The sequence below is a fragment of the Aspergillus affinis genome (genome assembly GCF_023601865.1).
Source record: "Aspergillus affinis strain CMG 70 chromosome Unknown NODE_9_length_501208_cov_87_169129, whole genome shotgun sequence".
Taxonomy (NCBI): domain Eukaryota; kingdom Fungi; phylum Ascomycota; class Eurotiomycetes; order Eurotiales; family Aspergillaceae; genus Aspergillus; species Aspergillus affinis.
In genome coordinates, this window is record NW_026515790.1 from 94,635 (window position 1) to 501,208 (window position 406,574).

The 406,574-nt window shown below is 50.4% G+C and overlaps 124 protein-coding genes across 124 annotated transcripts; 62 read left to right on the forward strand and 62 right to left on the reverse strand.

Annotated features, from left to right (window-relative positions):
• Window positions 1-6,224: 6,224 nt before the first annotated feature.
• On the forward strand, window positions 6,225-6,520 carry KD926_011642 (uncharacterized protein; the record flags this gene model as incomplete). Its single annotated transcript, XM_053096156.1, has 2 exons — window positions 6,225-6,383; window positions 6,458-6,520. The coding sequence occupies 2 exons, from the start codon at window positions 6,225-6,227 to the stop codon at window positions 6,518-6,520; spliced, it is 222 nt and encodes a 73-aa protein (XP_052959653.1).
• Window positions 6,521-9,696: 3,176 nt separating this feature from the next.
• On the forward strand, window positions 9,697-10,580 carry KD926_011643 (uncharacterized protein; the record flags this gene model as incomplete). The annotated part of the gene is made up of 5 exons (XM_053096157.1): window positions 9,697-9,717; window positions 9,768-9,858; window positions 10,085-10,148; window positions 10,314-10,417; window positions 10,471-10,580. The coding sequence occupies 5 exons, from the start codon at window positions 9,697-9,699 to the stop codon at window positions 10,578-10,580; spliced, it is 390 nt and encodes a 129-aa protein (XP_052959654.1).
• A 1,523-nt stretch (window positions 10,581-12,103) lies between these two features.
• On the forward strand, window positions 12,104-13,401 carry KD926_011644 (uncharacterized protein; the record flags this gene model as incomplete). Its single annotated transcript, XM_053096158.1, has 4 exons — window positions 12,104-12,271; window positions 12,319-12,355; window positions 12,419-12,854; window positions 12,939-13,401. The coding sequence occupies 4 exons, from the start codon at window positions 12,104-12,106 to the stop codon at window positions 13,399-13,401; spliced, it is 1,104 nt and encodes a 367-aa protein (XP_052959655.1).
• Window positions 13,402-14,099: 698 nt separating this feature from the next.
• KD926_011645 (beta-galactosidase) lies at window positions 14,100-16,325 on the reverse strand (the record flags this gene model as incomplete). The annotated part of the gene is made up of 1 exon (XM_053096159.1): window positions 14,100-16,325. One exon carries the CDS (start codon window positions 16,323-16,325, stop codon window positions 14,100-14,102), a length of 2,226 nt encoding a protein of 741 aa, XP_052959656.1.
• Window positions 16,326-16,966: 641 nt separating this feature from the next.
• On the reverse strand, window positions 16,967-20,220 carry KD926_011646 (uncharacterized protein; the record flags this gene model as incomplete). The annotated part of the gene is made up of 2 exons (XM_053096160.1): window positions 16,967-19,848; window positions 19,905-20,220. 2 exons carry the CDS (start codon window positions 20,218-20,220, stop codon window positions 16,967-16,969), a joined length of 3,198 nt encoding a protein of 1,065 aa, XP_052959657.1.
• Window positions 20,221-21,501: 1,281 nt separating this feature from the next.
• Window positions 21,502-28,694, forward strand: KD926_011647 (phosphatidylinositol 3 and 4-kinase family protein; the record flags this gene model as incomplete). The annotated part of the gene is made up of 3 exons (XM_053096161.1): window positions 21,502-21,625; window positions 21,677-28,230; window positions 28,314-28,694. 3 exons carry the CDS (start codon window positions 21,502-21,504, stop codon window positions 28,692-28,694), a joined length of 7,059 nt encoding a protein of 2,352 aa, XP_052959658.1.
• A 460-nt stretch (window positions 28,695-29,154) lies between these two features.
• Window positions 29,155-32,783, reverse strand: KD926_011648 (putative UDP-glucose,sterol transferase; the record flags this gene model as incomplete). Its single annotated transcript, XM_053096162.1, has 6 exons — window positions 29,155-29,468; window positions 29,649-29,787; window positions 29,963-30,818; window positions 30,881-31,642; window positions 31,732-32,569; window positions 32,639-32,783. The coding sequence occupies 6 exons, from the start codon at window positions 32,781-32,783 to the stop codon at window positions 29,155-29,157; spliced, it is 3,054 nt and encodes a 1,017-aa protein (XP_052959659.1).
• Window positions 32,784-33,716: 933 nt separating this feature from the next.
• eglD (putative endoglucanase) lies at window positions 33,717-34,823 on the reverse strand (the record flags this gene model as incomplete). The annotated part of the gene is made up of 1 exon (XM_053096163.1): window positions 33,717-34,823. The coding sequence occupies one exon, from the start codon at window positions 34,821-34,823 to the stop codon at window positions 33,717-33,719; it is 1,107 nt and encodes a 368-aa protein (XP_052959660.1).
• Window positions 34,824-37,789: 2,966 nt separating this feature from the next.
• KD926_011650 (phenylalanine ammonia-lyase) lies at window positions 37,790-40,446 on the forward strand (the record flags this gene model as incomplete). Its single annotated transcript, XM_053096165.1, has 3 exons — window positions 37,790-37,965; window positions 38,090-39,959; window positions 40,237-40,446. The coding sequence occupies 3 exons, from the start codon at window positions 37,790-37,792 to the stop codon at window positions 40,444-40,446; spliced, it is 2,256 nt and encodes a 751-aa protein (XP_052959661.1).
• A 555-nt stretch (window positions 40,447-41,001) lies between these two features.
• Window positions 41,002-41,808, forward strand: KD926_011651 (uncharacterized protein; the record flags this gene model as incomplete). The annotated part of the gene is made up of 1 exon (XM_053096166.1): window positions 41,002-41,808. One exon carries the CDS (start codon window positions 41,002-41,004, stop codon window positions 41,806-41,808), a length of 807 nt encoding a protein of 268 aa, XP_052959662.1.
• A 696-nt stretch (window positions 41,809-42,504) lies between these two features.
• KD926_011652 (NADPH-dependent 1-acyldihydroxyacetone phosphate reductase) lies at window positions 42,505-42,951 on the forward strand (the record flags this gene model as incomplete). Its single annotated transcript, XM_053096167.1, has 1 exon — window positions 42,505-42,951. One exon carries the CDS (start codon window positions 42,505-42,507, stop codon window positions 42,949-42,951), a length of 447 nt encoding a protein of 148 aa, XP_052959663.1.
• Window positions 42,952-43,793: 842 nt separating this feature from the next.
• Window positions 43,794-45,060, reverse strand: KD926_011653 (bZIP transcription factor; the record flags this gene model as incomplete). The annotated part of the gene is made up of 3 exons (XM_053096168.1): window positions 43,794-43,885; window positions 43,940-44,921; window positions 44,983-45,060. The coding sequence occupies 3 exons, from the start codon at window positions 45,058-45,060 to the stop codon at window positions 43,794-43,796; spliced, it is 1,152 nt and encodes a 383-aa protein (XP_052959664.1).
• Window positions 45,061-45,835: 775 nt separating this feature from the next.
• Window positions 45,836-50,228, forward strand: KD926_011654 (uncharacterized protein; the record flags this gene model as incomplete). The annotated part of the gene is made up of 3 exons (XM_053096169.1): window positions 45,836-49,546; window positions 49,613-49,776; window positions 49,850-50,228. The coding sequence occupies 3 exons, from the start codon at window positions 45,836-45,838 to the stop codon at window positions 50,226-50,228; spliced, it is 4,254 nt and encodes a 1,417-aa protein (XP_052959665.1).
• Window positions 50,229-50,601: 373 nt separating this feature from the next.
• KD926_011655 (aromatic alcohol reductase) lies at window positions 50,602-51,575 on the reverse strand (the record flags this gene model as incomplete). The annotated part of the gene is made up of 2 exons (XM_053096170.1): window positions 50,602-51,465; window positions 51,543-51,575. The coding sequence occupies 2 exons, from the start codon at window positions 51,573-51,575 to the stop codon at window positions 50,602-50,604; spliced, it is 897 nt and encodes a 298-aa protein (XP_052959666.1).
• A 3,952-nt stretch (window positions 51,576-55,527) lies between these two features.
• On the reverse strand, window positions 55,528-56,138 carry KD926_011656 (GFA family protein; the record flags this gene model as incomplete). The annotated part of the gene is made up of 2 exons (XM_053096171.1): window positions 55,528-55,950; window positions 56,016-56,138. The coding sequence occupies 2 exons, from the start codon at window positions 56,136-56,138 to the stop codon at window positions 55,528-55,530; spliced, it is 546 nt and encodes a 181-aa protein (XP_052959667.1).
• Window positions 56,139-57,302: 1,164 nt separating this feature from the next.
• On the forward strand, window positions 57,303-58,560 carry KD926_011657 (zinc-dependent alcohol dehydrogenase family protein; the record flags this gene model as incomplete). Its single annotated transcript, XM_053096172.1, has 4 exons — window positions 57,303-57,719; window positions 57,818-57,899; window positions 58,044-58,311; window positions 58,383-58,560. The coding sequence occupies 4 exons, from the start codon at window positions 57,303-57,305 to the stop codon at window positions 58,558-58,560; spliced, it is 945 nt and encodes a 314-aa protein (XP_052959668.1).
• A 2,525-nt stretch (window positions 58,561-61,085) lies between these two features.
• On the forward strand, window positions 61,086-62,018 carry KD926_011658 (uncharacterized protein; the record flags this gene model as incomplete). Its single annotated transcript, XM_053096173.1, has 2 exons — window positions 61,086-61,805; window positions 61,881-62,018. 2 exons carry the CDS (start codon window positions 61,086-61,088, stop codon window positions 62,016-62,018), a joined length of 858 nt encoding a protein of 285 aa, XP_052959669.1.
• Window positions 62,019-62,429: 411 nt separating this feature from the next.
• On the reverse strand, window positions 62,430-66,733 carry KD926_011659 (class I myosin myoA; the record flags this gene model as incomplete). The annotated part of the gene is made up of 9 exons (XM_053096174.1): window positions 62,430-62,866; window positions 62,923-63,491; window positions 63,542-63,789; window positions 63,842-63,933; window positions 63,990-65,687; window positions 65,742-66,224; window positions 66,293-66,338; window positions 66,398-66,634; window positions 66,731-66,733. 9 exons carry the CDS (start codon window positions 66,731-66,733, stop codon window positions 62,430-62,432), a joined length of 3,813 nt encoding a protein of 1,270 aa, XP_052959670.1.
• Window positions 66,734-68,037: 1,304 nt separating this feature from the next.
• On the reverse strand, window positions 68,038-69,924 carry KD926_011660 (OPA3 family protein; the record flags this gene model as incomplete). The annotated part of the gene is made up of 3 exons (XM_053096176.1): window positions 68,038-68,380; window positions 68,430-68,758; window positions 69,148-69,924. 3 exons carry the CDS (start codon window positions 69,922-69,924, stop codon window positions 68,038-68,040), a joined length of 1,449 nt encoding a protein of 482 aa, XP_052959671.1.
• A 915-nt stretch (window positions 69,925-70,839) lies between these two features.
• Window positions 70,840-74,420, forward strand: KD926_011661 (Pkinase-domain-containing protein; the record flags this gene model as incomplete). The annotated part of the gene is made up of 4 exons (XM_053096177.1): window positions 70,840-71,121; window positions 71,200-71,642; window positions 71,699-73,799; window positions 73,857-74,420. The coding sequence occupies 4 exons, from the start codon at window positions 70,840-70,842 to the stop codon at window positions 74,418-74,420; spliced, it is 3,390 nt and encodes a 1,129-aa protein (XP_052959672.1).
• A 760-nt stretch (window positions 74,421-75,180) lies between these two features.
• KD926_011662 (uncharacterized protein) lies at window positions 75,181-76,055 on the forward strand (the record flags this gene model as incomplete). The annotated part of the gene is made up of 3 exons (XM_053096178.1): window positions 75,181-75,406; window positions 75,501-75,553; window positions 75,630-76,055. 3 exons carry the CDS (start codon window positions 75,181-75,183, stop codon window positions 76,053-76,055), a joined length of 705 nt encoding a protein of 234 aa, XP_052959673.1.
• A 433-nt stretch (window positions 76,056-76,488) lies between these two features.
• KD926_011663 (NAD(P)-dependent alcohol dehydrogenase) lies at window positions 76,489-77,722 on the forward strand (the record flags this gene model as incomplete). Its single annotated transcript, XM_053096179.1, has 2 exons — window positions 76,489-76,638; window positions 76,694-77,722. The coding sequence occupies 2 exons, from the start codon at window positions 76,489-76,491 to the stop codon at window positions 77,720-77,722; spliced, it is 1,179 nt and encodes a 392-aa protein (XP_052959674.1).
• A 408-nt stretch (window positions 77,723-78,130) lies between these two features.
• Window positions 78,131-79,240, reverse strand: KD926_011664 (uncharacterized protein; the record flags this gene model as incomplete). Its single annotated transcript, XM_053096180.1, has 1 exon — window positions 78,131-79,240. One exon carries the CDS (start codon window positions 79,238-79,240, stop codon window positions 78,131-78,133), a length of 1,110 nt encoding a protein of 369 aa, XP_052959675.1.
• Window positions 79,241-81,982: 2,742 nt separating this feature from the next.
• Window positions 81,983-86,698, forward strand: KD926_011665 (DUF1295 domain protein; the record flags this gene model as incomplete). Its single annotated transcript, XM_053096181.1, has 7 exons — window positions 81,983-82,123; window positions 82,177-82,594; window positions 83,015-83,870; window positions 83,954-84,277; window positions 84,887-84,940; window positions 85,792-86,022; window positions 86,485-86,698. 7 exons carry the CDS (start codon window positions 81,983-81,985, stop codon window positions 86,696-86,698), a joined length of 2,238 nt encoding a protein of 745 aa, XP_052959676.1.
• Window positions 86,699-87,391: 693 nt separating this feature from the next.
• Window positions 87,392-89,993, reverse strand: KD926_011666 (tetratricopeptide repeat protein; the record flags this gene model as incomplete). The annotated part of the gene is made up of 4 exons (XM_053096182.1): window positions 87,392-88,839; window positions 88,901-89,173; window positions 89,245-89,581; window positions 89,640-89,993. The coding sequence occupies 4 exons, from the start codon at window positions 89,991-89,993 to the stop codon at window positions 87,392-87,394; spliced, it is 2,412 nt and encodes an 803-aa protein (XP_052959677.1).
• A 515-nt stretch (window positions 89,994-90,508) lies between these two features.
• On the forward strand, window positions 90,509-93,418 carry KD926_011667 (uncharacterized protein; the record flags this gene model as incomplete). The annotated part of the gene is made up of 1 exon (XM_053096183.1): window positions 90,509-93,418. The coding sequence occupies one exon, from the start codon at window positions 90,509-90,511 to the stop codon at window positions 93,416-93,418; it is 2,910 nt and encodes a 969-aa protein (XP_052959678.1).
• A 3,495-nt stretch (window positions 93,419-96,913) lies between these two features.
• On the forward strand, window positions 96,914-97,571 carry KD926_011668 (uncharacterized protein; the record flags this gene model as incomplete). The annotated part of the gene is made up of 2 exons (XM_053096184.1): window positions 96,914-97,020; window positions 97,106-97,571. 2 exons carry the CDS (start codon window positions 96,914-96,916, stop codon window positions 97,569-97,571), a joined length of 573 nt encoding a protein of 190 aa, XP_052959679.1.
• Window positions 97,572-97,709: 138 nt separating this feature from the next.
• KD926_011669 (uncharacterized protein) lies at window positions 97,710-98,268 on the forward strand (the record flags this gene model as incomplete). The annotated part of the gene is made up of 2 exons (XM_053096185.1): window positions 97,710-98,150; window positions 98,209-98,268. 2 exons carry the CDS (start codon window positions 97,710-97,712, stop codon window positions 98,266-98,268), a joined length of 501 nt encoding a protein of 166 aa, XP_052959680.1.
• Window positions 98,269-98,401: 133 nt separating this feature from the next.
• Window positions 98,402-102,956, reverse strand: KD926_011670 (uncharacterized protein; the record flags this gene model as incomplete). The annotated part of the gene is made up of 7 exons (XM_053096187.1): window positions 98,402-98,985; window positions 99,074-99,357; window positions 99,418-99,484; window positions 100,811-100,994; window positions 101,047-101,238; window positions 101,301-102,201; window positions 102,289-102,956. The coding sequence occupies 7 exons, from the start codon at window positions 102,954-102,956 to the stop codon at window positions 98,402-98,404; spliced, it is 2,880 nt and encodes a 959-aa protein (XP_052959681.1).
• A 4,351-nt stretch (window positions 102,957-107,307) lies between these two features.
• On the reverse strand, window positions 107,308-108,320 carry KD926_011671 (glycoside hydrolase family 43 protein; the record flags this gene model as incomplete). The annotated part of the gene is made up of 2 exons (XM_053096188.1): window positions 107,308-107,982; window positions 108,036-108,320. 2 exons carry the CDS (start codon window positions 108,318-108,320, stop codon window positions 107,308-107,310), a joined length of 960 nt encoding a protein of 319 aa, XP_052959682.1.
• A 909-nt stretch (window positions 108,321-109,229) lies between these two features.
• Window positions 109,230-110,654, reverse strand: KD926_011672 (uncharacterized protein; the record flags this gene model as incomplete). Its single annotated transcript, XM_053096189.1, has 2 exons — window positions 109,230-109,377; window positions 109,453-110,654. The coding sequence occupies 2 exons, from the start codon at window positions 110,652-110,654 to the stop codon at window positions 109,230-109,232; spliced, it is 1,350 nt and encodes a 449-aa protein (XP_052959683.1).
• A 1,642-nt stretch (window positions 110,655-112,296) lies between these two features.
• KD926_011673 (uncharacterized protein) lies at window positions 112,297-115,032 on the forward strand (the record flags this gene model as incomplete). The annotated part of the gene is made up of 1 exon (XM_053096190.1): window positions 112,297-115,032. One exon carries the CDS (start codon window positions 112,297-112,299, stop codon window positions 115,030-115,032), a length of 2,736 nt encoding a protein of 911 aa, XP_052959684.1.
• Window positions 115,033-115,988: 956 nt separating this feature from the next.
• KD926_011674 (sugar porter family MFS transporter) lies at window positions 115,989-117,539 on the forward strand (the record flags this gene model as incomplete). Its single annotated transcript, XM_053096191.1, has 3 exons — window positions 115,989-116,037; window positions 116,084-116,533; window positions 116,590-117,539. 3 exons carry the CDS (start codon window positions 115,989-115,991, stop codon window positions 117,537-117,539), a joined length of 1,449 nt encoding a protein of 482 aa, XP_052959685.1.
• A 1,943-nt stretch (window positions 117,540-119,482) lies between these two features.
• Window positions 119,483-120,129, forward strand: KD926_011675 (uncharacterized protein; the record flags this gene model as incomplete). Its single annotated transcript, XM_053096192.1, has 2 exons — window positions 119,483-119,626; window positions 119,695-120,129. 2 exons carry the CDS (start codon window positions 119,483-119,485, stop codon window positions 120,127-120,129), a joined length of 579 nt encoding a protein of 192 aa, XP_052959686.1.
• Window positions 120,130-124,124: 3,995 nt separating this feature from the next.
• On the forward strand, window positions 124,125-124,512 carry KD926_011676 (uncharacterized protein; the record flags this gene model as incomplete). The annotated part of the gene is made up of 2 exons (XM_053096193.1): window positions 124,125-124,264; window positions 124,329-124,512. 2 exons carry the CDS (start codon window positions 124,125-124,127, stop codon window positions 124,510-124,512), a joined length of 324 nt encoding a protein of 107 aa, XP_052959687.1.
• A 2,502-nt stretch (window positions 124,513-127,014) lies between these two features.
• Window positions 127,015-127,497, reverse strand: KD926_011677 (uncharacterized protein; the record flags this gene model as incomplete). The annotated part of the gene is made up of 1 exon (XM_053096194.1): window positions 127,015-127,497. The coding sequence occupies one exon, from the start codon at window positions 127,495-127,497 to the stop codon at window positions 127,015-127,017; it is 483 nt and encodes a 160-aa protein (XP_052959688.1).
• A 991-nt stretch (window positions 127,498-128,488) lies between these two features.
• Window positions 128,489-130,150, reverse strand: KD926_011678 (uncharacterized protein; the record flags this gene model as incomplete). Its single annotated transcript, XM_053096195.1, has 6 exons — window positions 128,489-128,626; window positions 128,681-128,830; window positions 129,486-129,646; window positions 129,717-129,880; window positions 129,928-129,974; window positions 130,046-130,150. 6 exons carry the CDS (start codon window positions 130,148-130,150, stop codon window positions 128,489-128,491), a joined length of 765 nt encoding a protein of 254 aa, XP_052959689.1.
• An 8,463-nt stretch (window positions 130,151-138,613) lies between these two features.
• Window positions 138,614-139,201, reverse strand: KD926_011679 (uncharacterized protein; the record flags this gene model as incomplete). Its single annotated transcript, XM_053096196.1, has 1 exon — window positions 138,614-139,201. One exon carries the CDS (start codon window positions 139,199-139,201, stop codon window positions 138,614-138,616), a length of 588 nt encoding a protein of 195 aa, XP_052959690.1.
• Window positions 139,202-140,596: 1,395 nt separating this feature from the next.
• KD926_011680 (uncharacterized protein) lies at window positions 140,597-145,235 on the reverse strand (the record flags this gene model as incomplete). Its single annotated transcript, XM_053096198.1, has 8 exons — window positions 140,597-141,943; window positions 142,004-142,082; window positions 143,253-143,352; window positions 143,505-143,602; window positions 143,653-144,191; window positions 144,240-144,875; window positions 144,938-144,968; window positions 145,021-145,235. The coding sequence occupies 8 exons, from the start codon at window positions 145,233-145,235 to the stop codon at window positions 140,597-140,599; spliced, it is 3,045 nt and encodes a 1,014-aa protein (XP_052959691.1).
• A 3,359-nt stretch (window positions 145,236-148,594) lies between these two features.
• Window positions 148,595-150,483, forward strand: KD926_011681 (Sodium/hydrogen exchanger; the record flags this gene model as incomplete). The annotated part of the gene is made up of 2 exons (XM_053096199.1): window positions 148,595-149,731; window positions 149,785-150,483. The coding sequence occupies 2 exons, from the start codon at window positions 148,595-148,597 to the stop codon at window positions 150,481-150,483; spliced, it is 1,836 nt and encodes a 611-aa protein (XP_052959692.1).
• Window positions 150,484-151,242: 759 nt separating this feature from the next.
• Window positions 151,243-151,800, forward strand: KD926_011682 (uncharacterized protein; the record flags this gene model as incomplete). The annotated part of the gene is made up of 4 exons (XM_053096200.1): window positions 151,243-151,311; window positions 151,374-151,456; window positions 151,547-151,603; window positions 151,674-151,800. 4 exons carry the CDS (start codon window positions 151,243-151,245, stop codon window positions 151,798-151,800), a joined length of 336 nt encoding a protein of 111 aa, XP_052959693.1.
• Window positions 151,801-152,138: 338 nt separating this feature from the next.
• Window positions 152,139-152,598, reverse strand: KD926_011683 (uncharacterized protein; the record flags this gene model as incomplete). The annotated part of the gene is made up of 4 exons (XM_053096201.1): window positions 152,139-152,232; window positions 152,295-152,381; window positions 152,460-152,530; window positions 152,584-152,598. 4 exons carry the CDS (start codon window positions 152,596-152,598, stop codon window positions 152,139-152,141), a joined length of 267 nt encoding a protein of 88 aa, XP_052959694.1.
• Window positions 152,599-153,556: 958 nt separating this feature from the next.
• Window positions 153,557-154,834, forward strand: KD926_011684 (wax synthase family protein; the record flags this gene model as incomplete). The annotated part of the gene is made up of 2 exons (XM_053096202.1): window positions 153,557-154,344; window positions 154,402-154,834. 2 exons carry the CDS (start codon window positions 153,557-153,559, stop codon window positions 154,832-154,834), a joined length of 1,221 nt encoding a protein of 406 aa, XP_052959695.1.
• A 185-nt stretch (window positions 154,835-155,019) lies between these two features.
• Window positions 155,020-156,507, reverse strand: KD926_011685 (uncharacterized protein; the record flags this gene model as incomplete). Its single annotated transcript, XM_053096203.1, has 1 exon — window positions 155,020-156,507. One exon carries the CDS (start codon window positions 156,505-156,507, stop codon window positions 155,020-155,022), a length of 1,488 nt encoding a protein of 495 aa, XP_052959696.1.
• A 408-nt stretch (window positions 156,508-156,915) lies between these two features.
• Window positions 156,916-157,832, reverse strand: KD926_011686 (DUF202 domain-containing protein; the record flags this gene model as incomplete). The annotated part of the gene is made up of 3 exons (XM_053096204.1): window positions 156,916-156,981; window positions 157,047-157,330; window positions 157,472-157,832. The coding sequence occupies 3 exons, from the start codon at window positions 157,830-157,832 to the stop codon at window positions 156,916-156,918; spliced, it is 711 nt and encodes a 236-aa protein (XP_052959697.1).
• Window positions 157,833-158,296: 464 nt separating this feature from the next.
• KD926_011687 (GFA family protein) lies at window positions 158,297-161,457 on the reverse strand (the record flags this gene model as incomplete). The annotated part of the gene is made up of 8 exons (XM_053096205.1): window positions 158,297-158,444; window positions 158,498-158,523; window positions 158,605-158,714; window positions 158,765-158,797; window positions 159,225-159,345; window positions 159,712-159,933; window positions 160,114-160,454; window positions 160,998-161,457. The coding sequence occupies 8 exons, from the start codon at window positions 161,455-161,457 to the stop codon at window positions 158,297-158,299; spliced, it is 1,461 nt and encodes a 486-aa protein (XP_052959698.1).
• Window positions 161,458-162,515: 1,058 nt separating this feature from the next.
• KD926_011688 (class I SAM-dependent methyltransferase) lies at window positions 162,516-163,474 on the forward strand (the record flags this gene model as incomplete). Its single annotated transcript, XM_053096206.1, has 3 exons — window positions 162,516-162,548; window positions 162,627-162,910; window positions 162,973-163,474. The coding sequence occupies 3 exons, from the start codon at window positions 162,516-162,518 to the stop codon at window positions 163,472-163,474; spliced, it is 819 nt and encodes a 272-aa protein (XP_052959699.1).
• Window positions 163,475-163,535: 61 nt separating this feature from the next.
• On the reverse strand, window positions 163,536-165,023 carry pfa4 (putative palmitoyltransferase with autoacylation activity Pfa4; the record flags this gene model as incomplete). The annotated part of the gene is made up of 5 exons (XM_053096207.1): window positions 163,536-163,939; window positions 163,989-164,067; window positions 164,117-164,416; window positions 164,466-164,637; window positions 164,689-165,023. The coding sequence occupies 5 exons, from the start codon at window positions 165,021-165,023 to the stop codon at window positions 163,536-163,538; spliced, it is 1,290 nt and encodes a 429-aa protein (XP_052959700.1).
• A 297-nt stretch (window positions 165,024-165,320) lies between these two features.
• On the forward strand, window positions 165,321-168,059 carry KD926_011690 (putative DNA mismatch repair protein; the record flags this gene model as incomplete). Its single annotated transcript, XM_053096209.1, has 3 exons — window positions 165,321-165,727; window positions 165,784-166,169; window positions 166,213-168,059. The coding sequence occupies 3 exons, from the start codon at window positions 165,321-165,323 to the stop codon at window positions 168,057-168,059; spliced, it is 2,640 nt and encodes an 879-aa protein (XP_052959701.1).
• Window positions 168,060-168,254: 195 nt separating this feature from the next.
• On the reverse strand, window positions 168,255-169,355 carry KD926_011691 (putative hydroxybutyrate dehydrogenase; the record flags this gene model as incomplete). Its single annotated transcript, XM_053096210.1, has 3 exons — window positions 168,255-168,311; window positions 168,398-168,753; window positions 168,845-169,355. 3 exons carry the CDS (start codon window positions 169,353-169,355, stop codon window positions 168,255-168,257), a joined length of 924 nt encoding a protein of 307 aa, XP_052959702.1.
• Window positions 169,356-170,083: 728 nt separating this feature from the next.
• On the reverse strand, window positions 170,084-171,130 carry KD926_011692 (S-adenosyl-L-methionine-dependent methyltransferase; the record flags this gene model as incomplete). Its single annotated transcript, XM_053096211.1, has 4 exons — window positions 170,084-170,639; window positions 170,684-170,845; window positions 170,900-171,010; window positions 171,072-171,130. The coding sequence occupies 4 exons, from the start codon at window positions 171,128-171,130 to the stop codon at window positions 170,084-170,086; spliced, it is 888 nt and encodes a 295-aa protein (XP_052959703.1).
• Window positions 171,131-172,434: 1,304 nt separating this feature from the next.
• Window positions 172,435-173,217, forward strand: KD926_011693 (alpha/beta hydrolase; the record flags this gene model as incomplete). Its single annotated transcript, XM_053096212.1, has 1 exon — window positions 172,435-173,217. One exon carries the CDS (start codon window positions 172,435-172,437, stop codon window positions 173,215-173,217), a length of 783 nt encoding a protein of 260 aa, XP_052959704.1.
• Window positions 173,218-176,004: 2,787 nt separating this feature from the next.
• Window positions 176,005-176,951, reverse strand: KD926_011694 (uncharacterized protein; the record flags this gene model as incomplete). Its single annotated transcript, XM_053096213.1, has 3 exons — window positions 176,005-176,762; window positions 176,837-176,855; window positions 176,910-176,951. 3 exons carry the CDS (start codon window positions 176,949-176,951, stop codon window positions 176,005-176,007), a joined length of 819 nt encoding a protein of 272 aa, XP_052959705.1.
• A 707-nt stretch (window positions 176,952-177,658) lies between these two features.
• Window positions 177,659-186,054, forward strand: KD926_011695 (type I polyketide synthase; the record flags this gene model as incomplete). The annotated part of the gene is made up of 12 exons (XM_053096214.1): window positions 177,659-177,841; window positions 177,908-178,321; window positions 178,382-178,975; window positions 179,040-179,090; window positions 179,144-179,729; window positions 179,787-179,940; window positions 179,988-180,996; window positions 181,062-182,699; window positions 182,753-182,814; window positions 182,879-184,736; window positions 184,804-185,124; window positions 185,194-186,054. The coding sequence occupies 12 exons, from the start codon at window positions 177,659-177,661 to the stop codon at window positions 186,052-186,054; spliced, it is 7,731 nt and encodes a 2,576-aa protein (XP_052959706.1).
• Window positions 186,055-186,391: 337 nt separating this feature from the next.
• Window positions 186,392-187,387, reverse strand: KD926_011696 (uncharacterized protein; the record flags this gene model as incomplete). The annotated part of the gene is made up of 1 exon (XM_053096215.1): window positions 186,392-187,387. The coding sequence occupies one exon, from the start codon at window positions 187,385-187,387 to the stop codon at window positions 186,392-186,394; it is 996 nt and encodes a 331-aa protein (XP_052959707.1).
• Window positions 187,388-189,513: 2,126 nt separating this feature from the next.
• On the reverse strand, window positions 189,514-191,960 carry KD926_011697 (WD40 repeat domain-containing protein; the record flags this gene model as incomplete). Its single annotated transcript, XM_053096216.1, has 2 exons — window positions 189,514-190,949; window positions 191,003-191,960. 2 exons carry the CDS (start codon window positions 191,958-191,960, stop codon window positions 189,514-189,516), a joined length of 2,394 nt encoding a protein of 797 aa, XP_052959708.1.
• Window positions 191,961-193,328: 1,368 nt separating this feature from the next.
• chsF (chitin synthase CHS3) lies at window positions 193,329-197,018 on the reverse strand (the record flags this gene model as incomplete). Its single annotated transcript, XM_053096217.1, has 3 exons — window positions 193,329-193,411; window positions 193,468-194,273; window positions 194,329-197,018. 3 exons carry the CDS (start codon window positions 197,016-197,018, stop codon window positions 193,329-193,331), a joined length of 3,579 nt encoding a protein of 1,192 aa, XP_052959709.1.
• Window positions 197,019-201,770: 4,752 nt separating this feature from the next.
• Window positions 201,771-204,006, forward strand: chs3 (putative chitin synthase activator (Chs3); the record flags this gene model as incomplete). Its single annotated transcript, XM_053096218.1, has 3 exons — window positions 201,771-203,631; window positions 203,697-203,903; window positions 203,978-204,006. The coding sequence occupies 3 exons, from the start codon at window positions 201,771-201,773 to the stop codon at window positions 204,004-204,006; spliced, it is 2,097 nt and encodes a 698-aa protein (XP_052959710.1).
• A 1,831-nt stretch (window positions 204,007-205,837) lies between these two features.
• Window positions 205,838-206,191, forward strand: KD926_011700 (uncharacterized protein; the record flags this gene model as incomplete). Its single annotated transcript, XM_053096220.1, has 2 exons — window positions 205,838-205,972; window positions 206,096-206,191. The coding sequence occupies 2 exons, from the start codon at window positions 205,838-205,840 to the stop codon at window positions 206,189-206,191; spliced, it is 231 nt and encodes a 76-aa protein (XP_052959711.1).
• A 547-nt stretch (window positions 206,192-206,738) lies between these two features.
• KD926_011701 (uncharacterized protein) lies at window positions 206,739-207,398 on the reverse strand (the record flags this gene model as incomplete). The annotated part of the gene is made up of 1 exon (XM_053096221.1): window positions 206,739-207,398. The coding sequence occupies one exon, from the start codon at window positions 207,396-207,398 to the stop codon at window positions 206,739-206,741; it is 660 nt and encodes a 219-aa protein (XP_052959712.1).
• A 314-nt stretch (window positions 207,399-207,712) lies between these two features.
• Window positions 207,713-209,086, reverse strand: KD926_011702 (uncharacterized protein; the record flags this gene model as incomplete). The annotated part of the gene is made up of 4 exons (XM_053096222.1): window positions 207,713-208,282; window positions 208,352-208,379; window positions 208,432-208,964; window positions 209,024-209,086. The coding sequence occupies 4 exons, from the start codon at window positions 209,084-209,086 to the stop codon at window positions 207,713-207,715; spliced, it is 1,194 nt and encodes a 397-aa protein (XP_052959713.1).
• Window positions 209,087-210,456: 1,370 nt separating this feature from the next.
• On the reverse strand, window positions 210,457-212,475 carry btgE (putative cell wall glucanase (Scw11); the record flags this gene model as incomplete). Its single annotated transcript, XM_053096223.1, has 2 exons — window positions 210,457-212,249; window positions 212,304-212,475. The coding sequence occupies 2 exons, from the start codon at window positions 212,473-212,475 to the stop codon at window positions 210,457-210,459; spliced, it is 1,965 nt and encodes a 654-aa protein (XP_052959714.1).
• Window positions 212,476-216,354: 3,879 nt separating this feature from the next.
• KD926_011704 (uncharacterized protein) lies at window positions 216,355-216,793 on the forward strand (the record flags this gene model as incomplete). The annotated part of the gene is made up of 3 exons (XM_053096224.1): window positions 216,355-216,447; window positions 216,581-216,705; window positions 216,760-216,793. 3 exons carry the CDS (start codon window positions 216,355-216,357, stop codon window positions 216,791-216,793), a joined length of 252 nt encoding a protein of 83 aa, XP_052959715.1.
• Window positions 216,794-217,822: 1,029 nt separating this feature from the next.
• Window positions 217,823-219,515, reverse strand: coaT (acetyl-CoA hydrolase ACH1; the record flags this gene model as incomplete). The annotated part of the gene is made up of 3 exons (XM_053096225.1): window positions 217,823-218,050; window positions 218,111-219,317; window positions 219,373-219,515. The coding sequence occupies 3 exons, from the start codon at window positions 219,513-219,515 to the stop codon at window positions 217,823-217,825; spliced, it is 1,578 nt and encodes a 525-aa protein (XP_052959716.1).
• A 1,396-nt stretch (window positions 219,516-220,911) lies between these two features.
• On the reverse strand, window positions 220,912-229,637 carry KD926_011706 (transcriptional regulator SIN3; the record flags this gene model as incomplete). Its single annotated transcript, XM_053096226.1, has 13 exons — window positions 220,912-221,538; window positions 221,596-223,698; window positions 223,865-224,368; window positions 224,435-225,158; window positions 225,211-225,311; window positions 225,432-226,084; window positions 226,237-226,421; window positions 227,661-227,680; window positions 227,740-228,305; window positions 228,356-229,001; window positions 229,075-229,172; window positions 229,308-229,348; window positions 229,594-229,637. The coding sequence occupies 13 exons, from the start codon at window positions 229,635-229,637 to the stop codon at window positions 220,912-220,914; spliced, it is 6,312 nt and encodes a 2,103-aa protein (XP_052959717.1).
• Window positions 229,638-231,163: 1,526 nt separating this feature from the next.
• KD926_011707 (uncharacterized protein) lies at window positions 231,164-232,294 on the forward strand (the record flags this gene model as incomplete). Its single annotated transcript, XM_053096227.1, has 1 exon — window positions 231,164-232,294. The coding sequence occupies one exon, from the start codon at window positions 231,164-231,166 to the stop codon at window positions 232,292-232,294; it is 1,131 nt and encodes a 376-aa protein (XP_052959718.1).
• Window positions 232,295-232,816: 522 nt separating this feature from the next.
• osm1 (putative fumarate reductase Osm1) lies at window positions 232,817-234,962 on the reverse strand (the record flags this gene model as incomplete). Its single annotated transcript, XM_053096228.1, has 5 exons — window positions 232,817-232,914; window positions 232,971-234,427; window positions 234,492-234,729; window positions 234,796-234,864; window positions 234,923-234,962. 5 exons carry the CDS (start codon window positions 234,960-234,962, stop codon window positions 232,817-232,819), a joined length of 1,902 nt encoding a protein of 633 aa, XP_052959719.1.
• A 1,795-nt stretch (window positions 234,963-236,757) lies between these two features.
• On the reverse strand, window positions 236,758-238,475 carry KD926_011709 (aldehyde dehydrogenase; the record flags this gene model as incomplete). Its single annotated transcript, XM_053096229.1, has 4 exons — window positions 236,758-236,902; window positions 236,957-237,411; window positions 237,493-237,886; window positions 237,997-238,475. The coding sequence occupies 4 exons, from the start codon at window positions 238,473-238,475 to the stop codon at window positions 236,758-236,760; spliced, it is 1,473 nt and encodes a 490-aa protein (XP_052959720.1).
• A 2,606-nt stretch (window positions 238,476-241,081) lies between these two features.
• KD926_011710 (uncharacterized protein) lies at window positions 241,082-242,256 on the forward strand (the record flags this gene model as incomplete). The annotated part of the gene is made up of 3 exons (XM_053096231.1): window positions 241,082-241,268; window positions 241,326-241,396; window positions 241,465-242,256. The coding sequence occupies 3 exons, from the start codon at window positions 241,082-241,084 to the stop codon at window positions 242,254-242,256; spliced, it is 1,050 nt and encodes a 349-aa protein (XP_052959721.1).
• Window positions 242,257-242,846: 590 nt separating this feature from the next.
• Window positions 242,847-244,085, reverse strand: KD926_011711 (PCI domain-containing protein; the record flags this gene model as incomplete). The annotated part of the gene is made up of 1 exon (XM_053096232.1): window positions 242,847-244,085. One exon carries the CDS (start codon window positions 244,083-244,085, stop codon window positions 242,847-242,849), a length of 1,239 nt encoding a protein of 412 aa, XP_052959722.1.
• Window positions 244,086-244,884: 799 nt separating this feature from the next.
• On the forward strand, window positions 244,885-246,176 carry KD926_011712 (transcription factor IIF subunit TFG2; the record flags this gene model as incomplete). Its single annotated transcript, XM_053096233.1, has 4 exons — window positions 244,885-245,151; window positions 245,224-245,488; window positions 245,544-245,740; window positions 245,808-246,176. The coding sequence occupies 4 exons, from the start codon at window positions 244,885-244,887 to the stop codon at window positions 246,174-246,176; spliced, it is 1,098 nt and encodes a 365-aa protein (XP_052959723.1).
• A 399-nt stretch (window positions 246,177-246,575) lies between these two features.
• On the forward strand, window positions 246,576-248,212 carry KD926_011713 (CCCH zinc finger protein; the record flags this gene model as incomplete). The annotated part of the gene is made up of 3 exons (XM_053096234.1): window positions 246,576-246,621; window positions 246,677-247,361; window positions 247,621-248,212. 3 exons carry the CDS (start codon window positions 246,576-246,578, stop codon window positions 248,210-248,212), a joined length of 1,323 nt encoding a protein of 440 aa, XP_052959724.1.
• A 313-nt stretch (window positions 248,213-248,525) lies between these two features.
• On the reverse strand, window positions 248,526-249,625 carry KD926_011714 (ankyrin repeat domain-containing protein; the record flags this gene model as incomplete). The annotated part of the gene is made up of 2 exons (XM_053096235.1): window positions 248,526-249,357; window positions 249,423-249,625. 2 exons carry the CDS (start codon window positions 249,623-249,625, stop codon window positions 248,526-248,528), a joined length of 1,035 nt encoding a protein of 344 aa, XP_052959725.1.
• A 24-nt stretch (window positions 249,626-249,649) lies between these two features.
• On the reverse strand, window positions 249,650-249,880 carry KD926_011715 (ankyrin; the record flags this gene model as incomplete). Its single annotated transcript, XM_053096236.1, has 1 exon — window positions 249,650-249,880. One exon carries the CDS (start codon window positions 249,878-249,880, stop codon window positions 249,650-249,652), a length of 231 nt encoding a protein of 76 aa, XP_052959726.1.
• A 1,622-nt stretch (window positions 249,881-251,502) lies between these two features.
• Window positions 251,503-253,505, reverse strand: KD926_011716 (putative amino acid permease; the record flags this gene model as incomplete). The annotated part of the gene is made up of 6 exons (XM_053096237.1): window positions 251,503-252,003; window positions 252,069-252,398; window positions 252,460-252,857; window positions 252,967-252,996; window positions 253,049-253,145; window positions 253,383-253,505. 6 exons carry the CDS (start codon window positions 253,503-253,505, stop codon window positions 251,503-251,505), a joined length of 1,479 nt encoding a protein of 492 aa, XP_052959727.1.
• A 1,433-nt stretch (window positions 253,506-254,938) lies between these two features.
• KD926_011717 (uncharacterized protein) lies at window positions 254,939-258,522 on the forward strand (the record flags this gene model as incomplete). The annotated part of the gene is made up of 6 exons (XM_053096238.1): window positions 254,939-255,274; window positions 255,355-255,579; window positions 255,642-255,784; window positions 255,868-256,316; window positions 257,674-258,154; window positions 258,207-258,522. 6 exons carry the CDS (start codon window positions 254,939-254,941, stop codon window positions 258,520-258,522), a joined length of 1,950 nt encoding a protein of 649 aa, XP_052959728.1.
• A 1,540-nt stretch (window positions 258,523-260,062) lies between these two features.
• KD926_011718 (WD40 repeat domain-containing protein) lies at window positions 260,063-261,589 on the forward strand (the record flags this gene model as incomplete). Its single annotated transcript, XM_053096239.1, has 1 exon — window positions 260,063-261,589. The coding sequence occupies one exon, from the start codon at window positions 260,063-260,065 to the stop codon at window positions 261,587-261,589; it is 1,527 nt and encodes a 508-aa protein (XP_052959729.1).
• Window positions 261,590-262,381: 792 nt separating this feature from the next.
• Window positions 262,382-262,941, reverse strand: KD926_011719 (uncharacterized protein; the record flags this gene model as incomplete). The annotated part of the gene is made up of 3 exons (XM_053096240.1): window positions 262,382-262,435; window positions 262,517-262,747; window positions 262,813-262,941. The coding sequence occupies 3 exons, from the start codon at window positions 262,939-262,941 to the stop codon at window positions 262,382-262,384; spliced, it is 414 nt and encodes a 137-aa protein (XP_052959730.1).
• Window positions 262,942-263,762: 821 nt separating this feature from the next.
• Window positions 263,763-265,495, forward strand: KD926_011720 (C1 family peptidase; the record flags this gene model as incomplete). The annotated part of the gene is made up of 4 exons (XM_053096243.1): window positions 263,763-263,895; window positions 263,970-264,058; window positions 264,135-264,995; window positions 265,061-265,495. The coding sequence occupies 4 exons, from the start codon at window positions 263,763-263,765 to the stop codon at window positions 265,493-265,495; spliced, it is 1,518 nt and encodes a 505-aa protein (XP_052959731.1).
• Window positions 265,496-273,771: 8,276 nt separating this feature from the next.
• Window positions 273,772-275,762, forward strand: KD926_011721 (putative bZIP transcription factor; the record flags this gene model as incomplete). The annotated part of the gene is made up of 2 exons (XM_053096244.1): window positions 273,772-274,580; window positions 274,643-275,762. The coding sequence occupies 2 exons, from the start codon at window positions 273,772-273,774 to the stop codon at window positions 275,760-275,762; spliced, it is 1,929 nt and encodes a 642-aa protein (XP_052959732.1).
• A 1,401-nt stretch (window positions 275,763-277,163) lies between these two features.
• On the reverse strand, window positions 277,164-278,810 carry KD926_011722 (uncharacterized protein; the record flags this gene model as incomplete). Its single annotated transcript, XM_053096245.1, has 3 exons — window positions 277,164-277,430; window positions 277,492-278,277; window positions 278,358-278,810. 3 exons carry the CDS (start codon window positions 278,808-278,810, stop codon window positions 277,164-277,166), a joined length of 1,506 nt encoding a protein of 501 aa, XP_052959733.1.
• Window positions 278,811-279,855: 1,045 nt separating this feature from the next.
• KD926_011723 (uncharacterized protein) lies at window positions 279,856-282,818 on the forward strand (the record flags this gene model as incomplete). Its single annotated transcript, XM_053096246.1, has 3 exons — window positions 279,856-280,228; window positions 280,293-281,843; window positions 281,920-282,818. The coding sequence occupies 3 exons, from the start codon at window positions 279,856-279,858 to the stop codon at window positions 282,816-282,818; spliced, it is 2,823 nt and encodes a 940-aa protein (XP_052959734.1).
• A 6,279-nt stretch (window positions 282,819-289,097) lies between these two features.
• Window positions 289,098-290,050, reverse strand: atp4 (F1F0 ATP synthase subunit 4; the record flags this gene model as incomplete). The annotated part of the gene is made up of 4 exons (XM_053096247.1): window positions 289,098-289,123; window positions 289,186-289,408; window positions 289,498-289,952; window positions 290,020-290,050. The coding sequence occupies 4 exons, from the start codon at window positions 290,048-290,050 to the stop codon at window positions 289,098-289,100; spliced, it is 735 nt and encodes a 244-aa protein (XP_052959735.1).
• A 246-nt stretch (window positions 290,051-290,296) lies between these two features.
• noc4 (ribosome biosynthesis protein NOC4) lies at window positions 290,297-292,067 on the forward strand (the record flags this gene model as incomplete). The annotated part of the gene is made up of 3 exons (XM_053096248.1): window positions 290,297-290,704; window positions 290,759-290,970; window positions 291,032-292,067. 3 exons carry the CDS (start codon window positions 290,297-290,299, stop codon window positions 292,065-292,067), a joined length of 1,656 nt encoding a protein of 551 aa, XP_052959736.1.
• Window positions 292,068-292,412: 345 nt separating this feature from the next.
• KD926_011727 (uncharacterized protein) lies at window positions 292,413-293,351 on the reverse strand (the record flags this gene model as incomplete). The annotated part of the gene is made up of 1 exon (XM_053096249.1): window positions 292,413-293,351. The coding sequence occupies one exon, from the start codon at window positions 293,349-293,351 to the stop codon at window positions 292,413-292,415; it is 939 nt and encodes a 312-aa protein (XP_052959737.1).
• Window positions 293,352-295,790: 2,439 nt separating this feature from the next.
• Window positions 295,791-296,880, forward strand: KD926_011728 (GPI anchored serine-threonine rich family protein; the record flags this gene model as incomplete). The annotated part of the gene is made up of 3 exons (XM_053096250.1): window positions 295,791-295,895; window positions 296,166-296,330; window positions 296,392-296,880. The coding sequence occupies 3 exons, from the start codon at window positions 295,791-295,793 to the stop codon at window positions 296,878-296,880; spliced, it is 759 nt and encodes a 252-aa protein (XP_052959738.1).
• A 1,385-nt stretch (window positions 296,881-298,265) lies between these two features.
• KD926_011729 (uncharacterized protein) lies at window positions 298,266-299,437 on the forward strand (the record flags this gene model as incomplete). The annotated part of the gene is made up of 2 exons (XM_053096251.1): window positions 298,266-298,494; window positions 298,599-299,437. 2 exons carry the CDS (start codon window positions 298,266-298,268, stop codon window positions 299,435-299,437), a joined length of 1,068 nt encoding a protein of 355 aa, XP_052959739.1.
• A 1,192-nt stretch (window positions 299,438-300,629) lies between these two features.
• Window positions 300,630-304,455, forward strand: KD926_011730 (uncharacterized protein; the record flags this gene model as incomplete). The annotated part of the gene is made up of 6 exons (XM_053096253.1): window positions 300,630-300,686; window positions 300,735-300,775; window positions 300,829-300,877; window positions 300,939-301,037; window positions 301,100-301,423; window positions 301,480-304,455. 6 exons carry the CDS (start codon window positions 300,630-300,632, stop codon window positions 304,453-304,455), a joined length of 3,546 nt encoding a protein of 1,181 aa, XP_052959740.1.
• Window positions 304,456-304,907: 452 nt separating this feature from the next.
• KD926_011731 (MET18/MMS19 family protein) lies at window positions 304,908-308,454 on the reverse strand (the record flags this gene model as incomplete). The annotated part of the gene is made up of 6 exons (XM_053096254.1): window positions 304,908-307,319; window positions 307,370-307,558; window positions 307,611-307,750; window positions 307,809-307,906; window positions 308,009-308,282; window positions 308,373-308,454. 6 exons carry the CDS (start codon window positions 308,452-308,454, stop codon window positions 304,908-304,910), a joined length of 3,195 nt encoding a protein of 1,064 aa, XP_052959741.1.
• Window positions 308,455-308,727: 273 nt separating this feature from the next.
• On the forward strand, window positions 308,728-309,536 carry KD926_011732 (uncharacterized protein; the record flags this gene model as incomplete). The annotated part of the gene is made up of 2 exons (XM_053096255.1): window positions 308,728-309,378; window positions 309,444-309,536. 2 exons carry the CDS (start codon window positions 308,728-308,730, stop codon window positions 309,534-309,536), a joined length of 744 nt encoding a protein of 247 aa, XP_052959742.1.
• Window positions 309,537-309,818: 282 nt separating this feature from the next.
• On the reverse strand, window positions 309,819-310,897 carry KD926_011733 (ER membrane complex subunit EMC3; the record flags this gene model as incomplete). The annotated part of the gene is made up of 5 exons (XM_053096256.1): window positions 309,819-310,012; window positions 310,089-310,250; window positions 310,317-310,683; window positions 310,750-310,783; window positions 310,848-310,897. 5 exons carry the CDS (start codon window positions 310,895-310,897, stop codon window positions 309,819-309,821), a joined length of 807 nt encoding a protein of 268 aa, XP_052959743.1.
• A 313-nt stretch (window positions 310,898-311,210) lies between these two features.
• Window positions 311,211-312,052, forward strand: KD926_011734 (signal peptidase complex subunit 2; the record flags this gene model as incomplete). The annotated part of the gene is made up of 3 exons (XM_053096257.1): window positions 311,211-311,256; window positions 311,371-311,669; window positions 311,750-312,052. The coding sequence occupies 3 exons, from the start codon at window positions 311,211-311,213 to the stop codon at window positions 312,050-312,052; spliced, it is 648 nt and encodes a 215-aa protein (XP_052959744.1).
• A 428-nt stretch (window positions 312,053-312,480) lies between these two features.
• Window positions 312,481-313,783, reverse strand: KD926_011735 (methylenetetrahydrofolate dehydrogenase (NAD(+)); the record flags this gene model as incomplete). The annotated part of the gene is made up of 4 exons (XM_053096258.1): window positions 312,481-312,564; window positions 312,623-312,712; window positions 312,786-313,419; window positions 313,587-313,783. The coding sequence occupies 4 exons, from the start codon at window positions 313,781-313,783 to the stop codon at window positions 312,481-312,483; spliced, it is 1,005 nt and encodes a 334-aa protein (XP_052959745.1).
• Window positions 313,784-314,747: 964 nt separating this feature from the next.
• KD926_011736 (F1F0 ATP synthase subunit alpha) lies at window positions 314,748-316,891 on the reverse strand (the record flags this gene model as incomplete). The annotated part of the gene is made up of 5 exons (XM_053096259.1): window positions 314,748-315,998; window positions 316,065-316,185; window positions 316,254-316,310; window positions 316,461-316,630; window positions 316,820-316,891. 5 exons carry the CDS (start codon window positions 316,889-316,891, stop codon window positions 314,748-314,750), a joined length of 1,671 nt encoding a protein of 556 aa, XP_052959746.1.
• Window positions 316,892-318,143: 1,252 nt separating this feature from the next.
• Window positions 318,144-318,920, reverse strand: KD926_011737 (2-hydroxy-palmitic acid dioxygenase MPO1; the record flags this gene model as incomplete). The annotated part of the gene is made up of 3 exons (XM_053096260.1): window positions 318,144-318,605; window positions 318,675-318,734; window positions 318,888-318,920. 3 exons carry the CDS (start codon window positions 318,918-318,920, stop codon window positions 318,144-318,146), a joined length of 555 nt encoding a protein of 184 aa, XP_052959747.1.
• A 796-nt stretch (window positions 318,921-319,716) lies between these two features.
• On the forward strand, window positions 319,717-320,416 carry KD926_011738 (DNA-directed RNA polymerase II subunit RPB7; the record flags this gene model as incomplete). The annotated part of the gene is made up of 4 exons (XM_053096261.1): window positions 319,717-319,965; window positions 320,032-320,112; window positions 320,171-320,340; window positions 320,407-320,416. 4 exons carry the CDS (start codon window positions 319,717-319,719, stop codon window positions 320,414-320,416), a joined length of 510 nt encoding a protein of 169 aa, XP_052959748.1.
• A 2,153-nt stretch (window positions 320,417-322,569) lies between these two features.
• Window positions 322,570-324,177, forward strand: KD926_011739 (uncharacterized protein; the record flags this gene model as incomplete). The annotated part of the gene is made up of 2 exons (XM_053096262.1): window positions 322,570-322,881; window positions 322,969-324,177. The coding sequence occupies 2 exons, from the start codon at window positions 322,570-322,572 to the stop codon at window positions 324,175-324,177; spliced, it is 1,521 nt and encodes a 506-aa protein (XP_052959749.1).
• Window positions 324,178-325,257: 1,080 nt separating this feature from the next.
• Window positions 325,258-328,578, reverse strand: KD926_011740 (putative RNA interference and gene silencing protein (Qde2); the record flags this gene model as incomplete). Its single annotated transcript, XM_053096264.1, has 4 exons — window positions 325,258-326,751; window positions 326,806-327,047; window positions 327,112-328,226; window positions 328,298-328,578. The coding sequence occupies 4 exons, from the start codon at window positions 328,576-328,578 to the stop codon at window positions 325,258-325,260; spliced, it is 3,132 nt and encodes a 1,043-aa protein (XP_052959750.1).
• A 613-nt stretch (window positions 328,579-329,191) lies between these two features.
• Window positions 329,192-335,199, forward strand: KD926_011741 (C6 transcription factor; the record flags this gene model as incomplete). Its single annotated transcript, XM_053096265.1, has 10 exons — window positions 329,192-329,386; window positions 329,692-330,155; window positions 330,675-331,092; window positions 331,151-331,373; window positions 331,432-331,463; window positions 331,519-332,292; window positions 332,346-333,053; window positions 333,111-333,310; window positions 334,156-334,695; window positions 334,770-335,199. 10 exons carry the CDS (start codon window positions 329,192-329,194, stop codon window positions 335,197-335,199), a joined length of 3,984 nt encoding a protein of 1,327 aa, XP_052959751.1.
• Window positions 335,200-335,590: 391 nt separating this feature from the next.
• Window positions 335,591-337,628, forward strand: KD926_011742 (Peroxisomal membrane signal receptor PTS1; the record flags this gene model as incomplete). Its single annotated transcript, XM_053096266.1, has 2 exons — window positions 335,591-335,761; window positions 335,844-337,628. 2 exons carry the CDS (start codon window positions 335,591-335,593, stop codon window positions 337,626-337,628), a joined length of 1,956 nt encoding a protein of 651 aa, XP_052959752.1.
• A 465-nt stretch (window positions 337,629-338,093) lies between these two features.
• KD926_011743 (indolepyruvate decarboxylase family protein) lies at window positions 338,094-339,976 on the forward strand (the record flags this gene model as incomplete). The annotated part of the gene is made up of 2 exons (XM_053096267.1): window positions 338,094-338,297; window positions 338,417-339,976. The coding sequence occupies 2 exons, from the start codon at window positions 338,094-338,096 to the stop codon at window positions 339,974-339,976; spliced, it is 1,764 nt and encodes a 587-aa protein (XP_052959753.1).
• Window positions 339,977-340,374: 398 nt separating this feature from the next.
• Window positions 340,375-342,025, reverse strand: KD926_011744 (class I SAM-dependent methyltransferase; the record flags this gene model as incomplete). The annotated part of the gene is made up of 2 exons (XM_053096268.1): window positions 340,375-340,584; window positions 340,649-342,025. The coding sequence occupies 2 exons, from the start codon at window positions 342,023-342,025 to the stop codon at window positions 340,375-340,377; spliced, it is 1,587 nt and encodes a 528-aa protein (XP_052959754.1).
• Window positions 342,026-342,256: 231 nt separating this feature from the next.
• On the forward strand, window positions 342,257-343,809 carry KD926_011745 (putative cysteine synthase; the record flags this gene model as incomplete). The annotated part of the gene is made up of 5 exons (XM_053096269.1): window positions 342,257-342,553; window positions 342,622-342,681; window positions 342,732-342,850; window positions 342,910-343,583; window positions 343,637-343,809. The coding sequence occupies 5 exons, from the start codon at window positions 342,257-342,259 to the stop codon at window positions 343,807-343,809; spliced, it is 1,323 nt and encodes a 440-aa protein (XP_052959755.1).
• A 948-nt stretch (window positions 343,810-344,757) lies between these two features.
• KD926_011746 (Myb-like DNA-binding domain protein) lies at window positions 344,758-346,053 on the reverse strand (the record flags this gene model as incomplete). Its single annotated transcript, XM_053096270.1, has 1 exon — window positions 344,758-346,053. The coding sequence occupies one exon, from the start codon at window positions 346,051-346,053 to the stop codon at window positions 344,758-344,760; it is 1,296 nt and encodes a 431-aa protein (XP_052959756.1).
• A 632-nt stretch (window positions 346,054-346,685) lies between these two features.
• On the forward strand, window positions 346,686-348,346 carry KD926_011747 (beclin 1; the record flags this gene model as incomplete). Its single annotated transcript, XM_053096271.1, has 2 exons — window positions 346,686-346,770; window positions 346,833-348,346. 2 exons carry the CDS (start codon window positions 346,686-346,688, stop codon window positions 348,344-348,346), a joined length of 1,599 nt encoding a protein of 532 aa, XP_052959757.1.
• Window positions 348,347-359,011: 10,665 nt separating this feature from the next.
• On the forward strand, window positions 359,012-359,647 carry KD926_011748 (uncharacterized protein; the record flags this gene model as incomplete). The annotated part of the gene is made up of 2 exons (XM_053096272.1): window positions 359,012-359,351; window positions 359,421-359,647. The coding sequence occupies 2 exons, from the start codon at window positions 359,012-359,014 to the stop codon at window positions 359,645-359,647; spliced, it is 567 nt and encodes a 188-aa protein (XP_052959758.1).
• A 2,839-nt stretch (window positions 359,648-362,486) lies between these two features.
• KD926_011749 (alpha/beta fold hydrolase) lies at window positions 362,487-363,383 on the reverse strand (the record flags this gene model as incomplete). Its single annotated transcript, XM_053096273.1, has 1 exon — window positions 362,487-363,383. The coding sequence occupies one exon, from the start codon at window positions 363,381-363,383 to the stop codon at window positions 362,487-362,489; it is 897 nt and encodes a 298-aa protein (XP_052959759.1).
• Window positions 363,384-365,215: 1,832 nt separating this feature from the next.
• On the reverse strand, window positions 365,216-366,525 carry pex13 (peroxin PEX13; the record flags this gene model as incomplete). The annotated part of the gene is made up of 2 exons (XM_053096275.1): window positions 365,216-365,982; window positions 366,051-366,525. 2 exons carry the CDS (start codon window positions 366,523-366,525, stop codon window positions 365,216-365,218), a joined length of 1,242 nt encoding a protein of 413 aa, XP_052959760.1.
• A 688-nt stretch (window positions 366,526-367,213) lies between these two features.
• KD926_011751 (ER oxidoreductin) lies at window positions 367,214-369,155 on the reverse strand (the record flags this gene model as incomplete). Its single annotated transcript, XM_053096276.1, has 3 exons — window positions 367,214-367,340; window positions 367,405-368,975; window positions 369,045-369,155. 3 exons carry the CDS (start codon window positions 369,153-369,155, stop codon window positions 367,214-367,216), a joined length of 1,809 nt encoding a protein of 602 aa, XP_052959761.1.
• Window positions 369,156-371,353: 2,198 nt separating this feature from the next.
• On the reverse strand, window positions 371,354-372,197 carry KD926_011752 (uncharacterized protein; the record flags this gene model as incomplete). The annotated part of the gene is made up of 2 exons (XM_053096277.1): window positions 371,354-371,467; window positions 371,532-372,197. The coding sequence occupies 2 exons, from the start codon at window positions 372,195-372,197 to the stop codon at window positions 371,354-371,356; spliced, it is 780 nt and encodes a 259-aa protein (XP_052959762.1).
• Window positions 372,198-373,773: 1,576 nt separating this feature from the next.
• On the forward strand, window positions 373,774-374,798 carry KD926_011753 (HVSL domain-containing protein; the record flags this gene model as incomplete). The annotated part of the gene is made up of 3 exons (XM_053096278.1): window positions 373,774-374,017; window positions 374,069-374,294; window positions 374,351-374,798. The coding sequence occupies 3 exons, from the start codon at window positions 373,774-373,776 to the stop codon at window positions 374,796-374,798; spliced, it is 918 nt and encodes a 305-aa protein (XP_052959763.1).
• Window positions 374,799-375,207: 409 nt separating this feature from the next.
• On the forward strand, window positions 375,208-375,803 carry KD926_011754 (DUF3807 domain-containing protein; the record flags this gene model as incomplete). Its single annotated transcript, XM_053096279.1, has 2 exons — window positions 375,208-375,240; window positions 375,315-375,803. The coding sequence occupies 2 exons, from the start codon at window positions 375,208-375,210 to the stop codon at window positions 375,801-375,803; spliced, it is 522 nt and encodes a 173-aa protein (XP_052959764.1).
• A 378-nt stretch (window positions 375,804-376,181) lies between these two features.
• Window positions 376,182-377,792, reverse strand: KD926_011755 (putative MFS transporter; the record flags this gene model as incomplete). Its single annotated transcript, XM_053096280.1, has 5 exons — window positions 376,182-376,354; window positions 376,408-376,491; window positions 376,567-376,803; window positions 376,887-377,501; window positions 377,612-377,792. 5 exons carry the CDS (start codon window positions 377,790-377,792, stop codon window positions 376,182-376,184), a joined length of 1,290 nt encoding a protein of 429 aa, XP_052959765.1.
• Window positions 377,793-379,683: 1,891 nt separating this feature from the next.
• Window positions 379,684-381,035, reverse strand: KD926_011756 (glycoside hydrolase family 5 protein; the record flags this gene model as incomplete). Its single annotated transcript, XM_053096281.1, has 2 exons — window positions 379,684-380,522; window positions 380,573-381,035. The coding sequence occupies 2 exons, from the start codon at window positions 381,033-381,035 to the stop codon at window positions 379,684-379,686; spliced, it is 1,302 nt and encodes a 433-aa protein (XP_052959766.1).
• A 357-nt stretch (window positions 381,036-381,392) lies between these two features.
• On the reverse strand, window positions 381,393-381,941 carry KD926_011757 (C6 zinc finger domain protein; the record flags this gene model as incomplete). Its single annotated transcript, XM_053096282.1, has 2 exons — window positions 381,393-381,760; window positions 381,911-381,941. The coding sequence occupies 2 exons, from the start codon at window positions 381,939-381,941 to the stop codon at window positions 381,393-381,395; spliced, it is 399 nt and encodes a 132-aa protein (XP_052959767.1).
• A 190-nt stretch (window positions 381,942-382,131) lies between these two features.
• On the forward strand, window positions 382,132-382,605 carry KD926_011758 (general substrate transporter; the record flags this gene model as incomplete). The annotated part of the gene is made up of 1 exon (XM_053096283.1): window positions 382,132-382,605. The coding sequence occupies one exon, from the start codon at window positions 382,132-382,134 to the stop codon at window positions 382,603-382,605; it is 474 nt and encodes a 157-aa protein (XP_052959768.1).
• Window positions 382,606-384,614: 2,009 nt separating this feature from the next.
• Window positions 384,615-386,433, forward strand: KD926_011759 (neutral amino acid permease; the record flags this gene model as incomplete). The annotated part of the gene is made up of 7 exons (XM_053096284.1): window positions 384,615-384,805; window positions 384,877-384,963; window positions 385,021-385,352; window positions 385,413-385,553; window positions 385,609-385,823; window positions 385,884-386,225; window positions 386,350-386,433. The coding sequence occupies 7 exons, from the start codon at window positions 384,615-384,617 to the stop codon at window positions 386,431-386,433; spliced, it is 1,392 nt and encodes a 463-aa protein (XP_052959769.1).
• A 452-nt stretch (window positions 386,434-386,885) lies between these two features.
• Window positions 386,886-388,869, reverse strand: KD926_011760 (acetyltransferase SAS4-like domain-containing protein; the record flags this gene model as incomplete). The annotated part of the gene is made up of 2 exons (XM_053096286.1): window positions 386,886-388,084; window positions 388,137-388,869. 2 exons carry the CDS (start codon window positions 388,867-388,869, stop codon window positions 386,886-386,888), a joined length of 1,932 nt encoding a protein of 643 aa, XP_052959770.1.
• Window positions 388,870-389,763: 894 nt separating this feature from the next.
• Window positions 389,764-390,714, forward strand: KD926_011761 (dihydrodipicolinate synthase family protein; the record flags this gene model as incomplete). The annotated part of the gene is made up of 1 exon (XM_053096287.1): window positions 389,764-390,714. The coding sequence occupies one exon, from the start codon at window positions 389,764-389,766 to the stop codon at window positions 390,712-390,714; it is 951 nt and encodes a 316-aa protein (XP_052959771.1).
• Window positions 390,715-392,919: 2,205 nt separating this feature from the next.
• Window positions 392,920-394,157, forward strand: KD926_011762 (tyrosinase family protein; the record flags this gene model as incomplete). The annotated part of the gene is made up of 4 exons (XM_053096288.1): window positions 392,920-393,011; window positions 393,082-393,207; window positions 393,264-393,386; window positions 393,452-394,157. The coding sequence occupies 4 exons, from the start codon at window positions 392,920-392,922 to the stop codon at window positions 394,155-394,157; spliced, it is 1,047 nt and encodes a 348-aa protein (XP_052959772.1).
• A 1,076-nt stretch (window positions 394,158-395,233) lies between these two features.
• Window positions 395,234-397,045, forward strand: KD926_011763 (beta-N-acetylhexosaminidase; the record flags this gene model as incomplete). Its single annotated transcript, XM_053096289.1, has 1 exon — window positions 395,234-397,045. One exon carries the CDS (start codon window positions 395,234-395,236, stop codon window positions 397,043-397,045), a length of 1,812 nt encoding a protein of 603 aa, XP_052959773.1.
• An 819-nt stretch (window positions 397,046-397,864) lies between these two features.
• On the forward strand, window positions 397,865-398,593 carry KD926_011764 (uncharacterized protein; the record flags this gene model as incomplete). The annotated part of the gene is made up of 1 exon (XM_053096290.1): window positions 397,865-398,593. The coding sequence occupies one exon, from the start codon at window positions 397,865-397,867 to the stop codon at window positions 398,591-398,593; it is 729 nt and encodes a 242-aa protein (XP_052959774.1).
• Window positions 398,594-399,663: 1,070 nt separating this feature from the next.
• KD926_011765 (putative bis(5'-nucleosyl)-tetraphosphatase) lies at window positions 399,664-400,889 on the reverse strand (the record flags this gene model as incomplete). The annotated part of the gene is made up of 2 exons (XM_053096291.1): window positions 399,664-400,611; window positions 400,746-400,889. 2 exons carry the CDS (start codon window positions 400,887-400,889, stop codon window positions 399,664-399,666), a joined length of 1,092 nt encoding a protein of 363 aa, XP_052959775.1.
• Window positions 400,890-401,302: 413 nt separating this feature from the next.
• zfpA (putative C2H2 finger domain protein) lies at window positions 401,303-403,375 on the reverse strand (the record flags this gene model as incomplete). The annotated part of the gene is made up of 1 exon (XM_053096292.1): window positions 401,303-403,375. One exon carries the CDS (start codon window positions 403,373-403,375, stop codon window positions 401,303-401,305), a length of 2,073 nt encoding a protein of 690 aa, XP_052959776.1.
• Window positions 403,376-406,574: the final 3,199 nt, after the last annotated feature.

The window sequence follows — 406,574 nt, forward strand, 5'->3', positions numbered from 1 at the left end:
GCAGCTACCTGGATCCTGCGTACTAAGCCTGGGGTAAGCCCTGTCTGTGACATAGAGACTGCACCCGGATTTCCGCTGTGCGGGCCTTCCGTAGGCACGTATTGTAGTAGACTTTTAGATTAAGGCCTGCATCCAGCCATAAACCTAGCTACCGGGTAACTTCTTGGTTGAATGAGACTCGGTACCTCTCGACCACTACGCGGGCTCGCTGAGTCTGGGCTCTAAGTTCCTGGCCCTGTTTTCGGGTAAAGAGGATCGCCTCTATTTTCTCTGCGTTAAGGTAGACTTTATGCATCTGGTTTTAGCTGATCGCTACTTCTGCTGCCCGCTGTAGCATTTCGCATGTTTCTCTCACTGAATAACTGAATACCCTGGGACTAGAAGACCTACATTATCTGCAAATGATAAGGCCTGAACCCCTGGTACTGCTGTTTCTATAGCCTCAAAGACCCCGCTGAGATAGATGATAAAGAGGATTGGGGACACTGGTGATCCCTAGAGGACAGCTGAATTGATTGGCTGTTCCGAACACTGAATATTATCGATAACTAGCTGAACCCTTCGATCAGTTAGAAAGGATTGTATCCAGCGTATCAGGTCTCTATCTAGATTGAGCTCTATCATCCGGGCTATCAGTCTGGCCGGGTTAACATAATCAAACGCTCCCTTTACATCGAGAAAGAGGGCTCTTATTAGCTGTTTCAGGTCTTACCCCTGATGCGTTCGTTGTATCAGACAGGCTATAACGTCTATAGCATTTCAGCCCTTTCTAGATCCCATTTGACCCGAGTGTAAGCTCTGGGTAATTTTACAATAATTAGTTATAACTTCTGCTGCCACCTTTTTTACTACCTTTTTTAGGCAGTTAAGTAAACTAAATACCCGGTAAACCTTAACTTTTATATAGTCTGGCTTATTCGGCTTCCGCAGCAGAATACCTTTGGCTTTTTTCTATGTTTCCGGATGAACGCCTAGCCTGAAACACTGCTTTACCAGAGCTATTAGCCGGGGACTGTCTCAGTCCTATAGTAGCCGTAGAGCTCTAAAATTCAGCTTATCGATACCAGAGGCCTTTTGAATAGCTTGGTGAAACAGTGCCTGTTTGACCTTTGCTTCATCAACCTGGGTGTGCCAGGTCCCTGGTGGTAGTCGCTCGGGGTCTTCTCCTTCCGGGGCCGGTGGGAATGCTGTTCCTCGTACCAAGGCCTCTTTTTACAGCATTAGAAGCTTTTCGGTTCCGTAGTAGGGCCCCGGGGGGTCCTATACTCTTCCATATCTATATCATCTCTGCGGCTGGCTGTTGGGGTTTGCATCAACTGAGTTTCTCTTCCCGTCGGGGTTCGCGGGCTGGCCGGTACTGAGCTACTTCTTGTTTGTTTAGGCTGTTAGTTTTTGTTAACTTCCGCAACACCAGGGTTCTGTGAGCTTTGGCTAGCTTGGGCGTAGTGTTGCTTCAGGTTATCTTTTTGATCTTTTCTATCCCTTTTCTGTTTTCTGGTTGCTCGTTTTGCTGGACAGTTTTCTGTAGTGGCCATATGCGGGCCCTGGCAGTTTCCGCATTTCGCTAGTGTATGCTGGCAGGCAGTTCCTAGTCTTGCTATACAGTTTATTATTTTATATATATGCTCTGCTCCTTCGTGAGATCCCGCACATTTAAATTAACATAGTTCTCGATCTTTACAGGCTCTAAAGCATCGATAACCCAGACTACAGTATCGGGAGCAGACTGTGTCTGGTTTTATCTTTCAGTACTGCTCTACTCGATATCGGGTTCTAACCAAACGGATTCCGTTGGTAAGAAACTTGCGAGCTTCTTCTAAAGATCCTACAGTAATTACTATTGTAGAATCCTTTTGATCTTTAAATTCTTTAGAGCTCCTAAACTATGTAAGATCTCGTTTTAACTGAAAGACAGTTTCTAGTTTAATCTTTTTCCGGGTTAGGCTGAGCCCGCAGCTCAGATATCGTTTGACCGGGATTCTATGGATCTTTAACCGATACTATTGCTCCGGAAGTTTCATTGAGATTACTGTTGGATCAGCTTGACGTACTGCTGTTACTAGTAGTTCTCGATAGCTTAGCAGTATTGATCCAGTAGATCCTTTTTCTAGTAGGATACTGATTGTTCCTGTATTGGTATAACCCGTATCGACTACTGGTATAAAGCTTGGAAAACTTGCATTTGCAAGTGCCTGGTTGATTCCTAGAATTACGTCTTCTCTTTCAGCTCTTGGGGCTTCTATTCTACTTTCTCTGCGAAATAGTAGTCTTCGGGCTTCTTTCGGGCTATTTTTCACTGGCCTAATATCCCCTAAGTTTGGCTGTTCTGGCTGTTTTTGTAGTTGTCTCTTCTGTTTCCTTGTAACTTCCTGGCATTCTTGGCGTCCTGTTTTGGTTGCTAACAGAGCTGCCAGATCTGCATATGTTGTCTTCCTTTGAGCTTGAGTGAATTGATTATTCGCAGGCTTCTGGTTTGAGTACTGGGCTGGTACAGCCCGTTTTTCGTTTTGAGGTAGTTGGACTGTTGTAAGCTCTGACCGGAGCTTGCTAACCTCTATTTCTGGGAGATAAATGCGTTCGAGATAAAGGTCTTCTCGGATCTGTTGTTGGGCTTTTCAGCTGTTTAGCTCTTCGGCTAGCTGCGATCGTATACATTCCAGGCCTTCATGTTGGGCCAGCTCGAGAGCTCCTGCTAAGGCATTTATTTGCTTGATCGACTTCTGTATAAGTCTATATCCGTTTGTTAGCTCTCTTTGCAGAGCTTTCTGTCGTTTAGTTGCATTGTACATTTTGCCTGCTCGGCTGGATAATTTGCTCGAGCCCCTGGTTTCTAGGGACCCTTGGCTCCCTGATTGGGGTAGCCCTAGCTGTTCTAGCTTATTTAGAGCTGTATGAGGCCTTGGGAGTGTCGGTAGCTGGGTGTTGGGGTATCTGGTGCCCCCAGGATCTCTGGGGGTTGAGAGGCCACGTGTCGCGCTCGCGGAGTTGACGCGTGTGAAACACCACCACCATGAAGTTCCAGGGCCTCCATGGCGGTCTTTTAGGGCCTAGAGGCCTCTGCGATTCGAATGACGCGAGAAAAAGACGTGTTTTCGATGGTTGCTGATTTTGATGTTCTCCGGGACGCGTTTAACACAGCGTTAATGCTCGCTTTTACTTTCAGTTATTTTTGTCATATGTACAATATTGAGTTTATTAGTGAATGAGAAATTTAAAAACAAAATGAGAAGTTAAGATTGAACGGCCATTTTTGCAATAGGCCTCACATTGCTTACATTGCTCGACATGTTAGCCTTCTCTACTTCGCGACTACTAATATTTGAGTGCCTGAGGCAACACTTTCTGCAGCCCACCCCTTCATACCAACAGATAGGAGAGGCTCATGATGGCGAAAGAAGCCACCACATAACCCACCATAACCCCAAAATCCTACAGCTATGCAAATTCTATGCTGGTATCTAGAAAGTAACCCAGGCGTCCAGCCATCTCCTGACTCATTAACGTTCAAACGAATCCCATCAAGTATTGACTAGTGATTCTATAATGGGGATTTCACCAACCGAACGATCCCTAGCTTCATGAAAGCTGAGCGAAGACTATATTGACTTACCGTAAACCTTTGTAAATCGGGCTTTTGCATTTAATTACTCAGGACTTGAACTCTACCCCGTACTCTGCCTGACATGGCCTCAAATATAGAATTTCCGATAACAAGATACGAAAGGTCGTGGTTCAGGTACCTACCCAATGAAGCTGGCTTCTTTCAGAGCTTATTCATGCCTGATTTCGAACATGCGGTGGCTTCGGAGTGTTTTTCTACCTCCCAACACTGAGTGTCTCATGTGAAGAATCACCCGTCATATGTACAGCAGGGCAATTTCGAACAAGGAACAGATTAATTATTTCCGGACCGTCGATAATACTGTAACATCTGAGCCATGTCGGTCGGCCTTTTCCCAGCAACAAAAATGAATAAGAGGGCAAAATCAAGTTTATCAGGAAAGAGACAAACGGAATCGTTATTGAGAAGAGCTACCCGAAGCGCTTTCGTGGGAAATCGTGCTTCCACCATTGTGCGATGCCGCTTTAAGATTCTTTGAGAGAATAAAAGCATGATCGCTTTGGTTGTAGGTGTGCAGCAGTAGATCTACTCGCCTTTTGCACATATGTTTGGGGGAGATGGGTTAGGCCAGCCGGGCATGGTGATGGTGGCAGAAGCATTCCACTCTGAGGAGAATCAATTGTCATGCGTTGCGACACAAATTAGGTGAGTGGCCTCTCTTGAAATGGATCACGGGAAAGAGGATCTGCAATTTTCAGCAAAGAAATGTAGGAACCTACGGAAGGAAGATTCACTTGTTCACAAACAAGATCTGCCTGATGTTCGGGGCGTTTTTTGGTATATCGAGCAATTCCATGAGAGAGACTGATCGGTTACTATTCTCGTCGAGAGCCTTTAGCACCGGGAGAAAGCCTTGTTGGAAGGAAAGCAGGATATTGAACAAGGTTCAAACCAAGCTAAAATATACGAAACATCGGTAGAGCCGATAGTCGTCTTACCTACTCGCACCGACAAATAAAATCGAGGAAACGGTGATTTGTAATGTTTCAGAGTAAGAGAACACCGGTGATCCTGGTGAAGCCGTTTAGGAAAGGCTAGAGACTAGCTGCATGGTGATGCTTGCTCGTTCTCACTGCAGCGTGGCTGATGACGGCCCGTCGATCACCCCTGCCTGGGGTCCAAGGCCACGCGGCCGTCAAACCGCGACCCAACCACGAGTCTGGCATTTGTTGGATATTCTTGGTATATTGAAGATTTAGCATGCTTGGGATGAAATTCGAAAGTCTTTCTCTGGGGTAGTTAGAAATCTGAGATCGGAAATGGGAGACAATGGTAGTCTGGGAAGCCCTCAGATCTAATTAATGGTCCCAGAGAGTGATTGAAAATCAATGGAGTAGTTCGTGGAATCGGCCATTAGACAAAGGTGTGCTGGATAAGATCGCCCGCCGATTGCAGATACTGCATGTCCACTGCGCATGTCAAGTCGCAAGTGTGAAGTGACTAAGTGAGGCAGTGTCAAAGGGTCGTGCCATACTGAGCCGCACACGTAGAAGGATTTAGAACTGAAAGCGTTAGAATATGGGGAAATGGCATGATAGCCCCCCCACCACAGCCAATCGAAAAAGAAATTCGGCCAACCCGTATCTACAGTGTTGCATCCAGAGAAATAGACGACCGGGTTGGGGCCAAAAACCAGGGCTTTGCGGCCCCAAACCTGCAGATTCGAAAGGCGCTAGAACCCGCTTCCGCCCCGACGGCCCCAGAGAACTGTCAGCCAAGAGAACCACGAATCCGTTAAGAATCTCAGCGGATTGGATACGTTGACTGGGGCTGGGAAACCGTGCCCTATTCTGGTCCAGGCGCTCTGACCAACGTGCCGCCATGAGTCTTTACATTGAACAAAGACGGCAAGTCCTGCAAAACCAGCATATAGAGGAAGAAATCATAATACCCTTCTTCGAACTTGAACACCTTACCCATGGGGCTGCTCAGAGCAGCATTTGAAAAACGATAAACAGTAAATTATCCGTTGTTGAACTTTTAACTCAACAGTGTGCTCGATAATAATTGGCTTGCTTGGCTACTCCTGTAATCTTGAGCATAGGGTCCATGTTACTGTGCAGGGATCTGAATATGCTTGTTCTCCACTAGACCATGCAGGGGCGTGGCTCCTTGGGGCTATTCAAGATTGATTGACATCATTAATCTGACATGCATAGCGGGCTGGGGTCAACAATCAGAGCTTGTTTCCAACAACACCATCTCTAGAATGCAGTGTATTGGATCTGCCCTGGAAGCCAAGCCGGACAAGGAATGAGAATGTCTATCCATCCATTCTCATCTTGGAATGGTTTAGCATAGCCCTTTGTTTCGGCCCCTGCTCAACAAGTGTGATGCGCCAGAAACATCGCTGCGGCCGACGTATCCTATGTGTCTCAAAGTATGGGCCGAGAAAAAGAAGACAATCTAGAGTGAGGGAAATACAGGGTGTATAGAGGCACGGAAAGACATAAATAAGACTATCCTCTCGCCTCAAATCAGAACATATTCAACTCACAATCACTCTCTACAACAGCCTCCAGATTCTCTATCCATTCTTTCAATCTACATTTCTTTGATCGGAATTCCCAGGCGGAAAACCCAAAACAGTCAATCATTCAAAATGCAGTTCCTTACCCTCTTCTCTGCTATTGCCCTCATCTCTGGCGCCATTGCCGGCCCCGTCGTCCAGGCTCGCGACGAGAACACTGTCCTCGCCTACAAGGACGAGTGTGCTACCGACGGAAGCTACGGATACTGTGACGAAGGCCTCTACTGCAAGGTATTTAGACTCTCCATTGAATACAAGCGGCCTCCTGGTGGTATATCAAAGAATTCTACTAACAATCTGTCTAGGCCGATGTCACCGAGGACGTCGGCAAGTGCTGCGACGCGGACGCTGGCTGGGCCATGTGCTAGACGCCTCGACCGATATGCGATCGAAAGCTCGAAATTTGGTCACCGGATCTAATCTCGGCGACAATAGGAGGAAGATTTTCAGAGACGGAGTTGTTGTTTGAAAGTGATCAGTGAAGGAAGATGTATCTAGCTTTTGGCCGCGTTCTCAATTAAAGAAGCCTTTTGTCTTCACATCTATTTTCCTTCGTATTATCACAAAGCAGTGGCTCCTGAGCTAAAGAAATGCTTGTCAATATTCACCGACAACACCGCCACTCCCTGCCTGTATCAACCTTCAGAGACACAAATTTAAAAGGTTTTCTCTCTATTCGATAAATCCTAGCAGGATCCTCCCCGATTCCAACAAACACTTCAAATACATGGGTCTGTTGTATGTAATGCAACGGCTTCAATACCTCATGAATCTGATAGTCTAGCTGTGAGCCCCCAAGATGCACGTATAATTCACGGAGATTGGACATATTCGATAGAAGACGGCAGACTTCATCCCACGTAGCGGAATCATAAGGCGGAACTACCCTTGCGTCCTTATGCTCACCGTACATGATAAATGGAAACACATGCTCAAAATGAATTGTACGGAGAAGATTCAAACGTGAAGGGGGAATAATTTGAGAAAGATTTATGATGGTGTCGATATGATTGAATCGGAAAGTGTTGCTTTGGTAAAGAAGTGGGATGGCTTCCGAATATCTGATCTTCACGTTAGCAATGGCACAATACCTCCTGTCGTCGACATATACCAGAAAAAAGCAGAGCAGAGATTGAAATTGGAAAAGTCTTACATCATGCAACAATTGGATCTGGAAACAAATAGCAGCTGTCGGTGTCAAACAAATACCCGGGACAAACGCCATGATACCCGGGGAAAGCCTTTGTAGAGCGACCCCAGCACCAATGTCCGCAAGGCGGCCACGCAGCCTCCTCCTCTTCCCCAAGACACTGGATAGCGACGAGTTTCTTAGAGCCCCTGACAAGGTGGAGATCGATGGAGCCAACGAGGTATTCCCAGATCTTCTGGCGGACCTCCAGCGGAAGCGAAGTAAGTAGACCCGATTGCCGTTGTGTACAAAAGCATTGTTTTCCAGGAACTTTCCTTTCAGCATTGAATTGGATGCCAACAAATGAAGACCTATTGACTCCATCACAGATGCTTAGTCTTCGGGGGCGATTTAATGGGAGAGGCTTTGAGAATTTCTGCTTTCGTTTCTTTCTAATGGCTCCAGGGATGTTTTCGCTCGGTAAGAAAAACGATGCTAACATGAAAGTCTTCTGAATAAGACGCATTATGAAAAGGCTTCTGCTCAAAAAAAAAGAAGAAATTGAGTGTTTGAGGAAGACAGTTGTTTCTTGGCTCCGTATTTGCCTTTGGAAAGAACATACTTCCATTTGGCGAATTTTTCAAGCTAATGTGATAAACAACAACGCGGGCTCAGATGACAACAGAACTGAGGCTGATGGGGAAGATCCTATAAGACTCAAGAGACATGCCAGTATAAGCGCCGAATGAAAATTAAGTTAGGTCGAAATATCCCGATCGTGGTGCACACTTAAGAAAATAGGTTGGGCGCTTAGAGAATCGACCAGGTCGAATCGAAGGCTAGTTTCCAGCCGGCCGTGGATGGACATGTGTAAAGCAGCGAATCAGTTAGATGTTCGAAAAGGACACAAAGCTCAGCCTTTCGCGTATCCTCTCAGCCTGCGCTCAGATGTCTCATCTTGGAACTATCAATATGTTTACCTTTTGGCTGAGCCTGACAACACAGACGATCGGCCAAGTGGGCACTTAGATTCCACGACATTTTGACGCTACTCGATAAATATGGCTACGCTGGAGCCTGGCTCAATTGTGTTTGCGTTTCATAATCCCGATCACTACTACTAGACTGCTCATTAAACTTTAATGGTATTGTTGGAACGATGTTATCAACCAGACCAGAGAGGTGGAGTATCTTGACCTAATCCACATACCGTATAGCACCTTGCTTGGCCTAGACTTGGCCTACCATTCCAAATGGCATACCAAGGGATCAGGAATGCATAGGTGTAAACAAGTGGAACTATAAATAGCTAGGCAGATTGTAGTTTAGAAATGACACTTCACTTTTACCTACCGAGCATATACCTATATTCAGTTGAATCGATAGGATATCTGCTTAGGGCAATGACCAAGTCAACCGACAGGTATAATTCCGGGCCAGTTAAGATGGCTGACGGGTTTTTTCCGCGGAAGTGACTCGCAATTATGTGATGCTATTATTAGTAATATGCCAAATGAACACGCTTAGGTGGGACGCATGGCTCTAATCAGTCCTAGATATTCCTGGACAAGGGATAGTATTTATTGGAAGACCTTTGAAACCGACGTTCAGCAAGCTTCAATGAATGGTGGCACGCCCGACTCAATGCCTTGTTCGGTAGTCTAGACTCGAAGGCAACTCAAAGAGCTTTCGTGTGAAAATTCTTTCCCAAAAAATTATTTTCCTCCATATGAAATACACGTTCGATGTTTTCTCTGGATAATTGAAGTAACCCAAGACATACATGTGAAAGCCTTTCAGTCTGGGTGCTACGCCGATGGCCGAAGGATATTCTAAAAACAAGGTACATGCTGGTAACTCTAGACCGACGGCCCGTACTTCAATGTTAGCCCTTAAGTTCCCAGCCTGACACAAACAAAGAAAGAAGAAAGAGCTGCCGTTACCTCTCTCCCCGTTACACGCTCCATTACACGTTGCAATTGTCCCGATTTAACGGAACTGATGCTGAGTACTAGGGGTAAATAGTGGCTGGCTTCTAACGGCGCTAATTTGTAGAATATGAGCGGTTACCAATTCCCTAGAACTGCCTGGTAATTGTGGCGATAGAGAAGTTTTTCAAATTCAATGGGATCATCATATCATAGTCCTTGAGAGAAGGACTTATAAATGGTCAATGGTAACCGAACAAAAGACCGTAGATATGTGGATGATACATTCTAATTGAACTACTTCTTCCTACCCAACCAAGTCATATCAAACATGATATCTGCTCTCACCTACTTTTTAGCTTTGTTGGTGGCTATTTTGACTCTGTTGCAACATGCCGGTGCTTGGATCCTGGACAAGATGAGTTAGGTATGCTCTTTAAAAACCAAATACCCCAGAAAGAATTCTTCTGACCAGCCATCTCAGGCTATGGAGACCTCGTACGGCAAGGTGTAGTTAGGGCCCTCGACTTCGCCCAAGCGGCTGAAGATACATTGTAGGCTCTGAAAGATGGTACCCATAGTGAGGCTCAGATGGATATTTTTGAGTACATGTTTGGATTTGCCGTCGAGAACGTCGCCAATAACAGACGTGTTAGGATCCACTGATTGGGGGAATATTCACTATGTGTACACTGAGGTCTTGAAATTTGCCCCTCTACAGCAGCCCATTGGCGACATATCTGACACTGAAGTTATAATCTACTGTGACTATTCGCGGTACATTGAAGGGCAAGGTTGCAACGGCAAAAAAAGTAAAAAGCTTGTCTGGGTAGGATACTTTGCGACCAAATTGAAATACTCTTCTAATCCAATAGTGATGATCACAAGCCCTTACGTCGTCGAATGGAAGCCGGAGATTCGCTCAAATGGATCTATACGGTTGGTATCTGAAGTTTGTCTCATCGTCCAAGAAACAATTTTGGGTAGGTCACATGCTGAATCTGATTATTCGACGTTTTCCTGATAAAGATAGAGTGATGTCAGTAAGAAATCAATTGTGGCGAGACCTGTGCATGGAGCCTTCAACGGATGATATCTCCGCAGTCAAATGGATGCTAGTGCGCTGCTCGACCATGAAATTCTACATGAATTAACGCATGCACTGTCGCAAGATGATACGGATGACGTCAATGGCATGCGAAGCTATGGTAGATGCCATAAGAAACCTGCTGTTTTGGAATAGCAATACTGACAGTCACAGGTTGGAAACGTTCTACGGTGATAGGTCAAACCCCTCACGATGGGAAGAATGCGGAAAACTATGCCTATTTCGGTCTTGGTAGGAGAGCCGCATTTACCACGCAGAACTAGCTGCCAGAATGATTAGTCCACGAGATGGAATGTCGGCTGTACGGCCAAATCGAGATGGGTCGATCTCTGCTATCTCGATCTCAAACAAGTAGCGTGTCTAAGTTATAAGCTGGAGATATTAAGATTTTCAAGGAGACCCTAATTGTAGTTACAAGAATGCGAACAAAGAAGGATAAACGAATACATACATTATCAAATTGCCTTGTGACGATAGCCGCCCTACAGCATGTGTTTAGTAAACCACAGCACTTGAAAGTTGCCAAAAGACGCTTTACACAATATCAAACGCCAGTAATAAATATATCCTGCGTATTAGGGATAATTATATCTTATACAACTTCTGGAGGCTGTTCAATTTTTGAAAAAAGTTCAGGATTGCATCGCTTTTGATTGCCCAATTTCTGAACATGGATAGCCGAGCCTTATTTGTTACCCTATGGAACTTGTGCTTTCAACAACTGGGACGGTGGGTTTCATTACTCGATGAGCTGGACTCCGACCATGTCTGAATTGAAGACTTCTTGAATTCCTCTGAAACATTCCGTAATCCCTAGGGCACCCGCATTCGGTAGGATCATAAGAATGCTGAGAGGGTCGGGATTGTTTCGACCCACTCAACCGACAAACCAAGGATCCTGCCTCTCCCGCGATGCTAGCATGTCTTTCGACAAAAATCGGCTACACTTAATAACGCCCGGGCGGCTCAAATGTCTCAAAAATAGTCATGAAGGCATTGGCCTCGCTCGAAACATAATCCATCGATCTAGCTGACCTGTGACATAAGCAAGGAAAGGCCCACACACGGACATTTACTGTGCAATGAAATGACATGCTTCTCTTGATCGATCGTCGATCTGTCAAGGAGGGTACGGATGTATTTTGGAAATCTATGAATTGCGAGCAGAATTGATCAGAAAATAAGGTTATCGATATGCCCCGTCCGCCTGCAAGATACGATACTGACCACTATGCATGCATTTAAGTGTTGCTCATACCAACGAAAATCTAGCTGATGCACTTCCTCAAATAAATGTAGCAATAATCTAACCGGTCCGATACGTAAGCCGGTCCGAAATTCGAGCAAAGTACTTCAGAAGGATCACGACCTAAGTGTTTTCCAGGAGGGTCTCCTTATTCAATGAACCTTATAAGATGCGATGGAGTGGTGCTTACCCAGTCGGGTGCCTCGGGCGCGCTCCACACCTGTTCCTGCCCCCCACAGAGACGCCATTTTGGCTGGATTGAGCAAGTCTGACGATAAGGATGCAGAGGTAATAGTGAGCAATGAAGAACCCACGATTGCGGTGTACAAAGGAGGGATGAATCAGGAGAGTGGATCAACTACGACATGCAGTTCTGTATGAAGGACTTAGGCTAGCCGTTGCCCGTCTGATGTGCAGGTTAAATCTCAAGGTTTCTTCTTAGATGCGCGCAGAGGATAATTCCATGATTTGAAGCTTCAAGGCACGAATAGGCTCTTACAAGACCTGCATCGTAGGTCCCTTGTAAGGCCTGACCAGTACATGTCGTCGCACAATGCCGCGGTCTATGAAGATCAGGGCGTGACCCTCTGGGCTGTGAATAGTGTCTTCATTGCGCTAGCTATCGTGGCTGTCATCGGAAGATTCTATGCGAGAAAGTTGCGGAAGCTATGTCTCGGCGTCGATGACTGGGCAATATTTATGGCTCTGGTTAGAAAAATTCTCCCTGCTCGATGTGTCCAAACTAATGATCACAGCTCTTCGACGTGGTCCTATACGGCACGTTCGCCGCATGTAAGTGCACCAAATCTCGCCTGCAGCTTGCATCCAAATATTAATTAGTCGTCACCGACATAGGTCGAAAACATGGTCTAGGAAAGCATCGAGATATCGTCCCCGAGCCCGAAGTAATACGGATGAAGGAGTTTCTATACGTCTTCTTTATCTTTTATCTTCTCGCTCCCCCAGCCGTGAAGCTGTGTCTTCTAACTCTCTACAAACGAATATTCGTCTCCTCACGCTTCCTGATTTTGGTGTACTGTATGGTCATCACCATCTCAGTTTGGGCAACCATTACGGTTATTATGGGTATATTTTTATGCAACCCCGTTAGTGCTTTCTGGACCGAAAATGGGCAATGCATGTCCCTTGAAACGCTTTCTCTCGGATACGGCGTCGTGAATATAGTTACCTCTCTGGTAGTCTGGATGATGCCGATTCCGAACATGTGGAGGTTACAGCTACCGATGGCACAAAAGATTGCTTTAACTTTCACATTTGCATTGGGCCTTTTGTACGCCTTCCCTTCTCAAATCCAACCCTCTTGATTCAAAGCTACTTGAATTCACGCTGACGGAATGACAAATCTCGAATCTAGTGACGTAGTTGTCGCCATCGTCCGTCTAATTTCCCTCATGGCAGCCTTCGGCCATTGGGACCTCACATACGACTATGCGCAGGGATTTATGTGGTCAATTATTGAAGTCTCGGTCGGAATCATTTGTACCTGTCTCCCCACGATGTTCATTATCTTGCGGACGGCCTTGAACGGGAGATTAGGTCGGATGCTGGGGCTCCCAAGCTCAACGCCTCGTCGACAGACCTCAGGTCTGCGGGCGTGGAATCGGTCTGAGGAATACGATGAGATCTTAAGTTCCTGGATGATTCGCGATGGAGGAGTTCATCAACATAACAGTGATGTTACGGCGGGGAGTGCTACGATAATGAAAACGGAATCGCTGGAACGAGAGGCAGGAGAGAGTGGGATTCGTGTTCTAGAGGAGGTCAAGGTTGAACTACAAGAGATGAAGCCTGCTGTCTATATTGCAAGAAATAGATGAACGAGCTTTCTTTATTGAAGTTGAATATGGCTTTACGGTACTTTGTATCCATCATGGGCCTGTAGCTTGAGCATAACAAACATGCACTGTGTCTAAAAGGTCCACAGAACCGATTCAAGAATTGCAGAATGTTAATTAAATTGCAACAATATGTTAGAGTTCGTGATCGGCGGCCTCAGCCTCTCGTGCCACTTTAAGTACTTTTGGTCCTTGTCCGCATCCCGACTCTGGTCAATCCTGTCATAAATTCATCATAATTGGACACGGAAATACCTCGGAGAATCGGCTGGCGTCACTATTAGCCCTAACCCCCAGGGGGTTAAACTGATAGACATATCGGACCCATGTAAAGACCCAATCAGCGATGACTGCATGGAGTTTTTTTAAATCAAGCGCAATTAAAAATAAGAATAGTTTAATGTGCGCAAGAACCTCATCCTCGGTCAAATCAAAGGATTCGCCAAGTTTGGGATCTGCATGATTCCTTCCGGGTTGGTGATGAGCGCCGCTTTACTTCGAATCCTACAATCTGCTAAGGGTAAGTTCATCTCCCCGATTTGTGCGCCTTGCCGCCTACGGAGTAGCCTCTAGCAAGAAATAGTTGAGAGCGTGAAAATATTCAATTTCTTCATTAAGTTATGTTATTTCTTAAAGCATTAAGCCGTCGCTTTGAGGAGCAGAGTGAGCACTGCGTAAATCTACTCCATCAGCCTCCAAACAGCAATATCAGCGGATGCAATTTTCGAGTCCTTTCCTCCAATCAACAATTTAGAGCCCTCAATCTCAGGAATTTTTGCAGACTCCAGGCCGTAATTAAATCCCCAAAGCAAGGACCCCCGTTTAGCAAACCGCAAAGTGGGCCCAAGGTCATTCTTGCTATCGGCACGTCGCCCCGCAAAATCAGTAATATTCGCGTTCTTAGCAACATCACCGAGGTATGAAACAAGCAGGTCCACGGAAGGATTGAACCCAAGGTAGTGGAACCCATTCCTCGAGCAGGCCGCCGGCTTGCCAGGACGATGTGGCGAGCTGTATTTCAATGTTGCAGTACTTGTGCGGTTCTGGCGCTCGCAGAACACCCACTCTTCCCAGCCGGAAATATTGTACGTCTTTCCTGCGTAGACGACGCCGCTGCCTGCGTAGTCAGGCGGTGTTTCTATGCGAGTGACTCTCATCGGTAGACGACTGCGGAGCGGGCCTTCCGTGGGGTTGAGCCCGGGGGTGTAGCTGAATTCAGGTGTCCTGGAGCCAGTGTTAGGTCCGAAGACAACGGCTCCTTTATAGTTGGCCAGTGCTTTGTTAAATGCGTCGAGAATGATGGGTAGACTTGGCACAACAACAAGCTTGTAACCGTCAATTGGTTGATCAGGGCCGATTATATCGACAGAAAGGCCGAGACGGCGAAGAGACGAATAGAACTTGTACACGACGTCCATGTATTTCACCGCGGGATCAGTGTAGGCTGTGTCTTTAGGACTCCAGGCTCCGCTGTACGGCTCGATAGCCCAGACCCGAGCGGCAACGTAGTCAAATACTAGAGCCACGTCTGCTTGTGACTCCTGTTGTTTGTCGCTTTGCAGGGCTTCCTTCAACCTTGGTAGATCTTCGTCTACCACGGTCTGAAGTTCCAGGAAGCCTTCGTCCGCGGCGTCGTCTGAAGTGAAAAGACCAGAGAGCGTCTGCTCTTGTCCGAAGGGAGGCTGACGCCAACGAAAGTATGACACCAGGTCGCCTTGGTCCGCAAAGGTCTCGTGCGTCCAAAGTCGCACCATGCCGCTCAGTGGGGACACCCGGTAGGCATTCCAGTTGAGAACGCCGGTTTGCATCTCCATGATTCCGAACGGACCGGATGTTTTGTTGTATGCTGCGCCTGACACTCCACGATAGAGGGCATGGTGCAAGGCCTGCCAATCGGGTGGCCCGGTGCGCAGGTATTCAGTCTGTTCGTCCTGAGAGAGCGACGAAAGAGTTTCCAGCCCGGCAAGAGCATACTGGTCAAATGTTGCGAGGTCCAGTCCGACCTCACGCGAGAACTTGTAGTGATCGAAGTCGGTGAAGCCCATCATGAAATTGTGTGTGATGAATTTGGTTGGCGCAAGATCCCTCAGGATTTCCGATTGCTCTCGCGCAAATTCGATCACCATATCCGAGCTGAATAGATACCAATCGAGAACATGGACCGGCTGCGGTGTGTAAACCTCCAGAAACGGTGGGTGAATTGCATCAAAGCTGACATATTGATTTGACCAAAATACTCGGCCCTGCTGGGCGTTGAAGTTCTCGATCGTTTCGTATTTCTTCTCCAACCATGTCCGGAAGCGCTTGATTGCATTATGGTCGTAACTCTGCACAGTGTCATGACATCCAAATTCGTTGTCCAATTGCCAACCCGCGACGGCGGAATGGTTGCCGTACCGCTCTGCAAGCTTTCGGGTAATCTTTTGGCTCAGGCGACGATAGTCAAACGAAGAGGGGCTATACCCACGACGAGACCCAAAGAGCAATGTGGTGTTCGTCTTATCAACGAAGCTGATGTCGTATTTTTCGTAAACCCAGTTGGGCGGAGTTGCTGTGGGTGTACCAACAATCGCTTTGAGGTTATACCGACCGAGAATCTCGAGTGTCTTATCGAGAAGAGTGAAGTTGTAGTGCCCTTCAGTTGGCTCTAAGACGCTCCAATCGAACTCGTTTACTCGCACATACGATAGGTTGGCATCTCGCATCTGAGCCATGTCAGACTCCCACATTTCTTCTGGCCATTGCGACGGATAATAGTCAACAGCGACGTGAGTGCCATGTGACCAACGATCAAGGGAGGGTGCGAGTGATGTCTCTCCCTTTGATAACAAAGGTGATCGAGGATGCGGCGTGGCAGCACAAACAGCCCCAAGGGCAGCACAGGCCACTGCCTGGCGGAGAAGCATAGTGGCAGAAGAGCAAATGTAGTTAGAACCCTGACCTGACTGTTAGAATCCGTACGGCCACGACGCTTAAATACTACTCCCGGCCTAGAGCATCTTATTAGGGTTTCAGTGGATAATGCGGCATTTTCGAGATTGGGGACATAGTTTCCTGTTCAGTTTTGTTGACTCGCATGCACTACTACTACTCTATGGTACGATACTACTACTCCGGAGTAGCCAGATGATTCTGCGGGGCTATATCACCAGAATCGTCGGAAACCGGCCGCGTTGTAATAGAAAGACGTCATACCATTTGCTCTGTACGCTTTTCACGGTTAATACTGCCCAATCGGATAAAACCGGTGCCTCGGTTAATAGAGCCGAGTCATGGGTACCCCGCTCTCCGCATCCCGCTTCCCCATGTTTGCTGGGGATCTTCAGCACACGGGATTTGAGCGGACAGTAACAAGATTATGGATGATGCCGGCTGAGAAAGAAAAACGCCCAATTAGATTATGATATAAAGATGACATGATCCAGATGTCTAGTCACTATAGAAGTATTAATCTAACCCAAATCATGTGACATAACAGATTCCTCGATGTGTCTCATTCAACAGGGTCAAAGTTAGGCCCATATCCCACAGAAAAGAGCAGACGTGATCACTCGTCTTGAGAAGATAGATCTGCATCTGTCCTATTTGAGCTCAATAACAATTCTTGAATAGTCACTTGCTCGTGCGTGGTTGCCCACGATAAGGCAGTCCTTCCCCTCTTGTCTTTGACATTTGGGTCAACCTTAATCGACTGCAACAAAAGTCTCACAACGACCATCTCATCCTGGACAACCGCCCAGAATAACGGTGTCTTCCCATTCCTGTCCGCTACATTTGGATCCACATCGTCGCACGCCAAAAGGTATTGCACGATAGAAACACAACCCCGCATAGCAGCCCATGACAAGACTGATCGGCCGGTTTCATCTCTCGCACCAAGATCAATGTCACTTGCCCTCAGGAGCTCTTTTGCGACGGCCTCTTTCTGTCCCTTGATAGCAAGCATAACGGGTGTCTGTCTGTGTGCCACTCGCGCGTTTGTGCGAACTCTTCCGGATGCAAGTAGGATTCTAACAATATCCTCATAGCCCTCCTTTGCAGCATATGCCAAAGGCGTGCACTCCCCGAAGTGTTTTGATTCAAGTTTCACATCTTCGTTCTTGACAAGCATTTCGACAACATTACCAAGGCGAAGGCACACAGCTGTCCATAAAGGGTCCTTGTTGCAGAGAGGAGCCAAATCGCCCATGAGCCCAGGCCAGCGTATATGGATATCTGAACTTGGATCGCAGAGCTGGAGCACCGAAGACTCTAGCTCGTCCTGCGGTACTATATGTGATTCACGTAGATGATGTATCCAGTTTCGTACAGCATATTGAGAGAATTGGCGATGCTCCAGGGCCATGTCCGAGTCGAGGTAGAAAATACAACTCTCTGCAAGGGCAAGATGGGCATTCTGCAAGTTGAGCGTGCCGTTCCAGTAACGGCGACCGGTCTTGGATGTTTCGGGTTGTTTCTTCACCAGGAAGTCCCGAGCCGTTTGGTGAATGAAATGGACTTTGTCGTCATATATCGAAATGAAGAGCCCGCACATGTCCCTCAGCCTGGCCTTGAAGTCTTTGTCATCTTCAAGATCCAGATCATCCAGGCTTTTTGTCGATCCATCAACACTCATAGCAATGTTCATCTCTGTGAGGCTTAGGGGAGTGACCGCGGCTAGAACCAGATTTAGGGCCTTGGAAGCCTCGTCCCCGCCAGCACATTTGCTGAGAATGCTCTCGTATGCATCATTGACACTCGTTGGAAGTATATTGAGAGCCCTGCGGACTCCATCCTTGGTGCTTGGAACGCTCGAAGTCTCGATGTATTTGATTACCAGACTCACCCAGAGGTACGTGCGGTTTTCAATGGCGAGCAACCTTTCCATAAGGTACTCCCTGGCTTTTGGACGGAGCTTCGTCAGCTGACTGACCTTCCGGCCAATGGCACGATTCACCTCCTCGCTAATCATCTCGGATTGGCTTTCCCCTGGTATGTGGACATGAGGGAACTTGTCCACGAGTTCGTCGAATTTTGATGTTATCTGCGAGTATGGTCGGGTAGTTAAAAGGAATTTTGCCTTCCCAGTCAGGCCAGTGTTCTCCCTGAACGTGCGGTTTAACTTGTCAATCATGTCAAAACTTTCTTCAGTGATGCACTCATCTAGCGCATCGAGAACAATAACCACCGAACGTGCATCCGGGTCATTTGTTGCTTTCCACAGAATGTCCCATAATGCCGATGTTACTTTCACAAGGTTCTGACCATTATGCCGATATTCGGACATTGCATGTCGGATGAGTTCAGGCCTCTGCGAAAAGAGTTGATGCAATAAAGCGCATAATGCCTGGTTTTCCCTGTTCTGTAATTGATCCTTGAAGAAGAAGTAGCAGATAGTTGATGATCCAGCCAGTCTTTTGTCGATTAGGTGCTTGGCAAGAACAGACTTCCCGCATCCAGGATCGGCAGAGACTATCAAAATTCCCGTCTGTCCCTGTTCCCAGGATTGAAACTCTTCCCTTGAAAGGAACCATTCGCACGTGCCCTCTATAGCATCTTCTACCAGATTTTTGTACCACTCGTACGAGCTATCCCTGTCATCACGGGCCAGTCGGAACAGTTGGTGGCATTCGGACTCCTTCTCGGACTGGTTTCTTCTCTCGGCCCGTTCGTGGAATGTGAGTTGTTCCTTGTTGACTGCAAGCTGTTCCTTGTTGATTTCGAGTTGCTTCTCAGACAAACTTTGCAGGTTCTCCATGAGTGAAGTGTATTTGCTCATAGATTCTTCCATACTCTCAAAGAGCATCCTAGATGTATTGACGTTGAGCTGTTTGGAATCACTTTCCACACGCTTTTCAAGATTCGTGATTCCAGTCTTCATCCCTTCCCAGTCATCATACTGCACCAAGTCGCGAAGGAAGATAAAACCACGTCTTTCGTAGCAGCGCAAGACGGTTTTCATTTGAAAGTTGAGGATGTGCTTATAAAGATTCACAATGGTTGCCTCGAGCTCTGTTCTCACTTGCTCTAAGCCAGCTAAATCGGCTTTACGGTTGCTCGGCCACAGTAATTTCTCTAAAGCGATATAGAACCTCATCCGGGACGTGACATATGTGAAACCTTCCTCGTTTGCTTGTTTGGCCGCGATAGGGTTCGTGATGATCGGCAAGACAAGGCAAACGCCGGCCCAGGCAACTGATGCCTCCGGGGACGCTTTGACTGCTTCGTCAATGAAACCTTTCATGTTCTGTATCACCCGAACGGTGTTGGCGACTTGATCTTCCAGAACATATTCGCGGCTGCCAATGTGGTATTTCATGCTTTGTTCATCAAAACGTTGCAAGCAGGTGTCAGTCACCTTCTTCATCTGGTCGTGACGGGTGTTTGCATTTTGACGCTCGATCTTGTTGACGACGTCATCCAAGTTAAAGTTTTCCTCGGCAGTATCACCTAAGCCAGTCAATACTATAGGCCGCTGGGGTCGCTGGCTTCATGCCAATACTCACCAGGGGTCTGCAACTTTGTAGAAAGTAATTTCTCGTACTTTTGGACCAGTTTCGAATCCACAGAGTCATACGCCCGGTCCCAGAGTGAGGGCGGAACCGATCCACGTGCTCTGGGAGCCCTACTTTCCTCCTCATTATCTGACGATAGATGTGTCTCCCGACACCTACTGTCATTCACAACCACTGGCTGCGACGCTGGCTGCGACGCTGGCTTTTGAGCCAGGGCGGTCGGCGATATCGAAGTGGAACCATTCTCAGTTCCCTTGACCGACCGATCTGATCGGAACCATCTTCTTAACACTGTTCGAAGACCCATGTCTCAGAGATGTTCACAGCAAGCCGATCGGAACATCACTTTGGGATGCCTTCATGTACGGAGTAGAGGATGAGCCGGGAGGCCGAGTAGCTGACATGCTGAATTATTAAATCTTGCCCCGCAGCAGCTGTGCTTTCTTTTTCCGGGCTCGTTCCTCGGGATCCATGCGCTGGTTCGGGGAACTGAAGGGTGCATGTGGATGACCACGTAGATTGGCTCCGCAATCATGCATAACGAAGCGATTGGCGGTCGGGTGCCCCTTTTCTCGGGTTCTTGAGCTGTGATGCTGTCTGGTTAGTGCTTGCAAATAGCGGCAAATTGCACGCTAATGGAGAAATTGAAATAAAGATCAGCGTAAATTTGTTAAAATATGTATTCGAAGACCGGCGGATGATGCTTCCGAGAATGCTTAGAATATATGGTTGTTTCCACCCTAGGGAGTACTATTCCGATGTTTCCTGGGCCTCTCCACATACCGTGACAAATAAGCTTTTCCAAGCAAAGGCCCGATTCATTGATTTGGAATTGCCCTCAGATCTATACAAATTCCGGATTATTCACGTTCACCGTACGGAGTATATCCCATATCTGATGTGTGATATTGCTACAGCCTGTTTGTTATGTGGAAGCATGGAGGAGTCGGGTATTCAGGGGTGCCAATGCACACCGGAGGCTAGGCTAAATAGCTAGTTACTAATGAGATGCTGACTAACCTTCATCTTTCTGGGACAACTTCATACCTAGTCATACCTATTGTCATCAGAGTTACAGAGTTACAGAGTTACAGAGTTACATTGAAAAATCCCGCAAATCCGAGCCGTCAGGCACCAATGGCCGCGACTTTCCTATCAGCGTTAGCGCGTTACCGGGTTTGGCAGGTGTAGGTGCAACGCGTCGCTGGGAAACTTCCTTCTGGTCTTCCTTCTGGTCTTCCTTCTGTCTTCCATATTCCTTCCATCCGTGGGGGCGATTGTGATTGTATTTCTATCACGGGTCGGCACTCTGCCTGGTCTTCACTGAATACATGGAAGCACCTGCTATTCACTTTCCACCGCACTAATTCCCGTCCACCTCTTCGATAACTCGGTTGCTTCTATCTGACTCGTCATTTTCTCTTCTTAGTTGGTGACAAAGAAACTCGTGCTGCCGTCAACACTTCTATTTCAATGTGATTTTCATCCTTTAGGGCGATCTACTCGGTCGGTCTTCATTTTGGTGAACCGATCTTTAGCCTTTCTTACTTCTCTTACATTCACTTGATCGGAGGGACCGACCGCAGCGATGGTGGAAACAGATATGAGCTCGATCTTGGCGGGAGTGCGCGAGGGGCTGAAGTCAAAGCAGAAGAGGGACCAAGAAGAAGCATCCGACGAGATTCGTGACAGAATGGCTCTCATCATCAGAGGTAAGCCTGAAAACGCCATTGATCACCCCGTTACTGACCCAATTGTCACAGACAAACCTAGTGAGCAGCTGAAAGAAGACTGCGATACACTTTGTCGATTTCTCGGTCAACAGATCCTGCACGGCGATTTGAACAGAAGACTCGGAGGACTTCTAGCACTTGATCGACTGATCGATGTTCTTGCCGGCAGCGCGACCCAGATAGTCCCTCGATTCGTCAGCTATCTGAATAAAGCCCTGCAAAGTGAGGATATTCACACCCTTGTCTGCGCTTCAAAGTCGTTGGGGCGTCTCGTACCCCAAAGCGGATTTCTAGCGAAAGAATTGGTGAAGAGTGAGGTGCGGTCGGCTTTGGAACGTATACATGCTGGAAATCTCGGCAGCAAGCGTCTGTTAGCAGCATTCCTGACTATCAAGGAGCTTGCGACAAACGCTCCATCCTTTATGCTTTTCTATGCGGCTGAAATATTTGGAGTAGCATGGATTGGACTTCGCGATTGTGATCCGCTCCTATGTGCGACGGCTGGAGAAGCCATTGGTGAGTGCATGAAGCTAACAACTGCGCGAGACCAACGCCTTGCCCAGCAGTGGTGCATGCGGTTTCATGAAGAAATTCTCTTGGGACTCGGCTCCAATGATAATCAATGGATATTTGGATCTCTACTGCTCCGGAAGGAATTGGCACTTTACTGTGGCATGCTCACGATCAAGCAACAAAAACAGACCTGCGACTTCATATTCCGGCTCAGCAGCCATCGAAGTTCCCGAATCCAGGCGCAGATAATCACCATTTTACCCTCTCTTGCTAGCCATTCTCCACGAATGTTTGCCCAGACCTACCTAGGCCCGTCCATGGTCTTTCTAAAGGCTCACTTGGAGAAGGGCAAGGAGCGTGACACTGTCTTCCGTACCATCGGGGAAATGGCAATTGCTATGGACGACAGCATGACTCCTTACTTGGGGGACATCACATGTTGCATTCAAGAAGACCTTCAGATGAAGGAGAAAGGTCGAACTCACGTCAACGAAGCATCAATTCTGGACTGTATCCGCATGCTGTCCCTCGCTTTGGGTCCAACCTTCTCAACCTACGCACAGAAACTTCTTGGATTGATGTTGACTTGTAATATAACTAGGGAGCTCCGAGATTCCCTCCAAACAACAGCGGAGAAAATCCCGTCTTTAGGACCAAGTATACAGACCGACTTTCTTGCTCTTCTGGAACGGTTCCTCCTTGTCCCGGGCCCTGACGCATGCACTAATCCGGATACCCACCTTCCAGCGAGAACTACCAACAAAGACCATGATATTCCCACACATCACCGAAACGATACTTTTGCTTTTGCTCTCAACGTGCTAGGAGACTTTGATTTTGGGTTTCTCCCGACCAGTGCTATCGTCCAACAGGCCATGTTCAAATACGTGGAGCACGAAAGTCCAGAGGTTCGAAAGACCGCCGCATTAACTTGTTGTCGATACTTTTTACGTGATCTCAAGCTGAAGCGCCCGGGGTGTAAATTTCCTCGAATTCCTCCCGACGTTCTCAGAAGGCTTCTATCACTCGGCATAGGAGACCCTGACGCGAGCATTCGAGAAGCCGTGTTGTCCGCATTTAGCTCTGAATTCGACCGTCTTCTTGCACAGCCAGATCATATCCGGTGCCTCTTCCTTGGCGCCAACGACGAAGTCTTCCAAGTTAAGATTGCAGCGATGTGCATAATTGGGCGCCTATCAAGCGTTAACCCTGCTTACGTCCTTCCATCACTCAGAAAGTTGCTTCTTAATTTACTGACAGGTCTTGCTTTCGCCAAAGGCGTTCCTGAAAAGTTAGAGACGCTTCGGATGATCAATGTCTTTGCCTCAAATAGTACATCGCTGCTAGAAGCATATGTCGCCCCGATATTGGATATCTTGCTCCCGAAAGCTACGGATGAGAGCCAGGCTGTCGCAACTGCAACTCTCAACGCTATTGCGAACCTTTTCAAATTCGCCGGGCCCTCGGTGCAGGGTTACGGAGCAAGACTAATGCCCTCCTTATTGACTTCTCTTGCAAGCCTGACCTCTAATACTCGGCGGGAAGCGGCCCTTGAAGCAATTAGTCAACTTGCGCAGAATGCAGGATGTGCAACCTCTCCATATATCGAGTTTCCAGAGCTCCTGCCTGCTCTCATCAAGATGGTAAAGGTCGAGGAAGTGGAGTCTATTCGGTTGTCCACGACTAGGCTCCTTGGAACTCTGGGCGCTCTGGACCCAGTTAAATGTCTTGGGCCAAATGATTCCACCTTGGAGCTGCATCGCGTAAATCAGGTCCCCAAGGAATCGGGGATGGACGAACACATGCGCCGCCTGGACCTTACTGACGTGGAGGTTTTCCGATCCGAGGTCTTCAATTCCATATTGGACAATGTCTTGTCCCAGCCTTCCTTGAAAATGCTTCACCCATCTGCCATCGACGCCACAATCATGGTCTGCAAAGTCACCGGAATGGAGTGCACATCCTTCCTCGACAAGATTATCCCAACCTTTTTGTCAATAATTCAAGCATCCTCGGAAAACAATTTCGGATACTACTTTAGCCAACTAAGTGCTCTGATTGATGTCATCAGTCAACATATTCGCCCTTACCTAACAGAAATTATGGGTATTATTCGAATGTTCTGGCACAAGATGAAACAGGCCCCTCTCATATCATTGATAGAAACACTGTCAGTACACATGGGCGATGAATTGAAGAGATACATTAGCAGCTTGCTTCCCATGATAGTTGCTACCTTGGAGGATGGGACTTCGTCCGCGGCGCAGCGCATCCTTCGTCTTCTAGTTGTGCTAGGTAACACCGTCGAGGAGTACATGCATGTTATCGTTCCTTCTTTGATACGACTCCTTTCCGGTCCTATCTACTCGACGAAGGTCCGCAGGTCAGCCATTGATTGCATTACAGACCTGTCAGAGGAAGTCGATTTGTCCGATCTCTCCTCTCCCCTGGTCCAGTCCCTTGCGGATGTTCTGTCTGGCAATGAGCATGATCTAGTGCAGGCGAGTATGAATTGCCTCTGCGCACTCATGCGGTTGCTAGGACAAGACTTTATTTGCTACACTCGGACTATCAACAAAGCGCTAGCTAGTTACAATATCACTCACGATGGGTACTCGACACTTCTGTGCAAGCTTCAAAAAGGAGAAAGCCTACCCCCACGTCTAGACACTACCGCTCGAGATGAACGCAACGAAAACATGTACGAGCGTCCTCTCATGCGGCAAAGAGATCTGAACGTTAACCTGGAACGCCTCAAGAACGCCTGGGATACTTCTAGGATATTCACCACGCGAGAATGGCAGCAGTGGATTCAGGAGCTAACGCTCCACCTCCTAGAAGAATCACCATGCGCGAATGTTCGGGCCTGTGCAAGCCTGGCAGAGCTATATCACCCCTTTGCAAAAAGTCTATTCAACACGGCCTTTGCGTCATGTTGGGCTGCGCTTCCCGAACAATATCAACAAAGCCTTTGTGAATCTCTGGTGGACGCCCTTTCGTCCCCAAATTCTTCCTATAACATTACCTCAACAGTTCTCAACCTGGCCGAGTTCATGGACAGGTGCCACAAGCATCTTCCCATCGACACCGGGATGATGGCATACCACGCAAAAAAGTCACATATTTATGCCAAGGCTCTGCGCTATGAAGAGTTACACTTTGATGAAGATCAGAACATGAGCACACTGGAGACTCTTATGTCAATCAACAACCACCTTCAACAGCCCGACTCCGCACATGGAATTCTTCGTACGTCCCATGAGCTTGGGAAAAGTGGTATCCAGGAAAACTGGCTGGAGAACCTGCATTACTGGAAAGCTGCTCTTACCTCATACGTCAAGCGCGAGAGAGACTGTGAGAGCGCCGAAAATTACGAAGACTGGAGTATCACTTTGGGGAAAATACGTTGCTTGCATGCTCTCGAGGACTGGAAGGCGCTTTCCGAAATCGCGAATGAGAAGTGGAGCCGCGCATCTCCAGAGCACCAGCGTGCCATTGCGCCCTTAGCTGCTACCGCTGCTTGGCGACTCAAGAATTGGGAGCTGATGCAAACCCTCTTTGGTGGAATCAAGCGGGGAACAGCAGATCGGAGCTTCTTCGGTGCTGTGCTAGCTGTTCATAATGATCGGTTTGAGATTGCTGCAGCGCATATTCAGGATGCGCAGAAAAAACTGGACCCCGAGCTCACTGTCATGCTGGATGATTCCTACGGTCGCTCTTATGAGGTCATTGTGCGTCTACAGATGCTCGCTGAATTGGAAGAGATCATCATTTACAAGAAGTCTGGCGACTCGGAAAGGCGGCGACAAATCCATGAGATGTGGAATCAGCGGCTGCTTGGGTGTCAGCGGAGTGTTGAAGTTTGGCAACGTATATTGAATCTCCGGACTCTATCTGGCTGTTCAGTCAGAGATGACATGGGGATCTGGATCAAGTTTGCTAACATGTGTCGGAAAGAGAACCGTTTGGACATGGCTGTGGAGACGATAGTCTCCGTTGAGGGAGCTGCGTCAAATATTCAAGAGTCACCACTGACGGAGATCACACTTGCTCGTCTCAAAATTGACTGGAAGCTGGGGCGTCGACAGGAGGCATTTGATGGGCTGAAAACGCTCACGAGAAGCTTGGAGCAGCAACTTTACCAGAGCAATCGATCGAAGCGTTCTCTCAGTGAGAATGACAAGCTTCCGGGCTTCAGAAGTACTCGAAAGGTCATTTCAAAGTGCTATCGAAGTCTGGCGGACTGGCAGATGGCCCTCCACGAAGGCGCCTGGAATGAAAGGCATATCCAAGCGATCCTCGATGCCTACCACGCTTCCATGCAGCACAACAAAGATTCCTACAAGACATGCCATATCTGGGCCCTCGCCGCCTACAAGACAGCACGCGTGATTGGCAGAGACACATCCTTGAAGTTGAAGATCCCCGAGAGTACGCTGCGCGGCTACATAATATCGGCTATAGAGGCGCTGTTCCAGTCGATCTCCTTGTCACCTAACTCGCCTCTTCAAGATATCCTCAGGGTTTTGACGCTCTGGTTCACGCATGGCAACGAAAAGGAAGTCAACATGACGGTAAATGGAGGAATCTCGCTTATCAGCCTAGATGCATGGCTTGCAGTAAGTCCTCAGCTGGTAGCTCGTATCACCAGCCCCAGTAAGTTCGTGAGAGCTACTGTGCAGCGATTACTTACGGAGGTGGCCAAGACCCACCCGCAGGCTTTGGTCTACCCGTTGACCGTCGCGATGAAATCACAGATTGCTCGGCGTTCCCAGTCCGCATGTGATATAATTGGTGACATGAAGCGACATAGCCCCAATCTTGTTCTACAGGCAGACACCATCAGTCAGGAGCTTATCCGCGTCGCCGCTCTGTGGCATGAGCTCTGGCATGAGGCGCTCGAGGAGGCTTCTAGGGTGTGTTTTGTGCGCAATGATATTGAAGGGATGATCAACATGCTCAAGCCATTACATGCGATGATAGAGGCTGGTCCTGTGACACTGAATGAGATTGCATTTCTTCAGGCCTTCGGTCGCTATCTAAACGAGGCGAAGCAATACTGCCAGGCGTATTTGGCGAGCCGCGCAGTCGGCGACATCAACCACGCATGGGGCTTGTACACTCTTGTCTATCGGCGGATTGGCACCCAACTGCCGCTTATGCTGCAGCTTGAGATGGGGTCAATCTCGCCGAAGCTCAAGAACTGCGTAAATCTTGACATTGCCGTTCCCGGTACCTATCGCAACCACGCCAGCCCCGTGATTAAAGTCGCGCACTTTGATCCTAATCTGCCTGTCATCGAAAGCAGGAAGCGACCGCGAAGACTGAGAATTTTTGGTGACGACGGGAATGTCTACATGTACCTCCTGAAAGGCCAGGAAGATATCCGCCAGGACGAGCGTGTAATGCAGCTATTTGGTCTCGTCAACACCCTCTTCGCAGGCGATTCGGAAAGCGTTCGGCGGCAGCTCGCGGTTCAACCGTTCCAAGCCATCCCTCTATCCCAAAGCTCCGGTCTTCTCGGGTGGGTCTCGAACAGTGATACCCTTCACTCCTATATTAAGGAGCACCGCGAAGCCCGCGAGACAAAACTCAACATCGAGTTAAACCTAATGTTGCGGATGTCGCCCAACTACGATAAGCTCCCTTTACTCGCCAAAGTTGAGACATTCAAAGATGCTATGGCCAAAACGACCGGCAAGGACCTCTACCAGGTGCTCTGGCTGAAGAGCCCCAGTTCCGAAGCTTGGCTGGTCCATCGAACGCACTACACGCGCTCGCTGGCCGTGATGTCAATCGTGGGGTATATCCTCGGCCTAGGCGATCGCCACCCATCGAACTTGCTCCTGCATCGCGACACTGGGAACATTGTGCATGTCGATTTCGGCGATTGTTTTGAAGTCTCTTTACAGCGGAGTCAATTTCCCGAGAAGGTCCCGTTCCGCCTCACGCGCATGATGGTGGTCGCTATGGGGATTGGGAACTTGGAAGGGAACTTTCGCGCCGCATGTGAAATTGTGGTGAGGGTTCTCAGGACTCATAAGGAGGCTATCATGACTATTCTTGAGGCGGTATGTTTTTCACCCTTATCCTCGACTTGGTTTCGAGAACCCTGTTAACTTTTGGTGCCGATCATTTACTAATCGTTTTACAGTTCCTCCACGATCCTGTCTTAACCTGGCAGGGCTCCCAACCTCCTGGTCCTCAACAACAAAAGCCCGGCGAGATCGACGGTCTAGAGGATATTGGCCACATTGGCCAAGTAACTGAATCACCTTCCTTCCGTCGGTCCTCTGTCCTGGGCGCCGGCGTCCTTGATCCCCAGCAAGGAGACGAAAAAAACAGCGTCGGCGGTGAAGAAATCCTCAATGTCCGCGCCGTCGAGGTTCTCGCTCGAGTGGAGCAGAAACTTACCGGTTTTGACTTTCGAAAGGCGAAGATGGGTGTTGAAGAGCAGGTCAGGAAACTGGTTGAGGAGGCCACTAACATCGAGAATCTCTGTCAGCATTATGTTGGATGGTGTCCGTTTTGGTGATCGGATGAGGTTGGTTTACTGGAATGGATTGGATGGTGGCAGGTATTTTGCTCTGTATTCTGGATGGAATGATTTTATGAAGATATGATGGCGTTAGATTGTTGATTTAGGCTCAGGTCAGGCTTTGGGTTCATTTCGCGGTGTTCATATGGTTGATTCCCTGGGAGGGTGGTTATCTGGGTCTTGGTCTTGTTTGTGTCGTGCTGGTATCATGCAAAGTACATCGGAGTTATCGAGAAATTCATGGCCCTTTGGCTCATCTATTATGAAATGGAACTGTACATCTTGTTTTTGCAACAATCTAGTAGTGATGTGTCTTCCACCAAATCGTATATTCACAACTTATGCATCTGCATAAATATTTATGCCATATAATTATCCATGCATAAATCTAAATATAGTACATCCGCATATCTACTCTATCCCCTTCCACCCCTTATAGTATATCAAAATTATAACATTATATCGCCCTCAGTCCATCCTGCACATCCGGCCTATCCTTCTCTTCTTTTGCATTTGCATCCCCACTCCTATTCTCATCCCCATCCCGACTGATACTCTCACCTCCCATCTCCTTCTCCGCCTTCTCAGCCTTCGTCAACTCCTCCCACCGTCGTATCACTATCGCCCTCTCCTCCGTCGACGCAAGACACATCTCTTCCATGCCCTGCGCGATGCGAGATTTTAGGATGTCTTTTGTTTTTGATTTCGAGAGGGATTTTCGGAGGCTTTTGTGCATCCCGTCGAGGGGGTAGCCCGCTAGGCCCCATACTCCTGTTAGATTTGGTTAGCATTGCACTTCCACTTGTGAATGTGAATGTTGGGGGGGGTGAGAATTAGAATCTGAGTGAAGATGTGGATAAGAAGAGGAGGGTTGGTCAAGATAAAAACTAATCAACGTAGAAGTGAAAAAAAAAAAGGACAGAAAAAGAAAAGAAAGGGGGGACTACTCACCAGCAACAGGCTTAAACACGACCCCGCCCATTCCCTTTCCGATGCCTTTGATGAATCCGCGAGGTCCGGTCTTTTTGGCGCCGTTGAAGGGCTGCGTCACGAGGCCTGTTATGCCGTTGTAGAAGCCTTCGGTGAATTCCTATTGTTGAGTGGGGGAGGTAGTTAGCTAGCTGATTTTCTTCTTCCTTCTTTTAAGTCCCTGGTTTGGCAATGGCAACTAGGTAATCCATTCCTTCCATAGGAAAATAATTTCCTTTTCCGGTAGAGCGAAATCGGTAGATAGAGATAAGATATAAGAGAAATAGAAAACATACCGTCCCCGCAGCGCGAAACCCACTCTTCACGCCCAACACGCGCGGCGTCTCCTTGACCGTCCGATCATGGTAGAGTTTCGGCGCATTGTGAAATCCCTTGGACAGGGACAGGGTGAGGTCGTGGGGGAGGAGGATGGCGAAGTCGAGAGCGTGTTTGGCGATTTTGGTCATGTGGTAGCTTGTTTCGAGGAACATTTCATGTAGCGAGGAGCGCGTCTCTGTGGCGGTTTGTTGGCGCGTGAGGGTTTGCTCGAGGTCCAGCTCTGCGCCGAGAGAGGAGTTTGAGGTTGTGGATATTGAGGCGGTGTCGGAGTCGGAGTCTGCGTCTGAGTTGGTGTTGTTGGATTCGGCAGTAGGAATAGGTTGGGTGGTGGTGGTGGTGGTGTTGCGATGCGCAGACGAAGCAGATGCTGGGTCAGGTTCTGGTTCTGGTGTGGATTGACTGGTTCTCGTGGTTTCTTCGTTCGAGTTGATCGATTCTTCGGGCGTGTTGTATTCTGTGGATTCAGCTGAGTTGGATGTTGAGGGTGACTTGGAATGCGATTTCGAGTACGAGTGCGTGTTGGATTCCAGTTGAGATTGCATAGTAGGCTCCGATCGCGATCGAGCCCGTGAGTTCCTCGAGCGAGTCCGAGAATGTCGTTCGCTCTGCGTACTCTTCCGAGAGGATTTCCTGCTCGTCTTGCAGGTCGGCGGGAATTCTTCGTGCGGTTCGTGGGAGAACATGTCGACGACATTGCCCGGTAGAGTGGCCACGCCCGCGATCAAGTCGGTGACGATGCCGTAGAGGACTTCTGCGCCGGCGGTTAACGGGCCCTGGGGGTCGCGATTCGTGTCGTATTCTTGGGATCGGTACCTAGATTCAGAAAATTGTGTTAGTATTCGCTGGGAGGTCATCTAGGTTGTAAGGAGGCGTACAAAACTACATCGCTCGTATTCACCAGCCCCGTCTCGACCAACACGGCCGCAGCAAACGTACTCAACCTGATCCTCGACTGTCGAATGAACCATACAGCCGGTCGCTTCGGACAGATCGAACATCGCAGACTGTCCACGTCCAGATGGTTATGGAAACTAGCCACCGCGTCCCGCACCCCGTCTTCCTGACGCATGTCCTTTCCGATCTTCTCCGCTTTCTCGCGCGTCTCGGGCTTCAAGGCGATCTGAATCGCCTCGGTCAGCTTATCCGCCGTCAACTGCTTGTACGGCACGGGCGGCGGACCAGCACCGGCTCGCGCCACAATCGACCCCCAGAACGGCTGGTCGCCGAAGAAGGGCACGATGACGGTGGGTCGGCCCAGCAGGAGTCCTGCAGCAGTGGTCCCCGCGCCGCCGTGATGTACAACCGCGGCAACGTGCTGGAAGAGCCAGTCGTGGGGACATTTTCCGAGCAGGAGCACGTTGTCCGGGGGATTGTCGCCGCCGATGTTACCCCAGCCTTTCGAGATGAGGGCGCGTTGGCCCGTTTGGCGCACCGCGTCGAACACGATCTGTGTTAGTTTCCCAGGGTTGTCGACGACGATGGACCCGAAGCCGATGTAGATGGGCGGGGGCCCGGATTCGAGGAATTTGGCCAGGTCGTCCGGGGGCTGGTAGCTTGATTCGTGGGGGAGAGTGCTGAAGCCGCAGACGTCGATAGTGTCGGCCCAGTCGGCGGGTTTGGGGAGGAGAGAGGGGGACCTTATTCATGTTAGCTGTACGTTCGTTTATCTTCCGTTCGACAGAGTAGCTGGCTAAAGGGGGGGGGGGGATACCAAAGATAGGTATACGGAATCCGCAATCTCGACGGAATACTCGGTGCCCGAATCGCATCCAATGGATCCAAGCCCAACTCTCTCTTCCGAAACCGATTGATTAAATCCCCTAACCCTTCCCACATCATCACCTCGACGATGGCATACGACGCGAAATTCGCCGCCGAGGGCTTCGTCGACTGACTGCGCACGTTCGCCAGCGGATGCGGAAACGCCTGCGTCGCACTCCACGGCATCGTGAACATCAAGTTGACCGGCACCCCCAATTTCTCCGCGCAGCTGAGATGCACAAAACTCGGCGGATTCGCAATGATCGCATCCGCGACGAACGGACGATTCTCGGCATCCACGGTCCCACTCCATGGATCGTCGGGAACATGATGCAGCCCCGTTCCATCCCCCGTCTCGAAGCACGAGCGCCAGCATCCCGAGAAGATAGCTTTCATCTCGCGACGGCGCTTCCGGATAGCTCCGCTCCGAATGGTGCTCATGTCAGGCATCAGGCCCGGATTCTTGACCATGAAAGCCATCAACTCGGCCGGGTCGCCGCCAATATTAAAGAATTCGAGACCCTGCGCGAGGACGTCATCGCGGAAGGCGAGATGCGTGGCGAGTCGGACGCGGTGGCCGTGCGACCGGAGCCGTTTGCCCAGGGCCAGGAAGGGTTGGACATCTCCGCGCGATCCGACGACCTGGATGACGATGTTCAGGCGTAGAGGGAAGGGCGCGTCGGTGGTGGAGAGCACGGAGGCCTTGCGCGACGGTTCTTGCGGTCGGCGGCGGTCGATCAGATGGACGAGTTTGGTCAGCCAGGGTTTATGCGATCGGAATTTGATGTCGAGGCGACCGTCATCTTGCGAGTCGATAATTAGCAATCATTGTCTATCGTTAACATCTTCAACAAGAGAGACAATGTACGTACCCATGACTCGGACGCCCGTGTTCAACCCCCGTTCGCGCACGGTGTGTCCGTGTCGGTGTGGATTGCCATGATCGACGCTGGGATGTTCGTGGGCGACATTCTCAGGCCAGTCGCCCGACTGGATCGGTATCCCCTGCTCGGACATTCTGGGGATAGATAGAGAGAAAGAAGAAGATCAACGGGCACGGGTGATCACCAACGAAGTGGAGAGAGAAGCTGTTCCTCCCACCGGGTTTTCGCGCGGTGATCGGAGTCCAAGGGTCTGCGATGATGTCACCGCGCCCAACCGGGCAGACCTGTTTGGACTCGGATCCACGGTTCCATTACTCCGTATTCTAATCAGAGATCACTAATCAGAGACTCGGGTTCTTGTTAGGGTCTAGAATTGGCCGAAGAGGAAGATTCGCGAGGTTTGGGTTGACAGGCTGCATCTCGGATTTTCACTATATATAAGTAACTATGTATCTTCACCTACAGCAGTTCACCAACCACTTGCTCTCTGGAGTCACATAACACAATATACACTAATCATTTTAATTTAGTCGCTGGGGTAAATGATAAAGAACACACCTTCGTCTTCCTCAACCTCTCCCTCAACCTAGAGGACTCTCAATGGGGAGTTTGTACATCGGTGGTGAGATGCCTAAGGCAGCATGCCAAGCATTCTGTCACCTCTAGGCACAGGTCTCACTACAATTATGTTCATGATGTTGTTAAGTTGGTAAAATTGACCGATTCCGTCGAAGAATCTTAAAGGATTGCAATGTATACACCTCAGGACTACACCGTGTTGAGGAAAATGCAGCTTCATTTTTTAGAGGTTGAACACTAGATAGGTAGTTAGAGATTTACTACGGCAAAAGGGGCAAACCAAAACCAAGATGAAAGATTACTCAATAAAATTAATCAAATACATGTATAGAGAAGGATATATATATGGACAGCAAAAAAGTTTGAATATAGAGGCATTCCCAGCTAGTGAGAAACACTCCCCGATCGAAATCTAAACTACAAGTCTATCTTTCGCTTCATTCTCCCAAACCAAGCCAGCAACTCATACCAACTAGGTCAGACTCATTTAAGCCTGAATGCACTGGTGGTAGTAGGGGTTCCACTTCTTGCAGATCAGGCCGCTGTCGCAGCCGGTGGAGCCGGTGAAGTTAAGACCACCGCACTGCTGGTAGATCTTGCCGGAGCCGGCGCCGGGGGCACCGGAGCTGGAGGGAGCAGCGGAGGAGGTGGTGGCGCGGACGGACGTGGTGAAGCTGCTGGGGGCAGGGGCAGGGACCTCAGGGGCGGACGAGGACTCAACGGGGGCAGGGGCGGCGGTCACGACGGCCTCCTGGGTGGTGGGGGCAGCGGTGATAGCGGCCTCCTGGGTGGTGGCAGCGGCAGCGGTGGTCGAGACGGCGGCGGGGGCGGTGGTGGAGGCGGCAGCAGCGGACGAAGAGCCCGAGCCGGAGGAGCCGGAGGAGGCACCGTCCCAGACGGCGGGGCCGGGGATGGGGTACGAGTCGAAGTCGCTGTACATGTCGAAGAGGATACCCTTGTCGTCGGCCTTGTAGGCACCGGGGATAGAGACACCGGCGGGGAGGGTCTTGGAGCCGTCGGAGGTGATCTTGACCTGGACACACTCCATGTAGAACTGAGCACCGCCCTCGCGGTTACCCTCGTGGAGGGCAATGATCTCGGGACGGAGCAGGTACTCGCCGGCCTCGAGGTCGGGGATGGTGACGGAGTGCTTGCCCTTGTTGGCAATCAGGTTGTCGACGGCCCACTTGTCGGAGGACTTGTCGTAGCCCTCCTCGGCGAGCTTAACCCAGCCGGAGCCGGCGGCGCCCTTCTTGGTGGGGGCGATGTAGGTCATGACTGGACCCTCGTGGGACGAGGCGATGATGTCGTCGCTGGCATCACGGCTGCTGTGGTGCCACTCGAAGGTGACCTTGTCGCCCGACTTGACGGAGATGGTCTTCGCGGCGGCCTTGTCACCGTTGACGTTGCAGGTCATGTCGGTGGAGGTGACATCGGTGACGGGGGAGTTGCTGGGGGGAGAACGGATGTAGCCAGAATCGGTGTTACCCAGGCCCTGGTCCTCGCCGTTAATCCAGACGGCGAAGACGGTGGCGTGGGCGTTGGCCATCTTAGCAGCCGCTGCCAGAGCGAGCAATCCAGCGGTGGTCTTCATTTTGAAGGTAAAAAAGAATGTAATGTCCGTAGGACGGTGGGTAAAAAAAGAGAGGAAGGGGTGAAAAAGAGAACGTAAAAAGAGAGAATGAATGCAGCTGTCCAGGCTTGAGAAACGAAAGAGAAGAACTGGTCAGAGGAGGCATCGAGCAGAGCCGTCTTTATACAAGTTCAGCTGGTGGACTCTCGTAAGATAGGGAAGCCCTGCCAAGCATCGGAGCAAGAAACAACGTTTCATCTAGAGCAATTGGCTTCATTTCGACGTCTTGGCATCTCCTCTGGCGGCGGAGACAGTCGAAGGCCAGACCTGCCCGAGCGAACGAGTGTAAGCGCCGTTATTAGACATTGGCTCCTGCCCTGGAGCCATTTCAACGGCTATATCCACCTGAGGGAGAGTGAACTCCGGTGGTTCCTGCGATGGTGTTGCGCCGGCGGGCTTGGCAGAGGGCCGTGTTTCAGCTTCATTTCACCTCGCCCGTCATGGCGAGGGAAACCCGCCGATCAGATCGACCCACGCGATCTGCCGTCACAGATTGTCTCTGCCGGCCGTCTCTTTGGTGGGAAAACTCCGATTTCCGAACGGTTCCTCTTTTCATTTCTTGCTTCCCCCTGCCGTCTCACGGAGTCAGGGTTCTGTTTTCAGGGTTTGAGGGTTTCGCATGGAGGCCCGAACTGGAGATGGATTGCGAATGCTTGTCCTGGACTGGGTAAATTAATTCGGCCCCAGTCCGAGTAAGACATTCAACAGGGAGTGGCCTCAGTCCAGTATTATCCGGATATTAGCAATTTAGCATAATCCACCCACTTTGCCTCCGCCAACTTTTGCCCGGCTGGTCGGCGGCAAACAAAGTACGGAGGAATACTGCGCCGTAGTCAGTTAGTCGGCCCGATGGCGGTTCGTAGATTAATTCAGATGAAGGGATTCATATAATCCATCACACCGCAAAGTGTTCGATCAATGAGGTGGCCTGACGCGCCCTGGTGCCTGTTGATCGTTGGCCAGAAATTAATCCCAGGGTCGCTCGCTCGGACGATCATGGCTGACCTGTCCATTTCTCCCATCAGCGGCGTTTACCCGTATATTGCACTGGTCGACGGCTTATGCCAAGGCAATCTACTACTGAGAGAAAGCAATATCGAGCATCGAATGGTCGCATGGGCTGACCGTTGACGGTGTCCTCCGTAGTGGTTAGCGAAATGATGGCGGCGTCCACAAGCGCCCACAAAGTCCTCTATCATCCCCTGCGAACCCCCTTTTTCTGGTGGAATCCTCCGGGTGGAATCCCCAGATGGAAGACGATGGAAGGCCAGGCAGGGACTTTCTTCCGCTCGGTCGGTCCTCGGTCCCCCGTATCCGTATGGACTATGGAGATGGAAGGCAGCAAAGATGAATGGCTCCTTCTATTCCCGTTCGCCTCGAGGACTCGGTTTCCCTAGTTTCCTGACTATTGCCTATGGCTTGACTGACCGCTGCTTTTTCTTAAAATAGGTTGCCTGATTCTAGACCTCGGACGTGGTGTGGTGCCAGATCTAATCGACTCGACCGACTGCTTTCAGGACCGACCGATGGCCGAACTTCTGCGTTGATGCTGGACTTTCGCGGTCGCTGCACAGCGTTGCGGTGATCGTCAATATATTGAAGTCACGAACCGAAAAAGAATTCACGAGCGGATCCAAGCCACGCGGTCGGTCGGTCTGGCATGACATGCATGGCCGGCTGCAGTCGAGTCAATAGCGGATAACAGCACACGTCGTTCTGATATTCCCTCCCCGACCGACCGACAAACAGACCGACCATAAAGGTAGGTTACACTGATGGTCTGAAAGAGAATTGAGATCCATGTGTGACGCGGCGAAAATAGAAGCATGGGAAATCACAATGATCTGTCCGATCGCATATCGGCGGCAATCACCGCCGCCGCAGCTCAACCCAACGCGATCGGCGAGAGTTCCTCGTGAAGCGTGTGACCTGACGAGCTAGTCAGGTCTGCGAGGCTGAAAGTCGAGTTTGCGTGCAAGACGATCCTGGTCAACCCGGCCATGGAGTGCCGGTCAGGACGAGGGCCTTTGGGTGGAATGCTGGCACCGACCGCCAGTGAACTGAACCTTGACGTGGACCAGCGTGCGAGGCCATGTGAGCGGAATTTCATCCCTTGAGTTTGATACATTCCTGGCGTGTCCGTGCCTGTCTTTGCGTCCACTTGCACTCCACGGTCTGCCAGGGCCTGGGGGGGCTACACCGCATCAGCGACCGGCTTGAGCCGGGACGTTGACCTCCTGGCAGTAAGGGATCAGATACGTCCACTGAGTACACAGTAATGCACCAAGCAGCGAGAAGACTCGAATGCGACCGGAGCCAAGTTCTGCAGGGCGCAAGGACAACGGCGGCCCCTTGCCATGTGCGTCAGCCGTGGATACGACGGCAGCCAGTCACGTTGCAGCCAAGATGCCCTAATGCGAGCTGCGACCACTTGGTGACTTTGTGTGCCCTGCGATTTCTGGCGGTCAACCCACGCATTGGACGAGCTTTCACCCGGAATGTTCGACGACTCGACCTTGCAGCGAGGTCTGTCCTGGGATTATTGTGTGGCATTGGGGTTTGAATGGTTGGTGATGGCCGGCTCTTCGTTGTATGGGCGGGCCATCCGCCGGTCGGTATGTAGGAGAGATCAAGATGCGATGTGTCGATCGTGGATGTGAATTGGGACCCTGAATTGACCAAACTAACCTGTTCCTTTTCGCTAGCGAGGCCAGTCACTTAGGTTTTTAGTCTTTAGTTAATGCATCTGGAATTCACTTCCTTACTCATCGCTCGACCGGCTCATTCTGCCTGCGTAACCTTATAAGTCGCTCTGTCCGTTTCCGTTTTTACGTTGATTTTCTCCTGTCGTGTTATCTGTATACCCCACTCCCTTTGTCCCTCATTCCCTCTTTCTTTGTCTTGTACATTGATCCTCCTAATTCACCATGGGTGAACCTACCGCCATCTCTGTGTGCCGCGATCCGGGCTGCTCCCCCGTGGAGTCCGGTTACACGGCGTCCGTGCTGGCCTCGTGTCAACGACTCGGCGCCCTCAAGGCCACCGAGGGTTTCATGCTGGACGGCAGCTCGCTGGACCTCAGCTCGGTCTACGCCGTCGCTCGGTACGTGTGGCTTTCCTGCTGGCGTCATGAAAATCTAGACCAGTGATCGTCTAGACCCGCTGCCTGAACTCCCCCAGACTCAGAGAATGAAACCGAGTGACTGACCAGACTAAAACCCACCCAGCCACGACGTGCCTGCCACCATCACCGGAAACCAACGTGTGCTGGACCAGATGACCCGCAGTGTGGATCTGTTGGGCCAGAAACTGTCCGCCGGTGAGACTATCTACGGCGTCAACACCGGCTTCGGCGGCAGCGCGGATACTCGCACCAACGACTATCCCGCCCTGCAGAAGGCCCTCATCCAGCACCACAATGCTGCCGTCGTGCTGCCCAGCGACCGCGGGGGTGCGGCTATCCCGGGCCTCAAGAGCCACAGCATGCCCGTGCCCGTCGTCAAGGCCGCCATGCTGACCCGCTGCAACTCGCTGCTGCGCGGCCACTCCGCCGTGCGTCCCGAGGTCGTGCAGCACATCCTGGCCCTGCTGGCCAACGGCATGACCCCCGTTGTGCCTCTGCGTGGTAGCATCTCCGCCTCGGGTGACCTGACGCCGCTGGCCTACATCGCCGGCGCCCTGGAGGGCAACCCGGACATCGGCATCTACAAGGACGCCACGGGCGAGGTGGTCCCCTCGAACCAGGCGCTGCACGAGCTGGGCCTGTTGCCGCTGGAGTTCGGTCCCAAGGAGGGTCTGGGCCTGTTGAACGGCACCGCGTTCAGCGCCGGCGCCGCCAGTCTCGTCCTGTTCGAGGCCAACCAGCTCGTCCTACTCTCGCAGGTCCTTACGGCCATGGGCACCGAGGCCCTCCTGGGTACTCGCTTCAACTACCACCCGTTCATCGCCGAGGCCCGTCCCCACGAAGGCCAGCGCGAAGCCGCCGCCAACATCTTCGGCTTCCTGACCGACTCCAAGCTTGCCACCACCGCCCACCCCGGCGACGACGACGGGAACGAAGGGCTCGCCCAGGACCGCTACGCCCTCCGCACCTCCAGCCAATGGATCGGCCCTCAGATCGAGAACATGGCACTCTCCCTCCGCCAGATCGAAGTCGAGCTGAACTCTACGACCGATAACCCCCTCCTGGACCCCGTGGAGCAGCTCATCCACCACGGCGGCAACTTCCAAGCCGCGGCCGTCACCTCCGCCATGGAGAAGACCTCCTCCGCCATGCAAATGCTCGGCAAGATGTTCTTCGCCCAATGCTCCGAGATCATCAACCCGATGCTCTCGAACGGCCTCCCCCCCAACCTCGCCCTCGACGACCCCAGCCTCTCCTTCGCCTTCAAGGGCGTCGACATCAACATGGCCTCCTACATCTCCGAACTCGGCTACCTGAACCACCCGGTCAGCAACCACGTCCAGTCCGCCGAGATGCACAACCAAGCCCTCAACTCCCTCGCCTTCATCGCCGCCCGCTACGCCTCCGACTCCGTCGACATCCTCTCCCTCATGGCAGCCACCTACCTCTACGTGCTCTGCCAAGCGCTGGACCTGCGCGCCCTGCACGTCGAATTCGTCAAGGCCGCCCGCCCGCAGATCGACGCCGTCAGCGCCGCCGTCGGCGCCACCGACCCATCCACCCAGACCAAAGTCTGGGACCAGCTCATGCACCACTGGGCGCGCAACAGCACGCACGATCTCTCCGACCGCGCCCGCGTCGCGGCCACATACACCCTCGGCAGCCTGGTGTCCCTCATCACGGCGAACGGGGGCGCCCTGCAACCCAACGCCGTCCCCGACTGGCAATCTCAAGTGACAGAGATCTTGACGACCAGCTACGCGACAGCCCGGGAACAGTTCCTGGCCACCCCGACGACGAAGGGATATCTATGCAAGGCGTCGCTGAAGTTCTATTCGTTTGTGCGGGAGACGCTGAACGTGCCCCTTCATCGGGGGATTGTCGATCATCCGACCGTTGAGACTGGGGAGACGGATAAGAAGACGATTGGGTCGCGAATTGGGGAGGTTTATGCGGCGTTGAGGAAGGGAGATGTGAGGGATGTGTTGGTGGATTGTTTTTAGGGGATTGGTTTTGGTTTAGAGGAGACATGCATGGCATGGATGATGGGGGTGTGAGGTGAGGTGGGGTGAGATAATGGTAATAATCTGGTTACGAATGGAGACGATGAGAGGGAAGAAGATGAGAGATGGATAGAACGATGGTCTGCGGAATATTTCTAATTTTCTTTTTTCTCTTATTACTACTGGCAATAGAAACTGCAAAACCGAGGTCGAGGACTCTGACCTGAGTGTTGATATAGTCGGTTAGGTTCATTACGAGGATGAGAACGACAAGCTCATTGGCGTGACATGGGGCGCAGCGTTTGCCCGGGGTCTGCGCGAGGGTTGGCTCACAGGCCATCCTTACACTGTAGGCAAAAACGGTCTTGAGGGATTGTCTGAAGGCCTAATGGGCCTTGAAGACGGAAAGAAGCAGAAGTTCTTGACATGTTTTAGCAAGGAGAAACCAGAATCATAGACCTTCTTACTATGGTGGAAGGTTCAATAGACACATCTTAAGTGCGTTGGGATGCATATTCTAGGGGTAAGACATTGTGGTCAATATTAACTTCTTTGCTGATTGATTACTGGGTCTTTCAAATTGCGGTCTCCGCCCCCCCCCAACAACCTCTTCTTGTATTCATTGTCTCAGTATCACATGTAGGTTGGCTAAATACAGGATTGTCGCTGATTTCAATCAAAATTGGATATGTGGGAGTTTTGAACAAGATTGCCCGATGGTGTTAGTTCGTTGCAAACATTCTGTTGACACGTCATGAGATCCAGAACCTCGGAAGAGGTGTAGATTATTCATCTTTAAATATTTGCTAACTATGTACTAGGAAGAGAGTACTGTAACTTAATTACGGGGATGTTCAGTAATCAAGGCCGATCGATCGATAGTTACGTTAGCGGCAAATTGATTAACGTAATCGGACACCGAACCGCCGGTGGTCCGCCGCCTCCCTCACCGCTTCAAATCGCTAGAATTCAACCTTTTATAATTCATTCAAAATTGAAGCTATTCAATCATATGGAAGGCCTATCTCGAGATAGGAGACTGGTCCTCGCTTGTGAGGCCTTTTATAAGGGCCAATTTGATTCTAAGCAGGCGTGTGCGACTGCTTTTGACGTCAAGATAAGCACCTTGAAAGGACGGCTGAAAGGAGTCAAATCTCGCACTGAGATAGATGCCAATTGCAGAAAGCTATCTAAAAATGAAGAATTGGTATTGAAGCGAACGATCCTAGATATGGATTCACGCGGCTATCCTCTTACTATCGCGAAGGTCCGCTATCTCGCTGAGCTTCTCCTATCTTCAAAATTGAAGCCGAAGCGACAAAATGAGGCCTTTATTAGCGAGCGCTGGGTTCACCGATTTACTCTTCGACATGAAGCCGAATTAAAGTCAAGATATACACAGCGTTTTGATTATCAACGTGCAAAGTGCGAGGATCCCAAGATTATAAAGCGGTGGTTCGAATTAGTGCAGAACACTATACAAAAATATGGGATTCTTGAACAGGATACTTATAATATGGATGAGACAGGGTTCCAAATGGGAGTTGTTTTAACTGCGAAGGTTATATGCGGCACTGAATCCCGTCAGACGAATGCAAGATCAATCCAACCTGGAAATCGCGAATGGGTCATTTCTATTGTTACAATTAACGCTACGGGTAGCGTACTACCTCCGCAGATTATCTTCGCTGGTAAAATGCAACAGGAGAAGTGGTTTGAAGCCCTGCCTGATGACTGGCGGATTAGCCTAAGCGAGAATGGGTGGACAAATGATAAACTCGGTTTTGAATGGCTTCAATTCTTCGACCAATATAGTTAGTTACTATCGCATCCGACGTACATAACCCGAGTACCAATAACTTAGCTATGAACTAAGATGAAAGGATTTCCAACATGGTGTGCGCGAAAGTCAGTGAGTGCCGGTAATCTATTTATAAAATGGATGATCTTCGGAGCACATTACTTTATTGTAATTTCTACACTCCAGCCTCACTTGTCTCACTTCAAAATTATCTAGCATCTTTGCTGTGCCACTCAAGGCTCACACAGTATTCTGATCACTGGGTTCGTTGCAAAAAGCGGTTCTCCCCTACCTTTCCCTCCCCACAGCAATATGGGCTGACAAGTGCTGCACTGTGTAGCTGCTCACCAGGTGGGGTTGGTCATGCTCTCGCCCTTGATTTGCCTCTCATGGCATGCGTGTTTTCGCGACTGCTCGTTCCACCAATTCTCTCTCCACATTAGCAGAGAAAGGTATTGAGACACATATGAACTAGACGTGATGAATGCGGATAGCATCACAGCGTTGAGGGATGAGATTTCTAAGCGGACTGGCGGAAAAGTAGATATGCTGTTTGACAATGCTGGGTCAAGTATATGTCACGTTCCATTTACCCTCATATATTCCTTCGACACTCTGTCAATTGATTCATTGTTTCACCTACGTTGACCACATTTTTCTGTCGCATTGTATGAAGCTCCAGCAATCGAAGCCGATCCTGCCCGTATACGTGAAATGCTCGATACCAACGTATTTGACCTGTTCAATATGGTCTCAGCATTTACTCCTCTTCTCCTAGCCTCCACTACAAAGCCAGCCATGCTGCAAGTCATCATTAATACCTCATCAGTCCTGGTACGACTGCAATTTGCCTTTTCGGCCGCATATAACGCCTCGAAAGCAGCCGTGACTTCTTACAGCGATACTCTCTGGATCGAACTTGGCCCACTCGGTATCAAAATTGTTACGCTCTTTATGGGTGAAGTCTCAACAAATCTCATGTCTCCTGAAAATATCTCCTTTGATCCCGTGAGTATCTACACCGTTGCTTTAGAGGGAGCCAAGGAGCGAAGTCGAAATCATGCCAAAAACAGTATGAAGCCAGAAGTGTTTGCCAAAAAAGTTGTTCAAGCTATCTTGGACAAACATTATAGGTATGGAAAGGGACCAATGCTTGGGTGATTTGGTTTTTGAATATCATGAGGCGGAGATACATGCTAGACAACGTCGTCAAAAAGAAGACTGGCTTTGAAAAAAAAAAAAAAAAGAAGTCCGAAAGTCTATTCTTGACAAAGCGAGAAATCTTTAGACGAAGGAGAATGTGTAGGTAACCCAATAATATGTTAATGTATCATCATCTGTGACATTTAGTCTAATCCTCTTAGGTTGCTTGTTTGGTATATGGGTAATTAGTCGGAGCGGGAAACAATAGATATCAAGGATAGTTTTTTGTTTTGGATCTCAACCCATTTGATTACAATGATATATGATTATTGCTTGTTTCTCTAGTCTACTGTTGAGAAAAACTACCCTCATCATAGCGTAATCGCCGGTCGTGGTGGTGGCCGTTGTGGCTTTCCCGCAGGATGGCTGGCCTTTTGCCCAGTATGAACGCAAAAAAAAAAAAAAAAAAAAAAAAAAAAAAGAAAAGAAATAGAAATCCTTCGGAGATCCAAAAGTGTCTGCAGCAGCAAAAATGGTAATCATGAGTTACTCAGTGATGAGGGATGCTGCATACGATGAAGCACTCTCACGCGCCATGATAGGAAAGCAATTTCAATGTGTGAAATCTTCAAGTCATTTAAACAAAATACAATACTCCCACCTAACTATAAAAAGCGTTTACCAATGCAATCGACCTACCCTTTTTTGACGTTTGATAGACTTGAACGGTACTCTCGAATTTGATCAGCCAAATGCTAGTCCCACGATGGATTTCATTATCAATAATATAAACAGGGTTAACAGCCTGCCGGCTTAAGAACAAACCATTCCTGAAATTATGCAGATGGGTACAAGAAGCTTCATAGTTTTTCTGCGAGGCACAATGCAGCCTCAACAGTTTGGCGTCGAAACACCGGACCATGTCCGAAGCAAATGCACTCAGTCGCGAGGTCTATATTCATTAGTTTTCTTTTTGAAGCCAATGTATCCCTCGCCAGATACTCACACTGAACAATGGCCGCAAGGTGAAGCGACGAAATAAGGCCTGAGTTATATAATGGGCGGCGATTCTCCTGGGTGTAAAATTCCCTCTCGCTGAGATATTTCTGTACATCACTGGCATCCAGCCACTCGCCGGCCTCGGGTGTGACAGTCGATTTCATCCCCTCAATCTGGGTCGCAAGCTCTTTTGGGGCATAGTAATCTCCCTTGGAACCCAACGGGGCAAGTACAGTGGCCATGAGATCAATAAGGCCTCCAGTTTTGTCATGCATTCCAGCGTTGAAACAGGAAATGAGATAATTACGCTCGGTTGGAGGCATGAACGGCCCGAAAACTTCTTGAATCTTCACGAAGTCGGTCGGAGTGTTGACAAGGAGTTGGTACCCATTGTGACAGCACGCTTTTACTAGATACTGTGCGAAATTCCACTTCTCTTCCTGGATCGAGCTAGCAAGAACAATGGCTGGGGAGTGACCAGGTAATGATAGTTTCGGAGTAAGTGACTTATTAGCGAGCGGAGCTATGGCAGCACTGATTGGGGGCATTGGTTGGCCTTGATTAAAGGATGACTGTGTGTATAAGGGCGGCGGCTCAGCCCATTCCATCGGGGTTGGTGAGTTTCCGGCAAGAGCCCTTTCATTTGACACCACTCTTGCGCGACTATCGCCGCATCTTTCGTCCTTATCAAAAGCAGTGGATGAAGTGGCACTAAGAGCCTTGACGAGAGCCCCTTCATGAGGACTTGCACATCCAGTCTCCGCAAGCGAAAGGTGTTGCTGGGTTATATTACGGAGGGCTGACATGGCGTGCGAATGCTTTCCAAGCAGACCAGTTTCCAAAAGGAGGTTACTGAAGGTGAGAAAGGACTGGCTGAGCTGCTCAATGCCACCCTCAAGCTCGTGGACACGATCCTGCAGGTTGCCAATGGTGTTCTCCTTTCGCCTGCGATACGCTTGCTGTGCGATGCGTAGCTGTTCGCGACGCCTCTAAACGGGAATCAGTCATCAAATATCTTTTTTTTTTAAAAAAAAAAAGAATTTCACCCACCTCTTGTGCTTGTTGGCGGTTAGGTTTCCGATGACACCCTTCCTTCCGCACCCCGTCTGCTTTGTGTTGTTCTTCCATGATTTGGTGGATTGTGCTGGCCTGGCTGATAAGGTCAAGTGGATCTAGTGTTCGTTAATAAAAGTAGTTAAAAGGCCATAAGGGGCTCATTAGACCTACTAATTTTGATTATTCATTATCCCGAGCCGCCTCAGATCCTCGGGCCCTGATAAGTTAACATTTGGTGGCAATGCGATAATGTTGAGTAATCAGAAATACCTCCCTCGCACGTCAACCCCGAGACTCCTAATGCGCTTCAGCATACACACGGAAGAGATAATCTCTTTTCGACATTGACCGTCGGCGAGACCAGTATATTGAAGTGTAAACAGGTCTTGTCAATAAGACTTGGTATAGATTCTAGATAAGTGTGTAGTTCTAAGACCGGAGTTAGCTAAACAGCCGGGCGGTTGAGTAATCGTCAGCCCTTGAAAGGGGTCCACATGGATCCTCATTCCTATGGTTTGCTCATAATTCTGCGGAATTCAAAGGCTAAGTAACTAACCCATATCATTCTGTGAGGTTGAGTAATAGTGACCCATTTTCTAGACGGAATGATTACAGTGGATCAACTTAAGCTAAAATTCATGCAGAACTGGCTGGACGTGTCCGAACGAAGTTATTTGAACAGCTTTAGCCCTTAGCCTCATGTATCCTACTTCCTTTTCTGATCGTGTCGCAATTTGCTTGTAGGTTTCTTGCTTCGTACAGCTGCGGACCTAGTGGCTCAGTTCGTACAGATCTCCTTGGGCCCCTCCCCCTATTCTTGCGTTGACAAGAACTGCAAGGTCTCCAAATGGCTCTCTCCACGTCAAGCACCGACAGCAATTTGGAAAAATCCTCCAACCCGGACAAAACGACAGATCAAACAAAAAACATGGATGTCGCGCACATGTCGACAGAAGAGGTGTCGCCCAGAACCCAAACAACATGGCACATGACCGACGAACTTCAGGGCTTGAAAGAGCGAGATGCGCAAAATGGCGAGAAAGCCCGGAAACTTGGGGTCACCTGGCAGAACCTCACTGCCAAAGGTCTCAGCAGCGACGCCACATTCAACGAGAATGTCCTCTCACAATTCAACCTCATCGGAAATCGCGGTAGAAAAGCTCCCATGAAAACAATCATCGACAACTCCTATGGCTGTGTTAAGCCCGGAGAGATGCTGCTCGTCCTCGGCCGCCCCGGATCAGGGTGCACAACTTTGCTCAACATGCTCTCGAACAACCGTCGTGGCTATGCAGAGGTGAGCGGCGACGTTGTCTTTGGAAACATGTCTGCCGAGGAAGCCAAGAATTATCGTGGCCAGATTATCATGAACACGGAAGAGGAAATATTCTTTCCGACATTGACCGTCGGCGAGACCATCGACTTCGCCGCCCGTATGAAGGTTCCATATCACCTACCACCAGGAATGAAGTCGGCGGAGGAGTACGCTCAACTCAATAAGGATTTTCTTCTACGGTCGGTGGGCATCTCGCACACTGAATCCACCAAAGTGGGCGACGCGTTCACTCGAGGAGTCTCCGGAGGAGAGAGAAAACGTGTTTCCATCCTCGAGTGCCTGACAACCCGAGCAAGCGTCTTCTGTTGGGACAATTCCACGCGTGGTCTCGACGCCAGCACAGCTCTAGAGTGGACTAAGGCAATTAGGACGATGACCGACGTCCTTGGACTGACCACTATCGTTACCCTCTATCAGGCTGGCAACGGCATCTACGAGCATTTTGACAAGGTGCTCGTCCTTGATGAGGGCAAGCAGATCTTCTATGGTCCACAAAGGGATGCAGTACCTTTCATGGAAAATCTTGGGTTTAGGCGCGACTCTGGTTCTAACCGAGCAGATTTCCTGACAGGCGTGACCGTTCCAACAGAGCGCATGATTGCGCCAGGCTATGAAAACAAATTTCCTCGGACTTCTGACGCAATCCGTGCCGCCTACGAATCGTCCGTTTTGAAATCCAAAATGCTAGCCGAATGCTCCTATTCAGAAAGCAAAGAGGCGGCGGAGAACACAACCATTTTTAAGGAGATGGTGGCTCGGGAAAAGCATCGCGGAGTGCCCGAAAAGTCACCTGTCACCACAGACTTCGTTTCTCAGATCAAAGCCTCCGTCACTCGGCAATACCAAATCATGTGGGGCGATAAGGCAACGCTGATCATGAAGCAAGGCGCCACAGTCATTCAGGCTCTGCTAGGCGGATCGCTTTTCTATAATGCCCCAGATGACTCCGTTGGTCTGTTCCTCAAGGGTGGTGCTCTATTCTTCTCTATCCTATACAACGCCCTTATCGCTCTCTCGGAAGTCACCGACTCGTTTACTGGTAGACCTATTCTAGCCAAGCATCGTTCATTCGCTCTTTATCATCCCGCGGCCATCTGCATTTCCCAGATCGTCGCAGATATTCCCGTTCTTTTGTTCCAAGTGTCGCACTTCGGCCTCGTTCTCTATTTCATGGTCGGCTTGAACCGCACTGCCGAAGCCTTCTTCACCTACTGGATCACCAATTTCATGACCGCCATGTCCATGACGGCCTTCTTTCGACTAATTGGTGCCGCTTTCCCGACCTTTGACGCCGCAACCAAGGTCTCTGGTCTTATGATTGTCGCTTGTTTTGTCTACATGGGGTACATGATCATAAAACCCGAGATGCATCCTTGGTTTGTGTGGCTCTTTTGGATCAACCCTATGGCATATGCATTTGAAGCTCTTCTTGGTAACGAGTTCCATACGTCAACTATCCCCTGCGTTGGACCAAATCTCATACCCAACGGCCCTGGTTATACCAATGGGGAAGGTGGCCAATCATGTGCTGGTGTTGGCGGCGCTTTGCCTGGCGCAACTAGTGTCACCGGTCCTGAATACCTCGCATCCATGTCATTCAGCCATAGCCATGTCTGGCGCAATTTCGGCATCATCTGCGCGTGGTGGGTGCTATTTGTTGCGCTTACCATCTTCTTCACCTCCCGGTGGAAGTTACCCGGGGAGGGTGCTCGGAGCCTACTCATTCCCCGAGAGCAGCAGTATAAGTCGCAGGGTGTGATTCTCGGTGATGAGGAATCGCAAATTTCCCTGAAGAGTCTGCCAGACTCTGGAGTAAACACCTCCCAAGAGACTCTCGGAAAGGAACTCAACGAGAACCGAAGCATCTTCACCTGGAAGAATCTTACCTATACTGTCAAGACACCTTCGGGGGATCGAGTTCTCCTTGATAACGTGCAAGGATATGTGAAGCCAGGCATGCTCGGTGCGCTTATGGGGTCTTCTGGTGCTGGCAAGACCACTCTGCTCGACGTCCTTGCCCAACGCAAGACTGACGGAACCATCCACGGATCGGTGTTGGTTGATGGCCGACCTATCCCAATCTCTTTTCAACGTTCCGCTGGGTATGTCGAACAGTTGGACGTGCACGAGCCTTTGGCAACCGTCCGTGAGGCCCTCGAGTTCTCTGCCCTTCTACGTCAGCCCCGCGACACACCTACTAATGAGAAATTACGCTACGTGGACACTATTATTGACCTCCTAGAGCTACGGGACCTCGAGTTCACGCTCGTTGGTCGTCCGGGTGCTGGTTTGTCCGTTGAACAGCGCAAACGTCTTACTATTGCGGTCGAGCTCGTCGCAAAACCTAGCATTCTTATTTTCCTAGATGAACCTACGTCCGGCCTTGACGGCCAGGCCGCATTCAATATCGTCCGATTCTTACGCAAACTTGCCGGGGCCGGACAAGCCATTTTGGTTACCATTCATCAACCATCGGCCCAGCTCTTCGCGCAATTCAATACACTCCTCTTGCTCGCCAAGGGTGGGAAAACGGTTTACTTCGGCGATATTGGAGATAACGCAAGCACTATCAAGACCTATTTTGCCCGGCATGGAGCACCCTGTCCGCCCGAAGCTAACCCTGCCGAGCATATGATTGACGTGGTATCAGGTGCTGCCTCTGAAAATACTGATTGGAACAAGATTTGGCTAGAGTCGCCGGAGCATGACCGGCTCTCAACCGAGCTAGATGCTATGACTACGCAAGCGGCTGCTAGAGCGTCAGGAACCGTTGACGATGGGCACGAGTTTGCAGCTTCGATGTGGACTCAGGTCAAACTCGTAACCCACCGTATGAACATTTCACTGTTCCGAAACACCGAATATATCGACAACAAGTTCGCCATGCATATAAGTCTAGCGCTACTCAACGGCTTCTCATTCTGGATGATTGGGGATCGCCTCACAGATCTACAGAAAAACCTCTTCACCGTCTTTAATTTCATTTTTGTGGCGCCCGGAGTGATCTCCCAACTGCAGCCTCTTTTCATCGACCGCCGCGATATTTATGAGACGCGTGAGAAGAAAAGCAAGATGTACCACTGGGCTCCCTTCGTTGCAGGTCTTATCATCTCGGAGATCCCATACCTGATTGCTTGCGCCTTACTCTATTATGTTTGTTGGTATTTTACCTGTGGACTGCCTACTGCACCCGGAAATGCCGGTAGTGTCTTTTTCGTGGTGGTAAGTCTTTCTCCGTGTTGCTGACCGCGGTGTTTGAGCTAGACAACTGATATGGAAAACTTATAGATAATGTACGAGTGCCTTTACACTGGTATAGGTCAGATGATTGCCGCCTACGCTCCTAATGCGGTCTTCGCATCGCTTGTCAACCCGCTCGTCATCACGACCCTTGTCTCGTTTTGTGGTGTCATGGTGCCATATAGCCAGATTGAACCGTTTTGGAAATATTGGTACGCATTACTTGCCTTCGTTAGCACCCGAAATTATCATTCCTAGTTTAGTTTCTAACCGCAGTCGCTACAGGATGTACTATATCGACCCTTTCAATTATCTCATGAGCTCGCTGCTTATTTTTACCACGTGGTCCAAAACCGTCACATGCACTCCTGATGAGATCGCCTTGTTCGACCCACCAGTCAATCAAACCTGTGCTGAATACCTTGCCACCTACCAGCAAGGCATGGGGGTAGGAACGAACCTCCTCAATCCCAGCGCGAATTCCGATTGCCGCGTTTGCCAGTACACCACCGGTGGAGACTACCTCAAGACTCTGAACCTCGCAGATGAGTACTTTGGCTGGAGGAATGCCGGCCTTGTTGTCGTTTTCGTACTTGGTATCTACGGATTAGTGTTCTTCATGATGAAGCTGAGGACGAAGGCTACCAAGAAGGCCGAGAACTAGGTTGCCAGGATGCTAGGGCGACAAAAACGTGACTGCATAGTCCGGCGGGTCGCCTACCCATGCCACTCTCGCCTAGCTTGCTTATTCTTTTTTCTTTCTGACTGGGGGCCTTTGAATTGCCTTTTTGAGTGAGCTTCACCCTTTTTTAGGTTCAGGGCCCCAATACGTCGTCAGTTGTGGAGTGCTGGCTTAGCATGAGAATGACGACGGATGCGTTAGTATTTCGGCCCACGTTTATTATTAATATTATGAGAGTAATTTAGCTACCAACAGCGCAAATAATATACTCATGAGAATTTCAACGGTAGTCAGGTTCTGAGATAAAAGTAGACCGGTAGATGGACACCTGAATTAGTGTAGTCGACTAGTGATGTCAAGCTCCTTGGAGTACATCTCTGACGGCGCTCTCAATATTTTCTTTGGGTAGTCCCATCCGGTCATTCCAAAGCTGACCATGCTGTCTTGAATCGCCCAGACCTGGTTTACCGAAAGCCCCACCCCTGGTCAAATCCATGATCCCTGCGAAATCCCCGGATGCGAGCCTCTTTCTACCATTCGCAATAACCTCCTCGGATGTCGTGTGCGTTAGAGTCCATTTCTGACCGTCGACCTTTTCAACTACCTCAAGGATATCTTGCTGAGAGACGTTGAAGGACGAAACGAAGACATGCTTGTTCTCTGTCTCATCTGGGTTTTCAAGCATTGAAGCCAGCGCCTTGCCGACTGTGGACAACGTGGTGGCAGTGAACACCGAAGTGCCATCATCGATGAGAGTGACAGACTTAGAAGCGAGCTCAAAACCGAAAAACCCGACTTTCATAGACCAGTCAAACCATGCGCCAGTCACAAGGCTCGACCAGGACATTTTAGACTCTTTTGACCGGAGATAGTCGACTGTACCTGCTTTAGCCGGTAAAACAACTGGGTTTAGCTCCGCAAATTTGGGGTCCCGCGAAAATGGCCCGAACTCGCTGGGGACAAATCTCTTCACTCCGGCAGCGAGGGCGGCATCAATAAACTTGTTTTGGTCCCCGGCTACGTGACCACCAACCATACTAATCACGACATCGTGGCCTTGCATGGCAGATATGAGCGAGTCTGGGTCGTTGTAATCGGCCCTGACGACAGGCACGCCTTCGAGAACTTTGGGTGTAGATTCCTGGCGGGAGAGAACGGTGACTTCAAATGAAGACTTGAGGAGTGCATGGATGGCCGGAGGCCCAAGATTTCCGCCTGACTGTAATGTGTTGTGAGCAAGATGTCCATCGGCCGAGTTTCTTGATGGACCGAGCGAGTAGCAGAAATGAAACTTACTCCAATAAGCAAAACAGTCTCGAATCGGACCATGATGGATAGAGCTGGCGTTGTAATGGTGATGAACCGAATGTAAGATATACCAGTATAAGATAAAACTATTCCACTGAGCAGGAAAATAAATGGTATTTTGTGCACGGCGTCCGTGCTATCTATGCCATTGAACCTCCATTAGCTCGGACAACGCCCCATCGTGCTGGTATTGCTGTGTCTTTATTCTGAGATGAGAAATCATTGTCATGGAATTAGCCTTGAGGTTAAATGGCTGCAATCAAGCTCCAATGGCAGTTAATCAATCGGCACTTGTTGAATAATCACACTATCTTGATTTCTAACCACAGGTCCAATGACCATTGGCTTGTCCTTATAAGATAGTGAGTCGATGATGTCACGTCCTTCCACTTCGACTGTTTCGGGCTGATGTTACTTCCTCCGTAAGGTCTTTCCGCGACAGTCGATTTCATGTCATACTCCACTTCTTAATATTTATCCCAACTTCACTGACGTATTTCACCACCGAGTCGGCCACACTACCGGTCCTCGCCCATTCAAAAATTATCAATTAGCATATATCAGCAAAAAAGAACTCAATTCAACCTAAGCAGCGATTCTTCCACCGATTGATTTTATAGCCAGACTTCTAACACCCACTGCACCTTAGCGGGTCCCCCTTTACCAATCATGAATTTTAATAGGGCCTGGAGGCGATTCAACGGTTACTATAGTAGATAATCGCTTGTAAAGCTAAATGACGATCTTAGGAAAAAGTGAAGTTACCACTTCACTAGTCAGTGCTCTCGCGCCAAGACAAGTTTGTATGGAAAGGAGCATTGCGAATGTCGGAGTACGTTGTGCTCTGATTCGAGCGTACTTTTCGGCCCACAGCTAGCATTATTGATTTTTCATCACTCCGCTAGCCGCGATAAGGGAAAATTGCAAAGTTGGTCCTTTAAATTTGGCGCCCGTATTGATTGTTTCAACTCAAGAACAATGAACATGTCGCCTCTTGCCTACTAGCTCTTTCATTGAAGTTTACTAGGTTAAATCTACGTGTAGCCTGGCTACTGTAGCATTAGGGGCCATCTAGCAACTTGTGGGAGGAGGCATGTCCGTTACATCATCTTCATTAGGGCTCCGAAAGGAATACAGTTCACGCGAGTTTATCGATAAGCTCGCGTGAACCGTTCTGGGTGTGGTAGTGTCCATCAAGACTGATTAATAAGCCGAATTATTCGCATGACCCACTTCCAAGAGGTCAGGTCACCTGTATTCACGCTACTTCGCCAAGCCATACACCGCTTCATGAGCACTCATTATGTTAAATATCGCAGCATCAGCAAGTTCTAGGAATTACACTCATTCTATGATCTCAGGCCGACCATTGACCTATTGTAGAACTAGCGCATACCGTATCTCTTGGAATCGACATTATTCGCCAACACCTGCCCCAACGCGTATTGAACAAACTTATATATACACAACGTGTAAAACAGGCCAGGTAGCAATATCGTGGCCGAATTCATGGTCAAGTCTGGTCTTCTAGGCCAGTTTCAGGGAGCCGATCCAACGGCATTAGACGCGGAGGAAGGGGGTGACGAAGAGGCGGAGATATTGATCTCCGAGGACAGTGTGACGGAAGAGGAAGAATGGCGCCCAGTAGGAGTGCCGTGCCAGGTCTAGTGTTACCCCTTGATCCAAGCGTGCGCGTGAGCGGCAGCCGACGGATTGGACGTTGGAGAGAAGAGGGTGTGAAAATGGGGTGTACCTTGTGAAGCGGGACCCGTGTCCTACCTGCGACAAGGGGTAAGTGACGTTCATTTTGGCTTTCCTTTGTTTTTTCATTCTGTTTGCATCTGTGCATTCTCTTTGTTCCTCTACAGCGAACGATTCTGAAATCACTTTGCGGATTTCGAATCAATCGTCCAGTGGGGCTGGGGGCCACTTCGCAGCTGTCGGCAGGCCTGACAGCACTCCCGCATAGCAGCATATATATAGAGCAAGATACATCGGGCAAATGAATACGTCATCATCATAGAAATGTGTTGTGACGGTAAATGCGCACCACTTGTAATTTTATGGTCAATATATGTTGGGATATCAGCATGAATGTACGGCTTATAGAAGCTGAACATTTCAAGGCATGAATCGGTCAGCGTAGATCCTTCCATCTAGAGCGTAGTACAGGCAATATTTTCAGCTATATAGGGGATTTCTCAGTGTAGTGAGGAAGACCACACTTAAACAATCTCAGCGGTCTATGGCGTATTTGCACCAGCATCATCGTACCCTTGATATTCAACAACATATATTTCTACTACTAGATAATATGTTATCGAGGACTCCTGCCACCACCGCCCACCTCGACATTTGGATAGTTTAAAGAATGATAAGATGCAATCTCAAACTCACGTTCTACTCGATACAACCAAGTTTCCTAAAAATTTCTTGCGATGATACATGAATATCACCGGGAATATTGTGTTGACCCTTGGAACCCAAAACAGTTGTAAATAATAGTAATTTATTAGTATGAAACAGCAAGTTTATGCAGCTTGGCATGGCCTAATTAGGTCAGTTATGCAGAACGGTTTTTCTGCGGTTGACCGCGATCTAACCATGCGGGTTTGCGGTGCGGTGCGGTTGGGCTTTGCCTACCCATGAACCGGTTGTGGCGAGGTCTAATCTTCGTCTACTTCCTCTTCATCACCTTCCGTATCGTTCGTTCGGTAGTGCAATGACGGCCAGCCTGTCTCTGCTGTCTCCGCTAGCATACCTTGTGATTGGTATATGGTCTCAGATACAATAATACCTTCGACATCTTCACCCTCTTCCACCTTTTCATCATCGCTGATTGGTGAGGCTTACTCTTCATTTACTTTCAGCGCTTCACCCTCTTCAAGTGCCTCTTGACTCGCTCTTCGTCGTCTTTTCCAGGCGACACCACTGCTGTCCCTCTAAATTGACTTCTCTGAGCACATATACATCATCAATTCTTGAATAGTCGCTTCATGAAGAGACCCTCGACGAGAATGACAGAGATCTCGAGCACTATTGGAAAGCCTTTCTACACCCGCGCCGGTGGCCGGAACCGAAAGGAAGTCGCGTGCAAGCCGAGACACAAGGAGGAATTCACGCTCGTATTCTCTCCAATATAGTCGAGATGGAAAGGGAATATTCGCTATCAGAAGTCAGTTGGTCGCCTGATTGTAGCAAGCCAGTTACCCTTACCTTCTCTGAGGTACTGATTCATCTCGTCATGCTCTGCACCTTTGTGAGGCATAGATTCATCGACTGCTTCAAGGAGCCGAACAAGTTCCGAACCTTGCAGCGCCGAAGAGCGATGGACCATCCGAAACAAAGTCTCGGGATTTTGCTGTTGATACTGCATAAAACATGTTCTTCGGTATTCACAGTACCTCTGTGAATTACTCTAGGGGCAAGTAGAATACTCCCTGTCACCAAAGGCGGCGACTTTTTTTGGGGAGCAAGTAGAGTTCTTGTACCGTAAAGAAAGCCATCGTCACGATACGTCTTCTCGTAGTATTCTTCCAAAGATTATCATTCGGCTGTCGAAACTGTGGCAGTCATACCCTTGCCGGTTCTTTGATAAGGGTGGCCATTACTCAGCACCAAATACTAAGCAGACCCTGAGGCATGAGCTCAATATTCCAAATAAAAGATAAATCTGCTGTTACCTATCTCGTCGAGTCACCACTCCACTCTCCCACTTATGCAATTTGTTTAAAGGCCTTCAGTACAGTACCGGTACCCGAAATTTCACATCGCAGATCTTGCCCTTTTGTTGTCCAGTCACTGTATGGTGGCGACTTCAAACAGAGGCAGAAATGACTGTTATACATATGGATGTTGTCTAATTAAACATAGGAGTCAACTTCAATAATCAATATATTGCTGATACATTGTCCAATAAACAGAGCTGCTGAGTTGAACCTCCAATCAGGTTACTTCAGAACAATCATGTTACTTAAAGTTCTGAAGACTCAGTAGCCTTTGGAATATACTTCGATCCCTCCACCTGCTCAACGCCGTTCGCACCACAGAGCCATCCCACCCGATCCTTCGTATACACCTCAAACCTAGGCTTCAATTTTGTTTCATGCAGATTGAAATCATCCACTGTGCCGGTACGCAAGATACTGTGTCCCGGGAAAGCATTACTGACACGGTACATGAGCGTACCGCACGTGGAACAGAAACAGTTTGTCATAGGCTTGCCAGAAGCAATAGTTTTCGACTGTTTAAACTTCTTGAGTGTTTCTTCACCTCGTATATGTTTGAGGTACGTGTCTGCGACGATGAAATTGGTTGCGAACATAGACGCGGTGATTTTGCGGCAGTCTGTGCAGTGGCAGGTGAACGTGTCGATTAGGCCTGGGCCTTGCGTTGGCTGAAATTTGTTCGTGACATGAGTGGGATATAGGTGATTGTATTTGTAAATTTGGAGACACTTACAAATGCCAACTGCACTCCACCACAGTAACATGTGGCTGTCGCCTGATCTTCTTTTGTCCAGCCATCGTCGGCGCACCCGGCAAGAGGTATGTAAGGTTCGGCTCCCCCAGCTGCAGCTGCCATGACCGTATCTCGCTAATAAATGTCAAACAGAGTATTATATGATATAGTCAAGACCGAGGAAGGGAACAACAGGGAAAATATGGGCTAATATACGTGTACATTACGTTCCCGTTCCGTTCCGCTCGGTCTGCATCGGCCGAATTAATTATTAATCCGGCATCCCACCGGGGTGCTAAGTAACATCCAAATCAGTTTTCATCGACAATCTCTCATAGTTGGATTCCGAACATGACTCCGGCAGGCGCCCATCAGTTCAACGTCCCCAAGTGGTAATGTAGAATTTGTAATTCATCCTCCACCAATCTGAGGGAGACATCGCAGTTCTATGCGTCTGCGGCGAAATTCCAAGCGGAGATGATGAAGATTAGGGCTCCGAAAGGAATAAATGAATGCGAATATAGGGTGAATACAGGTGACCTGACCTCTTGGAAGTGGGTCATGCGAATCATTCGGCTTATTAATCAGCCTTGACGGACTCTAGTTATACCCAGAACGGTTCACGCGAGCTTATCGATGAACTCGCGTGAACTGTATCCACTATGACCTATTCATATTCATATTCGCATTCATATTATTCATATTACCCATTTTGCACGCACTAATGGTTCATGTTCGACTTGAATTTTGCACGGGATATCATCACAGTCTCAGTTACGCAGGAAAATATAAGAACCCATCACCGCCACATGCTGATATGCTATACCTGAGGCTAATAATAACAATAGAATGCATACCGCCCCGTACCACTGAGTCGCGGGTAACCGGAAGCTTCCAAGCGAGCTTGGCCAATTGATCATCTTTATATTCGGGAGGATATCAGGAAACGTAATTATCTTGATATAGTTACCTGTCATGAGAAACTTCGTGGTTTATTCTAGCTATGCAAGCTAAAGGGCAAACGGGTGAGTTATAAAGGTGCAACCTTTCATTTGCGATTTTCGGTTGCATTCTAGAATCAATCCCTTGATTCATGGAAATGGAGTGCTGGTGGGAGACTCCGGTGGGAGCTCCGTAGGTGTCTGGCTACAACTATAATAATTAATATTTCATCATATTTGTCATCACATTGATGTTATAAAATGATGACGTTCGTCCAGTAGAGCAGAACACAACTCATCTTCAGAGCAAAACCTATCTTTAAAACAAACCACCACTACCACCCCCATGTCTATTCCTCAATCATACAAAGCATTTCGGCGGACTGCCGATGGCTCGACTGTTGAGATGACAGAGGAGAAGCTGCCATCATCTCTTGGGCCCACTCAAGTTTTGCTTCGCATCTATGCTGTCTCCCTCAATTACAGGGATGTTGCAATGATGAACGGAAAGTATCCAGTCCAGGTAATTGACCGAGGTATTCCAGCCTCCGACTGTGCTGCAGAAGTTACAGCGGTTGGGTCTGGAGTGAAGGATTTTAGTCCTGGAGATCATGTTGCGCCTATTTTTGATTTAAATTGCATCAACGGAACCGAGGACGCAACAAAGGTTTTAGGTGGGGATGTTGATGGTGTCCTACGACAGTACGCTATTTTCGACCAAAATGTGTTGGTTCAGTTGCCCAAGCATCTTGCTTGGGAGGAGGTAGGTTTCTCTCCTTTTCTTTCTTTCTTTTTTCTTTCTTCCTCAAATAGCCTTAGTCCAAGATGAATGTATACTGAACTTTTGATGCTTCCTCATAGGCGGCCTGCATTGTTTGCGCAGGAACAACTGCATGGCTAGCACTTGATATGCCGCGATCTAGTGGCACTGCGCTGCTTCAAGGTAAACCTTCTTGTTATGCCTTTGGATGAAGCAAAGAAAGCTAATTTGGAGAAGGGACGGGGGGAGTCAGCATGTTTGCGCTACTTATCTGCCTGGCAGCTGGCATCCAACCGATTCTAACATCTTCGTCTGACAGAAAGTTAGAAAAGGCACAGGCTCTAGGGGACGCAGGGGTAGTGCAAGGCATCAATTATAAAACCCACCCTAACTGGGACGAGCAAGCACGAGAACTTACTGGCGGACGAGGTGTTGATATTGTGGTTGACAATATAGGCCCTACCGCTATGAAACGGAATCTCTCTTGCCTCGCTCGAAGAGGTTTTGTTTCTCTTGTCGGGTTTCTAGGAGGGTTCAAGACGGACGAGCGTCCTGATGTACTTGGGCCTGTGCTACTAAAGAGCGCGACAGTAAAGTTTGTTTCTGCCCACCCCTACCTGACTCCTGATCATGGCTGCTTGTAATGATACTAATCTATTTCTTTAGGGGGATGAACCCGGGCTCAAAGTCTGACCTACAGGACCTTTGCAAGTTTCTGGAAGAAAAGGCAGTTCGACTAGGGCCTTTACTGGATGATACTATCTTTTCTTTTGATTGTTCGAAGGCTGCATTCGACCACCTCTATGGTGGAAAACATATCGGCAAGGTTGTTATCCGAATTTGAAATCGGGCGATTACCACATATGCCATTTATACAAAAGCGTTGGATAAAGAAATTCCTGTTTGAACGATGTTCCGTCTTTGTGTTGTACAAATCACTTCTCGTGCTGTCAGTGACTATGTCAATATATTCATCCATGCGGCATCCTCCCTTACTCTCAGGTCTCACTTGAGTAATACCTTCGATTCGATATTGGAAGCAAGCAAGGAAATTGCAGAGTGCACAGTACAATGTCCAAAGCTTAATTCGATTTGTGTATATCTCAACAGCCTATGCAAACGCTTTCTTATATAAGGAGAGAGACCAGGTCGATGTACATATCGATGAAACGGTCTACGGGCTAGGACAGGGGTGGAAGACTACGATGAGCGGAAGCAAGTTCAGCACCCTGGCACTACGATGGAGTTCCAAGCGCAAGACTTTCCGTGGCCATGTGCCTATGCTAAACGTTTAACAGAGCGAGTACTCCTGCGAGTTTTCGCTGAAGATGGTAAATTTGAAGGGCTTCTGATTCTGAGGCCATCAATCATTGCTCCCACGCAAACGTTTCCGTATCCCGGGTTCAACATCTTCAAATCCACTTCGTCCACCATGCTAGCAGCTTCATTGATACTGGCTCGTCTAGAGCAACGCTTTTCTACCGTTCATTTCTCCGACTAATGAGCGTCACTGAGCATTGCCCGTTTCTTACGCGCTGGGTTGTCCTGAATGGTAGAGATCTGCCTTTCCTTGCACAAGTCATCTAGGCGAGCTTTCATACTGTATTTTTATGAGCGTGGCTCTGATATGGCTAGAAAATCGGATGTAAACGCTTGATTATCTCTCATACTGCAACTACAGGGGTTCTAGAAATGCAGCGGCCCAGTGTGGGTCAGCTGACTGACTGACTACGTGCAGGCTAGCGCCGCAAGCCATACCAGCAGGCTCCAACAATGTCTCTTCCAGATCGTGTAAACCGAGCTGTTCTGTGGTTGTAATCAACCACTGATCAATGTTGGTATCACCAGCTAGGCACTGTGTACACAGTTAAGTGAACAGGTTGTTTCTGAAACAAAAGTATAGATTGTAAATAGATAGATAGATGTATGTTCCCAGGTCAGGTTCCAAGATACCCCTTTTATCCTGTACGCGGATACTCGACGGTCACAATACCGGAGCCGTAGCCTCACGCAAGAATGCATACGTACACCGAGCAAGGGATATAATGTGTCAGTCGCTAGCGGTGAGTTACCGCTAATCTGTTACGACCGGAGGATATATCCCGACAATAAGCGGACTTGTCAGACACATTTTCATCTCCGAAGGTTGGATATACTTCCATATGCACAAAATGGTGTACCTTCAGTACCGTCTCTACACCACTATTATCGTAATCAGCTTTTATAGATATCTTACAGATTGTTAATTTCTATTGAACAAGTTATGCTCCTGAGAGTCAATGGAATGGAATTCACAGACAAGAATGCCGACAACTCATACTAAATGTCTCTAAGATTCCTTCAGCGGGAATTAGGGCGCTTGGTATGTCAACGATGGCTGGTGAATTGACCGTTCTCAAAATCGAGTGCCTGATCCCGCAGACCCAATATATCAGCTAAGAATCTTTTCTATTACGACAATTATGCCTCAACTAATTGTCACTCTGCAACGGAATATGTCTAAAGCTAGAAAATCACTCAAAGCTTTAGACATTGTTGATGTTAGCTAGGGGGTTAGTGGATAGTTTATTCTTCCACATGAACCAAAAAGTCCAACATCGAATCCTGCAGGGATTCCACTATCCAGCCTGCCATATGTAGTACTATACGAACTTAGGCCGAGCCCGCCCACTGCTCAACCTCCTTGGTCGCAGTATGGGACGCCTCTGCGTCCGGTGGCAGTTGATGAGAAATTTGTCAAGCCACCACATCGCTGAGTCTTTCACAAACATCTCTTCGAAATCTCTTGTGCGAGGGTCAGAATGGTTCATCGCCATCATAAGTGGAAGCCCTTGATCGTCTTGACGCTTGAGACAGCCTACCAAAGCTTTGATGACACTTAGGGCTCAACTTCAGCTCTTTCACGATAATAGATGGATGAGATATGAATGCATTTAGATATTTGGTTCTTTTAATTAAAGATATTAGGTGTTTAGAAGTAAGTCTAGTTTAACTCACATAAAAAACATGCCAAAGTATGCCAGAATCCGTTTGGCATTACTACGTAGAGAAGGGGTGGTGCATATCACACTATTCCTATTCAGGCAAAGTACACGCGCGCTGACTCATCCCACCATCCACAAGTCACCGCCGACCACATGTGGCTGGGCGCCCCACCACTGCCCCACCAGACCTAGACCCATGACGAAACACCGCCACAGCCCCTCCTTCACACCTGAGGCACCGAGCTGAGCTACGAAGCTCTCCTGGTTAAATACCTCTCTCTTTCTCTCTTCATCTTCCTCCTACTAATCCTCTCCCTCATCAACCCTTCCCATACCTATCCATATTCATCTTCCATATACCCACACACCCAAAATCTCTACCAAAATGGGCTTCTCCAACCTCATCCAAGACACCCTCAAGCACGCAGCCGGCGGCGGCGACAACAACAACAACAGCAGCAACCAGAACTCCTCCTACGGCGGTGGTGCTCCCCCCAGCTACGGTAACGAAGGCGGCTACAGCGCCGGCGGCAGCAGCCAGTTCAACACCCCTCACGGCGGAAACCCTTCCTACGGCGGCGGTCCCCCCAGCTACGGTAACGACGGTGGCTACGGCGGCGGTGCCCCTCCCAGCTACGGCAACGACGGCGGCTACAGCGCCGGCGGCAGCAGCCACTACAACACCCCCCACGGCGGTAACCCCTCCTACGGCGGCGGCGGCGGCTACGGCTCGGACGACGACTTCAGCCCCGCGGTCTCGCACGCCCAGGCGGAGCACAGCAGCGAAGATAAATCCCTGTTCAGCACGGCGCTGAACTTCATCAAGGATCGGAAGTCGCAGTCCTCGCAGAACGATATCGATGAGTCGCAGATGGTGCAGTCGCATCAGGCGCTGTACGGTGGCGGCGGAGATGACAGCCGGGCTCATGATTCGAACTCCCTCGGTGCCGGGGCTGCCATGCAGGCGTTAAAGATGTTTACGTCGGGTGGTGGGTCCTCGTCTAGTGAGAGCAGTGGTGGCATGGATAAGAACAAGTTTATTGGAATTGCCATGGCTCAGGCGAGTAAGTTGTGGGAGGAGAAGAATTCGAGCGGGGGTGGTGTGGTAAGTTTGAGCTCTCTTTTCCTCTTTTTTTTGACATCAATGAGGCTAATATTTTTTGTTTCTTCCTCTATATAGTCCGAAGATAAGCAGTCTGCTGTGAACAAGGCTGCCGAGATGGCGCTGAAGATGTACATGAAGAACGGGGGCAGTGGATCGTCCGGCACTGGAGGACCCGGTGGTCTGATGAGCTTGGCCAGCAAGTTCTTGCACTAAGCTGGGGTAAACATCGGGTGGATTGAATTGGATTGAAGCATAGTTTATTTCAGGGAAATTCATTTATGTATGTTCGTGCAACCTTGTATGTAGCATGCGGGCCATGTTTTTACACACCATAGCCGACAGCTCAAGCATATATAGTATAGCAAACTCTATTTATACCAAACATTTCTACCTACAAATTCAACAATGTCAACATCCACCGAGGGTATGCCAGCGCCAAGCAATGTAGGTCCACTTTTTGGGGTTGGTATCAGGTAGACCGGAAACACTCAATAAACGGAATGACACTCTAAGGCTGAGCAAAAATAAAAGGGAAAAGAATAAAGGAAAAGGAAAAAGACCAATGGGTGTGTGCTAAATCAGAGAAAGAAAAGAAAAAAAAAAAAAGGAAGGGAAACGAGGCAATCACCAGTCATCGTCGTCGTCTTGCTGATGCTTCCCTTGCATAGCGCTTTGTCTTGCCCTCAATGCCTCGGCAAGGCCACCAGCCAAACTTGCGTTCGAGGCGCTGTTAGGGGTGGCACGTCCACTGCCGCCGGACGAGTCTTGCGACTGCATGCTCACAGCACTGTCACGAGGGGCCGGTGGAGGGGCCGGTGCTGTCCTCTTACCCGCCATGTTAGGCCGCTTGGCGGGTGGTGCAGGGGGCGCTGGCTTGGCCTTGGCGGCGGCAGCCGTGGCAGCTCCGTTGGTCGCGGGGCCTGGGCTAGCTCGAGGTGCCGCTGGGGGCGGAGGCGGGGGGGTAGGTCTCGGTGCCGGTGCAGGGGCAGCTTGCTCTTCCAGATATGCTTCGGGAGTCCAGCCCTGCACGGATGTTGCAGTATTCATACACAACCACCAACCTACCCAGATCAATTAGCAAGGTCTAAGATACGGGATCATGACAGAAAAGACTTACCATTTCCTTCCTTGGAAACAATCTGCACAATCTCACCCGCTCGGATAGAAAGCTCGTTAGACTGGGCGCTGCTAAAATCGTACAGCACCTTGGCGGTCGGTTTCCTTTGTGCCGGAGGACTCGAAGGTGGAGGAGGTGGGGGAGCTCTCATTGATCCAGACGACGCAGTCCGTGTATGAGAAGCGGCGACAGCTGCAACGGGTTGCGGGACCGGCCTGGGTGCCGGCGGTGGTGCAGGTTGAGCGGCAGCTGGTTGGGGAGCCGGTGGTGGAGGTTGCACAGCGGCCGGCTGTGGGGTGGCCTGGGGCATGGGCTGACGTGGAGGCACAGGTCGAGAAGCCAATTTCGAAGGACCACCGCCGGGGCCTCCAGGACGAAGCAGTTTGCCTGTGGTGACGGGTCGCGCGGCTACCTGCTTAGGTCGAGGGGTTGGTTTGGAAACAGAACTGGCAGGTTCTCCGGCACTGGTATGGATAGTGCTACTCTTGTAACTGTCCACATTGGAAGCAGCGGGATCCTTGACGACCTTCACGGTGGCCAGCTTTCCTGGTTTCTTGTTATACTCGATACTATTCCTTTATTAGTCATCAGGTCGCCAAACTATTTCAGCCAAACTTACTGGTCGCCGATCTTCAAGTTCAACTGTCCGCGCAAGGCAGTGGAAAGATGAGTAAAGAACTCCGTCTTGAAAACACAGTTCACGAGAGGATCGGGCTCCTGTGCGCCAATGACAAGGGAGAACCAGTCGTCTTTCAGGTTCGATGTGCTAACGGCTTTGATAGCTCCAATCGGGATCGTTCGCTCGGACGAGATAGTCAACTGATTGTTAACGATAGTTTGCGCTACAATATATACATGGCGGCTCGTCTATAGACGTTAGTTAGACCAAAATTCTCTTCGGGCGCCAAGTTTAACTCACCAAAATCAAGATTCGAGCAGAGGGCTTGCTGGAGCGACCGAATTTAGATACTAGCACCTCACCACGGCAAGAGAAAAGCACATTTTCCGATCCTATAAGTAATCCAAGTCAGTGGAAGAAGCATTGTAAATTTTGAGTAGAAACGTACCGCTAATGCCTGCACCGTCACGGATCATTTCACCAGGACCGCCCTTGTTGCCCACGCCAATGTAATCACCGAGGAATCGTCGGGAACCGAGCAAACTCATACGTCGACGTTCCTTCTGGCCCTGGAGTAGCTGGTGACCCTTATCGCGCACCTTAATGAGCTCAAGGCCGCCAGTGCAGCGACGCCAGAATCGTTGGATACGGATCGCACATTCAATGCGGTAGCGCAGGTAGTTACGCCAAGCGCGCTGGATTCGGATAGCCATGTTATGCCAGTACCGATCACGCATGGCCTCCAGCGCGAACAGCGTCTCTGGAGTCTTGACGAAAACCTTTGTGATACCCATCTGGAACTCCTCTGCCGGAATGCTGGTATCCTTCAAGATCTGGCGGGCACCAGATTCGACGTCACCCGTCCAGGTGTATTCACCAGCATAGGACGTCTTGGGCGAAAGCAGGTAAAAACGTTCCACGAATTTGTCGAAAGTTTGACGGTAGGCGAAACCAGCACGTCGAATACGCACGTTCTCCTGAAGACCAAGGTATTTGATTTGGTGCAGCACGTTGCCGACGTTGTATTCCCTGGGGGCCTTGTTGTCATTGGGTTTGATGGTTCGAATGTAAGAGGGCTGAGCCTTCATCAACGTCGCCACCAAGTCGTTGGCGGAAGCTTTGATCTTGTCGCTTGCCGTGGGGGGTCGTCTCTTGTCGTCCTGGTTGACCTGGTTGGGGAAGAGCGTGTGAACAAAGTTGTTGCTCGAGTGGCCGACGAGGTTCAGCAGATCCTTGAGCAGCTGGTCCTTGTTCTTGTCCGTCATGCCCTCGATCGCATAGCTGACATCACCAGCGTAATGCTTCACGATGAATTGACCCTGTCGGCTTTCGAAATTGGGGTTCTGGCCGAGGAAGTTCAGTCTGCCGACGAAGGTGTTGTCCGCAGCACCAGAGTCAGCATGGGCCGTTGCGCACGCATCGTTCAGTGCGGCAAAGACACCTGGCGGGCGCTTGTCCTCGATCAGCGAGCACACAACCTTGTTGTCAAAGTATTTAATCGGAGTCCACTGGATTTGCTCGCGGGCATATTCATCCTGCTCCGCCTTCAACGTCAACTGAATGAAGATCTGCTGAAGCTTCTCGTTGACATAGTTGATACACAGCTGCTCGAAGGAATTCTTATCGAAAATCTCGAATCCGTAAATATCCAGGATACCGATGGAGTTGGTGATAGACTCCCGAGCAGTCAAAGAAGCGTTGACGCGCTCCACAATCCAGTCGAAAAGGTTGAAATAGATCGCCTTCGAAAGCGCATCGCGCACAGCCAAGGCCTGGGTCGTGTTCAAGGGCACCTCGTAAACAGATCCCCTACGACCTCCCCGAGACGTCTCCATGATACGGATGGTCATCGCCTTGTTCACCTCGGCCGGATCGACCTCTAAAAGGTAGGCGACGAAGTTCACGACCGATTGGTCCGCGATGGCGGCGTTGCCGGAGTCGTCCTCCGTGAACTGGATATTTCCGATCCACAGAATCGTCGCCAACATGCGGAAAACATCGTCCTGCTCGGCCTCGGTCATACCAATAACCCCCATTGCGTTGATCGTATCCTGGAACTCGGCAGCGTCGTCGACACCGGGCACATCGAAGCATTTAGATCGGCTAGTGTAGACGTAGGACTGGGGTTGTTGCAAACCGAACATGTCTAGTTTGTTGAGTTAGTGTAAGACATTACGACACAAGACCAGCCCATTCATACCTCGATACTTCTGCGGCGCAGCTTTCGTAAACTGGTAGAAGATGTGGAAGTTACGCTCGTTCGTAATCTGCCCCACAACTCGCGACTTCTCCAGCAGATAATTGGTGATGTTGGCACCGACCGGCTCTCCATTGGCGTTGAACTCCAATTCCAAGTATTTTCCGAAACGGGACGAGTTGTTGTTACGCAGCGTCTTCGCGTTACCGAACGATTCCAGGAGCGGGTTTGTTGCGAGGACCATGTCCTTCGTTTGTTGGATGGACGAGTCCGTGCCCCCCGATACACTCGCGATATACTGCATGATCCGCTTCGCAGCCTCGGTCTTTCCAGCACCGGACTCTCCGGAGATGATCACACACTGGTTGTCTTTATAGGATTTCATGTTATAGTAGGAGGATTCGGCGACCGCGAAGACATGGGGCGGGGTTTCCAGTCGATTCTTCCCCCGGTAGGATTCGAGAACGCTATCGGTATAGATGCCCACTAATCAAAAACAAAACGTAGTCAGTCACAAGTCCCGATACCCCTTATACCAGAACAAGCGCACTTACAGTCTCGGAAAGGGTTAACAGACACCAGCACGTGTCCAATATAAGTCTAGAAACACACCAGTTAGCCGTCATCTGTCAGCCTTGACCGCGCGATCCGAAGCTTACGTAGATTTCGTCATGTTCAAAGCGCAGCTTCAAGTTATCGTTGATGGCTTCGTTCGAGATCTTGCTCAGCAATGTCAAATCGGAAACACCAATCTCCTTCTTTTTCGTGCTTTCGAATGCGGCCTTGCGAACTTGGGGCTTGCCGCCCGCTTGCCGCCCATCGCCGACATCAGCGACCTTGGAGCGACCAAAACCTCGACTCTTCTTCTCCCCGCCGACCGGACGTCGTGAGTGTCCCTGGAATTGGAATATAGGTTAATGGATTTTCTTGCCAGTAATATTACCCATTGCTCGTCTCCCGGTCCAGAATATCAACCAAACAAGTCAACTCACCATGGTTGTTGCTACCGATCGCCCCCGGATCTGGCGCAGGCGTCAAGATATCCGACGTATCAGTTGCGGAATACCGGTCGATCACCGATTACAGAGGAAGAAAGGGAATGAGCGTAAAAGACAGGATGCTCATTCCAGGGATTGGGTAGTGAATGGTCAAGAATAACTCCGATAGAGGAGTATGCGGAACGAATGGAGGTGGAAGTGGAGGAGTTAGAGGGAAGAGGGAGGGAGAGAGGGAGAGGGAGAGAGGGAGGGACCAGAATGACGACGGTTGCTTGTGGAGGACAGATGGGATTTCTGCCTAAGGCCGCTGATCCCCCCTTCTGCGCCACACCGCCGCACGTGTGGCACGCCCGCCGGCAAAGCACAACGCGCAATCTTTCGCCTCCACGGTTGGGTCGGCCACTCGTTCCTTCCTTCCCGTCCTCAAGTCTGGCCCAATTTCCTGGTGCCTGACGCGCCGCTCGTAGGTGTGCACGTGCCATGGTCTTGGTTCTCACAATCCCATTTGCTTATGGCATCGCTACGGTGTAGTTACAAAAATTCTTTTTTTGAAACATTTTTATAAATATCAAGTCCCTGAAGATAGTAAATGTGGTTCGTTTAAGGAATCCCGCTAATTCCTGACTCGTTCTCTGGCAATTCATGGAATACATATGCTCCAAAAGGAGCCCTAGGCATCAGTTTCTCGTGGTCTGCGCCTGTTCCATGTATGAAAGTCGTAGGCAGTCCTTTTCCCATTAATTAGCTAAATCGAGGGGGATTCTTTCTGCCTTATTTAACTCGCCAGAGCGTTGATGTGTCAGGTCGATAAATGCCCGATAATGGCACACATGGTTTCTATTATTACAGAGTAAGCTCTGGCGTGTCTTGCATTCTCCTCTCCAGATTGGCCTAGTTTCGACTTTCGAAGAGATCTTGCTCCACAGTCCACCTCGGTGTCGGTTCCCATTCGTATCCCTATTCGTATGGCTCTGACCCCTTGAATGGCCTGGGGCAGCCAAGTCCCTAATGACGTCATATCCTCTGGCCCACCGTGAACACGCGGCAATGGCAATACAATTCACCTGGACTTCAGGTACAGTGTAGATCAATTACAGCGTAGAAGTAGCTTGATTGGTATCTTTCATAGGATTCTGGGCTGTTAGTGTTGGTTCAATTGCTCTGGTCTTGGGTTCCATTGTTGGATTCATCGTATGGAGTCTTGGATATATATCCCGCAAGGTGGGACCAGAAACGCTCAACCACAACGGCAAGAGTAGAATGAAAATCAATGATCCATCACCCCGAACTACGCAATCTGCTCACTCATACACCATGTCATCTTTCCAGAAGTTTATTATGCCTCTTGCCTTTCTTTCACCCAGATAATCATACAGAATCTCCTGCCCCTCATGTGTGCGCACAGCCTGACCCATGGTCTTCAGGGATGGGAACAAATCGCTTAGGATGTTAATGTCGTTCTCTGACAAATTTTCAGCGTTGTCGGAGTGGGCATGGGCCAAGAGGTTGATAGAATCTGCCACAGAAGGGTCCTGCGCCGGGATGTCCACGAGGTTACCCATGTATTCTTTTATACTCGCAAGGAAGCTAGATGAGTCGGGAATAGGAAGTATGGAGACGGATATGGATAGAGTTTCCATCGTTCTAGGAGTGTTAATTATGAGCGATATTGGAATGGCTGTGGATGGCGTACAGGATTTGGAGGGACAATAGTGCGTCTAGATTACAATTCCCCGTTGCGCTGTTGAATGGTTGTTCGGAAAGAAGGAGAGCGATGATGCATCTTCCAGGCGACGACAGCATGGATGTAGAGAGATCCTTTAATTGAGAAATTGTTTGTTCCTTGCCGTCGGAGTCGAGAGAAGAGGGTATTAGGAGAAGGACGCGTAAAGGTTGCGGATTAGTCCCCAGGTAGAAATTGAAGTCGTGTCCTGGTAAGTGGGATTCTATGAAGACATTGGTGAGGTTTTGGATGAGAATTTGGATGGTCAATTGATGCAGAAAGAGTACCGTGAAGAACAGCTGCTTGAGTCGTCAGCACTGGCCCTATGACTTTCCATACGGAACGCGTTCGAAGAGATGAGGAGAATTGTCCACGAATGGAATCCATATCAAATGGATGGTTCATAGTAGATTATAATTTCTTGGTGCTCTATAATGTGCAGGCGAAGAGAGGAGCAAGAGAAGAGAAGGATAAGTATGTACAGTGGGAGAGAGGAGATTGTTCACCCCGCTCAACGTCATTCGGTAACAGAGAAGGGTATCCCAAACAGAAAAACAGGTATAACATCACCTGTGTACAAAACAACCTCTATGACCAAACAAGACTTTACACGAAGCCAAACGTCTATTAGCAGTAAAACTCAATTCGATTTCGATGGCGGACCCTGGTTAGTTGGATTCGTGGGAACCGCGGTCTTGTCTTCGGTCTTCTTGGCCTGCTCTTCGCCGACAACAGCTTCAGCCGTCTGTTCTGGACTTTGACCAAATGTGAAATAAGACGTGACGCGCGACCACCAACTGGGCTCTTCAGCCTCCACTTCCTCCTGCTTTTCCACCTCCCAAACTTCGCGGGGGAGAATCCTGGGTGAGGACTTTGACAGCACCCCTTGCTTGGCCTTTTGTTGCAAAACCTCCTTCTCCAAGGCCACCAAGGCCTGCCGAGCGGCCTTCTCTGATTGTTCCAGCTCAGCTAACCGAGACTCAACGTCCTCTCTGCGCGTAGTTTCCTTCCTCCGTGACCTCCACGACTCGAAGACGATCAAACCACCCGCCACCAGAAACAGGAACGATTCGCTGATGAAGGTCGCACCCGACTCGATGGCTTTCGATTCCGACAGGGGTCGTATGTGAGGTTTTCGAGGGTTTGCTGCGTCTTGGGCGGCGGCTTTAGCCTTCGCGGCGGCTTCTTCTTCAGCTCTGGCCTCGGCGTGCGTTTTCGCCGTCGGGGAGGTCGGTTTGTGTTTTCGCAGTTCGGCTTCGGCGACCGCTTGTCTTTGTGAGGCGGCGTTATCGCGGAGGGTCCCTAGACGGAGACGCATGTCGAGCCGGTGAAGAGATTGCGCCATGCCGATGCAGATTCGTCGGAACCGTTCATGTTCGCGGGCTTGTGCTTTAATTTGGTTCTTGGAGTAGTCAGCATTGATTGTTTGGTCGGGGTTGCTAACAGAATCGACTGGGTTGAGCATACGGCGATCGGCTTCGAAAGGGTGCGGATAGCCAGGGAGGAGAGCTTGAGTGTGAGGGACATGGTGAATTAGTGGCAGCTCAATCGTAGATGATGACCTTCGCTTCCTTTCCTTGCATTGAGTCCGTTGTCGCAACTGTAGGGGGTAAGAAGAATTTGGAATTACGGAGTAGGCACCACTCTGCGTCATCCATGCAGATGCACAAGTGGGATTTATCCAGGCTGAGTCATCAATGCATGGTTGTTACGGCATTCGGATCAATGTTTATCGATTGCCGGATTAGGCAGACCGTTTGGGGTCGCCCGTGATCAGATCCGTTGCCGTGTCATCCCTTTTACTTTGGCCCTACTGGACTTTGATTCCTCTTCCCTTGCTCCCCACCTGCTGGTGATTTCCGGGACCGAAGACTGTTTGACAGTCGTGTTGGGCGTTGGATGCATGTCATTGTTTTTGAGCGTCATTGTTATATCTTTTTTTGATTTATTCTGGTGAGTCCGCCCTTTTGTCCGAATTTTTCGCCCTTACGTGTTCCTCGGTGTTGATGCCCGCCTTCGATATGGGACGGTTTTATGCTTCACTTTGCCACGCCACTATACTCCCTGTCAACCATCGCTGGTTATAGGCCAGTAGATGGTCATCGCTGATTGCCATCTCGCCCCCCTCAATTGACTGACCGACCATTATCCAGGATAGCACCGGCTCGTCCATTATACCCCGTCCGCACCGTCTAGTATTTTCATATTGTATATTGCAATAACTCATGATTGTTACGACCGACTTAATCGATTCAAAGACCGTCAGCTTGCGCATCCGGCCCGCCAGCGACAATAATATTATAGCGAAAGCAACCCAGGAGACTCCAACGCGGAAGGAAAAACAAAGATGGAGGCTTTGTCACCCCGGTCAACAAATCAAATGATCAAACCGAAAGTCCCCATGGAACGGAAGGTACTCGATCGCAACGCCGCTGCAGCTGCGAATGCTGCACAAAAAGCTGCATCCTCGAAGAACCATGCGCCGCCGCCGCCCGCCCTCGTCACGGAGCCCACCGAGTATGGAGAGCGATACTCGACCGGCGCATTTCTGGGGAAAGGAGGGTTTGCTGTTTGTTACGAGGGCACATTGCTACGCAATAACCGAGTCTTCGCGATGAAGGTGGTAAAGTCGGAAATGACCCAGAAGAAGATGCAGGAGAAGGTACTTTGCGCTCCGGATCCTGGATGATTGAGCTGGACGAGGGGATTTTATTGTTTGCTAACCTGGGCTGTTGTGTAGTTTCGGACCGAACTTCAGATCCACTCGAAGATGCGACACCCTCATATCGTCGGCTTTCATCGCGCGTTCGCTTTCGATCAGAGCACCTACGTGATTCTCGAGCTTTGTCCCAATGGGTCGGTTATGGACATGGTCAGGAAAAGGAAGTGTTTGAGTTTGCCGGAAGTCCGACGATTGATGATCCAGCTTTGCGGTGCAGTGAAATATCTGCATAAGCGAAATGTTGCGCATCGTGATTTGAAGATGGGTAACTTGTTCCTGGATCAGAACATGGATATCAAAGTGGGAGATTTCGGGTTGGCGGCCATGATAATTTCAGAGCGGGACGAAAAACGGAGAAGGACGCTATGCGGAACGCCGAATTATATCGCACCGGAAGTTTTGGATAAGACTAAAGGGGGCCATACGCAAAAAGTCGACATCTGGTCCCTAGGTGTTATATGGTGAGAACGACATGGCCCACATTGACTGCCCTGGTGTGACTAACAATTTTTCATAGCTTTGCGATGCTCACAGGCTACCCTCCGTTTCAATCGAAAACCCAGGAAGAAATATACAAGAAAGTCAGAAACCTCACATACGTGTGGCCCAAAGGCCCAGACTGCGCCAACGACATTCCAGAAGAAGCGAAGTCGCTAGTCAGTTCTTGTTTGAATTTGGCAGAAGAGGAACGACCCGACCCCGACGATATTGTTGAGCACCCCTTCTTCAGCATGTACGACGGATGCATCCCGCGGAGATTGGAGCCTGAGTGCTGCCTTGCTAAGCCGTTCTGGCTTACAACGGATCAGCCTCGCGGCGACAACATTATGATTGGCCACAGCTTGGAGTATGACGAGAAACTTTCCGGCTATATAGATAACGTCGACGACCCGAGCCAGCGATACCACATTTGCAAAGCCGCCTTTTACACTTTCTGCGGCGTTGGGAGGAAGCCAGATGGGTCTGCGCGTAAGGCTGCTGGCAAGCACGGCTCCAAGTCTGCGTTCGCTGAATGCTTCGCGGAAGAGGAGAAGGGACTTCAACCCGTTATTCCTTTGCCGGAAGATATCGTCTACAGCTACCCCTACAATCCAGAGGGAGATTGGAGTGTTCCGGAGCTGTTGCTAACTAAGCGCAGAGACTGTTCGTCGCTAGAAAGCTCCGTTCTGTCTTCGAAGAGTACTGCACCAGCTCGCAGCAATGTTGTGTCACAATCGCGAACGCAGGCCGCATTAGCTGCAGCCCAGCAGCGCCGACAGGAATCTCAGAGCCATGCAGCCACTCTTCGACAGCAAGCGACCGGCCGAGGCTCGGTCAGAAAGGTTCCAACCCTTTGCGATCCCCCAGGCCCCGGACCACGACCGTTGGAAAACGTGCGCGTGGATGATGATGCGTTGTCAGTGCCGGGTGGACCAACAGGTGGTCTCGCGGATCGTCCCATTCGCGCGCGCCGTGGGGTGGCCGCTTCGTACTCAGGCTCAACGCGTGGCTCGGATAGAAACCTGGTACCACAGGTCTCCCGAATTACCAGTGATGCAGCGATGCTGACAGTTGGGAAGACTCGCTCGCAGTCTCGACGGCTAGAAGCCGCGAACAAGGGCGGACCAGGGCTTCCACTACCTAGAGAGCGAATCACCACAACAACAATTGACAGCGCTCCAATCCGGCCGCGACCCGCATCAATTCCGGTTGCCCCTAAGTTGGAGAAACCCGAGGCGCTGAAACCGGTCGAGCCATTGAAGCCAGAGCCTCGACCCACCCCAGCTGAAGAAGTTCACCGTCTACGACCGGAACCTCAATCTCAGCCTCAAGCGATACTTCGAACTGGCAGTAAGACGTCATTATCTTCCGCCAATAAGCCTCGCTCGTCTCTCGGAACGCACCCGCTTTTTCATCGCGATGACTCGTGCGAATCTCTCCCGGGGACTTCTATTGCCGATACCAATGCGGACCTACGACACATGCTTTCAAACCTGGTGCCAAACTCATCTGTTCGACGGCGTGCAGTCGCGAGGAGGGAACCGCATACGTACGTTATCAAATGGGTTGATTACACCAATCGATACGGTATCGGTTACGTCCTGGACGATGGGAGCGTCGGATGCGTCTTTAGAGCGGGAAATGGCAATCCGGCTACTGGTGTCGTCGTGCGTGAAGGGGAGAAGCACATCCGTCGCAAGGCGCGCAGCCATGAGAAACGGGAGGGAGACGTATTTACCTACTCGGAAGCCGACCAACTTGTGCCTCGCCAAGGGAAGCCGGTTGAATTCTACGAGAACTGTGACAACGACGCATCCGGATTCCACGGAGGTGTGCGGCGCGCAGCAGTCTCACCTTCGCTATTTGAAGTCAAACCATCATCGAATGGCTCATCTAGCTCGGGCGTCAAGGTTCGCACAAATTCTGGTATTGATTGCGCGCGAGCCGACGCTGAGAAGATTAAACGCGTCAAATTGGTGGATCAGTTTGGCAAGTACATGATCGGATCTCTGGGCCGACATGGCGACGAGGCATTCCTCGAGGACCAAGCCTCAACCGGGCCCCAAGGACAGTTCATCAAGTACTACCAGCGCCTAGGTAACGTCGGTGTGTGGGGCTTTGGGGATGGTGCTCTTCAGGTTTGTTTTCATCCCCCCTGTGGCTTTTTCACCACCATACTGACCGGTTTCTGAAAGTTCAACTTCCCCGACCACACCAAACTCGTTATCTCGCCAGGTCGCACCAGAAGTTCATCGCCCTGGATCGATTTCTACCACCTGTCGCCCTCGGCCGCTCGTTACTTGAGCGCCAAAGGAAAGATGCACCCCGCTGGATTCGACACGCGGGCGCTGGCATCGGACGAGGTCGGAACGTTCCTCAGCATTGCGTACGGAGCGACAGCTAGTCCGATGGATGAACGTATTCGCGACATCCTCGACGCCAACTCCTTCCTTCAAAAGATCGGATTCCTGAAAGACGTCTTGAAAGGATGGCTTAAACACGGCCGAGTCGGAGGCCGCCCATTCGACAAATCCCTGGGAGTAGAAGGGGGCCTACGATCGCTCGACATGTTCTGGGAGGGAGCCCAGGAGAGGGCACATGGGTCAAAGTTTGTTTGGGTTACAGTGGGGGCGCCTGGAGGGGACGGCGAGTACCGATCCATCACTCTTAGGGAAAAGGACAAAAAGGTGGAAGCAACCCATGAACAGGAGATGGGGATGCTGAGGGAGCGGTTGCGAATGCTGGGGGTACCGTCATAATCGACGGTCCCCGGAGGGATTTTACGATGTTATGATTTTGACTGTTTTGATTCATTGCAATGGTCGTTTTGGTGTGATTCTCGTGCTCATTCCCTTGCATTTGCTGCGTGTTGATTTATTGCATGACCATGCGTCTATTCCAGAGTTGCATATTTAGTATCCAATGTTCAGACCTACTCAGATAATGAATTGACTTTCTGCCAATCCAACCTGCCCCTTGTCCTCTCTAGTCGACGAGTCATCCACTTCATTTACAGGGTTCATGGCATGGCCCTGAGCGCATACCTCGTCCCTTCGATCGTCTCCCCCTCTCGTATTCCCCGCCCAACCAGCCGCTTTGGTGGTTGGGCAAGCGGCTTGCAAGTCTATATTCAGTTCCAAGACGCGAGCTAAGCCGCATCCTACGCTATCGCTACGGTGTGGGTGGTCCACATTACAACTTGGCCTGCAGGATATGGGTGCGAGGACTTCGTATTCCGGAAATTAGCCCCAATCGAGTCCAGGCACGGCACCCTCAATATGCGGAGACCAATCAGCTTAATGCTTGGGTATCTTGGCGGTAGAGGGGGCGACTTGGGGTATAAATATCTGGGTGTAGGTGAGCTCAGATGGTTTAGGTCCTCTCTCGAGATAAACTTCGTACCCAGGGCAAGAAGAAAAGCAGACAGATATACAGTCATTCGTTTTACTGTTCCCTGTGCCCATCCACTCACTTATTATACTCGCTTGTTATCGTGATTGACTGATCGAACTCGCCACGATGCTTTCCTCTCTTGTCCTCCTCACCCCCCTTCTCGCCGGCCAGGGCCTCGCCGCCCATTTCGGCTCTCATCTCGCCGAGATGGAAATCTTTAAGCGCCAGAGCGACAGCGAGGCTTTTGTGCCCGGCACTACCCCTGGCTGTCCTTCTAACTGGCCTATGTGCGGAACGAGCGGCATCTGCTACAACCCCAAACAAGGACAGACCTGCTGCCCGGGTGGAAAGTGTATGTTAGCATCCGCTGCTTTGTCTACGAGACCCCATTTATATCTCACTGTAGAGGGGCCTGAATGCTAACGCTTCATGTGTGATTGTGTTAGATGCCTGCCCGGCGAACTCGTTCTGTCTGCAGGCGCCGTACTGCTGTCCTGATGTATGTCTCATTCCCCCTTTGATGTGTTACACCTTAATTAGCGAATACATGTACATGAACGCTAACATAAGAAAAGGGTCTCGATCCCGAGACCTGCGCCCAACGATACGGCATCACCTTATCTCCAAGCTCAACTGAAGAGCCTGTCCCGGAACCCACCGACACCAGCGTGCCCACGGAGCCCACTCCAGAGCCAACCGACACCGTCGAGCCCACTGTTTCCCAGCCGACTGGCCCTGAACCCACCGATACCGTGACTGAGCCCACCGCGACTGAGCCAGAGCCTACCGAGACCGCTCCGGAGCCGACGACCTCGAACCCGGTGATTCCTAAGCCCCCGACTTCGACTGAACCGTCTGTGCCATCGAGTACAGCGAACCCTACCCAGTCGACTGCGACTCCTTCTACGCCGCTGTTCACTGGTGGCGCGAATGCCAAGGAGGTTGCTGGTGGCGTGGCGATTGCTCTCGGGGGCTTGGGACTATTGGGTAATTTGATTTAGGGAATGGATGAGGGAAGGTCAACGGGAATTTGATGATTTGTGGGATGGGATTGGAATTAATTTAATGGGGGTTCATGTTGATGGATATGAGTTCAAATTTATATGGGTTTTTGGTAGGATGTAATAATTATGAGATTGATTCACATTCAGGAAGCTTCTGCTAGGAATGGCCAATTGATGACTCAATATCCAAATAACACGTCAAACGATAGAGAGGATCGAATCCACCGCGGAGAATCTCTCGGAAAATCTCCAGGCTGCGCGGGGTAGAAAGACCCCATTAGCGTTCCTGCAGATCATCGATCCTATTCTCATTTCCTTCAATTGATTCAACTTCACCGGATATCATTCTACACCCTCATCGCTCTCTCACAGCGAACAACCAACTCCTCTACCCTCATTCTACCCACAAACCTACGCTAAAACAACCATCATGTCCACCTCGATATCCTCCATGCAAAACCCCTCCTGTCTTCTCTATGGCGCCGGCGACTGCCGCTACGAAGACCGACCCATTCCCACCATCGAAGACCCCAACGACGTGATAATCCGCATTGCGTACACCGGTGTCTGCGGAAGCGATGTACGTAACACACCTATTCCCAAGCTCCCCTCAACCACTGACACAGTATCAACAGGTGAGTTTCTGGGTCCATGGCGGCATCAAACGCCGCATCACGCCCGAAAACCCAGTCGTGATGGGCCACGAAGCATCCGGCACAGTGCATGCCATCGGATCTGGCACACACCATCTCAAACCGGGCGATCCGGTGGCCATCGAGCCCGGATATCCGTGTCGACGCTGCGAGCTGTGCAAAGCGGGTCGATACAATCTCTGTCCCAGGATGAAATTCGCCGCAGTCCCTAGTAGCTGTCATGGGACGTTGACGAGGTTTTTCAAGATCCCCGGGGATTATTGTCATTCGTTAGTACCAGCATCGGGATCGGGATCGGGATCGGGAACCGTAGACTCAGATCCTAAGTTGGGTCTAGGTCTCGACGAAGCCGTGCTGATGGAGCCATTAGCCGTGGCGATCCACTCCGTTCGCTCGGTAGGCGTCACGCCGGGGAGTCGGGTGGTAGTGTTCGGTGCCGGCACGGTGGGGTTGTTATGCGCGAGCGTGGCACGAGAGTTCGGCACGAAACAAATCATCATTGTGGATGTGAACGCGCAAAAGCTGGAGTTTGCGGAGAGTGTGGTTCCGAACCCGCATGTCTCTTTCGGCACATATATTCCCTCGTCGACGCTCTCGACAGAGGAAAATGCTAGTAAACTCCTGGAACAATTCGATTCTACGTCTCATAACATCGGGGAAACAGGAATTCCGGGCTTTGATGTCGTGATCGAAGCTACTGGCGCTGAACCCTGCGTGCAGATGGGCATTAATGTTCTCCGGGCTGGGGGTGCTTATATCCAGACGGGCAACGGGAAGAGGAAGGTGGAGTTTCCGATTTCCACGGTGGCAGAGAAGGAGATCACGGTGCGAGGGTGCTTTCGGTATGGACCAGGAGATTTTCAGCTGGGGGTGAAGATGGCGAGTGAGGGTAGGATTCAGGTGAAGAGGTTCATTACGAAGGTGGTGCCGTTTGAGAGCGCCGTGGAGGCGTGGGAGACGACGAGGAGGGGAGAAGGGATCAAGACTTTGATTAAGGGGGTTGAGGAGTAGGGTTGTTCAAGTAGATAGATGACTGCCGAGAATGCTAAAGGAAAAGACAATTTTTGCTATGAGGTAGTTGTATGCGGGTGAGCGTTAAGTCTTACTGCAAGGGAGGGTTTTGGCGAACTCGTTATTAATAGAATTAAATGGGCCATGATGGATAGCCCAGGTGCGAATGATGATAGGTGCAGCGATTAGATTGGTAAGAGATTCTTTTATGAAAGAGGAATGTGCAATGATGTATCAAGCTGGCCAAATTAAACAATATCTCATGTGAAAGGAACGCGTAACACAAATGGTATCGAATAAGACAGAGATCATAAGCAACACCCCCATGCAAGACTAATAGTAGTCAATTAAACATACCAATATGTGCAATTTGAATCCAAATCAGCGTAAATTAACCCATTAAATCCATCAGTGTTTCTCCATCGAGAAAGTCGGCTCCGGCATGGTCACCGAGCTCGCCCCCGACGGTTCCCGCATCGGTGGCATCGACATCGGCGGCCTAGTCTGCTCATGCCCTTGCATCTGCGTATGCATCTGCATCTGCATCGGCATTTGCGGTTGTGATTGCGGATGCGGATGCATAGGATAAGGTGACATTGGTGGCCGTGTCTGTCCATGTCCCTGCCCTTCTGTCTGCATCATCGGCGGTTGCATCGGCGGTTGCATTTGCAGCTGTGAATGCGACTGCATAGGATACAGCGACGAAGACGACTGCGGCGGTGGGAACGGACGACCAGGCAGGAACGATCTCCGATGACCCGGCTGCTGTGCTGCACGATTTTCACCGCCACTTTTCGTAGCCTCCAGCTCCCGCTTCACGCCTTCATACATATGCTCGATGATCTGGATCTCCTCCTGGATATCGAGCATGCAACCATCCAGACATAGCTCGCGCTCGCGCTGCTCAATATATTCGCGGATATTGCGCCACTCGTTCTGGTAGTGTTTTAGACGGTCCGGGAGGCCGGAGCCCTTGAGGTAGGTGAGAACGCCGGCCATGATGGTGTTGATTGCGCCGAAGGCCGTGACAGCGGAGTGGGGGCCCGAGGCGGCGCCGATGGCGGTCAATGCAGCAGCGACGACGATTTGGATGCCCAGGCAGGTGTTGATGAGAATGCTGAAGAAGCGGTAGCGTTGCGCGGAGGCTTGTTCGGCTTGGACGACTCGCGTGTAGATGCCGACGTTGGGGGCGGAGCGGGCGAATTGGTTCAGCGCTTCGAGGGCGGGGACGCTGTCGATGCCGGTGAGGGCGCGGAAGATGAGGAGTTTGTCATGGGAAGGGATGAGAGAGCCGGCTTCGGTGGTTGAGAGCGTGAGGCGTTTCGGTGGGAAGTCGCCCTGTCCTGGACCGCCAGGGCCCATGGGACCTGGGTGTTGTTGCTGACCGTCTGCCATCATGGGGTGGGGTGGAATAGCCTGCCCGCTCATCGGAGGAAAGCCTTGCTCCTCTCGATCAAAGGCAGAGAAAAGGAGACGGCGAGCGAAGGCGCCCAGCCTGCTGGGTTGATGGCCGGCCATGTCGTGTAGTGCTTGCAAGGTAGGGCAACGCACGTTATGGACAGACTTGGATGCGCAGGAGGTGGACCAACAGAAAAGAGAATGAGAAGGGCGATGGCTCTGCTTTAGTATTGAAGTGGCGTCGACTGACGGCAGCGACTATTCCCGTTTGATTGAATTTGTGTTTATTTATTTGCATGATGTTATCTTGTTTTATCCGGATAACTCTGCGCTAAATTCTCTCTGAAAGGCACGGACACCGGCACGTCAGTCCAAGATGCGCATGGATGATTGGATCATAGAGTGAACCTTCACGATACACCGATTGTCGATCCTCATCTTCAAAGAAGACCGTCCCAGGCGAGCGGAAACTAGGGAGAGGAAATCCAACCCTCGAGGGAGGGAAAGTCTGATTTGATGTCTAGAGTGTGATGGCTCATAGCGCAGGCTCCACTCTATTTTACTGACTCCTTGCAGAACCAATCACCAAAACAAACAGCCAGTCTGGACGCAGACACAGCCTCCTTGAACGGTGCCAGGTGATTTAAAATCCTCGGGTGCAAACCCCCAAGTCTAAGCTAAATTCAGAGCTGATAGGAGTACAGATCGTAGCGTCGCATTGGGTCGGGCCAGCTTACCGGGCTGCATGTGCCGGGGAGGACAGACTTGGGCATCGTGCAGAGAAGTGGCCCGGGGCTTGAGTCATGATTAGTCCGGTGGGGAACTGGTAGCTCCAAAAGTTGGGAGTTTTAAGCGACGCTTCCTTGGCTTGTCGTCTTCCTGATCAGATTCTCATCTCGACCCCCAGAACAATAACGATTGTGGTGAGAAAACATACATCACTGCCGCCTGACACGAAATAAACTCGCACGTCCACGAGTTCTCAGCTGGCACAGCATGAACTGCGACGTAGGGGACCAAACTCTGCTTCACTCATCGGACCCCAACCCGATCTCGTGTCAAGGGATCAGCGCCCCTAGACTCGCGAGGGCGGGCTGAACCCGACGCCAAAGAACGCTAATTAATGTCCGAGGTTCATCCTCTCGTTCTCGATCCACGGTTCGCCAGTCCGTCAGTGCGGGAATCCCGCAGTATTTAGTGCGTTATGTTGGGACCCTGATTGGCGTGTGTGGAAAACAGCCTAATGCACGCTGCTGTATGAAGATGGAGCTCAGCTCGACTTTTTGCGTTTGTTGTCCGGATTGTTGGACTGGAGACTTGAAGAAACCAAGAAGTGTCTCCTTAATTCGCCGAGTGTGGATCCTCTGCAGCCGACTCGGTGCTTGAGAGCTTGAATTCTCACAGATAGACTATATTAATTGTGATTGTTGCCCGATGAAAGGGAAGGTGCACCGAAGTTCATATCCTTGAGGTGGCAGGGACACTAAGGCGTACGATGACCCGAACGCTATTTGTCATGTTCGAGCACGGATGCCAATAATATCGAGCATTATAATAAGCGGCCTGGACCGAAGTCTATCCCTGCAGGAAATATCTGGCCAAACTGTCTATCAGCCAGGTGTTCGCTATATGTTTGCGTACTGGAAGAACTGATTATCACTAATAGACGTTTTTTCCAATCATTATTTCTCCGACTCGTGCCGTCCGCGACATCATACTAGTAGCTGCACCACAATTCTTCTAGGGAAGAGATAACACAGCTGCCCTATGGAATTCCACACTTAACAGGGTAGAAATATAGTTGAGTGAAATGTCTTTGAAAGAGTTTTGGTGTCTTATCGGTATCACTTTCGCTGTGCACTGTTTACTCAATGTTTAATAGCAACCCCTTGCGGCTAGATAAGCAAGGGAATCCAGGCCGCCAGTTACCTTGTCTAGGATTTGAGTTGACCAAGGGGAAGAACATATGCAGGTGACTGAAGCAAGGTCCCTCGGGTGTGACGTGCTTCTTAACTGATGCTTTTGTTCCACAATGAGATCGCAATGCAGCGTACCGCAACCGTCTAGGACCAAAAATGCCGTTAATTCTTTAAGCGTGCTAACATTCTGCTTGACCAATGTTGCTTTTTCGTTGACCGAATATTTATAGGTGAGACTTTGAGATGACTCAGTGACACAGTACCACCGGTCGGTGTACCTCTACTTGTTCATTCGATCATCGAACTGGGAGCATTTTGTACAGGATATCTCGAAGACGCAGGGAATCCGAAGAGGAAGTTCCAATCTCTTGAGAACGAAGACTAGGAGATGACTTAAGGCATTAGGATAGGGTTTGTGCTGCCCGTGACCTGCCCGCCGCGAGAACGTCCATGGTTCATGCTGAAATATCCAACCGATTAAAACCTTAAAGATGCTTATAAGAAACTGTTGGAACCATTATTCAGCTGACATGCCTAAGTCATATGACTCCTTGGCATGGGCAGCTATTATATCTTCAACGAAGCTAGTAGTTTAGAATGGCACTTCACTTTTACCCACCGAGCATATACCTACATTCCGTTGAATCGATAGGATATCTGCTTAGGGCAATGACCAAGTCAACCGACAGAAACTTTCTGATCTTATTGAGCGTTAAGAATATTCTATGGGCGAAATGAGTGAAAAATTTCCTGGTGGGGCAAGATGGTATACCGCAGGGCGCACTCGCATCGATCCTCTCCGTTATACCAGCTTAAATGAGTCACATTTCGACATTCATTTTATAAACCAGCAACCAGCAAGGTGATACAGGTTAATTACCACTTGACCAAGCATAACATCTCTTTTTGCCTCATTCCACCCATCAATCCATCAACTCCCACAATGCCGTCGGACTTTCTCGCGCAGTGCCCGGGCCTAGAAGGCCTAAACGCCTTCACTCGCCCTCTTACCCCAAACGATGTCAAATCGTGCGTAACGGTAGAGAGCGCATTTGTCGAGTACGAGAGATGCTCTGAAGAAAAGGTTCGTCAATCGCTGTTCCACCGAAATTCCCTGACTAATTATATAATGCGCAGTTCGCGTATCGTCTCAACCAAACCCCTGAACTCTGTCTCGGCCTCTTCATCAAACCTTCCAATAGCACCACGGATCAATTAATCGGACATGTCATCGCCAATAGAACCCAATCTTCAGTCGTAACAGACGGGTCAGTGGAGATGCCTACTTCCTGGGAGACTTTGGCCCCGAACGAGCGAGTCATCGTCAACGGGGAAGTCATCGGAAATGATCCGCAGGGTAAAAATATAGCGATTCACTCGGTCGCTATTATCCCGAAGTACCAAAGAGGCGGAGTTGGGCAGGCCTTAGTAAAGACGTATGTCGAATATATCCGAAGTAATAGGGATATTGTGCAGTCCGAGCGGATCGTTCTGCTCGCCCATGACTATTTGGTTCGGTTCTATGAGGGCGCTGGGTTTGAGAATCACGGGCAGAGTGAGTGTTTTTTTGCGGGCGGGGGATGGTTTAATATTGTCATTGAGATCTAGTGGTTTTTGGGTATATAACTAGATTTGCTGGAGGTGAATGAGGGTTTTTATAGTTCCGGATGTGCAAGGATAGACAGTTGACTCAGTCGGGGACTCAAATAACCAAAAAAATATATATATATATTGATCACGCCATTCATAAACCAATTCGATCAGCAATAGATTGGCAATCCAAAGTTACTAGTAGCGAAAGCATGACAAGGAATACTTTGGGAAAGGGCAACTAGTAGCTAAGTACAAGTGGAGCGTGCTGTTACCTCGTCTAGTTATGCCCAGACTCGATATGCTCTAACTATATTTTATAATTTTCCAGAAACAAAGAGTTATTGCAGGATTTGGACTAAAATGCAAGAATAGCCGGTTTTAGGCTGGGAGATCAACAGTGGAGAGAGCTGTCCCAATGCGGCAATCGACGTCACCCAGCGTTACATAACTCTGACATCAACGCCGACCCTAAACATCTATAAAACAACCTACCACCTCTTCCAAGAGCCACAATGCCGGACTTTTATCCAATTTACGACCATGGCTACATTTAACCCTCCTCCACTGGTCGACATAGACCGATACGTCAACCATAAACAAAGTCGCGCGCTCAACGCCGGCGACATCGGCATCTTCAAATCCACCCTCCTCCCTTCCTTCACCATCCACTCCGGTTTATCCATCGCATCCTTCATCGCCGCCAAAACGACAGACCGCGGCGAGATCAAAGACTGGTGCTGGCCCTCCAGTCAAGTCCTGAACGCCTGGTGGAGCGCCATCGGCCGGCCCATGGCTCTCGACGATATCTCCTTTTCCTCCGCCTGGCGCATGCTCCCTTGGACCGAGAAAGTGCTTCTCAGCTCCGCGACGATCTGGGGAACGCGATTATTCTACCGGGTCGCAACTCGGACAATCTCTCGTGGAAAAGATGACCCGCGATACAACGAGCTGAAAGCGAAGGATCCCGAATTCTGGAAGTCTGCGTTCCTAAAGCTGTTCTTGCCCGAGGCCGCGTTCTTGACCTTTATCACCTTGCCGTTTACGCTACCGTTCCGATTGAGCGAAACTTCGCTGGATATTACCCCTCAGACGGCAAACACGTTACGGACCGTCGGTGTGGCGCTGTTCTCGGCGGGTTTTACCCTCGAGGCTTTGGCTGATAAGCAGTTGGAATCGCATCGCCAGGAGAGAACGGACTTGTGTCGCCATGGAGTGTGGAGTATCGTGAGACATCCGAAGTGAGTTTTCCATATCCCGATTCAGTATTCTGTACAATATGCCCCTATTTGACAGATGTTGACTAATTTTCCTTTTCTTTCAGCTACCTCGGCGATGCTCTTGTTCACTTCTCTTTCGTCGTCCTGAACGCTGCCAGCTCATTCAACCCTCTTGTACTACTCGGCCCCGTGGCAAACTACATCTTTCTTCGATTCGTGGGCGGCGACAAACAGAACGAAGAGAGTCAGGAGGCGCGATACAAGGCACAGGATCCGCACAAATACGTGCAGTTGCAGGCTTGGAAGCAGGAGAAGAACAGCTTCTGGCCGAGTTTAGGTGAAGTGCTGAACCCGTGGACCTGGGCTGTGCTGGGAAGTGGATTGATAGGGGTTGCCTTAGAAGAAGGTATCAGGGGGTGGGTGATGCAGTAAGAAATCAGGATGGACAGTTGTGTTTGTTGTTGGATATGATCTAAAACGAAGTATCGTTAGTTCCAAAGTTTTTCGAAGATATGTCTCATTCCATATAGCGTTAAATTACTCAAGCTACTAAATATTAATATTCCGTTTGGTTTTGACAGACTATAAGACGAAAGGATGAGAGGAAGAGTGCGAGGAAAGGACCATGTTGAGGATGGTACCTTCATCAGCTGCCACCGATCATCCCAGGCCACGGCCACGGAGTCAAGGACGTTCGGGTTGTTTCACGCCGGGCTGGGCAATGGCCGCTTCGTAGCCACGAACAAGCCTTTTACACGTTACGAGAGGTGTCCTCCCATAGAAATCAGCTCTAGTAATTACTCGAGCAGTAGATACTAGGCCCATAGCAAAGCCAGTCTCATCAAAGTTGTAGATATCCTCAGGTACAATCCCATACTGCATTATAATGATTTGTACGCGGTTAAACCACTCCCTTATAACCTTAGGATCCTCACATTCAGCACGTTGATAGTTGTATCGTCGAGAGAAGCATGTCTTTAGTTCATCATGCCGTTGAACAAAGTTGTAGACCCATTTCTGTCTAACTGATTGAATAGGTGTGGTATCACGCGCAGCAAGAAGAATATTGGCCATTTCTCGTACATGGGACGGTCAGGGAGGTGATCCACGTTGAATAAGCGATAGGATCCATTATACAAGCGATTGCTCTTCATTTTGGCTTATTTTATGGAGTTGGCGCGTGTTTCTGAGCGTGAAGTGGTTCCATGAAGCCGTCTGCGGAGAGTGTTCTCAGGAATATTAAATGTACGTGCTGCTTGTCGAACAGAGGATATTTCATCTTTCTGAATAGCAGATACTGCTAGTAGGATCCTACCCTCCTGCTCTGCTGAATCTTCTAGCATTTTGACGCGCTTTTGGAGGCATGGTTGATGGTTAAATTGATTGAGGTTTTCGACCGCGGCCAAAATTCATGAGGTGCGCCGCTCGCTTACCGAATACGTTAGTTACGTTAACTAGTTAATGTATGCCGAAGCTTAGATAATAGCCAATGGAAGACAAGTGAGCTCTATAAGCGGAGTGATTACCACCTGTCGCAAGGCTACTAGGGCACGGACGACTCTTGGTATTGAGGCCAATCTAAGTGACATGCTTATGACAGTGTATAAAAATTCAGTAAAAGGTTGGTTGTCCATATCCTGGAATACTGAAGAAGAGTCTAAGCGGGCGTGTCTGCTGGACATAGTATTAGAACGATCATTCTCTCTCGGCATTTATTATACATTGTCTGCCTCTAAGGATGACCCGACTTTACTGCAAAAACCCTGGCGCTTACGTGTCCCTGGACGATCCCGATCAGACCCTAGTCGCTTCGAAGATGGCCATAGCCAATTTCTGGTACTGCATCGAGCTCATTGTCCGATGGCCATACTGTCTTTTTGCCCTACTGCCTTTTGGCAGTGTCCGCCTTTTCTCCCGCATGAGTTGCTCGTACGAATCCAAGGTTGTCCTTCCCCGAACAATCGACTAAACCGTGGTGCTTCCTCAACGAGGCCGAAGCAGCCTATATCATCGACACGATCGAGCGCGACCGCTCCGACGTGCACGCTAAAGCCTTCTCGGTGAAGGAATACCTCCGCAATTGCGCTGACAGTAAGGTCTGGGCGTACTGTCTGCTGTACCTGCTCACCGCGGCTAACTCCTACTCGATTGCGTACTTCCTGCCTATTATTTTGTAAGTGAGCATGGGCTTTAATGTGGCTAAGGCGCAGTGTCTCGTTGCGCCGCGGTATGTGGCCGCTGCGATTGTGATGTTCGTGTAGGCGATCTATGCCGATAAGTAGCGGCTGCGGGGCCCGATTGTGGCGTTTAATGCCGTGTTGGGTTAGTTAGGTTAGTGTTGCTTGGATTTTTGGAGAGTCCGGGGCCGAGATATTTTGGGGCTTTCTTGGCTACTATTGCTGGTATGTCACCCTTCTCCCATTTATGATAAATAATATGCAGGTTGTGAAGGATGGGGCTAATATGGGGGGGGGGTGATGGTATAGGAATTGTCCTGCTCTGGTTTCTTGGCAGAGGTAAGTCTATTCCATTCGCAGAGAGTCTTATTTGCAAGAGGGTGAGACTAATGAACGAACTATAGCAACAACATCCGCGGCCAGTAGAAGCATGCACTTACTTCTGCAACCCTCGTTAGTGGAGGCAGCATCGGTGGTATCTTCGGAACGACAGTGTTCCGTGCGCAGGATGCACCTGGATACCGTCCCGGTTTGATGGCCACCATGCTAGCCAACGCAGTGTGCGTGTTGGTTGTCGCAGCGCTGATGTTCAAGTTCCACCGGCCGAATAAGCGTGTCGACGCGGGTGGGAAGCCCATCGAGGGACTGGTTGGGTTCAAGTATACTCTTTAGACCTAGTAGACATGACGGAAATTCCCTAGGTAGACGGAATGCGATAGATGGTTTTATGCGTGGTAGATAGATCGTTGGTTTGTCTAGTGTCTATGTTTACCTGAAGATAGGTAGGCTGTCGAACTTAAGTCTTACAAAGGACCTCTTCAGTATATTTCTCAACCACGAAGGTGGTGGCATCCAATTAAAAACGATCTTGTCTCATGTAAGCTTTAAGGATTCGAACATTACTTCGCCCATGGACGGTAGCATGTAATTTGTCTCAATGAGGTATTGGTCTGTGCTCGTTCTCCCCTAGATTACCCTACAGCCAATCAGAATGCCTAAGGTTCGTGTACAGCAAGACCTCCCAGAGAGACAAATATAGCTGCCATGTCAGGCTCTATATCATAACCCGAGGGACAGGAGTAAATAGTAATTCCATATAAAAGCGGTATTCTGTTCAATTCCATGCCATGAGTCCAGATTACCACCCTTAAAAACTGAACAGCCACGTGTGAGTAACATCCAAAAGCCAGTTGAAGCAGCGATTACTATCTTATGGAATAGTACTGGTTGACATAGACTACCTTTATTCCTTGGTAAACGACCAACAGATGCACGTATGAATAGATCAATTAATCACGCATGAAAGCTTGGACTCAAGTCTATCTAGATAGTTATCTGACAACTTCACCCGGCGAACTAGCGAGCTCAACTCAGATCTTGACCTTTAGTCAAATCCGAGACTAGAAGACTCAGCTGCGATGTTAAAGGATGACCGGCAGTCAACACGCCCGTACAACTATCTAACGCTTCATTAAAGAGCGGGATGGCTTTGTCGAAGTGACCGACATCTCGATATTGCGTTGCCAAGACGATCAAACATTGAACTGTGGCCAAATGATTGACACCGAAGGCGTTGCGGTAAAGTTTGGTCATGGTTTCCCGATAGCACAGTGACTCGGGGGCCGGTAACCTGGCCCAGATGGCGTCCTGGAGTTTTATGGAAGTTGTAGAGATCGGCAGTACATCGACGATGTCTTTCAAGACACCGGTGATGTCATTTCCCTGGTAGGAAGACATGTTCCTGAGATGGAACGGCCAATATCGGAGCGCGTAATCAAGGACCGGCGATTTCTGAACCCACAATGCCGTATCGCGCTTGAGTGGTTCAAGGTCTGGCTCGCCCGGTTCCCCGATAAAAGCTTTGAGATATACCAAGAGCCTAGCCACCAAGTCTCCATGTGGATCTTTGGTTGGGACTAAGTGGCCTTGAGAGAATAGGTGCATGACTGCATCTCGGATCATTGAATGACGAAGAATAACCAAGTCATCCTTCAGGTAGACCAAGCTGTTAACAGTCGTTAGGGTATTCGAGACGTCCACTTTTTCATCACGGATTGTTTGCTTTTCAAGATCCACAGAGACCAGGGAAATCAACTCTTTCATGTGCAAGGGGCGCTGGGAGATAGCTATCCATAGAAGGATCCACTTAGCGTCGATTGTGACAAAGGGCATTTGCACAGCAAAAAAAACCAGGTCGATAATGCTTGGCTTATCACTTATAAGCGCATCAATAGCCTGACGGAGTTGGTCGGGATTTCCCTGGACACGAGTGTGCTCAGAGGCCATAATGGCCCAGAGAAAAGAGCCATTTGAAGCTTCGGCAATCCTTGTGGCGATAGAGTCCTGTTCTGTTTCAGAAAGCTGATGGAACGGCTTTGCAATCTGCAGTCTGCTCCGAACAACCCTTTCGATATCATCAAAGGTCTCATCTATTGACATTTCTATAATTTCCTGGTCATCTGCTACCGGTGGCTTCTGTATGCTGGTGGTAACCAGTTTCACATTCGACGGCGATGATGGGATTATGGAAACAAGCCTCCCCAGCAAGGTTGCCTCGTCACATGAAGCCTCTTCAGTACCATCCACAACGATAACTAGTGGGTTGGAATTCGACTCAATAGATGCGATTGCCTTTGTCACTGTATCCCACAAAAGATCGTCATATTCAGTCCCGTCTATGACGCGCCTACTGCGATCGAGGGACTCGATGAGCGTTCGCAAGATCTGGATATTGCCAGGATACTTGGTGTACAATTGAGACAGTATACTTCGGGCAATGGAACTAATCGTGGTCTGTGCAGAGATTTTGGTGCCTATCAAAGTCTGGGTTAGATACGGGTAGACCGGCAAGTACCGTGGATCGTATATCCTTACTGATCGGAACAAAGAGGGTGGTGAAAGTGACACGACGAGCATCTTTGAATTTATCGAGCACGGCCGAGCTTAAGACACTCTTTCCCGAGCCACTGCGGCCAGTGATATGTAATAATCTTCCCTCGCCTTTCCGCCATCTGGTCAAGGGGCTGTATATCCAGCGGCAGGTCCATTCCCCCCGTTCGCCAGGGATACAGGATCCCGACTCGTTTAGAGTAGCAACAACCTCATCATCGGGTGCCAGCCAGTATGGAATCTCAACAATGCTCTCAACTGTTGAACGGTCAGATTAATTCAATCGAAACACCCGACATCTCCATTAGACGATCCATCCATGAACGTACCTCCTTTGATGCCCCCATTGGCTTCCAATAACTGGTGCTTCGACATGGCCATTTTGACTCCCTCGCAGCGATTTCGAAAACTACGTATTTGACCCGAGAATGTATCTTGAATATTGAGCGAGATACGTTCAGAGGACATGCCCAAGATGGCCTGATAGAAGTGGGTCGAAACAGCGGCGACAAGGGTCACCAGATCTGCCATCACGAGTACGAGGCCCTCGTTGATCTCAGCGTTACCATACAAATTCGCTGCACGTCCAAGGGTCTCCAGCTGCGTTGACTGGGAATAAAAGAAGTTTAATGCGATACTTTGGGCGCTTTCGCTCTCCCTTCCGAGCTGTTGGGATGTGTTAGTACCGATGCAAGTTGATGAGAGACAGAGAAGGTTGACTGACCTCCAGAATCAGTCCACAATAGCCATAAGCAAGGTCAGCAGCTAAGTAGCTGTCTCTTGAAATGTGCTCGATGGTCTCGTTGTAAGCGTGCAGCCTTTCGACAAAGACATACGCCCATTTCAGTATGTTATCCTGCGTACTGGCTTGGCCAGGGAGAAAGGCCATGCGTTCAGAGCGGAACCATTCTAAGAGTTCGGTGTATGAGACTTCAGAAAGCTGTAACGCAGTGCTCGGTGGAAGCTCCTCCCGACTGCGACGATATAGGCCGAAGACAACACTGGAGATGATCGTGGGGTGAGGACCGCGGTCCTTTTCGGGCCGAGAGCTGGCCACGTTTGATACGGTAGAAGCCATGCTGCTGCATTCACAAAGCTGAAGAGATTGCGTGGGTGATTTTTGTGGCCCCGATGTCATTTCAACAATACGTCCTCGGAGCAGTGCGGGCTCAGCTGAAGTCCCCACCGTGCCAATGTGCGCTAGTCATGCATCGGATTGCCGATCGCTTGCCGTCGATGAACACGTATGACGATCGGCAGAAGACATCCCTCCCGCCATCTTCGTCCTAGAGTTTTTTTAGGCATTTTGGTAGATTGGTTGGGGAGGAAGGGGGGGGATTGTTGCCATTGTGAGGCCCCATCTGTACCACCAGTGCCAACAAAGTTTCCAACCAAGGGAACCAACCGAAACGCACTAGGCCGGGGAGAATGAGACACAACAGAAGGTGCAGATTCAGAGGAGATCAGACAAAATACGGCTAGCGGCATGATAAGGATGCCGATCGTCGCGAGACCCGCATCCACTGTATTTTCGATGGTTCAGCTCAGCTCTCCGTCATCCCTCGCTTCTCGTGTCTATCCACCACGCCCAAGATGGCGAGACAGACGTGTGTCAGTGGCCTCAGAAAAAAGATTCGGGCAGCGTTTGGACGCCCGAAACCGGCAACAACCGCTCCTGCCCCCGACAGTGTCACTGTCGAAACGAAGCCGACCGTCTCGACCGCCCCTGCAGAGAACCACGATGACCTGCCCAAAGGTCGGCCGCAGAAATTGATTGAAATTCCTGACGGCAAACCGTCGAATCTCTGGCAAAGAGCAGAGCAGCAATTGTGGGACAATCCGGACAAGCAGCGACTTCTACAAGCTACTTACGAAGCACTGAGCTCGGAGTTGGGAGGAGAGCTACAACCGATCGGATCTTCGAGCCGTCAGGCCCAGCTGAATGAGCTGTTCCAGCGCCGGGCGGATGCACTCGAGAAGGAAAAATGGCGGATTCAATTCGGCGACCACGAGGTCCTGGTCCAGGACCTGGTGACCAGTACTTTTGACAAGATGCTGATGGTAAAGGATCTGGTGAGCACAGCTGCCAGTGCCAGTCCCCCGGCCGCATTGGCCTGTGCCGGACTATCGGTCGTCTTCACCCTCGCCCTTCAATCCACCCAGCAACAGGCGATTCTGCTTCGTACCCTCGATTACACCTCGGACCTGATGTGTCGCTTCCAAGTCATGGAAGATGTCTATCGATCCGGTGGGGAGGCTGTGGCTGCGTCGGAGAATCATCAAGATTTGATCGCCAGATTCGAAGACCATCTGACAGATTTGTACGCGGCAATCCTTGGCTTCCAAGCCCAGGCACTGCACTATCTCGAAAAACGCAGTCTCACTCGCTTCGTGGGGGATGCTTTCGACCACGAGGGATGGAGTGGGATCTTACAGGACATCAAAGATCTCGAGTCGCGTGCGGAGAAGGATTCTAAGATGATCGGCGCCACCAACGTCAACCAAAGGCTCTGGCATATCCAAAACAATCAGGAGCACGAAAAGGCGCGAACGATCATTGAGCAGCGGGATAAAATGGCTCGCAAGGTACTGCGAACCCTCTACACGTGCCCGTATAGAGACCGGAAAGATCGAAATGGTACTCGAGTGCCTGGGACTTGCGAGTGGTTTACGCATCATCGATTATTCGAGAGTTGGCATCAGACTGCCGGGTCCAGTCTCCTGTGGGTGTCGGCCGATCCCGGCTGCGGCAAATCCGTGTTGGCCAAATATCTCATCGATGAAATGCTGCCCAGCATGAAAGAGTGCACGATCTGTTACTTTTTCTTCAAAGACGATTTCTCGGACCAGAGGACCGCAGTCAATGCACTCTGTGCGATCTTGCGGCAGATCTTCCTCTCCCAGCCACATCTCCTGCGAGAATCTATTCTGGACAAGTTCGATACGGATGGTGAGAGGCTGACCAAGTCATTCCAAGACCTCTGGTCGATTTTTACCAGTGTGATAGGGGATCCAAATGCGGCAGAGATTATCTGTATTTTGGATGCTCTCGACGAATGTCAGGATGATGGGCGCGGCCAGCTCATCCAGGCTGTCACTCGCTTCAGTCAGCAAAACGTACGAGACAGCAACATCAAGTTCCTGGTCACGAGCCGGCCGTATTACCATATTTACCGCGATTTCCAGGGCATTCAAAAGGACCTGTCGACCGTTCATCTGAGTGGTGAAGGGGAGAAAGAAATTGGGCAAATTAGCAAGGAGATCAATCTCGTCATTCAGAAACTGGTGGACGATATTGGCGAGGAGCGCGACTTGGGCGCCGAGCAACGCCAGCTTTTACTTGACAAACTGATGCCGGTCTCCAACCGTACCTACCTCTGGGTGACTTTGACTATCGATGTGATTCGAAATATCCCGGGCCTCAGCAAGGGGAACATTCTCGATGCTATCAACCAGATTCCATCCACCGTCAATGATGCCTATGAAAAGATTCTCGGTAGAACCCGCGCGTCTGACCGAGCACGAATCATCTTACACGCCATCCTCGCCGCAACGAGACCATTATCGGTCAACGAGATGTCGATGATAATGGCCATCTACCAATCCCGTCGCACATCCGCTGACGCCCAGGATTACCTCGAGTCAGGGGAGGATTTCCAACAAACGCTGCGAGCGACCTGTGGTCTCTTCGTGGTTGTTATTAATTCGCGTGTATACTTGCTCCATCAGACTGCTAGGGCGTTCTTGCTCCGATCCGATTCTCTATCGCAATTGAATAGTGTGCCCCGGGCTCAGTCCTGGGAGGGCTCCATGGATCTAGAGGACTCCAACCGACTGCTCGCTGAAACCTGTACATTTAACCTGGCGTCAGGTCAGACACAGACAGTCGACGCACTCGATGCATATTCCATGGATAATTGGGTGGAACACTGCAAAGGATGTCATTTCACTGTTGACGACCCAATAACCCCCCTTGCTGCCAAGCTCTGCTCATCAAGGAGACAAGCCCAGTATGAATCTTCACTCATGTTCGCCTATCGTTCCGGCCTCGCCCCTGTGGTTGAATATTTGATCAAGACCTACGGGATGGGAGTTGGAAAGGACGGCCCGACTGCTCCCACGGTTTTAGCGAACGCCGCCCAGGACGGGAACATAGAAGTGGTTCGTATGATCCTGGAGCATTCAGTCGATGCCTCTTCACGGACTAGTGCCTGTGTTGTTCCACTGTGGGTGGCAGTAATGCGAGGGAACGTGGATATTATCAACCTCTTTCTCGACAATGGTGCAGATCCGAACGTAATTAACAGACTGGGCGAGTCCTGTCTATTTTTCGCTGTAGCCAGTGGGAATGACAAGGTGGTGGACCTTCTGATCAAACGAGGAGCTGAGGTTAATGCCCACAACTTGATGGGTCAGACTCTTCTCTCTCTGGCGGAGGGAAAGGAAGCAATCTGCAAATTGCTTGTGGACAACGGAGCGAAAGTCGATAAACACTCGGAATAATCAAATAGCGCGTGTTAACCCAAAAGAACTTGCTGAGAAAATTAAGTCATATATTATCGACCTGTGCAGGAGCTAGTGGATGATACCCAGCGGGGTGAAGCGCTAAGCCTAAAACGGAGGGCTCTATAAAGACACAACATCTACAGCTTATACTCCTCCCTCCTCCTCTGACTCTGCCCTTTTCTCTTCCCCCCCCATATCCTGCGATACCCCCCGATTATCCGACTTTAACCCCGCAAATACCTCATTAAAATTCTGCTGATCCAACCCATCCCTCTCCGGTCGTCGAGCCAGCTCCTTCACAACCAACATCCCAGTCCGCTGCGGATCAAACCCCCAAACTGCGCCTCCGTCTTCTCCATCACCTTGTCTATAAACCCATCCGAGTCATTCTCCCGCCCCGACGGTGCGGAAATAACCCCGTTCATGAAACGTGTGCGGACGAGTTGCTCACAAGGGATCCGCCGTCCAATGGGTAGGGCTTCATTTGCGAGCGTGATGCCCAGTTATTTTATGAGTGAACGCGAGATGGCGCCTTCTAGTGCTGTGCGGGAAGTGGGGGTAACATCTTTCCTTCTGTAACAGAGAAAAAATTCTTATCAATATAGGCTTTTCCGAGTCCTTCCGTGTGACCCGGTTCGACATGATGTTCGAGGTAGAGATGGGACCGATGGGCAAGCGACTCATTGGAGCTAGTTGAGACGAATCCACCGCAGCCATGATAGAGGCATATTTGTCCGGGTTGGAATGAGTAACCTTCCACGTGAATGCGCCAATCGTCGATAGAAGTGAACTCTTTCGCACACTCCTTAGCAGTACACATGTATGTCTGCTCAAGGGGATGTCTCATATCGGTCATAATGGAAACGAAGGCTGGTATTGTCCAGGAATCTCGAGGCCTGTGGGTATTGGTGGTGAAAGTCCCTTGAAACATATGTCTAGCTTTATAGTAAAAGTAAAATTTTATCTTTATATATCTACTAAATCGATTATGCAACTATCAGATATCTGGACAACTCCATCGCCCGATCGAGAGAAATGGGTCGATTAGATCGCCCATCATATACACCTCCGGCCTCGGATTTTATTGGCCTATACGTGCTAGGACATCCAACCATCCATGCAACAACTCGCTCCCTGAGTTCAGCTTCAGCAGTTCTGTTTCAGAGATTTTGTAGATCTCGAACCATGTCTCGCTCCCGATATCTGCCTCCACCATAGGGCACCAAAGCTGACGTTGGATGGAATAAAGCAGTCTAGAACGACCACCAGACTGTTCAATAACCCTAAAAGGACGAGCAGTAGGGATAGGCGAGGGAGGAGGAGTTAAAGCATTTTGGGGCCCTCTGGGTGCATATTTCGTGAACGGAATCGATAGAACAAAGGGAGGGGTGAGGCAAGGTGAATCCTGTCTTGAATAAGCCCATTGCTATCTGAAAACTAGGTCCCGTGTTTACATGGATGTTTTGAAGTTCATTCGCGGCAATGCCGTCGGAATTTGGGGTCGATGCGGATGATACAGCATGCCAGATTGAATGGAGTTTTTGTAGAAGAGTCATGATTTTGTTCAAGGAGATGGGATGCATAAGCAGGCCGAGTAGGACTCCGTGCCTTACAAATTGTAGTTCTTAAAAGTAGGGCAATGAAGGTTCACCCGAAAAGACCAAGAAGTCGTCCATCGTGTTACAAAGGGAACAATAACGAGTGTGATGCTAGATTAATGCGACATAAAATGCAACATGCCTGTAGAAATACCAGCAGCGGATAATGCCCAAGTCCAGTCAAGTCCAACCAGAATTTTTCAAGTTATTTAGGTTGCCAATAGTTCTATCAATGGGTTTCTGGTGCTAGTTTGCAGATGTACTGTGCACAATTCAGGCTTGTGTCGGTGACATAGATACCTTCACTCCCTACAGTGATCTTATGATTAGAGCCACACATTCTCATAATTTTAAAAAGCTGCTGCCGCTCTTAGATACGGGCGATATCATGCGGTCTACTGCTCGTGTACAAGGGTTCCTAGTCAGATCCTTACGGGGAAATCGGGATACAGAAAGCGATAAAATTAGTCTTGTTCTTCAAGCCTGCGTACAGTCAAAAATGAGTTTAATGCCTTCCAGCTGCATCAGCCTAATGTTTCTCGCGAAATCTCTTGTTGATCATCAGTCTAGGGCAAAAAAGATCGTGACCGTGCGTTTCGCCGTACCCGAAACGAGGCTAGAAGTCGATTCAACCAAGCGTGGGGTTTGCGGCAGTATCTGCTTGTTGACAATATTGGCTTGCTTGATTTTATGGACGAAGTGGGTGTATCCTTGGCAGTACTTGTACACGGCGAGTGCTCGTAATGGGATCTCTTATTTTGCTTGTCCTTTCCATAATCCGGTGCAACGGGGCCACTTCAAGTCTCTAGTCCACTATGGCATAAATTATTCTGCATGGACTCGTCGACCACGTCTTCGTAGAACTTATCATCGTTTAGTTCTGCGTCGGGAGTTGTAGACTCAGGTTCCGTAGAAACCCCAAATACATGAAATGATTTTCCCAGCACCCTGATTCCCTGACAGATGGGCCGTGAATAGAACTCCTGGTGACATGCTGTTAGCCATATCTTTCAACCCCGCACAGTCTAGACTCACGTAAGGTCAATCCTTGGCGATGTCGATTCGTTCCTGTCGATTGGATCCGTTTGGCTATTTCCACCAGGCAAATACATGTTGGCTGTTGCTTTCAATGGAGCTCGTTTCCGCCAAAATGCCGGTCAGAGGCCAGCAGAGGAGGAGCCGTGCGTCAAGATTCGCTTTGATCGAGGGTACTTCTGCTCACTGAAGTAATGTTATTGAAGTTAGAAGCCCTGAATATGCATACCAGGTCATCATTATATATGCAAAGTCTATAGCTTTTCTTACCTCACATCAAGACGGTGCAGCATATCGGGAGATTTCACGCATCGGTTCCATTACGATCGTAGTGAGAGGCCGCTAGGAACTGCGAAACGCTCACCAACCTCGAAATGATCCGTTCGCCAGATCCCGGTTTACTTTAGAGATATCAAGAGCCAAAGTACGTCACTGCTACTACTAACAATCAGGATGGAGGGCCAAGAGGTGCTTACATAAAGCTATCGTGATTTGAGTACAGTATTTCTACAAGCATGACTTGGAGTCATTCCCCCCGTATAGGTGAATCTGCTGCCGAGCCTCCATAACTATACGTACTTTGGGTTAATATGCTATATCCCCGCGTGCCAAGGGATCTACTATCATGCGGGGATGCGGCGTCAATCAACTCGTCCTCCACGGCGCAACATTCTCGCACAACTTCACTGAAACCACCTGGCCCGGTTACATTACGCACAACTACGATTATCTCGAGTACAACTGACATCAATCAGGCTGGGAAGTGGGACTCCGGGAGGCCATGGACTACATTGGACGGAACTCCTGGGCTTTACAAAGCGGCGTCCCAAAAACAGATCTCGTATTCTGGAGTAAGCAAATGCCACAGAGCCCATACCCGACTGCAATCTATCTCCCGCGGGACCTTATCGAAGCTGGCTTCACCTACGGGTATCTCTCTCCCGAGAACTTCGCCCGAGCAGATGCGTATGTCAAAGGAGGCACCATGGCTCCGAGCAGACAGGCCTCCAGACTCCTGATTCTTCGTGGAAATGACACATTGGCTCCGCAGGGGGTATGTTATCTCGCAAAATATGCCAGGGCGGGCCTTCCTGTTGCCATATCCGGGGGGGGTCCCGTCACGATACGACTCCTCCGATCTGACTGCAATCGAAAAGGCCAATAGAACTCTGAAAGGTTTATTGAGTTTGAAGAATGTCCATCAAATCCCTTACGAGAACCTGGCAGCTTCGATCGCTTCAATCCATATCGAGCCTCGGTCGCAGATTCGTTCCAATGCGACTTGGCATACTCGAAGACGAGATCTTCATAGCAAAGGCTCCTATGTTTTTGTCTACAACACCGGGGACTACAGCACAGGGAGTATCATATTCGAGTACTCTGGCGCAGACTACTTCTTGAACGCGTGGACGGGCGAGGAGGCACAAATCGTCCACTACACGAATAAGAATGGCTACATGACTATTCCTATCGCACTGCAGCCAGAGGAAACGAGGCTTCTCCGGCTGAGCACATAAAAACCACTGCAAATCCATATTAATACCGCATCAGACGCCATTTTGGATTCTCGCATCACGCAGAAGTCAGAAATCAAAGTGAAAGTTTCAGGTTCCAAGGGTACACCCAAATGTGGTGCTATCCTCAGGCCAAGCCATATGCAAATGGGCCTCCACCCCTCTTCTGCATATAGCATCGACGGGTGGAAAGTCAAGATAGAGCAATGGCTTCCTCCAGATGACTTTCACAATCTGGACCCTGTGGCGAAGAAGGTCAACGTTACTGTCGATAATCCTGGTCCACACCTCAAATCATGGCTGGACCTGGGCTTGCAAAATGTATCCGGCATTGGATACTACAGTGCGACGTTCCAATGGGCATCGAACTCCACGCATCCCCTGCACAAATCTGGTGCATATCTGATTCTTCCTACAATTTCGCATGGTATTGTTGGGTTCATCAATGGAAAGAAGCTCCCGCCATTTGACATCACCAACCCTCGACTTCATATTACTTCCTATCTCAAGACTAGAAGCTACACGGTTGATTTGCGAGTGTCGTCAACTCTTTGGAATGGTATCATGCCATACTGGAATGACGTTCGAAACTGCGGGAAAGGGCGTTGCAAAGCCCTTGAAAGACTTACCGCCACGTCAGCATTATGGAATCATTGGGGATGTTGTCATCGAGCCATATGCACGATATACGATTATCTAGAGCTGTATTGTACCGAGTTTAGGATATAATATGTTCATAATCGTCATTGTTGTGTACTATTGAGTTCAATTCAGCATACAATCACACCAATCACGTCTGTCTATGTTCAAGTTCCCAAAGAAATATCCACAGCTCAATACCCCTTCCCCCTCTTATACTCATTCACCAACCCCTCCCCCCTCTCCGACCTCGCCAAATTCTCCCTCAACACATCAAACGACCTCGGAAAATACTCCACCCCAAGGGAGCTCACATGCGGACTGATCTGCACATTCGGCGTGTCCCACAACGGATGATCTTCCGGCAATGGCTCCGGATCCGTCACGTCCAGCGCGGCACCACCCAAATCGCCCGCCTCCAGCGCCTGGATCAAAGCCTCCTGATCGACCACCTTGCCGCGCGAGATGTTCGTCAGGTATGGTTTCGGATGACCCGGCGTTGCGCGCGCACTCAGCAGCGCAAATTCCTCGGCGCCGAGGAAGTTCGTTGTCTCGGCGGTAAGGGGGAGCGAGATGACGAGGTGGTCGAGGCCGAGGGAGAGAAATTCGTGCAGAGAGGCCTTGTCGGTTCCGTGGTGCCAGGTGACCGGGATCGAGCCGTCCTTGTCGCCGGTGCCGGGGACGATGAAGCCGTTGTCAGCCCGGGAGGAGGGCGTAGGGCGGGGAGAGGCTGTGTAGGCGTAAACCTTAGCGCCGAGGGCGGAGGCGACTCGTCCGACTGTTGAGCAATCATTGGGTTAGCGTGTCGACCGGAAGGATCGGAAGGGGGGGAAGCTCAAATAGGTAAAGAAGAGGCTTATACGTACTCTGTCGCCCAATGCTCCCGTATCCTAGAATTCCGACCTTCTTGCCGACGTTATCATGGATATCTTGCACGTACTCGTTGACGCCGGTCCATTTATGCTTTTTCTGGTTCTCGTAGGTAAAACTGTATTTGCGCGAAGCGACCAGCCAATTCATGACAGTCCATTCAGCGATGGGGGGACCGTGGACGCCAGAGCTGGTGGTGACCGGAATAGAGGTTTCTCGGATGATTGGATGATGCAGGGAGTGGTCTAGGCCGGCAGAGAGGAAGTGAATGATTTTAATGCTGTGTTGATTTGTATGTTAGCCCAATTCTTGCGGTAAAGGAAGAGAGAGAGCCAATTACTTTTGCGCATCCTCTGGGTTCGGGAGATTCGTGAATGTCACTATCAATGTAGCTTTACGGGCATGTTCTAGGCATTGAGGTCAGAATCAACGCTGATGAGTTTGTCCAGCAAAAAGGTGAAGATATACCACTAGGAATCGTGTCTCCCCTCGGCAACGACAACGTTGAGACCTCAGCTTGCGGAAACTTGGACTGGATGATGCCGAGCAATTGCGGCGAGATGGGTTGGAAAAAGACCACGAGCAGATGCTCTTTGTGCACGAGTGTGTCGCCCATGGTGTATCTTCTCAGTAGGAAATTGAGAAGGGGATTAATTGGAAGCAATGTGGATTATCAATCCATATATGACCGGCAAATGTCGCAATAAAGAGCGAGTCTGGCGCAGAGCGCGAGAAGCGGGGTCTGCTCTTATCGTTATCTCCGTCTGAGTAATCGGAATCCACTGTGGCCGAGGTTCATTGGTGATCCTATAAGGGGCTGTGGCAGAAATATGTTGGTCTACCGAGAAGCGATTATTCAACCGATTTTATATGATCATATTCAAATGAATGAAGGCCTTAATTCAACTAACTGCACGATAAAGAAACCGGTATTTATGCAATTTGAGAGGCTTCCTGATCGCCACAACAAGCGACATATCACGATAATACTGTCCCGAAAAATGCCGTATAAATGCAATAAAACTGCAATGAATCAATCGGCCAAGAAAGGCGATGATATAAGCGGTTTAGTTATCTTCCGCGGCCACAGGGGCAAAGGAAGGAGGACCCGTAATTGTGTCGTGAGGAATGTTGGTGCGTCCATGGTTCGGGCCGTAGAGAATGTGGGAACCGGAAACAAACAAGTCGAGCGCGCGTTTCTTGACTTTCGGCATCTGATCAATGAACCGGGAAAAAGGTTGAGTAGGAGTTGCATATAAAAGTGGAGTTTTTCTGCAAGAAACACTAAAACCGAGGACAAATGGGGAGCACCGACAAAGGGGGAGGGAAGGAGATACCTGCCCCAAAATAAATCGAAGGAGAGAAAATACGGAGAAATAATATAAATAAGCCTCAGACATGGAAGAGCAGAGACATATGTAAGATTATTGGGGGACAGCAAAAAAGCAGTTTAATTTTCCGCTTACTTGTGCTACCCTGATTTACAACAAGCTTCAGCCATCTAACTTTGTACAAAAAAGCATGAGCCTCAGACTATATGATATTTCTAAGACCATGGTTAAAACCAGACGTATTTGAGTAAACTCGGATAAGAGCTTCCACGCACGCAAACTAAATGCCGATTGCAACTTGTCATTTTACAGCAAAACATGGTTTTCCAGGTTAGCATATTCTTATTCAAGATTTAACACTTGCACTTTTACTTCTAGTCCCTATGGTCCTAACCGTCATACTCCTACCCAACCCCGGAGCCCCAAGATGGTCATCCACCGACATCTCCAACTTCAATAGAACCTCAACAGCCTTCTGGTCCTCCACAATCTTGGGATGGCGGCGAGCAAAATACCTTGCGTATTTGTAAAGAGACCAGTAGCAACTTGCAGCATTGATTAGGGTTATTATGAGTTTGTAGGGCATCTGTATAGTATTTGTCAGTATTGAAAGTGGTAATAAGGAAGTATGAACATACATAATACCATAATAAAACTCTCCACTTGATCCGCTCCTTTTTCAATCGCAGATGGATCTCATTGAAGATGAGGACATGAAGAAAGTATAGCCCTAAAGTGCCTCCAAGTAGGGTTGCGCTGAAAGCTGGGCGGACCAGAAAGGACACGGGGAGGACGAAAGGTGCGAGAACGTATATGATTGTCTCGTAGACCTATCATTGCGGCAATCAGAACAACAGAAGCGAAAACAGATACAAATGGGTGTGTTACGTACCTCTTGGAAGACGAACACCTTGGCGCCGATTTCCCACCAGCCCAATTTCCAACATCCAAAGATGTATGCGAGATTATAGTATAGGCTATTCGCGAAAAAGAAGTTCCAGCGTAGAAACCGCTGTTTGAAAACCGTCATCTCACCGAATCCACTACGCCCGTCTTTTCTGCTAACATAGAAGACAGCCGGTGGTGTCGTAGTCTCCACGAACACGGAGCTGCACATCTGGATGCGGCCGCCCATGCGCCGACAACTATTTCCGAGGAACCAGTCCTCGCTGATCGAGAAACCCGGATGGTCTCGTAAGCACTCTTTCAGGAACTCTCGGTCCCATAACGATATCGCGCCGTGAGGAAATGTGGAGCTACCAATTCTCCCGGCAAAACAACGCTGTAGTCCGGATATCTTGTACTCTAAATCTTGAGCTTGTTGGCAATAAGTGCTTTCTGAAGAGTTGGAGCCGGTTGACTTGATCGTGTACCCGATACACCGGACTTCCTTCGTGATTCGAGACACTACGACGGGAAAGTTATGAGGGAGTGTGCAATCGTCGTCTATGCACAGAACGTGCCGGAATTTCTTGGCAGCGTAGCATCCGATGAACAGGGCGATGGCTTTTGAGCTGATTGGAGACCAGACATGGTTGACACCGTATGTACGACAGACTTCCTCCGTGTTGTCGATGGGGATCGGCGAATCCCCGTTCGCGATAACGAAGATATGGCCCGCTGGAAAGAGTGTGAGTGCGGCTTCGAGTGTCTTCCCGATGATTGCGGCGGATTTGAAGCAGGGAATCAAAAGAGCAGTATTCGAAGAATTGCGTTCAATGCATCGCTGTTGGTAGTATTCGGGTCCTGGGGCATTTTTCTCAAAGAGGAACAATAGCGGGACAAAGGAATACCTAGAGTATGATCAACATTAGCAGGAGCTCAACAGAGATAGTGTCTCTCCGATTAGGGTGCAAATGCAGGTGAGGAGGAAAGCTTACATGGTCATAAATCCAATGGCAATTGACCATCCTCCCTTGAATACGAATTTGTTCTTCATCACCCAGTACAGCCAATATACCGAGCCTTTCCAGAGTGGTACCCCAACCAGGACAAAATAAACAACGGAGACGAATAATAAGTATACGCCATATTCAAAAAGAAATTGGGTCCAAGTTGTCCGCTGAAGCTTGACACTGACAAGTTTTGCCTGGTCGTAAAGCTCCCACAGGCTGCTGACTCGAGGTCTATCGGAGACACCAAAACCAGGCTGGCGGTACGAGAAATTCGGAGCGCGAGTTTTTGGAGTTTTTCTTCCAAGTTCTGGACCGCTGGGGGAGACGGGATGAAAGGAGAAGAAACCTGGTTGCCTTTCTGGGGCTTCGCTGATCACGGCATCCTCGATGACTGTCGACAAAGGCTGGCTGGTCCCAGGCTCGAACGCCGATGTGTGACTCCAGTTCCTCCTTTCGACGAATGACGGTTGTTCATGTATTTGTCTATTGGAGGTTGGTTGTCGCTTCTTCTGGACACGAATCTCCCTGGCCGGTTCCTCAGAGTAGTAAACAGGGTAGTTTGAACCCCGTTGAGTTCTTGCTGCTGCGGCTGCGGCTGCTGATATGAGAGACTCTGGAATTACTATGTCCTCAAGGACAGGGCTTGTATGCATTTGCCGTAGGCTAGGAACTCCTGGCACTCACGATTGCGAAGGGCCGGGTGAATTAGAAATTCCGCGTCTTGCAAGTAAGTTGGACTGGGGTATAGAATAGCGCGTCAAATAACGGATGTAGAGTCTCACGAATATCATCCTCACTGAACTTGAACGAGATCAATGGTGTTTTTTCTCGATATGGGAGTCAGGAGTACTTAACCGGAGGAGTGGCAACTAGGTAGTTGATCGCGCGGGCCGTCCCATACCTCCAGAAGCAGGAATCCAGCTTCAGATCGGAAAAGGACCCCGGTTACATTCCAGCGAGTAAAAAGCCCCTTGCTCGCTGTGCCCTCCTCTCTGAGCGATATTAGTCCGCACTTCTCCTTTATTTTAAAATGTCCTTTAGTGCCCGTTATCATTTTCGAAAATTTGATGAGACCAATTGAAGAAATCGAGAATTCAGAACACGACTAATATTCCATTATCTAGGAGCAAACCAAATATTTTGCATTTAAGCATTAGAGTGGGCCTTTTTTTGAGCATGATACTCGACCTGAAAGACAATAAAGGAATCATGTCTTGTGCAGCAAATTCATCGATTAATTGAGTTATCATCGAGCTTCACAAAGCTTCTTAAGGAAAGTAAATCCCGAGAACTGGGGTACATGTACTAGGCAGTCATTATAATGGCGTTTCATTGTTGAGAGGCGCATTGCATAGAGCGTGGTATGACCAATCGGTCGAGACGATTCCATGGAATGTCGCACAGGCCGCTTGCAAGGGGCGACCTGAATCAGAAACATTAATCAAAAGTAACACCACATTTTCAATGATCGAGTGGAGAGCATTTTGATTAAGCGTAATTTCAAGCTGCACATACGTGGCACCAAAACGAAAAAAGGGCGGTAAAATCCGCAGCATACCAATTGGCTAAGATCGCCCATTATGTCCATTTTCAGTAGAAGGCAATAGACAGCCATCACAACATCAATATGGATATAATATATGTCCACAAAATCATTATCTCTTTGCTCACATATTTTGTGTCGATAACATTAATGCTTTTTTTTATTTGACTGCCATTGATTGTGTGATCCCACTTCGCAACCGTAGTGTTTGGAAATTCCTAAACCCCTCTAGGTATCGTTCATCACCGCAGAGCGGAGCTCTATGTGAGTGGATCAATCGATCAGAAATTAACTGCATGAGGTATTTGGACTTTTTAATGTGTGTTGTGAATGTTAAAATGCCCAGTGGCTCAGTTTGGTCCGGGGACCTAAAGCATGGCTCGGCCCTCAGCCACACGCAGCCCACATACCAGTCCACATTTTCAGAAAAACATTAGCTAAAAGATCTCTCATTCAAACGAAGTTCTGCAATTTGGTGAGCGGGTCTTTCCCGAGCTTCATTTTCGTGCTGATGTACCACTGACGACGCGATCCAGCGAAGCCTCCTGCTCTGTCAATATCCGACTTTATGAGTTTTCAAAGCAGAGAGGGTTCGCAAAACGTGTGACGAGAGCCATTGTTGGGCTCAATATTTTGGATGTCATTGAGTTACTCTGTATAATAACTACTGAATTCCCTTCATATCCCAACTTATGGAAAGATTTTCAACTTTCGCTAGATATTACAGGACGGTTCACCAGCGCCCCAGGCAGAGGCGGTTTATAATCCGTCGCATTGACTACCTCAATTAGCATACCAATCCAAACATTTGACGCAAACGACTTAAGGATCGAAATCATAATAAAACCAAACTCGTCCGTCTCTTCCAGCCACTTCTCCGCCCTCGCGTCCATCACAATCCCTAGCTTGATCTTATGAAACTCTCCTTGCAGATATTCCTGGCCATCCCACCTGGCCAGCCATCAAATGTATCGCGTGTTCCACACGTGCTCGTCCTGCGCTTCCCATAGCATCTTTGCTGCAGGTGCCGGCATGAATCCGAGCTCTTTGCAGTCGAGCGACGTGGTGCCGTAGAAAACTGAACATGCCCATTGGAGTAGATAGAGGAAAGATATAGCCCGGTCCTTAGACGTTACATGTAGCCAGGCATAGAATGAAGGCCGAATTTGCTCTCTTTCCTCCTGGAGAAATAGCCCTGTAGTGACGGCATGATACAAAAGTCACTGCGTTTTGTAGAAGATGGTGCTGCCTTCAGGGAGTTTACAGAGTGTGCCTTTTGATGGGAAGAGTAGAATTATAGTGTAAATGACAAATGCTTGAAGGGCTGTGAGGAGGGTTTCCTAGTCATAGTCGCGGGACTAGATGTAGATTAGACGTACGGTATATCCCAAAAGGGAATCAAACTTACTTTATTTAGCAGGTTATCTAGTTCCCGCAGAATGGTTCTGTAAACCATATTCTCTGCTCCTTCGCATTGCCCGTGCCACATCTTTGATATTGTGGTGCAATCTGCCGAGGGTTGCGCTGTCTTATTAGGCGACGCTTGAGTGGGATGCACTAGTAGGGGAAGCTGCAATCCCTCGGCCAGCATCTTCGGCCACGTCTTGACGACACGAAAAATGAATACCATACTGTGGTTTACAAGTGCGGTGAAGGCACTTTGCAGGCTCTGAGCTGGCTGTAGCACCGGAGTCGGCGATATGTTCTCGGGTGTCCTCGGGTTCTGATTCGATTGACCGTGGTTAGTCACCAAACTAGTTTCTACATCATCAACTCGACGCAGAAGCCAAGGGATCTCCTGAACTGTTAGATTCAATATCTTCCAAACTGGAGAATACACTGCCCGACAAAGGCTTCACCCCAGGTACTTGCACCAATGGAATCTGCGAGGGTATATGCAAGCCATCTGGCTCAGCATTCAGTAATGGACCCTGCGGAACGCCGTTGCTAGCCAACGTGGCGCCGGAACTCGGGGTAGGATATTGGCAAGTCATCCCGCGCGTTGTGCATCAAGAGCAACCGGGCCGTTGCAAATTATATCGTGCCTTGTTCGACACGAACTGGCTAATTGACCTGCCCCGAACCTCGCTTGCTTGTGGCTCGTTACAGTTGTTTCTCAAATGGCGAAGGAGGGACGGCTCTGTTTTGTCAATTGATCATGTTCTCTTGGACTTGGCTAGGGCTTGCAAAGCATACCGTGTCCAAGGTTTGTGCCACAATGCGGATACTCATGCTTTCGTGCATTCATTGGGCTTCACTAAATCATTCGGTCGTACAACAATGGAATTTAAAGAACTAGTCACACCGTAAGAGCAACTGAATGGAGCGGAATGAGTAGGTGGATGTTGAAACTATCACATTTTAAATCGCCACCCGGAACTCCGGGTTGATCCCAAAACTTGCTTTAGCTAATCAGGGTGCATAGAATTATCTTGCGCATGGGTATAAATATACGAAGCAGGAACAGAGACGTGACTGGCCACTGATATCAGAGTTCATGATAGACGTAGAGTAGTGCAGTACATCGTCCCTTCGAATGCGAGTTCACCAGTGGTTGTCTACGTTCTTCAGGTTCTTTTTAGCTCCTCACTATCTCCAGGCGAGTGCCCAATTCATTTGCCAACGAGACACATTTTGAAGCTCGATAGAAAATGATTTGCTATGAATGCGGCGTAGAGAGACCCGGTAGGGCCCGTGGGTATGAGGAAGACGATATTATATATAGAAATTACTCAAGAAGGTGAATGAATTTATAATTGTCGGGACGACAGGTTGGTACCTGAGTAAAACCCCAGGCTATATAACTAACACATAGAAAAGGTCATATCGTTATAATGTGTTTAAAACAAATGCTTGGGGGGTATTGCTGCAATCGGAGTTCCGAGTTTGAGAAAGTGTGTTGTTTCTATACTAAACCTCAGCTGGGATTGTGATTACTCTATAAAGCTAGTCTGTAAAACAGCATTTAACAATCGGGCAATTTGGCCGAGTGGTTAAGGCGTAAGACTCGAATTGAGTGGTGTTCGCACTTCCTCAAATATTGATATCTTATCCCTTCGGGGTCGCAGGTTCGAATCCTGCAGTTGTCGATTCTTTTTTGTGTTTTTGTTTGTCTGTTCGGGTATATTTGTGAGTAAGCAAATAGATATCGGGATGGGGCTAGAGATCTTTCCTTTCCCCCTTTTTATTGGTAGCCAGCCATTGGCGTCCGAAACCCTCGGGGTTATTTATTTCTGCCAGGGCAAGCAAGCCATCTTCTTCCTGAACATTTGATTCAATATCATCCATCCAATCTATGTAACCCTCTGCTACAGTAATGCACTTAGGTAAATACATTATTTGGTGAGCAGGTCTAATCAAAAATTATCATCACTATTAGGTCCCACCCTGATGGATAGGCGCCTCTTTTATTAGTCATTCTATCTCCAAAGATACGTATAGTTGCGAAAGCGCTATGCCATTTACTCAATATGGATGACTCCATCCTCAATGTTGATGTTCGCAGCCCAAACACCTCGCCCCTCATCGAGATTCTCGCCATTGTTAAAGGCATGGAACAAAATCGCCTTTCCATCTTCCCGGAAATCAGCACCGCCGGGACCTCCCAAATCTCCAACATTGCTGGGATCTCCAGACACCAGCAAGGGGGCATCCGGAGCGTTCACCTTGGTATACGGTCCGCCAACCGAATCAGCAGTCGCATAACTAACATCGTAATCCTTCGTGTTGTACATGTTTGACGAGAAAGACAAAAAGTACGTGTCGCCAGATTTGACGAGGGAAGGCGCCTCGACAAGGGGTCCGTCGTTGTCATCGCGGTCGAGAAGCTGCACGGCGTCACCGTCAGGAGTCACGGCGTCTGATTGAAGCTTCTGCAGCATGATGGGTGTGGGATGGGTCGTTCCGTCCCCGTTCAAACTATTTCCGTCGATCTTGTACACGACGTAGAATGTCCCATCGGAGTCCTTGAATCCGGCTGCGTCGATGGCGCCGCCTTGATCAAGAGGGCAGGCGAGGGAGTCGGATGAGGGCTCGTAGGGTCCCGTGATCGTGTCCGACGTCGCGGCTCCGAGGCAGTGCTTGCTGTCGTCTTCGCGAGCTGCCGCGGAGAAGTACATGACGAATGATCCATCATTCTATAGACTAATTAGTCCGCGTGCTATAAACGAGAGAAGAGAGGAGCTTGTACTCGTTGAATAACATCCGGCGCCCAAATGCCCGGATGGGCATCGTCCTTCACCCAGTCGGGGAACGGGCCGGGGAGAGCATCGGTATCCAACTTATCCCAAGTGTTGAAATCAGACGAGTGTGCGACTTGTGCGTTTTTGCCGCCGCTCGTCGTTCCGAACGCGTAGTATCCATCATCGGTCTGAATCACGTTCGGGTCAGGGAAGTCGCTGTCAATGACTTGCCAAGAGTCGGCCCAGGCGTAGCTGGATAGAAGGGAGAGAGCAAGAGCAGTTCGGATAGGCATTTTGTTGTCTATGTTGCATGAGCGCTACAAGAAACTGCAGAGGATGGTGAGAGGGCCAGTCGCATTTATACACAAGTAGATCTGTAACGTTCTTTCCTAATCGGGCTTCGCAGTGGTTTACTCAAACTAGACAATCGTCAGAATTACTTGCAAGGGGGATCGGTATGCTGGATGCTCCACCGGGCGGTGATGGGGCCATTTCTTATTCGCTACCTAGAGTCTTGGGGTCGGTTCGGCTTTGGGGTTTCAAGGGAAAGGATCTTGAGAGATACCCGATGTTGTGGCACATCTGGATTGGAGTCCATACAGCCAATCTTTTGCATACGTCATGGTCGAACTTCCGATGTTGTATCTTGATCGAGTCAAGCGCTCATTTTCCGACAATAATATCTGAAAGAACTGTCGATGAGAAAACATTATGATATCCACTTGAGCTCCGTGATTGGATACGTCCTCGTATTCTGCAGCAAGTAGCTAAACATTCCGCCCCCGGCACCACAGCCTCGTGCTACTTACTAGGGCAGTGCATCCCTTAATAGTCAATACCAGGCATTGTGAATTGTCAGACTCACGCCACAGAAGAATAAGCCTTGACCTCTTGGAGCACCAGTGACTTGGCTAAATTTTGATTGGGTGGTGTAATAACGACTGAATCTAGCTGGCCGAAGGGGATGAGTGGAATAAAGAAGCGCTCGCTAAGATGCCGACTGATACTTCGCTAATGATTAGCCAGCTGACATCCAGAATCAAGTGTATTTGGGGGAGCGTTTTGAAAATTGACTGGCAGACGGAAGAAAACCTGCTTTAATTATTTTCGGTTAAAAACGAGTTTTTATTGCTCCTAGAGCGTAAGATAAAGGGTACTAAAGACTTTTGCTATCTATCTCCATGGTGTTGAAATACATTATTTTAGAGATCCTCTCTATCATTAGCGCCTGGGACAAAGGAATGGCCATGGACGAAGGTTTGATCCTTCAGACCAGGTTCATTGTCAAGAACTCTGCTCTCTTCCATCTCCTCCATGTCCAGGTCATCGTCATCCATATCGTACATTGCACTATTCTTCAGTTCGATATCTTCAACGGAACATTATTTAACTCTGTGCTGGTTGAATATCGCCGTGATCCAAGACCAAACTCGAGGCATCCCCTCGATCAGGGTACCACCATGATCGCGCTCCAAGTACCGAAGATATCTCACCTTCGTGCCCTTGCCGCAGTATTTCTCGTACAGCTTATCGGTGTCTTCGATGGGACCCGTGATATTATCCTTAGTTCCTTGGTAGATATAAAGTGGGAAATTCGGACTCTTGCCGTGCTGGATGTGTTGTCCCATCACACCATAAGTTTCAAGGATATCCTTGAACTTGTACAGAAACTCGTCCCCGCTCTTAAACCAGGAAGAAATGTTGGCGGTTGGCTCGATTTTAGGCGCATTGAGCTGGCACTTGGTGCAGCGTCTCTGAGGGCCCAAGAAAAGACTCTGGTATTTGGGTAAGAGATCATCGCGCATATGCTGGTCGACTTCGGGGAATGCCCTCATCACACCCAGGATGGCCCAAACATTAAGTGGAGACTGGGTGCCGTTGACGTTGATATATGTGTTCGTAATGTTCGGAGGAGGGCCGCCCATTGCGGCGCCGGCAATCTTGAGGTTGGACGCATGGTGAGCGTGCAGCTCTGAGGCCCATTCTGTAGCCAACGCGCCACCGGAGTACCCAAACATGACTGTTCTGGCCTTGGGCAAGATACCGGTGATGTGCTTGGAGTTCAGCGCCGCCTGGATGGAGTCCAAAGTGTGAAGGCCGCTCTGCGGACCGACAGTGAAGGCAGCATTGGAGCCCTCGTAATCGGGGATGTTCAGAATGGGTCTCTTCCCAAATGGTCCTTCGTAGCTTTGGAGATAGGGAAAGACGAAGGTCATTTGCACCTGGTTCCACATGGCTGCGGAAAACCCAGCGCCTGCCTGAAGTCCGTAGGAAGGAGAGCAGTTGATATCGGGCGCATCGTAGGCGATCTGGTACGAAAGAACTCGGTTTGGACTCGGATTCGCCGGAATGACAATCGTAGTCACGGAGGTTGTCTTGTGTAAAGTTGCATTTCGAGTCACGTACAATAATTGATGTGCAGTGAGTGGACTCTCGGCACCAGGAACAACTGATGGCAGCTTGACTGGGCGATGGTCTATGATATAACCAGGATCTTCGCTTTTCCAAGAGTCATTCTTGGGTGTATAAAAGGGATCTACATCTGGCAAATCCGGAACGGCCGCTGCAGTTAAGACATGGAGCAGCCCTAGTACAAGGCCTAGAATGCGCTGCATCGGGCCCGTCATAGTGCACAAAGAATGAAAACACAATTTATAGGTACTCAACAGTAGTTCAAACTACTTAGTCATTGAAGGAATGAGAGTGCTGATAATATCATATCAATTAGCAATGGTGCGATCGTGGAGTTGGGGACACTTATAGCTTGTCTTTAAGATTTAATCGAGAACAAAGAGCAATCGAATTTTGTACGAAAATGATATATACTGACAAATTTTAGGTTATACTCTAACTAAAGACGGAAGCAGCCTTGTCGAAGCTGTCATTGACGCGGCCATTTATAAACTCAACCACATACTATATGCACTGAGGTATGTGGCAATGTGTCAAGAACCTTACATCCCTTGCCCACACACGTCATAGATCAAACTTCATCCCTTCCGGTTATGGCTTCTATGATGGGCGAACAGACTTTTCATCTTTCCGCTGCTTCAGCCAGCCCTCGAACTTGATCCAATGAAGGGATAATCAGACAGCCTAAATCCAAATAAAATGTAAATCATATAAAGTAATCTGGACCAGGTTACGACCGTCACGCCGGAACCAATGTTTGCAATACATTGCGTGGCTGGCTGAGAAATTGAAAAAATCTTGAGGATACGCGTTACCACTTTTTGATTGATTTTGGGATGGAATGAAAGTGTACCAGCTTTTACTGCAGATCCAGAAAATGGGGTCTCGTACGACTATTACGATGAGGAGATTATGCGATAAAATAAGAGATCTACAGAGGAAATGTTGACGACTACTTCTTACAAAATGACATAGCCCATCTAGTCTGGAATGCAAGGCAGTCATATACGACGTGGGACAAGTCTGCATTGATGTGTTGACTCAATTCTCGTTAGCATTCAAATAGACACTAAGGTTCAGCAAGACGGCTTTTTGTCATTGTTAAAGATGATGCTCGCGAAACAAGGCTCGGCACACGAAATTCTTCAATTCTTTTTCGTCCAGTCGATTCAAGAAGTTAACATCACTAAATGAGGAGATAACTTGGACATGGGTAATACAATGCATTCTTTGCATCCTATCCTGGGATTACCGCCAACCAGTCGAAATCTCTACCGAGACTAAAAGGAGTCAAGTCAAATTGTCGAAATGGCCCAAGTATCCACCTTCGTTTGATAGTTCGCACACTGACTCCTTCCGTGTAAAAACTTACCCGTTAATAAATCCTCCCACTGACAAGAGCGCAATATCGTAGAGACTCTAATTGTGTGTTCGAGAGCCCAATGTAGATTGTACTCCCCACCATGCCTCGACAAGTCCGATAATGAAAGCAATGAAGCAATGCAGTGAGCTATTACCCAGCCACTTAGCACGCAGGAGTATGTTGTTACGTCAAAAGAGCTCGGCGACCAGACCAACATGCCAAGATGAGTGGTTTCTATTAGTTGAGATCCTAGAGAAGTGGGAAGCACACTAACTGAAGGGTTCCATAGGATGGGTTGATGGTGTGTAGAAACTGTTATTAATACGAAAGAACGAACCGGCCGGTCGGAAAACCCGGGGTATCTCCCCCCGCGCCCTGCTTCGGCATAATGCACCCGAATAACTTCCCCGCGGGTCAATAAATACACCCACCATTATCCGGCGCGTTCGCACGCACGCAACCCAAACAAAAGAAACAGAAAAAAGGGACTCAAAATGAAAATCACACGTTGTGGTATTCACGGTTTCCATGAAACGCTCGGCATCGATGCCGAGGAGCTGCGCTTCTACTGGACCATCACCAGCGACGTGCCCAACACTCAATCCGCATACCAAATCACCCTCTCGAAAGATGCTTCAGCTTTCAATCAAGACACTCCCTCCGAGACGAGCGTTTTCTGGACCACCGGGAAAGTCGCCAGCGCTGAGCAACGCAATATCCTCTGCAAACCCTCCGACGGATTCGAGTCCATAACGAGCTACTTCTGGCGTGTCACGGTCTGGGACGAATCCGAACATGTCTACCATAGTGCTATCAACCATTTCTTTACCTCCTACCCTCGCTCGCGCCTCCTCCCTCCCTACAGCATGAACCAGACATACATGCCACACAGCAGCCTTATCTTTCGCACATGGTTCGAAAACGAGCACGACAGATGGAAGGCCGTCTGGATCGGCGACGGCGGCGACAAGCCCATTTACCTGCGCAAATCGTTCAAACTGTCCGCCCGCCCGGTGCGCGCGGTCCTTTTCGCCTCGGGTCTCGGTCACTTTAATATGTCTGTCAACGGATCCGCGGCTTCCGCTCATGTCTTGGATCCGGGCTGGACGAACTACCATCGCCGGGTCCAGTTCACGGCATACGATGTCACGAAACACTTGTCGGCGGGGGAAAACGTGCTGGGCGCACATGTCGGGAACGGATTCTACGCGGGAGATCAGGGCGATCGGTTCTTCTGGCCCATGTATGAGGATAATACGTACGTGCGGTATGGGAACGAGCTGTGCTTTTTCGGGGAGTTACATACCTTCTATGAGGATGGGTCGCATGCAGTTATGATTTCCGATCCCTCGTGGAAAGTGCGGAAGAGCGCGACCTCGTTGGCGAATATCTATGCCTCCGAGACGCATGACAGACGGGCTTATCCTGATGGCTGGGATAATGTGGACTTTGATGAACAGGAATGGGCCCCTGCTAAGCCGCTGACTGGCCCGCGGGGGTTCCTGTACTATCAGTCTCAGCCACCGGTTGTGTTGCATGATACGTTCCAGCCTGTGAAGGTCTATTCGCCGACGAAGGGCACAGTCTGTTATGATCTAGGCCAGAACGCGTCGACAATGGTCAAAATCGAAGTCAGCGGGCCTGTAGGAGCGGAGGTGATCATCCGGTATGCGGAGACGGTGAAAGAGGACGGAACGGTCCTGATGCCTGACCCACTGTTCAAACAATTTGAGACAGGCGTTTACTCGAAATTCTACCTCTCGGGCTTAGGTGTTGAGACCTGGGAGCCCGACTTCAGTTTTACCAGTGCGCGGTATATCCAGGTGGAAGGCGTGTCGCTTTCCGCTGATGACGGACTCCCTGTGATACACTCTGCTGTGGGCCGCCATGTTTCCTCCGGAGCACGAAACCTAGGCACAATGACGACCGATAAAGTGGACACTAACGCGTTGCTGAACGCTCTCTATTGGACCTTTAGCAGCAACCTCTTCAGCTACCACACCGATTGTCCACAGATCGAGAAATTCGGTTGGCTGGAAGTCACGCACCTGCTCGCCCCTGCGACACAGTATGTTCGTGATATGGAATCCCTGTATACGAAGATCCTGGACGATATTCTGGACGCCCAAGAACCAAGTGGTCTGGTTCCCACAATGGCCCCGGAAATTCGCTACATGTGTGGCCCCCTCCACGATACAATTACTTGGGGCTGTGCGGTCTGTTTGTTGCCCGATATCCTGCGAAAATACTACGGCTCTACCCATGTCATCCCGAGAGTATATCCGGCAGCCGTGCGCTACATGGAATACATGCAGAAGAAAGAACGAAAGGGCGGATTGATCGAACATGGTCTCGGAGATTGGGGCCGAGACATTGCGTTCGGAAACCATCAAGCAAACATTGAAACAGCCGTTTATTACCGCTGTCTGCGCTGCGTGGAGGGCATGGCTAGGGAACTAGGCTTGAGCGATGACGCAGAGAAGTACTCGCGCTGGGCCGAAAGAATTCGCACCGTGTACAACCAGCATCTTTTGGTGACCGATACTTCGGAATATGGATACGCATACTACACCTCGCTCGACGACTACCCTGCGCGCGATCGCACAGCAGTCAACCAAGGCGTGGCCCTACAATTTAGCCTTGTTGCCGACGCGCACCGCGAAGATGTCATGAAGGCGTTCCTCGCCGACACAAGCGACGGGCGCATGCGAGCCGGCGAGATCGGGCTCCCGTTCCTCTTCAGCACGCTTGCGGACGCCAAACGACCGGATTTGGTCCTGCAAATGGCGCGACAAGAAGAGCACCCATCGTACATGCGCTTCCTACGCCGCAGAGAAACAACGCTGCTCGAATTCTGGCAGGACGAGTGCCGCAGCAAGTGTCATGACATGCTGGGCACAATTTATGAGTGGTTCTACCGTGCCGTGCTGGGATTGAGGAGCCTCGAGGACGCGTACCGGCGGTTCGAGGTTGACCCGCCTTATACGGCGGAGTTTGGACACGTCAAGGGTAGCGTGGAGTGTCCGTATGGAGTGATTTCGGTGGAGTTTACAAGAGGAGACGGTGAGGTGAAGTTGAATGTGGAAGTTCCTTTCGGGACGGTGGCTGTGGTCAGGGTTCCCGAGGGCAGAAAGGCGGAGGTTGTCAAGAAGGGAGATAGCGAGGGAAAACTGTATGACGAAGATGCTGACCTGTCGCATGGGGTTTATTCGATCACTGTGCGGGAGTAGTGGGTTAGTTAGACTGAGAATGATAGAGATTTACTCATGCCAGAACACGATTGATAGAAAAGGCATAACTAGTGCACGATAATTAATGACAGTCTCCAACAGAACCATTCCTTAAGCAGGCAAGTGCTGTCTCACCTACCAACATTCAGCCAATAATCGAAAGAGTTCGCCGCCTGGTAGTCGGAACGTGGCCCACGATGTTGTCGGGATATCCGATGTGGGGGAATGCCCGGGGTATTCGAACTGAATTAGACCGAGATGACTCCCCAGAATATCATCTGATGCCCGGACGAGGGCTCGGGCCATGGAAATATCTCTCTATCCCGCAATAACTGGCTACGGAGGCTGGTCCTTAGACTCGGAATATCCACCTCTCTCGGTTGCCTTCGGGACAGACTTGTTAGTGTATATTAGTGAACCACACAATGAACATGACTCTACTTTTCTCACAGCAACGATATTTGGTCTATGCAGAAAGTACAAAATGCGAGAGATCTATGATTCTCGCAAGCAAACCGAAAAACAAAAGAATCGGCTTCAGTGAAAGCCTCGGATCCCGAAACAATACAGACCAACAAATAAGCTACGCCGTAGAAAACCAAGTTAAGCCCAAGACTGCTAAGCGAAGGACCCGTCTCAAACTAGCCCGACGCCACAATAACAAAGTCCAGGTGCCGTGGCGATTACCGATTTTATGGCTCTTCTCTGGCCTCTCGGTTTTCGGGGTATCTTGTCCCTTTAGCGGACATGGAGGTGCGTTGCGGTCCGACCAGCCCAAATGGGTTAAATCTGGGGTAGAACGGGATTCCGGGGTCGGGCATGCCATCCGTATATATCCTCCTTCGGTTCGTTTGAGCGGCTGGAGCACGAAAAGTCACATCGAGTTTGGGTTTCTTGAATTGACATTCCTTAGTCCATCTTCAAGTCACTGCAGGACGGGGCACGACAACGCCAAAATGGCCAAGATCAAGACGTTTCTTTCGGCCATCTTCCTGGCCACAGGAGGTAAGTCTCCCATATGTCTCCTTTTACTCCTCTTCTGACAAAATAGGTTTCCTCTTCGGTTACGATAGTGGTATTATCACCTCGACTATCTCCCAAGAGCATTTCATCGACTACTTTAACAACCCCAGTAATACCGTAACTGGCGGTGTGGTTTCCTCCTTCCAAGGAGGAGCCATTCTCGGTACAATAATCAACATGATGCTTGGAGACTGGCTGGGTCGGAAACGCTCGATCTTCCTAGGATCGGTGGTGTCTGTCTTTGGGTGTGCCTTGCAAGCAGGTGCCATATCGATGACTATGCTTATCATCGGGCGGTTTATTGCCGGAGCCGCTGTGGGTATTATGACCTCCATTATCCCCATGTACGCGAGTGAATTGGCAGAGACGAAATACCGTGGTGCCATGTCCGGCCTGCTGCAGTGGATGTTGAGTTGGGGATTTCTCGTGGCACAGTGGTTGGGATACGGGACCTCGTTCGTGGATGGCGCGTTCCAATGTATGGACTACCCTATATCCCCGGGTTCCCATCGCATCATACTAACTAGAATACAGGGCGCTTTCCTCTTGCCTTCCAATGCGTACCCGGTATTGTCCTCATGATCGGCATCTGGATGCTTAACGAATCGCCACGATGGCTCATGGAGAAGGACCGCCACGACGAAGCGCTCGAAATACTCCGCAAACTCCGCAAAGGCACCCCGAACAGCGAAGATCTCGTGGCCGTCGAGTTCCAAGAGATCAAAGACGCCATTGACGCCGAGCGCGCCGCCCACAAAGTGACCTGGTCATCTATTCTCACCACACCCTCCTGGCGGCGTCGTCTGGCTCTAGGCTGCGGCATACAAGCCTTCGGTGTTCTCTCCGGTATCAACGTGATCAACTACTACGGCCCCAAGATCTACAAGTCGCTCGGGATCGAAAACCAGACCTCGCTCATGATCATCGGCATCTCCGGCGCCTTGTCTATCGTCTACGCCACGATCTGTCTCTGGGCCCTCGATAAAGTCGGTCGGATAAAGCCACTCATCTTGTCGGCCGCCGGCTGCGGTCTTGCCCTCGTCGTCAACGCCGCCCTCTCGCAGCACTGGGACGCCACGAACGAGAACCTCCTCCGTGCCATGGTCGCTATGAACTTCGTCTTCAGTCTCTTCTACACACCCCTCGGTTGCATTTCGTGGGTGTACCCGGCTGAGATCTTCCCCGTGGATATCCGTAACCAGGGTAACTCCATCACGACATTCACCAACTGGACGTTTAATTTGGTGTTTGCGCAGTTCTCGCCGCAGGCGCTGGATGACATTGGATTCAAGTACTTCTATGTCTTCTTCGTGTTCAACTTCATTGCGCTCCTGTGTTATGTCTTTTTCTTCCCCGAGACGAAGGGTAAGACGCTTGAGGAGATGGACTTGGTGTTCATGGATGCGAGTGTTGCTGTGGCGGCCAAGACGGCCGATATGGATGAAAGCAAGAGGGAGGATGTCCAGATCGAGCAGGTTAGGTAAATATTCTTGGGCGTGTTATTCCTGGTGGCATGTACGGTTAATGATAGTAAATCAACGTTCAGAATTCAATTACAGATTGGGTATCTTCCTATGTTCCATTTCCGGCGGTGGTCACTAGCTTGGGATACATGTACCAAAAATTTGGCCTCAGTGGCTGAACTTTTATCTGCACGTAGTATAATGAAATTAACAAGACCGGCGTGCATCATAAAAACGGTTCAAATGTATCAATGAATGGACAAATTTCGAGTCGTTGATTTCGGGGGTCGATGCAACTAGACTGGCCGGATATTGTTTCTGGATATATAACAAAGATAGCTGGGGCTTGAAGAAAACCTGGTCGTGTGAGAAATAAATGTGCAAGGACGGATCGGGATTCACCTGAATCCTGTAGAATACCCCTCAACTAACTTAGAATTCTTTTTTTTTTTATTTTTAAAAAAAAAGGGAAAACGGGGAACGCCCAAAAAGACATGAGTCAAGTTTGAACTCAAGCCTTTTAATGTTCAGTGTTTTGTTAAGTACTGTTAAGTGTTATTCCAAATGAATGGAGTTTCAGTGGTGTTAAGTGTTAGGGCGTGTCCAATACCTACGCTACCTATTGGAGCAACGCCGCCGGGTAGGACGATAGAAAGACTAGAAAGATTGGAAAGACCAAAAACTTGTAATTTGGCCTCAGACAGTCGCGGATCAACTAGGGTTGATTCCTACCCGCTTGCGTGCTCAAGGAATTCAAGCAGGCCGTGGCGTCGAAATTTGTGCGTCGATTGGGGCTCAAAAAACACCATGCTTCTCTGAAGTAGAAGTTCGATTTTGTCCGGGATGAAATGTTCGAACTTACACGCAGATGTCTATACCTTCGCATTTATCTACGGAATCAGACGATGCAAACCTGGAACTCAAGCTGTATTAGCGATTTTCCAGGCAGTGGACGAGCCGAGTTGTTAAATGCAGTCTTCTTCCAAGGACCGCAGCCAGGGCAATTAATCTTCATTCCATTGGGGATATCCCATCCACGAATGCGTCTTCTGTAACCAAAGAGATATTTTTGCAGACAGGTTAGGCAGTATACTCAATTTCTAGACTATTTCTTAGCCTTTGAGATGTTGAAGCTTTTGCGTTGATCTAAAGCGTCCTCTCATCATGCACTGTCCATGCCCTTGGAAGGTTTGATCTGCACCAAAATCCTCACCAGGTCTACGGCAGTACAAAGAGAAGGACCAGACTACAATAGTAAGTTTAGCAATGATTACAGCATACAACTCCTTCCCTTTGAGTTTCCCTTCCAAAGCATCGACCTACAACATGTTCGGCTGAATCAGGCCAGACATACATGCTTCTCCCTGGAATGACAGACCACGGAGCCACTAGGGCTAAGAGACCTCCCCTTGAGAATGCGCCATAGTTCCGAAAGAGGCCCATTGGAATCTACGTTACATCCAATCATATTCGCCCACCGACAGGGGATAATGCAATCGGCCAGCTCCAGACCTATCCCTGTCCCTCTTGCCATTTATGGGTCCCCAGGTGCGCGGGCTCGATAGGCTTCGGGCCGTTAGCGGCAAGGGATGGGTGGGTAGGTCCTATCGATCAGTGGCAGTCAGCATCAGTTTCCAGATTAAGTCTCTCAGACCAAGACGACCATAACCGCCCTTTTTCTCTAGATGTTGTGATAGAAGATATGTGTTGCAATTTGTGGCGTGTTGCATCGGTTATCACGTCTGCGTTCAGCACATCAGCCATGGAGAGGAAGGACTACATATATTCAATCTCCTGGTCATGCGTCTGAGAGTTTCTAGCACAGTAGCTAGCCGACCAATCTCACCTGTCTTTGGATCCTGACCTTGATCTTGAACTTCATCTTCATCTGTCTTGCGATCGTGATCGTGATCTTCATCGTCACCTTCATCTGCATTCTTCCCTGGATTCCACCCTATCTCCTCATGGCTCCCTTTCCTCGCCCCTTGCTAGGTTTTATCCCCCTAGCCAATCCCCTCCTCTTCCTCCTACTTGGCTCCGTGCAAGGGGCACCTCTCGAGGCGCATATCTCCCCGCAAACCTGGAATGCAACAGGACCCAGTAACTCGGTGAGGACGGTCCAGTCAAGACATCTGTTACAACATGGACAGAGAATCATTGCTAACGTCACGCACAGAGCCATCTCGTGTCCCCACCGCCCAGACCCTGGGGACCCGCGCCGTTCTTCTGGAACGCTGCTCCTCCGCGCCCGTATCATGCCTATGGATACGGTGGGTTTTACTATCCCGACAAGCATGAAGACGATGGGAGAGGTTTGGTGAACGCCAACGTCGTCGATCAGGGCCCTGAGGCTGAGCCCGAGGCCGAGGTTCAGGATGTCGACGACGTAGAGATCTTGGATGAGGATGACGGGGAGGACGAAGTGGATATGAACTCAGGTGCAGAAGAGTCTGATGAGAGAGATGAAGACTCGACTCCGGGCCTGGATGCGTCTTCTTTCTGGAACCCGTTTGCTGGTCCTCGGCGCGGTGATGACCGGAAGCAGGGAGACTGGGACTGGAAGCACCAGGCTCATGGACACGGGAGGTCATGGGGAGAGGCAGAGAGATGATTTCATCGGCGTGTCGCTGGGGAGGATGATGGCGTGGATGGATAGATAGATATGGGGCTCTAGACCCTGTGTTTGTCCTAGCTCCTCATTCTCATTTGTGTTTGGAATAGATCGATGTATGGGGAATCAGCTGCTAGTAATTGAATGTTGAGGGAATGATAAGAATCGATATTTGCAGTGTGTACGGAGTACCAACCCTATTGTTCCAACAGTGAGGGAATACCCCGAGTACCCTATTTCCAGGGTGGCCAACGCAAGCCATCCCACAAGCATGATAATCCCCTGTGGGAAAACACATCGAACGAACCATTTAGGTATTTAGTTAGTTGGATTTGGAGCTATCTCGAATAACGGCAATCGAAGTTTTTCATTTAGGCTTAGCCACCCTCCCGTGTCTCACTATCATTCGGATCGCGCCGAAGAAAAACCAACCAGAGGCAAATTGTGCCGAGGCCGTGTTACGGCTCCGATCGGCGCGGAAAAAACAGAACAAAAGAAAGCTCATGTTATAATTAGGTCCCTACTCAGTAGTTAATACCAAAAGAAAATATCTAACCTGGCTAAAATTGCCACTCTCAGGTCACCGCAGAGGGCGTGACTAATGAATAAGGCAAATTAGCATTCATGTCTCACCTCCAGCGAAAGGAAACGATCTTTTGCCTCTAGCTGCGAAGAAAGAAAAAAAGAGACTTGTCAATTGGACTGCCGTCGCCGATGCAAGTTGGTCTTTGTACGACCTCACGCTGCACACGTCCATACCAATGCAGTATAAGCACTAACGCTAAGACACGAGCGGGAGATTGCGGGTTACACGGAGCAAAGGGGACTGACAGATCTCGCTGGTAGGGGGCAAGAGGGAATGTGCGATTTTGGTCGATTAACGATTGGGATTTGGACGACCAGGGAAATGTTGAGCAAATGGGAGGTATTCAAAATATGCGCTGTTGGTGGTACGTAGAATTGATTGCAACAGAGTCTCTGCCAAAAATCCGATGTGGCAGACATGTGTTGGCCATGTTCTTTCTTTGTCTGTTTGATCACGACCAACAGTTAGTTAGTATCTGCATACCAAGACTATCTTCCGTCGCGAACAACAAAGAACAGAAAAATTTCCGCAAAATTTGACAAATCTTTCTCTCCCCGGAAAGTCGAAATCCCACCGCGATCGAATCGAGGCTGTGTGCGATCCCTCGTCGTGTTAGTGAGTCCCTGGACAGCGGCAGCAATCAACCACCGCAGCCAAGCGTCTGGATGTAAATCCTTTTAGCCGGAAATGGGCTAGCGGACAGGAGGACACCCTACAGCGCAAGTCTAGACCCAAAATGAGCCGGGTTGACCCAAGTTGAAACCGACGCTAAGGCGATTGCGCATAAGCTCGCGCGGAAACACCCTGAAAATGTCAGGGCAGCGACTCGCTCTGCTTGACACAGCCACGCTACGGGCAGCTGCCAGGTAGCTTGCACCCGGATCTTTTTGCCTCTAGTCCTGCGTCTTTCGGTCCGGCTTGCTTCCCTTGGGGTGGATCGTTTCCTTCTATGGACACTCTTTGCTGGGGGATGCAGGGCCAAGAAGGTCGACTGGCACGTGCAGAGTTGATGTTTTCCATTGGACATGTTTCTGGGGATAGGGTCTTGGAACTGGCGGGGATTGGGATGATCGGGAATTTCTTTGACTAAGCGGATCGTCCGGTGCGGAGGTGAACATTGCCGATGGCTCTGAACCTGATGACTAGGCTCTGTCTTTGGGCAAGAGAGGCGTTCAACTCGGCCGATGTGTGATGCTATAGGCGATGTCCGTGTGTCTACAGTACAAGCAACGAGAGGGTACGGTGCAATTGTGCTGAGCGGGTTGGTTCCGTCAGCCAATTATCCCTGATTGTTTCCTGTTTCCCTCTCGACTTTGCTTCTGTTTACGGTGCAGGCAGAATAGGATGTTTTAGACATTGTAGTCTCGATCCCGTGTGCTGCAAATCGTGTCATGTTGTAGACATGCCGTGGACAAGAAAGGCAGATCTCCCCGAGCGGCTGTGCCCTCCACGATCCGGTGACATACCTGTCCAGAGTCCATCTTCCTTCCCGTCGACTCAGATCATATATGCCTCATTGGCTGCTGGGATCAAAATACCTCACCGGCAATTGTGACCGCGACTTGTTATTCCGGGTCGATTTGGGAACAGAAAGGGAAGCCGGTAAGACGACATCATGATGCAAAAGGTGACTGCCGATACGAGACTGCATGGCTCAATTAGCCGGTCTTAGGGTCGATTGTGTTCGAATGAGGGGGTTCTAATTTGGCAGGTGGTCGAACGGCGATCAAGTGTTATCAGTAAAGAGGCTATACCCCAGATGACGGGAGTATGATGCAATATTTGACTGGACTGTCGGGATGAGCCGTTGTTCAACCTGATGCTCGTGGAAAGTGCAGATCGGGCTGTTAGTATCTTGATTAAGGCAACTGAATTAGCACCCCAGGATGCTCGAGATGCCCATGACCAGGTAGCAGGCGATGCCATATGATTCCTTTCACTTCACTGGTGGAAGACAAAGGCATTTTCGCTCGTCGGGGTGACCAGAATAGAAACTCATGCTGGCCATGTAATGATGAACCGTGGTTTGAACAATATACGGAGTACTGGAGAACCGGGCTCCCTCGTGGGTTATAGGAGCAGGCAGCAAAATAATACCCAGTCGCTTAAGCCTTTACCCATTTATCAATCGCTCCACCCTCCACAGGGCAATGCAGGGCACGGGGCAGACTACCCGATAGATCATGGAACAGAGTACTGGGTACTGGGTAGATTAAACGAGACGACGATCATCTCCGCCCCGTCGAATGAGGAGTTCTGACGACAGCGGACAGAAGTATTCCGTTATGCCAGTCGGCCCCAGGAAGTATCTACGGTGTACGTACGTCCCATTAATTTACCGATGGTTCGTCGCATGGTTGGCAGCAGCGATCCGCTTATTCGGACCCCGCGGGCCTGACAGATAAGCAAACGAAGAGTCTTGGTGGCACCTGGAAGTATCTTTGGTGTTTGACAGTCAGTCAGTCCGTCAGTAAATGGCCACATCTAGAAGGCCTGCGCTGGACTGCGGGCAACCCGATCCATACAGTAGGAACCGATGCAGGGAGCATGTGGCTGCGCGCGAGTGGTCCTTTGTTGCAGAACAGGCGACCCCGGAGCCTTTTTCGCTTGAAAAGTCTTAAATCGCACCCATGAAGCAATACGAAGTAGCATCTGGATTTCGACCACTGGCGATACTCTTACGTTGCGGGAATTAGGGCTCACCCGTGCACGACGGGGCAATGGAATTCTTCTGCCTGTCTCTGTCTTGAAGTTCGTTCGGCACTAACGGCGTTCGCGAGTTAGTCCAGTGCCGCAGCATGGGACCATTATTGCTCTGCCCCTTCCCCCTAGACCCTCTCTAGGCGTAGGCCGTAGGGCAAGGGCAAGTAAAGTCGCTGCCTGTGCCGGTGACAAGTTCTCCTCATTCTGAGACAAGCTCCGGTCCCCTAGTGGCGTCCGTCGGTTCTCGTTATTGGCGTGCAGACCCGATCGCAATGAGTCCGACTCGACGAACAAAGCTTGGTCTCAGTTTATTTTCATCAAGCTCAATCAGGTGTAGGCAACAGGGTTCTCTCCACTGGCTCTTGGATTATTATTACTATTATTATTTTCTTCTGACTTTTTATTTTAACTTTTTTGGCCTTTCTCTTCCTTAGCGCTTCCCTAGCTGCCTAGCTGGATTAGTATCCCTAAATTATTGTCATTTATCATTCTATCTTAATTTTCTTTTTTTTCTGGGCCTTTTCGAGGGGTTTTCCGGTTAGACTGTCATGCAGTTTGCTTATTTATACCGACGTGACTGGCCTGCTTTGGTCCCTTCAATCACCTCACTTTCGTTCTTCCATCAGCCAACACCTTAAGAGACCTTCAAGACCTCGCAAATATCCTCTCTCTTCTCAACCAACCTGTCTGGTCAACCTCACACAAAATGCCTTCCCTTCCTCGCCCTAACACCGACTACGAGCGCTGGATGCGAGACTCGAATCCTGCCCACACTCTTGCCGCTGAGCCAGAATACGGCGGTCAAGTCCAAAAGGCCGCAGAGATGGATTCAGCACTGGAATATCAGTATGTTATCATCCCTATACCTCCCACCTTCCATCTGCCAACATGACTAACGATTCAAAAACAGACCACCCCTCTCAAACCCTCAGATCTACATCTCGCGAGATGACCGATCATTCCAACTCTGGGAAAACAGACCCCCCTTCTCGACCGCCTGCATCATCCCCATCTTCGTCGTAATAGTCGCCATCATCTTCGTCAAGTCGCGACATTCGCGAGAGAAGGAAGGTGCCGTCAGCCTGAAGGGATAGACGACCAAGCCTCCATGTGACTTTTCTTTTGTTTTCGGAATAGATGACTGGTGTGGTTCAATTCAGGGACCTCGTGCCGGTCGGGTCTCTGGTGTTGATTTTCATGTTCATGTCGATGTTAATAGTTTTTTCATACCCCGTTCTATACCTATGCTACCTATGCAATAAGCGATGATTTTTATTCAAATTCTCTTGTTTTTCCCGCTAGTTCTCGTTGTCTACTTGGAGTTGGCTGGCTGTACATACTGCATTGATGAGCGCAAAAGATAACACTCAACCAGCTTACAATATTCAAACTCCATACTTTTCTTCACATTCCTCAGACCATCGCATCCTCAGCTTCTAAATCGGAATTCTCCGACCGGCCCATCATCATCGCTGGCACCCTCCATCCCATCCTTTCCTGCCGCTCAACAGCCGACTTCCATCGCCCAATAGGTAACCCGCCGTCTGAACAGTCGGTCGCCACCGCTTCACCAACAGCTTCAACCCGTCTCTACACCAGATTGAACTGGTTAAGCGCCGAGTAAATTTAGCCATTCAATTTCGATTTCCTCCTCAGAGCCTCAGCCCCAAAGGCAAAGCCATCAACATCCATCGAAAATGATCGCCGAGATTTCCCCGCCAAGCTTTTCTCTACCCCGTCGGTCTTTCCAGCGTCTACGCATCATCCAATAATAGGACTCGAAGCGAAGAATTAGTGCGATTGGATGTTGGAAGGCAAGGCAAAAGTGGGCTGGAGATTCTCCCTGGGTGGATCCACGGAGGAAAGGGTGAGAAAATGGCAGTCCCTTCCCCTACGGAGCTTTCTTTCTCCGTTTTTTCCAACAATCAACTCTGCCTCGCACGGATACCACGGGCTCTAGGACGATTCTGGAGGATGGGCGACCGGTGAGAAGGATTTGCTTTTGCTTGTACTGTACGTAGTTCCTTTGCAGTCTTACGGCCTTTGACAAGGGTTGGGTCCACAGATGGTCCCGGGACTCCTTTTGTTAACTACTGTAACTGAGACTTACGACTGATGGGTTGTTAGTTATCTGTGCTACGAATCGGACGATAGTCATGAGGCTGAGACTCGATGGATGATAAATAGGTAGGAGTTGTTCTGCGTTTCAATTCTCCAGTCAGCCCTGGCGGAACCCCTGTGTGATGTATCAGTATCAGTGCTCCGTCTTGAATTTGGTGTTGATTGTTGACCCTTTTGCGGAGGTGCCGACCGGTGAGTAACTACTCTGCATGGAGAACACCGTTACAATATACTGTTCTGAAACTAGCAAGTGGCTAATTGATAAGGCAGGCCCAAGGGATCATTATCGAATCCCATTAGTTAAAAATAAACCCTAAGTAGTAGAAAGCTAACAGAACACCGCGGGCGGCAAATTTTTTTTTTTTTTTTTTCAATCAAAATAGATCTAAAAACAGGCCCAAAAAAACTAGTCGTGCCTTGTGAGGAAAAGAAGAAAAAAATACTAGACCCTAAAAGATAGTTGCGACCGGACCAAGTCCTAAACTAGAGAAGTGAGACATTTCTGAACGGCTTAAGTCGCGGTATGGATAGACCCTTTTTCGCCGCAGTAGCGCAGATGGCACCATGTCGGGCTCGGTTTGTGGATCCCGCAACTACGGCTGGTCAGTCAGAATGGGTCGCGGTGAGGAGGCCGGTCATTGTTGTTGCTCCTATTCTTCGAGAAAGAATGGAAATCACGAAAATGGATAACTAGCCCGGGAAGGTTCTGCAGGGTTTTAAGGGTCGTTGTCTTAGATGCTCTTTGCGATCGAGGGAAACTCCAGCAATTCCCCAATACCTATTAATTGGGATACTCTGTTTTCTTGGGTCATGGCGTGATGGTCCACGTTACCTACCCTCCTAATCCCCGCTTGTCGAAGACCACAGGCAAATTCAACCTCCCCTGCCTCGTCTGGAAATGACGTATGGATACCTAACACCATTTAATCACCGCAACTATCTCTTGCCCCAAATAGGCCCTTCATCGAATTCTTCTTGTTGATTGAAGATGTCTTAATGCTCGGCTTGGCAGAATTTGCAACACGAGATCACAGATACGGAAGAGAATTTTGCAGACGCAAAATCATCACTGGCGAAACTTTTCTCTTCACGGTATGTCAAGAAAAATTGGGTGCTTTGATGACTATTAATTCCATAATACAGGAACTCAATTTTTGAAACGGACCGCAATTCTATCCTTCAATAACACTGTACCGGAAAAAAACAAAAAACAAACAAACAATGAGATACGGAAAAAGCGCACAAGGAACTGCATATTTAACGGGAGCATATCACCATCTCGCCATCTACACTCTGAATCCTATCCACAAAGCCCATTTGTTGCGGCCATGGCCGGGGGATTGGACGGAACGAGCGAAACAAAAAACAAACAGAAAGTTCGAGTGCACGATATCGCGCGCAATGATGGGCTTCTTGAGGCCAAAGTAAAAGAGTTGACGGGTGTAGACGCGACACTGTCTGCAACAAATGCTGAGTTACGTGATTTGGATGCTGTTGATTGGAACATGGCTTGTGCTCTTCTTGTTGAGATACACGGAGGAGAGGGTGCTGTGTACCTTCACGGAGATGTGTTGGACATCGTGATGACAGGTCCAGGTCACGGCACTGGATGGTGGCTCATTACTCTGAAGCACGGCCAGAGTTGTCGTTTTTATGGGCAGCCTTCTGTTCGATATTTCCAACGTCAAGCCTAGATTGCCGGAATTTCCACCGTCATGAGACAAATCTTTATCACCTATAATGACCAAGCCCACTCTATCACTGGCCGAGGCTCCGGGAATTCTGGCATCCTGGAGAGTCGTTTTTGAGGTATTGGCGTCGTTTCGATATTGAAAGCCGAAGTCTTCGCAGATTTCCCGTGATATATTGCTAAGGTTCTGCAGATGTTGCACGTCATCCCACCATTGGTTTAGTAGTGGGACGAGCCCATACTGACGCTTAAAGCCTAGCTGGGTCATTGTTGAAATAAAGCAGCGGAGAACGAAAAGATCTGCGCTTTTCTCGAGGATTGCACTCAAGTTAAGTTGTGCGTTAGCATTATAGAATTACCAGAGCCAATTGATCCAACTTCTGACGCACAACCCCTTCAGTAGCTGAACATTCTTCCACTTCTCGACACACATTGTTCCATCTCATATTTCAAGCAGTCAGCACAACGCCGCTGTCCTTCCCGATTCTAGATACATCTTCTTCCAGATTACTTCCAGGAAAAGTCCTTACTGAAACCGACGTAAATCGGAATTTTCTTCCTCTTCGGCTTCCCGATAGTCAAGAAGCACGACCTCGACTCTCGGGGAGATAATCAGGCATCACCAAAGAATAAGAAAAAGCTTGATGAATTGTAATATACTGTGGGCTGACAGAGGGTTTCTCCTGGAGAGAAGTGGTATTTCATGGGATTAGAGAGTTCCTGAGGCGAAGGACTCCCCGATCCAGAATGACTCTTAGAGTACGGCAAGGGCATTTCGACGGAAGGTTCTAAACCGATTATCCCAGCCATAGTCGATGTTTTGGTTGGTGCCGGAGTGCAGAAGGTCCCAGTTTGAATATCTGGGTAGGGTGTAGAGCAGCTCAAATGCTCAGACGTAGTTGAATAGTACATGGCCTCATGCATGGACTGGTCGTTAGAGTTAAGCGACTTGGACTGACAACTGTTGTGGAATGAAGGTTCTTGTACTGTCAGAGCAACTGGCATGTTTGGGGTCTGGGTCTGCTGAGAAGGTGGTAAACAGGTCGGGCCAGACCACTCGCGTTCTTTCATTCTTTAGTTCCACTAGGTTGCTTGGGCGCAGTGACCCTCGTGTTCCCCTTCTCGAGAGATGTGTTCTTCGACTCCATGTTCCGCTTCTCTTTCCCGAGAGATGCGTTCTTGGACTCTAGTTAGCGATTCTCCTTTTCTAGCTATTGACTGTCGGCGTGCTTTGTGACGTGGGCGTCCCACATGCGCCGTTAGACGGCCACAAGGCGCACTACCTGTGCAGCCAGAACGGGGTCCTTCTCATCCAGCCGCTCCAGCTCTTGAGTCAAAGGCTTGAACAGCTCAAAAGTCGATGCTGCTTTCACGTCTTGAGCAGGAGGATTGGTGGGCTGAGAGACATGTGGTTAGCGGATGGCCTGCATGGCTGGTGTCGGGCAACTCACCTTGAGTGATGGCTGAACTCGTGGCTCTGGGGCTCGGAAATCCTTGTCTTTTCCTCGTTGAGATGACTCGGATCTACGCTTGCGCTTGGGCAGTAATCCTTCATCGAAATCACGAGTAGTTGCCAAGAAGATGATGGAGATATTTCCTGCCTAGAAGAAGTAAATTTCTGCATTGGAACGAGAGGAGTTCTTCTTGGGGCTACATGCAGGCTATGGCCGCGAAAAGCCCGAGGAATGAGATAAACAAATAAGATCCCGGTAATTTCCTACTACCCAAGTATTCCCATCTAAATCCTTCTAGATATGATCGTTAGCACCTCAAGTGCGATACCAATAGCTTTCGGCATTCTGAAATTATGATGCTATCTACCTAGACACTAATTAGTGACAAATTTGTACTTGCCTGACATCAGCTCAGGCCCTCGAATCAGCAACCGCCAAAGTACAAACTTGGTCCATACATGCCCTAACCGCACAGAAGACTATCAAATAATTTTTGACGATATCACTCGCTAGAGCAGACACTCCCCATCAGCACTATCGACGCGGGATTGCACCTTACAAAATGCCTTCTGACCGGTGCCTCCAGCTACCGGCGAAGCACAAGGGATCTTCGTCTTAAGCGAAACCGAGCTCCACTTACATGGGACGCTGATGAGTGCGACTCTCCATTACATAATGTGTTGCATGAGAGATTTCTCGTGCGCTGAAGTACAGGGCAATTCTCTACGTGTTGTGTGGGCGGTTTGAGTTAGTTGAGATCGAGCAGATTAGGTGTTCACTGTCCTCAGTTCACTGCACATACACCAGCTCTAAATAGATAGAGGTCAGTCATCCGAAAGTAAAACCCAGTTTCTGGCAACAGCCTAGTTAAAATCAACCGGGTACTCCGTAACTCGGCAAGCTCAACGTTGGTTGGCATCCCGAACCCCTCCGTCGTCCACCATTTGATCGTGGCGGTGGCTACTAGGGCACCGTCATGGGTAACCGTGGCATCAAGCCAGGTAAGTCGATCCCGGATAACCTTCCCGCCTACTCAGATCCGTCGATGCGAGGACAAGATCAATGGTCGACTGGTATGGGCCTTCTTCCCGGGTAAATGTCCCTCGGGGCAGTAAACTTGTTAAGCCCCAGTCTGCCATGAGGAGCACAATTGGTTCTTGTAAGCTTCTCTGATGAACCTTTCGAGGATGCTGTCTTCTACCTAGGTTCGTCTATGTGTATCGCCATAATGAACATAGACTCACCTTACCGATTCAATCTCGACCTGTTCATCACGCACTGCAATGGTAAACTAAGTGTTGCGCATAGTACTACACCACCAATCCGAAGAACGTCGCCCTCATTTTCCTTCGGGCGATCAACTCTGCGCTGCTCAACCTGCTCAACATGTTCTTTAAAACATTCCATCTTTGTCGTCACAGCTGTCCAAAGGGATTCAAGTCCAGCAAGGTACTCCCTTTCGTTCATGAGTTGTTGCACATTTTAACAGGGGCCATAAACAAAAGGACTGGTAAGTAAATTGGACGGCACAGCTTCGATCTCGAGGCTGTTTCAACGGTACCGTATATTACAGAGGGTTTTTGAATACTATGGTTATCACGTTGTATGTGGCGGTGCGTATATTACGATGATAATATACGAGCGGTATGAGTGTCATCAAGGATTTGAATATAAGCTTCTGCCTCATACATACATCCTTAAAATGCTTTTCGCTCGACAAAAAGTGCGAGCTGGGAGTACTGGGTATTCGTGCTAACAATCAGGTCATAAATTTACACTAACACAGGGCTCTTTCCAGACAAAACAAAGTAATCTCAGCTTGATCAGAGGCAAACAATGTCTTAAGAATCTGGCAATTATGTTGAAAAAAGGGTCCGATCCATTTTCAGGTGAAGACGGCGCAAAACAAGATTGAGATTATTAAAAAGTCTTACTTGTGAGTGCATTTGCCTCTAGCGTAGGCTGGAGTGGTCCTGGAGAGGCATCTTGGCCTTACATTGGAAGGGCCTGGGGGCAACTCCGCTCGGCAGGACCACAGCGATCTCTATCTGGCATGTATACCAGCCATCCTTCGTCGACCAAGATGTACTTAATAAACTGCGAGTAAGGTCAGAACGTAGTAAAGTACCATTGTGGAACAATTTTTAACAAACCCAATCTAGTTCTTTAGTAGTAGCCGCGGGAATCTGAACCTGGTCTAGGGCTCGGCACGAATAACGAATATATTCGTATTCGTTACGTATATTCGCAATTCGCATTCGCAGCCATTTTGCTCTACGAATGCGAATGCGAATGATTCTTATATTCGCCGCAAATATTCGTAATTTTGGTCACGTAGTAAGGACGAGATTTCACTCTATATTTTGTGCATCGCGAAAAATAATCCGTAGAGGCATATATTATTAGACCCCGTTAGGTCAGAGCTGCAGCTTGTTGGGAAATACAAGCAAGACGCTCTACAAATTTTCAATTAGTATTCTCTAAACTATATACATCCCTCAACAGTATCACCTTCCGCATTGTCTCACCTTTTATAGAATGCTAACGTACCCCTAACAGATCCCTACCACAGCTAAACAATCGTTCTACTACGACTTCAGCTGCCGGGATAGCAAGATAATTCCTGGCTGCAGCTGCTATCCGCGGATATTCATCATTGTGCGTCCTCCACTAGGCAAATAACCAATTTTCATTTTTTGTTATAGATTTATCAACCGTTACCACAACTTCCTCGAAGTAGCGGTCAATATCTGAACGTTAAATCACTTTTAGTTGCAGTTTTTGCAGGACACGAGCCTCTAGGCTTTGCCGCTTGTTATCCTGATTAAGTTTAGATATTGATTGCTCCAGTGACAGTTTTGATAGAAATTGCTTATGCAAAGTATCCTTAATAGATTAAATCACTTTTGGTGCTGTCACTGGCCCAAGCTCCTTATCCAAAAAGAGGGGTTTAAAAACGTGGATCAAGGACAAAAGCTATATAATAAACATCTTGGGCGTCCATCAGTTCACAATATTTCTTGTATTTCTTTATTCCCGCGGAGATAGCAGACATAATTTCAGAGTTAAGCCCGAAAAAGTTACCTTGTGCAGAAGCAGTATCTTCGAGCATATCGTTCAATTCGTAATAGATAGAAATAGCTAGACTGATCTGAGATTATCGCCGGGAAACCAGTTGAGTGAACTCATCGAACTTAGAGAGGATCATTTTGAGCTGTTATAACTGCAACCAATTATCAGCTGAAAAGGGCAGAAACTGGTTCTGATACTCTATCCATTTCCGGATCTGTATTTTGGCTTGCAAGGCTCCCTGAACCATACGGTATGTAGAGTTCTAGCGAGTTTTCACATCGTATTAGATAAACTTATTATTCAAGCTATTTGCTTGGCAAGTCACTTTCCATTGCCGTCGTCGTTAAGGTATTCTTAAGATCCAGAGAACTGTAATTCGAATCTGGGCTAAAACGGACTGTCGTTCGATTTTCTTATTTCCCTGCAAGAGATCACAAGCTTCAATAGCAGATTTGTGATCTCCACATTTTATCCCTGAGAGGATGTCGCGGACAATACCTTAGATTCGGAGATATCCTTTACCAGGCACCTTAGAATCCTCCGAATTGTGCTCTCCCAAGAGGTTAAAATTAGGGCTGCACACGAATAATGACTTTACGAATACGAATAAACCAGTCCTCGCTCCTTAGGTAATATTCGTACGAATAAAATGTGCCTTATTCGTAAATTATTCGTAAAAATCACGTATTACTAGTTCTCGGCAATATATATATCTCGCAACAATATTAACCGCCGCATGATCTCCCCGTTCAGACTGTTTCTCCTGATACCCAGTAAATCTCGCCCCTTGTTGAAAAGTCTCTCCACTGACACTGCAGATACAGGAATAGCTAGGAAATCTCGCGCAGCAGCAGCGAGCCGGGGATATTCGTTAGAGTGAGCGTTCCATTACGATAAAAGCCAATTCCTGCTCTGTAAGACTGTTGTATCTATCGCCACAATATCATCCTCAAAGTATCGGTTAATGTCAGATAAATATCTCTTTTTAGGTTATAATCTTTGGAGTACACGAGCCTCTATACTCCTTTTCACTGTCGGTTGTTCCACAGAGAGCATTATCGACGAGTCTGTCAGTAAGGGATATTACTCATGCAAGAGTTCTTTAATATACGCGATAACATTAGGAGTTCTAACTTTCCCTAGGTCTGTATCCAGCAAGAGCGTTTTAAATCGCAGATCAAGTACTAGTGCAACGTAATAGGTATCTTGTCCATCCATAAGGTCGTAGTATTTCTGGAACTTTTTTAGTCCTGCAGCCGCAGCTACAGATATCTCTAGATAAAGATCCGAAAATTCTCTTTCCCTAGATGCAGTATCATATAATAGATCGTATAACTTATAGTAGATAGGAATTGCTAAGGTAATCTATAGTTCACGTTTAGAAACTGTAAGGGTAAATTCCTCGAATCTCGCTAGAAAACTTTCGATCTGTTGAAGACGAGCCCAATCCTCAGTAGTGAAAGGCGGAAAATATGGCTGATATTCAGTCCATTTTTTGATCTGTTGTTTGGCGTTAATTGTATCTCGAAACATTCGATATATTGAATTCTAACGTGTTTCCACGTTATATTCAATAAATTTATCTTTCAGTCTATTGTTTCAGTAGATAATCTTTCACTGCTGCTTCCGCTGTAGAGTCTGTGCGACCTAAAGTGCTATAATTCGAAGTCGAGCTAACGCGGACTAGACTCCAATATCTTTGTTTTCTTGTATAAGATTGCAAGTTTTAGTCGCTGATATATGATCCCCTGTTTTTAATGTAGAAAGTATATCACTAACAATCAGATTGAGTATATGAGCTGTACAGCGGATATATCTATCTGTTCCGCGGAAACGTAAGAGATTTTTATTACGCTCGTTAAGATTGAGATACAATTCCGACAGTAAACGTTTATTGTTCGTAACATTGTCTGCAGTAATAGCAAAAATCTTATTTTCAAGTTAAAGTTCTATCAGAAAGGCCAAGATAATTTCTGCTATATTCTTTCCGCTGTAAACGCTATAGATTTCAGTAAATTCAAGAACCCGTTCTTGATATTGGAAATCTGCCGTTAACCAATGGCCGATGACTCTTAGCATAGCCTTTAAATTCTTGCTAGTCCAGGCATCTAATGAGAGAGAGATCGTTTGATACATTTATTTTAATTCTTCGATCAACCGCTCACGCCAAATATCAAATTCAGAATCGATTCGACGAGCCATTGTAATACGAGACGTGAAAGGGAGCGAAATATTCAAGTCTTAAAAAATTTGTTAAAATAAAGGCAATTCTATAGCGCTAAATGCTATATCATCTGTAACTATTCACTGGACTAGATTTTGCTCTAGCGTTTTTGCTCTCTTTTCTTCCGCGCGTTTCTGAAAGAAGCTAATAATATATAGCTGTTGAATACTGCTTCGGCCTTCATCTAAACTGCTATCTGAGCCAGCTAAAATGTTGCCATGTTTCGAGAGATAAAACATTATGTTCGAGGTTAATATCGCTCGTACAGAATCAGTCATTTTTTAATTGTATCGTTTGCAGCGTATTTCCCGATCTTTAATTGACTCTTTGCCCCTTTTTGGATGCCATATCTTTCCTGGGAGCGGAAAGGAATCGAATTGCGCCTAGAGAGACTGATTCTGCGGCCTTCTTCGAGCAGAAAGGCCCGGTTCAAAAAAGATACTAACTGTATCAGGTAAACAATTATCAGTTTGTTCGTTTTGTTGGTAGGTAACTGAAAGCGGACTTCGAGCCGGGATTAATTGGCTTGCAGAGTTATCTGGGGCAATAGGTTCAACGCTACTGCGGATTTTCTTCGAAGGTATTTCGATGATGCGGTCTTCTAGAGGAACCTCTTCATCGATACCATCATTAAGAGCAAGGTAATTGACTCTTTGAGCTCGATGCGGCCGTTTGAGTTGAGACCCTATGGAATTATCCATATCGTACGGCTCAAGGTTTGCTCTTTTGAGAAAACGCGCCTGAATTGAATCACATTTTCTGTGGGAAACGATAGATAGGGACGGTCAAGTAGTTTAGACTAGTTTAAAATGCGTTTGGAAGTAGCAGGTCGTCGTCAAGATGGCTAGATTGGGTCATAGCACCTGCAGAGTGCTTATGAAATAGAAGCCCCTCTCATAAAACCTCAAAAAACAAGACAGTCACATAGGTGCGATATAGACGCTATTCGGGGTAGACGCAATATCAGGCGGTATTTGTAAATAGATGTCCTGCTTCCATTGAAGTGCTGTCTTTATGTTAGTCTGTTGGGGCAGTGGAGAGACTCGAGATCTCTAGGCCCAAATGGCATTAAGTGGAGAGATCCTACAATAGTGGAACATAGGCTCACAACTCCTTATGGAGACTTCAACTTCTGATTCTTACCTGCCCTTAAAATGGCCATGGAATCCGTTCTGAGTCCAAGAGCTTGTTCCGTCATTTAGTTCTATGGTCGGATCCATCGACAGAGTCGGACTCACGGCCTGCAGGGGCAACCATAGGACAACAAGGCTCACTATCGTCACGTATATCCACAGTGAGACCGGCACTTCTTAGGTGTTCGAGCCCAGCTTCAAGCTGCCGGGTATACGAAGGGCTATCGTATGTTCTCTCTGGAGCACCTGGAAATCATATGGACCAACAATCCTAAAGCGTGACATCACATCAACTATTTCAACCAAGCATCTACCGGGATTGCATTGACAGCTGGTATAATTGACATCAAATCTTATATATTGACGTAATCAATACAATGAAACATGCATTAGAGGTCATTGAGCTTGCTTTCATAGCTAAGGGGCTCCGCGAGTTGCAGATTCCTACCGAAGAGTCCACCCTCAGACTCCATCCTCATGAAGCTCAGGTTCGACTCCTTGATCGCTGTTGATCTCTGCACATGGGCTTGGTTTCGATATGCCCTACTTCAGCCTCCCCATTGTTCTTCAATTGCCCAGCTAATCGAGAAGGCTAGTGAGTGACTGCTGAAGAAGCTCGATCTCAACTAAAACCTGCCACTCTCGGAATCTGATACAAGTCCTATCAATCCTGAAACCATACCACCAAGAAGATCTCAAATTTTAAGCAACTGTTTATTGAATGATCCCTCTGGCTTTGCAGAATCCACTGACCCTGGGTGTCTTGGATCGGACACCCCACCACCATCCACTAAAGACCATCTCGAATCTATTCCAGTCAGTATTTTTGAGGGCTATCTTCGGCGAGCTTCCAGTACCGACTTCGAGAAGTCTGGGGGACGTCCATTTGTCCAGGGGCGCTACTTGTTTTTTAAAGATTTCACGGAAGACAAGATAACGCATAAATTTACTATGCTGTTCAACCTTGTTCAAGCACCTCGACTAGAAGACTGTCCAACATCGATTAGCCAACTAGCGATGAGACACAAGGCATTGCAAACATGCTTCATACCGGGAAATAACAGGTCCAGCGATCCATGCCAGGCCATTGAGTCAATTCAACGATTCCAGCTAGAAGTCGTGCACATTGATGATGCCATGTCGGTGAGACACGGCTAGTTATGTGCATGTTCGTCATGTTAACGATCTTGCTCATGAGGGCGTCGCTCATGCCCACCTTTTTCTGGCCCTAATAATCCCCAAAACCTCGTTATCAGATATCATCACATCTATCTGGATGTCGATAGCTTCCTTATTGTTCCGAAGCAACTTGAGATGGCACACCAGCCCCGACAAAAACCCGCCAATCCGTGCAGCGCTGGCTGTCTCCCTCACTGACTGTCCAGGTCAGGCCCATCTGTCAGAGGAACCGAACGAGGCCGTTTAGCTTTTGCATGGCCGTGTTGTGGGTATGTTTTGCTCACGGTACGGACACGGGTGGCCTGAGCACGGTGTGCTTCATAATGAGTTCTTTACCCATCCGGCTCAGTATTTACCATTTTTTCGCAGTCCTTCCCGCGCGTTCTGGACCTCGTAGATAGAAAGACTCGGATAGCAAATGCCTATTCACAAGTTCATGTGACGTGATGCTCATTGAATTGAGCATGCCTCGATCAACAGCCCATACACAGCCTGATATTCCATGTCCTAATGGATTGACAAGCATAAACAACCTATAGATATATGTTTGATGGCATCAAGGCAACGCGACAGGATTGGGTACTCGGCAAATCTCCCTTTGACCGCGCATTGCTGATTGAGGGCTGTGAAGATAAATCCATTGCATTTGAGTCCCGTTCCCAGAAAGCGTTATTCTCCCATCGGGGAGCGAAACCACTGATAAAAAATTTTTTGGAGCTGGCTCATGCGTTTGTCTCTGAGGATGAAATCACTGTCATTAGTCCCTTTGTATTTCATACTGGAGGTTCACTCATGGAATGATCTTGGACGAGCATTGCGGAGCTAAATGGTCGTTCGGGGACAGATACGCAGCACCATGACGCTGGTTCGTCTCGCACAGCACCGTCGCGTCTCAATCTATTTGCTCTTCAACGACGAACTGACAACAAGCTCTAGAGGTGGAACGCGCACATCCGATGAAAATGGATGCCGGACTTTCCAAATGGGCCACTGAGTGCCTTCTGACCAATGCTACGGATCAGCTTGGGGTGTTGCATCAATCGCCCTGTCGAGGCCGGGCGCATCAGGCCCCCAACCCTAGAGCTCATGAAAGAGTTCTAGGACCTCATCTTGGAGTTTCAAAGCGTCCTTACAAACGGATATGTGAGGGAGAGCCTTGCCCTGATGTCGGTGGATGGTATTTGAAATGCAATAGTGGCAGCAAGGACTTCGCTTTAATTCAGTAACTGTCGCAATAACTACGGGCGGAGGTTGATAATAAATTCAATACGAACAGCCGGGATCAAGTTCGACGATCCAGGAACAAGTTACTGAAGTGGGTGTAGGCATTGAAGATGTGGCAAGCCTGCCTGCGGCCTTATATCAGGGTTCACGCGCATTCCCGCGACGCAGTGGATCGCTCGAGCCTAGAAGAAAGGGGAATTGACATGATATGATGGATTGCTCGACAAGACGCTGAATCGCATGATGAAGGAATAGGCGTGCTTCGCTCCTCGACTCGACGATGAGAACGCACTACTCGCAGAGGCAAAAAAAAAAAAAAAAACAAAAAAAGATATTGCGTTTTTGGTCTGTTGGATTGTAAATGATATTATGTAAATCACGTCATTTCTTTAGTCAAGACATTGATTAGCTAGTCCAAACTCAACATCAAGAACCGGTTTATCAACATCGCTAAGCAACTAGGACGAACTACTCCCAAGGTGCTAGTTTGATCATGAGGCTGGAGATCAGGGCAGCGATGCGAAATCCAGGATTTCAGGCTTTTAGCTCAGAGACAACGCACAAACGTGCCCACTTAGTTACTCAATCTGTTTCCGATAGTTTTGCGGGGCCTAAAAATAGAGCGATTTAGAGTCAAGGGAGATAGGAAAAACCAAACAGCCGAAGGATCTACTATCTGTTCGAGAAATTTCTAGCCTAGGCTGGATGAAAAATGTAATGCTAAAATTAATTGAATTGATGAGATGGTCGGCCCGAGAAGTACGGATACCAAAACTATGGGCATTCTCGCCTGTATCGCTACTATAGTTTGCTTCTAGGACCAAGAGGTACCAAGTATATGGGATGTGAAAAATGTGTAAATATTCTGAAACGCTTGAGTATGAGCAAAAAATAAGAGAGTCCGCTAAATCGCACAAAAGTTATATACAAGTTCGTTGTAACGTCCTATCATAATCCGTAAGTCCAAACACCAATTCCACCCAATTCCCGTTCTGTTCACCAATATATCTGTCTATAAATCTAGCCACAGATTCTATCCCAACGTATAAAACAAGAAGTATAAAATGTAGAAGAGCGAGGCCGACCGAATCAAACTAGTCAGCCTACCATTGGCTGTATCGCAGGCGAAGGCGAACACAATCGACGACCGAGTCCCAGCCGCACAGCATACCTGCGCGATACGGAAGAGAACGAAGGGACTTTGCTGAGTGTGGTAGTCGAGCTGGACGATTTGCTGCTGCTGTTGGACGATACACGAGCCAGCTCGGGTTTCGAGCGACTTTTCTCAGAGGCACGCTCGGGCGATCGTCGTCGAACCATCGACTTCACGGCATTGGCAATCTGGTCGCGGATGATCGTCACAGGGGCAGTTTCGGCGCCAGGATCGAACTCCTCCTCACTGTCACTATCGTCGATGTGCAGCGCCGCAATCGCCTTCTTCATGTCTTTTTGGGCGATCTCGACGGATCGACGGAGCACTCGATCGTGGGCCAAGCAGCGTCGGAGATCGGGGCTGCGGGCGGAGGTTTCATGTTGGAGTTTATCACGGGATAGAATGACCATGCGGCATGATAGAGGCGAAGAGGAGCGATGCGCGAGAGGAGGAAGGCGAGAGTTGGGGCGAGAGGATTGACGCATCATCTTGGCGGCAGGGCCGGAGAAGGAGGTCTCAGAAGACCTGGACATGGTGGTAGGGTCGAGTGTGTAGAGGGAACGTTTATTTTTGCTTTGAGGATGGGACAATGGAATGCAATGCAAGAAAGACTTTGTAGTTTGAGTTGATCCAGGTAGTAATTGGAATTCTATTGCCCTGAAGAACAGGGGTAGAAAGCATGCGCTTTTAAAAGATCCTGACATGGACAAAGCTTCCTGCGATGACTCCCACCTGCGCCGGTCTAGATCCCAAGTTTTCCTTGCTAACGATTCCTGAGACCCACTCGGACCGAAACCAAAGAAGAGTCCAGACTTTTCGCCACGAACGGCTGCTCGGCCCCGATAAAGAAACGTGGAAGAGCTTCTCCTCTGGCTGGCCGTGGCGTCGGTCTAGACACAACGGAGGGAAATCCCCCGGACTCACCGTCAGTGGCAAGGAGATAACTGCAGAAAAAGTTAGAGTTGTGGTGTCATCGACTGCGAACCGTTCACGCGGGTGGTTCGTGCATGCTCCGACCCGATATTTTCATTGGATGATAGCTGAATCATGATTGCAATCTGACGGAATGACCGTTCATATCGTGTTATCATCTCTTTGTTGTTGTTTTTGTTCCTATCTTCCCTGGCTGATTCTCGGCACCGAAAATCGAATCGAGTCCTATCACGCCTTGATCTCACTCTGATCTCACAGGAGTCTTCAGGACAAGTTCACTCCTCCCCATTAATCGCCTTGGCTGCCTGATGGTTAGTGGCTTGTCCCAGAACCGTGGGCCCGGTAACTCTCGGCGAGGCTCTACAGCGTAAGCCGTATACCCTCAATCGCGGCACGTGTTGGGGGAAGCCCTACTCGAAGGCCGACGACTGGATCTAACTAACCTCTTGGCCAATGTTTATATATTTATTTATTTATTATTATCACACTGGTAGACTCTTTGTGTCGAGCTCGAACCACCGCACAAACCTTGATTATTCTACCCACCAATTATCATGATCGAGTAACCAGTGGTTCTGTAGGCAACTCCGAGAAGTCTACTGTGAAGACCGTCGAGTGGACGTGCACAAGCACAACCGCGTCTTCCGAGTGGAATTGGCACGGAGGACCCACCACTTGCGAATCGACTCCTCCCGAGCGGTTCCTACGACACTGCCGTGTGGAACGACGTGTGTCGTCGCTTTTCCGGCGCTCGTTATTGGCAGTTGGATGGGATCTTCGGATCGTTCCCACAGCCCTACATGGACAGAGTCTAGATCGTCAACCTTTGCTATCACACAATACTAGCGGAGGATACTGATGGGAATCTAAATTGGCTCTAGTATTAGATATTATGATGTGATCTATAGAAAATACGCTTGAAGTCTTATCCCTGTATTCTTTTTGACACCTAAATTTCGCCCGATAGATCCCTTCGCTCATCATCTCGTCATGAATTATGCCAGATTGAAGAACGCCATCCCAAGCACCGCCGCCTGGAGCAGTCCCCCCACAGCTACCCGCGTCGACGACGAATCCTTATCGTCACCGGAGGACGATGAGTGTTTCGCGGCCAGTTCTCCAGTTGAGGTAGCGTTGCCAACCCACGCGTTCCAGTTCGTCATGTTGTTCTCGCACTTGTCTGTAATGCTTTTTCCCTTCATCTGCGCCAGAAACTGTTTGTCCCTTGACAGCGTCACCACAACGTCACCCAATTCTTTATCAGTGTCGATACTTCCGTGATAGATCCCCTTGTTCCCATCTGGCTTATCAGCCCACGTCGCCGTCTTGTTTTTGCCACCAATGCTGACCGTAATATCGGCCGGCGACTCCAACAGCGCCGAGTAAAAGATCTTATCCTGTAGGACCTCCCCAGGCTTGTATATCTTCTGCGCCTGGGTTTCCGTGTTCCCCGTCGTCTTGCCATCAGAGCACGCCCCCGACGGATTCAGGCGATACCACGAAACGATGCCCTCGTCCTGGATCTTGGCGTCTCGCCCGGGATTCTTATATTGTTCGATCACGTACGGCAGGAAGGCCCGCCACCCGTCATGCGGCATGCCCTTGGCATAGTCGAACGGCGCCTCGGCATCATCGAAGACATTCAGACTTCGCTCATGGATCGGCCCGATGTAATGAGACTCGCCGTAGTCATTCCACGAGATGATCTCCACGTACTCCGGGTCAACCTCCAGCACGTCTTGCCACCGTTTATACCAGACGTCATCGCCCCGCCACACCCAGTTCTTATCGTAGCGTTTCATATTGGTGTAGAACCACGGCGACACAGGCATGATGTACGGCTTGCCATTCAACGCGTCCATATATTTCTTATCCTGCGTAGTGTTGCTATTGTGTGTGCCCTCGGGCCAGGCGCTCCAGCTCATCAGGCCGTCGACTGCAGCCCGCCCCATTGCGACACCAGGTTGGAGGGACGACCAGTCCGGGATAAAGACGCAGTCGACCTTGCGTTTGATGCCCTGCCAGTCGTTGGCGGCTTGGGCGCCTTCGAACGTCGTGACGAGCGGCTTATCATCGCGGTGTAGGTAGTAGGCGGTCTTGTTGGTGTAGGTCTTCAAGACGTTGACGACTTGGTCTGACGGCCAGTGGCCGGCGCCGGAGTAGTCAAGGGAGAGAAACAGTTTGAAGTCGACCTCGTCGGCAATTGAGAATGCGTCGTCGAGGAGCTGTTTGGTGTTGGCAAGCCAGCCCGTGTTCAGAGCGAAGGCGTCTAGGTGGGCTGCTTTGGCGGCGGTGATGTCTTGTCGCCAGTCATCTTTTGTGTAGTTGTCGCTGTTTCCTAGCTAGTGGTCTATGAGCCTTGTGCCATAAATGAGGGAAGTCAGATCAAAGATTGGACTTACCATGAAATGGGCAAAGACACCCTTGGCCTGCGCGTGGCAGACACATGCCAATAAGGCCAGCAAGGAGAACAATAGCATCCTGTTACGTCCGGCTGGGAGGATTGGGAACAAGCAAGTTTCACAATAATCCTCAAAACAGGGAACCGAACCAGCGGGCTGCCAAAATAATATACGATTCCGTTCTCAGAAAGGAACATGCCATTCATTTTCCGAATCCATAAAGATAACACTGAATCATCCCTCGGGAATATGATCTGTTCTCGACTCCATACGGAACACGCCATAACCGAACGATATACAAAAGAGGGCAGTAGATTTGAATTTAAATTTGCGTTTATTTCCCCTCCGGGACATTTAAATGCCCGGCGTTCAATATTCTGCGAGGATGCTCGTAGCGGTCAACCGCCGAGCCCACAAACTCCTATAGTTCACTCTAGGCATCAATAGAATCCTATTGTGTCATTCTTGTTGGCACGACGTGTTGCACAAGTCAGTCCCTCCTCACATTTCAGGCATATTTGCCCAGTAACGCCGTTTTCTAGGCGCATCCGCCTCGACAAGGAGTTCGTTGGTCACAGAACTTATGTACCGCATTGACCAGCCAATTCAGGCTCAATGCGGAGCGCACAGCACTGACAGTTCTCTGCGTGGCGTGCATTATTGAAAGCTCAGAGTTGCAGCTACTGCATCGCGAAGAGAAATTATTGTTGTTGATCCTGCTGTCACACGGGAGGATTGGATAGATCAGATGCGAACGGGTCTTCGACGCATGCGCAGCTTTCGGGATCCAGTCATGGGATTGCCTATTTCTCGCGGACCTCGCATGAACCAGGCAATAGCGTTTATCTCATAATCATACAGTGTGGGCTCTTTTTGCGAGAACGTATATATGCATGCATCATTAACGTATAACCGTGCGTGCGGTCATTGGTAAAGTTCCCGTTGGGGGGTGGTCGGCTCTGGCTTCCGTGAATATGAACCCATGGAGTCTGAAGGCGCTGGACTATTTTGGGAATGAATAGAAATAACAATAATGGCCCAGCATCCCGGCGGATGCTTTACATTTGTCTACTGACGAACTTCTTGGAAGTTTCTCGGCGAGCGCTACGCCCACGACTACATCCCGACAGGGATCAACAAAGCGCTTTGACATGAACACCCCGAAAAAGTGCATCCAGGCAGTGGAGAAAAATGCTTCCCACCTAGCATGAGTACTACGCACGGAGGAAACTAGACATACGCGACTTACCGACATTTGCCGAGATGATCGTCTAGGTTCGCACTATGACCAATGGACGCGGGAAAATAGAGTGCGTAAGGGAGGAGCAGTGGAGACGGGTATACATCGACTGTGCATACGACACCTGCGTCAGGCTAGTTCAACAAAGGCTCACACGAGATAATTGTCATTCATTCTTCGTACATGCCTGACTACAGGCCTGCTAAACCTAGACAGCGCAATCAATGCATTTACAGAGAAATCACTAACTTTCTGACTAACAGACGGGATGAGATTTTCCGGTCTTCCCTTGCAGCGAATGTTGCTCGTTTGCATAGACCTTGCTATGTGGCATCTTGGCTCCGTGCATCTGGATGTATCTGCGTTTTTTAGTTTCCACTGATACACGAATTAGAAGGCAACAACTTACTTGCTAATCCGATCGATCATTGACTCATCCATCTCGTCCAATCCCTTGATGGCCATTTTGAAATCCTTAATCAACAGGTTACATCGGTGGAGGCTGAAATCCTCGCGCAGGACGATCCGCATCATCTTGAGCTGGTTGCTGTGTGGTGCCATAGTATATGCTGGGATGACCCATCCTCTCCGACGAAGCGAATGAGCTAGGGCAAACTCGTCGTACAGTCGGTTCTCATCTTCGGGAAATCGGAATGCAACAAGTGGAAGCCCTCGGCCCCCTTTTTCGCTCATGATGACGAAGCCGAGTTTCTCGAGTTCGTCAGCTAGATAGTCGGCTGTCCGCGTCAGATTCGACATGATGGATTTATATCCGTGCCGGCCCAGCCGCAGCAGCTGATAGTATTGTCCGATGATGTGCGAGGCTCCCTTGGAGAAGTTCAAGGTGAAGCTGGCTTGGTCAGATCCGAGGTAGTTGATGTTGAAAATCAACTCTTTGGGAAGATATTCAGGCCCTCGCCAGAATACCCAGCCCACGCCGGGATACACCTGTTGAGTCCGTCAGACAAAGCAAAGGCAGGGCGTCAGACGTCATACCAGCCCATATTTATGCCCGGACACATTGATCGAAACCACCTTTTCCAACTGAAAATCCCAAATCATGGATGGATTGATGAACGGCGCCACAAATCCACCACTCGCCGCATCCACGTGGATTGGACAGTCGATGTTTCGCTCCGTTAATAGATCATTAATGGCCTTGACATCCTCATACTGGCCCGTATACGTCGTGCCGACGATTGCACAAATTCCGACGGTATTCTCATCGACCAAATCCACCGCTGTCTGCGGATCAATTACGTATCTAGTATCCGTACAGTAGACATATTTTTCCTCGACGTCGAAATATCTTGCTGCCTTCTCCCAACAAACCTGGACTGCGCTATTCATAACAATATTCGGCCTTGTCCAATCTTTTCCCTCTGCTTTGCGTCGGTTCTGCCATCGTTTCTTCATAGCCAACATTCCCAGCATGATGGCCTCGGATGATCCGACCGTTGATGTACCGAGCGAGTCCAGATCACTTTCTTCGTCATTATTAGTGGGTGCATGTAGCAGTCCAGCGATCATGTTCACGCAGCGGTTCTGGATATGCGCAGTCTGGGGATATTGTTCATAATCAATGAAGTTTTTACTCATGGCGTCGGTCATCAGGTCTTCGACTTCGTCTTCCTATTCGATGTCTTCGGATTAGCATGCTTCGATCTCGGATCTTCAAGGTAAGCGCAGTATACCATATAGGTAGTGACAAAACTAGCTAGACTGCTACAGTCAATATCCTAGCTTTTTCCGAAATGAGGACAAAATGAATGCCTACTTGAGCAGTGGGTTCCCATCCAGACTCAACTCATCCTGAATCATGCGTTTCACCACAGCAGCTGGCATCTCTTGCTCTGCAAGCTCATGCTCAGGCAGCTCCTCTGCGGCATAATGCGTCGCGTAGACGTACGGAGCGGCCGAGCTGTCACCGGACTCCTGGGCATCCTGACGTCGGACTTGTTTGCCTTTTCTGACTCTTGATAGATGGACCATTTTGGTTTACAGTGAATGGTTTGCTTGAAGTACTAGATGATTTGGTTCATGAAGGGGAATCAGGACATCTAGCGACTGTTTCGCAGGTAGGTGGGACAATGACGTGCGCCATTGACCTGTGCTACCGGTGACGTTGACGGGATGACTTCATCACTCTCGTATTCGACCAACGGATCTGGACTCGTCACAATTAGAAAGGACGGCCAGAATCGCTGTTCCCAATAATAAGCCAAGGAATCTAGAGTGCCCAGAAGATATTATTGTCCGCCACATTTGAGTCTTGGAGTGCTTGCTTGGCCTGAGCTCGGATAGAACATAGAGGCTATCGCCATTTTTCGTCTCAACGCTCTATTTTTATTTCTTGAGATTTATGTGCATACTGCCATTACCAAGAATATGTTCGCTTCATATTTAGTTCTAGCCTTTATTCGCCTATTTATATGACTCCCCATTTAATTAGTTCTGATGAGATGAGCTCTCTTGCCCTAAAACCACTTACCCCCATGCCCCCATGACGGCACACAATATACATTAGCAAATGCGGGTACCCTAAAAGACGGTGTGATCGCCAGTTTGGGGTCGTGTCCACAGGTGTTCGACACCTGAGACATCTTCCTGCATGACTGCTGCATCCTGCACGCGGTGCACGAGCTTATAGGAAGTATTGGAGGGGACCGAGTTGGCGGTGACGGTTTTCTGCTGACAGTTCCCTTCCATTTTCTTCTACGTTTTGTGCAAGATTTTTTCCGGTCAAATTGATTCTATGCCAATATTCCCTGCGCGATGTGAAGACCTGTCGCATGCAATAGGAGTGGATGGGGTTGTTCCACTTCAGTTGGCTATACTGATGGGATTGTGTTTTTATGCTTGGCTAGACATCGCTGGATTTAGATTTGGGTCAATATACATAGGTCATCAGTCGCTGAATCATGTTCTCGCAACATGTGTAAACAAGAAACATATTAACGTATTTCACGGGTGATCCGGCCACCCCACTGAATTCCGATACGCTCGATTAAATTGAATCTATTCCCAACAACCCAATTCAACGAATTAGAAAATAATTCAATTATCTCTAGATACAGGACATCTAGTTCTAGTATGATCTGGAGTATTGCAATTAGAACACGTCAGTGGACGCCTTCTTGGCGTGGAGGAAGCTTCCGGAGCAGTATTGCTGAGAGAGGGGTCTCTATTATTCAACTGCTCATTTCTCAATGTAATTGAACCATTTGCTTCCTGCATTGTAGCACCTTCATTAGGTAACATTTGACGTCTAGATCGCTTCTTTTTAAGCTGCTGACGAGCAACTTCCTGGCGTAGAAGGCGGTTTTCTTGAGCCGTAAAATGCATGTTGTACAGGGACACCTCAAAGCCCTTTTCTAACTGCTCTAGACGTGCGATTGATACCTCAAGCACACTAATATCTAGATTTCGCATGTTACTGCGAAGCGTAGAGGTCTTCCGACGCAGCTGACGAATCGTGCGAAGTGTAGTAAACGAGGAAGCAGTAGAAGATCGAGTCCCCGTAGGGGGGGGGGGTCCGGGGTCAAAACTCTCGTATTAAGCTTGTCAAGCACGCGCTGAGGATCAAAAGAGACTATTCCTGTTGCTATAAAGCCATTCTGAATATTCTGAGGAGATAGACCGGCTCACTGGGCCGCAGGAAAAGCCTCTAAGAAGTCGAATTTGTCGATATAGTATTTGCCGAGGCGAGATCTATCTTTAACAGATTTCCCGTATTCCTTTTTTAAAGGTCCAAAGCAGCCAACATCCAGGGGTTGCAAGAGATGAGATGAATGAGGAGGCATACATATAGGAATAATATTATTCTCCTTGCAGATTGCATCAAATTCAGGTGTCAAATGACTTCCGTGGCCGTCTAGAACCAGCAATCGATATCGGCCAACTGTACGCCCAGTTGTAGCAGGAATAAAGGTCTTTTGAAGCTATCTCAAGCCTATTTCATCGGTTGTCCATCCGTTTGATAATAATTTAATACGCCAATCCTTTGGAAGGCTAGCGCTATACCATCCTTCGATTGGTACCTTGCCTTTAAAGATAATAGTAGTCGGTAATGCGAATCCCCTAGCGTTGACACATTCAATCGTTATTACCCATTCTCGATTTCCTGGCTGAATAAGCCATGGCTTTCCAGGCATTTCGTACCTAGTAACAACTTTAGCAGTTGCTACTAATCCTATAGCAAATCCCGTTTCATTAAAGTTGTAGATATCTTCAGTCAGGATCCCGTTGTCCGTACAGATCTTCTGCAGTTGGCTAAAGAACTCCCCAATAATCTTAGGATCTTCACATAAAGCGCGGGAATAATTATAGCTTCTGAAAAACCTAGACTTGAGCTCTGGGCGCCTCTTGATAAAGTTGGTTACCCAGTTTGACCCGATGGGTTTGGGGGGGGTATTGGACGCAGTTTGGAGGATCAAATTCGCCATTTCTCGTACGTGATTATGCCTAGGGGGGCAGCCACGCGTATCCCTAGATACTATCCATTCCACTAAATGATCCTCCTGAGTTTGAGATAGCCGGAGGTTGTAGTTGCGTTGTTCTTGTTGAAATTCGCTACCCTTTAATCTGTCTTGCAATGTACCACCCGGTATATCGAAAGCTTTCGCCACTGCACGTATAGAAGGAATTTCGCAATTTTTAAAAGCTTGAATTGCAAGTTGGATCCTACCTTCTTGTTCCATTCTTTTAGAACGTAACCCGCTTTTTTTTCGTGGCATGGTGGTTGAGCAAAATAGACGCGTTGGTTGAAGTGGAGAGATTTAGGGGGGGTGGCCGGATCACGCGTGGTGGCCGGATCACCCGTGAAATACGTTAATAGTATGCTCTACGAGTCCAATGAATGCACTATTATACATTCACGAATGAGTCCCCTGATCCACTGTGAGTCACCATATCTTGTACTCTGTGGTAGCGCTTATGCTTTTCATCTAAGCCATTTGACTCTTCACTTTTCTAGGCATTTTTACTCACCAGTCAATTAGTTAATTGCCAACCTTCGCCTTTATTGGGAATCACTGAATACACAGGAAGTCTTGGCATGACATCATGAGACCCTTGGCGGTCAGCTTGGCGGAAAACTCTTTCTGCCGTCGCAAAATCCGACAGATCGCGTCTTGACATTCACGTTCTCTCCTTTTCAACAATCCACATCTATTGCCTCATCTTTGCGTACTCGTTCTACTCACGCAATCGGTCGGCGCGTCACTCGTCCTGAGGTTTCACTCGGAAAATCCCCTGATGAAGTCTGTTTCTGTTGAAGTTCTACAGAATTCTCGCAACTTATTCCCTCCTATATAGCAACGTATCAGGAACCACCATCGTAACTTATTGGCATGGCCAGCGATCAACCCGAAGCGGCCTTTGCGTATCATGAGCCTGCCATTGCGATAGTACTCAACTTGGCCGGTTTTCTGCTGGTCTTGAACATCGTCAATGTCTGTCTGGATAAACTTCTGTACTGCGGCCTCATCGGTCAGCTGTTTATCGGCATTCTCTGGGGCACCCCCGGCGCGAAATGGCTCGATCGGGGGATGGAAACAGCTGTTCAGCAGCTCGGATACCTGGGTCTGATCATGCTAGTATATGAAGGTATGTGGTTTGCGTATGCGACCGTGGAGGACTTCACTCACGCGTATCTCCTTCTAGGCGGTCTCTCGACCTCAATCAAATCTCTGAAAGCCAATCTCCTTCTGTCGCTTTCTGTAGCGCTCACGGGGATTGCGGTTCCGATGGGCTTGTCCTTCATTCTCATGGAACTCGTCTCCGCGACCCCTTTGCAGGCCTTTGCGGCTGGTGCGGCCCTCAGCGCGACGAGTCTCGGAACCACGTTCACCATTTTGTCCACCACCAACTTGATCACGACCCGTTTAGGCGTGGTGACCACCAGCGCGGCGATGATTGACGACGTGGTCGGTCTAATTATGGTTCAGATTATCAGTAACCTGGGTGGATCGGAGGCCTCTTTCAGCGCGGTCACGGTCATCCGGCCGATCTTTGTGTCTATCGGGTTCGCGGTTGGGCTTTTCCTGGCGTGTAGACTCTGTCTTCAGCCTGTGTTGAGGAAATTGGTGGGCTTGAAAGATAGAATGCCAGAGGTAATGAGTACCGCGCAGTTTGCCTTCGTCACTCATACCTGTGTGCTTGTCGGTTTGGTTGCTGGCGCGACGTATGCGGGTACTTCGAGTCTGTTTGCTGCGTATATTGCCGGGGTGATTGTGTCGTGGTTTGACGGTATTGTGGCCGACTCGAAGGAGCAAGCAGAACCACCTCAACAAAGTGTCGTGAACAAGTCTTCAAACACTCAGGATACCTCTGATAATGGTAGACAACCGAATCGAGAGCGAACCTCATCCAGTTCTCCTGCCGAACACCCGCCGACAGCAGGGCGCGATGAAATTCCCACGGGTGTGGTAGTCTATGAACGATACTACAAGGAACCCGTGAACCGAGTATTCATTCCTCTTTTCTTCGTAAGTGTCCTCACATCCCTGGCAGAGTCGACTACACCCGCTGACAAAACCAGGCATCCATCGGATTCGCCATCCCGATCACTGAAATGTTCCAAGGAAGCGTCATATGGCGAGGCATTGTCTATGCCCTTCTCATGGCCATCGGCAAGCTCGTCACCGGATTGTGGCTCGTTCGGGTCTCCCTAAGCCCGGTATCCAGTCTGATGCGCACTGCCACGAAACCCTTTTCGTATGCGCGTCTCGTCTGCTTCAATGCACAGAAAAAGTCCGCACCTAGGCAGAAACAACCCCCGGGGTCCGAAATCCCGATGAAAACCAGGACATCCCAGCCCGAAGTGTCGGAAGAAACCAGCGACAGTGCATTCCCGAGCACAAATCCAACGTCACGGGCTGATCGATCTCCGCAACCCGAGCCATCAGCGTCAGATCATCCGGCTCCTTCCGCCACCAACCGCATCTCTTTGCCGCCTAAGCCCAAGTCCCTGTACCCGCCATCGATCCTTGGCCTTGCTATGGTTGCTCGCGGAGAGATCGGATACCTGATTGCCTCGTTGGCGGAAGCGCAGGGAATATTCTCCGATGGAACATCGACCGGAACGACGGAGAGTTACCTGGTCATTGTCTGGGCTATCACGTTGTGCACGCTTATTGGACCGATCTGCGTGGGGACTCTAGTGCGACGGGTGAAGACGCTGCAGCAGAACAGGGTCAACGCTGGGGGTATGGATCCTTTGGGTGTTTGGGGTATCTAGGTGCTCGCTAGGTAGGCTAGGCTAGTATGGGTTGGATTGGCTAGATCGGGAAGGGGGCTGAGATTTTGGTCTGGACTGTGTGACGCTGTAGTTCTGGTCAGCCAGGTGGTGAATTGATTGGATTAGTGCTGGGAACCGGGGGAGGTATCTTGTGTTATTGGTCGTTGATGGCTCGTATATGTACTTCATGTTCAACTCGGAATATGCTCATGTCCGGTAGCCGGCACAGGAATATTGATGTCTTTGATATGTGGAATCGTTCTGCCTAAATGAATTGGCCGAGATCCTAAGATGAGCTGATACTGGGATTGTAGGTATGGGCTCATCAACGACATCTGTAAATTGCCTATTAGGGCGAACTGCAAGCCAATTCAGGCATCCCAGTCCCAATGTCAATGTCGTCGACTTCATGACATCAGCCAACTGCTCAATTAAGGCGGCAAAATTATTCTGTCCGTTCTATGCAGCGAAAACCACTCCCCGGAGGCTGGCTATATTCCTTTCCAGATCCTAAATTAGAAACACGAGCAGTCTTCCTGCACGAACCGTTGCCTGAATGCTACGGAATGAACCCTGCTCCATGTTCGTCTCAAGATTCTGTCCCATAGAAAACATGCTAGGACAAGTATAAAGGAGCTCGTGTCCGATCTATCTCAATTATTGATCCATAAAGGCATAAAGGCAATCACCAACGAAAAGCAAACAAGACCATAATCCTAAACCGTTGCATTCTAATAAGTGCCGCAAACACCCAGCAAAATGCAAATCATCAAGCTCGTCTCCGCTGCCATCGCACTGCTAGCTCTCGGCGCTGCCGCAGACGACAAGGTACATCCACCTTTCCACATAGCATATTACAGTATCCCTGGCTAACCCAGACAAACCAACAGTCAACCCTCTACAACGACGCCGATTACAAGGGCAACTCCAAGAAAATATCGCCCGACAAGTGTACTGAGATCAAGGGTGATCTGTAAGTCTTTATTTCTGCGTGCACTCCACCCCGTCCGCCTTTACCCGTTTGCCAGTGTATAACGAACAGAACAAAACTGACCGCACCCAGCAAACAACTCGGCTCGATCAAAGTCCCCCGCGGAGACGTGATATGTATTCTATATAAGTGAGTCAAGGGTAACCTGTCTTTAAGAAAGCATCTGGATCTATATACTGAACAAGGGCATCTAATCTAGATCAACCGATTGCAAGAGACGACCTCTCTGCACATTGTTCGGCAATGTGGATGACCTGACCGACGATAATAATCCCTGTTTACGACAGGTGGCGAATCGTGTGAAATCCGTGGAATGTTACGACTAGGTTGGTGCAGTTGGGATACCCGGATAATCTTGTGTTAAGAGAGTTGACGGGAACACTTCATCTTGCAGTTATAGTTCTGTATAGGCCGGGTCAGTCGGAGTTGAAGGAAGTATTTAACCGGTGGTATTTGCGGCTGATTTTGTGCAAGTATAGCACATAAATGATACGAGTCTACTCCATATGAGGAAGATCTTCCAGCCACGCTTGTAATTCATTGTTAATATTGACTCTTTCCGAGTCCCAGTTACAACCGTCCTCCAATATGTCTGACCGATTTGTTCACTTAACCGAATTCCAATATACATAGCAATGCATCCAAAGTAGAAGTAAAGGCTCTCTCACATGCTGAAATCCAAAATCTCCACGTTCAAACCAGGAGGCACATGGATATTCCTCAATCCGTCAACATCGACGTCATCCTGTGCCGTGACCCTGCGCCCTTTTGTCAGATCTACATGCTTGTTGAACGCAACCATACTATAAGTATAACGTACTGTATGAAATGGACCGGCGGCACAGTCATGGTTGAGTCGAAAGCGTCGGGAAATTCTAGATTCTGGTCGTGGTAGATCTCCCGCATCCTATAAACAGAGAAGTGGTTCGTATATGTTGAAGACAGAAAATGGTATGAAGAGCTATGCGAGGTAGGCTATGCATACTGCTGGGCAAGCTTGGCTCCATCGCCGTAATACTCGTGGACGTATTCGTCGTCGTAGCGGACGTCAAAGGTCTAATAATAGAGGAAATGTTAGTGGAGGATTGCACAAGGCCGATTGAACATACCAGATCTCTCGTCATGGTGGACCGTAGTTGAACTTATAGAGAGGAAGTAGTTAAGAGGATTTTGGGCTACCGATGCGAACGAAAAGAGACAATGGGGATATTTAAGCATGAAGGGCTCTTTGTTAAATTACCATGACCCCATGACCCTGGCCGAATCGATCTGCCGCTATGAGATCATACATTCTTGACGGTTGGTAGGTGGCAAGTTAGACGTTTTTGAGCCGTGGTTCTCTGGAAGACTTGCCGAACTCTGTAGATGTATCAACAGTAGGAAGTCCGGATGCGTTTCCCAGTTAAGTTTTCTATGCTTTAAGAACATCTCAACCCTGTCAATCAGCTGCCTGAGTTCCGAATAGAAATTATGGTTCGCTGGGGTTATCGGGTTTCAGAGCGGACGATTTGGTGTAGGTGTAAATATAGGCTTCACCAGGATAATAGAATTCGAATTGATGAGTTGATGAAGACATGCGAGAATCTGCTATCGAGTGGAAGAATGTTGTAAATGCTTGAAACAATGAATTTCTTGCCTTAGGTATTCGATGAGTAGTATGACAGATCTACAGATTAAATGTGATCTTTTGCATTCTGTACTATGTTAATTTTTGTAGAGACGCTGAGTAGAAGTAACCAGGCAACAAACGAGTGAACCAGCTAACTAACCAGATCAACTCGCCCAGTATGAACAGGTACGGACAGGGATATTAATTGGAAGATCACCGCCCACATGGTGTAGATTCTTCAATCCGTAGCGCCTCAATAGCCCGACGCCTGTTTCCACCGACTGCCAATCACCGCCTTCGACGCGCACCCCAACAACACACCGACTCCGGCGATGTCGAGAGTGTTGACAACTATTTAATATTTATACGATCCGGACTGCCGGACAGGTTATCCATTAAGTAGGTTATTCTTATCAATGTTGTATTGAACTCCTATTTATATATATATTAGTTTTTGTCGACTCTCGCCCGCGATGACCTCCGCGTTCGACGTTTGGCGCGTCCCCGTCGCGCAATGGGCCTGCATGCAGCTCATCACTGCCATGGCCGTGGGATTGACTCCGTCTCGGTCGCCATTAAGGTCCGTGGCTGCAGTCATGATCATCGCTCTGGCGTGTGCGTTTCAACACCAGATCAGTCGCGGCGTCGGAGACATGAGAATCGGGGGCCCGATGACAGCGAACTGCTGGGTGAACGTGATGAACGCGATGGACTTGCTAGTGCTCAGTCGAATCTCCTACGAAGGCCAAGTGACATGGGAGAAAAAGACAGGCGCGAAGATCAACCGCTCTGGAAGTATTTTGGAACGCGTTCTCTGTTCCGTCAGCGCCGCGTTCAATTATCGTCGCATCAACACCCCCTGGCAGATCAACAAGCTGCCTCGGTTCGACGAGACGGATCCCTCGTACGTTCCGTCCCGTGGGAGATTTTTCCTCGTCGGCACCGCGAAGGCCGTTTGGGGAGTTGTTCTTCTGGCGCTGTTTACGGTCGAGACGAGCGATCCGCATCTACCGGCTGCGATTGACGCCTTGCCGCGCGATGAGTTGGTCTTGTTGCCTTGGGTGTATGCTGCGTCGGCGAGGAGACTGCTTCTGCTGATTGCTTTTACCACCTCATTCGCCATCTGTTGCAGGGCGTTCACGCTGGCGGTTTATAACTCCGGCGCCGTAATCGCAGTTGGCTTGGGGATCCATGATCCCAGCGCGTGGCCTCCTTTTTCCGGCTCGTTGCTGCACGGCTGGTCATTGCGCCGATTATGGGGGTATGTTGCACCGTTTTATTTTTCAGAGTAGAGACTTTCCGGCTAACCTGTAGCCAGAATCTCGTGGCATCAATCACTGCGCGCTCTTCTTTCCTCAAACGCCGACATGATCGCGTCAAGCGTCCTGTGTATCCCGCGCAGCTCTAAATGGGTCGTGTACCCGCGTCTCGTCATTGCCTTTACGCTGTCCGGTCTGTTTCACTCAGGCATGGACGTTGCGTTCGGCATCAATTGGGAAGAGAGCGGCGCTATTTGGTTCTTCATGATGCAGGCAGTGGGGATCCTTGTCGAGAGCGCCTTTCAGCATGTCTGCAGGGGATGGATCGGCCGTTTGAGTCCAGTCGTTCGTCGTGGACTAGGCTATGTCTGGGTCTGTATCTTTCTGTTGTGGACCACGCCTGTGTGGATGATCCCGATGGTGAGGTCTGTTTTTGCGGACGGGACGCCTGTTTTCTCGCCGTTTTTGATGTTTAAGAGTTGGGCTGTTTAGAGTTTGTATCCATAGACGGTTTCTAGACCTTGTTCGGTGGCTTTGTTTGGGAGTACAGATAGATGCTACTTTCAGATCATTCTTAGATTGCATGGATGGGCAATAGACCTGCCATCCAAAATAATTGATAAATCTGTTCAATTTCCAGCAAAAGCAGCATCCGCCGCCAAACTACCTGACAATCCCTAAGCACCCCCGGCAGCCTCAGCCAGCGCCAGCAGTATCTGCAGCACCGTGTTCCGTTTCTGTTCTTCCCCAAGGATCATACACATCGCTGTTGCCACAATCACATCATACTCATCCACCACACCGATCCCCTTCTCCCGGTTGCAGGCAAAATCCTTCCTCGAACGGACCAGATCCTGACACCCAAGCACCCTCCTCACCTCCTCGTCGAAGATGACCAAGGTACCGTGTTTTCCACACGATAAACTACTCGAATACCGAGCCAGGACAACTTCTTCTCCTTCCTCATCCCCTTCACTCTCCATCTTCTTCTCAAATCCATAGTCTCTGTCCTGGTCCTGGTCCTGGTGCGTGTACTCCCCCCCTCCCTTCTTTCCCAACGAACCACTACCAATACCATAACCCTTAACCACCAACTTCAAATGATGCACCGGCATCACACGTCTCGCCCACTTCTTCCTCACCGGGATCTCACGACTCCCTTTCCACGCCCCCTGCACCCCCTCATACATAAAACTATACCATCGCACGCGAGTCGAGAACGGCGTCGCATGCACCCACGTCACGGGAAGCACCTCATCCGCGCAAACAGGATCCCACATCCCCTCCCTATCCCTATCCCCATCATAATCACCACCACCACATTTCATCTTCCTCTTCTTCCTCTCATCATTGACCTTCCTAAAATACCCCTTCCTACTCTCCCCGTACGCCCGCCACTTTCGCACGCGATACCCCTTCACCTCACCGTCCCGTCGCGGTTTATTTCCGGCACAGCTTCTCCGTTCATAAGGTAGTAGGCCTCGCGGGTCGATAGCCGCTAGGAGTTCTGGGCCCGTGAGAATACGCCATCGTTTCCAGAAAGGAGAGTTGTGGATGATGCAGACGGGAGGGTCCGTTTTGTTGGCGCCGCGGCGGAGCGTCCGGGGTGGGGAGTGGAAGGTTAGGGTTGGGAGGTGGAGGTAGTAGGATTTCGGTGGTGGTGACTGAGACTCAAAGATAGGATCGGAGGTGGTTGAGGTTGAGGTGTTGGTGCTGGTGCTGGAGAGAAAGGATGGGTTTTGTTTGAGGAGTTTGCGACGCGCGGAGGTGGACTTGGGGAGATCGTGTTGGGTGATGAGCGCGTGGGAGGGGTTTTGGGGCGTTGGGTAGATGTGGTATGTTGTTGTTTTTGGTGCTGTTGTTTCTGTTGTTGTTGGTAGGGGGGTTGGTTTGGGAGACGGAACGAGGGTATTTTGGAAGGAAAGGTTGATGTTGAAGGTTGGTTTTGAGTCTGTTTTTGGGTATGAGGATGGAGTTGTGAGTGTTGTTGTTTCTGCTGATGTCACGGGGGTTGCTTTAGGAGGGGATGGAATGAGGGTGTTTTGGAAGGAAAGATTGGTGTTGAAGGTTGGATTTGGATCTGGATTTGGAGCTGAGGAAATGGTTGTAGTGGTGGCTATCGTGGGGTCTCCAAAGGCTGGGTTCGGGTTCGGATTGAGGTTCATAGTTGTTAGTTTTCTCTAATTCTTCTTTAATCACAGAAGATATCATTTATTCCCCAAGCACAAACCCCTCTTATATACCATGTAAAAGAGGCGGCGGGGTCAAGCCACGAGATCGTTTACCTCCAGGAATACGAGGCGGAGGCTCGCCGTCTGCACTCTATTCCATATCACTACCTCTGAGTGACAACTCTATTTTTCTTGGATGTTTAGTGATCGGTGGCAGAGGGGCATGTGATTCAAGTTCATATTCATGGCAACTTAAACATGTACAGGTACAGGGTTACATGCGTCATGTGGCTCGCCAGCATGTATTATAGCGTAGCCGTAGTTGAATACATTATCATTATGTACATGAGAACTTTTCAAAAACATTGATTAGATAGCAGTAGATAGCAGTAGATCAAGGTATTATTCTCCGTGGGTCTCAATCTCCACGGTTATGATGACGGAGAGAATGAACGTCACCAGGTTTATCTAGAAATAGTCAGTTCCATGGCATCCCGTTTCCTGAGAGTAGATATGCAATGGACAGAACTTACCAATCCAATCAACACCCCGATACAATGCAACTCCCACCCCCCCGCATACACAATCCCCAGCGCGACGGCGTTCTGCTGCTTGAAAAAGCGATGTGCCCCCATCAAGGCCACCAGGATTGCGACCGAATGACACGTGAGTGACAGGGGAATGCCTACTTCATAATATCCGAGGCGCGAATGGGAATTGGTTGAATGCTGCAGACGGAAGAGCTGTGCAACCAGAACGCCCTGCATGGCTATCACGACGGACGTACGAATGTATGCCAGGAATGTCCGTTCGAGGGCTATGAAACTTAGCTTGTGGCTCGGGTTGGGTGGGGTGGAAGACAAATGGGGGAGACGAAAACATGATGCCGACAATTATCGAACATCGCTCGAACAACCAGATCAATTCCATGCGATCGATCCAATTAAGCTCAACATACCGAAATGATCCCGATTGCTCTTCTGCGGCACCGTCAGCACGACGTTGCGCGTCCAGAAACGCTGCACATAGCCCGCGAACCCCTTGCGTGGCGCCCGACTCTGCACCGTCCGCTGACTAGTCCGCGATGCGGTGCGGTGCGTCGTGATGCGATACTCGCCCGACGAGATGGACGCCGTCGAGGTGGCGGCGTCGTCTTGGGTTTCGATCTCGTGAAGCTCCAGAGCATCTCGGTCTCGCTCGTCGGAGTCCCGCCGATCGGAGTCTGGGGAAGGTCGGCGATTGGGTTCAGAGGGCCGATTGTGGTCGGCGACGGTGGCCGAGCCATTGGCGGGGTGATCAGAGTCAGACCGGTCGGTCATTGTCTCGAGAGAAAGGCATCGAGGTGTCGCGTGCCACTTTGTTGCGATAGAGAGGGAGGAGGAGAGTGACACGAGTGAGGGGGGAGAGAGGGAGAGAAAGGAAAACAGGATGCGGTGACTGGTCGGCGAATCCCGCCAGCGATGGATGTGTCATGCTGCCTTGGCTCCGTCGATCGCCGACTCGCTTTGGGGCTCCCGCTAGTGTACTATGTACAAGATAGAATGATTCGAGTATGTAGATACACTGTATGAACAGTATACATATCAACCGATCATATAGATCACCCTTCCACACCGTTAGGGCTGCCAATCCCTTGCTTAAACGCCCCCACGCCCAATCACGGACCCGCTGCGGCGCCAACCCGATGGCGCAATCGCTGCCGGTGCCACTTTTCTCTCGCTCTCGCTCTTCTTCTTCTTCTTCTTCTTCTGCCTCGTTTCCTCATCGAATCCCCAGGGAAAGATTAAATCTCCCCCTCCGCACCCGTCAACGTCGCCCACTGCGGCTGTCGCTCCTTGAACACAGCCAGCTTCGGTGAGGAGATCGTGTCGAACAAGGCCGCCTTCAGATACAGTTTCCCCGGAGCACTCGGAGTGGTGGTGTAGATCGGACTACACACATCAGCCTGATCCTCTGTCGAAACATCAATCATCAAACATCTTACCTTCCACAGTTCGAGCAAAAGTGACGCTATCAATATCCAATTCTCGTCAGCTTCTTCCGCCAAGACCAAAGATCTCAAATGAGTCTCGAGGGCATTCTAATCTCTACCTTGGCAACATTCCCCGACGCCGTCTTGGTGTCATCGTAGATCTTCAGCGTTCCCTGCGCATCTTCCAGGGAAATTTCATCCTGGCCGACAAAATAATTCGTCGAGAAGACTAGTTATTTTTTCGTTAGCATTTGCAATTGAGATCCTAGAGGAACTGACCTACCGCTCCCTCCGGCTCTCTTGCAACTGGCACTAGTCACATCACACCGTTAGCATTGACTTCGCAGGAATCAGCATTCTATTCCGGAGTAATACCAATGACAAATGACCGAATTCTCAGGCCGACTGGGCAGAGTGATGCGGATGCTTTCGCAATTACAATGTCCGATGTAGGTCATGCTGTCGTTTCTCAGGTGTCTCGAAATCGTCAAAATAGTAACTAGGTGTAACAACCGTGTCTTGAGATAACCCTCCCCTTTTATAGTGACCCAAATCACCCCATGCGCCCGAGCCAGTGGAGTCCTAGATTAATAATGCCACCGTGCCGTCGTTTCCACGGTTTCCCGATGTCCATTCCGCTTGGGGAGGGTGGAGTTTTGCCTGTGGATAGGGATAGTGGATATGCGATGGAGTTTTAACGGTGAAGGGACTGGCAGAAGGGCGAAAGATCGACTGAGACTGGACGAGCGCCGAGTGACGTTGATGGCCAAGAAGAAGCGGGTCTCCACTTCGCGGGCCAGTTGCTGCGGTATCGCGGTTCTGTTTCCGTGATCTGAGTATGGGTTTGGGATCTGTTGATTCTGCGGGTTGGAATTTGGGGATATTTTGAGTTTCGGATTTTTGTTTGGTGATCCGGTGCCGAGGTTAGCCATGAAGCTAGGTTTTGATTGAATCTATACTTTAAAGGTGGAGAGTAGGAAACGGTTTTGGACTGTTGTCCCGAGAACATATTAGGAATTTGTTATAGAGTGGAATTAATGGGATCCAAGGGTTCAATCTTGAAGCGGACCAATTTCTGAATTGATAAACGAAATACAAGAGGGTATGGAGGATAAATCACACTTCTTCTACAACGTAAACATCAAAATCATGACAGACCTCCAAAGGAGACAAAGAAAAAGAAAAGAAAGTACATCGTCAGCTTAACCTCAATATCAACAACAAACCCCTTCCATATGCAGCTCCTCGATACTCTCCAGAGTGAGCAAGGGCCACACCTTTGGTCCAAAGAGCTCTTTCACCTCGATCAGCTGCTCTGCTGTCAGTTCCTCCTCGTGAGCAAGATGCCAATCGATCATCTCCTGAAGAACAGTCGCGAACTTAGGAGGGACTAACACCCCTAAGAGCTGGTGCAACGAGATCCGGTTCCCATCCTGCCGTGAAGATCGCTTCACCCACGAAGGCAAGTTAGAGGTTTAATCGACAAACTGCGATTCAAAAGTCTTTGTCCTGTCCTGGGAATCGCTAATCAAGATGTGACAGTCGAATGACTTGGAATTCAGGTGAGTGGAAGGTTCTATCTTATAATAGATCCGTGGGTTACCACCGTAGAGCAAGAATAAAGTGACAAGGGAAAGAGGGAACGGTATTGGCCAGCCGGGACACCACGACATGAGAACATGCTTTTGAAAATACTCCCAGTACGACAGTTCTGTGTCGTACTGGGACAAATGTCGGGCTGAGATACCCTGCTCCAAATACCCCGCAACCACATCAAGGAACCCATGCACTTTTAGTGGATACCAGACAAGTGTCGTTGCGAGTAGGACAAACTCAAGAGGCAGATGCTTCGTAAGGTCGATCATGGCACCTTTGAAATTAAAATACCAGAACATACCACTTAACGCTGCCAGGATATGGACTATGACCGGCGTGCCGTCACAAATAACCACATTTATTTGTTTATTCACTGTCATCAAAATTCAGATTAATACTCAAGGATCTTGGTAGATTTATCTGACGATATAAATCCCAGAATGTTTCCAAGAATGTGCAAAATGTGGCTTGAGCGGACTTGGTATACTGAACAAGGGAGAGATTCACCATGTTCCACCAAAGACAATGCAAAATGCCTTTATTCTTAGCGCTGTAATCCGATAAATCGATCCGAATGGGCGACGAGAGATAAAGTGTTGGCATAGTACCGCTTTTGATGTGAGCTAAAAGTGTCTGGCACAATGCATCGACAATATCAAGGTTTCTGGTGTGGCGCTCGAATTTCGTCCTGACATCTTCACGAGACAGGAATTCATCAATCGATCGATGCGTCAGAGCGACAGTGGTATTGAAATTGAAGCTTGGATCTTTTACCATACAATCCGGGAAATAATCCTTGGAAATCGGGCAAATGTCAAGTAAGACATTTCAGGACCATCATGATCATGCATATGCTGAACACGGATCGTCCTGGTCAATAGTGGCGAGAAGAGCTACAAAAGGATCCTCGGACCACTTTTGAAGGCCTCCTGCAATTCAATCTCTTCTCGACTAGACACACAGATCTTGACATCGGGTAGCCTAGCAGATACCCAAGCTTTTAAAATCTTGATCATTTGGGGAAGATCTCCCTCGAATTCGTCCAAGCCGTCAATGAAAACGGCTATCTTGCTAGTAGCGTAGATGCTGTCCAAGTCAGATAGCTTACGAAATGCAGCGAGAACTTCATCGTCTTCATCAATAACTGGTCGTACTCCGCTGAAAGCAGTATTCCAATGCTTCGGAAACAGCAGTGGTATGAGCTCTGCCGACTGTGACAGAATAGAATGAATAATCCCTCGCACCAACCCCCGGAGGCTCTTTTGAAGAGTGCGTCCCGGCTTCCAAAAGAAAAACGTGGCGATAAGAAGAGTCTTCGTCCCTGGCCACTTTTTGAGATACTTTTCCGTTTCCTCATGTTGGCAAATATATTTCATTAAAGTTGATTTGCCCGATCCTGGTTTTCCAGAAATGTGAAACGTGCCCCTGCCAAAGGTTGTAATTGGATGAGTGGAAAGAAAATCAAGCTCCTCTGTCTCAAGAGAAGAAAATGCGTTTGCTGCACTATCATAGTTATGTTTTTGGATGGAAGTGCAGAGGTGTACCTTTCTAGAACGCTTGAACTATTGAAAGGTCTCATCGAACGCTGACTGGCTAAAGTCCACTATGGGTCACACGCTGAGCCATTATCAGGCAAGCGTAGCCATACCTACCAATTGAAAATTATCGATCTATAACATCTCCAATGCTAGGATTTCAAACGGCTACTCTAAGAGACGAATCTTATCATCTGACTAGGTCATATAGGCAGGTAGTTTAATATACGGTAAGAGGACTGATTTCAATTTAGTGGGTGGTGTCTGTGTGTGTGTGCGTGTGAGACAGTGAGAGAGACAGAAAATATCATTATTCTCCATTTCGGCACCCAACGAGCCGCCCATGCTATAGTTGTGATAATAGTTCGCTCTCACTTACAGATGCCCAGAGGCAGTAAGTCTTTATGCCTTGTCTTTATTGTAGAGTCGCTCCGATGGTTTGCTATTCTATCCCAGGATTGAGGGCCATAATGTAAGCGCTCTAGGGTGCCTGAGGCATCCACAAGGCAGCCAGGCATCCGAAACAGTGCAACAAAACGTACGCCTCGTTGAGCTATCAAAAGGCCCACACCTTGTCCAATAGTAATCTCCATATACTAGGCACCCTCCAACGCATCCCTTGTCCTCTCATTGGCGCCCCGACACGCTTTGATACTGAGGTGCATTCCGGCCAGCCTCCGACATCGGACCGGACTAGAAATTCTACCTGGCCTTGACTTAGGATATATAAACCCCTGTGTAGACAGCCTCAATGTATCTTCCTCATTCTATAAAGCTGCACAGCAGTTCGAATTATAAAAATCAAAAGAAATAAATCAGATTTCCACCCACAAACTGTCACGATCACTTCGCGGCAGTATAACACCCCATCTTCCCCGCGCCAAGACCCTCAACCCAAGATGGCCCAAGCAAAGGACCACTGGTCTACCGAGGTATGTACCTGTTCTTTCCAATCCATCGATTCAACCCCATCGAGCATAGAGAGTAATATAAACTGACTCTACTAACAGGCATATTCGACCTCCGCCTCATTTGTCCCCAAACTAGCCCAGACTTTACTACAGTACCTAGATCCCCAACCCACAGATAAAGTACTGGACATAGGCTGTGGCGACGGGAAGTACACCGAGGCCTTCCTGCCCGCCGTGCAGTCCGTGCTGGGTGTGGATGCATCCCCAGCGATGATTGAAGCGGCGAGTAAGGAATACGGAAATGCGAAGGCGGAGTTCCGCGTCGTGGATTGCTGTTATTTGGAAAAAGAAAAAGAGATTGTTAATGGGAGCTGGGATAAAGTGTAAGATTTTCTATACTGGAGGGTTAACTGATGAAGTGCTAATAAGACATGTGTGTATCCAGGATCTCGAACGCGGCATTGCATTGGATCCTGCGCAATGAATCCACCCGCCTGAACACTCTCAAAGCCATATACGATAGTCTGAAACCCGGCGGAAGGTACGTGTTTGAGATGGGCGGGCACGGCAATATTGCCGAGGTGCAGACGGCGATGATCTTTGCCCTCGTCCAGCAGGGTTTCTCGATTGAGAAGGCCAGAGAGACCAGTCCGTGGTTTTTCCCGTCGGTGACCTGGATGACCAAGGCGTTGGAAGAGATCGGGTTCAAGGTTGAGAAGATGGAGTTGGAGTATCGGCCGACGAAGCTGACTGATGCGGTAAATGGTGGATTGGCGGGATGGGTAAGACTGATGGGTGCGCCGTTCTTGGATGCTCTTCCCGAGGAAAAGCGCGAGGGCGTTGCGCAGCAAGTATGTGAGGTTCTTCAGACGGCGGTGACGTACCATGAGGATGGTAGTCAGTGGCTGGGATATGTGCGGTTGAGGGGTATCGCTACGAGGGTATAAGGTGGAATGAAACATGGCCGTTCAATAGAGAGACCACTTAGATAGAGACAATTGATGGCGTCTATTGGCTCTTCTGAGCTCGTTGCCGCATTAAGACGCCCAGAGGGATGTCTTCCTCGTCGTAAAATTCGGCATCTTCGTCCACGCCAAAATCCCCCAACCGCTCTCCTTCTGCATTCCTCCAGCCCTCCTCACCGTCTTCGGAACGATCGATGTCGTCGCTAGACTCATTCTCTTGCTTCTTATTATCGTTCGATTTTTCAAACCGATTGTGAAAACGTCGACGACGCTGAATTCCCAACTCCTCCCTTGAGCGGTTCAAGTCTTCTTCTTTGCGCCGGTTGAAGGCTTCAATCTCATCGCGCCCATAATTCCCGGCCCCCGTAGCAATGCCACTAGACAGGTGTTGTTTAGACGGCATAGGGATTCGATCCGGATCTGGCGGTGGCCATGAAACATCTGGTTCTATTTCGGGTTAAGTCTCGCACTGTAAGACGGACAGAATACGACCAACCTTCAAAACCGTTGACATCATATTCCAGTCCTGTCGTGCGAGTAGGCGTCCTTGCAAGTGGCCAAAACCAGCTGATGACCTATCCCCTTGAATTAGCCACATAGCGGTCTTTAGCGGGCGATACATACATTTCCACTGCCACCCATGCCCGCTTTGATATTCGACCAGATGCCGATATCGTAGGGAAATTCTTGCTTTTTGATCCTGATACTCGTTCCGCCTGGTCCGCTCAGATAACCCCGGAAGTGACGGGCCCTCCGCACCAAGGTCTCGTGTCTTTCAATCTCCCATGATTCGATGGTCGTCGTGTTGAACGCCAAAGTCCACAGGGTCCGAAGCAAAAGTACGAACAACATGAATACAGTCAAGCTGTTTAAGACGAGCAGGATAAAGAGATGCGCTATCTGCGATGCGCTGGGTCCGAGGTACTGTACGTCGTCAGTACATCAAAAAATCGTACACATGACCTATTCTTACACTTGGAAGGTTCCTGGAGGCCCAGACAACCGAAGCCCTTTCAAATAGCAACGACTCGAGATAGCTCATGCCCACAACCGCATAGAACAAGAACCGCACAAAATGCGGGAAAGTGAAATGCGAGACGCAATTCGATGTCCACGGACAGTGATGATCCATCTTGGGAATGCACCTGAAAATTATCAGCAAATAGCCGCTTGCAAGTCGTATTTGTTAGAGCTACCTGCGACACGTTTTGCAGTGATGCGCCCGTGGTGGCTTCAGAGCTTCGCATCTTCGGCACCACCGCTGGCGGCCACTGTCATGGTCCGCTTCCAACTGCTTATTGTCTACCGGCTTCCAGTCCTTAGGGATGTGCCCGGGGTCTACAGTGCAGGAGCGATAATAACAGATCCAGATGCACAACGCGAAGATGTTGATGCGCCATAGTTCGCTTTCCCGTAGGGGCGACGGCTCGAAATAGGCGAAGAAATACTGAGAGGTGTAGGCGAGGAATGCGATGAGCACAGAGACTGATGGTATCGCCAACTGCGATATCGAGAAGGAGGAACAGAGCATCGTGGCTCAACTCATGCTGATACGTATTCGGAATAGCGAAGAGATGCATCGTCATCCATGTTTTTCCGTTGTTGGGAGGACACGTCGGGGCGCTGACTCAGCTCACGTGGCATCCCGTGCGTGGAACTATTCCCGCCGTCGCAATCCCTCTTTCAACAACTTCCTGGATTTCATCACCAAATCGAATTATCATCAATCTCAATTATATATCGCTTCTTTTAGTTCCATCTGTCATATATCATCTTACCTCAATAACTTCATCTATGACCGTCATCTGTTTGAGAACCATGTTTGAAGATGCCGATCACGGCTCTTCCTAGTTCCACCGTTCATGCCATCGGCTCAACGTCAGTCATCTCGGATCCTTGCTCAATTGTCAAGGAGTTATTAGACAACGCCATCGATGCTTCAGCCGCATCAATTGGTGTCGAAATATCCCAAAATACGCTCGATCTCATCCAAGTAAAGGACAACGGACACGGCATCCCCTCCGCCGACCATGCTTTCGTATGCAGACGCACCTTCACTAGCAAGATCCAGACCCTCGAAGATCTGAGGAAGGTTGGCGCAAAGAGTCTGGGCTTCAGAGGCCAGGCGCTGGCCAGCGCGGCTGAGATATCCGGTGGCGTGAATATTCTTACTAGGGTTGAATCGGAACTGGTCGGCAGTTCTATGAAATATGGGCGGAATGGAGAGCTGTCTAGGTGTGTCCTGTCGTACTTTTCCCTGCGACTGAACAATTCGACTGAATGTTCGAAAGCACCCAACGAACATCGCATCCGGTCGGAACCACTGTTCGTATCACCGACTTGTTCAAGCCTATCCCTGTCCGGAGGCAGACCGCGTTGAAGACTTGTGCCAAGACTTTGATGAGAATTAAGAAAATGATCCAGACTTACACCATGTGTAACCCGTCGAAAAGGTTCTCGTTCAAAGTTTTGAAGGCCCGGGCGGAGAACAATAATTGGGTTTATGCGCCGCAGAATGGGACGCTGATGGATGCGGTATTGAAGATTGCCGGCTATGACGTTGCTTCTCAATGCGTTGAAAAAACATGGCCATGTCAGGAGCATGCGCAAGGGGTAGATGCAGAAGCTCATGATCTCGGCTTCTGTCTAGTTTCATTGCTGCCTGATCCCAAATGTGGTATGTCCACCCCCCACAAGGTAAGGCGAAGCTGATCAGATAGACTTGACCAAGATGAATAATCTCGGCCAATACCTTAGTATTGACGGCCGACCAATATCAGCAACTCGAGGAATCGGCCAGGATATTGCCAAACTCTACAAATCGTATATACGTGCTGCCGCCTCTCGCCAGGAAGGCTCTACGACGACGGATTCATTCCTTTGTTTGCAGATCTGGTGTCCTGAAGCGAGCTACGATGTGAACATAGAGCCAGCCAAAGACGATGTATTATTTGAAGACCCGCACGAAGTGCTTGGTCTAGTGGAGGATCTTCTCCAGTCTACATATGGAGAGAAGGAGAATACCAACGGCAAACAGAAGAAGAAAGAGAAGCAGCCAGTGCGAGATAATGGTTCATTTGACCTACTTCTCGCTCGCAGGAATGAGGAAGCTGTGTCAACGAACGGAAATAACCCTTCTAGAATGCATGCGGCCGTGCCCACGAGTCCTCGGTTTCCTGTTCAGCGTCCCGCAACTTTTGACAGCAATAGCCGCTCTCGCGAAACTTCGGACTCGGAGGCAAGTTTGACTGCCGGTAGTCAGAGCCCTGTGGCCTCCAAGGAAGGGCTCAACCCGTGGTTCTTGACCAGTTTGAATGCTCCGATACAGCGAATAAATAATGTCAATTTGGACAGCACCGGTCCGCGCATAACGAAATATGTTCCTGGCAAAGGCTTTCGCGAATGGAGCCAAAGCTCCCGAGAGAGGAATCGGAGAGGCTCTGCGGCCTCGATATTGCCCAGCCCGTCAGCATCCAGTCCCGACTCTTCCTCTCGGTCCGCAGCGGCGTCGCCGTCCAAACCAGCGAGCTTCCATGTTCCTCGTGTTTCAGCATCACGGACAGCAGACCAATCCAGATTATCAGAGCCTAATGAAGAGCGGCATAACAATGGGTTGGACAGATGGTTAGGGAGGTCCTCTGCGACAATGCCTTCCCGGGCATCTGCGGAATTGGATGAGCCCCAAGAGCCGTCTTTGACTCAGAGGCGATTCGAACAGTGCCTGAATGAGGGCGAACCTCCGAGCCAGCTTTCATCGACCGCAGACCTTTCTAGGCATACGCGAGAAAATTCGACATCATCAGCCACATCGCTAACTCGCCGGCCACTTGACCTCGAAGAGATGAACAATGTGCGAGGAGAGCAAGCTAAAGTCCCTATTCAGGAGGGATGGTCAACTGGACTTCACCAACTTTCGCAGTCTAATGTTACTGCACTAGAAGACGCTCTTGACTTTGAGAGACGCAAGAAAGAAGCAATCCAAATGCGTCGAGAGCAAATCCGGAGTCAGTCAGGTAACCGCAACACCAACTCGCCACACCTCAGCCGATATCTCGCTGCACGCGCTTCCTTGTCGCAACCTGAAGTTCCAACCTCCTCCAGGGAAGAAACTGTGGGTGATGCCCAATTAAATTCCTCGACAGAACCTCGCACATTACCTACCTCTGCGACACCGTCTGTCCTGCAACCATTTGATCCTAGATTGTATCTCATGCGTCGTCGGAACTCACATCTACAAGGAACATCTGACGGGAGTAAATTGCGCCGGATAAATCCTAATAAATTGCCATTTGAAACGATCCCGACCGGACAGGAAATACATGACATTGGTTTGACACAACCAATCGACACACCATACGTATCGGAAGAATTTGATAAATTGACAACTGCAGATCTATATACGCAGGATGGGCGAGAATATGAAGCGTTCGGACCCTCGGAATCTACTCCAGAGCTGCTCGAAGCCTGGGTGTATCGGCTGCGCTCACTGATCGCAAAGAGGTATAAGATCGAAGAGGGATCCGTCCCGAACGTGCAATTTGATTTGAGTGCCTTAACTCTACCATGAATTTGATGATATTTTGCGGGTGTCATAGCGCGTCTATATTTACGGCATGTATAACTATTGATTTTCATTTCTTTTCAAGCATTGATGGCAGTACACGATTCTGCGAGCATCTGAAACGGCATGGGTTTGCAAATTTACCCAAGTTCATGCCATAGTCATTTCCAATGATATAAATGCCGTTCATGACAGATCCCATCATTCCAACTTCCCAGCCAAAGCATCCAACCCGGTACCCTGAACAACACCCTGGTCCTAGAACAATCGACCCGTCAGCATAACTCACCATTGACCAGCCAACCAACAACCCAACAGGAAGAGAGAAAAGAAGGAGAACATACCATAACACCCTCCGGAACATTCACATTCGTAACCGCAAACCTCGTCTTCTCCGCATTCTCCCCACACCACACCTTCCCCGTCTGACCGGCCACAATCGCCGAAACGACCTCCTCCGCATAGACCATCAGATCTCCTCGTCCGCGGCCATCTTCGCCACGCGCCCTCGCGGCCACAGTCCCTTCAATGGCCTTGTACAGAGAATTCTCAGGGAGCTTGAAATCGCCGAAATAGGTCTGGCCTAGAGTCTGCACGGCGCCGGTTACGATTGATAACACGCGGATGTTGAAGGGTTGGAGTTCGAGTCGGAGGGTCTCGGCGATGAGTTCGAGGGAGCGTTTGGAGGCGGCGTAGGTTCCTAGTATGGTGGTTAGGTCACGCGCTTCTTATCCCAGGTACAACCACACCCACACCCGGAGAGAAAGAACAGAAGTATAGATAAAACCTACCCATATACGGCACATTCAAATACCCCGCGATAGAAGTCGTAAACACAACCGCCCCTGCTTCTCCTCCTCCTGGCCTCTTCGCATCAATCATCAACGGCATAAACGCCTTCGTCACAGCCACCGCACCCCAAACATTCGTTTCGAACAACTCCCTCGCCTGATCAAGATCCTCGTCCAGGATCGGCATGAAATGGTTCCGTCCCGCGTTGTTAATCAGATATGTTAGTTTTCTTGTCTCTACCCCTTCTCCGGTCCCCGGCCCCGTGTCTGTAGTGGTTGCAGGATCTGTAAGATAAGCACGCACACTCTCCACAGCCCGCTTGATCTGCGAGGTATCCCGCACGTCGAGAGTTAGGAGCGTGACGTGCTCTAGACCCCACAGGTTCGTCATCTTGGATGTGTCTCGCGCGGTGGCGAACACTTGGTAGCCCTTTGAATGGAAGGTTAGGGCGAGCGCGGAGCCGATGCCGTGGTCGCTGCAGCCGGTTATGAGGACGGTTGGTTGGGGCATTTTGGTAAGGGGTTTTGGTTGGGTGCTAGATAGGGGAGGAGAGAGAGAGATCTGCGATTCTTGTTAGAAGTCGGGAGAGTGAGTGACTTTATAGCCATCGTAGTTATATCTTATATTGATATCGGTGTGAACCGTGGACTGTGGACTATGGGCTGTGGAGTGAATTGAGGCTGAAATACTAGATCCTATAGCTAGTATTTCTTTATCTGATCTGGGGTGTGTTGGTTGGTTCATGCTTAGACTTGGATGCTTGGCTGTTGGTAAAGGAACAAATCAGGGGAGATTCACACAGGGTAAATTGTTGGATTGATCCCGCAGGAAGAACGAGAACGAGGAGTACAATGAATCCTCGGAATGAAGCTGTGAGACTGGTACGGTAGTGAAGGATTGGATGTCAAGGCATCCTTCCGGTAGTGGTGTTTTTGATAGCGCCAACGCAGGATTTAAGAGTAAGCCAGTCATCACTGTCTGACGCCTCCCGGCTGCGTCTGGTTCACTAATATAGGATCGGTGATTGGCGATCGGTACTTTCTGACATTGAGGCTGGCAACAAAGAAAATAAAAATAAATACCGTAGGGAGTCTAGGCCAGCAAAGCTCCCGTTTCTCAAGTGTGTATGTACACATGCATGCATGTAAGTATGTATGTATGTACCTACACATCAAACATAGCCAGTCCAATCCCATATCTACCCAGCCCACAATTATTTCAGTAACCATGTCCCACCCTTAGGAAGCCTTCCTCCCCACGATCGTAATCCTCGGGAAGGCAAACATAGCCCCCTTCCGACTCTCCGCCGCCGCCTTGGGCACTAACTCCATGATCTCCTTCGCGTTGGACCCGTTTGCCGCACGCTGCGCAACCATATCGTAGATCATCAGGTTGCAGTGATGCATCGCGTACTCGAGGTGCGGGACGGCGGCGACGCGATGCGCCTTGATGTCGAGGAGACCTTCCTTGGCGAACAGTTCGGGCAGCTGGTCCGGCCAGGCGGGGATGAGTCGCGGGTCCTGGGACGCGGTCATGTTGAAGAGCTGTTGCATGGAGTCGACGGAAACGGAGGGGTTGGTTTTGGTGAGTTTCATGCCGGGGACGTCGACTTCGGCCCATTGGAGGTAGCCGCCGGGTTCTATAAAGAGAAACGAAGGTGTTAGATTCGATGCGACCGTTGTGTATGTTGGATTGAATTGGATGGCGGGGTGGGGTGCCAAGGCAAGGAGAGTCAGGATAGGGTCGGCGGACTTAGTAGAGCGAGCAAGTTCCGTAGCAACACCGTCGGATCGCCTTTTACGACGAATACGAATAATTTGATGTGTACGATATCATACTGGCCAACCAGCTCGTCGGGGACCGGGGAGAAAGCGTCCCAGGTGCGCAGTCGCATGTTGGGCGGAAGCCACTCGGTCGGCGGTGCTTGCGCGATGTCCAGGTCATATCCGTCTAATTGGCAGGTCGAGGGGAGGTGTGGCGCTAGGTCAGAGAGCCATGCTCTGGAGGGAATAGTTAGACGCGAAGGAATTGCGATCGAAGCGATATGGGCTCACCCCGTTCCGGTCCCGACGTCGGCGATTTTCAGATCCTTGTTGGTCGTGTCGATGTCGGGGTGGAGGAGGTATCCGAACATCTGCGTCCACAGCGCATGCTGCAGGTTGAGTCTACCGCGATCGTTGAGTCAGTGAAGGCAGTGGATGATGACCATTATGAGTACCAACGTACCGAGAGCAATCGATGTAGTCTCTGCTCAGCAGATACTGGTCATCGGGGGCTGAGCCCATGTTTATGGCGTGGACGATGGATGATAGCGTGTTTGCCAGGGACAGGGATTTCGGTCAGATTCAGAGCAAATCGATAAATGGTACCTCCGTACTGTACCCCGCAATGCGAGACCTTCTTTTAAAACGCGAACCACCCACCGGTGCAATGGCTGCATGCAAGGATCAGCAGCAAAGACCAGTTAGACCGAGATCCACGGACCGTTAAGGCAAGACGGAGATGGGGAATGCAACGTCGATGAGGAGAAGGCCACGGAGAAGGACTGGAGGACTGGAGGAGGTGATAACGCGTCCCTCATCGTGACCGGGAAAATTCATCCATCCTGGTCAAACCGACAAACACATTAACACAACAACCCCTCCATTCTCCAAGCAGTCAGCAATTAATGCCGATCGGGCGCTCTCGGGCTGGCTGGACCCACTGCCGTCGTTGGGGGCCAATTTGATGACCATTTCCTGACCAATTTCAGTCCCATACACTTGTACACTGGTACTGTGCCTACAATGTCACTGTCCACGGTACACGGTCACGTTATGCACGGTGGGGGGCACGGAGTCCGTTTGAACACGATCGTTGATCCGACCAAAGTCTCTTCGCTCTTAGTTTTAAAACCCTTTCGTTCTCGATTCTTTCTTCGGTGGAAAGAGATCGTCCTAGTGTCGGTTGTGGCTTTGAACTGGTCCGTCTCATTGCCTGTCACAGTGTCAAATCAGTCATCTAGAAGGCGGGAATCTGGCCCCTTCGCACTAAAGTCCGACCTTTCCTTGGGGTCTGCTTTTTCTCTGGTCCAGCCTCGGGGCCGGCCACAATTGATGATTACTGATATTACAGAGGATTCCTGTCCCCTGTCCACTGTCCCCTGTCAAGTGTTCCTTCTACCTTCTAACAGGGGTTCTCACTCGCTATCAGAAGCCATCGCCCTGTCACCGTTAAGCACTTTGGCTTGGGCTTACAATTGTTAGGGACTCCGTAGGGACGTTTAGTGTTTAAACTTAAGGTAAACTCCGTACTCCGTAGTTTTTTTTACCGTTGGAAGGGTCTAAATTTGCTGACTCGTACACATAAAAAGAGGGGTGACACCACCGACGATTCCAACCACCCCCGCGCTCTAGTGAGAGTCTCCAACTCTACACGCTCTTTACAAAGCTCTACAGGCTCTCCAGGCTCTCCAAGCTCTACAACCCTACAACCCTACAACCCTACAACAACACTCCATGACTCTATGACCATGACTCTATACACACCACCCCCAAACCCTAATTTCTCCCCCGCCTCTTCTGTCATCTCCTCCCTCTCCCACCCTCCAATGACCGCCGCCAAACCCACGATCGTCCTCGTCCACGGGGCCTGGCACACGCGCCCGAGCTACCGCCGTTACATCGACGATCTAACGGCGCACGGATTCACCGTCTACTGCCCGCAGCTACCCTCCTGTAGCCTCAGCCGCCCGCCCGTGGCCGGCTACGCCGACGACGTGGCCGCCGTGCGCCGCACCGTCGAGCCCCTCGTCAACGCCGGGCAGCGCGTCCTAATACTCATGCACTCCTACGGCGGCATCGTCGGCACCGACGCCGTCGCCAACCTGACCTGGCCCGAGCGCCAGGCGCAGAACCTCCCCGGCGGCGTCGTGCACCTGGTCTACCTGTGCGCCTACATCGTGCGACCCGGTGCCTCCGTCCTCAGCGTCTGCCAGGAGGCCGGCATGATGCATCTCTGGCCGCAGTGGGTGGAGAACGCCGACGACGGGACCACCTTCCCCGTCGACCCCGTCTTGATGTTCCTCGGCGGCGTCGACCGCACCCTCATCGACGAGGCCCTGTCGCATCTGGTGCGCTCGCCGCATGACGTCTTCATGACGCCCGCCGAGGGCGACGCCTGGAAGAAAATCCCCGGGACGTATGTCCTCACGCAGAACGACTACTCCGTCCCCCGGATCTACCAGGACCTGATGCTCAAGAAGGTCCGGGAGGACGGCGTCGAGATGCGGCTGCTGGACTACAACACGGGCCACTCCATTTTCTTGACCATGCCGGACGAGATGGTCCAGTTGATCGAGGAGGCGGCGGTGGATGAGCGGAATCCGAGGTAATGTTAATGTCTAATTTCATGGGGGGTGTGTGGGAGCCGGCCGGGAAAAGGAGATTAATTGGGAATCTTGTTCATTCATGTTCATGTTTATGTATTTAGCACAGCATAGCAATCTGTCCGTTCGTCTGTAGCAGTGTTTTGCAACGTTGGTTGTTGCAAGACATACGATCGATTGTTCGTCAAGCGGTTTAGCGTATTCGAAAAGAATTCATTGCAGAGTTTTTTCTTTCCTTTTCTTTTGATTGTTCTTTGTTGTTGTTGTTATTGTTAATTTGACTTTTACATATTTGCTCTTGACCTCGCGGTCTACTACTACTATGAAAATATACCTTGATATGTGACCTATCCAAGTTTCAACTCGTCCTACAATGACTATTGAGATTGAGAATGGTATTGTACTATGTTCAACTAATTCTCTGCGCAAGAAGATCCATTCAGCCATCACTTTCGAAATAGCAATAGTACGGTCCATGGACCACCTTCCTATTGAGCATCAATCTTGTGTTGCAGCGGATGATGAGAAGCACGTCCAGTCAATCCGTGTCTGTCCAACCCGTGGGAGAGAATATTTCCATGTAGCCTATGCCATGTCGATACGGCCATTGGGTGATCAATAATACAAAAATAGTCTAGTCCAGTACTTGGATCTCGAAATAAGTATTACGGACTAAGACGTTGATGCACTTCGGAAAGAAAGATGTCATTATTGTATTGCATATATCAGGGGCCTTCGAGGACGGCGAACCGGCTATTCCTCAAGCATCTACAGCCTACAGAATAGTCTACATCTTACCTTCAAAATATAACTAGACGATGCAAACCTCCCAATGAGTCGGAACCAGTAAAAAGGGGGGTTCCGCGTATCTCAAATGGAAGAGACGTGGTCTACGGATCAGATCCAGATCCAGATTCAGATCCAATCTCTCAACGCGAAAGCCTTATCCCATGCCAATCAAAATCAACCTCATCACACAGATGCGTGGCTGGGACCATATCTGACGAAGCGGATTGTCACTCGTCTCGTTCGTTGTTTCCCTTCCGACTCGGTCGGCTCGTCGACGCCGTCGTGGGTAGGTTCCACATTTCCATGCACGAGTCTACCTCTGTCCTAGAACCATTGCTTATAGGTATTATCGTTCGTCTTTCTTCGCATACTGAACGCGTGCCAGAGGTTCGGAGATGGCGGGTTCGGCAGATAGACGCAGATCACGACCAGCGGCGTTTCGATTGACGGGAAACTTATTGCTGTCACGAGGGTATACGCGTATAAAGTCGCGTTAGCTGATCTCGATCTCTATCTCGACGCGGTAGGGGGGACGGATAATTTTGCCAATGCGGATACTATGGACAGGACGAGACGAGTTAGTTTTTCTTTCTTTTGCTTTCGGTCTTGGAGAGGGAAACATAGACATAAAATCGCAGGTGTCAAAGGAAGAACTCACGATCCACTGTCGACCCCCCCTCCTTATAACAGCGCCCTTCTTCCACTTGGTCCGATTCAATCGTCGGATGAGCTGCTTGTCTAGATAGACACAAGACAATCATGTCGGTCCGGACGCTGTTTCATCCACTCTCACTTCCAAAGGATATCGCACTCTTTTCTCGCCATATTCAATACCGCCTGGAGATGGTGTTCGCGTAGTAGGATTTGATCTGGTCGGTGCAGTGGTCGGGGCCGGCAACGGCAACGGCATTAGCGACGTTCCACGTGCGAACAGGCAGCATGTGAAAACTGTGCTCGCCGACGGAGATCATTTACGTAATGGCGTGGGGAAAGGGCTAGGGCTCCGTTTCATGGAGAATGTGGCGAGGGCGATCTGGCGGAGAAGATGTTATCGGTGTACGGTGTGCGGAGTACTCCGTAGGAATAGGAATCTGATAGCTGAGCTGTGAGGGGTTCGGTAACATCATAGCACGGTATCTAGCATGAGCGATCGTGCAAATCAATCAATGAGAGAGTGATGTGTTGGCAATGGAGAGGGCAGGCCCGCCCAAGACGATCCATTCCAACCCCGCCGATCTTCCGCGTTCTGGAAGAAAAGTTTGCCACGAAATCGTCGGAGTACTCCAATCGGGGGGAGGGCACAGGGCCAGGGTCTCCCGAATAGCAGTCGCTTTCATTCGCCGGAAGTATTGAAACCTTTTATATATCCTGAATATCTCCGGAGAGGATGAAGCCGTGGGGGCGATAACTGGTACCTCCAGCCCTGTCTCGGAATGGTTAGCACCGCGAAGGCCAAGACAGGCAGGACAGGACAAGGACAATCTCCCAATGCCGTCCGTTGCTGATCTCTGCTCCGTAGTTACTCTGAAGAATTCACTTGCAGATTCCACTCCGTGCAGAAAGTCCAGTCCAGAAGGCCAGAAGACGCGGCCGACAAGGGCTGTCAGACGGTGGCACTGGCTTATGTATTCTTAGCCAGCGCCATCGGACCAGGACTGACGGCGCCAAGCGAGCCACATCCCCACTCTGTTGCAGTTTTCTAGCGACTAGAGACGAATCGATAGATGGCGCGACACCAGGCCAGAGTATATTACTCCTGAAGGATTAGTTAGATTACTTGGGGCGGGAGAACGGAGCCCGCTGTCTCTCCTGACTGGCTGTTCGGGATATCCGTCTATTATTGCTATTATTGGGCTACAGGTTACAACCCTAACTTCCTAAGGGACGGAGTACGGAGTACGGTGGACGGTGTGCTAACTGTTCGGAGAGAAAAATCAAAACCTTGACTGCGCCCCTCTTTTTTCTTTTTCTTTTTTTCTTTTTTTTTTTTTTTTTTTTTCCCTTTTACCTGACTCGGTCCAAAGTTGCTTTCACCGCGTCCACCAATGCCATGAGATCATCCCCGTCTGCGGGCACCGCATGTCCAACCCTGTGAATCACCTGCTGGTTGACCTCCTGCGCACACAACTGCGACAGGGGCGGGCCCATGCCCGGATAATCCTCATCGTGGGTGGCCCAGCAATTCACGACGGGAATCTCGATGCGAGGAGCAGGCCGGTCGCACAAACTCGGCGTGATCAATTCGACGCGCCCCCTTTTCAGTGCCTCCCAGGCAAAGGGCAGACCGCCGCAGAGGAAAACCGCGCACCGGAAGGGCGGCAGCCGAGGCAGATGGGTCGAAGGATCCACATCGCCCATCGGACACGGACTTGGAGTGGGACGGGATCCGTGTGTCTGTTCTGTTTGTTGTGTTTCCGTCGGACGGGTGTTGAGTGTTTGTGGCACTGTCACTGTCACTACGGACTCTGACTCTGTCCGTCTCGGCATTTGGGTCTGACTCTGTGCGATGATCAGCGTGGCAGCCAATACAGCGCCTTGCGAGAAGCCGATCACCCCGTCAAACGGCCCATGGGTGTCGATGTACTGCGCCAGATCGACCACGGCCCCGAGGATGCTGGCGGCTGATTCGTCAAAGTAGGAGAAACTCTCCACCTCGTCGCCGAAGACTTCGCGAATGCCTCGTGCGGGTGGCCAGAGCACCGCGCCGTCGATGAAGTCGAACTCGTGGCTGTCCGTCGCGTCTAGGTGGTATCGTAGAGAGGCTAACGTGGTGGGGTTAGATTGATCCTAGAGTCGGGGAGGAAAAAAAAAAAAAAAAAAAGGTAATAAATCTAACCGATTTGTGTTTTGAGGACCTGTGGTTATGAATCAGGGGAATTCTGGTAGGCCATGTGGGAGAGACATCTTACATCGCTGCTCGTCCCTTGGCCATGTAAACAGAGGAAACGCATGGTTTTGAGGGGATGGAGGGGGATGTCCGAGACCGAGGAAGTACTCCGTAGTGGCAGTGGCACCCAAGATCAAAGAAATCAAGATTCCAGCAATGGATTAGGCACTGAATACGTAAAGGAAGTGAAATTAAAGTGAAAATCACCGAGCCCTGCAGGACAAACCGGCTGTGGTCTGGCAACACTCGCATATCGTCACTGGGCCATGTGGGATTGAATCATTAATAAAAAGCCGCCAGGGGGGGGGTAGTATCGCTTAAAAAGTGAAAAAACCCAGTCACTAACAGCAGTAGTTGCGAGACTAAGAGTGGGCGGTGCTTGTGTTAAACTTCCCATTTCTTCCGAACCAGGAATCTCCCCGACCCGCGACCTCCGTCCAACTCTCACAGTCACTGGTCTGTCACTTGTCAGTGCATCCGACACTTGTTGACAATCACGGTCGGACGACTTCCATTCACTCCAATGTCCCAAGGAGGTTAGAGATCCCGGCGAAGGGGCCCCTTCATCTTTTAGTTCGACCCTTTCATCTACGCGATTAACTTACTTATACTCCGTATTCCCGTTCCCAGGCCACGCGACCCCCCGGTCGGTCGCTAGTTTAGTCGCTTCTGCCAGGGTATCCTTGGGGGTTTTCCCCCCTGTCGTTTTTGACGTTCTATTTTTATTATTGACCATCCTAATTTTCGTATTACTGTTTAATTTTCCTCACGATGCAGACCGACGACGATCCGATCGCCGTGGTCGGCTTCTCGTTGAGATTCCCTCAGGATGCTGACACCACCGAGTCCTTCTGGGACATGCTCAGCCAGGGCGAAAATGCCATGACCGACTTCCCCTCCACCAAGTTCAACATCGACGCCTTCGAAGGTCGCAAGAATGCCATGAACGGCACGGTTTGTCCTTCCCCAATCCCCTCGGAAATGTTGAGACCATATCACCTGACTGATGACCCCCCGTAGATGCCGCTGCGAGGAGGCCATTTCCTCAATGGAGACCTGAGCCTCTTCGATGCCCCCTTCTTCTCTATCACCCCGGCGGAGGCTAAAGCTATGGACCCTCAGCAGCGCATCATGCTGGAAACGTCATATCGCGCGCTAGAAAATAGCGGCATTCCCATCACCAAGTGTCACGGGAGTAGGACGTCCGTGTATACCGCCACCTTCACGGATGACTACAAGAGCGTGCTCATGGATGCGCCGGATAACCTACCCAAATGCGCCGCGACGGGCCTGTCGGGTTCCATGCTCGCCAATCGCATCAGCTGGTTCTACGACTTCAAGGGTCCGAGCATGAATCTGGACTCCGCGTGTTCGAGCAGTTTGAGCGCGCTGCATATCGCGTGTGGCGATTTACATAATGGTACTTCGCAAATGGTATGAGAACATGATCCCGGGATAGTGAATGAATTAGCTAATGAATTTCACCTCATCCAGGCCCTGGTCGGTGGCTGCAACCTCGTCTTCCACCCGGACTTCATGCTCATCATGTCCAACATGGGCTTCCTATCCAGCGACAGCCGCTGTCAGAGTTTCGACCACAAAGCCAACGGCTACGCCCGCGGCGACGGGTTCGGCGTCGTGGTGCTGAAGAAGCTCTCGGCGGCGGTCAAAGATGGCGACACGATTCGTGCCGTGATCCGCGCCACGGGCCTGAACCAGGACGGCCGCACGTCTGGCGGAATCACGCAGCCGAGTGGCGCGGCGCAGCAGGCGCTGATCGAGGAGACGTTTGCGCGCGCGCAGCTGGACATGCGGTCGGTGCGGTTCTTCGAGGCGCATGGCACCGGCACGGCACTGGGAGATCCGACGGAGGCGGGGGCGATTGGGAGATCGTTCCGGGAATTCCGGTCGGAGGAGGAGCCGTTGTATGTCGGGGCTGTGAAGTCGAATATTGGGCATTTGGAAGGAGGGAGTGGAATGGCCGGGTTGTTGAAGACGATCCTTATGCTAGAGAGGGGTGTGGTTTTGCCGAATGCGGGATTAGAGAAGGTTAATCCGAGGATTGATACGAAGGATTTAAGAATTCGGGTGAGGATTTGTGGCCATTCGTGGTTCTAACTGTGGGGGATTAAAAGCTGATATATCTGTTTAGTTCCCGACGGTCTCGATGCCATGGCCGAATTCAGGCTTGAGACGTGCTTGCGTGAGTGGCGGTTTACCCCATTCGGGAGAGGACATATTGCTCACGATCAACAGGTCAACTCCTTTGGATTCGGAGGTTCCAACGCCGTGGTCGTTCTTGACGACGCGCTACATTACCTGGAGGAGCGTGGGATGGACGGGCTCCACCGCACGACAGACATCGAAGACATTGAGCAGGAACGCCCCTCTAAGAAACCGCGACTGGAAGGCCCATCACGATCAACGGACACGGACACTTCTCAACCGCCCCGGCTATTGGTGTGGTCTGCGGCCGATGAAACGACGCTCAACACGACGCTGGACTCATTCACCAATTTTGTCCGTCCCGGAAAGAGACAAGCATCTTCGACGTCGCTCATCTCCGATATGGCATATACGCTCACTGCCAAACGAACGAATCACGCCTGGCGCTCGTACGCAGTTGCAGGGAATAGTGAGGATCTCGGGTCGCTGGAGAAATGGACCGCGAAACCGACAAAAGCGACCAGCGAGCCGGGATCGCTAGCTTTTGTCTTTACGGGTCAGGGCGCACAGTATCCGACGATGGGCCATGGGCTGCTGGCATTCCCATTCTTCCAATCCCGTTTGATGGAAATCGAGAAGATCATGTGTGATCTAGGATATAGCTGCTCTTTGCGAGGTAGGCTAACATCCAATAACTGGGCAAAAACTGGAGGCCGCTGACTGATTAACGCAGAATTCCTCTCGAATCCCTCGTCGCCTGTGAATCAACCGGAACACAGTCAGACGGTGACGACTGCAATTCAGATTGCGATCGTCGACTTCCTGAAGTCTGTGGACGTTGTCCCGGCGGCGGTTGTGGGCCACTCATCTGGAGAGGTTGCGGCAGCGTATGTCTTCTTCCGTGACGATATACCACAAGCTAACTGTAGAATAGGTACTGTGCAGGTGTCATCAGCGACGTAACAGCACTAACGATTGCCTTCCACCGAGGTCGTCTCGCGCAGAAACTCCCCAAACTTCACTCCGCGTCACAGGGCATGCTTGCGGTGGCGATGAGCGAGACAGACATCAAACCCTTCATCGATAGACTGAGCGAGCATATCGAAACACCTCGAGTCCAGATCGGCTGCCACAACAGTCCCCAGAGTCTCACGCTAACCGGAGATGCCGACCAACTCTCGCTCATCAAAGGATGGCTCGAAGAGGGCAAGCATTTTTGTCGAAAGCTTCGAGTCAACGTCGCATATCATTCCGTTTTCATGGAAGCCGTCAAAGAGGAATACCGACTCGCACTGAGCCATATCGACAAGGACCCCGTGCAACGCGATCTAATCCCCATGATCTCCAGCGTGACAGGCACTATCGCCCGGCCGCGCATGCTGTGTGATCCTGACTACTGGGTGCAGAATCTCGTCTCCCAAGTCCGCTTCTCGCCCGCAGTGTCTCTTCTGGCCGTTCAATCGGGCAAACCGCCGCGAAAGCAACTCACTTCGAAGAAACCGCAGACGCTGTCGGGCATCAATATGCTCGTTGAGATCGGCCCCCACTCCACCCTGCAGGGCCCGTTGAAGGAGATTCTCACCAAGGCGCGCGCTCAGGATCGTATCAATTATACAGCGACCTTGTCCCGGCAGAAAGACGCCTCCAGGGCGATACTGGAAGCCTTAGGACGCCTCTGGGGCTTCGGACATCCGGTCAATCTACTCAAGGCCAATTGTATTGACAGCGCAGTACCGAGGCCTGTGCGGACAGATCTCCCGGAATATCCGTTCAACCACTCTAGGAGTTACTGGTTTGAAGATCGACTGAGTTCTGCGTTCCGATTCCGAAAGCATGCTCCCCACGAGCTGCTGGGTACATTGACGCTCGATTCGAATACGCAGGATGCGCGCTGGCGTAACATCATTGATCTCGAGAAACTTCCGTGGTTGGAGGATCATCAGGTAAACCTTCACTTCGAGGGCTGGTCCCCCTTTTTGTACAGGATCGAAAATTGACAATGAAACAGATCAGCGGTGACATTCTCCTCCCTGGTGCAGCGATGCTCTCCATGGCGATCGAAGCCGTCCGGCAATTTTCAAGCGGTAGCGACATCACTATCACAGGCTTCGACATCCGCGACATCCACTTCCTCAACGCCCTCCAAGTCCCACCCACTAGTCCAGGACTCGAAACCCAAGTATCCCTGACCAAGCAAGAAACCAGCAGGCCCGATGTCCAACCCTGGTACAAATTCCGCATCCTCACCTACACGTCCGAATGGCTGGAACACTGCAATGGCTCCATCCGAGCGCAAGTAGCACCACAGGAAATCAACCCAGCCCGATACAACGCCGAGCTCCTATCCATCATCAACAGCTGCACCGAAGACGCCCAGATCACCCGCGTCTACAACTCCATTCGCGACAACGGCGTCAACTACGGTCCCATCTTCCAGACCCTGAGCGACGTGCAGATCGACAAGAATGGCGCCGCCGTGGCGCACGTTCGCCCGTTCTCCAATGACGCACGGGTTATCGAGTCAGCGAACGTCGATCTCAAACCGTATGTGATGCATCCATCGGTTCTGGATGGATTATTCCAACTGGTCTTCCCGGCTCTGAATGAAGGAGGCGCGCGCGATATCCCAGCTATGGTGCCCTCGTATGTCCGGAAGCTGTTCATCTCCGCGGACGCCTCCTCGTCTGGACAAAGTGCGCCACTGCAAGCGAGTACTCGATCCGCACTTCACGGTTTCCGCGGGACCGTATCAAACGTCGTCGCGATGTCGGAAGCCGGCGATAAAGTGCTGTCGTATATGGAGGGGTATCGGACGACGTTCGTCTCGCAGACTGAGAGCCTTGAGTCGTCCGACGACAAGGACAGACATCTGCTGAGCTATTTGAAATGGCAGCCCGATGTCACGCTGATGGATAACGAGCAACTTGCGCAGTTCTGCGCACAAGCAACGCCAAAGCCGGAGACTGTTCTTTCCGGGTTTGATAGCCGTCTCGCGCTCCTCATGCGGTCTTACGTGCACGAAATTCAAGAGGCCCTTCACCCGTCCTGGCCGGATGGTATTCCCAAGCAACTTGCTGGATACATCGCAGAAGACACTAATGGGAAGGACGGCGAGAACGCAATCATGCGCCCGAAGACGAACGGCATCCACGATCCCAGCACCCGCGTAGCCCTGGAAGAGGAAATCAGAGCCGCCAACAAGACCGGAGAGTTCTACGTTTCGCGAGGACAGCAGCTTTTGACCTTCCTTCAGCAAGGCCCGACGTTCTCGCCCCCCGAGATCCAGGAGTCCCAGGATGACATCATTCAGGGGTATCTGAACGAACGACTGGCAAGCGAGCATCTCGGAAAGCCATTGGAGGCGTACTTGTCTGCTCTAGCGCACAAGAACCCGCTCATGAAGATCCTGGACATCGGCGGCGGCTGGCAGGATACTGCCCCCTGCGCAGAGATTCTCTCCAAATCTGGCCAGGCCCTGTGGGCTCAGTATGACTACACGGAACGAGGCCCAGAAGATCTGAAGAGGGCGGAGGAACGGCTCTCGAGCTTGTCTGACAGTGTCCAATTCCAGACCCTCGATATCGAGAACGATCCTGTCGATCAGGGATTTGGCGAGGGCTCTTATGATATCGTCGTTGCGACTTCAGTGAGTAGACTTTGCCTCTGTCTTGTGGCACGAAACTAACTATTCTATTCTAGGTTCTGCACTCGTCGCCCCATCTCAGTAACGCACTCAAAAATATCCGAAGACTTCTCAAACCGTAAGTCCAACCCAATGTTTCCAAGTTACCAGATTAGAGCGTGACTTATAACTGATTAAAACAGAGGCGGTCATCTCATCCTCTTCGGCGTCATCGCATCCCCTCAATTGAGAACCGTTCTCGCAACGACCCTGCTCTCAACATGGGGCCGAGCCCCTAATTCCGGTCGTCCCCGGGGCGGGTCCTACACCAAGGAGAGTCTACATCGACACTTGACAGAAAGCGCCTACAACGGTCTCGACTTCATTATCCCCGGCTCTTCTGAATACTCCGATACGAGCTTCGTCATTGCGTCGGCGAACGACCCAGCACCGCGTCCTAAAGAAGAGCTTCCTTCGCGACTAGCCATTCTCACAGACGGAACCACCTCCTCGCAACAGGCCTTCGCTGCGCAATTGAAGACTCACATTGAGACGACAGCGAAAGAAGTGCAAGTCGACGTCTATCCGTTTTCCGAGTTCGTGACCACTGCCGCCGCGCACGACCGGTTCTGCATCTCGCTTCTCGAATACGAGCAACCGTTCTTCCAGGATATTGGGTCCGAGGATTTTGATCGGTTGAAGACCGCGCTGTCAATCACGGACGCGATTCTTTGGGTGACCAGGGACGGAAAACAATCTGATAGTCCGCAGTTTCATCTCGTGGATGGGTTCTCGCGCTCGTTGCGCTCGGAGAACGGCACGCTGAAGTTCGTGCGACTAGCCCTAGACGGCGGGCTGGGCAAGAAACTCGATGATGGACTGGGGTCGGTGATGACGATTCTTCGGCAGGCGAATAGCTCGGCGCTGGATGAGATGGAGTTTGAGTATGAGGAGAGAGACGGGTTCCTGCAAATCCCTCGTGTGGTGCAGGCGCCGGACATGAATAAGATCCACGAGGCGAAGATCACGCCGTTCCAGGAACAGGAGGTCCAGGTGGGTGATATGCCTCTAACGGCGGTGATGAAGACGCCAGGGATTATCAACAGCATTGGGTATGAAGAAACTCAGGATTCCGATGCCGATGGATCTTTGGAGTGGGATGAGATTCTGATCGAGGTCCAAGCTGTTGGCGTCACCGCTGAAGACTACAATATCGCCTTGGGTCAGAATACCGAGGAGGCTATCTTCTCGGAGTGCGCTGGAATCGTCAGGCAGGTTGGGTCGGACAGCGGGTTCACCGTCGGGGACAATGTCTTTGCCAGAGTCCCCGGTGCTTGTACTACGGGGCTGAAATGCAAGGCATCCTGTGCTGCGCGTCTGCCGGCGGGATCCGTGTCGTTCCTTGAGGCTGCAGCCCTTCCCACGGCCGGTGTGACCGCATTGCATGCGTTGACCGGCGTGACTAATCTTTCCGGCGGCGAGACCGTCCTCGTGCATCACGCCGCCAGCGCTGTCGGACAAATCGCGGTGCAGATCGCCCAGCACCTCGGAGTAAGGATCATTGCCACGGTCGACACGGAGGAAGAATCCACGCTATTGCGAGAAACCTACCAGATCAACGCCGACTGTGTACTGTCTAGACATGACCCCGAGCTCCCCCAGCAGATTGCAGCTCTGACTTCGCGCGGCGTTGACGTTGCACTCAACTTCGAGCAAGGTGATGACCTCGATCACTGTATTGAGGCCCTCGCGCCTTTTGGTCGACTCGTCAATGTCGGACTGGCGCGCAATATGCCATCCGACCATTTGGTGGAAGAGATGGCCACGAAATGCATCACCAATTCAATATTCACTGTTTCGAGTTTGCAGCACCTTCGACCGTCGTTGGTCCAGAAACACCTCGAGACCCTTGCGTCATTAATCTCTAGTGGAACCATCAAAGCCGTAGCTCCCTTGTTGGCTTTCCCTGCAGCTCAGCTCGGCCAGGCCCTGCAACACTTCCAGAAGGGACATAACATGGGCAAGGTCGTCGTTGATCTGCGTCCGAAGCAGTCTGTGATTGTAAGTATCCTTCTGCTCCCACTCAACTTTCTTTCTACCTTCCGACATCTAATGCATTATCATCCAGGCTCGTGTCCGCAACCGCCCATCCTACACCTTCGACACCAACGCAACCTACGTGATCGCAGGAGGCTTCGGCGGCCTTGGCCGCAACGTCTGCCGCTGGATGGTCAGCAGAGGCGCGAGGAACCTGATGATTCTTTCGCGCTCCGGCGTTCGGACTCAGTCGTCTAAGCAACTCATTGCGGAGCTGACGGCCTCGGGCGCCTCTATCCAAGCCCCAGCCTGCGACATCACGCAAGCCGAAGATCTCCAGCGAGTTCTGGCGGAGTACGGTGCAAACATGCCGCCTATTCGGGGCTGTATTCAATGCACCATGGTGTTACGGGTATGCTCACCATCTCCTCTCCCACATTCCCTATTAGAGAAACAACGAAGCTAACAACCCCCCGTCCAGGACGCCATCTTCACCAACATGACCCACTCGGACTTCATCACCGGCACGCACCCGAAAACCCACGGCTCCTGGAACCTCCACTCCCAGCTCCCCTCAGGCATGGACTTCTTCGTTCTCTTCTCTTCCGTCGGCGGCATCCTCGGCGCCACCAGCCAAGCGAACTACTGCGCCGGCAACACGTACAAAGACGCCCTGGCGCGCTACCGCACGCGACTCGGCGAAAAGGCCATCTCCATCGACCTTGGCATGATGGTCTCCGAAGGCGTAGTCGCCGAGACAGACGGCATGCTGGACTCGCTGCGCCGACTCGGCTACTTCAAGGACGTCAACCCGACAGACCTCCTCGCTCTTCTGGATCACTACTGCGACCCGATTCGACCGGTACCATCCTCGGAGTCACATGAAGCGCAGATCGTCGTGGGTATCGAGAACCCAGCCGGCATGGCACACAAGGGCCTCGAAGTCCCACATTGGATGTCACGGCCGTTTTTCAAACACTTCCAACTCATTCAAGCCGCGGGACAGTCGTCACCAGACGGCAGCGGGAAGAACTCGCAGCAGCAACCTGATGCGCAGAGCATCTTACAACAAACTGCCTCGGTCGAGGAAGCCGGCGCACATATTGCAGAATGGCTCGTCAAGAAACTTTCGCAGATCCTAGGCATCCCTGTGGCGGAGATTAGTCTGCAGAAACCCATCCACGTGAATGGGATTAATTCGTTGGTGGCGGTGGAGTTGCGCAATTGGTTCGAGAAGCGGATGGGGGCGGATATTGCGGTGTTTGAGATCTTGGGGAGTATGGCGATTACGCAGTTGGGGTTGTATGCGGCGGAGAAGAGCAGGTTTCGACAGGGGAGTTAGGTTGGGGGCTTATGTGTGTATGATTACGTGGGAGGGTGGGGGGTCGTTTTTGCTTGATAGCGTTCTGCTGATTGTTTTGCATTTTCAATTTCATTGTATTTCGATACTTTTGAGTTAGGGCTTGACTTCATAGGAGCATGACACTGCATACATCTATCATACAAATATCCAGTCTTACATGTACATTCACTCTACGCAAGCTCCACGACAGAACACACAGAACACGGTTGATAAGTAAAAAGTGAACTCCATCATTCTATACCCATAACTCCATATATACAAACATATCCTCATAACCTCACACTCCCATCCCTCCCCAACATTATCCCCAACCCAATCACCAAGGAACATCCTCCCCCGTCGCCATCCTCATCTGACCCGGATGTTGTTGCACATAATCCTCGATATCCAAATACGCCGCCAACACACTCTCCTCATCCGCGTACTCCCCACTACTGAGTCCATAAATGATTCCATCCACACCGGCCTCGCCGAGCATCTTCTTCACCATCCAGCCCTCCCCCTCATCTGTCGTCCAGGACATCACGGACCCAATCTGTCCGCCTTCACGAGCTTGACTGCCCTGTTTCAAGACAGAGCAGACCCCCTCATCGTCATCGTCATCGTCATCACAAGACCCAAACCCCTCCTCCGTCAAATCCACAGCCCCGTAATCCATAACCCTCTGCTTCGCATCCACATTCGTATCAAGTCCCTCAAACCACCCCTTCACATCCCCAACCCTCCCACTCAACACAACCGCCTCCCTCTCTTTCAACTCCGCGCTAATAACACTGAACCCCCTGCTACTCTCCTGCGCATAAAACCCATACAGCACGGCGATGCCGTTCTCAAGTAACAACTCCCTCGCAAGGTCCCGTAACGCTTCGATGGAACAGGCCCGGGAGGGGTCACATTCGTCGGGATTCTTGATGTCCAGCCACACGAAGGAGATGTTTGAGCTGGAGCTGGCGGAGGCGATGGCGGTGAAGAGGTTTGAGGCGGTCGAGCGGGCGCTGCAGAGCGTGTTGTCGTGGTCGGCGTACCAGCCGTATTTGTGGGCTGTGAGGTCGATTTCGAGGGCGTTGGCGCCGTGCGAGAGGGCTGCGTTTAGGGAATCGGTGGTGAGGACGCGGTGCGCGATGGCGTAGATGGGGCGGGGAGAGGATGTTGGTGTTGATGTTGAGGAGGAGGTAAAGGAGGAGAATGTGGTGGTTGAGGGGGAGAGCGAGGTCATGAATGTAGATGCTGTTGTTTGAGCGGATGCCGCTGTGTTCGAGAGGGTGAGGGAGAGGAGGAGAGGGAGGAGGTTTTTGACAGTGTGGAGCTTCATATCGAATGGTAGATTCTTATAGTATATCAATATAAAAAATGATATAGTATACTATTGACAATCGAGCACGTCTTCAGCAAGATAACCTTCTCAACCATTCCACAACCCCCTTTATAGATAGTAATCATGAACACCCCAACCAGCACTACCACTAAACACAGGCACACATATTTCGCTCCTCCCTCGACCCCATTTCGCCCCATCTACCCATGCAACGCAACAGTGTGGGCTAATTCCATCGTGCACGTAGTAGCGTAGCGTACAACACCATAGACAGTATACGTCAACAACATACCCTCAGCTAAGTAAGCGGAGCAAGCCCAAAGAAAAACCAGACACTAGACACTAGACAGTACTCCGACTATGGATTGAGTCTTATGATGGGGCTACTGGGGCTAGATGTAGTTCTTTTCTGTCCACGTCAATGGAGATTGGATGACCACTACTATTCAGAATAGTCCTGGTGGTCCACAGTGTAAGGACGTCCTACTCGGCAGATATGCACGGGAGGATGTGATGGGGCTAACGTTCAAACGTATACACTATGTTTATTTATTGCGGAAGTAAATATTTCTACGAAATCGTATAAGAGGGAAAAATTCGAACCCGCAGACTGCAGAGTCTACGTACTCGGAGGTGGCTTTCCCGACTACGTACGCACGCCTCGGGAAGTGTCCGTGGGTTGATAAAATTTCAACACCCACATAAACCCAGAGGCACATCAAGTAGACAAGGTAAGGTAACCCTAGATATTGGCCTTCAAGTTTCAACATATCCAACTTGAACATAAACTAATGTAGGATTTTATCTGAAGGAATACATAACCAGGTAGATAAATAGTTGCCTTATGTCTACGGGCCAAGAAGTCGATATACAGGACGATTTAGGAAATGATCCATCCAGGTATCCTGTCCTACTAACATAAGTATAGTATAGGTTCGGGGCCAGAGAGTGAAACCAGCCTTGACTCGATCAGACCCCATCAATAAGAGTAGACTCGTGATCCCAGTGTATATACAGGGTGATAACGATAGTTACTGTTCGGTAGGTAGAGATCAAGAGATGCGGAAAAGATCGACATGAAAATAGTCCTAGTCCCCCAACCCACCATTGCGATCGACAAACCATTTACTCGATTCAGATCAGACATTATGAACCGATCAGGCATCGCAATAAATGAAACTCGACGGGCTCGTCCAAAAGAAGGCAGACATACTGTGTACGGAGTATGTACGGACGACCGGCTCAAAAGAGCAGAACTTGTCATGCGCCTCGGACTGGATTCGGACTGGATCCGGTCGGAATTACTCGATCGATCCTTTTATGCTATGATGTCTTATGCGTAGGACGTTACTCCGTACTGCGCCTCCGTAGGGCATTCGGGAAAGATCCACTCCACTTCTCTCTCTACCTCTTAAGGTGTGCGGAGTACGCTTAGTTTGACCGTTTGACCGTTTGACCGTGTCTTTTGGCTTTTGGCTTTTGGATGCTGAGCCCGGATTGAGGGAGATGGACAAGTCGATTCGTATTTATCGTGTCAAGTAGTTGGAAAGCATGAAATGGTGGCGGAACCCTTTTTATTTTCACTGACTTCTTTTCTTTTTGCCACTTTTTTCACTCTCCGGAACACAGTCCGAGTATAGACTAACTAGCGAATAGACTAGAGTGAAGAACCACAGACAAGTTCCACAGCGCAACGCAAGTTCGCAACGTAATCTATCAATATCAATCAATCTAATCTCCACGCCACTATCTATTAAATTTAGATCTGAGGTCGTTGACCGATGACAATAATCACCTTATGTCAGTTCTGAGTGGGACGAGCAATGTTGCTTTGGATGGTTGCGTGACCGGATATATATCCATGATCTTTGTTTTTCTTAGTCTCACCAAACTCTTCACACTCACAATTTCTTGACAGATAAAAGAGTACCTTAATTCCTACATTCGATATAGCAAACAGAAAAAGAACATTCAATGGTATGAGTATGTTATGGTATCACCGCTAAAATGTTAAATCAATCATCCTCCCATGAAAATGCAATGAACAGAAAGGAAAAGTGCAAGTGGCAGGACATATGCCATCAAGAACAATGCGACAAAATTAAAAATCCGATGTCACAATCCTACAATATAAAGGCTTCGTGCTCCTCGTCGCTCATGTTCCGCCAGAAGCGCATCTGTCGTTCGCGTTCGCTCAACATGCATCGCTCGTCTTCGGCCAGCTCCGACTCCCGCAGCCACTCGTTCGGTAGATCGCGCACCCCGTATCGCTGCCCCCATTGTCGTCGCTCGTACTGCATGAACCCGCCGAAATGCTCGTCCGCGTTGGCCACCCAGATCGTGCCGCCGTCCGCCGAAAAGTCCGCCCCGCCGATCTCGCCGAAGAAATCCTGCACTTGACGCGTCTGGTAGGTCTGCGCGTTGACGATGCAGATCCGGTCCGCTGGTTCGCAGAGCATCAACGTCCGCGGTCCACCGCCCACCGGTGAGAACCGCAGGGACCGGTATCCCGCCACGTCTGACTCGATCTTCTCCAGCGGTCGCCACGTGCGTGCGTCCCAGATGATGGCCGTCTTGTCCTGGTTGCTGGTGGCGATGTGTCGCATGTCCGGGGACCAGGCGCAGGCGAACCCAAAATCGCGGTGTCCCCGCAGCGGGTGCACCGGTCGCCCCGAGTCCGCCTCCACAACCCAAGCGTCCGGCGAGTCGCCAATGACCACGCGCAGTCGCCCGTCGGGAGACGTGGCCGTGCAGTTGATGGCACGCGACAACTCGTGGTCCGCAACGAAGGTGTTGGTCTCGCAGTCCAGCACCCGCAGATGCCGGTCGTTTGACGCAAAGATCCCCATCGGCGCTCGATTCGTTCGACTCGGCACAACATCGATGTGGTTGGTAATTCCGTTGGGATCTTGAGTGACAAACCCTGAAGCTCCAATGCCCTCGGCGCCCGACGAGCGCAGAGCATACTCCCCCATGAAGCCTCCCGCAATGGCCACCTCGTGCGCGGACTTCATGGAGGAAATTTTGACCGGTCCCTGGAACCCGGTCTCCACCGACGGCCGGGACAGGTCGATCAAGCACGTTAAATCGTCGTAGGCGGGAATCCACGAATACAGTTTGGATTCTTGTGCGAAATGTACCGTGTTGTAGGCAGCAACCGACATTAGATTACGCAGCTGGAAATGTTCGATGGTGGTCCTGCATCGCGTGTGCATGGATTTCTCCCGGAAGAAAAACTCCTCCTGAGGAAGTTTGATTCCGTGTCGATGGCTGGAATACTCCAAATTGTGATAGGACTTGTACCATTGGTCTCGCAGGTTTCGTGCGTCCGAACGTTTGACCCGTAATGCTTCCCACCAGGGAATCTGCTGAATGTCATAAAAGTCCCCACCATATGCAGTCGGTCGCACGATCTTTTGCGGAGGGTTCCAGCCGATGATGTTGGCGAGAGGGTTGGGCGGTAATGGTGCCGGAGCCATAGGAAGGCTGGGAATCGCCGCGATAGAAGAATGAACCCATTGGGAAATGAATTGGTCAATGTTGAAATTTCTCTCATGGACTGTTGGAAATCGTTAGCTGTAGCGCGATGATACGTAACCTAGAGGTCCATACTAGTTCCTTGCACAACGGAGGGCGCGACGTGAGGAGCCGTCGGGTCTTCTCCATCCGAAAAGTAGTTGTGATCGTCGTGGGCGGGAACGGCCGCATCTTCCGTGAACTGCGAATTGAAACCTTGATCCATGCCTCGATAGAAATCGTCGAAATCCACCTCGGATAGCGGGGTTGGTCCGAGACGAGCTGGAGAGTCGTTGATGTATTCCTCGCCGTATGTGCCACCGGCACCATCGTCCGAATCCGACTTTTGCGCATCGTCCAGATCGTTGCCTTGGAGTGATGGTCCATTTGGTATTGCCTCTTCATAAACCCCCTCGTAGTCGCCAAACAGTCCTTGGACCTCTTCGTCCTCGCTATCCTCACTATCCTCCGAGATGGTCGACATATTCTCATCCATGGCGACATTTTCGATCAGCTGATGCACTAGACCGTCAAGGCCGACATGCGCGCCATGAGGACCAAGCGGAACGCCGCCCAGGTCGGACAGAGCATCCGTCATCTCGGAATCTGACATGTACAACTCAGTTGGCGGGGACGATGAGGATATCCCTGCGGTTGGTTCGTGGTGGGCCCCTCCCGGTCGAAAGTACTCCTCGCGTTCGATAACCGCATTGACTACTTCCGATACCGAGAGAAAATTCGGTTCGTTGCTGGTGGCATTCGGATACTGCGAGACTGCCATTAGGGCGGAGATGCCCGCGTCCGTCGTGTCGAAGTTCCCGTCCAAAGTCACGCCACCACCGCCACCACCCGCTGGGCCAGGACTAGAGGGAAGGTGCGAATCATCTAAGGTCGGCGGGGTTGATACTTCGTCGTGGGCAGAAAGCGAGAAAGACCGGCGCGACTGCCTTATATCCGCCCCGTTCTGATGCGACGGGCCAGAAACCGTGGAGGGGCGATCACCAGGATGAAAAGATGGTGACCAGGGGGGATCCGATTCACTCCGATCAGGCATTCCGGTCAAGTTGTCAATCGAAGGCGAACTGGCTCGCCCGGCGGCGCAAGGGGCGGGTGCAAATACCCAGTTGAACACAAGGCCAGTCAAATGCGACCGTATGAAAAGTGATGGCGGAAGGTGATTGGCACCCTAGGGCTACACAAAGGACAAGATAGCAAGGCGTGTCCACGTTTTTTTTCCTTTCTTCTTCGAATCGGGAACAGAGATCTTGGCCCTGCACGTGGTGGTCACCCCGCAGCATTCGTCGCCCACCAACCCCCACGCGGATCGAAACAACAAGTCGACCAATTTGGGGCTAGAATGCTAGGAAGCCCAGTAGCAACCAGTCGGAACCTGAATCCTGCGGCTCTGTGTGAGTGGAAAAGACGTCGCACTATGGATGCAGTTATCCGGGGATCAGAGACACGGGAAGGAGGGGGTGGTTGATGTGGCAATATGGTCGGGTCAGGAAGAACGAGGCGATAAGCCACATTTCATTCGGTCGGTCGCAAAAATCAATGGAAAAACAGAAAGGCACGGAAAGGAGTGGAGGGACAGCAAGGGGGATATATAGGAGGAATGAACTAAAGACCAAAGACGGAAGAGGGGAAGAGGGGAGAGAAAGAGAGAGCTTTACGTTGCAGAAGCCGCAAGTAGCCCCAAGTCGGGGACGTGAGGTTGCCTTTTTAAGCGGCACAAAGTACTTGAAGTGGAACAGATGAGGCTGCAAGAAACCGAGTCAGGAGGAACTCGTGGGAAAAGGGCGACGCAGATTGGAAGCCATACCGAATCACTGGAGGACGCCTTAGTCAGACTTTGGAGGGGGAGAACGTGGGCGGGTCACATGAAGAGATGGCAAGATGGAACAGAGACATGAAATCAATAATATATCAACCCATCAACCCATCCAGCAGGTCGGGTGAATAATCTTAGTCAGAGGAAAGCTAAGCGCTGAACGAAGTGGAAACTGCACGAGGATCCAAAGGGAAGAAGGAGGAGAAGAAGCCGGAAAGAACAATCGCCTTGACGGGGGATGTGTCAGCCACACACATGACCTGCCAAGCCTGCGCCGGTGACAGGAATTAATTATGTTCAGTAGGTCAATAACTCATTCGATCGTTATTCAGTTCGTAACTATCCTAACTATATCGCTTGTTGGCTTGCGCTGGAAAGGGTCATGAAAAAAAAAAAAAAATAATAATAATCAACGCTGCGGACAAATACATAGAAAGTAGAATAATTACAGCTCTCGGGCAATAATATACTATACGGCGATCGAAACCGCCTTCCCCCAAAAAAGCAAATAAAGGAAACATCAACCAGTCGTAAGCCGTCGAAGTAAGAAGAAAAGAAAAAGCAATATACAAGTTCAGATCACAATCAGGACTAGTAATCCGAGTATGGTTCGTAATGCGACGGATATCCTCCGCCCGAGGGTTGCCCCCATCCAGCCATCCTCATTCGACGGTCTAAATCACAAGTTAGCGATTGTCACTCTTTAAAACCAATCCCTCAAGACACGTACCTTTTTCGAAATCTCTCCATCGTTTCATCGTAATCTTGCTGCTGTCAAACTCGCCCTCACCCGCCTCGTGGCCCTTGTCCTTCTCGCCCGCCGTCTTCCGCGTGTCTCCCCAACTGAAGTCGTCGAACTTCCAGAACGAGTAGGTGGGGAGAACAAAGTTCCATATGGGCAGCGAGATAAGGTAGATCAGCATCCATAAAACATACACCAGCCGATGGGCGGTCACAACGATGAGAACACCCGGAAGTCCCAGAATCAGGGCCAGCAGAACCAGGGGCATGACCTGCACCGGCTTGTTGACGATGGAAGAAATCACCACGTAAAAGGTAAAGGAGATGGCGGCAGGGAGCACAAGGGTTCCGACCAGTTCAATGAAAATCACAAACTGCATGCTGAAGCAGAAAGTTCCGCAGAGGTCGCGGACCAGAACAAGTTCCATCAGGTTGTGAACGGTACTATTGATCCAACGACGCCGCTGGGACAGAAGCACCATGAACTTGTCCGGGACCTGCGTTTTACAGACAGCCTGGGGTACAAAAATCTGCTTCCGCTTGGGAAACGTCCGAAGCATCAAGGTGGACAGATATCGATCTTCACCCAGCAGCAGCAGATTCTTCTTGTGAAGCGTATCTACCACGTTCTCCGAATAATGTTCCACCACGTCCGGGTTGGCAAGAATAGGAACCCAATAGTTTTGGCCTCCTTTGGGTGCTTTGATACGGTACATGGAGAAGCAACCGGGCAAACAAGTGACACCACCAAAGACCGACTCGAACGATTTGGCTTGATGGTGAGAAATGAAATATCTGCCAGAAAAACATTAGCTCCGCAAGGAAAGTGTCTCGTTAAGATCAAACTTACTCAAACACTTGAATCATCGTTACCCAGCTGTCCGTCTTGTTGGCAATCTTGGTCTCTCCGCACAGGCCCATAACCTCGGGATCCTTGACCATCGCGGAAACCATATGCGTCAAACTGTCCGGGAAGACCTTGGTATCGGCATCAACCATGAGCACAACCTCATAGAAGTCTGGTGGGATCCCGGTGACATTCCAGAGACCGTTGAACATCTCAAACTCCAATTCCGTCATTCGCTCGTCAAACATGACTTTCTGGAGGAAGGACATGAGGATAATTTGACTGTCTCGTTTGCCTCGGTTCCCGGCCTTCGACTGACTTGCTTCTGCAGGTGTCCCGCTCTTGACGACAATCATCATCGGAACACGTTGCTGTTTTTCGGTCGGGATGATCGACGTGTCTCCGTAGTCATAAAAGCCAGCGTACACCTTGGCCATGTTGTGACGTTTGGAGCCTGTGGCTACCGCAACGTACGAGAATCCCTGCACCTCATCAAATGGAACGACGGGGTCTCGCATCATGCGCAAAACAATCTCCGGGGTTGAATATTCCTCGCCTTTACCCTTGATCATACCGTCACAAATAACAACGATAGTCTTGTGGCTGTTCGGGTAATCGGTGGTAGCGATGGAGTCCAACGTAGTGCGGATTCCATCCTCGCCTTCGGAGTAACAAGTAACCAAGCACATGGCATGGGCCAGAGGATATCCGTAGGGCTGCCAGTCAGGTGGAGGCTGGGGAACAACCGCTTCGTGGATGTATCCGGCAGCTCCGAGGCCCTCCGACTCCGCGATAGCATGAGAGTAGCGCGAGTCCCGTACCAAACTAGTCCGACTGGTAGTAGGGTTTTGCCGTGAAGCATCTGCGCTCAGGGTACCCCCACTACTGTTGTGGCTTAGTTTATACATCGAGTTGCCGCTGGGTATCAACCGGGAGGTCGAATTTTGACTCGCCATCGTGACATATTGAGGACGCTGCTTTCCACCATTGCTCACGGTGTACGGGCTGGAAAAGCGAGAGGTGGTCGGCAGAAAGCTGGCTCTCTTGCTTGCACGGTCTGCTATAGGATCCGTAATACGAGGACCAGGTCGATAGATATCATTCGACCAGTCTTCAATCTGCTGGTGGCGGGTTTTGGGATCGGAGCTCATGCTCGTTTTCTGTGCGGCAAAGCGAGGGGCCAGGAACCACTGGAAAAGCAGGGCGAAGGCGAATTTAACGACGACAATAGACAGGATGAAAATCAATGAGACATAGAGAACAACTTTGGACGCGATACAACCGACCGTGTCGGTGTCGATACTTCCTACTTTCACGATCTGAGACAAGCACTTGCCGATCTTCTTGTCCTCTCCGCTCTGTAGATAGTAAGTCAAGTCGACTCCGCGCACATCCGAATTCTCACGCAGCTCATCGAATTTGGACGGGTATTTGACCTGCGAAGTATCGAGCCACTGCAAGAGATCGAGGTCAAGAACGTTGCCAGAATACACCACCAGGTTTCGACTCTTGTTCCTCGTGTCCTCCCAGGTAAAATACACATCGCCTGAGCCTTTGAGACTGTAGAATGATTTTCTAGCCTCCCCAGATGTGTGACAGGCCCATCCTTTGTAGTAGGACTCGGTATAATTTGGCTTCGACGACCCGTCCTGGTTAAACGGCGCGCAGGGAAAGTACCAGCCCAGCTCGCCTTTAGAATTCGTCGGGATATCCGAATCTTTGGTTCTTGTGATGAGTCCTTTGCAGGCCCCATTGACCTGCTGGAAGAAGAAACTTCCGTCCTGTCCGCCGTACTTGTGAGGCAGGTCGTAGAGAACATTAGTATCCGGAGGGATACCGGTGGCGGTCGGATGGGTCGATTTAGACAAGTCGTAGGCCGTGCCATGGAAAATCATGTAGCCGCTGCTCACTTTATTGATCTTGAGTCGAGTGGGCGGTGTTCCACACACGGTGGCCGTGAAACCGAACGTTAGGAAACCGACAAACGCCGCAATGAGCAGAATGATACTGATGAGACCGATCTTCTCACGCCATGCACTCCGCTGCGCCTTCTGCGGCATCCCGAAGCATCGCATGATGCAGTCAGGCGCCCAAAACGTGATGATAGCGCAGTAAGTGGTCCAAAGACTAGGAGGTCGAACCTGCTCCATAGCCCTTTGTCGCTCTCGCTCCGCTGCCTCCGCTCTCTTGGAGATCTTCCGCGTGTGTCGCCTCTTTTTCGTCCGTTTTCGGCTGGGCACCCGCTCCATCGGTTTGTTGACATTTCCGTACATGCCATCTTTGGTCTTGTATTCCACGCTGCGGGAGCTGGGGGTATCGGCTTGGTCATCATCTTCCATTAGAGGCTCATGCCCCGTCGTCGAAGGCTGCGTCGGCATGTTCTGGGATCGCTGGCGATAGTGGTAGTTGGGGTGGGATTGGTCGACTCGGGTGCGTTCCGGTTTCACGAAGCTCTTTTTGCGTCTGAGGTCCTCGCCCGCATCAACCCTCTCTTCATCATAATCCTTCTTCCTCCGAGAGCTATTCGAGCGATGGCGGCGGTGGTGGTGGCGATGGGACGCAGGCGGACTCGAAAGCGATTCATTCTGGGCGCCGGTCTCGGTATCTCGTCTTCGGCGTCGCGAGGACTCGCGGAAGGCGGAGTGTTCATCTCGTCGTGGGGAGGCCTTCCCCGGCCGCTGAGGCAAAGACATGGTCCTACTGTCGGTAGGGGAAGTCAGCAAAAGAACCAGCAACTTCTACTTTCGCTCAAAGAACATACCCTTAGTTCTGCGCGACCATCAAGTATGAGAATAAATATTGTACAGTTGTTTGATTTCTATAATGGCATAAGCGACGATGCCGATGCGATGAGCTGCAGCGCGGTTGATGCGGCGGGAATTCTTCGTTTCCGGCTCAGTGTGATGCTCTCTTTGAACTTCGTGTGGGCGTTAACAGGATTTGGCAATTCGGTCAGGATGCGAAATTAACGGCCGGCAGAGTGAAGCTGAGCGATCGCGCAAAATGGCGTGGTCTAAGACTGGACGAGGTGAGATGGCGAAAACAAACGCTTTGCAGACAAGAGTGCGAAGAAATAAAGCGAGCGACTAGAGTGGAGAGGCAGCTAGTCAAATATCATGAGGAGAAATCATCAACAGGCAAGCGATGCGCCCAACGGATAATTTCGACAACGTTTCGCAGGAGGGAAAGGGAGAAGAAGAGAAGGAAGTGAACATCAGCAGGATAGAGGAGCGGAGTAGCTGGAGCGGGCGAGGACGATGCCTGCCTAGTGCGTACCTAGTAACCTGGCAGTGATAAAGCGATGGGTACCTGAAAAACAATCACCTGCCGAACTGAGTATTTTATTTGCACGGGCGAGATGTGATTTGCCCTCGGCTGCAGGGGCATTCTCCGTAGACCGTAGAAAAAAATTTCCTCCACATGCACCGAATAGCACCTCTCTCATTCGGAGTTATCTACTGTACGTACATGCACGGGAGGAATGCCACCGATCGGAGGAATCGAGAGAGTCGAGAAGGCACTACTCCGTACTGAATGTCCACAACAAAGGAGGCAAATAATGGTATAATTACGTCTAGTGTACTTGGACAGGATCCATGTGCCTCGTCGCTAGGGGCAATCGGTCGGGCTAGATCCCCTCCCCACCAATCGAAGTCACTCGGCCGGACTCACGGATCATTTAAAAGGTTCGGGCCCCGGTCAATTCCCTTCGCCTGATTGGATACTGTTCCGCATCCATGCATGCTATCCCACATCAGGCTAGCCACTCAATTCATCAGGCCAATGATGGAATGCACCATGTCTCATGTCTGGCCCCACCACCCTCGGTTATCCCCCTCCCCTCCTCTGATCTCAAAATTGTTGAAGTTTAAACTTAATCCGCGATCCTCTGGGATGGACGGAATGCGGAGACCGTTGGCCATGACGGTTTGCGCCCTTGGGTCTATCCACCACGGGTCTTCTATCGAACAGAGACGTAGAACTCACGGTAATGCGCTCTTTGACGGTCCAGTTCCGCTCTCTCGGGCATGCCGGGCTATAAATAGTATCGCAGAGATCAAGATTCACGACCCTATGGGCAGTCAACAGTTGTCCGGGTAGCTACCATGGTTCCCTTTTTTTTTTTTTTTTTTTTTTTTTTTCCAGTCCTATGTTCCTCTTTATTCAGTGCTTTATGCATGCATCGTATTATGTTTGTCCCCATCATTATTTTGGTTTCAGTAAAATATAGACCTGTCCTATCGAGCTCATGAAGGACACGCCTAGCTGCAAGATTCACAGCACAAGTAACTAAGGCGACCATCTAGCCCGATATGATTTGTATTCAACGCTATCATCTGCCCTCAAGTAAACTCCAAACTTGGCAACCACAATACAGGGGGGCAAAGCATTTTGATATTCCCTGGTATTTTGATCCGTTCGTGCGCGGCTACAGGAGCGTCTCATCCGCAGCGTCCCTATTGTCAAACTGACCAGCCACAACTACTAAGCATGTATATCTGGACCCCCGCATGAACAGTCACATCCATTGCTCTGCATTCGAAATACACCCGGGCTAGGAAATCAAAGTCTAAACAAACGTTGCGGAGCAACCGAAAGGCTATCAAGATTAGGGTTCGTGGATGAGCTTGGAGTGACCTTGGGAGTCTTGGAAGCTCAACGACAGTTTCTTTGTGATCTGGCATCCGGAAGTAATCACGGGTTCTCGAAACAGTCTTTTCAAGCGATGGTTCACTTCCTGGTTGAGTACGTCATCAAGGATGTCACTTATGTTCTTTGCCTAAGAATAATCATGTCAACAACATAAGCAGGCATAACTAAGTCAACATGCCATTGATTTGTTACCACTTACCACCATACCATCCCAGGTCTACCTCCCACTAGCGGTGCAACTTGAGTAAAACCGAGTTGCTCACCTGACCGGACTAGTGGCTGCAACCCGCTAAATCCATCCGGTGCTATTTTCAGCTATTTTCAGACAAAGCCAATTGCATCCCAGCACGCCACCTTACCGATGTCTGGCGCGTGGATACTAATGGTACTACTACTTCTGAAACTACTGTGTACGGTGTATACGGTAGTATTGCTACCCGCAGAAATATACCACGGGGGAGCCGGATGAAAGGTGTCTGTATTCTGACTCTGTCGATGGGCCCGCTGAGTCACTTGGCCCTGGGTGTCCAATAAAGGAACGCCGGGGTAGTTAGGATACCTTGGTACATACAAATGCTGTCAGCCTAAAGTATGCAGCACGTACTCAGCAAATACGGCAAATGCATCTGTTAGCCGGATCTGAGTTGTCACTCATACCGACACTCTACAGTGTAGTACTCTGTATACCTAGGTTGCACTATAGTAGACGGTAGCTATACTTCTGAGTGTAGGATGCAACACAGCCCCAACCTGTCTATCCATGCACACCCGGTGGGAATGGAAATACATCGCTGCATGTATGCACTTTGTAGACCTGACCTTGCCTGGATTTCCATGCCTTATGACGGTCATGTCCACATACCTTCCGAGACATTGCTTGATGATCGAGTATCAACCTACCGTTCATAGCCACGGTGAGCTCACCCCGGACGATCATGATGCCGTCTCCAATACGGCCGGGCTAGATGGTCAGTGCAGACTAAGAATGCAGGGCCCCTCCGCCTATCATAGTGGTTCAACCACGTTGTGCTGACAGCACGGAATGCGGGCAACTGCGATGAAGAATGTGTGTATCTGGATCAAAGAGATCGGCCAGATTGCTCCACTACAGCCATGGGTGAGCGCCTCGACGATGCAGATAATAATCTACCGCAGCATGGCGATCCCTTCGGAGCCCTAGATTCCCGACAACTTGAATGCTTCATTTCACCCGCCTGACACAAAGACTCGCCATGATTGCCATCCCGACCGCTATGACGACAAGAAGATGGCACCTGTACGAGGAAGCGCCCGAGATCCTTTCCAGGCTTTTCTTTGGTCCGGTCCGAATTGCCAGACGGTTGTTTCGAAGACTGCCTAAATGAATCTTCTGATCTCATTGCGCATACTAGCAGTAGCAGGCTTGGGACGAATATTGGGATCCAACAGCGCTTAGACGACCATTCGCTTGTCAAAGATCCCCTGTCTGAGTCAGAACATTCTCGTATTGTGGATTGAAATCCCCGAGGGAGATGAGGCTCTCTGTCGCCAACTTCTTCCCCATTCCAGGAGAATCGATCGATTGAGTTCGTTAGAGTGAGGACCAACGCATTGGGCATATTTCTCTTCGTATATCTCCATACCCCACGATCGACCTCACCTTTCGAATTCAGCCCGCCATCAATCATACATATTATATCATAATGCCAGCTGGTCTCACAGATGCTGGGTTCGGAGTACTCCGCTGCAGTCATGACCATCTAGCATTGACATTGCCGTTTCATCGTGCCGCCGGATCGGATTAGTCCAACCATGACACGTCCGAGGAGATCCAGCAGGTAAGACAAGCACCAATGTGGAAGCCGAACGGGTCCAATCCGATTAGATTTTTATTGGACTGGGTGTTCACTGTGGTACTCCAGTGTAGGGATAATTTAAGACACACGATCCTCCGCTTTAATTCCCCTCCTCGCAGCCTGAGGCTAGTTCTTAGCGTTGCATTCTCCCATCCGATCGAGGTGTTCTTGGAACCAGCCAGCCGGTTGATCGTCTGTACAGTCGCTGAGCCGGGCGGATCAACGTCAATTAGATGAGAGACCGCAAGAAGTAGGAGAGTTGAACTTGAGTAATTCAGGAATTATTCACTGCCTTCGGAGTAGATATTCTGGAGTCCGACCAGGTCACGGGGCCTTACGATACCAAACATACGGTCAATACCGTATTGGCTAGCGGCGTCTCGGCGCCTGAGGCCACCCCGTCTGATTCTCCCCAAATCCACTTTTTGCCTCTCTCTTTCTTCTTTCTTCTTCTACTTCAGCCCGTCCACTGCTCGTTGCTCTTCGGTCGTCTCTTTCCCCCCTCGCTTCTCCCATTCCCCTCGTTTCGGTCTCTCGTTTGACACCCCGCACCCTCCTGTCGTTCCTGTGCATGCGGTATGGAATGCTTCATACCTATCTAGGTTCCAGTCTTCAAGTCCTGTCCGTTAATCTTTGTCAGGTGGATCCCGAATTCCTCTCCAGTTCTCCACGTTCAGAACTCCATAACTGATAACACCTATCGATTCCCGCCGTCTTTCCGTCCGATTTGTCCGATAGCCCGAAAAATAATAGACCAGATAGCTGAACACCACTTTCGACGCACCTCACTCGCTACAACTGTCATCTACGGCATATAATCGCACCCCACGAACCTCATGCCATAACCTCTCCTACGCTTTGTCCAATTCTGCGTCGATCCAGATCCGCAGTCCAACAGCCGGTCTGACGTACCCCCTCTCACAACCGCGATCGAGTTGAAGGAAGGAAAAGAACAAAATGGCCAGCCCCGTTGCAGGCGAATACCCTCAACCTGTTACCTCCCCTCCTCCCGTCTACCTGCGATCTTCCCCGCCTGCCTCCGACACTCACCAATCGACCCCTCGGTCCACACAAAAGAGACCTCTGAGCTTCGGCTTTGGTCGCAAATCTCCCACGGCCTCGGTTCCATTGGCAGACCACGTCGCAGAGGACCGGCGTGTCTCGAAAGGGCCCGATGATGCGACCTTGGCACCTGTCGCCAACAAGACCGTCGACAATTTCCCCGTCGATTACGACGTCCCTCCGCTGCCAACGGCGCGGTTCTCCAAATTGACTGTGGAAGAAGACCTACCCCAGTCGACCGATAACCAAGTCCCTGATAGCCCTTCGCCTGGCTCCAACGGAGATTCGTACGACGCTCCGCCACCACCACCGCCCCATCTTCAACAGACGTCGGCGCATGGACATACTCCGGCCAGCAGTGGCTCGTGGTCGGTGGTAGAGCCTCATGGGAAGGATGAGCCTAAGATCCTGATCAATACCAGCGGATCGTCGTTGGCTCATGGCGCCCCCAGCGCAAGTCACAACAGCTCCTCTCGGGGCAGCATGGATAGTGTCGACCAGGTGCCCGAAGTTGAGGAGCCGGAGCCGGAGCCTTTGCACTACCACCACCGTCCCTACCAGCCCAAGGCGAGCCCGCCCGCCGAGAATGCCGGGGGTAATGGCCATCTGTCGGCTGATCGTGCCCGATCATCTCGACCACGCTCGGCGTATTCCATTGCGTCCGATATTGACGGCCGCAACGGGTCCCCTCACGGATCTCCGTACCTCCATGCGCGCTCCTCCACCTCCCCGGACGTTCGGCCGGTCTCCTTTGTTGATCTCCTCAACACGCCCTATCCGCAGCCCGGTCCCGCGCCGACGCAATTCGGCAACGCCCAGCTGCGGTCATCTGTCGGCAACAGCGCATCGTTGCTCAGCCACAAGCAAACCTTCGACATGTACCTGGCCAATGTCAAGAAGACGGACGATCCGGCCATCCAGTATGAGTTTGCCATCTTCATGGTCAATGCCATGTTGGAAATGCCCGAAGATCTCGACGGGGTGGCGCAGGTGTACGGCCGGAAGGGAAATGAGATTACGCGAGCCAGTCTGCTGAAGGAAGCCAAATCGATTCTGCAGCGTCTGTCCGACCGCAGCTACCCGTTCGCGCAATACTATTTGGCCGACGGCTATGCATCTGGGCTGTTCAACAAGGGCAATGAAGACCCCGACCGCGCATTTACCTTGTTTCTCGCCGCCAGCAAGCACGGCCACGTAGAAGCGTGCTACCGAACGGCGCTCTGTTATGAATTCGGCTGGGGTACTCGCGTCGAGGCGGCCCGAGCCCAGCAATTCTATCGTCAGGCGGCATCGAAGAACCACCCGGGTGCCATGTTGCGCATGGCAAAGGCTTGTCTTGCCGGTGACATGGGCTTGGGGGTGCGCTACCGAGAGGGAGTCAAGTGGTTGAAGCGAGCGACGGAATCCTCGGACCGACAGTACAACTCGGCGCCGTATGAGCTGGGGTTGATGCACGAGTCGGGATACGGCGACGACGTCTTCCCCGACCCGTCGTACGCTGCTCAGTTGTTCACCAAATCGGCGGACCTAGGACATGTAGAGGCGAGCTACCGGCTCGGCGATGCCTATGAGCACGGCAAGCTGAACTGCCCTCGCGACCCTGCCCTGAGCATCCACTTCTACACGGGCGCCGCCCAAGGAGGACATCCGCATGCGATGATGGCGCTCTGTGCATGGTACCTTGTGGGGGCGGAGCCCGTGCTCGAGAAGGAAGAGAACGAGGCATATGAATGGGCCAAACGGGCTGCCGATCTCGGTAAGCTGACATTCCAATTCCAGCAGTGATCATAGCTAATGATTTATCCCGTTGGGGGAAAACAGGCCTCACGAAAGCCCAATACGCGGTGGGCTATTTCACCGAAATGGGCATCGGCTGCCGACGTGACCCGTTGGAGGCCAACGTCTGGTATGTGAAAGCAGCGGAGCAGGGCGATACGCGAGCGACGCATCGTATTGCAGCGATTCGAGCCGCGGCCGAGGGGGTGGATCCAGCGCAGGCCGCCAGTCAGGGACAAAAGGGGAAGAAGGGTGAGTCCTACTGCATTATCATTGCTGCATTGCGGGGATCGTCGAGGGGATCGGCAGGCTAACGGTGATAATAGAGGGCAAGAAGCGATTTGGTCTTTTTTAGGTGTCCGTTGCTGTCACTAGCCAGTCAGCTCTGGTCTGATTGTACAGGGGTTTCCGTCCAGATGTTTATCCAGCGATTTTGAACATAACGGCGTAATTGGAGCGACCATCTCAGGGGTAATAATGCATAATATTGGACAGCGCAGACTCTGAACTCTGAACTGGGTTGATTGCTGATTGTTGATTATTGATTCTTTGGTTGTTTTTTTTTTTTTGGGAAATCGGTCGGTCGGTTTGACCGGTCGCATGGGATGAATTTTGTATAAGAAGCAGAAACCAGACCTGAACATATGACCTGTGGTTTTTACAGAGTACAGAGTAGTTACAGAGGACAGAGTAACTAGAGTAAGAGAATGTCTTGACCGTTGTCAGGCCATCTATAGCGAAGAGCCTTACCTTAGCAAGACATGATGTATCACAATCGCATTGAGAGTGGAAACACCTTGAAACATCTTGCATGCTGTGTTTGCTCTCACCCGCCTTTCTACTTTCTCGGGTTCTGTCTAACTTATTGTTCGAGAAGAGAACTCCGTAAATAAACAAACAAATAGGTAGCATCAACTCAAGTCAGTACCTGCATCCTCTTCCCAGCCTGAGTTTTGTCAATCTTTACTGTTTAGGTCGCTTCTACGGTGTATTTACCCCTTACTCTTGCTTCTGGACGATGTACTTAAGTCAACACTAACAACGGATGGCATGGCAGCGCATCGCATCGCATCGCAGTCGCAGTTATTACGAGGACTGCGGCATATTACTGAATAGGTATGTATGTACCTTATAAAATCCAACACCGCCTCTTAAAAACCCCCTCCCTAATAATAGCCAACACCCAGAGATGCTCTATACACCGTCCCTCGTACGATGTACATACGCATCCTCCATCCTCCGTACTACTACTAATAATAATCATACAATGTAACCATCGCCACCAAATCCAATTCCACGACTCCACAGACATCAACCTGAGGACAACAATCCCCACATTTTCCCCTGATACTCAGTAGCCACTGACGACCTCGCTACGGGAGCAATTCTTCCTCCGATGATAACGCCCAGACTGAAAATTGGGTCCCGTGCCAATCACACCCCTCTGCAGTATGTCGATCCCGTCGATTGTTGTTTCGGATGATGCGTACCTTTGGTTTTTTGTGCCAGTGCGGGATGGGTTGATTTGTGTACGGAGGAGGTTTGATGTCTGGTTGCTATAAATATTCGGTCGGTGGAACACTGTACGGAGTAGAGCAGGTGTAGCTGTAGGATGAGTACTGCGTAAGAGAGTGAAGTCATCTCGTGGGTGGACCTGGCCCTGTACCTGACTGGCGTGTCTAGTGGCTACTAGGTTACGGAGCCTAAACTCCGCACCTGAAAGTGAAGAGAAGCTGGATGATCTGATGTAAGTGGTTTGCGTCTGGGTTTTGGTTTTGGTTTTGCAGGCTGCAGGTGCAGGTGCAGGTATAAAGGGGAGATCTCGGTCTGCGCTTTCTGTTTCTGCTTTTCTCTTCATCCCTGGATTTGCTGGTTTTGTTGCTTGCACGTTCAGATTCGATTTGTTCATCTACTTATCTATCTACATCGATCGTCCATCCTACCTACCCTACCTACCACCTATCTCTCTTCGTAAGTTGATCCAAGATCTGTTCTGTCCTACCTGTCTATCCATTTACACGTCCAATTTATCTCTTCCAGCGATTGGATTGACGACATATCGTTCATCTTCCCATCTACTCAACTCAACTCCGTATATCTTGACTACCAAAACTGACAACATACCCAAGCTTCTCAGTTCCACCCTTCCTCCAATCTCCCTCCAACCAACCAAACCACCAAACAAAATGCAGATCTTCCACACCCTCCTCACCACCGCCCTCCTGGCCACTTCTTTCGTCGCCGCCCGTCCCGCCGACCACAGCAATGTCGTCCGCGACTCGGAGCTGTTCGTGCGCGAGCCTTTGAAGAGCTGCATTGGTGTACGTATTCCCATTTACTCCCTCCTCTCTCAGCATACGGGGAGTACAAGAGAAAAGACACAGGAGAAGAGAGTTGGATCGGATAAGACAAGACAAGACAAGACAAGAATGAAACGCTAACAGCTCGTGTGTGGCGATACAGAAACTCCAAACCAACTCGCCCTGCACGAACGTCACGACGTCGGCATTCGCGTGCTGTCCGCCTTTGCAGTGTGGTAGTGATAAGGTATGTCATTCTTCTTTAATTTCCTCCTTCCCATCTTCTTGGATCTTTTTATGGGTATGAGATTGAGCTGTGGCTAATATCTGATTGTTGGAACAGCTGTGTCGGTAAATCCATCTCGTCGATTTTGCCGATGATCCGGTTCGGAAACATGATTGTTCATTCGTGAAAAGTCCTCTGGCACTATGTGTGTGGGCGAAGATAAGAGGGATGGAAGGATATGGGAAAGAGGCATGAGTCAAGACAAAGAATCTCAGACTCAGCGACAAAAAGAGATGGGATGCTTCATTGCATGATGTAAGCTAAGTTAATGGCCTTCGAAGGTGTATGTTTTACTACTAGGTATCTAGCTATCCAGCGCACGATACACAACAATTAATGTGTTGATAAGCGATCACTTTCTTTGACTTTGCTTGCTTGAGGTTTATCTATCATAGTCATTCGCCTATATTGTCTCACTCATATACACATTACATTTTCCATTATATAACCAGGCCAGGAAAAGCAGAGAGAGGGAGAGAAAGATGAGAAAGAAGAAGTCAACTAGCAGTACATCCGCCCCAAACTAGGCGTCACATCCAAAGACGTGAATGAACAGTGGGAATACTCTGACTCATCCCCTGTCCCTGCGCCCCTATACTCTGTCATCTGCTCTCCCTCCCCTCGAGGGATTTCGCCCCAGATCACGGGCTTCAGCGCAGCTCCCTCGTCCCCTTCCGGTGAATGACATGCCGCACTGCAATGCGCCGCCAGTGGCATATGCGACTTGAACCGTCGTACCCCAATCCCCAACGACAGAAACAGAGCAAAAACACCCACCCAAAGAGCAATGAACATGGCCACCGGAGAATAGCAACATCCCCGGGATGAGCTCTCCTTATCTTCTTCCCCGTCCGGAGAGTATGTTCTGATGTTGACGAAGAAAATGCTCTGCGATACAAGCCAGTGCAGGCTGGTAGACAGGGCAAGAAGAGGGAGGCTATACCGGTAGGGTAGACTGAGGTAATAGGTTGACCGTTGCTGACCGCGCGGCCAAGAAACTCGCAGTGGGCGGCGGCGGCGCGCGTAATGGCCCCATTCTGCGGCAACGAGCATGCAGGTGAGAATGCTGTTGATAAGGAAGTAGAGAGTTGACAGCACAATTTGTGGGGTGTTGGCTAGAAGCACGAGGGCAATTATGTTTGTTGAAATATTGCCAATCATGTTGTCTCCGCTGGTTTCCCCAAAGCCGAGGCTCATAGCGAACTCAAAAGACCTTGGGTGGGGGATTGTGAGGACAAAAAGGTGTATGGTTGTGGCTATGCAGCAGATACAGCTGAAGGTCATTAGCAGGGGGGCGTTCCTAATTATGCTAAGGCAAGTGAGCCCACAAGAGCAAGACACCGCCCAACGTGTCCAGCTGGCCGCTTGATACCATCTTTTACAGCAGAAAAGAAGGCCGAGATAGATTCAAAGATCGCTTGCGTTAATGTTATTGAGTAGCTCTCCAGCAAAAGCGACACTAAGCTCAGAGCCCGCTACTGTACTGTGTATTCTTTCAATTGACCGAATGTGATAGCAGGGAGGCTCCAGGCTCGAGATCCACGAGCCACCTCCGCATGCGAGAGAAAGCATCGGCCATGGGTGGTTGAATCTGGGCGTGTGAGGAATGAGGACAGCGCATCTCCCACTGTCAACATGAGATCCCTGCGTCTAACCCGGCTGGTCAACAGCATGCAGATGACTACTATCGCGATCAGGGGACTAAAATATAACTGGCAGCGTTCTTCCGCCTTTCCAATTAGGCAGTGGAACGTAGGGACGTTTCGCGCAGGGGGTTCGATCTCATGTTGTAGGTCTATGGTGCCATTGCCAATCAGCTCAAAGGTTATATTGTCTGCCCAAGAGCTGCTCGCCCAGTGAGCAGGATTGTCCAGGTACTCGCGCAAGGCGTCGTAAGACGGGTTGTAAACATAAATATAATTCCTCAGGATTGAAATATCACGTCCATAGCTATTGGTATCATGGAACCCCAACGTTGTATCATCGCGAAAGTTGAACCAGGGCGTCGGATAATGGGGGGCGCCAGTCTCGTCATAGAACACGCCCTGTGTAATCAGGTGCAGAATAGTTCCATACGCGATAGCTCCAATGCCGAGTTTTCATTGTCCAGTTACCCTCTTGCATAGGATTTTCCCGAAAGTACTCGTATATGGAATGGCCGTTTGGGCGTGTCCAGTTGCGTAATCCCCCTAACATGAGGCTACTGGTGTTGGGAAAGTGCCGTCGGTCTGCCACGAAGATGAGCGTGCCATACTTTGTGTTGAACTCCATGGTGTACTTGGAAACGCAATCCGCACTCGTCGCATTGACAAAGCTCCCGTTGAATATATGTGCTCGGACAACTGTTTCATCGACCCCGACATAAGACAGAAAAGTCTCATAGCTAGTTGTGTCACCACCGGTCAAGGGCTCAGTTGGTGACAAATCGTTAGGGATCATGAAAGCACCGTACTTGAGATTTGATATTGATGAGAAAATAGCTGAGTTATAAATCATGTGGATTGGAGTTGAACTGATGAGAAGCGGGACCCATAAGATCTTCCGTCGGGTATCCATAACTCTGAAGTTGCGAAAATTAAAGATGCCAATGTCCAGCCATTGCGACTTGGCATGGGCCTGATCGACATCAGTTCGAGACGGTGCGCCCAGGCTCTGCATAACGTAGTTGCTGGCTCCGAGAAGAACTGTGCTAAAGACGTTGATCACGAGGTGGAGACCCGTTGCCCACTGTACAATTCGGCCATTTGGAACTGTTCTCGGTTGGCCTGTCGCCGATAGGCACTTACTATTGCCGTGATGGTTAGGATGATGTTGATAGCGAGGATCAGGACGGCGATACAGGTGCACATGAACACCCCTTTAATCCAGTCACTGCCTTCCTCGGTCGTTCTAAGTCTAAACAGTGTACATGGAAATAAAAATTGGTTCCATTTTGAATGTTTGCGCTTCGATTTGTCAGGCAGGTTGGAATAGCGAAATTTATCCCGCCAAGCCAACGGTATACTTAGACTTCTGCGCGTTCGATTACGGTCTGCACCCATTGCGTTGTTCCCTATGACAATGGCGTGTTACCATCAGAATGGGACACAGCAGACAGAGAGAAAAGTGCGAGGATAATCTGACACACCAACACTTTGGTGTCAAGGAATTTAAACCACATGACTGACTGTCGTCCGATAACATATTGGGTAAAGGGGGTAAAAGGCTAGGATTTCAGGGATTCAGCCTCGCAGTTAGCCCTGACTCGCACTGCATACTGTGATCATCCTTGCTTGGCAGGAATGCTTGCGGGCTTTATTATGCAATGATATTCTTGAGACACAGCCTTTCAGTTATTCGGGTGCCTAGCCAGACCATGATTACAACTTGAGTGATCACTTCGAGTGTTATCATTCATAAACAAACTGAACCAGCTGGAGGATCTCTTACGCTGAACATTCATGATAGAACATCAGGTGAGATTTCTAGATAGAGAATTGTTATAGGGAGGTTTTTAGCCTTTGGAAACCTTTTCGAATCAATCTAGTGACATAGAGCCCCCCATGCATCGCGATCCTGATAAGTGGGTGTTCCTACCTACACTGGAGACAAGCTCAATTCGGAATGAGGATCATTGTATACCTACTCTGAGTATGATCGACTGGCATGTCAAATTTAGAGGACAGAAAAATGGAATCTAATGAAATCTGGGGCTAAATGAATGTAGAACCGAAATTACCCGATTGATTGATGAGTTGTTGAGGTCGCGGAACCGTCAAGTCCGGCGGCTGATGAAGGCGCGACCTAGGGCTGACCAGAGATATAATGCACGCAACGACGCGATAATTTGCGAACAGCCGAATTCAGCCAATTGGTCTGATTGAAGACCATTCAAACAGTTTAATCATCAATTGCACTGCGATTAAGTCTACATTACAAGAGGGAAGAAAGGAAGTCTTACAGAAATATACTACAATCTTCTCGTAATAATTAGCATGTACAGTACATATTGACAAAAAGGAAAGAACATGGATGCACCAGTCAATGAACACGTCAAATAAAGTGATATCTACTACATGAAAGAAAAGCCCTTCCAAGTATTGGGGATCTCAAGAAGAAAAAGAGAAAAAAAGAAAAACCTCCGAGAGGGGCCACACGAAAGGAAAATTGAAAAAGAAACTCCAAACATATATATGCCTTGAACCTATGAACAATTGAACCAAGTTCCTAAGCGTTACGCTTAGAACTGGTCAATGCAACCCCAGTAGCGCTCGACGTCGAACTCGCCGGCATCCTTCCAGAGGTCGTTGGAGTAGGAGAAGAAGACGGACAGAGAGCCGACCTCCTCAACCAGAGCCTTGATGGCGGCGGCCTGCTGGGAGACACCGGGCACGGCGAGACCGTTGGCCTCACCCTGGCTGGGCCAACCGGTCTCCAGGTTGACAACGTCCTTGCCGTTACAGATACCCTCGAGGATCTTGACCTGAGACTTGGCGAACTTACCAGCGTCACTGGGGCTGACCTCAGCGTTGAAGAAGGGGTGGATGTTGGCACCGACGACGTCAATGGCGCTGCAGAGAGCGGAGCCGCTCTGCTCCCAGACGTTGATGGGCTCGGTGGTGGTGATCTGGCCAGAGTAGCCGGCAGCCTCGAACTTGGACTTGGCGGAGGCGATGAAGCCGGCGAGCTCGGAAGCGCTGCAGTAGCCGTTCTGGATGGACTCGTTACCGACAACGATCAGGGTGACGAGGTCCCACTCGGCCCACTTGGCGATGGCGGTGACCTGCTCCTGGGCACCGGAGACACCGCTGCTGTCAATGAAGACACCGATGATGAGCTGGAGGCTGTGCTTGCGGGCGGCCTCGCCGATGTACTCAAGACTGTTGCAGTCGGTGGAGTAGACACGGACGTGGCTGAATCCCTTCTGGGCGATGACAGCGATGTCGGACAGGACGTCGCTCTTGGACTTGCACTGGCTGTCGTTGGTGTAGGGAGAGTAGGTCATACCCATCTGCTTGCCGCTGACACCGGTGGGAACGGCGGTCTTGGAGCTAGAGGTGGACGAGGGGGCGGCCTGGGAGGTGGTGGGGACGGCAGTAGTGGTGGGAGCAACGGGAGTCTGCGAGGTGACGGGAACAGCCGGGGTGGTGCTGGGAGCCTCGGGGACGGGAGCCGGGGTGGAAGTGGGCTGGTTGGAGTCGGTGAAGGGGCAGACATAGGAGATGTCGGTGCGGGTGACGGTCACCACCTGCTCAGGCTGAGTGTAGGTGCCCGGGGTGAAGGTGGCCGGGGTGGGGTAGACCACGACGGTGCTGGAGGGCACGTAGGTGGTGGTGGGAGCGATGGTGTAGGTACCGGCGCTGGGGCAGACGTAGGTGGTGGTCTCAATGACGCTGGTCACGGTCGAGCCGCTGGGCTTGACGGTAGCGTAGGGGCAGGTGACCGTGGTGGCGGTCTCGACGATAGTGGTGACACCACCGTAGGTGTGGGAACCGCTGGGCAGGTCGGTGGTGGTGGCTCCGCAGACGGTGGTGGCATCGGTGACGGTCACGGTCGTGGCGGGGACGGTGAAGATACCGGTGGAGGGGAAGTTGGTCACACCGGCGGTGGGCAGAGTCACCTCAGGGGTGGCAGCGGGAGCGGTCGAGGAAGGCTGCTCGGGGGTACCAGTAGGCTCAACACCAGCGGGGGTGGAGGTGGTAGGCTGCTCAGGCACGGCAGGAGCGGTGGTAGGCTGCTCGGGGACCGCGGGGGCAGTGGTGGACTCCTCGGGCACAGCGGGAGCGGTGGTAGACTCCTCCGGGACCGCGGGGGCAGTCGTGGGCTGCTCGGGAGTACCGGTAGGCTCAACACCGGCGGGGGTGGAGGGGGTGACGACCACGGTCTCGGTGGTGTAGCTGGTCGAGTGACGGGTGGTGATCACGTTGGAGGTCACGGTGCTCTCGACGGGAGCGGGAGGAGCGGAGGTGGCCTCGACGGGGGGAGCGGAGGTAGGCTCAGCAGGAGCGGAGGTCGACTCGATGATGGGAACCACTGATTTTGTTAGTCGGTGTCCATGTTGGATATCATGATGTTATGTCAACATACAGGTAGGGTTTCCGTAGTAGGTGATGACCTCGGTGGTGCATCCGCACTGCTCCTCAGGCTCAGGCTGGACAGCCCGACGGTGGTGCAGAGAGTCGTGACGGCGCATGTGAGCGACGTCCGCCATGGCCGTACCGGCAAGAGCGGCCGCGGTGGCCAAGAAAGCACCCTTCATGGTGAACGAAGAATGGTTTTAAAATGTTTTTCTTTTCTCAAAAGGTGGAATCAAAGAATGCCCGCTGAAAGAGTGAAGCGGTGGTCAACAGTTCAACCGAAAGGAAGAAGTGGAGGAAGGGAGAAGGGAAAGTAGGGAGGAAAAGGGCCGGTAGCCTCTTTTTGATCTTGACTGACGGGGGGGATAAGGAAGGGAAGGAAAGGAAAGGAAAGAAGGGAAGGAAAAGGGAAGAAGAAAAGCAGGACGCCGGCAGGAAGAAGAAGGCCGAAAAACGAGAAGGGGGCGAGACTGGGCAGTCTGGCCCCAGTGGGCAACCCGATTAGGGGGTAGCGCTCGACGCTAGTTCAGGCACCGGCTGCCCGCTATTGGTGGCGGCTCTCTCACTGGTTCTGTACTCGGTTCGGATAGAAGTGGGGGTTGCTCTGCTGGTGTCTTTGTCGTGTCTCACTGACCTGTCCTTGCTTGTCTGGAGTACGAGGGCAGCTATGGAGTCCTCGGGGAGGAGTGTGTGTTCTTGGTTCGAATGTTTACACCGTAGCTGTACCCCAATACCAGGTAACGAAGTATACAGTACGGAGGTTGATATGAATGATAACGCTAGATACCCCCGTAATCCACCACTGTCTGGGGGCTAAACGCCGTATCCGAAGGCTTGGACAAGCGGGCAATCTCCAGATCAGCTAGTGAAATGAAGAACTCATCTGCCATTCCGTATAGACTACGGAGGTCTAACAACACAGTGTACAGAATACGGAGAACAGAGTGCGAGTGTAAAAGTCAAAGAGCAAGGCAAAAGACGGTCAACCCAAGTGGGAATCGCGTAAACGCTAAACTCCCCGCCTCTGCATCCAAGTGGGGCGAGACTTTGATTTGGGTCCCTTAAGGCCCGCTTCCCAGACTCCATTGGCTGCTCAGTCACAGCTTTAATTTCCGCGGGCCCACCCCCTTCGTCGGGTTGGACCAACTTTCGGCTGCTTTTTGTTTACTCCGTAATTTTACTTTTAGGACCAGAAATCAGGGGTCAGGAGAATCACTTTGATCATATTACGGAGAAGTATGGTCAGCCACCCCGGCATATTCTGAATATTCAGCCTACATTCCTCTAACGAGATGAAACGTTTCTTGCAGCCGATATACTTCCTGCATATAATGTTCCTCCTAGAAAGTGTGCTCAACGCAGACCCATCAAGTCGTGGTCCCTGGTCAGGGAGTCCGCGGAGTACACGTACAGTGTACAGTAACGAAATGAAACCGCCACCAAAATAATTGGCAATAGGCCATCCACGGACCATCTCCGCTCTCGCCGATCGCCATTTCCCTTTCCTTTCTCTTAGCAAATCTCGATTTTGTTTCTATTCTGGGTGCTGGATGTTGAATACTGGATTCGAGTTCTGGACTTATCGAACCTTGAATTGAAGTTGAAGCCCTGAACAGTAACACACTACCGAGTCAACACCGGTGGAACTCTATCTCCCGGCCCGTCTTTCCCTCTGAAATCTGAAATGCCGAGACCCGACTTTGACTTTGACTCTGAGTCTGGAGATGGAGATGCAGATGGAGATGTCTCGCTTTCTACCTTCTAGCGGGGACTGCGAGTGAAATCAGAGGTGCGAAATCCTAATGTGAAGTAGTAATATCAATCCTGCATAAATTAATTGCGGGATCGTGGCGCACCACGATCGCCCGGAACATACGGGGTTCAAATGCAAGGAACAAACGACGAAGAATGTGGCGGTGGCTGTCTTTCTGCCTCGCCTGTCATCTCGTCTGTTTCGGCATTCCAAACGGAGGCTTTTGACTTCTACGGAGTACATCTTGTTGGTTGTCACGGCGAACACCGTAGGATCCTCGACGGTCCTGAACTGATCGCAGAGATCAGCAAGCCTCGACCCGGTTCCTGTCCCTTTTCCCCTCCGCTGCGGCCCCTGATCGAGGCTTGGCCTGAGTTTTTTTTTTTTTTTGCTTTTCAAGGTGGCTATGGAGACTGACTCCAACAGTGATCAACGCCAACGGTCAAGTTGGTTACCTTTGAGATAGTCAATGCTGATAGATGGTCTGATAGCGCTGAACTTTGACAACTTAGACATGTCTTGGACGAGATGAGAGTCAGCCAGCCAGGTAGCCCCTTTACGGTGGTCCAACGGTAACGGTCATGGTAGGTGGCGCGAACCCCTGAGAGGATGAGGAAGAAGATACATTTTCCTTTACAGAGTAACCAGTTAGAGTATATTTCTCGACATCTTTAGAGTATAACTATACGGAGTAGTCAGAATAATCAATAGAGCAGTCCCTGAAGACATTCATGTCTGAGACATTGCGTCCATAGACAGAAAATGATCTCATTTCCAACCTGCCCCTCGTCCGCAAATTCGCCCCATCCGTCTAATTCACCTCGTATAGTTAGTGTGCGACCAGCCCGGTTCCTTGTCGCCACGTTGTCAGACCCCTTATGTTGGTCAACCATCGAATGTCAACTGTCAAGTAAGTCGGTGACTCAGGTGCAGTCGACTGCGTGTCAGATGCCTGTATAGGGCTCCGACGGAGGATTGGGCCTGAACAGGAACAGGAAGCCCTGATTTGGCTCAGGGGCGGGCTGATTCTATGTGACGGGCCTGGATGCCTGAGGTGTACACTGCCAAGCATTTCGCCGTTGTCCGGCCCTGTATGACTTTTCCCTCAATTCATTCTCACCCATGGCAATCAATCAATTTAGTCGATAAATTCAAGTCAGGCCTCCATTACAACTTTCTCGTCAATTTCGATCACCACCATGCAACCTGACACCTAGAACTTCCGCATGCTCCTGACTTGCAGGAAGTCAATAATGTACTCAGTTCATCCTCCGACCAAGCATCCAGAAGTCAGAAGCATTCCATTTGGAAGGCGTAGTTTTTTTTTTCTCTCCCAAAAAATCGAGCAGATTTTCAATTCATCCAACGGTATAACGGTCGGCTTGAAACAAAAGGATAAAAGAATAAATCCCCACCAAACGAAACCAAAATCAACGATCCCCAGATCCCTGAAGCTACCACCCCGGATTTTTAAGACTCAAAATGAACGAACGCAATGCAGGGTGACCGCATACAAACCAACCCCTCGGTTCTCAAACACAGAAAAAAGAGAATAGGTAGGTAAATGTACCATCTATATATCCCATCATACAAGTAGTACCTCCTCCTCATCCTCCGGAAAACCGCCATCCCGACCGACCACACCACCGTGATCATGCCATCCCACCGCACCGCACCACACCACCTGCACCCTGCCTAACCACGCCATCCATCCGACCAAACCACCACACCACCACCCCAAACACACCCAGCTCAGCCTCAACCACCAACCCACCATTCCCTCTCGGACCTAGCCAGCCTCGACTTTCCCGATCCTCTTTGTTATGCCCCCCTTGTCATTGGCCGGTAGTTTCTCGTGGGAAATCCTGCGCTGTAAATCTCCCTATACGTTTGGTCTGGCACGAGCGATGTACCGTGGTCTGGGGGCGGTGATACCAGGTCAGGTAGGGAGTGGGGTCGGGTTGGATCGTAGAAAAGTGAGGTGATGCGATTCGGATCTGGATGTGCCTTTGATGTGGTCATGGGAGTGTCTGATATGGGAAGAATAGGTTAAGGGAAAAGGCGAGGGAGGTGTATATAAAGTGTGTTCTGGTGAGTGGCTATAGAGATATTGGTTTATCATACACATTCTACACATACAGCAGACTCTGTTGATTGGGTTCTATATACTTACTTATCCTTCTCACTACATCTACACTTCTTTTTATTGTTCTATATACACACATACAGACCTCGGTTAAACACACCACGCATACTACATATCACACGCTACTATACCCACAAGTCCCACTCGAACAAGCCATTCAAAATGCCCAAAGAAGACATCCAAACCACCAACCAAGCCCGTCTGCAAAACGACTACGGCGCTGACCTCTGGGTGAAAAATGCCACTCCTCATCGTGTATGTCTCTCCCTCTCCCTCTCCCTCTCTCTCTACTCCCTTTACCTTGACCACCTCCTCCTCTACCTAGCAACTTAGCCATTTTCTCTTCCATTCATAGACCATCCACAACTAACCATACCAAATGAAATAGCACCCCACAGCAGGCCGCGGTCTCTTCGCCGGTCTCCAAGATGTAAAGCAATATAACGTGGACTCTGGGTGGGCGAAGCGCGGCAACGAGGAGTCGTCGGGGTTGTTTGGGTTTTTGTACAGTCGGTGAGTTTCTTACCTTGTTCTGTGGTAGGATGAATAGATACTAACTAGGGATAGGATATTCGGGGGTGGGTATAAACGACCGGAGTAATTGATCTTTTGATTCATTGGATTGGGTTGCTTAGAGAGAGAAAAGGAGAGAGGATGACCAGCAAGATGGGAAAGACTAAGAAGAGGAGGATGCATACCTAACGGGGTTACGATAATCAGGTTGACTTTTTGTTCTGTTTTTGGTTATTGTTACGTTCTATTTTAGCAGGTTGGATATATGTTTTTTTTTAACATTCTGGGTATATATTTATCTTCATCTTTATCTTTATTTTATATATTTCTTATTCATTTAACGTTCGCTTTGGCACCTGGCTCTATGTATAATATGTATTACTCTGACACTTACATATCCTCTGGTAACTATAGGTATCCAGAACACTGCCCTAGAATACCTATCGGCATACTCCCCGTGTCCATGCTCTTAAAGATACAGATATATTCAACCCATTTTCTCCACTTCGAATCTACCATCCGACACGCGAAGATCCAGATTTCTTGATCCGGAGAATGTCAAATGTCAGATCTGAAAAGTGGAGTGTGAAACATTCCGCGTCTGAAGATGCCTCATCTGGTGGATTGGGCGGAATGGAGTGGGTGGGTGAACTGACGTGGGATGGGATGGGAAGGAATGTGGATCTACCCTACCCGTCCGTCATCTGTCGCTTTAGTGATGTTGATATTGACATTCCTATTGGCAGTAACGATCACGACTTGAATAGATTATATTGTTCGTTTTGTAGCTTATCTATCTACCTGGGTATCTTGGTAGTGGGTAACTATGGCATACTAGATATACTATGGCACTTGATTCTGGTGGGTAGATGAATCGATGAATAGCAATAGCAGGACATACACACAGTTCTACATGATACGATACGATAAGATAGATATCCAATCGGATTGAAATGCCTTTCTTGATTTAAACCGAAAACCGAAAATAGTATCAAGTGATAAATACTAACTAACTTGATATGTATGATTCCTATAAGACTCCATATTTCCATCCAACCGTTGCAGTACCAACAATAGTCTAATCATCTAGTTCCACATCCCATCTAGATGATCTACTCTACTCCCAACTGTTAATCTTCATTGTTCCCTTCTCCTGCAAGCTCTGGTGCATCTTGAACGCCTGGAACAGCAGATGCGGCTCATGACCCATGCCCTTACGCAGACACTCGAATTCCGCCCGGTCCAGGTAATCCGTCAGGATGGGCTTGTAGTCGGGGTGCGAGCATTTGTTGATGATAACGCGGGCACGCTCACGGGGGGAGAGACCGCGGACGTCGGCGAGACCCTGTTTTTCCACTTGTTAGTATTGGGGTGATATGGGATAGACGGAAGGGGAGGACAGTACCTGTTCCGTAACCACCACGTCGAGATCGTGCTCGGTCTGGTCAATGTGCGTACAGAACGGCACGATGCAGCTGACACCGGTGGGATCGGTCTTGCTGGGTCGCGTGGACGGCGTGTGCATGATGCTGTACTTGGAGCTGCGAAGGAAATCGGCGGATCCGCCGAGACCGTTCAGCATGCGCGAGCCCATGACGCAGGTGGAGTTGGCGTGGGCGTAGATGTCGACCTCGACGGGGGTGTTCATGCCGATGCAGCCCAGCCGGCGAATGATCTCGGGGGAGTTGGAGACCTGCTGGGAGCGCAGGAGGAGCTTGCCGGCGTAGCGCTCCCAGTTGTCGTAGAAGCGCTTGAAGCCGTCGGGCGAGAAGCGGATGGAGGTGGCCGTGGCGAAGTCGAGGTTGCCGCTGTCGAACAGGTCGAGGAAGGAGTCCTGCAGCACCTCGGTCCAGACCTTCAGGTTCGTGAAGTCGGCGCCGCCCTTGCTGAGCCCGCCGATTACTGCGTTGGCGATGTTGCCGATGCCCGACTGGATCGGGAGCAGGTTCTTGGGCAGTCGCCCGTGGTTGACCTCGTGCTTCAGGAACTCGATCAGGTTGGTGGCGATCGCCTGCGAGCCCGCGTCTTCCGGAGCGTTGGGCTGCGTCTGGTCGGGGTAGTCCGACTCGACGATGGCCACGACCTTCTCGGGGTCGACGGGAATGTGCGGCGTGCCGATGCGGTCCTCGGGCGCCATGATGAGGTAGGGCTTGCGGTTGGGGGGCAGATCCGACAGCGCGATGTCGTGCAGACCCTCGAACGAGGGACTGGCCGTGTTGACTTCGATGATGACCTTGTCGGCCATCTGCACCAGTTCGGGCGACGCGCCCACCGACGCACCGGGGATGATGCCGCCGTCCTCGGTGATGGCCGAAGCCTCAATGACCGCCACGTCCAGCTTGTTGCGCGGCTTATCTAACGTGTAGTAGCCGTAGACCAGGTCCGACGGGAACATGCTCAGATGCTTATCGAAGAACTTGATCTGTCCATTGTTGATGCCCTTGGCAATCTCCTTGCCGACCTGATGCGGACTGCGGCGCTCGATCATGTTCAATCGGGCCCAGCGGTTCTCGGTCTCCGCACCTGACGAAGCGCCGACGAACAGGGTATATTTCAGTTTTCCTTCCAGCTTGTTCTTCTCAACGTGGTCGGCCAGCGCCGTGGGAACTTTCCTGGTCATTGTTAATATTGAGCTGGAGCTATCAACCACACAGGAAGGAAACGTACTTGGGGTAACCCACACCCGTAAATCCGGACCAGCCGATGTACGAGCCATGGGGGAAATGATCCACAAGATCCTCAGCCTTGGCCAATTTGCTCAGGTAGGAAGGCCGTCTGACACGGCTCCTTAGGAGAGCAGACGCCGACATTGTGAGGGGGGAGAGAGTGAGGAAGAAACCAATGAAGGGAGGAAAGAAGTAGAACAAAGAGGAAAATTGAGGGAGGAAGATGAAAAGAGAGAGAGAGATACAAGAAGGGAGAGAGAGAGAGGGAAAAGAGGGGAGAGTGTCTGACAAAAGAAAAAGGAAAAAGGAAACGTGCGGATGGGGAGCTCCGCGATAGAAATAAGGACCCCCCGCCTCGGAGAGAAGTCAGTCCCCGGCTTTTCCAGTGGAGAGAGCGATCCGGAAGAATGGAAGAAGGGAAGAATGGGTGATGAGCGATGGGTCTGGTTACTGTAAGATTCCAATCGATCAGACGGTATTGGTTGAGCTGGTTGAGCTACCGGTTTGAAGATCTTCACTATCTACTTGCTATTGCTACCCCTACTGAATAGTGAATGCACTCTTGAGCTTTCTTCCAGACAGAGCAATGGAATTGTCCACCACGACCCTTACTCTGTAACTTCCCACCCACCTCTCTCCACTGCGATGACAGCGTGAAACTGCCCAGAAGTGAAAAATCCCAAAGCGAAGGGGAGCCCAAGGCCAGAGGACCCTCCGTGACGTCACCTCGGCGTTAATTCGGATTCCCGTTTACCTTCAAGTCTCGACGTCACCCTGAGATCAACACTTGTTCGTTGCGCTGGACTCCGTAAAAGTTGCCATTGATGCTGTATCAACATCAGACCGATCGAGTCTTTACATATAATTTCCTCCCCGGGACAGTCACACCGAGATAGTTGTACAAATCGACTCAATCGACGACTGATCAGCAGCCCCGAGATAAAACCGGGTCTGGCCCCTGTGTCGGCGCAGTCTCGGGCTGTATCGGTTATGCCGCTTCGGCCACACGGAGCTTTTCTCTCGGCCTACTGACTTTAGGGCTTTCACCCAAACAGAAACAAATACGATGTAAATCAAATCAAGTAAATAAAGTAAATAAAGTCAAAAACTTATCGTGTCAACCCTGCCTAGAGTACAAGTACACACAAAACGCATCCCAGGTCAATCCTATACCGACACCATTTCCCTGCGAATGCCCTCTCGGTTCCTACCTGCCCGACCAGGCTGGGGGAACCAGGGGGATCATCCGATCAACCAACAAACCCATTCGTGGCAAACATGATCGTGCTTGCTGATCAGGCAGTCTGACTGCGACAACCAGAAGTCACGGAAGAAAATAACCCCCAAGAAAAAGACAAAGACATAGACATAGACAAAAATGTAAAATCACAATGCAAGGTAGCTGACGCCAATGTGCATTGGTAGAAAAGAAAAAAGGGGGGGAAAAAGTGTAAATCCCATCAAACTCCTAAAATACTGTTCAAGGTTCATAATATTGTCCCCGCTGATTCTCCACAAACTCGACCCGACGACCGATGATTTACACCTGCTCCTTGGTCTCCGAAGCGGCGGGCTCGGCGTCTGCCATCTCCGTATCTTCCTTCTGGTCTGCGCCCTCCTGCTTCTCGGATGTCGGCGCATCCGGTGCGGTGGTACCACCCTCCGTCTCCGTCCCCTTGACCCAGGAACGGAACCGCTGGTTAGACTCGTCCACCTGATCCTTGCTCAGCCCGTGCGCCCAGCTGGGGTTGTTCACGAACTTCTCGGTGAACCGATCGCGTCGTCGCTCCTTGACCGCCGCCGCCTCCTTGGCAGCTTCGTCGCCCGACTCGTCCGACGCCGCGATGGGCCGCCACCACCAGTCGTAGCTACCGGGCTCGTAGAGGATGTGGTAGCTGTTGGCACAGATGCGAATGATGAGTCCGTCCAGGTGCACCAACGGCCGATAGAATCGGTTGTACTCCTCCTCTTGCTCCAGTTTGCCGGGCAGGTTGCGCTTGAGGAAGGGCATGCGCATCTGCGAGAACGGCACTCCCTCCGTGGGATCCCGCATGGTGTAGGCCGAGACGTAGTACGACCAGCGAGCCTCCTGGCTCAACTGGGCATTCTCCAACGTCGAGTCTTCCGGAGTCAGGAGCTGAATGTAGGCCTTCTTGCTGGTAGGGCTCTGTACTATGGTATTAGCTTCCGAAGGACCAAGTGGGGGTGAAAAGTGGCCACTTACAAAAGTGATACGGAAAATGTCTCCGTCCTTGATCAGCCGCTCCACCTGCTTACGATACTGGATCTCCTGGTTGTGCGTGGTCTGCTCCTTCTCGCGCTCCTTGAAAAAGAGGTTGATGATGTCCGAGCTGCGATCCTTGGCGTCACCGCTGAAGATAGCCCCGGCAAACTTGGCGATACCCGTGAACATCTTCTCCAGATTGTACAGCTGGTAGCCGCTGCGCAGGTAATACCGGCGGAGAGTCTCCTCCAAATGCACCGGCTCCAGGTCGCCCTTAATAACCTCTTCGCACATGCGTACCACCTGGGAATACAGGTTGGCCGTGGGCTCGCAGTCGTAGAAGAAGTCGGTGGGGATCTTGTCGATCAGGTTGAGCTCCTGCGCAGGCTTGGCCATCAGAGCACGGCGGACATCCTCGTGGGCATCCTTCTCGTGCACCTTGATGCGAAGCAGGCGCGCGTAGAGAATCTCGAAAGTGCGGAAGAAGCAGAAGATGTTCAGGTTGGAGTACAAGTGATGAACCTTCTTCTCGTAGGTTTCGTTCAAGGTGTATTCCCGCTTCACGTTGAAGTTGCCCTGACCGGGGTGCTCCATCCACTTGAGCTCCGCCACGTCGAAGGTTTCGGTGGGGTCGGGGATGGGCGTCGACGGAATGAGAACGGCGTCCGGAGTACCGTCGCGGCTGGCCGGGGCGCTGCCACTCTCCTTCTCGCTGCGGTTGGCTTTCTCGCTGCGTCGCTCCAGGACGTCACGGAGCAGGTCGATCTTCTTGCCATTGACAGGCTTGCGGATACGCGGGGTGGAGGTTTCTTCCGCAGCCAGGCTTTCGTCATCGCCCTCGTCAATTGGAGAAGTACCGCTTGCGACCTCGTTCATGTACAGATGGAACGACTCCCGATCCATGCCGAAAAATAAGGGAATGAAGTCCTTGATGAAGTTGGTGACCTTCTGTGGGTCGGCTCCGAATCCAGCGGAGTTGCGATCGATGAAGGTCAGGAGCAAGTGGGTGGCATCGATCAGAACGGCCGGGTCGTCAAAGGTGAACTCATACTGATGCTTGGGAACCTGGAACCCGGTCTTGCGGAGGTTCTTGCCCTCCTCAAACTTGCTCTGTATCTCGTTCTGCAGGTGTTTCGCCACGAAAAGTTTCTTGTCGATGCCCTTGCTGGCAATGGCCTGGTGGTCTAAGCTGCGCCAGTAGGCCCGCTGCATCTGCTCGCGCCAGATCTTGTCCCACTCACGCTGACTCGCCTTCCATTCCTCCGACTTCTGCTTCAAACGGAACAGCAGGATGGGAAGCACGTGGCAAGGCCGTTCGAACATCTCTTGGACGATCTTTTCGCCACGCTGTCGATCATAGATCTTCTTGATGACGCGCTGGTAGATCGCCTCACTCTGCCCACCCAGACCAGGGGGGAGTTTGAAAGCTGCCCTCTCCGCCTCGGACATCACCAGGAACTGCTGAACAATGGGTTCGATCAGCTGGATTGTGCGAGTGCACGCCTCGATGTGGTGGTCATAGTCGTGGCGATCCTCCTCGATACGGTGCAAGGCATCTTCATATTGGTTCTTGCGATGCGCCACAAAGCCGGAGTCTTCCGAGGCCCACGTAGGGTGAGAAGCCCACTCATCATTCAAGACGCTGTAGCAGAGCTGATCACGGCCACTGCATGGCTTTTGTCTTTCGCGTTTTGGCAGAAGACGATAGCTAGGTCCCAGGGAACGGCAGTGGGACAAATTAACAATACCCGGCTCAACCCTAGGCTTGGGCTCGATGATCTTGTCCTCGGGTTCGTCAACGTGCATAAAGCGTTTAAACCATGCCATCAGCTCGGGGTTGGAACCAATGTAACCAGCGGCTCTCTTCACCAGGACGTGGCGGTCAATAAGGTCGGTAGAGTACAGGTTGCACAATTTGAGAAACTCGTTGAAGGTCTGTTTATTGCCAATGTATTTCTTGACACGATCGAAGAAGGCAAACTCCTCTTGGCTGGGAGTCAACGAGAAAGTAGGCTGGATCGGTTCAGGGAGGGCGGGAACAAGAGTTGGCGAGACGGCAGGGGCGTCTGCCTGGGCTGTCTTGGGATGATGGACCTTGGCTCGCTTCGAAGCAGGGTCAGTACATGTGCCAGTTCACAGCAAGATGAAGAACTAGAGTGAATGCGGCGCCGGGATTTTCCGAAAGGAAAGGTTTTTTTTTTTTGCGGGCAAATAACAGGAAACAAATGGAATTATTCCAGATGAGATTCATTGCACGATCATGACTCACCTTGTTGGCATTACCAGGCTGGATGGCCGGAGCTCGACCTCCTTGAGCATCAGGTAGGCGTGCAGCTTCGGTCGCTGCGGAGGGTCCTGAAGCCGAGGAGCCCATTCCCGTGGGAGCGCCAGGGCCCCCGCGACGTTTCTTGCCTTCTTTGCCCGAATCCTTCACATTGAACTGACCCAGAGGAGGCATCTTGACGTCTCGATTGGGTGTCTGAGAAGGAAGAGTTGCACCACCAGAAAAGTTGCCTTCTCCACGCAGATTGCTCATAGGTGCTGCGGCGGCTGCGGCTGCAGCCTCCTCGGCTTGACGCGCAGCGGCTTGCTGTTTGGCGTGAGCGGCGGACTCGGGAAGAAACTGCTTGAAATCCTCCAGGAGATCGGGGGCAGTATTGAATAGCTGAGTCACCTGAGCGTATACGTCCTGTATCGGTTTCGACTCGCGCTGGTAAGTCTGGAGTATTTCCAAAAATTGCTTGTAAATCTCTGGGGCACTCGAAAAGCGGTTCTATATATCACGAAGGATTAATTGGGGGTCTGCTGTCAGTGCCAATCATGGAACGCTCCGACTAACCTTGATCTTGTTCACGTAACTTATCGCGTGGTTGAACTCGACCGGTCCGCGTTTGTTCAGATCGGCCTGGGAACCCTGGAGCATGCCAGAACCGACGCCCGCTAGGCTATTCATGGGCTGGTTCAAGCTAGAATTCTGAGCCGATGCAGGAGATACCTGAAGCAATCCGGGACGTCCAAGACCTGCAGAGGCAGCCGAGGCTGCGCCCTGAAGCTGCGATACTCCACGCTGATCTTGCTGATGAGCCATGGCCGCCGCACCGGCGGCAGCCTGCTGCTCTTGCTGTGTGGGGTACTCAAAATGGTGTTCCTGTGGGTGACTTTGTCCGTTCTGCTGTCCGAACATGCCAGGTCCCATCATGCGCGATCCCGGTGAATACGAACCTGCCATGTTGCCCTGCTGTTGCTGGGGTTGCTGGGGCGGTTGATGCTGGGGTTGTTGCTGCCAACCAGGACGAGATTGGTCAAAGAAGTCGGGGCGACCGTGAGGTCCCATGGAACTAGGCGGTCCCAATTCCCCGGACGCCTCCATTGATTGACGAGTCCGCGGCATACTCAAAGTATTTGTCCCTGAGGGGGTGGTCACTCGAATTGCGTCTGGGTTATCTTCGGTCCCGCATTCAATTCGGTACCCGGGCGGCAGGAATGTATTGAACCCTTGGATGAGGGCTGGGTGTCCGTTGAACAATGAAGAAACGCGCTGGATAACACCAGGAGTGTCGATGCTGCTACTGGTCAGACAGTTTTCTTCTCATCTTGTCAATGGCCAATACTTACGTTTGGCTCTTGAAGTCTTTCATTATATCCAAAAACCTGTTGTACACGTCCGGCTGGTCAACAAAGCGAACCTTGACTTGATCCAGATAACTAAGCGCATCCTGCACATGGGATTAGCAAGATTCACTGACCCCCATTTGTTTTTCTTCTTGCACGAATAAGGAAACCAATGAGCAGGGACAGAAACTATCACTGCGTGAGGGTGACTCGGGCGAACTTACATTCAAAATCGGCTGTTGGCCTTGCGCAAGTGCAGCCACATTACCCGGGATCTGAGGGCCGGAGGTATTAAAAGCCAGCATAGGCTGTCCAGGCGGACCAGCAGGATGCTGCATAAACGACCTGGGAGTGCCCTCGCCGTGCTGCATCTGGGGTCCATAAATTGAACCAGGGGCCCCTGACGTCTGCATCGGGCCTTGAGGGCCGTTCTGCGGGTTGGAGCCCAGATTGGACAGGAGTCCATTGGGACCGTGAATCGAGTTCGGCACCTTCGAGGCGACGGGCTGATGTAAGGGAATCGACCCGGTGTGGCTCTGCACGGGGTGATGCTGCTGTTCGCGCTGTCGCTCCAGCTGCTGTCTTTCGATCTGTTCGCGTTCGCGCTGCTCGCGCTCTCTGTGCGCCATCTCCTCCTGACGGTGTCTCTCTAGCAACTCGCGCTCTCTGGAGTCGCGCTCCCGCTCTCGGTTGATGGTCTGAGGAGACGGGTGCTGCATTGCCTGGCCGATGCCTGGCAGCGAGTGACCGGCACTATGGGAGGCGGCAGAGGGGTGCTGGCCATATGGGGTAGGCTGATGGGGACCAGCGTGGCTCTGGCTCAGTTCCGCCAGCCCCGGCAGGGAGTGACTGGCTGGTTGGCTCGGGTGATAGGGGCCTAGCAACAGCGGGAGCAGGTTAGTCACCTGAAGCAAAAACAAAACAATATCCTCGATCGAACGCTATCCACAGCGCAAAGAAGCCAAGGGGGAGTTTTTTGCTAACCAGCTGGGGGTGGAAGAACGGGCCCCGCAGGTTGACCGGACGGACCTTGCTGAGGCGGTGGGTTTTGTCTATAGAGCGGGCGCAGGATAACCGAGTCAGTTTTCTGAATGGACTTGAACATGACGTTGAAACACAAAGACGGGACAGGGTCGCTATCACTTACCCATAGGAGCCCAATGGGCGAGGCTGTTGATTCATCTGGTCCATCCCCGGGTGCGCTGGAGGGCCACCTGGGTGCCAGTTATCATTTCCAGAGGAGTTCATGATTTGTGCATGAAATTAAAATAGGGACGCTGATAACACAAAAATGGAGGATCTAGGAGAGTCCCAAGAGGGAGAGGTCGGAGAGTGGAAAAAGGGTGGCGGGCGGTGGACGACTCCAAAACCAAGCTGTGAATCTGGTAATCCTTTTCGCACGGTAGAGTTCTCTATCTCCAAGTCATTTCACAGCGACATCACTGGGACTTGGTAGACTGTGCCAGCCGCAGAAAGGAACTCCACAGAAGACAAAGCCAAAGGGCTGGGGTATCAAGGGTCCAAGGAGCGGGGAGAGAAGAAGAGAGCGAGGTGAAAAGGGAGAGTAAAGCCAGCAGACAAGCAGACTTGGTTGACGATGATGGTTTGCGCGCGACCGATCACGGATGGTCTCCAGACAGAAGGCGGAGAGTGCCTTTGTCTACGCTAACCCCAATGCATCCCTAGCGTAGCCTCTCGGCTTCCTTGTTTTTCCGAGTTTCTGCCGGCACTGTCGCAGAGGGCGGTGATTGGGCTGGCGGGAAGGCGGCAAGGCCCGGGAAGTGCACGTCATTGACCGGGTGCTGCCGGTTGGTTGCTTCTATCCAGGATCACTACGGTAGTTTATCATACCAGAGAAACTCGTCATTTCATTATCTACCCGAATAGCGCCAATAGACAGCTGCATCAACCTGATTCAACCCAGCAATATACCCCTGCTCTAAAGGAAACCCAACACAGACGGACCAACGGCATCGGCAACATGAGTGACGCAAACAATCCCAAATGTTCTCGTCGTGGGAGACGCGCCCTGCAAACCGGCATCGAGAGCAAGGAAAGGAAGATGGATGCCTTCTGGAGGCCCTGCCTCTTTTTTCTCTATTTGATTTCCCAATAAAACGCCTCCTCCCTCTCCAACAGAAATCAAGGACCAATAAACCAATAGACAGGATAGAGGAATGGAAAGGTAAGGGAAAGGCGGGGAAAAATGAAGAGAGAGAGATGACCAAAGACATAACAAATCGGACAAAGATCGCAGGACCCAACACCAACAGAGGAGAGAAGAGTATCGTAGGGGGAAAGAAAAGAAGTTTGAACTTGAATTTGCAACTTGAATTGTGAATCTGCGGTGCTGCTAGTGACCTCATGGTTTCTGTAAAATTTGTTCCATGCTCGCCCGTGGATTTGAACATCGACCCGCCCATAATTATGAACCATCCTTGTAACATACTTACAATGCAGAGAAGACAAATAGCTGTGGCAACGGTCAGTATTCATGTCGGCAGATTAAAAGCTGAAGCGGACGCTACTCACGTTGTTGGTGGCCGCAATGGCAATACTATCTTCGTAAGGATGCCAGCTCATGTGCAGGATCTTCTTGTTGAAGTCGATCTGATCCGCATCGGTCTCCTTCCTCATGCGGCTACCAGGACCGGCAGGGCTACCAGCGCGAGAGCCGTTCTTCTTCCCGTTGGCGTTCTTGTTCATCGGCGTCGGCACGCCCACCTTCTTCGCCTTGAAGGCCGACTTGTCTGCCTGTAGCACGATCTCCGTCTCCTTGCTCTGTTCGGTGGGGTAGATCATAAAGTTGTTGTTGTAACTGCCGGTCATAACATTCTCGGCATCGCCCGAGAAGACCACCTCGAACTTGTCGAAGATGCTGTCGTTCTCGTACGTGTCGCACAGGCGGGGTCGCAGGTGTTCGTGGATGGGGATGGTCTTCACTGGTTGCCTCTCCATGTTGACATCCCAGATCTTGACCGTCAGGTAGTCTCGCGACACAATGTATCGGCCGTCATTCGAGAATCGCACGTCGGAGATGGAGGAGATGATTTCGGAAAAGAAGGAACGGGAGGAGGCATCTTCTTCTTGTTCGAAGACTAATCCAGCAGTTAGAAAGAGCAGATGGGGAAGATGGAAGGGAACATACTTTTATGGTGCTCGTCACACAACGCCCGCTGTCGCATGTCGGCAAGCTTGATGGTACCCTTGGAACTGGCATACATGAACCAATTGCAGCTGGTGGGATGGAATTCGGCGGCCGTGATCACTTCCGTCAGCTCCTCCATGTTCGCCGGCTTGATATCGACGATGTTGAAGCTCTGATCTTGAATATTAAGGTTCCACAGGTTCACCCGCAGATCGTCGCTACTGATGAATGTTTCCCCGTCGCTGTTGACGGAGATACTGTTGATGTGATAGGCGTGTGCATTAGCGTATGTCCTCCGGGGGACGGCGGCCACGACGGTATCATGGTGTGTCATCCGAGGAAGCTTCAGCAGGGAAGGATCCTTGAACGATTGACGGGGCGCGCGGGGTGCCCCTCCGCCACCAACGCCGGCGGGCGTCAGCTCGCTGGAGAGGTTGTTTTCCGCAACGACCTTCAGCGACTTGTCGAACACCTTCCATAGCTTTATCGTCTTATCATTAGTCGACAGGAGGAAATGGGATGCATTTGATCGTCTACACCATTTTATTTTGTTGATCTTCTCTTCGATCTCTAGGGATTTTAGATAATCGAACTCCGGCTCGTGCGACTGAAATTCGGTGTGGAACTTATACTCGCAGGTTTTTTTCTAACCACGGCGCGTTAGAGAACTGGTCGATATGAGGAGGGACAAGAAAGAGGTTGCATTGGGAAATCAATACCGTTTCGTTCCTCTCGAACAGCACTACTCTCCCACCCTTGTCTCCCGTGGCTAGATAATTTCCGGTATGATCGAACTCAACGGTTGAGATGATATCCGCTGTTGACAGAGACAAGGAACGTTAGATACAATACATTCAGGATGGGGTGGGGGGGGGGGGGGGGGGGGTTCAGGTGAGCACAAAGTATCATCCGTGGGATTCGACTCCGTGGGATGGAGGGGTATTGTGCGCACCTTCTGTGATATCCTCCACATCGCCCTTATCACCGAAGCACCTAGTTTTCACGTTCCATTAGTATCAGTATCCGTTACCCGTGGGGTCCCCAAGCTAGGTATGCCAGATGAACGATAGAACGAGAATTCCCCGATCGGAAATCCTCCCCAAAGCCGCATCTCGCTTGCAACAACACGATCTGGACCGTCGGGGAGAGCCGGGAGCGAGAGAAGATGGTCCATCGACATCAACGACAAAAACCCTGTGCCACCGAGACCACGTAACCCAGAGGGGGCCTAAACTCACTGCGTGAACTTCCAGGTAGGCGAACCCGGTTCCTTGTCTACCATTTTCTTTCACGGACCACCCTGTGACTGGGGCAGACAATTGACAACCAAATTGCAAGGGACGCAGAGGCGGCGTGCGATACGAGAGAGGCGGGGAGGTCGGGATGGCGATCGAGCGATACAAAGGACGATCCCTTTGTTGATAAGAATGAATATTTTTTGTTGGTCGAAGACGATGGGAAAGGGAAGTAGAGCGGTGAAGGCGACGGCAAAAAGACAGAAGCTTTCGGAATGTCGACGGGCCTCGCGAGTGGAGATGAGGGAGGATGAAGATCCCACCAGAGGAGAGATGGATGGAATGGAGGGGGGGAGGGGGGGGGGAAGAGGAAGGAAGCAGACGACGTCAGACAAGACCCAGTAAGGCAGAGACCGGTTCCAGTCGGCGACAGGCTAGAGAAAACAAAAGATTGACAGCCCGGGCTGACGATGGTGGACGATGAGGGGTTGACGGGTGGATAGAGAGGAAGAGAGAGAGCAAGAGAGGAAGATAAAGAGGGAAGGAGGTTAGGGTGAGAGGGTGAAAGGTAATTAATGGAAGTTCCTCTCGGTCTATCCTGGTGTTATTTTCCCCCTCAATTTTTTGGTTCTAATTAATTTCGTGGTTTCTTTTTTTTTAATTTTTATTTTTTCCCTTCAGCAAAACAAAGGGTAAGAAGGTAAGTGACGACAGCCACAGACCAGAGGTGACAACAGACAGCAGAGGGGGTCTGTTGGGTGAGGAAGAGAGAACGGGATTAAGAAGAGGTTCGTTAAGGTGGGAAGTGTTGGGGGGAGAAGAAGAGGAGGGGGGAAAGAAAAAGACCAGGGAAAGAGAGAGCGCGAGAGAGAGAGAGAACGAGTGAGGCGGTAGAGGGGAGGAGGAGTGGCTGCCCGTAAACCCAACGGGAAAACCCACCGCCAACGGAGCGCTGACATCAACCACTATCCATCCATCATCTCGATCAACCTGTAGATCCAAGGTCTTTACTTCAGATAACCTTCAGATTGACTTCTTCTGCGGATTATTTCTTCATCTTATCGTTCCGCATCGTCTGAATTCCCCTCTTGATTGATGATGACCCCCCAAATAACCATACAGCATCCAAAACTAGATGACAACTCGACCAGACCAGATCACCGCTGCCCAATGACGCGATGAGGTACATGCTGGATGTATACCTCGACATCAATGATCGGTTCTCGGGCACAACCGCATTGTCCCTTTTGATTTATGAATCATGATGCATTTAGGGCTAATCTGCTCGAACTTAGCAATTTACCCACTTATCCAGCTGAGCTCAGGTCTCTTCCATCCTTAGCTCTCTTTCTTCACATGTCGTTCCTGCCCCTCCCGACCGCGATCACTCCCTTGGGCCGAAGCTTCCCCGGTTCTATAACCTCCCTCTCTTTCCTTGCACACGACATGAAAATAACTCACTCCTACAATTCTACAATCCTCTTCTCCCTAACCCCCTCAATCCCACCAATGCCAATTTGTCAATAAAACTCCCCCACTCCCCACCTCCGCCTACTAGCTAACTAACATCGCAATGACCGACGAAAATAACCCGAAGCGGGGCACCTCCTACAACAATCAAAACCAGCGCAACGACAAAGACAACACAGACCACACCCCGACCAATCCGTCCGATAGCACCGCCGACAATGGTCCCAGCTCGTCGCTCGCCGGTCGGATTCACAATTCAGCCTCAGGGCTCGCGAGGTCTGCCTTCTCTGCCTCGGCTTCGGCTTCGGCTGATGCGGCGACCTTGTTAGCCGGTGGGAGCGGTAGCAAGGCCGGACCTTCGGCGTCGTCGAGGGCTGCGTTGTCTGCTGCACAGCGATTCGATGATTCAGGGGCTCCGACGTCGTCCTCTGCTCGTGGGCTCTCTGAGCAAAGTGCGTCGGGGGAGACGTTTCGGTCGTCCCTTACAACAAGCCAGCAAGTCGGCGGTTTCGCTCTACCTTCGCTCTCCTCGGAGGAGTTCCAATCCAGCTACTGTGATGATCCGTTATCAGAATCAACGATAAACTCAAACATCCGCGAAAGCCAAAGAGGCAAAGGAAAAGCCAAAGAGATCAACCCATCAACGCGGCCCTACACCACCGCCGAGAACGCCTTCCCCCAAGACCCCACCCCGCAAGCAACATACTCACCACTCCCTACCGATGGCGCCGCAGTCACATCCCTCCTCTCCTCCAGCACCTTCGACCCCGAATTCCCACCCCTGCCACACGAAACCTTCGAACCCATCGAAACCGACCTCTCCTTACCCCATCTCACCGCGGAGGAAATCCAAACGATCGACTCCTTCCGACGAGAGATGTCGCTACCACCCAACACCCAATCACAAACCCAACCCCCGCACCGCTTAACGCCCTACAGCCTCGTCCCGGACATCGACACGATCCTGAACAGCGCCGCTCCGTCCACCGACTCAGATGCGACGGTCCTTCGGGACACGGTATTAACTAGTCTTCCTGGCTCCGCGGACTGGGTTGCGGTGGACGAGCGGTACCATGACGAGGTGTGGGGATATTTGAGGCCTGCGTTGGAGGCTGCGAGGGTGGAGATGGAAGCTAAGAAAGAAGGGGAGAGGGAGGGTAGTGGATTGGGAAAGGAGGAAGACGGGCCTGCGGTGAGGCGGTTGAAGATGATTTTGAAACATATGGGGAGCTAAGATTGAGACTCCGAGGTGTCTATTTGTGTCTTTATTTATCTATTGAGGATATGTAGGGGTTCTCTGAAGGTTTGTTTTATTTGTACATTACCTAGGTAAGTAGGTAGATATATGTGGTGATATAGTAAGTAAAATGTAAGATATATTTTACCGAGGTTGGGAGTACCTCGATACCTGAACCTTTACTCACTTTACCTAAGCAACCAGCTATCGGATCATTTACCATAAACCCAGGTAGACATTTAAAATGGAAATCTCCCAGGGGAAAGAAAAAGATAATTTGAAAAATAAAAATGAGATTCATATCTTACAAACTAAAAACATGAAAATAAAGATAAAAAAGCAAGGGGATTTTGAAACCCCGCCCATCATCGCAATAACTAGGCCAGAATCAAGATCAAAAAGAGAAAATAAATAAGGGGTATGTATCAAATGGCTGCGTCAAGTAGGTACCGTAGGTAAGGTAGTGTTTTGTGAGCGTGAGTGGGTGTGGTGGTGAGTGGGTTTTCTATTCCAAACAATCTAGAGTTCTAGTTCGGGGGTCTGACCCTTGACGCGACCGATCACGATATGTCCCGCGTATTTGGGGATGACTTCGTCGTCGTGGAGCATGGCGAATTCTATTCAAATCACATTAGCATGGACATGTCGATTCATTAGGAGGCGGTAGACATACCTTCCGTGGCATCCCGGCCCATGAAGTTAAACAGGGCATTGGCGCCACCGGGATGCTCGTCGAGCCAGTTGGTCACGTCGAGGACAACGCCCTTCACGACGATCCAGAGGTCATCCTTTTTGTTATGCTTAGCGATCTCCTCCATGGAGTATTCGGTGGCAGGGACCTCAAACTTCTTAGGGTCCGTGGGCTTGGCTGTCTCGGCGGCGCCGGCGGGCGTGGCCGCGGCTTTGGCGTCGAGGGTGGCGCCGGCGGGCGTGGGCAGAGCAGCCTGGGAGCCGGAGCCACCAGCGCCGCTACTACCCCACTCGACAGAGATCTTGCCGGGGGTGTTGGGGTCGATGTGCAGGGAGATCTGGCCGAGACGGCTCTGCGCGGTCGTGGCGCCGCCGGAGATCAGCTTCTGGAAGAGATGCTCGCTGGCGCTGTCGCCGGCGACGCGGCCGTAGACGACGCAGCCGAGCAGCGAGGAACCGCCGAGACGGTTGGCGCCGTGGACACCGCCTGCCAGCTCACCACAGGCGTATAGGCCGTCGAAGGGCTTCTGCTCGGAGTTGAGGACCTGGGCGTGCTCGTTGATCTCGATACCGCCCATGGTGAAGTGGAGGACGGGCTCCATGACGGCGACGTGGAAGGTGTCGTCGACGTTGAAGGGCATATTGTGGAAGAAGCGCTTGTTCCAGGGGTCCTTCTTCTTGCCGTCGGCGATGAGGTTGTACTCGTCGAAGGTCTTCTGCAGCGCGGCCTCGCCGCAGCCGATCTCCTGGGCCAGCTCCTTGCCGCTGATCTTCTTCATCAGGCCACGGCCAGAGTAGTGGCGCGTGTGGAAGTCCAGGACGTTGGAGGCCTTGCTGTTGAGCACCAGACGGATGGGCCACTTGCCCTTCTCCTTCTCCTTCCACATCTGGCCCGAGACGTAGTCACGGTGGCCCAGCTCGTCGGAGAACCGCTGACCGTCCGAGTTGAGCAGCAGACCACCCTCGCCACGGAGCGCCTCGGCGGCAAGGAACTTGAACTTGGCCTCGGGGTCCTTGGGGTCGACCAGACCCGTGGGATGCACCTGGACCTTGTCCATGTCGATGCCGTTGGCACCGATGTCCATCAGCATCTTCTGCCCGTCACCGGTGGCGTGGGTGCCGTTGGTGCTGGAGAGGCCGAAGGTGTCGGGACGGTGCTGCTTCAGCAGCGATCCGTCGCCAAAGTCTGCGGCATAACCACCGGTCGCGAGCACGACGACACCCTCGGCGCTCGTACTCTCGCCGTTGTATTCGTAGGTCACACCGGTCACGTGGTTACCGGACTTGTTGATAGACGTCACGCGGGCCTTCTTGACGATCTGCACGCGGGTGGGGTCCTGCTCGCTGAGCTCTTCTAAGCGCTGCATCAGGGCGTAGGTGATGGCCATTCCGGGGAACTTGGCATCGTGGCCACGATGCGTACGGGGCTGGGAGTGACCACTGGTGGAGTCAGTATACCGTCCGGTCGCAAGGACATGAAAGAATCAGCTCGTGGCGAACTCACCCCAGACGAGAAACGAGAGTCAAATCGAGGTTGAAGACATCCTGCAACCATTCGACGGCGGCGGCGGACTTGTAGGTGAGGACCTTGATCAGCTCCGGACGGGCCTTGTCTCGGGCGGATTTGAGGGTATCTTCGTAGAAAGTCTTGACGCTGTCGGCGATGTTCAGGTCGACCTGGGTGCGAGTCAGGGCACCGTTGATACCCGAGGTGGCCTTGGTCGAGTTGCCACCGAAGAAGGCTAGCCGGGTTAGTGATGATTCCTAGATATGATTTGGATGTGGTTAGGGGAAGAAGATCGACATACCCTGTTTATCTAGAACCAAGACGTTGCCGCCATTCAGGTAGACGGTGTGGGCGGCGCTGAGACCGGACACTGAGAGACGAGGTAATGGTCAGCAAATGCGGGGAAAGCTTGGAGAGGGAGTCCGTACATCCACCGCCGACAACGATCACTCTAGGAGGGGTGGCCATGGTGTATGAAAGAAGTGAAGAGGAGGTCGGATCGGAAGGGGAAATAGGAGCAGGAGAGGATTCTGGAAAAGGAGAAAGAGAGAGAAAGGAACGAGCAAGGGCGGTCTTAAAGGCGCAAGAAAGCAGACCAGGATCCGGGGGAGATGTTCAGAAGCCGACGCGACCGCACTTCTATCGGCCGAGGCTCATCGTCTGCGTAAAAGTACCGTACGAGAGTCTTCCTCCCTTCATCTTCGGCTTTCCCACCGAGAGAGAATCACAGCATACCAGGTATTACCGGTACCACGGGTTTCTTTACTCTTTATTATCTAATAACGTCGTGGTGAGTAAAGGTGTATTCAACGCACGCTGGTTTGTCGTCCAGACTGGAGACGGGCTCCATACGCACAACTTTAACGCACCGTCGAGTCTTTCAGTCTTCCAGTCTTCCAGAGAGTCTTTTATCTTTCACATGTCCTTACCCGGACAGTCCATCGGTGGCACTTTTCACATGTCGACAGCAAATGGGGAGGCGGGCGTAAGTCAGCGGCACGTCATGCTCCCCTTTCAGCTGATTATTCCGAACGCGCTCATTGCTGCCCGGATTCTTGTGCTCAGTAGTCTCAAAAATGGGTTCTACCCCAGACATTGATCAAAATATTCAGACATAGCTATTCATCTGGAACTGCAAATGGAGTCATATATATACCCATTGCTCAACTCGACAGAATATCAGTCTCAGCAACCTGTAACCTAACAGCACACTCGGACAATGCCAGTATTACTATTACTGCCACTGCCACTGCCAGCCATGGCCCAGACTTGAACCTCGGTCCGAGAGCAATCCAATCACCAGCCTGTTTATGTCATCCACTCAAGAATCAACCATCAGACCATCGGACGTGTAAGTATATATTCCCTAGAACATCCCTTCTCAACCCCCCTGCCCCGTACATCGTAAGCCAAAGATAGACGACTAAAGGAGTAAAGAGTCCCGTCGGTATCAACGCCGTCACATCCCTCAAAGAGACAAAGACCAGTCCATCGGTAATTGATCACGTGTGGTCATCGGCAGCGGAATGCTGCCCTTAATGTCTCTGACGTCATAGTTCTTCCACCAATCAGACCAACGCCTCAGATGCCGACCAGCTTCTCATCGGAAAATGAACTTACCATTTCAGGACACTGGAAGTCAGTAGGTAGCCGACCATGCACGCACGGCGGGGATGAGCTGAGCTGAGCTTAAGCTGTCGGGTCAAGAAAGAGTTGGAGATGAGTTTATTCACACTTCATTCTTAGTATCCCTACCTACCTGTCATCTATTAGATACCTTAGTGCTACCAGGCCAAACAAGACACCGTATCTCCTCGTCACGCCCGTATCCAATACCATCCCCGGTTACCGGACAAGCGTCTACCGAGTGCCAGCTCGCTCTCGGGGGGTTTTTACCCCGAGCGAAGGCTGGAATAATGGCGCGAGTGGCCCTGGCGGTTCGGGGGGTTTTGGATCGAGATGAGATCTTGGGAATAATTAGGGGATGATGGGCGTGGTGTGGTGTCATTGGTGTGCACGTACTCAGTAAGGGGTGGATGGGTCGTGCTGGTGGAATAATTGTGTCCTGATATAGGTTCGATTTGAGTAAAGCATACTTTACCACCTATCTACCTGATAGCTACCTACTGACTTGAATGTCGTTTCGCTGCTACTGCAGAAGAGTGAAAGTTGAAACACAATTCTATTATTAAATATATACAGAATAGGCCAGACATCTAACAAGTTCATTGAAACATCATAAATCTATGCATTCATCAATCAACTAATCCATCCACGTCACGCTCTTGGTCACCAGGAACTCGTCGAGTCCCTGCGCCGTGTTGAACCGGCCCCAGCCGCTGTTCTTGACGCCCCCGTGAGGCAGGACGGGTTCGTCGTGGATGGTCATGCTGTTTATGTGGACGGCGCTGGATACCGATTAGCCTCAGTTCCTCGCTCTTAAAAAGGGATATCTAACTCACCCAGATTGAATCTTTTTAGCCATCGCCAACCCCTTCCGCAAATCCTCGGTGAAGATCGCCGACGACAGTCCATACCCGCTGCTATTGGCGATTCGAATAGCTTCCTCGTCGCTGTCGACCACCATGCACGCGGCCAGCGACGCAAACGCCTCCTCCTGCCACACGTTCATCTCCTCTTTGACGCCGCCGAGGAGTAACGGCGCAAGTCGGACGCCTGGGTGCTGTGGTGCGTCCTCCGTTCCCGGAGCGGTGCCGTGAACTAAGTGGGCGCCGTTGGCGAGGGCGTCAGTGACGAGGCGATCTATGCGGGCCTTGGAGGCCACGTTGACCAGGGTCGGAGGTGGTGATGAAGAGTCCAGGTTCGAGTTCAGTGCTGTCTTCAGGGCCTCTATGAATGTTGGTGCGATAGAGGAGTGGACGAGGATGCGGTCGGTGGCCATGCAGATTTGACCGGACTGGATGACATGTTAGAACGCTGGAATGACCAACTCATGCAAAAAGAATAGTTTAAGGCGAGGGAGAAAGGGGGAACGCACGTTCAAGTATGCTCCTGCCAGGACGCCCTTCACGGCCGTGTCGATGTTGGCGTCGGCACAGACAATCGAACTGTTCTTGCCTCCCAGCTCCATCAGACAGGGCTTGAGGTTCTGTCCGCAGGACCCGGCAATTTTCCTGCCCACGGCCGTACTTCCGGTGAAGTTGACCTTGCGCACGGCGGGATGCTCAATCATGGCGTTGACCACATCGGGAGCATCCTGGGGTCGACACGACACCAGGTTAAAACACCCGGCCGGTAATCCGGCATCTTCGAATGCCCGAGTCAGAGCCCAGTACGAGCAAGGGGACAACTCAGAAGATTTCAGGATGGTCGTGTTGCCAGCCGCAAGGGCACAGGCCGCCGAGCGGACACCAAACACATATGGTGCATTCCTAGCCGGACAGAATCGTTAGCCCAGAACAAAGGTAGGGGGACAACGCTTGCGCCATTAAGTCGGTGAGCCGCGACAACCGGCGACGCCGAAGACCTTCCCTCGACGTACCAAGGCACCAAGCCCAAAATCACACCCATGGGCTCTTTGTACACAATGGCGCTTTGGCCCTCCTCCTCTACCACGGGGACACTACCGCAAATGGAAGTGATACGCCCCGCGATGTCCCTCAGCATGCGGATCCCGAGCGGCACAATGAAGAACTGCGAGGCGCCCACATCGGCACCCATTTCGGTCCGCATGAACTCGGCGTTCTGCGCCAGTCGATTTTCCAAGATGTCCGCTGCCTTCAGCAGGATGTCGCGCCGCACCGTGGGCTTGGTCTGGGACCACGCGGGGAATGCGGCGTCGGCGGCCTCGACGGCGCGGATGGCATCTTGGGGAGACGCTGAGGCCGTGGCCCAGCACCGTTCGTTGGTATACGGGCTGATGACATCGAAGGTTGAGTCTGGGATCTCTTCCTTGCCGTTGATAATCAACGGTATCACGTCAGGAGTGCTGCTAGTCCCGTCCTGAAAGCGAATAGTCATGGTGGATTGGAAAACAGGAATATGGCCGAACGGAGGGAGAGAAAGAAGATCAGGAAAAAAATTGGGATTCACAGGGCGTTGCGATAGGTATATATCGAGTGGGAAAATGGGACCGTTTCAAGTGTGATTGGATCCGAGGGGGGATACAACCAGGAGCATAGAGGCAGCCTTGGGAGGTTAGGTAGGAGTCGTTAGGAGGGCGCGCAGGATGTAGTTGCTCCACTTGAGTCAAAAAAGGATTCTGAAGATCACCGAAAGCAAGTCGAACAATGCCTTTCTTGTCTTGCTACACGTGATAGAATCATGGAATTACGGATATACTCTTTGAAATAAAGGGGGGCAAGTTGGGGACCACCTTGTTTATCTGATAGGAAAGATGATCCCTGAGGGGGATTTTCTTGTGCTACTCCAACTACGAAAAGCTCCAACCAATACGACCATCACCCCACCGACAAGTCGCGCGAGTCCGACTGATGAGATAAACATTCATGGCTGGACTTGGCCTGCAATGACAAAGGTGACATGACAATGACAGTTGGCGTCAGTTTGCCGAGTTAGAACTCAATTAACGCCCTACCTCGTGGCTTACGGGGACCCTAAATGCAGGGGGAAAACTTTACTCTCTGCCATCAGACTCAGACAGAACCTTGAGGGTCCAATAATAAAGATTCAACCACCCCTGACGGTGTGACCCCGAGGTGGAGTTGTCAACGAGACGAATGTCAGGGACGCAACCATGGTAGGCACTGAGCGGTGATCCCGACGAGTCAGGCCTGACGCCTATCAATCGGTCCGGGGATTCGTGAACGTTGACCTTTGCCGCTATTGGAATGATAGTTTTTGCTGGCAGCGTCTATCATTAACCATGTGGGAGGTGACAAGGGGTCAAGGACCTCGAAGGATTGAAACTGGCACATGGCAGAGTTGGCCAACTGCCCATAACTCCCGGGCCTCTTGGACGTTCGAATGATTCGGGTAGGCTGGGCGATGATCGTCAACATCCTGCCGTGGTTCATGCACCAATAGCCAAAATGGCTCCAAGGCGAGGGGGGATCCATTCGGGCGTGATGGAGAAGGTCGAGGGTGAGGACGGCAGTTATTCAATAATAATGTCACGATCATAAACGGGCTCCACCGGGTGGGGACCGACTGGAGACGCACGACGAGAAGCCAGGGAGAGAATGATCAATCAAAGAAAAGAAAAACCACCAACGAGGCCAATGAGAGCCCCGAAAAGGATCCGTGACAGCGGGTACAACGCGGCGACGAGCAGCTGAAGAACCCCTTCGCTTACGACCACATGGGATGGGCTTAATGGCTCGGCGCTATTGATTCAGCCGCAGATCCCCAGGGCTTTAGCCTGTAGTCTCTTACCTATTAGGTTATTAGGTGCAGGATGAGAACCCTTTTTTCTTTGTTTCTTTTACTTGTGAGTTGAATATTGTTAATTTTTTTTTTTTTTTTTATGATTATTTCCCCCGGTTCGTGTCTTCCATAACTCCGGTCGTCGCAGAATACTGGGAACGGGGAGAGGCCGCGCAACGAAATCGCGTTATCGACTCAGATCCAAGGTTCGCGACGCCTGGGGAATATCCATCCAGATGATCGTGTCTAGGATAGATTCAAAATCCTCCACCGGGCGTGGATCCGCCTCCAGGTTCGCTTACAGCGAAGTCTATTCTTACCACGACCACGGATTGATCAGTTTCCTCTCTTTCGGGGTATATATCGTAGAACATCGATGGATAATACGGAGGATTATGGATTGCGTGAATTTTGAATTGGTCCTGCTGCCCTCGCCATGGGTGCAGGCGTCATAATCGTCCACGCTAGAGGCTTAGTTGCCAAACCGTCGACCCAAGGGTTGAGACTGTTTTGACACCATTGTGATCGTCGCCGCAACTGGGACCTTAGGGTTGGGTCAATCTATTCGCCTGATACTTCAATTTTTTATCTTAGACTCGGGTTGTCATTCCAAATCAGATCGTGGCCACGCCGTCCTGGCCATTGTTATGTCATTCTGCTGATCTGCTTGTCTCCACCGGGCGTGCGTCGTGGACTCGTGGTACAATTGGGCTCTTACTCTTAGTCTCTTAGTCTCTTGAGTCTTGAGTCTTTTCAGCTGCAACTCGTCGACACCGGCATTTCCTGGAGGCGCTTGTGCCTTGAGTCTGGAGGACCCAGTCGCTGGCCCCGCTGGATTTTCCTCCCATCCTTGTAATCTAGTAGACCATAGTGGGATTTCAAACTAGGGATTTGGAAGGCGGTTTGCACTTTGCTCGGTGGGATGTGCACTTCGTCCGGTACATATTCAATTCGGGTTCCATCTGCCCCTCTGCCCTTTTCTCCCCTCTCCAAGATTCTTATCTTCCTCCAGTCCGTCATATACCGTAGACGTATATCGGGCGTTGCCCTGGAGTCCACTTGCTATCTAGACTATCGATATTCACCCCCAATCCCTCCACTACAGTGGAGAGGCATCCTGTTGCCCTATTTAATTACTCGCTGCAGGATTTCGATCCGGGGTATATGGTCGTTCTTGGCCCTTCTCGATTCTTGTGATTTCATTCCTTCTCTCAAACCAGTCGCTCCTTTCTACATTCACCATGACGGTCACGTCTCGAGGACGTGAGATGATCGCCATCGTCTCGGTGCTGGTGGGCGTCTCCTTAATCACGGTGATGATGCGTGTAATTGCACGAATTAAACGAAGAGTCAAGTTCGGGATTGACGACTATCTCTGCTTTCTCTCCATGGGTCTTCTCCTGGCCATGTTGATTGAGCTGGTTCTATGTGCGTATCCCCAATTCCCATCAATTTCATGACACAGCCACTAACCATCCACTGTAGGGGTGACAATCGGAGGCAATGGTGCACACATGGACGATCTAGATACAAAGACCCTTGAGAACTTCTCCAAGGTGAGAAAGAGAAACATCCCAGACTCGAAGAAGGGCAAGCCAACTAACACAAAACCCACCCCTTCCAGATCTTCCTCGCCAACCAATTCACCTACTTCGTTCTCTGCCCCGCCATCAAAATCTCCATCATCTGCTTCTACCGCCGTATCTTCACCATGCGACCCTTCCAATGGACGACCCTCGGTCTGAACACCCTGATCGGCCTCTGGGGCACGGGGATCTTCCTCGCCTGCGCCCTCCAATGCCGCCCCCTTCGCGGCTACTGGGACAAGAGCATCGACGGCCACTGCTTCGACCAGAACAAGTTCTTCATCGTGAACCAAGTCTTCAACGTCCTCATCGACTTTGTCATCCTGGCCCTCCCCGTGCCCATGATCTGGAACCTGCAGCGCGCCTGGCAGGACAAGCTCGCGCTGAACGGCGTCTTCGCGCTCGGCGCCTTCGTCTGCTTCGCCAGTATCTACCGCATCGTCGTCCTCTTCTGGATCAAGCCCTACGACACCACGTATACCGTCTACCAGGCCACGCTGTGGACGCACATCGAGCCCTCTATCGGGCTGATCTGTTCGTGTCTGCCCATCGCGAGAGGCCTGTTCCCGCGCTTCAAGATCCCCGGAAGTCGCAAGTACGCTACCGCTCCGTACTATATCAATACCGATATCACGACCTCGCATTTCGTCGTGTCTAGTCCCAAGTCTCCTGCGTCGGAGTACTACAAGATGGACGACGTCTCGCGGGCCACGAGTGCCACGAATGTCCAGGACCCTGAGAGTAATCGGTACCTCGGTCCGATGGATATTCAGGTCCGCACGGAGATCGATATCAAGCAAGATACGGCTTCGATGATATCGCAGCGTTGATTCAGAAACACGCTGTAAGTTTCGCTGTTTTTGGATTTCTGTTCTTTCTTTTCTTTTCTTTTCCTTTTTGTCATGATTTTTACGAATGCACAATATGCCCTGCTTTATTTCGGCTTTCCCCATGAGAGGATGTTTTTGTTTTTCTCTCCTGTGATCGTTTGATTTTATCATATACCCTTTACCTTTTCTCATCAGATGGAGTCATCCTCAATGACTCCGAAGCCTTCCACCTCTCCTACTATCGTTCGTTTACCCTACTTGCTTCCCCTATATTTTTTTTTTTTTCATTTCTCAACCAAGAAAATACCCCCATTTATTATTTATATGCCCTGTTTGTGATGTGCTGTGACTGGGTGGACATGTGTCATTTTGCATTTGCATAGCGTCAAGTGTATGTACTGTACTGTACTTATAGGTATAGAGTGATGTCCCCAAAGTAATCCATGAATTCATAATTTTTGATGATTTCGCATTAGACTTCTCTTATTGGAAAGATTGAAGAAAAAAGAAAAAAAAAAAAATGTAAGAAATATCGCTATAGCTGAAATAATTCATTCTTCGTTAAAACATATTCACACATTCCAATCCTCTCAATGCACCGCGGCAAATTCTGGGAAAGCATCCGTGATACTCGTCGCGACCCGTTCTACGTCCTCCGCAAGTCCCTGCACGCCCGCATCCCACTGCCGGATATGCTGTCCCGTCGCACCAGTGGTGGATTGGAAGTAGATGACGCCGTCGATTTGGTCGATGCTGCCGCTCAACCGACCCTGTTCCACCATGCGTGCCGCGTACGCCTCGGCCTTTTCGCCGGCCGTCAGGTCCCCGCTGCCCTCGAGGCCCAGGATGGCGCCGAGCGCGTCGGTCGTGATGTTCTCGTACAGCTTGCTAGCCGCCACGAGGTTATGTTCCACGACCGCCTTGTCGAGGACGGTGGTACCGTCGGCGGTTTGTGCGAGCTGATGCGGCGCCAGACGTTCCGAGAAGGCTGCCACCTCGGCGGGGTTCAAGAGCCGATCGAGGAACATCTTCTCTAGGATGCCAAACTCCTCGACGGACGTCGCGCGGTCGTCTTTGTACAGCGTGGCTAAGATGCGCGAGCGCCGGGGGCCCGCGGGACCGAGGACAGCGCAGCGGATGGCTGCTGCCAGGGCATGGAGACGGTCGCTCTCGTCAACTCCCGCGGCCAGACTGACGTTGAAGTACTCCTGGCTGGCGTCGAGGAATCTGCGGCGCGCGTCTAGGATCCGTGCCTGTGAGAGCTTGAAGTGTAGTTTCAGCTCGTGGTCCTCGATCTTGCTGGGTAGGTTCTTGATGCGGTTCAGGAACGCCTCCGCGGTCGTGGTGTCATCCTCCTCCAGGTAGAGTCGCACAATGCGAACCCATAGCCGCACCTTGGCGGCGTCGGAGACGAGTCGCTGCGAACTGTCGATGTGGATGCCCTGCAGGGCTCGCGCGGCGGCGATGTATTCCTCCTGCGACTCGTAGGCGTCGGCGAGGAGCTCGCGGATCTGCGAGTCCTGCTCTTCGACGGAGGTGGAGCGGGATTGAAGGAGGGTGACGGCGTGCTGGCCCACTTTGATCTGGGTGTACGGGTCGAGTTTTCGGAGGACGGCGATGAAGGAGTCGAGGATGGGGCGGGCGGAGACGATGCTGATGTCTTCGCTGAGGACGGAGTCAAGGTAGAAGATCAGGTCTTGGGCGAGCTGGTCGGATGTCGATGTCGATACCACGTCGGAGAGGAGGTCGCTGTAGAGCTGTAGTTTGTTTTGAGGATTGGCGGAGGCTTCGATCTCCGCGAGGGCGGAGGTGATTTTTTGTGAAGCCATCAGGGGGGTTATTGACTGATTATATTGGGAGTTCTGGTTGAGAAAGTGGAAGGTATTATCAGGTCTTCATGAGTAACAGTCTGCTGGGGTTGTTTGTGAGTTGGATGAAGGGAAGTGAAGGCTGGAGGGACTGCGGGCAGCCGACAAAGTGAAGCTGGGCTTATCGATAAGGAGAGGCTGAACATTGTTTGCATCTGCTTGGCCTTAATTTTAACATTATTCTATTGTTTCCTATTTACCCCATCCCTGCTTGCATTAATTACTTTATCAATCAATTTCGCTCATTAATTATCTACTAGCGAGAACAATAGATGATTTAGCGCTGCTATTCAGCGATAAAGTGGTACTTGACTCAATAGGCAAGGGAACGAAAGTTCTATGTCTGACAAATGAAAAGCTATGAAATGGAATAAATGAGCGAGGAAAACTGAGTTCAAACTGAGTCATTGCCCTCTATTCCATGCTCTCCTACTCATCCTACCAGTTACTGGAGAACGCCTCTTCTCTTCAATGGTGACTGTGACTGTCTTTGTTCGGGAAACTCCCAGCGGACAAAGGACCGCCACCGCCTTCCCCATTCATTAGCGCCAGTGGGTAGGGTGCTTGCAAGTAGCGGAACGGATGCAAGTGAAGAGCTTCAATCATCACGTCACTCAACATCCTCCTTGCCCGTCGAATAGGCTGTCGATCTTTTGCTTGCAACTTTCTTTTCACCCTCAGTTTGATCGCGTGGTCTGGTACCATCATACCGTCCCAGTTTTAGATCTTTTTGGCCTTGTTTTTTTGTTGGTTGGTCACTATGGGCCCTCCGATTAAACAGGACCCCGATGCCTCGACACCATACATCAAAGCCGACCCGGACGACAAGGATACCGTACTCGCCGACATCGACGACGAGGACATATACGATGACGACGGCGACTTAGATTTTTCGAACGCGACGCAGAACGTGTGGATGTCGCGCATCCCGCGGCCGCTGTGGGAGCATTGGGCGAGCCTCGACGATGACGAGGAGATTCAGATTGGGACGATCCGGGTGGAGGGCCCGCCAAATGATATAAAGCGGGTGTGTTTATTGTTTGGTTTACAGTTGTTCTCACGTGGTTGCACAGTATAGGGCTAACGAGTCGCCTTGCAGGTTAGTTTGCGCCTCAACGACCGCGAGGATAACAAAGACGTCCCGAAAGACTACCTCTTGCAACGACACACTCTCGACGAGGGAAGTTCGGTGCATTCAACGAAGAATACCTATGTTTTCACCGAGAAGGAGATCCCCGGCCAGGAGAATCGTACGGTCACCTTCGGTGGGGCGCGGTCAGCGCTGTATGAATCCGTCAAGCGCGACGCTCGGAAAAAGGAGCGAAAGAAGAAATGGGAGCCTTATGTTCGGAAGACGATCAATAGTATGTGTCCATTCCGTTGAGAAATGGAGGCGCGGGGGTGCTGACTCGGCCACAGAACAAACCAGCTTGGTGGGCGGTATTAAAGAAGAGTTCAACTGTCTCCCGGTCGAGAATGAAGAGTTTGAGGAAATTTCTGCAAAGAGAGCTCTGGAAGCTTTGAAGCCGAAGCGTGAAATTACTTTCATCGAAGGCGCTCCGGGACAACTACACCAGGCCAGACATGCCTTGCCTTCCGACAAGGGCTCGTTCGTGGTAAGTGCCATCTTCCCCCCCATTCTGGCACAGGCTCTTTCTGCGTTCATCACTAATGCCCTACCAGCAAGCGGCCAAGCCTACCAAACTCAAGCCGCAAGAAAACAAGACTACGCGTATGCCTCAAAACGAACTGCTGGATCTTATCTACCAGTGTTTCCGAGAATTCCGGTACTGGCCGTTTAAGGCTCTTAAGGCGAGACTACAACAGCCTGAAGCGTATCTCAAGCAGACTCTGGAATTGACCGCTCACTTGGTGAAATCCGGAGATTTCGCCATGACCTGGGAGCTCAAGCCGGAAGCGAAAGAAAGCAGTTATGCAAGCGCGTGGGGATATGAACCCAAAGAGGAGCTTGCTCCCGCGAATTACAATGACGAGGCATCCGATGAGGATGACATGGATAATGACGATACACAGTTCCAGAATGTTCACTGAACATGTTGAAAAAAAATCTATGTAGCATATAACCAGCACGGTCTTGGCGTCTTGCTCTTGAGGTATTTTTTGGGTTGCAATTATACAGGGCGCATCTGGAGTCTTCTGTAGGTTTAGATAGCTGAAATAACCCGTACATGTCCATAGCAATCGAATCTACTTCATCTGCTTTTCTTTCATCGGAATTTTCCCGTCAAACGAATGCTTGCCTCCTGCACAATCGGAACAATTGGAGTCACCGCAAGGCACGTGATGTATGATCTCACCGCCCTGCGATTCCCGTCGTCACAGTAGTTAGTTAACTAATCACAACAACCTCGCGCATCTTTCATCCCAACCCGACCGTAAACGCCTTGTGGCCCATGCCAATAGCTAACTTTCCTTTCACATTTTCCCAACATGTCTGAAGACCAGGATCTGATGGCCAAGATCAGCCAGCTTGCTGGTATGCCTGCCATGTCACTCCACGAAGACCCCGCCGGCGGCTAATCCCCTCTCAGGTCAGATCAATCGACACAAGACGCAGTCCCAATCGCCCGCCCCTTACGGTCAGGAATCTCACTCCGGCCCATACGTATCGCGACACGCGTCCTCCCGTGGACGACCGGGATGGGCACCCTATCGAGGCCGACCCTACGGACGAGGACGCGGCGGAGCTCCCCACCGACACCGTACTCTCATCCTCAACAACGCCACGTCGGGAACGCCTGCTAGCTCGACCCCTTCCGTTGGCGCTGCATCCGACAACGATGGCGACACTCGATCAAACACGCCGAATGGATGGGTCGCCAAACATGACCGCCACATGCAGCTGATCAACTCGGCTATCTACGACAAGGAGGCGCAGACCAGGGCAAAGGCTATGGAAGAGAGTCGGAAAGCCAAAGCCCACAAGAAGGCTCAGATCGAACAGGCCAAGGTGCTGAGGTATGCGCAGGGGGTTGGAAGACAGCATCCACCTCCTGCGGTTCCCAAGGCATCGGCAACTACTGAGCCGATGGCCGAGTACCAGGTCTATCTCAACGATATCCCGTTCCGAGTGTCGCGTGGTGGCGGCAAGTTGATTCGAGTCTCTGGTGCGACTTCCCCGTGTGCCCCGCTGCCCCAGGGGGCTGACTTACCGTCGATAGGTGATCCCAATACGGCCAACAATACGCCCAAGCGAGTCACGGTGGCTGGCGTGACGTTCGTCCGCAGCAAGAATGGAAACCTTCATCGTCTTGGCGCGGTGACTTCGAAAAGGTGACACTCGATTATTATGGAACGTACACTGCAATACAAGCTCACCGTACTATAGGAAGCCAACGATGGTTAGGAAAAATGAACTTTGCAGCCGATTTTCTACGACGGGTACCAATGCTTTCCCTCTGACGCGCCTTAGACTTACACCCTTTCCATCCTAACACTAATTCCACCAATTTTGTCCGGAACAATACTGACCTAGGTTTTTCGTGCTCTGTCTAGGAACGTGCTACAAGGGACCGAATTGTCTCTACATCCATGACCCGAACAAAGTCGCTATGTGCAAAGACTTCCTTCAAACTGGTAATTGCAATGCAGGTATAAGTTGCGATCTCTCCCATGAGCCTTCGCCCCATCGATCCCCCACTTGTATGCATTTCCTTCGCGGGCGCTGCGTCAATCCGGAGTGTCGGTATGCCCACATCCGGCTGACTCCTGGCGCGCCTGTGTGTCGAGCCTTTGCAAACCTGGGTTACTGCGAGAAGGGTTCCGAGTGCGACCAGCGTCATGTGCACGAATGCCCTGACTATGCCAATACCGGCGTCTGCAATAAGAAACGGTGCAAGCTGCCCCATGTGGATCGAGCTGGACAGATCCGGAAGAACACTGCTAATAACCGCACCGAGATCATGATCGATGAGGACGAGTCTGATGCCTCTAGTGAGGAAGAAGAGTATGATCAGATCGACTCGGATGACATTGACTCGGATGAGCTGGACGATGAGCCCGAGGAGCTTATCGAGGGAGCCGGTGGCAGTGAGCTCTCGCAGCAGCAAGATTATATTCGCCTCTAATTGTAGATTCGACAGCGGGTCTGACGCCTGCTTGGGGGAATAACGATCTCTAGATACCCATCCAGCGTGTTTCAATTGTTTGGGGACTTGGTTTTTCAATTTTTTTTCTCTTTTGCTTTTTTCGATAGTGTACTTATGATAGACACGAACAATGGAGATTTTGTCAATGTTAAGTTACTTCACCCCCGTATTTCCGCAGAAGCTTCTGCATTCCCTCCTCATTCCACCGCATGTTCACGCGAGCACCCTACCACTCCCTCATATTCTCGTTTTCTGATAAGTCTTTGTCAAATCGCAAAAACGAACGGTGAATTCACCATGCCAATCCCGTTGTTTCACGTCCGCTCCATGTTCCAGCAACCACCTCACGACTTCTGTATATTCTTTCACGAGTGCTGAGTACAATGGCGAATTCCCAGTCATCTAGTGCGTTCGCATCCGCTCCGTTGTCCAGCAACATTTTCGTATAGAGATGTCGCTTTTCCGAATACAGAATTGTCGCCGTCAACAAGGGCATCACTTGTCGCCCCCATCCCATCGTATTCACGTCAGCTCCATGATCAATCAATAACCGTGCGATCTCTTCCCGGCCTAACCAGACTGCCCACGCCAGTGCCGAAATGGGCTTGGACTTGAATCTTCTGGACGCTTTGCCTTTATCCATCGTGTTAACGTCCGCCTTGTACTTCAGCAGCAGCTTCCCTGTCTCTGGTGCATTGATATCTGCCCCCCGATCAAGCAACATGTTCGCCACCTCCATACTCCCATAATACGCCGCGCACTCCAGCGGCGGCCACTCTTCTCGACCTCTCGGCATCATAATTCCCCCGTTATCCAGCAACAGACTCACCAAATCCACATTGTCATTCCTAATCGCATCAAACAACGGCGTGTGATCCAGTTCCTCACTCAGCCTTAAATCGGCGCCCAGCCTCAGCAGCGCCTCCACCGTCGCAGCCCCCCCTCGCTTCGCCGCAGCGCTCAGCGGCGTGTCACCATACCAGTCTCTATAATAATTTATCCTCTTATCCACAGACACCCCATGCTGCACCAGCAATCGCAACGGACCTTCAGGCTGTTCTACCTCCGTCGCATCATGAATGATATTCACCTGCGTCTTCGTCATCCGCTCCATCTTCGCTCCCCTGCCACCAGCAACTCCATGACATCCGTGTACCCGCCTCTCGCAGCCGCGCTGAGCGCATTATACCCACTCTCATTTTCCCAATCAATATTATTCTCCCGATCCGGATGCTCACACAGCACGCGCACAACCTCTGTATACCCCGCCGCGGCTGCAAAGATCAACGGCGTGGAGTAATTACTCTCTTCAATTTTCCTCACTAATCTGGCGTTTGTATCCTGCGCGAAACTCGGACATCGCGCCACGAACGACGCGGGGAGTTCTTTCATAGGCGGTCGTCTGATGGTGTTGATTCAACCGGCGTGCGCGAGCATGTCTCGCGTTAGGTGCGGGAGGTTGTAGATGGAGGCCCATTGGAGGGCGCTGTTGTAGTCGTTGCGGATGTTGGCACGGTAGAGGGCGGTGATGGTTATGTTGTAGAAGTAGTGGCTTACTTGGCAGAGGGGGGCGTACAGGTTGGAGGTGTTTGGGATGTGAGTTGTTATGGAGAGGATGAGCTCAGGGGGGAGGGATTGGAGGTTCATGGTGTAGTGGCAGTAATTAGGCAAGTTCTTCGTACTGGATATGACAGAGAGGTAAAGGCGGGTAGACAGATAGAGGGACAGACAGACAGACAGACAGAGAGAGAGAGAGAGAGAGAGAGAGAGAGAGAGAGAGGGGGGGGTAGAAATAATGGTCCATAGAAAAATCCACATAGACAAAGAAAGTAATCAAAAAGATTCGGCCATATTTATACTACCAGAAGACCCAACCGCAGTCACATAACATCACATCCCCGTCTGTCTGTCTGCTTCAAGTTCAACCAACTAAACACCATCATAAGCGCTCTGGATAGATTCCTGCGCCGCAATTCCAGCCGCTAAGGCTCTAAGCTACCTAGGTAACTTCGCCGTTCACGTAGATGAGTGACTCATTCACGTCATTAACTAACAAGCAGAATGCAACACCTGCTATAGGTAAACTCAGACCTCGTTCTTCCAACCCAATACTCTGGATCTATTAAAATCTCATGACAATTTTGTCAGATACCTATCCACGGAATGAAATCGACCAGTCAGTTTGACTTGAATCACTGCCCCGCTGCCGCAGCGCTTAGGTGTAATCTTAGCGTTGATCGGGACCCGCTCGTTGGTTTGGGCGGGGCTGGGAGATCTAGAATCGAGGGTTCAGGTTGACGGTAGGAGGCTTTATTAGGTGTTTCTGAAGATTGGATGGGAGGGTAATGTTTTGAGTTGGGGATTATTGTCTGATGTAGGAACAGTGATCACATTCAACACAAGGTAGTATAGTGTCAGATGAAGGTGGGAAAGGAAGAAGAATGAGACTGTGAGGGAGGGATTGAGCATCCTATTTATACACGAGTCTTCTACCGGGATGATGAATAATAAGACGTTGATAAAAGCGAGGTTGAAGTAGATTTTTATTCATCTATATGCGAACTCGGTGATATAATTAGCTTCACTATAGGTGGTAGGTGTGAATTAGATGACTGAGCCACCCTCACTAACTAATGAAGGGAATTCAACGAGCGGATGCGGTGACCGAGTCACCCTGATTCTTGAGAATTCACAGAGTGATAGCGCAAGGATTCATACCATTTATCGTCCGATAATGGCTACAGCTAAGCTAGGAAAGGGATATACAGGTGTATTCACACTCGTGGATCTTGATCCCCTTTAGATTTCATTTGAAATGTTCTTGTAGTTTCTATCTCTTCAGAAACGAAGCTACAAGCTGCACGAGTAGCAGCGAAATAGATTTTCGTATCATTCACGCAGAAGACCCAGATCCGTCAGTAATTTTTTATAGGAAGACTAATGCGATTTTGGTAAGTTCCACTTCATCTATCCCTCCCCTTATATTCTCTGTTTTACATATTGTCGGTTGACTTGGTCATTGCCCTAAGCAGATATCCTATCGATTCAACTGAATATAGGTATATGCTCGGTGGGTAAAAGTGAAGTGTTATTCTAGACTACTCGCTTCGTTGAAGATATATCAGCTGCCTATGCCAAGGAGTCACATGACTTAGGCATATCAGCTGAATAATGGTTCCAACACATATGAAGAGGGAAAAGGAGGAAGGAGATATATGAGGCATATCTTCACGTTCTCCATTCCTTCGATTCAATCCAAGCAGATAAAATTACATCGTCTCGATAATCGGCCCGCGATACACGTTCTTCGCCCGGATAAAATAGTAAATCACCGCAATGATCACCGTTCCGAATGTGCTCACAACGCTATAGTTCATTGTTGTATAATCCACCACCGCCTCAGTGGGCCAGAAGCTGAAGAAGATAACGATGATCATGTAGATGATGGCGAACACGTTGACCGCAATACCTAGGATACCGGGAACGCGGAAAGGGCCCCAGACAAGCGGGGAGCCGGGAACGTTGACGGTCGTAGTAGGGGAGGTGAGGGAGGAGGGAATGTCGGATTCGTGATTATAGATGGCGCCAGTGACGCGGCGATAGAGCAGAAGAGAGCCGACAGAGAGGTAGGAGAGGTAGAGGCCCGAGACGGCCATGGAGACGACGTCGTTGAGGGCGACATCGGAGCCGATGTTGATGAGGCCGAGGAGGGAGGCGACGATCATGGTGAATATGACGGAGTAGATTGGGATGGAGGAGGTGGGAGAGACCTGGTTGATTTTGGTCATATTGTTAGCTACATCCTTGGCTGACCAGTTAGATGGGATTAGGCTACCTTGCTCCAGAGTCGCCATCCCGGAATCCCTTGATCTCGCGCAAATGACCAAAATTGACGGGATGTAGCCGCCAGCATGCCGATGGTAGCGCAGAGGCCAATAATCAGCATAATGGATATCATAGTCAGAGAGCCCGGTAGGGAGTTCGTGGCTTGGTAGAAGATTTGCATGAAGGGGTATCCCGTGGGAGTCTCCATGGCGGCTTCAAGATCGCCCATGCAGAAAAGAACGGCGATCAGCATGCCAAAACCAAGGGTACCGTTGATCATGATAGTCATGATGATAGCTCGAGGGATGGTAACAGATGCGTTTTGGACCTCTTCGGCCATCTGAAATCATAGTTTAGTGACATTCAAGCAACGTCCTTCTGAAAGGCCCATGAAAACGTACGTGCACCGCAGCATCGCCACCTGCGAAAGCAAAGATTCCACCTTGCATACCGAGGAAGAAGACGATCCCGTTTGACGACCAGCCGCCTTCGTTAGTCCAGGTGGTGAAGACCTCTTTGGCGGTTTTATGGTCGGACATGTACGTAAGAGGAATGAGGATGGCTAGAAATCCGAGGATATGGAGAACAAGAACGAGATTCTCTAGACGGGGAAGCAGTTTGCCGCCGACAAGATTGACTCCTAGAGCAAGAGCAATGGATGCCCACATGATGAGAGTTCCTTGGTAGGGTTCGGCATTGTACCTCTCATGGGCTAAGATAGCAGCGCCCTGGATTTCGGTTCCGCTAAGAAACGCGGTAGAGGCGAAAGCAGATTGCCATCCGATCACAGTAAGCCATCCTAGCGAGAAACATTAGCCTGCAGACGGAAAGTCTGGCTAGAAAAAGGTGTTGCACCTGTGATATAACTGAGGAATTTCATGCAACTGGGAGGTGCGAGCATTGCGCACCAATGGTACTGGCCACCAGACGTTGGAGCCCTAAACGCGGAAGTCAGAATTGACTGATATAACCAACGTCACCTGGACTCACATTGAGGATAGCTCAGCAAGAAGAACAAAGCAGCATCCTGTGCCAACCCATGCAAATATGTATCCGTAAACTGCGGTGGCAGGACCTCCACTGGGTTCTGTCAGCAAATAGACATAAAAATAGCAGACAGAAAACCGACTTTTCCATAGGAATCAAAAAGGTACTATCCATAGATTAGCTTTTAGTTAACGCTCTCTGCAGGGGCCATCATACTCCATTAATCCTTCCCATGTTGCGATAATAGTACAACTGAATCCAAGAATTGACAAAACACCGAAGTTGCGCTGCGAAAGTTTTAGATCGGACTAAAGATTGGATTGCTCGCAAATAATACCTTCAAAACCGACTTCTTTCCCACCCGCGCCAGATCTAAATCATCGCGATCCTTGCTGTTCTGCGCATGCCCGACCTCGTGGAGGGTCTGAGCAGCTCTGTTCTTCAGTTCATAGGAAGCCATGTCAAATGTAAGCTCCTCTGGAAAGCATGAGAAAAAGCAGAAAATGAAGGACGAATTCAGGGGAGAAGAAAAACTGTCCCAGATCTCCAGAAGTCACGGAGAAAAGAGAATTTTCTCGGAACATTAATCGGCTGGCTGCTGCACGGAAGTATTAGTAGACATCTAGCTAATGTCTGGAATCGATGGGATTGGCCATAGTTGACTGGACTTGCAGGGGGTTTGCGCGACCATCAGGCAGAGGTGCGTTGAACACTTCGGCTAGATGCTTGCTCAATAACAGCCCTGTGGGGTGGTTAAATTAAATAATCGTGCTACATGCTATTATCTGGCAAGGTGGCGTTACATTGAAACGGACCGAATGAAGAGCATCCCGATGGCTAAATGCTAGCGACGTTGACTCGACAGGGGATGTGAGCCCGGTGCATCGTTAGTGTCAATTCTGGGACTTTTGAAGTACTGAGATGTTTGGCCTCGAGGCTGTCTAAACCACCTCGAAGTCTTTTGATGTCGTCAATACCATGTAATACTCAAGTTAGTATATGACCCAACACATGTGCAGCATAACTCCCCCAGGTTTCAGAATGCTCAGTGCATCGATGGTGTGGCCTGTGCCAACCGAAGCCATAATTACTGATCCCTGTTCGTCGTGCGCATAGCGTCCTGTGCCGCAATTTATTTCAGGATTTGCCAAGGTATCGGTGGGGTCTAACCAACTGCGTACTCAGTACTTTTGATTAAGGGTTGCTTATCTTTTCTGCGCTATATCCGGCTGTTCTGGCTGAATGTTACTGTTCGGAAAGGCGGGCGATTGCCTGTTGGCTTTTATGGCTTGAGCTAGAGCGCTTTTCATAGGTTGGTCGGCACGTACATACATAGTACGTCTGATATCGCGTCGGCTGCGTTACCGTCGCTAGAAACTAGCAGTCTCCTAATGTAAGAGCGCAAGAAATGTCGTGCTGATGACCTGTCGGTTTAGTCACCATGCACATGTGTATCGGTGGTTTGGTTTCCAATTCCCTTCTTGACAAAGAAAACCTCGAAAATTGCAAGGGCAAACCTCTGTCGAGCTTTGAAATGCGGTAGCCCATAGGAACCATGACCTAAAATAAACGAAAAGGAGCAGCATCCTTGATCATCCTGCGAGTAGCCTCGATTAGCCCAGGTCCGAGCCGGGCTCGGAGAAGGGAATACCGTTGGAGGTTAGCCAAGCTCAAAGATCCCTCTTGCCAAGGACAAAACACATGGTGGCATTTTATGATCCTTGCCGGGTAAAAATGTCGCTCTCCTCGGTGGAATTGAGTCGCTGAGGCGATGGTCCTTTTATTCAAGGCGCTGACCACACCGGAGATGGTGGATCTTTCTCCCAAAACTGTCCCACCTATCATTTGTGTTCATATTATTCTTGCATGATCTCGTCTTCTTGAAACGGTGGGATGCCCCGATTTGCACCAGACAGCTGGAATCCCGCGGTCAACATCACATCATGGTTTCTTATGAGCTCGACCATCCTGTGTGTGATGGCCCGGCTGACCACGAAATGGCTCATCTTTCGAAAATTGACGACCGATGATCATCTCATTATTGTATCACTCGTGAGTTCTTTCATTGTCGTTGAATTCGAGCTGCTCGGTTCACAGTCATTGACACCGTTATGTCCATACCAGGCATTCTGCATAGGAAACACTATTGCGCTCTCCATGGCCACGGCCAACGGATATGGCGATCACACGGACGCGACGTCGAGGGTAAAACAAGACGCTGTTATGAAGGTATGTTCACGCCAGCCTAGCAAACTATGCTCTAGGCATGCCACCACCATGTGAACTGATTGAGTTTGGTTATGAGCAAGTCTCAATTTGCGGCCATGCTGCTCTTTACACTTAGTTTACTGTTCTCGAAACTGTCCATGATAAGCTTTATTCGCGGTCTTTCTCCTACTATTCGGGATCGGCGATTCGCACATGTCGTCCAGGGCTTGGTAGTGGCAATTGGAATCGCGACATTTCTTGGATCCGCATTCGAGTGTCGGCTCCCAAAAACATGGGATTATATTCATGGAAAATGCATCGATAAGGTCGGTATGCGCCCACTCGAGTTACCATCTGACATATGAACTGATGCTTTGTTGCTGGAAAGATGTCCTGGACGACGTTTATAACCATCACCACGATGATCACCGATTTTCTGATCGTCGTCCAATCCATGCTTTTGATCGTGCATATCCAGGCAACGGTCAAGAAGAAGGCCTTGTTTGCGAGTATATTCCTCCCTCGCGGGCTGTAAGTTGTGATTCCTTGATCCCTTTGCTTCTATCACAGGGCACTGTAGGTAGAATGATTAGCGCATGCTAACCCCCAAACAGGGTAATCGCCTCGTCCCTCACCCACCTGATCCTCGCGCATAAAGCCTCTCCTGAGGATCCATTCATCGCGTCGGCTCCCTCGACAATCTGTATGCAGATCACGCAGTCGCTCAGCATCGTCACGGCTTGCTGGGGTCAATTAAAACCCTTCCTCGATCGCATCCGCTCCGACGCGTTCAAGCTCTCCGGCGCCGAATGGACCAAGTCGCATACTTCGTCCGGCGCAGGGGCAAGCAAGGGGGACAGAACGACAAATTCACATTCGCGGTCGCGGCTGAGATCGAAGGGCTCAAGAAATGGACTAGGGTTGGATTTCGTGCCCGAGCCGATGAAGAAGACAAGAACGAGAACGATGATCTCCGTGGGGGAAGATGAGTGGGATAAGGGAAGTCAGTCGAGCGAGACGTGTATCATCCGTGAAACGCGAAGTTTTGCCATTGTGGAGGAAAGTGCGGGGAGGTAATGATTTGGTTCGGTTTGGTTGCGATGGACTTCGCTTTGAATCCATTTCCCTTCTTCATCCTACTTTGACTTTGTAATACTTTTTTTAAACGACCAGGTAGATTCAGGCCCAGAGATATTGCCAATGATATAGAGCATACACTCTCTCACTGACACAGTTTTGATCATGTGGAATCGACTTTGCGCTGTGAGATATCGCATCCGAATAGAATGGCATCCATGTCTCTTTTACCAGCTCTCATGGCAGGAAAAATGTCCACCTAAACTTTGTCATGAACGCAAACCTCAGTTCTACTGCCCACATAAACCCGGATATTTCAAGTTTTCTAGCAGTTCATTCTTTTGGGAAAAGAGTATGCTGTCGTAATGACCCTCAATTAGGCCCCTGTACTCTAATTGTTCAAAGGCGTCAAGGTATACATCGTCCTTGGTTCAATTTGTATGCTGCTCAGCGTCTTCGAGGTCCACGATAAAACTATACCAAATTAGTAGGAAGCAAAGCAACTTTGATAAGTTACGCACCATTGGCCACTTTTGGGTTCCCATATAATGTTTTCCTTTCGTGGGTCCCAGTGGGTAAAATAGTGGGAAGAGAATTCCCTTGTAGCAATCAGCAAGGTTCTGGTGTAAAGGTATTCTTTCTCCCTGTACACACCATAAAGCTGCTATAAATGCAACTCGGATGCGATTCCGCTCCGCCTCAGTGCGGTTGTCGAAGTCATGCAGCGACTCGCCGTGGACTTTCTGCATAACGATATATGCCACGTAGCCTCCTGGTAGTTCGTCGTCCGGGCCATGGGTTTTAATGGCATACCCAGAAGTTAGGCGTGTACATGCAATCTTGTAGTTGAGATAGATTGTAGATCTCGCGATTGATCTCGTCACTATGATCGGAATAATCACACGTGGTCCAATACTTAATTCTGTTCATGTTAATCCTGTTGTTGTATTGTTCTGGCATAGCTCTGGATCAGACAGCATATGAACCTACTGCTTTTTGATCTTTATAATATCAGGTGCGTTTGACGGCTGATCAACTCTTATAGCTTCATAAATGTCACGTGGGACGATATCTCGATCGCTTGAGGAAGTGCGGGTCTAAATTTATGTCATCTCGTGGGCTTGAAAACAATAAGTATACAAAAAAAAAAAAAAAAAACCGATTATATCAAGCGATATAATCCATCGGAATTAGTGCTGCTACCTACGCTGAACTGGCGCTTCAAGAACCAATGGAATGCGTCGTCATGCCTAGCCCCATCGCCAGCCTAGACCCTCTTTCCACCTCTTTCTGTCCTTCAGCTTCTGAACTAATATAGCTGGAGCAGTGCTGATCTTGCAAAGCACTGTGGCTGTCGTTTTTCGATGGTCTCATCTTGGAATATCCTCAACCCTCATCTACCCCCATGGACCCACTGTCCGGCGCTGCAAGTGTCATAGCAGTCATCCAACTCACTTGTGGAATCGTAGAGATTTGCGGGACGTATATCAGCAAGGTGGAAGGCGCAAAACAGGATATTATCCAGTTGCAACAGAGCGCTGGGGCTCTCCTGGAAGTGTTAAAAAGCCTTGACGACCTCCTTCACGATCAAAACAGCCGGGTACTCACTACTATGAACAAGCTATCCGACCACATTACAGCGTGCCGCGGATCACTCACTGAGTTGAAGGAGAAAATCGATCCAGAGACACGACATCAACGATCGAAGAAATGGCTCTTCCGTGCCCTGAAATGGCCCCTCAAGCGCACAGAGGTCACCAACATAGTTGATGATTTTGAAGGTTACAAAACTCTGTTTAGTCTGGCGATAGAAATTGACCAAACGTAAGTTCTATTTTTAATCCATGTTGAAAGTTGTAGAATAGCCGGGAAATAGAAGACTCTCCAATACTATCAACCAAAAGATCTACTTGAGCGGATTGCAAATTGCAAAAGGTGTAGCGTTTGATTCCTACGAAAACAACCACGACGAATGTCTTCCAGGAACCCGAGTTGAATTACTTCAGACAATCGAAGAATGGGCAAAGTCGTCCCACGGAACGTGTATATTCTGGCTGAATGGCATGGCTGGAACAGGAAAATCGACAATTTCCCGGACTTTCGCGAGCAGTCTGAAAAGGCTGAAGCTTCTCGGGGGGGGGTTCTTCTTCAAAAGAGGCGAAGAAGATAGAGGGAATGCAAAGAGACTTTAATATGTCGGAGAAGATGCTAGGAGAGCAATTCAGAAACCTACTTCTTCGGCCGCTGCTTGACCTACGACAGGGCCAAGAAGAAATTTACAGCAGATCCATTGTGCTTGTGATTGATGCCCTAGATGAAGGCGTTAATGACAACGACATCAAGATTGTTCTCCTACTCCTGCCACAAGTCCGAAAGCTGACGTCAACACAAATGCGATTCTTATTGACAAGCAGGCCCGAGCTACCGATTCGGTTGGGCTTCAGGATAATTGCTGATAGCCATCAAGACTTGGTTCTCCATGATATCCCCAGAAAGGTAATCGAGCACGACATAGCACTCTACTTTGAGAGTCAATTCTCCGGTCTAAGGCAGGAGCGCGAATTTCCACCGGATTGGCCCGGGGAAAAGCCCATCAAGATCCTCACGGAGAGAGCCGACCCGTTGTTCATCTCTGCCGCGACATTATATTGCTTTATTAGCGACATAAATTGGAACCCCCGCAAGAGCTTAGGGGAGTTCTTACGGATCAATCAATATATGTGTCTAAGATGGACAGCACATACATGCCTTTGCTAAATCAACTCCTGCTCAAACAAGACAAATCCGAGGTAAAGCAGTTGATCCAAGAGTTCAAAGACATAATAGGATCTGTTGTTCTGGGTTTCACTCCACTGCCCGCCAGCGCACTTTCTCTGTTAATAGAAATAGAGGAGGATGATATCAGGAATCGGTTGGATCGCTTCCAGTCAGTTCTCAGAGTACCTGGAGACCCGGTGACACCTATCAGGCTTCTTCATTTGTCTTTCAGAGATTTCCTCTTGGAGGTCGGAAAGCAGGGTAAAAGCGAATTCTGGATAGATGAGAAAGAAACACATGAAAGACTCGCATCACAATGCCTCAGGGTCATGAAACAGGGCTTGAGAAGGAACATATGTGACCTCCGTAATTATAGTACACCGCGCAGCGAGTTGGAAATCGACTACGTTCACAAGTGTCTGCCTCTGGAGCTACGATACTCATGTCGTTACTGGGCCCAGTATTTGGTACAATGCCATGAACCTGCTAATCAAATATTAAAAGCAGTTTCATTCTTTAAGGCTCATTTTCTTCACTGGATAGAGGTAATGAGTCTTCTACGAATCTTGTGAGGTTTTCACGAAAATCGATCTTCTGCAATCAATGATACAGGTAAGCTAAAGGGTCAGATGGATTGTCTTTGCCGAGACTCTATGTAATTAACTTATTTTCTGGAATGACGAGAACACTGAAACGGTGCAGTTACTCTACGAAATGAAAAGATTAATTCTAAAGAACAGGTATATTGCCGATTTCGCGCCGCTTCAGCTATACTCGTCATGCCTCATATTCGCACCAGAGACAGCAAGGGTCAGAAGTCTATTCAACAAAGAAATTCCCACTTGGATATCTAGGCTCCCGAAATTCGAAAGACTCTTGGGCCCAGAACTGCAGACCTAAGAGGGCCATACCGGCGCGGTTGCTGCAGTTGCTTTTTCACCAGACAGCAAATTACTCGCCACATGTTCTCGTGATATGAAAATCAAGCTCTGGAATACTATGACTGGCGCTTTACAACTGACTCAAGAAGGTCATTTGGACTCAGTCCTAACAGTGGTGTTTTCATCGGATGGCCAGCTACTCGTATCGGGCTCCCATGATAGAACAGTTAAAATCTGGGATGCGACCACTGGTAATCCACTATACACTTTGCATGGTCATTCTAACATGATTTGGTCTGCCGATTTCTCACAAGACAACCGACTCATTGCGTCGAGCTCTGTCGATTGCACAGTGAAGCTTTGGGAGGTTTCCACTGGAGTCCTAAAACAAACCTTTGAAGGGCATGCAGACCCAGTTCAGGCTGTAGCTTTCTCACCAAACGGCCAATTTCTGGCATCAGCCTCCCATGACAAGACTATTAAGCTATGGGATATCACTTCCGGGTCCTTGCAAAAGACCCTGGAAGGCCATTTAAACAGGGTCCGGACTGTTGTGCTCTCGTCTGACGGCCAATTGCTGGCATCAGGATCTCATGATAGTACCATCAAGCTCTGGGACCCACAAAGTGGCACCTTAAAGCGAACGCTTACTGTCACTGGGGCTCCACAAAAGACCCTTGATGGCCATCAGAGCTCAGTCTGGACTGTGTCATTTTTCGCGGACAGTCGATTATTAGCATCCGGTTCTCACGATGCTGAGGTTAGAATCTGGGACACCACTATGGGCACCCTAAGACGGATACTAGAGAGCCACGTATTTACAGTCAGTGCTGTGGAAATATCACCAGACAGCAAGCTACTAGCATCAGGTTCATACGATAGCACAGCCAAACTATGGGACGTCGGCACAGCCTTGCAAAGCAATATTCTCGATCATAAGGATACCAGCCAGACTATGATCGATCATTCGGGCACGGTGGGTGTTCTTGCTTTTTCGCCCGACGGTCAGCTACTTGCATCTGGCGCTATCGATGGCAAAGTCAAACTCTGGAATGTCCCTACTGGAGAGCTAATACAGACTTTAGAGGGGCATTCGAGTTTCATTTTTGCTCTTGCTTTCTCACCGGACGGTTGTCTTCTCGCATCCGGCTCTCAGGACACTACGATTACCCTTTGGGACACTAGCACTGGAACTCTGCAACACACTCTCAAGGACCATTTGGACCCCATCGGAGAGGTATCGTTTTCGCTGGATGGCCAACTCCTAACCTCAGCCTCTAGCGATCAAACGGTCCAAATCTGGAGCCCTACTACTGGAGCCTTGGAAGAAGACCTCTCGGTTGAAGGGCCGATTTCTCACATGGAGTTCTCAAATCACGGTGTCCTAGAAACGAATATGGGACCTTTACATATCCAGTCTTTTCACAGCAATAGTCCCGTCGTCAAGACCTCCATTAAAGACAGCATACATATAGAAGGGAACTGGATAGCCATCGATGGTGTCAAGGCTCTATGGCTGCCTACAGAATGTCGACCGTCTTGCTCCGCAGTGAAAGGGCGAGTAGTTGCTTTGGGCCACACATCGGGAAATGTCTCTCCGATGGAATTCCATACAGTTTAATATAGACAGGAGAAAAAGAAATATACCTCCGGTTGGAATAGGTCTCATGTCACCCATTAGAAGCAGGAGTGCACTCTCGACAACGAATAAAATGCGTCAAGACCAAAGACACCCCGCGCGCTTGTGAACACGGGCTCACTCATTAATTGTTAGCGCTCTTCGTTCTCATTTCTCCAAATGAGGAACTAGTAAAGACAGATCGACACACGATCATTAGCAATGAGTTATTCTCCACTTGTCGATGCCGATGCCGATGCCTCTATCGGTCCAGATGGCCCCATCTGCGTCGCGGAACCACTCAGAAACTGGATCGTCCCAAGCTTAGAGGTAAGCCGCAAAGACCTACGACCCAAACAGTGACACTTACCAGATTCTTTTGTATGGTGTCTGACCGTGTCTAGGCGACGGTTTACTATCTTGCCCGGAGGAACCGGCGAGACTGGTTGCAGCCAGGTGCATACATGTACATCTGCGTAAGTCTAGTCTTGCTCGACATTAACTGAGCATTGAGATTACTCGTCAATCCTCAGTGCAATTGCAGCAATGGCCCAGTCATATATAACCTCTGCCCTCAATGCCTTGTATATAACCATGTTGTTTGTTCCGGCTGCCAGCATGTTAAGAGTCATTGCGAGAAAGGAGAGTAAATCATAAGATAATCCAATTGAATACTATCACGTGAATAACAGATCGGCTCTTCCCTCAGAGCCATCAGATCCCATTGAGCTTTTTACACATCATCATCCCCAATCCCTATGCCCATCTAAACATCCCCAACAAGAAAGAAACTCATCACTCCACCTTAACAGTCTGGTTCAAGACCTCAAAGAACGGGAACGGTCCAGCCTAAACCAAAAAAAAATCAGCATTCGAACATATCAACCAAACTAAATCACCCTAAATCAATATTTCGCTGTCATCACTTACCCCGACAAGCGAGACATGCGCCACGCCGAGCACCGCGTCGCCGTTGTCGAAGTCAGGCACAGTGACGGTGAAGTTCTCGTACGGAGGCAGATAATATTCATGGTAAACAGGCTTGAAGGGTCCGTTGTACAGGATCCGGCCCATGACGTCCTTGGGAACATGGCAGGGACTGTTGGCGCAGGACTGCAGGCCGATGGCGACGCCGACCTCCTGGGATCCAGTCAAGGTGTTCTCGCAAATGGGTATACATTAGCACTGGTGATTACTAGCAAGAAAGAGGAGAGAAGATAACATACAGGGCGTTGAACTTGCACGATAATTTTGCTGCCGGCTGTGATGGAAGTCGCGGCCTCGGGCAATCCGATGCGAGCATTCTGCGCAAGGGCGCCGATGGCCAGGGAGATCAAGAACAGGAGATCGAACATCTTGAGATGAGACAGGTAGATAGATAATGTTCTGTATCTGTAGATGGTTGCAGTTAACAAGATGAGATTGAGATGGTGATGTCTTGCAGATCCTTTTAAAGCTTGGATGTCTGTCCCCGGATGAGTGAATGCAGGGGAAATTCCCTGATATTTATAATGGCAATTAACTGTGGACTCTACCGCATCGGAATTATTTATTCATGGGCTGTGAATCGGTAACTCGCATTACGGGGTAAATGGACGCCTGAATTTCTCCTGAGCGCTGCGAGTCTGCATTTTGCAGCTGCGGTGCTAAAAATAAGTGGTTCTGCGTTCTGCCGTTTCCATGGTACAGGACAATCTGAGACACGGTTCGGTAGGGAGAGGAGAGAGGAGGGGGATTTGACCTATCCAACGACATCGAATGGGGAAGCTTTGCTGTCTGAGACAAAACTAGATAAAACTACACACGAGTGACGAAATAGGTTGGGGATAAGCAGTGTCATCAGGATTTGGGTGGCGCAGATCCCGTAATTGGCACCATATTGGATCTGGGGCTGGCAATGGACGGCCTGATTATTGAGACCGTGCCTATCGCGCCATCACCTGAGAAGAGCCGAAGTATGTACAGTAAGCAGAGAGGGAGGTCCCTCGCAGAATCACGCAGGGAGGGAGAGAGTGTACCCTCGCCCCCCCTTAAGCTCTCTCCTCACCGACTTCTCCCTCCCCCGCACCCACCCCCGATGTCCTTGAGGACCTTGTGGGTATGCAACACAATAATTACCATCTCATCTAGTCACCCATAGATTCTCTCCAACAACATCTTCTTGCCGTAGTCAACGATGGGTATAGGCTATTCGAGTCCCCAGCCTCCCCAGGAGGAAAAGAACCCTCGTGATTTAACGGCAGCCATGACCTTACGACAGCTGGTGTCCGGGAGCACGGTGGACGTGTGGCTTGAAATTGAGGAAGCGCGTATATCACCCTTCTCGTTGCTTTGTGTCGATTTGCAGCAGAGATAGGGTGAAGATCGGTGCTGATATGACTAGCTCCTCCCTACAGCGCCCGAGAGCGAACAACGGTTCTTGCTATCTCCCAGCTCAAGAACTGGGAAGACCGCCTGCTGAAGGATCCCAAGGTACCGGATCTCTCTGACCAGTACTATTTGTTTCAGTCTACGGAGGAGTTATCGCTAACCGGTGGGAGCGTTACAGAACCGCCTGGCTATCTCGAGCTTAGCCAAAAGCCCGTATTCGCAAATCCTCACCAACCAGTCGGCCGTTAGGTCCGATGCCCAGGTGTTCAACGTCAGGATCCCTCTCGAGGGCGGCCCGATCACCAACCAGCGCGCCTCGGGCCGCTGCTGGCTCTTCGCATCGACCAACGTCTTCCGGGTGCCTCTCATGAGGAAATACAACGTGAGCGAGCTCGAGCTCAGCCAGGCATACCTGTTCTACTGGGACAAGATCGAGAAGGCGAACTGGTTCTTGGAAAAGATCATCGAAACGGTCGGCGAGGATCTGTCTGGCCGGTTAGTTCAGAAACTCCTCCAGGACCCCGTCACCGACGGAGGCCAGTGGGATATGGTGGACAACCTGGTGCAGAAGTACGGCCTGGTGCCGCATGCGATCTACCCGGATAACTTCAACGCCCAAAATAGCAGCAAGATGAACTGGCTGATCACGGCGAAACTGCGCGAGCATGCATTGGTGCTCCGGCGACTGGCGCAGAGCCCGAGCGTGAAGGAGCGGGAAACGCTGGCAGAGACAAAGGAGGCGTTCCTGCAAGAAATCCATAGCTTGGTGACTATCATGCTAGGACCACCGCCCAATCCCGAGGAGTCGTTTGTGTGGCAATACTACGATGCCAATGGAAAGTCGCAGGAGATCCGTCAAACCCCGCGAGCCTTCGCCAGCCAGGCCACGGTGCAGTTAACTCGAGCGGAAGTCAACCCCGACCGAGTGCTGAGCTTGGTCAACGATCCTCGCAACGAGTTTAACCGTCTGTTGACGGTTGACAAACTGGGAAACGTGGTGGAGGGACGTCCGATTAGATACATCAATGTCGACATGGAGGTAAGCTCTTACAGCACCGCTGCCCTAATGCCTCCTCGACCCGTGCCTAAATTAATCAATCCCAGACAATGAAATCGGCCGCCATCGCGATGCTTCGGGCGGGCCATCCCGTTTTCTTTGGCTGTGACGTGGGGAAGTTTTACGATGGTAATCCGGGAGTGATGGATACCGAGCTCTTCGATCTCTCACTGGGGTTCAACGTTACGCTGGGTATGGATAAGGCGAGCAGACTTGAAACGGGCGAATCGTCCATGACCCATGCGATGGTGTTGACGGCCGTTCGCATCGAAGAGAACAAGCCCGTGAGATGGCGAGTCCAAAACTCGTGGGGCGAAAACACCGGCGACAAGGGCTGGTTTGTGATGACCGACCGGTGGATGGACGAGTATACGTATCAGGTAGTAGTCGATTCCCGTTTTGTTGCCAAAGAGGTGCGAGACGTTCTGGACCAGACACCAAAGGTTTTGCCACGGTGGGATCCTATGGGAGTCCTGGCATGATAGTAGCAGATCCCGGTAATAGATTGATAGTCGTCCTGTTTTTCTAATGATAGAAGTGAGCATTTTGACAAGCAAAATTTTGGACACCCAATATGAAGCGAAATGAATGACCGTAGCTGATTGCCCCTTCAAAGTACGACGGCAGAGTTTCTAAGCCAAACACGAAGCTTTTTTAATTAGATTCGCCTTTTCATATATGGACACGAAGCCTAAGAGGGAAATAGAAGAAAGTGAGGGTGTGAAGGCCTGTCCCCCCCCTCCCCCCTCTCCAAGACCAGCCACAGGAAATGCACGGGAAAGCGAGGATCAAACCTGAGGTGTCAGTCCGTCAGCAACGGCGCTCCTGCCTGCCCATGTGACCCGTACCGAGACATTCGTCCTGCAAGCTGTAGGTACATACATACACCGTACATCCATCCCACATGCACCCTTCGCCGCTGAATGTGTGTGTGTGTGTGTGTCCGAGTGTCCGTTCGGCCTTGTTAGCCCAGGCCGGCAGGCGATCTGATCACCGTCAGTCTGTGCCTGATGGCATGGGAGGGCGAGCCGATCCCCGCCAATAACAGCGATTCCCTCATCACCGACACATTTATCGTGCCCACTGGCTCTACCCGACCCAGATACATACACGCTGTTTAGCTTTCTGGGGAAAATGCACATCCATTCCGATAGGGAGAGATTTCATCGCATTATCGGCAGGGCCCACTATGTTAATTTGGTCCTTGAGATGGGGGGGACACAAGGCCCGCAGGATGGATAACTAGAAGAAAGAAAAAGAATACTACGGATACCTACTCCATACCGCCACTACCTACGGTGTAGATACTGTATTACTACTACTAGGTGCCGATGGAGCACGTACAGGATGCTGAGAAACTCTGTCTTCTTCTATCCTCTTCGATGGATCTTGACCGCTCCATGTACGGATCGAGATAGGGATGAGGTTGGACTGGGCATGGACCATAGAGCAAGAGTACTTACTACCTAGGTAGGTAGGTAGTATCTAGGAGAGGGGCTGATCGCAAATAAGACCGAAGGGAAATTATTTACTAGCAAGTCCCCCCTGCCACCACCCTCTGCAATTCTATATCTGACTGGGCTGGACCTGCAAGATAATAATAACCAGTACTATCAGACAGCCAGAGATTCTCGGTGAATTATGAACACCACGTACATACAAACGGACAGGTAGAAATCCTCCCCGAGGATCTTTTATCTGTCTGTCGGTCGGTCTCTCTCCACGATTTCAAAGAAGCTCGTGGCTACTTGTGGCGCCTGCTGGACCGAGAGCCAAAGGCAGGCTGATTCTGTACGATCATCATTTTATGCAGATTGGGCAACAACTACATCATGCAGATGAGTCTGAGAAGTCAATCTTCAAGAACAATGGACCCACTACCTACAGGTCGCATTATTTTGATTTATGCACTATTTGGAATTGGGGTGAGTTAGCAACTTAGCAGTGGAAAGTAGAGGCATAATTATGAACAGCTAAAGAATAAAATGGCAGGAAAATAAAAATAATAGTGAAGCTTCAAAATTGAGTTATAGGTAAAAAGGATCCAACTTGAGTGGGCATTTAACATTTCTAGTGGCGGACCTGAACTTCATCGCCGTGCTCCCTTCACTAACCCTTGTGGATTCAAGAGAAGAAGAAAAAAACCAATATTATCAATGCAACACATCCAACGATCTTTTACCCGGCCCTCTATGGCCAATACGTGCATCGACTACTCAAGCACCGAGCTCAAGTAACCGCAGCAGGTCCCACGCGCTCTCCACCGATCTGAATCGCGCCCTACAATTGGGTCAACGGCTGTCGTTCACCGCCAGAAGGGCATCGTCATCGCAGCGGCGATTACCCGGAATGGGAGGTGGCTAGCTGCGTTTCTTGGTAAGACAGGAGATGGGAAGTTGGAGCAAGCAAGATGAAAGCTTCGATGGGGTCAGGAATTTTCAGGAGTTTTCCAATTCCTCTCCGATTCGTCTTGCGCCGAGAGAGCGAGAAAAAAAAATGGCCACTTTTGCTTCACCTTCTTTTTCCCGCGGCTCCGTTGAGACATACTCGAATATCGGTCAAGACGGGAGCGAAAAGAAAAATCATTAATTAGCAGGTTCTTTTCATGATGATTTGCTCTCTTTGAGAGGATTTTCCCTTTGTTTCAGGATATGGATTCCTTTCCGATTGGGTCTGTAGGTTATTACTTCGCCGCGGTGTGGTTCTTTGTTGTTTCCTCTTGATTTGTATGGATTCGATCTTCTCTTTCCCTCCTCCCCAACGGAAACAAAATTCACCGAGTTATGATGGGTCAACGTCAACTTGGTCTACGGAATACTACCTAGCTAGGACCTACCTACTCCGTACGGAGTAGGGACTCAAGACTAGGGACGATCAGAATCCAATTCCGGCGTACCGTGCAGCTGCGTGGAAGAAGTAGAAAGAATGCGCAAAAGCGTGAGACGTCGCCTTGCTCTCTTGGGGTCTGATTTTATTTTTATCCCAGCGGGCCGGTTTTACTTCACGCGATTGACGCGAGTACCGGGCTTTTTATTTTGGTTTTTTTTTTTTTTTTTTTCTTTTCGACTGATGGTTCAATCCTTCATCTACGCGGCCGGGCTCTTTCATCTTTCTTTCCTCCACCACGGAAAGAAAATAAACAAATCAAAATGTCTATCACCGTGGATAATTGGTCTCTTGGGATCGGGTCGGGTGTGAAACGTGGCATCAGTATCACGACGGTTTTTTCTCTTCTAGCCTCATCTTGCTTATCTATGTGTATGGTTCCATTGTGCACTATCCCCGGTCAATCGCGTGTACACATACTACCGCATCTAGTTTAGAGGGATGGCGAAGGTTACAATGACAAGAAGGAAAAGAGGAGGGGAGGAGTGGAGATGCGGACAGCCCGAAGACACCGATCAAGATGAATGGATGAATGGATGGGGGAATGGAAGGAAGGAGAAGATGAAACAACAACAAGCCATGTAGTGTATTCCGAATCAGGAAATGCCCTAGACGACGAGGCGAGGCTTTCGAGAAGACCAGGACCGCCGAGATTCGTCAGAACCTTCGAACTGAGTTGAGTGAGTGAGTGAGTGAGTCATACAATCATCGCCTCATCCTGTCATAGTCACACTTACCGAGATGGAAAGGAAGTGTTGTTGTCGGACCGGTGGGTCCTATGTTCTTTTCTTCTCTTGTTTCATCTTATCGAAGGATTAACGAGGTGGCCCGGTTGCAGGCTGCTACTTTCCACCACCGAACCATTCCTCATCTATCCTAGAACAAAATCCCTAGCACGGCCCATTGGCCGGCCTATACTCCCCCATCTAGACGATGTGGTTCGCACCAGAGAGTCCCCGGACGCTGGTAGGTGCGCTGAGTGCGCTTGACGGCCAAGGTGAGCGTTGTGGAGCTTGTGGTATTTTCTATGGGCCGTGGATGATGGATGGACCCTAGAGTAGGTAGACTACGCCGGAGGTAGGTAAGTACGTAGTTTACTATGGAGTTAGTTCGTTCAGTTAGTGTCTACTTACACTACGTACACCGTTCATCTACGGATACTCCGTAGATACTATCCGCACTAACTAACTACTCCGTATATGGTAGGAATAGATTCAGGTACCACGTTTTTCGTTCCCTTGTGGCCTATGGCATAGAGGATCTGGTAATTGCGATCACCATTGTCTGGTCTGTTCTGGTTTGGTGGATGGAGTAGATTGGGCTGAAAGTGAGGGAGTCTATGAGGTCATTCCTTTTCTTTTTCTTTCTATTCTTTTTGGTGGTTTGTTTTTCTCCTTTGTATGGAGTATGGGGTATGTGGTACTAATTTGTATGGGATGGAATGAGTCACGAATCACTGGAGAACAGTTGAGTACCTTAGTACGTAGTAGCGGAGGTAGGTATGGGCCTTAGGTAAGTATGCCTACCTACCTCCCGTATTCCGCATATAGTAACCAACTACCTACGGATTAACTAAACAACTAAATAACAAACCAAACAAATACTGACAAAACATATCTCCTCAGAAAGGGGAAATTATAATTGAATTAAAAGAAAAAAATAGATAAATCCCTAGCATCATAACAACCGCTATTATGACATCAACCCCTACCAGGAAGAAAGACAAGATAACGCACGTCAGTAAGGGGGTAAAGACAAGGCCATGCCATGCCCATATGGTCATGTCATTAGTGGGCTACATATCTCCGTAACATGATCGAGAATGATGCGCTGCAAGAACCGAAGACAAACCAAAAATAGTGAAGCCTGAATCATCAAACATGCTCTCCCTCCTGTTCGAGTCTATTATCATGCTGTCTGAGCGTTGACCACCAGCAGCGGTAGGTAGGTACGTAGGTAACCTTAGTGCCTGAAACCGAACACCTAGATAGGTAATGTACACCGTAAGCCAGTAAAATGGTTAATAGGGAGAGAGGAAGGAAGTCCTGTAGACATGTATGTACATATTCCAAGAGGGGAGGGGGTGTTAATCCAACACAACTCCCACGTTCGCCCATCTCCCAGACCAAGCCGAAAAAATAGAGTCACAGCTATGGAAAGAGCTCATATGCTAGTTCTGTCTCAACCCAAGCTCGCCTCGTCTTCTGCATGAGCACCCAGACGCGCTTGACCTGAAACTAACCCCTCCGCGCAATGAGCAGCGACGCGGTGGCCGATGGGCGCATCCGTCGTGTTTTCTCTTCTTTGCTTTTTCTCTCCCCCTCCCTGGGAGTTATGGGCTATGGGTGCGTGCTTTCACTGCTTACTTACTAGGTTAGTAGGTATGTACTTGGCTCGAGTATGTACGTACATGTATGTATGTACCTATGGGATAATGACGCTATGTCATTGTGCCTCTCGGTACCTAGTATGTACGATGTATGTATGTACCTACCTACCTACGTAGTTATGGATGTTTCTTAATGGTTGATTGCGGAGAAAGTATGATCGATCAGTAATATTGACAGTTAGGAAATTGAAGAGCAGTAAGTGACAAAAGCACTGATGCCTTACTTTCTTTCCTCTCGCTGGCAATTTATTTTTATTGGATTTTTTCGATTTCTACTCACTTTCCGCGGGAAAAAACAACGTGGGCTACTTACCTCCTGGCCTCACCCTACTTGGATGGTTTAGTCATGAGTATTGGTAAATGACTAACTTAGTTCACGACTACTAAATAACGACTCGACCGAAGGCCCCGTTTTTTCGGAAAACCGAGCCAAGACGAAAAAGAGCGTTTCTTGTAATGATGCGACCAGAAGAGAGATCTACGACGAGTTGCGGTATCAGGCTGACTAACGGGTGTTTCAGGGTTGGAGAAGCAGAAGCAGAGAGACCGAGGACGATGCAATGCAGCATGGTCGGGTTCCGTCCCCCGGAGTTCTAAGGAAATACATTTCTCGAAGCAGGAAAAAAAAAAAGGATTATGCAGTTCATAGCCTGGTCCCTGCACCCTATTCGCGACTTTTCTCTGGGCTGGTCCAGAATGAAACTTGCACCGTCCGTGCTTCTGCTGCATCTGGCCCTGCCCCAGTGTCCCGCAGTACATACTGTCATCATTATTTTTATTGAATCGGCGGGCGGGAAAAACTAAAAACCAGAAAACCAGAAACCATGGAAAAAAGCACGGGCAGGGCAAGGGACTAACCCAAACGGCCAAAGGGCCCCTTAGGTGGTGGATCATTAGATCATTGGATCACTAACGGGCCGGCCCTAACTGTACCGGAGAATGGAATGGAAGGGAAAGACGAGAGGAGAGGAATTAGGAAGTGAGTACTCCGTAGGTATGAAGAGGTCCATGTTGAATGAGGGTTCATTCAGTCCGAGATGCAGGTCTACTTCGGGCTACAGTGAACAACCGGAAGGGGGGCAGGGTGAGATCTCGAGAACAATAATAAGATCCGGGGAGGCGCAATCCAGACTTTCCTCAGGCCTCCAGAGATCCCAGGCATACATTGTAGCGTAGGACCTGCTGATGGGTTTGAGGGTAAACAGTGCCCTTCTGGTCGGGAGGATATCACAGTGCTTCGGGGATGATTGGCCATGTTGGACCGAGGGGAAGGGCCGGTTGATACAGTATTGTATGACCGCTGGTCCATCTGATCAGTGCCCCTCCTCGGGTTGAGAAGCGGGAGGACACAGAAGAAGAGAGGAAGAAAAAGGCCCGGTAGGTGTAAGAATGGTACGGTTCTGTAAACAGGGAAAACCGTCCTATCCCGGGAGTCGATCATGGGATGATGAACACTGACACTGGCACTGACGACGCGCACAGACGGACTCCTTGGTTTTTCGGTTTTTATTTTTATTTTTATTTTTAGGGGGGGTTTCTTTTGGGCATCATCCGGGGCCAAGACTTCCAAGGCTTGAGGGTAGGCTGGTGAGTTCAGGTACCTACCAACATCTTGGAAGAACTGATTGCAACGGTGAGGATTGGGGAGAGTCACTCAGTGCCAATCATTCGGGTTCATTTGTGACGGGGGGTGAACCTGTGCCTGAGTCAGGCTGCGAGAGTCCAGGAACTTCCCAAGGGGATGCGATGGATGGGACGCTGAGACTGACGCCGAGCGAGAGAAGCGAGACGAGACAGAGAGAGACTGACCGGAAGAGAGGACGGTCAGACTAGCCGAATGGGGAAAAGAGGGGGGAAGGGCCATACGACGGTACGGTAAGAGCGACGGATCTCGGGGTGGCCTTGATAGGCTGTCGATAAACACTGCGAGAATGAAAGAATCTGACCTTGATCAGTGATCACTAGGGAAGTACTCGCAATGTACTGGAAAGGTATCGGGTACTCAACACAATCGTCATGCCTTTCCTTTCTCTTTCCTTTTCCTGATTCTGAGGGGTTTTGACTAGATTGAGCACTGATCTTGAGATAGGTATACTACTACTGAGTACTACGGTAGACGCGGGGGAATTCGGGCAGAATGGCGTACAAGTGGGGGGCAAATCGCATACAGACAGTCCGACCTCCGATATCCATGGACACAGCAACGAGCGGTAGGTGGGATGTACCACCTACCGACGGAGTACATGATGGAATCGCTCGTGGTCTGACAGGACCTTCTCACGATCATGAATGAAGATTAATCATCAAGGACAAAAGCACTGGCCGAACAACCGCACAATGCTTATTCATCCCAGGGCCGCCGGGTGCCAAAAGCGAAGTTTCCCCTGCCAGACGCACGTCTGCCCAACGAAGCATCCAATGACCGCCGTTCGTTAATCTCGGGAACCCTCAGAAATCGTCGCCTCGCCTTTTGGCTTTTCCGCTGACCGCTGGATGAGTTGATGCCGTCCTGGCGATTAGTCCGCTCGGCCTACTGGGTCCTCACGGACGGCGTTAGTTTAGGGTCGATGGGGTTCCGTTTGGGGGGATTTTACGGATCAATCCAGAGGGTCGATTATGGTTATTTTGGTTGGATTTTGGGGGGGTTTCCCTTCCTGTTCCATGGTCGGCGGTAGTAGGCGTAGTATCATGATCATTGGGATTTATTCTTATTTTATTTTATTTTATTCTATTTTCTGTGATTTTTATTTTTTATTATCTTTTTCTTTTTCTTTTTTATTTTCTGCTTTCTTTGATTTCCCTTCTAATTTACTCTTAATGCTAAATTCTTTTTTTTTATTTTAATGTTTTTTTGATTTTATTTGATCATTCTAACCTTCTGGTTGATCGGCTCTGATCAGAACCCAAGTGCTACTAGTAAGAGGTACCTGGAAGAGACGCTCTCGCATGGTTCCTAATTAAGATATATGGACTTCCCCTCCCTCGTCACTTGCTCTTCTCCCTCCATCATCAACACCATCGATTATACTGTCCGGGAAACTCTCCTCTAGAGGGCTTTTCCTTTGATCACAAGAGACCTCGTCCTTATTTTCCTCTTCGTCACATCTGATCTTCTCCTCCTCCCCTCCTCCCCTGCTCCTTTTATTATTCTTCTACTCCTCCCTCTCCCACTTTACCACTACTACGACCGACTTTACCTAGTCTCTTCTTCCTGCATATTTTCCCCCTTCTCTTCAATACCTATCAACTTCTCCATTCTATTTACTTTTCTTTCCCTCCCTTCCGTTACACCTGATTCTTCCTCGATTTTTCTTTTTCCCACTCTCTCTCAATAACCAACCACCCAAAACCCCGCACCGACTGGGATTTTTACTTTCCGTACACCCATTTTACACACCGCCTCTTGATTTACTCTACAATCGAGGCCATCAATCTTTTTTCTCCCCCGTTCTATTTTCATCCTATTGTCACACTGGCACAGTCATGGCGAGGTATTCTCAGCCGTCTTTTGACTTCTACCAACAATCACCCTCGGCGTTGGATGCAAAACCCTCGTTTCCTGAAGAGGACGAGATGAGTGTATTGGATGATAAGATCTTGGACTCGACATCACCAGAACTTTCTTCCTCCATGGCCGACCCTCGCCGTTCCTCATATGACCATGCGCCAGATGCCTTTACGCATCGAGATTCCGTCTGGTCGAATTTTTCCCAGTCAGTCTCCAGCAACCAGTCCCGACACAACTCCCAAGTCGGCCATCAGTTCTTTGAATCCGCTCCTAACCCGTTTATGCGGGTAGACGGCACCCACCCAGCCTCGGCATATGGCCAGCATGCTTCCTGGTCGCTTTCCAAAGATTCGGGCTCGTGTACGCCGACCGCTATGTATGAGCATTTCCCCTCAGAGATGGACAACGGCTCGTCAGCGCCCTTCTCCGGTGGGGCCGTTGGCCCCGTGAGCGCCATCAACCTGTCCTCCATGTCATACCGTCCCAACATGGCCTTCGCGGCTTCTAGTGCCGTCGCCATGTCGCCGCAGTCCAGCCAGGGTTGGATGCCGGCATCGACTGACATGCCGGATGCCGCTTCTCGTCCCACGAAAAGCCCTACCTATCGGAACAGCTCTCCCTTGAGCGTCCGACGGGATGGCATCCGGAAGAAGAACGCTCGCTTTGAAATACCAGCAGAGCGCACGTTGAGTAACATCGACCAGCTGATCAGTCAGTCCAGCAATGAGGAGGAGATCAAGGAGTTGAAACAACAGAAGCGGTTGTTGCGAAACCGTCAGGCTGCGTAAGTGTCCCCAATAATCTCCGCTGTCTGATAACAGGTCCACTAACAAATCAATTTCACAGTCTGGATTCTCGTCAACGGAAGAAGCTCCACACCGAGAAACTTGAGGAGGAAAAGAAGCAATATACCCAGGCTCTCAACGATCTTGAGGAAGAGCTGCAGAACATGCGGTTGCGGGAAGCCGAGCTGCTTCGCGAGAAGAGCGAATGGATTGCCGCCCAGCAGGAGATCACCCAATACATCAACACCATGCACATGGATAAGGATGAGATGATTCGGGTACACACGTTGGAGACCACCGAGCTCCGCAAGAAGAACAACATTCTCAAGGAGACCGTGGAGAAGCTTGAGCGACATGCCAGAACCGCCCCTGCTCCCTCGAACCTGGCCAACGAGTTCTCCGACTTTGAGAATCTGACCATGAGCAACAGCCCGTGGGAAGACTTCACGATGGTCAACAGCCTGTCTCTTGACTCCGATCCCGTCGCTTCTGCTCCCACCGGACAGCCGTCCTCTCTTGTGTCGACGAACGACCGGAGCGCCGAGAAGTCCAACGACTATCCGTTCAGCTGGAACGCTTTCTACATGTGCCTCCTCTTCGGTGCCTTCATCGCCTCCAACAACAACAACGCGGTCTCTGCCCGCGCGATTCCCCAGTTGTCGGAAGAGTACCGGGCCGAGTCGGCCAACGTTCTACGGGCCGTGTTGTCTTCCTCCCCGCCCGAGCTCGCTCACCCCATGGGCCAGGCCGCCGTCGCTTCGTCGTCGGCTGGTCCCCTCCCGACCACCATCAGCGGAGCGGAGATGGCTCAGATGTCTGCCGGTACCGGTCACTCCAACTTGGATGAGCTTCACAATGCGCTTGCGATGCCAACGAAGGAGCAAGAGCAAGAACAGGTCTTTGCTCTGAACGCGGACCAGTACAATTCTTTGACCACCTACGAGGACACCAATGTCAACTACAAATCTCAGCAGCCCTCCAACCTCCAGCAGGCGCTGGCTGCCATGCGCGGTACTGCGCCCGGGAGTAAGATTCCCGGCAAAAGCACCTCGGATGTCTACTCGAGGTCGCTGATGTGGGATCGCGTTCCCGAGAAAGTGATCCGGGATTTCCGCCGCATGGTCCAGGATTATGGTGCTCCCCCCGTCAAGGAAGAGGAATCGGGCTTCGGTCAAGCCTGAATAGTTTCAAAAAAGAAAATTTCACCCGATGCTATCGAGATCTGACCGTATACTGCCCATGTCCGACTTACCCTCACCTTGTTCAGAGCAAAACGTTCCTGCCTAGCCTTTCTTTTCGAGCAAAACAAACAACCTGACCGGCCTATGAATTCTCCTTTTTTTTTTTTTTTTGGTTCGCCTTTGCCGTCTTCTGTTCGTTTACCAGAATACTTACTTGCACATTGTGCCTATCGATACGCGACTATTGGCCAACTTAAGCCAGAATTAGCCATATGCATGCATAGACAGCTTACCATTTACTTCGACTGGATATATGACCTTTAACGGGCTAGCTTTTCATGACTGCGTCTGACGAATTAGCGATGTGTTTTATATGTTTTCGCACTCCTTCGGATTATTTCGGCGTACATTTGATCTTTTATTCTTCGGGACCAGGGCCGAGGAAATGAATTTAACGGACCGATCAGAACATTTTGCATTTCTGTGTATATTGCTTTGGATTTCGATCTCGGTCTTTTTTCGGACCACTTTTACTCTCTTGTTTATTCTTGCTCTTTCTGGGGAGGTACGAATTGGGCTACTCTGAACTTGTTGACCACCAGTAACACGGTACCACGGAACGGGTTTTGACTTTGACCTCTGAACATTGCATTTGGGTTTTTGTGTACTTGGGATTTTGTGTTTCCGCGTTTAGCCTTTGATTTTTCTGCTGCATTTTGCGAGTGGGTTGGATTTTGGCCGAGGGCGGCATTTCTGCTATGATTGTTATGATACGACTGATGTCTACGATGGGAACGTCTGTTAATGTCTTATCTGTTTGATGATTTTGTTGTTTGTTGGACAGCCGGGCTGCCATGTCCGGGATGGTCCTGTGAACCTTTTACGATCTTTTCACTCTCCTTTGTCTGATACTTCTTCTTCGAGGCCATTCCAGAGGATTGGATTTGGCCCCCTCTTTACACACATGGCTTTCTCAAGCCATATTTGGGCTTCGGTCTGCGCCACTCTTTTAAGAAATTACATTTCATATGTTTCTTCCTGTTCATATGGCTCTTCTTGACTGTACTGTATATATTGACAGACGATATCTACGATGATATGATCTGGTCTGATAATGAGCAGTAATATACCATAATACATTGGTGATGATCTTATCATTTGCCTTCCTCTCGATTGGAAGGAATGGGATCTGCTTCCCGTCTGCAAGAATAATATGAAGTCCCAGCATTTAGCCTATAATATCTAGCCGTGACTGACTGAGTACGCCTTTGTGTATAGGTATGAAAATACCCGAGATCGAATGTATAGCAAAGAGATGATGAGTGGAATGTGAAACCAGAATTGCCTTAGAGCTACAAATCTGCAGCTCATCTGTCCGAAGACGAGATGACCCGGGCTGATTCAGCTATACATTGATCCCAGAACAAGTAAGTCACAAGGACACATAGAGTCTTGTGCTTTGATGAAGTCTTCGCCCGGAGCCAACACATTCTGCGTTTGGAAGAAGTCAAGATCCGGCAGTTTGAGGTCTAGCTCAGGGAATGTCACTGATCCGGTCAGATCTGCAGGGCCCACGTTGGAGAAGGATGCATTGGGTTGATTAGCTGAGGTGAATTGGATGTTGAACTTCAACGTATCTCCTGAAATAGTCGCAACTGGGGTCGAGTTCTATCATTCTTAGCTTCAATTCCTTCTGTATGATGGCAATCTGAACGGAAGATAAACTCACGGCTTTGATACTCCCTGTGATTTGAGAAGTATACGGTCCACCATGATCCCCGTGGATTGGATCAAAGGTAGTGTAAGATAATTTCACCGATGCATTGTCCCAAACCCACTTGTAGTGAGATGTCAGCGGCGTTCCGTCGTCGAAAAGGGTTAGGATCAAAGGATATTTATCCCAATCCACAGTGATCTCTCCACTGCCTTCAATAGGCCAGCCGCCGTGATTCATCGATTCGCCTTCCCAGACTTTGTCGGATTTGAACTTCAGGTGAACTGTTGGATTCGCAGACGCCTGATTGCCAGTCACACCGCCGTTACTCTGCAATGTATCCTTGCAGCTCTCTGCAATCTGTTTGACAAGATAGTCATCGCGAATGAGCGTTTGAGAGAGAATAATACTCGCTTCGTAGCCCTCGGGAATGGCCGCGATGCCGCTGTCGTGAGTCAATTGGAACTGGGGTGCTTCGGCCGTTCCTTTGCCACTGCCGCCTTTCACTTGGATGAAGATGCTTAGAACACCTTCAGTCGCGTTGAACCTGAATTGCTGCGGCTGCAGAAAATCCGAAGTCTGATCTTTCGTGTTCTTGACTGTTCCGAGGGTGAAGGTGAATCCCTTGAACTCTTCCTTGTTCATCAACGCGTGTACCAATTCCGTAAGGCTTTCGTTGAGAGGATCACTCGAACTAGGCGTTGTGACGGACCAGTCTGTGTCCTGCGCGTTCTGGAAATGAAGGATGACCTTGTAGCTGGACTCGGTATTGTCATTGAACTCGAAGATTTCATCGCTAGACTATATGGCGGTTTCTTTTAGTATGGCCTGCACAGAACCGGTCCGAAGACTCTGGTGACATAGACAAACTAAAGACTGACCTTTGCCGTGCTGGTATCGGTCGACTCCCCATCCATAGCAGACACTGGTGTTACCACCTCTAAGTATGTATCTTGATCCTTGCCCACATCGTCATCGGTGGAGGCAACAACGTTGCCTTTCACATATACGTCAGTATGCAAGGTGCCCGACATTTTCCACGACAGGGCGGAGACAGCAATGTCCCCATGAGTTGTAGCGATCGATTTGAACGATAAATTTGGGGCTTCGAGGGTCAGGTCATACGTATATATAAAATACGCACTATCAGTCCCAGATTTATGCTGGAAAGAGACCTGAGCCGCGTCGAATCTCTGAGACCAATACTTTTTCAACAAGGCATTCAGCTTGTCCTCCGAGTAACTGACAATCACATCCCAGCCATCAGTAGTGGTTCGGTTGTAATCGACCAGGCTCTGGTGGAAATCGGCTCTGGATTGGAATACGGTTGGCATTGTGTTCGACTTGGGGTTCTTCAGAGCAATGAATGAGATTTGATCGGTTTGGCGAAGTGATGTTAAGGAAAGTAGTTTCATCGAAGCAAGAGGATTGGCCCTATAAATACTTGACCGATTCCCATCAACCTACCCTGGAGGTTTCTGCGGAGACGCACAGGGAAGAATGACGATATCGTCTCATCTAGCGAGACCTCACAAGAGCTGAGAATCAATTCTCGGCAGCTGAACACCCACCCCTCACTCAATTGCAGTCTAGACATGAGGGCAATTTGAACCATGTCTTCTATAACCAATGATATCAGCAACGGGGATCTCGGAGGGGGAGGAATTCACCACTTTGGTTCACTACCGATGATGCTCGAAATGGCCTCTTCAGCTCCCCGAGTCATTTCTATTAAGAACCCACCTTTACCCTGGACATTACGTAGAGTTGCCCTCTTGCCACCGCAAACATTCTAAATATCTTGCCACTGATACGCCTTTTGCCTTTTGGAAAAGAACCTGTCCTCAGCTGAGATTGACGCAAGTCGGTTCTCGGTGCTGTGCGCGGAACGCTTTTGACATGGGTTAACAAGTTCTCAAGATGGTCTAGACACTGGTTACACTGCTACGTAGTCGATCAGCGGGCCGAAGATTACGCGTTTTATATTAAGGTATGGTTTTGAAGGGTCTGACATTCCATCGTTTGGGTTAGTCCCGGGCGTCCTTTTCAGCTGGGGCGGGGTGATGCAGGGATGCAATGCAGGTGATACATAACTGTGTAAGCATGCAAATTTGACAATTCGCCACCGCAGACACCATCAGATATCGAGATCAACTGAGCTCTAGTTCTCTCGGAATGCAAGCGACCGCGAATCCGGAGGCGCAACGCCTTGACGGATGCAACGATTTCAACGGGATTTAAGAACCCATCAGATCGAGCAATTTCGACCTCTCCAGGATACTAAAGACAATCCAAAATTCTCTTTCCACCGGCCAGGAAGCCCAGTTTTGATTTGAATCACGTCATCGCTTTTATCGCTCCTCTTCTTCACATTTCACAATGAATCCTGATATTATTGAATATCCGCTGGCAGAACCATCCATTATCCTTTCGGTGTCAGAGGATGCGTTCGCACCCAAAACCGGGTTGCAGGTTCCAATCTCGCTGTATGTCGAAAAGTTTTCTTTAACGGAGGATCTTGTTGCAGAAAACGACGATGACAAGAATGAGGAAGGCACTGGCGCCGCCGCCGCTGCCTTCCGGCTGTTCACTCATCAGATAGACATTCCTAAAGGATCGGATGACTATGTCTCACTGGGAGTTATGGGCAAAAATGGCACGTTGAAGCATCCCAAAGGCGCATCGGGCGGGAAAATTGAGCTGTATGTGGAGAGCCTTCCACTGGACACCGCAAGAAGGATCCAGATTAAGGGTATAGTACGCTCTCCGCTATGTATAACCCTTACTAACGATTTCTCTCTCCTCGGGTTGTATAGTTCTCGGTGGTCACGGTTGGGATGGTATCTCAACTGCGGAGGATAAACCCCCCGCCAATGGAGGTGACGGAGGTGACGGTGGACATGTCACTGTGCTCTTGGGGCGGATCCTCAGCCAAGCAGTGATCATCACGGAGTCGTTGTTAACGGCGCTCAATAGCGATGGAAGCGAATGGCCAGTTGATTTCCGGGACACCGTCCGTTCCTGGATCAGCACGATGAATGAGGCCGACGTCCAAGAGGTTTATGTCTTACCATCCACCATGCAAGATGCGAGCCAGGTCCTCGATGGAACGAAAGCTGATTTCAATCGGGAAGTAATCACGGCCTATCAGAAGCTTCTCACGAATGAAGAATCAGTACTCTCCCAGGTGACCAAGAGCATCAATGTCGACGGGGGAACGTATGGAGTCGGAGGGACCAGTGCCCAGGGCCAAGGGACCAGCGGCAATAGTGGCTCCAGCGGTAGGCAGCACTCCTTTTTTATCGATTCAACCTCGACAGTCACGGATTCCACCGTCTGCTACCTACATCCGGTAGAATGTCGAATGCTTCTGGACAAGGCAAAGGCTCTTCTATTCTTAAACGCTGATGGCCAGAAAGTAAAAGCCCTGCAGTACCTCCAGCAGCTTCAGCAACGACTATGGTTCTTGGGAGACCCCTCCTGTCCGAATGATCTGTCCGATACCAATCTAGGACAGGCATATCGAAGAGCGGAAGAATCTCTGGCGGTGGTTTCAGGGCCAGAGGAAGAGGAACCGGCATCCATACAACAGCTCCGATCAATCTACGACCAGGTTGACAAAACCATAAAGATGCTTGTTGCTCCCCAGGACACGTTTGGAACCCAGAATCTCAAAGTTCCTCGTGGATCATTTGCCTTTTACAAAGAGTACGCAGACAAATTTCTTGACGACCTGAAGGTGATTGAGGACACATATTTGGGGTACCTCAACGACGATCTCTCAAGCGAGCAGAAAACCCACGCAATTCAACAAAGGGGCTCCATGTGTGACTCCTCCAAATCTCAGATCGAGAATTCGATTGTGGCGCTGAGAAACGCTCTGACAGCGATCGACTCCAAGATTGCAGTGGCTCAGGAGGATATGAGGATAGCCGAGGCACGTTTAATATCAAGCATCGCTGATGTAGAAGATGCGATCAAGAATGTTTTCAAATTCAGTTTCGAGGATCTTCTCAAAGGAATCACCCAGGTTGTCTCCATGAAAGACGATTTTATATCCTTGCTTGGCACCATCAACGACGGCACCAAATGGGCCTACGATCATCTATCGCAGATCTCGAAAGACTCTGGGATCAACATCAACAAAGGTTATCTTCTACACTCGGTCACCCAGATTGAGGGGTCTATTGAGGACCTGCATGAAGGGTACACCATCTTGGCCGACGGAAACGCTCAGTTCGATGACCCAGGGTGTGCAAAACTGGTTTTGTTGGAATCAGACCTGAACAAGCTCCTCGCGGAATTTAGTTCTGCGCTCGGAGATGATCGTCTCAAGCAAGTCAAGGTCTGTTTTGATCGATATGTTGGTGAGTTATATACGCTGTTGCTACTCCATCACGTTCCCTCTCACAGCAATGTCGTGCTCATGTTCATTGATTCTAGAAACCACACAAGCCCGCAACTCGGCGGTCATGGACTACAGCGCGGACATACAGCAGCTCATCAACTACCTCAGAACTGGTGATTCTCTGGATAGTCAGAAGAAGGACATAGTTCGTGACGAGTATAATGTCCTCGGGCTAGAACACCCAACATTGACCGCGTTCATGCGTACGCTATACACCAATTCCCTGGCCAGTGTCCAGCTCTGGTTGGAAAAAATGCAGCAGGCCTATGCATTTGTCACTCTGGACGAAACCAACATCATCGGAAACGCAATGAATGGGTTCCAATTCTCCCAGTTCACGTATAGCATGTTGACCGCTGTCAGCTCGGATCTGGATAACTACTATGCCCAACGGGTCGAGTCCTGGGGCCAGTCAATGCAGACACTCAAGGGTGTCACATTCCCAGTCTACAATGTCAAGCAGGACATGCAAACATTCACAGACAACAAGTCTACCATTCAAGTTGCGCTCACGCCCGAAACAATCAACCCCACAACCGGTGGGCTCATTTTCGGAGAAGGCAGAGTCGATATCCGATTGACAAATGTTCGTTGTTTCATCGACGGCGCAAAGACAGACACTGGGTTTCTGGACCTCAACCTACTGCATACCGGTCAGGAGGCCATCGTCGATGAGACAGGCACGGCACATACCTTTGATCACCAGCCTGTCGTGACCAATTTCCGCTATGTGATCGAGGATAAGGATCATACTGGGCCGGGAACGGTGGATGGTGTCATCGGCACTGTTTCTGATAATGATCCATATGCTATGGTTGGGCCATTTACTAAATGGCATGTCGTGATTAATCATGCGAACAACCCCGGGTTGGATCTGTCAAATGCCAAAGACCCGTATCTGGAGTTTGACATACAGTTCAGAGTACGAGCGTAAAGCATATGTCAAGGTTTCCTGGTCGTGTTACTGAAACTAGTGCCGGTGTATTGGAGATAACGTCTTTGTCCCCAGATAGATAGTGATTCTTCGGACTCTTGCCACTCAACTTCCTATTCCTTAGATATACAGATTAGCAATATAGCGCTGGGTCCCGGAACCCACGCCAAATAAGGAAACTCTGTTTTATTCTTCCGTGGAGCCATCTTGGTGGTTAGCAAGACAAACCAGGAGAAATCAAGACAAGAGCAGGATAGAATACGGATGGGCGTCTATTAGAAAAACTCCTCATGGTCCTGAAAGGGCCATCCCCGCTTGATCTTTTCAAGCTCGTCTGCACTACCACCTTCAGAAAACCCTGCTCGAAGGGCTTCGTTTCGTTTGACAGCGTAGTCGTACTGCTCAGTACGAACCCACCCTTCTTCTGACAGGCCACCTAATTCATTCCGTCAATGACTGACAAGACCGTTTAGATTATACCACATTGACTCGTTCTTGGTTTGCTCTTCAATCTCCTCTTCGGAAAACGAAATAGGGCATTCCATATTTCCCATCTTTGCCTGGAACATGGAACTAGATGTCACGCATACGCATCAAAGCTCCTCGCAGTGTCATGAGTTTGCCAGACCATTGGCGGCCGGCAAAATCGACAAGATGCTGACGTGACAAAACCAAGGGATCTTGTAGGGCTTGGACATGCACTTTATTGAGGCCCCCATTAAAGACACGATATAGGTAGAAGAGACTTTGCCGACGGATCAACTCATCAACTTGAGCCTTATCTTCGGGACTCAGTACGTTATATTTTTCTGGGTATTTGGGCGCAACTAGTCCTGTTGGGGGTTTGGGGTCTGGGTTCTCGAATAGCCTCGGATAGCCAGCGGCGAGAAGCAATGAGGTGACTACTGTATGTTGCCAGACAATAATACACGTGGGATTAAACGTGTCTGGACAAGCAAAGACATTGCTGGGAGTAAGATCTATGGCGTTAAGAATCCGTCAGAAGCACGATTGGAAAGAAGCACAATGAACATACCAGGGTGACGTAGAGTCGGTCGATTCAGAAGATCTCTCGGGTCTTTTGGAAGGGAGGGTGGAGCAATTGCCAGATACTTTTTTAGGAGTATCGAGTAATCCTGTTGGGAATTGACACCAGGAAGATATTGTGTGGGAAATCGCACTCAATTGGCTTCCCAAATTGTTCAGTCCATTGGATTTCTTTATTGGCAATGGCGAGATATTGACTTGGGTTAGTCCCTGTAAGAAAATCAGCAATTCAGGCGTATATTTTCGCTTCGATAAGAAGCATACATGGTCCCCTATCCAACTCAAGGTTCGCACGCTGCCAACAGAAGCAAAGGGTATACTAAAAAGTTTCTTTTCAATGTCGACGATCCCTATCACCAATGCTTTTTTTTCTAATATTCCGTCGTATCAAATCAAACCAACCCCTAAGGCATGCTCCATGATAATATATTCAACGCCAACACTATTCTCGTCCGTGGAAGACCACCCGTAGACTTCTGGTACGGGGATACCCTTTGAGCGAAGGAATGTAAGCGTTGCGACTTCACTGGCGGTGGCGTACGTCTTCGGAACGGTTATTTTGTATAGGATTTTGATGACTGCCTTGAAACCGTCTTCCATAGTGGCCAGAAGCACACGATTGAAATCACCTTCGCTTAATCTGGCAAGAGACTTGACGTTTCCGTGGCTAACATGCTTCTTGATAACGGTTTCAAGTGCGGCAATGTCGAAACTGACATGTCGTTCACTAAGTCGCGCACTCTCATTGTATAGAAACCGGCCAGACGTATGTGAAAAGGGTTCGTCGGGTATTGGACCTTGATGTAATTAAGCTGTGTATCAGGTAAAGGGTGCTTCTAAATAACCCTGAGACATTCGGCATGAATTCGTGAGTTTCCTCAGACTACAGCGGAAAGAAGATGGATAAGTCTGCAGCGTGGATAGCCGAAAGCTAGAATAGGGACGAATATTCCGGGCAAACATTGATAAAGAGTTTAGATTCTTTGTCTCTGCCGATTCAGAAGTGTTGCATGTTGCAGGGGGTGATATGAACATGGAAGCAGACCTCGGGCGGTGTGACTGCTTGATCATAGGTAATCTCCTTCACCACGACTGCGAAGTATACCAAGGGGACAGACTACTAGCTATTCTTTATTTCTATACTTTAATCGCCCTAGTCACCCTAAAAGAAAGTACAAAAGAGAAATAAATAGAAATAAAATCAAATTCAAGCCTCCCTAATGATCTTGAATAATCTCTAAAGAGCCCTATAATAATTGGAATCCTTGAAAAATAATACATACTGGCATAGTAAAGTTAGTTATACAATAAGGAGATACATATTCCGAAAACAGACAGCTATAGTATTTTAAGAGTTCTTCTGGTGGATTCTTTATAAACCGCATTCCTATATAGGAAATGGGCTGTCCCCTTAATTCCGACCACTTTGTGGTCGTATGTACTTGAATAACGTAAACAGTGCAATATGTAGGAGGAACAGAGTAGAGCAAGCATTGACTTCATTGTTCTTTGCTTCATTGTAATATAACTTTTTTTTCTTAGAAAAAAATGCTGTCGGGCAGCTGGTTTACTATCGCACTTTTGTTCACTTGTGTAGTTGTTTATTAATTTATTTTCTCACCTAGAAGGTATTGACTACAAATGTACGGAGTAGGTCCACAGAGCCTACTAAGCAGCCTGACCATGACAGGCTAATAATAACAGCCAGCCTCTCTCGGGTTTCACGAGGGAAAAAAAAAAGGCGCAGGAAGGGGGCATGGATGAGCACGCGATTACGGAGAAAAAAAAAAGCAAACAAAAGCAAATAAATTTTAAAGTTAAGTCTTATTTTACCATGTAGAAGTGGGCTGCAGTCCAAAATGAGGCTGCTTGGATCGGATTGGGTCATAATTCCATTATTCATCAGTATGGCCGATACCTAGGATGGTAATAGCTAGATAGATAGTAAGATCGGGGTGAGATGGTAGGAAGATGGTAACACGGCGTCCCAGTGATAGTCATAGTGACCTCAATTCGCAATTGGACCGCATGAGAAGCCAGGAAGGAAAAGAGGGTCCGGGTCCAAAAATCCCTTCGTGAAACCAAAATAGAAAAATAGAAAAGAAATCGTGAAATATCCAATGATGCTGTCTTTTCGCATGGTCGCGTCAAATGATAACGTTGAACGGGTTGGGGCCTGAGATGTGATGACGCGAGCCGACGAGGCTGCGAATCCTCCAGGGTCGCTAAGCACTCGCTCCGCTTAGCTCCATACACACACGAAAAGTTTCACTTGGGATTGTATTTGTCCTTCCAGATCCTGTAATGGAGTAGCCGAACGTCATGTCAGCCTGAGATGATCGCACTTGCGATAATGTGGATTGAAGAGGGAAGTGGAGAGGGAGGAAGAACGATGGGATGTGGTTGGCGGAGGGCGTGATGGCGTAGTGCATGGCGCAGTTCGCAGACATTGCCTGTCCGCCTATCGATTCAACCGGCGTCGCTGCTTCCCAAACATGATATCTGCAGGTGATGGAGAGGAGAGGTGCAGATCATGGGTTGTTTCCAAACGAGGCGCTGAGCTCATCACGCTTGAGGGATATGCAGGACCGAAGGTAAAATGGGACGACAATAAAGGATCGGCTGGTTTGTTGGCACTTACCATGAATTCCCAACTAATTTGTTGCCTTTGTCTTCGGCCAATCGGTAGTATTTGGCGGCCGCATACTAATTTGAAGCGATCCATAGTTAGTTTACTAATAAAAGATGCGTAGGAGGTGAAGGACAAAGCGCACGGGTGATGCAAGTCTTGTGAAAGGAAAAAGGTATTGATGCCCAAGACTCGCGGCGACACGAGGCATTTCTCCTCAATATCGCTTTTCGGACTGGAAATAGAAGCATGACGCAAGCAAATTTCTTACCTTGTCCTTTTTCCCCCCAAAACCCTCAACGTAACACCATGCCGTTTCATTCATGGCATCTGTATCGCCCAGATTGGCGGCCGTCTCAAAGTACTGCCGTGCAGCCGCAGGGTCTTTCTGGACGCCCCAACCATTACGAAAGCAGTTGCCCAGCTCGAAAATCGCGAGAACCAGCTCTCCCTTGGCTGCACCGCCTTTTTTGATACCCGCCTGCAGGGCTTGGGACTCGATCGAGGCGGAGTTGGACGCCGCCGCCGAGAGATATGTGACCGCTTTGTCGGGATCTTGAGGGCAGCCCCAGCCATGTCTGCGAATCAACTATTAAGATCGTGCTTAAAATCTCTCGAGATGTCGTAAAAACCGAGGTCGATTGAAGAGAGCCAGGTAGCCTTACCTTAGGGCTAGGCCGTAGAGCACTTGGCTGAGTGCATTATTGGCACCCGTAGGCTCTGCCAACCGGCGAAACATTTCCGTTGATTTTTCCAAATCTATAATTGACACATATCAGCATCGCCTTGTAGCTGATATCGAGTCATTTTCTCTTACCGCCGGTCTCGTGAAGTCGAATCGCCTCTTGCACATCAACCTGAACACTTTGTCAGAACTCGCCCTCATAAATCCAGGCTAATTTCCAGAAGAGACTTACATCTACCTCCCGATCCATGACTCCACTATGGCTAGAGCTCCTCGACCGTGATCCGACGCTACTCGGTCCAAAGCCCGACGAGGTCGACGACAAGGGCCCCGCGAACTGCGGATTGCGCTGAACCAGCATCGTAGCCCTTTTCTCCCATTGTGCCTCCATTTCTTGCTCATTGCCCCTGTCGCCCGTAATCTGAGGAAGGTCCGCAGGGACGTTGGCCGAGTTCGCGCTCGAATTGCGCCGGTCTCGATGAAGCAAATGCGACAGGCGGCGTTCTCCGCGCGTTCGCGACGGGGACGATGATCCTTGCGATTCGGACGGAGATCGCGAACGATGGAAGGGATTCAATGAGCGACGATGTGACGAGGAGCTCGGTCGCGAGGGTTCAAGGTATGGGGCATGGTCGTGGTCTCCGTCGTAGACGGGTGGCCGGATGAGTTCATGCGTGGTGGTATCAGTTCGAACGAAGGTGATATCAGGCACCGGGCCTACGGTCGTGGTAGGAACGCCTGCCGCATACTGCGCGCTGCTATCGCTAATCTTGTCTTTCTTCTGGAGGATCTCTCGCAACGGCATGATGGCGACTGCTGTTTGTTGCGGGGATTCAGCGGGAGTGGATACTCGGCAGGTGCTGGAATTGCGCTGATTGGGTTGGACTTCCCACAGAATGCGAGGAATCGAGGTGGAAATGCAAAGATAAATCGGCTTTCCAAGGCAAACAAGATAAAGGGGTAGACTTGAAGTAGATGCCAGAACACAAACATCTCAGCCCTGCGGACTAAATAGTAGCAAGGCACAAGCGCTGAGCCGTGGCTGTGCCGGAAGGCTCATTGTCTAATGATTGATTTGCCCGTCGCAATTTGACATCCATGGTTGAACGGCGTCTTGGCCCCCTAATGTTTCCGTCCTTCTTTCCCATTTTTGTTTGTGCCTGTCGCACTGGGGAATTCCGGAAATCCCTTTGACCTTGTCATTCGTCCGGGTGGACTTCTGGCCCTTTCCTTTGTTTCGAAGAATGAAAGAGGGGAATTCATGGTTTTGGAGTCAATCGAATCAAATATTTTGTCATGGTAGAGGCGTGGGTGTGACGCACTGGTAGGCGCCGAGTTTCAGGATGACATCAGACGAGAGTGCACTGAAAGGAAAATCCTTCATCTTATCAGCAGCGTCATATGAAAGCAAGAGTAGACTAGACCAGTTATTGATTGCAATGGAGAATGCGAATGCAACTTATGAATGTGTATCCATCGTCGCTCGGTTTGTCAGCATGCATGCAAGGGCCTTTTATGCACAGCAAGAGCCCTTGACGTCGAGTTGATTTTTTACACCAGTGTGCTAGTCTGTGGGCTACTCTGAGTGGGGATTGAGCGGTCTAGTCATAAAGAATCATAAACGCGACGCAGTCCAGAGTAAAGATCGATCTCTATTCAGCTGGACGTGGGTGCAGAACATTTCGGCTACGCAACTCGGAAAAAGGCGGGGACAGCATGAGTTTGCCAATGCGGGCGGCACCAGCAGGGATTCTTTGTAAACAGGTCACTTTATTGAAATAGAAAAATACATAGTACAATCATCTACAATACTCCTGATTTTGATCAGAATGGTATTGGTATGTCTAACGGAGCACAGAAACAGATCCTTAATTTGTACATGATATCAATAGCTGGGAAGCCATTCATGCGAGTCCATTTACTGGGCCTTAGAAGACATGATCCCTGAATAAGAAGAATAATGTAAGATACCGCAATAAGAAACCGGAGATTAATCAAGAACTTACGCTCAACGTCGGCGACGCTCTGCTGGAGGATCTGCTGGAGAACCTTGGGGCTCTCGAGCTCCTTCTGGATCTTGCCGATGATGGTGTCGGCAAGCTCACGCTGCTGGCGCTGCTTAACCTGGCCCTCGTAGCGGACCCAGGAGTCAAGAACCTGCTTGGCCTCGGCGGCCAGAGCGGTACGCTGCTCGAGCTCGTAGGCCTGAGACTCAAGCTGGGCGGTTTCCTTTTTTGAAATTCATCAACAAACGATCCTTATACAAGAACCTACGAGAACAATCGTCCCCGCCGGGCAGAGTTAAGGTGAAGATGTACCTTGGAAACAGCAAAGAGCTGCTTGGTGATGTCAACAACACCGGAGAGCTCCTTGACGTTTTCCATGCGCTGCTGGACAGCGCTGGTGTGGTCGGCACGGGCAGCGTTCAGGATGTCCTTGTGCTTCTGGACCTGACCCTCAGCCCACTCACGGTAAGCGGGACCTCCGTACTTGCCAACGGCAGTGAAGACGCTGAGAAGACAGAAAGCAGCGACGGTCTCCTCGTTCATAACGTAGAGCTCATTGCTGATGGCGGCAACGGAGAGACCGGCGGCGGCGGAGAGGATGGCGGTCTTGGAGACCAGGGTGTTGCCGGGGAGAGAGTCGAGGATAGACTGAGCCTTCTTCGAGGGGTCCTCGGTAGGGACGTTGGAGGCCGAACGAGACACGGTCAAGCTGGCAGTGATAGGAGCGACGTTGCGCGCGGGAAGGGTCGGCCGGAGCCGGGCAGCACCTATTGGGGGGGTTAGCGAATATATAGAGGTTTTCGAGCGGACCGGAAAGTGGTGGTTGCGGCATACCGAAGGCGCTCTTAGCCACACGAGAAGCCATTGTAGCGATGGGGAAGACCTTGACAAGATGGGATGGGTGAACGGAACTGAGGAGACTGAGGTCGGGATGGCGGTTTGGGCGGTGCGGGAAGACACTAGCCCCTTGCGGTCTAGCGCAGCCGACTCGGAAAAACCGTTAGCCGAGGGATCTCCAAAAATTCATGGATGCATGCGTTCTTGGGTAGGAAAGCCCTCACGTCGGCGCGAAAAGATTTTCTAACCGGGTCCCATATTCCTCTCGAACACCATGCCCGCCCCTACGACCGGAGCTGTCAGCTCCAAGAAGCGAAAGAGCGCCAAAGAAACAACTGCCCACTCTTCCAAACGCCGTGCAGTCGCAGATAATGAGAGCGCAGATGCGATGGTCGAAATTCTGCAGCTGGAAGAGCAAATCTCGGAGTCGCGAAAGCATTACAACAACATCGCCAAACTGATTGGGATGCTCAACGTCGAGGAGAATGGTCGGGAACCAAATTTGGCGGTAGCAGTGGCCCTCTGTCGGGTCTTTAGCAGATTGGTTGCTACTGGGGATCTTGGAGAGACAAATCAATCCGCGGAAAACGAGAGAATCATTGCCGCTTGGTTGAAGGAGCGTCTTCGAGAATATCAGAAGGCTCTGGCGACTATCATTCGTGACAGCGATCCTTCCTCTCAGGTTGGTTGATGCAGAGTTGGGTATTTGGGTCTCTGCTAACTGAGTCTCGAATAGATCACGGCCTTGACTTTGAGTATGCGCCTCCTTCGCGAACGTGCAGCACACATTGCCGATGACGATATGCAACTGTGGACATCCGGTTTGTTCAAAAACATCGTCGAGTCCGTCATCGAAGCCAGAGACGGAGAGACGGTGCGGACTGAGTTCCTCGAGAAATTTGCGAAAGAATACGAGGACGTGAGATACCACATGTTTGCGCAAATTGCGTATGTTGCACCTACACTCTCCACCTGGAAGTCTTCTCTGCGATGCTAAACAATACTTCAGGGAATATGCGGAAACGAGAAGACAATCGGAAACCATTGAAACCCTGATCTCCCTCCTCTCGGCCTGCGACAACGTGCCGTCCGCTGAGCACAAGTTCGAAAACTTCTACACCAAGACCAGCAAGAAGAACAAGAAACTCGTCTCGGTCAACGCCCACAAGAAACGCGCCCAGGACGCCTGGATGGCGGTTCTCCACGGCAACATCTCCCCCTCGCAACGAAAAACCCTTCTGCGCACCATGGTCCACTCCATCGAGCCCTGGTTCAATCGCCCCGAACTGCTCATGGACTTCCTGACGGATTCCTACAACGTCGGCGGCGCGACGTCGCTGCTCGCCCTCTCGGGTCTCTTCTACCTCATCCAGGAGAAGAACCTCGACTACCCCCAGTTCTACCAGAAGCTGTACTCCCTCCTCGACGCCAACCTCCTCCACTTCAAACACCGCTCCCGCTTCTTCCGTCTCATGAACACCTTCCTCGCCTCCACCCATCTTCCCGCCACCCTCATCGCCAGCTTCATCAAACGCCTCGCGCGCCTTGCCCTCAACGCCCCTCCCACCGCGGTCGTCGCCATGGTCCCCTTCATGTACAACCTCCTGAAGAGCCACCCCACCTGCACACTCATGCTGCATCGCCCGGTGCGCGACGAGACCAGGAAGGCCGAGCTCGAGGCCGAGGGCATGGACGACCCCTTCGACGCGCAGGAACCCGACCCAACCCGCACCAACGCCCTCGAGAGCAGTCTCTGGGAGATCGAAAGCCTTCAATCCCACTACCACCCCAACGTGGCGGCCATCGCGCGCATCCTAGCCGAGCAGTTCACGAAGCAAATGTACAACCTGGAGGACTTCCTCGATTATACCTACCAGGGTATGTTGCAGGCGGAGCTGGGGTCGGGCGATAAGCCGTTGAAGAGAATCCCCGTGGTGGAATACCAAATACCGAAGCGGATATTCACCGATCGGTTGCTGGAAGAAGATGGTGGTCAGGATACGGCCCCTGGGCATCTGCTTAGGGGTTTGTGGGATTTTTCGTAGACGGTTAAAATATATGTTGGTGCTTTCTTTCTTAGCGTACATAATTACCTAGATTTGTTTTCTTTCACTTGGATAAATAAAAGCATGTTTACCATTATATATTTTATTCTTAGGACGGACCCGAAATATAAAATAGTCAATCATCGAACCAATATGATTATTGCAATAGTAAGTGATTATTCTATTTTTTTCCCCTATGCTAACCTGAAGCCGAGAATTAAACGACCTATCTAATTATAAAGGGTAACAAAGAAGTGATGTATCGCCGGCAAATAAAAGCGCCTTCTGTCTTTCCAATCTTCCAACCAAATACAGATATAACGCCCAGCCCAATCATATCATCGATCACCACGGATCATATCTCCGAGTCGGACGACCAGTCCACCCATCACCATCGATATCCAAAGAGCCCAGAGAGGTGTTATTCGCCGTATACGACCCCAAGGGCATGAACGCTCCCGAAGCCGCCGACGCCCCAGACTGCTGAGACTGCTGGTACAGGTAAGGCGAAAGCTCAACGTAACCGACAGGCTGGCCGATGAAATGATGGGGCCAGGTAGTTTCGTGGGCCTCAGCGACCGAGTCTCCAGGGTGATAGTCGCAGGCGACGTCCAGGGCAAATACGCCGCGCTTCATGTCATCGAACAGATGGTTGCCCACCTTCATGGGAATCATCTCCAGCTCGGCACGCATCCTGTTCAGGATGACCTGCGCCTTACGTCGGCGACGGAGACGCCGCACCCCCACGTCATCTTCCATGCGCTCCAGTAGGTAGAAGATCTCGCGCTCGGAGGTCGAGGATACCACGGCGCTTTCGGTGCGCTGCGTCAGCTGGTGAAGGTCGTGCGAGACAGCCCGAAACAACGTGTCGATTTTAGAGAGCGCCGTGCTGACGCAGGACGCGAGGCTGTGTGCGAAGGGTCGCTCGTACAGCCGGTCCCAGAACCCGAGCCAGTTGTAAAGGCCGATGCGGGACTTGCGCAGTCGGGTGAGCTCGAGGGTCGTGATGACGTTGCGGCAGAGATGAAGGGTGTCGAGGGCCCCGAGTCGAGTCTCTTGGAGCGCCTGCTCCTGCCGTGCTGTTCGTTTGGCGGTGGTTCCGGGCGTTTCTCGGGGCGCGGGCGAGTCTGGGATAGGCGAGTGAGGCTCCTCCACGCCGTTGACTGTTCGATAAAAGCGCTGGGAGAGGTCGGTGGCTGATTGTTCGGGAGGTGGAAATGGTGCCACTGCAGGCTCAAAGATGCTGGAGGGCCCTGGGCCCACTGGAAGGTTGGCTTGCAGCATATCGATCCCAGGGATGTAGAAGGAGGTAAAGTGAGAAAATGAAGTAGATAGATGGAGAGAGATTCAAAACGAATGACAAAATTGGCCGCTTTCAGATAGTAAACGACAGACGGTATACGAGAGGACGAAAGAAAAGAGAATTAACGAGTGACTTGAACGAAGTAAGTCATGGGTAATGATAAAGGGACGAGATCAATAAAGCGATGCCCACAAAATCAGTGAACGGATTGTTGCTAACTGACGGATTGGTGATATGTTCTCGCGCAATTCCATCGCATCGATTTCCTCTCAGATGGATCAGCGGCATCGCAAGAAGCCTACAACGGAAGGAGCGCAGGACCGAAAGGAGAACCGGTCGATTGACGGAGAGAGAAAGGTGAGTGTAACTCCACAGCTGGGGCAGATGTAACGGGGGGCTTCTAGCTTGTTATAGGTCTACTCCTAGGCTGTTCAGTGCAAAATGAGTGTCTTGCACGGTTATGGGAAGTGAAACTTGTCTCATTTCCGCTTTCGGTAACCAGAGATAGGGCTAGAGTGTTACGGTTGCTTTCTTTTCTTTCCCCGGCTCCTTTATTTTTAGAAACCTCAAAATCCATTCTGAGTATAGCTGCAATATTCTCGCTGGCTTCAGTTGTTCCAATGATAAGCCTAGGATGCCAATAGCCATGCATGTTAGACTTCGGACCTGGATAGCTTCACACGTGTAATCGAAGATTAACTATCTGGTTAAACTCTAGAGAATTCCCAAAGAACATTTAATCAGTAAGCTAGTATTTAGATCGCTTCACGTTGCTAGATCCTTTTTTTTTTTTCATGTTTTAATATTTTGTCAGACTGGTTTATTCGTAAGTACATACAAGAAGCAATAGAACACCCGCAGATGGAGGCAAATAGGTTCTTATCTTTGCTTTGTCTGTACCTACCTACTAAATCGAACATGCATAACTGCAAAAACTACATTTTATCCCCATTGAACTTTCATTTACTACTTACTGACTGCTTTCTGAAGAATCAGACGAATTGCGGGCTTGAACAATCGGCACTCAATAGAAAGTGAAACGGGCCCTGGGGAAACAGGCGAAGCTGTCCCAGAACTTTCTGCTGAGCTCACTGCGGACGCTTGCGAGAGGAAAGCCTGCTTGTATCAGTGGAATGCGTGCCAAGAAGCCATTCCCCTATCCACATTCCTGGAGCCAGAAGCGCAATGAGCGCAATTGGAAACCTTGCCAAGAGAATCATTCGAGACTTCAATCTACTCCGTACGGAGTAGGCATATTCCCGTATGTCGAGACTTTCCATGGCTAGGCAAGCAGGGAAGCAGTAGGAAAGTCCCCGATTGTGTAGATAGAGGGAAATAGGGCATCGTGTAAATTCTCCGACAAGCGATATCTGAGCAATGCCTGTTGAATACTTAAAGAAGCTAACTGTCAGTGTTGCAACAGATTGTAGCATGGATTTATGTTCTGAAGACACTTTCGGAGGCTCTGGTAGCAAATATTTACATGGGTTCTGCAAATTGATGTTTTCATCCAACGATATAGGTACAACTCTGTGGTATGACTGACCGAATATCCATCGTACATCATAAAATCCAAGGTGAGTAGCGAACAAGACAGTTCATCACAACTCGTATGCCTGGTCTGTTTTTCCCTTTTTTTTTTTTTTTTTGTCATTTGATATATATGGAAATGTTATATGAAAAGCCTGTTGTGCTGTATCGGACTCTTCACAGACATGTGACGACCTCCAAACTGCGGCTGCCCCTTGCAGACCAACAAGCTCATCATGCGCCAAACTACCCAAATCAGAAACCAAACTAGACAGCAAAGAGTTCAAATATCGAAACCGCAGTCCCTTCATACTTGGGAAGTAGAAGGTATGTGGTGATGGTCATAGCACCAGTGTCTCAGCGCGGGTATGCAGCCAACCAGCTCTACATTCCAGGTAATGGTTGGAATTTTAAACAACAACCATTGCTGATTTCTATCCTCACGATGTACGGAGTACCGGACAATTTCTCTTGAATAAGATCATTGATTCGAAACGCCGCCACATTTTGGTTAGGGCTGTGTCATGCATCACCGTAGCATTAGCAGGTCAACCTTATTAGATAGAAATACTAGTCAGTTGGGTTTCCCCAATTCTGCAACACAACCTGACGCAAATTCATATGCAGAGTAAAAGATGGAAGCTGGTATAATCACGCTCGACCAATCGTTGGCCGGTCGGAGGTCTGGGTGCATTCCCAGGGTAGATCTACTGCCATCCACACCAAAGCAAATGTTGTGACTATGGAGTACCTATTAGGAATGTGCCCGGCCGGCCGGGGTATGCTGCCTGGTCGCTCATGGCTCCAAAAACAAAACAAAACGTTGGGGTCAAAGCCTGTGCATACTTATTGAAGCAAAATAATAAAACCCCAGGAATTTCTCCAGACCTATGCTGCGCTGTCATCCACCATCAACTCGACGCCGACAAGCAGCACGCGACATCGACACTGCCAACCATCTGATCTCGGAGTCCGAATTGCAGAATCATATCCAGGTAGGTAAGTAGGCATCGCTTTCCCGTTGTTTTGACTACCCTGTTCCTGCCGTCTATGAAGCCGAAGGTAGATATTCGTACTTGTCTACTCTGAATTTGAGCTCCCTGGGAAGGTGCTGGCCATTGCATAGACAAATTGGCAGATGTATATCCACAGTTCGAGTTGGTTCAGTTGAAAGATCTTTGTACATCATAAGGCTACTGGCACTTTACCTTACTATCGATCGCCTACATCGTTTGAAGTGGTTCGTCCCACTAACATCTCTTGAGGTCCTAGCAACTTTCACGATGCGTCTGTACGAATCCCTCTTCGCCACCTGCCTCTGTCTGGCCCAAGTCAGTTTTGCTGCACTGCCCTTGTCGTTCACAAAATGGCCAACGACTCTTCGTGCTGGTGAGCCCGCCACGGTAACTTGGGCCGGTGACATTGAAACTGTACGTATTGCGTTTTCCCCACTCATTCCCGATATCGCCAATTGACAAAATTTCTGTATAGCCCGCCACCATCACTCTCCGGAAAGGATCATCCACCGATCTAGGCGACGTGCAAGTCTTAACGGCCAAGGCTCTGGGAGGAACATTTACTTTTACTCCCGATGACAGTCTTCCCGGTGGAGCTGATTATGCGTTGCAAATCAGCCAGCCCGGACAAGTGAACTATTCGGGGCACATAACTCTGGAGGCAGCTCCTGCAGTGATCCCTCCGTCAAAGGGACCCCGTCCCACTCCCGTTACGCAAGATCCCAACTCGGAGGATTTTGAAACTGCCACCCACGACGAAAAGGACGATGACATCCCAAAAGGCAACAACGGTGAAACCGTCTCACTGAACGAAACCACTCCAACCAAAAACACCACGTCTGGAAAGAGCGCCATGGCAGCCCAGATGCAAACTGGTGGAGCGATGTTTCGAAACACTTCGCCCGAGCTGCTGCTGGCCGCCGCTGGCATCATCTTCTACCTTACAAGCTCATCCTTCGTATGAGGCCTCCCTTTTATTCCTGGCTCTTCTTAACAATGCTGCCCTTTGTTACAGGGTGCATCAGTAAACTCCGGCTCGAACAAAAACATTGCTTCGCTTCTAATTCACCCTTTTTGGCTTTCATTCTTTTCCTCCTGCTTTTATCATATCTTCTTATTCCTCTTGCTCTTCTATGATGCATGTCACATCACGTTTATTGAAAGTTGTATGGATTAATTCAGTCAAGCCCCGTTTTGCAGGGGGGAGGCTTCTTAATGGCTTGTCGGTGGGAAGAAAGTCCCGTGTCTGATGTATATATTTCTCGTCTCGTGTGCAGTTTCTTGAGACCGACATAGGGAGTACCTCGTCCCTCGTTTGAGGCCTCCCCTTTCTTCCCGGCTCTTCTCCACAATGCTGCCCTTTGTTACAGGGTGCATCAGTAACAATTATTCTTTTTTTTATCTGCATACTGTGTCTGTCAGTATGTGAAAAATTCAAATGAAAACTCTTACGCTCAACCCATGAAATCCAATCCTTGTCGATGTGTCACGTAGAGCAACAAGCCGATGAGCGAGCCGCGCCCGCACGGAGTTAGCGGCCGTTAGCGTGGCTACACATCACATCCCAGCAATCCGCATGAACAGTGGAACAGCCCAATGCGATGTGTACCTCTCTCTCTTTCTCTCTCCATTTTCCTTTCTCGTCTCTCTCTTTCGCTCTTCGTTCCTTCATCCTTCTGCATCCTTCTCTTCTCCGCGCCGCGGCAGGTTTCTCTTGTACATATTTCTATCCTTAACCAACTGTTACTTATATATTCTTCCCTACACCATCCAAGACTCTTCATCAGCCAAGACTACTTACTCCCCTTTTCTTTCGTTATCATCTCCCAAGATATACCGCAAAGTATCGGGCCGTTACAGTAAGTTCATCACTCCACGCCTCACTTTGAGGCTAGTTCCATTGTCTCCCCCTAAAATGATGTCTCGGCGATGAATAAGCACTATATCTGCACTTGTCATCATAATAAATATTAATTACTCTCCTGCAGATCGCCTGCAATCAAGCACCGATCCACCCAGTCGGTATGTGCTCATTATTGACCCTGATCCATCCTACTCTTGTCCCATATTTTTTTCTGTGCCTGGGGCCCGACGTTTTTCATCTCCCTCGCCTGGTTGAGCAGCGCTGTCGAGACCCCAAGTTTATCTTATGTAGCTGTGTTGCTAGCTCGGGCTGTACTAGCCAATGTTTATCCCGAGAGCTCACTCCTTGCTGCTTGCTCATCTCACTTATTTTCCGATTTCTGACCCTGTTATCGGGCCTGTCACTGGGTCTTTACTCCATATTTCCATCAAGCCTTTCCGTTGCGGTCAACGCTCATTGTTCATTTCTTTTCCATACCCACCACCATGCCGAGCATGGCCCGATTCGGTCGGGTGAAGAAGACGCTAAAGCCAGAAGCCGAGAATGCTAACTCGGATGCTCTTGCGTCCCCTACGTCAGATCCCCCTCAGCGCTCCCCTCGTGTCAGTCTCCCTCATGTGGAAACACAATTGAACATGCATCGGTATAATGGCTTGTTCGGACCCGAATCGCCAGAGCCCCAGAAAGAAGTCCCGATCATGGAGTCCTCTGCAGGTTGGTTGATCCCATCAATTGTCGCCTCCCACCCAATTGAACGCACGAGTGCGCGTTCAATCCCTGAGTCCAAAAGCTGACTTTCGTTCTTGCGCACCACACAGATTCTGCCACCCTGCATTCCTCAATTTATTCCAACGGATCCCCGAACCCTACGAACGGCGATACATCGACGACGGAATGGTCATCGGCCGTCGGGCACGCAGCCACGGGCAAGTCTGGCCGTGTCATACACAATCTGCAAGAAGATATTGCCCGCCTGACCCGCGAATGTACTCTCTATCGCTCCCGTGCGGAAGAAACGCAGCGCATGAACGATGCCTTCAAAACTCAGGTTGAGAACATGGCGGAGCGCCTCCGGAACCTTGAAACGGCCAACGAGATGAATCTTCATTCAATCACCCGGAAGGACGGCAAGATCGAGGAACTCCGCGTCGAGGTACAGAGTGAAAAGGACAGAAGGCGTCGATTAGAAGAGCAGACAAACAAGGCCCAGCAATTGATGGACGAGGCCCGCGACGATTTCAATCGGAAATGCGCCGAACTGCAGGAGGTCGCCAATCATTCGCGGACCCAGTACGACGTGCTCGCTAAGGCGGGACAACGCGAGCGAACCGAGCAGCAAAAGAAGTTTAAATCCATCAGGGACGACTTCCTTGCCCTGAAGGGTCAACATGAGGAAAAGAACCTGCAGCTCGAGCGATTGGATACGGTCATGGCCCAGAAGAACCGAGAGATCGAAGTCAGCAGAGAGAATTTTGATCGACTATATGAAGACTACGAGGCGTACAAGAAAGCTCAAGACGACGAAGTGAGAACTCTCATCGAGAAGGGACAACAGGGAGATGCCAGGATGGAAGCCGCCTTAGCATCGTTAAAGGAAACTGAAGGGCAAATGAAATGGGTCATCCAAGTCAAAAAGGAAGTCAAAGGCGCCGAATAGGGAGACCCGGGGGGAAAGAGAGACCCGGAAACCTTGGTGCGTTTCCAACCTACCGTCGTTATCCCATACAGGCAGTGAGCGCTGGCCGTGAGGGCCTGGTAGATAAACAGGTATGTCAGGCAGGACCTACCCTGCATTGCTATGTCTTATTGCAATAATATGATGCAGCCTTACTCTTGGTTTCTTTTGCTTTTCTCGGGTGAAATCCTAACACTGCAAATGACCCACTCCCATGTGTTTATATCAATTACCTTCCCTTGTCCTTTTATTCCCATCTGTTTCCATTCTCGCTTGTTTATCTTTTCTTCTTTTTCGTCCCCCCTTCGCCCTTCCCAGCTGCTGTCCGGAGTTTGGGAATGCTTGATACCCTGGGAGAGATAGACCGGAATATTCAAATTCCCTGCTCGATGTACCTTGTTTGAAGTACAGTGATGGCTGCTATGGCCTAGACCGTGTTAGAGATATCTTGAGATCAATAAGACAACATACACCCAGAGGACTATTCTCAGGAAGCCACTTTTCTGATATTCAACGCAGTGAGTTTCTTGCAAAGAGAGAGGGGCCGCCATCGTGTTTGGCAGTCACTCACTCACCAAAAGGCTGGTTAGCAGCAATATCAGATTCACCACGCTTTTTGAATGCGCCACATCCTTCCTCTTCGCAAAAAATCACCGCTTGTTTATTCACACTAAATATGTGGTCCCTCATACTGAGGTGACTGCGTATGTTTCCGAAGTTTCACGCTTACCTGCATGTATCCGTCTGTCGTTTGCCCAATGGCAGGCGGCGAATGATAGAGTTGCAAATGTCTCGCTGCTGCGTTGATTTCCTATTCTGGCACTCTGGCTGAGGTATTCACCCCCCGGTTGCCACCTGGAGACTCAGGCACCTTCCCCTGTTTCTACTACCTGCCTTCTCCATCTTCCTTCCTCTTTCTTTCCTCTTCCTCCCTTCAACCCCTCATCATTATCGTCACCATCATCACCTGGGGCCGTTTCTCTTCTCTCACAACAATCATCTACTGAAACAACATTTTAATCATTCCGTTTCCTGTTGTTTGACCCCTTTAACATTACGGCCAATCCCTTTGACACCACGTCTCTACTCTCAGAGTCGTGTCTTGTATCTGCACCCCCTCACATCATCACTCCCCTATCAAAAGAGCACGCTCTCCCTACAAAGCAGTAGGAACATGGCTTCAAGTTCACGCTTAACCTTCGCATCTGCCTGGGGATTTGAAACCACAGCGGTATGATCTTGGCTCCTGCTGCAGAAGTCCACTGTATACTTACCACAGAGAACCCCTGAGCAGGTCAAAGAGCTTGAACAAGAGTTTAGGTAAGTTCTTAGTGACCTGCAAAATTTCCACCAATAACACTAATCGTTTCTAGGAAAACCGGTGCCTCTGAATGTCATGGTGACTATAACAAGTCAGATGATGTGAGTGGAATGCTAGTTCAATCTATGTCGCTCTCTTAATAATGAATATCCTTGGCACTAGGTTCTTGTGCTTCAAGGACGGTTTGAAAGTTCTCTACCCCGGGCAGCTGAGATCTTGTCACGTTACATCGAACAACAGGAGAGCAATGATCTCCTTGACGTAAGCCTCACATTCAACCAGAAAATGATCTCATTGATTGACTCTTAATTCTTCCACATCAGATCCCGCGTATCTACCGTCTCCAAGTCCCCGAGATACTGAAAGACGACCCGATGCCCGTTCGGAGCCAGGACACTAACGCCCAAGAGGGTGACCTCTTGGCTCTTGGTCCCTCCCCCATGAGGGTCACCAAAGCCTGGGCATCATCTGAAGGTGGCGTGGGTTGTTTCTCGTGTCAATTTCACGACATCCTCTCGGAGATTTCGAAACTGACAGGCACGGAAATCGCTGTTTCCGAAGACCTCAAAGGCATTCAGGTGTCTGGAAAAAACGAAAATGATGTGGATGATGCTTTGGCGAAAATCAGCAATGTTCAGGAACCGCTGGTACGTGATCGATAACTTTTCCGATCATTCCCCCTCTTCTACTGACACTGTGACAGAAGCACATTTGCAACCCGCAAGTGATGAACATGGCAATCTCGCCGGACAATCGCCTCCAAATGCAATATTACACCCGTCTAAACTCGGCCGCCAAACGCCGCATACTCACTGACTCCGATCTAAGTTCTACTTCAAGCCTCTACCAAAGCTTTGTGACGGTGTCCATCGCCTTTGATAGTGAATCCCAGGCGAACAGATTCCCTGTGAACCTCCTCAACCCCCCACGAATTGGGGACGGGCCCGGCGAGGAGTCGCGGGTCTGGAATAACTTTCGTTTTCAGGAATTCGGAAAAGGTGATCAGTTCAATGTGGTAGAAGTCGTCGAAACTCCTCGTTCAGAGGCTAAAAGCTCCCCCGTCGAAGTTTCTCCATCCCATAGATATCTCTCGGCTGCAAAGGCCTTACAGGTGGATCAATGGGTGAATGAAAGGGCTGAGATTGATCCAGTTGGGCCGGTCCCTGAGCTTGCTTCCATTCCACAGCCTGAGACTCAGTACGAGCCGACAACTGCTACCAACACCATGAAGCCACCTGGAATAAAATCACGAAGGGTCGTGGCTCCGGTGCAAAAGCTGTCTTCATCCTCATCAAAGTCCACGGCATCTCATTCCAAGCCGCTCAACGCCCCGGTAAGCGACGAAAAAACCAACAGCCCACGAAAAAAGTGGAAAATGACTTACGAAATCAACGCCGGTGCTAATGCATCGCAGACTCCTGGTCTTGGTCAACCCAACAAAGAAATTAACAAGCGTGAGGGAGCTGTCCTTGGCTATGTAGCATCTAACATCCCGGCGGGCAAAGCGGAACTTGCGTCGGATTCCGACGCTCCGAAGAACGCAAACAATAAGCCCATTCGCATTCCGGACAACCATAGATTCAAAGCAAATGAAACTTCGTCTGGGTCGAACAGAAAGCCTCGGAAAGGTAGTGAGTTGATTGATACGTCCGTCCCAGCTTGCAACGCCAATGCCAATGTGCTTCCTCGTCTTTTTATGGATCAGCCTGCCCTAATCCCAGAGAGATCATCCGGCGGTAATATTCCCAAAAACAACTCCGACAATGGTGCCATATCATACAAGGCCAACCACTCAACTGACCTCGCTGGTCTCAGCTTCGAATCCGATGGCTCTTCTCCCAGCCCCAACAGCATTCCATCGAGCAGGGAAGTAGCATCCTCCAGTACCGACATTTCAGAGCCGGAGGAAAGGCTTGAGCGGCTGAAGAAGACTCGTACGGGCCAGATTGGGATGAAACACATCAATGAAGTTGATGTCTTCACTCCCCACAAGCCTAAGTCCAAGCGCCATGCCAATCAAGTATTCTCGAAGGAGAGGCTTGAAGAACTGGACAGGATTGATAGACCGGAGATAATGCAGTCAGCTGACGACGAAGTCGCTACCCGTAAATACCACCTTACCATGAAGCAAAAGACGGCCAAGTCTTTTGGAAAGGCGAAAGGTAAAGCTGAGGTGAAGGCCAAAAGACAGGCCACTCTGGAAGATGCCTGGGGTCTCCCGAAAAAGCCAACCAAAGGGGCTGAGGGCGCATCAGGGATTGAGAAGGTTGACGGCAAACCAATGAAAGGCGCCAGAGCTTCGGGGGCGAAACATGAGCAGCTTCAAGCAAACGAATTGCGTACGAATGACAACATCAAACATCTCTTTAGCGCGCTGAAGCAAACTTTGGAGGCTGCTGAGTATTTTCCAGGCACAGTGACTCTAGAGTTACAGTTCGGCCTCCTACTAATTCCCTTGTTACCCAAAACCTATCGTGAAAATTCGATGTCCGTTGACGAATGGACAAGAATCTTCCAGCCCCAAACCGGTATTGCACCCCCAACCACAAAGTTCATCAGTCGACTGACGACATCTGGATCTGATGTTGATCACATTGTGGACTTGAAGACCTCTAAAGCGGAAGGGAAACGGCGCATATTTGAGCAGGACGCCAGCGAGTACTCCGTTCTCTATGAATATCATTGTCGGACCAAGTCGGACAAATTAATCATCATGACGGTGAACGAACAGGGAAAAAACAGCCTTAGATATCCGACAACCGTTCTCGGTGGAGTCAACTTGCACTTTCCTGGGCAGACCTGGGACGCTCACTTGGGTGTGAGCGGTGGCTTCACATACAGGGAGGGAAGTGACCCAGAAATCGAGAAAGCTATTCAGCACCTAGCGGACCATTGTTGGGTTCCCCCAAACCAAACTCTTGCTCAGATCTTCACGAAAGTCCCAGATGGAAACACCATTACCATTGACAAAGTTCTTATGAAACGCCTGACACGCCATCGGCATATCCAGGCCGAATCCAACGTCAACCAGGATATCTTCCTGCAGGTGACGGAAGTCCAAGATCTCATCATTGGAACTTGTGACACAGACTCGCTGGTCAAAAGAGCCCGATGCTTGTCACTTCTAGACATGCTCAAGGCCGGGCGCCAGTGGTACGAGGTCTCGTTGGTCAGTCCTGCCATCGAGGCTATCTTGAAAGCTAATGCCAATATTGAGTTCGGTGAACGTACTGATGACTGGTGTGCCACTGACCTCTTGGGGAACGACGCATCCCTTACTCATGACAAACCGGCTGGTTCTGTCGAGACTCACGCCCCAATTTCATTGAGTCCCGTTGCATCCGCCATTGGAGATGCTGGCATCGGAAATCTTTTCCGTGTGGCCAAGAATATCATCGGCAAAATGGACGGCGTGGGTTACTGGAATTACAACCCTCATGCTGACACAGACGTCATGCCACCTCCCAGTTCGCTCAGTATTCCTCCTGCCGCTACTGCTCTTACCCGTGCGTCTCTCAGAAATTTCGCAGTCAAGTCTGACACAAAGAGTTTCAGTTTCGAGGAATTGGAGAGTATCAAAGACGTCGGCTGCGCCGCTGTGGATGTTGTTCCCACCAAGAAGTCCTCTCCCATCCCTTCTACCAAACCGATGGAACAGACTGAAGAGGTATTCTGGTGAACTTTTTTCTATGTGCGCTTCCAATATGAATTGCATCCAGTGCATTGAACTTTCCTGAATCTTTTTCTTTGTTGATGATGGGCATCTTGCTCTTTTCTGTATTCTAGTCGTCGACTGTCCTCTTAGTTGAGCAGGCAGAACAGTTTACTTCATGGAATCTTGTTTTTTCAACCCAATTGATTTGTGCTCGGCGTATAAAAGCGATGCTATACCAATTACCCCCGTAAATGTGATTCACAATCAACCAACGACTTTTATAGACAAATCCCCCAATGGTCTATACTATCTAACTAGTATCATCATCTTCATTTAAAACCAAAGCAGATCATCAGGTGTAAGTGCAAATCGAAAAAGGAAATGATAACAAGCAATCCAAATCTAGATGACCAGAGTGGAAGAGTAGAATAGAAAGAAGGGGGGGAAAAGACTGAACCAATCTATCTCATCTAGATCTATTCCTCATCCGGCGCATCATCCACACCTCTCAACCAAGCGCCACGAGCATCAACAGCCGCCTTCCGCACATCCCGCTTCGGATCATCCAACACCATCTTCAACGACCTCAACACCTGGTTCTTTACCGGCAGCAACGGCGAAAGCGTTCCCGCCTTCGCGACAGCCGGCGCATCAACCGAGGGTGTCTGCGCGAGCAAGAACAGACATTTAAGGGCGTCGGCGCGCAGACGGGTTCCGTTGACGGGTGCCGCAGAGCTAGACCCGGAGGACGCGGGAGGCATGTATTGGGTGGTTTGGAGCAGACGGGTGACGAGGCTTTGGACGTGGCCGCATTTCTCGATCACGGAGACGCCGTTCTCGCGGATGATGACGGCGAGGGTGGCGAGGGTTGCGGAGCGGACGGCCTGCGAGTCGGCGGTTTGGAGGTCGAGCGTTTGGAGAAGGAGGGGGAGGAGGGTGGGGAGTTCGGGCATCACGAGGGATGGGGAGATGGTGGAGAGGATGCCGGAAAGGGCGGTGAGGTGGGCGGGTTTGATGTGCGAGGTTGAGGTTGAGGGGTCTGAGGAGGTGTTGGAGTTGACGTTGACTTCGCGGATTCGCGTGGAGATCAGGGGTACGAGGGTGGTGAAGACGCGTTGCTTGGAGAGAAGACGGATGTTGGCGCCGTTGGCGGGGGAGAGGACGTCGTCGTCTCGGAGGAGGATAGCGAAGCCGCGGGCGGCGGTCGTGCTGGTGGCTTCGTCGGGGGAGGAGAGGAGGGCGAGGAGAGAGGTGAGGATTTGGGTGGTATTTGGGGCGAGACGGAGGACGAGGGCCTTGGAGAGCCAGAGGGTGGCGGCGAGTTTCTCCGGGCTAGGTTTCTCGGTTGCGACGGCGTCTTGAGGGAGGAGGGAGTCGAAGAGGTCCGTGGCGATGCCAAGGTCGCTCTTTGGTAGGAATTTGTTGACGAGAAGAGCGAGGTGACGAAGGAGCGCGATGTGTGTGGCTGGTTCGCATTCCGTGACGGAACGTGCTGCGATATCAGAAAGCAGAGCAGACATGTTAGGGCTGCTGTATGGCAGCTTGTCACAGTCCGCTGGGAGTCCCGCGAGAAGATACGTGGATATGACCATCGTGCGTTGTTGGTTGGCATCTGCGGATTGCGCAAACGGGACAGGAGAGAAGCTGTCTGCCGGGGAAAATAGGGTGTAGACGTTCTCTGCGACCTCGTCCTGCTTGTCTCTGGGAAGCGATCTGACAATAAGATTGCAGAGTCTTCCGAGGATGTCCAGCACGGTGATATCGGTCAAGATGCTGTTCTTGGCTTTGCCTGACGCTGACTCGGCCACACTGCGACACAGGCCGATCACTATCTTGTCATAGTAGACGCCCAAGTTCGGATCTTGGTCTATCTTCCTTTGGCTCATGACATAGAAGATGGTCAAGATGATTGCTCTGGGATACGCCGCGGAGCCAGGCTGCTCCTTCTGCAGCAGAATTGTCAACTTGCTCAGGAGTCGTCGGACCAGGGTCTCGAAGATGTCCTTTTCAACGCTGATTTGCGCCAGGTTCTCGAGTGTCGTCAAGTAATCAGAATCCGTACCCTCATCAGAGTCGGGCAGCGTTGCCACAAAGGCAGGGAAAGTGATGTCCATGATAAGCCTTGACTTGTACTTCGAGAGCTCGGCCAATGCGGAGATAGCCTCCTTCTTAAGGTCATCACGGCCCACAGACTCTTCCTTGAGAAGGATCTCGTCAAGGTATTGTACAAAAAGTCCAATTTCGTTATTCTGGAAATAGTTGCGCAAAGTAGACAGGCGCAGAAATCCCTTCAACGCGGAAACTCGGAAGGACACCTCCTCTTTGATAACCCCCATTAAAGCCTGGCCAAAAATATCCGAGAATTGGTCTTTAAACTCAAGAAGAGGGTTTTCGGCAGCAGGCTCGGGATCCCGCGATGTCCATTCTCCAAATACTTGGATAGCGGAATCGAAGAGGACTATGAGAGTCTCCAGCAAAGCTCTTTGTTTGGCAATTCCTTCGGCCTCCTGGTAGATAGTCAAAAGCGGCGCAACAATGGTTTGTACCGCTAATGTGAACGACACGGCAGAGGCGGTCGAAATGGAGCCGAGTATCTGTTGAGCTGGCTTCGCCTGTTTTTGTTGGGGCTCCTGCAATTGATCATTGCATTCCTTAGTGATTGGTCGCAAGTACTGTGCTAGAGGCAATTCATCGGAGACCTGCGTGACACCTTCAGATAGTCGCTTCGTGATCTTATTTAAAACATCCAGGGAGAGATCGGAAAGGAATTCTTCTTGTGCGTTGAGGATCTCAAATTTGAGAGCATCCCATATAGTAATCGAGAATCTGGAAACAGTATCCGGGTCATACGAGCGGACACATGCGATCAACGCGTTGAGTGCGTCTTTCTGTGAAGAGGTTAGATACAACCAACCAATGGAACCAGAAAATCTCTCACCTTGACATTCGGTGATGTCGAGTCCAGTTTGTCCAACAATGCAGGGATGGCGTGTGGAGCGAACTGGCCCGTAGACGAGATGCAATCCTGTAGACGGCTCTTCAAATCCTGCGCGGTGATTCCATATGGATCGTTCGGCGGAGGCCTAAACGTGATAGGAAAATAGTTGTACACAGCATCGAACAGAAGCTACTCATATCAGCTAATAGAACTAAGACCCCAAATAGTTAATGTCACTTACTTCCGCATGGCTCGAGACATCCCATTCGATCATCACCACTTTCAGAATCGAAAACACGAGCATCAGGTTCCGAGGGTCTTTTTCGCCCGTCATTAAGTCCACAACGCCAACCAGAGACTCGTCTCCCATTTCATGAAGAGCTAGACAGCGTCAGAACCAGGGGAATACCAGCTTTGAGACGGACATTTTTCAACTTACCGGCTCGGTGGTTGGACATCAATTCATTGAGTAGCTGGTAAACCTGGAATCGTTGCGATTGTGACCGAGACTGTAGTTCTTGGAAGTGTTCAAAAATGCTGTGCGAATGTCAGCAAGCCTGCGCTCCTTGGCTGCACATTTCCCTCTTCTCAAGTCGAGTGCAATGCCGACAGATGAAGAGCAGAAAGGAATGGACTCACGCTCGTGCCACCTCCGCTGCCAGTTCCTTATTGAAACGGTCCAGTCTCTGCAACGTTTCCAGTCCTGCAACAGCACCTCCATCCTCGATACGATCGCTGAAGAAGGTCGTCAGGACCTGGATCTGTTGTCTGGTAAGGAACTTCGACGGCAGCGCTATGATCACGGCGGAGAGGTAGGAGACAGCTTTGCCTCGCAGAATCGGGTCTTCGTCATTGACATATTCGCCCAAAGACTGTACAACTTCGATGAGGGTCGTCTTCTTGTTCTCCACATCTTTTATTGTACCAAACAATAGTTAGAAAACAACCATGTTCATGTTCTTGATAGCGAAAGGATCCTCGCGAGATAAGTAAGTCATCGTACCTTGAGCAATTCGTTCCGCAATCTGCTTTGCTTCCTGCTTGTCATGGTCCACTACCAGCAGGAAAGTCTGCAACGCCGACATCTTCGCGATGAAGCCGTGTGATGAGGGGTAATGCGAGAGTCGATTCCCCCTCCTCCGCGACCGGAACATGACGCTTTTTGTGGCCACCCTTATCGATAAACCTGAGTCACGTGCTCAGTCTCCTCAGTGTTCTCCGCGTAGCATCACGTGCCACCCGGGAAAGGAAAGGGGACGGCCAGTTGCGTCATGGGTCTTTTGGTGAAGTCACCCCAGCCGATCGACTGATATATATTTCTACTGATCGACACGTCTTCCTTCCATCATCTGCCCAAGATGCGGCACATTACCTGGACTCCCATACTTTTAATATCGGTCATAATCTGCTCGGTCTCTACAGCCTGGAGCATTCCAACCTTATCCCTTCGAAAGCGTATTCCCCCCGTGCTTAGCGATTTACCCCCCTTACGTCACGGCGAAGATTCACAGCAGAGACGAAGTCTCAGTATCTGGCTTCAACAGCAAGAGCCTGGTATTGGTAACGCTCATCCTAAGATCGTCATGCCTCCGTCTGGAAATACCGGAGAGGGCGCCAAAGACCCCAAGGGCGCTGACCAGAACAACCCCATCATATCCGACGTGCTTCCGAAGACGCGCGCCATCAATATCTTCGCGCGACTCACGCGGGACTTTGAGTCCGTGGAATCGCGACTGAGTGATGCGTCGAAGAATCTGACGGTCCTGGCGCCGCGGAATGGTGCGATCATGGATCTACCTCGCAAGCCTTGGGAGAATCCCGATGACTACGCCCAGTTCGGAGAGGCAAATGCCTATGAAGGGCAAGATGGACAGGATCGGGCTAGGCGTAATCTGAAGCGCTTTGTCGAAGCTCATATTGTCACCGTCAGTCCTTGGGAGGAGGGTGTCGAAGCGGAAACACTCGCGGGGGATAAACTGCGGTGGACGAAGGACGGTGATAAGATCTTTGTACGGGATAACCCTTCCTTTTCTTCCCCTGTCTGGCTGAGGGTAGTCATACTAACATACCCTAGATTCAACCTGGCAACGTCGAAGTCGAAAGCGTTGCGGAGCAAGTATCGAACGGCGAGGTGTGGGTTTTGAACGGCGTGATCAATTACCGTTGATCTAGATTAGTATTTGATAATGACTTATGATGCGATGTATTTGCTGGGCTTTTTTTCCACATATTTTTCATTACGGCGTGTGACAATCTTTTGGTGTATTTACGATGTGACTTTATGATATTAACCTAACAGACTTAGAGAATCTACGCCTTTGATATCATTATCAAACCCTTCTTCATTATCATTCGATGTAGCGAAGTATCAATATGCTTCTAGATCTTTTGAAATTCAAGGCAGTATATAGAACATGGGAACTGTCAAATTGCTTTGAGATGTTCGGTTTCAGCGGACCTCCTTGGAGCTGAGGTTGTGTAGTATTCTCTCCTCGATACCATTGAGGATGCAGAAATGCTCCGCAACCTCCAGGTTCTCAGCTTCACTCTGGTATAATTTATCGGGGTCTTGACCGGGTTGGAAGGGATTCATTCCAGCGGCCGGGTTCATGCCAGCCATCTGCTGGGTCATTTGACTAGCGGCTGGTTTTTCAGACATGTTAGCGATGTCACAGGCTCGGACGGCTATGGGGATAGAGGAAGCCGGAGGTAGACTTACCGTTGTCACTACCCAAAATAAAGCCAAAAACGGACTGAAGACCGAACAAGTTCAGGAAATACCACGACAGACTAGAGACCCATCTGACATCCAGATCACGGGTCATGACACCAGACTGAAGCATCGACTTGAACCGAATAGTGAGAGGGAAGGGCAATTTCACTGTATCACTTGCATCAGTACACCGAGCATAGACCTCGATCGAGCAACTTAAACAAGGCAACATACAGATAACGAATCCGGAAAAGAACGCATTAATCCAGCTCATAATGAGCGTCTGGGGGATCATCATCATCATATTGCCCTTCATCATCCCCATCATCGCCTCCATGCCCGCGGGGTCGGTCATCGGGTTAGCCGGCGGCTGGCCGCGGTTCTCCGGGTCCTTCAAGAACTCGCCTTTCTGGTACGCGGAGACCAGGTAGTTCTTCCGAAGCTCGAAAGCCTCCCGTGAGAGGACCGCAGAGGCATTGTTACGCAGATTGACACCGCGGATGAGAGACAGCCGCTCGCGAGATTCAGCCATAGTGGCCGGGGGCTTCGGGGGATTGTTCATCAGGACGGTGGCATAATGACGAAGAATACCTGTCAGGATCTATTGCACATAGTTAGTTTTCGGTATCGAGGCGATCATATGAGTATCGATTAGGAGGAGGCGCACCATGACAATCGAGATGGGGAATAGGATCCAGTAGCTTTTGAGCGATCATGTTAGTTAGGGCTTCGCGGGCTTCACAGTGCCTAATTCGCAGAACTCACAAAAGAGCCGGATCCCGAAGAATCGTCTGCTCGACCCCTTGCAATGCCATGATGAACGAAGTTAATCGCGAAAGATTAGAGGGTGGCGTTGGTGGGCTTGACGTTGAGATGAGATGAGACAACGGAAGCTCCCAAGATTCGGGTCGGTCCTCACGACGAGAGCGGGCTTGGCCTAGCGTGAGATCTCACGCCGCTTTAGCTCCGCTCTCCGCGAAAGGGACAGCTCGCCGCAACGCCCTCGTCTTATAAACAGTCCACCTTGAAAGGTCCCTCCTTGCACAACAGTCCAATCTTTTTGCCTATACTTCTGTCTTGATTCTCCTCGCCTGGATCTTCTATTTTGTGATCCTCAAAATCCTACAAATGGCGTCCGCACCTGCAGTAAAGGTGCCTGTTTACTCTGGCAATGGTTAGTATTGCATCCCCACGGCTAGTCCATTCGATTGCTCGCAACTTCCCCCAGCTCCCAGTCCTTCTTGCGCAGCTTTCGCAGCCATGTCCGTCTACTAAAACACATCTGCAGACCTCAAATCAACCACCGATGATTCCCTGGCGCCGTACTTGACCACCCTCCCCCAGCCGTACACCTTCGCCCAAGACCATTCAAAAACGAACGTCCGATTCGTGCTAGGCTACACGGCCGTCTCCATCGCCGCATTTACCTTCTACGCTGATCGCAAACTGGGATGGGAGGCGACAACGTCGCCCTGGATCCTGGCCGCCGTAGGCTCATACTTCATCCTGAACACCATCCTCACATTCTGGGTCTGGTTCGTTGAATCCGGCGAGATCTTCCGAGGCAAGCGACAGTCTGGCGAAACGGTATGGATTGCCCCAAAGAGCAATAAATAACCCTCCCAATACTTGTTTCCTAGTTCCTAAACTAACGCGGTACTGGTCAGATCTCCATTCGCTCCTCCAACAAGAAATTCTCGCCCCTCTATAAACTCCACATCCAGTACACATCGTCATCCAACAAGGTTCTGCAGGAGAAGGAGATCGAGACTTCCTTCACGACTTGGTTCGCCGCGGACGGCACTTTCCATCCGAAGCCTCTCCAGCAGTGGATCTCGAATGAGATCGAAGTACTAGGGCTTGCGGCGAAGGAGCTGGAGAAGAGGAAGGCTGCGCGTGCTGGGGCTTCTGTGGCGGCTCTGGAATCTGAGAACAGCCAAGAAGATAACGGTGCCAAGAGGAGAAAGTAGACTGTGTCGTGAGTAAAGTGTTTGGAGGGGACGACGTTTTGAAAATACAAAAGTGGACTTGCTTGGGTACAATCTCATTTCTGTAATTGTTATTTCCTATAAGCCCTTTTTTAGCCCGAGGTCTGGCGGGACACAGATTATGAAACAAAAATTTATTACTATTTATTGCATAGGAGTGAGCATAGTATGGACGTATGTCTGCTTTGGATGTTACAAGCTTCGGGGAAGGACAAATATTCGAGATCAATGAGATCAACGCAGATAGGAGCTGCAAGCTTATGCTCATTTTGTACAATCGTTTATGCGAGTATATTTATGATATAAGACAGCAATAAAACAAATAGAAGTAGTAAAAAAACTCTATGGCTAGAATGGCTTGTGCGTGATATCATTTTCCATCACAAGGTATTATATCGATCTCGTTGAAATCATGAGGCAGCTTCCAGGGTTCCTGGGCGCTCAGTGGCCTGGGCAGGCTTAACATCATCCAATCTCCGGTTCTGGATGAGTCTCTGTTGCGCATGGTTAGAAAGACATGTTCCCTCAAATACCGGGAATAGGTATACTTACCAGAAGGTTCCTGAGAAGGACGACGATGGTAACCTTTCCGGTGGAAGGCACGAAAAGGGAGGCCTTCTCCTTGACTTCGGGTCCGAAATTCTGTTTATGACACCATGTGTTAGACGTTGGACTCGCGCATCAATCACATGGGTATTTAGGGCGTTTGTCATACCTTCTCACTGGAGAAATTGACACACACGGCACCTTCTCTGAGCAGGCTAGTATCGAACTTGTAGGAGTCTCCAGGGACACCAGAGATGACAACGTCACACAGCGGTGCCACATCTTTCAAAGTCTGGCCCTCTAAGTCGACAACCTCGTGCCGGCCCTTCTTGATGCCTTCGCCACGGGTGAACTTCTGGACACCAGTCACGTCTACACTGTAAACACAGGCGCCGTCGTTGGCCAACAAGGCCGCAAGAGGACGGCCCACGACCTCAGACCGATTCACCACGCAAATCGTGTGTCCGAAGAGTCGATTTCCGTAGGGCAATATCGTGTTGTAGACCTTGAGGTGCTCTAGGATTTTGATGATGGCGAGAGGGGTGCATGGCAGAATGCACTTCTGGCGCTTGGTCTCCGGGTCCAGGAAACGGATGTTCTGGTACATGTTGAAGATATAGCGGTGGCTGAGACCCTCTACATCCTTGGAGACGTCGACGATCTGCTGCAGGTACTGGTCTTGCCGGTTGTTGAAGATGGGGTAGTATACGATGATGCCGTCAACGTCGGAGTCGACATTGGCAGCTAGAATGGCCTCTTCGAGGTCCTCGCGCGACACCTCACGAAGGGAGTAACGGAATCCGCTGTAGGGGGGGAACAACTACGTTAGCTACGATGTGATTCATCACGGTTTGGCACCCCGCGCTCCGACATCGCAAGTCGCGAAACGGGCCCGTGTCCTTCGAGAGAAGAAAACAGGCCCCATGGGAGCCATTGATATAAATGGCAATAAACATGAGAAAGTGCTCACTTTTCTTGACAAGTCTTCTCCGTCCACTGGGCATACATGAGTGCCGCAGGGTCATTGTTGGCCAGAAAGCCCACAAGGTGGGGTGGCTTTTCCAAGGTCCGGACGCCCTCGAGGACCTCCTCAAGTAGACCGTTGGAGACATGCTTCGAGAGCATGACCTTGCAAGTGGCCGGGGCCGCATCTGTATTGGAGGCCATGTTTATAGGAGGTAGGTCTTATAAGAGAAGAGCTGACCGCGCGTGAACCAGGAAGCTGCTTTGGATAACTTGGGTGGAGGGGAGCCGGAATTAAATTTTTGGGACGGAAAAGACTGCTCGCTTATCGATAAAGAAATGCCGCATTCGGACCTCGACGCATCCCATCAGGCCAGTGGTTTATGACCAACCATCGTACAAATCAGTAATAATTGAATTGGATTTTGGCATAGGGATTTTAGTTGTAATGAGATTTGATCTGTCAATAGGCGTTGATAATTGTGACGTACCCTTTCAATCCGAGCCAGCCGCACAGAGATACCTTAGAATATACTTGCAAGTCCACGATCGATTACTAGCTCATGGTTGTGTATATTTAAAAAGCAGTCTAGTGTCCAATGCTCAAAGACCGAAAATGTGATTGCTGAGAAAATGGCTCAACCAAACCAGAGAATCGGCGAAATCGGAGCTACAAATCGCCAATGTCAACATAGGCCTCTACGTCATTCTACAGGGATCCTAGAGCAATTCCAAAAAGAAAGTAGGCGAACAAAGGAAATCATATTTGGACTGCATATATGGAGACAAAGGAACTCCGATAGAAAGAAAAACTGGGTATCAAAAAGCCGTTCCTTGCAAAGGAAAGCCAGAGCCCCCAGTTAACTCCTCCTAATCCCGTTCCCCTGTTGCGCGAAAAGATCTAAACGTACAGGATATTAATCGTATCTGTCTTTTTTTACCGTCTCACTATTGTACCTTTTCTTCATAAGCTACAAAGGACCAGGTTGCAACACCAAAAAGGACATCCGCTGAGGTTCCTCGAAGGCTCCAAGCCAACCCGAAGCTCTGATTGAAAAAGAAAAGAAAACAGTGGTCTCAAATTGTACAAGCTAACTTGTCTATACACATAGAGTCAGGAAAAAACACAGTACACGGTTGTTTAGTCACCCAGTTGCCTTTTGCTCACCTATGCGTTGAAAGACTTGTTGAAGGCACCGATGACCTCACGGAGCTGGTTCTCGAGCTCCTTGGAGACCTGGCCCTCCTTCTCGATGGTCTCCTGGATCTCGGGGTGGTTGCTCTTGAGGTGAGCGAGGATATCGGCCTCCCACTGGAGGATCTTGGCGACGGGGACCTGGTCAAGGAAACCGTTGACACCGGCGAAGATCAGGGGAACCATGTCGGAGACGGCCATGGGGGAGTACTGCTTCTGCTTGAGCAGCTCGGTGAGACGCTCACCACGGTTGAGGGTCTGCTTGGTGGTGGCATCGAGATCGGAACCGAACTGAGCGAAAGCGGCGACCTCACGGTACTGGGCCAAGAAAAGCTTCAGGGAACCAGCGACCTGCTTCATGGCCTTGACCTGGGCGGCGGAACCGACACGGGAGACGGACAGACCGACGTTAATGGCGGGACGGATACCCTTGTAGAAGAGCTCGGACTCCAAGAAGATCTGACCGTCGGTAATGGAGATGACGTTGGTGGGAATGTAGGCAGACACATCACCACCCTGGGTCTCAATGATGGGCAGAGCGGTAAGGGAACCACCACCGTGCTTGTCGTTCATCTTGGCGGCGCGCTCAAGGAGACGAGAGTGGAGGTAGAAAACGTCACCGGGGTAGGCCTCACGACCGGGGGGACGACGAAGCAGCAGGGACATCTGACGGTAGGCGACGGCCTGCTTGGACAGATCGTCGTAGATGATAACGGCGTGACGGCCGTTGTCACGGAACCACTCACCCATGGCACAGCCAGTGAAGGGAGCAAGGTACTGCAGAGGAGCAGCCTCGGAGGCAGTAGCAGCAACGACGATGGAGTACTTCATGGCGTCGTTCTCCTCGAGGGTCTTGACGAGCTGAGCGACGGTGGAACGCTTCTGACCGACGGCGACGTAGATGCAGTAAAGCTTCTTGGTCTCGTCGGAGGTGCTGTTCCAACGCTTCTGGTTGAGCATGGCGTCAAGGGCGACAGCGGTCTTACCGGTCTGACGGTCACCAATGATCAACTCACGCTGACCACGGCCAATGGGCACCATGGAGTCGACACACTTCATACCAGTCTGGACGGGCTGGTTGACGGAGCGACGGGGCAGGATACCAGGGGCCTTGAGCTGAGCACGGCTCTTGGCCTTGGTGTTGGTGGGACCCTTGCCGTCAATGGGGTTACCCAGAGCATCGACGACACGGCCGAGAAGCTCAGGGCCGACGGGGACATCAACCTAGGATTCGAGTTTAGCGTTAAATTTCGAAGGGGGTAAATTGTTTCCAAAAAGGGAGAAACCTACAATCTCTCCAGTACGCTTGACGGTCTCACCCTCCTTGACGAGACGGTCGGAACCGAAAAGCACGACACCGACCTGGCCGGCTTCCAAGTTCATGCACATACCCTTAACACCGGAGGCGAACCTTTTCATCCGTCAGTCACGCTAGGTTCATCACTATGGGACAAATGTGATATCATTAGGGATACGTACTCGACCAGCTCCTCAGCCTGGACGTTGGTCATGCCATGGACACGAGCAATACCATCACTATTCAAGTAATCAAGTTAGTCAATTGGAGCCTGTTGCAGAGGCCAAAACAATCCATGACGTCGTGGTTGGAGATGATTTTTTTCGATGATTTTGATGATGCCGTAGCCGTGCTCGAATTTTTCAACTGGGGTAAAAGCGGTCACGTACCCGACGGAAAGGACACGACCAGTCTCAGCAAGGCCGGCCTCCTCCTGAACACCACGGATTCTCTGCTCAAGGATGGAAGAAACCTCGGTGGGAGCAGCCTTGGCCTCAGCAGCGTAGGTACGGACCTGCTTGGAAGCACCGGAGAGGGGGCCGGGAACAGCCGCGCGGACCTGTAGAGAGACGCAGAATTTGTCAACGACCGACCACGACAACCACAACGCGTGAAAGGGAGGTAAGATGTATTGCGATGGATGAGCAAGCCATTCGAGGCCTCATTGAGATGACTTCTCGGATGGCAGCCGCGGAATTGACGAGATGGGCGACGAGATGGCGACGACCTGGGCAGGGATGAGACTCACCGAAGCGATCCGGCCGGTGGCAGAGGCGGCCGCGACGGTGCGGCTGGACTGCCGCAAAGCGTTTCTGAACATTGTGATGGGGGTTCAGAGGAGTGGGAGAGTGGTTTCTCTGAAGGAGAGATGTAATTGGGGGGAGGAGGAGAGAGGAGAGAGGATTGTGGATGGATGGAAGGAGAGCTTTGTCGTCGGGGTTGGGAGGAATCTCAGAACGGCACTAAGCCTAGTTTGCCGAGCCTCAGCAACCTCCGAAGCCGCCCTAGTGCGCTCACGGGACTGCCAACCCGCCCTTTCTGCGGGTGTCGGTTTCCACGACTACAGCTCGACCGAGCGTCCAGCTAATTTTTAGAGTCTGATCGATATGATCTCTACGCTTTTCTCGCTTTTCTTACACTCTATTTTCGCCTGGGTGATGGGGGGTGGGAAAGTCGACAGGAGTGGAGGTGCTGGGCTCGGTTTGGTTTTCTCCGGCTATCCCTCTTTTCTCCCTTCCCTGGCTTCCTGCGGGCCACCTGGCAATCTCAGTTTTCGCTAGTTGTAATTTCTCGGATCTGCGGATCCTCCGTCCTGGTCATTGGTTTAGCCTGCTGACTCAGTGCCGCCCATTTTCGTCACGGCAACAGCACTTCTTTCTGGACTGGAGACCGTGCTGTTGAGACTTGAAATGGGCTTGCATAGTTGATGACTTCTTGATTCTAATTTTATTTATGTTATACATTCTCTTTTGGTAATGGTCAAATTATATTGTGATACTATTGTCTATTTTCTCCTCTCTACGTACTCGATCGTCGGTACGGTGTAGGTAGCTCATAATATATATCAGGGTGTTGACGGTGTACACCCCAGGTGGATATCGTCGTTCGTGCGGTGAAGAATTCCATTCCGATTTAATATCTTGCTCGTGTGTTTTTCTCCGTCCTCCGACCTCCATGTTTATTTATATCAAATACACCGGTTCCTTAGCTCCCTTCTGCTCGGTCCCTCCGTCACCGTAAGCGCCATCTACTCGACTCTCGGGACAGCTCAAGCTGTACGAATGCTGCATTACGTAACACCAAATCGCTAAATCCAGTACCTAGCAGTCCGCTGTGCATATACATCACCAAATCAACAACCAACAATGACAATGACAAGCAACTTAAAAAAAAAAAAAAATTCACACCGAATTCAACTCAACAACTCCTCGCGAAATCATTTAGATCCAACAACCACAACTTGCTCAACCAGTGGAAGAATCTGCCCCCCATAACAGGCTCATTAGGTAACTATGGTTTGAAAATGCCAGTGGAGGACAGTCTCTTCGCGACGCGCAGATGCCTTCGAAGGTCTACTGCTTCGCGGCATCCTTGTTTTTCTTCTGCTCCCGGAACGTCGCGATTTGCTTGTTGACGCTCTCGTCGTATCGGGCCTTCAGTTCCGGGCGGTATCCGAAGAAAAACAGAATCTCCATCCAGACGAACAGAGGAGCCAGGAGGAGGGCCTGAACCAAATTGTCCAGCAGCGCGGGTGCCCGTCCTTCGAAGACTCCATGGCCGACGAACTGCACCAACCACGACGCGATATGGATACCCCCAAACCAGTAGTTCATGCTGGGCCCGTATGTGATGAGGAGATGGTTGGCGAATGCGGCGCCTCCGAGCAGGAACGGCGCGACAAGGGCACCGGCGACGGGTTCCAAGAGGATATAAAATGTGGCATAGATCAACGCGCCAATCGTTCCGACATTAGCCGGGAGATTTTCGAAGCGTAGGACATCGGGGACATTAAAGAGAGCGGGGGAGTTGGATGCCTGATGGAATCGATTATCGTCAATATCTCTCCTAAGTAGAATTTGGCGAAGACAAAGGCAAAAACATACCAGCGCAATGCCCGTAAATAAGAGGATTGGCACACAGGTGATATGGATGGCAATGTTTACCTAAAGGCCATGAGTGACAACGGTCGGTCATAGGGGGGTACAAAGAGATTTACAGGATTATTATGGTAGGCGCCGTACTGGAAAAGTAAGCAGGTGTCCAAGGGTGATCATGATATGTTATTCTCATCCATCGAGTGAGACGAAAGAACTCACAAAGAGAAGCTGCCTTTCCAAGTTCAAAGCCATGTCGATTTCTGTTTGGTTGGCTGTCTCAAAGAAAGAGAAGACGAAGCTGGCCGTCTGGATGGACCTAAACAATGAAAAAGACCTTTCGAACTATTTTACCGACCACCGTTACAAATTCATACAGCAAGAAGTATTGCCAGATCAGGCCAGCCAAGAGGTGGAGAGGGCAGGCATTTTATCTGCGCTGAGGCGACGAGGCATTTGCTCTGGCACAGACGTCATGTGCAAATGGCCAGAGACCGAGGATAATGTATTCTGATAACGAGTTATGCAGTCGTATGCAGCCGCCCGTGGGCGTTGGACAGGTATGGTACTGTCATGTAACAAACACCGCCCTCAGGCTATCCAGGTCATGTGACTGACTGCAGCTTGTGCTGATCAGACATGGGCCGTCATCATTGTCTGCCTCGAGTCGATTTGCTTGTATATACCCAGCTCTTTGCCCCTGCCCTTCTTCACAGGCAGTGAATTCACTATATACTAACCCTACTACATTCTTTTCTAGCAACTGTGCGCTTTCTCTTCGGGGCAATTTTTTCTGCTTCTTGTTTGGTCATGAGCCGTGAAGCTCTGTTAATGGGCGTGAATTGAACCTGTTCGTATTTGTTCGGTATTCTCCTTTTCGCAGTCACAACTCTTTCGCCTGAAACAAAAATCTCCTTGCACCCGGTCTTCACATTCTAAGAGCCACTTTCAGCCAGCAATCTCGAGTGCGAATCCCACCAGATATCTAGCTTGCGACCAGAATATCCTCCCCGCCTTTGACCCGATTCGTGTCGCCGCGAAGCCTTGCGCCATGTTCTTCCTCAAAGAAGAAACCAAAGTTATCACGCTGCATCCGTCCTACTTCGGGCCCAATGTGCGAGAATACCTGATCAACCGATTGAACGAGGAGGAGGAAGGACGATGCACAGGTGATCACTTTGTGATCTGTGTCATGGATATGGTCGATATTGGCGAAGGGAGGGTACTTCCAAGCGGCGGACAGGCAGAATACACTATCAAATACCGCGCGATTATCTGGAAGCCTTTCCGAGGGGAGACGGTATGACTATGTTCCGGGAGGTTGGCAATACCAAGTGCCCTCGAATGCTGACCCAGAGCTCGGCAGGTCGATGCCATAGTTACCTCTGTCAAACCCACCGGAATTTTCACATTGGCAGGCCCATTGTCGGTTTTCATTGCGCGGAAAGTATGCTTCATCAACTGCAGGTGACTAGCCGATTTCCCATGCTAACAGAACCCCCAAGAATGTCCCCTCCGATATCAAGTGGGAGCCGAACACGATACCTCCCCAGTATACGGATCATGCCGATCAAGTTATCGAAAAGGGGACCAGTCTGCGACTCAAGATTCTCGGTGTCAAGCCGGATGTGGCGGCCATCAATGCCATCGGTACCATCAAGGAGGATTTCCTAGGGTGAGTCTTTGCTATGCTTAATGGCACTACCCAAGAGACCCCGCTAATGTGTTTCCCCCACTGCAGACCATTGTAAAACAATGTCGACGAGCAATGAAATCACAAAAGGACAAGAGGACAAACAGCAGAGGTTGCCCAACACATTTTTCACGATTTATACCAATAATACCACCGGTAAACATTTAAGAAGCCTTTTCTTTTTCTTTTCCCTTTTTTGCTGGAACTCCTGCCCCTTATGAAGGGTTGGATGCGAAAAGCCTCTGGTCCCTAGAAAGATGCGATTATGTTCATGGGTTGATCAGCAGATATCCCTTGAAGGTACGAGCCCATGAAACGAACATCTTCCATGGAGCAGAAAGGCATGTTTTCCTTAATCCCTCGCAGAATGAGAGTGAATGACCCCCAAAAGATGTCTGATGCAGACTTGAAAAAATAAAGATAGAATTCACATTGATCTAGCTATTCTGACGATGCGAGCATGGGATGGTTGGGAATTGAATCTCGAATTTTCGATATGTCTGAGCCATATCTACTAGGTAGGGAGATAACTTATTCCATAACCCCCATAGAATAGCTTGAGTTATCAATTACATAGATCTCACTACTTGGGAAGCCTCCACGAACAATCCTCTGGCCCTGCTTGCAGGAACATATGATTACTAGATAAGAGCTGGAAGCGCACATATTAGTCCCTACCGTATGCACGCCTGATGATGCTCTATGCGAACGTACAGCTCTCCTATCTATCAACCCTCTCGTATGAAGTATAACGTGTCTAACCATTCCTATCAACGGCCAAGTCAAGAAGGGCGGTGGGCATGTCTGTTATCTTAGAGGAAGACAATATACTGAGATTGCAGTGTAGCTTTGTTGCTGGAAATGCTGAGCATTGGATAACTATTACTTGAGGACAAAGACAAAGCAGCAGAATCCTATCTTGGTATTCATTAGCGCGGGAGTAGCTTGGAATAAGGAGGGTATAGCGTGTGATCCATGGCTCAATCATTTCTTTTCTGTCCAGAAGCATTTGGACTAGATACACTACCAATTGAAGTTGAGATAACCTTTTGATTATTACTAAATCACCGATTGAGGAAGTAGAGGCTCGGTGATATTTCTATTCCTTTTCGCTGGAGGTCAAAGCCTAAGGGCTAAGGATACAATTAGGGTGTTCAGTGGTGATTCGTTCTAAAGTTCGTTAAATTAGTATAAGCAATCGCCGATTGACGGTTATACACATTTGAAAGAAGCCTAGGGAAGAAGATTCCATTTCCACTCTATACGAATCCCTGTCCGCCTTTGGTTTCATATGCTGCATGTCAAGGTACCGATGGCATGGAGCCGGTGGTTACACTAGTGATTTCTCACTGAAGGCATCCTGACGGTCATGGCACTAGTTCTCTCTGGCCCACATGGCTATTCTGAAGAATAATCTGGAACAATAATGAGCTGGAAGGGAACAGACAGAATATCTGTAGGACGCCATATCACATAGTAGTCGAATCTGCTGGTTCTGCATGACAGTATGAAGAGTAGAACCGAGGGTCTACAGTTCTACAGTTCTACAGTTCGGAACCAAGGATAGATATGTGATATTGAAGAGCAGACGCAGTTAGGAATGCGCATCTTGGCATGTCCGATTAGGTTGAACTAATCGATATTTAGTCCGATAGTGCAGTTGATATGAAGATCGGTGATACGGGGAAACTGGGTTGGAACCGTTAGATTGAATGGAAATTGGAAGTAGACGTCAAGACCTCAGCAACTGGGGTAACTTGACGTCGGATCCATACTCCAGGCACGGCCAGCACTAGGCAACCATCAGAACCGTAGCGAAATAATGCACTGGACTCAGGGATATCAGGATCGCCCGGGGCGGCGGACATGGGCAGCACCAGTGTTTCACCTCTCGCTTGCCCCGTCTCTCAGGCAACTGCGGCCCATGTGATTCGCAGCCCATCAATTTCACGTCGGTTCTTCCTGTCTTGTCCCCCTTGCGACTGCCACTTCTGCCTTCTTATCTGTGGTTCGTGTCTTCCTTTTCCAATGAACTGATTGATTCTTTGCTTGTGTTTTTTTTTCTTTTCTTTAAAACCATTTCATTCATTCCCATCTCCGGTGTTCTCCTGGTCTTTACACACTTCTTCATTGGCCACCCCTCCTTTCCCTTTGGCTACCCCAGTTTCCACATTCGTTTCCGATAAACATCTCCTCTAGTCTTCTGCGACCATGGCCATTTTGAAGGACATCTATCAGAGATTCCTGGTGGGCCCCAGACCTGCTGCTCTGGCCCCCGATGTCTCCGTGAGCTACATCACCACCACGACCAAGTTTGACGGTGCCGACGCCGTGCTCTCTCACCTCACCAAGCAAGATCATGTTGTCAAGCGCAAGTCGGAGCAGGTCATTGCTGGCATCGAAGGCGACAACTCCGTGTGTGTGGACGTTGAGACCACCTTGGAGTTTGTCTCTGGTGGGGGTGTCTATCTCCCATCGCTGGATGATAATTTCCTGGCCGACCGCGTCGCGACTTTCCCCACGGTATGTACACAAACAAAACCCCCCTCCCTCTGCCTGCTACGCATGCTGTGATCTGCTCTGGGGACTGACTCTTCCGATATTTGACAGCTTCATGTCGTTCATTTCAACTCTGAGAACCAAATCCAGCAGATCCGAATCTATTGGGACCAGGCGTCGCTACTGAAACAAGTCGAGGTGATCGGTGTTCGTGGTCGCGGCTGGCCCATTCGGGAGGCGAAAGAACAAACGCGCTTCATTAAAACAGCCGCATCGCTGGCTGCTGCCCCTACGCGCCGTACGAACCAGAGTAACGACGACCCCGAGAACGGTGATGAGTCTAGTAAACGTGGCTCCCCCGGAAAGAAATATATTAAGGACCCCCACGCAGCCGGATCCCTGTACGAACTGCTGTCGCCCGAGAAGGACCGCGCCGAAGCCGTACGCGCTCCTCGTGCCCCTGCCTCCGCGAAGCCTCCGCCGCGTGAATACAATGAACTCTTCGTGCACGCCGACGACCCGGATGACGAAGATACCCCTGACGCGACGCCTTCCAAGTCTAGGAACGTTGCTCCCAAAGCCGGGGCAGGAAGGAAATTTGGAGCCTCGCGCATATTCGATGACGATGCGACCGTTGCAGCCGAAGGCAGCCACCCAATGATCGCCTATCGCGCCAACCCCAAGCGGTTCGATCATTTTGAGATCGGAGCAGACAACAGCCAGCGTGAGGTTCAGGAGGTGCCCTCGCGTCCAGGATCTCGCCATGTTCCGCACTGGGATTTCGACGACTTTGCGACGCCTGAGAAGCCCAAACGCCAACCTCGTGGCGAGGAAATCCGTCATTTTGGCTGGAGCGACGACGAGCCTGAGCCCACGCCCGTGTTTCAAAAACATGTGGCCCATCCTCGCCGCGACGCGAAAACCCACTTCAACTTGACCGGCGACGGCGAAGACCAGGAGAAGAACAAACCCCGCTACATCCGAGCCTACGGAAACAAAGGCATGTCTCTCTACAAGAACCATATGTATGATGACGCAGATGAGGATAAATCCAATGAAAACGTCCCGCTTGCATCAGCCCACAACGGAAGGGAATTCGAGAGCCACTGGACAGCCGCGGACGAATCTCCTGTCGATGGCAAGTCCAACGAAAACAAGAAGCCTGTGGGCGCAGATCGCCAGAAAGCGCTCAAAAACATGGAATCCCAATGGGAAGCCTATGACGAATCCCCTCAGCCCAGCAAATTCGTGCGTCCGCCCCCGCAGCGTCGTGCCTTGCGCAAGGTTAACGAGAGAAGCTGGGGGATGGGTGACGAATAAATCTCCGATCCCGTCCTCTTGGCTGATACCTAGATTCTAGCTGGACGTAGATCCCACATGATGTTTTTACTCACCATTTACTATTAGACGAAGCTAGCCTCATGACATCTCCAACTAACCCATATGTGTACAGCGATATTGTGAGCGTGCAATGGCCAATACTGTATGGATTTTCTCTTCCTTGTCGACCGGTGTATTTTCTTTATGTCTCATCTATGGCTTGGCTCTTATTTCGTTTCCTTGTATCTTTTCTCTTTACATTTTGCTCGTTTGACAGCTCTGATATCTGAACCAGTACTGAGTACTGGATTGTGTATGAATCCGTACAAATCAAACGATAATGAAGTACGCTTTACATTTTCATTTATTCCTCTTGCTTGGTTGGCTTACGAGGAAAGGAAAGGAAAGGTAGATATTTCGACATTTGACATTGAACCATCAAACTTAACCAGGAAACAACATCCAGCATTGCATAAAGTAACAATGAAGATGAAATAAAGACAAGACGCATGCCAATCTGTAGGTTCAAAAAAAATCACAAAAAAACCAGAACGCATCGAAATAGACAGGTATCCATCTCCAGAAAAAACCCAGGGCGTACATGCATGCATGCATACATTCTCTGCATATATATAGAGCTGATATGTACCTAGGTAGATAGACCAGCCAACGCTTGCTCCTCCATCCAAATGTAATGATTTACATGGTACATCATCATGTCCAATACATCCGAACTAACCAATCAATGAATCAATCAATCAATCGGGTTTATGTTTCCAATTTGAGTATTGATAATCGATATGGCAAAGAATGATGGTGATAAGGATGGGAAATGGGAAATGGGAAATGGAATGAGATGGGATGAGATATGTAAGGATGTGGCTAGGTAGGTAGGAATAGGAGGCAGGCAGGAACGATATTAAGAGAGAGAAGCAAAAAGATGACAACGAGCCAAGTGAAGAATAAACTATTCATGGGATATTGACGTGAGAATGAGTAAAAAGATACGGTTTCATCAATGCATACTCGCATACTCACATCTAGATGTCTCACAGATAGATAGATTCTCACTTTTCCCAACTAGATGTAAAACATGGTGTCTTTCACATTGGGATGGATCGTCACATCAGAGGCCCGGACCTGCGAGCTCTGTTCGCTGCCGGTGGCCACGCTTCCAGTGGGGGTTTGCTCGAAGACGTGGCTGAGGTAGCACCGGGCCCGGGTACACACCAGGTCGGCGTAGTACGCGGGCGGGCAGATGCTGACAGCCTTGGTTGCCCGGCCAAAGAGGTAGCACATATGGTGAGTGAGGGCTTCGAGTACGTCTGCGGCATTTTGATAGGGAGGGATTGGCTTTTGGCGGAAGAAGATCTCGTCCCAGACCGTGAAGTAGTGCGCAGGACGCGCAGTCCCCTTGAGGGCCGTGTGCGCCTGCAGGAAGAAGTCCCAGTTACGGGCTTCGGTGACACCACGGTCGACGACGGTGCCGTTCTTGGTGTTGCTCGATCTATCGGCATTACCAGGGTCAGTGGGGTAGAAGCGAGTGTGGTGGCGCTTGCCGACGATGAGAATTGAAATACGGGGCAGGCCCTTCGCGGTGTCGGTGGCAGGGTACATTTCCTGACAGGCTTTCCGGAGAAGGGGCAGCTCTTCCTGGATGACCATGTCATATTGGCCTTCAGACACGCCGTCCCGGTAGACGATGAGGTTTTCGGGAAGGTTGTTCTTGTGGCCTCGGGCCCAGCGATGGAGATGCACCTTCAGCATGTTGTCCAAGTCTTTGACCATTTCTTCACGGGACGCCTGGACGCAGAGCTCGGCGGGCCATTGGCCGAGGGAGGAATCAATAGAAGCGACCATGCCTGCGACACTAGGGGCATTTCTAGAAGAGCCGGGAGATGGATGAGTGACGTCGATTCCGACGAGCATCGTCTTCCCTTCGCCGATGATGCCCAGCGGGGTCTTTTCCAAGGTTTGGTTAGTACCACCGAGTTTAAGATTGACTTTAAGACCGACGTTGGCGTAGTACTGGTCGTTGGCACCGCTGAGTTTATCGGCGAGGACGTTGACGTTGCGTACGCCATAGTGGATGTCACATGCCTTCTTGACCTTGTTGTATAACTCGCTGTCTGCGTCTGGCAAGACGGTAAAGATCAACTGAGGCTTGGGGGAAGTGGCCATAAGTTCAGAAATTGCCTGATTAACCTGCTTCTCCTGCTTCTCCAGTTTTTCATTTGGAGTTTTTTGAGGGTCACGGTCGAGCATCACCTGCTTCCCAGGAATAAAACTCATATCTCTTGTCACGACACCCATCTGGGTCATCTTGCCGATAATCCCTTTAAGATGAGCTTCAACCGCCTTAGAGTCCTGGAAGTATCTATTACCCGGGGCAGTGAACCAGACATATGAACAGGAGGTCAATCTGCCGGGCGTGGAAAATTTGATTGACCTCATGTTCCAGCTACCGTTCTGGGGTGTGATCAGCTTTGGTTCACTGTACGAGACGTTAGGGCACGGAAGAAGTCGACCGGGAACCTTGATCAGATTCAGGTCCGCTTTAATTCCAAAGTCTCCCTGTTGTGGGCAGTTAGTCTCCAGTCAGAGTCTTATGTTTAGTAGTAGGCTTACCAAAGTAGAGTTAGGCGGCGAGAGAGCGAGCACTCTATTGCCGAGATTGGCTATCGACTCTGCATTATCTACAGGCGTGCGGACCGCGAATTTCAACATGTTCCGTGTTTGATTGGGCGTCAGCTTCGAATTAGCAGGCTGACCGGGCTCAACCTCACATGCCTCGACGGGCAAGTAACTGGGGTTCTCCACCGTGCCCACGTTTATGACCGGCATGTTAGAGCTGGTGTCCAGGTCGTAATCTGCAATGGTATATTAGCCTAGCACACTTGTAGCGAGACCGCGCTCTCGGTATTAATGACTTACGCTGCTTAAAGAAATCGGCCACGCTTATGTATTTCCCGGCCGGTGCAGGCCCTGCCTTTACAGATTTCTTACCCTTGCCCTTGGGGGTCGCAGAGCTGCTCTGCTGTGAGGGTTGCTGACCAGGAGCATCCAGAAAAAACAGAACATCTCTTGGGCCCGCGCCGTACTTGGATACCTTTGGGGGCATGGGCAGGTTTCTGCCATCAGCCGGCGTTGCCAGATTGCTGATAGTCTTGAATCTGGGGACAATTTCGCCCTTCTTGTTCTTCTTCTTGATGTGGGTCACCCGCACCCTGAGTCGTTTGAGGAAACGTCCTAGATTGTGCAGGTCACGGCTACCCCCTCGAAATCTGTCGATCACGAAGCCCAAAGGAGCTGCCTGGTAGCATGCCACATATTTGACCTGAACGTTCACGAGAAGACGAGCGGTGGCTGTTCGTACACTGACGAAAAACCCTCGCAGAGCCTCAATACCGTTACCAAGATCTTCCTTCACTTGAAGCCCTTGGCCAATTCCAAAGTGCTTGTTGGCGCCAACCGATGTGATTGCCGAGTTGGTCTTAGGATGATGTCCCAGAACAATGTTTATAGCCTGTAAGGTATCATACTTGGAGCCGAATGCAGCGGCGGGGTTCGTAGAGGTCAGATAGGCTAGCAGGTCGGAAGGGCTGAGCGTGCCCGTGAACTGGGTGGTAGTGCGGTAAACGTCTGGGTTCTCCAGATACTCGTCTTCATGCTCACTACGATAGCGGACATCGTATTGAGGGGAGTCAAGATCCAGTTTCACGTGTGAAATCAGGGTCGACTTGTAATCCGTGACGATGCTGTTTTTCACCGATCCGAAGCGCTCTTCAATCAGCAGGCTGATTATCTGGCGAAGCTTTCTGCCGGTTGGCGACGCGTTGCCTGCAATGTCGACAGAATACCTGAACAGCTCCTTGCCAACCGACTGAAGCTCGAAATAATTGGCATAGAGCATGAGCGGGGTACCCCGCGTGCCGTATCCCGGTCGATCGGGGTAGCTAGTGACACTGCGTTGCTTGGTCTTTAGAGCTGTGGCAACTGCATTTTCCGTCTTCTCAACCTGAGGGTTGACAGACACAGGCCTCTCAGGACTAGATATGGGAAACGAGTTTAGTGGTTTCGAACGGGATAGAAAAAGGTGTATAGAGAGGGAAATCCTTACGAGTAAATAACGGGACCTTGGGTAAAGCCTCCTCTGGGAGGGCCACCACCACGACCTCCACCACGGCCGCCTCGAGAGCCAGAGTCCTGACCGCGACCACGGCCTCTGTAGTCGCCTCTAGGATTGTTTTGACGGAAGGGCAGGTTGGTGGTTGAGTCGCGGCCACCGCCACGACCACCACCGCGACCACCGCGACCACCAGGTGCATCCCCACCCCCTCTGCCTCGGTCGCCGCCGCCGCCGCGACCACGACCGCGGGAGGGACCTCTAGGGGCCGACATGATTGGTAGTTGTTACTAGAGTTAAGAATGTAGAGATAAAGATGGGTTATAGAAGAATTTTTCGAAGGGAGAGTGGGTTGGAGGCTTGTTTAGGAAGAGGTGAGTGGAGAAGTAAGTAGAGTGAATGGGTGCTTGAGGGGAGGGTCCTGAGTAGTACAGACCGACCTCTCCAATTTCGAGGAGAAGAGAAACAAATGCCACAACGACGAGTTTTATTCACCCAAGCCAGAGACTGCAAGAAAGCCAGGGATGTGCATGCAGATTGAGCTGGCAAGCCCAGAAAGTACATAAGAAGAGTAAGTGACTCGTCGTACGGCAGAGGCTCTGAGAGGTTGGGGGGGGGGGAGGGGTTTGCAGATAGTTGATAGATAGATAATAATGATACGGCTACAAGTTCATTGTGAGGTCATGAGAGCCCTTTTTATGGAGAGGAAGAGAAGAGGAGAAATCCGTTTGTTTTGCAGGAGTCTTCCGTGGATCGGTTTGTTCTGGTCGGGAAGCTCCAGAAAGTAATTTACCACTTCACCTGACCGGGCGTTGTCAGGGTTGTATACTTACAGTTCTTACTTGGTAACTCAGGCTGTCAGGCTGTCAGGCTGTGAGGCATCCTTGAATGACCGCGCGTGGGAGTGTTGGCCTGAGGCATCAACAACGGGAGGCCCGCCAGTCTAGACCGCCTGTCTCATCGGGCCTTGAGTCACACAAGCGGGAGGCCGCAGGTGGAAGAGCCGGTCCTGTCGCTCCGGCGCAACGCGGAGAATTGGGAACAGTCGGGAATAGGAGTTTTGAATTCCATCTTGCGTACCTCGTAGGTATTATGATATACCCTATGTAGTTACTGTAATGTACGGAGTATCCGAGAAGTGATGAGTCCAAAAGTTAGGGAAACAAAGGAATGATCGGGCACTTGCCGCTTCCGGAGGGCTTACCTCAGCCAGGTGATAACGGAGATAAGAGGGGATTAACGCGCCGGGACGCCCATCACTAAGCAAACGCCCAGTCAGCCCGCTCAGTCAAACCAGCCTGACGTCTCGCTCACTTTCCTCTTGCGATCCCGCCTCGTTTCTGTGGAGGAGCTTGATCGCTCGGTCAAGAATCTCGTTTGCTCTTCAGTTGTCAATCTCCTCGTCGCTGTCCCATCCCGCCGCCATCTCGTCCTCTGAACCGCTTCTCTTTTTTCGCCCCAACCAATACGTACATCGTATTGCTCTACTAGTTCCAACAGGTTCGCCGCCAGCCCGTGGACTCGTTGCGCCCCTCCTTAACTTCCTCTCGTCAGCCATCTTCTCGTTTTTACTCCCCGGCAATCTGGCGCGAGTATCGACTGCCTACATCTCTCATCTATTAACCTCCGTACTCGCCGACGCCGCCGTCTTTTCTCGCTTCCTGGACTCTCCGCTGGGTAAAACAGCACCGAGTTTCCTATCGCCCCACGCTGAGATCCTTTTCGCGCTGCTTGGAACTGCCAGGTTGACCGCTGAGACGTGGTCCTTGGAATCCCCAGCTACCAAAGTGGGAATCTGCTTTCACTTGCGGCCTTTCTCAAAGCGCTGCGCTGCTGCTGTCGCCTACTCGAAGTACTAGCAGTAGATAGTTGGCGCCGTTCTAGTCTCCTGAGTCGCACCACTCCTGAGAGGGACTCTGGTGCAAACTCAGCACTATCTACCCCGCGCGAGTCGCCTACTCTTCTTCCACACGGTGGGGAAAATATTCTCACTTACACCCGTTATCTTTACTACTTCTTGTACGCCAAGACTCTGATCGGCAGCCCGTTCGTTCGTCGCAACGAGCCATTCCGTTAATATCGTCAATCGGGCCGGTGTAATCGGGTTGATGCTGGTGGGCGACTCCATAGTCTCACCTGCGCCCCTACCCCTCCCCAAAGGCAATTGAACAAACCACAATGACGCCCACCCCTCCGTCCACGACGTCCTCGAGTGCCGGCGGCGCATTCTCGCCGGAAGGCCACTTCAGGGTCATCCGAAAACGAAATCGTGTTCCTCTCTCCTGTGGTCCATGCAGGCATAGAAAGTAATTTATCTCTTCCCGCTCGCGATATATAGCCTTCTAGATGTGTTCTAACACGTTGTGACCAGACTAAAATGCAACCGTGCCCACCCATGTGAGAACTGCGTTAAACGAGGCGATGCTGCCTCCTGTTCATATGCCCAGGCCAGCACGCGCAAAAAGAACTCCCCGCAACAAGCGGCGGCGAGCTCCCCGGATGATATGCAGAACCGGATCGACCGATTGGAAAGCTTGGTTCTGTCGCTGATGACCAACGGATCGCAGTCCGCAGGCCCTGCCGCCGCCATGGCCGCGATCTCAGGCAATAGTAGCAGTATTAGCTCGGCCCAACCGACGACGGATCTGGACATCGACGAGGATGCGCATGGAGGGCCCGAAGAAAGTGATACTGAGCAAGTGACGAAATCATTTGGTATCATGAAGGTCGACAACAACAACAAGTCATACTATGTCAGCGAGGCTCATTGGGCGGCCGTGCTCAGCGATGTGAGTGTTCTCTCGCCGTGATCAATGACCGACACCGCTTATGCATATGAATCTTTAGATCGCCGAAGTTCGTAACTACTTCACCACGCACAAAAAGCAATACGAGGAGCAGGCGGAAAAGCTCAAGACCACGATGCTCCCAACCGATGTGTCAGGTTCGGCTCTTCTATTTGGTACGAATAAGGCAGCCAGTCGGGAAGAGATCATGTCGTCGTTCCCCTCAAAATACACCACCGATATCTTGATCGCTCGTTATTTCAGTTGCTATGATCCCGCGACGCGTTAGTGAACCTCCCTTCCCTGATTTACTACATCAGACGTTACTAACCCTGATCTCAGACATCCTTCATGGCCCCACATTCCAGTCTCAGGTAATTCAATCCTTGGCACGGAAACTTGGACTTCTAGTATTAACAGTTATGGTAGTATAACAAGCATTGGGAGGACCCCTCAGAGACCTGTATCGTCTGGATTGGCATGCTCTTTGCTATGATGCGGCTTGCTATGCTGTCGTATCATCGGGAAGGGGATGAACCTCCAGAATTTAGGGGCAAATCTCTGGACATGGCAGGAACGTTTCGAAATTTGATGGCACAGTGTCTCACGTTGGCCGATTATACTAAGCCTTATCCTTATTTGATCGAGTCACTAATATTCCATCTTCATGGTGACTATTGTCAGTCGAAGGAAGCGGATGTATCGGTTTGGGTGCTTGTGGGTGTGATCACGAGGTTGGCCATGAGAATGGGATACCATCGGGACTCTAAAATGTTCCCTAACATCACTCCCTTCCAAGGAGAAATGCGGCGGCGCGTCTGGGCTTTTGTGCGTCAAGCCGATCTATTGTTCTCTTTCCAGGTCGGTCTACCCAGCATGATCCGTCCCTTGGATAGTGATACCGAGCTGCCTCGCAACTTGTACGACGACGATTTCGATGAGGAGTGCAAAGAACTTCCCCAATCACGCCCACCCAATGAACCTACTCCGATCTCGTTTCTCATCGCCAAAGCACGTTTGACTTTGGCTTTCGGCCTCGTTGTCGAACAATCCGCGCCGCTCCAAACTCACTCATATGATAAGGTCATGGAGGTGGATGCAGAGCTTCGTAGAGCCAGAGATCTGGTTCCTGAGCATCTTCTTGTTCGCCCCATTGAGGAGTCGCAATTAGATCCTTTGAATATTGTCATGTCGCGATACACGGTACGTTCTTTCTGATAGGATATTTAGTCAAACAGGCCCTAACGTGCCTCCAGGTTATGAGCGTCTACCATAAAGCGCAAATTGTTCTTCATCGGCGCTATCTTGTTCGAGCACGCGAAAACCCTCGGTTCACATACTCCCGAAGGTCCTGCATTGACTCCGCAATGGAGCTTTTGCGGTTCCAGTCGATGCTTTATGTTGAGGCCGGTCCCACTGGCCGTCTGCAAAGCAGACAGAACCGCGTCACTGCCCTCTGTTCCACCGACTTCCTACTTGCTGCTACCATCGTTTCCCTTGATCTCTACCATGGGCATCAGCTGCAAGCGGGAGGGCGAGCTTCGGGTGATACCTACGCATGGGGCAGAGAACGCCGTGATGAAATGCTGGCCGCTTTGCAGCGCTGCAAGGAAATTTGGGACGGGCTAAGTGACGAGGCGATGGAGGCCTGGAAGGCTTCGGGCGCACTTGGAGTAATGCTTTCTCGGTTAAATCTGGGACACTCCGATACCAATGCGTCTGCCCCAGCATTCGAACCGCAGGATGAGAAACAAAATGCTGCAATGACCCTGGGGCTACTTAGTAGTGGAATGAGCCCTATGAATCCGGGACCGCCACCATTCAACGATGGTGGACTAAAGATGGAAACATCAATGCCAACGCCAGGAGGGCTTGGAACAACAGCTACCGATCTCACCGGCGCCCCTTCACCTTTCAGTTCCATGTTCGGACAGATGCCTGACATGCAACTCAACCTGGACTGGGTATGATCTTTTATCTACCTCCAATTTATTCCATACCATGGCTAACAAGACATTTAGAATGCTTGGGACACTTATATTCAAAGTTCAACGATAGACCTCTCGAATCAATGGTGGCCATCCATGGACATGCAACAACAACCACCACCACCACCGCAAGCACAACAGCAAATCCCGAACCCGCTATCTCCAAACCAGTTACCAACGCCACAAAATCCTTCCCCAGACAGGTCTCGACCGCTACCATCCTTCCCTAATATGTTCTCGCCGGGAAATACGGGGTTCGATAACAGTAACCCGAATCCAACCGGCGTCTAGGCGCTGGTGATTCCCAATCTCCAGAAAAAATCACTTAAAATTTAAAAGCGTACATTTTATCTCACCAGGCTCGGTTTTGAATGCCGATCTGCTATAATTGTCTATTCTACAAAACGGTGTTATTTTGATCATAGGAGTCCGATATCATCTGAATTGAAGCGGCTTTTGCGGTGTGAGCGGCATGATGGTGAGGTAATGAGTTTGACATGAGAAGGATTTTTCTCACGGTGTATTGTTATGAAGCTATTTTCACAACACCCTACTCTATATTAGGAACACGTTAAATATATTTGGTATAACATGAATACGGAAGCTATTGCATTGGGCAATTTGTTCTGAAGACGCTTTCTGAAAAGGGAATTGGCTGGCTCATTCAATTTGGAGCGGGCTAATTTGTTCTTACGTGGTCTTATTGGAGCTTAACTAGAGGTGGCCATGTTGAGCAAGGAGACGGAAAAACCAAGAAAGACCAGCCAGGCCGACATTGGAATGGCCATGTTAGCTATACGTACGGAGTAGACTGTCTAGAATGGGTGGATGTGGAAAGGGAAATGGACCCGGCTGTTTATCGCCGGCTTGGCACAATTTCACGTGACTGATAAGCAAAGGTTTTCCCGGCAGGAATTTCTGATAGAAAACATTGGCTGATCTGGTTTGGATTTTCCTTCACATCGCAGATATCGCTAATTTCCCTCGATTTTATTCCAGAATGTGAGTCACTGGAGCCTGAAATTCTTGATTGAATTGCTTGGTAGATACACGAAACTAACACTCGCTCCCTCGACAGGCATTGCTTCCGCAGGGCCGCAAGTCGGCTGATTACCTCGACGACCTCCACACCGGCACGCTCGTCGTGGATGCTTGCTTCTCGCTCGTCTCGCACGACATTGCTCCCTCGATTGCCGCAACCGCTCTCCCAGTATCGATGGAACAGCAATGAGGCGTCAAACCAGCCCGAACCCTCGAAGCAGGACGCCGCGAAGGAACAGGACATCAGCAATGAACAGGTGATCGAAGCTGCCACCCAGGCTGTCGAACAAGGAATCACGAGGACGAATGAAATCGCTTCCGAGGTAGCGGCATCAGGAATTCAGGAGCAGATGCCCTCTCTGGAGTCACTCCAACAGACTGCCGAAGCAACCCCTGGAATGGCCAAGCGCCGGAAACGCATGCAGGTTCTGGGAGAAGCGCCTAAACCGAAGGAAACTATCTTTGTCGGCAATCTCTTCTACGATGTGACGGCGGAGGATCTGCGGAAGCAGGCGGAGAAGTATGGAATCGTGGAGAAAGTCCATCTTGTTTTTGATAACCGGGGAATCAGTCGCGGGTGAGTTCCAGTCCATCTTAGGGCGAACGAGAAAAAAAGGAGAAGAAAACTTTCTAACAATGCAAAACACGCAGATTTGGTTATGTTCAGTTCGATACCATCGACTCGGCCAGGCGCGCCCTCGAAGCAATGGATGGGCGCGTTTTTGAGGGGCGTTATACCGTCGTGCAGTTCGCGAACACTAACCTTGACCGCCAAAAAGCGCTGAAGCCTCCATCGCGCGCGTTATACATTGGTAACTTGGCGTTCGAGATGACCGATCGGGATCTCAATGAGCTCTTCAAGGACATTGTCAATGTGATCGATGTCCGCGTGTCGGTTGATCGTCGTACCGGCCAACCTCGAGGATTCGCTCATGCCGACTTTACCAGTATCCAGAGTGCCACAAAGGCACTTGAAATCCTCAGCAAAAAGGCGCCGTACGGAAGAAAGCTATTTGTCGACTACAGCCATTACACCAAAAAAGGAACTTTCGGTAGGATTAAGGACCAGGAAGAGGAGTAGAGTGACAGGATATTTGAGCGGTACCTTCTTTTAAGGGGACCATTTAGTGTTTTATATGGCGAAGATTGCCACTATCCAGATCTGTATCATAGTTCATTATTAGCATAATCAATCCGGTACTTATACATTCACTCCGTACTCCGTACTACTGATAGGAAAGTTGCCGCCACGTGACGGGGGGACCTCGGCATTGCCCTTTTTCCCGATCGGCTCTAGAGTGTCTCCGAACCCCACGTTTGGCCGTGAGTGCCATTACTGATCAATCGATCATCTTTCCTCCTCCGCTCGCTTTCCCTACCGAACCTCGTGCCTTTACTTCCTCTTCCTTTTAACTCGGAGCCCTCATACTGAATGCTATAACCCGCCGCGGAGTTGTCACAATTCTTTCAAAATGTCCTTCCTCGGTGGCGCTGAGTGCTCGACGGCGGGAAACCCATTAACGCAGTTCACTAAGCATGTCCAAGATGACAAGTCCCTGCAACGGGACCGTCTCGTCGGGAGAGGTCCCGGTGGCATGCAGGAGGGCATGCGGTCGACGGGGATAATGGGTGGTCAAGATCAGGTACGGGAGGCGCCTCGAATTACGCAGCCGTTGATAAATCTATGCGCTCCATGCTAACAGAACGCTCCCGGAATCATTTTAGATGATGGATGAATTCGCCCAACAGCCCGGACAATTGCCCGGAGGCCCTCCGCAGCCCTTCGCGATGGAACATCTCCGACGCGAGTTAGATCACTTCCAGACCACTCCGCCTCGAACGGGCTCACCCGGTTGGGCCGCGGAATTCGACGCCGGAGAGCACGCTCGCATGGAGGCTGCCTTTGCCGGCCCTAAGGGCCCTATGATGAACAACAACTCGGGATTTACACCGGCGGAGTTTGCCCGCTTCCAGCAGCCTCAGACGTCGAGTCCCGTTACCGCGGGCCCTTCTCCGATGATGGGTGGCTATCAGCGTCCGATGGGAGGTATGGGATACATGGGGATGAGTGGAATGGGGATGATGAGGCCCTCGTACGGCCCGATGGGCATGCAACAGCCGCAGCAGCCGGGCGAGGCCATGACCCAAGATAAGGGTAAAGGGCGCATGGTCGAGCTGGACGACGAGAATTGGGAGGCGCAGTTCGCGGAGATGGAGACCGCGGGTAACCAGAAAATGGACAACGAGGCTAATGATGCTATCGAGGCGGAGCTGAACGATCTTGACAGGTCAGTCCCAGTTCCTTCAGATTGTGGTGATTTTGAGCGCATATGGGAAAAAGTTCAGGCTGAGACGGCAGCAAGCAGAAAACTGGCAGAGGAAAACACAGACTTTAACGTGAACGAGAATCTTCACATGGGCGATCTCGGCGAGTGGGATAGCTTTGACACGCTCAACACCCGGTTCCGTGACCCTCAACTCGGCGACTACATGTTCGAGGAGGATAATGTGTTCCGAAGTGTGAACAATCCTTTCGAGGAGGGTGTGAAGATCATGCGTGAGGGCGGTAATTTGTCGCTGGCCGCTCTCGCCTTCGAGGCTGCTGTACAGAAGGACCCCCAGCATGTGCAAGCCTGGACGATGCTGGGATCTGCCCAGGCCCAGAATGAAAAGGAACTTCCTGCCATCCGTGCTCTGGAACAGGCGCTGAAGATCGACGAACACAACCTGGACGCTCTCATGGGACTGGCTGTCTCCTACACCAACGAAGGCTACGACTCAACGGCCTATCGAACCCTCGAGCGCTGGCTTTCCGCCAAATACCCCCAGATTATCAACCCCAAGGATGTTTCCTCCGACGCAGACCTGGGATTCACGGATCGCCAGATCCTCCATGACCGAGTCACCGATCTGTTCATCCAGGCAGCTCAGCTGTCACCATCAGGAGAGCAAATGGATCCCGACGTCCAAGTCGGCCTGGGTGTCCTCTTCTACTGTGCCGAGGAGTACGACAAGGCTGTGGACTGTTTCTCTGCCGCACTTGCATCCACCGAATCCGGAACCACAAACCAACAGGAGCAGCTGCACCTCCTATGGAACCGTCTTGGAGCCACGCTTGCCAACTCAGGCCGCTCCGAAGAAGCCATCGAGGCCTACGAACAAGCCCTCAACATCAACCCTAACTTCGTGCGTGCCCGCTACAACCTCGGCGTATCGTGCATCAACATCGGCTGCTATCCCGAAGCCGCACAGCATCTGCTGGGCGCCTTATCCATGCATCGCGTGGTTGAGCAGGAGGGCCGGGAGCGTGCGCGGGAAATCGTCGGCGGTGGAGAAGGTGGCATCGATGACGAGCAGCTGGAGCGCATGCTTCATGTCACCCAGAACCAGAGCACTAATCTGTACGACACGCTACGGCGAGTCTTTAGCCAGATGGGACGTCGGGATTTGGCTGATATGGTGGTGGCTGGAATGGATGTGAACGTCTTCCGGAAAGAGTTCGAATTTTAAATGATGTAATTTCTCGTTTTTGTTTTGTCCCCTTTTTTTATATGTCCATGTCCCTTCAGTTGTAAGGAGGAGTTTAGAACCGGGTTTATACTATGGTTGCTATGTTTTAGTCGATCTTTGGATACCATGATGTCCTTATGCGTGAGGTACAAATGCAGTGCATTCGCTTTAGAGGTGTATGATCTTGATAGTCTGGAATGACGTTTAATAATGTCCTATCAAATGTACTCCATAGTTGACCGTAGAATCCTATCCCCTGTTGCCTATCGTCCGTGGTGGAGAAGGATGGTCCGCATCAGGCATCTCCGAGGAAGCCTCGGGACGAGCTTCTCCGCAATATCGTTCTCCGCGACATCATCAACCTTTCCCCATCGGACTGCTGAGCGGCCATCCTCCTCCTAATACCCATGTTACCATTCCTTGTCTAAATAACTTTTTCATAGATTCGATCAACTATAGTCGATCATGGCTGTCGCAACGGGTGCCCAGCTAATCGCCCGGACGCTGCACGATCTAGGCGTCACCGTGATCTTCGGCATCGTGGGGATCCCAGTAGTCGAGATTGCCGAAGAAGCCATCAACCTGGGGATCCGATTCGTGGCATTCCGTAATGAACAAGCCTGCAGCTATGCTGCCAGTATCTACGGTTATATGACGGGACGACCTGGCGTCTGTCTTGTTGTCGGAGGACCCGGAGTTCTCCATGCGTTGGCGGGGGCAAGTACACCCATTCAAAAGACACATATGTCTAAGATATACTAACATCTCCTGTTGGTTTCTCTATGAAGATTGGAAACTCCTCTGCGAACAACTTCCCGCTGTTAGTCCTTGCCGGATCGGCCGAGACAAGTGGCGTCACGAAGGGCGCCTTCCAGGAGATGGACGCCGTCTCGTTCCTCACTCCCCACACCAAATTCGCAGTGCGCACGACGTCCCTGGACTTCGTGAATGGGGCCGTTAAAAACGCCTATCGAACATGCTGGTACGGTCGCCCGGGGCCGACATTTGTCGATCTCCCCGCCGATATCATCCAGGGGAAGTCCGCGCCTGGATTTCGTCTGCCAGCGCCGGAAACCACGCTGGTCGCGGCACCGCCCAAGACGGCCGGCGATCCGGCTTCGATCGCGAAGGCCGTGGAGCTTCTGCGGACCGCTCGTGCGCCGCTGTTAATAGTCGGCAAGGGTGCCGCGTATGCGCGGGCGGAATCGGGCATCTGTCGACTGGTGGAACAGACCCAGGTCCCGTTCTTGCCTACCCCCATGGGTAAGGGTGTGGTACCGGACTCCCATCCTCTCAATGCGTCAAGCGCCCGCAGCACGGCACTGAAGCACGCGGACGTCGTGCTGGTCCTCGGCGCGCGGTTGAACTGGATCCTGCATTTTGGGGAGCCGCCCAAATGGTCTCTCAGGGCGAAGATCATCCAGGTGGACATCTGCGCCGAAGAGATCGGACGGAATGCCGGAACCGCCGAACTAGGTATCATCGGTGATGTCGGACTGGTTGTGGATCAGCTGTTGGCCTCACTGTCGAACTGGCGCTATGCCCCTTCCTCCTCCCCGGACGGCCAGTTCTCCTCTCTGCTCGCAGAATCAGCCAAGAAGAACGAGACCAAAGCACAGAAAGCCGCGCTCCTTCCCACCTCCCCCGGCTCGCCGTTAACATACCAGCGAGCGTTCCAAGTCATCAAGACTACGCTCAACTCCTTGACCCCCTTGGAAGACGGAAACATCGTCTATGTCTCCGAAGGCGCCAACACAATGGACATATCCCGCTCGGCCTTCCCCCTCAACCACCCCCGTCAGCGCCTAGACGCCGGCACATACGCTACAATGGGCGTGGGGATGGGATATATCGTCGCCGCGCACGAAGCCTATAACGCGACGCCCCAGCAACCCAACAACAAGCAGAAGAAAATCATCGCCTTAGAAGGCGACAGTGCCTTCGGCTTCAGCGCCATGGAAATCGAAACCATGGCGCGATACCGCATCCCAGCCCTAATCTTCGTGATCAACAACTCCGGCATCTACCACGGCGACAGCACCACACAAAATGCGTGGACGGCGCTCCAAGACCAGACGATCGCCAACGATACCAAATCCGATGATGGCAAGAAGGGGCTCCGCTCTACGAGTCTTCTGTACGAGATGCGGTATGAAATGCTGGCCCAGATGTGTGGTGGGAAAGGGTTCTTTGTGCGCAATGAGCAGGAGCTGGAGCGTGCGACGAGGGCGGGCTTTGAGAGTGATACGGTCACGGTGGTGAATGTGATCGTGGAGCCTGGGATTGGGAAGAAGATTGGGTTTGCGTGGCAGGGTGATGCTGGGAAGGAGGGGATGGCGAAGTTGTAGATTATATTAACTACATAGGATTTCTTGCCGAGTTGGTTCTTTGTGGCTTGTGTGGTGTTTTCTGTATATTTCTGTGTATATATCGATTTTCGGTTGCTGGATTGCACATGTTGGGAAAGGGATCGATGGAAAAGAATAGAAAAGGTACCCTCGTTGCTCAAACAATGTCAGTCAATCTTACACTGGAACCGACTAAAAGAAACCGACACCATCCAGAACCGACATCAGAAGCCTTTCCAACCAACAAATACAGTGCACTCGGGGAAGATACCTGAGCCAAACCCTCTTATATAATGAAAGCTCCTTACAGGATAGGTAGTAATAATAGTAGTAGTGGGAAGACAAGTAAGAAGTAAGTAGTGCAATGGGCTACATGTACAGTACAACCAAACAACCAATTAGACCGTCATCATGACGCTGGCGTTCTTATACCAGGACAAGAGCGGGTTCTCGCCGTTCCTCGTCTCCGTGTCTTCAATGTATGCCCAGCGACTCATGAAGTCTTCGTGGCTCATGGTCTGGGTCAATTTGCCGGTGATGGCGCGGTAGAGGTCCTCGACGATGTCGAAGTCCGTGGGGAAGAAGATATCGAAGAAACCTTGTTGCACCTGGAGTTGTTTGGTTAGTTTTGGATTAAAGATTTACATTATTCTGTGACTGTGGGAGGCTTACAAAAGGAGTAGACACCGGGACGGTGCGGCGCTTGTAACGGGTCTGCACGACAGGTCCATTCAGTCCGGGAATGGCGTTCGGGAGGGTGCTGAAGTCGCTGGTCAAAAGGCGGTGTCCGGGGAAGTAGGTATTGAGGATGTCGAAGAACTGCATGAGGCGGGTGGGGATGTATTCGGGCAGAGTGTGTGGGATGCCGCGGTATTTGGCAATTCCCCGGTGCAAGGGCCGGGTGAGTTTGGTGCCCAAGGGCGAAGGGAACTCGCGTTGAGCGGCGGCCTGTCGGACACGTAGGAACCGAGATGCCAGGGGGTCGAGTTGTGTGTTGTAGTATTCGTTGAAATCGCCAAACTCGCTGATCACCACGCCGCCTTGCTGGGGCATCTCCGTTTGGTAGTTGTAACGAATGGCGTCGTGCGAGAAATTGTCGAACACCTCCATGGCCAGGAAAAAGCAGGGCGAGTGCACGTAGGTGTCCCAGTCGAAGATGGATCGGTTGATGATCTCGACGTGGTCTATGTGGCCGGCTGCGTGGAGCGATTCTTTGAGGTTTTGGAACTGGAGGTCGGCGAGAGCTGGCGAAATCTCGATGATGCGGAACTTCGTGCGCTGGTAGACCTCGTAGTCTGTATCGCGGATGAAGTCTAGCATGTTGATCATCAGCGTACCGTTTCCGGCACCCATCTCGTAGATGATCAGGTCGTGGTAGGGGTATAGTGTCAGCTTGTAGTTGGACACCAAGTATCGAGCAAGCGTTTCGCCGTAGTAGGGACGGAAAAGCTCGGTGGGCGTATGCCAGAGCTGACGAGCTATGTCGGGTTCCTGTAGATCCAGATTGTCCTCAAACTCTGTATATCGGTCCTCCAACAACTGATGAAACGAGGGCCCGTCGCTGATTTGGTTGAACTGGAACGGTTCACCGGGACTGAAGATGGTCGCGTGCTTGGTGAAATAGCCGTAATACGGATTGTATAAACTATCTATGATCGACGCGAAGTCAAAGTCAGTGGGCTGACTAGCAGGAGACGGTTGTATATAGGTATTCGTACCGTCAATGAATTCTCTAGTCAACATCCTTATGCGCCGCGGCCGCTCACGATTACGGCGCAGGTCCTTGGCCGTCACAAGAGGGTAGGTCATGGTCTCCTTAAAGTCCAACGGGTAATCCTCCCGTCTAGTCCAGTACAATGTCTCAGTGTCATCATACTTCATCTTCCTTCTCATTCGCGCGATGAAAGTACGAGACTGCTGACGGGGAGGTGTCGAGAAGCGCACAGTGCCGGGTCTGCGCGCGGGCAGAATCGAGGACGGCCGCGGACATTGGCAGGCAGGATATCGAAACAGCTGTCGAAACAGCTGATTCAGGACCGCGGAGTCCATGGTCCGAGGGGAATTGGCGATGGGGAGGAGGGTAGGGAGCGAGCAAGCAAGCAGGGGGAGGAGGGAGAGCTGCAAAAGGAATGATGAAAGACGGCGGCAGAAGATTCGCGGCAGGCGGAGGTCGGAGTGGCCCGTGCTTTTTCTCCGCCGTCGCCGTCGCCGTCGCCATCGGGCAGCGCTTGGATCGCACTGTTCTTGCCTCCTGTGGACGAACACACCAATCTTCCCAGGATGAGCGATCACTCGCGTGTCTACGTAGGCACGGCCTTCGTGGCTGGAGCTCTTCTGACCCTCGGAGTCAAGGATCTCTTGTATCCGGAGCTGGAGCAGCTTTTCCGGAACTCTCGCCGTGAATCCAATGCGACAATTACCCTTCAAGACCTTACCAAAGATGACGATGTCCCAATTACTAGATCAGGCCCTCCAGCCATCGTAGAGGGTATCGAGGGGTGTATAGGAAATACGCCTCTGTTTCGAATCAAGTCATTGTCCGAGGCAACTGGGTGCGAAATTCTAGGAAAGGCCGAGGTAATTTCCTCTTACCAGGATGTTCCTAATCAGCTATCTAGAACCTATTGTGCTAACTGGCTGGACAGTTTCTCAATGGTGCCGGTCAAAGTTCTAAAGACCGGGTTGCGTTGAGCATGATTCAAATCGTACGTCTCAGCCACTGGTCTGATTGAGAGTTCCTCTGACTGTAATGTAGGCAGAAGAACATGGTATTCTAACTCCTCATTCGGGTGATACCGTCTATGAGGGTACTTCTGGCTCAACGGGCATCTCGTTGGCCTCTCTAGCTCGTGCTAAAGGCTACCTGGCTCACATGTATGTTCTTGTGCCATTAGCTTTCGCAGTGTGCTGTTAGTATTAACACAAACTACCAGTTGTATGCCATCCGACCAGGCGGTCGAAAAGTCCGATCTACTCCTCAAACTAGGTGCGATCGTGGACCGTGTTCCGCCTGCTCCGATTGTCGAGAAAGAGAACTTTGTTAACCGGGCCCGCGCCCTCGCACATGCTCACACTGCATCCTCTGCCAATGTATCCGATTCGGATTCCTCTGCCCAGGAGTTGGCCGAGACCTACGGCTCTACTCCGGGGAGGGGGTATTTTGCGGACCAATTTGAGAACGAGGCTAACTGGAGAGCGCACTTCAATGGCACTGGCCCCGAGATCTATGCCCAGTGCAATGGTAAATTGGACGCTTTTGTCGCAGGCGCTGGAACGGGCGGCACGATTTCTGGCGTGGCGCTGTTCCTCAAACCGATAATCCCGAATTTGAGCGTGGTGCTGGCCGATCCCCAGGGAAGCGGCCTCTACAACAGGGTCCGCTACGGCGTTATGTTCGATATCAAAGAAAGAGAAGGCACGAGAAGACGGAGACAGGTAGATACCATTGTGGAGGGTATTGGTATCAATCGCGTGACGGCCAACTTTGAGGTAGGCAAGGAACTGGTGGATGACGCTGTGAGAGTCACGGATGCACAGGCATTGGCAATGGCCAGGTGGCTTGTAGAAAAAGACGGCCTCTTCCTGGGGAGCAGCAGTGCTGTGAATTGTGAGTAACTTGTTGCTTTACTGAACGCATCAAACTTGCTAACCCTGACCTAGGTTTTGCGGCAGTCAAGACCGCGATGAGACTCGGACCTGGTCATCGAATTGTGACGGTCCTATCCGATTCCGGGTCAAGACATCTCTCCAGGTTTTGGGCTAAGGCAGGCAACGTTGGCGGTGCGGTCGACACAAAACTCGAGGATGTCTTGAACGCCAAAGATGAGCAATAGGAATATGGCCTATTCAGATTGCAAGTTACGACATGATTAAAGCCCAGATTATGTGAGAATAAATGATCACATTGATTATCAGCATGCTCCACAGTCAGTGCCCTGCTGATGCTAATCTATGACGGCTATCCTCGGTGATACTCGGTTATATGCAAGATTGCTCTTACGAAAGTACGCTTGCATGCCTCATCAATGCGCTGCCGACTGCAAATTGACAGTCGTTATTTTCATTCTCGCATTACACGTGTATTCAAGGGATGACTTCATCTCCGCTTATGAGATTCGTACCCAACAAGCACGTGAGCTTTGGATGGCATGGCCAAGGCTGTCATCCGCTCTCTAGACGAAGCGCCGTCATAAAAAAAAAAGGTGCATGATGTGGTTGCCTTCTGGCGAGGCCTACTGATGGCCTATGCGGACGTTTGTTTCTTTTGCTGACCGTTCCAAACATCATCGCCCACCCATAGACGAAATAGTTCATACTCCAGTTCTGCCTTTGGCCGTCCGGGAAATTCAGCCAGAATCCAGGACCAGGTGAGACCTCGTTGGTCTTTGATACCACTCAATGTTTCTCGCTCTCTGTGCGACCAAGACTCGGATCGAGGTGGGCTGGCACGACGATCAGTCCAATGATCCAGATTCCATTGAATAAGTTGTCTTTGATTTCTTCCTGGGAAAGATTCCAACACCTCCTTCCACTTCTTTCCTTCGACATATCTTTTAATTACGATTGTCCTTGCGTCGTCTGGCGTCATGCACATTCTAGATTTCCAGCTCGTAGGCGTTGCATCTTGAGTCGTAGCTGCATTCCCAATTGAGCTAAACCCCGTGCCGTCTAGCTGTACGCAAGGGATATCGACGTTTTTGGGGGCGTCCGGTTGCCGCCGTGCAGCCTTGTCATTAGCGACTGCATCTAGCTTCCTCCTGACTGAATTTATTTCATGTCGATCAGTAGGAGGATCCGCCGGAAGTACGGCTTTGGGAGTACCGCCCGACGTTGGCATTGCCTCTGGTTTTCACGGTATCTTTGGGAGTAGGAGGACCCGCCTGAAATACAGCTTTGGGAGTACCGCCCGACGTTGGCATTTTCCCTCTGATTCCCACGGTGGGAGTAGGAGGATCCGCCTGAAGTACCACTTTGGGAGTACTGCCCGACTTTGGCATTTTCCCCCTGATTTTCACGGTGTCTTTGGGTGTTGGTGACGGCTGGACTTCTTCCTGCAACGGGTCGTCGGATTCATTTCCATCGGGGGTTTCTGCAAAAGACCAGTCGAACACGACAGGGCTGGATGCAATCTTGCGACTCCGTTGACCAGCTCTTGGTTTCTTGGAGCTTCTCTTCTTGGCCGATGCTGTGCTTCGCCGGGAACTCCCTGGCAACGCCCAAATCGAGCCTGCGTTGGGTGGGGATTCAGATCGGGCCGCCTGAATGGCGGGTTTTGGGCGCGATCGATGCCAAGTGGGTGTTGAGAAATTCGCATTAATTTCAGGAACGCGCCAGAGTGACTCCACTGGCTGAGGTATGTTGCGACCAGGCTCGCGATCGGATTGGCCGGGTGTTTCAGCCGCAGAAATTGCTTTTTCTTTTTCTTCTGCACCTTTCCTGGCTCTCTTGGCTAGCGAGTCCCTCAGATTGTTCTGGACGTCCAGCGCAGTATCCAACAAGGAATCCACACTAGACCTATCGTCATCGGCGCCTAAATCGGCATTGGCTGCTTCATTCTGTGTCTCCTGTTTCTTCCTTGTCTCTGCCAGCCCTGGCCGTAATATCGGTGAGCCTTGCTGTCGCTGCCGTGACAAGAATATCTCCCAGTATCCTGGCTCCTCGTCCCCGTCTTGAGTCTCCACGTCGCTAGTGTTTCTGTTCACCGTATTTCCCTCTTCATCTGATCCAGGGGGGGTTGGTTCCTCCGCGGACCAATCTGCACCTGGACCGAATAGCCAGGATCCCTCTCCCTCGCCTTCCTCGCCGTCGTCCCCTTTCTCGCCAGTATCACGCTCGTCATCCATCCCTGTGAGGTGTCCGTTGTTGATGATTATATCACCTGTCTGCAGGTCTATCTCATCGCCCGCTTCTGTAAAATCCTTTTCGTATTTCTGAAAAATACCCTCGAAGATCGACTTGAGGCGCTGGTCATTTTGAAAACGAGCTTCCTGTAGATCTATGTCGTCTGTATCATCGTCTGCGCCATCCTCGTCCTGTTCTGTAAATGACAGCCGAGGTCTTTTCGAAGGCGGCTCCATGATACTTTTGCGGGGAGAGAGCGTCTGTGATAGACCGGTGGTCGAAGTTGGTAGGAAGATGATTGTTGCACACGATTGTTGTAGTTGAGAGGTCCAGGAGCGATTGTTGAGCTATCCTGGCGGGCTAAGAGTCAGTTTTCACTTCTTCAAAGGAGATGTAGAGGCGACACGAAGCGACATACTGAATCTGAGGGACGCGGCGCGACAGAAATTTAATTAACGGGAGAGACGCGACAAAAAGATGCGATATACGCGTTGAGGGGATTGGTGACAAAGAACACAGGGAAATAGGTTATCGAACAGATTAAGAACGCGCAATGATTCCCTTTAGACTCCAGGGCGCAATCGCATGTGGATTTTAGAGCTCTCGAGTGAATTGAGCCCGAGGTCAAGGGAATCAATCGCTGATGGAGAGCAATGAAACTAAGCTTCGGAAGGCGGACACCAAAACAGCGACCCGAGAGCACGGGGTCTGCATGACGTCTCCCGCAATGCCGCACCTGGACGGGCCCTTCCATCATCTCCCATCGATAACCATAAAAGATCACTCTGCTCCAGGCCGCGCACCCCTACTTGACAGCTCTTTTTTGTCACCATAATGAATGGGAATGACTCACTAATAGCCCGCCATCATGTACTGCCAGAAATGCCGGACTCCTTTGAAGCTGGACAGCTCGCTCGAGTCGCTCAACCCAGCGGTCTTCGATCTCCTCGCCGGTACCTTTTATTCCACCCTTGAAAAGCTTCACAGCCCGCTAATCGCAGCTTGAAATACTTAGGTTCTACGGGTAAAACCCTACCGGAATCGTCGTCTCGACCTTCCTATCCGCAAGAAAGAAATGAATACTACGACCGAGCCTCCCAGAATGCCAACTCCGCCGCGTACAGAAGGATGATCCCACCGCCGGTCACTGCGACCGGCAACCAGCACAACCCCAAGCTAGGACGTGGGGACAGCGGCAACATGTCCTTCGTCATGCTTACGGAGTCCCAACTCGGTCCGCCACAAATGACACCAGAGACGCAAGGCCTGGGCTCTCCGTCGAAAGGCAAACAATCATCCGGCACTCACACCAATGACAGCGAAGGGGAGTCACTCCCCTTTGCCGACCAGGTCGAGCGCAACAATCGCATTTTCGAGTTCATATCGGCTCACTCCGACATCGATCATCCCATCTGCACGGAGTGTACGGATCTGGTCATGATGGGGCTACAGAAGCAACTGGTCAATGCTACAAAGGAACGCGACGCATACATTTCCTTTCTGAGGACCCTCAACTCGTCAACGGTACCTACGAACGAAGAAATCGAGGCCGCCGAGAAATCCTTGAAGGAGACCAAAGAAGCCGAAGACAAGGCGTTTGCCGAGCTCGTCGCGCTAGAAGAAGAGAAGGCAGCGCTGGACCGGGAAATCGCCGAGCTGGAGGAGGAATCGCAAAAGCTGGATCTGCAGGAGGAGGAGTTCTGGCGTGGTCGCAACGAGTTTACACTCGAGCTCAACGGGTTCCAGGAAGAACGGGATGCTTTGAATATGAAATACGACCATGATTCTCGCCAGCTCGAAAGACTACAAAGAACCAATGTGTACAACGATGCTTTTTGTATCGGTCATGACGGCTACTTTGGGACGATCAATGGATTGCGGCTTGGTCGTCTAACCAATCCGTCCGTGGATTGGCCCGAAATTAATGCTGCCTGGGGTCAGACAGCCCTGCTCCTTGCAACGATCGCCGAGAAATTGGGGTTTTCGTTTCAAGGGTATCAACTCAAACCTCTAGGGGCCATGTCTAGGATTGATAAAATTGAGTATCCTCGCCCCTCCCCGGCTCAGTCCGCCATAGGTGGTGGGAATCCGACGACCCTAGGACCGCCTAAGACTACCACACTCGATCTTTTCTCATCCGGCGACCTGCCGCTCAATCTTCCTTGGCTTCACCGCCGATTCGACGCAGGAATGGTGGCGTTCCTGGAATGTCTACGCCAACTGGGCGAATTTGTGGAGATGTCACAGGCACCTGTATCCTCAAATCGCCGCGCTCAAACCGGCCCTCCGAGCCCGGCCCTGAAGCTCCCATACCCAATCAAGCGTGATAAAATTGGCGATGCGAGCATCAAGCTTGGTTTCAACCAGAACGACGAGACCTGGACCCGTGCCTGCAAATACACCTTGACCTGTTGTAAATACCTGTTGGCACATGCTAGCAATGTCGCTAATGTTGGTTCCAATAGTTCCGCGGCTGCTACGGCCGGTGAACAAACCAGACAGGTAACGTCCAGCCCTGCTAAGAAATAGGTAAGCCACGGCACACAGGGAAAAATGCGACATGCCTACAGACAAAGAATTTCCATCTGGCCGTCCCACTTTCCTCAAAGGGGGGTATCTGAAGTCCAGAGCACTTCGTCGAGTTGGTTGGTTATTGTGGCCCCGACTAGTTATGCGGATTCTGAAGGCCAGACCAATCATACTCTATCACGCATGAATACCTAAACGGCTTTCAGGGGGTATGTTCCGGTGTATGAGGGGCGTCGAATTCCGTGCCTCAAACCCGAGAGCCTAGAGAATCCGGTTGCAGGCTGGCCCTCAGCATGTATCTATCCGGATGGATCAGGATCACGCATGATACTTAATATCTTCCATCCTTGCGTTGCGCCCTTGTAAACCGTCCATCCAACCGGCCACGGTGGTTTTGTTGCGCATGAAACGGCGTAGGATCAACGCTACATTGCAGTAGCTGACATTCTCTTGCCACCCGGCCGAAATCTTTTTTTTTCTTTTCTTTTTCTACCAACTCATTTCGGGAGTCCTGTGATTCTAGAAGGCTTTCACACAGTTATCCCCAGGGATGTAATACATAATCTTGCCTTGCCCTTTTTGGAATCGCACCGTGGTGATAGTGTGACATGTTCATTCTGTACGACCACCATGCTTATAGTCACTTGTGTCACTTTTGCTTTCTATCAAACTTTGCCACGAACTTGCTCCCTGGCGGATAGAAACCCGACACAGGGAGGATAAAGCGGGAGATCATCACTTAGTCCAATACTTTCTTCGATCAAGAAGTGACAGGTAAACTGACACATTCCTGTTGCCAGGTGGAAGACAAGACTGACAGGCTTTTTTCTTCCCGCTGTCTCGTAGATCCATCTGGCCGACGTAATCCGCAGGGTATTTGGGATCCTCTCGGGGTGAGGAGGCTTTCTGCCACTCTCCACCTTTTTTCTGTCTTTCTCGCTTTCTTTTTTTATTTCATGGTTTCATTATTAATTCCAATGATTATTTTTTTTTCTTCTGTGATCAGAGCCCGACCCATGAACTCCCCCACCAGTCACAGACAGGAAGATAGAAAGGCGAACCCGACAAGAGGGACCAGGACAAGGGGCCTTCCTTACCAGTACTCCAACCTGCAGCGGCCCCTCGCACGAGAGAGGGAGAGAAACGAGAAGGCGAGAGCTCCTGTCTCCTCCGTAAGACCACACCGTAATACCAATGGACAAAAGGAACAAAGGGAACTAGAACTGCAGCCACATCGATTCGGCCATCCGGCGGACCCATGGCGCTGGGTCTGTCAATGTCATACAGCACTGGTAGTTACAAAAATAGTGACTGTGACTGGTAACTTGACCCGTCGTTAGGACAAGGAGTAGGAGTCTAGGACGTTGATCCTAGGTTGCCAACACGTCAACAACGTCAACGAGAAAATGGGGATGTTTTTTCGGGCCGCTTTTTATTATTATTGTTTTTTATTTTATTTTCCATACGGCCACACACGAGGAAGGTAAATCTTCCTCTTCCTCTTCCTTCTGGTCCTTTTTCCCTCTTTCCCCCTCTCGAGATCCCTGCTGGTTAGTTTCCTTTAGTGGGTTTTATTGTGGATTTGTGCTTCGGACTTGGAAGGGTCTACGGTCTACATTGAGCACGGTGTGGTGCAGTTAGGAAGTGGAAGATAATTATATTTTCCCTTTTTTCTTTTCCTTTCTGTTTTTGCTCTCTTCCTTGATTATAACTAATTATAAACAGTATGTTGCGCTTAGTGTTGAATTCTGTACTTTGCAAATTCAGTTTTTGCAAACCCAATTTACTACAATTACTTCTTTCTTCCATTTACATATATGTATGAAATCCCGTCCATCGTACTCTACTAAGTAAAGTACTTGGATTACTGAAGTCGAGACGGTGGCAACATCCTGCTGCGAATCATCGCGTCCGTTGTTGGTGGATTCATTAGCCGGAGCGAGGAAGGCAGGTTATTCGATGACGATCTGGAGATTTCGGACGCTGTCAGTGGAGGTTAGATCAGCTTCGGTTACGCTAGGTTACCTTTTCTTTTTCTTGCTCCCATTTTCTTTTTCTTTTTTGTTTATTTTGTTTTTCTTAATCCCCTCCTTTTTGGTAGTTAGGAAAGTACAGAATACGTCCCTAAGACTTGACCCTTACTTTGGGAATCCGGCCCGCCTAGGTACAGTACCTAGGTGGCTAGTTGTAGGAGGGAGGAGAGAGAGGAAGAAGGTACGGAGTAAGGATGAACACCAGGTGGGTAAGTATATCGATCTAGAATCTGAACCAGGAATGGGAATATCAATACGGAGTACTACTCCGTATGTAGAGAATTAGGAATTGGGTAATCGTTGGAAGGACTTTCTTCGGCTCTTTTCGGGATTTTCAGTACGGTGTATTCAATCCTGAGTACGCAAGTAATATCTATTTGAATTTTTGTTGTTATTATTATTTTTGGCGGTACAAATTCTTGTTTCTTTTTCCACGGTGGCGTACTTTTTTCCGTCCATACAATTGCCGTAATGGGCATGTGTGCTTTTTTTTTGTACGGATTATCTAGTTAGTTAGAGGAATAATACAATTATTCATACCATCATGGTTATAGATATCCATCGTCGAAATGAAGTTTTTCTCTAGGTATCTAATTTCGAATATCAACTGTCCTAGGTAGTGTCCAGGGGCGTGAAAAAACAAAACCAAACGATTAAAATAAGCTCCAACAATAAATAGGAGTCGGCCCTCAACCTTATCCCCATAGTACGGGCGTACAAATTTAAAACTAAATTTAAAACCCTTTTTTTCTTTGTTCCACCGCACAAAGTACAATCCTACCAAACCGGTGGATAAGCCCGTCTTTTTTAGCCTTACACAATCCTTGTTTCGGTTAGGCTGGGATCCTTGATTCTTGATTCTTTGATGGTTGCCTCCGGATGGGAGGGACCCTTTTTTTCGTCTGTCTATTACATTCTTCTAGACTTTCTTTGAGCTGTTTGATCAGATTCATCCATGAAGATCCTGTATGGCGCTTTGTACCCAAAAAAAAAAGATGCAGGTTTCCGTGAGCATGTACATAAAGTCAAGTAACTTAAGGAAGACAATTCCTAGTTACTCTACTCTACTAAGCCATGTCACAACACCAAGCCACAATGGCTCCGGAAAGCCACATCAGAGGACCCCTCCAAGAATAAGCCGATGGGAGGTGTCACCGTCCCGTGTTCGCACTCCAGAACAAAGAGAATAAAGGCCGACTACACGGACGGCTCACTCGGTGTAACGGCGTCGGGATAGGAGCTGTCGCGTTATAGTTTCCGGCTTTAGATATTTTATATATGTGTGTGCATACTGGTAATAACAAGTCATATAATTAAACTCCTGCGCCGATGTATTTTCTGGTGCAACTAAAAGTGAGGAACCATACATAGACAAAGAAACAAAGTGGGTAAAGCTGTCATTGAACTGCTCCATAATATGTGCCGTATCATGCGTGACTGATCTCCACTACGGGCTGGATCCTTTCCTTCCTTCTCTCTCGTTTATTATTATTTTAAATATCCCGCCTCATCTTTCGGATGGGCGCATTTCAGATCTAAGCCCGTTTGAGCATCACGAGTCTTGTTTGGGCACGCTAGAGGTTGGGGCTTATCTAACGTTTGTTTACGGGTTATGCTTTTCCGGGTGTGTTTTGAATCCTGACGCCCTCGGGCTTTGGGGTTCGGATTCGGAGGGATATAATAATCTTATTATGAGCTGTCTCTGTCTCTTGGGTACGGACAGTTTGATACGTAAATATATGTATATACCTGATTTCATGGGATGGTTTTAATCTGGAAAGGAAACACTCGCTAATCCGTAACAAGACAATGCTCGTTCCGGTCTGTCAGGGACAGCGCAGGTTTTCCAAGGGGAGAGAGGAGAAGGAATAGATCTAGATCTGATAAATGAAACGAAAATCTGCATGTAGATGCTTTAGGAGGCCTTCACCCCCTGGACGTCTATTTGAAAACCAACCAGTCTTTGAACATGCCATGCCCCTCGGGACAAGGACAAGGCAAGGACATCATACCATGTCAGACCCTGGCCTTAACAACCTAGATATGTAGGTAATCAATCAAGGACTAAAACTCAAACTCGAACTCAAACTCGGCCCAATAACTAGAACCCTGAAACTATAATAAATGTTACTCTGCCATTCAAACTCGGCATTTGCTTTCGTAGGCATAGCCTAATGAACGCTTAGAAGAACAATCCCCGGGACTAAGCGAGTCATCAAGGTTATAATAATATAGAGCCAAACACCTAAATACCTACAGTACTTACCATACCAAGGGCTATATTATAGCCTCATATAGCATCTATTCCCATCCTACCTTATAAGAGCCGAGATAACTTGGCCTGACCCGACCACGCGAATTTAGGGTAGTTCGCACTGACAACGCAATAATTACTCCTTTCAGCAACGACGTAACTCCGGACATCCCGATCTCGAAACGAGTTTCCAACTCAGCGGAGAAAAAGAGTGATCGGAAACAAATCTTATTCACTCACCATGGCCGTTGAACGATTCTGCCAATGGCGAACGCTGCTGCCTTAGTTTCCTATCAATTGCCTAGTGTGTGGTCGCCTCTTGATAGGAAACCTCTCTCTGGGCGACGGGGGAGCAGGTAGGCGGTTTGTAGATTTGAGTGCGCCTATCTGGTAGTAGATTGCTCATTGCGTGCCTTGTTAAAGTTTGGACGGAAAGCATGGACGGTTTCTCACCCGGGACCCACAAGCCCATGAGGCCGACGGGATGAGCCTCTCGGGGGGAATGTTGTCCCGTATGCGAGCTTGGGCTTTAGGGAGTCAGTATGTTTGTCGTTGGATTTTTCAAACAAAGAGAGACGTACCTTTTTCTATTCTTAAGAATATTCGAATCCAGGTGGTCATACGCGAAGAGAACAGCTTTCTTGAAAAGAAGGCACTGCAAAGAAAGTCATACCTTGGATATTCTGATATCGAAGAATCCCTAATATATCCTGAACTCCATAGCTATCTATTAATATAAACCCACCAAGCAGACCGTTTTTTCTTAATTTATATCAAATTTAATTGACTTTACTTCAATCCCTCCCGCGCGTCCTTCTACATTTGCAAAAATCCGAACGCCCTTACCCCTCGTAAATAAAACCAAGTCTAGCCAAGCCTGTCAGGTAACCGTAACTGTAAAAAATTCCCTCAGGATGGATCGCTGGCGGGTATCCCGATCCGGTCCGCCACGATGACGGGCCGAAGTTCCAGTCTTTGGCCATCTGGGTACCCAAGGTACTAGCGTCACTGGCTTCTGGTTCTGGGTCACCGTTCGAAAAAGTAAATAAACAAAAAAGAAAAAGAAAGAAACGAAAAAAGAAACAAGAGGGTAGGAAACCAGGGATATTTATATATAGACGTCAAATTATAAAAAGAAACGCAGAAATAAAAACAAGAAACTCGCCAATAGCAAGGCACGTTATACTCTTACTTAGCGTGGTCAGCCATGAGGCAATGAAGGGTCGAAACTTTGGATGTGCTCAGGCCTCATCCTGTGGCCCGCACACCGATCATGAGGTGACGTTTCCCCAGTATTAGTGTACGGAGTAGTCGGCATGGAGGGAAAGGAGGTCAGAGGAAGATGGGAAGAACAGGAGTACTTAATAGGCAGCGAGAAGAAAAGAGGGCGGAGTATGCTGCATGGCCATGAAACAATTATTCTATCGCCTCAAGGATATTTATATTCGTTGTTTACGGTAACATTTAGTTAATTTAATTTTATTTTCTGCAAAATAACACTACAACGGGAATCAACATAAGACGGGCCCTGTTCTCGATAAAATCTAGCAGCGAAAGCAAAGGCAGAGAGAGGAAAAGAAGGGTCTTGACGTAGATTAAAAATATTAATTATGCGGTGATAGAAAGTACTGTGCAGACATGGTAGGGGGAGATTATGTACTTACTCCGTAGACAATGATCCCCCCAAAGTTGCACCTGCAGAAATGGCGCATGCAAGTACGAAACTAAGCTGTCAGTTAGTCTGACTGTCTGGGTAAATTGTTGGTGATCCTCCTTGACGGGTGTTACGACGTACAGATACCTACTTATTCTAGGGAGTACATAAATAGGTAAGGTAAGGTATTGATGATTACACCTAGCGTACGAGCTATACTGTGCTACTGGTATTAGAAAGACAAGTAGTCGTTGTCTCTTCGAGGAGATTTCCTATTGTGTCTTCCACGCCCCTTTTCTCCTTCCTTCGCCTTGTAATGAGCCGCTTGGCTTTGGTTGGAGAGAAGGAGGTCTGGGCTTGGGAAGGGAGATAACGTCCTGTTTTTTATATAGGTTTCTGCGGAATATTCTGAAATTCTGGTTCGAGAAAAGACAAGAAAAGTATTATTGGCTGGAAACCTGATTCAAAACGTAAAAATTGAAAAAAAAAAGGCTCACATGCAGGTTCCTGCTGGAACGGGTTTAGCCTATTGACTCAGCATCTGACCCCCGGAATTCTTTCAGCAGCATCAGTATCTTCCCTAAACAGTACCCTAGATACCATAAGTGTTATTTAGTCTCCAGATGTATCGCCTAACCAGTCAGATACTCATATCTGTATCAGTATCGTTGATGGAATGGCTCGTGGTGGACCGATTTCGATTCCTCAAGAATCTGCCCCTATCTGCCAACAACCAGTTTGCCTGGATATCCCTGGGTGACAAGTGTGAACTGTTCTTACACATTGGGATGCGAAGGTCGCAGAACGAACTTAGATATTTCCAGGATTTACCCTAACAATCTAATGGGTTTTAGTTGATGGAAAGTGTGCCGTTTGACGCCCTCGGGCCTTGAATCCTTTCTGTGCTTCCCCCCAGGAAATGCAGCGACTCATTATTAATGCTCTTACAGGATAGTCTCAGAGCCCACAAGGCCTCAGTCGAATCAGCCCTATCCCTTTCAGATCAAAGCTCGGCTATTTCCCCCCAGCGGTCGGCTAGACATCACGTCTCACATGACAATGGGCTACAAGGTAAAGGAAACAGCGATGTTTGGTATGTAACAGTGGCTCGGTCCGTTGCGTATTGTTGTTTCAGATCAGAACACAAACATAATCAAGTGTATAGGTACATTAATGGAAAGGGTGTGTGTCTCAATCTGCATGTCGGTGCTGGATCATATTCTGGTCTCTGGTCAAGTAGGGTCGGAACAAGGCATCGTCCTTTTGACTGCTGACTCTATCCGCAGCACCTAATTACTCTTTTCTTCATGCCGCATATACAGCAGCAGATGAACGGGCTCCAGTCTAAATATACCTTGACGTCAGACCACAAATTGCCTCTTGGCTTTGGGGGAAAGAGCTCCCGGGGAAAAAGGTTTTGCCTAGCCAAGTTGGGAACTGCAACGCCCCCAAGTTCGCCCTAGTGATTATCATAATGGCAAGCACCGAGTCCATTTTGACAAGACCTCTTTGGATGGGCTTGGGCTTCTATACGCTCCTTCTCGTCGCGAATTTGCCCCTCAGAACTACTATTGTGTGCGCTAATGACACCAAGGCCTTTTCATGAAATTCCGGTTGCACGTCATGCGTTGTGTGATTTGTTTCTTGGGAATCGAAAGACCCTCGGGTTTGTACTTTTAGATGGATGATCACCATTGCCCCCGTGGAATAAACCAATGGAAGGATCACAAAGTTGGTTGTAGCCGTCAGTGCTTCAAGAATGTCTCGAGATAAGAGACCAAGTGGAAACCTGTTACTCCGACATGATGCGGGCGAATGCCTTTTCCAGCCTGGTCAACCCCCCCCCCCAAATCCTGGTATCAGCTGGGGTCCTGGCAATGCCTCCTCCTTACAGATCCCCATCCTAGGTTGTACAGAAGAATGCAGTCGCAAATCCCGTCTCGAGGTCCTCGCTCGACCATATTGCCTGTCATACAGCCGGGCCCTCGGGCCACTTTACACAGCCACCGACGCCTTCTCTTGACTCTAAACCCTCTGGACTCTACTGGTCGCCCTTGATTCCCCTCTCACCCCGAGGCGGGAGATGTTCCGGAATTGGCCGTTCATGTATACTTGCCTGGCAACAACCGTTCCCCAAGTTTGCTTAAATTGATTTCAGAAGACAAGTCACTTCACCACGCCCAATTTGGTCAAACATGCAGCTGCTAATCGATTATCCATGATTGTGGCATCACGATCGTACTTTACGTTTCAACGTTGTGTTGCCGATTTCTAGGACGTAGATGGCGTATCTGACGGTTGACAGGAATTATCGCTAGCTCAAACTAAGAGTTTATTTGGCCATCACCTGAATTTCCTGTGTTAAAGATCTTCGGATTGCCAACTCGCGATAGAAAGGTAGTCGAAGTCAGTGCACTGGTGGCTGTAGGCTAGGTCTTAGTAATTCTACAAATATAATATAATGGAGGATAAGTCTTGGCTGGATGCGGCAACTAACTACGGCATGTTAGGGAACGGTCAGACACGCCTAGAGGTTGCCAAAACGTCCCGTTCCTTTAGTTAATAAAAAATGCAAAAGGATAGGAAATCCAATCGGACCATACTTTGATACGTTTGAGGAACCCTTGACCGTGAAGCGTTTGCTATGGTTGTTGCCTGATAGAGTTGGCATATGTTTTCTCACAGCGGAAGAAGAGTCCTAGGCAGCACCGGTGTACTTCTAGCTTGTCTAGGAATACATACTAGGTACTTACCTCTACTACTCGATAGGTACTCCGTATTGTGATGGGAGAATGACCCATTTACCCAACACCGGGCAGTGGTAATTTGCGTAAGACCAAAGGGAAAAACCAAGGTCAACCTCGTCCGCGATGCTCGGACGATTTGAGCGCAGAGTGGAGGAATGGATCTAAGACTCGATTTGTACTAAAGGCCGGGGAGGGTGGAGGTACATACATGGTACTTCCTGCTTCGGACGAAGAGTCTAGGACTAGCGCGCCTACTAACTCGGGAGAGGCACAGACAGCCGGGGCGATACCGGTACCTTACGAGTCGGTAAGGTACTGTCAAGGCAGTCCGTGTCAGAACGTGACAAAAGTACACGGACCCTTGGCCAGACGCGGTGATTGGGCCGGGGAAACAGGGATGGCAGCAGCCGCGGGCTTTTCCAGCAGCAGGTCGCCGCAAAGGGCAGGCGGACCGTACTTTTCCTTCCGTGGCGGCGAACCACTTGGTTGCCCTGTTGGTTTATTATTTGATTTCCATTTTTGTCGTTTCTTCTTCGACCTACAGATGGTATCCAGTATCTTCCTTTCTTTCTCCCTCTCTCTCCCTCCCAGCTCCCCAAGTAAGGTATCGTGGTGGTTACTGCCTTACTAGCTTCCCGTTTGAACCACCGAGCCAGTTCCTGCTCGGAGATTGAATAATTCATGCTCAACCTCACGAATCCCTCCCAGAATCCAAGTGTTGGCGCGGTAAACCGACTGCATTTCATTACACCCATACTGTACAGACCTGCAGACCGTCCAGACCGGACTCGGCCACAACTAATATTATCAACTTAAATATCCATCCTGATGTCTAGCTGACTTCCTACTAATTCATACTGCCTTTTTCCTAACCCAACTCCTCCGTACATCGTCATTCCTCTCGGGCTCCATTACTTACCCCCCTCCCTCTCCCAAATACCTGACTTCTTGACCTCCGTCTACTCGGTTCGATCATTTGGGTTCACCTACAAACTCGTCTGTTTTCCCCTACATAAGTCTGTCATTTTTTATTACTTTGTTGCCCGTCTTTCTCTCTTCCTCTGCGATCCCCACGTCTTTCCCTCGTGAGCACGCGCTTTTTGACTTCTTTTTATTTTCTCTTCTCTTCTCGTCTCTCCTCGTCCTTCCTCTCTCTCTAGTCCACAACACTTCCTTATTACGTCCGCGGCTCCCCACACCGTGCCTTTCTATTCTTGGCTCTACTCTGCTTCCAGTCTGCTGGCTCCATCGACAGTTTACTGATTTCTTTGCCCCCCGAAGAAGTCAGAGTATGAGTGACGGCGAGCTCTCGGTGATCTGTTCATGATGGAAGGTTCCATCCCTCCGTCGGCCGCCCTTCCTCTCTCTCCTACTACCACTTCTTCCTCTTCGGCCGTCTTTCGTCCCCGCAGATCTGACGACTGGCACGAGTATCGACCAGCCATCGAACAGCTCTATCGCGATAATCAGTTAAAGCTCAAAGATGTTAAAAGAATCATGGAGCGTGACTATAACTTTGTTGCCTCGTACTGTCTCCCCCTTTTCCTTTGCTCGCGGTGTCTTTGCTTTTTTTCTTTTTCTTTTTCTTTTTCTTTTTCTTTTTTTTCTTTTTCTCCCCCCGGGCGTTTCCCTCCGCTCTCAGGGAAGCCATGTATAAAATCCATCCGAACTTGAACTAGCGGAACTCAGATGATTTATTCTGGGGCTATTCTTTCTCACAAATGGATGTTTCTCTTCGCCTGCTTCTTTTCCAATTCTCGTTGCCCCTTTCTTTCGAGCTTGGAAGAGGACAGTGCGTCGTCTCTGTTGCTTTTTCTGAATTGCTTTTTCCACCCTCTTTGCTTTTTCCTCGATGGACGAATCAGGAGCTCAATAGTCATCCCCCTAACAATCAATACGTCCAGGGAAAAACAATATAAAGACCGCCTGGCAGCTTGGCACATCCGAAAGAACATCAAAAATAAAGAGGTCCAAGTCATGATCCGGAAACAGCAGAAACGAGCGGCTCGAGGCAAGCAAACCGCCTTTCGCGTTGGTGGGCAGGAAGTCGACTCCAAACGCATCGCACGTTTCGTCCGTAGATATGGCACCCAGTGGGATAGCAAACCTCGCGATGACCACCGCCAAGCTAGCCCAGAACCAAGTGAGTCAGATTTCTCTCCCGGTACATCATTCCATCGATCACAAATTCACCTGGAAATCGCAGAAACACCATCTGATATGAGTTGCTATACTCCGGAGCCCGACGAAAGAGGCGCAACCCTATCTCCGCTGCCTGAGCTGCAGCCAAACCATCGAGAGATGGCCCATCCTCGCTGTATGCATCCAGTCCAACATTTTCTTCTCGTGCGGATGTTCTTTGTCGATTAACCAGTCATAATCCTAGATGACGAGCCGTTCGATCCGATGCCCGAAGCCGACATTGATGACAATCGATCTTTGACGGCTACTCTCAGCCCTAGTCTACCTAATGAAACACCTAAACCTTTGGACACCCCCTTGCAAGAGGCAAATGCTTGGAATGAGCTTGTATCATTTCAAGATCGCCTTTTGGTCCTCCATCAGACCCTCGAACAGACCATGTCTGGGTTTACGTCGCCCCACGATGAATGAACACAACAGTCCGAAAAGAACAACAGGCGCTCTCAGCGCCTGAAGGCCCAGAATATGGAGGAAAGCGGGCCGTCATCCCCGTTGGGGAACTGCTCAAATGGAAAGATTGTCAACACCCACCTCTCTTATACCACCTTTTGTCATTGGTCAGAGTAACTATATTACCAGCCGCATCTCAGTTTACTGCATTTCTGTAATACTGCCCCATTGTTGCCATCAGCATTTCCTTTTATCATTTTTATTTTCCTTTACCATTTTTTCTTTCCGTTTGATTGGTTCACTTTAGCTTTTTCGTTCTGCCCTTCTCAGAGTGCCGACTATATAGAGCATCTATGGTTTGTTTTTCTGGGAGAGGTATAATGTAGGTTCTGGTGTACCGTTTAAATGAACAAATCGTCAAGGTGTACGGGACTGGTGGCACTTATATCCAGACCTCGACTACGAAGGCCGTCGCTCTCGCCCTAGTCTTGCCTTTCAACAATCACAACCTACAGAGCAAGGTGATAACCACACGGCGCCGATCTTATCGCAGACTTCAGACAGTCAAATCACTACGAAATCGTCGCCTTGCAATCAGCTTCTCGATACACTCAACTACCGTTGTGCACAACACATTTCCAAGGAGCAACATCATCCAACATCTATATTCCCCCTCATGACCCATATCTATGAGAGGTTGCCAAAAAGCGATGGAATGGCTAGCCTCTTTTCGGACACCAGTCTAACCCAAAATCAGATACCGGCGTCGCATCACGACTTCAATGTGACATTTACGTTACCGACATCTTTTGGATGCACCTTCTATATGGTCGATGACGAAGGAATATAAGGAGGGGGAAGAGATGCAATGAGGAACCACGAATTTCCAGCTTGTATGAAGGTGACAAAGATGGGAAATTCGCTCCGCTATTCTAGTTGCGCTCACTGTCAGATTGAAGGTCTAGGATCGAGGTAGTCGACTTATTCAGCGACAGGCGATCATGCGTATTGAACGGACCCTAGCGCACGAGCCCCCTCGAGATCCTGCAAGACGACGATATTCCATCGCCCGGTCGCCACCACACACGCCAACGCCAAGGCTGCCCCAGAAGATCGCTAGTGACAGGGGCAAAATACAGCAAGTGGAGGACAGCCCGACAGATGTCAATCGTCATAGTAAATCCTCCTCAGCGAGACGAAATGCTGTACTTCCACCTCTTCAAGGGTTATTAAACAAACGATGCTGCATGGGGAGTCCAAAAGTACTAGCGCTGGCTCGAGTGGGTAATCACAAACGACAGGAAATGAAAGAATCCAAACCCCGGGCTAAAACACATTAATAGAAGGTAGATTATGGGCAGCACCACGGCTAATGGTTGCACTGGTCCCCGAGACACAGATATCAAAAACTAGTCGATACAAACGAACGCTAGACCATGGAAAACAGGACCGAGTCCTCCACGACCAATAAATCTACCATGCAATGGACGAGACACCTCCCATCAGGGGGAAGAAACAAATAAAGCAGCAAATATGGAAAAAGAATCCGCCACAAATCAAACGATAGACTGCAGCCGACAGACAAACGGAAGGGATCACTGGCGCCGACTCCCCAGTCCAATCCGGTAGAGCCAGCCCTAACCTGAGCGAGCAGATCCAAGGGGGCCAGCGGACCAGTCAGTGGTTTCAGGTCCTGGCGTTCTTCGCGCCGGATATTGTCGATCTTTGTTGAACAAAAGTACTGGTCCTAAGATTACGCAGTACAGTGTTTTCCATCAACTTCTGTTGGTTTTCTCCCTCATAGGAATCTCGTGCGATATTGAATTTTTTTTTTTTTTTTTTTTTTTTTTGTATACATCGTACTTGATCGTATAACCCGTAGCTAGTATCTCGGCGTAGGAAAAGGCAAGAACGTGTATCTGTACTCCGTACATACTCCGTATATGCGAAGACAATATACCCTCCTGAAGAACCCACTGAGCGGCGCAGCTGAAAAGCCCGGTCACTACTCCGTACGGAGTAGAGACTCCACGCCAAAGTACTCCGTACATACACACATAACTACAGAATATCATATGACCGACTTCCTAGTCTTAGCCATCCCTCCTATTGACATCATCAGTATTTCTCTGACGGAACATCCCCGAATGCCTTGCTGCCTGAGGTATGATGTGATTTGCAGCCTTGCAATGATGCCGCCGTACCTTATCGTCATCGCTGGTCGAGGCTGACCCGCTGACAGGGGAGATTCTGAATTCTGACTGCTCGGTCGGGAGCGGTAGGTTATCGTTATCGTTCATCTGCTTCTTTCAGATGACCTTTTTGTCAGTGTCAATGTCCTCTCACATGACCATGACGTGCGCTTATAGTCGGTTTACCTTTTCTTTCTTTTTGCTTTCTTTTCTTTTGTTCTGATCTTCTGTAAAGAGAAAGTACTTTACAATCCCCTCCCATCGTCTATCTTCGACCAAAGATAGGCTTAGTAAATCTCCCAGGTCAGAATTAGTTAGTCGGTTTTGGTGCCTGTTATGTATGTATATGACTCCCGCTATTAATTATACGAAATAATACCGAGGTCTGCGTAGACTAACTGACTGGCTGACTGTATACAGTACATGATAGTCTCAAAACAAAACTGGAGTGAGATATAGATATATGCTGATTTACTCCTGTGAATTATATTGGGAATATCTATCTATCTATTTGATTTGCCTTTGTCATGAGGAGCTCAATTACTTGACTTGTATGTCTCTACGTATGTACATACATTCTCTGAGCAACAACACCCAACATTATCTTGCTATATGCGAATATCACTGTCTTACGATAGTCCCAACACCCAATTAACCAAAGTCAAACCCTATCCACTCTTTCCACCCAAGAACCCAACAATCAAACCAGCAATCTTCTCCGGCTGATCCTCCATGGCAAAATGTCCACACTCCTCCAACACCTCCAACTCTGACCCCGGAATCGCTCGCTGGAGTCTAACCCCCCACTCGACCGTCTGCCACTTATCATCCCCCCCCCAGATCAACTTCACAGGAACTTCTCCGAGCCGGTATAACTGATCCGACACCTCCATGGTATGTTTCGGGTCATAGTGACGGATCTGGTGCTGGAAGAGACTCGCCTGACCGATTGGTCCGGAGATGTACGATAAGAAGGTATTCAGGCTAGTTTCTTCGAAACGCTGCTGATTGTGAACGGCGGAGAGGAGCCAGTCCTTAAAATGTACCCGGTGCTCTTCATCAGAAGCCTTCATCAGCTGTTCGAGACCCAGCTCTAGTTGCGCTTTCGTCCTTTGTGATGGATAACTATCGAAACTGACCACGTCGATCATCGTCAAAGAACGTAGGTGTAGTCGGCGGGGTGACCTCGTTCCAAAGCGCTGCGCGATTCCGCCTCCGATGTCGTGCGCGACGAGATGGAATGTGGAACCGGCCTTATCGAGAGCCCAATGCGCTAGCAAGGCTTCGAGGATGGGCACTTGGCCGGAGATCGAGGTGTCGATGGATGGGTCGCAGGGCCGTTCGGAAGCGCCGTAGCCGAGGAGGTCGTAGACGTGCACTTTGTAACCGGCGCTGGTTAAGCGGGGGATTATGTTTCGCCATATTAGGGATGATGAGGGGGTTCCGTGGAGTAGGACCACGGGCTCTGGGTCTTCCTTCTTCGATGACGACGAGCCGGGGCTGAAGATGGAGTATGCTATGCGGGAGCCGTGGATGAGGACATGTTCGGTGGCTATGGGGAGCATTGTTGTTTGATGAGGAGGTTTGTTTGTGGATGGGTCCAGAGTGAGGAAGGAGGTTTGAGGACTGTGTGTTGGAGTTGGATTGGTAAGGAGGGGAAGTGTTATGATATCCGTGATCACTCAGCTTGGATCATTTGGGCTTGGCCATGGTCAGCTAACTACGTCAAGTCTAGGTACTCATTTTCTTCTGTATTTGTCAGATAGCCATGTCCCACTTTTTGCTGTTGGAGTTGTAGTTGTGAGATTATCCGGGTGTCTGTACCCGGATTGGTGTCCATTCATCGTGTCTCCACGGGAAGAGCCCTTCATATTGCTCAATTTGGATTACACATGCAAGCAGCTACTGTGGATAGTTAGGATAGGCAGTTCCTATAGGACGAACGCGACCCAGGTCGGCTTAGTGTACGAGTAAACGAAAGCTAATATTTAGCTAGGTCCAAGTGCATTAATAATATTTCTATAGAATACGTCGTTTACTCCAATGTGTTTCTCAATGTACTATGTAAAACATTAGGAATCAATATAGCCTAAAGCAAAGAAGATCTATCAGCATCAGCATCACTAGAGCTAGAGAATGTTCTCATAGCGTAATATCAAAAAAAGAAGATCCAGACGCACATTCATCCACATGAGTCTTCTCGGGATTTAGATCAGGCTGAATCGAAGTCAGAGAGAATCCTCTGTCGACAAGTTATAGAACGGAAGGACTTAATAAGTAGTAATCCTGCGTAGAAGGTGTATATAAAAGACTCTAACATGCACTTGTATGTATGCCTTTGTATGTACTCTTTGCATAGATAGATTCAATCTACGCTTTTCATATATACGCTACCAACCAGCGCCTCGCCCTGAACTCCAGGTTGGCAAGGCATATATCCTCGTCCTAGGTGGGTATATGAGGCAGTACTGAGTCGCTTAGGGGAGTTAGCTATCTCATACAGCCGCATCTAATGGATTGTTCTACCCATTTCAAGGTCTTGAATTTGTTCAATTTAGGCATCGGAACCCTACCCGTTATCGGAACCGTATCCGAGACTGATAGTCCAATCTTCCATTTCTCTTGAAGAAGAGATGGACTCTACTATACAGTTTTTATCCTCGATAGATAGAGAGATAGAAAGAGTCAAGTACCTCATTCATCAATTGTAGTATATATACTCCACTCTATTCTACTACCGGCGTCAGATTGTCATGAGTGGAGACCGTATACTCCGTACACCTCCGTTTTATCTGGTCTACCTAAAGTGGGCTAGAAAATCCATTCCAAAAGTTCCATTCTATGAGTATTGGAAAGTATCTAGGTAGATAGTTTCATGCGAACAGACAGGAAGTAAATAAATATACTTTTGTCATCATGAAGTCACAGAGGCAAGGTGAAAAGGTGAAGTGATGAAGAAAGATAAAAATAATAATTTGTACAGAAAGTTATAAGAGAAAAGAATAAGAGAGATGTGTATAATATAGAGAAAATAAAAAAGGGAAAAGGGAAAGGGCAAAGGAAGAAGACCTTTTGAAAGCGCTCAACCATTAACAAATGACGAAAGGAATCACAATCACAACCACAATAAGAACAAGCATGAGAAAACAGAACCATGTCCCCAGTAATGAAAAAGAAAAACAAATCAAGTTACCCAACGCTTGTAATATCCCGTAGACCAAAAGGAAAAAAAAAAAAAAAAAAAAAAAAAGAGGTTGGTAGTAGTCATCAATATCTCTCATCCCGAGTGATATACAGTCATGTGCAATGATTCCGACTCGGTTGGAGTGGGTCGATAATGTGTTCCTTGAGACGTAGCGGTGCTGTGCTGGCGTCAAGAAGAAGGCAAACATACGCCTCATGAATAGAAAGCGCTCTTTTGGAAGCTCTCCGGCGAGATGTCACCCATCTTGCCCTTGAGCTCGGGCTTCGTATCCTGGGCAGCGACGGTAGCGATTTCTTCAGACGCGCCCGCTTGTAAGCTGTTGCTACGGCTAGCCGCCTGGCTACCGGCCGTGATGGCCTGTTGCGGTTTCCGCTGAATCGTCTCCAGGTAAGGCCCGGGAAGGTATCCGACGCGGCCGTCTCGGGCCCGGCACCGCCACCATTCAGACGCATTGCCCATGGGGTCCGACTTGCTGAGAACAGCGACGATGTCGCCCTTCTTCGCGGCCAAGTCGACGCCGTTGCTTTCCTGCGACTCGGGGGAGTAGTCGTACAGCACACGGCAGAAGTCCAGCTTAGAGGGGTCCAGCGGAGCTCCGCCCTGCGCCTGTTCACCCTCCATGAGCTGGCGACGCTGCTCCTCCTGCGAGCGGGCCAACGACTTGATAAGTTTGCCCATGAGGTACGGAAGACCAAACAGGGCGATCAAAAACATGAAGAACGGCTTCTTCGATGGCTTAGGAGGAGCGGGCGATCCATCAGGAAGAACGGCGGGCGCGGACCGTCCGTTCAGGAATGCCGCGAAGGCCGACGGAGTGAGAGCGGTGGCGTCGGCGGGTGGTGGCCGACCGGTGAGCTTTGCGATCAGCGTCCTGAACCACCTGATCAAAGTGAAGATGCCGAGGGCCGAGCCCAGAGTATTGCGTAGATTGCCAAACTGTTCGGCGACGGAAACCATAGCTGTCATCATGCCTAAGTCAGCCTTACAATCCTCGATAAGATGTGAGACAAAAAGACAGTGAACGTACCGAAGAAAGAGCCGTGAGTCGCCATGTAGGTACTCTCGAGCATCTGAGCGAACCCGCCAAACGCGCCCACGATACTCTCAATCATCTGGAACGTCGCCTGGGTGTTCTGACCGAACGAATTCGTCAAACTGTTGGGATCGTTGGGATCACCGGGCATGCCACCTCCGTACATGCCTCCCATCCCGCCCATGCCGCCATACATGCCACCGTAGCCGCCCATGCCGCCATACATCGATCCCATGCCGCCCATCGTGCCAAAGCGGGAGTATGGAGAAGAGTAGGAGCTGTAGCCGCCCATGCCGCCCATGCCGCCGTACGGACTGGCGCCGAACCGTGAGGCACCATACGGCGAGTAATTCGACGCCGTGCGATTCACAACTGAGTTCAAAGAATTAGGTCGAGAGGGTAGATCGGGAGCGGTAGAGGTGGTCGTCGAAGCCGCGGTCGGCGCAGCCGAGGTAGTTGTTGTAGACATGGCCGATGTAGGAGCAGTGGATAGGGCGGTCCCTACATAGACAAAAAACAGAGATCGAGTTAGTCAATAAGATCCAGGCTGTGAACAGAGACACGACATGTCAGTTGATCACCTACCACCAGCGGCGCCTACCCTCTCCCACGGCTTGGGTGGCGAAACTGATGCCATGGAGATCGAGGAGGAAATCTCACCAGCCTCGCATCGAGTTGGACCCAATCAAGAGGCCAGCTGTCGGAGCAGAGCCGAGTCTAGATGGGGGTGGGTGGAAGTGAATGGAGGAAGATCCGGGGATGGATGTACGATGGGGGAAGAGAAAAGAGGAGCGAGAGAAAAAGAGGAGAAGAGGGGAGGAGATGGAGCGATGGAGAGAAGATGGAGCGGGAATGGATCGCCCGTGGAAAGCGGTGGAGAAACAAAGCGAACTCTCGGCGCATGTGCGAAATGCCGAGGCTCCGCGTTTTTGCCGACGGACTTGCCCGACGCTCACATTCTTTCCGATCTACTGATTACAGACACAGACAGATAGATAAATCAATATCACTTTCAGTTAGATCAAGCAAAGCTGCGATTCTACCCATATATGCTACAAATCGCCCCAAACTCCAAAATAATGCAAAAGGCGTCCAAATCGCCCGGTCGGTCTATTTATACAATCCAAACAAAACCCATATCCAACTTCTCCCTGTGATCATAGCTCGTCACGGCTGTTGGCCACCGGGGTACCGGGAAGCCGAATTCTCCAGGCGCGTGGAGGCACAGGAAGACCCAACCAGTAACTCCACAGCCGGTTGACTTCCAGGACACAAATATCCCATCTGTAAGTTAATTATTAGCAACGCAATCGGACAGAAGACTTGGGAGTATATATCAATAACTTACACAGTCCGAGGAGCTTTGAGCCAGGACTTCGCGACGTAAACAAAGGTGTCCCATACCACGGCAAACTCGGCCTTGATGTCGTCCATGACCGTGTCGGTTTCATGTCGAGCTCTAACCCGCTCCCACGGTAGCTTTTCAGTGGCATATGCGAAATCGTCCTCGTCATTTTCGTAATAGAAAGTCGAACCACCATCTTTATAAAGCCGTTTCGTGTTCTCACCATTGGGGTTCTTCTGTCGCGATCCCGGCGCCGCTTGAATGGCAAACACGTCGCCGTCGTTCTGATCCATGGCGCGGTGGAAGCTGCGAACAGCGGCCAGACTGTGCGAGATGCGGCCCAGGGTGTTGACCAAAGCCACCAACTCGGTTCTCCGAAGCAAGGGGTTCTCGCCGTTCTTCGTCTCGTCGTATTCAAACAAGACCTTCAGGGCGGTTCCGTACCCATTGACTTGGAGCTTACCCCAAAGTCGACATTTGTCGCATCCCACGCAGTCCATCAGGCGGCTGACGTTCCTGAATCGGTTGCGGAAATCTTCCTTCAGGCCAATGGCACTGGGATCCTGGAACATGATGTTTTCGTCGAAAATCTGGGGCCGGTCGGCAAGAGCCTTTGTGAGTGCGGACACCTTCGCCTTTGTTTCAGCATCCTGGAGAGGATCGCTGGTACAGTAGGTGTATCCCGCCAGGTGCTTCTGTAGTTTCGCCACAGCCCGAGACACGAGCGCGTAGTTGAAGTACAGGTTGGAGATCCGCTCCGGGTGGTCGTGCAGTCGCTCCTTGAAGCACTGTAGATTCGGATGCCACTGTCCCGTCGTTTGGTTGAAGTAATCCCAGCAGAGATGCGTCGAGATCGAAGCGTGCATTCCACTAATAACGCGATGGAAGACGCGCTTCTCCAAACACTCATTGTCCAGAGGCAACCCCTCCGCATGCTTCAGTTCCTTCTGAATCACATTCCGGAAGTCATTAACGGCCTCCAGCCCTCCCCACTGAGGGTTCGGAGTCGACTCCAGCTCCGGAACCGGCTTCAGGAAACAATTCTCACGGTAGACCGCATCCCAGAGTTGCCGGGCCCCGGCTCCAGCATACCCCGTGAACCGCTCCGGGTTGTCCACCAAACTGACATAGTCACCCTTGCTGCTGGCTCCCTCGTCCTCCGGGACGCAGTAATCCCGCTCGTCACACTCGTCATCGTACTCGACCACGCAACTCTCCCCGACGTTGTCTCCCAACATGCCCTGGAGGGGTCGATCCTTGGGCCGCTCCTTTTGCAGCTTCCGACCGGGATGGCCGGCCTTGGGACCCTCGAGTTTACTCAGTTCCTCCGCGCGCCACGTCAGCGGGATGTCCGCTTCCGATTCGATCGTCGTCACGGAGCAGGCGATGTTCCCGCACATGCTGTCTGAGTCTTGCCAGAATGGGCAGACTTTGTTGAAGAGGTTGAGGCGGTAGTATGAGAAGAAGTCGGTTTCTTGAGTAATGGATTGAAGGAGCGGGTAGACTTGGTCGTTCATCTGATTAATGGAGGAATAGGAAACGCAGGCGTCGGACACCGTGGCGCTGGGGTCAATCTGGAAGGAGGATCAAAGGTCAGCGGGCAAGAGGGAGATTAGACACCGCCGGATCATAAGTCAACTCACAGCGCAGGCGTCCACTTCCAGTTTGGATTGGTCATGGCCGTCATGGTTGGCGGAGGTGAGGTTTAGAAAGGTGAAAACAGCCAAGTAAAACACCTTGGCTGCGGAGCGCATTTTGGCGCAAAGGTCTGGAGTCCAGACACACGAACGACGGTACGTCGAGACAAGAAAAGGGAAACGACTGGAAGACAGCTAGATAGCCAAGTGGAAACGTAAATCGATCAATGTAAACACCGTGCTAAAACGATCTTCACATGAAAACCACCAACAGTGGACCAGCACCAAAAAAGAAAAAATAGGGCGGCGAAGGTAGTCGGGCCAAGTCGTTCTCTATCTGTAATTCACTCGAGTTAAACAGTCACGTGTATCGGGAGAAACGAAGGAATTCGAGTTCAAGAAGATGCGACGGCCGTGAAGGGAGGGAGGAATGGGCGGAAGTAAAGAAGGGAGGCCGAGGGCGAAGTTGACAAGCTGTCCTTGGTGGCGGGAGTTGCATGACTTATCGGCTGATTATCAATAATGAGGGAAAGGAGTCGATTCCGCCTTTCCGCCCGATCAATTATTTCTCCCCTTTTGGCTCCCTATTGATAAGGATTCTCTTTGTCCGTCGTGAGGCCATCGCGTTTCTCTTGGGCTTCCCATCAGGCCACATCCGATCAAACCGTTATTTGATTCGATCGCTGGCGTTTTGCAGGGATGAACCCGACAGCTGTTCGCATCTACCCACCCGGACTCACTGAGTAGAAGCCTAGACGAAGAGTCCCTGACACGGAACTAACACCGATCTGTCTAGTCTCGATCCCTTTAGATGACCCTGAAATATCATTTAATAAATTCACCCTCTACTACCGACGTTTCATCTTCTGGACATAAACCGTAAATCATAAGCTGATCCAACTCCGTCAAACCTTTCTTGCCCTAATTACGAGACCCGTAATCTCTCGGTCTCCTGGACCACATTCCCCTGTCTGCCTTGCATATATTGCCTTTTATTACCCGATACGAGTGTGTAGGCAGCAGCAGCAGCATCGGAGCCTTTGTTGGATTTTCGACCGTTAACCGTTAACACACACTAGGAAAGTATCTACGAACAGGCGGGAAGGCGCATCCCGTCTCACTCTCGCAACGTGAAGATAGGATGGGATGGGATGGAGGAAGTGGGATACCAGTATAGCTAGACTAAAGGACCGATAAGGACAGTGCTAATAACTATTGTGTTAGGATGATGGTTCGAACAGGATGCGGTCAGTCTACTCCGTATCTTGCCTTATCTTACCCAGGGACTGTAGATACAGGGGATGGAGTGAGCATACCGCTGTCTGCATGCCAGACACGTCGATCGGTATCCCCTCGCCTCTGCAGCGGTTGCAGTTATCGTAGCGACGCGTCTATGTATTTCCACGGATGAGATGGAATTTAGCGACTCGGAGCGTGGTGTTCAGGTGTTTGAAGGCCAGGCCAGACCTGGTCCTTGACTAGATCTACGTGTCGCGAAATTCGCGAAAGACTATCACGAAACACGTTTGACTACGATGAAAGAAGGCCATTGTTTGGTGGTGATTAGATCTTTTGTCATTTTTATTGAATTTAGAGATGGATCTACCATTCTCTTCCTCAAAAGACAGTGCGAGGGAATGCAAAAGAGCCATTACCAGGCCGCACAAAGAACATCTCGAAAGTAGCGAGGGAACAGGAAAAGGCCACGGCAAGGAGAATAACAGACAGAATGGAGTCCTTTCACAACCTCCTCGAAGACAGCGACAATCTTGAAGCAGTGACAACCCCGAAGACAGTGAAGGTGCTTGGATGTGCCAATTTATGGCGGTGCAACCTTGAAGACAGTGAAGATGCTTGGATGTGTCATTTTATGGCGATGCATCAGAGAATACATTCAAAGAACAGGCACAGAGCAGCGAGGAAAAAATGTCAAAAAAAACCTCTGCTTGGGGAGAGAGAAGAAGAAGAAAGAAATGAAAGATAACTCCGAGCCCGTCGGGAAGAAGATGGGGGCATCCATTAGATCATTCCGAACAGAGTAAGTCCGACCAACTCCAAGCTAAACCGAGAAACCGCTCTTGCACACCGTGCCTGCTAAAACAGGCAACCGGGGAAGATGACGAAGATCACAAATGAATAAAGTAAGTATGTCCCAATTGGGACTGAAAATATGTACATGTCAGAAGCGAAATGAAGTTGTCTTGAAATCCGAAATAGAAATCCCAGTGGTAAATCATCACTCTATATCGTTGATTGCAGAGCCTGATATCATTGCCTGATATATTCTAGCGTAATTTATAAACTCAGGTGTTATATCAAGTCGTGCCCCGTCGGCGGCGGAAATGCAACACCTTTCGGAGCGAGGCAAATGGTTTGGGGAGAGGTTTGTTGTAAAATGGATCGTTTTTGAAATCCTCATCGGTAAATTTCTATTGAAAACAAACGTTAGCGGCTGGGACCTAACCGAGCCGGAAATGTGATAGAGACACGTACCAGTCCAGGACAGCGCATAAAATTTCCGTAGTCGTTCATCATGTTGGGACCCTCCTCGTATTCATAGGTTTGGCCTTCCCTGTCGGTATGACCGGGAGGGAAATAGGCGACTCCATCTAGCGGATGGTGGCCATCAAGACAGTCGCGGATTTTGTCGGATGGGGTGGCCTTGAGAGCCTCTGTGTTTGACGTCTGGAGCGCCTCGACGGGACTCGCTTTGGTGTCGTGATTTCTTTCGGGGTAGACAGCGTCATAGGGACCTTCGTGGTGGTACTGATAGATACCCGCTTCATCCAGACGGTCAATGATATCAGGGTTAACCAGGAGTGAGTCACGCGGAAATCGAGTCTGACGTCGTCCTGAGCGCGTCGTGTGCTGCCGACGAGGCTGTTGATGGGAGTTGTGATGGTGATGGCCATGATGATAAGTCGGATACTCTCGCCTCCGCGGCTGCTCCATGGGAAAATGTTCGAGCATTCCGTTATAGTAGACGGAGGGGAGCGAGGAAGATCGTTGATGTCGGAGGGAGTGACGAGAAGGAGACGGAGAGAGGAAGCGATGGTAAGGGTTATGACTCCGACGGCTCATGTCCAGGCGTGGAGGAGAAGAGTAGCGAGGAAGAGGGGAGAGAGGCGAAGTCATATGCAGAACCTCGGTGGAGGCCATGGCAGAAGGGGATTTGACGGTGAGCGGGATTGAGAAGATAGCTATATCTCTCAGAGCCTGAAAAGACCATGAAAGCGCAATACAATAAATGTATGTAGGCAGTTAATAGTCCCAGAGCGCTAGTGAGAATGCGCGTAAATTCCACGAAGAGAAGTGGGGCCAGTCAAGGAAGTATAAAAGTGCACGGGTGAAATGGTGCAGGAGGTGGATGAGATAATGGGTAGATTTTGACGGTGTTGGAAGGCGGAAAAAGAGTCCAGGAGGATGGATGAGGGCGAGAAGAAGAATATAAAGTCGACGGAGCATGACCATGACTATGACAAGATGACTCCCAGCGGTGCAAGTGACGTTCACTGCCGAGGGCGAGAGTGACGTGACGACTTGCGTACGAGAGACTCCCGCGGGTTTCCACTCTTATCGATAAGGCCCACTCGGGCTTAGTGTCAGGGTCTTAGACCTGTTCGGTTGCATTGACCTCGTCCTCGATGATGATGAGAGCGACAATCTCTGTAGTCTGTATGCCTGGAGTGTGTTCTCGGTGCCTGTGTACTCGTACTCTGTGCCACCATCCACGGGGTTCCTGGGAGCAGATTGACCCCCTTCGTATTGCCTCAGTCGAGTCCGAGTCATCCGATAGACAACATGCCGCCTGCTGACAGGGTCCACAGTGGCTAATAATCTGAGTTCATCGGCAGACACAAGATGCACAGTACGTACACTGTCTAGTGTCTACACCGGAGCACACCTTAACATGTGCCTCCATCCAGGATTCTTGCGCATCCTTCTTATCCTTCTTCTTCTTTCTTGCCATAAGACCCCCCAACACTGATTATTGAAGGTCTCCGGGACCCCTAGATTTAAGCTTAACGCTTAGTATAGTCATAGCGTTGATAGCGTTTTTCTCCTAGTCAGATTAGTACAAGACTCGGCAACCTTCCCAACTTCCCACGCTCGTCCCAAGAGCCGTTGCCGTGTCCACTTTTTCTTAGGTCTACCAACAGTCCAGCACCCACTGGAACGTCATGGATCAACATCCAACACAAAATCTCTGCGATCTTCGCTGCCCACCACGAGTTCTCGCCCAAATTTCCAAAGTGATGTCATCCGATAGCCCCGCTCTCGGAGTTGAGAAGGAAAGAGAGGGACTCTTGGGCAAGTTCAATTGGTAACTTGGTCCATTTGATGTGGTTCACGGAGAGCTGCTTTGACCTCCTATACGCATTGAAAACCCAGGACACAATATTCGCCTGTGCATGTGCCACCATCTATCAGATCCGGTATGCACTCCGCAATGGTGGACGCAAGGTCGAAAGCGTGAGAGTCGGACTACTCCAGAGTGGAGATCCCTGGCTGTCAATATTGCTGGAAATCGGCGTCCGAATTATTGAAATCCCAGATCAATACGAGCGAGTGCATCCGACCTGTAAATCTCCGAGGCGAAGGGACGCTATTTCCAGCGTGGGACAAGTCGGACCATCAACTCCGCGGGGGCTTGGCGCGACCGTAAGAATACCGCGGAATACCAGTCCTCCTTTCTCACGGTCTTCCGTAGTAGTTCCTCCTAGTTCAGCAACCGATGGCTCTGGTGCAGTACTCGGATTCCGAATCAGAAGAGGAGTCTCCTCCTAGACCTATCAAGAAACATTGTCCGGCGCCCACACCACCTGCCTCGTCGCTCCCCCCGCTACCCAAGACATTCCACGATCTCTACGCCGCGAGTACTCGTGTCAGCGTAAAAGACGACCCTAGTCTCCATGGAGGTCGGAAGCGAGTGATCCCTCATATCGAAGGGAACTGGCCCACGCACCTCTATCTCGAATGTATAGTGTCATCATTCCCACTTGGTGCTTTATCCCGCTGACCCGAAACAGGGTTCCCTTCCAAAGACGAACTCGCCGTTTTGCGCGACATCCTCAGTCAGTGCGAAGTCAGGCTAAGAAAAAGCAATATAGACCTCCAGAGTCTATTGCAAAGTGATCTGGGCGCCCAACTTCCGCTCCACATCAGCCTGTCACGACCGGTCGTGCTGCGAACGGAGCAGAAGCAGCCATTCCTGGAGACGTTCACTGCCGCTCTCCAGGACTCCCACATATCAGCGTGAGTGGCGCAGCATCTTCCATATGACAGGGCGCAGCAATCTCATTCAGCCTCAGATTTGACGTCGTCGCCGACAGCCTTCATTGCGTCTCCAATTACGAAAGGACGCGCTGGTTCTATGTTTTGCGCGTGAGACGGCCTGAACACGACGGTCTCAATCGTCTCCTCGGGATCGCAAATCGGTGCCTGGCGCAATACGGCCAGCCCCCTCTATACGAGCCTCCGTCTAGACCAGACGCCGACCGGGAGTCTAGAAGGTCTGGGAAAGCTGCGCACAAAGGGGTAGCTCAACAGTCTCAGACGAGCGACTATTCTGAATGTTTCCACATCTCTCTGGCGTGGAGCCTGACTGGTCCCTCTTCCGAAGACCACGACCAGATCGCACAGATAGATCTTCGACGAATGGCTGGTCTTCGGATTCCTTTTGATTGCGTGAAAGCAAAGCTCGGAAATCAAATCACCAGCATCCCATTGTCGACTGGAATCTTCGGCCAGCGAGAATGAGAATTGAGCACATGACATGATACCAGATAGAACGTTGTTGTAATTTTAAGTTTGCATATTGTACTTTCGTACAATAACACTTTCATGCAAATAGTTATAGTCTAATTCTCAAACCCCTACCAAGTAAAAGTATAATCCTTCCCAAAATGCCTAAAGGAAACTTCCTTTAAATCCCTTACTTTGCAGGATCTTATCAAGGTTCAATTATTGTGCATAGAAGCTGTTACTGGCTGGGCTGTATTGCCCTGGTAAGATTACCCATCCCTGTCGCGCTAATCTGATCCCGATAATCACGCGCTTTGCACCAAACAAGAGCCTCCTCCCTAGCTTTCTCAGGTTTCTCAGGGCACCACCTCCTCCCGCAAGAAGAAGATTTCTCTCTCTCTCTCTCGCCGAGCGTCTTTTCAACATGCCTGATCTTCAGATCCCGAATGTAACAATAGTGAGTTCAAGATCTCCCAACCAACTCATTCTCCACTCAACAAACACCCCCTAACGTTTTCGCGTCCTCGCTAGGAAGACCTTCAAACTTTCCAAGCCCAACACTTCCCCGGTAGCGCCCAGATCCCAACCACCCAGTACCAGTACCGGCACGATGAAACCGTAGACGAGCACCTCGACGGCGGAAATGCCTACGACGAAGACGACCTCGGGTACTACCCCGATGGAGTGAAGCGGACATTGACGGACGAGCAAATCAAGATCTTCAGACATAGCGAGATCCATACGCTTCTTCGCGAAAAGCAGCTGCGCGAGGAGGCTCTTCTTGAGGAGGCGCGGGAGAAAGCCGAGGTGGAAGAGGAGGCGATCAAATCGCGCAAGGAGGCTATCCCTGAGACTGTTGATAAAGAGCCTACGAATCATCCCAAGCGCGCTGAGGGCGAGGTTGAGGATTCAGTGCTGGATTACGGTGAGGATGCTTCTGTTGGGAATGTGCGGAAACCGGCCCGGCCGGGGTATGCGTCTCAGTTTACAGGACGGAGGATCATCTCGTATGATGATTGAGAGGTTCCGTTGGGTGTCTTTTTGACGGACCTCGAGAATAGCACCGGCACGTTGCTGGGTTAGAAGGAGCTCCTATTCCTATCCAAGGTTTGACTTTTAAAAGGCGGGGATGCCTCGGTTAATTTATCGTGTCATATCCATATATGGTAAGTCTTGTCATATCTCTATCAGCCCTCATGATGAAACTTTTCGTATCAGTCATCCTTAGTCGGAGCGCCATACCATTCCACGTGAATGTGTAAGGCTATGACGACTGAAATCTTCTCTCTGAACTGGGCCCTTTTCCACCGAATCTAGTCCTCCTTCCCGTGATGGCAGTCTGCTAACATCACATCTCTAGCATAGGATGGCGCATGGCCCCGTAGAGATCAGAGACTCTCATTCTAGCGAGACAGACCTCTTCTTGGGAACCACGGCCCAAAGCAAACCGATCCCAATAAGCAAACCCACCATGATGGGCTGCAAGACCTGAACGCCAGCCTTTGAGGCGATGGCACCGGTCATGAACGGGAACGCAGCAGCCCCGGCTTGGCCCAAGCTGGCGGTGAAACCTGCAACATGATTAGCCAGACGCAATCGACTTTACCAAATAGACTTGACGAACCGATTGCCCCGATATGAAGCTCCTGCGGAAGGACCTCCGTGAGAACATACAATCCGACCGGGTAGAACGGTCCAATGAAGAAACCTATATGTTCAAACAGAAATTCCGTTAGACGAGGTGGTGATTCGTCGATCAATGTCAACTGTTTCGACAACATACCTAAAAAGCAAATCGTAACCGCGTTCACCGGGATACTGGGTATCAGCCAGAACAACAGTTGCATGGCCAGAGCCAGTATGGTGTAGATAAACACCATCCGTCGTTCTCCGAACTTGTGCGTGATGTCGGCCAGAACCACTCGACCGACTGTAAACCCGGTCCAAAAGCCCGAGGCAACGTAGCCCATTTTATCCAAATCTCCATGTCGAACCGTCACGAGGAACTGCACCAGCCAACCTATCACCAGCATTAGCCCGGTTATCACACCCCATCAAATCAGAAAGCCAAGAGAAGAGGGGGGAAAGAAAAAGAAAACCTACCCCCAGACGCCACCTCCGCACCGGCATACAAAAAGAAAAACCCATTCAAAATCCAAACCGCCTTATTGCGCACCACAGCCCGCAACTCCCCATCAGCCGTATCCTTCGCGGACGCGACATTCGGCGCAAACAACCCCTTCCGGAACGTCCACACCAACAACCCAACATTCACGATGCCCAGCGTCATCGTCACAAGGTAATAATGATGCCACTCGGGGGTCCGCGACGCGATCGCACTCGCGATCAACGGCGCGATGATCGTGCCCCCACCATACACGGCATGGAGGATACCGAGCCAGCGGTGCGCGTTCTTGACTGTGATGGTGAACGCATTCGCCTGGGCGTCTTGGAACGCGACGCCCATGCCGGTGAGGAAGAAGGCGCCTATGAAGACCGGGAAGGGGGGATGCCACCACATCAGAGCGTAGCCGAGACATTGGATTACCGCGCCGAGGACGAGCGTCCCGCCGGTGCCGATGCGCGCGCAGACGTGGATGTTCGCGAAGCAGGCGGTTACCCAGCCGGTGAAGTTCACCAGGTAGACGAAGGAGACGGTTAGGAGGTCGATATTGTAGGTTGGTTGCATGTAGGGGATTAGGACGCCGGTGGCGGCATCTGTTTTAACATCAACCCCATCGTCAGTGTGTGTTTGTGTTGTATTAGGTATAGACATCGAATGTCGAACAGAGAAAGGAGGGAGAGAGGGAGGACTCAGGTAAACATACCGTTCATTCCAGCGCACAAGACCGCGATGTTCGTACTGATGATCTTGCCTAGCACCTGGCTTGCTTCTTTCTGATCGAAGAATCTTTCCTCTTCTCCTTCCTCTTCCTCGTCTGGCTTCGCCGCTATCGCAGGAGACTCCGCATCTTGCGGAATCGTCCCATAGTTGACTTCCCTAGCCATAGTAGAGTCGTAAGTAGGTAGTCTTGCCCGTTGACAATGATCGACAATCCAATATCGATCGAATAGTATAGTATAATATAAATATAATATCGGCAGTAAGTATAATATAATATGAAATGATGTAATATACCAAAAAACTACACAAAGAGAACCAGAACTTCTTCAACCATCGGACGAGAGGAAGTTGCCAATTCTAATTTAGTACAGAACAGAACCAAAGAAACCAACTCCGCGGGAAGGGAAGAAAAAGCAGAGACAAAGGAATAAATATATACTTCTCTTTGCGCCCCGCACCAAACAGGAAAGAGACGGGGCACTAAAATGTAAAATCCCCATCGCGTGAGACCGAAGACGGTGAGACATACTCCGTTCACACCACACCGACTCGAGTGCTCCGTAAGCAGCTCCTAGCTAGGTAGCTAGTAGCTCAGAGTAGTGGAGGGGTAAAAGTGGGATGCAGGCAGGCAGAACGTGAGGGTTTAAAAAAATGGGGTGGTCCAAGCGAAACACCAGCCTTGGCTCGCTCGCTTGCAGCGGCAGGTCTAACAATCCTCAATCCTCCTCAACCCGGTGCTCTGATTTGGTTTGGTTCACTCACATTAATGTTGTAGGGAGGAGGGTTGCATTGCATTGATCGACCTGCTGACTTTTCTTTCGTTTTTGCTTCCTTGATAAGCAACGTTAGTGTGGGGTTTTGCAATCGTCAGGTTGTTCAACTGTGTAACTGACTAACTTGATATACCTACTGGGTATATCGTTGAGCCCTAATATGCGGCTTTTGTGTACGGAGTATAGACTCTGCATTATCCTCGCTCCTCCTAGACGAGTGGAAGAATAAACATCTCAGCCCGGTCTGCGGAGACGTACTCCACAGCCCGCATTGGCATTATGGGGTTCTCCAGGATCCGGCAAAATGTCGGCTATTTAGCGGCTCGGATCCCGTCTTCTCCGACAGGAGCTGGAGAGTCATGTTCGTTTCTTTGTTCCACCCTGAATGACTTCTAAGTCAACCGATGGGTAGGTAAGGGCGAAATTATCTGGTGAGTACACAGTAGTTATATTGATATCGGCGAATAGATAAGAACTGTGTATGTAAGGGGGGCGGGGAAACGGTTGTTGATATAGCTGGTTATCTGGACCGCGTCAGTCAGTACTCCACATTCCGGCGGGTTTTGGGAAGAAAAGGTACGAGTTGTACGGAGGCTAATAATGGAGAGCTTGAAATGGATGTGTCTTTCGGTTCAGCTTGTGTTGTCTCGTCTGTAGCTCAAGGAAGCGATCGCTGGACTCTGTTGTGTAGACGTTTGAGGTGCGAGGTAGCTATCGCGGGGGTAAGCAGAATGATTGCATACAGAAGATGTAGATGTCCGAATCAAATGACTTATAGCTCAATTGATTGAATGAATGATTGTTGGAGGAAGAAAGGTCCATCCAAGTGTCCTGGAGGATGTCAGCAAACGGCGAAATGCTTGGCAGGTACCTCAGGCATGTAGAACACTCATATATTGTTCAGGACAATCTGATTAACAATCTGACTATCAGGCCAAAGATCAAGCTCCTCGGCGATTGGTGTTGGTACCTACTTGTATACAACGAATCCTGCTAGCGAATTAGACCGAAAGAAGAACAAGCTAAAACATTCCATTGATCAAGCCAAGTTTGTTGAATATACAGCAGAATTCTTGACTAGCTGGTACTAAGAACCTGCGATGGAAACCCAAAGGATATTTTCACGCCGAAGGATCTTCACTTGTAGTCTTGCTGAATCAAATATCTCAAGTATGGTGAAGAAGTCTTACGGCGCTCGGTGCGCATCCTCCGAAAGAGCCTTACTGAGCTCTTTTCGCTCGACGCAATTCTTAAAAGCAAACGACGCAGCCAACTCCTCGAGCTAATCCTCCGATTTGACCTTGAACAATTCCGCATATTCCCACTTAAGGTACTCACTAAGCAGACACTCCCTCACGGCCCGCTCAACCTGACGCTCGAACGTCCACGTAGGTGGATATTTCTTGCCATGGAGATGTTGCGGAACCATCTTCTTCAAACCGTCAAGGAAGGGCCGATACACATCACAAACACCCTCCTTGTCAGTGCAGCCCCAAAAATCGACGCCCAGACGCTGTTTCTTGGAAACGAAGTCCCCGACCAGTCTCATATATGGAGAATCCGGACTCACGTATATCATCCCCTGATAGCCAATGTCTTTGAGGAGCCAAATGTTCCAACTGATTTGGCCTTCGGCGTATAGGCTCAGCTGCTCTTTCAGGAGCTTGATTCGGCTGTCTACGATGTCTTGCACATTGCCCGGCTGTCTGGGATCCGGATAGATGGGGCCCCATTCGCCATTCCGCACTGGAACATTCCAGTCACGCATGAACTTGATCTTTCGCTCTAGCTGGGACTTCAACTTGGCCTTTGCGTCCGATGTGCCACTGTATAAAGGTCTGCCGGGAATCGGGAAACCCATGGTGGAATAGTCATGACAGGAGTACACGGCATTTGGAATGACTCGGTCAAAATGAGAGAAGTCCATCGCGTAGGTGTTTCCGTCTAGGAACAGGATGTGGTCGAGATCGACTTCTCGGATCGCAGTGCTGGCTCGATCGTACCATTGCAACAAGCCGACATGGCATGGATCAGCGGGTTCGTTGAGCGGGTTGCACCCCGCGATGATGGGATCATTGGCATAGTGCTTTGCGATGGCCACCCAGAGGTCAATGATCTGGTCTTGAAGAGTTTGAAATCCCAGAACATGGCACGTGGGAGACCACTGTCACAGTGCCAGTCCTGATTTTGGCCACCGGGAACAGCATGCAGGTCTAAAATCACCCACAAATTGTATTTCCGGCAGATCCCCACCACCCGATCCAGCAGGTCGAAACCGAACTGTTTGAAGACACCGGGGTTGGCTTTATCATCGATGAAATGACGGTAGTTGAACGAAACACGGATGCAATTCAAGCCCAAAGAGGCGAAATATCTGGCATCGTCTTCCGTGAAAAAGTGATGGAGCAGACGATCGAAGAAGAACTGCGCCTTTTGTTTTCCCAGTACCTCCTCCATAGCTCGACGATGCTCGTGCTCGTGCCCCGGATACCCTGTGATGAAGTTTTCCATGTTGAGAAAGCCAGCAATCGCGGCGCCCTTCAGGAGGACCCGGCGACCCTGAGGATCCACGATGTCGGGGCCCGAAGTGTGTAACATGGGACGAGTCTCCCCATTTTGAAGATCAGAAGACATTATGTGCTGGAGAATATTGGTGGTTTGTTAAGATTATAGAGGTTCGATAACAACCAACGAAAAGGAATGTGCTGAGGTACAAATCAATCGAGATAATTGTCCTCTTTAAATAACCAAATAGGATCCATCTCGTGCCCCTCAGTCCTCTCTTAGCTGTCCAACTTCCTTATGATTTCATATAAGCGTGATCGCAGACCAAAGGAGACATCTCGAAGGGAGGAGGACCCCATGTATGTGGGCACGCAATGCACCCTGAAGGCAATAACTGGGATTCGATTGGATGTTTCATTCTGCGATATTGGGCGACTGCCAAGTCGGATGTTCCGAGTCAAAGAACAAGGAGGCTACCTACGTATGTCAACAATTCTCGGCTTTCTTCCATCCGGCTTCGAGGATTTTAGCCAAATACGCACTATCCACCGATATATCCTTCCAATAAAGGGTCATTTCCAGCGCCAAGGAAACGCCCTCGCGCCTCCCAACAGGCATCGCAACGCCTGGATCAATCTGTCTATCTAACTGGGATCGAATCGAAAGCGCCGCGTCAATCAGAATCAATGCGCTCCGTGAGCAGTTGCGGAGTAAGAAAAGGGTTCCATGATGGCGGTGTTTGTATCCCGGTCGATTGACCCAAAGCCGTTCCATGTGCTTTTGCAGCCCTTTCCTCGCAAGGCTGCGCACGAGGTACTGGTCTTCATCCACGATGCGTTCGGTGATGAGGGCGTCTACAAAGGGCCAGTATATGACCTCCTGGAGATTGAGCAGGTGTCCGCGCAATACAAAATGACACACCCCGTCTGCCTCCGGAGGACCTTCCATTGATATCATCTAAGGAAGCCGAAGCGTCCAGTCTTCTCCCTGAGATTCGTACATACACGTAGCGTGAAACTGTTTGCGAACCTGCATTTCGTGTGGGGGGTTTGTGTGTCAGCATCTTGTCGGTATCATCTTTGTCTTGGGATATTCCACCTACTTTTTTGAACTGGCCGGACTGGAGCCTTCTCACTCCTTCGACCTTGGAGTCGGTGTCACTGCGTGCGGTGTATTTGGAAACTTCCTGAGTTGGCTCATCCCTAACTCCTTCGGTCGTCGCCGGATGTTCGTTTCGGGCATGTCAATTCTTACTGCCATACTGCTCTTAATTGGCATCATGGACGTCGTTCCATCTGATGCCGCGAACTGGGTACAGGCGGCTTGCATTGTGGTATACGCCTTCATCTACTTTGCGACCATCGGCGCCATCTCCTTTGTGTTGCTTGGCGAGGTGTCGACTCCCCAGCTGCGAGCAAGAACAACGGCCCTGGCAACTGCCGTTCAAGCTGTCTTCGGTATCTTCATGAACGTCGTCATCCCTTACATGGTCAACCCCGATGAAGCGAACATGAAGGGTAAGGTGGGCTTTGTCTTCGGGGGCTGCGCAGCCGTAGCGACAGCGATGAGTTGGATCTATATCCCCGAGCTCAAGGGTCGCACATTTGAGGAATCGACATTATGTTCGCCCGACGTGTGCCCCCACGCCACATGGGCTCGTACGAGCTCCTTTCGTGATTATTCAAGACCCACGGCTTAGGGAAGGAACGGAAACCATGACAGCAGCCCTCGCTGTGCTTTTGTCCACGTGGGATCTGGGTTTTGTACAGGGACATAATGTCAGACATTGGGTTCCAAGAGCAAATCAAATGAGATAAAGAAAGGAATAGGAGAATTCGGCTCCCATAACGCCCACTTCTTGAATTTCAAAGTAGATACGATCACGTCATAGATCAATTTCCCTTAATACAGCTGTCGTAGTGGCCAACATGACGGAGCAAAAAGGCCACCAGGCCTTACCTAGTAGGTATGTAAGGGACTGGGCGTGTCTGGTTGTAGCTCAGGAACAACTCGGGCGGATCAGATCGACAGCTGCAGGCGAACCCGATAGACCAGCAGATTGCTCCGAGAAGGCCGTCGCTAGACGAGCGGACGATGTATGCAGCCCCCATGGGCGGCAGGAACAGGATATTTGAAATACCCGGGTCGTGATTCCCTTTGCATCCCCGGACGGAGATGCACCAGTGTCAAACACAAATCCGTGACTAATGAGAATTACTCCAGACCGACGATCTCAGGGGGCAGCTCGAGCTTATTTGGGCCATCTCCATAATAATTTGGTAATGGAATGATGCGTCGCCCAGTCGTGGCGTTTCTGGTGACTAAGTGTCCACTTCTTCTCTCCAGTCTCTCCAGGCTCCGGTTGAGAAAGACCCAGCTGGGGTAGTAAAGTCTGGGGTGGAATCTGGGGTTCAGTTTGATAACGATGTCGTTGTTGACGTTGTTGGATGAAGATGCATGGGATGAGAGCGGAGGAAGGGGCAGTCCGCCGGCTTGGCGGGAGGCACCAACCCGATGATCTGTCCGCGGTTCCCGTGGGAGGTTACACTCTATGAGCTCATGGATGTTGCTGATCGTAACGCGTCGGGCCTCTTATCTGTCATCAATTCATGACAAACGGCGGTCTCTATCTGATAGTTATCTCCTTCCCTTATTCAAATGAATGAGGCTGGCCATTGCGCATCTCCACCCGGGTTCTACCTGCTGTGGCAATGAAAATGGGTCTTGATAACTGAGCCCTCCTGCTTTCACAGCGTTCCCAGCAGCAGTGTACCAAGGTCAAACAGCCTAGTGAAGTTCACGAGCAAATATTCGGCAGATCGACACGTACACCATGTCTATACTATGGCGGATGAAGCTAGGTCGCCTCGGCCAGGGCAGCGCTCCTTCACGCCATTTATGCTACCTCGACCGGCCCGGCGGAGCATGCGAGTAAGCAGGGACGGTTCAATTCGGTTTAGACTCGTGGTATAGCGTCTTGGGTCCGGGACCAAGTAGGAGATAAGAGATTTGGCCGCTCTGCTCGCCACCAACCAGCGCGCCATACTGGAGCTTAATTAAGCCGACATGCTGTCCTGGCTGTGCTGCCGATCATACTCTGCAGAATTGGATGTATTAGGTCACTGAATTCTCAAAGAATTACTGTCGGTAGGATGCGCCACCCACGCCCGTCGACTTGACGGCCGGTCCGTTCAAATGATTGCAACGGCGCCAATTGTTAATGTCAGACATATTGATTGGCCTAGTCTGGGCTAGACTTTCTATCCGTCTTCTTCCCCAGTTCCACAATGGATCTCGGTAGGCTGTGACAGCCTGCTTCGTGGTTTCTGTTACGTCGCATAATCGTGATTCGTTTGCCCCGGTCCGACTTGGGCTCATCGGCCCACTGGCACCACGCGATCTTCACTGGTCATAGACCGAGGACAAGACGTTGGTTGCGGAGCAGACGCAGCAGTAGAAGGCAGCCACAAGCTCTCCAAAAGAGGCAGGAGGAAACGCTCCTCTCGTGTCCGGTGCGCGGTTTTCTGCCCTTTTCTCTTTAGTGTGCAGGTCGTCAAGCGGCTGCTCTCTGTACTTCTCCTCTTATAGCCGGAGCATTCGGGGTCTTCTGTTATTCTACCTCCCAGGAACAGGTTTTCTTGTTCTCCTCCCTGTTCTTTTTTTATTTCTCTCTGTTACTCGGGCATTTGTCCTCCAGGTCTTTTCATAATGAGTCCACCTCAGATCGTCTCGATTCCCTCGAATACCCTCGACCTCGAGGATGTTAAGCAAAAAGATCTGCCGGCAGACCAAGCATCCATTGGCATGGATGAGAAAAAACAGGCCACGCCTCCCTACATGCAAGATGCCTTTGGTGACGAGGAATTTGCGGAGGTCAAATACAAGGTCCTGAAGTGGTGGTATGTAGGAATTAGCGGTCTCAATTGAGCATTGGGAAAATTTGTCATTGACCTCTGTCCTATTTTTCCAGGCAATGTGGTCTGCTTATGGTAGCTGAAACGGTCTCACTTGGTGTTCTGTCGCTGCCCGCTGCTGTGGCCGGGCTTGGCTTAGTTCCGTACGTATAGCTTCATGTTGTCGATCAACCGCGTGCCTGCTAGCTAACATAAAGCAGCGCCATCATCATTCTTGTCGCTCTGGGTATTCTGGCGACGTATACGGGATATGTGATCGGACAGTTCAAATGGAAGTATCCACATATTTCAAACATGGCTGATGCCGGCGAGGTGCTTGCCGGCAAGTTTGGTCGAGAACTGCTGGGAATTGGCCAAATGCTATTCTTGGTTTTCATCATGGCCAGCCACCTGCTTACCTTCACCATTGCCATGAACACCATCACAAACCATGGAACATGTTCCATTGTCTTCGGCGTGGTTGGCATGATCGTTTCTTTTATTCTGTCTCTACCTCGTACCTTGGCGAAGATGTCATGGCTGTCACTAGTTTGTATGCTTTCTCCTTCCCATCTTTCAGTTGCTTGGTTATATGCTAACACCAATCATCTAGCTTTCGTCAGCATCCTTTCAGTCGTGTTCATTGCCATGATTGGCATAGGCATCTTGCATCCTGGAGATCGAGTCGATGCTATTGTCCACACAGGTTTCGCTAGCGGGTTTACCGCTGTGACCAATATCGTCTTTGCTTTCTGTAAGACTTCGTCTCAATCTAGCCTGCAAAGGTATGAAGTCGCTAACCATATTAGCCGGTCACGCTGCTTTCTTCGGTTTTGCCGCCGAACTCCAAGATCCACGCGACTTCCCCAAAGCCTTGTGTCTGCTCCAGGGGGTCGATATTTCCCTGTACATCATTGCCGCCGTTGTGATTTACCGCTTCGGTGGTGCCGACGTTGCCTCTCCTGCCCTGGGTTCAGCTAGCCCAGTTGTGTCCAAAATAGCCTATGGCATCGCTTTACCCACCGTATGCACCTCCCTTCTCCTACGTCCTACATATCGCGATATCTTCTAACCTCCGAACCAGATTATCATCGCCGGCGTCATCAACGGCCACATCGCCTTCAAGTACGTCTACATCCGCATTTTCCGCGGTACCGACCGGATGCACAAGCGCGACTGGCTCGCTATCAGCTCCTGGGTCGCCATCGCTCTGGTCCTCTGGATCCTCGCCTGGATCATCGCCGAGGCCATCCCCGTCTTCAGCAACCTGCTCAGTCTCATCACGGCCCTCTTCGCTTCCTGGTTCACCTTCGGCCTCAGTGGTATATTCTGGCTGTATATGAACAAGGGGGTCTGGTTTTCTTCGCCCAGGAAGATCCTCCTGACGGTTGTTAATATTGGTAACATAGCTGTTGGGGCTTGTTTGGTACGTTCTTCCCCCTCTTTTCTTGTTTCTCTCTCTCTCTCTCTCTCTCTCTCTCTTTTTTCTTTGTTCTTTTTTCTTTTTTCTTTCCAAAGCTGACTATGTACCTCCTTGGTTGCTGAAATAGTGCGGTCTCGGCCTGTATGTGTCGGGGAAAGCGATCCATGATAATCCCAGTAGTGCCAGCTTCTCCTGTGCGGATAACTCCTAGGAAACCTTCGCCGGGTGTACAGACCTAGGAACTACTTCACATCGCTATGTATATATGAAGGATACATGAAGAATATATGAACAACCTACTTACTAGTTATATAATCCAAAACCACATACACAACCATAACGCTATACGCCCCGGGTGGGTCTCGAGTCTCGATCTCGACTCTTTGATGAGACAAACAAGATACATGCCGAATCTAATCATTTAGTCAATCGATTGATCGAATATCTATGAATACAATTCCACCAAATGTAGACAGGAAAAATAAAACAAACCAACAATGACAAGAAAAAAGACAACGCCATGCAATGAATTGCCATCCATGCCAATAGTTAGAACACCCCGATTGAATAAACCAGTCAATGGAAACCTACCGAACAGTTCAAAGAAACAAACAGACAAAATAAAGGAAAAAACGAAAGTATAAGGATGAGAACGAGAATGACCTAGGTCCCCGGCCGACTTGCCCGCTTCATCCGTCTGCGTTTGCGTCGACACGAATCGATCGCTTCTGCGGTCAATATGTCGGCTGGGAGTTCAAACTCTCTTCCCTCTGGTTCGGGGACGGGATGCCCGAAAGCCAGTCGGACTCGACCTTTCCGATGAGTAGATAGTGCAGCGTCCCGGACGTGGCGCTTGGAAAAGAAAGAGGTGAATGGCTTGTCTGGGACAAAAATGGGGGGAGGTAATTGGGAGAGAGGCTGTGCTGTTGCTGCGACTGCAGCTGGTGTTGGTGTGGCAGCCGCGTTTGCAGCAAGTTCTAGGGGGGTGCTGTTGCTGTTGGCGGTAGTGACGTTGCTGGGTTTGGATTTCTTGCGTCCTCCCTCGCCGGCGGTGGTCGCGGACGATTTCGGTTTCTTTCCCGCTGTGGCCGATCGGGCTTCTTGATGGAGTTGGCGAGCTGCCCAGGCGTCAACGTCGTTGACATCCGGAGTCTCGCCGGAGCTAGGAGCGTCGGAGAGCAAGGTAACCGGTGATTCATCAGGATCTTCCGAGTCCTCGATCACTACGTCAGAGGAGCGACGTTTCTGGGATGTGGATGCAGACACAGAAGGGGGATGCTGCTGATGATGTTGTTGTTGTTGAGGTGTGGCATCGAGATCTTCGGCGGACTCGACGCGCAGTTTCTCCTTGTCGGCCTTGCGTCGTTTCTCCTCTTCCTTCCAGATCTTGAATTTCTGGATCAGCGCCGAAAGTTCTTTGACGAAAAAGTCGCGCTTCAACTCGTACTGTTTCTTCCCTTGGTCAGTGGCCCCGCTGATTCCCATGACCCTTAGCCAATCTTGGCCTTGTAGCTCGTCCACCAGGCGCTCCAGTTGTTGTTTCTCATGCTGCGCGCGTTCGCGCTCGATGTTCCGCAGCTGCTTTTCCTGCCGTTCATTGCGCCGGTGGGCTCGGAAGTAGGCTGCTTCGTTTAGAGGGTCCTCCTCTTCTTCACCTTCATCCTTTTCTGCATCTTGTTTGGCGTCCGAGGGCGTCTCTTTCGATTCGACCGGGGCGGGAAGAGAGATAGTCTCACAATTGTGTAGATTAAGCAACGGGTTTCCGAACGGCGATTCCGTATCAAGCGCCGGCAGCGCTGAGTAAGAGAGAGGTTCGGCAAGATCGTCGACAAGCTTAATCTTAGTCTGGCTGGCAAGAAATTCTGGTCTGGTCAGCTTTCTGCCCCTCTCTGCACATGCCGGGCCAGGTCCTACCGGGTTTTGGAGGCTCGAAGCTCAGCAACTGCTCGTAGTTCGGGAAATACAGCGCCAATTCGCTCCGCGCGCGAGAACCCCCATCATGCGAGCGGAGGGACCGCCGTTGTTGCTGCTGCGGCTGCGGCTCCGGTTGATCCGCCGACGCGGGGGGAGGCGCATCCTGAGCGATGCCGGGAGACGGCTGCGTCTGCGCAGGGGTAGGCAGATGCGACGAGGAAGCGGCGGGGGATTGGGCGGAGGGACGAGCGGTCTTCTGCATGCGACGCCGGCCGGCGGACTCTGGGGTCGGAGCCGGACGGCGCACGGACGACAGGCGGCCGGGCGAGCGAACAGGATCGGTGGTCGGAGAGATGGTGTCGAGAGGATCGGGGCTTTCGCGACCTCCACGCAGGAAGAGCGCGGTGGTCGAGGGAGTTTCGCGACGGTGGATTCGCAGATCTTTGGAGCGTGGGGTGGCAGGAGGAGGATGGGACGAGGAGGGAGAGGAGGGAGCGTTGGTGTGAAAGGAGGGCGAGGAGAGAGGGCCCGGTCGGCGCGTGGAGTGTCGCAGGGGCACGATCGGCTTTGAGGGGGAATCGTCGATGGTGGTATCGAGGAGATCGGGAGAGCTCTTACGACGGTGAGACACGGGCGCATGCAAACGAGGGCGCTTCGATGGCGGAGGAGCGACGTCTTCGTCGACGCGCAAAGTCGACCTCGATCGGACAGTCATGACGGTGGTGGAGGTCATGAGATGGAGGGAGAGATGGAGAGAGAGAGACAAGGGGGACGAGGTTGAAGAAGAGCAGAGGGAAGGGAATTGATGAATATGAGAAAGCACGAATGGTGAAGCCAAGTAGGAGAGCTCAATGGCATTCAATGGGCCGCATGTTGATTGCGGTGGTGACCGAATGCATCCATCCTGAGGCCGTTCCTTCCCTCGGAGAGAGAGACTCGAGACGTGACGTTTCCATACGGTATGGATGCCTGGTCTGTCAGGCTGCCACACAGTTCTCCGGCCGGTCTGGTGTATTGCGTACGGTGTATTTGGTATTGTGTATTCACTGCGGTACATACATCTTCCCTTGACACTCTTCTCCTTCACTCTTTCTATTCATCTTCTTCTCTCTCTCCGCAATCCCTTTTCCCATCTCCCTCGGACAATATTCCGAACCACCTGCCAATGGGAACAACGTGGGGGTGAATCCATTCTGACTTTCTCTACTCTCCATCAATCATCATTCGCTGTCAATCATCAAGAGCCTTTTCAATGGATCGTCTCCCCTCCTTCTGTGGGGTGCGTGGGGGTGGGATGCGGCCTTGGATCATCTGCATCACGGCCAATTCTGCTTCCTGGGGCCTGTGATCGATGCGCAATTGGAGACCCCTCTCCTTGGGACCACTTTCCTCGTCGGTCTCCTCATGTTTCTTCCTGGTCTTTAATTCAGCCCTCTTCCCCTTCATCCTCTCCCCCTCCGTCATTTCGTCTCCTTCACTCGCATCCTACTGCGTATCACCACCTCTCATCCATCTCCACTCCACTCGAGTCAGTTACGTCCCCGGACCAACTCCGCATCTTCCTTTCGTCCTTCGTCCCATCACTAACGTCTGGACGACTTGCTAGGCTTCTGTTCTATCCTCAATCATGGCTATTAACGGCTCGACGGCACCGCGCCCCTTAACCCCCGGTGTCTACGTGCCCACGGTCGCCTTCTTCGCCGGCCCCGACGAGGACGTAGATGTCCCCACAGTCGAGAAACATGCTGCCTACCTCGCTCAGTCCGGAGTCACCGGTCTGGTGGTGCAGGGGAGCAACGGTGAAGCCGTTCACTTGGAACGCGACGAGCGAAATGTCATCACGGCCGCCACTCGTCGAGCTCTAAATGCTCAGGGTGCCTCGACAATGCCACTTATTGTCGGCTGTGGTGCCTCGTCCACGCGAGAGACTATCCACTTCTGCACCGATGCCGCTAAGGCCGGCGGTGACTATGCTCTGGTGCTACCACCGTGCTACTACAAGGGTCTGGTCGATGGCGAGAGCCTCCGCGAGCATTTCCGCGCCGTGGCTACTGCGTCGCCCATCCCCGTGCTCATATATAACTTCCCCGGTGCGTCGTCGGGTCTGGACCTCAGCTCCGACGACATCCTGGCCTTGTCGCAACATCCCAATATTGTCGGGGTGAAGCTGACGTGTGGCAACACCGGGAAGCTGGCTCGTATCGCGGCCCAGGCCAAACCCGAGTTTCTAACCTTCGGCGGATCCGCTGACTTCACGCTTCAGACCCTCATCGCCGGTGGGGCGGGCATCATCGGCGGAGTCGCCAATCTGATCCCTCGCGCCTGCGTGCAGGTCATGGAGCTGTACCGCGCGGGCCGGGTGGAAGAAGCCCAGCGGCTGCAAGCAATTGTGGCCCGAGCCGACTGGCATGCAATCAAGGGAGGGTTCGTGGCTGTCAAGAGCGCGCTACAGAGCTACCGGGGATACGGAGCACAGCCCCGACGGCCTTGCGTGGTCCCGTCGGCGGAGGAGCGGTTGGCATTGCAGGAAGCTTTCAAGGAAGGGATCGAGCTTGAACGGAAATTGGAAAAGGCGTGAATCCAGTGTATAGAATCAACTTGGATTGTGTTTCCTCTCTTTTCCTTGACATGAAATTAATGATTTTTGGTAGCTTCAATGGCTTGAAGACGCGACTCACTTGCGCCATTTTTTCCGTTGCTTCTCCTCCGCTAATGTTCCTAGCCGGGCCATATTTTTAGAACATGAGGTATCAAACAGACGTACAGCTTGGTCCATTTGGCAACCTATACCCAAGCAAGCATGACTTATCGCAATGCGGCCCGGTTCAGGGACGTGTCTTTCCCCAGGTCACACACACCACACCGGCGAACCACCTCTATGCAGTGCTACACCGATACGTTCCACTGACAACGCTCGGATTGCGGACTGAAATAACGAATTGGATGCCAGGGCGCCGATTCATACTCTCCAACGGCATGGGATGTAAGATCGATTGTGAGATGGGCGACTTTCCCGCTCTTTCTGTGATACAGAGTTTCCTTGTTGCGGATCGACCCCTTTTCTGCCGCATCAAATAACTTTTGACAGTCAGGACGCAAAGCTTAACCTGACCCAGATCCGGAGAGTCTCTCTCGGTCTCCGCCATTGCTCTTGGCCGACTTTCCTCGGAGACAATTTTCTACCCTATGGGGTGCAGGATGGAATCGTCGTTCTGTCGGGCATGGCGATAGATTGAATGTGCATTGACTGGCATCTGATCGGTAGAATTGTCGTGGCCAGTTATCAGTGTACGGAGTACGGAGTACTTGTATCCTACCGGCGGTGGCCATGAGAGCGGGATACGAGGCGCTTCCGCTATTCAATTATTGGTGATTGGCGGAAGCGGGGGAGAGGATACCATTGATGTATCAACGTCGGATGCTTTTTTAGCTTGACTTTATTGGCTAGGTTTTATCGGGAGAGACGGTGCATATTGAAGTATGTACAGGATAAGTGGGGGATGTTGAAATGTTGAGATGCGAGGTGTTACACAACTATGCGGGATTTCTGGAGGGATCAATTCGTCGGTTCTATCTGACTGCTTCATTACAAGTGGGATTTGCCTCGACAAAAGCTGGTCGGTTCATGGAGGGCTCCTTTTGGTAGTGTCTTGCGGCGAGGCGGGCGAAGCAATGGCTGATGTTCGGTTCGTAACTAATGGATATACAGTATATCATTCGTCGGTCCCTTGCAGCAAACAAGAAAACGAAATAGGGGGTGGAAAGAAAAGACGTGGGAGAAAAATGAGAAAAGGCAAAAAGAAGTCCTGCATCGGATACAGGACGTTGGCTGTGTGCTCCGACCTGCAGTCGTACAGTGGTGGTCGACATTAACATGTCGTTGGTACCGGGTACATGCTGGACCAAGCAAACTCGCGCTGGCCGAGGCGTACCGATGACCTGCGGCATCGGGGAATGTTTGCTGTTCCGCCGATCCGCCCAGACCCGGCAATGATCGCTGGACGTCCCAAATGGGGAAAGCAGCTTATCGATAGCGGCAGTCACGGGGCATCAATAACGGCTTTCCAAGTTTCAATACTTTCTTCGTCTCCTTGGGCTTCCGCTTCCTTTCCTCCGATCCATCTCTGGCTTCCTCTGGCTCGTCTCCTCCCCGCCCTTCCGTCGCTTCTTTGCGCATTGCTCCGCTCCCACCGGTCTGGCCCTCTACCGAGATCCTGGAGATCTTGGAAGCGGTCTGTTCCCCACTGCAAGGGATGGCAGCCCAATGGATGACGATAACGACTCGATATGAGATCTGTCACTCGTGGCGTCAATGATCAGTGTCCAGACAATGAAGCCCGCTCACTGTGTTGCATCCGAATCCGTGTAAACTTTTCCCGCTTTTCTATAGATCTGGACAACCCGTTTCTTCTATGTGCATTCATGCGTGATACCGCTGCATGATGCCTCATACCTCGATTTATTTTTCCTGGCTTGCATGCAGCAATAGTCATGCGGGTCCCAGGAGCGGGCTATTCCCATCTCTCTCACCTCTCTTTTCTCTTTTCTCTTTTCTCTTTTTCTTTTGCCTTTGTTCCCTATTGGGATCCACTCTGGCTCGTACCACCAAGCTACTTCCAAGCTTTTTAAAGCCCCTCGGATCCATGGAATTTCGTTGAACAACCCAGTCAAGAATCTCCATCTTTCGGATCCCTCGGGTACGGCTTCTTATTCCCCCCAGTGCCGCGTCTAGAGTATTTCATCTCCAAAGCCGGCAGCTCCTAGAAGCCCTCCCTCAGCAACCATGGCAAGAACTCTGATCCTGCTGAGCCTTTGGTTCCTTGCCGCCTGGGCTGGCAATTGCTCCTCCGACGTGAGGGAGAAGCGACAGGAATGGTACGTCTCCTGTGTTCGCCGGACGCCTTGCAGGCTGGCCCTGGAAAGTATAAACTGACTTCCGCCGCAGGGGAGAGCTTCCTTCGTCAACGCGCAAAAGCTATATCAAAGCCGTCAAGTGTATGCAGCAAAAGCCGGGCAAGCTGCCCACTGAGTACTACCCCGGGGCCCGCAGCCGAATGGATGACTTCACGATGTATGTCTTCTCATTAGCATATGGTAGACCTGGACAGAGGCTGATCATCTTTGCAGAACGCATATCAACAGCACACTTGGTATTCACTTTAACGGTGTTTTCCTTTCCTGGCACCGTCATTATCTCTGGCTGTGGGAACAGGCTCTCAAGGAGGAATGCGGATACGAAGGACATCAACCGTTCGTCTCCCTTATCTTGTTCACCGTATTTCAGCTTTCATTGTGATTGATGCGATCTCCTGCAGGTACTGGAACTGGGCTCAATCAGCTGGCGATCTCGGTTCTAGCCCGGAATTCGACGGCTCCCCGACTTCTCTCTCCGGCAACGGCAATCCCAGCGTGCCGTATGCCGGCAACGATCCTGCCTTGACCCAGATCTCGACTGGAGGCTGCGTAACGACAGGTCCCTTTGCGAACCTCCAAGTGCATCTTCCCGACCTAAATTCATTCGTCGGGGCGAGCTCGGTTCAACCCTCGTTCTTCAACTACGAGCCGCGATGCTTTGCCCGGTCATTCAACGACACCAGCTCCCGGCTCTGGCTCAACCAGACAGCAGTCGATCGCCTTCTCAACTCGCCTGACATTCGCACTTTCCAGTTCAATATGGATGGTCGGGACACGCCGCAGTTCCCACCGGGAGGCTTTATTGGCCCACACTCTGCCGGGCATCAGTCGCTGGGGCCCATCATGGGCGACTTCTTCTCTTCGCCCCAGGATCCGGTCTTTTTCCTTCACCACGCCATGGTGGACCGTACCTGGGCACTCTGGCAGGCCCAAGACGAGAAGACTCGACAGACGCAGCTGTACGGCACCAGCAGCATGTTCAACGCACCGACCACGCCGAATGTCACGCTGGACACGCAGCTTCACTTTGGAATTCTCAGTGAACCCAGGACGATTGGTGAGTTGAAGAGCACTCACGAGCAGGACTTCTGCTATGAGTATGCTTAGGGGCGGTGGCCGATTCGGCGAGTAATGGGAGATGGGATGGTTGGTGCTTCCCTTGGTTCTTCCCTGGACTTTCATAATATATTGTTTAATGTGTATAAATGGAGGATTTTGGATGGTACCGGATATACGTAATGTGTTTTTATTTTTTCATATTTTTCTCTCTTTTTTCTTGGGACTGTTGATGTGGATCATGAGAGAACCTAGACCGGTTTGAGGATGATCACGCGTTGAGTAAAGGTGCTGCGGGACTGCATAATTTTGCATCATCTGTTCGTTTTGGTTCTCTTCTCAGGAAACCTTGTCTTGGAGTAATCATTTTGGAATATGAATTCTTAATTTCGTCAGTGGCGGATGAAACCGTGGGACTGTCGTCTCGGACCATCCCGAATTTCCTCGCGCTTCCCCGCATCTCCGCAAAATTGACGGACTGCTGAGCCAAGGCAGTTGACACGAGTCCATCTGATCGCTCGAGGCAATCTCCGTCAATAAATGACAGGATGAAGCGAAGACCTGGAGTGAAACAGTCTCATCGGCCGCGTCGACGGCTTCACGTCCGCAATGTCACCGTCCCGTTGGCGCAGGGGATGTAACCCAGTGTGTTTGTCTGGCGGTACAGGTACCCGACGCCCGGTATAATCAGCGCGGGGGCTGAAAGTACCGATACCCGGTCCTGTGGACGCCAAGCTATCGTCGCAAATTAGAGGGTCCTGGAACTTTCCCGGAGCCTTGTTTGTGTGCGAAGGATTGTACTGCCACTCGGCTATGGAGGCAAAAATAGAGGAGGGTCCCGGTGTATGTGACTCTGCAAGTCGACAGGGTGATTAAGACTCGGCCAACGATGATCTGGAATGACGATCAGCGTTCTGCCCATTCCGCTTCCCAGCCCCATGGCAATGACTATTTATTGACGATCTTCTTCCCTTTTCGTTCCTCTCTCTGTGCTGCCTCTGAAACACTCCCTCCTTCTGTCCCTGCTTGACGCTCCCTACATTCCTTCCTTTGTTAACCTCCTTCTTTCTCGTTTCTTTTACCTTCATGTCCAGGGTTGCTCACTAGACTTGGGTCGGCTGCTAGACATGCGTATCTCCTCTCTCTGCACCGCGTTGATCGCGGTGACTGGCGTTGCTGCGGTCAAGGTCAACCCGTTGCCGGCGCCGCGTGACATCAGCTGGGGTTCGTCTGGACCCAAACATCTCGCCCGCACTCTGACCCTCCGCACAAAAGACGACACCCAGGATAACATCCTTTCCAATGCCTGGGATCGCACCTGGAAGACCATCTCCGAGTTGAAATGGGTTCCCGCCGCCGTCGAAGCTCCCATCTCGTCCTTTGCGCCCTTCCCGACCAGCACCCCCAGCAGCTCCGCCCACAAGGACAAACGCAATAACGCCCCGTCCCTTCGGTATGTTGATGTGGTCGTCGAGGATAAAAAGGCGGATCTCCAACACGGGGCCAATGAGTCCTATTCGCTGGTCGTTTGCGAGGACAAGGACAGCATCGCCATCAAGGCGCATACCGTCTGGGGTGTCTTGCATGCGTTCACCACCCTGCAGCAGCTGGTCATCTCCGACGGCGACAAGGGGCTTCTCATCGAGCAACCCGTGAACATCCAGGATGCACCGCTCTACCCGTACCGCGGCATCATGGTGGACACGGCGCGCAACTTCATCTCCGTGCCCAAGATCCTCGAGCAGTTGGATGGCATGTCCCTGTCCAAGCTCAATGTGCTGCACTGGCATCTGGACGACGCACAGTCCTGGCCTGTCCAGGTCGACAAGTACCCCGAGATGACCAAGGACGCCTATTCGCCGCGTGAGATCTATAGCCATGCCGACGTGCGCAAGATCGTCAAGTACGCGCGCGCCCGCGGCATCCGCGTCATCCCCGAAGTCGACATGCCCAGTCACTCGGCCGCTGGCTGGCAGCAGGTTGACCCGGAAATGGTGACGTGCACGGACTCATGGTGGTCCAACGACGTGTGGGAGCTGCACACGGCCGTGGAACCCAACCCGGGCCAGCTGGACATCATCTACCCCAAGACGTACGAGGTGGTGCGCGACGTCTACCAGGAGCTCTCCGACCTCTTCCCTGACCACTGGTTCCACGTCGGCGCCGACGAGATCCAGCCCAACTGCTTCAACTTCAGCAGCCACGTGACGAAGTGGTTCGCCGAGGATGCCTCGCGTACCTACAACGACCTGGCCCAGTACTGGGTCGACCACGCCGTGCCCATCTTCCGCAACTACAGCGCGGACCGCCGGCTCGTCATGTGGGAGGACATCACGCTGTCGGCCGAGCACGCGCACAATGTCCCCAAGGACATCGTCATGCAGAGCTGGAACAACGGCCTCGAGTACATCTCCAACCTGACGGCGCGCGGCTACGACGTCATCGTCTCCTCCTCCGACTTCATGTATCTCGATTGCGGTAAGGGCGGCTTCGTCACCAACGACGCGCGCTACAACGTCATGTCGAACCCGGGCACGGCGGATGTCCCCAACTTCAACTACGGTGGCAACGGCGGGTCGTGGTGCGGCCCCTACAAAACCTGGCAGCGCATCTACGACTATGACTTCACGCTGAACCTGACCTCGGCGCAAGCCAAGCACATCATCGGTGCCACGGCCCCGCTCTGGAGCGAGCAGGTCGACGACGTGACGGTGTCCAGCCAATTCTGGCCGCGCGCCGCGGCGCTGGCCGAGCTGGTGTGGTCGGGCAACCGGGACGCCAAGGGCAAGAAGCGCACGACGGAGATGACGCAGCGGATTCTGAACTTCCGAGAGTACCTGGTTGCCAACGGGGTGATGGCCACGGCGTTGGTGCCGAAGTATTGTCTGCAGCACCCGCATGCTTGTGATCTGAACCAGAACCAGACGGCGATTCAGTAGTCTGGCTGATTGCATGAGTTGGTGTGATTGGAATACTTGATTCGTTTGATTCCTGATTTCTCTTGATTTCTACAGCATCTGGTTAGTTTATTGGGCTTTTTCATCTAGTGATAGCTTGACTTGCTGTACTGACCATGATCTTTTAATCTGAATTGATTGATATTTTCTCTTGACATCATGCACATGTAGTACTAGTATACGTATCAGAGAGCTCTTTTCAGGCCCTGCCAGTAACTGAACCTCTTGATCTAGCGTCTAGGCCTTCGCTAGTCAAGTCCATGTCGAAATAATTCAAACAACAGCATTCACGGAACAACAAACTAAGCTCGAGATTCAGACCCATGGGTGTCAAAGAACTCTAAATCAACTCTAATACCGCCGAACCTATCATCTGCGCCAACTAGATCTGGGTCTAGAGTATGGGGAGGTCAGCATTCTTTGTTATTCGGGATCAGATCCGGAAACAATAAGCAGCTAGAGATGGTGATTTCGTGGCGTTGATTGAGGTGCGGATTGGGATTTCTGTTTTCTTTTACTGGAGGAGTGGTAGTTTGGCGGTTCTAACGACATGGGTTGATTTGGGTTGAGTGGTAGGTAGCTATAGCTATAGAGGGGGGGGAGGGAGAAACGGGTCTATATATAAGTAATTCGCAGACAAAGAAGGTTACCAAGCTATATGCGTCCCATATCTATGATCTATCTATGTCTCTCTTTTGCCCTCCATCCAGCCTCTCGCTAACCCAATGACTACTGACGTCTTCATCTACATATAGATCCTGATCTATATCTACACTACTCATCAGTCCATCAATAGTCACAATGTCCTACTCCCTCTTACCAGATTCACCACCCCCTACAAAAACAAAATCCCACCCCAACCCATACGCCCACTTCATAACACACCACCTCCCTCTCCTCCTCATCCTCTCCTTCGCCTTCCTCCTCACCCTAACCATCCTCCTGCTCCTCCTCCCAATCACAGGTCCCAATCTCCTCGGAACAGCAAGAACATGTCCCTCCTACCCGCTCTGGCAAAAACACCCTGCATACATCCTCAGTTCCTCCCGCGAAAATCCACTCAACGAGGCCCAGACACAAAACCATCACCCCCAGGATAAGGATCAAGATACGGGTAAAGACAAAACCTGGGAAAACACAGTCATCCCCCCAACCAGCGGCGGCGGAATCTTCGCTTCCCATCTCGACGTTCTCACCGAGGCGGATGTGCAGCGGGTCGGTGCGAACAAAACGCACAGTGGCGTCTTGGATCAGTCGTATAGGATTGTGATGTTTCATCAACTGCATTGTTTGGGGGCGTTGAGGGGGAAGATCTTTCCTGATGCTGTACATGAACATAAGCATTCGGGGGGTGAGGGAAAGAGCACCGAGAGTGAGAAGGAAAAGCAAATCAAGGAGCAGGATCATCTAGGCCATTGTTTTAAATATATTTTGCAGGTTCGTTTATACCACTCTCTCCTTCCCTCCGTTCCTCGCCGTTTTGCTCTTTCGCCGACTCACCATCTAACCCCGAATAAGATAGCTGGTTAACAAGGAAGATAGTCCATCCTCTGCTCCGCCTCCGACACAATCGAACGTCCCAAACACATCACGCCGCACGGAAAACCCATGTGGCATATTGACGGCATTGGGAACGTGCATTGATGTCGAGACGCGAAGGTACTGTGGACGGTCTCGGAACAGAGTCTGCTACATCCGGTCGATATGAGAGCGTGGAAGGGAGAGGAGGGGGTAGGTGTTAGGGATTTTTTTTTTAGTTGATCACCCTCTTGGTTTTTCGTCTGTCTCTTGAGGCCTGTGGGAGTGTAGTGGATTATGGCCTGGGGTTACAGATGGACTAGTTACCGATGAAGGTGGTTGTTTGTTTGTTTAAAGGGGATATGGGTTGCTTAGATTGAGTTCTTGGGTACATGAACCGAACCGTCTACGCATCTTCAGAGTGAAGCACGGATATGTTTCTATCCGCAACAAGACTTGTCGCGGACAGCTTAATTTCTCGATGAGATGTTGGAAGTTGATAGGCTCCAAACAACGACGTGATCATTCGAGGTCTCAAGTGGAGAGTCTTGAGTATGACGTTTTGTTCGTAATATATTTTTAGCATCTATGATAGGATGATACATCTATAATGGACAGTCTGGGGAGGTGCTGTTCTGTGATGGCATACCTAATATATCACCCGGCAGTCGCGCAACTTGCCAGGTGTCTCCCTCGACGTCGAACACATACAGATGATTGTCTATAATTTACCTCAAACGTGATTCCATGATAAGACGTCCCGCTTAGCGATTCGTGCTGCAAGACCATCCAATGCTGGATGCTGTATATTTGCAATGTTCTCCGTGAAAACAAAAAGCCGATAGAAGAATTTATTTAAAAAGACATGAAAAAAAAGGCAAGCTTAGCGCAGAGCCAGGAGTTTCTGGACATTAACTCATTTCTATTTCTCGCTCGTGGCAGTATAAATTTCATAATGATCATAACAGCGAAATACGTCTTCTCAACTGAGCCGCAAGTATAGATTTATCGGATCTGTACATCTTAAAGAAGTTGGATTGCACCTTTTCCTCAGTTCCTTCCCCTCAGTTACTAGCGGGTTTTCATAACAGGGAAAGCTCCCGCAGGTCCGGCTGGGGGTAGCCAATTTCGGCCAAAACGTTGGCCAGGGCCTCAGGGTTGCGACGTAATAGATCCCATTCGGCTTCCGCCTTCACCATGAGGGTACCGGCGAGTACTGTGCCGTTCAGAGCAACGATCCCGGCCTCGGCGATATCCTGAGACACGGCAGGATCCACAGGGATTCGACTACTTTCATTCCTCCGCGGACAGATCATCATCACCGATTCCGTCATGGCCAGATTATAACCGATCGCCGCCGGACCACTGCTTGCCTGAGCGCCGTGGTCGCCCGACTTCCCCTTCGCGGTTGCCAAGGCGGCGCGGTAGAGAGAAAGATAGATGGCATGGAGGGTATCGGCCGACGGGTTGGACGGCAAGGGCAGGGCGAAGTGCGCGAACGGGAAGTGGCTCAGACACAGAACCTTACCGGAACCCGAGCTCGACGGGGAAGAAGAAGGTTGCGATGCAACGAAATCGATCAAAGGCTGCCAGCTACCCGAGTCGCCGCCCTGCGCCATGTCCTCGACCGGGAGAAACTGCAGATGTCGATGGGGTTGGCTCGCACCGCTCTCGTTTCCGGAGTTAAAGAAGGCAAACAGTCGCTTGGTCTCCGTGCCGTCTGTTTGAGACCCCCATTCCTTAACGCAGGCATACGCCGCTTCCAGGTCGTCCTTTTCTAAGATGTCCGTTTGCGAGTTCCACGACGTCGTGGCGAGGATGAAGTGGTTGGGAATGACGGGGAATTTGTTCAATACGAGGAAATGTGACGGGTTCTCTCGCGGGATCTGAGCGATCAGGAGGTCGGACGATGGATTCTCGAAGGGGTCTGGTTTGGGTCCGGGGGGGCCTTTGTCGGACTTAGGGTTCGCGCTGGGTTTCTTCGCAAGCGCAGGGCAATATCGGAGTTGGAACTTAAAGCAACGGAACGGCTATCGTCAGCAATTTGGCCACAGAATCAGGAAGTAGGAAAGCAAGGCACGGTACCGGAATCCCCGAGGCGCTAACGGTCGTAAGTTGGGTCTGGGAGAAGAGTAGGTGACCCGCATCTTTGGCAGCTACGAACCGCCGGGCCACCAGGGCCGACAGATGCTCGGAAAGGCCCAATTGCATGATGTGCTAGTGCAGCGACGGGAGGGAAGAAGTGGAAAGGGAAGTTGAAACAGACTTGCGGGAGAGGAAGGCGGAATGCGGGGGGAGTCGCGGACATGTGAGCGGCTCCGAGTTTCACACTAAACCCGTTTGGCTCGAGCCCTAGTGTTTACGATTCTATGCTTAAAGTCGTTCTGGAGAGGATTCAGAAAGAAAAAGTTTGATGTGAATTAAAAATGGTTGTCATCAAGGCCCAGAATTTCTCCGTTCAAAATGCTCCTTTCCAACCTTTTTTTGTTGCCTGAACTCCAAATGGCACAGCCCGTCAGGAACAGGAGAAAGAAAGTAAACATACAACACCACATATATAAAGAACCCAGAGATAAGAAACGAAGATCACACAGAATCAAGATAGGGATATAGAGAGCAAGGTATTGGTATCAAGGTACGACGCAAACAGAGTAAGTAAAAACGCTATCATGCCACACATGCAGAACGACGGGTTCGTCAAGAAAGCAAAATGACAGAGTCTTAGGACATCAACTCTTCAATGTCCACATCAGCCTCGCGAGACTGGGATAGATCAGGGAGTATCATGGCCGGTTGGCCGATAAGGTGAGTGGAGGGGCCATCCAACCAAGGGCCCCGTTCCTCCTCGTTGGCGCTCAGCACGCCTTCGGCACGCTTGAGGGTTTCAACATCCAGATCGGTGATGTATGCCTCTCGGTTGGTGCCGTCTCCTGCGCCACCGGGAAGCTTGAGTCGAACTTCAAATTCGTTGTCAAGCATCATCTCATCCTTCCAGAGACGGCGTTGGCCATCAAAGACACACAACACACGCTTCTTGGTTTTGATGTTGCTGCTAGGGCAGCCCCAGGACTGGGGATAACGGTCACGGTTATTCCGTCGCTTTGATCCGGTCGCACGCTTGCTGACGGCGTTGTTTCCCAGAATGGCGCGGGACGCAGGACCCGGGTTCCCTTTGGCGGCTTTAGGGAACCCCTTAGTGGAGCGGAGAGTGGATGAAAGGTCGTTATAGTCATCATCGTCGTCATCATTCTCATCGTCATATCGATCAACGGAACCAGCCGTGTCGAGTAGCATGTGCTTCTCCATGGTCTTCTTCACCTCCTCGTCAGACTCAACTTCAGCCAGACGCTGCTGGTTGATGGCCTCGCTAGGCTCCTCTTGTTGAACCACCCGGAGGACACAATCGTCCAGATGCTCATAGAAGTCCTGAGCATTGCTGAAGGTGGCCGAGCAGGTGGAGCACTTGCCAGTGGCATCGTGGCAATAACCCGTGACGTTCTTGTTGGTCGAGCCGGTCGGGCTTCTCTTCCGGCAGTTAGGGGGGGTCTGCTCGACCCCGTGGACGGAAGTCAAATGACGCTTGAAAACGTCTGCCCGGTTGAAGCTCTTCTCTGCCGGGGATCCGGATCCCGGGCAGAAGCCGCAGACCATGGTGCCCTTGTAATGAGTGAGGGTGTGCCGGTTCTTGTCGTACTTACGTGCGAACCCCTTGACGTGGTATTCGCACGTAACGATCGGGCACTTCTCGGGTCTTTCCGACTGGTGAGTCAGCATGTGAGCCTTGAGGTCCTTGAAGATCCGGCCGCAGTCAGGATGGGGGCAGCGGTCTTTCTCCTTGCCCTCTTCGTCAAAGCCGGGGCTGCTGGCGGCGGGGCTTGGTTGCGATCGGCGAGATTTGGTGGACGAGATCGAGGATCTTCTATCGTAGATGGATACGGGGCGCGAGTGAGAAGGCATCAATGAAGGGGAGGAAGTCGGCATGGGAGCATAGGCTTCGGGGATTGCGAGTTGAGAAGGGTCGGGGGATTGGGGAAGGAATCCGGTCTGAGCCAGGGAGAAATCAGGCTGCTCAGCATAGGATAGTCCCGGGGAAAGATGAGACTGCTGATGTTGCTGCTGCTGCATTGGCTGGATCAAGGAAGGGTCTGTGAAAATTCCAATGGTCAGCTTGGCTCTTGCCATGGACCGAGTCGGGGGAAAGGCATGTGGACACTCACCGACAAAGGTGTCCGGGTACTTCTTTGCATAGAATGCGTCCGAGTCCACTGTGGTACCCATGTAGTCGTTGGGGAAGATATCATTCATGACTGCAGCAGGAAGTCCCAGGCCGTGGTTGGTATCAATCCAGCTCTCTTGGACGACATGCGCATTGCCTGAGTAGGGAGATCCGATGGCAGAAGAGGAAGCACTTGCAATTGAAGGCCCGGATGCGGTGGAGAGACCGGGCATGTAAGGCTCGGAGATCCGCGAGGTTGGGATGGGCGGGGGAGTCGCGGGCATGGGAGGAAAGCTGGCCTGTTTATGGGTTTCGGGGAAAGAGTCGGCATATACCGGGGGCGTATCATAGTACGACGAGGGCTGAGGGATCGCAGACGAAGTAGGGGCCTGGCCGAATCCGTTCAGGTTGTCCATGTGGAACCCAAAGGGTTCGATCATTGCAGGATCCATTGTGAACTGTTGCTGGAAGTACGGATTTTGTTGCTGGCGTGACGAATCCAAGGCCAACATTTTGGCACTGTCGGCAGATTGCACAGGGAAGAGGAGAAAATCAAGGTGATCTGTTTCGCTTTCCATGCCCACTTTTTGTCCAATAGTGGTTGGCTGTGCACCCCTATGCTATGTGAGGGTCTCGATGCGAGGGTTGATGTCAAGAGACAGAAGCAAGAAGAAAAGGCAATTAACGAAAAGGCAAAGGATCTGCAAGACATTCACCAAGTGTCAGCCACCCTAGATCATTTCTTTCCGGAAGAATTAAGTGATATATAGGCAATGAGATCGGGTTCCACGCAAGGGACGGGCCGCGCGGGAGGACATACTCGGTATGATTCGTTTTGCAAATAAATATGATCGGGGATGCAAGTGGACTTTGTCTGCGACTAGATCGGAGGATACTTCCAGGTCCGAGAAGAGCTGGGGCGTGGAGCGACAGACGTCGGAGGATATTCCAGGTAGCTCGTGGCGGGAGCAGGATGTGTAGCAGGACGGGGAAGGGTATAGAACGTGTGCCTAACAGCAGAACAACAGGACAAGAGTATATACGAGAGAGAGCTTGCTAAGCAGCCAGAGAACGGCCAGAGAATGGATAGACGAGGGCACAGAAGCAAGAGAAAGATATAGGACTTGGAACGTGCAACGCAACCAGATGCGAATTGAGAGATTTAAGAAAGGGAAAGGGAAAAAAAAAAAAAAAAGGTGCGTGGGTCTTTAATGGTGATCTCTTGTTTTCTCTCCGATGGATTAACTTGCGAAGACCCGTGCCTCGAGTGGGAAAGCAAGGCGTGCGAAAGACGGAGTAGAGAAGAAAGAGGGCTCAGAGGAAGTGGGAGCAAAGGATTGATATGTGATTGCTGGCCCTATGAGCGCAGTGTCCCATCTGGATTCGCAGTGGACGGGGATTGACTAAACACTACGAACGAACTAAGTCGACGCTAAAGAATGGCCATCCAGACTACTGGGGGTAGAAAATGCGCAGCAGGGGTACAGGGGTACAGAGTCATTAGCGCGCGTCGACAGACTCGAAACGACTGGGGTGGGTTGTGGGTGTGTGTGTGTGTGGATGATGTCGTCGATGATGATGATGGGATGGGTGGGTGGAGGCACTGAATGGTGGAGGGGGGAAACGGAAAAAGGGAAAAAGGGAACGAACAGGGGAGTGTGGAGCAGACTGTCGGGCAAGCAGGGGCAGGCAGTGAACACTGATTATTTTATTTTATCTATTTTGAAATAATTTTATTTAAATATTAATTCTTATTATTAGATACACCGTACGCTAGCTGGTAAGTAAATACCACACTAACCCTGCATGATGCACTGCCAGGCGGCCGAGCAGAGGGTTCTCTCTTTCCCTCGTCGTGGCTCCGGCGCATAATTCTGGTTTCCCGTCTTACCTAATTGGAATTAATTAATTTCTATTTTTTCCTCGCGATTGCCCAGTTGGTGATATTTATATCTTTCCTTCTCTGGCGGTCTTTTTCGCGCCTGCCCTGCAGCCATCCCGGGCCGGCGGTCTGGGCATGGATGCCAGTAGAGAACGATGCAAATGCCTCCGGAACCTTGGGAGTCGGTCGCATTACCAAGTCCAGTGTTGGTGATATTTTTTATTTTTTAATGCTCCGACGTCGATTTATTCTCCAGAGACCATGTATGTATGTACTCCGTACTTCGTAACGAATGGAGTAGTGTATGTAATAATGTCAGAGGTAAAAACCGAAATCTAAAAAGAAACTAAATGATCCACTTGGCCTCGGCCAATCCCTTTGCCAAAGCCTCCACAAATTACAATTGTCTCTGTTGGGCTTGGGCCTATGAGAATTTTTAATCATGGTTCCTGCATTTTTCTTTTCCTTTTTCTCTTATGAAGATCATTCCAATCTGGTATGCGGGACAGAGAGAAATGGCCCTCTGGCTTACGTCTCGTTTTATTACACGGTACTCCGTACTCCGTATCTAAACTCACCTCCCTTGATATGATCTTTCTTCTATGTAAGCTTGTCGATAAACCGCTCAGACAACCTTGAATCGCCCAAATTACAGAAACCTTCATAACGATAACTATAAAAGACCCCATTAATCAACTCCACAGAAAGGCAATATAAAAACATACGGGGTCGCCGTTCTCCGTGCCTACATTCCAGGCACTCGTATCCGCATGTGTCATCGGCAAGTCCGGGGGGCACATTGACCATGGCTGTCAGTAGCCCAATTGACTATTGATCCAACCTTGCCGATTAGTCTCAACTTTCCAAGGCAAGTGGCTGTGGCTAACAGTCGAGCGTCTCCAGATCCGCTTTCTGTCACATTGTTCGCTGATAAGATGGTGGCAAAATTTTTCACTCTTCCCTGGTTTATCTCCCACTGGCAGTGGCTGCTTTTTGCTCATCTTTCTCAAACTGCATAAGCAACCAGCCAGCACCTGCACGCGAGCGTCACTAAGGCGTGTATTTGGAATGGGCCGGCTAGGGCTATTTGGGAATGGGAAGTAACTAGTAAGATGCGCTCATTTCAATCTCAACTCCAACCTTTTTCTTTTTTTTTTTCTGTTCTTTCTATCCCTTTTCTACCTAGTCTTGCCGGACTTGGCTGCCATGCTTCCAATAGTCGATGCAGAAGAATCCCATTCAATCACAGTGATAAAGAGCATGATGAATCAATGATCGTCAAAGGCGACCGACCTCTCCGTACTGTAGACTGTCAAACTTCCACATTATTAGGCAGACTAACCATCGCGCTTGGCAAATTGCAGCACTCCCTTAATGTCTTGGTTCCCCGTACACCACCCTGTATCATCCTTCCGTCCCGTCAATCCGGTTCAGATCATCGACATCATTTCCCTTTCTTATTTTTATTTATTTCCATTCTAGAAAAAAACTCAGTGCTATAACTCCGTAGTCCAAAAAACATCTGACTAAGGGTCCTTAGCAGCGGTCTAAAAATCCATCAGATCTGGTCTAGCCAAACTCGACTCCATAGGACTCCATCAGGTAGGTAGATAGATACTAGAGACGAGGTAGGCAGGTACTGGTAGGTAGGAAGGTCGCCAGTTCCGAACTTACACCCAAGTTTCTCCCAGCAATGGAACCCATTGACGATCTTAGCACAAGAAAGCAAAAGAAAAAAAAAAAAAAAAAAAAAAAAAAAAAAAAGTGCCCCCCCCACCCGCCCCCCCCACCCACCCCCCTTTCAAAAACAGGCAAGCGGTTACACCGGGGGTGAGTTGCGGTGAAAACCTGACAGGCGAAATTAAGTGTCAAAAGAGCTTGTTACAAACAGCGAC